General features: G+C 33.7%; 2 protein-coding genes and 1 long non-coding RNA gene across 4 annotated transcripts; 1 reads left to right on the forward strand and 2 right to left on the reverse strand.

The window, feature by feature from the left end:
• Positions 1-8781: 8781 nt before the first annotated feature.
• sr (zinc finger domain-containg protein striped) lies at positions 8782-392236 on the reverse strand. 2 transcript variants are annotated; one of them, XM_075290174.1, is made up of 4 exons: positions 391358-392236; positions 386981-387103; positions 22559-23284; positions 8782-10880 (listed from the first exon to the last, which is right to left on the reverse strand). In XM_075290174.1, exons 1-4 carry the CDS (start codon positions 392163-392165, stop codon positions 8782-8784), a joined length of 3756 nt encoding a protein of 1251 aa, XP_075146289.1. In that variant the 5' UTR covers positions 392166-392236. The 2 variants fall into 2 exon arrangements, with proteins under 2 accessions (XP_075146289.1, XP_075146290.1); XM_075290175.1 differs by lacking the exons at positions 386981-387103; positions 391358-392236 and adding an exon at positions 49214-50329.
• Positions 325876-335636, forward strand: LOC142220816 (uncharacterized). The gene is made up of 3 exons (XM_075290173.1): positions 325876-326660; positions 331486-334876; positions 334957-335636. Exons 1-3 carry the CDS (start codon positions 326013-326015, stop codon positions 335550-335552), a joined length of 4635 nt encoding a protein of 1544 aa, XP_075146288.1. The 5' UTR covers positions 325876-326012; the 3' UTR covers positions 335553-335636.
• A 44899-nt stretch (positions 392237-437135) lies between the features above and the next one.
• LOC142238513 (uncharacterized) lies at positions 437136-437615 on the reverse strand. Its single transcript, XR_012722746.1, has 2 exons — positions 437429-437615; positions 437136-437364 (listed from the first exon to the last, which is right to left on the reverse strand). It is a non-coding gene; the product is annotated as an uncharacterized LOC142238513 (long non-coding RNA).
• Positions 437616-576716: the final 139101 nt, after the last annotated feature.

Below are 576716 nucleotides of genomic sequence, written 5' to 3' on the forward strand. Positions count from 1 at the left end.
ACATAAAATTATATTTAAAATAAAAATCTTAATAACTAATTTGGGCTAATGGTAAATAATAAATGATTTTTTTTGTTTTATATAACATGGATATTAGTTTAAAATGTTTTTATATGTTCTTTGAGTTTGGAGTCATATTAAACAATTAGAGGAAGGACAGTTTTGTGTGTTATTTAAGAAAAAAAATATTCTATACTATTTATAATTGGCTAAAATTATTACATTTTCATGAGTGTGTGTGTATGCGTTTGTTTGCTTATATAGTTTCTGTGTAATTTAAGGTGGTGTAGTTATTGAGTTTTATATTAAAATTAATAATAAATTTTGATTTTATGTGTAGGGTTGTTTGTGCTTTTTTTTGTCATTTTTCACAAACAAAATAAGGAAGAATTGTATTAATAATTTATTACACATGAGATCACAGTATTAGAGATATAAGTATGTTTGTTTTCATATTTATATATATAGTTTTAGTTTTGTGTGTGTTTTATAATTAATAATAAATTAGTTTTCTTAAGACGTGTAGTAAGTGTATTATTATATTTTTTTTAATAAATTAAGCATTTGTTAGATTAATTGGCTTTTGTTTTAGTATATATGTATATTTTTAAATATATGTATTTGTATATTGTTTTAAACAATTTATTTTTTTTTAAATATATAACTATTTGTTAGTTTCTGTTTGTATACATATAAATTTATTTAATATAATAATTTTTTTTTGTTTGTTTAACTAAACATGTCTTAAATATTTTTTTTTAAGATTTTATTTTATTTTTATTTTTAATTTCTTAGAATTCAGCAAGCAGCTCATTGTAAATATTTTTGTTTTTAAGTTTCTCCTTTAACTTATTTATTTATTTATTTTACAACCTATTTTTTGTTTTTATTTTATTTTCTCACCGTTTTTATCCATCATCAATAAAATCCTGTATATTTGTTATTAAGTATTTGAGTTTTTTTTGTTTGTTTTTAAGGTCTATCTGTTGTTTGTTCTACTCAAAAATTTGTATTTTGTATGAAAAATATTGGCACAAAAATACAGCTCAGTGTTTTTTTTCTTTTATTTTAGATGTTATGATAGGAGCAAAAATTCATATATAGTATTTTTGTATGGGTAGGGTGAGAGGGGTTGAGCAGTTATTTGAATAAATAATTCGAAGAAAATTGTATGATAATAATATAATATAAAGAAAATTGGGAAAGGTGTAAATTGAAAAAAAAGTGGAATTAAACTGGGAAAGGTATAATTAAAAAAAAAAAATAAATAAAATGGAAATAAAAACATTTCAATTTGCGTTTACCTTTACCATATTCACCCTAAGGTAGTTAATATTCCCTACGGGAAATTGGTGCAAATTGCCACTGACGGACCTATCACAGAACTGGTACCGGTGCTCCAGTTAGTTGCAAGTTTTAAATAGTGATTTCCGAACTCGCTTGATCTTAAAATATTATTGGATCTACACATTTCGTGATATAAAATGATCAGAATAACCTATTGTTCGAAATATTTGAAAAGTTTTAAAAATTTCGAATGCGATTTTGATGCCCAAAATGAAACAGATTTCTAAGAGTTTGTCCGAGAGTGGTTCCTGAGGACCTGTCTATGGGGTGCTATCTTGCTATATTGCCCCAGGACGTGTCCTTTGGAATTAGTCCTACACCTGTTCTAAAGTGTAAATTTACACCGTCAATGACAAACCCATATTAAAGTGACCGGTCCCTTCTATACATTTTGACCAGAACTGGGACTGGTCCATACACACCAGGCACTAGTCCTGTACCGGTCTTGTGGTTGCTCCATTTCCCGTAGGGTTATTATAAACAATAATATCTACGTTACGCTTCGATTAATCTGTTTTTTCAAAAATATATTTTATATTGAAAAAAAAAAAAAAAACAATTTTTTTATTTCTCATAAATTAAATGTCTTAACACCTTATCTTAAAAAAACAACGAAATCAAAAAATTATTAAATAAAAAAAAAAAAAAAACAGCACTGCAAGTCGTTAACCGTTTGACAGTTGGCCAGCCACTCTCGTAAGCCAGTTCAAATTTAAAAGTCCATCACAAAATCAAAAACAAACATGCACTTGTTTCTTTTAATGTGCGTTTGTTTGGCATTCATCAGTTTTTATGTCACAAAACGTAATGTTTGTAATTTTTCGTTTTTGACAGACATTAAAATGTCACCTATAATAATTTCAAATTTTATTTATTTATATGTATGTTTTTTCGGGGGGTATTCGTTGAAAAGAGACAGAGGGAGAAAGAATTTTTTTTTTATTCTAAAACTTGTTTCTTTCTTTTTGGCATTTACGATGATGATGATGCTAATATTTAGCAAATCTAAAAACAAAACAAAATTCAACATTAATGGCGTCTACTGTTGGCCAGTTAATGATTTAATGTATACTGTGTATAATTCCCTCTAATGGTTTTGCTTGATTTCATTTCATAGTTGACGACCAAAACCACCACCCATCTTTTTTATTTTCTCATATTCTTTTTTAATGTTCTGTGATCTTTATTTATGGTCAATATTCGTCCGAGATACCCAAGCGATAAAAAGGGGAGGAGTTTGAAAATAAATAAAAGTGAAGGAATTGCTTATCCCAACCCATCTAATTGTCAAAGCTCGATCATAAAAATTTGGTTTTTATTGTCAATTAGAAAATATTTTTGCCATGAATTTTGAAAAAAAAAAAACAAAAATCGTAGAAAGAGAGAAAATTCTAATGGAATTGCCTTTGAAAAAAAGCTAAAGCTATAGCATCAAAAATAAAAATTTTTGATCTATGGGATACGCTGTAAGTAATATTTTAGAACAAAAAAATAGTAAAGATTATTTCCAAGAGGATTGTAAATATAGAGAATATAAATATAGGATCATGGAAATTTAAATTACATACATGACTTTACATCGATGCCTTGAATTTTGGATTACCTAAATAATTGTCTAAAACTTTCTGTAAAGGTAATTTTAGAAAATGCAATAAAAAATGAAAGAAATTTGTACACTGAAAGAAACAAAAAAAAAAAAAACGTTTGGAAAACGTGTACCGAAAAAGTTTTTCTTTTGTTAGAGCTTTTTGAATTCCTTCGAAAATTTTAGACTTTTATTACCAAAAAAATTCGTTTGTTACCAAATTTTTATTTTTTCAATAAAAAATTATTTTTAAATTTAAATTTAATTTAAAATTAACCAACAATACAGTTCATTTCGTTTATATCAACCATTGTTCTTTTCTGACTTTAAGTCTTTAATAAGACACATTTTACAGTTCATAGTAAAAATTTAATATAGTTGTATGTAATGTTGAACTTTGTTTGGGGATTTTCCGAACATATCTGGAATATATGTAAAAAAAAAAACAAAAAAACGTTTTGGTGTTCGGCCAAAGCAGGGATCGAACCCACGATTCTTGGCATGCAAGGCGGACGTAGCAACAATTGCTCCACGGTGCCCAAGTAAATGTATGTTTCTGTTAAATAAGGTTTGTTTAATAGGCTAGTGGGCGCCGCAAGCTATGCTATATAAATATAACTTATATGGAGAAATTGTCTATTGATGACAATAACAGTTACACACAAAAAAAAAATTCACGAAAATTTTTCCAATTAAAACTTTAATTGAGTTTTAAAAAATATTCAATTAAAAATTTAATTGATTCAACAAATTTTTTAATTGAAACAAAAATCAATCACAAAAATAATAGTATCAATTAATTTTTTAATTGGATCAATTAACTTTTTAATTGACCTTCAATTAATTTTTTAATTGATACTATCATTTCTGTGATTGAAAACATTTCAATTAAAAATTAATTGGATCAATGAATTTCGTGAATGAATCAGAAAAAAAATTTTTTTGTGTGTACGTAGCCCAGTGGATAGTGCGTTGGCTTACAAATTGCATGCTCCCGCGGTTCGATTCTCCATCCAGGCGAAAGGTAAAATTTAAAAAATATATATAAAATCGAATAATTTCTTCTACATTGTTTGTATTACAGAAAAAGGTGCTAAGAACTAAGGAAGTGAGAAAGATCTGAGGGCAAATGCAATTATTTATTAATTTTGTTTTATTTATTTCTGCATGAAAGTAACATAGTCGATCAGACCCTAAGACAGTTACAGTTATAATCAGCGTTGCCAATTTAGCTTTTTTCCCGCCAGATTTGGCTTTTTTTGAAGACGTTTAGCGGGGAAAAAATGCATTTAGCTTTTAGCTTTTTTTCTGGCTTTTTTTCATGACCCGTTTAGCTATTTTTGGCTTTTTTATTTTCGACATATTCCTATTGAGATATGGATAAAACTTCGTTTTTATCTAAGCCTTGCTGCCAGAATAAGGGTTTTCCCATGTTTCAAATCTCAATTGAAACATTAATAATTATCCCAGCCATTATGCGGGCATTTTTGCAGCAAATACACCTTGTTGTAAAGTTCTTGCCTCGTATTCATAAAAGTTATCGTAAACTTTAAATCTACTATTACCATACAAATTCCTTATATAAACTGTCAGTAAATTATTAGGAATATTAGCATTTGACTCGTTTATCCTTTTGATATTACTAAATTAAAATAGTAGATTTGAATTGCTTTGTACACTGAAAAAATATTGTCGTGAGGCCAAAGATTTCATGTCCTTAAAATACGAACGCGAATTTTGGTTATAATAGCATTTGTGAATTTCTCTTATATAAACTGTTTTCCTTGTCCAAAAGCCGATACAGTCGTTTTGTCCTTATAGTTAAGTAATTCAACTTAAAAATGGGTATCTTTTCATGAAAGAAGGCTAGGGTCAATTCTAAAAAATTCTTTTAGTCTTTAAATTTGTGGAGTTTTTGTATCTTGACCACAAACCAAAATAACGTTCAAAAATAGAAGAGGTTTTTAAGCATTTTATTTTAAAAACCTACACATAAAATAATTTCTACTTAAAGTCGAGTCTGAATTTGAAAATTTAAGTTTTCGTTAGCACGTTTTTAAAGCACTGTGATAGCTCATGAAGAAAAAGCTGAGAAAACGAATAAATTCAAATTTGACTCGGAATCAATACAAAAATCATCATATCATAGTGTACAAAATCTTTGAAACCGAACATGGAAATAATTAAGGAAATAAAGTTTTGAATGTGGTATTATTTTTTTTAACACCAAAAAATGCAATAAAAAATTCGTAGTGATAGGTTCAAAACAAATCTGCTATTTATTAATGGGATGGATTTACATTTACGAAAATTGGACAACAATAGATTTGGGAAATTTTCGAATAAAAGTTATTCATTATAAACTTGCAAGACAGTTAGAATAGGTTTTATTCTCTTGGGTAAAATTAGGAGAAGTGTACACGTTCACGAATTTATCATTAATTCAGTTAAAACGAAATATATAGATATTTTCTAATGCAGTTCTATGTGACATGATTAACCAGCTGACAATTGCAAGTTCACTGGGAAAAATGTTTTTACAAGGAAATATAAACGAAGCACTTCCAGTAAAAATTTGTGATAGTTATCAAAATGTATCGAGTACGCCAACAGAGCTGATATGACTTAGATTTTCTTACAGCCTCACAGAAATGGAATTAAATTGAATACAATTAAAATTATATGCATTTTAAGTGAAATAAAGCCTTTAAGTTTGTTAAATTTCAATAAAAAATGTGACTTTTGATACAAAAAAATTTAGCTTTTTTCTAGCTATTTTTTAAAATTTTTTAGCTTTTTTTGGCTAGTTTTTTGCACAAATCTAGCGGTTTTTGGTGAAACATTTCTGGCAACGCTGGTTATAATACCATAGCATTACTACTAGAAAGCCAGAAAAGATTGTTTTTCTGAGTTCATCTTTATGAAATTGTCTTTACATCCTGGAAAAGAATAAAAGTTTATCACAAAACTTTTCTTCAAAATAAACTTCCTTAAAGCAAAAAGCAAATGTGAAACGAACTTGGTTTGTCTAAAATTTCGTTTGGGAGGAGAGAATTAATTTTTTTTTTGCGTGTATGAACATAGAGTAGAAGCCCAGCAAAAAAAGGGAGCACTATTTCAGCAGGATTGTAAGGGAGAGAAGCAGTACCAACTGCTTACGAAACAACCGAATCAGCGCTGATTTTTGTGGGCGATGTCCCAATTTAGAGCAACTTCTATATAGGGCTGATATAACTGCTCATTTTAATAGAAATATTGCTCAGAAGTGATATAACATATAATCTTGAGTATAGCATTGTTGGCGTGCAGGAAAACAGCACTACCTTTCATGCATCTATACTGCATGAATTGGTTGCAATAACGTAAAGGAATGATCATAAACTACACTCAAAAAAAGTTTACTTGGATCCAAAGATTTTGACCTTCCTTTAAGGATTTTGGTATTGATTCCGAGCCAAAGATGCGGCTTCTTTAAAATAAAGACATTTTTTAGGCAGTTTAACTCTAGGATCGATAAAACTAAAATTGGATACAGATCTCATTCATCGAATTCTTATTCTCTGTTTGCGATATATTAATAAAGTTATTCATGTACAAATAAATTCCAGTTTCAAAATCCAAATTATGCCAAGTACTTCAAAGTAAAAACTGTTTTCTAATGCTAAAAAAAAACTTTAAACCAATGATGCAAATCCTTAAAATAAGTTTTAGCCTATATTTGAAGCATTTTTATCTTAAATTTAAAGACAATTTCTTTAAAGACAAGACAATTTCTTTAAATTAAAAATGTTTTTCTTTATTTTAAGGAACATTTGCCTTACTTCAAAGATCTACAACTTCAACAGAGGGACGCAAAATTTCAAGATTTGTGTCCTAAATTTAATAAAAAAATTTTGAAGCAAGGATTATAAACTATCTTTTAATAAAAATGTCATTATTTTAAAGAATTTTGCCCTTAGCATTGCGTAAATTTCGAGTACTAAAATTTAAGTTGCATAATCTTCCATATTAGGTCAATATTTTTGTCAGTGTAGTTTGATTACTCGTTTACGTTATTGCCACCGATTCATGCAGTATGGATGCACTGCCTACTTTATTGTATACCAAAAAGCGCAACTAAACTCTTACTGCTGAAGTGTTTTTTGCTGGGAGTAGACTTTTTACCATGCCAAAAAAAAATTTCGTTAATTTTTTTTCTGCTCTACCTTAATATTTGTCATGAGTATCCCTTAAATGAAGACTTTGGGAATATTTCTTAATTACAAAAAAAAAAAAAATCATTTACGTATAATTACTTGCGTATTGTTACCTAAAATTGTTCTTCTTCCGTAATGTAAATGTCATGCAAAACACTCGAAAACGTACCGAAAATATTTTTGTTATGTTGTGGACTTATTTAAAAAAAAAACAGTCCTTTGGAAATGAGGTTTATCAAAACATTTCGTTTTTCTGTTTTATTTGAAGTAATTTAGCTAATTTCTGGTCATCTTTCTTTGCTTTCCTTTCGAATATTCATAAAAATTAACTGTCAACTTGAGCTCACCGTATATTTTTTTATTATGGATTTTTGTTTTCTTCATATCTACTATAGTATCTATGTGTGTGTTGGTTTGTGTGAATATATATTTTTAAGTTAATTTACTTCTTTAATATGTAATATTTTTTGTGTCCTACCAAAAAATTTAGTTTTATTGTCTTGTTTTTATACTACTTTGTTTTTTTAGATGCCTATGGGGTTGTTTGCATAAGAAAAATATATAATCTTTCAAATCAATTGGTATGAAAATATTTGTAGGTTAATTTCAAAAACACTATTTGAGGATTATGTCATATACAAAGAGAATTTTGTAGGCTATTAGTTTATCTAAATATTTGTAAATGTATTGTTTTTGATTTTATAGATTTATATAGTTGATCTATATACAAATGTAGGTAGGTCTGCCAAAACAAATATTACATTACTTATAAAGCTGCGCTTTGAATGAACGAATGAATGAATGCATAATACCAAATCCAATCCAAATACTAATCTACTCGGTAAGGAACAATATAACCATATCGTGATTATTTTCACCACTTAATATGGCAATATGTTTATTATTGGTTGGTTGTTCCGCATTCTCCAAAGGTCTTTTAACATTTACCATATTCAGGTTACAAACCGCGTTGTTTTCTTGTTCTTTCTGTATCTCATCTTGAAGATCAAATTCCATACATTCATCTTCCCGCTGCTCTATCTGGTGATCCTCGAACATTGTTTCAAGTAATGCATTGGAATATGGCCTAGAACTAGCCTCTATAGATGATGCAGTTTTACTCTCCATTAAATCTAAATCCATAAGATCATCAATTATTTGATGATTTTCAATTTCTTCATCTGTTGCAAGAACAATTTCCTTCAAGCTCTGCTGATCATTTTCTTGCTTCTTGTCTGCCTTTGTTGTTAGATGCGAATTGTAGATAAATTGATCTCTCTTTTCCAAAGAGAACTCTTGTCTTGGCTGGTCTCCTGCAATCTCTTTCAATTTCGTTTGATTATTTGTCTCCAAACTCTCTACTCTCTTTGTGTGTTGCATTATCATTTCGGGTTCAAAGGCAAATTGTTGCACACTCTTACGATTTTTTAGTGAAAGTTCTGCTGTGGGCATTGTATCCAGAGGTGTTGTGGGCGAGAGAGCCGAATGCCATGTAGTGTTGGTGATAGAGACATGATTGCGTAGATCCTCTGGCTTCAAGAGAGGTGGTAAAGCTTTTCCTACCATCTCTTTCATAGATCTATAGGATTCCACTGACGATGTCGATGATACCGGTGATGATGCTGATGACGATGATGGAGGTTTCATCTCGACCTACAAACTAGTAGCACTAGATGTTACTATGGAAATATCGGCGGAATGAAGCATATGGGCGGCATGATGAGAATGATGTGGATGATGTTGACTTGCCGCCGATTGGGCGGCCATTTGTTGTTGCATCTGTTGTTGCTGCTGCTGTTGTTGTTGCTGTTGTTGACTAAGCTTTTCCTTTTTCACTCTCTGCTTTAAATGGACTTTGGCATGTCTTTTTTTTTCATCGGAGCGGGCAAATTTGCGGCCACATATGTCACAAGAGAAGGGTTTCTCTCCAGTATGGGTTCGTATGTGGGTGGTAAGGTGATCGGAACGGCTAAAGGAACGCATGCAAATGCGACATTGGAATGGTTTTTGACCAGTGTGTATACGTATGTGGCGGGTTAATTCGTCAGAGCGGGAAAATCGGCGATCACAATTCTCCACTGGACAAGCATAGGGTCGTTCATGGACCGGTGTCTTACTGGGGCGATTTGGATATTTACGAGGTTTAACGGGGACTAGCTTCAAAGGCATGGCACTCTGTTGATATACTTGGGAAAGGATTTCATGACCTTTACTGGTGGATGGACTATATTCGGCTAGCTGTACTACAGAAAATGTACTTTGAGATCCTGTGCCCGCTGAACTTGAGCCAGAGGCTTGCATATGATGGGTGGGTGTGTGAGTAGGTTCTGCATAGGCTTCTTGTTTGGGTATAATACCACCGCCCAAAGCAGTGCTGGATGATGCCGATGAAGGTCCTGGCAAAACTAACGTGGCTGTTTGTTGACCGCCTGCGGAGTATTCGGCTGGTGAATCCAGCCATTGATATTTTGGAGTGGCTACACCCATTTGTTGGCGATATTGTTGCAAATCATGGACATTTTGGGCTTGCTGCATATCAGCCAAGGTAGTAAAACTGGCCGTATTGCCATAGCTGGGAGGAGCTGACTGTTTCAAAATAATGGGCGAGCAATCCATTTGCAGACCCAGAAGTTCTACATGACGTCCATCATCATAGGCTGCTGCAGCTGCTCCTGCCGCATGCATATGATGGGCCGAAGGTGAAGGGGTCGACGAGGCGGGAATGCTTGATTGCTGCTGATGGCTGGCATAGTGTGATTGACTGGCTACTGTATTCTGGGGTCCTGGGCCCAATAGACTGAACATGGGCGGCTGGAAGAGAGCTTTATCCGGACTTGGTAAATTCCAGCTATTGCCCAAACCAGCAGAGGGTGGAGACATGGGACCGGGCAAGACTGTCAAGGAGGGTGAATGCATTTGTGACTGATGTTGTTGAGCAACATGTTGCTGTTGTTGCTGCTGCTGTTGTTGTTGCTGAACGGCAGAGGGAGTATTGAGGCCACTCATGGCGGCGGCAGCAGCAGCAGCGGCGGCTGCGGCAGCGGCGTTATTACCTGTTGTAGTAAAAATGCCACGATATGATATTTTACCACTACTACTACTACTGGAAGAGCTTGTATTATTAATTGCATGCTGTGATTGTTGCTGATCTTGTTGTTGTTGTTGTTGCTGTTGATAGTGTTGCGATGACGAGTGGTGATGGTGAGTATGGTGTTGAGAGGGGTGGTGGTGGTGGTGTGAATGGAGATAGTGTTGTTGTTGCTGTTGTTGTTGATAGTGTTGGTGTTGTTGTTGTTGCTGCTGCTGCTGCTGCAGGTGTTGGTGTTGTAATTGATACATTTGGTTTTGTTGTTGATAGTGATGTTGGTGTTGCTGGTGTTGTGTCGTTGGTGATTGTTGTCCCACATGTAAATGTTGTGTATGATGCTGATGTTGCTGATGGTGTTGTTGTGTACTTGCTGTTGTATTGCTTTGTGTTGTTGTATTAGTGTTATTCGTTATCGCTGCAGTTGATGCAGTATGCTGTTGTTGACTTAGGTGGTGGTGGTGTTGTTGTTGTTGTTGATGTGATGTAGTGGCACTTGTGGTGGTTGTGTGTATGGGATACATTGTACAACTAGTATTACTTGTTTCTTCCTTAACAATTGTTAATGTGGGCGGGGTACTACGTTCCTCCTTAAGGGGGCTACACAACACCGGACTGGTGGCCACTGTGTGCGGTTCCAAGGATAAATCTTCAGATTCAATGGAACCTGCAATGAAAAATAGCAAATAGAAAATAAATAAATTAAAAATGTAAATAACAATGTAATTAAAATAATAAATAAAATATTAAATAAAAAGTTTATAGTGTTTAAATATAATAAAAAAATATTATACGAAATAAAGTTATATACAATTAAAGTTAAAATTGAAACTCAAAAGGTAAAATTTATATATAAAATTACAATTATAATTAAGATTAAATAAAAATACAAATAAAATAAAAATATGAATAAGAATTAAAATTTATATTCAAATTGAAATTAAAATAAAATTTGTATTAAAAAAAATTAATTATTTGTTGTCATTACATGACATGAATTATCTAGAGGATCGATATCCAATGTCGTTATTATGTGTGGTATGGTTAGAAAAATTTATTTTAAATATTAAATAATAAATTTTGTAATCTGGAACTATAATATATAATTTAAATAAAATTCAAATTAGGTTAAAATTAAAAATAAAATTTAAAATGAAATTAAATTTATAATAAAAACTATAATTATAACTAAGAATAAATTTGTATTGAAATTAAAATAGAAATTATGATTATAAGTATAAGTACGAGTACATTTAAAATAAAATTTAAAGTAAATTAATGATTAATTAAAATTAATGTTTTTGCTAGCATTGCATTACATTAAATATCTAGTAAATCGATTACCAATGGCAATTTTATGGTTGTGTATATAAGAACAAAAAAAAATCTTAAATATTAAATAATTAATCTATAATGTTTAATTAATTAAAAAAAAATCCATGAAACAAAAAAAATAAATTAAAATAAAATTTAAAATAAAATAAACTATAACATAAATTATTATAATATAAATTATTATAACTATGGTTAAGAATATTTTTTTAAATTTAAATTAAAATAAAAAATAAAAAATTAGAATTAAATGAAAAATTAAAATTGGCTTTAAAATTTAAATTAAAAAAATAATAAAAATTAGAATTGGAATTAAGATTAATATTAATATTAAAATTGAACTAAATTGAAATCAATTAGCAGAGTTGCATTTATTGCATTAACTTTTATCTATTCACCACTTCATTCGAAATAATATTGCACATATATCTATTTCAAGTTTATGGTTTCATGTCATTTCCTATCATCTTCTCTAGTCATTATCATTTCATACCATATTTAAGTGTGTATTATTATAGTGATCCCTTACAAAAAAAAATCAAAATTGATTAAATGACCCGAACACAAAATCTTACGAAAAATTAAAACATTATTAAGACAAAGAATCAAGCATGCAAACTCTACAATTAATTAATCATTTATTAAACATTTCCGTTCAGTGTCAATGTTTCTTTTGAGGAAAACTTGAAAAACAAAACCCTCTAAATACATAAGGGAACTCAAATGATTCGAACTGGAAATTGTTGATCATATTAAGCTTCAGACTGTTCAGACTTACTGACGTATAAGCTTGTTGCCTGTCTGAGTGACTGACTTGCTTTTATTTTATCATACAAATTGTTCATAATTTTATTTCACTGTTTTTTTTTTTTTTTTTTGCCCATGTCCAAATTAGAACGACAACAATCATTTGATATACGCTATAACATGAGAGAAAAATAAATTTTTATAAATCATGATAATTAAATAATTTTTAGTTGAAGACGAGGGAATTATTATGAGAAACGCGACTAGTAAGCAGATTACAGCCGTTGGCTAGAACTTCGAATAAAAACAGAAAAAAACTATTTCTAATTGAATTAATGATTCCGATTATGGAGTATATTGTATTCTGTAGAGTTATCATGGTTTTAGTAAAATCATTTTAGATTTTTATATTGTTAATATTAAGATCACTTAAGTTATTAAATGCAGTTGGGAATTGCAATTAATGGTGTTTTTTTTTTCTTCTAAGATCTTAATTATCTGAGGTAATTATTGCAATATATTCACCATTTCGTTCTTAAAATTTGTTAGCAATTTTTATTGTATCAAATCTTAGCATATGATCACCATAAATTATTTTAAAATAAATTATTATTATTTATTTTATGATAATTTATTTTATAATAATTTATTTTAATAAAATTTTTATAATTGTTTAAAATAAAAGTTTTTTCTGTTTTTTCGAGCTTGAGATCTAGCTCGAGATTAGATCTCAAGCTCGAAAAAAAACAGAAAAACTTTTATTTGAAAAATAAAGATCGAAAAAAACAACAAAAAGATAAAATTTTTTAAAATTAGAATTAAATTATTATGGTCACCATAAATTATTTTAAAATAAATAATTATTATTTATTTTATGATAATTTATTTTAATAAAATGTTTTTAATTTATTTAAAAAATTAAATTATTATGGTCACCATAAATTATTTTAAAATAAATTATTATTATTTATTTTATGATAATTTGTTAGCAATTTTTATTCTATTAAATCTTAGCATATGATCATCATAAATTATTTTAAAATAAATTATTATTATTTATTTTATGATCATTTATTTTATAATAATTTATTTTAATATTTATTTTATTTTTTATTTATTTTAATTTTTTAAAATAATTAAATTATTATGGTCACCATAAATTATTATTATTTATTTTGTGATAATTTATTTTATAATAATTTATTTTAATAAAAGGTTTTTAATTTATTTAAAAAATTAAATTATTATGGTAACCATAAATTATTTTAAAATAAATTATTATTATTTATTTTATGATTATTTATTTTATAATAATTTATTTTAATAAGATTTTTTTTAATTTATTAAAATAATTAAATTATTATGGTCACCATAAATTATTATTATTTATTTTATGATAATTTATTTTAATAAAATTTTTTTAATTTATTTAAAAAATTAAATTATTATGGTCACCATAATTTATTTTAAAATAAATTATAATTATTAATTTTATGATAATTTATTTTATAATAATTTATTTTAATAAAACGTTTTTAATTTTTAAATAAATTATTATGGTCACCACAAATTATTTTAAAATAAATTATTATTATTTATTTTATGATAATTTATTTTAATATTTTTTTTTTAATTTTTTTTTAAATTATTTAATTATTATATTTTTTAATTTAATTTAATTTTACATAATATAATTAGTTAACAAAATTTAAAAATAAATTCTTTAGTATATGCATTAGTTTTTTTTTGGCATTTTTTGAAATACGAAATTTCTTTCTTTCTTATTTTTATATTTAAATATTATTTTATTGTTTTTCTTAATTAAGTGGCTTTATTTCATTTGTTTAATTTACTATCCCAATTTTCTTTAGCATTTCCCCATTTTGGGATTTTGAAATATGGCCATTGAATTTTATGATCTTTATCATTTTAAATATAATTCTTTTCGGTTTATTTCCATTCATTTCTAGTTCATTGAAATTTAATTACCTGGTCACCATAGAATACATGTGTTCTCAAACATTGGCCAATTTAATCCCCTTTATGACTAAAGGTCATAAAAAATATGATTTAATTAATATATATATGTATAAGACTATACACTTAGGTATATATGTATTTGTATGCATTTCAAAATGCAAACTCTTAAAAAATTTACGATTTTTAAAATTCTTTGGCTATGTCATTATAAATTTTCACTAATTGGTTTAAAATCTTTTGGATACGCTAGACATGAGAATTTATATAAAGGGGAAATTTCCTATACTACGAGGATTGTCCACAAAAATAAATAAAAATATTTTTAATAGAACTACAAAGCAAATCGCCCACGTTTGTTTTTCTTCTTCTAAGAGGATTCTAAGCGATTAAGAAAAATCTTAGAAATATTAAAAAAAAAATTGTAGAGTGATTAAATTAAGATAATACCTTGCAATGCTTCAAAAATATTTGAGAGATTTTATTTGATGATATTTTGCAAATATTTGTTCTATGGTCAATATTAAAAAAAAATTAAATGTTATCTGATTTTTGTTTATTTGTATTTAAAATAATGTCGACTGGGCTAAATGTTAAAAATCTTAATATTAAGTTTCTTTTGTTCCGAAAAATTCGTTTTTTTTGGCTTTTGCAATTGTTCATGTGACATTGATAAATCAGTTTTTAATCGTAAAATTTGGCAATAAAAAGTCATTTATTAGGAATGACATAAAATCTCCATAAATACCCCCTAAAAATGACAAACATTTTGAGGAGACAAAGAAATCCATTCAAACATAAATTCTTTGCCAAATTCAAACATCTATACTACAAATAAAAAATATATATATTTTTTAACAGTTTCTTAAGGAACAAGGAAGTATATTTTAAATTCCTTGAAAACAAGTACTCATAGTCATATCCCATATTCCTTGGCTATGAACCCTTGCTTGAGACTAATAAGCCAAAATAAATAAATGTCTGGTTACATTCCCCCACTAAAGGCTATATATCAATAAGATGTCAAAAAATATTTCAATAATAATTTCATATACAACTATGCTACTTACAATTCATGGGAGAGCATTTAAGGACATTTTTTGTTGTTTTTCTTTATGGAATTTTTGGCAGTGGTTCCACATTGAGGCATTTACTCCATATTATATAGCCAATAATGCTTTGGACAATTATTCAGAAAGAATTATATTTTGTTCTCTAGCGATTATAAATAACATTTTCATTTGTTGCTGGGCTTATTATATGGACTTTTTAAGTATTTATAGAGTTTATATTTAAATCATTATTTGTTTGAATGTAATTTTATGTTTTCTCTTCCACCCCCCAAACAAAAAAATATTTCATTTTTAACGATAATGATAACAATAAGGAATAATGCCAATTTTTTGGTTATAATCATCGAAAGATTTATTTTACTATGGGGTCATATAAGTGGAGTTGGGTTGTTGGCTGTAACTAGCAAAACATTTTTGAAGGGTAATTAAATGCCATAGTGATTTACAACACTTAACTCTAAGTTTAACAAGGCTATAGTTATGTTAGCCATTATTCATAATAATTTTGTTATGGAGTCCAAGAAAAAGAGTATGGTAAATGAGAAGAAGAATTTTTTAAATAAACTAAAGATATGAAAAGTTGGAATTTTTAGGAATATGGAAGAAAGATCTAAGAAGATTTTTCAAACGCAAGAATGCCAAAGGATTTGCAAATTTTGAAAAATGCATATATATCTTGTGATTATTATATTCTAGCTTTTGGAAAAAAGAATATTAAGGGAATTAATAATCAAAGTCATTGAAAATAAAATAACAAACAAAAGTCTACACTCGCCTAGCTATACATGTTTCAACACTGGCGATATGTATTTCCATAATCTTTAGTATAAAAATGGCAGGAATTAATGACTCAATTCTGGTCTTACATGTCAACTTTTAATTGGGAAAGTATACAAGCAACTTGCTTAGATCTAGGACTAAGGAGAATAATAGGGTAGTTCGTCATATAGCCTCACCAACTGATGCATGAGTTTTGCAATAACATATTTTTCGCAAAAGGCTATATAGAGATCAGAGTGAGTTTGTTGTCGCTTACTCCGAACAATAAACGCGACCGTGAGACCCTTGCGAGACAGTTAGGCAATATTCCAGAGCAATCCATAGAATTTCTAAATATTTTGAGACCATAGAACAAGGAACTGCCAAATTAGTGAACTGACTTCCACATGAATACCAGTGTAAAATTTCATCCAACAGTGTAAAATTTAATCCAAAGAAAGGCAATAAACTATCGACTACCTGTTTAAGAGGGTGTGGTAAAAGTAACCCAGGGTTGTTATATTAAGAATGAAAGAAAGAACCTCGCGTATATGACTACAGGTCTTTGGATTAATAAAATAGAACGTCCCTAATCTACATGACCGGGGCGATGTGGACAACGGCCACCGCCGCACTGGAGGTATTGATGGGTATATGTTCCATGGATGTGAATATTAGGAGGACCACGGATGTCATACTGATCAGACTGAGGGGGCTGGACTCATTGGAGAACACGGACTGCACACTGAACTGATAGTGTATCCCAGATATGAGAACTGACTATATGGCGACACTAGATATACGAGTATATGAGAGTAACTTGGATTCAATTATCCCGAGCATAAAGGACTGCGGCGAAAATGGGATACACATTGATAATCTCAACATCTATACTGACGGCGCGAAAATGGCCTAGGGTACAGATAGCGGTATATACTGCAAAGAGTTGGAGCCTAAGGAGCAAAGAATGAAGTCGCCGAGTCGCGCCGCCGATTTTAGCCGTCGCCGACCCGTTTTTAGCAGTCGACGACGCCGCCGAATAGGTCGACTCATCTTGACTCAAATTTAGCCGCCAATTAATCTAAAACATTGATTTATATCAAAAAAATTAATAATATTTGTTATAGTTTGTGTCAAAATTTTGAACTTTCCACCTTCAATCAATTCGTATCAAGTTGCTATAATAGTTTTACAAAAATTTAGTTCAAAGAATTTGATTGTATGATTGGTTGTACAACTAATCTCATTAGAATTCGGAAAACTTCAAATTGATTTTATAATAGATAATTTTGCGCCGCCGAATAGACAATTTTTTATCGGCTTAGCCGTCAAGCCGCCGCCGCCGGAGGCAAAAATTTAGTGTCAGCCGCCGCCGACAAAAATGGGTCGGCTTCATTCTCTGCTAAGGAGCCATTTAAGTTGGACGATAAATGCAGCATTTTTCAAAATGATGAGGCCGTTATTTAGATGTGATATCGCCATTTTCATCGATAGTCAGGCAACTATAAAGATCCTGGGCAATACAAACAAAAGAGGTCAAAGGTAGTATGCCGCTGTCGTAGAGAGCTTACGTTTCTCACTGAACAGCATAATGTAACTCTGTGCTGGGTACCTAGACATTATGGCATAACTAGGAATGAAGAGGCAGATGTACTGGCTAAGGAATGCGCAGGTTGTACGATAACGTTATTTCGGTTGGGTTTCCTACGCTTTCTTTGTTTATTTACGGGATCAATAGCAAATATGAAGATTTATGGAACATACGATGGGCTTCTTCTTTGCGCTGTGAACAAACGAATCTGACATGGGACGAGAATAATATTAGGAAAACTGAAATCCTGATGTCATTGCAAAGAGAGGACGTGAGGTCGATAATAGAACACAATACTCTGGGAAAACACATGGTAAGGATCGGTCTAGCGAATGATGATATTTGTAGGTGGTGTCTGGACCCTGAGGCTACGATGATCAGGTGAAGGGGTCCTTCTCAGACGACTTAAAAATTTTGAAGCATCACTGTATCTAGTGTATCGAGATAAAAGAACACAAGGTAGAGTAATAAATAGTCAGTTTCTTATTATGCTTGACTCTTTTTGGTAGCCCATGCCTTGTCATCCCTACCATTGCATTCCACTAAATTATGTTCTACATCAGTTTCTAATTCACCTAAGCAAACGTCTCGAAAATGAATGGTTGAATTATATTTGTAACGTAATTATCGGTTCATATATGAACATTGATAATTGAAGGCTTTTTCCCAAAATATTTGAATATAAGCAGATTCCTGGACATCAAAATGCTCTTGTTTTCCTACACAGCTGTGCCAGCATCAATGTAAGTTTATTTTTCGCTACATCAAATCGGTCAACAATTTTGTCTTGGATATCTCTCATTCATCTGGCTATTGCTATTTTCAAGACAATTATGTCAAGTGTTCCAAGTCTTGGATGACAAAAAATTCCAAGAAGTTTCTCCTTTGCGATTGCCACCAATGTGACAATTTCATTGGAGGTGCTGGTGGTGGTGGTTGACACAAAATCAGTTAAAATGACACTTGGTGTGTCGGCATTGACGCCACACCAAAGAAGTAGAAGTAGCAGAAAAACGTGCAACAAATGACTGCACATTGATGAAGTCGAGGGATTCTTTATTCAATGGCAACTAAGCCACCAAGAAAAACAATGTGATCACCATGTAAGAAAAACAAAAAAAAAAAAACTGAACGGGCAGAACAATAGCCATGAAGTTTTACTTGTTGCTTAATGTATAATTCCTGAGAAATCACATCACGGGAGGTCCATGCCACATGGGTTTGGCGATGGATATGTATGAAAAAAAAAAAAACAAAAGTTGAAGCTTCCAAGCTTCTTTTTCGATCAATTACATTCTCAAGAATACAACAATCAACCAACCAAAATGACACCATACATCAAGTGTTATAAGCAATAGCATTTGGGGAACAGGAGCTGCTATGATGGCATGGAAGAAATTGTGTCAATTGTTGTTGTTCGATAGCACCTAAATAACAAGGAATACATCACATCTGAGATGAAGACAAAATAAAGACCTATACATGCCACAGGAAGACGTTTTGTGAATAGGGATGTCAAGAAACCAATAAATGAGAACACTTAGGAAGTTAATGTGGTTAACTATCTCCAATAGATAAGTTAATTTTTTCACAATTTGAAAATTGATTAAATTAAATTTATTTAGTTAGTTTAATTTCTATATTTATATTCACATTTAATTGAAAGAATTGAATTTATTTGTTTTATAGTTTTAACTTAATTTAATTTGTTTTTTTTGTTTTAAATTTAATTTCAATTAAATTAGAGATAGTTTAATTTATTGGGATTTTCTTTATAAATCACCTGTTGCTATCCCTAACAAACTACCTTTTGTTGAGACAGGCTCGTAGAAAAAACCTCTTCAACCATGAAATATCTTTGTTATAGAACTGGGGTAGCACTCCTAATAATGCAACTCTTGTCGTTATTTATTGTTGACTTTGTATCCATGGCGCTGATGCAGTTAATGATGCATTTGTTTTGAATCTTGGGCCAGCTTCAATCGGCATCATTCACTCTATTCACTTCTTAATGGAAGGTGACATCAATCTCTAGACTATATATTTTTTTTTTGCTTGATTTGACTACATTTCATTCATTGTTTATGGCCACTTGCATTGCAATCCCAATGACGACATCAACGACAACGGATACAAGGTGCTATGTTTTTCTGGACATTTTGTAGTTTTTGTTTATCTGACAGCATGACCAACCCTACTGCTTAGTTGAGTCTAACTCAAGTCCAGACTGATGACTTTATTTATATTGGCTACAACTTTATTGACATACTACTCTCAATGTCAATGTTGACGATATATGTATGTCCGTTCGGTCATTCGACATTTGGTGGAGATAATGGCAAGCATGGATTTTTTATCATTGGATTTTTTGGTCACATTGAGGAAAGAAGTGGTTTTTTTGCGATAATTTGTATTGCAATTATTATATAATTTTTAGTTTAGTATTGAAGCTTTATTATATGTGAATTTATAAACGTCAAGCGATAAAAAAAATGTCGATGGTATCAAGTGTTTAAGGAGGGAAGTTTAACAAGTCTATACACCCAGAGAAGGAATATGATCACCTCAAACATGTTTCGAGAACAAAATGTTATTTTTGGACGGAGAACATGTAACAGGTTTGCGGCAACCATGTTATTTTCTCAAAAAGCATATGGCTGACTTCGGCAACCATGTATATGTTTGCCAAGAAAACAACATTTTTGCGACAAAAATGTTCCATGGTCACCGTCCAAAAATAACATTTTGCTCTCGTAACATGGTTGAGGTGATCATATTCCTTCTCTGCGTGTACGGCCGTAAGTTCGGCCAGGCCGAATCTTATGTACCCTCCACCATGGATTGCGTAGAAACTTCCAAGTAATTCGACTGTCATCCACAATCGAATTACTTGGGTTGTGGTATCTTAAAACTTCTTATCATCGTTTTCTAAATTGTAACTTAGTCCATACGTGGTAGAGAGCCAGAATTGAAATATGGGGGTCGCTTATATGGGGTCTATATACAATTATGAACTTGATATGGACCAATTTTTGTGTGATTGGGGATCGATTTAGCTGAGGGCTATATATATATATACTATAGACCGACATGGACCTAGTTAGCCATGATTGTCAACGGCCATATACTAGCACAATGTACCAAATTTCAACTGACTCGGTTGAAATTTGCTCTTCCAAGAGGCTGCAAAACCAAATCTCGGGTTGGGTTTAAATGGGGGCTATATATGATTATGGACTGATATGGACAACTTTTAGCATGGCTGTTAAATATCATATGCCACCACAACGTACTAAATTTCAACCAGATCGAATGAATTTTGCTTCTCCGAAAGGCACCGGAGGTCAAATCTGGGGATCGGTTTATATGGTGGCTATATATAAATATGGACTGATATGAACCAATTCCTGCATGGTTGTTGGATACCATACACTAACATAACGTACCAAATTTCAACCGAATCAGATGAATTTTGCTCTTCCAAGGGGCTCAGAAGATCAAATCTGGGGATCGGTTTATATAGGGGCTATATATAATTATGGACCGATTTGTACAAATTTTTGCATGGGTGTTTGAGGCCATATATTAACACCACGTACCAATTTTCAACTGAATCAGATGAATTTTGGTCTTCCAAGAGGCTCCGGAGGTCAAATCTGGCGATCGGTTTATATGGCAGCTATATATAATTATGGATCGATGTGGACCATTTTTTGCACGGTCATTGGAGACCATATACTAACACCATGTACCAAATTTCAGCCGGATCGGATGAAATTCGCTTCTCTTAGAGGCTCCGCAAGCCAAATCGGGGGATCGGTTTATACGGGGGCTATATATAATTATTGACCGATGTGAACCAATTTTTGCATAGTCGTTAAAGACCATATACTTACACAATGTACTAAATTTCAGCCGGATCGGATGAAATTTGCTTCTTTTAGAGGCTCCGCAAGCCAAATCGGGGGATCGGTTTATATAGGGGCTATATATAATTATGGACCGATGTGGACCAATTTTTGCATGGTTGTTAGAGATCATATGCTGACACCATGTAGCAAATTTCAGCTGGATCGGATGAAATTTGCTTCTCTTAGAGGCTCCGCAAGCCAAATTTGGGGGTCCTATACGTAAAAGTGGCCCATTTGCAATACCATCCGACCTACATCAATAACAACTATTTGTGCCAAGTTTCAAGGCGATAGCTTGTTTCGTTCGGAAGTTAGCGTGATTTCAACAGTCGGACGGACATGCTCAGATCGACTCAGAATTTCATCACGACCCAGAATATATATACTTCATGGGGTCATAGAGCAATATTTTGATGTGTTACAAACGGAATGCAAAGTTCATATACCCGCATCCTATGGTGGAGGGTATAAAAAGGCGAAAGTTGTTTTTTCAATATTATTTTTTATAAGAAATCTTTATTGAGTCTTTAAATATTATTAAAATAAATATCGATGTTTTAAAGATTTTAAAGTTATAATATTTCAATACTCTTTTTAGATATTAAGATTTTTATTTTAATTTATTTGTATAAAAATTTATTAAAAATTATATTTTGGACTACCTTGTAGAGAACCCTATTTTATATAAATTATTATATATTTTAAAATTATTTTATAGGTATATTTCAATACTTTTTTATTCCCCTAATGTTCTTCGATTTTGAAATATTTTCTTATAATAATAAAAAAACGTAATATAAAGTTTTTAATATGATAGACTGACTACCCTATAGGAAACCCTATATCTTCGATATCGATTATCGTACAATGTCAAATCGATTATTGAAATGCAAATATTATATCGATAAATATCATTTATCGATATCGATTTTAAATATTTCTTTCATTCACTCACCTGTTATTGGTGGTGGTTCCACCACAGTTGATGGCCCAAAAAACGAGGGTATATCACTCGATGTTGTCACTGGTGTATTCAAATCACCCGGTTGAGCTTCCAATTGCGATTGCTTAATATCCACACTATCAGCACCCGATGCAACACTGGCACACGCCACTGGACTATGTTGTGTGGTATTCAAAAGACTTAAATGTGTTGCTGAATTTCGACCACTACCGGTATGTGTAGAAATTGTAACAGCAGCACTTGCAATCGATGGACTATTATGATGATGCTGATGCTGTTGCTGATGTACAGGTGAACCTTGTTGCTGAGTTTCGGGTGATACTGTTATGGCGGCCAAACGATTGTGATGACGTGAATTGGTTGTAATGGCCGCCACCGATGAGGACGATGATGATGATGTATTCGCTGCTGAACTTTCGGCCAACGATGTGGGTGACAATGAGGACGATGTGGATGTGGAGAGATTATAATGGAGTAGAGTTTGGGTGCCCAAAGGGCCACCGCCAAAGCTCGTTGGTGTGGTGAGATATGTGGCGCCCGACGTTGAAGGGCTAGACTGGGCGGATGTTTTAAAGAGGCATGTGTCAAAGCTTAAAACATTAAAATGCGCCGCAGCAGCTGATTCGGTGAGTAGGAATGTGTGATGCGATGGCGCCACTAGGGTTTCAAGCCCTTCCATGATCATGGCCGCTGATGGGGTTCCAGGGGCTACGCCACCTATAAGAGAAAACGGGAGAGAAAGAACAAATTAGAAAGATTATATTGAGGTTTTATGTAAATCATAATCAATTAAAAAATGTTTTATAAATAAATTGTAAGTCCAAAAACTAAAATAATTAACCCTCTAATGCCCAAGGAAGTTTTTAGTAAAACACACCTGCAGACAACAAAAATGGGTAAATTAAAAAGATAACTTAGTAGAAACTGTTCAAGAGATTTTGCAGCATATACAGTATTTTGCTTAGTTTTCTTGCTTTTGTGTCGTTAACATTTAATATTTAATTAGATAGCAAAAAATTGGGGCATTAGAGGGTTAAAATAATTTGTATATTAAAGATATTTGTTATTTTTATGACATGGATGGATGACCGATTTTTTTTTAATTTGGTATGTATGACCAAGATTTTTGCAGATTTTTTTGGTGGATGATCATATAGAAGAATTTTTTAATTTAAACTAAATTAACTCTATTTGGTAAGAATTTAATGTTTTTTTATATGTATTTGTAAAAATAAAAATTTAAAGTTTATATGTTACACCCAAAAAATCTTTACGATACCAGTAAAAAAAAAAACTTTTTAATACTTCCTCGTGTAGGGTATTATATTGTCACCTATGTCCTATTTTAGATCTCCATATTTTATGTTAATTTATTTTATGTTACGAAAATGTGTCAGTATTACGTTGTTTCATAATCCATTTTTTTTTGTAAAAACAAATTGTTTATTTTTTTTTGCTATATGCCCTAAAACATTTTAATAATTTGGCCAATTTTATGTTGTTTTGCTTTTTTGTATTTTTAGATAAACTAATTTCAATTAATTTTCCATTTCATTTAATGCTTTGGTTAAGTGTTTCGTTAAGTTTGTGTGTGTGTGTGTTTTTTTACTTTTTGCTTCAATAGCCGCCGCCGGCTGTTTGTACATGGCGTACATGTATCGTGTGAGACATGAAATTTCACTTTTAACACTTGAATGAAGGGTCCTCATCCGTCCTCAAGATATTCAGCAAAAGAAAAAAATACAAATGGAAGTGAAAAAAAAAGACATAACATACATATTTATTTGATCATTAAAATAAGCTATAGCAAGCAGACTGCTGCAATTAAAGGGTAGTGATTTTTTGGCGCGTCTGACAACTTTCAATATGTGAGGAACCAGGAAAGGGGTAAAACCAAACGCAATTCAAATGCAAATTAAAAAAGAAGACAAATTCAAACAAATCAAATAATGATAGATTTTAGTAAAACAAAAAATAAAACTCCAAAGTAATACCAAAAAAATAAAATTATTTGAAATTATAGCTTGTATTAAAAACTAATTTAAATTTTACAAAAAAATACGACAATTAAAAAATATAGTATATTCGTAAAAATCTTACAAACAAAATCTAAAATAACACAAAAAATGTTAAAAAAAAATATTATTAGTTATTGCCTAAGCAAAAAAGTAAAACTTAAACGCCAAATAAAAATTCGTACAAAATTGCTCAAGTGATTTTAAATCTAAAATAACAAACCTCTAGACAAAATAATATTAAGAAAAAAAAACATTATAAACAATTGTCCCAACTTCCGTTTTTACGGGGCTAAAACAATTTATTTATCAATTTGTTTATAAAATACAAAAAAAAAAAAATAAATAAATAAACTATAAAATATATAAAATCTCAGATGACGCCACAATTGAGACAAAGTTGTTTTTAATTCAAAAAAAAAAAAACATTTTAAGTATATTTAGATTTTGTTATTTTAGTATTTTGTATGATATTCATTCGCAACCACAAAATATTCAACAAGCTAACCAACTATTTGACCATATAGTTTGTCACTCAGTTGATCGGGGCAACCAACCCAGCAAACCAGTCAAAGAAAGACAACAAAACATAAATGTTTATTATATGCTTTAATTATGAAAATAATTATCATTATCAGAAGGAATGATAATGATCATCAACCAGTTGATCATTAACATATTCACACGGTAACAAAAAAAAAATTGAAAATATACAAATCATAGAGTTATGAATTTTATTTCAATTTTATGCATATGACCAATATAATGATTGAGTAAATATCAAGATATGAAATTTTCATCCTAATAAATGATCATCTTAAAATAATAGGTTAGTATTGACTTTAAAACTCTGTTATTGGTGAGGGAGGAGGTTGTATTGTTACATTTCTATGGTATTTGGAAATTTTAAACTGGTTTCTTTCTTTCTGATATAAAAATTTGAAAACGATTTACAAAAAAACTCAACAAGAAAAGAATTTTTTTTCTTTTATAAAATTATATCTGTTATATATAATTTTATAAAAAAAAAATCATATGCAAGAAATTTGAAATAAAAAATATGTCTACATTAACTAAATTCCATTAAATTAAAATAAACTGTTATATAAAATTTTATAAAAGAAAAAATTTCATATGCAAGAAATTTGAAATAAAGAAAAAGTCTACATTAACTAAATTCCATTAAATTAAAATAAACTAAGTTATGTTGAATTGAAAACATTAGAAAATAAATATAAAATTACATTTAATTTATATTAAATTAATTAATTAAGTAACAAAAAATTAAAAAATAAATAATAAATTATAAATAAACAATTGTTATATAAAATTATATAATTTAAAGAAAAACATACAAAATTAAACTAAATACAAACAAATTATTTTAAATTAAATTGAATTTAATATAATTGAGTTCTAGAAATAAATACTAAGAAAAAAATATTTATATAAAAAAATCCATTGAAATTAAATTAAATTAAAAATAAGCTTAATTAAGTTGTATTAAAATGATAAAAACTTAAGGTCCAAAATAAAACTAAAATTAAAACTAAACATAAATATAAATACAAATATAAATATAAATATAAATATAAATATAAATATAAATATAAATATAAATATAAATATAAATATAAATATAAATATAAATATAAATACAAATACAAATACAAATATAAATATAAATATAAATATAAATATAAATATAAATATAAATATAAATATAAATATAAATATAAATATAAATATAAATATAAATATAAATATAAATATAAATATAAATATAAATATAAATATAAATATAAATATAAATATAAATACAAATACAAATATAAATATAAATATAAATATAAATATAAATATAAATATAAATATAAATATAAATATAAATATAAATATAAATATAAATATAAATATAAATATAAATATAAATATAAATATAAATATAAATATAAATATAAATATAAATATAAATATAAATATAAATATAAATATAAATATAAATATAAATATAAATATAAATGTAAATATAAATATAAATATAAATATAAATATAAATATAAATATAAATATAAATATAAATATAAATATAAATATAAATATAAATATAAATATAAATATAAATATAAATATAAATATAAATATAAATATAAATATAAATATAAATATAAATATAAATATAAATATAAATATAAATATAAATATAAATATAAATATAAATATAAATATAAATATAAATATAAATATAAATATAAATATAAATATAAATATAAATATAAATATAAATATAAATATAAATATAAATATAAATATAAATATAAATATAAATATAAATATAAATATAAATATAAATATAAATATAAATATAAATATAAATATAAATATAAATATAAATATAAATATAAATATAAATATTAATATAAATATAAATATAAATATAAATATAAATATAAATATAAATATAAATATAAATATAAATATAAATATAAATATAAATATAAATATAAATATAAATATAAATATAAATATAAATATAAATATAAATATAAATATAAATATAAATATAAATATAAATATAAATATAAATATAAATATAAATATAAATATAAATATAAATATAAATATAAATATAAATATAAATATAAATATAAATATAAATATAAATATAAATATAAATATAAATATAAATATAAATATAAATATAAATATAAATATAAATATAAATATAAATATAAATATAAATATAAATATAAATATAAATATAAATATAAATATAAATATAAATATAAATATAAATATAAATATAAATATAAATATAAATATAAATATAAATATAAATATAAATATAAATATAAATATAAATATAAATATAAATATAAATATAAATATAAATATAAATATAAATATAAATATAAATATAAATATAAATATAAATATAAATATAAATATAAATATAAATATAAATATAAATATAAATATAAATATAAATATAAATATAAATATAAATATAAATATAAATATAAATATAAATATAAATATAAATATAAATATAAATATAAATATAAATATAAATATAAATATAAATATAAATATAAATATAAATATAAATATAAATATAAATATAAATATAAATATAAATATAAATATAAATATAAATATAAATATAAATATAAATATAAATATAAATATAAATATAAATATAAATATAAATATAAATATAAATATAAATATAAATATAAATATAAATATAAATATAAATATAAATATAAATATAAATATAAATATAAATATAAATATAAATATAAATATAAATATAAATATAAATATAAATATAAATATAAATATAAATATAAATATAAATATAAATATAAATATAAATATAAATATAAATATAAATATAAATATAAATATAAATATAAATATAAATATAAATATAAATATAAATATAAATATAAATATAAATATAAATATAAATATAAATATAAATATAAATATAAATATAAATATAAATATAAATATAAATATAAATATAAATATAAATATAAATATAAATATAAATATAAATATAAATATAAATATAAATATAAATATAAATATAAATATAAATATAAATATAAATATAAATATAAATATAAATATAAATATAAATATAAATATAAATATAAATATAAATATAAATATAAATATAAATATAAATATAAATATAAATATAAATATAAATATAAATATAAATATAAATATAAAATTAAATAAAGCATATAAAATGAAATTAACTTTACTTATTTTAAATTAAATTTAATTGAATTAAAATTCGTTACTTATTCAACATATTACAAAATTTCCCTAAATTGAATTTTAGAATTTTAATTAAAAATATTAATAAAAACATTCGATAAAACTAAAATTAAAATATATGTTAATTTAAATTAAGTTAAAATTATATTAAATGAAATAACAAAAAAAAAATAATTACCATTAAATTTTATTAAACAAAAGAATGTAAATGAAATTAAATTCTAATCAATTATTTTAAATTAAATCATCATCAATATGAAGAACAGAAATATTTGCATTTATGTATAACCCACTGTAATTCATTTGCTAATCTGCACATAAACTAATTAAGAAGTACATTTGCAGTCAACTTATCCACAAAAAGCATATTTATTTTAAACAAAAATTCTATTCCCATGTCCATCTCTTGTTGAAGAACAAAAAACCCATTACCTCACCTTCCATATTTTAATTAAATTTATTTACAAATCATCTACGAAAAAATGGCTTTAAATTTTTATAGTTTTAAATAAATTTACTTAAATAATGATTTCGTTTGAAGACAACAAAATGTGGCGCCAATTTTCATGAAACGTAAAAAAAAAATCCTCAACCAATTCCCATGCATTGGTGACCACAGATGAAAATAGAAAAACAAAAAAAAAAAAACAACCTCCAACATCTTGATGAGGTGGTGATGGTAGAGGATCTCATCACTGCGTGTGTCTTCAATTTTCAATTAAATGTTCACATGGATGGTTGACCAGAACATACATTTCCAAAATACAGTAACCATATGTCCACATTTTATTTTATATTTTTTTATTCGTAAAAATTTTGTTACGTTTTCATTTTCAATTCCCACCGTATGGGAAAATGTGGGTCAGTAGTAAAAATTCTTGCCAATAATAATATGACTAGTACTGATGAGGATGAGTATTTGTCACGCGTTAGTCTACTGTCAATTTTAATTCAATAACGATGGTATTGATATGGGAAGCAAAATGTTTTTGACAAAAATTGAATTGCAATTGTGTATGCTGGGTCTGGCAGTAGGTCCTCCTAGTCATTTAACTTTCTACCGTTTGTCATTTAATCATTTTGAAATAAAATAGAAGAACAAAAAAAAATAAATAAAAATTCAATTGTTTGTTATTTTTTTGTCATCTTGTCATTGATGGCGATTTTATTGTTATACGGGGAAGGAGGGCATAGTTTCTGTTTCCTTCACCAACAAACATTTAATCGATTTTAATTTAATTGTTTATGTTCGCCTCAATGACAGCTGTCACATTTTGTTTGTGTATTTATGTTTTGACTATGGGACAGACATCGATCGTTTCTACGCGCGGTCAGTGAGTTGGCCGTTTTGTAGATTTGTATGTCAAGTTTCGTGGCGTTGTGAGACGCCACTCTTATAAGATACTTATGTGGGTGAGTATTTAGGCTTTTTTTCGCTATGATGTTTAATCCCATAGTCTCAATGAATAGGTAAGTATTCTTTTTTTAAATTTAATTGTTTGTTATTTATTTATTGTTTTTTTTTTTTTTTTGGTTTTTTTCTTGGTTTCATGAAGTATCCATCGTGTTGGGAAACTAATCGATAAATTGAGAAATTGTTGATTAATTGTTAAAAAATTGTGTAATACAAATTAAATTTAACAAGCCATGTATAAACGCCATAATAAGACTTTAAATGAAATCGATCTTAGAATCGCACAATAATTAAATATGGTCATTAAGTAGCCTTAACATACTTTTCGTTAAGGCTAAATCGAGGATAAAATCATGAACACCGCGTTCATGATTCAAGAATGAAAAAAAAAGAATTTTAATCTATTTGAAAAATTTAATTTATAATAATAAAAATAATTTAATTCGATTTCCTTGGACAGTATTACTACTAATAATAAATTAATAATAGATGTTTTTGCGATATTTCTAAAATTTTTTTTATTAATGTTTTTTATTTTAATAAAATCTATTGTAGACCCCATGAAGAAGCAATTCAAAAATAGAAAATATTGGGATAAATAAATAAAATGGTAATCTTCAAAAGACCTCGAACTTAAAAACCCATCAAAAAAAGAGCTTCCATAAAAGTAGTTTGGATACCCAATCCGAGATCCGGAAGTAGTGCAAACTTGGATCATCTCCAATAAATTTTACATGGGCTTGTCATAGTACTCCTTTTGGATCCTTTGCATTGCTTTAGAAGTTGTGCCCTGGAAGTTAATTTGAATGAATAAATTAAAAAAAGCGAAAAAATTTTTTTTTTCAACCTATTTCACTTTTTTTTTCATCCATATGTTTTATTAACACTATTATTTTTCTTTTATCTAATTTTTACAATTTGAAAAACTTTTTCGCTTCGAGCAGGTGTTGAACCTGGGTTCGCAGGCACCATAACAGAACGCCTTAGCACACTCAGCCACAAACGCCATTGAACATAAAGCGTCGAAAGGTCAATTCAAAGGTTTGTAACACCAAGGAATAACATTCTAATTGATTCTCGAGATGTTCTTTATTAGTGTGAACGAAAAAATAAGAAATGCAGGTTCAAATCTCACCAGCGGCAATTTTTTTATCAAATATTTTTCTATGTTATGCATCGTTTTTAGTTTTTATTTTCGGCATATATTTTCGTATAAATATATTTATTTCTTCCATTAAAAATCAACAAAAAAATTAAAAATTCTCGTAATTTGCAAAACTTTCTCAAAAGAACTTCCATGGAAGGGAAAAAGTCAAACGGCACAGGTTCAAATCCCAGCGGGAATGAAATTTATTTTTATTTTTATTATTTTTTTTACTTTTTTATTAATTTTCTATTTTTTTTTATTAGTTTTCTATTTTTTTGTAAACTTTAATTGTCCAAAATGTGCACTTAAAATAGCCTGATTGGGTTTTTTCTAACACTTGTCCGCAGGGACTGCATTGGAAGTAGAAAACAATCATTGGGGGATCCCAAGATGCGCTTTAGAAGAAATGTTTGTGCACTTGTCCAAAAGGACTGCATCAGAAGTGGAAAAAAAATATTGGGGGATCCCACGATGCGCTTTAGAAGAAATGTTTGTAGACTTGTCCAAAAGGACTGCATCGGAAGTTGAAAAAACTCGATGGGGGATTCTGGGATGGGCCTTAAAAGAAATGTTTGTGGAACAACTTCCAATTTTTTTCGCTGGGATGGAAATTCATTAATTTGATAATATTTGAAAGATTTTAAATTAAAAATTATAAAGTTTTCCAATTTAATTAAATGAATTTTTTAATTATTTTTTTTTTTTTTCAGATAATTTTATAAATTTAACAAATAATCTCAATAACTACACTATTCCATAACCCTGCCAAAAAGCATCGCCAACAAAATTAGTGAAAATGTTTTTTTTTTTGGATCCGGAAGTGGTGCCAAATTGAAGAGAGGCTATGAACTTGTCATAGGACGGATGTCCACCATTTCAACAGCCGTTGCACTGAATTTGCATCAATTCTGAAGGTGCGATGCGAATCCAGTGTTGTGGATGTGAATTAAGAAATTTTGTGATATTTTTACAAATAAATAATTGTTAAAATTTTTTATGATTTTTAATGCATTAAAAAGCTTGTCTGGAACGTTTGGCATGAAATATATTCAAAAATTCGAAAGAAAGGATTTAGCATATTTTTTGGTAAAATTTAAATAATTTGCACTATGTTATTAATTATTAATCTGTTTTTAACCTCTTTGAAACAATAAAATTTTAAATTTCCTATTAAAAACATGAAAAAGCGAATTATATAAAAATTTACTCAAATGAATTTCCCGGGCACTTAAAATAAAGAACATCTTTGGGAGAATATTTTTGGAAGTGCTTTTACAATTGTGCCTTTAGAAGAACATTCAAAATTTTTTTGCTTGTGCCTTTAGAAGAACTTCCAATTTATTTTTTTTACTGGGAAGTTAAATCTTCGTGGCATATTTATCACATTTTATATTTCGTGAATTATTTGTGAATTCTCTTTTTTTTGTAGAAAGGCAATTTTGTCGATACTCGAATCAGAACATGTGATTCTGCTCTAATTTCATTCAAACCCATTCTCTGTCCATCTTTCAACACCTAAAGGCATATGAATGCAATCATTATAAATTGACTTGGACTATAAATAATAAACTTGTTCTAAGAAATTATTTCAATCGAATAAAAGTAAATCTAATTCTAAAGATGCATTTGATATGGTGGATTGCCTTTGAAAGAATTAAAAAAAAAACATTTTGCATCGACAATTATAATTTAAATGTTAGGAGAAAATAATTAAATATAAATGGTTTTAAATAAATTAATTAAAATAAATCAAATTCAGAAAAATCAAACCAAGACCGATTGAAATACCATACTCTCTAAAACAAAAAAAATAAATTATGTATTTATATATCATTTTCAATTCAAATGAAACATTTTTCAAATTAAATGAACTCATTTTTCCAAAATAACACAAAAGTTGTATTTAGTATATGCTACTTTTCTTATATTCTTGCTTATATTGCCTTTGTCTTCATCGTGTTTTAAATTTTAAATTAAAAAGCTTCTGTAAATTGAAACTTGTTTAGAGATTCTCTATTTATGTTATAATTTTCCTGAATTTTTGGGGGGTTTGCAAAATCACTCAAACCTCTTAAAGAACCGTTGTTTTTGTTTCAAGAATATATCCAAAATTTACATTTACCACATCAAGCAAGTCTATAAATAATTAATTTATGTAAATCGTTGTTAATATATTTTAACAAACAAACAAACAACAAAAAATCAGCATTAGTCTAAGAACAACTTATCTATAGATTATTACACGCGCACACCCAAGAAACCATTCAAAGATTGAGAAAAACACAAAATAAACGTAAATTTTCAAAACTAAAATCGACAGAATCGATAATAACATGACACATAAGAAGCTGTGACAGTCCCCCCCCCCCCTCCCCACACAAAAAAGCAGAATTTCATTCATAAAATATCGTCATAAAACAAATGAAACTCTAAACGTGTGCTGGTGAGTAGGAAACTAAAGAAATTATGAATAAAAAGCCAAAAACCCCAAATCTCAATGAAAAACAACCTTAAATAGTAATCAAACACGATTTGAGTTTTGTTTTTGTTTTTTGTGCTTTTTTTGTTAGGGTTTTTGTTTCCGAAATTCATTCATTCATTTAGTTTTTTTTTTTTGTGAAACCATGGACCCCCCTAAAAAAGTCTAAAACAATATGAAAAGAACAAAACCAAATGAATGAAGACAAGACATTTAAACCTGAAATCTTTCCTACAAACCAAAAAACAAAAAAATTTTTAAACAAAATAAATTTATAAGTACTATGAGTGCTAAGTCTGACGATGGATCGTTGTTCTTAGGTGAATATAATGGCTTACAGCCGTGGTATTTCTTTTTTTTTAGTTTGAAGTCTGCACTGTTCTTATGGTGTTGTAAAGGCAATTGACACTCCTTTAAAAACGTATGAAGCTGCAGAAAGAAACATCACGAATTCTAAAGCCTCTAGACACCGTGAATCTACCATGAGGAGACAGAAAAGTGTGATATAAAAAAATCAAAATGAAGCAAAAACTAAAAAAAAGAAACGAAACGAAACAAGTTTCCGCTGGACCCCAAATGAATACCACCAACACCTTTGGCATCAGTGTTGCGATCTCCATGAAAGTTGCTATCTATCTGAATATTGAACTTGTCTATATTCTACTAAAATTGCCATAAAAATTGTCTTTTATGGTATGTCTTTAATAATAAGTTGGTCGATATGCCGATATTCTGTTCTCTATCATTTTCTGGGTTTATTCAATTCATTCATTAAATCCATGGCTCGTCTTGGCCAGAGCAATGCAAAAAGAAAAAATAGAAGCGGCAAAAAATTATATTGCAAATTAATAAAGCATAAGCCAAGATTCGTGATTATATGTTGATATATTTTTTTTGGAATTTTATTATTTTTCTAAATTCTACATTGGACTGAAGTGTTATGGTTTAGTCAAAAGCTTTTAATAGAGATAGTCACTATACTGCTATGGTATCTTTTTTGTATATTTTAAAAGAAATAACCATAAGATCATAAGATTTGATTTTTTTTGGGATGGTATATTTTAATTTTTATCGAAAATATAATTATTAATAAATGGAATTATTATGATATATTAAATGTGATTTAATTTAACTTAACTTGATTACAGTAATTTCATTTATTTTAACTTAATTTAAAACAAAATCATAATGTATGCTATAAATTAATTTATATTATTTAATTATTCGTTATTAAATCAATATAATTTGTTTAAAAATAGAAAAATTTAATTTAATTTAATTTAATTAATTTATTTTAATTAATTAATTTAATTTAACTAATTAATTTAATTTAATTTAATTGAATGTATTTTTTGTTGTTATTAATTAATTATTAGTTTTTATTTAATTTAATTAACATTACTTGGAATAAATAATTCTACTTCAGTTTGCACTAATTTCTCTATTTATTATTAATATAATTCATATAATTAATTTAATTTAAATTAGTTTTTATTTATAATTTAATTATTTTTAATTTTATATAATTTCGTTAGCCTTTACATCATTTAATAGATAATAAAATAAATATTAATAATAAGTAGTCTAATGCAATTAATAAAATAATATTTTTTTTATTTTCATAATTTGTTTAAAAATATAAAAATATTAAATTTTATTGAATTTATTTTTTAATTTAATTAATTATTAATTTTGATTTTATTTTATTAACATTATTTGGAATAAATAATTCTACTTCACTTTGGTCTAATTTCACTATTTATTATTAAAAATATAATTTATATAAAATATTAAATTTATTTTAAATTAATTTTTATTTATAATTTAATTATTTTTAATTTTATATAGTTTCGTTAGCTTTTACATCATTAAATAGATAATAAAATAAATATAAATAATAAATAGTCTAATGCAATTAATAAAATAATATATATATTTTTTTAATTTTCATAATTAGTTTAAAAATATAAAAATATTCAATTTAATTGAATTTATTTTTTAATTTAATTAATTATTAAATTTGATTAAATTTATTAACATTATTAACATTATTTGGAATAAATAATTCTACTTCACTTTGGTCTAATTTCGCTATTTATTATTAAAAATATAATTTATATTTTTAATAAAAAAAATATCCAATTTAATTTAAATTAATTTTTATTTATAATTTAATTATTTTTAATTTTATATTATTTTGTAAGCCTTTACATCATTTAATAGATAATAAAATTAAATGTAAATAATAAATAGTTTATTGCAATTAATATTTTTTTTTTTAATTTTCATAATTTGTTTAAAAATAATGTAATTGATTTTATTTATTTAATTAATTTAATATTCAATTTAATATTCAATGTAATTGATTTTATTTATTTAATTAATTGTTAATTTTAATTAATTTAATTTAATTTAAATTATTTGGAATAAATGATTCTTCTTCACTTTGGTCTAATTTCTCTATTTATTATTAAAAATATAATTGATATAATTTATTTAGAATATTCAATTTAATTTAAATTAATTTTTATTTATAGTTTAATTATTTTTAATTTTATATAATTTCGTATGCACTTAGATAATAAAATAAATATAAGTAATAAATAGTTGAATGCAATTAATAAAAATACATTTTTTTTAATTTTCATTAAAATATGCAGTTTAATTAAATTAGATTTTAATTAATTAGTTTAATTCATTTTGATTTAGTTTAATAAAGATTATTAAGAATATATAATTTTACTTAAGTGTAGTCTAATTTAATTAAAAATAATATCTATTTTTGTAATATTCAGATATTCTGCTTAATTGAGTTTAACTATTTTTTAATTAATTTATTTATTTTGTTAAATATATAAATTACTATTATTTACTTTTATATGATTTAGTTAATTTTTAATTTATTTTTTTTAATATTCAATTTATTTTAAATTGATTTTTATTTATAATTTAATTATTTTTAATTTTATATAATTTCGTTAGCCTTTACATCATTTAATAGATAATAAAATAAATATAAATAATAAATAATAATAAATAAAATAATACATTTTTTTTTTAATTTTCATAATATGTTTAAAAATATAAAAATATTCTATTTAATTGGATTTTTTTTTAATTTAATTAATTATTATATTTGATTTATTTTAATTTACATTATTTGGTATAAATAATTATACTTCACTTTGGTCTAATTTCGCTATTTTTTATTGAGAATATAATATATATAATTTATTTAAAATATTCAATTTTATTTAAATTTATTTTTATGTTTTGTTTGTTAAATTAATTAATTTTTTTTTTAATTTTATATAATTTAGTTTACCTTTACATCATTTAATAGCTAATAAAATAAAAATAAATAATAATTAGTCTAATGTAATTATTTATTATTAGAAATTACACAATTTATTGTAAATTTTTCAATAAAATATACAGTTTAATTAAATTAGATTTTAATTAATTATTTTAATTAGTTTTGATTTTATTTCATAAACATTATTAAGAATATATAATATTACTTAAGTATAGTCTAATTTAATTAAACATAATAGAATTTTGTTTTTAATATTAAGATATTCTATTTAATTGAATTTAACTGTTATGGTTTTTTGTAATTAACTAATTTAATGCATCATTCATTTTGTTAAATTATTAAATTACTATTATTTAATTTTATATAATTTAATTTAAATTAATGTGATTTAATTTATTTATTTGTATATTTCTACACAGCAAGACAGTGTCTTATGATTATAGTGCAGATTTCAATAGTTCAAATAATATCCATCTTAATTAGGGTTACAATAATTAATATAATGGGAATTTTTATAAAAATTTGAGGGAAAACATTTTTTTTAATGGTAATAATTTATTAAAATATTTTTCCTCAAATTTTTATAAGAATTCCAACTAAATTGATTTATTTTATATTTTTTTTTATTTTCGGTTTATATTTTAATAATTAATATAATGGGAATTTTTATAAAAATTTGAGGGAAACCATTTTTTTAAAATAGTAATAATTAAAAAAAATGTTTTTCTTCAAATTTTTATAAAAATTCCCATTAAATTGATTTATTTTATTATTTTTTATTTATTCTCGGTTTTTAATACTTAAGGCATTTATTTACTTTTTTTGTGCCTTATTCATGATACTTTAAACCTAATAACCATCACATCTCAAATGACCCAACCTTTCAGACGACCAACTCCAACTGTTCTAGGGATATCTCCCCAATTTTAATATTTTATGGCCCGCTGAGTGAATGATAGACTAGCGGTAAGCTTATGCTATGCGATCAGGGACTAGGCGGTTAGTGTGGATTACAACTTATATGGAAAGTTTCGGATGTTTTTTTTTTTATAAGTTAAACAATTTTCTATATATAATAATTTTTAATAAAAAAAAAAATAGATATGAAGTATCTATAACTATACGAAAATATAAATATAGTTCCAATAGAGTGTTAATTAAATGATTGAAGTAAGTTTAATATGGTGAACATTTTTATATATTTATTATTTATTTTTAAAATAGGATTTCCTTATTTCGAACAAAATAAAATTTTTTGATATTAATGAATATATTTAGAAATACATATTTAGTTATGTGTAATTTTTATTTTTTTTTTTAATTTGTTACATATATTTTTTATTGTTTTTTTTTAATTTTATTTAGATTTTTTTATTTAAAATTTTTATTTTATATTTTTTTAGTTTTGTATATATTTTTTACTTTTTTCCATGTCTGCAGTAATATTGTGATATACTCATATTTAATATTATTTGCTTATTTGTTTTATGTATATATTTTTATTAATTATTTGCTTTTGGTCTTTGCACAAGTGTTAAATCCTCTTTTTTTTTGTAGATGCCAAAAGTAAATTTAATCCTCCCATTTTTTAATAGCCAATTTAAAAACGTTTTTGGCATATCTTAATCTTGATACCACAACACCCCTTCCTACAAATTTATTTGTATAAAAAAAGCTTTATTATTAAAAAACAAAATTTGTTTTTATCCGACTTATATGCTCCACTCAGACATAAATTGCATAAAAATCCATATAAATCTACATCAAAACCGAAAGAAAAAAATTGCAGGCTAAAAAAATCGCACTTAGACATATTAAAATAACAAAGGCAAACATCAACAATGTCAGTTATTGGAGCCATTAAGTAGACAATCGACATTCAAAATGTTATGCACACACTTAAGCAAAAAAAAAAAAAAATACACACACACAGCAGTCATAAATGAAAGGAAAACACAAATGGCAAATTTGATGTTTATTTAAGAACAACTAAAAAATAATCATATAGTGGAAGCAAAAAATTAACTAAACTCCCAATAGATAGTATTTCTCAAGAAGTCAGAAAGGGGGGTTCATTTAACAATTTTAATTGATATTTTATGATTTATTTATTATGTTCCTCATATGTGGTGGTAGTGGCAGTATGTCAGTCCATAAAAAGGTAATCAGAATAGTTGCAAGGGAAATGGTTATCAAATTCAAACCAGTTTCCTTTAATGATTTGTAGCTTTTCATTATTTCTATTCTGTGTACATATATTGCAGATAAGAGACAATTATAAATGGGTTATGTGGTATGATTTTGTGTTCTATGGGCTAGACGCCAGTTAAATCAAGACAAGTAGCCTTAGGGCTTGTAATGACAATTTAAAATTACTTCTTTGCCAATTAAAAAAACAGCTAATCAGAAAAATAACATGTGACCTAAGAAAACCAAGAGAATAAAAAAAAATATTATTTATAATTTGCATAATGTTATTAAAAATAATAATAATTTTTATTGAAAGTTTTTTTTTTCTAATATTTTGGAATTTTCGTTTTTGGTTAGGCTAAATATTAACATCATTTTTTATTTATTTTTAAAGTATTTTTGTTCATATTTAAAATACAAAATTTCCATTATTACAAAAAAACTAAAATGTTTGTTTTTATTAAAAATAAATTTTCCTGAAATTATTATTATTATTATTATTATTATTAGTTTATTTAAAATCATAATAAATTATGAAAATAAATACAAAAAATGAAGGCACTAACAACTAAGGTTTTCGACCTATTCCTCAAATTAATCAGCATTGAAGTATAAGAGAAAAATAATTTATATTTTTGAAATTATCAATAGAAAAAAAAACCTAAATAATTACAGCTATTAATCATTTTAGTTTAATATTTTAATTGAGATATCTTCAGAACAAAGCACTTGCATTGTTTTGGCATTTACCGAGATATAGAGATGTGTTAATCAATTGTTGATGTAAAGGTGTTAAAGTTACGGTTTTTATGTCCTATTAATCATTGGTAAAGAAATCTTTGAAGTTCCACTTTTTGCTAATTCTCAACATGTGCTAAGTTTCTTATAAATTTTTTAAATAAATAAGTCGGTATATTAAAAAAAAAAAAAACAACATACCCAACCTTATAATTACTTTATTATACAAAACAAAAAACTAAATCCCACAAGTCATGAAACACTCAAACTTAAGCCAGCTAAGCCAGTAATTTCCTTATAATGCATCAAAATGTCATTGCTTACAAAGATTGAGTTAACGTTGGAACAAAATTCAATCTGCTAAAAAAAAAAAAAAAAAAATAACTAAGAAAGATCTGATTTTAGGTCGCCACATATAATGTCCAATATGGCTACAAGAAATTTATGCATAAATCAAATTTAATGCAAAATATATGTACACATATATATCTTAGTCGAAGAAATGTAATGAAAGCTGTCATAGAGACAGAGAATGGACAAAATGAATAAGACGGGTGAAAAAATCACTCGTATTATAAAAAAGTATACATATAACACTGGCTAACAAATGTTCAATGGGATATAAAGCAAAGGCACTGATTGCATTGGTTTGTAACTAAAGTTATTTATGTAGAATTTCATGAATAGAAATTTTAGACATAAAAAAATCTGAAAAAAAGTTTATAATAACTTCTAATTTCGATATGTATAGGTTCTATGTATATTTAAATGCGCCAAATTTTAGGAAAATTGTTTCGGAAAATTATATAAAATTATGTTTGATATATTTAGTGTTTATATAGGAATCTATATTTCTATTCTACCAAATCGATCGATATTCCTACTGTCCCCATCTACTTTATACAAAATTATATAAAATTTTATTTATTTATTCAGGTAGTAAAATAATAATGCTTTTTTTTCATCTTTTTATAAAATGCTTAAAAATGGTAAATATCTTAATTCTAGAATTTGCTTTAATTGAAGTGATATAAAATCTTTTGAAAATAATAGTTTAAGTGCAATTTAAGACTATATTTATGTGATAATAGTATTATTTTGATAGGATTTCTTTCAAAATATTCCAACTGTCCCTATCTACTACGTACTTAATTATGTAGAATCTTATAAAACTGAACTAAATAAAACTAATATTTGACGTTTACCGCTACTTTTCATTTTTCTAATGATATATGTATTTTCCTGCCGTCCCCATCTAAATAAAACGATATTCCTCTTGTCCACATCTACTATACGGATGAATATATCTGATGCTTCTATTTAATAATATGTATTTACGAAGTCAATGTTAATTTAAATTAAAACTTTTTTTTAAGGATTTCAAGAATATAGCAAAAACGTAGAGGAATTGATGTTTCTACCACCTCCATCTACAATATGTATAGATATTTTAACTGTCCCTATCTACTACGTACTTACTTATATAGAATCTTATAAAACTAAACTAAATAAAACTAATATTTGACGTTTACTGCTACTTTTCATTTTTCTAATGATATATGTATTTTCCTGCCGTCCCCACAAGAGGAATACAACGATATTCCTCTTGTCCTCATCTACTATACGGACGAATGTATCTGATGCTTCTATTTAATAATATGTATTTACGAAGTCAATGTTCATTTAAATTAACACTAGTTTTAAGGATTTCAAGAATATAGGAAAAACGTAGAGGAATTGGTGTTTCTACCACCTCCATCTACAATATGTATAGATATTTTACCTGTCCCTATCTACTACGTACTTAATTATATAGAATCTTATAAAACTAAATAAAACTAATATTCGACCTTCACCGCTACTTTTAATTTTTCTAATGATATATATATTTTCCTGCCGTCCCCATCTAAATAAAACAATATTCCTCTTGTCCTCATCTACTATACGGTTGAATATATCTAATTCTTCTATTTAATAATATGTATTTACGAAGTCAATGTTCATTTAAATTAACACTAGTTTTAAGGATTTCAAGAATATAGCAAAAACGTTGATGTTTCTACCACCTCCATCTACGATATGTATAGATATTCCAACTGTCCCTATCTACTACGTACTTAATTATATAGAATCTTATAAAACTAAACTAAATAAAACTAATATTTGACGTTTACTGCTACTTTTCATTTTTCTAATGATATATGTATTTTCCTGCCGTCCCCACAAGAGGAATACAACGATATTCCTCTTGTCCTCATCTACTATACGGATGAATGTACTTGAATCCTCTATTTAAAATATTAAATATAATTACTTTTAATGCATTCCTTTATATTTGCCCTTACTTTGCAACTTTTTGATGCTCTCTCTTTAAAATTTCCCCGATAAGCCAAGTGAAAGTATTGATAGTCCTAATGACCCAACCCAGTTTATTCATATTTCTTTGTCGGTACTCAACGCTATTCTTTCTTCTCCGAATTTAAGTGTTGAAATTATGTTGTATTTTCCTATTAACTCCGTGCATATTTCCGATAGCCTTACTGAATTTTATTTTCATATACTATAGGAATCGACATTATCAGCCAATTTCTCATATCCGAAACGAAAACTTGTTCGACTGATATGCCAAAAACAGCTGATTTTCCTTTATAAATTCAGCTGTATTGGGAATTCTATTCGTATATGAGAAATTGGCTGTATGTCTTCTATCTATCAAAATTTTGTAGAAGCATTTTTATTTCCTATTTATTGTGGGATTTGTAATGTTATTATAAATTTTATCTTTACCGTTCAATATTAAACAATCAAACGGAGATGATCAAGAATCTCCGTTTGATTGTTTAATACGTCCGGTGTATGTATCGATATTCCTACTGTCCCTATCTACTACGAGTAAAGAGCGATATTCCTACTGACCCATTCTATTGTTGGAAACTTTTAACAAAAAATCCTAATCATTCATATTTAAAATAAATCATTTATATCAATACTTATTTGCAAGATTCAAGATTTCTCTCCGACTATTTTCAAATAGAAAATAAATAAAAAAGAATTGTATTTAAAATTTTGCCAAACAGTGTATTTATGGTCATAATGATCCTCATTTCAAGAGGCATATATACTATTCACTGATCGTATATTTAACAGAAGAAACAAAAAAGACCTATATATCTGTTTATATTTTTTGCTATCATGTCATGTATTTTTTTTGTTATTGTTTCTGAGGTTGTTTTGCTTTTTTTGTGGTCTTAAGAAAAAAATGTTATTTTTTTCGTTTTGGTCTTAGACCGAGAGGCAAACATTAAGAAAGACATGTCTAGTGGTAGTAAGAAACTAAGTATTTTGTTGGTTTTTTGATTCTTATAACTCAGGAGATCATGCATAAAATACAGAGAAAGGAAGGATGTTGGTGATGAAGACTGACTGTCTAACAGACTGAGGTGATGGGACTGTGATTGCTTTGACTCGGACTCGTTGTTGTATTGTGATGTGAGTATATGGTGTAGAGTGTGTGTCAACGTCAGTCACACCCCACTTAGGCTAACGAAAAAAATTCTTGGCGACAACACAGATCACATTATAAACTATTAAAAATAATGAAACTGAATGATGATGAAAACAACAATAGCAAAAATAAAATAATAAAACAACAAATTAAATAATATAACAACAAAACGCATCTAGCGAGCAAAGAACCTCTTGGCCTCTACTACTAAATAGAGAGAATCACTTCAGTTCAAGTAATACTTGTACACTTAAATTAATATGCCGCTGAAAATTTGTGTGTTTATGTGGTGTTTGTTTTTTTTTGTCTTCTATGCCACAATAAAAAAGGCTAGTGTTTTATGATAGAATACCGCTTGCTACCAGGCCGGTAGTATTTCTTTTCATCCATGAAATTGTGACAGCGAAAAAGATCCAATACAATGTGCAAATGCGTATATGCCTAGACATTGTGGAAGATTATCAGTATTTTGGGTTAAGTATGAAAAATTTACATAAAACTTGTATAGAAAAACAAATGCTAATGAATGGATTTACTTAATACTAAAGGAGAGAGAGAGACAAGCTAAAAAATAGCTTTTCAGGAATTTTCTTAAAATAAGACATTTTAGGGATTAAAATTTCAAAGTGAAATTATGTTATGAATGATTAAAGGTAAAAGAAGTTGAAGAAAAAAATGTATTTATGTTCCATAGTAAAGTGATTTTATGAATGATTAATACTTAAAATTGTAGAAGACGTTGAAGAAAATAATTGATCTATTTTCAGTACTATACAAGATATAAAGAATTTATTTTTTCCCATAGAATTTAGCTTCTATTTATAGATTGATTTGAACTATTTACAGTGTTTGTATTTTCATTCATTTTATTTAATTTAAAAATGAATAATATATATTTCTATAAAATTGATTATAGTGACAGTAGTTAGGTGTAGTAGTGGGGACAGTAGGAATATCAGTTAAGTAGATATGTAACAATAGGAATATGGTTTTGCATTTATTTTATTGAATTTATATTGTAGCTATCAAATTGCCAACTAATACCCTGTTTCTGTATGTCGAACGAGAATATTTCAAATGAAAAAAAAATTATTTGGGTTTCTCTATGTCGACAGGCAAGTCACTTCATATTTTGTTGCCGAGTAGCAAACGAACATATACCATAAGTGTCAAGAAAAAAGTAAAAACAGTTTTGAAATTTGAATTTCAAATTCATAGGCAAAAAATTTGAAAATACTCATTTTTGATAATCAATGTACTCTCATACAAACGATAGGAACTTTCAAAATTAGAGAAACCCAAATTGATTGGAATTCGAGTGACTGCTTTTCAGTCGACTGGGTTTTGGTTCGACATACAGAAACAGGGTATAAGATATATCATAGGCAATTTTGTATAGCATATATCGTTTTTTAAAAAATGTTTTTGTTTTACTTAAAAGAAATCTTAAAAATTAAATTGCTAACTAAGATTTCTCATAGCCAATTTTGTATAGCATATATCGCTTTTAAAAAATGTTTTTTATTTAACTTAAAAAAAATCTTAAAAATTAAATTTTTATATCATTTAACATCTGTATATTTTTTGTCGTCGGTCATTTGCAAATAAATATCATATTTAATTGATACAAAATGCTTGGATATGTTAAAAAAAAATATTTTTATTTTCTTGGAAAAATTAACGAGAAAACAAAAAACATATAATGCATTTAATTTGCCCCGAATATAAAATACAAACCACCACCGAAAAAACAATATTCCATATAATTTTCTTGAGCAAATGTGCAATGAAAGACAGACAAAAGGATCATAAAAATTGTATTAACGATTTTTAATTTTCTCAATTTTGACATTTTGCCACCAAAATTAGAAAAAAATGCTGGTCACACATCCTCCAAACTGATGATGATTTTTATGGCTAATGCTGACCTTCAGCTAATTTCGTCTAGAAATACAACATAGCTTTTCGTTGATGTTTATATATTTTGTGTTTTTTTGTTTTCTTTCTTTTGGTTTTACCCTCTCTTCGATCTTTTTGCCAAAAATACAAAAATTGTCATTTATTAGCCGGTTGACAAACATCACAAACAAGCGCAAAGAGAAATACAGGAAGGGAACAAAATCACACGAAAAAATGGGCTAAAATTCCATATTGAACATATGAATTGGTTGGTTTTTGAGTATAATGATCATAATATATTCTTTGCATTTTTAGAGCTTTGTTTTAATATCAGAATTTTCTGTGTATTTTTATGTTGTGTATGGTAAATTAACAAAGCAAAAAAAAATGTATACGAAAAATTAACATTTTTTTATTTTTAATTAGCCTTATTATGAAGCTATTAACTTTTGTTAATTGGAGAATTTTTGGGTGGTATTACCAAATCGGTAAAACAAATAATCATTTATTGGATGATATAATTTTTTTTTCTTCTATTTGATATAACTAAATAGACAATCATTTTTTAAATGAGATTTTAATAGTATTGAAATTTTGTTTAAGTGGGTGTTATTTAAGGTATTTTAGTTTTAGAAGCAACTTAATAGAAAATAATTGAAATTGTATTATGGTGGTCACGCAAAAGGAGCACAAGCATTTGTAGAAACAAGACATTTAGATAAAGTTACCTAAGACATTTAATTTACACCTAATAATTAATTCAAACTAATAAAACGCCAATTATGTTAGTAAAAAATTCATAATCCTTGTTTTAAAAATATTTGAAAATATCAAAATTTGTGTCCCAACGTTTTGGTTATACCTCTTTGAAGAAAAGCAAATTTTCAAAAGTGAGGAAATATTTTTTTTATTAAAATCTTCAATCTTTAAATTAAATCTCTGGCTTTAAGATAAAAAACCTTGGTTAAATTCGCTGAGATTAGTTTAATGTAATATAATGTTATCTAATAAAGAGCAATTTAGTTATTTTTGCATTAGCAATATGTTTTTTTTTTTAGATACAGATATTTACAAAAATTCAGAGGAATCATCACACCCTGCCAGATCTTTACTAAAGGCTATGGAAATTCGAATTAACCAGCGATAATAGATATGTTTAGCCAGCCTTGTGTTGATTGGTATCTGACCTCTTCTTTTCAATAACATAAAAATACCAATTATTTAATCTTCATGTCCAATAGGTTTGTATGGAAATTGTTAAACTAATTTTGATTCATATCAGGCTAACATAAAAATAATAAAAAAAAAAGTTTTGATATTCATTAATAAATTTTAATTAATTAATAAAATGGGTTTTAGGCTCTACAAATTTAAAGAAAATTTAAAACAAATCTTTTTTTTTAAATGTGATATGGATTTTTATTCCTTTATTTGATGAGAACATCAAAATATTGATATTAAACTTAAATGGTATAAATTTTATTGCTATGTAATAATTTTTTAACCCTTTCACTACCGAAATAAACCTAATGTTCAAAACTTAAATTTTTCTTCTGGGTTTACTTGTACTAACATCATGTTGAGGACCTACCTTAATTACTTCAAGAGCTATATGAGTTTGCCCGAAAAAAATATCAACTATAGTTTTTGTTTAAATGTCCATTTACTAGAGACATACAGTAGAAAAATGATCTCAAAATTTCGTATTTTTTGTTTATTGTTTAAGAATTTTATAAGAATGCATTTTAGTGCTCACCAATATGGAACATATTTATAGCTTATTTAGATTAAAGTCTTTGCTTTAAAATAACATCGAGAAATAAATCTAAACTAAGTGGGGAAATAGAGTTTGGTGTCGTTTTCGAATGTCCTTCTAGGTGGACATCGGTAGTGAAAGGGTTCATAAAGAAAGTTTTTTTCAACGGGATTGTAAGTTACAAGATTGCAAATGAATGATGCAGGTCTACATATGCAAATTTTGTGCTTTATTTATTCCGAAATTAATGTTTAGTTTAATAAAGTTTTCTGTTGGTTTATACGATTTTAGGAGAAATAAATCCAAATTTATATTAATTTCAGCAAAGGTTATGAGTTTTACTTGTCGTTGAGTTTAAGGGTCTCTTCGACTTTGTAACTTTCATGCAAAAATAAAAATTAATTTAAAAAAATCATTAAAGCCTGATGATACACTTTGGATACAATGGTCTAAAAGTTCGTTTCACTGGAATAAAATGTTAAAGGCAAGTTATGAAACGTTTAAATCTAAATTTTGATTCGCCTGTATTTGCTTTTGCTATGAATAAACAGCCCTTTACTATTACAGATGATTCTATAATTATATTTTATTTTCTTTTTAATATTGAATAGAAAATCTGTTTAAATCTCTAAATTTACATTAAAACACCAACTAAATAAATATAAATAAAATATTTATTGCCAAAAAGGTAAATTAAATAACCAAATACTGCTATGGCCTATAGCATGTAGGAAATTTTGGTACATGAAGGACGCAATATTTAGCCGCTTGAAATTGACCCAAAATTCTTCAAATAAAAAACTAAAAATGTTCACAATTTTACGTCTTATGAAGGACGCAATATTTAGCCGCTATTTTCAAATTAAAGTTTTTTTAGCTTAGGGGTTCTCAGAAATCTTTTATTGAAAAATTTACCCAAAAATCTTTGAAATAAAAAACTACAAATGTTCACAATTTTACGTCTTTTTCCTGAGAGTATTGTTTAGTTTTTAATTTATTTTGTATTTTAAATAAATTTAAGCACTTGTATAAATTCCAATGGTAAAAAAATGCGTTGTGACGAATTTTTTAAAAATTTTTGTATATGTTTGTTGTCAATTTTTGTGAAAGTTAATTTTATAAAATGTTTAAATATTGATATTTTATAGATAAAATCTCGTTGAAGATAATCACAGAAGTTGTATTGAAATATCAGAGAAAAAACAATTTTTTGGAGAATAATGAAAAATCACAACACTTGCATTTTCATTATTTCATGACTTCAAGTCATACAAAAATTCCAAAATTGTAAAAATTCTAAAGGTCAACTAAGAAAATTATTTTTTTCTAATTTTCTTTTTAATTTTTTGATTATTTAATATATTTTTTATATTTTGTTTTTCTCAAAATGTTGGGACACAAACCAAATTATTTTTTTTATGTTCAAGGAAAATAGTATGTTTCAGTAAAAAATTTTAGCAGTATTGCAGAGCTTGCTTCACATTAATAATTTTCAACTTCAAGCTAAATGAATTAAAAAAAGTTATATACAAAGAAGCATAACATTTTACAAAAAATTTTACTGTTTCAGAATTTTCTAAATTTTTTTAAAAATTTTAATAATTGAATATACAATTGAATCACTTGGAAATTTCTATAGCAAGTGAAAAAAAAAAAAAATAATTTTCTTGAATATGTTGAAAAATATTTTTTTAGTTTTCTCATATTGGCATGTGGGAATTGAAGCTGACGATTTTTAAAATTAAGATATTATGTTTTTCCTGATAGTTTCAATTTTTTTTTGAGTGTAATAGGAATTTCCTTTATAAAATTTGACTTGAAATTTTGTTTACTTATTTTGTATATAGCACTTTAAATAAAAAGGTCCAATTATTGAAATTTTTACTTAAAATATTATTGACGTCAACAATAAAGAAAACTAAAAAAATATTAAGGAATTATTTCACTTATAAATATTTTATTTATAGTTTTTTTTTTAATTGAATTAAAGACCAATTCATCATAAGTTTTATTTTAAATATTATTGACGTAAAAAAATAAAGAGAACTAAAAAAAAACGGAAAATGCATTGTTATTATTTCACTTGATTGATAATTTAGTTTATTGTTTATTATTTTAAATTTTAAATTTTAGTTTTATTTTCATTATAATTCATAAAAATTTTAGTAAACTGTTTTCACCGAAACCCTTTCAAAAAATTATTCATTCATTACGCCAATAGTTGGCATGCATTTTTTGTGTGTCTTTTTGTTGTGTGTGTGTTTTTTTTTACTTTTCATTTGAACTTCTCAACCGATTTGTTTGGGTTTTTGTGCATTGTTGTGGGTATACGATAAGCGAATAAAATTTCTTTTTTTTTTTTTGCAAGATTTGTTTGTTGTTAAACACCCACCTGGATATGAATGGCACGTGCAGAGAAGATAGACACCCAGTAGAAGAAAATCAAAAGTCTAGTGGGAAAACAGGCGGCGGCAGCAGCCAAGGAAATCGTAGGCGTCCGTTTACGATACGCAAGCGATGCTATGCGGTTGAATAGCTTGTTGAGTGGTTGGCTAGCTATCTGGCTGCCTAGCTGGCTGACTTCCTGATAAAAATCACGTTTAAGAAAACAAGCACAAGAACACTTGTTAACAATGCATCAGCTGCGATAGCAGCAATCTTGAGCAATAATATAAAGAGGGACGAAGAGTAGACATTGGTGTGAAGAATAGACTAGTTAAAGTTTTTCACTGTTTTTCCAAAAATTTTCTTTCAGTTTCTTTTAAAAATATTTCCAAATATTTTATATCCACTTTAAAGTTTAAAAATCGATATTCATGTTTCTTTTTGCTGTTCTTTTTAGGTGAGACCTTTTTTGGCCCCCTTTTTCATATACGTCACTTGATTGAATTTTTTATGCCAAAAAAAAAAAATTGTTTTTGTTTCGGTTTTTGTTGCTTAGGTCCAGAGAGGCTGAGCTTTTTTAGGTTCCAAAGTTTGTTTGAAATTTTGCTTTTCATTCATAAATCATTTTCAACCACCTTAAAACTACCGACTGTATAAGCTTAAGTGTGTGCGTGTTTGCTTTCTTTATACCAATGAATGGAATTTTCTTTTCGTTTTCACTTTAATCCTTATTGGGTTATTCTTCACCTTGTTTTTTTTTTTGTTTTTTGATTATCTAACTAGAGATTGATATCCATAAGATTTCCAATTAGATTTTGGTTATTTTAATTTTCTTCACTTAGAATTAGAATTTTTTTGTCAATGTTTTGTTTTTCTTCCTCTTTTCTTGCTTATTTGTTTCTTTTCAAAATTGCTTTCCGTTTTTTTTTCTTATTTTTGCTTTTGTTTAAAACAATTTTTTTAGTTGTATGTTTTTCTATAATATGTGTGGGCTTTTATCAATAAATTTTCTTTTCAAATAAATTTTAATTTCATTTTCTTTGCTTTTGAGAGAAATTTTCAATTTTTGGTTGTTTTAGACCGACACGTTTGCTAGTTCGAACACAACTGAAGCACGAGATGAGTACTCATTTGGTTTTTATGAATGAAACCGGCCAAAGGCATAACAAACAAACAAACGTTGTGTGAGCCAATATGAGAGGTAAGCGCAAAGAACTGAAGAACAGTAACGACAACGACGTTATGGTGGTGATGGCCCACAATGAAAAACTATGCTCTCACACTTAATGCATACTGCAAGAAGACCGGCTGGGTTTGTTTGCCCCTCTTTTTCGAAGATCATCAATGAGCATATATTCATATGTATTTCCCCTGAAACAACATGGCTTTGACTCTCTCGCTCTCATTGCCCATGGAAAAAAGGGGGCCTATCTATGAATTGCAAACAAGTGTGTGTATCCAGTGGGGCTAAATGGTGCAAAGAGCTGGTGAGAGCAATGAATGTATGCAAGTGTTTTTGAGTGTGTACTTGTGTTGGTATGTTTGTCATGTATGAATATTTCCTCCAATGATGGTTGTGGTTGCCTCCCCGTTATGTAGCCATTTTCAGGCTGTTAGGTTGACGCAAGCGCACATTAGCCAATCAACAGTTTGTTTTTGAATATTATCTCATAGCCATACGCTCTCTCTCTCTCTATCTCTCATGAAATATAAACACTCACCAATATTATTTAATTATATTCTCATCTTATAAATGAATATAGCTCTGTTTTAGGAGAATAATATCTTAAAGATAATATCGAATTTTTCTCCTCATTTCTCACAATTTATTCATAAATTCTAGATAGATACTCTCTGTGAATTTTATCTTGTTCTTGGTTAAGTAAAAATTCATTACGTTAGTGAGGAAATCATCAAATACATTGGTGGTATATTTCTAAAAATAATTCCAAAAACCAACAGGTATTCATAGTCCATGAGGTGGAGGGGGTTGGGGGAGTGAGATATTAATCTCTCAAAAATCATCTATAGGTCTCATATATAAGAAATTTTCATTTTTTGTTTTTTTGCTAAAAAAAATTTCATTTTCAATAACGTCAATTTCCTCCAAAATAAAGACGTCATTGAATTCATCATCATCACCAGCAATACGAAAACACAGTAAAAACATCATCAATTACCCAGTGTTTAAAAATCATTTTTTTTCTTTTGACTTGAGCTCACCTCACCCGTCGGTATTCAATGGTCGAATTCATTCAAATTTGTATAAAAATTGAAATGATTTTCGTTTTGTTTGTTATTGTGTGATTTTTAGTTTTCTTATTTAGAAATAGAAAAGTCACAACATTGCAAATTTTTAGCCAGATGATTCATATTTGGTGATATGAGATGTTTTGGTTTGGTTTATCTATTTGTTTGGATTTTTTTTGTGATTTTTGTGTATTCGATGAAAAATGAATAGTTTTAATTATTATGAGATTATTGTTTGCAAATTTTGTGGCATACTAGAAGAAAGGTGTTTTGAGCAAACGTTTTGGTTAAAGAGTATCCATAGATTATTTCTAGCTATATATCGATGTCTCCATTCCAAAGTACGCTAAGTCTAAAAAGTGAATTTTACAGAAAACAAGTTCAAAGTTTTTTTTTGGAATTTTTCAAAAACCGTATAAAATATAAATTTACTTCTTTTCTGTCTTAAAATCATGTGTAGCGTAGATTTTTTTAGTATGTACGAATTCAAAATAGTTTTAATAGAACATGGCTAAAAATGTCTTAGACCACTTTAGATCGAACAAAGATTTTTGCCCTTTGTGGATTGGAAAATTTTAAAACTTTAATCACAGGCTACGTTCAATATTAATCATAGCTTTTGATAGAAGTGTCCAATAAATTCGAACTTTTGTCACGATGCAATTCACATCAATCCGAATAAAAAACAACGAACTCCATCAAAACATGCTAAGTCGACTTAGCGTACTCTTTAATGAGGACATCGATATGGTAATAGCGTACCATACAAGAGCCCTTTTTCCAAAGTGGCAAGATTTCAAATCCGGCCAATAATATGTAGACATTTTATAAGGTTTTATAAATGGGGCGGTATAAGGTACCAGGAAAATGAGCCCACATCCAAGAATATGGGGTGGTAAAAAATGGCTCCTAATAATATGAGCCCAAAACCTCCAATAAAACAAGTAAGGAAAGTCTAAAGTCGGGCGGGGCCGACTTTATTATACTCTGCAACACTTTGTAAATCAACATTTTCGATACTACGAGTATATAAAATTTGTCAAATGTTTTGGGTGCTATATACATATAAAGGTTATTGTCTGACTCCATCTGAACAAAATTTATAATCTATAGACTTAAAATTTAAGTCGGCTAATGCCTTGGGATTGTCACTATGTCAGTAAAAAAATATGGGGAACATTTTAATCTGAACCCTTTTTGAGCTAACTTCGCAAAAGTGTATTTATGATTTATCGGTCGATAGATATGTATTAGAAATAAAGGAAAATATGAGTGATTTTTACAAGTTTTCGATTTAGCAGTGGCGATTTTATAAGGAAAATGTGGGTATTTTGGTCATTTTTGCCCAAATCGGAAAAGCATATATATGGAAGTTATATAGAAATCTGAACCGATTTCAACCAAATTTGGCATGCATACTTAGTATTTTATTTCTACTCCCTGTGCAAAATTTCACCTAAATCGGACTACAACTGTGAAGTCTGTGGTCATATGACAGAAAATCGGGCGAAAGATATATATGAGAGCTATATCTATATCTGAACCGATTTCAATAAAATTTAGCACACTTTACTACACTACTAATTGTACTCCTAGTGCAAAATTTCCACCAAATTAGGGTAAAACTCTGGCTTCTGGGGCCATATTATTATTTTTATTTTTTATACCCTAACTTATAACTTTTATACCCTCCACCATAGGATGGGGGGTATATTAACTTTGTCATTCCGTTTGTAACTCATCGAAATATTGCTCTAAGACCCTATAAAGTATATATATTCTGGGTCGTGGTGAAAATCTGAGTCGATCTGAGCATGTCCGTCCGTCCGTCCGTCTGTTGAAATCACGCTAACTTCCGAACGAAACAAGCTATCGACTTGAAACTTGGCACAAGTAGATCTTATTGATGTAGGTCGGACGGTATTGCAAATGGGCCATATCGGTCCACTTTTACGTATAGCCCCCATATAAACGGACCCCCAAATTTGGCTTGCGATTGCTCTAAGAGAAGCAAATTTCATCCGATCCGGCTGAAGTTTGGTACATGGTGTTGGTATATGGTGTCTAACAACCATGCAAAAATTGGTCCATATCGGTGCATAATTATATATAGTCCCCATATAAACCGATCCCCAGATTTGGCTTGCGGAGCCTCTAAGAGAAGCAAATTTCATCCGATCCGTCTGAAATTTGGTACATGGTGTTAGCATATGGTCTCTGATAACCATGCAAAAATTGGTTCACATCGGTCCATTATTATATATAGCTCCTATATAAACCGATCCCCAGATTTGACTTCTGGAGCCTCTTGGAAAACTAAAATTCATCTGATTCCGTTGAAATTTGGTACGTGGTGTTAATATATGGCCCATGCAAAAATTGTTCGACATCGGTCCATAATTATATATAGCTCCCATATAAGCCGATCCCCAGATTTGACCTACGGAGCCCCTTGGAATAGCAAAATACATCCGATTCGGTTGAAATTTGGTACGTGGTGTTAATATATGGCCTCAAACCCCCATGCAAAAATTGGTCGACATCGGTCCATAATTATATATAGCCCCCATATAAACCGATCCCCAGATTTCACCTACGGAGCCCCTTGGAATAGCAAAATTCATCCGATTCAGTTGAAATTTGGTACGTGATGTTGGTGCATGCAAAAATTGGTCCATATCAGTCCATAATCATATATAACCCCCATATAAACCGATCCCGAGGTTTGGTTTTGGAGCCTCTTGGAGGAGCAAATTTCATTCGAGTCAGTTGAAATTTGGTACATTGTGCTAGTATATGGCCGTTAACAACCATGCCTAACTAGGTCCATATCGGTCTATAGTTATATATAGCCCTCAGATAAATTGATCCCCAATCACACAAAATTTTGTCTATTTCAAGTTCATAATTGTAGCCCCCATATAAGCGACCCTTATATTTCAATTCTGGCTCTCCACGTACCATCCAAAGGTCCATATCAATTCGTAATTATTTGCAGACTTACCTATACATAACTTTTTGTCTAATAAAGGGTGATTTGTTAAGAGCTTGATAACTTTTTTTTTTAAAAAACGCATAAAATTTGCAAAATCTTATCGGTTCTTTATTTGAAACGTTAGATTGGTCCATGACATTTACTTTTTGAAGATAATTTCATTTAAATGTTGACCGCGGCTGCGTCTTAGGTGGTCCATTCGGAAAGTCCAATTTTGGGCAACTTTTTCGAGCATTTCGGCCGGAATAGCCCGAATTTCTTCGGAAATGTTGTCTTCCAAAGCTGGAATAGTTGCTGGCTTATTTCTGTAGACTTTAGACTTGACGTAGCCCCACAAAAAATAGTCTAAAGGCGTCAAATCGCATGATCTTGGTGGCCAACTTACCGGTCCATTTCTTGAGATGAATTGTTCTCCGAAGTTTTCCCTCAAAATGGCCATAGAATCGCGAGCTGTGTGGCATGTAGCGCCATCTTGTTGAAACCACATGTCAACCAAGTTCAGTTCTTCCATTTTTGGCAACAAAAAGTTTGTTAGCATCGAACGATAGCGATCGCCATTCACCGTAACGTTGCGTCCAACAGCATCTTTGAAAAAATACGGTCCAATGATTCCACCAGCGTACAAACCACACCAAACAGTGCATTTTTCGGGATGCATGGGCAGTTCTTGAACGGCTTCTGGTTGCTCTTCACTCCAAATGCGGCAATTTTGCTTATTTACGTAGCCATTCAACCAGAAATGAGCCTCATCGCTGAACAAAATTTGTCGATAAAAAAGCGGATTTTCTGCCAACTTTTCTAGGGCCCATTCACTGAAAATTCGACGTTGTGGCTCGTTAGTAAGTCTATTCATGATGAAATGTCAAAGCATACTGAGCATCTTTCTCTTTGACACCATGTCTGAAATCCCACGTGATCTGTCAAATACTAATGCATGAAAATCCTAACCTCAAAAGAATCACCCTTTATATACCACGTATGGACTAACTCACAATTTAGAAAACGATGTTAAGAAGTTTTAAGATACCTTGCATTCGGTAAGAATTACCACAACGCAAGTAATTCGATTGTGGATGACAGTCTTTCGCAGAAGATTCTACGCAATCCATGGTGGAGGGTACATAAGATTCGGCCTGGCCGAACTTACGGCCGTATATACTTGTTCTCTTTTTCAACTTCACTCCTTACAAACAAATAGGCAAACGAACCGTTAAATCTTTTCCGAATTTTTCCTTAATAAAATATTGTTGTTTTTTTTTAATTCCTCGAAGATATTATTTCACAACCAACATTTTTTGGAGGGGTTTACTGTTAGAACATTGATCATTAAAAATTTGAAAACATTTTCACATTTTGTGAACATCGATTTGACATTTCCTAATTAAGAGATAATTTACTTTGAATTCAACATTTTTTATTATAGTCTGTTATTTTGGGTGATTTCTTAATACAGGCATATACTCATGTTCAATGTTCTGTTTTTTGTGTTAACGCTTAATTTTGAAAGGCTATAAAACTTTGTGTTATTAGTTACTAATGGCTTTGATTCAACAAGTATCGAAAGAAACGCAACATCTTTTCTCACCGCCCACTAATATGTATGGAAGAAATAAGAATATTGAAAATTCCAAATAATAAGGTAGGCAAAGGTAAAGTCATAGAAAATCGACAGCAAATGTTCTGAATAAGTAAATAGTGTTACATAAACTAAGACTTTGAATAATTTGAAGATTTTCAATTATATTTTTAATTTGCAATACTACTTTATTTAATTAAAATGTTAATGGGGATTTTCAATAATATTTTTAAATTGCAATACTACTTTATTTGATTAATGGGGATAATTAAAACCTAAATATTAACTGACTTTATTATTTTTAATTTTATATTAAAAAGCTAATTGTTTCAGTAAATTTTTTAATTAAAACACATTTTCAATCAACTTTTTAATTCAAAATTTTTTTAGTGTTTTTTTCCTGTATAATAAACAAAATAACCTGGGCCCAATTTTACCATAATTATAGTAATTATATAGCGTAATCATCTCTATTCTTTACTGCCTTCTTTCCTGTATACAAACAAACATAACAATCGACGATTTTAATTTTCTATTTTTAGTTTTATATTGTGTGGGTCAGGGCGCCCCATGGTGTATGTATCTATTTATTGTGCAAGTAATGGATCTTAGGTCATGTGTCGATTTAGAGACTTGCTTGCGCGACAATGGTATCTTATCACAGCTGGTGATGGTTGTTTAACACAAGAATAACATTTTCAACCCCCTTATAGAATTGTTTTTCCAAAACAAGCAATGTCAACAAGTACAATATGATTTCGACACGTGCCATTCTGTAGGCAATTGTCATATAACCATGTGAATGAGAATATCCATTTTCAAAATTATGCTCGGTATCTTGCTCTTCGATTGGGAATCCAATTGGATTTTCAGGCCCTTGCCCTATAGATAAAACTGGAGTTAATTAAAGAAATGATTGGTTTGTGAAAATATAATACATTTGATATAGCACAATGTATAAAATTCATTAAAACAGCAGATTTTCTATAGTGAAAATAATTGTTTTATTTTTTGTTTAGTTTTTTGGAGTGTCACAATTTTCTTGTAAATGCACTAAAAAAATTTACTTGGATCCAAAGATTTGTTCTTTTCTTAAGGAATTAGATATTGATTCCGTAAGGTCAAAGATTTCATGTCTTTAAAATACGAATGCAAATTTTGCTTAGCATAGAAGACGCATTTCTCTAATATAAAGTTTTTTTCCCTTGTCCAAACTTTTCAATGCAGTCGTATTGTCCTTATAATTAAGTGATTTCACATGTGGTACCCATCACAACATGAAAGAAAAAATTGTTGGGCTAAGGTCAAGTTTACTTTAATAATTCAGAACAAGTCTATACGGCCGTAAGTTCGGCCAGGCCGAAGCTTATGTACCCTAAACCATAGGTTAGGTTAGGTTATGTGGCAGCCCGATGTATCAGACTCACACGCAAAAAAATAATTCTTTCCTCCCAAACGAAATTTTAGACAAACAAAGTTCGTTTCTCATTTGCTTTTCGCTGTAAGGAAGTGTCTTTGGAAGAAAAGTATATACTTTTTGTGATAAACGTTTATTCTTTTCCAGGATGTAAAAACAATTTCATAAAGACTAGCTCAAAAAAAAAACATTATTTTCTTGCTAATTGCATTGTCCCTCACATCTTTCTCACATCCACGAGGATTTTTAGTTCTTAACACCTTTTCCTGTAATACCAACAATGTAGAAGAAATTATACGATTTTATAAATTTTTAAAATTTTTTTTACCTTTCGCCTGGACGGAGAATCGAACCGCGGACCATGCACATTGTAAGCCAACACACTAACCACTGAGCTATGTACCTGTTATGGTCATCAATAGATAAATATCCATATAAGTTATATTTATATAGCATAGCTTGCGGCGCCCACGAACCGAATAAACAAAGTTTATTTAACAGAAACAAACATTTAGTTTGGCACCGTGGAGCAGTGGTAGCTACGTCCGACTCTCATGCCAAGGGTCATGGGTTCGATCCCTGCTTCGGCCAAAGTTTTTTTTTGCTTTTGTTTTTTTTTTTACATATATTCCAGATATATTCGGAAGATTCCGAAAAAATGTTCAACATTACATTGTAGTATATTAAATTTTGAACTGTAAAATGTGTCTTATTAACGACCTAAAGTCAGAAAAGAACAGTGTTTGATATAAACGAAATGGACTGTGTTGTTATTTCAAAAATAACTTTTTTTATTGAAAAAATAAAAATTTTGTAACAAACGAATTTTGTTGGTGATAAAAGTTTAAAATTTTCGAAGCAATTCAAAAAACTCTAACAAAAGAAAATCGTTTTCGGTACACGTTTTCCAAACGTTTTTTTTCTTTGCGTGCACTTAGACTATTCAGTCCATTGTGATACCACAGTGGTGAACTTCTCTCTTATCACTGAGTGCTGCCCGATTCCATATTAAGCTCAATGACAAGGGACCTCCTTTTTATAGCCGAGTCCGAACGGCGTTCCACATTCCAGTGAAACCACTTAGAGAAGCTTTGAAACCCTCAGAAATGTCACCAGCATTACATAGGTGGGATAATCCACCGCCGAAAAACTTTTTGGTGTTCGGTCGTAGCAGGAATCGAACCCACGACCTTGTGTATGCAAGGCGGGCATGCTAACCATTGCACCACGGTGGCTCCCTGAACCATGGATTGCGTAGAAACTTCTACTGAAGACTGTCATCCACAATCGCGGTAACACTTGCCGATGGCAAGGTATCTTAAAACTTCCAAACACCGTAATATATACCACATAGTCCATACGTGGTATATATTAAACTAAAAAGGCCGATTAAATACGTACATAATTAAGTTTAAAGTTTCTATAGAAATAAAATTTTGACAAAATAAAATTTTGATAACATTTTCTATAGAAGTAAAATTTGGAAAAAAATTTCTATAGAAATAAAATTTGGAAAAAATTTTCTATAGAAATAAAATTTTGACAAAATTTTTTATAGAAATAAAACTTTGACAACATTTTCTATAGAAATAAAATTTTGACAAAATTTTTTATAGAAATAAAACTTTGACAAAATTTTCTATAGAAATAAAATTTTGACAAAATTTTCTATAGAAATAAAATTTTGACAAAATTTTCTATAGAAATAAAATTTTGACAAAATTTTCTATAGAAATAAAATTTTGACAAAATTTTCTATAGAAATAAAATTTGGAAAAAATTTTCTATAGAAATAAAATTTTAACAAAATTTTCTATAGAAATAAAATTTTGACAAAATTTCCTATAGAAATAAAATTTTGACAAAATTTCCTATAGAAATAACATTTTGACAATGTTTTCTATAAAAATAAAATTTTGGTAGTTTATTTTTGGCTCGAGTGGCAACCATGATTATGAACCGATATGGACCAATTTTTGTGTGATTGGGGATCGGCTATATATAACTATAGACCGATACGGACCAATTTTGGCATGGTTATTAGCGGCCTTATACTAACACCATGTTGCAAATTTTAACCGGATCGGATGAATTTTGCTCCTTCAAGAGGCTCCGGAGATCAAATCTGGGGAACGGTTTGCATAGCGGCTATATATAATTATGGACCGATATGGACCAATTCTTCCGTGTTTCTTAGAGACCACATTCTAACACCATGTTCCAAATTTCAACCGGATCGGATGAATTTTGCTCCTCCAAGAGGCTCCGGAGGACAAATCTGGGGATCGGCTTATATGGGGGCTATATATAATTATGGACCGATATGGACCAATTCTTGCATGGTCATTAGAGAACATATACCAACACCATGTACCAAATGTCAGCCGGATCGGATGAAATTTGCTTCTCTTAGAGGCTCCGCAAGCCAAATCAGGGGATCGGTTTATATGGGGGCTATATATAAATATGGACCGATGTGGACCAATTTTTGCATGGTTGTTAGAGACCATATACTAACACCACGTACCAAATTTTAACCGGATCGGATGAATTTTGCTCCTCTAAGAGGCTCCGGAGGTCAAATCTGGGGATCGGCTTATATGGGGGCTATATATAATTATGGACCGATATGGACCAATTCTTGCATGGTCATTAGAGAACACATACCAACACCACGTACCAAATGTCAGCCGGATCGGATGAAATTTGCTTCTCTTAGAGGCTCCGCAAGCCAAATCAGGGGATCGGTTTATATGGGGGCTATATATAATTATGGACCGATGTGGACCAATTTTTGCATGGTTGTTAGAGACCATATACTAACACCATGTACCAAATTTCAGCCGGATCGGATGCAATTTGATTCTCTTAGAGACTCCGCAAGCCAAATCGGGGGATCGGTTTATATGGGGGCTATATGTAATTAAGGACCGATATGGACCAATTTCTGCATGGTTATTAGAGACCATATACTAACACCATATACCAAATTTCAGCCGGATTGGATGACATTTGCTTCTCTTAGAGCAATCGCAAGCCAAATCGGGGGAACGGTTTATGTGGTGGCTATATATAATTATGGACCGATGTGGACCAATTTTTGCATGGATGTTAGAGACCAAATACTAACACCATGTACCAAATTTCAGCCGGATCGGATGAAATTTGATTCTCTCAGAGACTCCGCAAGACAAATCGGGAGATCGGTTTATATGGGGGCTATATATAATTATGGACCGATGTGGACCAATTTGTGCGTGGTTGTTAGAGACCATATACTAACACCATGTACCAAATTTCAGCCGGATTGGATGAAATTTGCTTCCCTTAGAGCAATCGCAATCCAAATTTGGGGGTCCGTTTATATGGGGGCTATACGTAAAAGTGGACCGATATAGACCAATTTTTGCATGGTTGTTAGAGACCATATACTAACACCATGTACCAAATTTCAGCCGGATCGGATAAAATTTGCTTCTCTTAGAGCAATCGCAAGCCAAATTTGGGCGTCCGTTTATAAGGGGGCTATACGTAAAAGTGGGCCAATATGGCCCATTTGCAATACCATCCGACCTACATCAATAACAACTACTTGTGCCAAGTTTCAAGTCGATAGCTTGTTTCGTTCGGAAGTTAGCGTGATTTCAACAGACGGACGGACGGACATGCTCAGATCGACTCAGAATTTCACCACGACCCAGAATATATATATACTTTATGGGGTCTTAGAGCAATATTTCGATGTGTTACAAATGGAATGACAAAGTTAATATACCCCCATCCTATGGTGGAGGGTATAAAAATTCCTTAAAATTAATGAAATTGTCTTTATATATGTTGTATTTTTGCATCTTGACTACAAAGCAAAAAATCGTTAAAATGTAGGACATGTTTTTCAACACTTTATTTTAAAGACGTTTTTTACTTGAAACATACCATAATTTCTACTGGAAGTCGAGTCTGAATTTTGAAAATAAAATTGTCGTTAACTCGTTTTTAAAGAACTTTGATAGCATATGAGGAAAAAAAGCTGAAAAAACGAAAGATTAAAATTTGCTTCCTAGAAGCAAGTACACAAAACCCTAAAAGAGAATTGTGTCCTAAAAGTGTCCATACTTGTATTCTCCGCTTCTTTGGCTGGGAATCAATACCAAAATTTTTAGAGTAAAGACAAAATCTTTGGAACCGGGCATGCTTTTTTTTTCAAGGAACAATTCTGCAGGTATTATAAAGAAAATATTTTTAATTAAATGAGATTTTTATCATTTTTGTTTGTTTTTGCTCGAAACAAATAAATAATATTAACCACTTTCATTCACGCCCTCACTCATACTATTGACTTTGATAGCCGGCAGACGATTTACAAATGCTGTAGGAGTATTATACGCATACGAATGCCGGGAATGCATGTGGCTTTCGAGAATAAGAAAAAACAAAAACAAATCAATTTTTGTTTTTGCCGGTAGTGATGGTATTATTTTATTCCCTTTGCCGAACGATCAACCACTCCACAAATCAGGCCTCTTTCTATACAAAGATTTGCTTGCCTTCCTATATATGGGATAGGCAGTTGGAAAAAATTTGTTTGTTTGTTTGTGGGTCAATAGGATTGCGCTTAGTTCTAAAAATAGACAAATGAAACAGCCGTTTTTCATTTTGCGAATATACAAAATAATATTTTTTGTTTTTCATTCATTTTTCATTTTGTTTACTTTATTGCAAAAATTTGTTTACATTGTTGGGATAGTTGGATGCTCATTCTTGGCGTATGGTTAGCTAATGTTTCACATGAAATATATTTTATATGAATCTTGAACTTACGTAAAATGTTGATTATGTTTTTTTTTTTGTTTTTTGTTTTTTTTTTTTTTGCAAAATGAGAAATTTTAAGGAAAGTATATAAGTACGTTGGGCGAGTGAGAAATTTTGTTAAATGGAAAACATTTTAGAACAGATATAATTAGATTAATTTATTAAAGAAATTTCGACCGTTCATTACGAAAAGGAACAGGCTACTATTCCTAATTCCTCAAATTGGGTATAATTTTGAGTTTTATTTAAATTTTACTATTGTTAAGAAAATTAGTCATGATAGAAAGTCTCAAATTATATATGATAATTTGGATCATGTTGGGACAAAAACGGGTACACAGAAAAAATTTATTTTTGGTTTCAATAACGAAATCAATTGATCTAATTAATTTTTATTGAAACTGCTTCAGTAACTGAATTAATAATATCAATCACTTAGTACACCAAGAAAAACAATATTGATCCAATTAAAGATGTAATTGATTGATTGAAAAAAAGTTTCAATTTTATTAAAAATTTTAATTTATTTGGACGAAATTTGTCATACTCTAAACAAATTATCAAATTTGTCGGACCACTACAAAAATTTCTTGGCAAACCAGAGTCGACAATAAAGATTGATTAGTAAATTTGTTAAAATTGGGCATACAGTAATCCCTCGATTTACGTCGTGATTTAATCGAAGCGATGTAAAGGACGTGTACATAATAAAAAAATAAAAAAAAAATAAAAAAATAAATTCAGTCTTTTATTAATAAAAAATAAATAAATATATATACATAAAGCATGTAAATAATAATTCATTATTCTAAACTATCAGGGTTTAAAAATTAAATCATAAACAAATGAAAACCCGTTACGTTGCATACATATAAAAAAAGTACCAACCTTCAAATGATTCGTGTCAAAATTTGACGTCTGTAAGTCAAGTAGTTTGTGCGATAGAGCGTCTTTTGTGAAACAACTTTTGTGAATAAAATGGAAAAAAAGGAATTTCGTGTTTCGATAAAAAATACGGTGGAAGCAAAACCTTGGCTTGATACTGAGTTTCCGGACCCTGCCCCAGGGAAATCAACAATAATTGATTGGTATGCAAACCTCAAGCGTGGTGAAATGAGCACAGAGGACGTTGAACGCAGTGGACGCCCGAAAGTGGTGGTTACCGAGACGAAAACATCAAAAAAATCCACAAAATGATTTTGAATGACCGTAAAATGAAGTTGATCGAGATAGCAGAGGCCTTAAAGCTATCAAAGAAACGTGTTGGTCATATCATTCATCAATATTTGGATATGCGGAAGCTCTGTGCAAAATGGGTGCCGCGCGAGCTCACATTTGACCAAAAACAACAACGTGTTGATGATTCTAAGCGGTGTTTGCAGCTGTTAACTCGTAATACACCCGAGTTTTTCCGTCGATATGTGACAATGGATGAAACAAGGCTCCATCACTACACTCCTGAGTCCAATCGACAGTCGGCTGAGTGGACAGCGACCGGTGAACCGTCTCCGAAGCGTGGGAAGACTCAAAAGTCCGCTGGCAAAGTAATGGCCTCTGTTTTTTGGGAAAAAGGAAAAAACTATCAACAGTGACTTTTATATGGCATTATTGGAGCGTTTGAAGGTCGAAATGGCGGCAAAACGGCCCCATATGAAGAACAAAAAAGTGTTGTTCCACCAAGACAACGCACCGTGCCACAAGTTATTGAGAACGATGGCAAAAATTCATGAATTGGGCTTCGAATTGCTTCCTCACCCACCGTATTCTCCAGATCTGGGCCCCAGCGACTTTTTCTTGTTCTCAAACCTCAAAAGGATGCTCGCAGGGAAAAAATTTGACTGCAATGAAGAGGTGATCGCCGAAACTGAGGCCTATTTTGAAGCAAAACCGAAGGAGTACTACCAAAATGGTATAAAAAAATTGAAAGGTCCTTATAATCGTTGTATCGTTCTTGAAGGGAACTATGTTGAATAATAAAAACTAATTTTGACAAAAAAATGTGTTTTTCTTTGTTAGACCGGGGACTTATCAGCCAAAGTGTTATATGCAATATCAATAAGAATTTGACGAATTTTCGGTAAGAATTTCAGAAATAAATATTTCGATGTCATCATCGTTGGTACTTATTTCACTTATGGAAGGCGTTTCTGATAAAGTTGGCAAAAAATCGACGACGTAGATCGAATGGCGACGTAAATCAAAGTTGGATGGAAGAAAATATTTGACGACGTAAACCGAAACAACGTAAACCGAGGCGACGTAAATCGAGGGATTGCTGTACATCCATATCCAAATCTGAACCGATTTGCCTGATATGTAGCACACTCTACAAGACAACTATGGTAATAAGTATATGTAGCAGCTATATCTAAATTCAAACAGATTTTTATTAAAACCAATAAGGAGTGATTTTGAACCAAAGTGTGAACAATTACAAGAAGAATGAACCCCAATTGAGAGCTGTACCTTGAGCATAAAATACATGGACGGATTGACAGACGGATATCCCTAAATCGACTCTGAATTTGATTCCATGCCAAGAAAACGATTATTTCTAAAATCAATAAGGAATGGTTTCGAACCAAGGTGTGACTAATTGCAAGAAGAATGGACCCCAATTGAGAGTAAAAATACATGGACGGATTAACAGACGGATATCGCTAAATCGAACTCCAAATTTGATTCTATACCAACAAAACGTTTTTTAAAGAACATTTTTTGCGTTCTTTGACCTAACATTTCGTTCTTCAGCAAAGAAAATTCTTCCTTCAAGACTGTTTATTGGTCTTTCATATAAATGTACAAACTTCGTATACCCTGTACACGGTAGTAGTAAAGGATATAAAATTTCTAATTTAAAGACAATTTTTTTTATTGAAACAATAAAAAATAACTATAGGATGCATTATCCGCCAAATAGATCTTAGCCTAAATTTGGAGCTTTTTATCTAAAAACTAAAGCTTTAAAATTTGATTTATTTTAAAGTTAATGTTTTTAATTTCTTATTTTTAATTAAGGACCGGTTTATCAATATCTTCATAGATTTTAGACATACGACTAAAACGGAAGGATAATAATTTAATTTAAAAACAATTTTAAAATTATAAAATTTAGAACAAAGCTTAAGAATTTATTTTCAATTCTTTGATTTAAAAAAAAAAAATAAAAAAAACAAAAATTAAGGTGGCATATGCTTTCATATTGCGTCAAAATTGTTTTCATTGTACCAAAAAGTAATTCGAATATTAAGTCAACTGCACAGTCAGGTAATACAAGATAATTTTCCAATATTTGCTATATTTTTTTGCTTCAAAAATACCAAAGCAATATCAAACTTTGAACATCGATCTGGCCCTTTCTCTACATTCTATATATTATATAAGTTTGACAGCTTATTTTTTTATAAGTATAAATAATTTTCAAAGAAATATTCACTTTTGAACAAGCCTACTACTAATTGACGTCACAACAACATATTTGTTTACCACAAACTGAAAGGCTACAGTTTTTTTTCCGATACTACCAAAAATATATCTGTTTGTTCATTACCAATGACGGAATTGATGCATCATCTGAATAATATAGTACACATTTAGAGAGAAAGGTAGCGCAATATCTATCCGTGTCGATGAAAACAAGTGTGCCGTAATTTTCAAAAAAATTTGTTTGGCTAAATCCTACAATCGCGCGAATCTATTTTTAATTTTTTAGCGTAATTTTTTTCGTGGTCATCATTCGTTCTTTTTGTACCAATGCCAATTTTTACCTTTGCGAAAAAATAAATTGAAATATTTTTGTTAAAAGCCACAGGTGGCAAGGGGTACAGTGGTTCAAGCGATTAACTTTGAGGATATTAATTTAAATGGAAACTAAAACAAGTGAGTAAAGTAGACTATATCATACCCTAAACCACCCCTACTGAATTAGGTTTTGTTGATACAACAGAAGGTTACCATGTGCTAAATTTGAGTAAGATCGGTTACTAAATAAGGCTATTATGGTCAGAAATAAAGTTATAAGGGCTAAATATTTCACAAAAGGGCGATACATATATATAGGAGCTGTATCTAAAACTGCATCGATTTGGATTATATTTTGCAGGTTTGGAGGATATTATAAAGGATTACCTTGTGCTGAATGGTCAAATGGTCAAAAATAAGGTTATAAGGAGCAAATTTTTGATAATCGGGCGCTACATATATATCTAAATCTGAACTGATTTGAATGATATTTTGCAGATCTGGTTGATACCTCAGAAGGTTAATTTGTGCTAAATTTCAGAAAGATCGATTAATACATAAGGCTATTATGACCAAATTTTGTAAAATCGGGCGATACATATATATGGGAGCTATATTTAAGTCTCAACCGATTTCTATCATTTTTTGCGCATATAGTCAGTACATTAGAAGATTAGATTTGCCCAGCTTTGAGTAAGATCGGTTATTAAAAAAAGGGCCAAATTTGGGAAAATCGGGCTATACATATATACACTCAAAAAAAGTTTACTTAGATCCAAAGATTTTGACCTTCCCTTAAGGATTTTGATATTGATTCCGAGCCAAAGATGCGACTTCTTTAAAATAAATACATCTTTGATGGACCTCCCTGGCTTTAAATCTAGGATAAATAAAATTAAAATTAAATACAGATCTCAATCATCGAATTTTTATCCTCTTTTTGCGATTTATTAATAAAGGTATTTATGTAAAAACAAATTCCAATATAAAATCCAAATTATGACAGGTACTTCAAAGTAAAAACAGTTTTCTTAATGTTAAAAAAAATCTTAAATCAAAGGTGCAAATCCTTAAAATAAGTCTTAGCCTATATTTGGAGCGCTTTTATCTTAAATTTAAAAATGCAATATGTCAGTTGAGTTAAGGACGATTTCTTTAAATTAAAAATGTTTTTCTTTATTTTAAGGGAAATTTGCCTTACATCAAAGATCTACAACTTCAGAAGAGAGACGGAAAATTTCAAGATTTGTGTCCTAAATATAATGAAAAAAAAATTTTTGAAGCAAGGATTATAAACTTTCATTTAATTAAAATGTCATCTAACTTTGGGTAAATTTCGATTCCTAAAATTTAAGTTGCATAATCTTCCATATTAGGTCAATATTTTTTTCAGTGTATGAGAGCTATATCTAAACCTGAATCGATTTCGATAAAATTGTACACACTTGAAGGGCGGTAAATTAGATTATTGTGTGGCAAATTTGACGCCAATCGCCAAAAGTAAATGAGCGCAATCTGACCCCATTTATCGAATTCGGGCGATACATATATATGGGAGCTCCATCTAAATTTGATCCGATTTTTTCCAAATTCCATAGCGTTCGCCCTTGGTTCAGAAATGCGCCATATACCAAATATAATCGAAATCGGTTTATAATTGCGACCGGAATCCTGCTAACAACATATACATGGACGGACAGACACCAAGGGCTAGATCGACTCAGGAGGTGATTCTGAGTCGATCGGTATATATTTTCAATATTTCTGGTAGGTAAATTTTTTGGCAGATGAAAGTTATCATACCCTGATCACTATGTGGTTTAGGGTATAAAAATAAATGGGTGACATTTTTCTAACATATAAATAATAATTTACATGAACTAAAATTAAACTAAATTGGCTTCAGTGACCACTTGTTTTCAGTGTAGTGGCCCATCCAAAGGATGTATACGCCCAGACTAGGAATATGATCAACTCCTAGAGCAACATGAATGGTGAACATGAAAAAAAAGAAAATTTTTGCAGCAAAAATATTCCATGTTCCCCATCCATAAATAAAATTTTGTTCTAGGAGGTGATCGTTTTCCTTTTCCGCGTTTAGGTGAAACTTCCTAAACAAACAAAGTGTCCCCTGGGAGAAAACGAAGTTGTGAAGCAAAATTGTACAAAAAGGAATATGATCACCTCTAGATGGTGATCGTATTCCTTCTCCGCGTATAGCTGAAACTTCCTAAATAAACAACGTGTTCTCTGGGAGACAACGAAGTTATTAAGGAAAATTGTACAAAAAGGAATATAATGTTTTTGAACGACGAACATGAAAAAAGAATATTTTTGCAGTAAAAATGTTCAAAGTTCCCCATCCGTAAATAAAATTTTGTTCCAGGAGGTGATCGTATTCCTTAAACAAACAACGTGTTCTCTGGCAGACAACGAAGTTGTGAAGGAAAATTGTACAAAAATGTCCATTGTGTGGAGTTAATTGGACAGACAATTCAGACAATTCCCATTTTGGCCCTTGTAGGAAAACACTCTATGGACTATAAGTTTTTTACATGGAATTAATTTTAATTGCGTTTCAAAAAGTATTCTTCTATTTTGCCTAAATCTCACTGTGCTGAGGCACATATATGTATATTCAAATTAAATGTAAATAAAATCATGAATCAGTATTGCAATTTATTATAATCGAGTGCGTATGCCAAACATATTTATAGCAATACTCATTCGCTTAGGTGGATATAATGGGTAATGCGATTATGTATGGGGAAGACATTAAGTAAAGGCATTTGCCATGATAGGCAAAACTATTTACAATATGTATAAAATTTTCAATTCACCTTCACCTTGTTTTTATAAAGTGGAGGCTCTCTTCAAATGTCTTTATTCTCCTAGTGGAATAGTGGCGGGAGTAAAGGGGCTAAAGGAATGCCTGCAGCATTAATTTTCCACCGACCAATGCTTTACTCATGATGAATACAAGGAACAACTGTTTTGCATAGAGTGTAAGTGTAACAACACACATACATACACACACACAGAGATTCACACGTGTGTTTAAAGGAATCTAAATATTTGGGGGACCTCGTGTATAAATCTTCTGTGGCTGTTGTACTCTATCGGTAATACAGAGACATAGAGCATGAGAGAAGGTGAGAATAAAGGAAACTTATATCTCAGAGATTCATTTGTATATTTACATACATTGTATATGTGATGATATGAATATAATGATGATACTACTGATGATGTTACTCGTTGTTTTTGCATATGTTGACGTCAGAGAGCCCGCGAATTTGGCAGCCTATAAAACCATCGTCATTTAATGGTCTTTCTCTTTCTATTCGTGCTATTATTTTCATCCATAGAATCAAAAAAGAGAGTGCAACAATTTTCATTTTCATTTTAAATTTTAAATAAAAATAATTACAAATGAAAGAGGAAAATGTGACTATGATCAATTATCCACACTTAATGTCCATTTATTGATAGCAATAAATGATTCATTTGGATATTTAGGCACGTGGATTTCATCTGATGAATCAGTGGGTGTAATATAATTTAAAATAAACAAAGAAATTGTATACAGATATTTACATTTTTCTTTTGTATGAAAATGTCTTCATCAATATACCCTATTCAATATTGATATGTGAAAACCTTGTGATTGTAAGAGTTTGAGGGTTTCAACTATTTTTGATTAATATGTTAACTAAACCCTATTGCAGAGAGTGGTGCCAATGTAAGACAAGTTTTTTTTTTCTTGGAATTATTACTAACTATTATTAATAACTTTACACCCTTTTTTAATTATAGCTATATGAGTGTGCCAAAGCTTTGTGGAAGAAAAACAAAATCTCTTACCTTATTTGTTGTTGCTGTTGTTAACAGTCAACAAAAGAAGCATCTGAACTATTAGTGAATTGTTTTTCTTTTCTTCTTCATCATAGCTCTTCAAATTAATGTTTTTTTTTTTACTGCCGATCGCATATCAGTAAGTATGCATCAGTTTCTTTTTTTTTTGTGGAATGTGTGGGCATCTTTTCAAGGCACACTTTTAACAGTCAACAACCATTGGAGCAAATCATTAAGGCACAGTGGGCTAGAACCTCAAATTGAAAATCAGAAACGACATGGTGATATAAGGCATTATTGGGGAAAGGCATATGAAATGGTTATATGAAATAACAATGCGATTTTAAAACAAGTATATACGAATACAGCAGTAAGTTCGGCCGGGCCGAATCTTATACCCACCACCATGAATCAAATATAATAGTTTACTTTGAAAACTCATCGTCGTAGCGGGTTACTTGATAATATATAGCATTTTAGGGGGTTTCTAAGTGCAATGTGGAACGCCGTTCGGACTCGGCTATAAAAAGGAGGTCCCTTGTTATTGAGCTTAACATGGAATCGGGCAGAACTCACTGATAAGAGAGAAGTTCACCAATGTGGTATCCATTAGCGTAGCTAGACAATTGTCCTAGGGGGGGCTATAGCCCCCCTAGCTAAACATTAATAGACTGAAGTTATAGATTCACTTAACCCTCTAATGCCCAATCCTGCCTTTAGACGGGCTTCGTTATATGAGGAAGCCTTTAGTAAAACACACCTTAAGCCAACAAAACTGGGTAAAATAAAAAAAAAATTTCGTTAAAACTGTTCAAGAGGGTTTGCAGCATATACTGAATTTTACCGTATAAATTTTTCTTGTGGCAAAAAAATTGGGGCATTAGAGGGTTAATATTTTATTTTATAAAAATTAATACAAAGTCAGACTTCAACATAACTAGACAATTAATTTATAATAAAGCAACTAATAGTTCCATAATTTTCCCCAGCAAAAAAATTGGAAGTTGTTCTAAAGACACAACTTTATGGTAAAAGCACTTCCAAAAATGTCCTCATTAAGATGCGAATTGTTTTAGCTATACAGGAAGTTTTTAAATTCAATTTCTACAACTTTTTTCATATTTTTAATGGGTATTTTTTTAAATACGTTAAAAAAGGGTAAAAATTAATAACATTTTGCCGCAAAAAAAACCAAATCTATTCTAGAAATATCGATAATTTTTGGAAATGTTCGAGGTCAAACGTTTCGGTGTAAGAATGTATTAAAAAAATATAAATTTTTTATTTGGAAAAATATCACAGAAATTTTTAAATCACATTCAAAACACTGAATTCAGATCTAACCTAAAAAGTGATTCAAATTCAGTGCAACATCTGTTGAAATGGTGGACATCCGTCCTAGGACAAGCCCATGTTAAATTCATAACTTCTGCGCCAATTTTCCGGATCCAAATATAACATTTTCATTACTTTATTGGTAACGCTTTTTTGCTGGATATATAAAAACAATGGAAAATCGTAAATAGGTTTTCAAATTCTGGGGGGGGGGGGGGGGCTAACATTTTTCTGGAGGGGTCTAAGCCCCCTCCCCAGAGGCCTTTCTACGCTTATGGTGGTATCACAATGGACTGAATAGTCTAAGTGATCCTGATACATCGGGCTGCCACCTAGCCTAAGCTAAACCTACGTCGAACGTCGACTTTTATTCTCTTTCCCTAATACCAGTCAAATGCGTGGCTGCAATAACCTTGAAGATATTGCATAAAAAAAGTATATTGGAAACATGGCGGACCATCAAACGGCACTCCCAAGGGGGAGTTCTATCACCCCTTCTTTGGAGTGTTGCTATAAACAACCTTCTGGTTTCCCTAGAAAAAGAAAGTATAAAAGTGGTGGCATACACAGATGATTTGGCGCTAGCAGTTAGGGGAAAATTCTCATCCACAATCAGAGATATTATACAGAGAGCCCTACGGATGACTGAGAAATGGGCGAAAGAGAATGGTCTTGGAGAAAATCCAGCAAAGACAGAACTAGTCATGTACTGCAAAGATCGCAAAATTCCCACGGTTAAGCCCATATCCTTAGGGGGTATTGAAATTCCCTTTGGTGAGTGTGCAAAGTATCTTGGCATTATTTTGAACAGAAGCTGAACTTTAAGCTTAATATTGAAGAAAGGACGAGAAAAGCCACGGTAGCTTTGTACTTGTGCAAAAAGGCAATAGGAAAAAAGTGGGGACTAAAACCGAAAATTGTGCATTGGCTATACACGACCGTGGTTAGACCTACAATGCTATATGGTGTTATAGTCTGGTGGCCGGCACTTCAGCAGCCGACAAGTTTAGACAGCGTATGGCGTGCTTGTGTATCTCAGGCGCATTCAGTAAGACAGGAAAAAATTCCCTTAATGTCAAGCTACATCTATTGCCTTTAGACATTTTGGGCCAAACAGTCAGCTGCAACAACGGTTGTGCGGCTGTGCGAGCTATCGCTGTGGTCGGATAAAAAGGAACGGTCATAGTTCGGTCCTAAAAATAATGCCAGTTGTGCTAAACGTAGTGGATTACACTCTGGCAAAACCGCTTTTCAACAAAAAGTTTGAAACTCTAATTCCTAACAGTGAGGCGTGGTGCACACAGACCCCAGGGATTAAACGTCCTATAGATTTTTACACTGATGGCTCCAAATTGGATGGACAATTGGGTTTCGGAATATATTCTAATGATCTGGAACTTCGAATAGCGAAAAGATAATCTTATCACTGTAGTGTTTCTCATGCTGAAATATTAGCAATAGGTTAGGTTAGGTTATGTGGCAGCCCGATGTATCAGGCTCACTTAGACTATTCAGTCCATTGTGATACCACAGTGGTGAACTTCTCTCTTATCACTGAGTGCTGCCCGATTCCATGTTAAGCTCAATGACAAGGGACCTCCTTTTTATAGCCGAGTCCGAACGGCGTTCCACATTCCAGTGGAACCACTTAGAGAAGCTTTGAAACCCTCAGAAATGTCACCAGCATTACTGAGGTGGGATAATCCACCGCCGAAAAACTTTTTGGTGTTCGGTCGTAGCAGGAATCGAACCCACGACCTTGTGTATGCAAGGTGGGCATGCTAACCATTGCACCACGGTGGCTCCCAATATTAGCAATAAGAGAGGTGGCGAATTGGCCGAGAAGTAATGTTCCAACAAATGTTGGTATTAATATATACTCAGTCAGTCAACCTGCAATAAAATTCTTGGACTCTGTGTTCCTTAACTCTAAAACGGTCATCGACTGCCGCAAATCTATCAATGGGATGGCTGAGCAGTATAATATTCACCTAATATGGGTGCCTGGCCATAGGAACATACCGGGGAACTGCGAAGAAGATGAGTTAGCAAGGCTAGGGACTACCTTACATATTCCAGGGGAACTAGATTCTGTTGGTATGCCTCTGGCTACCTGCAAGCTCTTACTGCTTGAGAAGGCTGTTATGATGGCAAATGTTCGATGGGAGGGTTGTAAAAACACTAAGCAACTATGGTCCCATTAAAACTTAAACCGCACACTAGATATGCTAGTGTTAGGACGTCACATATCCCTCTTGATATCTGCTTTAACGGGTCACTGCCTGATAGGCGATTTTGCAAAAACTACTGGCGCGAAATATAATGACTATTGTATGAGCTGCCATGATGCGGAGGAAAGGGAATCAATTAAACACCTCTTGTGTGAGTGTCCTGCATTGTGTGTGGGGCGTAAGCGAATTTTAGGGACATATGGCTTTTGATTACTGGGGGACCTGGAAAACGTTAACTTAAGCAGCTTTGGAGTAGGTCGTGGTGTTTCCTTTTAGTTTTAAATGGAACAGCTAAAGGAACCATTGAATGCTTTTGTAAGCCACCACACAGCTTAAAGCCATGTACAGTGCTTATAATCGATCAATAATTAAATGTTCGACCGCCCGTCGGTGCTTGATCCATTGAGTTGGAAATTTTACCTAATCAGCACTATGATTTATTATTTAAATATTGTAAATTTCTACAATGTGGTTTAAAAAAAATCATTAGGAATTTTTAACTAAATGTTTTTTAATTCAAATTAATTTTTATGAAATTTACCAATTTTTTTTTGTCAACTTCACTGTTTAACTTGCTCTTAACTTCGAACCTATGAAAACCCAAAACGAAATGTTAGATTACTTGTCCATAACTAAAAGACGAAATACTCACAATAATATTGTTTTTCATTCAATATCATAAGGTTTGAATGTTGCGCTCTTAAATAACAAATAAACAAAAATTTACGCGTAGGGGCAGTATCAGCAAAAAAACAACAACAACAAAAACGCAAGACAGACAGGCAGAAAACGCGCGACCAACAAATGTCTCAATGAATTGACATGGAAGAAATATTGACATATGGCACGCTTCTTACAGGTTTGGAATTACGTCTTAGGCGTCATTTCAAATAGCCATGAACAATGGACGAAGACGATCAGAGTTACATTTTAGTCAAGGTAGCCATAAATGGATGATGACAAGTCATACTGTACATATCTGCCAGCTTCTCATCTTTGCGATATAGTATAAGTCATCCACAAAAAAGCTGGGCATCAATACCATATTAAAAATCATATCATCTCATGATCAACGCCATTTTGTTTTTATACCCACCACCATAAAATGGTGATGGGGGTATAATAAGTTTGTCATTCCGTTTGTAACGCATCGAAATATCGATTTCCGACTATATAAAGTATATATATTCTTGATCAGGGAGAAATTCTAAGACGATATAACGATGTCCGTCTGTCCGTCTGTCTGTCTGTCTGTCTGTCTGTCTGTCTGTCTGTCTGTTGTAATCACGCTACAGACTTCAATAATGAAGCAATCGTGCTGAAATTTTGCACAAGCTCGTCTTTTGTCTGCAGGCAGGTCAAGTTCGAAGATGGGCTATATCGGTCCAGGTTTTGATATAGTCCCCATATAAACCGACCCCCCGATTTGGGGTCTTGGGCTTATAGAAATCGTAGTTTTTATCCAATTTGCCTGAAATTTGAAATCTAGAGGTATTTTATGACCATAAAGAGGTGTGCCAAAAATGGTGAGTATCGGTCCATGTTTTGGTATAGCCTCCATATAGACCGATCTCCCGATTTTACTTCTTGGGCTTATAGAAACCGCAGTTTTTATTCAATTTACCTGAAATTGGAAATCTAGAGGTATTATAGGACCACAAATACGTGCGCCAAAAATTGTGAGTATCGGTCCATGTTTTGGTATAGCCCCCATATAGACCGATCTCCCGATTTTACTTCTTGGGCTTATAGAAAACGCAGTTTTTATTCAATTTACCTGAAATTGGAAATCTAGAGGTATTGTAGGACCACAAATACGTGTGCCAAAAATTGTGAGTATCGGTCCATATTATGGTATAGCCCCCATATAGACCGATCTCCCGATTTGGGGTCTTGGGCTTATAGAAACCGTAGTTTTTATCCAATTTGTCTGAAATTGGAAATCTAGAGGTATTTTAGGACTATAAAGAGGTGTGCCGAAAATGGTGAGTATCGATCCATATTTTGGTATAGCCCCCATATAGACCGATTCCCCAATTTTACTTCTTGGGCTTCTAGAATCCGAAGTTTTTATCCTATTTGCCTGAAATTGGAAATCTAGAGGTATTTTCGGGTCACAAAGAGGTGTGCCGAAAATGGTGAGTATCGGTCCATATTTTAGTATAGCCCCCATAAGAACGATCTCCCGATTTAACTCCTTGGGTTTCTAGAAACCGTAGTTTTTATCTGATATGCCTGAAATTGTAAATATTCTGGTATTTTAGGCTCAAAAAACGTGTATCGGATTAAGTTTTTTTCGGTCCACTTGGTAATGCCTCCATATAGACCGACTTCACTTCTTGAGGGTGTAGAAGGCGCACTGATCATGAAAATTTCTTGAAACTCAATGTAAAATTTCCAGATTTTACTTCTACAGATTTAAGATTTCAAATCAAGACGTTATTTTATAATTTTCTTGCACACTTACAAGAGATGTTAATGATTCCTCTAAACCTCAAACAAAAATGGTTCTTATAAATCCAGAATCTGATATAGTCCTCATAGGTGAAATCTTTAAATTTATCTTCGGGTTGTGTCCTCAAGTCCTCAAGCCCTCCTGAAATTTCAAAGGAAACCCTAATATTTGGTTCATGGTGGTGGGTATTTAAGATTCGGCCCGGCCGAACTTACTGCTGTATAACTTGTTTTCTCCTTCTTCTTCCAATAGCACCTATAGGTCTATAGATCTATCTCTTAACTAATCATCAACATTACCCGCCAACCATGAATAGCAATTGTCAGTAACAGTGAATATGTCTCCTCAAATCATACGATATGCCGCATAAGTAAATGAAGTACATGAAGGAATAGAGATGCAAAATTGGAAAACATGGACCTTTAGAGTTTATCGAATCCAGTCGTATATGTTTTATGGTCGTTGTGAAGTTCTGCTTACAATTGGTGGTGTTCTTCATTTGTTTTTCATTTATATGGTGTTAGCAATTTCTTTCATATACAAATATTAAAAAAACCCTTCGCATCTGACATCCCTAAAAAATGGCTTACTGATATTTTCTTGTTGTAGCACAGTAAACTGATACTTTCATATGTATGGAGTGTTCAACTCATCAGAAATGGTAACAACTTGTTACCATAAATGGCGAAGCGTTTGCTAAAGGTTGTATTCGCCTCAAACAACCATCTAAGCTAAAGCAGTTCAATATATAATTTTGTATTCTATCATTTCGTTTCATTTCTTCAAAAAAAAAAAAAAAATAAAACCTAACTCAGTTCAATTCATTCATAGCCAGCTTCTCCGACTTGACAATGGAGTTGAAAATAAAAAACCTAATGGAAGCAAAAATCATTACATGGCGGTACAATATAAAAGTCTCAGACACATTCGTCTATTTTTCCGTTTCTCTACCAATAACAATGAGTGGGATGTGAACTTAGGTTAGACATTCATCTGTGAGCTTGTGTTTGTATTTAGATACAATTAAGAAACGCGTATCTGTCTATTCACTCATTCATCTGTTCATTATTATTGGATGAGGTGATATGAAACTATTAGTAAATGATTACGATGATATTTTATTGTATTCAAAGTCTTCTGGAATATTCTATAGCCGATTTGTTGTTGTATTTTACGATCAGAATTGTGTTGAAGGCAATCTTTTAGATCTTTTGTCTAAACACATTCAGCAATTTTTGTCAGCTGTTTTCATCAGGGATTTTTATAAAAATTCTATAGACGAATTGTAAAGAAATCCCATTTGCAAAGTTACTCCTTTTACAGGCAAACATTTCGATTTTTAATCAAAAAGATATGACAAATTTAGCTCATTACTTGGTACACTCGGAGAAGGAATATGATCACTTCTAACATGTTGCAAGAGCAAGATATTGGAATATTTTTGCCGCAAAAGTGTTGCCAAACATTGTCGAAATCGGATACATCATTTCCGAGAAAATAATAAGGTTGATAAAGGAGCCACCGTGGTGCAATGGTTAGCATGCCCGCCTTGCGTACAACAGGTCGTGGGTTCGATTCCTGCTACGACCGCACACCAAAAAGTTTTTCAGCGGTGGATTATCCCACCTCAGTAATGCTGGTGACATTTCTGAGGGTTTCAAAGCTTCTCTAAGTGGTTTCACTGGAATGTGGAACGCCGTTCGGACTCGGCTATAAAAAGGAGGTCCCTTGTCATTGAGCTTAACATGGAATCGGGCAGCACTCAGTGATAAGAGAGAAGTTCACCACTGTGGTATCACAATGGACTGAATAGTCTAAGTGAGCCTGATACATCGGGCTGCCACATAACATAACCTAACCTAAGGTTGTGACAAACAGAGGGAACATCCAAAAAATAACATTTTGCTCTTGAAACATGTTTGAGTTGATCATATCCTTTCAACGGAAGTAAAGTGTCCCACAAAAAAAAAAAAAAATAATTCTTTCATCCCAAACAAAATTTTAGACAAAAAACAAGTATATACGGCCGTTAGTTCGGTCAGGCCTAATCTTATGTACCCTCCACCATGGATTGAGTAGAAACTTCTAGGAAAGACTGTCACACACACAATCGAATTACTTGGGTTGTGGTATCTTAAAACTTCTTAACATCGTTTTCTAAATTGTGAGTTAGTCCATACGTGGTATATATTACACAAAAAGTTATGTATAGGTCTACAAATAATTACGAATCGATACGAACTTTTTGCACGATACGTAGAGAGCCAGAATTGAAATATGGGGGTCGCTTATATGGGGGCTATATACAATTATGAACTTGATATGGACCAATTTTTGTGTGATTGGGGATCGATTTATCTGAGGGCTATATATAACTATAAACCGATATGGACCTAGTTAAGCATGATTGTTAACGGCCATATACTAGCACAATGTACCAAATTTCAACTGACTCGGAAGAAATTTGTTCCTCCAAGAGGCTGCAAAATTAAATCTCGGGATCGGTTTATATGGGGGCTATATATGATTATGGACTGATATGGACCACTTTTGGCATGGTTGTTAAATATCTTGTACTAACACCACGTACCAAATTTCAACCAGATCGAATGAATTTTACTTCTCCAAAAGACACCGAAGGTCAAATCTGGGAATCGGTTAACCTGGGGGATATATATAATTATGGACTGATATGAACCAATTCCTGCATGGTTGGTGGATACCATATACTAACATCACGTACCAAATTTCAACCGAATCGGATGAATTTTGTTCTTCCAAGGGGCTCCGGAGGTCAAATCTGGGGATCGGTTTATATGGGGGCTATATATAATTATGGGCCGATGTGGACCAATTTTTGACTGGTCATTAGAGACCCTATTCTAACACCATGGACCAAATTTCAGCCGGATCGGATGAAATTTGCTTCTCTTAGAGGTTCCACAAGCCAAATCGGGTGATCGCTTTATATGGGGGCTATATATATTTATGGACCCATGTGGACCAATTTTTGCATGTTCATTAGAGACCATATACTAACACCATGAACCAAATTTCAGCCGGATCGAATGCAATTTGCTTCTCTTAGACGCTCCGCAATCAAATCGGGGGATCGCTTTATATGGGGGTTATATATATAATTATGACCGATGTGGACCAATCTTTGCATGGTTCTTAGAGACCATATACTAACACTATGTACGAAATGGCCCATTTGCAATACCATCCGACCTACATCAATAACAGGAGCCACGGTGGTGCAATGGTTAGCATGCCCGCCTTGCATACACAAGGTCGTGGGTTCGATTCCTGCTGCGACCGAACACCAAAAAGTTTTTCTGCGGTGGATTATCCCACCTCAGTAATGCTGGTGACATTTCTGAGGTTTTCAAAGCATCTCTAAGTGGTTTCACTGCAATGTGGATCGCCGTTCGGACTCGGCTATAAAAAGGAGGTCCCTTGTCATTGAGCTTAACATGGAATCGGGCAGCACTCAGTGATAAGAGAGAAGTTCATCAATGTGGTATCACAATGGACTGAATAGTCTAAGTGAGCCTGATACATCGGGCTGCCACTTAACCTAACATAACCTACATCAATAACAACTACTTGTGCCAAGTTTCAAGTCGATAGCTTGTTTCGTTCGGAAGTTAGCGTGATTTCAAACAGACGGACGTACGGACATGCTCAGATCAACTCAGAATTGCACCAAGACACGGAATATTTATACTTTATGGGGTCTTAGAGCAATATTTCGATGTGTTACAAACGGAATGACAAAGTTAATATACATACCCCTACGCTATGGTGGAGGGTATAAAAACAACGGACGTATATAATTCCGTTTGACAAAATTTTCTATAGAAATAAAATTTTGATAAAATTTTCTATAGCAATAAAATATTGACAAAATTTTCTATAGAAATACAATTTTGACAAAATTTTCTATAGAAATAAAATTTTGAAAGATTTTTCTATAGAAATAAATTTTTGACAAAATTTTCTATAGACTTATCTGTCAACCTGCTAGACGGGGACTTATCTGCCAACTTTTAGTCATAAAAGTTGACTCTTTTACAGGATTGCAAACAATTTAATAAAGACTAACTCAAAAGAAGTATACACGGCCGTAAGTTCGGCCAGGCCGAATCTTATGTACCCTCCACCACGGATTGCGTAGAAACTTCTACTAAATACTGTCATCCACAATCGAATTACTTGGGTTGTGGTAACACTTGCCGATGGCAAGGTATCTTAAAACTTCTTAACACCGTCTTCTAAATTGTAAGTTACTCCATACCGGGTATAACTAAAAAAACGGTCGATTAAATACGTATATAATTCAGTTTGACCAAATTTTGTTAGAAATAAAATTTTACAAAATTTTCTATAGAAATAAAATTTGGCAAAATTTTCTATAGAAAAAAAATTTTTGAGAAAGTTTTCTATAGTAATAAAATTTTGACAAAATCTTCTATAGAAATAAAATTTTGGTAGATTATTTTTGGCGATATGGACCAATTTTAGTGTGATTGGCGATCGGCTATATATAACTATAGACCGATATGGACCAAATTTTGGATGGCTGTTAGCGGCCATATACTAGCGCAATGTACCAAATTTCAACCGAATCGCATGAATTTTGCTCCTCCAAGAGGTTCCGGAGGTCAAATCTGGGGATAGATTTATATGGGGGCTATATATAATTATGGACCGATATGGACCAATTTTTGCATGGTTGTTAGAGACCATATACTAACACCACGTACCAAATTTAATCCGGATCCCATGAAATTTGCTCTTCCGAGAGGCTGCGGAGTTCAAATCTGGGAATCGGCTTATATGGGGGCTATATATAATTATGGACCGATATGGACCAATTTTTGCATGGTTGTTAGAGACCATATACTAACGCCACGTACCAAATTTCAACCGGATGAAGTTTGCTCCTCCAAGAGGCTCCAAAAGTCAAATCTGGGGATCGGTTTATATGGGGGCTATACGTAAAAATGGTCCGATATGGCCCATGTGCAATACCATCCGACCTACATCAATAACAACTAGTTATGCCAATTTCCAAGTCGATAGCTTGTTCGTTCGGAAGTAAGCGGGATTCAACAGACGGACGGAGGACGGACATGCATAGATCGACTCAGAATTTCACCACGACCCAGAATATATAACTTTATGGGGTCTTACAGCAATATTTCGATGTGTTACAAACGGAATGACAAAGTTAATATGGTGGAGGGTATAAAAAATTGTTCATTCATATATCCCCAAAAACTCTTTTCCCCTCACAGCATTGTTGTTGCTGAAAATCATCCTATATATCTTGGATCTCTGAAATAGGATTGTTACTCGTTTTATCTTTCATGTACTATAGGTGGTCTCAATGTTGATGTTTTTGTTGGTGTCATGTTATTTGTCAATGAGAGCGAAGCAATATCGATAGCATTGATAATGACGACGACGACACAACGAGGCGAGTGGTTGGTGATCACTACACGATGATAATGATGACGATTATATTGCTTCGTTTCAATTGTGTTTTTGCTAGTGGTTCATTGTTAATTTCTGTTGGTGTAGTTGTAGTTGGCTCAGTGCGGTTGACTTGTTTCTTAACTCCACCTCTTTCAAAAGAGGGTTTACAATTCTCCATTGTTTTGTATTGTCTTCGATGTTGCTGTTGTTGTGTTTGTTATTATTGCTTTTGGTAATATCACATTATTTGAGACATTACGACCCCAAAAAGGCATAGAGAGTAGCATTTGGGGACAACAACAACATCACAGTCCCCTCATTTCTTTTATTTCTTTCATATTTCTTTGTAAAATGGGTTGTTGTGATTGCTTCGATATGTGGTGAATGTGTATTGGTGCTTAAGTGATGAGTAGTCGTACCTCTATATTAACGCAAATGGGAATTATTAAAAATTACTATAGTATTCTATACAATAGATGGCTATCTGCTCATAAAGCGAATTTTTTTTTATTGCATGCCTTAAAATGACGAAATGTTCAATGGTACAAATGGAAAATTTGAAATTGTTATAAATATTTGAAAGAAATGTGAACTTCGTAAAGTATTTTTGCGATATTATAACAAAGCTATACATGTAGAAAATAGATAAGTTTAAAAATCAGGAATGATATTTGACGCCTTGAGAACACTAGCATATCTAGTGTGCGGTTTAAGTTTAAATGGGGCCATATTTGCTTGGTGTCGTTACAACCCTTGCAATTCTCCCATCGAACATTTGCCATCATAACAGCCTTCTCACGCAGTAAGAGCTTGCAGGTAGCCAGAGGCATGCCAACAGATTCTAATTTCCCGGGAATATGTAAGGTAGTTCCTAGCCTTGCTAACTCATCCGCTTCGCAGTTCCCCGGTATGATTCTATGGCCAGGCATCCATATTAGGTGAATATTGTACTGCTCAGCCATCTCATTGAGAGATTTGCGGCAGTCGATGGCCGTTTTCGAGTTAAGGAACACAGAGTCCAAGGATTTTGTTGCAGGTTTACTGTCTGAGTATATATTAATGACAACATTTGTTGGAACATTACTTCTCAGCCAATTCGCCACCTCTCTTATTGTTAATATTTCAGCTTGAAAAACACAACACAGTGATTAGATTATCTTTTCGCTATTCGAAGTTCCAGATCTTTAGAATATACTCCGAAACCCACTTGTCCATCCAATTTGGAGCCATCAGTGTAGAAATCTATATGACGTTTAATCCATGGGGTCTGTGTGCACCACGCCTCACTGTTGGAAATTAGAGTTTCAAACTTTTTGTCGAAAAGTGGTTTTGCCAGAGTGTAATCCACTACGTTTAGCACATCTGGCATTATTTTGAGGACCGAACTGTGACCGAACCTTTTTTCCGACCACAGCGATAGCTCGTGCAACCACACAGCCATTGTTGCAGCTGACTGTTTGGCCAAAATGTCTAAAGGCAATAGATGCAGCATGACATTAAGGGAATCTGTTCCTGTCTTACTGAATGCGCCTGAGATACACAAGCACGCCATACGCTGAACTTTATCTAAACATGTCGGTTGCTGAAGTGCCGGCCAGCAGACTACAACAGCATATTGCATTATAGGTAGGGATACCAGATTTTCAAGAGGCAAAAAGAGCACATTCAGCTTATAAAAAGAGCACACACGAAAAGAATAGAGCACACTTTTTCAAATAAAAGAAAATCATTTAATTTAATTGAAATATAATTCATTTAAACAAAGCAAAAGGGTACATACCATAAACATAAAATAAGCCACTTTCAACTCAAGCTAATTTTCTTACAATACTTTGTAAGTCATTTTTTGGTGTTTTTGTGAAAAACGTTATTGAAGAAGTTTGTTTACATTTAGAACAGAGTACAAAGTGAAGAAGCAACATCGGCATGCTCTTCTACGACTCTGATATATAAAGTAACACACTATTTAATTAGAAAATAACGGCTAGGAAAATCTCTTAGTGCGACATTTACATATTTTCAGTTTACTTTTACCATTTGATTAATATTTGTTGTGATGCAAAAAAAGAGCACTTTCGCGTGCTCTTTTGGCCTGTCTTGTTTTAAGAACACATTTTGTAAAAAAGAGCACATGTGCTCTTTAAAAGAGCACGTCTGGCATCCCTAATTATAGGTCTAACCACTGCCGTGTATAGCCAATGCCCAATTTTCGGTTTTAGTCCCCACTTTTTTCCTATTGCCTTTTTGCACGTGTACAAAGCTACCGTGGCTTTTCTCGCCCTTTCTTCAGTATTAAACTTAAATTCCAGCTTCCTGTTCAAAATAACGCCAAGGTATTTTGCACACTCATCAAAGGGAATTTCAATACCCCCTAACGATATAGACTTAACCGTGGGAGTTTTGTGATATTTGCAGTACATGACTAGTTCTGTCTTTGCAGGATTTACCCCAAGACCATTCTCTTTCGCCCATTTCTCAGTCATCCGGAGGGCTCTCGGTATAATATCTCAGATTGTGGATGGGAATTTTCCCCTGACTGCTAGCGCCACATCATCTGCGTATGCCACCACTTTTATCCTTTCTTTTTCTAGGGAAAATAGCAACTTTCCAAAGAAGAGGTGATAGAACTCCTCCTTGGGGATTGCCTCTGTTCACATACCTTTGAATATTTGCTTGTCCTAGTGTGGCTGAAAAACGCTCTTCATTAGAAGTTCGTCTAACAGCCTAAGTATACCTGGATCAACATTCAGAGTTGTCAGTCCATTTAATATCGAGCTCGGATGGACGTTATTGAATGTCTCTTCGATGTCTAGAAACGCCACGATTGTGTATTCAATGACAGATAGTGAGCTTTCAATAAAGCTGACTAGTTCATGTAATGCGGTCTCAGTAGACCTGCGCTTCCAGAGCAAACCTGAATCGACGCTAGTTATAAGATAAATATCTACCATCCTCTCCAGAGTCTTAAGTAGGAATGAGGATAAGCTGATTGGTCGGAAATCCTTCGCACTCGAGTGAGAGGTTTTTCCCGCTTTAAGCCTAGTACTAAGATCACGTTTTCACGCGAAAAACTATTATACTCCATATAAAAAAGGTTAGCGCGGAATAAATGCGAAATCTTTGTTTTGAGCATTTTAAAGCAAATATTTATACATCTCTGAATTTTTCGCACGAAAAAATAGGCAGGTATATTATTTCGCATAAATAAGTTAACATCCCTGGGTTTGAGACCCTATTTACGGAGATATATGAACATATTCGTTTTTCGCATAAACGAACTTAGAACTAGGCATTAGGTATGAAAACGACTTTTGTTTCCCTCCCCTGTGGCACCGCCAAAATATGGTTCAACCGTCTGATTTCCAGGAATATGTGTGTTCCTATTGGACCTCCAACCTGGAGCCGAGTTAGTGGATGCTAGTACCTTCCATAGCCTGGAAACCTCGGACGTATTCTCAATACTGCTGCAGTCATCATCATTCCAAGAGTTATGCTGAGCCTTTCTCAGTTCTCGCTTGCATCCTCTCAGATTCTTCTAGTAAGCGTCCCAATCCTCATTAAATTCCCTTTATTTTAACAGCGAATTATCGAAATCGCCAAAAATGGAATAAAATTTAGTTACATTTTCGAACGAAGTTGTTCATTCTTCCCATAAGACAATCCACGTTTTTTTTGTCTGTGTAATATGAATCGTAGTATTTTCGTAATTCTGGGTCCTTTTGCCGAATTTTATATTAACTCACTTGTTTTAATTTGAATGGTCTTGTGTTAGAACGTAACATGCAACAATGCAAAGTCCGGTATTGGTGCATTCGATTCATGGTGGGGGGGTTTTAAGAATCAGCTCGGTCGTATACGCTTGTTTATCACAATATAACCCAAATAACCGATGAACTCCCACGCATTGGTCAATACTCGAAATTAAACGCATAAAAATAAATAAAAATTATTCAAATGTACAAAAACCTGAGTGTGTTTGTCAGTTATTCGTTTACTCCATTTTTGGAAACTTCAATATGAATTTCTTATTATTTCCGATGAAAACAAGAAATACTTATAATAAATAAAAAAAAAATATAGAAAAAAACAAACAAAAATTTACGAAAAAAAATTTGGCCATATTTGGCTGTTTTCCGATTAAAGATAATAACATTAAAATACTTAAATTATTGTGGTCAGCATGCAATTCTCTATGGAATTTAACCAAAAAAAAAAAAAAAACTCACACAGAGAAAGTAGGTCAGTCAAATCATGACATTAATTACATAAAAATCGCAAAAAAAACGTAAACGACAACCAATCAAAAGATCTGAGTGTTCACAGCTCTTTAAGCATTCAAGCATACAATTGCAAATTTTCACAATTAAAACAAATATTGGATATCTTCGATTCGACGATTATTCATAAAAGTAAATTTGTGTAAATGAGTGACCAAATAAATTTGACTGTCCAATTGAATCATTTTCTCTGAGATTTTGTGTTAAAATTATTGGAAAAAAAAAAAACAAAAAGATCTAAGTAAATTTATGGTTGGATTAACTACAATGAGTTGTCACATGAATTATTTTTTAATATCTTATTTGGATGAATAATTTATTGTTTCGACGGATTTTCAAGGTTAAAATAAATATTTAATACACTTAAATATGTCCTCAAATATTTAGAGATATACAAGTTTTTTTTTTATACAGTGAAACCTCTGAAGAGTGGATAATTTTTATGAGACGTCTATTTAATATCGCTTTAGGTGAACAGATCCAAAATCTGGAAAAAATTTAAGCGACCTTGGGTATCCACTTCTGAGAGGTTTCCCGGCTGTAGAAAAACATTTATAGAAAACGTAAATTTAGATACTTGCTAATCTTACTTAGCTAATGCAATCATCATTTATCATTAATTCGTTTATCGTTGTTAGGTAAAATATCTTTGAATTGTTTCCAAAATTTTGAAAAATATATAAAATTTGCTCACACATAGTCTACTTCCAATACTAATGGACATAGTCGGTGACACATTGTGGCAAAAATTAATTTACAAAAAATATTACAAATAATAAAATAAATAAAAATTATAACAAAATATTATTAAATTTCTGCACTAATGCACTTTGCAAATTGCATTCAATAGAAAAATGAATTTGCGAAAATGCTCTATATTAATTAAGGGGCAGACATCCAACCACTATATCTGTCTAGGTTTTATTGGCATTTTTCACAAAATTGTCTACGGTTTCATGCTCTTCATGCAATTTCAGTCAATTTACCATACAAAATTTTGCAACTTAAGGGGCCAGCTGCCAAAGACCAAAAATTATAGTCAACAAATAATGGTATTTGTAAATGGGATTTCTTCTGCAAACTATTTTAATAAATTTATTATTCAATATTCTGTATTTCATATTAATGTTAATATTTGCAATTTGTTTGGATGGTCTCTCAATGACAATGCATAATGAATTAAGTGTGAGAATATTCCATAAGGCTTGAAATGTGGTAAATTCTAATGTCATTAAGGTATGCGGAAAACGTTTTTGGCAGTATGTTACAAATAAACATTGTAATTGAATTTATTTATTATTAATAAGTACATTAAGAAACTGTTGAAACTATGAATTGATAATATTTCAAGAAATTTAAATCTTTTGAATAATAATAAACTTTATATAAATTTAAAATAAAACAAGTATATGCGGTCGTAAGTTCGGCTAGGCCGAATCCTATGTACCCTCCACCATGGATTGCATAGAAACTTGAACTAAAGACTGTCATCCACAATCGAATTACTTGGGTTGCGGTAACACTTGCCGATGGCAAGGTATCTTAAAACTTCTTAACACCGTCTTCTCAACTGTAAGTTAGTCCATACGTGGTATATATTAAACAAAAACAAGTATATACAGCAGTAAATTCGGCCGGGCCGAATTTTAAATACCCACCACCATGAATCAAGTATAATAGGTTACTATGAAAACTCTTCCTCGTAGTGGGTTACTTGATAATATATAGAATTGTAGGGAGTTTGATGACAAATCTTTTCCCAAACGAGCCAGCTCCCGAAGACAAACTTTGCAGATTCTACCTATGAAGACCAGATAAGATTCTGGATATATGAGAACCAATTTTGTTTGAGTTTTAGAGAAAATATAAACATATCGTGTATATGTTGAAATTACGCCTTAATTTAAAATCTTAAATCTGTAGATTTTTCCGCGTTTCTTTAAATACGATGAGAAAAATCTGGAACTTTTACTTTCAGTTTGAAGAAATTTTCATGATCAGTGCGCCTGCTATACCCTTAAAGAAGTGTTTTCTTTTTTGAGAAACGTAATTTTGGACAAGCAAAGCAAACGAAAACACTTTATAAGAAAAAGAAATTTCATTTGTCTAAAATTTTATTATAGATTACTAATTTCCAGCAAATCGGATAAAAACTACGGATTCTAGAAGCCCAAGAAATAAAGCCGGGAGATCGGTGTATATGGGGGCTATACCAAAACATAGACCGATAGGCACAATTTGCTACTCACATATTTGTGATCTTAAAATACCTCTAGATTTTCAATTTCAAACAAATCGGCCAAAAAATATAGTCCTAGACGCCCAAGAAGTAAAAATCGAGAGATCAGTCTATATGGGGGTTATACCAAAAAATGGACCGATATACCTCAATTTCGGCACTCTTATTTGTGGTCTAAAAATACCTCTAGGTTTCGAATTTCAGGCAAATCATGTAATAAATACAGTTTATTGTAGCTCAAGAATTTCTGGCAAAGCGGCTGGTAAATATAGTTTCTAGAAGCCCAAGAAGCAAAATGGGAGATCGGTCTATATGGGGGCTATTCCAAGAAAATGGACCGATGGGCACCATTTTCGACACACCTTTTTATGGTCCCAAAAGAACTCTAGATTTTCAATTTCAGGAAAATCGGATAGAAAATTTAGTTTCTAGAAGCCCAAGAAGCAAAATCGGGAAATCAGTCTCTATGGGGGCTATATCAAAACATGGACCGATGAGCACCATTTTCGGCACACCTTTTTATGGTCCTCAAATACCTCTAGATTTCCAATTTCAGGCAACTCGGATGGTAAATATAGTTTCTAGAAGCCGTAAAAGCAAAATCGGGATATCGGTCTATATGGGGGCTATAACAAAACATGGACCGATGAGCACCATTTTCGGCACACCTTTTTATGGTCCGCAAATACCTCTATATTTCCAATTTCAGGCAAATTGGATAAAAACTACGGTTTTTATAGGCCCAAGACTCCAAATCGGGAGATTGTTTTATATGGGGGCTATATCAAAACATGGACCGATGCGGACCATTTTCGACACACCTCTTTATGGTCCCAAAATACCTTTAGATTTTCAATTTCATACAAATAGGATAGAAAATACTGTTTCTAGATGCATAAGAAGCAAAATCGGGAGATCGGTCTATATGGGGGCTATACCAAAACATGGACCGATATGGACCATTTTCGACACACCTCTTTATAGTCCCACAATACCTCTAGATTTCCAATTTCAGGCAAATCGGATGGTAAATATAGTTTCTAGACGCCCAAGAAGCAAAATCGGGAGATCGGTCTATATGGGGGCTATATCAAAACATGGACCGATACGAACGATTTTCGACACACCTCTTTATGGTCCCAAAATACCTCTAGATTTTCAATTTCAGACAAATCGGATAGAAAATACTGTTTCTAGACGCATAAGAAGCAAAATCGGGAGATCGGTCTATATGGGGGCTATACCAAAACATAGACCGATACGGACCATTTTCGACACACCTCTTTATGGTCCCAAAATACCTCCAGATTTCCAATTTCAGGCAAATCTGATAAAAACTACGGTTTTTATGGGCCCAAGACCCCAAATCGGGAGGTCGGTTTATATGGGGACTATATCAAAACTTGGACCGATATAGCCCATCTTCGAACTTGACCTGCCTGCAAACAAAAAACTAATCTGTGCCAAATTTCGGGACGATAGCGCCATTATTGAAGGCTGTAGCGTGATTACAACAGACAGACAGACAGACAGACAGACGGACAGACGGACATGCTTATATCGTCTTAGAATGTCTCCCTGATCAAGAATATATATACTTTATATAGTCGGAAATCGATATTTCGATGTGTTACAAACGGAATGACAAACTTATTATACCCCCGTCACCATTTTATGGTGGTGGGTATAAAAATATGATCAATACACTTGCCCGATTCTGGCCTCGAAATCATGTTATGTACTGCGTCACAATCATAGTTTTGAAACATAGAACGATAATCAATACTGCATCCATCGTGATTTAGATCAATATTTTCATCACCAACAATTATAAGAGCATTCCGCGCAAACTTACTCAAAATTTGATCAAACAAATTAATGAAATTCGAAACTCTACATTTCTGAGATCTATAAAAAGATGTTAAAATATGTTATTTTATAGTTTTCTTGCACACTTACAAGAGATGTTAATGATTCGTCTAAAACTCGAACAAAAATGGTTCTTACAAATCCAGAATCTGATATAGTCTTCATAGCTAAAATATTTAAATTTATCTTCGGAAAGTGTACTGGTTGAACTGTTCTGCTTGATTTGTCCTCAAACCCCTTGAAATTTCAAAGGAAACCCTAATATTTTATTCATGGTGGCGGGCATTTAAGATTCGGCCTGGCCGGACTTACGGCCGTATATAATTGTTTCTTTTTGCGATAGTAGCAATTTTCATACTCTCCACCATGGGGTAGGACTTTGGGTCTGAGACCCAATATGTTCCTACCCCATGGTTTCGAGTATGAAAATTGCTACTATCGCGAAAAGAAAAAAATTCTCTGGAAAAGGTCGGAAAAAGCCTACGAAACGTACCCTCCACCATGGATTGCGTAGAAACTTCTACTACAATCGAATTACTTGGGTTGCGGTAATACTTGCCAATGGCTGGTATCTCAAAACTTCCTAACACCGTCGTCTAAATTGTAAGTTACTCCATACGTGGTATATATTAGGCAAAAAAGGTATATATATTTAAGTCTGCAAATAATTACGAACCGATATGGACTTTTGTGCGGTAATTAGAGAGCCAGAATCGAAATATGGGGGTCGCTTTATATGGGGGCTATATATAATTATGGACCGATATGGCATCGTTGCTAGCACAATGTGCCAAATTTCAACCAGATCGGATGAATTTTGCATCTCCAAAAGGCACCGGAGGTCAAATCTGGGGATCGGTTTATATGGGGGCTATACGTAAAAGTGGTCCGATATGGTACATTTGCAATACCATCCGACCTACATCAATAACAACTACTTATGCCAAGTTTCAAGTCGATAGCTTGTTTCATTCGGAAGTTAGCGTGATTTCAACAGACGGACGGACATGCTTAGATCGACTCAGAATTTCACTACGACCCAGAATATATATACTATATGGGGTTTTAGAGCAATATTTCGAAGTGGTACAAACGGAATGGCAGCCCCCATATAAACCGATCCCCATATCGGTCCATAATTATATATAGCCCCCATCCCCAGATTTGGCTTGCAGAGCCTCTAAGAGAAGCAAATTTCATTCGATACGCCTGAAATTTGGCACATGGTGTAATTATATGGTCTCTAACAACCATGCAGAAATTGTCCATACCGGTCTTAAATATATATAACCCCAATTTAAACCGATCCCCAGATTTGACCTCCGGGCCCCTTTGAAGAGCAATATTCACCAGATCCAGTTGAAGATTGGTTCGTGGTGTTAGCATATGGTTTCTAACTACCATAAAGAAATTGGTCCATACCGGTCTTAATTATATATAAACCCAATTTAAACCGATCCCCAGATTTGACCTCCGAAGCTCATCAGATCCGGTTGAAATTTGGTACGTGGTGAGATTTGATACATTGTGCTAGTATATGGCCAGTAAAAACCATGCCAAAATTGGCCCATATCGGTCTATAGTAATACATAGCCGATCCCCAAAAATAATCTACCATAATTTTATTTCTATATAAAATTTTCTCAAAATTTTATTACTATAGAAAATTTTGTCAAGATTTTATTTCTATAGAAAATTTTGTCAAAATTTTATTTTAATTTTGTCAAACTGAATTATATACGTATTTGATCAGCTTTCTTTTTTATACCCACCACCATAAAATGGTGACGGGGGTATAATAAGTTTGTCATTCCGTTTGTAACACATCGAAATATCGATTTCCGACTATATAAAGTATATATATTCTTGATCAGGGAGACATTCTAAGACGATATAAGCATGTCCGTCTGTCCGTCTGTCTGTCTGTCTGTCTGTCTGTTGTAATCACGCTACAGCCTTCAATAATGGCGCTATCGTCCCGAAATTTGGCACAGATTAGTTTTTTGTTTGCAGGCAGGTCAAGTTCGAAGATGGGCTATATCGGTCCAAGTTTTGATATAGTCCCCATATAAACCGACCTCCCGATTTGGGGTCTTGGGCCCATAAAAACCGTAGTTTTTATCAGATTTGCCTGAAATTGGAAATCTGGAGGTATTTTGGGACCATAAAGAGGTGTGTCGAAAATGGTCCGTATCGGTCTATGTTTTGGTATAGCCCCCATATAGACCGATCTCCCGATTTTGCTTCTTATGCGTCTAGAAACAGTATTTTCTATCCGATTTGTCTGAAATTGAAAATCTAGAGGTATTTTGGGACCATAAAGAGGTGTGTCGAAAATCGTTCGTATCGGTCCATGTTTTGATATAGCCCCCATATAGACCGATCTCCCGATTTTGCTTCTTGGGCGTCTAGAAACTATATTTACCATCCGATTTGCCTGAAATTGGAAATCTAGAGGTATTGTGGGACTATAAAGAGGTGTGTCGAAAATGGTCCATATCGGTCCATGTTTTGGTATAGCCCCCATATAGACCGATCTCCCGATTTTGCTTCTTATGCATCTAGAAACAGTATTTTCTATCCTATTTGTATGAAATTGAAAATCTAAAGGTATTTTGGGACCATAAAGAGGTGTGTCGAAAATGGTCTGCATCGGTCCATGTTTTGATATAGCCCCCATATAAAACAATCTCCCGATTTGGAGTCTTGGGCCTATAAAAACCGTAGTTTTTATCCAATTTGCCTGAAATTGGAAATATAGAGGTATTTGCGGACCATAAAAAGGTGTGCCGAAAATGGTGCTCATCGGTCCATGTTTTGTTATAGCCCCCATATAGACCGATATCCCGATTTTGCTTTTACGGCTTCTAGAAACTATATTTACCATCCGAGTTGCCTGAAATTGGAAATCTAGAGGTATTTGAGGACCATAAAAAGGTGTGCCGAAAATGGTGCTCATCGGTCCATGTTTTGATATAGCCCCCATAGAGACTGATTTCCCGATTTTGCTTCTTGGGCTTCTAGAAACTAAATTTTCTATCCGATTTTCCTGAAATTGAAAATCTAGAGTTCTTTTGGGACCATAAAAAGGTGTGACGAAAATGGTGCCCATCGGTCCATTTCCTTGGAATAGCCCCCATATAGACCGATCTCCCATTTTGCTTCTTGGGCTTCTAGAAACTATATTTACCAGCCGCTTTGCCAGAAATTCTTGAGCTACAATAAACTGTATTTATTACATGATTTGCCTGAAATTCGAAACCTAGAGGTATTTTTAGACCACAAATAAGAGTGCCGAAATTGAGGTATATCGGTCCATTTTTTGGTATAACCCCCATATAGACTGATCTCTCGATTTTTACTTCTTGGGCGTCTAGGACTATATTTTTTGGCCGATTTGTTTGAAATTGAAAATCTAGAGGTATTTTAAGATCACAAATATGTGAGTAGCAAATTGTGCCTATCGGTCTATGTTTTGGTATAGCCCCCATATACACCGATCTCCCGGCTTTATTTCTTGGGCTTCTAGAATCCGTAGTTTTTATCCGATTTGCTGGAAATTAGTAATCTATAATAAAATTTTAGACAAATGAAATTTCTTTTTCTTATAAAGTGTTTTCGTTTGGTTTACTTGTCCAAAATTACGTTTCTCAAAAAAGAAAACACTTCTTTAAGGGTATAGCAGGCGCACTGATCATGAAAATTTCTTCAAACTGAAAGTAAAAGTTCCAGATTTTTCTCATCGTATTTAAAGAAACGCTGAAAAATCTACAGATTTAAGATTTTAAATTAAGGCGTAATTTCAACATATACACGATATGTTTATATTTTCTCTAAAACTCAAACAAAATTGGTTCTCATATATCCAGAATCTTATCTGGTCTTCATAGGTAGAATCTGCAAAGTTTGTCTTCGGGAGCTGGCTCGTTTGGGAAAAGATTTGTCATCAAACTCCCTACAATTCTATATATCATCAAGTAACCCACTACGAGGAAGAGTTTTCATAGTAACCTATTATACTTGATTCATGGTGGTGGGTATTTAAAATTCGGCCCGGCCGAATTTACTGCTGTATATACTTGTTAGTAATAATTTGGATAAAATTTCCGTGGATTCAATTGAATGTGCAATTTCAGATCATAACTTGCTTTGGTGTAAAGTTATGCAAAGAATTAATAGTAATAAATATATTGAAACAAGTAAAAGTTTCTGCGATTACATTAAGGCGCGAAATATCTTGGGAGAAAATTTGCCAGATACTGTGTTACCTTATACTGCCACGGGTTTGACGAATGCGGTGGTATCTAGTACAGAGTATGCTGCTCAGAAATCTACATATTCCATTAGAAATAGAAAAGAGGTTCGGTTTGCTCTTGCTCCTTGGATCAACAATGATTTGAGAAGTTTAATCTTGTACAAGGAGAAACTTTTACGAAGAAGGCGTAAATCTAGGGCCAATGAAGTTCTGAATTCGCAACTCAAAGGGTTAAGTAAGGTTATAAAATTTGCTTCAAGAGTTTGTAGAAGTAATTACTATGAGAATAGTTTACAAAAAGTTGGTCTTGATGCTAGAAAATCATGGAGTTTTATAAATAGTACATTGGGTAGAAAGAAAGAAAGGAAAATTAATCTTTGTAATGTAGAAAGAGAAGCTGTAATCAGGGATCAGGAGAAAGTAGATACATTTAATGATTACTTTATATCCTCTATACATGAACTAAAGGAACAAATTGAAGTTCGATCAGATGATTCGATAGATTTTTTTAATACATCTGTTGTTCCGAATAATAGATTTCGGATTAAGGATATCGAATTGCAGCACGTAAGAGATGTTATTCTGGCCATGAGAGTAGATAAGTCAGCTGGTAGTGATAATATATCTCCCAGGTTTATTTTGGAATGTGTAGATCAAATTGCACCATTCTTAATGGAAATATTTAATAAGATGTTGGCTTCATCCGAATATCCTAATATACTCAAAGTCCACAAAATTGTTCCCATACCTAAGACGATAAATTCATCGTTTAAAGAGAATTATAGGCCTATATCGGTATTGTCTGCTGTTGATAAGATTCTGGAAAGAATTTTATATGAAAGGCTCTCCAGCTACTTCGAGGAGAATCGATTACTCTATGATTTCCAGTTTGGATTTAGGAAAGGATGTGGGACGGAGGATGCAGTTTTAAATGTAGTGCATCATATATGTGAAGGGTTAGATAAAGGATTCAGTGGGGTGGCAGGAATGTTCTATGATTTCGCAAAAGCCTTCGATATGGTGGATCATCAGATTTTGCTTGAGAAGATGAAGTGGTATGGGATTGGTGGACTTGAGTTAGAACTATTTCGTGATTATTTTAAAGATAGAATGCAGTTTGTTCAGATTAACGGGAAGAAAAGTTTTTTGGGTGCAGTTAAATTCGGTGTGCCACAGGGTAGTGGACTAGGTCCATTGCTGTTTTCGATTTATTTGAACGATTTAGCAAACATTCGATTTGATGGAAAACTTTTTATGTTTGCTGATGATATATGTATATTTTATCCATATAGGTATGATATGGCTTTAATGTGTAGTATTGAAAGAGATGCTGCGATACTGTTTGAATATGCCAGATTAAATCGTTTAATTCTTAATGCAGACAAGACAAAAATAGTAAGATTTCGTCCCCATTCTGTAGCTCTGAATCGGGAGTTTAGTGTTTCGGTAAACGGAAAGTCGATTGAGGAGTCCAGTTATGTTAAGTATTTAGGTGTTTAGCTTCAAGGTACTATGGCATGGGATTTGCATGTAAGGGAATTAAAAAAGAAAGTGGCTCCATCCATTGGAATTTTATATAAATTGAGATGGAAGCTAGACGAAAGATGTAAATTATTGATATTTAATGCCTTAATACAATCGCATCTAAATTATTTGACAATAGCCTATGGACACAATAAGAGTATTTGAAATCCCTGCAAAGTTTTCAAAATAGAGCTTTGAAAAGTGTTTATAACTTACCTAACAACTTTTCAAGTAACGTTTTATATAGAACTATAGCGGAAAGTACACTTCCTATTCATGGTATTTATCAATATCAAGTGCTGCTTTTTGTGTATAAATGTTTACATGACATTGGTCACCACACCATGAAATTTGATCTAATTCAGTCTCATTTTAATACGAGGAATCAAGGAAATATTAAAGTACCGCGCTGTAGACTGGAAAAGTGTACACAAAGGATTGATTATTCAGGAGGGTTAATATACAATGAGTTACCACAAAATATAAAAACCATTTCATGTATTGCAAGATATAAGTTGGCTTGTAAAGAGTTCATAAGACAAAAATTGTAAAAAAGGAGATTAGTTATATAATTATAAACTCACAAATTGCATACATTGAATAATAATAATAATTATCTATTCATAATTTTTATAAATTATATCCAAAAATAATTTGTTATGTATTTCTATTAATTATTGTTGCCAATTTCCTCTAAAATGCCTCTTGGCGCTGAGGACCAATTTTATATGAATGTAAATAATGAGTTATACTAAATAAACACATAATAATAATAATAATAATAATAACGTCTTGATTTGAAATCTTAAATCTGTAGATTTTCACCCGAAAAGTAAAATCTGGAAGTTTTACATTGAGTTTCAAGCAATTTTCATGATCGGTACGCCTTCTATACCCTTAAGAAGTGAAATTTAAGGCAAATCGGATAAAAACTACGGTTTCTCGAATTCCAAGGAGTTAAATCGGGAAATCGTTCTTATGGGGGCTATACTAAAACATGGACCGATACTCACCGTTTTCGGCACACCTAAACAACCTCCAACAACCACGGTTTCTACAAACCCAAAAAGTAAAATCGGGAGATCGGTCTATATGGGTTCTATACTAAAAAATTGACCGATACTCACCATTTTCGGCGTATCTCTTTATGGTCCAAAAATAATTCTAGATTTCGAATTTCATGCGAATTTGATAAAAACTACGGTTTTTATAATCCCAAGAAATAAAATCCAGAGATCGGTCTATATTCGGGATAGACCAAAACATGAACCAATACACGCCCTTTTCGGCACACCTCGTTATGGTCATGGTTAGGTTAAGGTTAGGTTAAAGTGGCAGCCCGATTAAGATTCAGGCTCACTTAGACTATTCAGTCCATTGTGATACCACATTAACTAAAAGTACCTATTACATATGGGCACTTCTAGTTTTAACCGCTGAACCTTCTTGATTATTTTTCTTTGTTGAACCAACCAGATTGTTCCAAAAACATTAGCAGACTGCATAAGTTAACGTTTTCCAGATCCGCCAGTAATCTGAAGCTATATGCTCCTAAAAGTTGCTTGCGCTTTACACAAAATGCAGGACACTCACACAAGAGGTGTTTAATTGATTCTTTTTCCTCCGCATCATGACAGCTCATACAATAGTCATTATACTTCGCGCCAATAGTTTTTGCAAAATCTCCTATCAGGCAGCGACCCGTTATAGCAGATATCAGGAGTGATATCTGACGTCTCGAGAACATTAGCATATCTAGTGTGCGGTTTAAGTTGAAATGGGGCCATATTTGCTTGGTGTCGTTACAACCCTTGCAATTCTCCCATCGAACATTTGCCATCATAACAGCCTTCTCGTTATGGTCATAAAATACTTCTAGATTTCCAATTTAAGGCAAATTGGATAAAAACTACAGTTTCTATAAGTCCAAGAAGTAAAATCGGGAGATTAGTCTATATGGGCGATATACCAAAACATGGACCGACACTCACCATTTTCGGCACACCTCTTTATGGTTCAAAAATACCTCCAGATTTCCAATTTCAGGCAAATTGGATAAAAACTTCGGATTCTAGAAGCCCAAGAAGTAAAATCGGGAAATCGGTCTATATGGGGGCTATACCAAAACATGGACCGATACTAACCATTTTCGGCACGCCTATTTATGGTCCAAAAATACCTCTAGATTTCCAATTTCAGGCAAATTGGATAAAAACTACGGTTTCTATAAGCCCAATACCCCAAATCGGGAGGTCGGTTTATATGGGGACCATACCAAACCATGGACCGATGCTCACCATTTTTGGCACACCTCTTTATGGTTCTAAAATACCTCCAGATTTCCAATTTCTGGTAAATTGAATAAAAACTGCGGATTCTAGAAGTCCAAGAAGTAAAATCGGGAGATCGGTCTATCTGGGGGCTATACCAAAACATGGACCTATACTCACCATTTTTGGCACACCTCTTAATGGTCATAAAATACCTCTAGATTTCAAATTTCAGGTAAATTGGATAAAAACTACGATTTCTATAAGCCCAAGACCCCAAATCGGGAGGTCAGTTTATATGAGGACTATATCAAAACCTGGACCGATATAGGCCATCTTCGAACTTGGCCTGCCTGCAGACAAAAGACGAGCTTGTGCAAAATTTCAGCATGATTGCTTCATTATTGAAGACTGTAGCGTTATTACAACAGACAGACAGACAGCCAGACAGACAGACGGACATGGTTATATCGTCTTAGAATTTCTCCCTGAACAAGAATATATATACTTTATATAGTCGGAAATCGATATTTCGATGTGTTACAAATGGAATGACAAACTTATTATACCCCCGTCACCATTCTATGGTGGTGGGTATAAAAAAATCTCTGGAAAAGCTCGGGTTCGCTTTTTTCTACATGTAGACTCGGTTGTGGATATCAGCCTTTAGAACAACTTTCTCAGCAACCCTTGGTGGAGGGTACATAGGATTCGGCCGTACACTGAAAAAATGTTGACCTAATATGGAAAATTATGCAACTTAAATTTTTGGACTCGAAATTTACGCAATGCTAAGGACAAAATTCTCTAAAATAATGACATTTTAATTAAAAGAAAGTTTATAATCCTTGCTTCAAAATTTTTTTTTCATTAAAATTAGGACACAAATCTTGAAATTTTGCGTCCCTCTGTTGAAGTTGTAGATCTTTGAAGTAAGGCAAATGTTCCTTAAAATAAAGAAAAACATTTTTAATTTAAAGAAATCGTCTTTAACTCAACTAACATATTGAATTTTTTAAATTTAAGATAAAAAAGCATCAAATATAGGCTTATTTTAAGGATTTGGTTTAAAGTTTTTTGGCGTACTTGGCGTAATTTGGATTTTGAAAGTGAAATTTGTTTGTACATGAATACCTTTATTAATATATCGCAAACAGAGAATAAAAATTCGGTGAATGAGATCTGTAGCCAATTTAAATTTTATCGATCCTAGATTTAAAGTCAGGGAGGTCCCTAAAAAATGTCTTTGTTTTAAAGAAGCCGTATCTTTGGCTCGGAATCAATACCAAAATCCTTAAAGAAAGGTCCAAATCTTTGGATCCAAGTAAATTTTTTTTAGTGTATATACTTCTTGTATTTTCCTTTTCCCATATACCTACTTGACAAAATTAGAGCCCCAATGAAATGTCTTTGTAAAATGAAAAATCTCTTGAAGACCCTTTAATAGTGGTGATGTTATGGCTAATGCTATGGCTAATAGTGTATCCAGGTGTTGCTGCCAATTCAATCTTCTAAATAGCAGAACCAAAACTGAAAAGAGAAACTAAAAGCCTTTGCCATTTACAGACATCTTAGACAAACATCATCATCATCGCCATCATCGAGTAGAGCAGAAAACTAGCATTAAAAAAAAACTAAAGCATCATTATTGCCATTATCATCAACATCGTCGGCTGCAAAGGCATCGTCAATATCAACAAAATCAGATCTCGTCATCTCCCAACTGTGAGTCTGATATTCATCAGCTGTATTATATATTTATGACGTTGTTGCAAGTTCTCTTTATATATTGGTGGTCGATGGAAAACTTAGACTGTATGGAGGGGCATACACACGCACACACACACACACTTTTGTTAGCCTATTGCTGATTTTTCCTGCTCAGGCTAAGATGAAAAAGAAAATCAATGTGATTAAAAAAAAAAGAAAAATTTATTTGTTTTCATTATTTTTGGCCATTTATTGATTAGAAAGACAGATGAACCAACTAACAAACGAACCAAAAAAAGGAAATGATTTGGCTGGCTGGTTGCTTTACCCCGAACCAAATGAAGGAAACATCGCTCGTTAGAAATGTGTGGCACAAATGCTGCCACGAAATGGCATAAACAAAACTCATAAACTAAATTTAGATTTATATTCAATTATTCGTTTTAAATTTAGTTTGAATATCAACATCTATTTTTATCTACAGTTGCCGTTGTATAAATTTTAAAATTTTGTTTATTTTTTAAAATTAGCCAATAAATAAGTGACTATTAGAAAAAAATGCTCTATATTTTTAGAGAATTTTTTTCACATTGAATGCAAAATATTTTCTAGCTGTCATCATTTGTTGTGTGACGCTGTTGCTGTGATATGATGATTATGATGATCATGTCCATTGTGATTGTGGCATGCAAGTCAGGGTGAATACAGTTGGTATATTAGGGAAATAATTTTCACAAAATAATAATAATAATTAAGGGCAAATAAATAGGGCGCTATGTATGTTGTATAAAAGAGCAATATGAAACATGTTTGGGGTGATCATATTCCTTCTCTGGGTGCTTGCGAAAAACATATAGATGGACAGACGAATTGTTATTATTATATTAATGAAAAGAAAATATTAGATACCAATGATTCCAATTGGGTCTTATATATTAATTTCTTATGGATATTAAATACAATTTTTTTGTACCCTCCACCATATGATGGGGGGGTATATTAACTTTGTCATTCCGTTTATAATACATCGAAATATTGATCTAAGACCCCATAAAGTATATATATTCTGGGTCGTGGTGAAATTCTGAGTCGATCTAAGCATGCCCGTCCGTCCGTCCGTCTGTTGAAATCACGCTCGGATGGTATTGCAAATGGGCCATATCGGTCCACTTTTACGTATAACCCCCATATAAACAGACTCCCAAATTTGGCTTGCGAGGCCTCCAAGAGAAGCAAATTTCATCTGATCCGGCCGAAATTTGGTACATGGTGTAAGTATATGGTCTTTAACAACCATGCAAAAATTGGTCCACATCGATCCTTTAGTATATATATAGCCCCCATATAAACGGACCCCCAAATTTGGCTTGCGAGGCCTCTAAGAGAAGCAAATTTCATCTGATCCGGCCGAAATTTGGTACATGGTGTTAGTATATGGTCTCTAACAACCATGCAAAAATTGGTCCACATCGGTCCATAATTATATATAGCCTCCATATAAACCGATCCCCCGACTTGGCTTGCAGAGCCTCTAAGAGAAACAAATTTCATCCGATCCGGCTGAAATTTGGTACATGATGTTAGTATATGGTCTCCAATGACCATGCAAAATTTGGTCCACATCGGTCCATAATTATATATAGCCCTCATATAAACCGATCCCCCGATTTGGCTTGCAGACCCTCTAAGAGAAACAAATTTCATCCGATCCGGCTGAAATTTGGTACATGGTGTTAGTATATGGTCTCTAACAACCATGCAGAAATTGGTCCACATCTGTCCATAATTATATATAGCCCCCATATAAACCGATCCCCCGATTTGGCTTGCGGAGCCTCTAAGAGAAGCAAATTTCATCCGATTCGGCTGAAATTTGGTACATGGTGTTAGTCTATGGTCTCTAACAACCATGCAAAAATTGGTCCCCATCGGTCCATAATTATATATAGCCCCCATATAAACCGATCACCAGATTTGACCTTCGGAGCCTCTTGGAAGACCAAAATTCATCTGATTCAGTTGAAATTTGGTACGTGATGTCAGTATATGTCCTCAAACACCCATGCAAAAATTGGTCGATATCGGTCCATAATTATATATAGGCCCCATATAAACCGATCCCCAGATTTGACCTCCGGAGCACCTTGGAAGAGCAAAATTCTTCCCATTCGGTTGAAATTTGGTACGTGATGCGAGTATATAGTACCAACAATCATGCAGGAATTGGTTCCTATCAGGCCATAATTATATATAGCTCCCATATAAACCGATCGCCAGAAATTTAAATGATTTGTACTATTTTATGAATTCTTACTCTGTTCTTAAACTATTTGAATCAAAAAAAGTTAAAATTACCCATTAAAAGTATGAAAAAAAAACAAGTTATAAAAAATTGAATTAAAATAACTTCCTGGGTAGTTAAAATAAAGAACATCAAGGGGAGTGCATCTCTTGGAAGTGCTTTTAAAGTTGTGCCTTTGGAAGAACTTCCAAATTTTTTTGCTGGGCATATAATGCCGGTAATAGCATCAAATTTTAGAATCAGTTTGAATTGACTATCTTTGACACGAGTTATTGTCTTCAAACGGCCAATTAAAGTCTTAATTGAGTTTTAAAAAATATTCGATTAAAAACTTAATTGATTCAACAAAATTTTTTAATTGAAACAATCTCAAAAATTAATAGTATCAATTAATTTTTTAATTAATTTTCAATTAATTTTTTAATTGATACTATCATTTTTGTGATTGAAGACATTTCAATTAAAAAATTAATGGGATCAATTAATTTCGTGATTGAATCAGGACAAAAATATTGTGTACACACGTTGCATGAAAGTGGCTTTGTGGCCAATTCCCTGCGAAGCACAGTCTTGAGATGATCGACACTTTTGGTATATTTTGGTGACAATCTTACTTTCCACAATGCTACAGGTGCAAAAGTCTCAATCCGTTGTTTCCAGAGATTTTGAAAGCCATTGTGGGGTAGAAATGAAGCCATTCTTGGTAGACATAGAAGGATTCGTAAATACAACGAAATTGTTCGTTATTATTAAAAATTTCGTTTTTGTTATATTTGCGAAAAAATATCGTTGATTTTTTTGTGTTGCGTCGTCAAATTTGGCCTTTACTTTCCGGATCGTTTCTGGTGTTGTTACTTTTTATCGTCCACTTTTTGGATGCGATGCAACACGAAAAATGGTAGAGCAACAAAAATTATCTTAATATTTAAAAGGGAGCTATCGTGGTGCAATGGTTAGCATGCCCGCCTTGCATACACAGGGTCGTGGGTTCAAACCAAGTTTCGACCAAACACCAAAAAGTTTTCAGCGGTGGATATCCCACCTCAGTAATGATGGTGACATTTCTGAGGGTTTCAAAGCTTCTCTAAGAGTGTTCACTACAATGTGGAACGCCGTTCGGACTCGGCTATAAAAAGGAGATCCCTTGTCAATGAGCTTAACATAGAATCGGGCAGCACTCAGTGATAAGAGAGAAGTTCGCCACGTGGTATCACAATGGACTGAACAGTCTAAGTGAGCCTGATACATCGGACTGCCACCTAACCTAACCTATGCCCGCCTTGCATACACAGGGTCGAGGGTTCAAACCCAAAAAGTTTTCAGTGGTGGATATCCAACCTCAGTAATGCTGGTGACATTTCTGAGGGTTTCAAAGCTTCTCTAAGTGGTTTCACTGCAATGTGGAACGCCGTTCGGACTCGGCTATAAAAAGGAGGTCCCTTGTCAATGAGCTTAACATAGAATCGGGCAGCACTCAGTGATAAGATAGAAGTTCACCACTGTGGTATCACAATGGACTGAATAGTTTTAGTGAGCCTGATACATCGGGCTGCCACTATACCTACCCTAAACTATATTTAAAAGCTGCACAAAGAAAAAAATTATTAAAATTGTGCCAAGTAACATTTTTCATTAATGGCCATTTTCATGTATCTCCGTTAGACTTTAGCTCCCAGTTAACAGAAAGTAAAAACGAAATATCTTCTCTCCGGTTAACTTTAACTGAAAAATTTTTAGCAGTTAAGTTCCAAACTGGCATATGGAATATATAGACAATATGACAGACATGCCCATAGTACGGTTTAAAAGTTCGTTAGCTAACGTAGCACAAACGGAGCTTCCTGAAAATGGGGGTAAATCAACAAGATTCGAAGTTTAACAGAAAAAATCGTTGTAACAACGAAAACTTTCCTTATGCTAACGAATTTGTTTCTTTTCTCAATTTAAGTGACATATTTCATTAATATAATGAAACTTTTTCTGTTAGACTGGATGGTTCTACCGATAGACACTTTTAATTTTCCATCTAAACCATCACGAATAACTTTATTTCTGAATGCAATAGATCAAAACGCTTTTGTAAGCTTGAGAGGTTAGGAATGATAGTAACCTTAAATCGGTTGCAATAAATATAAGTCACATTGTAGTGTACTTTAATTGTTCTGCTTCGATGTTGGCATTTGGATCTTCTAGAATTAATGATATTCGATTATTTGATCAGCGATCGGCTGTAGTCTATTGGAAGAATGGTAATAATCATGATCTTGTGTTTTGTAAAATTTTCAGGATAAAACTTTAATTATTATCGAAATTTTCATATTACATCACAAACATGCAAAAACATTTAGTAATTCAAAGAAATAATTGGCAAATATTCTTAAAAGAATTGCTATAGAATAGAGGCATCTTACCCAAAAAAAAAAAGACGAACATCGCCATTAGATATCGATTTATATGGTCAAATATGCACATTTTTCATGCAATCATCTCGTTTTTCTAACTACCAGAGCCCGCTGACACTTCCCCATAGAACATCAACACGGAAAGATCATCTCTATGGTGAGCAATCTATAAATGGAGCGATAATAATTTAAAAAAAAAGTGTAGAGTCTCAGTCATAAGAAGAATGCAACGTAGCAGGTGATCATATGGCCATGGTGATTGCCATCCAGGTAAAACAACCCATCATTATTTCGTTCCAATCGAATGCATCATCAATTAAACAGCCATCAATGATGGGTGATCCTTGGTCCTCCTCTTTCACTAGGAAAATAGAAAGTCACTTTATAATAATCGACTTATAGACCAGACATGGTGTAATAAATTTTATACTACTTTAGTTTACATAGTATTATGGCGCTTTTCTTAAGTTAAAACAAAAACATGAAATGTAGATTTCCCATCATGATATTGATGGAATGGGAGTTTTTCTCTTTGCTAAGAAGATGATGACAATTATGATGATCATCAGATAAATAATTATAGTAAAGCAGTTTATGGTTCTTACGGTAAACCATAGGACACATTAATTGATTTTTTTCTCCATGCAAATAATTACGTCAATTGCAGGGGATGATTTTATAGTAATTTGCTTTTTGCCTAGACTTTTAATTTAAATAAATTTAAGTATAATATTAAAACCTTATCGATACTATCGTGATCGTATTCTAAACAACTATGTAAAAATTGTGTTTAAAAAAATAAATCAAACTTTGTGAATACTAAAGTCCTGTGGTCAGAGTTGGATAAAATGTGGATATTCTAGCCGTATTTGGGAGCCACCGTGGTGCAATGGTTAGCATTCCCGCCTTGCATACACAAAGTCGTGGGTTCGATTCCTGCTACGACCGAACACCAAAACAGTTTTTCAGCGGTGGATTATCCCACCTCAGTAATGCTGGTGACATTCCTGAGGGTTTCAAAGCTTCTCTAAGTGGTTTCACGCCGTTTGGACTCGGCTATAAAAAGGAGGTCCCTTGTCATTGAGCTTAACATGGAATCGGGCAGCACTCAGTGATAAGAGAGAAGTTCACCACTGTGGTATCACTATGGACTGAATAAGTGATAAGTGATAATAAGTGAGCCTGATACATCAGGCTGCCACATAACCTAACCCAACCTAACCTAGCCGTATTTCCCTCATCGAACATCGAACACACATATATATGGGGGCTATATTTATATCAAAACCAATTTTGATAAATTTGGCATGATGTTTACTAGAATGCTAATAAAACATTGGCATCTGTGGTCATATGAGTGTGTCTGTGGGAGCTATTTATAAATCTAAATCGATATCAATATAATTTAGCAAAGTCGGCTATAGGAGTAGTATTAATTGAACTCCTTGTGTAAATTTTGAGGCAAATCAGGGTAGAATTCTGGTTTCTGGGGCCATATAAGAGCATATCGGTCGAAAGTTATACATGGGAGTTAAATCTAAATCTGAACCTATTTCTTTCAAAATCAATAGGCGATTGGACTAAAACAGCGACCTCAACTTTGATTTCAAATAAGTGGTCACAGACAGACGGACATGGCTAGATCGACCCAGGGACTGGTTCTTAGCAATATTAGCAAGGTCACCATGTGCCTAAATTTTCCCTTCTAGATGTTGCTAACATATGCACCAAATTAATAATACCATGTTGCACAGAGTGATTCATGGTATAAAACTCCAAATGTTATGTTAAAATGTGAAAAAAAATCATAAAAAATAACAAGTATATATGGCCGTAAATTCAGCCAGGCCGAATCTTATGTTCCATCCACAATGTATTTCGCAGAATCTTCTACGAAAGACTGTCATTCAAAATCGAATTACTTGGGTTGTGGTAATTCTTACCGATGGTAACGTACCTTAAAACTTCTTAACATTGTCCTCTAATTGTTAGTCCATACGTGGTATATATTTATTAGAAAAAAAAGAGATATATATGGGTAAGTCAACAAATAATTACGAACCGATATGAACTTTTGTGCGGTAACTAGAGAGCCCGAATTGAAATATAGATGTCACTTTATATGGGGGCTATATACAATTATGAACCGCCCAGCAAAAAAATTTGGAAGTTCTTCTAAAGGCACAACTTTAAAAGCACTTCCAAAAATGTTCTCCCTAAGATGTTCTTTATTTCAAGTGCAAAGGAAGTTTATTTGAGTAATTTTTTTTTTGTAAAATTGTAAAGGGTGGTTAAATTGTAAGGGCCGATGTTGAATGTGAACCACACCTAAACGCCAAGTTTTTTTCCAAATTTTATTTGACATTTCTCTATTTCAGACTTACTCAATTTGAACCATGGAGAGATACACAATCCAACAATGTGTTAAATGGTTCCAAGAAATGGCAACAGTGATGATAAATTTTCGAAGAAAATCATCTTCAGTGATGAGGCACATTTTCACCTCAGTGGATTCGTCAATAAACAGAATTGCCGCATTTGGGCGAATGAGAATCCAAGAGTGATTGTCGAAAAACCAATGCACCCACAAAGAGTGACTGTTTGGTGCGGTTTATGGGCTGGCGGCATCATTGGACCGTATTTTTTCCAAAATGAGGCCGGTCAGGCAGTTACTGTGAATGGTGTTCGCTATCGTGAGATGATAACGAACTTTTTATGGCCCGAATTGGAAGATATGGATGTGGACGATATGTGGTTTCAGCAGGACGGTGCCACTTGCCAAACAGCTAACGAAACAATGGCTCTTTTGCGCAACAAATTCAATGGCCGTGTTATCTCACGTAATGGCGATGTCAATTGGCCGCCAAGATCATGTGATTTGACACCGTTGGACTTTTTTCTTTGGGGTTATTTGAAAGAAAAGGTGTACGTCGATAAGCCAGCAACAATTCAAGAGCTAAAGGATGAGATAATTCGGCATATTAACGGCATAGAACCTTCATTATGCCTCAGCGTCATCGAAAATTTGGACCATCGGATGAAGGTGTGCCACCGAGGTCGCGGCGCCCATTTGGCCGATATTTTGTTCCACACATAATTGAGTAATACCAATATATTATAATAAAATAAATTTACAATAATTTTCTAAATAGTTTGTGTTTTATTCAAAATCAACATCGGCCCTTGAAATTTTAACTACCCTTTATTGTTTCAAATTTATTTAAATTTTGCCGAAAAAAAAAAATACTGAATCCTTTTTAGAAAAATTGTGATTTTTTGAAAATATTTGATGTCAAACGTTCCAGACAAGCGTTATAATGCATTAAAAATCATAAACAATTTTAAAAATTATTTATTCGTCAAAATATTACAAAATTTCTTAATTCACATCCAAACCATTGGGTTCGCTTCATACCTTAAGAAGTGATTCATATTCAGTGCAACGGCTGTTGAAATGGAGGACATCCCTTCTATGACAAGCCCATGTTAAATTCATCGCTTCTGCGTCAATTTTGCACCCCTTCCGGATCCAAAAAGAACAATTTCACTGCTTTTTTGGCGACGCTTTTTTTGCTGGGCGATATGGAACATTTTTTGTGTGATTGGGGATCGGTTTACCTGAGGGCTACATATAACTATATGGGCCTAGTTATTTAGGCATGGTTGTTAACGATATTCCAAATTTCAACTGAATCGTATGGAATTTGCTCCTACATTGCAAAAAATATTGTCGTGAGGTCAAAGACCAATTTTTGCGTGGTTAGTAGAAATTATATACGTACACCACGTACCAAATTTCAACCGGATCGGATGAAATTTGCTCCTCCAGGAGGCTTCGTAGGTTGCAAGGTTAGAGACCATATACTGACACTGCGTACCGAATTTCAACCGGATCGGTTGAACTTTGCTCCTCCAAGAGGAGGAGGATCGGTATATATGGGGGCTATATATGAACCGATATGGACCATTGTTTGCATGATTTTTAGAGATACTAACACCACGTACCGAATTTCAATCGGATCGGATGAATTTTGCTCCTCCAAGAGGCTCCGGAGATCACATCTGGGGATCGGTTTATATGGGGGCTATATATAATTATGAACCGATATGGACCAATGTTTGCAAGGTTGTTAGATACCATATACTAACACCACGTACTAAATTTTAACCGGATCGGATGAAATGTGCATCTCTAAGAAGCTCCGCAAGCCAAATCTGGATATCGGTTTATATGGGACCTATAGGTAAAAGTGGTCCAATATGGCCAATTTACAATACTATTCGACCTACATCAATAACAACTATTTGGGCCAAGTTTCAAGTCGATAGCTTATTTCGTTCGGAAGTTAGCATGACTTCATCAAAAGGGCGGAGGGACGGACATCGCTAAGTCGACTCAGACACAGAATAAATATAATTTATTGGGTCTTAAATTAATATTTCGATGTGGTACAAACGGAATAACAAAGTTAAGATACTCCTCATCATATGATGGAGGGTAAAAAAATTAACTAAAGATAAAGGAAAATCTTCCAAATAATACTTAGCCTATATTTGAAGCTTTTTTGTCTTTCATCTAAAGATTAAATATCTCAGTTAATTTCAAAAATATTTCTTTAACGGCCATTTTCATGTACTTCTGATAGGCTTTAACTGCCGGTTAACAAAAAGAAAAATGGAAATATATTTTCTCCGGTTAACTTTAACTGAAAAATTTTCAGCAGTTCCTAACTGGCATGTGGAATATATACGCAAGATGGGAGATATGTACATAGCATGGTTTAAAAGTTCGTTAGCTAACGTAGCACTAACGGAGCTTGATGAAAATGGGGGTAAATCAAATATGTTTTTCTTTACTTTAATGAAAAATACCTAACTTCGAAGACATAACTTCATTGGAGGGACACACACTTCAAATATTCGTACCATAAATTTAAAGAAAACAATTTTCAAAGCAAAATTGTTGAACATTCTTTTAATGCATTTATTTTTATTTTAAAGAAATTTGTTCTTTATATTGTGTAAATTGAATGTCTTAAAAGTTAGGTTCAACAATCTTTGATATTAATTTCAATATTGTGTAGGAAAACAGCAATCTTCTCTTGAGCCTTTAGTAATTGGCTAATACTTTGCCAATTATTAACACATAATTGGCAAAGGTTTATCGGATTATCGGAGACGTTTCTTTAGATATCGGTAATGGCTCGAAAATTTATTGTTTATTAATAAAATATTCAATTCTGTAGATTTTTCTATTTGCATTTTATTTATTGTTTTATTATTATTCATTACTTATGTATTCAAAACAATATATACTGCATGCAGATATTACCCTACCCCCACCAAAATTTTTCTCTGGTTTCCATGTAATTATCTTGTCTACAAATTCTATATACATTCATGTCATTACTATGCCACATTGTATTGCAATGATTTTGAACTTAACCCATACGATTCTTCATGCATGTCATCGCTCTACTCTATTCTAGTTCCGAATCTCAACGAGACTCTTGAATATCTTTACGGATACCGCCTCAAGGCACAAATCGTAATGCTTGCCCATTCGATATTGTGCTGAGTTATGGCGAGTGTGAAATTTTAAATTTAGAACAGAAAAAAACATTTTACACAGAACTAAAAACTATTTTTGGTACATTCGGTCAAGGTACTAAACAATGTTGCCTTTACACGTTCTCATATTGGATAGTTTTTCTTTTTGCTGTTGTTTTTAAGTGGAAATTTTTGTTGTTGTTTATTGATGTTTGATGGGGTTGCTGGGAGGAGGAGGCCATTGGAGGGAAGAGATAAAAGAACATTTGTTTTGTGATCAATCTATGGAGATTGAGGTATTTTATTAAAACCAAAAAAAAAGTGGCCATCAGCCAAATTTAATTATTGATTATCAAAAAAGAAAGAAAAAAAATAATATCTAAAAATAACTGAAAATAGTTTTAGATTTTTAAATAAGAAAAAAGTTTCTTCATACCAAATCGTTTGTTGCTGTTCATCATAAATAAAATAAATAAATAAAATAAAGTATAATAAAATAAATAATTAACAAGTATATACGGCCGTAAGTTCCGCCGAATCTTATATACCCTCCACTATAGATTGCGTAGAAACTTCTACTAAAGACAGTCATCCACAATCGAATTACTTGGGTTGCGGTAACACTTACCGATGGCAAGATATCTTAAAACTTCTTAACACCGTCTTCTAAATTGTAAATTAGTCCATACGGGGTATATATTAAACAAAAAAAGCCAGATTAAATACTTATATAATTCAGTTTGACAAAATTGTCTATAGAAATAAAATTTTGACAAACTTTTCTGTAGAAATAAAATTTTGGTAGATTATTTTTGGCGATATGGACCAACTTTTGTGTGATTGGCGATCGGCTATATATAAGTATAGACCGATATGGACCAATTTTTGCATGGCTGTTAGCGGCCATATACTAGCGCAATGTACGAAATTCCAATCTAATGGGATGAATTTTGCTCCTCCAAGAGGTTCCGGAGGACAAATCCAGGGATCGGTTTATATGGGAGCTATATATAATTATGGACCGATATGGACCAATTTGTGCATGGTTGTTAGAGACCGTATACTAACACCACCAAATTTCAACCGGATCGAATTAATTTTGCTCCTCCAAGAGGCTCCGCAAACTAAATCTAGGGGTCGGTTTATATGGGGGCTATACGTAAAAGTGGTCCGATATGACCCATTTGCAATAGCATCCGACCTACATCAATAACAACTACCCAGCAAAAAAATTTTGGAAGTTCTTCCAAAGGCACAACTTTAAAAGCACTTCCAGAAGATGCACTCCCAATGATGTTCTTTATTTTAACTACCCAGGAAGTTATTTTAATTCAATATTTTATAACTTAGGTTTTTCATACTTTTAATGGGTGATTTTCAGTTTTTTTGTTTCAAATAGGTTAACCCTTTCATACTTTTACGGGATCTTTTTTGTATTTTATTTTCGTAAGGCCAATTTGTCACAATTCAAGAATCAAGTTTTCAGCACAAGCTCATATAGCTCTTGAATTAATTGAGGTAAATAGGTTCTCAAAATGTCAATTTTTGTTCTACACGCTGTTAGTACAAGTAAAACCAGAAGAAAAATTAAAGTTTTTAATATTAGGTTTATTTTGGTAGTGAAAGGATTAAAAACTGAGTAAGAATTCATAAGATGGTACAAATCATTTAAATTTTGTCGAAAACATGCTAAATCCAATCTGAATCGAAATCAAACGTTTCCGACAAGCGTTAGAATTCATTAAAAATTATAAAATTTATTTATTTGACAAAATATCACAGAATTTTTTAATTTACATCCAAAATATTGAATTCGGATCACACCTAAAGAAATGATGCAAATTCAGTGCAACGGCTGTTGAAATGGAGAACTTCTGTCCTACGACAAGCCCATGTTAAATTTATCGCTTCTGCGTCAATTTTGCACCACTTCTGAATCCAAAAAGAACATTTTCATTACTTTTTTGGCGCCGCTTTTTTTGCTGGGTACTTATGCCAATTTCCAAGTCGATAGTTTGTTTCGTTCGGAAGTTAGCGTGATTTCAACAGACGGACGGATGGACGAACATGCTTAGATCGACTCAGAATTTCACCACGACCCAGAATATATATACTTTATGGGGTCTTAGAGCAATATTTCGATGTGCTACAAACCCTCCACCCCATCCTATGGTGGAGGGTATAAAAAGGATAATAAATCCTTTTTATCGTTATGTACAAATGTTGGAGGGATTTTAAAATGGAAAAGGCATTCTGAAATTTAGTCTAATGATAAGTTAATTTTTCCCATAAAATAGTTAGCTTTTTTATCTGTGTATATACAACCAGTTCACAATTTTGATCAAAGCATTAGCTAATTTAATCTACACTGGGTTTCGGTTTAACAAAATATTTAGAAAATTTATTGTGACACTTTTTGTACTTTATCCGGCATTTTGATGTACACAAATATCCTTTCACTCTCTATGACAAAGTACATATTTCGTTGTTATTTTTTTTTCTTTAATTCTAACATGGTCTTAATTTCCCATTTTTTATATGTATTTTCAATGTTTATTAAGAAGTTTTTTATTTTCACTTAACTCTTACCAAAAAAAAAAAAAAAAACATTATTTATCGCTGTTTATCACCACCATCAGAAGTGCCTGTAGAGCCAAAACAAGCCAAAATATAAATGGAAAAAAGAAAAATGTTGGAAAATGACAAGTCTTTGAAATGTGAAAGAGTAAGAGGTGACAGTGGTGTATAGGGATAGCATTTAGGAATTATTTTTAATGTGGGCATTTACAATTTTTTTTGGCAAAGAAGAGTTTTCTTTTCTAAATGTGGGTATTAAGATCGAGTATAGCCGCTACAATCGTCATTTTTCCACGGTTACTTTTGTTTAATGATCCGTCTTAGAGAATTTAAACTTTATAAAAAGTTGATTTGGGCTATTCCCCATCAAGTTATAATAAAATTTGCAACAAAGAAGTAAAATTGTATACTTTCTTACTAATTAATTTTTGGTTTTAGCGGCTAAACTCGAATTAAGTATCCACCTTAAGGAACGAAATTTTAGACAAACGAAGTTTCCTTTTGATGTTAAAAAAATGGCCTTTAAAAACTAACAAAAAGGCTTAAAAACAGTCGTTTGCCATTTTATGAAAATGATGTAGTAATTCCGTTTCGGAAGAACTTTGTTTTTCATTAGGTGCATAGAGTCAAATATGGACAATAAAATTTTTTATGGCAGGATCCAGATCTTAGGATTCGCATAGACCATCTAAATTCATCCATCTCCTCATTTAGCTCATTTAGAAAAATCCACTGAATAATCGCCGAATAAGCCAAATCTTTAACGTAATCTGTTGGGGTTTTAAGCGAGTTTATAAAGTGAGGCTGATATGTAATACAAATAAGTGCTATATTTTAACTTTTATACCCTCCACCATAGGATGGAGGGTATATTTACTTTGCCATTCCGTTTGTAATACATCGAAATATTGATCAAGACCCCATAAAGTATATATATTCTGGGTCGTGGTGAAATTCTGAGTCGATCTGAGCATGTCCGTCCGTCTGTTGAAATCACGCTAACTTCCGAACGAAATAAGCTATCAACTTGAAACTTGGCACAAGTAGTTGTTATTGATGTAGGTCGGATGGTATTGCAAATGGGCCATATCGGTCCACGTTTACGTATATGCCCCATATAAACGGACCCCCAAATTTGGCTTGCGAGGCCTCTAAGAGAAGCAAATTTCATCCGATGCGGCTGAAATTTTGAAACCATGCAAAAATTGGTCCACATGGGTCCATAATTATATATAGCCCCCATATAAACCGGTCCCCCGGTTTGGCTTGCAGAGCCTCTAAGAGAAACAAATTTCATCCGATCCGGCTGAAATTTGGTACATGTTGTTAGTATATGGTCTCTAATGACCATGCAAAAATTGGTCCATATCGGTCCATAATTATATATAGCCCCCATATAAACCGATCACCAGATTTGACCCCCGGAGCCTCTTGGAAGATCAAAATTCATCTGATTCAGTTGAAATTTGGTACGTGATGTTAATATATGTCCTCAAACATCCATGCAAAAATTGGTCCATATCGGTCCATAATTATATATAGGCCCCATATAAACCGATCACCAGATTTGACCTCCGGAGCAACTTGGAAGAGCAAAATTCTACCCATTCGGTTGAAATTTGGTACGTGATGTTAGTATATGGTATCCAACAACCATGCAGAAATTGGTACCTATCAGTCCATAATTATATATAGCTCCAATATAAACCGATCGCCAGATTTGACCTCCGTTGTCTTTTGGAGAAGCAAAATTCATGCGCTCTGGTTGAAATTTGGTACGTGGTGGTAGTATATGATATTTAACAATCATGCCAAAAGTGGTCCATACTAGTCCATAATCATTTATGGCCCCCATATAAACCGATCCCGGGATTTGGTTTTGGAGCCCCTTGGAGGAGCAAATTTCATACCCTAGTGCATTAGCCGACTTAAATTTTGAGTCTATAGATTTTGTAGAAGTCTATCAAATTCTGTCCAGATCGCGTGATATTTAAATGTATGTATTTGGGGCAAACCTTTATATATAGCCCCCCAACACATTTGACGGATGTGATATGGTATCGAAAATTTAGAGCTACAAAGTGGTGCAGGGTATAATATAGTCGGCCCCGCCCTACTTTAGACTTTCCTTACTAGTTTTTTTTTTTTAATTTTATTTGTTAAAAAGCAAGAAATGTCGGATATAACATAAAATTTTATTATCGGTTTAGGGTTGTTCGAATTGGCTTCCTTCCGCACGAATTATGGCCTTCAAACGACCGATAAAATCATCACATGCTGTACGAAAGTGTCTTCTTCTTGTTCTGGCCAATTCCCAGTGAAGCGCCTTCTTGAGATGATCGACACTTTGGTAGATTTTAGTTCTCTCCAAGCCTTTCTGAGTTGACGAGTGCTGAGTGCGATGGTGCGGGGTCCTTTTGGAATCTTCATGCTCGAAATGTTGGCAACTTTTGTGCAAAGTTGACATTGGCCCTTTCCAGTCGGGTGAACTCTGTGTATCGGTGAGCTCTTGCACTTTTGGGAAATTCAATGGTTTTAGTCCAAGTTAATTTTCCGATATGTGTTGCTGTCGTTCTCGCGATATAATCAACTCACGGGCAAGTTTTCTAGAACTGTAGTGTGAATTTTATCAATTTGCGTATCATTTCAGTTGTTACCGTTTTTTGTCCATTTTTTGAAATTTGGTACATGATGCTGGTATATGGTCTCTAACAGCCATGCAAAACTTGGTCCATATCGGTTTATAATTATATATAGCCCCATATAAACCGATCCCCAGATTTGACCTCTGGAGACTCTTGGAGGAGCATATTTCATTCGATCCGGCTGAAATTTGGTACATTGTGTTGGTATAGGATCAAGCAAAAATTGGTCCTTATCGATTCATAATTATATATAGCCCCCATATAAACTGATCCCCAGATTTGACCTCTACTCGAGCCAAAAATAATCTAACAAAATTTTATTGCCATAGAAAATTTTTGTCAAAATTTTATATTTCGATAGAAAATTTTGCCAACATTTTATTTCTTTAGGAAATTTTGTAAATATTTTATTTCTTTAGGAAATTTTGTCAAAATATAATTTCTATAGAAAATTTTGTCAAAATGTTATTTCTAAAGAAAATGTATGAAGCACTTCTTAGTTGGAGAGGAATATTGTGCAAAATCTTCCAAAACATCAAGAATTCTACCAATCTACCAAACAGTAAAAAATCTACCATTTTTGGTAGAATCGTGCTTATAATTATATATAACCCCCATCTAAAGAGACCCCCATATTTCAATTCTAGCTCTATAATTACCGCACAAAAGTTCATATCGGTTCGTAATTATTTCTTCCCTACACCCATAGAAATGATTGGTTGGAATTTGAGTACGACAACAATTTGATAGTGGAGACCCACAATTTTTAATTGTGTGGAATAATTGTTAGTCATTTCTATTATTTGATGCTTTATATAACCAATAAAATAGCAGTGTGACCAAAAGTTGGTACACACGACCAAATATTGGTCGTTATTTATAAATTGAAGTAAGCAACCATTCCTATTTATTCCTCCCTGTTGTGGTAACTGATTTATTTTTCCAATCTATCACCAAATCTGATTGAAAGTCAGTCTTGCAAATAATTGGTTGTGCTTACCGATTTGATAGTTATAAAGTGAAATGGTTGCTATGGACTACTAATATTTAGACAACAAATAAGTTTTTTTGTTACGTTATTGAGAATTTTTATAGAAGTTTATTTAAGCCAATGTTTAATTTAATTCAATTGATGATGTGCGATGTAAGCTTGTTTCTAATTCTGCCGTTGCATTCTCAAGAGACAATTAAGTATAAATATGAAATTACATTTTTACTTCTCACGACAGTTTTTTAATTTTTCTCCAATTTTATAGAGATGCTATATCTCAAGAAATATCTACTCAAATATGATGAAAACCTGACATGGTATGCTGTGTGAACGCGACTTTTGAGATAGGTACAACTAAAAATTAAGTGAATATTTGCAATAATTATTTGTTATTTTTTGCAGCTTTGCACGTCCATGGCATTGACATTCCTGAGTGGCTGCCTTTCTGTGGTATAGTACCATGTACTTTAATTTGTCGTATATTTCATATTTCCAATGGTTACACGTATATCTTCATTCAAATAAAAATAAACTAAACTGAAATTTGCTCGTTATTCTTATTTCACAAATGGTACCGATAGCAAAATATTGGTTGTTCCGTTAAATTATCAGGAAGTTACGCCAACTAGCGAATGACATTCTATTGGTTGTGATTACCAATATAATTGTCAATTGGTTATCACAACCAATTATGTCGGTTTTATTATGATAGTAGATGTAACCAAATAATTCGGTTGGCAAAAGAATTGGCTGTCCCAACAAATTTGTTTTTTGTGTGTATATATACCCAAGTAATTTAATTGTGGTTGACAGTCTTTAGTAGAATCTTCTATGCAATCCATGGTGGAGGGTACATAAGATTCGGCCTGACCGTATATAATTGACTTTGTTTTTTTTTATTTATCAAAAAATTTATTGAACTTTTATTAATTAATTTTTAAATTAATATAATTCATAATTTAATTTAATTTAAGTTCAATTTCTTTTTACTTTTTTATAAAATTTATTTAATAAGTAAGTCAATTAAATTCTCTATTAAGATAAATGTTGTTTAAATTAGTTATTGGTGGAATTCGTATATCCAAAAAAATAAAATCAAAATCATCATTCATGTGTCCAGAAGTATCCCACAAGTGTTTCCTATTTCCATAATTTTCCCCACATTTACAACCCTACAAATGGTCGAAGAAAAACACAAATGTCGGGGGGTAAAAATGAAAAAAATCCGACAGAAAATTAAAATACTCTTAGAGACGATACGAGACGCATCGAGTCGTACGCGTATCTCGTCTCGCGTAGTAATGCGTGGGCGTATTTTGATTATGATATAGTGGCGAATTATGTTGTCATTTTAAATTTTGCTTGTTTTTGTTTTTGCTGCTTTTATTGTTGTTGGTGTTGCGGTGATGGCTTGTATGCCGTCGTCTTGACTTTTCTTTTGCAATGTTTTTCTGTTTTTGTTTTCCTTTTGGCATTCCGCATTTTTGTTTTAATTTTTCTTGTTATATATGACTATAATGCAGAATTGCTATAGTTGTTATTGTTGTTGTAACAACATAAATAAATATAATTTAAATAGTATGCAAATGTAATGCAACAATTTTTGTTAAAAAAAAAACTATGAGATAGGAATGGAGGGAAAACTAGCAAGAAAATAGTACAAAAAATATTTATTAAACCAGAAGAATTCTGTTTGTCATGGGTTTATGAAGGAGAACACTTGGAGAAATTGGTTAATGGTTACAATGGTTCTGTAAATATTCACAAAGCTTAGTGGCATAGTAGAAATGTCTTTTTGTCCTTGCGGGAATGATAGGGGAAGTTATGTAAATTGTTTATATTGCAATAGTTAAGTACTCAACAAAAAAAAAATATTTAGATCTAAAGATTAACAGAGTGCTTAAGTTAACATTTTCTAGGTTCGTTAGTAATTGGCTTAGGCCTCACAAAAAATCCTGGACACTCACACAAGAGGTGTTTTATTCATTCCTTTTCCTCCACATCACGACATCTCATGAAGTATACTTCACGTCAATAGTTTCTGCAGTTATTAGAAGAGATATCTGACGTCTTGAAACCAGGGATGATAAGTGATGTTGATGAAAAAGTACCAAAAATGTATTAAAAATGTACTTTCCGAAGCCAAAAGATGCTAAAAATACATAATATCAAATTTAAAGACTATCGTAAAAGTATACGTAGATTTAAATCTAGAGGAACATTTGGACAATTTTGTTTTAGTTTTTCTAAAAAAATCTTATTTTGTCAAAATTTTATTTCTATAGAACATTTTGTCAAAATTTTATTTCTATAATAAATTTTGTCAAAACTTTATTTCTACAGAAAATTTTTTGAAAATTGTATTTCTATAGACAATTTTGTAAAGATTTTATTTCTATAGAAAGATTTATCAAAACATTATTTCTATAGAAAATGCCAAATTTTATTTATATAGTAAATTTTGTCAAAATTATATTTCTATAGAAAATTTTGTCACAATTTTATTTCTATAGAAATTTTTATTTCTATAGAAAATTTTGTTAACAATTTGAAATTTGGAAATTTTATTTCCATAGAAAATTTTGTCCAATTTGTATTCTATAGGAAATTTTGTGAAAATTTTATTTACATAGAAAATTTTGTAAAATTTTTATTCTATAGAAAATTTTGTCAAAATTTTATTTCTATAGAAAATTTTGTCAAAATATTACTTATTTAGAAAATTTTGGCAACATTTTATTTCCATAGAAAATTTTGTCAAAATTTTATTTCTTATAGAAAATTTTGTAAAGATTTTATTTCTATAGAAAGATTTATCAAAACATTATTTCTATAGAAAATGCCAAATTTTACTTCTAAAGTAAATTTTGTTAAAATTTTATTTCTATAGAAAATTTTGTCAAAATTTTATTTCTATAGTAAATTTTGTCAAAATTTTATTTCTATAGAAAATTTTGTCAACAATTTATTTCTTTAGGAAATTTTGTCAAAATTTTACTTCTAAGTAAATTTTGTTAAAATTTTATTTCTATAGAAAATTTTGTCAAAATATTATTTCTATAGAAAATTTTGTCAAAATATTATTTCTATAGAAAATGCCAAATTTTATTTATATAGAAAATTTTGTCAAAATTTTATTTGTGTAGAAAATTTTGTCAACAATTTATTTCTATAGAAATTTTTTGAAAATTTTATTTCTATAGAAAATTGTGTCAACAATTTATTTCTTTGGGATATGTTGTCAAAATTTTATTCCCATAGAAAATTTTGTCACAATTTTATTTGTATAGAAAATTTTGTCCAATTTGTATTCTATAGGAAATTTTGTGAAAATTTTATTTCTATAGGCAAAATTGTATTCTTATAGAAAATTTTGTTAAAATTTTATTTCCATAGAAAATTTTGTCCAATTTTTATTCTATAGAAAATTTTGTCAAAAATTATATTTCTATAGAAAATTTTGTCAAAATTTTATTTCTATAGAAAATTTTGTCAAAATTTTATTTCTATAGAAAATTTTGTCAAGATTTTATTTCTATAAAAATTTTTATACCCTGCGCCACACTGTGGCGCAGGGTACATATGTTTGCAACACCCAGAAGGAGACGAGATATACACATGGTGTCTTTGGCAAAATGCTCAGCGTGGGCTCCCAAGTCGATATAGCCATGTCCGTCTGTCCGTGAACACATTTTTGTAATCAAAGTCTAGGTCGCAGTTTTAGTCCAATCGACTTCAAATTTGGCACAAGCATGTGTTTTGGCTCAGAATAGAACCCTAGTGATTTTGAAATCGGTTCAGATTTAGATATAGCCCCTATATATATATTTCGCCCGATATGGACTTATATGGCCCCAGAAGCCAGAGTTTTACCCTAATTTATAGCTTTCGCCCGATTTACACTCATATGACCACAAAGGCCAATTTTTAACTCCGACTTAGTTGAAATTTTGCACAGGGAGTAGAATTAGCGTTGAAGCTATGCGTGGCAAGCAAAAAACAAATATATACGGCCAAATTTGCATTTCCCTCAAAATAGTTCAGAATTAAATTTGTAAAAGTTTCCACAAATACGCACCATATGACCATGTTACCATCTTCTAATGCTTTAATGGACAATTCAGTGTATATTGATAATTAATGTTCACTGCAATCTAATGTTAGAAATGTTAAAAAAACATTATTGTATAAGTTCAAGTGCTATTGGTATTCAGTCACCAATTGTTAATTGAAATACAAATGCGGGGATCAAAGGTGAAACAATTAAGTGAATCATCTTCATTTTTGTAATGGCCGTCATGTGGGAATTTCTTAGATTTCTCAACATATTACAAAAATTTCAAAATCATTAAATAAAATTTCGAAAGTTTACAAAAAGAAAATTATCCATTTAATGTTTATGGTATAAATTCCTTAACAAAATTAGATCACTGCTACCAAACTAATCGCATACATTACAATATTTAGGTTTCGATGGAACGATTTGTTTGGCATCGAAGCAAAAGCACAAACACTCGTCACAAACTGAAAAAAAACACTCAAAGGAAATTATTTTAAACAAAAAGAAATTGTGACAAAAATTAATGATGCAACTTAAAGAAATCGCAGCTAATTTGTTACATGCCATGTTCACACACACACACACACAAACCATCCAATGGAATGGAGGGACCGGAAAATCGACAAGCGGCCAAAATATTCATCCGTCCGTCTGTCCGTCCATATTGTTTGGCAGCATCCATAATGAAAAACAATTTTAAATGTCCATGACAAAGATCGAAAGACATTGGGACGAAAAATAGCTAACTGAACGAACAGACGGACTAATGATCACACAAACATCTCCAACCGATTCATGGAACATTGAATGGAATGCAAGAGCTAAATATTCTCTAATAGATCTGCCAGAATATTTTAGGCATCATGGCAGCATGGCCAAATCAATAACGCATTTTATAGAGCCCAAATGTTGTTGTCATCATTTTGGACCCTATACAGGGTAGCTGATATGTTGTGCAACCAATTTCAGGATGCTATCATTTTTAAACCGCTCAACTGACAGCTGATGACAATATTGAAGCCTTGGACAAGCAGTCAGTGCCAATCAAGAATGATAAAAAGAAGGTTTCTCGCTTCATTTCTAACGCACATTCACCATAAAAATCTCCAAATCTCAATTCGTTGACTTTTGAAACAATAAACTGAAAAAATTAAAAATTTAGCTCTTTAGATTGTTACATTACATATCAGCCGCCCTGTAGTTGGTTTACCTTTGTTGTGGCTGTAATCGTGATATTATACTTAAATTTCATTCTTGGTTTGGTTTCATCCATTTCAAATGTCATCCATACTTGCCCCGTTTTCCTTCTCGGAAAAAAATGGGTGAACAAAAATAAAATCCATAAAAATTATTCTATATTTTTACACAAAAAAAAAAAAAACGAAACGCCGTAAAACGACACATCGTACCCGATTTGTCATTAAAATTTAAAAAAAAAATGCACAACAGAGATAGTGTTGGGAATTGGCGATACCAGCAGAAGGTGATATTGTAAGTAATATCTATCGCCAACAACTCCTCCCAATGCTGGTGTAAGCAATACGTCTCTTTTTGCTTGTAGCATCACCAGTGATATGGATATCGAATGAGATTTATATGGCAGCATTGCACAATAGGTTAAGTTAGTTATAGTGGCAGCCCGCTATTTTCGATTCATTTGGATTATTTTATAAAGAATTTTTATCAAAAATGTTCTATAAAAAAATGTTATCAAAAAATTAAAAATTTTTCTATAAATAAAACTTTGCTCAAGTTTCTGTAAAAACTAAACAAAAACTAAACTAAAAAAAAACAAAATTTTTTATAGAAATAAAATTTAGACAAAATTTTTATAGAATTAAAATTTTCAGAAAATTTTGTATAGAAATAAAATGTTGGCAAAAATTTCTACAGAAATAAAATTTTGGGAACATTTTCTATAGAAATAAAATTTTGAGAAAATTTTCTATTGAAATAAAATTTTGAGAAAATTTTCTATAGAAATAAAATTTTGAGAAAAATTCTTATAGAGATAAAAATTTGAGAAAATTCTTATAGAAATAACATTTTGAGAAAATTTTCTATAGAAAAACGTTTAGATATTAAAAACATGTAAACGTTTTAAAAAATTTTCTATAGAAATAAAATTTTGACAAAATTTTCTAAGAAATAAAATTTTGAGAAAATTGTCAATAGCAAATAAATTTTTAGAAAAATTTTTATAGAAATAAAAATTTGAGAACATTTTTATAGAAATAACATTTCGACCAAATTTTTATAGAAAAAAAAATTGATAAAATTATCTATAGAAATAAAATTTTGAGAAAATTTTCAGTAGAAATATGTAAACGTTTGAAAAAAATTTCTATAGAAATAAAACGTTGACCAAATGTTCTAAGAAATAACATTTTGAGAAAATTTTCTATAGAATAAAAAATTTTAAGAAAATTTTCTATAAAAATAGAATTTTGAGAATATTGTCTATAGAAATAAAAATTTGACAGAATTCTTATAGAAATAAAATTTTGATAAAATTGTCTATAGAAATAAAATTTTAGGAAAATTTTCTATAGAAATAAAATGTTGATAAAATTTTCTATAGAAATAAAATTCGGACAAAATTTTTCTACAGAAATAAAATTTTGGGAAAAATTTCTATATAAATAAAATTTTGGGAAAATGTGTATAGAAATAAAATTTTGAGAATATTTTTATATAAATAATATTTTGCCAAAAATTTTATAAAAAATTTTTTTTTGAGAAAATTATCTATAGAAATAAAATTTTGAGAAAATTTTCCGTAGAAATATGTAAACATTTGAAAAAAACTTCTATAGAAATAAAACGTTGACCAAATGTTCTAAGAAATAACATTTTGAGAAAATTTTCTACAGAATAAAAAATTTTAAGAAAATTTTCTATAGAAATAGAATTTTGAGAAAATTGTCTATAGAAATAAAAATTTGAGAAAATTCTTATAGAAATAACATTTTGACAAAATTTCTATAGAAATAAAATTTTGATAAAATTTTCTATAGAAATAATATTCGGACAAAATTTTTCTAAAGAAATAAAATTTTGGGAAACATTTCTATACAAATAAAATTTTGAGCAAATGTATATAGAAATAAAATTTTGAGAACATTTTTATAGAAATAAAATTTTGACAAAATTTTCTGTAGAAATATGTAAACGTTTGAAAAAAATTTCTATTGAAATAAAACGTTGACCAAATGTTCTAAAAAATAAAATTTTGACAAAATTTTTCTATAGAAATAAAATAAAATAATAAATTTTGACAAAATTTTTCTATAGAAATAAAATTTTGGGAAAATTTTCTATAGAAATAAAATTTTGGGAAAATTTTCTGTAGAAATAAAATTTTAAGAAAATTTTCTATAGAAATAACATTTTGACAAATTTTCTATAGAAATAAAATTCGGACAAAATTTTTCTATAGAAATAAAATTCGGACAAAATTTTTCTATACAAATAAAATTTTGGGAAAAATTTCTATAAAAATAAAATTTTGATAAAATTTTCTATAGAAATAAAATTTTGTCAAAAATTTTGTATAGAAATAAAATGTTGGCAAAAATTTCTACAGAAATAAAATTTTGGGAACATTTTCTATAGAAATAAAATTTTGAGAAAATTTTCTATAAAAATAAAATGTTGAGAAAATTTATATAGAAATAAAATTTTAAGAAAATTTTCTATAGAAATAAAAGTTTGACGAAATGTTCTATAGAAATAAAATTTTGACAAAATTTTGTGTAGAAATAAAATTTTGACAAAATTTTCTATAGAAATAAAATTTTGACAAAATCTTATATAGAAATAAAATTTTGAAAAATTTTTCTATAGAATTAAAAGTTTGACACAATGTTCTATATAAAATTATCTATAGAAATAAAATTTTGAGAAATTATCTATAGAAATAAAATTTTGAGAAAATCTTCTGTAGAAATATGACGTAGACAAACTGTTCTAAGAAATAAAATTTTGACAAAATTTTTTATAGAAATAAAATTTAGACAAAATTTTTATAGAATTAAAATTTTCAGAAAATTTTCTATAGAAATAAAATGTTGGCAAAAATTTCTACAGAAATAAAATTTTGGGAACATTTTCTATAGAAATAAAATTTTGAGAAAATTTTCTATAAAAATAAAATGTTGAGAAAATTTATACAGAAATAAAATTTTAAGAAAACTTTCTATAGAAATAAAAGTTTGACGAAATGTTCTATAGAAATAAAATTTTGACAAAATTTTGTGTAGAAATAAAATTTTGACAAAATTTTCTATAGAAATAAAATTTTGACAAAATCTTATATAGAAATAAAATTTTGAAAAATTTTTCTATAGAATTAAAAGTTTGACACAATGTTCTATATAAAATTATCTATAGAAATAAAATTTTGAGAAATTATCTATAGAAATAAAATTTTGAGAAAATCTTCTGTAGAAATATGACGTTGACAAACTGTTCTAAGAAATAAAATTTTGACAAAATTTTTTATAGAAATAAAATTTAGACAAAATTTTTATAGAATTAAAATTTTCAGAAAATTTTCTATAGAAATAACATTTTGACAAAATTTCTATAGAAATAAAATTTTGATAAAATTTTCTATAGAAATAAAATTTGGACAAAATTTTTCTATAGAAATAAAATTTTGGGAAGACTTTGTATAGAAATAAAATTTTTACAAAATTTCTATAGAAATAAAATTTTAATAAAATTTTCTATAGAAATAAAATTTTGGCAAAAATTTCTATAGAAATAAAATTTTGACAAAATTTTCTATTGAAATACAATTTTGAGAAAATTTATATAGAAATAAAATTTTGAGAACATTTTCTATAGAAATAAAAGTTTGACAAAATAGAATAAATAGAAATAAAATTTTGACAAAATGTTCTGTAGAAATAAAATTTTGACGAAATTTTCTATAGAAATAAAAATTTGACAAAATTTTTTATAGAAATAAAATTTTGAGAAAATTTTCTATAGAAATAAAATTTTGAGAAAATTTTCTATAGAAATAAAATTTTGACAAAATCTTATATAGAAATAAAATTTTGACAAATTTTTCTATAGAATTAAAAGTTTGACAAAATGTTCTATAGAAATAAAATTTTGAAAAGTGAGATATTTTTGATAAGTAGTTTTTTGACAAAATTTTCTCCAAATTTGGTAGATTATGTTTAGCTCGAATGCTGGGAAGTAGAAAAGCATTTTTTTAATTTGGCAAAATTCGACATTTTCGTTACAATCCTCCAGGTGGGAAAGATAGGGATACAAAGATCGAATATCGATAAATCGACTTTTCCAAATTTGGAAAAATGTCGTAAGTCGTCTTTTGCAACTTCTGCAAAAAATAAAATTAGTTTTTTTTTCCAAATTTTGAGAATATCGAAAATTCGACTTTCTGATTGTCATTAAAATCTCTACCCAATGGTTCGTTGTTGGCCCCCAGTATTGTATATTTTTTCAAAATTTCACCCGACTTCATCTTTTCGACTTTTAAAATTAAATTGTCCACTTATGTTATTGTCCATATAATTCCAAATCGACATTTCGATTTAGTAGTTATAAGCGGTATTAGTAAAATGTTCACGAAGAATTTCAAAGAATCAACGACTTGTTCATACTTTATGATAAAATAAGGAATTGTCAATCGACTCAAAATTTCGAGAGAATTTCTAAAAAAACCCTATTTTTAACTTTTATGTGTTAATCATTTTATTATGGAGACTTAAAGTTTTTAAATAGCGACAGCTTACATAAATCAAATATCTCAATTTAAAATCTTGCTTACTTCATTAAAAGTCGAGGCATAATTCGGATCACTTTTGTCATTCAAACTCCTTTGCTAAATTTTATATAAATGGCTTTGAATATGGTATGGAACAAGTAAACCAAAAATGTCCACATATCAGTCGGTTGATCTTGTCCCATTGTGCACCGAATCGCCCCCAAAAAAATATAGTGTGGTAATGTTAACGCATCATGTCGGTTAATGTCATCTTGCCTCAGTCACTCTAAACGGAAGTGTGTCAGGAGGAATTCGGTCGATCTTAGTTAGTCGCTCTTGTTTTCATTTCATTTTCAATTACCCCCGCCGGTGTTTCTTTTCATTGTGTAAATACCGATGGTTGGATACGTGGATGATTTCAAAGAAAAACAAGAAAATTTTATAAGAGAAACAAAATCTCCAAAAATTTTGATTCTTTAATACATGGAGGAAAAGAAGGTATAGCTCACACATAAGTGTTGTTTGTTTGCTGTCTGTTGTCATCTTTTATGTTTGGCGGAAAACAAGGCTAAGGTGTCCGCCTATCTTCGCCCCCTTGTTATCAATAGACCCTCATTTTGGCATCAGACAGGGGTAATCTGCTTGTCGAAAATGTTTCTCCTTGGAATTTGGGTCAGTTTGGTTTGTTCGTTTTGAAAGGGGGGAAGTGCTGTTTTATCCATTTACTGGCCTTTATCGATTTTATGTGATATTTGAATTATGAGATGTGAAATTTTATAAATTGTTAATAAATTTATGTTATACAATGATTTGAATAAACTAGTATAGAGTAAAATAGATTATTGTGAGGGTTTTGGAAGAAATATTTTGGGAAAGAAAAAACGTTTATTATAATCCAAATTGAGATGAGACTTAAATTAGAATTATTAAGTCTAACTACATGATATACAGGACTAGAGTATTATATATTTCGATGAGGCTGATAGAATTAGAGGGTTTTAGCCACCCCTCTTGATATATTTGCCAAAAATCTATTAAGGTATTTAAGGTCCATAAATAGGTGTGCAGAACAAGGCGTGAATCCCTATGTTTTGATATAGCCCCCAAATAGACATATCTCCTGATTTGACGTTTAAGCTTCTAGAATTCCAATTTTATTTTGGTATATAAATAAGTGTACCGAATATGGTTTGTATCGATTCATCTTTTGCATAATACTCCATATAGATCGATATCCCGATTTGACTTCTTGAGCGTCTAGATATCCCAATTTTTATCCAATTTGCTGTAATTCAAAATATAGAGGTATTTAGGTTCGTAAGTAGGTGTGGCGAATATCGTGTGAATCAGTCCATAGCCGGTTCTCCTGATTTGACTTCTTGCGCTTCGAGCCACTCCCATTTTTATCCATTTAGACAGATGTCCCGATTTAACCCTTATAATACGTTGGGTATTAGGTCGTATTTTTCATCACCGAATTTCTTACTTTTTGATTATAATTAAAAGTTCTTACTACTCAGCATGAATTCAGCATATGTTACCAATTAATGCACTGAGTGATAAATAGATTGTTAATTATATTCGAACAGCAAGATTTGCGGTGTTGAAAAATACGCTATGGGTCATCAAATGACCCCAACGTAGTATAAGGGTTAAACAGATCTCCCGATTTGACTTCTTAATCGCCTAGACACTCCAATCTTCGATTTCCATGGAATTCAAAATCGTTTTTATACCTACCACCATAGAATGGTGATGGGGGTATAATAAGTTTGTCATTCCGTGTGTAACACATCGAAATATCGATTTCCGACTATATAAAGTATATATATGTTATTCTAGATCAGGGAGAAATTCTAAGACGATATAAGCATGTCCGTCTGTTTGTCTGTATGTTGTAATCACGCTACAGCTTTCAATAATGGCGCTATCGTCCTGAAATGTGGCACAGATTCGTTTCTTGTTTGCAGGCAGGTCAAGTTCGAATGATGGGCTATATCGGTTCAAGTTTTGATATAGTCCCCCTATTTCCCGATTTGGGGTCTTGGGCTTATAAAAACCGTAGTTTTTATCCAATTTGCCTGAAATTAAAAATCTAGAGGTACTCGAGGACCCTAAAAAGATGTGCTGAAAATGGTGCTCATCGGTCTATGTTTTGGTATAGCCCCCATATAGACCGATCTCCCGATTTTGCTTCTTGGGCTTCTAGAAACTGTATTTACTATCCGATTTGCCTGAAATTGAAAATCTAAAGGTATTTTAGGACCGTTAAGAGGTGTGTCGAAAATGGTCCGTATCGGTCCATGTTTAGGTATAGTCGCCATATAAACCGATCTCCCGATTTTTATTCTTGGGCTTCTATAAACTGTATTTATTACCCGATTTGCCTGATTTTGGAAATCTAGAGGTATTTTGGGACCCCAAATATGTGTGCCGAAATTGGGGTGTATAGGTCCATTTTTTGGTATAACCCCCATATAGACCGATCTCCAGATTTTACTTCTTGGGCGTCTAGAGACTATATTTTCTAGCCGATTTGCTTGAAACTGAAAATATAGAGGTATTTTAAGATCACAAACAGGTGTGACGCAAATGGTGCCTATTGGTCCATATTTTGGTATAGCCCCCATATAGACCGATCTACTGACTTTATTCCTTTTTTATCCAACTTGCCGGAAATTGGAAATATAAACGTATCCTAGGACCATAAAGAGGTGTGTCGAAAATGGTCCGTATCGGTCCATGTTTTGGTATAGCCTCTATATAGACTGATCTCCCGATTTTACTTCTTGGGCTTCTAGAATTCGTATTTTTCACCCAATTCGTCTGAAAGTGGAATTCTAGAGGTATTTGACGAACATTAAGGGGTGGTGAATATTGGTCCATGTTTTGGTATAGCCCCCATATAGACCTTACTCCCGAATTTATTTCTAGGACTTCTGGAATCCGGCTGAAATTTTAGAAATTTAGAAATTTTAGACAAACGAAATTCCCTTTAGTATAAAGTATTTTCGTTTAGAGCATATTAAACCGAATTTTTGATAAGCGATTCAACGATTGTCTCTAAAATTTGTGTCAAAAACAAACTTTGCTTGTCTAAAATTTCATTCCTCAGAAAAGAAAACACTTCTTTCAGGGTATAGCAGGCGCACTGATTATGAAAATTGCTTAGAACTGAAAGTAAAATTTCCAGATTATACTCATCGTATTCATTTAAATAATGGCGGAAAAAATCTACAGATTTAAGATTTCAAATCAAGGCGTTATTTCATCATATACACGATACACACAGAGAAGGAATACGATCACCTCAAACATGTTTCAAAAGCAAAATGTTATTTTTGGATGGTGACCATGTAAAATGTTTATCTCAAAAATGTTGTTTTCTCGCCAAACATAGCATTTTTTCCGAAAACAGATACATAATTTCTGAGAAAAAAATGGGTGCGATAAAAATGTTACATGTTAACCATCCAAAAATAACATTTTGCTCTTGAAACATGTTTGAGGTGATCATATTCCTTCTTTGGGTGTATGTTTATGATTTCTCTAAAACTCAAACAAAATTCCTTCTCATAAATCCAGAATCTTATCTGGTCTTCATAGGTAGAATCTTTAATTTCTTTTCTTCGGGAAGCGTACTGGTTGAACTGATTTGCTTGGGAGAAGATTTGTCATCAAACCCCATAAAATGCTATATATATAGTTTTCAAAGTAAACTATTTTTGTTTGATTCATGGTGGTGGGTATTTAAGATTCGGCCCTGCTGAACGTACTGCTGTATATACTTGTTTAGTTCCATAAATAGGTGTCCGGATATGGTGTGTATTGGTCTATGTTTTTATACACTCCACCAAAGGATGGGGGGTATATTAACTTAACCATTCCGTATGTAACACATCGAAATATTGGTCTCAGACCACATAAAGTATAAATATTCAGGGTCGTGGTGAAAATCTGGGACGATTTAACTATGTCCGTCCGTCCGGTCCGGTTGAAATCACGCTAACCTCCGAACGAAACAAGTTCTCGAACTGAAACTTGTCCCAAGTAGTTGCTATTGATGTAGGTCGAACGGTATTGCAAACGGTCCATATCGGACCACTTTTACGTATATAGCCCCCATAAAAACCGATTCCCAGATTTGGCTTGCACAGTGTTTGGGAGGAGCAAATTTCATCTGATCCGGTTGAAATTTGGTATGTGGTGTTAGTATATGGAATCTACCAATCATGCAATAATTGGTCCATATCGCTCGATATTTATATATAGCCCCTATATAAACCGATCCCCAGATTTGGTTTGCGTAGCATCTTGCACTCAAAAAAAGTTTACTTGGATCCAAAGATTTTGGCCTTCCTTTGAAGATGTTGGTATTGATTCCGAGCCAAAGATGCGGACTCTTTAAAATAAGAAAATTTTTTTGCGACCTATCTGGCTTTAAATCTAGGATCTATAAAATTAAAATTAGGAAACAGATCTCATTTATCGAATTTTAATTATATTTTTCCGGTATATTAATGAAGCTATTCACGTACAAACAAATGCCAATTTATAAATCCAAATTATGACGGATACTTCGAAACAAAAAATATTTTCTTAATTTCAAAAAAAAAAAAAGAAAAAAAAAAACTTGAAACCAAAGACGCTAAGTCCTCAAAATAAGTCTTAGCCTATATTTGAAGCGATTTTATCTTCGATCTAAAGTTTTAATATTTCAGTTAATTTAAGGACAATTTCTTTAAATCGTAAATGGGTTTCTTTACTTTAAGGGAAATTAGCCTTAATTATACAATAATAAAAAATTTACAAAATTTGTGTCCTAAATTTAATGAAAAAAATTTTTGAAGCAAAGATTATAAACTTTATTTTAATTAAAATTTCATTATTTTAAAGAAATTTGTCCTTAATCTCTTTCTCTCTTAAAATCTTTAATCTGTAATATCACGTAAATATTGTTTTCAGTGTGGAGAAGCAAATTTCATCCGATGCGGTTGAAATTTAGACCTCTAATAATGTCTTCATATTTATTTATAGTCTTCTCTATATAAATCGATCAAGAACTTCCCAGCAAAAAAATTTGGAAGTTCTTCCAAAACACAACTTGAAAAGCACTTCCAAAAGATGTACTCCCAATGATGTTCTTTATTTTAACTACACAGGAAGTTCTTTTCATTAAATTTGTTATAACATGTTTTTTCATATTTTTAATGGGTACGTTTAACTTTTTATACCCACCACCATAAAATGGTGACGGGGGTATAATTAGTTTGTCATTCCGTTTGTAACACATCGAAATATCGATTTCCGACTACATAAAGTATATATATTCTTGATCAGGGAGAAATTCTAAGACGATATAAGCATGTCCGTCCGTCCGTCTGTCTGTCTGTTGTAATCACGCTACAGCCTTCAATAATGGCGCTATCGTCCCGAAATTTGGCACAGATTCGTTGTTTGTTTGCAGGCAGGTCAAGTTCGAAGATGGGCAATATCAGTCCAAGTTTTGATATAGTCCCCATATAAACCGACCTCCCTATTTGGGGTCTTGGCCCTATAAAAACCGTAGTTTTTATCAGATTTGCCTGAAATTGGAAATCTAGAGGTATTTTGGAACCATAAAGAGGTGTGTCGAAAATGGTCTGTATCGGTCCATGTTTTGGTATAGCCCCCATATAGACCGATCTCCCGATTTTGCTTCTTGGGCGTCTAGAAACTATATTTACCATCCGATTTGCCTGAAATTGAAATTCTAGAGGTATTTTGGAACCATAAAGAGGTGTGTCGAAAATGGTCCGAATCGGTCCATGTTTTGGTATAGCCCCCATATAGACCGATCTCCCGATTTTGCTTCTTGGGCGTCTAGAAACTATATTTACCATCCGATTTGCCTGAAATTGCAATTCTAGAGGTATTTTGGAACCTTAAAGAGGTGTGTCGAAAATGGTCCGTATCGGTCCATGTTTTGGTATAGCCCCCATATAGACCGATCTCCCGATTTTGCTTCTTGGACGTCTAGAAACTATATTTACCATCCGATTTGCTGAAATTGGAAATCTAGAGGTATTGTGGGACTATAAAGAGGTGTGTCGAAAATGGTCCATATCGGTCCATGTTTTGGTATAGCCCCCATATAGACCGATCTCCCGATTTTTCTTCTTACGCGTCTAGAAACTATATTTTCTGGCCGATTTGTTTGAAATTGAAAATATGGAGGTATTTTAAGATCACAAATATGTGAGTAGCAAATGGTGCCTATCGGTCCATGTTTTGGTATAGCCCCATATACACCGATCTCCCGGCTTTATTTCTTGGGCTTCTAGAATCCGTAGTTTTTATCCGATTTGCTGGAAATTAGTAATCTATAATAAAATTCTGGACAAACGAAATTTCTTTTTCTTGTAAAGTGTTTTCGTTTATTCAACGATTGTCTCTAAAATTTGTGTCAAAAGAAAACTTTGCTTGTCTAAAATTACGTTTCTCAAAAAAGAAAACACTTCTTTCAGGGTATAGCAGGCGCACTGATCATGAAAATTGCTTCAAACTGAAAGTAAAAGTTCCAGATTTTACTCATCGTATTTAAATAAATGCGGAAAAATCTACAGATTTAAGATTTTAAATCAAGGCGTAATTTCAACATATACACGATATGTTTATATTTTCTCTAAAACTCAAACAAAATTGGTTCTCATAAATCCAGAATCTTATCTAGTCTTCATAGGTAGAATCTTTAAAGTTTGTCTTCGGGAGCTGGCTCTTTTGGGAGAAGATTTGTCATCAAACCCCCTACAATTCTATATATTATCAAATAACCCACTACGACGAAGAGTTTTCATAGTAAACTATTATACTTGATTCATGGTGGTGGGTATTTAAAATTCGGCCCGGCCGAATTTACTGCTTTATATACTTGTTTTGTTTCAAATTGGTTAAAAACAGTTTAAGAATTCATAAAATGGTACAAATTATTAAAATTTTGTCCAAAAAAAAAATGCTAAATCCAATTTGAAAAAATTGTCAATTTTTGAAAATATTTGATGTCAAACGTTTCAGACAAGCGTTAGAATCCATTAAATATGATAACAAAATTTAAAAATTATTTATTTGACAAAATATAACAAAATTTTTTAATTTACATCCAAAACATTGAAAAACACCTAAAGAAGTGATGCAAATTCAGCGCTCCGGCTGGTGAAATGGAGGACTTCCGTCCTATGACAAGCCCATGTTAAATTCATCGCTTCTGCGTCAATTTTGCACCACTTCCGGATCCAAAAAGAACATTTTCATTACTTTTGTGGCGACGCTTTTTTTTGCTGGATTAATTTGGCTAGCGTAGCTTCTTGCAGAAGCAAATTTCATCCGATCCGGTTGAAAGTTAGATCTCTAATAACCGTGCGAAAATTTGTTCATAATTATTTATATTCTTCTCTATATAAACTGATCAAGAATTTAAATATTTTATGAATGTAATCCATCTTTCTACATATGGATTAAGGCAACCCAAGTAATTCGATTGTAGATGAAAGGCTTTAGTAGAGCTGAGCTCACCAGGACCCCCATAGATTCGCTAAAAGACCCCACATAAACCAAACATTTGACTCTTGAAACCTCTAGGAGGAGCAGATTTCATTTCTTCATTTTGTCATAGAAATGTAATTTTTCATTTAGGTGGGTAAATTACCCAAAATTTTAAGCCATTATCGATTGTTATAGATTTCTAGTTAAAATGAAATTTCGATGAGGTCAAAGTTCACAAGTGATATTCTCATGTTGGAGTAATTCAAAAGCGTTATTTTGTCATCCTCCCATTGAAATCTCTGGTGGGAAAATTGATACCACTCCATGTGTTAATTTTGTTCAATAAAACCAATTGATAACAAATGCTGATGTAAACCACTATTGATATACTCGTATGTCATCCATGAAGTGTTACTATCTATTCCACATCACTCTAGTTTATCAATTGTAGTAAAACTGTATTTATTACCAAATATTTTGGCAAGATTGCAAAATTCGTGACGTCCTTGCTTATCAAAATTCGCAATGATAGTAAGTGAATGCTTTTTAGTATTTCTGAAATAAAACATCATCATCTAGATTTCCATATTGCCTAAAACCGCTGATGTTAGTGAATTTTGTTATCATTTCATAAAGACGTCATAGTTTATTATCAGTGGTGGGAAATCAGAAAAACCCAAAGTTCAAACAAAAACCATACACTATGCAAATTGGTGAAATTGGCGTGAATGGCTAAAAATAGATAACGGTTTATTATTAGAATTTGACGTACTTATTTATTTGATTTCTGCAAATATTGTCTAATGGAAGTTGTGATAGAATCTAAAACCCAAGGTAGGAACATTTGATGTTAAAGATCGGCTGCCATATACATAGAGTATCATATGGTCGACCACAACCAAATTCTTACCGCTTGTTTTAAATACCCCATGGCAGTGGTTTCATAACACATTGACGATTTTCCCCTGCAAAAGAAATCAAAAGGTGTGAAAATTCATCAAAATCGTTGCAAAGATGACTCCCAACATATCAACCTCCTCTATGACATACTATTGTTAAGAAATTTAAAAGAAAACATCTCGTCATCATGCATGATAATATTAAGCAGATAATCAAGAACAAAATCTGTCATTTTTGCTAATAATAAACATAAGTTGACTGATTTCATCGCACTAGACTGAATGGGCACTGAGTGTGCGGCCATCATAAATTGCTCAACAGGGCTGTTTCCATCCATAAATTAAGTCATTAAAAATTATATTTTGTTATTTAATTTTTTGATTTTATCTTAGATATATCATCAAGGGAAAATATTAAACAACTGTAAAATATTCCATATATATGCAAAGGAAAATTTTCTTAAAAATGGAAGTCGAAAAATTTAAAAATGTTTTTGAATATGTGTACACGGATGAAAAAGACTGTTTTTCATATGTTTGGCTATAAACATTATATGTTTGGAACACAAATTTTTAAACACAATATTTTTGACTGCAAGCATATAATGTTCATAAACTAGCATAACATGTTTGGGACATATATGTTAATATGTTAGAACATATTATGTTTGGGACATAAAATGTTTGTAAATATAATATGCTTGGATGCAAACATATATTAATTTAGAAATAGCCTATAAACATATATGTGTTTAGTAGCTTGGAGCGCTATTTAACAGGGAGCGATATTGAATTAAGTTGGTGGTTGTTGCTTGTTATTACAAAATTAACATTTTATTTTTCCTTGGGCAATTGATCAGCTACTTCTTTGATCCTTAAAAACTGTGTGGTCCGCTGTTCGAATCCCCGTCCGGCAAAAGGTAAAATTAAAATAAAAAAAATCATAAAATTGAATAATTTCTTCTACAATGTTTGTATTACAGAAAAATGTGCTAAGAACTAAAAAATCTCGTGGAAGTGAGAAAGATGTCGGGGAATATACAATTGGGCAGAAACAAAATTTGGGCATTCAGGTCGAAAACCTATGTTGTTAGCACCTATATTACCTGTTTATTTTCATAATTCATTATGATTGTAAATATATAAATAAATAAATAAAATTTTGAGCACAATATTGTTTGGGAGAATTTTTTTTAAGCATATAATATTGTTGGGTGCAAAATGCTTCCAAATATATTATATGTTCACATAATAACATATTGTTTTTTGGAAGACAACATTATTGAATTTGGATGCAAAAATACAAAATGTTTGGAACTTAGACTACCAAAACATATATTGTTTAGACCAATATGCTTTCAAACATATTATATATTGGAAGAGATCAAACATATAAATGTTTGGGCAATACCCAAAAATGTATATGCTTGAAGCAAAATATGTTTGGGAGTATATGTTACAGAAGCGATTTTTTGTGAGGGTGTATGCAAACTAACATAATATTTTATTTTAATTCTGTATGTTAATAAGGAGCAATCTATAAAAAAAATATTAACATAATTTTCTGTAAGAAAATATTATTGAAAATTTTATGAAAAAAATGTTATAAAACTTTCCTACAAAGAAAATTTTATGAAAAATTTCCTCCAAATGAAATTTTATAAAAATGTTTTTTTTTTATAAAGAAATATTTTATAGAAAATTTGCAATAATGAAGACTTTATCAAATTTTATTGAAAACATTATTAATTTTTTTTTCTCAAATTTTCTGTAACGGAAATTTTATTTAAAATATTGTCTAAATTTTTCTATAAAACAAATGTTATAAATGTATTAAAAAATTGTTTCATATTTGTTCTAAAAATAAAATTATTCCAAAATTTTCTATCTTTTATGTAATGAAAACAACCAAAAACCAAATTTATCAAAAATCAAAAAATTTCTATACAGAAAATGTTATCAAAAATTTTTTAGAAAAAAAAATTATCAAAAATTTTTTAGATAAAAATTTTTTCTATGAAGACAGTCTTATAGAATAGTTTCGGTAAAAAAATCTATCAAAGTTTTTTTTTTACAAAGAAACCTTTATCAAAAATTTTCTATCAAGACAATTTAATAAAATATTTTCTTTAAACAATTTTCTCAAACGTTATAAAAAATATTATCAAAAATTTTGTATAAAAAGTTTTCTATAAAGAAAATTTCACCAAAAATTTTATATCAAGACAATTTTATTAACAATTTTTCTAAACATAATCTTATGAAATAAATTCTATAAAGAAAATTTTAAGAAACAAGTTTCTATAAAGAAAATTTTATCGAAAATTCTCTAGGGAGACAGAAATTTTCTGTACAAAAAATCTACAAAAAATCTCTCATAATTTCCTATTTCATATTCTATAAAAAAAGTTTATCAAACATTTTCTATAAAGAATGTTGATTCAATAATTTTCTATAGAATTGTCTTGTAAAAAATTTTAAAAAGAAAGGAAACATTTTAATAGAGAATTTTTATAAAGAAAATATTTTCCAAAATTTTACCAAAAAATGACATCAAATTTTTGATAAAAATTTCTTAACATTACATGGAGAAGAGTTTATCAAAAAACAAGTATATATGGCCGTAAGTTCGGCCAGGCCGAATCTAATGTACCCTCCACCATGGATAGCGTAGAAACTTCTACGAAAGACTGTCATCCACAATCGAATTACTTGGGTTGTGGTATCTTAAATCGTTTATTAGACAAAAAAGGTATGTGTAGCTAAGTCTACAAATAATTAGGAATCGATATGGACTTTTGCAAGGTACGTAGAGAGCCAGAATTGAAATATGGGGGTCACTTATATGGGGGTTACAATTATGGGGGATACAATTATGAACTTGATATGGACCAAGTTTTGTGTGATTGGGGATCGATTTATCTGAGGACTATATATAACTATAGACCGATATTGCCCTAGTTAGGCATGATTGTTAACGGCCATATACTAGCACAATGTACCAAATTTCAACTGACTCGGATGAAATTTGCTCCTCCAAGAGGCTCCAAAACCAAAACTAGGGATCGGTTTATATCGGGCTATATATGATTATGGACTGATATGGACCACTTTTGGCATGGTTGTTAAATATCATATACTACCTCCACGTACCAAATTTCAGCCGAATCGGATGAAATTTGCTCCTTTTAGAGGCTCCGCAAGCCAAATCGGGGGATCGGTTTATATGAGGGATATATATAATTATTGACCGATGTGTACCAATTTTTGCATAGTTGTTAGAGACCATATAGTAACACCATGTACCAAATTTCAGCCGGATAGGATGAAATTTGCTCCTCTTAGAGGCTCCGCAAGCCAAATCGGGGGATCGGTTTATATGGGGGCTATACGTAAAAGTAGACCGATATGGCCCATTGGCAATACCATCCGACCTACATCAATAACAGCTACTTGTGCCAAGTTTCAAGTCGATAGCTTGTTTCGTTCGGATGTTAGCGTGATTTCAACAGACGGACAAACGGACATGCTCAGATCGACTCAGAATTTCACCACGACCCAGAATATATATACTTTATGGGGTCTTAGAGCAATATTTCGATGTGTTACAAACGGAATGACAAAGTTAATATACCCCCATCCTATGGTGGAGGGTATAAAAAATTATTTAAAAATTTTTGTATAAGGAAAAATTTTAGAAAAAAATTCATTTCAGCTTAAAATCAACGACAAGACAAGAATAGCTTAACCAACATAGGAAAATTATTTTTTTCAAATTTAATTGAGCAAAGTCCCATTAGACAGGAAGACGATTGGAATGGCGGGCGTTTTGAAACCATCATATTTCTCATTAACATCCTGTACTTGCATCGAAAATATCAACCAAAAAAAATTCGCATAATTCACTTAACCGAAGTTAATTAAACTTGAACCTCTATAAAGAATATTTTTGATAAAATTTTTTAAAGAAAATTTTATTAATTGTTTTCTTTCAACGAAATTTTGTCAAAACATAACATTTCTGTAAAGAAAATTTTATTATCAATTTTTTTATAAACAAATTTTTATCAAAAAAATTCTAAAAAATAAATTTAAAAAAAATTGGTAAAAATTGTACATATAAAAAGTTTAGTGTTCGAAAATTTTGTCAATGATTTTCTATAGAAATTTACTACGCAAACTTTTATCCAAATATATCAACAAATAATTTATTCATTTATCTGTTGACAAAAATTGTTAACATTTTTCTACAAAACAAAAAAATTTTAAAAAATATCTATAAAGAAACTTTCATCAAATTTTATAAAAAACATCGAATTTTTTATTAAAAATCTTCTACTTAGAAAATTTTGTCAAAATATTTCTGTAGGGTAATTTTTCCAAAAAACTTCTATAAAGACAATTTTGTGAAAAATTTTCTATAAAACAAATTTTTTTCGAAATTTTCTATTAGGAAAGATTTATCAAAAGTTTTTAACAAAATAAAAACTGGGTTCATCAAACATTTGCTGTACGGGGAATTTGTCAAATATTTAAAGAAAATAAATTTATTAAAAATTCTCTATAATAAAATTTTTTTATTAAACATTTTGCTATAAAGAAAATGTTATCATAAATTTTCTAAAAAAATTCAAAATTCTTTTCTATAAGGTATATTTTATAAGTTTATTTCAAAGAAAATTTTGTTAACAAAAAAATAAACAGTTAAATTAAAGTTAACAGAAATATTCTTTAAAGAAAAGTCTTATCAAAACTATTCTATAAAGAAAATTTTATCAAACAATGTCTATAAAGAAAATTTTATGAAAGACTTACCATTAAAAAATTATCACAATATTTCAACAGGAAAATTTTATTACCCTATTTTCTATAAACAAGTTATCATCAAAATTCTCTATAAAGATTTTTAGCAAAGTTTAACTAAACAGTATTACAAACGCTGACATCACGCAGATATCACAAAAATAAATATCTTTCGACAAATTCATTTTATTAGTAGACATAATTAATTTTTTTCACTTGTTAAAGAAATTTTTGTAGTTTGAAGGAAAAAATTGGAGTTCAAAATTGCAAAAAAAATTTATCAAAAATTTTCTGTTTTTCCATAACGAATATTTTATAAAATATTTTCTTAAAAAAAAATTAATAAAAATTTTCTCTAAAGAAAATTTTATTTTAAAAGTTTCTATAAAGAAAATGTTGTCAATAAATTTCCATGGAGAAATCCTAAAAATTTTAAAATTTTTTACAAAGAAAAATTGTCTATCAAGAAGATGATATATAAAATATGTTTGTTAAGAAAGTTTTATAAAAAGTCTAAGTGTATAATATTTTCAAAAATTCTAATGGACAAAATGTTGTTAAAGAAATTTGTCCAAAAATTTCTTAAAATTTTCAATATCGAATATAGTATCTCTATGACACATTAATAGTTTTTGTTTATTGGTTGTATTTATTTCGTAACGAGATCCTATTTAAATTCATTAAATTTGATCCCGTTTACCCAACCCAAGCGGAAATATTTTATGGTCAATTTTACATTTGCGGTTTAGTTAACCACAACGAAAAACAACAGCTCTCAAAAGACTTGTCAAATAAAAATCAAATGTTCCACTTTGGGTGTCTAATTTAGTGAACTCCATCAATAAGGCAGAAAACAAGCAATAGCAACAGCAACACTACTGAGAAATTAAGTCAAGCGAAACCCCTAATCTAATCAAAACAAAACGCCTCCAAAAATATCCAAAAATTAACCACAAAAATCACAAAGTTGGCTGGTGGCGCCTTCCAAATGATTAGAACGACAATTAAAACAAAAGGCCAGGAGACATCACAGAGTCAGCCATAGAGAGGCAACTAACATATGAAGAAATTGGTTTAAAAATAACCAAGCCACATCACTTCAGGGGACATATAGACAGACAAATTAACACACAGGTGATTCCTAGGAAGTAAGATACAAAAAGTCTGTAACAACAACAGCAACAAGTCGCTGACTAACTGATTATAACAACACCCCGAATGGTTAAGGAGGGATTGACTTAATTTAGGTGACGAGAAAAAAAAAACAGTTATTACATAGAGAAAATTGTTTAAATAAATCTGATGTTCTATAAATGGAGAATATTTTATTTTTATGACTATTTAGGCACCAGAGCCACCGTGGTGCAATGGTTAGCATGCCCGCCTTGTATACACAAGGTCGTGGGTTCGATTCCTGCTTCGACCGAACACCAAAAGTTTTTCAGCGGTGGATTATCATACCTCAGTAATGCTGGTGACATTTCTGAGGGTTACAAAGCTTCTCTAAGTGGTTTCACTGCAATGTGGAACGCCGTTCGGACTCGGCTATAAAAAGGAGGTCCCTTGTCATTAAGCTTAACATAGAATCGGGCAGCACTTAGTGATATCACAATGGACTGAATAGTCTAAGTGAGCCTGAATCTTAATCGGGCTGCCACTTAAACCTAGTGATAAGAGAGAAGTTCACCAATGTGGTATCACAATGGACTGAATAGTCTAAGTGAGCCTGATACATCGGGCTGCCACGTAACCTAACCTATAAACGGACCCTCAGATTTGGTTTGCGAAGCCTCTAACAGAAGCATATTTCATCGGATCCGGATGAAATTTGGTACATGGTGTTTGTATATGGTCTCTAGCAACCATGCAAAAATTGGTCCACATCGGTTCATAATTATATAAAGCCCCCATATAAACCGATCCCCAGATTTGGCTTGCGGAGCCTCAAAGAGAAGCACATTTCTTCGGATCCGGATGAAATTTGGTACATGGTGTGGGTATATGGTATCTAATAGCCATGCAAAAATTTGTCCACATCGGTTCACAATTATATATAGCCCCCATATAAACCGATCCCCAGATTTGGCTTGCGGAACCTCTAAGAGAGGCATATTGCATCCGATCCGGCTGAAATTTGGTACATGGTGTTAGTATATGGTCTCTAATAACCGTGCCACAATTGGTCCACATCGGTTCACAATTATACATAGCCCCCATATAAACCGATCCCCAGATTTGGCTTGCGGAGCTTCTAATAGAAGCATATTTCATCTGATCCTGTTGAAATTTGGAACATGGTGTTAGTATATGGTCTCTAACAACCATACCAAAATTGGTCCATATCGGTCTATAAATATATATAGCCGATCTCCAATCACACAAAAATTGGTCCATATCGGTTCATAACCATGGTTGCCACTCGAGCCAAAAATAATCTACCAAAATTTTATTTCTATAGTAACTTTTTTCAAAATTTTATTTCTATAGAAAATGTTGTTAACAGCTTATTTCTATAGAAAATTTTGTTAAAATTTCATGACTATAGAAAATTTTGTCAAAACTTTATTTCTATAGATAATTTTGTCAAAATTTTATTTCTACAGAAAATTTTGTAAAAATTGTATTTCTATAGAAAATTTTGTTAAAATTTTATATCTATTGAACATTTTGTCAAAATTTTATTTCTATAGAAAATTTTGCCAAAATTTTATTTCTATAGAAATTTTTGTCAAAATTTTATTTCTATAGTAAATTTTTTCAAAATTTTATTTCTATAGAAAATTTTGTTAACATTTTATTTCTATAGAAAATTTTGTTAAAATTTCATGTCTGTAGAAAATTTTGTTAAAATGTCATGTCTTTAGAAAATTTTGTCAAAATTTTATCTCTATAGATATTTTATTTCGATAGAAAATTTTGTTAAAATTTCAGTTCTATAGAAAATTTTGTTAAAACTTTATTTCTATAGAAAATTTTGTCAAAATTTTATTTCTATAGAAAATTTTGTGAAAATTTTATTTCTATAGAAAATTTTGTTAAAATTTCATTTCTATAGAAAATTTTGTCAAAACTTTATTTCTACAGAAAATTTTGTCAAAATTGTATTTCTATAGAAAATTTTGTCAAAATTTTATTTCTATAGAAAATTTTGTGAAAATTTTATTTCTATAGAAATTTTTTGAAAATTTTATTTCTATAGACAATTTTTTCAAAATTTTATTTCTATAGAAAATTTTGTTAACATTTTATTTCTATACAAAATGTTGTTAAAATTTCATTTCTATAGAAAATTTTGTCAAAAGGGGGGTTTCCGATGCCATATTTGGGTTAATGGAAGTAAACTGTTTATTTTGTTTGCATAATTAACACATGTATTAAATATGAGGAAAATTAATAACACATAACTAAATTAATTCAAATAAAATAAAAAACTGTACCAATTCTTATTGTTTTTAATTGTTAACCTTTTATCTTTTTAATTTTTCATGGTCACGAATTAAAGTCCTTTTCGCTCTAGGACGCCATATTTGGGTTAATGGAAGTAAACTGTTTATTTTGTTTGCATAATTAACACATGTATTAAATATGAGGAAAATTAATAACACATAACTAAATTAATTCAAATAAAATAAAAAACTGTACCAATTCTTATTGTTTTTAATTGTTAACCTTTTATCTTTTTAATTTTTTAATATTAATTATATTGAATATAATTTTTTTAATAATATTGGCTATAATTTTTTTTCAGTGCATTCATTTGAAACCATAACCTTTTTTGGTTATCATTTGAGGCAAATGACTAAATCGTTTTAAGATAGATTTGCAAAATTTCATATCACTGCTTGTTTAGATCTATGACCAAATTTGGTCACAGACGAGAGTATCATCTTTAACATCAGTAGCTCGATACATGACGATTGATGATTTTGCCTATGAATACAAATTCTAAGAAAACTAAAAAAAAAAAATTAAATTATACGAATGAATGAAACGGGCAGATTTTATATCAATAAACCACAAACCTTTTTGACTTAATGTGCTCATTTTGAAAAAAAAGGTTAATTTATTTCAGAACATGTCCAACACCCAATAACCGCAATTTTATTAATCAATTTATGATGACCATATGAATGAATGAGATTTTTATAGCCAAGGCTATTGTCATCGAGCTAAAAATAGATTATGTATAACACCTGGTGGTATGAAATTTTCTAATTCACTTTGACTAATTACTAGATAAGTTCAAGTGGTTGCCAGTCGTTACAGATACACTGAGATTAAATTTGTGAAATCACAGATAGTGAATTTCTCTGTTTTCCATGAGTGGTACCCGACATTGTTTTGTAAATTTGCGTCTCTCCGTTAAAGTAGCATGTCTTTGAACTAAGGCAAATTTAAAGAAACACATTTTTGATTTAATGAAATTGTCCTTAAATTACGTGAAATATGGAAACTTTAGATTTAAGATAAAAACGCTTCAAATATAGGCTAAGACTTATTTTGAGGATTTAGCGTCTTTGGTTTAAAGTTTTTTTTTTTTTTTTTTTGTTGGTGGAATAAACATAAGAAAACATTTTTTACTTTGAATTATCCGTTATAATTTGGATTTTTAAACTGACATTTTTTGTACGTGAGTACCTTTATTAACCATCTCATGCCCCTAATTTTAATTTTATTGGTCATAGATTTAAAGCCAGGTAGGTCACTAAAAAATTTCTTTATTTTAAAGAAGCCGCATCTTTGGCTCGGAATCCATACCAAAATCCTTAAGGAAAGGTCCAAATCTTTGGATCCAAGTAAACTTTTTTTGAGTGTAGGGATCGACTTATATTGGAGGCAAATATAATTATGCACCAATATTGACCAATTTTTGCGCGGTTGTTAGAGGGCATATGCTAACATCGCGGACCAAATTGCAACCAGATCGGAATAAATTGACTACCCAAAGCGGCTCCGGAAGTAAAATCTGGGGATCGGTTTATATGGAGGCTCTATATAAGTATGGACCGATGTGGACCAATATTTGCATAATTATTATAGGGTATATACCCACATCACATACCAAATTTCAACTGGATTGGATGACACTTGCTCCTCCAAGAGATTCCGGAAATTAAATCTGGGTTTATATCGGTCGGTTTATATGGGACTTGCCTTAAAAGTGGTCGGATATGGCCCATGTGCAATACCGTCTGACCTACATCGATAGGAACTACTTGTGCCAAGCTTTAAGTCGATAACTCTTGCAAGTCGAGTGTTGCAATTAATGATATGAAAACAATACATGCGGTATTGTTTCTTACAGTGTCATAGAAAATCATATATTATAGTAGCATCTGGTTATGCCAGCCCTTATATTGTCCGTACATTAATAATGGACAATAATTTCGAATTTGCCCCACCATCTTCAGTGCCCATGTGATTCTTTATAAATTAGTCATTAAATAACACAACTAAGATATGATTTTATACCTTTTTTTCCTTTCATAAGTTTAACTGTCTTTAGATAATATTTATAGGATTTTTATTAGGTGATTGCTTTTATTATCAACATATACACGTCTGGCTTTTTTTACATCCAGTGAAGAACCAAAGAGCTGTTAAACAGAAATTCACAATTGACCGGACAGCAAATATAAATAGAAACATAATCCGTTAATGCTAAATAAAACTCCCACAAATAAGGATGTCCATTTTTGGTATTTGAAAGCAGATGGGAATTCTGAACAGACAGGCAATAGCCATTATCACAAACCAGTCCACCTGTTGGCTATATGCTATAGCTGTTGCTCTCCCCGCAAATCTGAGACTCATTCTCTAAAACCTGGGACTACCCCAGTTCGTTTTCTTTAAGTTTATTTTTCTTTGTAGCAATAAAAAGACATCCAAGGCCAAATAGAAATTTTCCGTCTTTGCTTTCGTCACGGCCCATACCCTAAGGACATTGTCATCATAGCACCATTAGGACATCCATATAGCCCCCCCAACAATCATGGCATCACCATAAAGTTCATACAACTCCCTTCAACTTGAACCCCTTGTCATGGTAGAAAATTTTCCCATGACCTGTGAAAGCCATGTATACACACACACACATACACTCACATACAGTCCTTAAAGCTATAGGAAAGCTTTCGTCATCAGATAAGAAACGTAAGCTGCTGGCCAAATTTGATTTTATGAATGAAATGCTTTTACGCAAATGTGTTTATTTGCGCATCTACGTCCATACATAATCCGGCCATATATTAACGAGAGTATATCCATGGATATGTACTGAACAAAAAATCCCATATGGGAAAAATAAAAAAAATCCCATATTTGTAGGAAGACTTGGATGTGAGTGTAAACCCAAGAGAGTCCTTAACTTTTCATGAGTACTGAAAATGGGGTACAAACAGAAGTAAACCCCTTGTATACCCAGACCCTCTACCGGCCGGCCGGTGTTATGCATGAATTTCGAATTATTCGAATACGGACCGGCGTTTTAGAGCTCAATTGATTTTTCGTGTAAAAATTTCCCCTATGTGTGTTCTCTCTCTCTCTCTCTAAACCAAGAGATATAGCCATCTAAAGCTTTTTATACTTACTTATCAATGAAAAAAGCTTTTTTGGCTTTATTTTCCAGAGAGCGAAAGTGAAAGTTATGAACTTAAACTTGACTTTTCGCAAAATTCATGCGGTTTTATTTGAGGAAGTTCATGGTTGGCTATTGACGTTTTTCACTTTGGACTCTTAGGAAAAGGTGGTCGGTCAATAGTCGTCATTATTACCCTTGTTGGCCTTGAAGCTTTTATTATGGGTATGGAGGGGTAAGAGAACTTTAGGCTATACCAATATGAATTTGAATAAATATTTGCCATATGTTAACTTTTATTTGGGATCACTTTACTCAAGCTTGTTTTTATTGCATTTTATTTACAAATGGATGGTAGAAAATTTCAGAATATTTCGGTATTTTATTTACCTTTGTCTGATTTTATTTGCCAAAGTGACCTTTTTGGGGAGTATCAAAAAATTATGATATTTTCCATTAACGTACCTGAAATGAAATAAAGAGAAAACAGTTATGAATATTTATCAGAAATCAGTAACATAAAGAGGTTAATTTAAACACAATAAGTTTACATGTCCGACCGACCGAATCGTATGTATCCACAACTGCATTTCACATTTCGGTGAAACCAATAAAAGGAGCTCTGAATTGTCAGATATTGGGAGCCACCGTCGTGCAATGGTTAGCATGCCCGACTTGCATACACAAGGTCGTGGGTTCGATTCCTACTTCGACCGAACACCAACAAATTTTTCAGCGGTGGATTTCCCACCTCAGTAATGCTGGTGACATTTCTGAGGGTTTCAAAGCTTCTCTAAGTGGTTTCACTGCAATGTGGAACGCCGTTCGGACTCGGCTATAAAAAGGAGGTCCCTTGTCATTGAGCTTAACATGGAATCGGGCAGCACTCAGTGATAAGAGAGAAGTTCACCAATGTGGTACCACAATGGACTGAATAGTCTAAGAGAGCCTGATACATCAGGCTGCCACTATACCTAACCTCACCTAAGTGTCAGATATCGAATATGAGATTGATCGAGAGACAAATAAGTCTTCAGAACCTATTTATATTTGGAGACTATATCTAATTATGGACAGATAAGGACTAATTTTTATCTGGTTGCGGATCGGATGTAAAATAGGTGTTCATGAGACGCAAGATTTAAAATCTGGGTATAAGTCTAAATGTTGGCCATAACTACACGGACGAAAAAGACTGTTTTTCATATGTTTAGGTGTAAAAATTATATGTTTGGGAGTCTAATTTTTAAACATAATATTTTTATATGCAAGCATACAATGTTAATAAACTAACATAAGATGGTTGGAACATATATGTTACAACATATTATGTTTGGGACACAAAATGTTTGTAAATATAATATGATTGGATGCAAATATATATTTATTTAGATATAGCCTATAAACATATATGTGTTTAGAAAGAGAGACTTAGAGAGTATGCAGCAAGTAAAAGAATGGAAGTAACCAATTGCCGCCTTAAAAATATATATACACAAGGAAAATTTCATGAAATTTTTTTTCTACCAGTGTATGCCAAAGGTGAAACATTATATGTTTGAACAATACAAACAATATTTAGTTGGGACCAATCCTGAAAATATACATGCTTGAAGCAAAATGTGTTTGGGGTATATGTAACAGAAGCGATTTTTTTAGGGTGTATACATAGAACGATATGCCCCATATGTAATACCCAGCGACCTATAGCAATAGAATGTCTTAGAGTTATCCAAAGATTTTGACCTTCCCCTAAGGATTTTGGTATTGATTCCGAGCCAAAGATGCGGCTTCTTTAAAATAAAGAAATTTTTTTATCGAAATATCTGGCTTTAAATCTAGGACCAATAAAATTCAAATTAGGATACACATCTCATTTATCAAATTTTTATTCTCTTTTCGCGGTTTATTTATAAAGGTACTCACGTACAAACAAATACCAGTTAAAAAACAAATTATAAGCATATTTCAAAGTAAAAACGGTTTTGGGCTTTGCCCAAATAAATTTGACAAACATTCTTTTCCTCTGTTGGTTAAGCTACACTTGTAGTTTAGTCAGTGCATGGTTTTAAGCTGAAATCAAAAACAACAACAAGGATTAAAAGAAAAAAAAACAACAATAACAAAAACGAATTCAAAAAAAAAAACTTTAAACCAAAGACGCCAAATCCTCAAAACAAGTCTTAGCCTATATTTGAAGTGTTTTTATCTTAAATCTAAAGTTTCAATATTTCAGTTAATTTAAGGACAATTTCTTTAAATCAAAAATGTGTTTTTTTTACTTTAAGGAAAATTGGTCTTAGTTCAAAGATATGCGAATTTAACGGAGGGACGCAAATTTACAAAATGTGTGTCCTAAGTTTAGTGAAAAAATAATTGTTGAAGCAAAGATTATAAACTTTATTTTAATTAAACTTCCATTATTTTAAAGAAATGTGTGCTTAATATTTTGTATCGAATCCTAAATTTTAGGTTCCATAATCTTTAAGGTAAATATTTTTCTTCAGCGCACCTGGAAGAAAAGTTTTGGTTAACTTTAGAAAATATTGGTTAATTTTAAAAATTTAATTAATTTTAAAAAATTTTAAAAACTTTAGAAACCATATTACGAACGCAGTTGTCACGCGAATTTCACAAAAATAACAAAATATTTTTCTACAAATTCAATAAATTTTACTAAACATAATTATTTTTTGCTTGCTAAAGAACATTTAAAGGAAGAAAGTTTAAAGGAAAAATTGGAGTTCAAAAATGTCTTTGATACCATAAGACGGGGGTATTATTTGAGATTTTGTAGGAAACACGAATTTTGTAAACCTTTATACTTCATTTGTGATTAGGTTTTAGTTCATTTAACTAACGTACACGTGAGCTATCAGTCGTCTTACTGATTTTTTTTTTTGAAGTATCTAAACTTTTCTCACAATGAACTTGGCAATATGCAGACGTACGCACAGACGGACGTGGCTAAATCAATTCAAAATTGTCACCACTAGACTTGTATCTTAAGAAAACAGAACAGTGGAGCACCCTACAGCCAAATGGGCAAGCTACACTGAAAAAACAGTGAACCCACCAGGAAGACAACTTTCGGTTAATTTTAGAAAATTTTGGATATTTGTAGAAAATTTTAACTAAACAGTTTTACAAACGTTGGCATCACGCCGATGTCATAAAAATAAGTAAATATTTTTCGACAAATTCAAGAAAATTTAATAGGCATAACTAAGTTTTTTCACTTGTTAAAGAAAATGTTGTAGTTTGAAGGAAAAACTTGGAGTTCAAAATTGCAAGAATGTCTTTAGTGACATACGAAGTTCACGATGGACGCCTTTTTGGTAAAATTTACAAATTTAAAGAAATTCTGAACTATTTTGTGGAAGACACGAATTTAGTTAATCTTTATGCTTCATTTGAGTATATTTTTTCCTCGGGTTTAGTTAATTTAACTAACGTACACAAAAAATTATTAGAGTAAAGGAAACTTCCTCCAAACATAATAATTCCATGAACTCAAATAAAGTAAAATTGGCTTTAGTGAAATAGAGAGTTCACTTTTTTTTTGAGTGTACGACACACAATTTGATCACTAGAAAAACTAGAATTGTATCGTTTGGAAACAGGATCCTTCAGACGGACGGACTGGCATGGATAGAACGATTCAAAATTTAAAATGCAAATAAAAAGAAATTAAGTGCACGAAATATATTTCCATAAAGGGTAAAATGTATTTTTTTTTTCTTAAATTTAATTCATCATTAAGAAAATCAAATTTTTCATTTAAAAAATAAAAACGAAAAACAACTAAAAGATTACAAACATGTATTAGACTATTCTGGTAAATTCAACATTTGGTATGACACAAGTCAATTTCCTATCTTCCTCAAATCTATAATCTTTGGTCAACCCCACGAACGCACGGACAGACATGTCTAGATCGACTCAGAATTTCAACATTAGAAAAACTAGAATTGTATCATGCAATAGGACAGTGGTTCTTCACTGTACACACGAACGCAAAGACCGACGGACGGACATGGCTAGATCAAATCAAAATTCCACCACTAGCAAAACTAGAACAAAATAGGTATGACTATAGATGGACGGACAGGCATGGTTAGATCGACTCAAAATTTCACTACGATAGAAACTAAAATTGTATCTTGTGAAAACAGAACAGTGATCCACCCTACAAACAGACGGACGGGCACAACTACGACACAAAATTTCACCAATAGCAAAATTAGAATTGCATCTTATGAAAACAGCGCACAGGTCAATCCTACAGACGGACTAGGCTGATCAACCCAAAATTTTCAACACTAAAAAACTAGAACTGAAAAGTTCACCACAACAAAACTAGAATTGTATATTGTACAAACAGAACAGTGGTCCACCCTAAAGACGGACGTAGCCAAATCAGCTCAAAATTCCACCACTAGCAACATTAGAATGGTGTTTTGCGAAAGCACGATAGTGGTCCACCCTACGAACAAATAAATATAGTCATAGGCGGATTGACGGACATTCCTATATCGACTCAAAATTTCAACACTAGCGAAACTAGAAGTATCTTAACCCTACACGCCCCATCAATTGGCTTAAGGATATTTCTGAGTATTTCAAATATTTTCCCAGAATGAAAATGTCAACTAAATGAGACGCCAAGTAATCCAAATCCCTTAGAGGCTAGTACTAGGAAGATTCTATGGGATCTCATTGCTTGCTAATGGCTTTATTCTTGGAAATAATAGCTTCCCACTTAGTAGAATGTGTTCACCAATTTTGAAATGGATTGCTATCAAAACTATATATATATATATATATTTATGTATATATATATATATATATATATATATATATATATATATATATATATATATATATATATATATATATATATATATATATATATATATATATATATATATATATATATATATATATATATATATATATATATATATATATATATATATATATATATATATATATATATATATATATATATATATATATATATATATATATATATATATATATATATATATATATATATATATATATATATATATATATATATATATATATATATATTGATTTTGGAAGAAATCGGTTCAGATTTAGATATAGCTCCCATATATATATTTCGCCCGATATGGACTTATATGGCCCCAGAAGCCAGAGTTTTACCCTAATTTGCTTAAAATGTTGCACAAGAAGAACAATTAGTACTATAGTCAAGTGCGCCAAATTTTATTGAAATTGGTTCAGATTTAGATATAGATCCCATATATATCTTTCGCCCGATATGGACTAATTCGGTCCCAAAAGCCAGAGTTTTACCCCAATTTCGTTGAAATTTTGCACTAGGAGTAAAATTAGTAATGTAGTCAAGTGTGCCAAATTTTATTGAAATCGGTTCAGATTTAGATATAGCTCACATATATATCGTTCGCCCGATTTACACTCATATGATCACAGTGCAGAGATGGTCTGTATCAAACATTTTAAGGTTTGCGACTGTCGCAAAGTTGTAAAAGTCGTAAACGTCACATACACGTCGTAAATGTAGAAAAAGTAGCAAACGTCACAAACTCCAAATACTTCAAACCCTTCAGATAGGCAGCGAATGATATCCAAGATGATGATATATGCGAAGAAGTTTTAATTCTCAGGAATGTTCATAAAATTATTAACGAGTTTAAAAAACTTGAGAATATAGTTATTTCAATTGGAAACTCGAAGCCAAAATTACTATAAACTACTCGATGGTGCAGTAAACGTGACGGTCGGTTCTCGCTCATAGTTAACCTTTCACAAATTACTGCAGAAACTGGAAGGAAGGAAAACTATTTAAGTCTTATATAAATGAATTCCTGTTTAGAGAAAATTTTATAAAATCACTTTTTGGCTTATTAGAGCCAATTGCCATACTAATTAAAAATGTTCAAAATTGTAGCTAGGCATTCGTTGATGCAGCAAAAGCTTGGACCACGAAAATCAAGAATAGTTCGAAGTTGTGAATGAGAGATGTATATCTAGTAGTGAATAAGTACAATATAAAACATTTTTGGCATACCTTTTATCGGGGAGCTTAACTAAATTAAAGTAAAAAATATTCACAATTTCTTTGATTCCAAATTAGGTTTTCTACACTAGGTTTACGACTTTTGCGACATACGTATTATACCGTCGTAAACGTATGTCGCAAGTCACAGTTTGCGACAGGCCAACCCTGCCACAGTGGCCAATCTTTTACTCCGATTTAATTGAAATTTGCCGTGCCAAATTTGGTTGAAATCGGTTCAGATTTATATATAGCTCCCATATATAGCTTTCGCCCGGTTTACACTCATATGACCACAGAGGCCAATTTTTAACTCCGATTTAGTTGAAATTTTGCACAGGGAGTAGAATTAGCATTGTAGCTATGCGTGCCAAATTTGGTTGAAATCGGTCCAGATTTAGATATATCTCCCATATACAGCTTTCGCCCGTTTTACACTCATATGACCACAGAGGGCAATTTTTAATTCCGATTTAGTTGAAATTTTGCACAGGGAGTAGAGTTAGCATTGTAGCTATGCGTGCCAAATTTGGTTGAAATCGGCTCTGATTTAGATATAGCTCTCATATATATGTTTCTCTGATTTCGACAAAAATGGTCAAAATACCTAAATTTTCCTTGTAAAATCGCCACTGCTTAGTCGAAGAGTTGTAAAAATGACTCTAATTTTCCTAAACTTCTAATACATATATATCGAGCGATATATCATAAATAAACTTTTGCTAAGTTTCTTTAAAATTGCTTCAGATTTAAATGTTTCCCATATCACAATGGACTGAATAGTGATAGTGAAATAGTGAAAGTGAGCCTGAATCTTAATCGGGCTGCCACTTTAACCTAACCTAAATGTTTCCCATATTTTTTTTTTTACTAACATTGTGTTCCCCCTAGTGCATTAGCCGACTTAAATTTTAAGTCTATAGATTTTGTAGAAATCTATCAAATTCTGTCCAGATCGAGTGATATTTAAATGTATGTATTTGGGACAAACCTTTATATATAGCCCCCAACACATTTGACGGATGTGATATGGTATCGAAATTTTGGATCTAAAAAGTGGTGCAGGGTATAATATAGTCGGCCCCGCACGACTTTAGACTTTCCTCTCTTGTTATGTATAACATTTTGCTGAGATTTATTGTCAATCTTATGTGGATCTCATAATGCTCGCCTAAGGTATGGTCACAGTGGGCAAATATTTGATGGAAATCAAACCATGTTTAGCGTTATTCGAAAGTGGTCCTGGAAAAAAGTTGGACACTCAGTTTGGTCAAATGTTTGCCTAGTGTGACCATACTCTTATTAAATGCGAAAAATAAACTACAAGATTACCTGTGATATATGCATTCATTATTAGAATCATTAATAAATCAATTTGAATTCCACTTCTAAAGTTGTCAATTAGAAACGGTTACGCCACATAATTCAATCTCACCATAGCTATTGTGTTGTTAATCCACCTCGCCATTATTGAGCATTCAAATTTTCAATTTTTTTTGTTATTTCCCTCACAGACAGTTGACCCATTGAGGCATAACAAATACCATAAATTACATTTAAAGAAATATCATAAAAAATTTTTCAAATCAAAAAATATCCCACTCAAAAAATCAAATAAATGCAATGTTCCATACGCCGGCTATGAATCCCTCGCTATCCTCCCTGTGACCAGAGTATCAACCAAGATCAATGCACCATGATATGATAAGCAAACTGAAACTACTTTGAATGTTCGTTTAGAAGACCAATTGGATGAAAAAAAAAATGAAACAAAAAGAAAAACATGTTCACACACCCCCGTATTTAACGCAGGGCTGGTACTGACGGTAACCATTGGCGGTACGTTGATCAATGCTTGTTGAACGCTTTTATATGCCAATGCGTTAGGGTGTTTTTTTTTTCGATCATTTTAAATTGCAAATTGTTACCAAATTGACGACCTCCAATGAGCCAATTGTTGTTATAAATTCTCATAACAAATGTTTGGAAATTGGCATCCATAGCCCCTCCGGTTTCCCTCTTTTCTTCACAGGTGGCTTTAAGCTGTTTGCTGGCTTGCATGGCATGCATGCATCTACATCCACATCCTTTTTTAGTTTCTCTTTGATTACTCCCACATTTTGTTTCGTTCAACAACTTATGAATGAATTTGAATATTTTGTATGAATGTATCAGCTGGATAAATGTTGATGAACAGTCATTGGTCAGTGAATGGAGCAAGTAGGAAAGTCGTCATGAGATGATCGAAAATTTGGCAGGTTTTAGTGTCAACCTTATTCTGCAAAATGCTCTAGGCGCAAATATCCAACGCATTGAGATCCGGAGGAGATTCCTTTTGATTTTTATACCCTCCACCATAGTATGGGGGTATATTAACTTTGTCATTCCGTTTGTAACACATCGAAATATTGCTCTAAGACCCCATAAAGTATATATATTCTGGGTCGTGGTGAAATTCTGAGTCGATCTGAGCATCCGTCCGTCTGTTGAAATCACGCTAACTTCCGAAAGAAACAAGCTATCGACTTGAAACTTGGCAGTTGTAGTTGTTATTGATGTAGGTCGGATGGTATTGGAAATGGGCCATATCGGTCCACTTTTATGTATAGCCCCCATATAAACGGTCCCCCACATTTGGCTTTCAGACCCTCTAAGAGAAGCAAATTTCATCCTATCCGGCTGAAATTTGGCACATGGTGTTAGTATATGATCTCTAACAACCATGCAAAATCTGGTCCACATCGGCCCATAATTATATATAGCCCCCATATAAACCGATGCCCCGATTGGCTTTCGGAGCCTCTAAGAGAAACAAATTTCATCCGATCCGGCTGAAATTTGGTACATGGTGTTCGTATATGGTCTCTAACAACCATGCAAAAACTGGTCCACATCGGTCCATAATTATATATAGCCCCCATATAAACCGATCCCCCGATTTGGCTTTCGGAGCCTCTAAGAGAAACAAATTTCATCCGATCCGGTTGAAATTTGGTACATGGTGTTGGTATATGGTCTCTAACAACTATGCCAAAATTGGTCCACATCGGTCCATAATTATATATAGCCCCCATATAAAACGATCCCCAGATTTGGCTTGCGGATCCTCTAAGAGAAGCAAATTTCATCCGATCCGGCTGAAATTTGGTACATGGTGTTAGTATATGGTCTCTAATAACCGTGCAAAAATTGGTCCACATCGGTCCATAATTATATATAGCCCCCATATAAACCGATCCCCAGATTTGACCTCCGGAGCCTCGTGGAAGAGCAAAATTCAACCGATTCGGTTGAAATTTGGTATTTGGTGTTAATATATGGCCTCAAACACCCATGCAAAAATTGGTCGAAATCGGTCCATAATTATATATAGCCCCCATATAAACCGATCCACAGATTTGATCTCCGGAGCCCCTTGGAAGAGCAAAATTCATACGATTCGGTTGAAATTTGGTACGTGAATTTAGTACATGATATTTAACAACCATGTACGTACCGTGCAAATGTCCATATCGATTCGTAATTATTTGTAGACTTACCAGTACATAACTTTTTTGTCTAATATATATCACGTATGGACTAACTCGCAATTTAGAAAACGATGTTAAATAAGAAGTTTTAAGATACCACAACCCAATTAATTCGATTGTGGATGACAGTCTTTCGTAGAAGTTTCTACGCAATCCATGGTGCAGGGTACATAAGATTCGGCCTGGCCGAACTTATGGCCATATATACTTGTTTCATTTGTATTCCGACATTCATTTCCCATAAAATATTGGGCGTTTTGACCTCCTATTTTTTGGGACATATGACCGCGACGAGGGAGGACATAAAGCCCAAACTAAAATTGGGCGATGTGACCCCGCTCCAAGGGAGGTCATAACGCCCAAAAATCATTTTGGGCGATATGTCCGTTGGGGGATATGTCCAGTCGTCGAGAAGGAGTATGATCACCTCAAAAATGTTTTAAGAGAAAATTGTTACTTTTGGGTGGTGACCTACATGGTCACAACAATGTTATTTTCTCGGAAATCATGTATCTGATTTCGGCAAGCAAAACTCATTTTGGGCAATATGTCCGTTGGGGGATAGGTCCGGTCGTCGAGAAGGAAAATGATCACCTCAAACATGTTTTAAGAGAAAAATGTTATTTTTGGGTGGTGACCATGTAAAATGGTTGTCACAACCATGATATTTGCTCGGAATTCATGTATCTGATTTCGGCAAGCAGGTTATGTTTGACATTTTAGTGACAAAAATGTTACTTGGTCACCATACAAAAATAACATCTTGCTCTTGAAACATGTTAGAGGTGATCATATTCCTTCTCTGCGTGTGGTTGGCGCATCCTGAGTGCGATGGTGTTGAGTCCTGTTGGAAAGTCCATGGTCTGCGGTCGAAATGTTTGTCTGTCCAACGCTCCAATACTGTCTTTAGGAAATTTTTCCGATAATATTCGCGATATAAAGGGTGATTTGTTAAGAGCTTGATAACTTTTTTAAAAAAAAAAACGCATAAAATTTGCAAAATCTCATCGGTTCTTTATTTGAAACGTTAGATTGGTCCATGACATTTACTTTTTGAAGATAATTTCATTTAAATGTTGACCGCGGCTGCGTCTTAGGTGGTCCATTCGTAAAGTCCAATTTTGGGCAACTTTTTCGAGCATTTCGGCCGGAATAGCCCGAATTTCTTCGGAAATGTTGTCTTCCAAAGCTGGAATAGTTGCTGGCTTATTTCTGTAGACTTTAGACTTGACGTAGCCCCACAAAAAATAGTCTAAAGGCGTCAAATCGCATGATCTTGGTGGCCAACTTACCGGTCCATTTCTTGAGATGAATTGTTCTCCGAAGTTTTCCCTCAAAATGGCCATAGAATCGCGAGCTGTGTGGCATGTAGCGCCATCTTGTTGAAACCACATGTCAACCAAGTTCAGTTCTTCCATTTTTGGCAACAAAAAGTTTGTTAGCATCGAACGATAGCGATCGCCATTCACCGTAACGTTGCGTCCAACAGCATCTTTGAAAAAATACGGTCCAATGATTCCACCAGCGTACAAACCACACCAAACAGTGCATTTTTCGGGATGCATGGGCAGTTCTTGAACGGCTTCTGGTTGCTCTTCACTCCAAATGCGGCAATTTTGCTTATTTACGTAGCCATTCAACCAGAAATGAGCCTCATCGCTGAACAAAATTTGTCGATAAAAAAGCGGATTTTCTGCCAACTTTTCTAGGGCCCATTCACTGAAAATTCGACGTTGTGGCTCGTTAGTAAGTCTATTCATGATGAAATGTCAAAGCATACTGAGCATCTTTCTCTTTGACACCATGTCTGAAATCCCACGTGATCTGTCAAATACTAATGCATGAAAATCCTAACCTCAAAAGAATCACCCTTTATATGTTGACCCCCCAGTAAATACGGGTGAGGGGCAACCAATTTTGGTTGTTTACAAATTGGGCAATTTAGAATGGCTGCTCACTGACCAAAACCAAATTCGGTGACTGGCCAAGCGAAGCAACTTCTTGGCTTTGTCGAGTCTATCTCGTTTGGGCATCTGATACTTTTTGGAACTTTAATGGTTCTAGTCCAAACTGATTTTTCAACCTTCTTAATGCAATAACCCGATGCTGTACTCTTAATATTCATTCAACTATACATTGCTATGAATGAATTATAAATCGTGATATTGCGGTTAAAGTGTAGCTGATTGCTGCTGCCGCTTTTACCCTCGATTCTTAACGCTTGCCGCCATCACCGATCATTCTGGGTTTGTTGCCCATTTTCTCGTACAACTTGTTGCTGCTGCTGGCAAAAAACAAAACACAAGAACAACAACTGAGAAATCGCAAAACAAAAATAAAAATGAAATGCACCCACCAGAATTTGTGGTGGTTTAGTTTGGCTGTCGATTCTTTTTCATTTTTGGCTACACTACATCATCATAGCCACGAGCCACCAACGCCTACTAATCTCCATCTATCCGCTTTATACACCAGCAACCACCTTTACTTTTTGCAAAAACAAAAAACAAAATATTGTATGTGGACATGGTTATAGTGGATTTTGCGGTTGGATCATGAAGGATGAGTGAAATGGTTGCGGTAAGTTGACCGATCGTTTGCAACAAAGTGACACAGTGAACTTATGGTTTGTGGCCTAGAAATGAAAGTTTTTGTTTTTGGGGGTCCATCGTTTCCATCACTTGTACAGAAACAGAAAAGACATGACTGGTACAAAAAGACAAATCGGGAGATTAGTCTATATAGAGGCCTTACAAGAACACAAAATCGACACTATGTTTTTGTGTTTAATCGCCAAATCGAAAGATCGGTCAAATCGAGAGATCGATCTATATGGGGGATGTAGCAAAACATGGACTGATATAAAGCATACTTGGCACACCTATTTATGGAACAGAAATACTTCTAGATTTCTAGGTGTTTAACAAACCAATGCAGGGTGTCTCTTTATATGGAAGTCATATCAATATCTGGACCGATACAGAAGAACTGAACATGATGTGCTGACAGACAAAACTATTTGTAAACTTTAAGGCTAGTAGATCATTCAAAATTTACCCGAAAACTGATTATTTATAGAGGGAAATAGATCTATTTTTAAGAGGATTGGACATCGGACATACATCGAAGATAACTCACAGTTAAATAGAGCTCAACAGAGAGATCACCAAAGCGGTATGATATTTTCTGCATAGTTAAATTTCTAACTACACTCAAAAAAAAATTTGCTTGGATTCAACGATTACTCATAATTGAAGTACTGATCCAGAACTTAAAATGCAGCTTCTTCAAACAAAGACAATTTTGGGAAGCCGACTACCTTCAAATTTGGACTCTATGCGAGGGTTGCTTTTTATATTTCGGAATTGGTCAACCTTAGCGAAGCCATCAGTCAACTGAGAGCTCTGTCTTGATATTTTTGAGGTTATTCCTACTCAGAACTCAAAACGTTAAGACAAACAAATGTTTTTACAACTTTCGACTTGGATTAACTCAACACGACTGCTTCGATGAATTTAATTTAATTTTGGGCTATGAAAGTCCGTCAAGGTTCGGTTGAGCTAGGTTGGGTTAAATATAGTGGCAGCCTGATATATCAGGCTCACTTAGACTATTCAGTCTATTGTGATGTCACATGTGGTGAACTTCTTTCTTATCAATGAGTGCTGCCCGATTCTATTGTAAGCTCATTGACAAGAGACCTCCTTCTCATATCCGAGTCCGAACGGTCAAAAAAAGGTTCGTGTCATTTGGTCGGTGCTTCGAAACACGTCTCTGATATCGTGACATGTGATGAATCGTAGATTTGGGGGAGCCACCGTGGTGCAATGGTTTGCATGTCCGTCTTCCATACACAGGGTTGGGACTTGGCTATAAAAAGGAGAACCTTTTCATTGAGCTTTACATAGAATCGGGGAGCACTCAGTGATAAGAGAGAAGTTCACTACTGTGGTATCAAAATTTTATTTCTAAGAAAATTTGTCAAGAAAAATGTAAAAATTTTATTTCTAAGAAATTTTTTTCAGAATTTTATTTCTATAGAAATTTTTGTCAAAATGTTATTTCTATAGAAAATGTTGTTCAGAATTTTATTTCTATAGAAAATTTTGTCAACATTTTATTTCTATAGAAAATTTTGTCAATATTTTGTTCCTGTAGGAAATTTTGTCAAAATTTTGTTTCTATAGAAAATTTTGCCAAAATTTCATTTCTATAGAAAATTTTGCTAAATTTTCGTCTATAGAAAATGTTGTCAAAATTTCATTTCCATAGAAAATTTTGTCAAAATTTTTCGTCTTTAGAAGATTTTGTCAAAATTTTGTCAAAATTCATTTCTATAGAAAATTTTGCTAAATTTTTAGTCTATAGAAAATGTTGTTTAAATTTTATTTCGATAGAAAATTATGTCAACATTTTTCGTTTATAGAAGATTTTGTCAAAATTTTATTTCTATAGAAAATTTTGTTTCTATAAAAAAATTTGTTTCTATCTAAAATTTTGTCAATATTTCATTTCTATAGAAAAATCGTTTCAAAATTTTTTTGTCTATAGAAAATTTTTTCAAAATTTTATTTCTATAGAAAATTTTGTCAAAATTTTTCCTCTTTAGAAGATTTTGTCAAAATTTTATGTCTATAGAAAATGTTGTTAAAATTTTACTTCGATAGAAAATTTTGACAAAATTTTATTTCTATTGAAAATTTTGTCCTGTACAAATTTCATAATTTTGAATTTATAAATTTTTTTAAATTTTTTCTGTTCAAAATTTTGTCAAAATTTTATTTCTATAGAAAATTTTGTTAAAATTTTTTTTTCTATAGAAAATTTTTTCAGAATTTTATTTCTATAGAAAATTTTGTCAAAATTTTATTTCTATAAAAAATTTTGTTTCTATTAAAAAATTTGTTTCTATCTAAAATTTTGTCAACATTTCATTTCTATAGAAAAATCGTTTCAAAATTTTTTTGTCTATAGAAAATTTTTTCAAAATTTTATTTCTATAGAAAATTTTGTCAAAATTTTTCGTCTTTAGAAGATTTTGTCAAAATTTTATGTCTATAGAAAATTTTTAAAAATTTTATATCTATAGAAAATGTTGTTAAAATTTTACTTCCATAGAAAATTTTGACAAAATTTTATTTCTATTGAAAATTTTGTCCTGTACAAATTTCATAATTTTGAATTTATACATTTTTTAAATTTTTTCTGTTCAAAATTTTGTCAAAATTTTATTTCTATAGAAAATTTTGTCAACATTTTTTTTTTCTATAGAAACTTTAGTCAAAATTTTATTTCTGTAAAAAATTTTGTTTCTATCAAAAAAATTGTTTCTATCTAAAATTTTGTCAACATTTTATTTCTATAGAAAAATCGTTTCAAAATTTTTTTTGTCTATAGAAAATTTTTTCAAAATTTTATTTCTATAGAAAAGTTTGTCAAAATTTTTCGTCTTTAGAAGATTTTGTCAAAATTTTATGTCTATAGAAAATTTTTAAAAATTTTATATCTATAGAAAATGTTGTTAAAATTTTACTTCTATAGAAAATTTTGACAAAATTTTATTTCTATTGAAAATTTTGTCCTGTACAAATTTCATAATTTTGAATTTATACATTTTTTAAATTTTTTCTGTACAAAATTTTGTAATAAATTTTATTTCTATAGAAAATTTTGTCAAAATTTTATTTCTATAGAATTTTTTTTCAGAATTTTATTTCTATAGAAAATTTTGTCAAAATTTTGTTTCCGTAGAAAATTTTGTCAAATTTCATTTCTATAGAAAAATTTTGTCAAAATTTTTCGTCTATAGAAAATTTTATCAAAATTTTATTTCTATAGAAAATTTTGTCAAAATTTTATTTCTATAGAAAATTTTGTCAAAATTTTTCGTCTCTAGAAGATTTTGTCAAAATTTTATTTCTATAGAAAATTTTTAAAAATTTTATATCTATAGAAAATGTTGTTAAAATTTTACTTCTATAGAAAATTTAGACAAAATTTTATTTCTATAGAACATTTTGTCCTGCGCAAATTTCATAATTTTGAATCCAAACATTTTTTTAAATTTTTTCTGTACAAAATTTTGTCAAAATTTTATTTCTATAGAAATTTTTGTCACAATTTTATTTCTATAGAAAATTTTGTCAAAATTTTATTTCTATAGAAAATTTTGTCAATATTTTATTTCTATAGAAAATTTTGGCAAATTTTTTCGTCTTTAGAAGATTTTGTTAAAATTTTATTTCCATAAAAAATTTTTCAAAATTCAATATCTATAGAAAATGTTGTTAAAATTTTACTTCTATAGAAAATTTAGGCAAAATTTTATTTCTATAGAAAATTTTGTCCTGTACAAATTTAATAATTTTGAATTCATACATTTTTTGAAATTTTTTCTGTACAAAATTTTGTCAAAATTTTATTTCTATAGAAAATTTTGTCAAAATTTTATTTCTATGGAAAATTTTGTCAAAATTTTATTTCTATAGAAAATTTTGTCTACATTTTATTTCTATAGAAAATTTTGTCAAAATTTTGTCTCTGTAGAAAATTTTGTTTCTATAGAAAATTTTGTCAAAATTTTATTTCTATAGAAAATGTTGTCAAAATTTTATTTCCATAGAAAATTTTGTCAAAATTTTATTTCTATAGAAAATTTTGTCAAAATTTTATTTCTATAAAAAATTTTGTCAAAACTTTATTTCTATAGAACATTTTGTCAAAATTTTATTTTTATAGAAAATTTTTCATAATTCTATATCTATAGAAAATGTTGTTAAAATTTTACTTCTATAGAAAATTTTGACAAAATTTTATTTCTATAGAAAATTTTGTCCTGTACAAATTTCATAATTTTGAATCTATATATATTTTTTTAATTTTTTCTGTAAAAAAATTTTGCCAAAATTTTATTTCTATAGAAAATTTTGTCAAAACTTTATTTCTATAGAAAAAGCGACATATTTGACGAAAATGGACCAAAATCAACCAAATTCCATTTGGTCCGACCATCGGACCAAATGTAAAAATTAATAATTTTTTGGACCAATTTTGGTCCGATCGGACTAAAATGGCAACCCTGATTGCTTCTACAATTATTGCGAACGCATGCAAAACTGAATATATCTTAATGCGGAATATTTAGAAAAACAATAAAGCGAGTTTCTATAATTAATATTTGTCTTCAATGGAAACAGAGGTGATGAAATGTGGACAAGCCCAATAGAACAACATCATATGGTTACCCCGGCCATACCACAACAACGCTGGCAATCCCGAATATCCATGGAAAGAAGCTTATACTGGGTCTTTGAAGGGGCCAGCTGGGTGTGGCGTACTATGAGCTGATGCAATCCTATGAAACGATCACAGGAGCTTTGTATCGAAAATTTAATAATAAACGAGAATTGAATAATAAACGTCCACAATATTTGGAAATGCACGGCAGGGTGATTTTGCCGAAATATAAGGCTCTACCAGATATTGCAAAACTCACTAAAACTTATTTGGAAACACTCAAGCAGAAAGACCTACCCCACCATCCATTGCTACTTGCACGTAGAGAATTAATATGATCACCTCAAACATGTTTCAAGAGCAAAATGTTATTTTTGTATGGTGACCATGTAACATGTTTGTCACTAAAATGTTATTTTCTTGTCAAATATAACCTTCTTGCCGAAATCAGTTACATGATTTCCGAGAAAATAACATGGCTGCGAAAACCATGTTACATGGTCACTACCAAAAAATAACATTTTGCTCTTAAAGCATGCTTGAGGTGATCATATTCCTTCTCAGGGTGTATGATTACCACTTGTTCCGATTGGTGAGGCCTTGCTGATCAGAATTTTTACTTTTATAAAGAACAAAAAAATTTCGTCTATTCAGTCAAAAGAAATTTCGGGATAATTGTACATTCATTCTATTCAATGTTGTTTCTAATAAAGCGGTCTAATGTAATAAACTTTTGGCAATTCAATCGCAACTGTGATTATCAAACGCCTTCCTTTTTACGAAATCAATAAATTCAATATTTTTAACTTTCGCCCATTGGAATTGCACAAGGTGACCTTGAACATTCCTTTGCTGCAAGTTGACCACCAGAATAATTATTATGCATGAAGACAGACAGAGATGCAGGCAAATTGACAGGTTAGTCCAACTTCTTCAACCTTCTTAAAAATTGTTAACCACCCATTCAACCATTCCATTGTTGTTTTGCCGTCTGCCAAATAGATTTTCTGACATTGGTTGTAATTAATAAAGCATGTCGGTATTGTCATATATGGCATTTGTCCGTGGGATTATCCTAGCGCGTGTTCAACATCATCATTGTCATTATTATGACGCGTGGCTACTGCAACGTCACCAATGGCTGACCAGCTTAAGTCCAAGCGCATTCCCCATAAGCAAATCAAAACGCCATCATCTACAATTGCCACATTATTTGTGATGGGTGTTCACTGCGAACGACATGCCTTTGGAGCCAGTGCATCCAAGTATTTCTTGCAATATTTACTTCTATACTTACAAGATTCTTATCCTCTTATCGCATCTGGATTCTTTTTTTTGTGGTTGTTGTTGTGTAACATTGGTTTGATTTTGACCAAAAAGACGTATTCCCGAGGTGTATGGGCGTCCGGTGGCATTAAATTTTCCAATGTTGCATTCGTGAATAGTTGGTTGCACTTGGTCTTGGTCATTCGTTTGGTGTCGTTGTCGTCGTAGTCGTAGCGAACACAAAATGGAGTGACATTTAGAAAACGCCATGCTGAATATGCGTGGTTGCTTGACGTCTGCTTCAGCAAGTATAAGTAGTAGATATTCTATTCTTACGTAGCACAAGTGTACTGCGTCGATATTTTTTGTTCATTAGAGACTAGAGTGTAGCATATACAGTGTTTCAACGGAGATAAGTCTTTGGAGCGTTTCCCTGCTAAAATTATGCGTGGAAAAAAACTTTTTCAAACTGTATTTGTTTTTTTTTTTTACAAAATAACCCTAAAAGTCGGGAGCCACCGTGGTGCAATGGTTAGCATGCCCGCCTTGCATACACAAGGTCGTGGATTCAATTCCTGCTTAGACCGAACACCAAAAAGTTTTTCAGCGGTGGATTATCCCACCTCAGCAATGCTGGTGGTTTCAAAGCTTCTCTAAGTGGTTTCACTGCAATGTGGAACGCAGTTCGGACTCGCTATAAAAAATAGGTCCCTTGTCATTTAGTTTAACATGGAATCGGGCAGCACTCAGTGATAAGACAGAAGTTCACCAATGTGCTATCGCAATGGACTGAATAGTCTAAGTGAGCTCGATGCAACGGGCTGACACCTAACCTAACCCTAAAAGTCACATTCCGAGAAAGATGGGGTAATTCACATATTATGCGAGGATATTGTCTTTTATTTGGAGGGATTGGGAAACGTTAGGTATTGCAATCTGTCTTGTTTACAGCAACTTAAAATATTCATTTCGCCAAAAAAGTTAATCAAATCGTGAATATGTTTGTTACATTTTTAACTCAACACCAGTGATTCGATGAACTTAATTCAATTTTTGGTAATCAAGCTCCGTCAAGGACCAGTGTTTATCGATGGTATGTATGGTGAATTCAAGCGTAATCGTAGTTCACTCCAAGACGATTTTCGTGAAGGTCGTCCAACAGCAGTTGCTGCTTCGGAAACCATTGCGGCTGCGCACCAACAGATTTTGCAAGAGTCATGTGAACTTTCATAAGATTGAGACTTCATTAGACATTAGTGGGACCAGCATACATTCAATATTGTATGAACAGATGACCTTTAAAATCGGTCGTGTGGATTAGGCGAAAGAAATGCTCCAGGAATACGATCATCTGTGACATCGTGAACAGTAGTCGTTTGTCGTTTACTCTTCACCACGACAATGCGAGCTCCCACATATCGACTCAAACAATTGCATTTTTGAGCACTCAAAACATAGATATGATGCGTCAATCGCCGCCAAGGTTGCCATTTTGGTCCAAAATTGGTCCAAAAAATTATTAATTTCAAAATCTGGTCAGTTGGGCGGACCAAAAGGAATGTGGTTGGTTTTGGTCCATTTTCGTCAATTCGGTAATTTTTCAAAATCTTATATAGAAAAAAATTGTGACAAAAATTTCCGTAGAAATAAAATTTTGACAAAAATTTCTATAGAAAAAAAATTTACCAGCAATTTCTATAAAAAAAAAATTGTACAGAAGTAAACATCAAAGAAAAATTTGTATAAATACAAAATTATGCAAAAATTTTGCATTGGAAGAAAATTTTGTAAAAATTTTATATAGGAATAAAATTTTGCGATAAATTTCTATAGAAATAAAAGTTTTACAATATCCATAGACATCAAATTTTGACAAAATTTTCTATACAAATAAAATTTTGACAAAATTTTCTATAGAAATAAAATTTTGACAAAAAATTTTTATAGAAATAAAATTTTGACAAAATTTTCTAAATAAATACATAAAATTTTAACAAAATTTTCTATAGAAATAAAATTTTGACAAAATTTTTTATAGAATTAAAATTTTCTATAGAAATTAAATTTTGACAAAATAAAATATAATTTTGACAAAATTCTCTATAGAAGTAAAATTTTGACAAAATTTTCTATAGAAATAAAATTTTGACAAAATTTTACTATTGAAATAAAATTTTGACAAAAATTTCTATAGAAATAAAATTTTGACAAAATTTTCTATAGTAATAATATTTTGAAAAATTTTCTATAGAAATAAAGTTTTGACAAAATTTTCAATAGAAATAAAATTTGGACAAAATTTTCAATAGAAATAAAATCTTGACAAAATTTTCTATAGAAATAAAATTTTGACAAAAATTTCTATAGAAATAAAATTTTGACAAAATTTTCTATAGAAATAAAATTTTGATAAAATTTTCTATAGAAATAAAATTTTAACACAATTTTCTATAGAAATAAAATTTTGAAAAAATTTTCTATAGAAATAAAATTTTGACAAAATTTTTTATAGAAATAAAATTTTGTTGTTGTTTTTTTATTTAAACTTAAAACCATGCATTGACTAACCTACAAGTGTAGCTTAACCAACAGAGGAACAGAGGAAAATAATGTTTGTCAAATGTATTTGGGCAAAGCCCTAAAGACTGCAAGATGGTTGGATAAAATTTTGACAAAATTTTATATAAAAATAAAATTTTGACAAAATTTTCTATAGAAATAAAATTTTGAAAAAATTTCTATAGAAATAAAATGTTGAAAAAATTTTCTACAGAAATAACATTTTGACAAAATTTTCTATAGAAATAAACTTTTGACAAAATTTTCTTCAGAAATAATATTTTTACAAAATTTTCTATAGAAATAAAATTTTGACAACATTTTTTTATAGAAATAAAATTTTGACAAAATTTTCTATAGAAATAAAATTTTGACTAAATTTTCTATAGAAATAAAATTTGGACAAAATTTTCTTCAGAAATAAAATTTTGACAAAATTTTCTATAGAAATAAAAATTTGACAACATTTTTAGTAGAAACAAACTTTGCAAAAATTTGTATAAAAATTAAATTTTGATAAACTTTCCTTCAGAAATAAAATTTTAACAAATTTTTCTATAGAAATAAAATTTTGACAAAATTTTCTACAGAAATATAATTTTGACAAAATTCTCTATAGAAATAAAATTTTGACAAAATTTTTTTATAGAAATAAAATTTTGACAAAATTTTCTATAGAAATAAAATTTTGAAAAAAAAATTCTATAGAAATAAAATTTTGACAAAACTTTCTATAGAAATAAAATGTTGACAAAATTTTGTATAGAAATAAAATTTTGACAAAATTTCCTATAGAAATAAAATTTTGACAAAATTTTCTATAGAAATAAAATTTGGAAAAAAAATTTCTATAGAAATAAAATTTTGACAAAAATTTCTAAAGAAATACAATTTTGACAAAATTTTCTATAGAAATAAAATTTTGACATAATATTCTATAGAAATAAAATTTTGACAAAATTTTCTATAGAAATAAAATTTTGACAATATTTTCTCTAGAAATAAAATTTTGACACAATTTTCTATCGAAATAAAATTTTCACAAAATTTTCTACAGAAATAAAGTTTTGACAAAATTTTTTATAGAAATAAAATTTTGACAAAATTTTCTATAGAAATAAAATTTTGAAAATATTTTTTATTGAAATAAAAGTTTAACAAAATTTTTAATAGAAACAAAATTTTGCAAAAATTTCTAAAGAAATAAAATTTTGACAACATTTTCTATAGAAATAACATTTTGAAAAAATTTTCTATAGAAATAAAATTTTGATAAAAATTTTCTATAGAAATAAACTTTTGACAAAATTTTCTATAGAAATATAATTTTGACAAAATTTGCTATAGAAATATAATTTTTACAAAATTTTCTACATGAGGAATGTGGTAATTCCGAAACAGCTGTACATCCAACCATCTTGCAGTCTATAGACCCAAATAAATTTGACAAGCATACTTTTCCTCTGTTGGTTAAGCTACACTTGTAGTTTAGTCAATGCATGGCTTTAAGCTGAGATCAAAAAAAAAAACAACAATAACGATTGAAGAGAAGCCAACAATAACAAACAAAACGAATGAAGATAGAGGAAGCACGCTCAAAAACAAACCCAGCCAAATACATTCAAATCGATGATTTGAGTTTGGCAAAGGAAAAGAGATATGCTGGCAAATTTGTTTAGGCAGTAGCCGACTATCAAACCCTTTTTCGGGAGGTTCAAGTGTAGTTCACGTTGGGTTGAGTGAATTACCCGAATTTATTCTGATAATTGGTTGATAGTTTTGCTGCAAGTAGAGGATGCTGATGAGGAATGTGGTAATTCCGAAACAGCTGTACATCCAACCATCTTGCAGTCTATAGGGCTTTGCCCAAATAAATTTGACAAGCATACTTTTCCTCTGTTGGTTAAGCTACACTTGTAGTTTAGTCAATGCATGGCTTTAAGCTGAGATCAAAGAAAAAAACAACAGAAATAAAATTTTGACAAAATTTTTTATAGAAATAAAATTTTGACAAAAATAAAATTTTGACAAAATTTTCTATAGAAATAAAATGTTGACAAAATTTTCTATAGAAATAGAATTTTGACAACATTTTCTATAGAAATAAAATTTTGACAAAATTTTCTATAGAAATAATATTTTGAAAAAATTTTCGATATAAATAAAATTTTGGCAACATTTTCTATAGAAATAAAATTTTGGCAACATTTTCTATACAAATAAAATTTTGACAAAAATTTCTATAGAAATAAAATTTTGAAAAAATTTTCTATAGAAATAAATAGAATTGAAATGTTGAATATAAATAAAAATTTGGCAAAAATTTCTATCGATGTAAAATTTTTGAAAAAATTAAATTTTTAAATGATATTAAGTTAATGTGGTAAAATGGTCCGCTGGTACGAATTTTGGTCCAATTTTGGAAAAATATTGGCCCAAAATAAAAATTCATTATGGCAATGCTGATCGTCTTGACCATATAAAATGCAACCCTGGTCTGTTTAGAAGTGTTAAGATATCTTTCCATAGGTAAATGTTACCACAACCGAAGTAATTCGATTGTGAATAGCACTAGAATCCATGGTAGAGGGTACATAAGATTCCATGTGACCGATCAGTTGATCATAACTAAAAAACAAATACCATAGGCGGCATATGCTTCTTTCAATTTTTATATATCCCGACCCACTGTATTTAAAGTTAAGAACACTAAAAGCGATAAGAATGAACGAAATTAAATTTTGGTATCTATGTACTTGCAAATAGAGTTTTATTGAAACTGAATCATTTTAGCAATGAATGAATGTAAGTACGTAAGTGCTTGGCTTTTTTTCGGAAAACATTGCAAATTAAATGCATATGATTTGCTTTGGCTGTACGCTTATTCTTGCTTGCGTTTTTTCGTACTGTCGAATTAACGTTGGCGTTTTGGGCGATATTTTGTTTGGCTTTTTTTTCTTGTTGCCTTTGGTGCGATTATATGTCGATCTGTTGCGTATATGTAAGTGAAAAGAAAATGGTCGATTTCTATAGCAAGGCGCCTCATGACACTCACATACACTCTTCAGGCACAATGGACGAATTGGAAATTATTTGCAAACAATTAAATAAATCCATCATATTGATTGTCATAATCAAATATGGGATATATTGATCGTATGAGTTCCCAAAGTTTTGTAGACTGCGTGGCATGATGGTCTCCGATACCATATTATATCCTGAATTTTTTATTATTATTGCAAGAAATTCCACACCACATTGGAAAATCTTGGGCGGTGATTGACTAAAAGATCTGTTGGTAGGCTAGGGTAGGTATACTCGTAGTCATTTATCTTAGGTTCACTTAGGTCATTCAGTCCATTGTGATACTACAAGTGGTGAAGTTCTCTCTTATTACTGAATGCTGCCCGATTCCTTTTTATAGCCAAGTCCAAATGACCCCGACAGGAAATGGATCAACCATAGAACCGGTACAGGACTAGTCCATGGTGTGTATGGATCAGTCCCAGTTCTGGTCAAAACGTATGGAAGGGACCGGTCACTTTAACATGGGTTTGTCATTGACGGGGTAAGTTTACATTTTAGGACGCGTCTTTGACTCATCCCAAAGGACACGTCCTGGGACAATTTCGCAGGAGCACCCCATATACAGGTCCTCAGGAACCAGTCTCGGATAAACTCTTAGAAATCTATTTCAATTTGGGCATCCCAATCGAACCCGAAATGAAAAAACTTTAGAAATATGTCGAACAATAGGTTATTCTGATAATTTATTTTCACTAAATGTGAAAATGCTTGATATTAAAATCTTAATGGATCTAAGATTTTAATATCAAACGAGTACGGAAATAAATAAATTACGACTATTTAAAAACTGCAACTAAATGGAGCACAGGTACCAGTTCTGTGATAGGTCCGTCAGTGGCAATTTGCACCAATTTCCCGTAGGGACGTTTAACATTACGCTGAAACCACTTAGAGAAGCTTTGAAACGCTCACACAGAAATGTCAACAGATCCAAAAGTGCAAAAGTTCACCGATGATCAAAAAAGTTAGACTGTCATGGGGTTGCTTCTCTGGCACGAAACTAGCTAGTTACCGAATTTGAATTTTTGCGATGAAAAGCTATTCCAAATTGGCCCGTTTTTCAATAACCAAAATGATTGGGTTTCTTTGCCAAGGAGGTCGGCTGAAAATTTACACCTTCATTCGGCCACCAGAACTCAAGCGCCGCTGATGGTAACAGGTTGGCTGATAAGTCCCCGGTCTGACACATAGATGGCGTCGTTAGTATTAAATGCATATTATTTTTATATAGTACCAACCTTCAAATGATTCGTGTCAAAATTTGACGTCTGTAAGTCAATTAGTTTGTGAGATAGAGCGTCTTTTGTGAAGCAACTTTTGTTATTGTGAAAAAAATGGAAAAAAAGGAAATTTGTGTTTTGATAAAATACTGTTTTCTGAAGGGAAAAAATACGGTGGAAGCAAAAACTTGGCTTGATAATGAGTTTCCGGACTCTGCCCCAGGGAAATCAACAATAATTGATTGGTATGCAAAATTCAAGCGTGGTGAAATGAGCACGGAGGATGGTGAACGCAGTGGACGCCCGAAAGAGGTGGTTACCGAAGAAAACATCAAAAAAAAAAAAAACACAAAATGATTTTGAATGACCGTAAAATGAAGTTGATCGAGATAGCAGAGGCCTTAAAGATATCAAAGGAATGTGTTGGTCATATCATTCATCAATATTTGGATATGCGGAAGCTCTGTGCAAAATGGGTTCCGCGCGATCTCACATTTGACCAAAAACAACAACGTGTTGATGATTCTGAGCGGTGTTTGCAGCTGTTAACTCGTAATACACCCGAGTTTTTGCGTCGATATGTGACAATGGATGAAACGTGGCTCCATCACTACACTCCTGAGTCCAATCGACAGTCGGCTGAGTGGACAGCGACCGGTGAACCGTCTCCGAAGCGTGGAAAGACTCAAAAGTCCGCTGGCAAAGTTATGGCCTCTGTTTTTTGGGATGCGCATGGAATAATTTTTATCGATTATCTTGAGAAGGGAAAAACCATCAACAGTGACTATTATATGGCGTTATTGGAGCGTTTGAAGGTCGAAATCGCGGCAAACGGCCCCTTATGAAGAAGAATAAAGTGTTGTTCCACCAAGACAACGCACCGTGCCACAAGTCATTGAGAACGATGGCAAAAATTCATGAATTGGGCTTCGAATTGCTTCCCCACCCACCGTATTCTCCAGATCTGGCCCCCAGCAACTTTTTCTTGTTCTCAGACCTCAAAAGGATACTCGCAGGGAAAAAATTTGGCTGCAATGAAGAGGTGATCGCCGAAACTGAGGCCTATTTTGAGGCAAAACCGAAGGAGTACTACCAAAATGGTATAAAAAAAATTGGAAGGTCGTTATAATCGTTGTATAGCTCTTGAAGGGAACTATGTTGAACAATAAAAACGAGTTTTGAAAAAAATGTGTTTTTCTTTGTTAGACCGAGGACTTATCAGCCAACCTGTTAGTGTTGGTGGCCGCCAAAACGACTGATGGTTTCTCCCCGCTCGTCTACATCGAACGTGGGGTCAAAATCAATGCCGAATATTATCGGGAAAGTGTCCTTAAGACAGTGTTGAAGCAATTAGCAAAATAACATGCCGGATGACTGTCTTGCATACAAAGGTTCATGTGTTGAATACCAGAATCTACAGACCACCAAAAAGCTTTGCTCGATTATATTCTCAAAGTAGTGCCGATGAAATTTCTGAGTGTTTCAATACTTCTTTAAATGGTCTCACAATAATGTGAAAAGCCGTTCGGAGCTACACATAGAATCGGGAAGCACTCCTTGATACGAGAGAAGTTCGAAGAAGTTTGTGGTATCACAATCGACCGAATAGTCTAAGTGAGCCTGAATTAACGCGATACCTAATTTAACCTTTTTGGCCGTTTGTAGGTCATAATTCGTGCCACAGATAGATAGATAGCAAAAGATTCGAACAAATCTAAAAATAATTTAAAATTGTATATTATTTGCAACATTTATTGTTTTTAAACAGTAAAATTAAAAATAATATAGCACCATAGGTTAAAGTGGCAGCTCGATTAAGTTCCAGGTTCACTTAGACTATTCAGTCCATTGTGATAGCACCATAGTTTGTTGTACTACATATCAGACACTTTGTAATCTTCAAGATGTGACACAATATCACAGTATCCTAGAATATGGATCAAAAAAAAATATTTTAACACAAAGAAATATAGTCACACGTCGCATCAGCTAGCCTATAGAACCGAAAGAAATTTGCAGGTGACTTGGTAAAACTGAAGCATAAAATCTGAATTTTATGCTCATCTCTAAATAAAAGTCCTGAGAATTTGGATGAAAAATAGAAACTTTATTTCGGACTTTATTTAAAGTCTAACGTTAATTGAGGAACTTTCAATTCAAACTGAATTCCAAATCTCCCCATTGTTTCTTAATTTTTTTAGTATTTTTTTTGTTCATTCTGGCCAATTCATCTTAGTTTCGGTTTCAATTATTGTTGGTTTCATTTGCTTGGTTTCCTTACTGACTGCAGCTCATTGACATGCCGCAAATTCGCGTGTGTCATTTTATATGATATTCTTAGAGATATGCACCACCATCAGACAGACAGACGGGAAAAAAACGGACCAGCCCCAACCAACAGCCTTAACCAATGCCGCCAAGACATCACTAGCTGAGATATTGTCGTCATCGGCGGCCCATACTCGAAACGTCTGTCGTGCGCCTGTTGCAACAACCTGTACGCCCAATATGGTTTCGCCTCCGATTATATTCGTTCACTTAATTTTATTGTGATTTTTTTTCGGGGAATTTTAAATGTGGCTGCATTCGTACTGAAGCTATAAAAGTTTTTTTTTGTAATGTTCGATTTTCAGTTTTTTAATGAAAAATAGTTTAATTAAAATGTATCCAATTTGTTAAGATATCGTAAAATGATGTCGAGGTTATTGATTTATTATGAAGCGTTTTTTTGTTTTTTTGTTCACCGGTCAGGTGTTTTCTGAAGTTTTTACTGGGCGATGGCAGGCGAGTCAAAGCAAAGTCCAAAAATTAATAATATTAATAAATTTTCAAGTATTTAGGGATTTTTATGTAGCAAAAATATAGACGAGAAATTATCTATAAAAAGGATTTAAAAATAGAGATAAGCTGGAATTAGAAAGAAAGGTAGATTGAAAAGAGAATCCAAGTTTTCCAACAATGCTATAATTTCCAACTGTTCGTCTGACAGCTCACATATTTATTCCAGTAACAGTTCATTTTATTGTTTACATGCCTACAAAAGCGTTGCGGTAAATTGCAGTCACAAATAAAGTTTTCCAACAATGTGGTTGAGATGTATTGCAACTAACTCCAAGATGCTATAATTTCCAACTGTTCGTCTGACAGCTCACATATTTATGCAAGTTACAGTTCGTTTTATTATTTACAAGCTTACAAAATCATTTCGATAAATTGCAGTCAAAAATAAAATTATTCGTAATGGAATTGAAGTATGATAGTGTGAGTGCTTTATATTTGGCTGGAAAGCCACAAGTAGTTATCCTTAGAGACTTTCAGCATTTAAATGTGAATAAATCCCAGAAAAAAATTTTAAAACATTTCCAAAACTTAATTGAAAAATAGACTAATCCATTTCTCGACCGGCGTGGAATACTGAAATATCATCACTTTTGTATAATTAATACGAAAACAATGCTGCGAATGCCTAAAAAGACAAGTTCATATAAAATTTATTGCTACTGAGCTAATTTTGCACCACTTCCGGATCCTAAACGAAAATTTTCATTTATTTTTTGGCGACGCTTTTTTGCTGGAAATCTTTTGATTCTTGTACCACTGCTCATTGCCAACATGTGGATAAAAAAACGTTAACAACACAAGAAATTATCCGAAAAGTGAAGGTCAGATTACATTGAAATCATAGCGCAGTTGTGGAAAACTTGCTCGTGAGCTGAACATACTGCGGGAACGGATGTAACATATATAGCAAAACCTATTCGATAAACAAATAAAAAAGCTAGACTGGAATTGTTTTGTTTGCATAAAAGTGATCGGTTGTCGAATTTGGGTTTCTCCGATAAGAAGCCATTCCAAAGTGAGCGCTATGGCAAAAGGTCAGTTGAAAAATTTTTGATTGGTCACCAGAACTCAAGCGACGCGTATGATAATGAAATGGGCACCACGGTCGCTACAATCTACCATTTTTGAATTCTATCAAAAATGGTAGATTTTTTACTGTTTGGTAGATTGGTAGAATTCTTGATATTTTTGTAGACTTTACAACATATTCACTCACTAACTAAGAGGTATTCCACAAACTTTTATACACATAATTTTCTATAGAAGTAAAATTTTGAGAAAATTTTCTATAGAGAAACAAGTATATACGGCCGTAAGTTCGGCCAGGCCGAATCTTATGTACCCTCCACCATGGATTGCGCAGAAACTTCAAAGAAAGACTGTCATCCACAATCGAATTACTTGGGTTTTGTTATCTTAAAACTTCTCAACATCGTTTTCTAAATTTTAAGTTAGTCCATACGTGGTATATATTAGACAAAAAAGGTATGTATAGGTACGTCTACAAATAATTAAGAATCGAAATGGACTTTTGCACGGTACGTAGAGAGCCAGAATTGAAATATGGGGGTCGCTTATATCGGGGCTATATAGAATTATGAATTTGATATGGACCAATTTTTGTGTGTATAGACAGATATGGACCTAGTTAGGCATGGTTGTTAACGGCAATATACTAGCACAATGTACCAAATTTCAACTGACTCGGATGAAATTTACTCCTCCAAGAGGCTCCAAAACCATATCTCGGGATCGGTTTATATGGGGGCTATATATGATTATGGACTGATATGAACCACTTTTGGCATGGTTGTTAAATATCATATACTACCACCACGTACCAAATTCCAACCAGATCGGATGAATTTTGCTTCTCCACAAGGCACCAGAGGTCAAATCTGGGGATCGGTTTATATGGGGGCTATATATAATTATGGACTAATATGAACCAATTCCTGCATGGTTGTCGGATACCATATACTAACATCACGTACCAAATTTCAACCGAATCGGATGAATTTTGCTCTTCCAAGGGGCTCCGGAGGTCAAATCTGGGCATCGGTTTATATCGGGCCTATATATAATTATTGACTGATTTTGACCAATTTTTGCATGGGTGTTTGAGGCCATATATTAACACCACGTACCAAATTCCAACTTAACCAGATGACTTTTGGTCTTCCCAGAGGCTCCGGAGGTCAAATCTGGTGATCGGTTTACATGGGGGCTATATAAAATTATGGACCGATGTTGACCAATTGCATGGACATTAGAGACCATATACTGACACCATGTACCAAATTTCAGCCGGATCGGATGAAATTTGCTTCTCTTAGAGGCTCCGCAAGCCAAATCGGGGGATCGGTTTATATGGGGGCTATATATAATTATGGACCGAGTTGGATCAATTTTTGCATGGTTGTTAGAGACCATATACTAACACCATGTACCAAATTTCAGCCGGATTGGATGAAATTTGCTTCTCTTAGAGCAATAGCAAGCCAAATTTGGGGGTCCGTTTATATGGGGGCTATACGTAAAAGAGGACCGATATGGTCCATTTGCAATACCATCCGACCTACATCAATAAAAACTACTTGTGCCAAGTTTCAAGTCGATAGCTTGTTTCGTTCGGAAGTTAGCGTGATTTCAACAGACGGACCGACGGACATGCTCAGATCGACTCAGAATTTCACCACGACCCAGAATATATACTTTATGGGGTCTTAGAGCAATATTTCAATGTGTTACAAACGGAATGACAAAATTAATATACCCCCATCCTATGGTGGAGGGTATAAAAATTTTGACAAAATTTTCTATGGAGATAAAATTTAGACAAATTTTCTATGGAGATAAAATTTTGACAAAATTTTCTATAGAGACGCAATTTTGACAAAATTTTCTATAGAGAGAAAATTTTTTAGAATACGATTTTTTGTTTGGTAGTTTAGGTAGTATGGAGTCAAAATAAATGCCGAATATTGTCGAGAAAATGTACTAAAGAGAGTATTGCAGTCCTATAGTGATATTTATAAGGAGAACAAATTTTGACAAAATTTTCTATGGAGATAAAATTTTGACAAAATTTTCTATGGAGATAAAATTTTGACAAAATTTTCTGTAAAGTTAGATTTTGTTAGGTATAGTCACAGCCCTATACTTCAGGCTCACTTAGACTATTCAGTCTATTGTAATACCAAAGTGGTGAACTTCTCTCGTATCACTGAGTGCTGCTCGATTCTATGTTAAGCTCAATGACAAGGGATCTCCTTTTTTAAGCCAAGTCCACATTTCAGTGAAACCACTTAGCTTTGAAACATTCAGAAATGTCATCAGCATTACTGAGAAATCGCAGAAAATCTTTTTGGTGTTTGGTCGAAACTGGGTTTGAAACCCACGACGCTGTGTATGCAGGCATATTAACCATTGCACCACCGCGATTCCCTTCTGTAAAGATACAATTTTGACAAAATTTTCTATAGAGATACAATTTTGACAAAATTTTCTATGGAGATAAAATTTGGCAAAATTTTCTATAGATATAAAATTTTGATAAATTGTTCCACAGAAAAATTGTTCCACAAAATGTTCTATAGAAATAAAATTATGACAAAAAATTTCTATAGACATAACATTTTGACAAAATCTTCTACAGAGATAAAATATTGGCAAAATTATCTATAGAGATACAATTTTGACAAAATTTTCTATAGAGATACAATTTTGCTAAATTTTCAATAGAGATACAATTTTGTCGACATTTTCTATATAGAGAACATTTTTCAGAATAAAATTTTTTGTTTGATAATTTTCTGGTAAAATTTTCTCCAAATTTGGTAGATTATTTTTGGCTCTAGTGGCAACCGTGGTCGGCACCCGCAACCGCCGATGGTCGTTCCATGCTCGTATTTATCAACCGTGGGGTAAAAATAAATGCCGAATATTATCCGGAAAATGTACTACAGAGAGTATTGGAGTCCTGGACAGAAAGAAATTTCTACAGCATACAATAGCCATTCTAACATAATCCAGAACCATGTAATCAGCTCGCGTCAACCAAGAAAGACGTAAACAAAGAAGTTGCTCTCTTCATTTCTGCCGTAGAATGGTCTCTGGATCGTCAGAGGCATTTTGGAGAGTAAGGTTTGCACTAAATAAAACCAAAGTGCCGATCTTCTCAAGACTGTGCTATGATTGAAATAGACCAAAATAACGCAGAAACACTTTCATGGAGCATGCGAAGGATTTTTCGACCGTTTGAAGGTCATAATTTGTGGCAGAGAGAAAAAAATAGTACTTTACTTTATTGTATAACAAATCAGCTACCCTGTATTTATGCAAAGGCAAAAGACATTCTGTATATCAAAGTTAGCATTATCTGGAATGACTATTGGATTACTTATAGATTACTGTCTCTGGATTATGATCGACAACTCTCACTCTCTGTGGAGAAATTTGAAAGCCTAGTCAAATTCCTATATAAAAAGCATAACAAAACATTAATCTAGATCCCAGATAAACGAAATACAATAGCCCCCCTTCAAATTTTTGTGGAAAATGACAAACCGCCATAATGGTATGAACAGCGATTCCCAAGCAAACACCTGTGTCGGTTTACTAAATTTACCAAAACAGCATCAACTGATTTTACAAACTTGGAATCATTTATTCACGCTAACAAAAATAATGAATGAAATAATTTGAAGTAAAATAAAATGAATGAATGAAGTGAATGATTTGACTTAAGCTTGAAAATTGGATAAGGCTGATAAAAACATGACACTATAATGAATTGAATTACAACACTAGGAACAAAACAAAACGAAGCGAAATGGGTAAAGATTTGAAAATGAAATTGAAACTGAGAGGGAATTTAAAACCGCCTACTACACTAGCGGTCAGGTTGGTATAGAATTAGGGATGCGTGTTGAGGGAATTTCGTTGCACAATTCCAAGTGGAGACATTTCGAAGAAATATGTTGCGTTAAATTATAAACAAGAAGGAATTTAAAACCATCTACTATTCAGTGGTAGAATGAGACTAGAGTTGGGTATGTCTACACTGAAACAAATATTGGCCTAAGGTAATAGATTATCCAACCTTAATTTTAGGACACGAAATTTACCCGATATTAGAAACCACTTTCTTTAAGAAAAATAAATTTTAATTAGAAGAAAGTTCCTAATTTTTGCTTGAAAAAGTTTTCTTTAAAATTGCGTTCCTCGGTAAGAGTCCTCGTAAGTAAGGCAATGCGTTCTCTATGTTTACTTCTCTATGTGTCCTAGCTCTTATCACCAGTTCATTTGCATTAACGATTCCCCTTATTCCGGATACTGGAACATACCAGAATAAGAGGACAAGAGACCACTGATAGTTAGGGCACATAGTGATTTAAGCTTAGAGAACACAAAGACCATGAATGCAACGCGGCCCGATTAGGATAAATAGGCACTGGAGACATATCAGACGATGTGGACCAATGCAACGGTCGGAAGAACGACGGAAATATTATAGGGTGATCCAGGCAAGAAAAGGACTGGAGAACTACTCAAGAAGAGTGGAACGACAGATAGGAGGAACGTGGGAATAATGACCGGAAACCCAGAAATGAGAGCACATCCGTGCCGAACAGGAGCAGTAGAGGATGATGCGTGTAGGACATGTTTATACACTCAAAAAAAAAGTTTACTTGGATCCAAAGATTTTGACCTTCCCTTAAGGATTTTGGTATTGATTCCGAGCCAAAGATACAGCTTCTTTAAAATAAAGAATTTTTTTAGCGACCTATCTGGCTTTATATCTAGGACCAATAAAATTAAAATTAGAATACAGATCTCATTTATCAAATTTTCATTCTCTTTTCGCGGTTTATTAATAAAGGTACTCACGTACAAGCAAATGCCAGTCTAAAAATCAAAATTATAATGGATACTTCAAAGTAAAAAATATTTTCTTAATTCCAAAAAAACTTTGGACCAAAGATGCTAAATACTCAAAATAAGTCTTAGCCTATATTTGAAAATGTAAATCTAAAGTTTCAATATTTCAGTTAATTTAAGGACAATTTCTTTAAATCAAAAATGTGTTTCTTTACTTTAAGGAAAATTAGCCTTAGTTAAAAGACATGGGACTTTAGCGGGAAGACGCAAATTTATAAAATTTGTGTTCTAAATTTAATAGGAAAAAATTTGAAGCAAAGATTATAAACTTTATTTTAATTAAAGTTCATTATTTGAAAAAAATTTGTCATTAATATTTTGTAAATTTCGCATCGTAAAATTTAGGTCGCGCAATCTTTAATATCGCGTAAATATTTTTTTCATTATATGAATGAATCCTTGGCACACTGCGTTTACTGGGCAAAAAATTGATCATAATGGTGGAGAGGTGATTCATGACCTGGTGCATATAGATCCATAATTATATATAGCCCCCAAATAAACCGATCTACGAATTTGACCTCCGGAGCTTTTCGGAAAAAAATGTCATCCGATCCGGTTGAAATTTTTTAACGTGATGTTTGTATACATCCTCTAATAACCATGAGAAAATTGGTCTATATCGGTCCATAATTATATATATAGTCCCCATTGAAACCGACCCCCAGATTAGATTTCCGGAGTTTCCTAGAGATACAAATTTCATCCGATCCGATTGAAATTTGGTAGGACATGTCATATATAGCCTCTATCCACCATGCAAAAAGTAGTTCACATCGGTCCATAATTATATATAATCCGATCCTCAGATTATACCACTTGAGCCTTCTGGAAAGACAAATATCATCCGATCGGGTTGATGATTGGTACACAAAGGGGTTTTTTTGTCAGAGAATGAACGGGGAGTTTTATGGAAACTATACCAAGGATGATAAGCCAAACTATAAACAAGAGGGAATTTTAAACAACCTACAATATTACGGAAGTTAAGACTAGAATTAGAGATGCCAATTTTGATACAAAATTCTTGTTACTTCCAAGAAAACTAAGATCTTTTGGAACCAAAATATGGAACGATTGATACAAGAACTACATTTTCAAACTCTGAGTCGTCAAAAATGCAATACCTCCTCGTTAGACATCTCTACTTTCAACAAAAATAAATTGCTTCAAAATTTCTTTGCCATAAAACAAATTTCCCAAGCTTGTGCGACAAATATCTCAATACAATGATGCCCCGTGATGACCCCCATCTCACATCCCCATCTCCATACAGAATATCAACGATGGTCCATTGCCCCATTTCTATGCTAATGATGTATCTTTTTAACGGTCAGACAACATGCTGTAAAGAAATTAGTTCCGATAGGAACTAACTATCTCCATGCTTTGTTCCACATGGAAGTAAGTCACAATAGAATACACACAAAGGGAAACCGGAAAGATGATACATTCTATTATATCTGTCACAATGAACAATATTCTTCGGATCTAAATTCAAATCATCAAAGATAAATGAAATGAATTGAAAACAAAACGAATGCATCGTTGTCATATCATCTAACCGCATTCAGTCATTATTAATTGACAAAGCGACAGCCGTTTTAAAATCGTTAACAAATTGACTGTCAAAAATTGAAATACTAACGTTTCACTTCGCAGTCAGTGAAAGATTGACGTTACAGCGTTTTGGTGAATAATTAATATTGATATCAGGTGTTTTGGTCTAGATTTAGGAGAATTATTTTTCTACTCTCCAAAAAAGGTTACGTGGACTTAAATATTTTAAACTTGCTTCAAAGATATTGGTATTGATTTCGAGCTAAAGGTACGACTTCTTTAAAATATAAAGACATTTTTAGGTAAATCTAGGTTTTATAAAATTAAAATTTTGCAATATATTAACATTCACATACAAACGTAAAAAACATTATTTCAATAAATAAAACACAACTTTGTAGTAAAGTCCTCAAAGTAAGCCTTAGCCTATATCAATAGTGTTAATATAAAATCTCAGTTAATTCAATGTCTCAGTTAATTTAAAGGTTATTTCTCTAAAACAAAGGTGCTGATCCTAAAATGTTGATTGCATCCTGCTTTTATATCAGGTATATGTTACGTTCAGTGTCAATACAAAAGCCTTAGTAGAGGAACTGTAGGCCCAAAGGGTATGGAGATGTCATTGAGCTTAACATGGAATCGGGCAGCACTCACTGATAAGAGAGAAGTTCACCAATGTGGTTTCACAATGGACTGAATAGTCTAAGTGAGCCTGATACATCGGGCTGCTACCTAACCTAAGGGTATGGAGATGTAAGTTGTTGAATTGTAGGCCCGAAGGTCTTAATATGTCTTAACATTGTCTTCTAAATTGTAAGTCATGAAGGCTGTTTAGTTAAGTTCTTAATCGATTTATATAGAGGAGCCTATACATAAATATGAACTCATATGGGCCAATTTTATATTACGGTGAGGGGGCACATATTGATCTAGTTCACCAAACTTCAAACTCAGGTACACCATTCACTATATGACTGGTGACGTACGTAAGATGAATGCAAGTATATCCTTCATGTTGCAGTTCCGTACATCCGTTATAATCAGAAAGAAAAAGGAGCCCAGTATCTTGTTTCTTCTAGCACAGAAAATGGTAGGAGTTTTCTATTGTCCCTGGGTCCAGACACTATCTGCAAATATCGTCAGTCATTAAGCCAATCCTTACCATGTGTTTTCCAAGTGTGTTGTGTCCTGTTATCATGCCTATGAATGCTCTCAGATTATCTCTGCGAGTCGCCTTCAGAAAATCAGAGTTATTACGGCTCTTGTCTTTGCTCGCAGGTCGCAGAGGAATCCCAACGTTCCTTCCATAAATCATCGTATCTGACATTGATCTTGTAAGTATATAAAGATAGCGGGGGGAAGACATATGTAACGATGTTGTTCGTCCCTCGTGCGTCTTCTTTAGCCAACACATCCGCCTCCTTATTTCGGATTATTCCATAATGTCCCTGTTCTAAGCTCTAAGATCTCTACGACAGCGGCTGACTACCTTCGACGTTATGTTCGGATTTCCTAAAGTCTTTATTGCTGTCTGACTGTCGATGAAGAAGCTGATATCGCTCCTGAATATCAGCCTCATCAACAGTAGTTCCGCAGCTTTCGCAATGGCAAATACCTCCGCCTGAAAGATGCTGCATCCGTCAACCATCATGTATGAATCCCTTATATCCAACACTTCGCAGTGGATACCAGTGCCCCCATCCATTTTCGCCCCCATCCATCCGTGTAAATATTCAGGTCTCCAAAATGTATGCGTACATATACATGCTGAGTCGCCATAAAGTCCGTCCTAATATCTCGCCCAACTGAAGCCACGAGTTCCGTGTGCTTGCTTATCACATTTTCGAGCGAGTCTTATACTCAGCCTTGTGAGTATAATCTCTGCTGTTCTTCTGATATGCAGATCCAGTGGGGTGACTCCCATCAGTACCTCTAGTGCTGCTGTGGCCGTTGTTCTCATGGCGCCAGTCATGTAAATAAGAGCCGACCTGTTTATTCTGTTGAACTTCTGTATGTGATTCTGATGGTTCGTAATCGTCCACCAGACGTGGCATCCATAGGTAGCCACAGGTCTCACAACTGCCGTGAACAGCATGTGAAAGTGAGAGGGCTTCATTCTCCAACGTCCCCCAACAGCTTTTTACACGCATACAGTGCCGCGTAGGTCTTCTTCTGTCTAACTTCCGTATTCTCCAGCCAGTTTAGTCTGGAGTATAGGATAATTCCTAAGTACTTAGCCGATTTTGAGAGACTATATTTAGTCCTTTGAAATCGTGGGTCCTTATACCCGGTCTCTAAGCTCTCTACGACAGCGGCTGACTAACTTCGACGTTATGTTCGGATTTCCTAAAGTCTTTATTGCTACCTAACTGTCCATGAAGATGCTGATATCGCTATTGAATATCGGCATCATCAACAGTAATTCCGCAGCTTTTGCAACGACAAATACCTCCGCCTGAAAGATACTGCATCCGTCATCCATCTTGTATGAATCCGTGATACCCAACTCTTCGCAGTAGATACCACTGTCAGTGCCCCCATCCATTTTCGAGCCATCCGTGTAAATAATCAGGTCTCCAAAATGTATGCGTCCCTCTCTCCACTTCTCTATATTTGGTATAATCGATCTCAGCTGTCCCTCATATACATGTTGAGTCGCCATAAAGTCCGTCCTACTATCTCGTCCAACTGAAGCAACGAGTGTCTGCTTAGCGCATTTTCGACCGAGTTCAGGTTCTTCAGCCTCGTGAGTATAATCTCTGCTGTTCTTCTGATATGCAGATCCATTGGGGTGACTCCCATCAGTACCTCTAGTGCTGCCGTGGCCGTTGTTCTCATTGCGCCAGTCATGTAAATAAGGGCCGTCCTGTTTATTCTGTTGAACTTCTGTATGTGATTCTAATGGTTCGTAATGGTCCACCAGACGTGGCATCCATATGTAGCCACAGGTCTCACAATTGCCGTGAACAACCAGTGAAAGAGGAAGGGCTCAAAGAGATCTCCCACGGCAGACTATTGTCGTTTTGGCTCAACTAAAATCAAGCAAGTGTAGCCGCTTCAATTCCCACCTATCAGTGATTGATAGCAGTGTAGCTGACTTCTGTCCAATATGTAATCAAGGACCTAATGACACGCATCATCATTCCGCTTGCATCTGAATACAAACCGATGTCCCAAAAGCGCAACACAAAGTGGATGATAACAAAACACTATATTATAAAAACAACAACCAAATTGCCCGCCCTCTCTGCAGTCAGGTCTATGACTGGGTCGGATATAGGGGTTTCCACCAATGTTGCCAGAAGTAGGGGAATTCCCTACATGTAGCAATTTTTTGTAATATTTACAGTATGGTAGGGAAGTAGGGGCAGAATGTAAGGACTTTTTCACTCAACACAATTTTTAATAAGTTTTACATTTCAGTGGCTCCAGAGGAAGAAATTAGAAGCAGGCAAGGCTTCATATTTTACAAAGTGTGGTAATCATGGTTACCACTCGTGCCAAAAATAATCTACCAAAATTTGAAGAAAATTTTACCACAAATCTACCAAACAAGTATTTGTATACACAATTTTGTCAAAATTTTATTTCCGTGGAAATTCTTTTCAAAACTTTATTCCTAAAATTTTGCCAAAATTTTCTCAAAATTCTATTTCTATACGAAATTTTCTCAAAACTTTATTTCTATAGAAAATTTTCTCAAAATTTTATTTCTGTGGAATATTTTCTCAAAATTTTATTTCTTTAGAAAATTTTGTCAAAATTGTATTTTTATACAAATTTTTCTCAAAATTTTATTTCTATAGAAAATTTTGTCAAAATTTTACTTCTATAGAAATTTTTCTCAAAATTCTATTTCTCTACGAAATTTTCTCAAAACTTTATTTCTATAGAAAATTTTCTCAAAATTTTATTTCTGTGGAATATTTACTCAAAATTTTAGTTCTGTAGAAAATTTTGTCAAAATTGTATTTTTATACAAAATTTTCTCAAAATTTTATTTCTATAGAAAATTTTCCTAAAATTTTATTTCTATGGAATATTTTGTAAAAATTTTATTTCTATGGAATATTTTGTCAAAATTTTATTTCTGTAGAAAATATGAGTAAACGTAAAAATTTCACTGTTTTCAACTGTGTCCAAGGACTGGAACCCTTTTTTGGAGTACGTTTATTTACTGAAAAACCCGAAAATACAAACAACTCCAAAGTGGCGCAACGGGAGCTACGAGTATATATCATTATGGACCGATATGGATCAATTTTTATACAGCTGTTACAAAAATATTGAGACTCTACGTACCAAATTCGGACCGGGTTAATTGAAATTTACTATTTCAGCAGACCCCAGAATTCAAATTTGCGGTTGGGTTTTTATGGGGGCTATGCCTAAAATGGAACTATACTGGGTCCGAAAGAAATTTTTTTTATTTTAGTGTATTTTTATATTTTTTACTTTTTTTAGCCTAATGAAACTAGTCCAAATATAAAACTATGTGGTGATTTCGTATTTTATGCATGGAGAAGTTGAAATTTCCATCCAACTTTCCAAAATATGTTATTTGGGATTCAGTGGTATTTCATATATCTGAATTAAAACAAGTAAGGAAAGTCTAAAGTCGGGCGGGGCCGACTATATTATACCATGCACCACTTTGTAGATCTAAATTTTCGATATCATATCACATATGTCAAATGTGTTGGGGGCTATATATAAAGCTGTGTCCAAATACATACATTTAAGTATCACTCGATCTGGACAGAATTTGATAGACTTTTACAAAATCTATGGACTAAAAATTTAAGTCGGCTAATGCAGTGGCGATTTTAGGTTAGGTTAGGTTAGGTTATGTGGCAGCCCGATGTATCAGGCTCACTTAGACTATTCAGTCCATTGTGATACCACATTGGTGAACTTCTCTCTTATCACTGAGTGCTGCCCGATTCCATGTTAAGCTCAATGATAAGGGACCTCCTTTTTATAGCCGAGTCCGAACGGCGTTCAACATTGCAGTGAAACCACTTAGAGAAGCTTTGAAACCCTCAGAAATGTCACCAGCATTACTGAGGTGGGATAATCCACCGCTGAAAAACTTTTTGGTGTTCGGTCGAAGCAGGAATCGATCCCACGACCTTGTGTATGCAAGGCGGGCGTGCTAACCATTGCACCACGGTGGCTCCAGTGGCGATTTTACAAGGAAAATTTTGGTATTTTGACAATTTTTGTTGAAATCAGAAAAACATATATATGGCAGCTATATCTAAGTCTGAACTGATTTCAACCAAATTTGGCACGCATAGCTACAATGCTAATTCTACTCCCTGTGCAAAATTTCAATTAAATCGGAGTTAAAAATTTGCCTCTGTGGCCATATGAGTGTAAATCGGGCGAAAGCTATATATGGGAGATATATCTAAATCTGAACCGATTTCAACCAAATTTGGCACGCATAGCTACAATGCTAATTCTACTCCCTGCGCAAAATTTCAACTAAATCGGAGCAAAAAATTGGCCTCTGTGGTCATGTGAGTGTAAATCGGGCGAAAGCTATAAATAGGAGCTATATCTAAATCTGAACCGATTTCAACCAAATTTGGCACGTATAGCTACAAAGCTAATTCTACTCCCTGTGCAAAATTTCAATAAAACCGGAGTAAAAAAATTGGCCACTGTGGTCATATGAGTGTAAATCGGGCGAACGATATATATGGGAGCTACATCTAAATCTGAACCGATTTCAACCAAATTTAGCACGCATAGCTACAATGCTAATTCTACTCCCTGTGCAAAATTTCAATTAAATCGAGGTAAAAAGTTGGCCACTGTGATCATATGAGTGAAAATCGGGCGAACGATATATATGGGAGATATATCTAAATCTGAACCGATTTCAATACAATTTGGCACACTTGACTACACTACTAATTGTACTCCTAATGCGAAATTTTAACCAAATTGGGGTAAAACTCTGGCTTCTGGGACCGTATTAGTCCATATCGGGCGAAAGATATATATGGGAGCTATATCTAAATCTGAACCGATTTCAATAAAATTTGGCACACTTGACTATAGTACTAAGTGTTCTTCTCGTGCAAAATTTTAAGCAAATGAGGGTAAAACTCTGGCTTCTGGGGCCATATAAGTCCATACCGGTCGAACGATATATATGGGAGCTATATCTAAATTTGAACCCAAAACACATACTTGTGCCAAATTTGAAGTCGATTGGACTAAAACTGCGACCTAGACTTTGATTACAAAAATGTATTCACGGACATGGCTACAGTGTTACCATTGTGCGACTTTAGTCGCAGTTTGCAACCTTTTTGACGTCATGCGACTTTTTGTGCGACCGCCTTGTATACAAAGAGTCATGGATTCAAACCCAGTTTCGACCAAAGAGCAAAATGTGTTTCTACGGTGGATGCTGAATGTTTCAAAGCTTCTCCACCACAATGTGAGTCGCCAGAACTCGGCTATAAAAAAGAATTTACTTTTCAATGACAAGTTGTCATTGAGCTAAACATAGAAGCACTCATAACTAAGAGAGAAGTAAATCACGTAGAGTATCACAATGGACACCTAACCCTACGATATCTACCCTACACGGTGTTCTGGTTTGTCAAGTCGTTGTTTCGTTGCATATCATTTCATCCACTAGCTCCGTTCGAGTACCCACTAATTTTTGATAATTATCACAAATTTTTACTGGAGTCTTTCGTTTATTCTAAAAAGCCAGCAAAAGAGAGCCAAAGTGAGATCAAATTTGAAATTTGAGGAATAGATAAGTTGCAAGTTTTTGCTAGGAATTTTTTCCCAGTAAAATCTTGCAAGAGTTAGCCATAAACAAATAATACGTGCAATATATTTCACAGAGTCAATTAGGAGTGTATTACAAAAAAAATAAATATTTTTGTTTTTTAGTTGATTCAAATTCTGATAGTAAATTGGCATTTGATGGCGTTCTCGTACATTTCTGCTAATTTTAGGAAGGAGAAAAAATCCATTTTTTAAGTTTTACTGGATTTTATGATACAATAAGTTGCTAAAATATCTCTTTATGTTAAAGGGAGTGTTCCTTTATTGTTTTTGTGTTGATTTATAGAAGATTTTTTGTAATAAAAATACTTCACAAATGTATGCGACTTTTTTTATCATTATGCTACTTTTTTTGAGTATGCGACTTTTTTTTGCGACTTTTTCAAAATTTCCAACGGTAACACTGCATGGCTATATCGACTCAGGAGCCCACCCTGAGCATTTTTGCCAAAGACATCATGTGTCTATCTCGTCTCCTTCTGGGTGTTGCAAACATATGCACTAACTTATAATACCCTGTTCCACAGTGTGGCGCAGGGTATAAATATCTCCGAATATCTAGAGCGAATCCGATAAAAAAAGGATTACTTTATTTTTCAGATTTGCATGATATCTCAATGAAATAATCTTTAAGCAAGTCACTTGTCAGCTTAGTATAAAACTCGAATAAGAAGGGTATCGAAAGGTGAATGAATTTTTGTGAAATTCACTACAAAATCTCAATGATATCAGGTGACAGATACCGTAATCCCAAGATATACAACTCAATAAGGCAACCAATGAGAAAAAAACTACAACTCTTGTACCTTTTTTTATGAATGAAATGGAGATTGAGTTAATAATGAATGAATTTTCAAACCTATAAAGTATTGACTTACCAGTCTCAGACACCATTGTTAATTGTAACACTTTTTTTTAAAGGAATGGGTAGCCCTATAACGCACCGTATACTATAAGAAACCTAACATATATCTCAAATCTTCAAAAACTATCGTTAACATAGGTTCTGTGGGTATGGTCATTGATAAATGCCACAGCAAAAAGGGGTTTGGTATTGTAAGTGTAACACCACTCTTTCTGAATGATCTCCAGCCAAGAAACAACAAAAAAAAAATTCAAAACTATTGGATTTCATTGAAATGTATAGACCAACTTCAGGTGATATGAATTCATTTTGATTTTTCTATTCTTGTGTCATAGGTAAATAATGTTGTTGATTTTTTCGATTTTATTCGGAAATAGAAAACTCTTAATCGTTGTAGGCATTTCCGATTTCAACGGATCAATTTCTGTTGTATTTTTCCTTTTTTTTTGGTAAATGATCAGCTTATGGTGATAAAATAATGGCTTATAACGTCTCTACCTCTATATCATCAGCTAATATTGAACGTTATTTATTTTTTTTTTTAGATATTGTCGATATGTTGGCAAGAAAATAAAATCATTTTTTATTAATGGAAATTTGTAAAACAATTTAAAGATGATTCGATTTGTGTTCTATTTTAACTGAAAGTAAAACTTTTTTTGAGTGGAAAGTTAATATCTGTGTTAATGGGGGAAATCTCTATATTTGGATTCTTCGTTTGTAACATAAACAATAATCAAGATTGTTTTATATGGAGTTGTTGAAAACGGAAATACATTTGCATATTAATCGGAAATGAAATGAAGTGAGATGTCTTCGGTGTCAAGTGGAAGCTGTAGTAGTGGTAAAGAGTACACAACTGCTCATTTGTATGTAACGCCAAAAAACATCAGTTTCTCAAATCCATCGTTTAGTTTATCGATAGATTTATAATAAAATTCTGAGTTGATTTAGCGATATCCAATGTCTGTCGGTATCGTTGCTCGTCTGCTTTTCTGTTTATTATACCTGCGCCATACTGTGGAACAGGGTATTATAAGTTAGTGCACATGTTTGCAACACCCAGAAGGAGACGAGATAGACACATGGTGTCATTGGCAAAAATGCTCAGGGTGGGCTCTTGAGTCGATATAGCGATGTCCGTCTGTCCGTGAACACATTTTTGTAATCAAAGTCTAGTTTGCAGTTTTAGTCCAATCGACTTCAAATTTGGCACAAGTATGTGTTTTGGCTCAGAATAGATCCCTATTGATTTTGGAAGAAATCGGTTCAGATTTAGATATAGCTCCCATATATATCTATCGCCCGATATGGACTAATACGGTCCCAGAAGCCAGAGTTTTACCCCAATTAGGTTAAAATTTTGCACTAGGAGTACAATTAGGAGTGTAGCTATGCGTGCCAAATTTGCTTGAAATCGGTTCAGATTTAGATATATCTCCCATATATAGCTTTCGCCCGATTTACACTCATATGACCACAGAGGCCAATTTTTAACTCCGTTTTAGTTGAAATTTTGCACAGGGAGTAGATTTAGCATTGTTTTTATGCGTGCCAAAGTTGGTTGAAATCGGTTCAGATTTGTATATAGCTCCCATATATAGCTTTCGGCCGATTTACACACATATGACCACAGAGGCCAATTTTTTGCTCCGATTTAGTTGAAATTTTGCACAGGGAGTAAAATTAGCATTGTAGCTATGCGTGCCAAATTTGCTTGAAATCGGTTTAGATTTAGATATATCTCCCATATATAGCTTTCGCCCGATTTACACTCATATGACCACAGAGGCCAATTTTTAACTCCGTTTTAGTTGAAATTTTGCACAGGGAGTAGAATTAGCATTGTTTTTATGCGTGCCAAAGTTGGTTGGAATCGGTTCAGATTTGTATATAGCTCCCATATAGCTTTCGGCCGATTTACACACATATGACCACAGAGGCCAATATTTTGCTCCGATTTAGTTGAAATTTTGCACAGGGTGTAGAATAAGCATTGTAGCTATGCGTGCCTAATTTGGATTAAATCGGTTCAGATTTAGATATATCTCCCATATATAGCTTTCGCCCGATTTACACTCATATGTCCACAGAGGCCAATTTTTAACTCCGATTTAGTTGAAATTTTGCACAGGGAGTAGAATTGGCATTGTTGCTATGCGTGCCAAATTTGGTTGAAATCGGTTCAAATTTGTATATAGCTTTCGGCCGATTTACACACATATGACCACAGAGGCCAATTTTTTGCTCCGATTTAGTTGAAATTTTGCACAGGGAGTAAAATTAGCATTGTAGCTATGCGTGCCAAATTTAGTTGAAATCGGTTCAGATTTAGATATATCTCCCATATATAGCTTTCGCCCGATTTACACTCATATGACCACAGAGGCCAACTTTTAACTCCGATTTAGTTGAAATTTTGCACAGGGAGTAGAATTAGCATTGTTGCTATGCGTGCCAAATTTGGTTGAAATCGGTTAAGATTTGTATATAGCTCCCATATATAGCTTTCGGCCGATTTACACACATATGACCACAGAGGCCAATTTTTTGCTCCGATTTAGTTGAAAATTTTGCACAGGGAGTAGAATTAGCATTGTAGCTATGCGTGCCAAATTTAGTTGAAATCGGTTCAGATTTAGATATATCTCCCATGTATAGCTTTCGCCCGATTTACACTCATATGACCACAGAGGCCAACTTTTAACTCCGATTTAGTTGAAATTTTGCACAGGGAGTAGAATTAGCATTGTTTTTATGCGTGCCAAAGTTGGTTGAAATCGGTTAAGATTTGTATATAGCTCCCATATATAGCTTTTGGCCGATTTACACACATATGACCACAGAGGCCAATTTTTTGCTTCGATTTAGTTGAAAATTTGCACAGGGAGTAGAATTAGCGCTTTAGCTATGCGTGCCAAATTTGGTTGAAATCGGTTCAGATTTAGATATAGCTCCCATATATATGTTTTTCTGATTTCGACAAAAATGGTCAAAATACCAACATTTTCCTTGTAAAATCACCACTGCTTAGTCGAAAAGTTGTAAAAATGACTCTAACTTTCCTAAACTTCTAATGCATATATATCGAGCGATAAATCATAAATAAACTTTTGCGAAGTTTCCTTAAAATTGCTTCCGATTTAAATGTTTCCCATATTTTTTTACAAACATTGTGTTCCACCCTAGTGCATTAGCCGAATTAAATTTTGAGTCTATAGATTTTGTAGAAGTCTATCAAATTCTGTCCAGATCGAGTGATATTTAAATGTATGTATTTGGGACAAACCTTTATATATAGCCCCCAACACATTTGACGGATGTGATATGGTATCGAAAATTTAGATCTACAAAGTGGTGCAGGGTATAAAATAGTCGGCCCCGTCCGACTTTAGACTTTCCTTACTTGTTTTTTATTATAGTATTTTTTTTGTGAAAAGTTCAGTTTGCAGTTTTAATCCGATCATCCTCACATTTGGCATAGGACATTAATTCGGCTTTAAGATAAAACCCATTTATTTTGGAAAAATCAGTTCAGATTTAGTTATATATGATTTGGTCAAACTTGGCCAAAGATATAGCTCCCATATATTTTTGTCCACGTTTTTTCCCAAAGTTTGACTCCGATTTTTTTAAAACTTTGCAGAGAAAGAGAATAAGATTTTTGTTCTAGATTTATATGACAAATTTGTTAAGATTTAAATAAAGGGTGGTTAAATTGTAAGGGCCGATGTTAAATGTGAACCACACCTAAACGCCAAGTTTTTTTTCCGAAATTTATTTGACATTTCTCTATTTCAGACTTACTCAATTTGAACCATGGACGTCGTGAATGGGCAGAATGGTTCCAAGAAATGGTAACAGTGGATGATCAATTTTCGAAGAAAATCATCTTCAGTGATGAGGCACATTTTCACCTCAGTGGATTCGTCAATAAACAGAATTGCCGCATTTGGGCGAATGAGAATCCAAGAGTGATTGTCGAAAAACCAATGCACCCACAAAGAGTGACTGTTTGGTGCGGTTTATGGGCTGGCGGCATCATCGGGCCGTATTTTTTCCAAAATGAGGCCGGTCAGGCAGTTACTGTGAATAGTGTTCGCTATCGTGAGAGGATAACGAACTTTTTATGGCCCGAATTGGAAGATATGGATGTGGACGATATGTGGTTTCAGCAGGACGGTGCCACTTGCCACACAGCTAACGAAACAATGGCTCTTTTGCGCAACAAATTCAATGGCCGTGTTATCTCAAGTAATGGCAATGTCAATTGGCCGCCAAGATCATGTGATTTGACACCGTTGGACTTTTTTCTTTGGGGTTATTTGAAAGAAAAGGTGTACGTCGATAAGCCAGCAACAATTCAAGAGCTAAAGGATGAGATAATTCGGCACATTAACGGCATAGAACCTCCATTATGCCTCAGCGTCATCGAAAATTTAGACCATCGGATGAAGGTGTGCCACCGAGGTCGCGGCGCCCATTTGGCCGATATTTTGTTCCATACATAACTGAGTAATACCAATATATCATAATAAAATAAAACTACAATAATTTCCTAAACAGTTTGTGTTTTATTCAAAATCAACATCGGCCCTTGAAATTTTAACCACCATTTATAACAGGTTGGCTGATAAGTCCCCGGTCTAACAAAGAAAAACACATTAGTTTTGTCAAAATTCATTTTTATTATTCAACATAGTTCCCTTCAAGAGCGATACAATGATTATAATGACCTTCCAATTTTTTTATACCATTTTGGTAGTACTCCTTCGGTTTTGCCTCAAAATAGGCCTCAGTTTCGGCGATCACCTCTTCATTGCAACCAAATTTTTTCCCTGCGAGCATACTTTTGAGGTCTGAGAACAAGAAAAAATCGCGGGGGCCAGATCTGGAGAATACTGTGGGTGGGGAAGCAATTCGAAGCCCAATTCATGAGTTTTTGTCATCGTTCGCAATGACTTGTGGCACTGTGCGTTGTCTTGGTGGAACAACACTTTTTTATACCCTCCACCATAGGATGGGGGGTATATTAACTTTGTCATTCCGATTGTAACACATCGAAATATTGCTCTAAGACCCCATAAAGTATATATATTCTGGGTCGTGGTGAAATTCTGAGTCGATCTGAGCATGTCCATCCGTCCGTCCGTCCGTCTGTTGAAATCACGCTAACTTCCGAACGAAACAAGCTATCAACTTGAAACTTGGCACAAGTAGTTGTTATTGATGTAGGTTGGATGGTATTGCAAATGGGCCATATCGGTCCACTTTTACGTATAGCCCCCATATAAACGGACCCCCAAATTTGGCTTGCGAGGCCTCTAAGAGAAGCAAATTTCATCCGATCCGGCTGAAATTTGGTACATGGTGTAAGTATATGGTCTCTAACAACCATGCAGAAATTGGTCCACATCGGTCTATAATTATATATAGCCCCCATATAAACCGATCCCCCGATTAGGCTTGCAGAGCCTCTAAGAGAAACAATTTTCATCCGATCCGGCTGAAATTTGGCACATGGTGTTAGTATAAGGTCTCTAACAACCATGGAAAAATTGGTCCATATCAGTCAATAATTATATATAGCCCCATATAAACCGATCCCCCGATTTGGCTTGCGGAGCCTTTAAGAGAAGCAAATTTCATCCGATCCGGCTGAAATTTGGTACATGGTGTTAGTATAAGGTCTCTAACAACCATGCAAAAATTGGTCCATATCGGTCCATAATTATATATAGCCCCCATATAAACCGATCACCAGATTTGACCTCCGGAGCCTCTTGGAAGACCAAAATTCATCTGATTCAGATTAAATTTGGTACGTGATGTTAATATATGGCCTCAAACACCCATGCAAAAATTGGTCGATATCGGTCCATAATTATATATAGGACCCTTATAAACCGATCCCTAGATTTGACCTCCGGAGCACCTTGGAAGAGCAAAATTCTTCCCATTCGGTAGAAATTTGGTACGTGATGTTAGTATAGGGTATCCAACAACCATGCAGGAATTGGTTCCTATCAGTCCATAATAATATATAGCTCCCATATAAACCGATCCCCATATTCGACCTCCGGTACCTTTTGGAGAAGCAAAATTCATCCGATCTGGTTGAAATTTTGTAAGTGGTGGTAGTATATGATATTTAACAACCATGTGAGTTGAAATTTGTGGACGACAGTCTTTCGTAGAAGTTTCTACTCATTCCATGGTGGAGGGTACATAAGATTCGGCCTGGCCGAACTTACGGCCGAATATACTTGTTCTTCTTCATATGGGGCCGTTTTGCCGCGATTTCGTCCTTCAAATGCTCCAATAACGCCATATAATAGTCATTGCTGATGGTTTTTCCCTTCTCAAGATAATCGATAAAAATTATTCCATGCGCATCCCAAAAAAACAGAGGCCATAACTTTGCCAGCGGACTTTTTTCACGCTTTTTTCATGCTTCATCCATTGTCACATATCGACGGAAAAACTCGGGTGTATTACGTGTTAACCGCTGCAAACACCGCTCAGAATCATCAACACATTGTTGTTTTTGGTCAAATGTGAGCTCGCGCGGCACCCATTTTGCACAGAGCTTCCGCATATCCAAATATTAATGAATGATATGACCAATACGTTCCTTTGATATCTTTAAGGCCTCTGCTATCTCGATCAACTTCATTTTACGGTCATTCAAAATCATTTTGTGGATTTTTTTTGATGTTTTCGTCGGTAACCACCTCTTTCGGGCGTCCACTGCGTCACCGTCCATCGTGCTCATTTCACAACACTTGAATTTTGCATACCAATCAATTATTTTTGATTTCCCTGGGGCAGAGTCCGGAAACTCATTATCAAGCCAAGTTTTTGCTTCCACCGTATTTTTTCCCTTCAGAAAACAGTATTTTATCAAAACACGAAATTCATTGTTTTCCATTTTTTTCACAATAACAAAAGTTTCTTCACAAAAGACGCTCTATCTTACCAATTAATTGACTTACAGACGTCAAATTTTGACACGAATCATTTGAAGTTTGGTACTATATAAAAATAATATGCATTTAATACTAGCGATGCCATCTATGTGTCAGACCGGGGACTTATCAGCCTACCTGTTAGTTGGTGATTGTTATAGTGTCACTAAAGAGTCTATGGTAGTAGTGATAGGGATAAAATCGATTTTGAAATTTTGGCAGGGAATACAGACTTAAATAGAATTGGACACTAACCGTGAACTAATAATTATAATTTGTAAAAATACTATTCACAGAAAAACGTGAATTTGAAATAAAATTAGATATGTGCACATATTTGTTACATTTACTGCTTAAGTTACAGCTGATGATTCGAAAGACAGTGATAGGTCATTTGATTTGTTTCTGTTAGTGATGAGATTGAATGAAATGACACAAATCTGACGGACAAACGTACATTTAACAAGTATATACAGCACTAAGTTCTGCCGGGCCGAATCTTAAATACCCACCACCATGAACCAAATATTAGGGTTTCGTTTGAAATTTCAGGAGGGCTTGAGGACACTTCCCGAAGATAAATTTAAAGATTTCACCTATGAGGACTATATCAGATTCCTCTTTATGACTCGAAAATACCTCTAGATTTCCATTTTCAGTAAGTTGAATAAAAACTGCGGTTTCTATAAGCCAAAGAAGTAAAATCGGGAGATCGGTCTATATGGGGGCTATACCAAAACATGGACCGATACTCACCATTTTTGGCACACCTCTTTACGGTCATAAAATACCTCTAGATTTCCAATTTCAGGCAAATTGGATAAAAACTACGGTTTCTATAAGCCCAAGACCCCAAATCGGGAGGTCGGTTTATATGGGGACTATATCAAAACCTCGACCGATATAGTCCATCTTCGAACTTGACCTGCCTGCAGACAAAAGACGAGTTTGTGCAAAATTTAAGCACGATTGCTTCATCATTGAAGACTGTAGCATGATTACAACAGACAGACAAACGGACATCGTTATTTTGTCTTAGAATTTCTCCCTAATCAAGAATATATACTTTATATAGTCGGAAATCGATATTTCGATGTGTTACAAACGGAATGACAAATTTATTATACCCCCGTCACCATTCTATGGTGGTGGGTATAAAAAGTATGAAAAAACAAAAGTATTTTTTAAAGCGATTTAATTTCAAATCGTTTTCTTTTCGAAGAAATGGGAAAAAATAAAACATATGCCTTGAGCAATTGAAATTCCGGGATTCCAAATTTTTTGAAAGATTCGGGACACTTCCTGGAGACGAAATTCCGGGAAAATGCAGGCGAATCACGGTCTTCTGGCAAGCCGATTTCCCTTAATTATAATTATCGAAGAATTTTTTTTATGAGAGCGAAAAATTGTTTTGATCTCAGCTTTAAAACCATTGTGATGACTAAACTACAAGAGTAGCTTAACCAACAGAGGAAAAGAATGTTTGTCAAATTTATTTGGGCACGTTTCGGAATTACCACATTCCTCATCAGCATCCTCTACTTGCAGCAAAACTATCAACCAATTATCAGAATAAATTCAGGCAGTTCACTAAACCCAACGTGAACAACACTTTAACCCTCCGAAAAAAGGTTTATGATAACCGCCTTATGCCGAAATAAATTCATAGAAATATCTCTCTTTTCCTTTGCCACCATCAAATCATTGATTTGAGTGCAGTTGGATGGGTTTATTTTGAGCGTGCTTCCTCTTACTTCATTTTGCAACAAAATTTGAAAAATGTCGCAAAAATTATTTTCACAACTAATCAAAAATCTTAAAAATGAATTTTTATTGAAAACAATCTCTAGTAGAACTAGGAACGTACTTAAGTTTATTATTACCACGATTGTTCTTGCTACACATTGATATTAATAATAATATTGTAATTCATTTCCTTCCATATCTAATGAATCAGCATATGTAACTAACTACAATATGTTGTTAACATTTTTATAATAAAATTTACCATAGACCTCAAGGCTTTCTACTTCCTACATACAATTTAAATTTTATTTATATATAATTTAATGTATAGTTGTCTGTAACATGTTGTTTTGATTTAAGTTATAGGCGAATGTCATTCACATTCTGTGATTTTGTTTTTTAATGAATGAATATTTCAAGAAATCACAATGAGACATTCGGTAAACGGTTATTATTTGTATTTTGAATTTGTTTTTGTATTCGTGGGAATTGAATAATTACTAATTAAGAAATTGCAATGAGGAATTAGAATTTTGAAGTTGCGGAGGAGGATTTTTCTTAAATACTCAAATAGCTAATTTTTCGGATGGATCGTTAGTAAAATTTTCAAAGCTGTTTGATAAAAAAATCGTATACGCAAACAAAATAAGTCTTTCCTCCCAAACGATTTTAGAGAAACAAAGATCGTTTCTCATTTGCTTTTCGCTATAAGGAAGTTTATTTGGAAGAAAAGTATATACTTTTTGTGATAAACGTTTATTCTTTTCCAGGATGTAAAAATAATTTCGTAAAGACTAACTCAAAAAAAAAAAAAAAACTCTTTTCGGGCTAATTGCATTTTCCCTCACATCTTTCTCACTTCCACGAGGAAATGAGCACCTTAGCACCTTTTTCTGTAATACAAACAATGTAGAAGAAATTATTCAATTTTATATATATTTTTTTAATTTTATCTTTCGCCTGGACGGAGAATCGATCCGCGGACCATTCAATTTGTAAGCCAAAACAGCATACATATATTTGGGCACCGTGGAGCAGTGGTTGGTACGTCCGTCTTGAATACCAAGGGTCCTGGGTTCGATCCCTACTTCGACCGAACACCAAAACGTTTTTTTTACATATGATCGGAAGATGCTGAAAACGTGTTTCACAGTACATACTAAAATATTAAATTTTTGCTATGAAACTGTAAAATGTGTCTTATTAAAGACATAAAGTCAGATAAGAACAGTGCTTGGTATAAACGAAATGAACTGTGTTGATGGTTCAAAAATATTTTTATACCCTCCACCATTAACTCGTATTATTTTGACTGCAAAAAGGTCGGAATTTTTTGGTGTCGTATTCCAAATTTTCAAGGAATGCAAAGTAAGCTTGCATGGCATCAATAATTAAGAAAACATGTAATATTTTCGCTCGAGCCAAACAAACATGGAAGAAACACAAAGCGCAGATGCGTCTCATTGTCTGTTTGCGGGAAATGCTTCACGAAATAGAAATAAATGTTATAATAAAGACTTGATCATGCAAAGAAGGACTCGAGGATTCACAGAATAAGAGGTCTTTTCAATAGAGCCATCAATAAAGTGCATATAAGGTGAACGATATATATGAAAGCTATATATAAATCTGAACCGATTTCCACCAAATTTGGCATCTATTGCTATAATGTTAATTCTGCTCCCTGTGCAAAATTTCACGAAAATCGGAGTAAACCTTTGCATATATATGGGAGCTCTATCTAAATCTGAACCGATATCAACCAAATTTAGCACACTTGCAAATACTATCAATTTTAACCTTTGTGCAAAATTTGAAGAAAATCGGGGTGAAACTATGGCTTCTTGGGCCTTATATGTGCGTATCTGGCGTAAGATATATATGGGAGCTATATCTAAATCTTAACCGATTTCCTACAAAATCAATAGGGCTCTATCCTAACCCAAAACACATAGGTGTGCAAAATTTAAAGTCAACTGGTCTAAAATTGCGAACTAGACATTGAATACAAAACCACAGTCTAGTGCAGGGTATAAATATTAAGGGTTTCAGTGGGCGTGTCAGTGGGCGGATCGATCTGAAAATTTCTATGAGCTCTTTTGACGTTATGCACATCATGAAATGTTAAACCGATAAGTGCATTTTTGTAGTTTTTGCCTCAAAACCAGGTCGTTGGCCCCATAGTACGATCGTTTGATTTTGGATTTGTTTGGTTTAAAAGAAAATACTTTATAAGAAAGGGCAATTTCGTTTATCTAAAATTTCATTCCTTAGAAAAGTATTTTTTCTTTGAGTGTGGGATTGTAATTTAATTCTTTTCCCGTCTTACAGTGTGCCATTTTTCCAATGATGTAAATATCTGTTTGGTTAGAAAGGAATCGCAGGTCTCTTTTTCTGGCCCCCTTGTTCCTTCTCCTTCTTATTCCTTATTCTTTCACCTTTCTTGGTTGAAAATTAATAAAGTAGAACAAGTATATACGACCGTAAGTTCGGCCAGGCCGAATCTTATGTACCCTGCACCATGGATTGCGCAGAAACTTCTACGAAATACTGTCTCCACAATCGAATTACTTGAGTTGCGATATCTTAAAACTTCTTAACACCGTCTTCTCAATTGTAAGTTAGTTCATACGGGGTATATATTAAAACAGGCCGATTAAATACATATATAATTATACCCTTCACCACTACTGTGGTACAGGGTATAATAAGTTTGTGCATTTGTATGTAACGCCAAGAAGGAGTAATCATAGACCAACCTTTTAGTATACGGATCGGCTTAGAATTAAATTCTGAGTCGATTTAGCTATGTCCGTCTGTCTGTCTGTCTGTCCGTCTGTCTGTCTGTCTGTCTGTCTGTCTGTCTGTTGATGTATTTTTGTGTGCAAAGTACAGCTCGCAGTTTTAGTCCGATTGTCCTAAAATTTGGTATAGCGTCCTGTTTCGGCTCAAAGACGATCCCTATTGATTTTGGAAAAAATCGGTTCAGATTTAGATATAGCTGCCATATATATTTTTCACCGATCTGGTAATAATTGGCGTGTATATCAACCGATCTTCCTCAAATTCCGTACATCCGAATATTTTATTGGTCTCGAAAAACTTGCAAAATATCAGCCAAATCGGTTCAGATTTAGATATAGCTCCCATATATAGCTTTCGCCCGATTTACACTCATTTGCCCACAGAGGCCAATTTTTAACTCCGATTTAGTTGAAATTTTGCACAGGGAGTAGAATTAGCATTGTAACTATGCGTGCCAAATTTGGTTGAAATCGGTTCAGATTTAGATATATCTCCCATATATATGTTTTTCTGAGTTCGACAAAAATGGTCAAAATACCAACAATTTCCTTGTAAAATCGCCACTGCTTAGTCGAAAAGTTGTAAAAATTACTCTAATTTTCCTAAACTTCTAATACATATATATCGAGCGATTAATCATAAATAAACTTTTGCAAAGTTTCCTTAAAATTGCTTCAGATTTAAATGTTTACCATATTTTTTTTTTACTAACATTGTGTTCCACCCTAGTGCATTAGCCGACTCAAATTTTGAGTCTATAGATTTTGTAGAAGTCTATCTAATTCGGTCCAGATAGAGTAATATTTAAATGTATGTATTTGGGACAAACCTTTATATATAGCCCCCAACACATTTGACGGATGTGATATGGTATCGAAAATGTAGATCTACAAAGTGGTGCAGGGTATAATATAGAAATAAAATTTTGACAAAATTTTCTATAGAAATAAAATCTTAAAAAAAATTTGTATACTAATAAAATTTTGACAACATTTTCTATGGTAATAAAATTTTGACAAAATTTTCTATAGTAAAAAAATGTTGGTCGATAATTTTTGCTATATACTCGTATAACTATAGACCGATATGGACCAATTTTGGCATGGTTGTTAGCGACCATATACTAGCGCAATGTACAAAATTGCACCACGTACTAAATTTCAAGCGGATGAATTTGGCTCCTCCAAGAGCTCCAGAGGTCAAATCTGGGGATCGGTTTAAATGGGGTTTTGTATACTTAAGACCTGTATGGACCAAATTTTGCATTGTTGTTATAGACCATATACTAACACCACGTAACAAATTTCAACCAGATCGGTTGAATTTTGTTCTTCCAAGGGGCAACGGAGGTCAAATCTGGGGATCGGTATATATGTGGGCTACATATAATTATGGACCGATATGGACCAATCATCCGCACGGATGAAATTTGGCTCCGCAAGCCAAATTTGAGATCTGTTTATGTGGGGGCTATATATAATTATGGACCGTTGTGGACCAATTGTTTCGTAGATGTTATAGTTACACCATGTACCAAATTTCAACCAGATCGGATGAATCTTGCTCTTCCAAGAGGATCCGCAAGCCAAATCTGAGGGTCGGTTTATATGGGGGCTATACGTAAAAGTGCGATATGGCCCATTTGCAATACCATCCAACCTACATCAATAACAACTACTTGTGCCAAGTTTCAAGTCGATAGCTTGTTTCGTTCGGAAGTTAGCGTGATTTCAACAGACGGACGGACTGACATGCTTAGTCCGACTCAGAATTTCACCAGGACCCAGAATATATATACTTTATGGGGTCTTAGAGGAATATTTCGATGTGTTACAAACGGAATGACAAAGTTAATATACCCCTCATCCTATGGTGGAGGGTACAAAAAATTTTCTTTGTATAGTCGTTGGCAATCGTTGTAGTAAAGAGATTCTCTTCTAATATAGTTCAAAAATTCCTCAACCACATTTACATATAAAAATTTTTGGATTTTCAACGAAATTATTTTGGACACAATCACAAAACGAAATTGCAAAAAATTCTAGCTATTTGAATTTCTTTAAATTTCATTTCCAAATGCGACAAAATTTGTTAACCCAATTTTTGCTAATTAAGTGTCAACTATAAAACAAATGTTTTACATTTGTCGCCTTAAAATGCAAATTTTGTCTAAATAGAATTTTAATTCACATGGACATATGAGGATTGAAGTGAACTGTGAGTTTCTTTCCCACATCGTCAGCAACATCAAGAGCTACTTTTTTCTTGTGGTTTTAGTTTGGAATGGAGCATAGACGAACAAACGATAGATATTTTGAGTTTCATAATTTACACATGTCCTCGGTCTGATTTAGAAATATGAAAAATGTTCCGGATTTAGCTCATTGCTATAGTTTTTGGAGTAATTTTTGGTAAAAAAAGACCTATGAATTGCATTTAAATCCCTATGATATGATGATGCTTAGATCTCTGCACACAAAATTGGCAGTTGACACAATTCTTCGGCTATGACATGAAATTTATTGAAATTTCCATTTCATTTGAATTTAAAATTTCGTCCACATTCATGGTATTTATCGCCCCATCATAATACACTGAAATGAAAATGTCGTTGTCATTAAAAATAAATACACAGTAAAAAAATTGTGATTACACAACCATATAAGCCGACGCCCCGTGTTGGGGTCTTGGGCTTCTAGAAACCGTAGTTTTTATCCAATTTGCCTGAAAGTAGAAATCTAGATGTATTTTTGGACCACAAAGAGGTGTGCCAAAAATGGTGAGTATCGGTCCATGTTTTGGCATAGGCCCCACATAGACCGATATACCGATTTAACTCATTGGGTTTTTAGAAACCGTAGTTTTTATTCGATTTCCCTAAAATTGGAAATCTAGAGGTACTTTAGGGCCACAAATAGGTGTGTCGAAAATGGTGTGAATCGGTCCATGTTTTGGAATAGTCCCCTTATAGACCTTCTGCCGATTTTACTTCTTGGGCTTCAAGAAACCCTAGTTTTTATTCGATTTTCCTAAAATTGGAAATCTAGAGGTATTTTAGAACCACAAAGAGGTGTGTCGAAAATGGTCTTGTGCTTCTAGTTTTTATCCGATTTATCTGAAATTGGAAATCTAGAGGTATTTTAGGACCATAAAGAAGTGTGTCGAAAATGGTTCATATCGGTCTAAGGTTTAGTTTAGCATCCATGTAGCCATATCTCCCGATTTGACTTCTTGAGTATCGAAAGATCTGAACTTTTATCCGATCTGTCTGAAATCTAGAGGTATTTTGGGTTCATAAATAAGTGTGCCGAATATGGTTTGTATCGGTCCACGCTTTGGTGTAGCCCCTATATAGCCCGATCTCTCGATTTGACTTCTTGGGCTTCGACATCGCATTTTTTTCTTCGAATTACCTTAAATTCAAAATCTGGAGATATTTTGGGTCTACGCATAAGTACGCCGAATATGGTGTGTATCGGTTCATATTTTGGTATTTACCTAATATACCACATGGTAGACCCATCTCCAGATTTGATCTCTTAATTGTGTAGACATCCAAATTTTTATGCGATTTGCCTCAAATTCAAAATCAAAAGGTATTTTGCGTCCACACATATGTAAACCGAATATCGGGCGTATCGATCGATTTTTGGTATAGCTCCCATGTGTTAAGTCTCCCGATTTAAATGTTAGGTTAAAGTGGCATCCCGATTAAGATTCAGGCTCGCTTAGACTATTCAGTCCCGATTTCAATGTTGCCTGGCAGAGTATCTGTCATCATATCCAACTGAAAGTAGATATATATTTTCAAGTAACTTGACGAAGAGTTTTCTACGGAAACAATTATATTTATTGATTCATGGTGGTGGGTATTTAAGATTCGGCCCGGCCGAACTTATGTCCGTATATACTTGTTTTAATTAAGTTTAGGACACAAATTTTGGAAATTTGCGTCCCTCCATGAAAGTCGTATGTCTTTGAACTAAAATTTTCTTTAAGTAAAGAAAACAATTTATGATGTAAAGCAATCGTCCTTAAATTATTTGAAATATTGAATCTTTAGATTTAAGATGAAAACGATTCAAAAAGAGGCAAAGATTTTTATTGAGGATTTTCTATCTTTGGTTTACATTTTTTTTATACCCTCCACCATAGGATTGGGGGTATATTAACTTTGTCATTCCGTTTGTAACACATCGAAATATTGCTCTAAGACCCCATAAAGTATATATGTTCTGGGTCGTGGTGAAATTCTGAGTCGATCTAAGCATGTCCGTCCGTCCGTCCGTCTGTTGAAATCACGCTAACTTCCGAACGAAACAAGCTATCGACTTGAAACTTGGCACAAGTGAGACCATTTTTACGTATAGCCCCCATATAAACCGACGCTCAGATTTGGCTTGCGGAGCCTCTTGGAGGAGCAAAATTCATCCGATCCGGTTGAAATTTGGCACATGGTGTAAGTATATGGTCTCTAACAACTATGCCAAAATTGGTCCATATCGGTCAATAATTATATATAGCCCCCATATAAACCGATCCCCAGATTTGGCTTGCGGAGCCTCTTGGAGGAGCAAAATTCATCCGATCCGGTTGAAATTTGGCACATGGTGTAAGTATATGGTCTCTAACAACTATGCCAAAATTGGTCCATATTGGTCCATAATTATATGTAGCCCTTATATAAACCGATCCCCAGATTTGAACTCCGAAGCCCCTTGGAAGAGCAAAATTCATCCGATCCGGTTGAAATTTGGTACATGGTGTAAGTATATGGTCTCTAACAATTATGCCAAAATTGGTCCATATCGGTCCATAATTATATGTAGCCCCTATATAAACCGATCCCCAGATTTGAACTCCGAAGCCCCTTGGAAGAGCAAAATTCACCAGATCCGGTTGAAATTTGGTTCATGGTGTTAGTATATGGTCTCTAACAACCATGCAGGAGTTGGTGCATAATTATATATAGTCCCCATATAAACCGATCCCCAGATTTGACCTGGTGCCTTTTGGAGAAGCAAAATTCATCCGATCTGGTTGAAATTTGGTTCGTGGTGTTAGTATATGGTCTCTAACAACCATGCAGAAATTGGCCCATACCGGTCTTAATTAAATATAATCCATATTTAAACCGATCCCAAGATGTGACCTCCGATGAACATCCGATCCGATTGAAATTTGGTACTTGGTGAAATTTGGTACATTGCGCTAGTATATGGCCACTAAAAACCATGCCAAAATTGGTCCATATCGGTCTATAGTTACATAGCCGATCCCAAAAAATAATCTACCATAATTTTATTTCTATGGAAAATTTTCTAAAAACTTTATTACTATAGAAAATTTTGTCAAAATTTAATTTCTATAGAAAATTTTGTCAAAATATTATTTCTGTAGAAAATTTTGTCAAGATTTTATTTCTATAGAAAATTTTGTCAAAATTTTATTTATATAGAAAATTTTGTCAAAATTTTATTTATATAGAAAATTTTGTCAAAATTTTATTTCTATAGAAAATTTTGTCAAAATTTTATTTTAATTTTGTCAAACTGAATTATATACGTATTTAATCAGCTTTTTTTGTTTAATATATACCACGTATGAACCAACTTACAATTGAGAAGACGGTGTTAAGAAGTTTTAAGATACCTTGCCATCGGCAAGAGTTACCGCAATCCATGTAATTCGATTGTGGATGACAGTCTTTAGTACAAGTTTGGGAGCCACCGTGGTGCAATGGTTAGCATGCCCGCCTTGCATACACAAGGTCGTGGGTTCGATTCCTGCTTCGACCGAACACCAACAAGTTTTTCAGCGGTGGATTATCCCACCTCAGTAATGCTGGTGACATTTCTGAGGGTTTCAAAGCTTCTCTAATTGGTTTCACTGCAATGTGGAACGCCGTTCGGACTCGGCTATAAAAAGGAGGTCCCTTGTCATTGAGCTTAACATGGAATCGGGCAGCACTCAGTGATAAGAGAGAAGTTCACCAATGTGGTATCACAATGGGTTGAATAGTCTAAGTGAGCCTGATACATCGGGCTGCCACCTAACCTCACCTAACCTCACCTAGTAAAAGGTTGCTATGCAATCCATTCGGCCTAGCCGAACTTACGACCGTATATACTTGTTTTGAATTAATTACACACAAAAAATATCAATTAATTTGATTGCCAATACAATTAAAAATATGTTTAAATTTGAGCTAACAACGTATTTTGTAAATACAATTACGATTTTAGTCACTTTAGCAACTAATTTTGTTATATCAACAAACATTTTGTTATATCAACAAAAATTTAGTTGAACTTCAAAATTTTCTGTAACAACAATTTATTGTTAGCTCAAACATTATAATATTATTTTGTGTGTAATTAATTGGGATTTTAAAACTGGCATTTACTTGTGGTGAAAAGCTTTATAAATACGAGTATATGAATGAATAGCTTTATAAAGAATGAAAATTCCACAAATGAGATCTAAATCCTAATTTTAATTTTATTGATTAAAGAAGCCACATCTTTGTCTAGGAATCAATACCAAAATCCTTAAAGGTTTTAGTGTATGTAAAATTCAATAAAAAAATAGTCCAGTAAAAAAATTTAGAAGTTCTTAATACTCATTTCGGAGGAAGTTCTTTTAAGGTTATATATGAAAATAATTTATTTTACGTAGTTCTTAGTTAAGTTTACTAAAAGAAAATATAAATAAAATAAACTAAAATAAACATTTCATGGCTGGTTAAATTTTGTTTAGGGTGCATGATTTTAAGCTGAAATTAAAACAGTAATGTAAACAAAATTAAATGAACTATTTATTTAAATTATTTCATATAATATTATATTAAATCATATATATAATACTAAATCAAATATGAGTAAATTAAATTTTTTAAATTAAATTATATATATTTTAAGAATTTAAATTTTCTAATTATCTTTCAAAAATTTTTTCACAGTGTACCTTATGCAACTACATTCTTGTTAAATGCTAATTTTCTTTAACAAAATCATAATTTCGTTAGTCTTATGGTTGCAGTTTGTTTTTGGCAACGGCAAACATACGAGTCAATTATTTTTTTATTTTGCGAAATTAATTCATAATCAACGCAAACTTTTCCAAATGTGTGAATGTGTTAAAATTTTGTTCAGAGAAAAAAAAACCCAAAACAGTCGAATAAAATTTGGAATTACATGTGACAGTGTGGTATTGATGCAATTCATTCAGTTATTATTCGTACGTTTGTCCGTCCATTCATTCATAGTTTTGGTGATTTTGTGAATGAGACACGCATTGTGACTGTGGCGGCGGGTAAATTGCATTTAGACACCGTCGCATACGATTGCCATCAATGTGTCGACAAATTGTTGGTGTTGTTTGCCAATTGTGTCACACGCTTCTACTATAAGGCAGTCAGTGTGTATTAAAGAAATCATATTTGTGGTACAAATAATGCATGATTGCCAATCCCAGAAAAAAAAAATTTTGAAAAAAAAAATCAAAATTATATTTGGATAAAATAATTTATAGTAATAGAGGTTACATTAGAATACAGAAACATGACGACAAATATGAATAAGAACGCTGTTGAAATGAAAAACTTCTGAGCCGAGGCTTTCTTGAATTTTACAAAACAGAGCCCTATGGGAAATTGGTGCAAATTGCCACTGACGAACCTATCACAGAACTGGTACCTGTGCTCCAGTTAGTTGCAATTTTTAAACAGTCGTAATTTATTTATTTCCGTGCCCAAATTGAAACAGATTTCTAAGAGTTTGTCCGAGACTGGTTCCTGAGGACCTGTCTATGGGGTGCTCCTGCTAAATTGTCCCAGGACGTGTCCTTTGGGATGAGTCCAAGACGCATCCTAAAATGTAAATTTATCCCGCCAATGACAAACCCATGTTAAAGTGACCGGTCCCTTCCATACGTTTTGACCAGAACTGGGACAAGTCCATATACAGCAGAGACTAGTCCTGTACCGGTTCTGTGGTTGATTCATTTCCCGTAGGGAGGTGTTAATTTAAAATAGTACACCAAAAATTGGTTAAATAGTTAGATATTAATGACGACATTTGACTATCATCCGTTATAGTAGTTGACCTAGTAATTTTAGTTATAAATTTGCCTTTTATGGTCCAAAAAATTTAAATTTTAAAAATTTTGACAGAATTTTCTATAGAAATAAATTTTTGACTAAAACTTCTATAGAAATAAAGTTTTGACAAAATTTTGTATAGTAATAAAATTTTGACAAAATTGTCTATAGAAATAAAATTATGGTAGATTATTTTTGGAAATCGGTTATGTATAACTATAGACCGATATGGACCAACTTTGGCATGGTTGTTAGTGGCCATATACTAGCGCAATATACCAAATTTCAACCGGATCGGATGAGCTTCGCATGTCAAATCTGGGGATCGGTTTAAATTGGGGTTATATATAATTAAGACCGGTATGGACCAATTCCTGCATGGTTCTTAGAGACCATATACTAACACCACGTACCAAATTTCAACCGAATCGGATGAATTTTGCTCATCCATGTGTCTCTGGAGGTCAAATTTGGAGATCGCTTTATATGGGAGCTATATATAATTATGGACCGATGTGGACCAATTTTTGCATGATTGTTAGAGACCATATACTAACACCATGTACCAAATTTCAGCGGGATCGGATGACATTTGCTTCTCTTAGAGGCTCCGTAAGCCAAATCGGGGGATCGGTTTATATGGCGGCTATATATAATTATGGACCGATGTGGACCAATTTTTGCATGTTTGTTAAAGATCATATTCTAGCACCATATACCAAATTTGAGCCGGATCGGATAAAATTTGCTTCTCTTAGAGGCTCCGCGAGCCAAATCTTGGGATCGGTTTATATGGGGGCTATATATAATTATGGACCGATGTGGACCAATTTTTGCATGTATGTTAAAGACCATATTCAAGCTCCATGTACCAACTTTCAGCCGGATTGGATTAAATTTGCTTATCTTAATCCTAACCTAATCTGGGGATCGGTTTATATAATTATAGACCGATTTGGACCAATTTTTGCATGGTTGTGAGTGACCATATATAAACACCATGTACAAAATTTTAGCCGGATCGGATGAAATTTGCTTCTCTTAGAGGATCGGCAAGCCAAATCTGGGGATCGGTTTATATGGGGGCTATATATAATTATAGATCGATTTGAACCAATTTTTGCATGGTTATAAGAGATCATATACTAACACCATGTAACAAATTTCAGCCGGATCGGATGAAATTTGTTTCTCTTAGAGGCTCCGCAAGCCAAATCTGGGGATCGGTTTATATGGGAGCTATATATAATTATGGACCCATTTGGACCAATTTCTGCATGGTTGTGAGAGACCATATACAAACACCATGTACCAAATTTCAACCGGATTGGATGAATTTTGCTCCTCCAAGAGGCTCCGCAAGCCAAATCTGAGCGTCGGTTTATATTGTGGCTATATGTAAAAGTGGTCCGATATGGAGGGTATAAAAAATGGGTAGTTCTTCCTAAGTCATTACTTTTAAAGTATATCCCAAAATAGTCTTCTAGACCGGGCTGCCATTTTGGTCCAATCGGACCACAAATGGTCCAAAAATTTAAATTTTAAATTTGGTCCGATGGTCGGATCAAATAGATTTTTTTTTATTTTGGTCAGTTTGCGTCAACTCGATAATTTTTCAAAATTTTTACAATTTTGACAAAATTTTCTGTAGAAATAAAATTTTGACTAAAACTTCTATAGAGATAAAACTTGATCAAAATTTTTTATATAAATAAAATTTGGACAAAAATTTTTATAGAAATAAAATTTGGGCAAAATTTTCTATAAAAATGAAATTTGGACACAATTTTCGATAGAAATAAAATTGTGACAAAATCGTCTATAGAAAAAAAATTTGATCAAAATTGTTTATAGAAATAAAATTTGGACAAAAATTTTTATAGGAATAAAATTTGGGAAAAATTTTCTATAGAAATAAAATTTGGACACATTTTTCGATAGAAATAAAATTTTGACAAAATCGTCTATGGAAATAAAATTTTGACAAAATTGTTCATAGAAAAAAAATTAGGACAACATTTTCTATTGAAATAAAATTTGGACAAAATTTTCTATAGAAATAGAATTTGTAGAAATAAATATTTTAAATAGAAATAAAATTTTGAGAAAATTTTCTATCGAAGAAAAAAATTAGAAATAAAAATTTGACAACATTTTCTATCGAAGAAAACAATTAGAAATAAAATGTTGGCAAAATTTTCTATAGAAATGGAATTGACAAAATATCCTAAAGAAAAAAAGAAATAATTGCACAAAATTTTCTATAGAAATAAAATTTGGACACAATTTTCTTAAAAAAAAAAGTGACAACATCGTCTATAGAAATAAAATTTGGGCAAAATTTTCTATAGAAATAAAATTTGGTCAAAATTTTCTATAGAAATAAAATTTGGACAAAATTTTCTATAGAAATAAAATTTTGACAAAATCGTCTATAGAAATAAAATTTGGACAAAATTTTCTATAGAAATAAAATTTGGACAAAATTTTCTGTAGAAATAAAATTTGGACATAATTTTCTATAGAAATAGAATCTATAGAAATAAATATTTTGAATAGAAATAAAAATTTAACAAAATTTTCTATCGAAGAAAAAATTTTGGAAAAATGTTAACTTTTAAATTATATTAATATAATTTAGAAATATGATCGGCTGGTACGAATTTTGATCCAATTTCAAAAAAATGTTGGTCCAAAATAAAAATTCATTGTGGCAACGCTGCTTCTAGAGATGGTTTTAATTTTCTCTTCTGATGTGATATTTAAAATCTTTTGTTTAACGCAATAAATTCCAACTTTCTCAAATTTAATGTGAAAAAAAAAAATACAGCAAGGACAATTTCTCGGCAGATAAAATATTGGCTAGTATTATTCCACAGAAAACGTCTTGGTGTTATGTCGAAACTGGGATTGAACGCATTACCCTTTGTATGGAAGGTGGACATGCAAACCATTACACCACGGTGGCTCCCAACATGAACTGATATGCACACACAAAAACAAATTCTGATTCAATAACGAAATTATTTGATACAATTAATTTTTTAATTGAAATGTCTTCAATCACAGAAATGATAGTATGAATTAAAAAATTAATTGGAGGTCAATTAAAAAATTAATTGATCCAATTAAAAAAATAATAGATACTATTAATTTTTGTGATTGATTTTTGTATCAATTAAAAAATTTGTTGAATCAATTAAATTTTTAATTGAATATTTTTTCAAACTCAATTAAAATTTTTGGTGAAATTTTTTTCGTTTTAAATTCGCAAATATTTTTTTCTTGAGGTACGTGCGTATTAATGAAAAATTGATTGCTAATTGACAACCAAATTAGCTGATTTTTCATTCAACTTGAAGAAAACACTTGTAGCTTTCGATACCGTTACAGTTTCATGAACAAAAACAAAAACAACGCTGACAGTGAGTCTCGAAACACAAAAAGTTGCCCACAGGCAACTTTAGGTTCGAAAGGGTTAAATACCCACCACCATGAACCAAATATTAGGGTTTCCTTTGAAATTTCAGGAGGGCTTGAGGACTTGAGGACACTTCCCGAAGATAAATTTAAAGATTTCACCTATGAGGACTATATCAGATTCTGGATTTATAAGAACCATTTTTGTTTGAGTTTTAGAGGAATCATTAACATCTCTTGTAAGTGTGCAAGAAAATTATAAAATAACGTCTTAATTTGAAATCTTAAATCTGTAGAAGTAAAATCTGGAAATTTTACATTGAGTTTCAAGCAATTTTCATGATCAGTGCGCCTTCTACACCCTCAAGAAGTGAAGTCGGTCTATATGGAGGCATTATCTAATGGACCGATATACCAGAATATTTAAAATTTCAGGCAAATCAGATAAAAACTACGGTTTCTAGAAAGCCAAGGAGTTAAATCGGGAGATCGTTCTTATGGGGGCTATACTAAAATATGGACCGATAATCACCGTTTCCGGCACACCTCTTTATGACACGGAAATACCTCTAGATTTCCAATTTCAGGCAAATAGGATAAAAAGTTCGGATTCTTTAAGCCCAAGAAGTAAAATCGGGAGATCGGTCTATATGGGGGCTATACCAAAACATGGACCGATACTCACCATTTTTGGCAAACCCCTTTATGGTCATAAAACACCTCTAGATTTCAAATTTCAGGCAAATTGGATAAAAACTACGAATTCTATAAGCCCAAGACCCCAAATCGGGAGGTCGGTTTATATGGGGACTATATCAAAACCTCAAAAACCGATATAGCCCATCTTCGAACTTGACCTGCCTGCAGACAAAAGACGAGTTTGTGTAAAATTTCAAAATATCGTCTTAGAATTTCTCCCTGATCAGGAATATATTCTTTCTATAGTCGGAAATCGATATTTCGATGTTGTACAAACGGAATGACAAACTTATTATACCCCCGTCACCATTCTATGGTGGTGGGTATAATTAATCTGTCTGAGCTAGGTTAGGTTAGGTGGCAGTCCGATGTATCAGGCTGACTTAGACTATTCAGTCCATTGTGTTATCACATTGGTGAACTTCTCTCTTATCACTGAGTGCTGCCCTATTTCATGAAAAGCTCAATGACAAGGAACCTCCTTTTTATAGTCGAGTCCGAACGGCGTTCCACATTGCAGAGAAACCACTTAGAGAAGCATTGAAACTCTCAGAAATGTCACCAGCATACTGAGGTGGGATAATCCACCGCTGAAAAACTTTTTGGTGTTCGGTCGAAGCAGGAATCGAACCCACGACCTTGTGTATGCAAGGCGGGCATGCTAACCATTGCACCACGGTGGCTAAAAATTACAGGAACGAAAATCGTCTATCTAACCAATTTGGTAGAATCATTGCTTTTGGAGTCTGCAAATCACTTCTCTTGGAGGAAAATTTCAATTGCAATATGGAATCCTAATTGGATTTTGTAAAACCCATCACCAATATTTAACCTTCTTTCTGCAAGCGACAATTTGCCAATTTTTGTAACGTGCAAATTTTAGACGAATTATAATTGGCATCCCTGCCGGTTGCAATGGATTATTATTGGCATATTGGGAAATTTATGAGTCTTCAAATAATCGTTATTTGGCAGAAACATGCCTATGCCAAAACTCCATAAGTTTTAGCACCTCTATCATTCATTTAGAGCAATAAGAAACCCTTCAGCTGCGCATGCGTACAAGTCATTCTTTACTTCGATTGCTCATTCATTTGATTTTGCATATAAATAATCGCCTTAGCAAATCTTTCAAATAATTTGCATTTAAATCACGTTTTTGAACGAATTTCAGGTCTCCTGTTTTTGCGTGTTAGTGTTTGAATAAAAATAAAATTTATTTGAAAGGAAATACAATGACAAGACGCGATACAGATAAGAACACAATGTCGTCAACTTGGAACAACATTGGCAAATGATGACTGCCGCCACAGCAGTTCCCAAAAGACAAGAACCCCCTAACAGTTGTTACCACCTCCAACGTTGGCGACAAAAACTCAATAATTGTAACAAACAGAGGCGACAACATTGAATTTGTAACTGTGCAACAGGCATTAGCAGCAGCAATATGGGGTAATAAAAATGTAGCAAACACTATAACATGGAGATCTCATGAACAACATAGCTGACTCGAATCCATTCAATGTAATAAATTTACAAATTTTATTATTGAACAAGTAATTACCAGACATTCGGACAAAGAGAAAACAGTACTTCCATAGAAGGAGTATTATAATCTATGATGGACTAGAGTGATAAACTAGGTTAGCCAGTGGTATCCTGTTTCTGTTCGTTCACTGAAATTATCAGTGGCGATTTGTCATTCAAGCGTCCAGCTGAACAGAGGGACTAATCGAAATAGATTTTGATCCATTTGTCATCGTAATATGTACCTATTCTGAATTTCCCATATATCGGTACAACAAAACACCATTCAATGAAATACAAAGTCATTCAGTGGATTACTAAATTCTGGTGCTCTATTGAAGTTACCAACGAGTTAAGTCCAAAAAGAGAGTTTTTCTTAAACCGGCAACATGAAAAGATGGTAATCCTTAAAGAAAAGTTTTTGGTCAAAGGAATTGTTAAAGCTGGCAGACGAGATGATCAGTGATCACCGCCATACAATTACGAGAATGTTGAAGCACATTGAAGGGAATGGTACTAAGTTTCTGGCCCATACCTTGATTGTTTGCGCCAGAATTCCCGAAATACCAGATATCTGGAGAGTAAGGAATACACTATATTATCAAATTGAGCCGCGATCACGAGTTAAGTCCAACACGAGGAGTTTTTTGTAAGCCGACAATATGACAAGTAAGGAAAAAGGTTTGGACAAAGAATTGTTGAAGCAAAATTGGAGAAAATGGTGTTAGGTTGCCGGTCCACACCATCAATGCATTTCCCAGATATCAGATATCTGGAAAATAGGTCGTTACTGGTGTTACCAAATTGTGCCGCGATCACGTGTTAGGTCCAACACGAAGACTTTTTCCTAAGACGACGACAAAAAAATGGTATTTCATGAAGAAAAATGTGCCAGAGGAAATGATAAGTGATCATCTCCAGAAATAACTGTGAAGATGTTGAAGCACATTGGAGAGAATGGTGCCAGGTTTCTGGCCCCCACAACCCATATTTGCCTCAGCGTTCCTGAAATACCAGATATCTGGCAAATTCTTCCAGTTCCGAAACCAGAGAAACGGCATAACAGGTTGGCTGATAAGTCCCCGGTATGACACATAGATGGCGTCGATAGTATTAAATGCATATTATTTTTATATAGTACCAACCTCCAAATAATTCGTGTCAAAATTTGACGTCTGTAAAAGTCAATTAGTTTGTGAGATAGAGCGACTTTTGTGAAGCAACTTTTGTTATTGTGAAAAAAATGGAAACAAGTATATACGGCTGTAAGTTCGGCCAGGCCGATGCTTATGTACCCTCCATCATGGATTGCGTAGAAACTTCTTCTAAACACTGCCATCCACAATCGAATTACTTAAGTTGCGGTAACGCTTGCCGATGGCAAGGTATCTTAAAACCTTCTAACACCATCTTGTAAATTGTATGTAAGTCCATACGTGGTATATATTAAATCAAAAAAGATCGATCCAATACGTATATAATTCAGTTTGACAAAGTAGACATAAAATTTTGACAAAATTTTCTACAGAAATAAAATTTTAACAAAATTTTCTATAGAAATAAAATGTTCACAAAATTTTCTATAGAAATAAAAATTTTGACAAAATTTTCTATAGAAAGAAAATTTTGACAAAAATTTCTACAGAAATAAAATTTTAACAAAATTTTCTTTTTTTTTTAGAAATAAAATCTTGGTAGATTATTTTTGGCTCGAGTGGCAACCATGAGCCAAATAAAATTTGAACCGAATAAAATTTCAACAAAATTTTCTATAGTTTTATTTCTATCATATTTTGACAATTATGAAAATTTTATTATGAACCGAATAAAATTTTAACAAAATTTTCTCTAGAAATAAAATTTTGACAAAATTTTCTCTATAAATAAAATTTTGACAAAATTTTCTATAGAAATAAAATTTTGACAAAATTTTCTATAGAAATAAAATTTTGGTAAATTATTTTTGGCTCTAGTGGCAACCATGATTATGAACCGATATGGACCAATTTTTGTGTGATTGGACCAATTTTGGTATGGTTGTTAGCGACCATATATTAACACCACGTTCCTAAATTGAACCGGATCGGATGAATTTTGCTCCTCCAAGAGGATCCGGAGGTCAAATCTGGAGAACGTTTTATATGGGGGCTATATATAATTATGGACCGATATGGACCAATTTTGGCACGGTTGTTAAAGATCATATACTAACACCATGTTCCAAATTACAACCGGATTGGATGAAATTTGCTTCTCTTGGAGACTTCGCAAGCCAAATCTGTGGATCGACTTATATGGGGGCTATATATAATTATGAACCGATGTGGACCAATTTTTGCATGGTTGTTAGAGACCATATAACAATATCATGTACAAATTTCAGGCGGATCGGATGAAATATGCTTCTCTTAGAATCTCCACAAGCCAAATCTGGGGATCGGTTTATATGGGGGCTATATATAATTAAGGACCGATATAGACCAATTTTTGCATGGTTATTAGAGACCATATACCAACATCATGTACCAAATTTTAGCCGGATCGGATGAAATTGGCTTCTCTTTGAGGCTCCGCAAGCCAAATCTGGGTACCGGTTTATATGGGGGCTATATATAATTATGGACCGATGTGGACCAATTTTTGCATGGTTATTAAAGGCCATATACCAACACCATGTACCAAATTTCAGGCGGATCGGATGAATTTTGCTTCTCTTTGAGGCTCCGCAACCCAAGTCTGGGGATCCGTTTATATGGGGGCTATATATAATTATGGACCGATGTGGACCAATTTTTGCATGGTTGTTAGAAACCATATACCAACACCATATACCAAATTTCAGCCGGTTCGGATGAAATATGGTTCTGTTAGAGGGTCCACAAGCCAAATCTGAGGGTCCCTTTAAATGGGGGCTATACGTAAAAGTGGACCGATATGGCCCATTTTCAATACCATCCGACCTACATCGATAACAACTACTTGTGCCAAGTTTCAAGTCGATAGCTTGTTTCGTTCGGAAGTTAGCGTGATTTCAACAGACGGACGGACGGACGGACATGCTTAGATCGACTCAGAATTTCACCACGACCCAGAATATATATACTTTATGGGGTCTTAGAGCAATATTTCGATGTGTTACAAACGGAATGACAAAGTTAATATACCCCCATCCTATGATGGAGGGTATAAAAAGGAATTTCGTGTTTTGATAAAATACTGTTTTCTGAAGGAAAAAAACACGGTGGAAGCAAAAACTTGGCTTGATAATGATAAGTCCAGTTTCCGGACTCTGTTCCAGGGAAATCAACAATAATTGATTGGTATGCAAAATTCAAGCCTGGTGAAATGAGCACGGAGGACGGTGAACGTAGTGGACGCCCGAAAGAGGTGGTTACCGACGAAAACATCAAAATGACCGTAAAATGAAGTTGATCGAGATAGCAGAGGCCTTAAAGATATCAAAAGATCGTGTTGGTCATATCATTCATCAATATTTGGCTATGCGGAAGCTCTGTGAAAAATGGGCGACGTGCGAGCTCACATTTGACCAAAAACCACAACGTGTGGATGATTCTGAGCGGTGATTGCAGCTGTTAACTCGTAATACACCCGAGTTTTTTCCGTCGATATGTGACAATGGATGAAACACGGCTCCATCACTACACTCCTGAGTCCAATCGACAGTTGGCTGAGTGGACAGCGACCGGTGAACCGTCTCCGAAACGTGGAAAGACTCAAAAGTCCGCTGGCAAAGTAATGGCCTCTGTTTTCTGGAATGCGCATGGATTAATTTTTATCGATTATCTTGAGAAGGGAAAAACCATCAACAGTGACTATTATACGGCGTTATTGGAGCGTTTGAAGGTCGACTTCGCGGCAAAACGGCCCCATATGAAGAAGAAAAAAGTGTTGTTCCACCAAGACAACGCACCGTGCCACAAGTCATTGAGAACGATGGCAAAAATGTATGAATTGGGCTTCGAATTGCTTCCCCACCCACCGTATTCTCCAGATCTGGCCCCAGCGACTTTTTCGTGTTCTCAGACCTCAAAAGGATGCTCGCAGGGAAAAAATTTGGCTGCAATGAAGAGGTGATCGCCGAAACGGAGGTCTATTTTGAGGCAAAACCGAAGGAGTACTACCAAAATGGTATCAAAAAATTGGAAGATCGTTATAATCGTTGTATCGCTCGTGAAGGGAACTATGTTGAATAATAAAAACGAATTTTGACAAAGAAATGTGTTTTTCGTTGTTAGACCGGGGACTTATCAGCCAACCAAACCATTCCGATGTAAAGCTAATAGAAGTTTAGGCCATTTTAAATTTCAAGGGGAAGATATGGGTATACAAATTGGAGAATATAAAAAATTCTTTAAATCTTAGTAATTCCCTCTGGCATTTGCTACCTATTCAGCTCAATATTGATAGGACACGCAATTTTCAGTCACGTCATTTTTTTTAGAAAAGTAATTTGTTTGATTGTTCCTATATGTTTTGGAAATATGTTGATTAACCTGGTTCTTCCACAATCGATTTGATTTATTTGATGGATTTAATCATTAGCACTTTAAGTGTCAAAAATTATATGCTTGCATACAGAGATCATATGTTTTTAACTGTTGCACATGACACAAATGAAGAACCACGACGTTTTTATGCAAAAACAATTTGCATGCAATACGCAAAATCATTTGCTTAAAACATTGGGCTAAATTTAGTAAATTTAACAAAACTCCTTTAAAGTTTGAATTTAATCTTTACACTTTCAAAATCTGCCAATGTTACAGATATTGACTCTCTTAGTTTTTGTATCAGCCTACCATCCTACGCTTCTTGTTTTGAATTTGCATCATGTTAAGTGTGACTTAAAGCTTATGAAGATGAAACATTGTTGCGCATGCTCCAAGCAATATGCACTAAGGATGTTGCTGATGACATAGACCTGCAATGACAATTGGCATAACAACACAATGTGTTCTCCATCTTAAAACCACGCAAAATTTAAAGATCTTCCGATGGAAATCACGTTTAAATGTATGTATATTTGCAATGATTGCAAAATAAACATGCTATACTATTTTGAAACAATTTGGGAGAAGTTTCACAGGTGTTTTGCGGAAGTGGTTTTCATATTAGTGTACTTGTGTGTAAGGAGTGAGATTTTTACATGTACATATGAGCGAAGGTTCGTTAATGAGGTATCAAAGGTTAGGTGTAGTATCAGAATGATTTCTCACCTAGGGTATATTGTGATACTTCTACGTTTATATGGCCTCTTCTCTTTTATCAATGAGTGTTGCTCTATTCCTTATCGTAGATGAGTCCGTGTTTGATTTAACGGTAAAACAATTTAGAGATGTTTCTTAATTTGAAGAACTTGTTGCTGTCTTTTGAAACCCATTACCCTTTGTTTGCGCAGCGGACATGCTAACCACGGTGGCTTCTGTACCCTCAACCACAGTCATACACAGTTCTACTAAAGACTGTCATCTACAATCGAATTACTTGTGTTGTTGTCGATGAAAAGATATTGTAGAACTTCTTCACAATGTATTTTAAATTGCAAGTGTGCAATGCAGTGATCCATAGTGACACTGTAGTGGTAACTTTTCTCCAATCGTTGCTACTTTGTGCCACCAAATGCAGTAGTTATTACAAGTTTGTGCCACTCTTTGAACATATTGTGCCACTTTTTAATCAATTCCTTTTTTTAGTGTATCCCTTTACAATTACGAATCGAATTTTTGTCCAATACTATAATTGGCCTTCCTATACCTTAGGTTTGGTTAGGGTTAAAATATAAGTTGCCCTACCTTATGTTGGCTGAAATACCCCTAAGGCAGTATTCGGTTTGTTGTGCGCTCTAACTTTTTGTTTCCATCGTATCCTTCTTTTATTCCAGGAACTCTGTGTCCAGAGAATGAAGCCAAAACATTTTTGTCGGCGGCGGCTGACACTAAATTTTTGCTTCCGACGGCGGAGGCTTGACAGCTAAGCCGATATAAGAGTAATTTGTCCATTCGGCGGCGCACCACTATCCATTATAAAATAAATTTGAAGTTATTCGAATGGTAATGAGATTAGTTTTACAACTAATCTTACAAACAAATTTACTTTTCATTCAAATTTTCTGAGCTAAATTTTTGCAAAATTATTATAGCAGCTTGAAAATGATTGGTTATGTTCAAAATTTTGGAAAAAAAATACGACAATTATATACATTTTTATATTAACTTTGTCATTCCGTTTGTAACACATCGAAATATTGCTCTAAGACCCCATAAAGTATATATATATTCTGAATCGTGGTGAAATTCTGAGTCGATCTGAGCATGTCCGTCCGTCCGTCCGTCTGTTGAAATCACGCTAACTTCCGAACGAAACAAGCTATCTACTTGAAACTTGGCACAAGTAGTTGTTATTGATGTAGGTCGGATGGTATTGCAAATGGGCCATATCGGTCCATTTTTACGTATAGCCCCCATATAAAGGGACCCCCAAATTTGGCTTGCTATTGCTCTAAGGGAAGCAAATTTCATCCGATCCGGCTGAAATTTGGTACACGGTGTCAGCATATGATCTCTAACAACCATGCAAAAATTGGTCCACATCGGTCCATAATTATATATTGCCCCCATATAAACCGATCCCCCGATTTGGCTTGCGGAGCCTTTAAGAGATGCAAATTTCATCCGATCCTGCTGAAAATTGGTACATGGTGTAAGTATATGGTCTTTAATGACCATGCAAAAAATGGTCCACATCGGTCAATAATTATATATAGCCCCCATATAAACCGATCACCAGATTTGAACTCCGGAGCCTCTTGGAAGACCAAAATTCATATGATTCAGATGAAATTTGGTACGTGGTGTCAATATATGGCCTCAAACACCCTTGTAAAAATTGGTCAAAATCGGTCCATAATTATATATAGCCCCCATATAAACCGATCTCCAGATTTGACCTCCGGAGCCCCTTGGAAGAACAAAATTCATCCGAATCGGTTGAAATGTGGTACGTGATGTTAGTACATGGTGTCCAACAACCATGCAGGAATTGGTTCATATCAGTCCACAATTATATATAGCCCCCATATAAACCGATCCCCAGATTTGACCTCCGGTGCATATTGGAGAAGCAAAATTCATACGATCTGGTTGAAATTTGGTACGTGGTGGTAGTATATGATATTTAACAACCATGCCAAAAGTGGTCCATATCAGTCCATAATCATATATAGGCCCCATATAAAACGATCCCGAGATTTGGTTTTGGAGCCTCTTGGAGGAGCAAATTTCATCCGAGTCAGTTTAAATTTGGTACATTGTGCTATTATAAAAATTATAAAACCATGCCCAACTAGGTCCATATCGGTATATAGTTATATATAGCCCTCAGATAAATCGATCCCCAATCACACAAAAATTGGTCCATATAAAGTTCATAATTAGCGTATCACAATGGACTGAGTAGTCTAATTGAGCCTCAAATTTAATCGGGCTGCCACTTTAACCTAAGTTCATAATTGTATATAGCCCCCATATAAGCGATTCAGGCTCTCTACCACGTATGGACTAAGTCACAATTTAGAAAATGATGATAAGAAGTTTTAAGATACCACAACCCAAGTAATTCGATTGTGGATGACAGTCTTTCGTAGAAGTTTCTAGGCCGAACTTACGGCCGTATATACTTGTTCTAATTTAAGTCGATATTTTTGATTAATTGGCGGCAAAATTTGAGTCGACTAGAAAAAAAAATGGTCGGCGGCGCGACTCGGCGGCTTAAATCTTTGTATGAGTCACTAACGAATTCCCTAATTTATTTCCAGTTCCTATTTCCAAGCTAGGCAAGGTCTTGAATCGCCTCTTCACCGACATGGTTAACTCTTTGTCTGGTACAGACAGGGCAGTGACAATGGTATCATCCTCAAAACAAGCCCTGTGTGCATCGTCCTCTGCTGTTCATATTCAGCGCAGATATGCCCTCAATGAGAGGTGTGCACGTGAGTAATAGTTTACTCACGCTCACGCACACTCACGACTGAAAAATCATACTCACGCACACTCACGCACGACATTTTTTGGTAGGACTCACGGTCACGCACATTCACGAAAAGAAAATTTGTACTCACGCACACTCACGCACGAAAACGTCGTGACTCACCAAAAATACCGTTACTCACGAAAAATATCGTGACTGACGTAAAATATCGAGACTCACCAATAATTTTATGATTAATTTACTTTACCGAAGTGTCTGAAAACATGAGCATTATTAAAATCGAGAGTGTTGTTAAACTCTTAACATCCCAGGTGTCACTAAAATTGTAATTGAATTTAACTCTTAAGCGTTTTATGTTGGAGAGCAGGAATATTTTCGTGAGTGTAATTCTTTACTCACGCACACTCACGAAGATATTATTTTCGTGACTCACGCACGACATTTTGGTTTGTTAATCACGCTCACGCACACTCACGCTGTTGTCATCAGCGTGACTCACGCACGAATCACGAAAATGTTCGTGAGTCACGACAATTTCGTGTCACGTGCACACCTCTACCCTCAATTATAGATGCCCGTTCATTATTTCAACGACCCAACTGAATGTCGTCCTACTTTCCTTGTATACCCAGCAAAAAAAGCGTCGCCAAAAAGTAATGAAAATTTTCTTTTTGGATCCGGAAGTGGTGCAAAATTGACGCAGAAGCGATGAATTTAACATGGGCTTGTCATAGGACGGAAGTTCTTCATTTCAACAGCCGTTGCACTGAATTTGCATCACTTCATTAGGTATGATCCGAATTCACTGTTTTGGATGTAAATTAAAAAATTCTGTGATATTTTGTCAAATAAATAATTTTTATAATTATAATTTTTTATAATTTTTAATGGACTCTAAAGCTTGTCTGAAACTTTTGGCCTCAAATATTTTCAAAAATGCACAATTTTTTTAAATTGGGTTTAGCATTTTTTCCATAAAATTTAAGTAATTAGTACCATTTGATAAACTCTTACTCAGTTTTTAATCTACTTGAAACAAAAAAGTTAGCATTACCCATTAAAAATGTGAAAAAAACTAGTTATAAAAAATTGAATTAAAAGAACTTCCTGTGTAGTTAAAATAAAGAACATCATTGGGAGTACATCTTCTGGAAGTGCTTCTTATGTTGTGCCTTTGGAAGAACTTCCAAATTTTTTTGCTGGGTAGTTCTCCAGTTTTTTGTTCACCCCATAGTATTTTCGTTGCCCTTCCCACCGTACTATACCTTAGTGTTATCAAGCAGACAATTCTGTCGCCTGAGGATATGCAATAAAATTTTCTAGAGTTCTCCCTTGAACTGTTAATTTCAAGGAATGATTTTCGATGAAATGCAAATATAATCATTGTTGGGTTTATTAAAAGAAACAAGTATATACGGCCGCAAGTTCGGCCAGGCCGAATCTTATGTACCCACCACCATGGATTGCGTAGAAACTTCTACGAAAGACTATCATCCACAATCGAATTACTTGGGTTGTGGTATCTTAAAACTTCTTAACATCGTTTTCTAAATTGTGATTTAGTCCATACATGGTATATATTAGACAAAAAAGTTATGTATAGTTAAGTCTACAAATAATTACGAATCGATATGGACTTTTTGTACGTAGAGAGCCAGAATTGAAATATGGGGGTCGCTTATATGGGGGCTATATACAATTATGAACTTGATATGGACCAATTTTTGTGTGATTGGGGATCGATTTATCTGAGGGCCATATATAACTATAGACCGATATGGACCTAGTTAAGCATGGTTGTTAACGACCATATACTAGCACAATGTACCAAATTTCAACTCACTCGGAAGAAATTTGCTCCTCCAAGAGGTTCCAAAACCAAATCTCGGGATCGGTTTATATGGGGCTATGTACGATTATGGACTAATATGGACCACTTTTGGCATGGTTGTTAAATATCATATACTACCACCACGTACCAAATTTCAAGCAGATCGGATGAATTTTGCTTCTCCAAAAGGCACCGGAGGTCAAATCTGGGGATCGGTTTATATGGGAGCTATATATAATTATGGACTGATAGGAACCAATTTCTGCATGGTTGTTGGATACCATATACTAACATCACGTACCAAATTTCAACCGAATGGGAAGAATTTTGCTCTTCCAAGGGGCTCTGGAGGTCAAATCTGGGGATCGGTTTATATGGGGCCTATATATAATTATGGACCGATATCGACCAATTTTTGCATGGGAGTTTGAGGCCATATATAAACACCACGTACCAAATTTCAACTGAATCAGATGAATTTTGGTCTTCCAAGAGGTTCCGGAGGTCAAATCTGGTGATCGGTTTATATGGGGGCTATATATAATTATGAACCGATGTGGACCAATTTTTGCATGGTTGTTAGAGACCATATACTAACATCACGTACCAAATTTCAGCCGGATCGGATGAAATTTGCTTCTCTTAGAGGCCTCGCAAGCCAAATCGGGGGATCGGTTTATATGGGGGCTATATATAATTATGGACCGATGTGGACCAATTTTTGCATGGTTGTTAGATACCATATACTTACACCATGTACCAAATTTCAGCCGGATCGGATGAAATTTGCTTCTCTTAGAGGCCTCGCAAGCCAAATCGGGGGATCGGTTTATATGGGGACTATATATAATTATGGACCGATGTGGACCAATTTTTGCATGGTTGTTAGAGACCATATACTGATACCATGTACCAAATTTTAGCCGGATCGGATGAAATTTGCTTCTCTTAGGGGCCTCGCAAGCCAAATCGGGGGATCGGTTTATATGGGGGCTATATATAATTATGGACCGATGTGGACCAATTTTTGCACGATTGTTAGAGACCATATACTAACACCATGTACCAAATTTCAGCCGGATCGGATGAAATTTGCTTCTCCTAGAGGCCTCGCAAGCCAAATTTTGGGGTCCGTTTATATGGGGGCTATACGTAAAAGTGGACCGATATGGCCCATTTGCAATACCATCCGACCTACATCAATAACAACTACTTGTGCCAAGTTTCAAGTCGATAGCTTGTTTCGTTCGGAAGTTAGCGTGATTTCAACAGACGGACGGACGGACGGACGGACGGACGGACGGACGGACGGACATGCTCAGATCGACTCAGAATTTCACCACGACCCAGAATATATATACTTTATGGGGTCTTAGAGCAATATTTCGATGTGTTACAAACGGAATGACAAAGTTAATATACCCCCCATCCTATGGTGGTGGGTATAAAAACTCATCAAATCCCCTTAATTCTATCAATTTCATAAGCATGCCACTTATTTAACATAGACACGTTTTTTTTGCACTTTTTAGAAATTTTCAACGATGACGGTGTTGCAATACCCGTCTTGCATACAAAGGGTCATGGGTTCAATCCCAGTTTCCGTAATGTTGGTGACATTTCTGAGTGTTTTACATCTTCTTTAAAATGGCTTGTCATTGAGTTGAACATGGAGTCGGGCAGCAATTAGAGCTAGAAGTTAACCACTGTGTTATCACAAGGGACTGAATAGTCTAAGTGAGTCTGAAATAATGGATACTATGTCAGATAAAACAAGTATATACGGCCGTAAGTTCGGCCAGGCCGAAGCTTATGTACCCTCCATCATGGATTGCGTAGAAACTTCATCTAAACACTGCCATCCACAATCGAATTACTTAAGTTGCGGTAACGCTTGCCGATGGCAAGGTATCTTAAAACCTCCTAACACTATCTTCTAAATTGTATGTAAGTCCATACGTGGTATATATTAAATCAAAAAAGATCGATCCAATACGTATATAATTCAGTTTGACAAAGTAGACATAAAATTTTGACAAAATTTTCTACAGAAATAAAATTTTAACAAAATTTTCTATAGAAATAAAATTTTCACACAATTTTCTGTAGAAATAAAAATTTTGACAAAATTTTCTATAGAAAGAAAATTTTGACAAAAATTTCTACAGAAATAAAATTTTAACAAAATTTTCTATAGAAATAAACTTTTGACAAAATTTTCTATAGAAATAAAATCTTGGTAGATTATTTTTGGCTCGAGTGGCAACCATGATTATGAACCGAATAAAATTTGAACAAAATTTTCTCTAGAAATAAAATTTTGACAAAATTTTCTATAGAAATAAAATTTCTATAGAAATAAAATGTTGGTAGATTATTTTTGGCTCTAGTGGCAACCATGATTATGAACCGATATGGACAAATTTTTGTGTGATTGGACCAATTTTGGTATGGTTGTTAGCAACCATATACTAACACAACGTTCCTAATTTGAACCGGATCGGATGAATTTTGCTCCTCCAAGAGGCTCCGGAGAATGTTTTATATGGGGGCTATATATAATTATGGACCGATATGGACCAATTCTGGCATGGTTGTTAAGGATCATATACTAACACCATGTTCCAAATTACAACCGGATTGGATGAAATTTGCCTCTCTTGGACACTTCGCAAGCCAAATCTGGGGATCGGTTTATATGGGGCTATATATAATTATGAACCGATGTGGACCAATTTTTGCATGGTTGTTAGAGACCATATACCAATATCATGTACCAAATTTCAGGCGGATCGGATGTAATTTGCTTCTCTTTGAGGCTCCGCAACCAAAATCTGGGGATCGGTTTATATGGGCGCTATATATAATTATGGACCGATGTAGATCAATTTTTGCACGGTTGTTAGAGACCATATACCAATACCATGTACCAAATTTCAGCCGGATCGGATGCAATTTGCTCCTCTTTGAGGCTTCGCAAGCCAAATCTGGAGATCGGTTTATATGGGGTCTATATATAATTATGGACCGATGTGGACCAATTTTTGCAATGTTATTAGATACCATATACCAACATCATGTACCAAATTTCAGCCGGATCGGATGAAATTTGCTTCTCTTTGAGGCTCCTCAAGCCAAATCTGGGGATCGGTTTATATGGGGGCTATATATAATTATGGACCGATGTGGACCAATTTTTGCATGATTGTTAGAGACCATATACCAACACCATGTACCAAATTTCAGCCGGATCGGATGAAATATGCTTCTCTTAGAGGCTCCACCAGCCAAATCTGGGGATCGGTTTATATGGGGGCTATATATAATTAAGGACCGATATGGACCAATTTTTGCATGGTTGTTAGAGACCATATACCAACATCATGTACCAAATTTCAGCCGGATCGGATGAAATTTTCTTCTCTTTGAGGCTCCGCAAGCCAAATCTGGGGATCGGTTTATAAGGGGGCTATATATAATTATGGACCGATGTGAACCAATTTTTGCATAGTTGTTAGAGACCATATACCAACACCATGTACCAAATTTCAGCCAGATCGGATGAAATTTGCTTCTCTTTTAGGCTCCGCAAGCCAAATCTGGGGATCGGTTTATATGGGGGCTATATATAATTTTGGACCGATGTGGACCAATTTTTGCATGGTTGTTAGAGACCATATACCAACACTATATACCAAATTTCAGCCGGATCGGATGAAATATGCTTCTGTTAGAGGCTCCACAAGCCAAATCTGAGGGTCCCTTTATATGGGGGCTATACGTAAAAGTGGACCGATATGGCCCATTTTCAATACCATCCGACCTACATCGATAACAACTACTTGTGCCAAGTTTCAAGTCGATAGCTTGTTTCGTTCGGAAGTTAGCGTGATTTCAACAGACGGACGGACGGACGGACGGACGGACGGACATGCTTAGATCGACTCAGAATTTCACCACGACCCAGAATATATATACTTTATGGGGTCTTAGAGCAATATTTCGATGTGTTACAAACGGAATGACAAAGTTAATATACCCCCATCCTATGATGGAGGGTATAAAAAGGTGTATTAAATATCTACACTACACTGGTATTCGTAAAGAAATTCGTATTGAATCGTTTTTTGTACCCTCCACCATAGGATGGGGGGTATATTAACTTTGTCATTCCGTTTGTAGGTTAGGTTAGGTTTTGTGGCAGCCCGATGTATCAGGCTCACTTAGACTATTCAGTCCATTGTGATACCACAGTGGTGAACTTCTCTCTTATCACTGAGTGCTGCCCGATTCCATGTTAAACTCAATGACAAGGGACCTCCTTTTTATAGCCGAGTCCGAACGGCGTTCCACATTACAGTGAAACCACTTAGAGAAGCTTTGAAACCCTCAGAATGTCACCAGCATTACTGAGGTGGGATAATCCACCGCTGAAAAACTTTTTGGTGTTCGGTCGTAGCAGGAATCGAACCCACGACCTTGTGTATGCAAGGCGGGCATGCTAACCATTGCACCGTTTGTAACAAACACATCGAAATATTGCTCTAAGACCCCATAAAGTATATATATTCTGGGTCATGCTGAAATTTTGAGTCGATCTAAGCATGTCCGTCCGTCTGTTGAAATCACGATGACTTTCGAACCAAACAAGCTATCGACTTCAAACTTGGCACAAGTAGTTGTTATTGATGTAGGTCGGATGGTATTGCAAATGGGCCTTATCGGTTCACTTTTACGTATAGCCCCCATATAAAAGGACCCCCAGATTTGGCTTGAGGATCCTATAAGAGTAGCATATTGCGTCCGATCAAGCTGAAATTTGGTACATAGTGTAAGTGTATGGTCTCTAACAACCATGCAAAAATTGATCCATATCGGACCATAATTATATATAGCCCCCATATAAACCGATCCCCAGATTTGACCTCCGGAGCCTCTTAGAAGAGCTAAATTCATCCGATCCGGTTGAAATTTGGTACGTGGTGTTAGTATATGGTCTCTAACAACCACGCAAAAATTGGTCCATATCGGTCCATAATTATATATAGCCCCCATATAAACCGATTCTCAGATTTGGTTTACGGATCCTCTAAGAGAAGCAAATTTCACCCGATCCGGCTGAAATTTGGTACATGGTATTAGTATATGGTCTCTAACAACCATGCATGAATTGGTCCATATCGGTCCATAATTATATATAGCCCCCATATAAATCGATCCCCACATATTTCCTCCGGAGCCTCTTGAAGGAGCAAAATTCATCCGATCCGGTTGAAATTTGGAACGTGGTGTAAGAATATGGTCTCTAACAAACACGCAAGAATTGGTCCATATCGGTCCATAATTATATATAGCCTCTATGCAAACCGTTCCCCAGATTTGATCTCCGGAGCTTCTTGGAGGAGCAAAATTCATCCGATCCGGACGAAATTTGCAACGTGGTGTCAGTATAAGGCCGCTAATAACCATGCCAAAATTGGTCCATATCGGTCTATAGTTATATATAGCCGATCCCCGATCACACAAAAAGTGGTCCATATCGGTTCATAATCATGGTTGCCACTCGATCCAAAAATAATCTACCAAAATTTTATTTTTATAGAAAATTTTGTCAAAATGTTATTTCTATAGAAAATGTTGTCAAAATTTTATTTCTATAGAAATATTTGTCAACATTTTATGTCTATAGAACATTTTGTTAAAATTTTATTTCTATAGAAAATTTTTTCCAAATTTTACTTCTATAGAAAATGTTGTCAAAATTTTATTTTGTCAAAATTTTATTTCTATAGAAACTTTAAACTTAATTATATACGCATTTAATCGGTCTTTTTAAGTTTAATATATACCATGTTTGGACTATGTGGTATATACTACGGTGTTAGGAAGTTTTAAGATACCTTGCCATCGGCAAGTGTTACCGCAACCCAAGTAATTCGATTGTGGATGACAGTCTTCAGTAGAAGTTTCTACGCAATCCATGGTGTAGGGTACATAAGCTTCGGCCTGGCCGAACTTACAGCCGTATATACTTTCTACTTGTTTCATCATGTGATATTAAAGTCCTTCAAAAGCAATTGTTACCACCGATAATATTTTGCCATATAGATACTACAAGGCATCATTAGCATTTGCACCTTTAACACTATGTCAGTACAGGAAATTATATTTTAACTACGAAATTAATTCACATAATCTAACAACTATAATCACAAAATATTATATTCATTCATTTAACATTCATTCATAATTTCAATAATAACGGAGGGGTCCGTCCACATTACGACTGCAACATTTTCTAATCCAGTTTTTTTCACCAATTAACTTGTCAATATGTTTTAATGAAATATTTACGCTATTGTTTTGCATTTAACTTTCCGCTTAAAACAAGGCACAGTCTAAGGCCAGAGTCGATCGGTAATTCGTTTATTCATTCACAAAATTTTATTCATTGTAATAGCTTCACAGTTGATATCAATTAAAATTAAGAGTAATAGATTTACTTATACCCTATATATAAAGTATACAGTGAAAATAATTAAATGCTTAGATAATAATAAAAATATTGCTGCGATTAAAATCTATAGTGATATGACTAATAGACAGGTTATATCTTAATGCCTCTTCAGGAAATCTCATAATAATTTTACCATGAGTCCATTTTTTACAAATTGGCCATTTTTAGAAGCCTTTATTAGAGAAAGATTCACAAAATTATATTAAAATGTAGAAAACAATTTTGGACTACTGCACACATCCATGATTGGGAATTGTGAATAGCTCATCGATGCACAAAAAAGATAGATTGGAAAGAGCCAAGGAGTGTCTTTGCCTGCACGAAAGTGCCCAGTTACCGAATTTTCTCCAACGAGAAGCCATTCCACAGTGACCAGTTTTGTAAACCAAATGATCGGTTTTACTTGCCAAAGTCGTTTAGTTCATAAATAAATAAAATTGAACTGCCAACAAATAATTTTTCTGCGATAGAAATAAGTTAAATTAAGCGTTAGTTTAACTATTGATTTTTTTTTCATTTCAAAATTTCAACCGATCCGGTCCTGAAATCAAATCTGGGTATTGATTAATGTTAGGGCTAATAATATGGACTAACATCACATACCAAATTTCAACCGGATCGGATAAAATTTGCACTACCGGGAATAAAATCTGGGGATCCGTTTATATAGAGGCTATATATAATTATGGGCCGATATAAACCAATTTTTGTACGGTTGTTAGAGGCCATATACTAGGTTAGGTTAGGTATACTGGCAGCCCGATATTTCAGACTCACTTAGACTATTTAGTCCACAGTGGTGAACTTCTCTCTTATCACTGAGTGCTTTTATAGACGAGTCCGAATGGCGTTCCGCCCCTGTATTACTGAGGTTTATAAACCACCCCTGAAAAAATTTTTGGTGTTTAGTCAAAACTGGGCTAACCATTGCACCATGGTGGATCCCTTTCTCCGCTTATGAGAGCCACGCTCGTGCAGCGATTGCTTTATCGGCCATTTGAAGTAGAGGTGTGCACGTGACACGAAATTGTCGTGACTCACGAACATTTTCGTGATTCGTGCGTGAGTCGTGAGTCACGCTGATGACAACAGCGTGAGTGTGCGTGAGCGTGATTAACAAACCAAAATGTCGTGCGTGAGCGTGAGTCACGAAAATAATATCTTCGTGAGTGTGCGTGAGTAAAGAATTACACTCACGAAAATATTCCTGCTCTCCAACATAAAACGCTTAAGAGTTAAATTCAATTACAATTTTAGTGATGTTAAGAGTTTAACAACACTCTCGATTTTAATAATGCTCATGTTTTCAGACACTTCGGTAAGGTAAATTAATCATAAAATTATTCGTGAGTCACGATATTTTACGTCAGTCACGATATTTTTCGCGAGTAACGGTATTTTTCGTGAGTCACGACGTTTTCGTGCGTGAGTGTGCGTGAGTACAAATTTTCTTTTCGTGAATGTGCGTGAGCGTGAGTCCTACCAAAAAATGTCGTGCGTGAGTGTGCGTGAGTATGATTTTTCAGTCGTGAGTGTGCGTGAGCGTGAGTAAACTATTACTCACGTGCACACCTCTAATTTGAAGCTCATAATTCGAATCTTATGTACTGTCATCCACAATCGAATTACTTGGATTGTGGTAACGCTTGTCCCTGTGAAGGTATCTTATATGGTCTCTATATGGTCTCTAATAACCATGCAAAAATTGGTTCACATCGGTCTGTAATTATATATAGCCCCCATATAAACCGATCCCCAGATTTGGTTTGCGGAGCCTCAAAGAGAAGCAAATTTAATCCGCTCCGGCTGAAATTTGGTACATGATGTTGGCATATAGTCTCTAATAACCATGCAAAAATTGGTCTACATCGGTCCATAATTATGTATAGCCGCCATATAAACCGTTCTCCAGATTTGACCTCCGGAGCCTTTTGGAGGAGCAAAATTCATCCGATCCGGTTCAAATTTGGAACGTGGTGTTAGTATATGACCGCTAACAACCATACCAAAAATGGTCCATATCGGTCTATAGTTATATATAGCCGATCTCCAATCACACAAAAAGTGGTCCATATCGGTTGATAATCATGGTTGCCACTCGAGCCAAAAATAATCTACCAAAATTTTACTTCTATAGAACATTTTTTCAAAATTTTATTTCTATAGAAAATTATGTCAAAATTTTATTTCTATAGAAAATTTTGTTAAAATTTTATTCGGTTCATAATCATGATTGTCACTCGAGCCAAAAATAATCTACCAAAAATCTATCATTTGTATAGAAAATTTTGTCTAAATTTTATTTCCAAAAAAAATTTGCCAAATTTTTATTTATATAGAAAATTTTGTTAAAATTTTATTTCTATAGAGAATTTTGTTAAAATTTTATTTCCGTAGAAATTTTTGTCAAATTTTTATTTCTAAAGAAAAGTTTGTCGAAATTTTATTTCTATAATTTTTTTTTTTTTAAATTTTATTTCAATAGAAAATTTTGTCAAAATTGTATGTCTATAGAAAATTTTGTCAAACTGAATTATATACGTATTTGATCGATCTTTTTTGATTTAATATATACCACGTATGGACTTACATACAATTTAGAAGACGGTGTTAGGAGGTTTTAAGATACCTTGCCATCGGCAAGCGTTACCGCAACTTAAGTAATTCGATTGTGGATGACAGTGTTTAGAAGAAGTTTCTACGCCATCCATGGTGGAGGGTACATAAGCTTCGGCCTGGCCGAACTTACGGCCGTATATACTTGTTTTCTATTGTTTTCACAATAACAAAAGTTGCTTCACAAAAGGCGCTCTATCGCACAAACTAATTGACTTACAGACGTCAAATTTTGACACGAATCATTTGAAGGTTGGTACTATATAAAAATAATATGCATTTAATACTAGCGACGCCATCTATGTGTCAGACCGGGGACTTATCAGCCAACCTGTTAGTATATAGATATTGATTTTTTCTGCTTGAGAGGAAGTGTTATCTAACCCAAGGACATAAAAAAATTAAAAATTCGGTGTACGATATATGCAGTGTACGCCCATAAAATCATGTCCTTTGTAGTGGACATCGGTAGTTAAAGGTCGCAAAATTTATACTAAGCGGTTGTATATAGTATTAGATAAAAAATATTATATGGAATGGCATAATTCGAAATTATTGTAAAAAAAGAGATTGTATGGAGCTCTGAGAATCCCATAGGAGCTGGAAAAATATTTTTACAAATATTTTACAAGATTTCAAGGAACTCGATCCAATTTTGGTAAAAATTGTTCAAGCATCATCCTATATATATTCATCCTAGATATACCCTATATACTAAATTCGAACCTCAGGGAGTTTTAATAAAGAATTTAATTATTTTATAATTTACGATTTTGATTTCGTAAATCAGAACATTGATAAAAGAGTTATAAAAAATTGGCTTTCTATTTTTCTGGAATCAAGCAATCCTATCGATATTTACATAACAGATCGTGTATTATAATCACGCTTAAAGAGATGAGGCTCACGTAATTGCTGAAGAACGTTGCTCAATACATATAATGTCTATTAAAATGAAAATTTGCGGAAACATGTGTACACTTTTGAAGACAGATCTTGAAGTCAGTAACGGTTCTTACTAGTATTTTGAAAAATACTTCCCCCAATTTTGTTTTTGACAATGTTACTTATTTTCCAAACAATATCAACATACTATTATTTCTCAAAATACATTTCATACTAAAATACATGCAAAAACAATAATATTTTTTAACAGAATTGAAGGTCACGTATGACAAAGTTTCTAAATATATTTAGGTGAATTGACTACCAATGTCCACCTAGGTGAACATCTTGCTACATCCATGTTTACATAATTATACTTTCGAAAATGGTTGTTTTGTAATCTATGCCGCTAAAATGAACTAGTTCTGAGGAAAAAAAATTTTGCAGTGGCTACTTTTATTTCAGTAGTGAAAGGGTTAAGGATTAAGAGTGCATAGAACAAACGAACAATAACATACGTTTAAGAGACGAATAAAGGCGCAAAACGTGTTGAAAACTTAGGTCTATATCAGCTGACATGAGGCAGGGAATTGTTCATCCGCTTCTCAACATTACCTTGCCAACATCCACCTTTTATTGTCAATATAAGGATCGCAAGCACGCCCTGGATCCCGTGTTATTATTTCAAGCATTAGTTTAGGTATTCCTGCTATTCAAAGTTATTCGTTTTTTTCACAATGTATTTGTAACAGAGCTAAGACCAATTCATTCAAGATTTGCTGTAATTACAATGCTTATTTAATAATAAATTATAGTGTTAAACAATAAAACATTAAACACAAAAGAAAAAACAACAAGCAAGCAGCTGAAAACAAAGCATCGAACAACTTGTACAAATACGAGTAGTAGGTGTTCAGATGTTGTTTTTCGTTGCTATTGCTATCTTTTAGGTTGCTTGGTTGTTTGCTTTTGTCTTCGTGTGCTGTATACAATTTTATTGTCATTGATTGTTGTTCGAAACATTAAAATGACTTTTCAATAGACGATCGAAGCGAAGTTAGTCAAATGATTTGACTTGGAAAAGGTGTGATAAATCGTATTTTTATAATAAATGATTTCAAATTGGCTTTCAAACTTTAAAACGGAAAACATCGTCGCATTTATGAATGGATGCTAAGGTGAGGTGGTTCAATTTTCGATTCGATCATAGGCTTGTAGTTGTTTTAGTTTTTTACTGCATTACATATGTACACCGCTTTTGGCTTCAGGTACTGTACCCATCGAAACAAAGACATCAAATTGCTATGAAGTCATTTGTTAACATAATTTGCCATTATTGTTGGTGGTTTTTCTAACAATGACTGAGGCTTATAAATCCCATGACAAGATGGCAATTGTTGAATTAATCTATGATTATTTTCTATTCAATGAACAATATTCCGTTGATTTTCTAATATTGATATTTCCTTTTCAATTCGTTATTCTTAGATTGATCGAAACGTTTGGTTATCACAAAAGCTTTCAAACCATTGGGGAATTATCAGGAATACTTTATTCTTTTGGATTTGGTTTCAACCAAACAAAAGTACCTGCTTTTAATCTACCCCAATTTATCAAAAACGGGCACTCCAAGAGCTTGAATAAGAGATTCTTCAGCACCCACCAATATTTTCCGGATCTTGGAGAAACACTCCAACGAATCGATTCTTGAAATTGGTAGGAATCGGAATTTAAACTGATAAGGCTGATTTCGTACAAAGTTCTACTAAAGACTGGCACTTGTATTAAAATTTGCCGATGGAGAGGTATACTTTTATTCCTTCACATTCTCTTCTAAATTGTAAGATAGTTCATATGGAGTCTCTTGTCGACAAAAGAAGGCCTATTAAACACATATACAAGCCTCGTTAGTACTTAATCACTATATAAATAGGAGTCGATAAGTAATTATGAACCCATATGAAATTTGAAACGAGTCGGATGAAATTTGGTCCCCGTTGAGGCTTCAGAAGCACGGTTGCCACTCGTGCCAAAAATAATCTACCAGAAGTTGAAGAAAATTTTAACAAAAATCTACCAAATTAAAAAAAAAAAATCTTATTCTGATTAATTTTTTGATTAAATTTTTGTTGTTAGTATTAAAAAATTATGTTTTATTCGAATGAAATGTTTTATATGGAATTTAGAGAATTTTTTTTTAAAGAACATTTTGTCAAAATTTTATTTTATAGAAAATTTTGTAAAAATTTTATTTCTATAGAAAATTTTGTAAAAATTTTATTTCTATAAAAATTTTGCCAAAACTTTATTTCTACAGAAAATTTTGCCAAATTTTATTTCTTTAGAAAATTTTGTCAAAATTGCATTTCTATAGAAAATTTTATCAAAATTGTATTTCTATAGAAAATTTTGGCAAAATTTTATTTCTATAGAAAATTTTGTTAAAATTTTATTTCTATAGAACTTTTTGTAAAAATTTTATTTTTATAGAAATTTTTGCCAAAATTTTATTTCTATAGAAAATTTTGTCAAAATTTCAATTTTTTTAAAGAAAATTTTTTAAAAATTTCATTTCCATGGAATATTTTGCCGAAATTTTATTTCTATAGAAAATTGTGTCAAAATTTTATTTCTATACAAAATTTTTTTTTAAATTTAATTTCGATAGAAAATTTTGAGAAAATTTTATTGTTGTTTTTTTTTATCTCAGCTTAAAGCCATGCATTGACTAAACCACAAGTGTAGCTTAACCAACAGAGGAAAAGTATGCTTGTCAAATTTATTTGGGCAAAGCCCTATAGAAAATTTTGTTAAAATTTTATTTCTATAGAAAATTTTGACAATATTTTATTTCGATAGAAAATGTTTTGCAAAATTTAATTTCTATAGAAACATTTGTCAAAATTTTATTTCTATAGAAAATTTTGAGAAAATTTTATTTCTATAGAAGATTTTGAGAAAATTTTATTTCTATAGAAAATTTTGTCAAAATTTTATTTCTATAGAGCCACCGTGGTGCAGTGGTTACCATGCCCGCCTTGCATACACAAGGTCGTGGGTTCGATTTCTGCTTCGACCGAACACCATAAAGTTTTTCAGCGGTGGATTATCCCACCTCAGTAATGCTGGTGACATTTCTGAGGGTTTCAAAACTTCTCTTATGGCGATTTCGATTGGGAAAAAAGGTGCAACATTCTCGAACATCGGCCAATTTTGCATGATTGTAGTTGGGAGCCACCGTGGTGCAATGGTTAGCATGCCCGCCTTGCATACACAAGGTCGTGGGTTCGATTCCTGATTCGACCGAACACCAAAAAGTTTTTCAGAGGTGGGTTATCCCACCTAAGTAATGTTGGTGACATTTCTGAAGGTTTCAAAGCTTCGCTAAGTGGTTTTACTGCAATGTGGAACGCCGTTTGGACTCGGCTATAAATAGGAGGTCCCTTGTCATTGAGCTTAACATGGAATCGGGCAGCACTCAGGGACAAGAGAGAAGTTCACCAATGTGGTATCACAATGGACTGAATAGTCTAAGTGAGCCTGATACATCGGGCTGCCACCTAACCTAACCTAACCTATTTCTATGGAAAATGTTGTCAAAATTTTATTTCTATAGAAAATTTTTCAAAATTTTATTTCTATAGAAAATTGTGTCAAAAATTTTTTATACAAAATTTTTAAGAACTTTTATTTCTATAGAAAATTTTGTTAAAATTTTATTTCTTTGGAAAATTTTGTCAACATTTTATTTCTATAGAAAATTTTGTCAAATTTTTATTACTATAGAAATTTTTGCAAAATTTTATTTTTATTAAAAATTTTGTCAAAATTTTATTTCTATAGCAAATGTTGTCACAATTTTTATTATTATAGAAAATTTTGTCACAATTTTATTTCTATAGAAAATTTTGTCAAAATTTTATTTCTGAAGAAAATTTTGTCAAAATCTTATTAATATAGAAAATTTTGTTAAAATTTTATTTCTATAGAAAATTTTGCCAACATTTTATATCAATGGAAAAATTTGTCAAAATTTTATATCTTAGAAAATTATGTCAAAAAATTTTTATAGAAAATGTTTACAAACTTTTATTTCTATAGAAAATTTTGTTAAAATTTTATTTCTTTGGAAAATTTTGTCAAAATTTTATTTCTATAGAAAATTTTGTCAAAATTTTATTTCTATAGGAAAGTTTGTCAAAATTTTATTTCTATAGAAAATTTTGGCAAAATTTTATTTCTATAGAAAATTTTGTCAAAATTTTATATCTATAGAAAATTGTGTAAAAATTTTTTTATAGAAAATGTTTACAAACTTTTATTTCTATAGAAAATTTTGTCAAAATTTTATTTCTATAGAAAATTTTGTCAAAATTTTATTTCTATAGAAAATTTTGTCAAAATTTTATTTCTATAGAAAATTTTGTCAAAATTTTATTTCTATAGAAAATTTTGTAAAAATTTTATTTCTATAGAAATTTTTGTCAAAATTTTATTTCTATAGAAATGTTTGTCAAAATTTTATTTCTATAGAGAATTTTGTCAAAATTTTATTTGTATAGAAAATTTTGTAAAAATTTTATTTCTATAGAAAATTTTGTAAAAATTTTATTTCGTTATTGTTGTTTTTGATCTCAGCTTAAAACCAGGCATTGACTAAACTACAAGTGTAGCTTAACCATCAGAGCAAAAGTATGTTTGTCAAATTTATTTAGGCAAAGCCCTATAGACTGTAAGATGGTTGGATGGACGCACGTTTCGGAATAACCACAGTCCTCATCAGCATCCTCTACTTGCAGCAAAACTATCAACCAATTATCAGTATATTCTGATGTGATAAGATGTGTGGTAATTCCGAAACGTGCGTCCATCCAACCAAAATTTTATTCTATTTCTATAGAAAATAGAAAAAATTTTATTTCTATAGAAAATGTTGTCCAAATTTTATTTCAAATTTAAAAAAAAAATTGTAAAAATTTTATTTCTATGGAATATTTTGCCGAAATTTTATTTCTATAGAAAATTTTGTCAAAATTTTATTTCTATAGAAAATTTTGTAAAAATTTTATTTTTATAGAAAATTTTGTCAAAACTTTATTTTTATAGAAAATTTTGTCAAAATTTTATTTCTATAGAAAATTTTGTCAACATTTTATTTTTATAGAAATATTTGTCAAAATTTTTTTTCTATAGAAAATTTTGTTAACATTTTATTTTTATAGAAAATTTTGTCAACATTTTATTTCTATAGAAAATTTTTTTCAAAATTTTATTTCTATAGAAAACTGGGTCAAAATTTTATTTCTATGGAAAATTTTGATAAAAACGTTGTCAAAATTTTATTTCTTTAGAAAATTTTATTTCCATAGAAAATTTTGACAAAATTTTATTTCTATGGAAAATTTTGTCAACATTTTATTTCTGTTGAAAATTTTATTTCTATAGAAAATTTTGTAAATAATCTATAATTTTTGGTAGAATTCTACCAGCTGTAACAACCGTGTTCTGAATTAAAATCTTTGGGAGTCGTTTGTATGGGCGCTATATATAATTATTGACCGATATCGACCAAATTTTTGGGACATAGACTCATTCCAAAGTATCAATAAGGTGGCTAAGATTACACTCTACGAAACCCAAGCCGAAACTATTAATAATGATCCATACATTCAACCAAATATCATTTTCCTAACACGTATATGCCATAATTTCATATCAATTCATTAACGTTACGAATCTCATTTAAAACAATCAATCGGTAATTTAAATTATGGAAATTGCTATTGCTATTTCAGCTAGAATCACATTAATTGCAATTATTTAGCAGTTGTCGTTATTAATAGAATACCAGCAATTGAATGATCGCTAATTGAGACTCTAGCTAAACATCTTGGCATTTCGTTAATGAAAAAATAGCAGAGGAAAACAACAACAACAACAACTATTTATAATAACAAATTATAATAATAATAACAACTATCATTATTCTGGCTAACAATATTTTATTGTCACTGTCACCGTTGTTGTTGTTGTTATTGGTGCTGGGCCTTTGATCGCAGCAACGTGGAGTGGCTGGCTGTTGCATTTAAGCAATCATGGCGCAGTTGTTATTGGCTGGTTGGCTGACATGTCATAAATGACAACCTACACACCGGAAGTTGCTACTTTATGATTTTCATAGATTTAAAAATTCAAACGAGTTTTTCACCATAGTGCTTGCTGTTTGTTGTTGTTGTTCTTTTTGGCCTAGGTCTCTTATGATCACATCTGCGAGACTATGTCATTGGCTTTGTTACCTTTTCCAAAATAAATGTGATTAAAACAAAAAATGTTCATATCGAAAAGATTTTGAGGATTTGATTTTATTGATCTCTTAAATCCAGATGATGTCGGTGATGATCTAGTGTTAATCTTTTTATGGCCATCTGTGTAATTATTTCACTTTTCCTTTGGTGGCATCTTGGATATTTATAGTTTCCTAGCAGGCGAAAAGTGAAAGGGGACCATAACGAATTTTTATTAAGAAATGCCCATTAATCTTTACCGCTAATAGATCATTGAGGAGCTATTTGTTGGTTTGAATAGCTATGTATGCCCAGCCAGCTATGATTTCCCTTTGACATACTTTTCCAATTCTAAATTTAACAAATGGCCAATCCATTTTTGTTTTATTTCTTTATCCCAGAGGCTAACAGGCGACTAAAAATGTCTATTGTGGCGCACGCACTCAATTCTCAACATCAAATTGTTGATGAAATATTTTGTGAAAATAAAAAAAAAAATAAATTTAGCCAATAGATATATATCCTCCATCGTGGAGGATATACAGGGTGGCTGATTTATATTGCAGCCAACTTCAGGTTGCCAACATTTCTAAACCGCTCGTCTGACAGCTGATAGAATTATACCAATGACAGTTATTTTTATTGTTTACAAGCTGGCAAAAACATTTTGATCTATTGCAATCAGAAATGAATTTATTCGTAATGGAATTCGATAGTGCGATTCCTTTATATTTAGCTGGCAAACCACAAGTGGCTATTATTGGAGCCCTCCTACACTTAAATGTGACTAAATCTTTTGTTTGTCGTGCCATTGCTTGTTACCTTGATACTGCTAGTGTTGCATCGCGTCCAAAAACAGAACGAAAACGAAGGTAACATTAGCAGAAATACCCTGAAAAGATGAGGCCAGATTCTATCGTAATACACGCCGCAGTTGTAGAAGACATGCCCTTGAACTGAACATATCAAGAGAATGCATGCAACACATCCCAGTAAATAAAAAGTTGGATGTTGTTCTAAAAGCACAACTTCAAAAGCTCTTCCAGAAATGCCCTCCCAAAGATGTTCTTTATTTTAACTGCACATGAAGTTCTTTTAATTCAGTTTTTTATAACTTAATTTAATAATATTTTTAATGGGTAATTTTAACTTTTTTTTAAACTTGTTAAAAACAGAGTAAGAATTAATAAAATGATACAAATTATTTAAAAATTGTAAATCCATTCTAAAAAAATTGCGAATTTTTGAGAATATTTGAGGTAAAATGTTTCAGAAAGTGTTAGAATGCATTAATAATCATAAAAAATTTTAAAAATTATTTAATTTGAAAAAATATCACAAATTTGTATACCCTCCACCATAGGATGGGGGTATATTAACTTTGTCATTCCGTTTGTAACACATCGAATATATATATATATATATATATATATATATATATATATATATATATATATATATATATATATATATATATATATATATATATATATATATATATATATATATATATATATATATATATATATATATATATATATATATATATATATATATATATATATATATATATATATATATATATATATATATATATATATATATATATATATATATATATATATATATATATATATATATATATATATATATATATATATATATATATATATATATATATATATATATATATATATATATATATATATTCTGGGTCGTGGTGAAATTCTGAGTCGATCTGAGCATGTCCGTCCGTCCGTCTGTTGAAATCACGCTAACTTCCGAACGAAACAAGCTATCGACTTGAAACGTGGCACAAGTAGTTGTTATTGATGTAGGTCGGATGGTATTGCAAATGGGACATATCGGTCCACTTTTTCGTATAGCCCCCATATAAACGGATCCCCAAATTTGGCTTGCGATTGCTTTAAGAGAAGCAAATTGCATCCCATCCGGCTGAAATTCGGTACATGGTGTTAGTATATGGTCTCTAACAACCATGCAGAAATTGGTCCATATCGGTCCATAATTACATATAGCCCCTATATAAACTGGTCCCCCGATTTGGCTTGCGGAGCCTCTAAGAAAACCAAATTTCATCCGATTCGGCTGAAATTTGGTACATGATGTAAGTATATAGTCTCTTATGACCATGCAAAAATTGGTCCACATCGGTTCATAATTATATATAGCCCCCATATAAACCGATCCCTAGATTTGGCTTTCGGAGCCTCTAAGAGAAACAAATTTAATCCGATCCGGCTGAAATTTGGTACATGGTGTGAGTATATAGTCTCTAACAGCCATGCAAAAAATTGGTCCACATCGGTCCATAATTATATATAGCCCCCATATAAACCGATCCCCCGATTTGGCTGCGGAGCCTCTAAGAGAAGCAAATTTCATCCGATCCGGCAGAAATTTGGTACATGGTGTTAGTATATGATCTCTAACAACCATGCAAGAATTGGTCAATATCGGTCCATAATTATATATAGCCCCCAAATAAACCGATCCCCCGATTTGGCTGCGGAGCCTCTAAGAGAAGCAAATTTCATCCGATCCGGTTGAAATTTGGTACATGGTGTTATTATATTTGGTCTCTAACAACCATGCAAAAATTGGTCCACATCAGTCCATAATTATATACAGCCCCCATATAAATCGATCCCCCGATTTGGCTTTCGGAGCCTCTTGGAGGAGCAAATTTTATCCAATCCGTCTGAAATTTGGTATATGGTGTTAGTATATAGTCTCTAACAACCATGCAAAATTTGGTCCACATCGGTCCATAATTATATATAGCCCCCATATAAACCGATCCCCCGATTTGGCTGCGGAGCCTCTAAGAGAAGCAAATTTCATCCGATCCGGCTGAAATTTGGTACATTGTGTTAGTATATGGTCTCTAATGACCACGCAAAAATTGGTCCGTATAGGTCCATAATTATATATAGCCCCCAAATAAAACGATCCCCAGATGTTTCCTCCAGAGGCTCTTGGAGGAGCAAAATTCATCCGATCCGGTTGAAATTTGCAACGTGGTGTTAGTATAAGGCCGCTAATAACCATGCCTAAAGTGGTCCATATCGGTCTATAGTTATATATAGCCGATCCCCAATCACACAAAAATTGGTCCATATCGGTTCATAATCATGGTTGCCACACGAGCCAAGAACAATCTACCAAAATTTTATTTTTATAGAAAACATTGTCAAAATGTTATTTCTATAGAAAATTTTGTCAAAATTTTATTTCTATAGAAAATTTTTTCCAAATTTTACTTCTATAGAACATTTTGTCAAAACTTTATTTCTATAAAACTTTAAACTTAATTGTATACCTATTTAATCGTGGTATATATTACGTCGTTAGGCAGTTTTAAGATACCTTGCCATCGGCAAGTAATTCGATTGTGGATGACAGTCTTCAGTAGAAGATTCTACGCAATCCATGGTGGAGGGTACATAAGCTTCGGCCTGGCCGAATTTATGGCCGTATATACTTGTTTAATTTTTTATGTTTAAATTACCTTTAAGGCCATTTGAGTTTTGTGACGTATAGAGTTTTCGTGAAAAGAAACCTTTCAATTTCTAGGAAAAAATTCATTCATTTTTTAAATGGCACCACGCAACACAAATATCTTCAGGCTTCTCACGATAAAGACATAAACAACCGAAATAGGTAAAGCCAATTTCCAATAAAGGAAATTCCTTCTGTTCAATTCAGCTGGATTTGTCAACTAGAAAATGTTTGAGGTGAAATGCCAAAAACATACAACGACTACGTCACATAGCCAAAAATCCGTATGTCTCTCACATTTTTATCTTTCGTGTTTTTCCGTTTTTATATTTTTGTGTTTGCCTTGGGGGACTTATGGGAAATTTCGTTTATATTTTTCAATGTGCATTTGATCGCCTTGTTGGTTGAGAAGAGAGTACGAGGGAAAAAGTGATGGGGAATTTGAAGATTTATGTTGAACAAATTTAATGGCATTTTGTTATGGATGTAGTTTTTTTTTTTTTGCTTTTCAGGGGAAGTGTGAGATTTGAATGGAATTAATTTGTAAATATGGAGGCCAGCTAGCCACTAGTCGAATGGTCCATCAGTTAGCATCGCAAAAACAGAAACGAAGGAAAATATCCTATGACGAAGTTATATGGTGGTAGGCCCCCCAAAAAATGCTAACATGAATCAATGACAAGCTACGGCATTATTTGTAGCTAAAATTAGAAGTTCCACTAAAAACGAAAACATGATGAAAATGCCATGAATATTTGGTAGACTTTTTATGACCAATAGTTGGCTAAGTCTTCGAGTTGATTTTGTGTAAAAACAAAGGGATGCTGCACTCAAAACAAAAAAAAAACTTTACTGGGTTGAAAGATTTTGGCATTGATTCCAAGTCAAAGAACCCAAATTTTAAAACGTACTTCGAATGAGAGAAATGAATCAATCACTGATATAGAAGTTTTCGGAATATTCGTACGTCTAACTAAGCGATTTTGCAATTGCTGAGTGATTTTGTATCTGTAAAAAGATATTTGCTATAGATACTTTATATGTAATATAAGAGATATTATTTTGCATATACATGTCAGCCATTCGACTTTTGATGTTGTCGAATATATCTGGATTTTCCCCGAGAGTCTTATGTATAGACGATTTGAGGTTACTGTGCATCCTATGAAATGTTGATCCATTCGTTTGACATGATTTAATGTTCGCAAGTTGTTCGAAAATTTGTTTGATCTTTAATTTTTTGCTTGCACAGTGGTTACACTCGCACAAAATAAAAATAACCACAGTGTTGCAAAAACCGTGACGTTGTAGTACACACAAACAATTTTTTTTCTGATTCAATCACGAAATTAATTGATCCAATTAATTTTTAATTGAAATGTCTTCAATCACAGAAATGATAGTATCAATCAAAAAATTAATTGAAGGTCAATTAAAAAATTAATTGATACAATTAAAAAATTAATTGATACTATTAATTTTCGTGATTGATTTTTGTTTCATTTAAAAAAATTTGTTGATTCAATTAAATTTTTAATTGAATATTTTGTAAAACTCAATTAAAATTTTAATTGGAAAATTTTTCGTGAAATTTTTTTCTGTGTACTAGAACCACATTTGTACAATGCAGTTTTTTTAAAATTCACTATAAGACATCTGATATTTTCGGATTGCAATTTTACTGAATTAAATCGAGATTTCAGCCGAAATCTACTACAACCCACAAAAAATAGTGTCACCAAAAAATAATGAAAATATTCTTGTTGATTCGAGAAGTAGTGAAAAATCAGTAAATTTTTATATTTTTGGGGAGTATTTTGGGCTCCAGTTGCATTATGCAAATTAACCCAAATAGTTCAAATGTAAATGAACACTACATTCCTTTTTCGATTTGGAACCTATTTCGCATTCTGGGAGTTAACAATGGTGGCAACTGTAACCCTTTTGTTATTCCGAGTAAGATGGACTGGGAATGGGACTTCAGGAGAGGACGTTGGTTGTTAATCGAATTCATATTGAATGACAAGAATAGTGAGAACTCTGGTGGCGACAAATAGAGAGGACTTAGACCATTTATACGGAATATAACAGGACATAACGCACTTGGAAAATACATGATAAGAATTGGCTTAAAATGGCTGATTATATTTGTAGATGATGTCTGGACTTGGAGGCATTGGAAGACTCCTAACATTTTCTGTGCATGTGTCCGGTATTATCATTTAGAAGAAACCAGATAATGGGCTCCTTTCTCTTTCAGGGTATTACCGATGTATAGGACTGCAATCTAAAGGATATACTCGCCTTCCTCAAGGCTTTTGGATGGAGCTCATTTTGGAACGCGAATATGCTGGGATCAATCCTGATGGACGAAGATAAATGATGAAGAGTAGAGAAAGATCTATGAGGAATCACAATGGGCCAAATGGAAACCATTTCCTTTTCTAAGGATTGGTATCATGCTCTTTTGACAACATTTTCTATAGAAACAAAATTTTCTATAGAAATAAAATGTTGACAACATTTTCTATAGAAATAAAATTTTGATAAAATTTTCTAAAGAAATAAAATTTTCACAAAATTTTCTATAGAAATAAAATTTTGACACCATTTTCTATAGAAATAAAATTTTGACAAAATTTCTATAGAAATAACATTTTGACAACATTTTCTATAGAAATAAAATTTTGACAAAATTTCTATAGAAATAACATTTTGACAAAATTTTCTATAAAAATAAAATTTTGACAAAATTTTCTATAGAAATAAAATTTAAACAAAATTTTCTATAGAAATAAATTGTAACACATTTTTCTATAGAAATAAAATTCTAACAAATTTTTCTATAGAAATAAAAATTTAACAAAATTTTCTAGAGCAATTAAACTTTAACAATATATTCTATAGAAATAAAATTTTGACAACGTTTCATATAGAAATAAATTTTTAACAACATTTTCTAGAACAATAAAATACTTACAACATTTTCTATAGAAATAAAATGTTGACAAAATTTTTTCAATAGAAATAAAATTTTGACAACATTTTCTATAGAAATAAAATGTTGACAAAAATGTTTCTATTCAAATAACATTTTGATAAAATTTTCTATAGAATTAAATTCTGACAAAATTTTCTATAGAAAAAAAAATTTTGAAAAAATTTTCTATAGAAATAAAATTTTGAAAAAAATTTCTATAGAAATAAAATTTTGATAAAATTTCTATAGAAATAAAATTTTGATAAAATTTTCTATACAATTAAATTTTGACAACATTTGCAATAGCGATAAAATTTTGACAAAAATTCTATAGAAATAACATTTTGACAAAATTTTCTATAGAAATAACATTTTGACAAAATTTTCTATAGAAATAAAATTTTGACAAAATTTTTTATAAAAATAAAATTTTGGCAAAATTTTCTATTGAAATAAAATTTTAACAAAATTTTCTATAAAAATAAAATTTTAACAACATTTTCTAGAACAATAAAATACTAACAACATTTTCTATAGAAATAAAATTTTGACAAAATTTTCTATAACAATAAAATTTTAACAAAATTTTCTATAGAAATAAAATTTTGACAAAATTTTCTATAGAAATTAAATTTTGACAAAATTTTCCATAGAAATAAAATTTTGACAACTTTTCCTAGAGCAATAAAATTTTGATAACATTTTCTATAGAAATAAAATGTTCACAACATTTTCTAGAGCAATAAACTGTTCACAACATTTTCTACACTGAAAACATATTTACGTGATATTAAGTATTAAACAACCTAATTTTTAGTATGCGAAATTTAAAAAAAATATTAAGGACAAATTTATTTAAAATAATGAAATTTTAATTAAAATAAATTTTATAATCTTTACTTAAAATTTTTTTTTCATTAAATTTAGTACACAAATTTTGTAAATTTGCGTCCCTCCTTTAAAGTCGCATGTCTTTGAACTAAGGCTAATTTTCTTTAAAGTAAAGAAACAAATTTTTGATTTAAAGAAATTTTCCTTAAATTAACTGAAATATTGCAGCTTTAGATTTACTCCAATTTTAATTTTATTGGTCCTAGATTTAAAGCCATATAGGTCGCTACAAATTTCTTTATTTGAATGAAGCCGCATCCTTGGCTCGGAATCAGTACCAAAATCCTAAAGGGAAGGTCAAAATCTTTGGATCCAAGTAAACTTTTTTTGTGTGTAGAGAAATAGAATTTTTACAACATTTTCTATAGAAATAAAATTTTGACAAAATTTTCTAAAGAAATAAAATTCTATAGAAGATAGAAATAAAATTTTGACAAAATCTTCTATAGAAATAAAATGTTGACAACATTTTATATAGAAATAGAATTTGTACAACATTGTCTATAGAAATAAAATTTTGACACAATTTTCTATAGAAATAAAATGTTGATAAAATTTTCTATAGAAATAAAATTTTTACAAAATATTCTATAGAAATAAAATTTTGACAAAATTTTTGTATAGAAATAAAATTTTACCAAAATTTTTTACTGAAATAAAATATTGTCAAAATTTTCTATAGAAATAAAATGTTGACAAAATTTTCTATAGAAATAAAATTTTGACAACATTTTCTATAGAAATAAAAATTTTATTTTTATTTTTTTATAGAAATAAAATGTTCACAACATTTTCTATAGAAATATAATTTTAACCAAATTTTCTATAGAAATAAAATTTTGAAGGATTTTTCTATAGAAATAAGATTTTGACAAAACTTTCGAGAAATAAATTTTTGAACAAAATTTCTATAGAAATAAAATGTTGACATCATTTTTTGGTAGTTTTTTGGTATAATTTTCTCCAAATTGGGGGGGATAATTTTTGTCTCGAATAACAACCGTGGCCCAACCCCTAAATGAAGGACAAAAAAATATTATGGAAACCAACAAAATCAAATTTTTATGGGTCTCGGTTGCACTATGAAAATAAACCCAAATATTTCAAATGTAAATTAACCCCACATTCATTGTTGGGATTGTGCTTTGTCTTCGAGTTGGTTCTATTTTCGCGATCCACCGGAGTTGCAGACGTTCTTCTATGGACGGAGCTATCGTAAACGCAATGTGTTATGGGTTAAAAGTTTTGAGACTTTCCAAAATGGGCTAATGCAAACTCAAAGCGATAAAGGATGATGACCAGGATTGAAGGTATAGGTTTGGGTGATAAACTGCATTTTCATATTTAAGAACATAAAGGGGTACATGTTTATTGGAGCCTTGTCACAAGCTGAACAGAAATGTGCGATATTAGGAGCTATAGTTGATTTTGCACTTACAGAGGTAGTATGCTACTAATATTGAGTCCATTATTAAACAAGTATATACAGCAGTAAGTTCGGCCGGGCCGAATCTTAAATACCCACCACCATGAACCAAATATTAGGGTTTCCTTTGAAATTTCAGGAGGGCTTGAGCACTTGAGAACACTTCCCGAAGATAAATTCTAAATTCTTCTACACCCTCAAGAAGTGAAGTCGGTCTATATGGAGGCATTGCCAAATGGACCGATAAAAACTTAATCCGATACACGTTTTTGTGAGCCTAAAATACTAGAATATTAACAATTTCAGGCAAATCAGATAAAAACTACGGTTGCTAGAAACCCAAGGTGTTAAATCGGGAGATCGGTCTATATGGGGGCTATACCAAAACATGGACCGATACTCACAATTTTTGGCACACCTCTTTATGGTCATAAAATACCTCTAGATTTCAAATTTCAGGCAAATTGGATAAAAACTACGATTTCTATAAGCCCAAGACCCCAAATCGGGAGGTCGCTTTATATGGGGACTATATCAAAACCTGGACCGATATAGCCCATCTTCGAACTTGACCTGCCTGCAGACAAAAGACGAGTTTGTGCCAAATTTCAGCACGATTGCTCCATTATTGAAGACTGTAGTGTGATTACAACAGACAGCCAGACAGACAGACGGACATCGTTATATCGTCTTAGAATTTCTCCCTGATCAAGAATATATATACTTTATATAGTCGGAAATCGATATTTCGATGTGTTACAAACGGAATGACAATCTTATTATACCCCCGTCACAATCCTATGGTGGTGGGTATAAAAATTGCAAGAATGTCTTTAGCGCCATACGCAGTTCAAGATAGATACAAATTTAAAGAAATAATGACCTATATTGTGAGAAGTACGAAATTAGTATTTTTATACCCTCCACCATAGGATGGGGGTATATTAACTTTGTCATTCCGTTTGTAACACATCGAAATATTGCTCTAAGACCCCATAAAGTATATATATTCTGGGTCGTGGTGAAATTCTGAGTCGATCTAAGCATGTCCGTCCGTCCGTCCGTCTGTCCGTCTGTCCGTCCGTCCGTCTGTCCGTCTGTCCGGCTGTCCGTCCGTCTGTGGAAATCACGCTAACTTCCGAACGAAACAATCTATCGACTTGAAACTTGGCACAAGTAGTTGTTATTGATGTAGGTCGGATGGTATTGAAAATGGGCCATATCGGACCACGATTACGTATAGCCCCCATATAAACCGATCCCCAAATTTGGCTTGGGGAGCCTCCCGGAGCAGCAAAATTCATCCGATCCGGTTGAAATTTGGTACGTGGTCTTAGTATACGGTCTCTAACAACCATGCAAAAATTGGTCCATATCGGTCCATAATTATATATAGCCCCCATATAAACCGATCCCCAGATTTGACCTCCGGAGCCTCTTGGAGGGGCAAAATTCATCCGATCCGATTGAAATTTGGTACCTGATGTTAGTATATGGTCTCTAACAACCATGCAAAAATTGGTCCATATCGGTCCATAATTATATATAGCCCCCATATAAACCGATCCCCAGATTTGACCTCCGGAGCCTTTTGGAGGGGCAAAATTCATCCGATCCGGTTGAAATTTGGTACCTGATGTTAGTATACGGCCTCTAACAACCATGCAAAAATTGGTCCATATCGGTCCATAATTATAAAGGGTGATTCTTTTGAGGTTAGGATTTTCATGCATTAGTATTTGACAGATCACGTGGGATTTCAGACATGGTGTCAAAGAGAAAGATGCTCAGTATGCTTTGACATTTCATCATGAATAGACTTACGATCTGCCACAACGTCGAATTTTCAGTGAATGGGCCCTAGAAAAGTTGGCAGAAAATCCGCTTTTTTATCGACAAATTTTGTTCAGCGATGAGGCTCATTTCTGGTTGAATGGCTACGTAAATAAGCAAAATTGCCGCATTTGGAGTGAAGAGCAACCAGAAGCCGTTCAAGAACTGCCCATGCATCCCGAAAAATGCACTGTTTGGTGTGGTTTGTACGCTGGTGGAATCATTGGACCGTATTTTTTCAAAGATGCTGTTGGACGCAACGTTACGGTGAATGGCGATCGCTATCGTTCGATGCTAACAAACTTTTTGTTGCCAAAAATGGAAGAACTGAACTTGGTTGACATGTGGTTTCAACAAGATGGCGCTACATGCCACACAGCTCGCGATTCTATGGCCATTTTGAGGGAAAACTTCGGAGAACAATTCATCTCAAGAAATGGACCGGTAAGTTGGCCACCAAGATCATGCGATTTGACGCCTTTAGACTATTTTTTGTGGGGCTACGTCAAGTCTAAAGTCTACAGAAATAAGCCAGCAACTATTCCAGCTTTGGAAGACAACATTTCCGAAGAAATTCGGGCTATTCCGGCCGAAATGCTCGAAAAAGTTGCCCAAAATTGGACTTTCCGAATGGACCACCTAAGACGCAGCCGCGGTCAACATTTAAATGAAATTATCTTCAAAAAGTAAATGTCATGGACCAATCTAACGTTTCAAATAAAGAACCGATGAGATTTTGCAAATTTTATGCGTTTTTTTTTTTAAAAAAGTTATCAAGCTCTTAACAAATCACCCTTTATATAGCTCCCATATAAACCGATCCCCAGATTTGGCCACCGGAGCCTCTTGGAGGAGCAAAATTCATCCGATCCGGTTGAAATTTAGTACGTGGTCTTAGTATACGGTTTTTAACAACCATGCAAAAATTGGTCCATATCGGTCCATAATTCAATATAGCCCCCATATAAACCGATCCCCAGATTTGTCCTCCGGAGCCTCTTGGAGGGGCAAAATTCACCCGATCCGGTTGAAATTTGGTACCTGATGTTGGTTTACGGCCTCTAATAACCATGCAAAAATTGGTCCATATCGGTCCATAATTATATATAGCCCCCATATAAACCGATCACCAGATTTGACTTCCGGAGCCTCTTGGAAGAGCAAAATTCATCCGATCCAGTTGAAATTTGGTACATGGTGTTAGTATATGGTCTCTAAAAACCATGCAAAAATTGGTCCATATCGGTCCATAATTATATATAGTTCCCATATAAACCGTCCCCAGATTTGACGTCCGGAACCTCTTGGAGGAGCAAAAGTCATCCGATACGGTTGAAATTTGGTACATTTTGTCAATATATGGCCTCTAACAGCCATGTAAAAATTGGTCCATATCGGTCTTTAGTTATATACAGCCGATGACTTATTACACAAAAATTGGTCCATATCGCCAAAAATAATCTACCAAAACTTTATTTCCATAGAAAATTTTGTCAAATTTTATTACTATAGAAAGTTTTGTCAAAATTTCATTTCTATAGAAAGTTTTGTCAAAAGTTTATTTCTATACAAATGTTTGTCAAAATTTTATTTCCATAGAAAATTTTGTCAAAAATTTATTTCTATAGAAAATTTTGTAATCTACCAAAACTTTATTTCCATAGAAAATTTTGTCAAATTTTATTACTATAGAAAGTTTTGTTAAAATTTCATTTCTATAGAAAGTTTTGTCAAAAGTTTATTTCTATAGAAATGTTTGTCAAAATTTTATTTCTATAGAAAATTTTGTAAAAAATTTATTTCTGTAGAAAATTTTGTCAACATTTTATTTCTATACAAAATTTTGTCAACATTTTATTTCTATAGAAATTTTTGTCAAAATTGTATTGCTATAGAAAATTTTGTCAACATTTTACTTCCATAGAAAATTTTGTCAACATTTTATTTCTATAGAAAATTTTGTCAAGTTTTTATTTCTATAGAAAATTTTGTCAAATTTTTATTTCTATAGAAAATTTTGTCAAAATTTTATTTCTATAGAAAATTTTGTCAAAGGTTTCATATCTTTTGTCAAAATTTTATTTCTATAGAAAATTTTGTCAAACTAGATTATATACGTATTTAATCGGCCTTTTTTTGTTTAATATATACCCCGTATGGGCTAACTTACAATTTAGAAGACAGTGTTAAAAAGTTTTACGATACCTTGCCATCGGCAAGTGTTATCGCAACCAAAGTAATTCGATTGTGGATGACAGCCTTTAGTAGAAGTTCCTACGCAATCCATGGTGGAGGGTACATAAGATTCGGCCTGGCCGAACTTACGGCCGTATATACTTGTTTTTTTCTAGTTATACCCTCCATCATAGGATGGGGGTATATTAACTTTGTCATTCCGTTTGTAACACATCGAAATATTGCTCTAAGACCCCATAAAGTATATATATTCTGGGTCGTGGTGAAATTCTGAGTCGATCTGAGCATGTCCGTCCGTCCGTCCGTCCGTCCGTCCGTCCGTCTGTTGAAATCACGCTAACTTCCGAACGAAACAAGCTATCGACTTGAAACTTGGCACAAGTAGTTGTTATCGATGTAGGTCGGATGGTATTGAAAATAGGCCATATCAGTCCACTTTTACGTATAGCCCCCATATAAAGGGACCCTCAGATTTGGTTTGTGGAGCTTCTAACAGAAGCATATTTCATCCGATCCGGCTGAAATTTGGTATATGGTGTTGGTATATGGTCTCTAACAACCATGCAAAAATTGGTCCACATCGGTCCATAATTATATATAGCCCCCATATAAACCTATCCCCAGATTTGGCTTGCGGAGCATAAAAGAGAAGCAAATTTCATCCGATCCGGCTGAAATTTGGTACATGGTGTTGGTATATGGCCTCTAACAACCGTGCAAAAATTGGTTCACATTGGTCCATAATTATATATAGCCCCCATATAAACCGATCCCCAGATTTGGCTTGCGGAACCTCAAAGAGAAGAAAATTTCATCCGATCTGGCTGAAATTTGGTACATGATGTTGGTATATGGTCTATAACAACCATGCAAAAATTGGTCCATATAGGTCCATAATTATATATAGCCCCCATATAAACCGATCCCCAGATTTGGCTTGTGGAGCCTCAAAGAGAAGCAAATTTCATCCGATCCGGCTGAAATGTGGTACATGATGTTGGTATATGGTCTCTAACAAACATGCAAAAATTGGTCCTCATCGGTCCATAATTATATATAGACCCCATATAAACCGATCTCCAGATTTGGTTTGCGAAGCCTCAAAGAGAAGCAAATTGCATCCAATCCGGTTGTAATTTGGAACATGGTGTTAGTATATGATCTTTAACAACCGTGCCAGAATTGGTCCATATCGGTCCATAATTATATATAGCCCCCATATAAAACGTTCTCCAGATTTGACCTCCGGAGCCTCTTGGAGGAGCAAAATTCATCCGATCCGGTTCAAATTAGGAACATGGTGTTAGTATATGGTCTCTAACAACCATACCAAGATTGGTCCAATCACACAAAAATTGGTCCATATCGGTTCATAATCATGGTTGCCACTAGAGCCAAAAATAATCTACCAAAATTTTATTTCTATAGAAAATTTTGTCAAAATTTTATTTCTAGATAAAATTTTGTTAAATTTTTATTAAAATTTTCATCACTGTCAAAATTTTATTTCTATAGAAAATTTTGTCAAAATTTTATTTCTATAGAAAATTTTGTTCAAATTTTATTCGGTTCATAATCATGGTTGCCACTCGAGCCAAACATAATCTACCAAGATTTTATTTCTATAGAAAATTTTGTCAAAAGTTTATTTCTATAGAAAATTTTGTTAAAATTTTATTTCCGTAGAAATTTTTGTCAAAATTTTCTTTCTATTGCAAATTTTGTCAAAAGTTTTATTTCTATAGAAAATTTTGTGAAAATGTTATTTCTATAGAAAATTTTGTTAAAATTTTATTTCTGTAGAAAATTTTGTCAAAATTTTATGTCTACTTTGTCAAACTGAATTATAACGTATTGGATCGATCTTTTTTGATTTAATATATACCACGTATGGACTTACATACAATTTAGAAGATGGTGTTAGTAGGTTTTAAGATACCTTGCCATCGGCAAGCGTTACCGCAACTTAAGTAATTCGATTCTGGATGGCAGTGTTTAGAAGAAGTTTCTACGCAATCCATGATGGAGGGTACATAAGCTTCGGCCTGGCCGAACTTACGGCCGTATATACTTGTTTTTTAGTTCATTTAACTAATGTTCGCAAAAAATTATTAGGGTAAGGAAAACTTTCTCCAAACATAATAATTCCATGAACTTAAATAAAGTTAAATTGGCTTTAGTGATATATAGAGTTCACTCTTTTTTTTTTGAGTGTAGAAGTCCAAGAAATCAAATGGGGAGATCGATCTACTATATGAAGGCTACACCAAACCATGGATCTATAACCTGCATATTCAGCGTAGTTGCTTGTAGTCCACAAATACCTCTAGATAGAAATTTACAGGCAGATCTAATAAAAATTGCTGCTTCTGGAAGCCCTGTACCAAAATTTGACACAAATATTTGTTGTCCCAAAATACCTCGGATTAAAATGGTGGTGTGTAGAAGCCTAAATAGTCAAATCGGGATATCAGTTTATATGGGGGCTATATCAAAACCTGGACCTATATAGGTCATCTTCGATCTCCACATGCGTGCAGACAAAAAACGAATATGTGCCAAGTTTCAGAACGATAGCGCCATTTCTAAGGGCTGTACCGTAATTACAACAGACACACAGACGGTCATGGCTATATCGTCTTAGAATTTCTTCCTGATTTTATATAGTGACAATCAATATTTCGTTGTGTTACAATTGGAATGACAAAATCGTAATCACCATTCTATGCTGGTGGGTATAGAAAAATATTCTCCCCAGTGTTATAATTGATCTCCATGCACCACTGTCTCACCATTTGTTTGAAATTAATACCCATAGCTAAAGGAAAATTTATGGGCCATAGTTTTCTGTGTTTTTTTTTTTTTTTTTTTTGCTTAAAGGAAAATTTATGTGGAACTAGATTTACTTATGCTTTGATGGAATACAGAAGGAACTGGACCTTAATTAAGAGAATTTATTTGTCAGTGTTTAAACTTGAAAACTAATAAATTTTAAATCATAAATATTTTTCTCGACATTTAGCGATGGCTAAACAAAAACCTACTACAACAACAACAAAATTAATTAAGCAATATTGAAAAAAAAACATAGATATTTTTAGTGATTTCTAGCAAAAACATGACCACAATGACCTTAATAAGCAGCAATGGTAAAAACAAAAATTTCAACAAACTAACCATTAGAATGATACTCCGAATATGATCAAGCCATAAAATTATTTTATAGATCTTCTTAGTTCGCCAAAAAAGATGCAGAATGTACTGGAGAGACAACAAAAATTCCTAAAAAATAAGGAAAGCACAAGAGTACTACTATAAGGCTAGAAAAAACAAATGCAGTAACACCCACTGTGAATGGCATGTGGCACTGTGACTACTGACACGATACCAGTATAAAGATGAACTGGTTGGAGTCTATAGACCATGGATTTTTATTGCATTTCTTTAACGCCACTTAACCCATATTCGAAATGGCTGAACTATCATAGTTGTAGGCAAAAAGTTGAGCGCAAAGGTAAATGAATTTTGCTCATAACCTTTGGACTTTTTTTTTGGGTTAATACTAAAAATACCCAATGAGATATTTAAAATTTGAACTGAACAAATAAACATAATAAAACTATGGGCCGGGATGAATCTAAAGTGCCCTCTACAATGTGATCCTTTTTCATTGAGCTAAACATAGAATCCGGCAACACTCTGTGAAAAGAGACAAGTTCACAACTAAGTGATCTTGAAATATCGGGTAGCCACTATACCTAACCTAAAGGTGGCTGATATGTCTTGGAACCCACTTCAGGTTGCTATCATTTCTAAATCGCTCGTCTGGCAACTGACATTTTATTGTTTAGAAGCTTACAAAAGCATGTTGATATTTTGCATTCAGAAATAAAGTTATTCGTGATGGAATTCAAGCGTGGTAGTGTGATTGCCTCAAAGTTAGAGTCCTCCAGTTTTTAAATGTGAAGAAATCCCTTGTTTCCCGTACCACTGCTCATTACCGTGATATTGGCAGTGTTGCATCGCGTCCAAAGAGTGGGCAAAAAACGGTAACAACACCAGAAATGGTACGAAATGTGAAGGCCAGATATTATCGGAATCCATACTGCAGTGATAGAAAATATGTACTCGTGAGCTGAACATCTCTCGTGATCGGGTGCAACACACATTGAAAAATGAGTTTGGACTAAAGCTATTGAAGTTCGAAAAAGTGCAATAGCTCACCGATGCACAAAAAACTTTTTATTAGAAAGACCCAAAAATTTCGTGCTAAGGTGTTACTTCGCTTACACGAAAGCGACAACACACAGAAAAAATTTTTAGAAAAACAAAATTCTCCTTTGTTGTAGAGTAATTTGTTTATATTGATTTAACAGAAAAATTTGATTATCTAAAATTTTGTTTCTTAGAAAAGAATACTTTTCTTTCAGAGCAGTTAACGAATTTGGTATTATGCGATGAGAAGTCATTCCAAATTGAGCAGATGATCGGATTTACTTTGCAAAGGGGTCAGATGAATATCTACAGCTTCGAATGTCCACCAGAACTCAAGCGCCGCCGAGGGTAATGGTGTGGACGCTCGATGGTTGCTCCACGCTCGTATTCATCGTGGGTTCAAAATAAATGCCGAATGTTATCGGTATCGGTATGTGTAGGATACTAAGACAGTATTGTATCCGCACGGTTGAAAAAGACTGTTTTTCATATGTTTGGCTATAAACATTATATGTTTGGAACACAAATTTTTAAACACAATATTTTTGAGTGCAAGCATATAATGTTCATAAACTAGCATAACATGTTTGGGACATATATGTTAATATGTTAGAACATATTATGTTTGGGACATAAAATGTTTGTAAATATAATATGCTTGAATGCAAACATATATTAATTTAGAAATAGCCTATAAACTTATATGTGTTTAGTTGCTTGGAGCGCTATTTAACAGGGAGCGATATTGAATTAAGTTGGTGGTTGTTGCTTGTTATTACAAAATTAACATTTTATTTTTCCTTGGGCAATTGATCAGCTACTTCTTTGATCCTTACAAACTGTGTGGTCCGCTGTTCGAATCCCCGTCCGGCAAAAGGTAAACTTAAAATAAAAAACAAGTATATACGGCCGCAAGTTCGGCCAGGCCGAATCTTATGTACCCACCACCATGGATTGCGTAGAAACTTCTACGAAAGACTATCATCCACAATCGAATTGCTTGGGTTGTGGTATCTTAAAACTTCTTAACATCGTTTTCTAAATTGTGATTTAGTCCATACATGGTATATATTAGACAAAAAAGTTATGTATAGTTAAGTCTACAAATAATTACGAATCGATATGGACTTTTTGTACGTAGAGAGCCAGAATTGAAATATGGGGGTCGCTTATATGGGGGCTATATACAATTACACACAAAAAAATTTTTTTCTGATTCAATCACGAAATTAATTGATCCAATTAATTTTTTAATTGAAATGTCTTCAATCACAGAATTGATAGTATCAATTAAAAAATTAATTGACAGTCAATTAAAAAATTAATTGATTCAATTAAATATTTAATTGATACTATTAATTTGTGTGACTGATTTTTATTTCAATTAAAAAATTTGTTGAATCAATTAAATTTTTAATTGAATATTTTTTAAAACTCAATTAAGATTTTAATTGGAAAAATTTTCGTGAAATTTTTTTCTGTGTATGAACTTGATATGGACCAATTTTTGTGTGATTGGGGATCGATTTATCTGAGGGCCATATATAACTATAGACCGATATGGACCTAGTTAAGCATGGTTGTTAACGACCATATACTAGCACAATGTACCAAATTTCAACTCACTCGGATGAAATTTGCTCCTCCAAGAGGTTCCAAAACCAAATCTCGGGATCGGTTTATATGGGGCTATGTACGATTATGGACTAATATGGACCACTTTTGGCATGGTTGTTAAATATCATATACTACCACCACGTACCAAATTTCAAGCAGATCGGATGAATTTTGCTTCTCCAAAAGGCACCGGAGGTCAAATCTGGGGATCGGTTTATATGGGAGCTATATATAATTATGGACTGATAGGAACCAATTCCTGCATGGATGTTGGATACCATATACTAACATCACGTACCAAATTCCAACCGAATGGGAAGAATTTTGCTCTTCCAAGGGGCTCTGGAGGTCAAATCTGGGGATCGGTTTATATGGGGCCTATATATAATTATGGACCGATATCGACCAATTTTTGCATGGGAGTTTGAGGCCATATATAAACACCACATACCAAATTTCAACTGAATCAGATGAATTTTGGTCTTCCAAGAGGTTCCGGAGGTCAAATCTGGTGATCGGTTTATATGGGGGCTATATATAATTATGAACCGATGTGCACCTATTTTTGCATGGTTGTGAGAGACCATATACTAACATCACGTACCAAATTTCAGCCGGTTCGAATGAAATTTGCTTCTCTTAGAGGCCTCGCAAGCCAAATCGGGGGATCGGTTTATATGGGGGCTATATATAATTATGGACCGATGTGGACCAATTTTTGCATGGTTGTTAGAGACCATATATTTACACCATGTACCAAATTTCAGCCGGATCGGATGAAATTTGCTTCTCTTAGAGGCCTCGCAAGCCAAATCGGGGGATCGGTTTATATGGGGACTATATATAATTATGGACCGATGTGGACCAATTTTTGCATGGTTGTTAGAGACCATATACTGATACCATGTACCAAATTTTAGCCGGATCGGATGAAATTTGCTTCTCTTAGGGGCCTCGCAAGCCAAATCGGAGGATCGGTTTATATGGGGGCTATATATAATTATGGACCGATGTGGACCAATTTTTGCATGGTTGTTAGAGACCATATACTAACACCATGTACCAAATTTCAGCCGGATCGGATGAAATTTGCTTCTCTTAGAGGCCTCGCAAGCCAAATTTTGGGGTCCTTTTATATGGGGGCTATACGTAAAAGTGGACCGATATGGCCCATTTGCAATACCATCCGACCTACATCAATAACAACTACTTGTGCCAAGTTTCAAGTCGATAGCTTGTTTCGTTCGGAAGTTAGCGTGATTTCAACAGACGGACGGACGGACGGACGGACGGACGGACGGACGGACGGACGGACGGACGGACATGCTCAGATCGACTCAGAATTTCACCACGACCCAGAATATATATACTTTATGGGGTCTTAGAGCAATATTTCGATGTGTTACAAACGGAATGACAAAGTTAATATACCCCCCATCCTATGGTGGTGGGTATAAAAATCATAAAATTGAATAATTTCTTCTACAATGTTTGTATTACAGAAAAAGGTGCTAAGAACTAAAAAATCTCGTGGAAGTGAGAAAGATGTCGGGGAATATACAATTGGGCAGAGACAAAATTTTGAGCATTCAGGTCGAAAACCTATGTTGTTAGCACCTATATTACCTGTTTTTTTTTTTCATAATTCATTATGATTGTAAATATATAAATAAATAAATAAAATTTTGAGCACAATATTGTTTGGGAGAATTTTTTTAAGCATGTAATATTTTTGGGTGCAATATGCTTCCAAACATATTATATGGTCACATAATAACATATTGTTTTTTGGAAGACAACATTATTGAATTTGGATGCAAAAATACAAAATGTTTGGAACTTAGACTACCCAAACATATATTGTTTAGACCAATATGCTTTCAAACATATTATATATTGGTAGAGATCAAACATATAAATGTTTGGGCAATACCCAAAAATGTATATGCTTGAAGCAAAATATGTTTGGGAGTATATGTTACAGAAGCGATTTTTTGTGAGGGTGCGTAGACATACAAATATTTCGGTCGCAGACCATTCCCATTCTAAAAGGACTCCACACCGTCCCACTCACCGCATGTAAACCAATAATGGCTTCAAAAGGAGGTTCCTCGCTTCATTTCTACCGCACAATGGCCACCAAATTCTCCGAATCTCTATCCATTGGGCTTTTGCGACTGGGGAGAAAGGTTAACACTAAAACATACCACATTGTCGATTTTGACAAAATTTTCTATAGAAATAAAAATTTTAAAAATAACATTTTTTTATGCTAAAATGTTCTACAAATTTTTAAAGATTATTTTTGGTTCGAGTTGCAACTTTGTTTTGGAGCTACATTTAAATCTGAACCTCATTTTTACCGCACAATGGCCACCAAATTCCGAATCTCAATCCGTTGGGCTTTTGCGACTGGGCAGAAAGGTGAACTTAGTGTTCACATACCAAGTTAGATTTTGACAAAATTTTCTATAGAAATAAAATTTTAACAAAATATTGTATAGAAATAAAATTTTAACAAAATATTCTACAGAAATCAAATTTTTACAAAATATTCTATAGAAATAAAATTTTGACAAAATTTTCTATAGAAATAAAATTTTGACAAAATTTTTCTATAGAAATAAAATGTTGTTTTTTAAGAAATAAAATTTTGTTAAAATTTTCATAGAAATAAAATTTTGTCAAAATTTTCATAGAACTAAAATTTTGAGAAAATTTGTAAGAGAAATAAAATTTTACCAAAATTTTCTATAAAAATAAAATTTTGACTAAATTTTCTATAGAAATAAAATTTGACAACATTTTCTATAGAAAGAAAATTTTAAGAAAATTTGTTATAGAAATAAAATTTTGGCAAAATTTTCTATAGAAATAAAAATTTTAAAAATAACATTTTTCCGTGGGGTAGTTTTATGCTAAAATGTTTTACAAATTTTTAAAGATTATTTTTGGCTCGAGTTACAACTTTGTTTTGGAACTACGTCTAAATCTGAACCTCATTTCTACCGCACAATGGCCACCAAATTCTCAGAATCTCAATCCGTTGGGCTTTTGCGACTGGGCAGAAAGGTTAACACTAAAACATACCAAGTTATAGATTTTGACAAAATTTTCTATAGAAATAAAATTTTAACAAAATTTTCTATAGAAATAAAATATTGACTAAATTTTCTATGGAAATAAAATGTTGACAAAATCTTTTATAGAAATAAAAGTTTGTCAACATTTTCATAGAAATACAACTTTAACAAAATTTGTTATAGAAATAAAATTTTGGCAAAATTTTCTATAGAAATAAAATTTGACAACATTTTCTATAGAAATAAAATTTTGACAAAATTTGTTATAGAAATAAAATTTTGGAAAATTTTCTATAGAAATAAAAATTTTAAAAATAAAATTTTCCGTGGGGTAGTTTTATGCTAAAATGTTTTACTAATTTTTAAAGATTATCTTTGGCACGAGTTACAACTTTATTTTGGAGCTACATCTAAATCTGAACCTCATTTCTACCGCAAAATGGGCACCAAATTCTCCGAATCTCAATCCGTTGGGTTTTTGCGACAGGGCAGAAAGGTTAACATTAAAACATACCAAGTTATCGATTTTGACAAAATTTTCTATAGAAATAAAATTTTGACAAAATTTTCTATAGAAATAAAATATTGACTAAATTTTCTATAGAAATAAAATGTTGACAAAATCTTTTATAGAAATAAAAGTTTGTCAAAATTTTCATAGAAATACAACTTTAACAAAATTTGTTATAGAAATAAAATTTTGGCAAAATTTTCTATAGAAATAAAATTTTAACAAACTTTGCTATAGAAATAAAATTTTGGAAAAATTTTCTATAGAAATAAAATGTTGACAAAACTTTCTGTAGATATAAAATTTTAACAAACTTTGCTATAGAAATAAAATTTTGGAAAAATTTTCTATAGAAATAAAATGTTGACAAAATTTTCTGTAGATATAAAATTTTGACAAAATCTTCTATACAAATAAAATTTTGACAAAGTTATCTATAGAAATAAAATTTTGACAAAATTTTCTATAGAAATAACATTTTGACAAAATTTTCTATAGAAATAACATTTTGAGCGCATTTTATCTATAGATAATTTTGTCAAAATTTTATTTCTATAGAAAAATTTGTCAAAATGTTATTTCTATAGAAAATTTTGTAAAAATTGTATTTCTATAGAAAATTATGTCAAAATTTTATTTCTATTGAAAATTTTGTCAAAATTTTATCTATGTTTATGATGTACATCTTAGTTGGAGGGGAATATTTTGTATAGAAAAATTTGTCAAAATTGTATTTCTATAAAAGATTTTGTCAAAATTTTATTTCTGTAGAAAATTTTGTCAAAATTTTATTTTTATAGAAAATTTTGTCAAAATTTTATTTCTATAGAAAATTGTGTCAAAATTTTAGTTCTATAGAAAATTTTGTCAAAATTTTATTTCTATAGAAAATGTTCTCAAAATTCTATTTCTATAGAAAACTTTGTCAAAATGTTATTTCTATAGAAAATTGTGTCAAAATTTTATTTCTATAGAAAATTGTGTCAACATTTTATTTCTATAGAAAATTGTATCAAAAATTTATTTCTATAGAAAATTTTATTTCTATAGAAAATGTTCTCAACATGTTATTTCTATACAAAATTTTGTCAAAATTTTATTTCTATAGAAAGTTTTGTCAAAATTTTATTTCTATAGAAGATTTTGTCAAAATTTTATTTCTATAGTAGATTTTGTCAAAATTTTATTTCATTAGAAAATTATGTCAAAATTTTATTTTTATAGAAAAATTTGTCAGAATTTTTTTTCTATAGAAAATTTTGTCAAAATTTTATTTCTATAGAAAATTGTGTCAAAATTTTATTTCTATAGAAATTTTTGTCAAAATTTTATTTCTATAGAAAATTTTGTCAAAATTTTATTTCTATAGAAAATTTTGTCAAAATTTTATTTCTATGGAAAATTTTGTCAAAATTTTAGTTATTTAGAAAATTTTGTCAAAATTTTATTTTTATAGAAAATTTTTGTCAAAATTTTATTTCTATTTAGAAAATTTTGTCAAAATTTTATTTCTATAGAAAATTGTGTCAACATTTTATTTCTATAGAAAATTGTATCAAAATTTTATTTCTATAGAAAATTTTATTTCTATAGAAAATGTTCTCAACATGTTATTTCTATACAAATTCAAAATTCTATTTCTATAGAAAGTTTTAACAAAATTTTATTTCTATAGAAGATTTTGTCAAAATTTTATTTCTATAGTAGATTTTGTCAAAATTTTATTTCATTAGAAAATTATGTCAAAATTTTATTTTTATAGAAAAATTTGTCTGAATTTTATTTCTATAGAAAATGTTGTCAAAATTTTATTTCTATAGAAAATTGTGTCAAAATTTTATTTCTATAGAAATTTTTGTCAAAATTTTATTTCTATAGAAAATTTTGTCAAAATTTTATTTCTATAGAAAATTTTGTAAAAATTTTATTTCTATGGGAAATTTTGTCAAAATTTTATTTATTTCGAAAATTTTGTCAAAATTTTATTTTTATAGAAAATTTGTGTCAAAATTTTATTTCTATTAAAAATTTTTTCAAAATTTTATTTCTATAGAAAATTTTGTCAAAATTTTATTTCTATAGAAAATTTTGTCAAAATTTTATTTCTATAGAAAATTTTGTCAAAATTTTATTTCTATAGAAAATTTTGTCAAAATTTTATTTCTATAGAAAATTGTGTCAAAATTGTAATTCTATGGAAAATTTTGTCAAAATTTTATTTATTTAGAAATTTTTGTCAAAATTTAATTTTTATAGAAAATTTTTGTCAAAATTTTATTTCTATTAAGAATTTTTTCAAAATTTTATTTCTATAGAAAATTTTGTCAAAATTTTATTTCTATAGAAAATTTTGTCAAAATTTTATTTCTATAGAAAATTTTGTCAAAATTTTATTTCTATAGATTTTTTTTCAAAAATTTTATTTCTATAGAAAATTTTGTCAAAATTTTATTTCTATAGAAAATTTTGTCAAAATTTTATTTCTATAGAAAATTTTGTCAAAATTTTATTTCTTTAAAAATTTTTGTCAAAATTTTATCTATGTTTATGATGTATATCTTAGTTGGAGAGGAATATTTTGTATAGAAAATTTTGTCAAAATATTATTTCTATAGAAAATTTTGTCAAAATTTTAGTTCTATAGAAAATTTTGTCAAAATTTTATCTATGTTTATGATGTACATCTTAGTTGGAGAGGAATATTTTGTATTGAAAATTTTGTCAAATCATTATTTCTATATAAAATTTTGTCAAAATTTTATTTTGTCATTTTATCTATGTTTATGAAGTATATCTTAGTTGGAGAGGAATAATTTGTAAAATCTACTAAAACATCAAGAGTTCTACCAATCTACCAAACAGTAAAAAATATGCTATCTTTGGTAGAATTCTACCAATTGTGGCAACGTGAATGTGATCATATTGCAAACAAAGGTACGAACTTATAATATTTTATTCCATAGAAAGATGTAGAGTATAAAAAGTGACCTCTTTTTGATTTGATATAATCATATTTATGTGACTTATTGTCATGATCTTCTATCGCATTGTTTAAAACAAATAAATCATAAATTAGGATATGCTTGTATAGATATAACAAACAAACAAAATTGTTTGACAAACACGTAATCATCACAATTGCCATCTTAGGGATAAAAGGAAACATTCCTTCAAATTTCTTCCCCTCTCAAATAAAACAAAAAAAAAAAACAACAAATGAAAATGTAATCCAAAAATGCAACTATGGTAACCTGGATAACAAACCATGTCATCTTCAAACAACTAAGAACATTCCTATTAAGGTTTCCATTCAATTAATTAAGAGGGATAACTGTTACATTGTAATGTTGCTCTCAACATTGGTTTGTAGATTTGTTTTCTTGTTTGTCCTGGTTTGTCAACCCCGTTTATGGCCTGCAGACTACTATACCCCAGGACTACTGAAATCATTCATCCAAGGAATGTGCACACAAATTTTTCCTCTTATTTCGCACAACAAACATCTTTCCTGATGTTTGGGGGGAGTCATCTTATGACGACATTGTTTGCCATCTAGGATATTGTTTCCAGGATACAGCAACAGATTGTCTCCAACGCCATAGCAATGGACATCAAATGATATCATTCACTGGGTTTGTAGCAAACATTTTGGAAGATTATATTTCTTTGCCGCTTTGTGTTTGATGACAACTTTTGTAAATGGTGACTACTTTGCTCGTGTATTACAACAAATCCTAATTAATTCAATTATAAGGGAGAAAATTGTTTGTTCATTCAATCACAGCACAATGTATCAGGGCCATCAAATCTCTTACTGGGCATATGAAATTAGGATATATTATAGTGTACTTCGACTGCGTCCTTTTCATGGATTCGCTGAATTCATATATTTTTGTGAGAACCTTTAATGAATTTCTTCAAGTGGCATGTATAATATTAAGCATCGTAAATCTGATATGTTTATTTTATGCTTATCAAGTTGTGTTAACGTGACTGGAAAATTTTGGGAATCACACGTGAACTGTGGCAACAATTATTGGGCAATTACATGAGTTTTTGTCATCTCCCAATAAATTCTGCGAATGTTTCATATTCGGCATGGCAGTATTATGATAACTTTAGAGGGAAATTTAATTTTTCCCTCCAACAAAGTTTTCTTGAATATAACGATTTTGACCATTATTTCCGAGCCAAACATCCAAGCAAAAAATGGAGCACTATTTCAGCAGGATTGTAAGGGAGAGAGGCAGTACAAACTGCTTACATTTTTTGTGTTATTGGGGATCGATTTATCTGAGGGCTATATATAACTATAGACCGATGTGGACCAATTTTTGCATGGTCGTTAGAGACCATATACTAGCACAATGTACCAAATTTCAACTGACTCGGATGAAATTTGCTCCACCAAGCGGCTCCAAAACCAAATCTCGGGATCGGTTTATATGGGGGCTATATATGATTGTGGACTGATATGGACCACTTTTGGCATGGTTGTTAAATATCATATACTACCACCACGTACCAAATTTCAACCGGATCGGATGAATTTTGCTCCTCTAAGAGGCTCCGGAGGTCAAATCTGGGGATCTGTTTATATGGGGGCTATATATAATTATGGTCCTATATGGACCAATTTTTGCTTGGTCATTAGAGACCATATACTGACACCACGTACCAAATTTCAGCCGGATCGGATGAAATTTGCTTCTCTTAGAGGCTCTGAAAGCCAAATCGGGGGATCGGTTTATATGGGGGCTATATATAATTATTGACCGATGTGGACCAATTTTTGCACGGTTGTTAGAGACCAGATACTAACACCACGTACCAAATTTCAGCCGGATCGGATGAAATTTGCTTCTCTTAAAGCAATCGCAAGCCAAATTTGGGGGTCCGTTTATATGGGGGCTATACGTAAAAGTGGACCAATATGGCCCATTTGAATTACTTGGGTTGTGGTATATTACAACTTCTTAACATCGTTTTCTAAATTGTGAGTTAGTCCATATGTGGTAGAGAGCCAGAATTGAAATATGGGGGTCGCTTATATGGGGGCTATATACAATTATGAACTTGATATGGACCAAATTTTTTGTGATTGAGGATCGATTTATCTGATATATAACTATAGACCGATATGGACCTAAATATAGACCGATATGGACCTAGTTAGGCATGGGTGTTAAAGGCCATATACTAGCACAATGTACCAAATTTCAACTGACTCGGATGAAATTTGCTCCACCAAGAGGCTCCAAAACCAAATCTCGGGATCGGTCTATATGGGGGCTATATATGATTATGGATTGATATGAACCACTTTTGGTATGGCTGTTAAATATCATATACTACCACCACGTACCAAATTTCAACCGAATCGGATGAATTTTACCCTTCCAAGCGGCTCCGGAGGTCAAATCTGGGGATCGGTATATATGGGGGCTAAATATAATTATGGACCGATTTCGACCAATATTTGCATGGGTGTTTGAGACCATGTATTAACACCACGTACCAAATTTCAACTGAATCACATGAATTTTGGTCTTCCAAGAGGCTGCGGAGTTCAAATCTGGTGATCTGTTTATACAAGGCGGGTTGGTGTTGATATGAACTATTTTTTCACTGTCATTAAACACCATGTACCAAATTTCAGCCGGATCGGATGAAATTTGCTTCTCTTAGAGGCTCCGCAAGCCAAATCGGGGGATCGGTTTATATGGGGGCTATATATAATTTTTGACCGATGTGGACCAATTTTTGCATAGTTGTTGCAGACTATATACTTACACCATGTACCAAATTTCAGCTGGATCGGATGAAATTTGCCTCCCTTAGAGGCTCCGCAAGCCAAATCAGAGATCGGTTTATATGGGGGCTATATATAATTATTGACCGATGTGGACCAATTTTTGCATGATTGTTAGAGATCATATGCTGACACCATGTACCAAATTTCAGCCGGATCGGATGAAATTTGCTTCTCTTAGAGTCCCCGCAAGCCAAATTTGGGGGTCCGTTTTTATACGGGCTATATATAATTATGGACCGATGTGGACCAATTTGTGCATGGTTGTTAGAGCCCATATACTAACACCATGTACTAAATTTCAGCCGGATCGGATGCAATTTGCTTCTCTTAGGGTCCCCACAAGCCAAATTTGGGGGTCCGTTTTTATGGGGGCTATACTTAAAAGTTGGTCGATATGGCCCATTTCAAATACCATCCGACCTACATCAATAACAACTACTTGTGCCAAGTTTCATGTCGATAGCTTGTTTCGTTCGGAAGTTAGGGTGATTTCAACAGACGGACGGACGGACATGCTCACATCGACTCAGAATTTCACCACGTCCCAGAATATATATATACTTTATGGGGTCTTAGAGCAATATTTCGATGTGTTACAAACGGAATGACAAAGTTAATATACCCCCATCCTATGGTGGAAGGTATAAAAATAACGGGATATCTCAAAAACTGTTCCATAAAAATTTTTTTTAAAACATTTCAGCAGATCAAAATACAAAAGATCAAAATACATAAGAAAAGTGGGTTCTCATCAAGTGTACATGAATTTTTTTTTTTTTGTAAACTAGTGTAATTAATTGAGTTTTGCCATTAACATCAATTAAAATTTTAATTAAATCAATTAAATAATTAATTGAAATTTGCTAATGAAATGGATTACTTTTTTAACCCATGGTATAGCGTACATAAGATTCGGCTTGGCCGAACTTTCGGCCGAATATACTTAGTTTTAATTGATTACGTTTGCAATCAACTTTTTAATAGGAAATATTTTGGTCATCTATTTCTTGTACATGCAGTGTTCGAACTCGGATATAAAGTGATATGCTCCCGTTAAGTTTTCTGCAGTTTCTGCAAATACCATGAATAAACTCTGTTATAGTGAAAGATGACATAAATTGCATTTAAATATTGGTCAATGTAATAAAATTTTTGGCCGTCACATAACTCAAATGCAAAAGCCTCTTTTGTAAGATGCAGACTATAAAAACTCTAGCCGTAAGGGTAATAAAAGTAAAGACTAGCATATCTTGACACACACAGGGGGATCCTTCGAGTGAAAAGAAAAAACTAAAATAAAACCAAACATTTCTCCTACAACTACTGTAACTTCTACTCCCATGAATTCTGTGCCATTGGTTATGGTTTATGGTAACCTAACTGATGTAGTGGTTACCGGTATTTGGCGCTTTTCACATTAGTTTTTCTTTATTGCTACTCGCTCCATGGTTGTGGCATTTGATTGTTGCTTTTTTATTTGTTTCGGGCCATATCTCGGATAAAATAAAGACAACTGATATGTTCAGCTAATATCTTGAACTGATCCCAGTTAGACTAGGTAGTCAACTCAAAGAAAAAGAGATAGAAATCACAAATAAATGTGTCTGGTAAAACTATTAAAGCAACTACAGCTAAAAGCTTTTAAAAAATTTTTAAAAAGTCCAAGACCATAGATTAGTGTAATGTAGTCTTATGCTTTTTGTCATGTCATTGTCATGCTTTGAGTTTTTGGTAAAACGTCCAATGACATGGAGGGTAGGCTCAGAAAATTTGGTAATCACATATTGAGATTTTTATACCCACCACGGGGGTATAACAGGTTGGCTGATAAGTCCCCGGTCTAACAAAGAAAAACACATTTTTTTGTCAAAATTCGTTTTTATTATTCAACATAGTTCCCTTCAAGAGCGATACAACGATTATAACGACCTTCCAATTTTTTAATGCCATTTTGGTAGTACTCCTTCGGTTTTTCCTCAAAATAGGCCTCAGTTTCGGCGATCACCTCTTCATTGGAGCCAAATTTTTTCCCTGCGAGCATCCCCTTGAGGTCTGAGAACAAGAAAAAGTTGCTGCAGGCCAGATCTGGGAATACGGTGGGTAGGGAAGCAATTCGAAGCCCAATTCATGAATTTTTGCCATCGTTCTCAATGACTTGTGGCACGGTGCGTTGTCTTGGTGGAACAACACTTTTTTCTTCTGCATATGGGGCCGTTTTGACGCGATTTCGACTTTCAAACGCTCCAATAACGCCATATAATAGTCACTGTTGATGGTTTTTCCCCTCTCAAGATAATCGATAAAAATTATTCCATGCGCATCCCAAAAAACAGAGGCCATTACTTGGCCAGCGGACTTTTGAGTCTTTCCACGCTTCGGTGACGGTTCACCGGTCGCTGTCCACTCAGCCGACTGTCGATTGGACTCAGCAGTGTAGTGATGGAGCCATGTTTCATCCATTGTCACATATCGACGGAAAAACTCGGGTGTATTACGAGTTAACATCTGCAAACACCGCTCAGAATCATCAACACGTTGTTGTTTTTGGTCACATGTGAGCTCGCGTGGCACCCATTTTGCACAGAGCTTCCGCATATCCAAATATTGATGAATGATATGACCAACACGTTCCTTTGATATCTTTAAGGCCTCTGCTAGCTCGATCAATTTCATTTGACGGTCATTATAAATCATTTTGTGGATTTTTTTGATGTTTTCGTCGGTGACCACCTCTTTCGGGCGTCCACTGCGTTCACCGTCCTCCGTGCTCATTTCACCACGCTTGAATTTTGCATACCAATCAATTATTGTTGATTTCCCTGGGGCAGAGTCCGGAAACTCATTATCAAGCCAAGTTTTTGCTTCCACCGTATTTTTTCCCATCAGAAAACAGTATTTTATCAAAACACGAAATTCCTTTTTTCCATTTTTTTCACAATAACAAAAGTTGCTTCACAAAAGACGCTCTATCTCACAAACTAATTGACTTACAGACGTCAAATTTTGACACGAATCATTTGAAGGTTGGTACTAGAGGTGTGCGCGTGAGGGAGTTTTCACGCACGCTCACGCACGCTCACGCACGCTCACGCACGCTCACAAATTCAAAATGTCATTCACGCACAATCACGCACGCCTGTTTTAGAATTGCTCACACTCACGCACGCTCACGAATGAATTCGTAACATTCACGCACGATCACACACGCCCGTTTTTGAATTGCTCACACTCACGCACGCTCACGAATTAATTCGTAACATTCACGCACGATCACGCACGCCCGTTTTGGAATTGCTCACACTCACGCACGCTCACGAATGAATTCGTAACATTCACGCACGAAGGGTTTTATTGATTCACGCTCACTCACGTTCACGAACCAAAATCCTTCAAAGATAAACACTCACGATTGCAGAATAGTGACTACCGCACGTTCACGACGGGATATATCAACTCACGCACGTTCACGAACAACAAACTTATTCACGCACACTCACGATTCGAAAAAAACTACTCACGCACGTCCACGAACAATGAAAAGTACTTCCACACACTCACGATTCATAAAAAACTATTCACGCACGCTCACGATGTAAAATGCAACTCACGCACGTTCAAGACTATTATACTTACAAAATAAACGAAAAAATGTAATTCACGAATGAGTACGAACTTAAAAACTTACTCACTCTCGCTCGTGATACAAATGAGCTACCCACACAAATTCGCCAAAATATTTCTAATTAAAAATCTGAAGTTGAAAACGTACTCAATTAAAAAATTAACAGATACAATTAACATTTTAATCAAATCAAAATATAAATTCAATTAAAATTTGGATTGATTTTGGCCGAAAAACTTAATTAATTTTTAATTGAGGCAATCAATGATTTATAGTGTTATTGTTTACTTATTTTATTTTTTATTATATTATAATTACATATATTATAATTATACTATATAGAATTATTTTTTTTACATCTAAGCCAAAATTTAATGAAACAATGAGACCAATTATTTCCGAAAATTATTAATTTTTTATTTGGAAGTATGTTTTCAATTTAAAAATGTAAAAATGTTCAATCATTATTATACCCTTCACCACTACTGTGGTACAGGGTATAATAAGTTTGTGCATTTGTATATAGCGCCAAGAAGGAAAAGACCCATCGTTTAGTATACCGATCATCTTAGAATTGAATTCTGAGTCGATTTAGCGATGTCCGTCTGTCTGTCTGTCTGTTGGTGTATTTTTGTGTGCAAAGTACAGCTCGCAGTTTTAGTCCGATTGTCCTAAAATTTGGTATAGGGTCCTGCTTCGGCTCAAAGACGATCCCTATTGATTTTGGAAAAAATCGGTTCAGATTTAGATATAGCTGCCATATATATTTTTCACCGATCTGGTCATAATTGGCGTGTATATCAACCGATCTTCCTCAAATTCCGTACATCCGAATATTTTATGAGTCTCGAAAAACTTGCCAAATATCAGCCAAATCGGTTCAGATTTAGATATAGCTCCCATATATAGCTTTCGCCCGATTTACACTTATTTTCCCACAGAGGCCAATTTTTTGCTCCGATTTAGTTGAAATTTTGCATAGGGAGTAGAATTAGCATTGTAACTATGCGTGCCAAATTTGGTTGAAATCGGTTCAGATTTAGATATAGCTCCCATATATAGCTTTCGCCCGATATGAACTTATATGGCCCCAGAAGCCAGAGTTTTACCCCACTTTGCTTAACATTTTGCACAAGAAGAACGTGAATTTCATCGTGAGCGTGAATTTTTCGTGAATGTGAGTTTCTTCGTGAGCGTGAATTTTCTCGTGAGCGTGAATTTTTCGTGAACGTGAATTTTTTCGTGAACGTGAATGTCATCGTGAGTGTGAAGTTTTCGTGAATGTGAATTTCTTCGTGAACGTGAATTTATTCGTGAGCGTGAATTTTGTCGTGAGCGTGAATTGTTCGTGAATGTGAATTTTTTCGTGAACGTGAATTTTGTCGTGAGCGTGATTTTGAAAAAAATTTACTCACGCACATTCACGAACAGAATTTGATATTCACGCACGATCACGCACGACACATTTTTGTTCAGTCCCATTCACGCACATTCACGTGATTTGGTCAAAATTTCATTCACGAATCACGTGACTCACGCGTGAATCACGCGTGTCACGAACATTTCGTGTCACGCGCACACCTCTAGTTGGTACTATATATAAATAATATGCATTCAATACTAGCGACGCCATCTATGTGTCAGACCGGGGACTTATCAGCCAACCTGTTATATATGATTATGGACTGATATGGACCACTTCTGGCATGGTTTTTAAATATCATATACTACCACCACGTACCACATATCAACCAGATCGGATGAATTTTGCATCTCCAAAAGGTACCGGAGGTCAAATCTAGGGATCGGTTTATATGGGGGCTATATATAATTATGGACTGATATGAACCAATTCCTGCATGGTTGTTGGATAACATATACTAACATCACGTACAAAATTTCAGCCGAATCGGATGAATTTTGCTCTTCCAAAGGGCTCCGGAGGTCAAATCTTAGGATCGGTTTACATGGGGTTATATATAATTATTGACCGATTTCGACCAATTTTTGCATGGGTGTTTGAGGCCATATATTAACACCACATACCAAATTTCAACTGAATCAGATGAATTTTTGTCTTCCGAGAGGCTCCGGCGGTCAAATATGGTGATCGGTTTATATGGGGGCTATATATAATTATGGACCGGTGTGGACCAATTTTTGCATGGTCATTAGAGATCATATACTAACACCATTTACCAAATTTCAGCTGGATCGGATGAAATTTGCTTCTCTTAGAGGGTCCGCAAGCCAAATCGGGGGATCGGTTTATATGGGGACTATATATAATTATGGGCCGATGTGGACCAATTTTTGCATGGTTGTTAGAGACCATATACTAACACCATGTACCAAATTTCAACCGGATCGGATGAAATTTGCTTCGCTTAGAGGCTCCGCAAGCCAAATGGGGGGATCGGTTTATATGGGGGCTATATATAATTATGGACCGATGTGGACCAATTTTTGGCATGGTTGTCATATGCTGACACCATGTACCAAATTTCAGCCGCATCGGATGAAATTTGCTTCTCTTAAAGTAACCGCAAGCCAAATTTGGGGATCCGTTTATATGGGGGCTATACGTAAAAGTGGACCGATATGGCCCATTTGCAATACCATCCGACCTACATCAATAACAAGTACTTGTGCCAAGTTTCAAGTCGATAGCTTACTTCGTTCGGAAGTTAGCGTGATTTCAACAGGCAGAGGGACGGACGGACATGCTCAGATCAACTCAGAATTTCACCATGACCCAGAATATATATAATTTATGGGGTCTTAGAGCAATATTTCGATGTGTTAAAAACGGAATGACAAAGTCGATATACCCCCATCCTATGGTGGAGGGTATAAAAACCCATCAAAAGCTACAGGAAAAGGCTATGCAGTATTTTAGGCCATTCGCACCGAAGGCCGCCGTGAGATAATCGAAGCTTTGGTATTTTTTAGTGCCAACCTTACTCTCCAAAATGTTCAATAGTACAACGAATTTAGATCCAGAGATTATACTTGTTTTGGCGGCTTTTATGCGTTAGAAATGGTCTACGGCAGAATTTGTTGTCTTCTCAGGGCTTCAATATATCATATTTCCCGATAATAGTCGGAAAATATTTTGACCCCACAGACGATGAAATAGAGCGTAGATCAACCATCGGCCGATACGACGGTCCACACCATTACCATCGACGGCGCTCTGGTGGCCAATCGAATATTTTCAGCTAACCTAACCGATTATTTTGATAACAAATTGATCAATTTGGAGAATATCGAATTCGGTAACTGACCGCTTTGGTGCAAGCGAAGACATTCTTTTTTGTACATCGTTTTTTTTTTTTTTTGTACTCTTGGAACTTCAATGGCTTTAGTCCAAGCTCATTTCTCAACCCGTTCTCGAGGGATATTCAACTCACGACCAAGTTTTCGGATCATTTCTAGTGTTTTTATCATTTTTGTCCACCTTTTGGATACAATGAAACCCCGCCATTATCGGTAACGTAACTATAGATGGTGAGCTTCTCTTTTATTCAATGCCCAATTTCATGTTTATCTCAAGGACAAAATACCTCCTTTTAATTGACCATTGCACCAGGATGATAGGAAACAAATCTGAGGAAACTAATGGCGATTTCGATTGGGAAAAAAGGTGCAACATTCTCGAAATTGATAGCAAAATAGGAAGGACACTGTGATCGATTTTGGATTCTGCATCTCTCACAATATTAGGAATTGACAATCACTTTGGAATGACGCTATCATTTGGTCGAAAATGCAATGAGGAAAAAAGTAGGGTAACACCAAGGCAACATGTTTTTTGCGAATCGAAAACGCCATAAGTCATTCCTTCCTTGTAATTCCGACTTATCCCAAAATTTTCAAATGCCCTCGTTTTCCGCCAATAATTTTTTGGCACACATTCTGTGTGGCGGTCTTAGACATTTAAAACAAGGCTCACAGATGTCCCATAACGACCCATAACAGATGGACGGACAGACTTTTGATGTACACAAATGAAATCACCTACAGAGTGCGTACAAATCCATTTGGTTGAGTTTGTGTGGACAAACCAACTGCATAATGGTTGCGAATGAACCCATGAATCTTTTTGTGATGTGCAAGCCTTGAGGTTTTGTTGCATGTGAGTAAAATTAATGAATGGGAGCGCCCGTCATTCGGTTTGTTTTGCTTGATGGTTAAGTTCGTAAAAATGAACCAGCGTAATTTTAGTGTCTTATTTTTTTTTTTGTTGTTGCTTTTTCTTTGCGGACCGTTTCTTTTTTGGACCAGGACCAGGTTAATTCATGGCTTGTTGATTTCTTTTTTTCTTTCTTCTTTGGGGGAAAACATTAACATCCTATGACCAGTGAGGAGCACCCAAAAGGGGATAATAAGAAACTCTTACTAAGTTGCTCATTACATCCAACTTCATTTATGGTTTAAGGATTATGTTCACCCGCGCAACCGTAAGGAAACCAAAAACCACCAAGTGTTACCATCGAAAATGAGAAACTACATTGTGCATTACTCCAACTGCTGCACCTTTGAGATGTTGCATTTAGACATCTTGGTGGTGGTGATGCTTGATCCTATCCCCACATTCTCCTCGATTGCGAGTCTTTTCGAAGTTGACGTTATGTCTGGCCGTTGCCATGTGTCTGATACTCGCATATATCCCATCAGCATCAATAGAACTCCAAAATATAGTCTCGAAGCCACTCCACTATATGTTGTGGTACACACATCTTTGGAACACCAGCTTTAAATCGTTGCGTAGTTTTGTTTTCCATCCGCTTTGACACTGAATGCATTTCTTTTGGGTGCTACGTTTTGTTTTTGCAAGCTAAAGTTGTCGTTGGTGTTTTGGCTGGCTGAATGGCAGGCTAGTTGGTTGGGTGTTTGCAGCTCTTTTGCGTGGGTAGACTCATTCATAATTTTTTTCATTAAACTCTTTTCATTGCTCGCTTGGTGATTTTTTTTTCAGTTTGTTTCGTTGTTAGTAACTTTAGATAATTTTAAAGCTTGAACAATAACAAAACGGTCACCACAATGCACTTATAGCATCGAACATATATATGTATGGGATATGTAGACAAACATACATATATAGTGGGTTAACATATTTACATCATTTACCTAAGACACGATTACGAATATGGGTTTTTCCATTATTAACTTTCATGGGCATAGCTATGCGAATATAACTACGCGATGCGAATGAGTATGAGTGTACTAACAATCATTTAAGCCTACCCATGAGTATGAGTATACGAATGAGTATTAATGTAATAATACTCATCTTTGCCTGTCCATAAGTCTGAGTATGTTAATACGATTTTGAGTATACTCATGAATATAAATATCAGGGGTGATATATAGCAAAGTTACAATGGTATTACAGCATAACGAACATATACATATATATATGGGATATGTAGACAAGCATACGTATATAGTGGGTTACCATATTTATATCATTTACCTAAGACATGATTACGAATATGGGGCTTTCCACTATTAACTTTCATGGGCATATATTTACTGATATTTATGCGAATGAGTATGAGTGTAATAACAATCATTTAAGCCTACTCATGAGTATGAGTATACGAATGAGTATTAATATAATAATAATCATCTTAGCCTGTCCATGAGTCTGAGTATGTTAATACGATTTTGAGTATACTCATGAATATAAATATCAGGGGTGATGTATAGCAAGGTTAAAATGGTATTACAGCATAACGAACATATACATATGTATGTATGGGATATATAGACAAACCTATGTATATAGTGGGTTACCATATTTACATCATTTACCTAAGGCACGATTACGAATATGGGGATTTCCACTATTAACTTTCATGGACATAGCTTTACTGATAACTATGCGAATGAGTATGAGTGTAATAACAATCATTTAAGCCTACTCATGAGTATAAGTATACGAATGAGTATTAATATAATAATACTCATCTTTGCCTGTCCATAAGGCTGAGTATGTTAATACGATTTTGAGTATACTCATGAATATAAGTATCAGGGGTGATATATAGCAAAGTTAAAATGGTATTACAGCATTTTGTCATATCTGCTAAACTACATATATGTGTTTCGAAAAAAGAGGCCGAGAGAGTATGCTGCAAGTAAAAAAATGGAATTGGCGCCATAAAAATGTATACCCACAAAAAAATTTCATAAAAAGTTTTTTTTCTATCAGTGTATACCTAAGGTGAAATATAATGTGTTAAACAATACAAACAATTTTTGTGTTTGGGAGTATATGTTACAGAAGCGATTTTGTTTAGGGTGTAGAAACGAGAGCTTCATGGAATTTTTTGTCCCCACATCATAATGGTAATGGAGCTACAATAAAATTTCCATTACCTTTGTAACACACAGAAATAACGATCTCCGGCTATATACTATAAAAATATTATTGATCAAGGAAGAAAATCTAAGACCTTCTATCGATGTCTGTCTGTCTGTCTGTCTGCATGTTGTATTCATATTAGAGCCTTTAATGATGTATCTATTCCACAACTTGGCACATATTCGTGTTCTTTTTGCAAGCAGGTTTGAAGATGGAGGAGGAATTGCTACAGATTTTGATATAATCTCCACGCTGACCCATGATCTGATTTCTTGAGACACCGCCATTATTATCAGTTTTCTAAAGCAAACAAGTACATACGGCCGTAAGTTCGGTCAGGCCGAAGCTTATGTACCCTCCACCATGGATTGCGTAGAAACTTCTTCTAAACACTGCCATCCACAATCGAATAACTTGGGTTGCGATAACGCTTGCCGATGACAAGGTGTCTTTAACCTCCTAACACCGTCTTCTAAATTGTAAGTAAGTCCATACGTGGTATATATTAAATTAACAAAATTTTCTAAAGAAATAAAAATTTAACAAAATTTTCCATAGAAATAAAATTTTGACAAAATTTTCTATAGAAATAAAATTTTGACAAAATTTTCTATAGATATAAAGTTTCCTCAAAATTTTCTATAGAAATAAAATTTTGACAAAATTGTATATAGAAAAAAAATTTTGACAAAATTGTATATAGAAATAAAATTTTGACAAAATTGTATATAGAAATAGAATTTTGGTAGAATATTTTTGGCTCGAGTGGAAACCATGCTTATGAACCGATATGGACCAATGTTTGTGTGATTGAGGATTGGCTATATATAACTATAGACCGATATGGACCAATTTTGGCATGGTTGTTAGCGGCCATATACTAACACAACGTTCGCTTGCGGAGCCTCTAAGAGAAGCGGATGAAATTTGCTTTTCTTAGAGGCTCCGCAAGCCAAATCTGGGGATCGGTTTATATGGGGGCTATATATAATTATGAACCGATGTGGACTAATTTTCGCATGGTTGTTAGAGACCACATACCAACATCATGTACCAAATTTCAGCAGGATCGGATGAAATTTGTTTCTCTTTGAGCCTCCGCAAGCCAAACCTGGGAATCGGTTTATATGGTGGCTATATATAATTATGTACCGATGTGGACCAATTTTAGCATGGTTGTTAGAGATCATATACCAACACCATGTACCAAATTTCAGCCGGATCGGATGAAATTTACTTCTCTTGAGGCTCCGCAAGCCAAATCTGGGGATCGGTTTATATGGGGGCTATACGTAAAAGTGATCCAATACGAGTATAGCCCATTTGCAATACCATCCGACCTACATCAATAATAACTACTTATGCGAAGTTTCAAGTCGATAGCTTGTTTCGTTCGGAAGTTAGCGTGATTTGAACAGACGGGCGGGACATGGCTGGATCGACTCAGAATTTCACCACGACCCACAATATATATACGACTATATTGAAAAATAAAAATATTTTTGAAAAACTAACTATTCTCTTTCATTGATAGGCTAAGAAGTTTCCGAACCGCCCTCGTATTTTATTGGGTCTTAGAGCAATATTTCGATATGTTACAAACGGAATGACAAAGTTAATCCTATGGTGGAGGGTATAAAAATACAATAAATATATCAGGTGATCAGTTTATAAATGACAGCAATCTTAAGTTGGTTGCAATACATATCATACACCCTGTATATATGTACTAACGATTTGTGGAAATTGTACAAATTATCAATCATAAATACAGCCTCGAAAAATTGTTTTAGATTCAAATACTCTCCATATTTTTATTAACATTTTGTTTTATAGAAGGATATTAACTGATTTACCCCCATTTTCATGAAGCTCCGTTAGTACTACGTTAGCTAACGAACTTTTAAACCGTGCTATTTATATATCTGTCATTTTGCGTATATATTCCATATGCCAGTTAGAAACTTAACTGCTGAAAAATTTTCAGTCAAACTTAATCGGAGAAAATATATTTCTATTTTTCTTTTTGTTAACTGGCAGATAAGGCCTAACGGAGCTACATGAAAATGACCGTTAGTATCATCTAGACTTGAAAATTATCTATAATTTCTTTCAAAGCCCCTTTTCACTCAGGTTTACCTATAACGCCCCTACATCCATCCATAACTCAATAAGTGACCAAAGAGAAAATGAATTTGACAACAATGTGAAGTCGAACGGGACCAAATTATGAGAGTGTTGTGTACGACTCAGTAGTGACCCTTTTGAATTTTAGAAATCAGTAGCGAGAAAAAAGAACGGGTTACTTGTTCGCTGGGTCCAAACGACTTTACCAATCGTTTCTTGATTTTGGGAAAGAAAAGTAGTCGAATGGAGACAAATTAGAAGAATACAATGAATTGAGCTGTAGAAATTTTGCGAATATCAGAAAGCGATGGCGAGACAGCTACAACGGGTCATTTGTTCGCCGGATCCCGTCAACTTTTGCCATCGTTTTATAGTTCACGGTGAGGTCTGGAATGATCAAAAACCCAGATTTTATGAAAGTCGAGCTTTCTCCCCTTTAAATACTTTGACTATATTTTAGACCCGGTGGACTGTGTTTTGTGAAACAAATAATGTTTATGCTGATAAACATCTAGTGAGAGCCACTGTGATGCTACGAATCTGAATTCAATCCCAGTTTCAGCCGCATTCTCTTGAAGTCCCTTGCTATTGAGCTAATTCTAGAATTGGGCGGCACTGAATGATGGTAAAACACCGAACTGAATCGTCTAAGTGAGCTTGGTTAACACGAGAATACCACTATGCCCTTTGTATATCAGTGGATCCATAATCCGATGACTATCCCAAAAAGACACAGAAACACGCTTGGACTTTAAACGCCTAATATAACGGGCTCCTATTATACGAGTACATAACTGTGGTCATCGGTGAACACCAGTTGATACATAATTCGTCAACTGCCACAAAACTATACAGAAACAACTTAAAAAGCGTCAAATTTTGTTCTGAAATGCTCTCATGGTTGTGCGGAGTGTGCAAACACGGAACCCAGTACGCCACCATTTGGGGGTTAACTCCACGAACGTCTTGCTTATTTTTTAAGAGGTTCTCATGTATAAGCATTAAATTGATCTGCGTTTTAATGTCTTTCTGTTTTTATTAGAATAATTCCTCCTAGTCGTTTGCAAAACAAGGCCTTGTTTCATCATTTTATATCTCAATTTTCAATTATTTAGCAAACCTCTATAGAAAGCCCCATATACTGCAATTCTTCTTTATGAATGCAGCTATAATTGAATAATCATTCATTGTATGTTCATATTTATATTTATATTTTTAAATTTTTTTTCTTCTTTATTTTCCATGAAGAAATAACGGCTCTTGCAGTATTATATCATTAAATTAATTCACCAAATTATCCTGCCTTTTTCATCCATATAGAAAGTTAAGAAGTTCGGGTTTAACTTAAGCTTACCATAAGAGTTTCTCCTTTCATAGCGACAGTAATCAGTTTAAGACTAAGATATGGCAGAATTTCTTACAGAATACTCCTTTTTTGGGAAAACAAAGAGTTTGTCAAAGCTTATTCTAATAACAAAAGATGAAGTTATATTTACACTTACCCCGTTTGAGTTTAATATTATTTTTATTTTTAGTAAATATCACTTACCTGAAAGAAAAAATAACAGAAGGAAAATATAGATTATTACAAAAATAGATGGAGTAAATGTGTCTCATAGAATTAGTCAGCTGAATAAAAAAAGGAAACAATGTGATAAAGGGTGATACGGTCAAAATTTGGTCAATATAAACTTGACGTATTTCTTTCAATTTTGCATTTAAAAAACCTGAACACCCCTCATTTTGAAGGTTGTGTGTGTAGAATGTTGCTCCTATTTTGATTTTGGAATTCACTCTTCAGTTGTCAAAATTCCGTCCAAGCAAGAAGAGCAGCTTATCAAAATTTTGCTCGCGCATCGCGAAAATCCGAGCTACTCGAACGCAAAGCTGGCAAAATCGCTAAAAGTTGCCAAATCAACCGTTGCAAATGTAATAAAAGTGTTTGGGGAACGTTTGTCGACAGCCAGGAAGTCTGGATCGGGGGGAAATCGAAAACCGGAAGCCGCTGAGACGACAAAGAGAGTTGCCGGTAGTTTCAAGCGGAACCCTCGAGCCAAAAAACGAGCCGGACTATCGACTTACAAGAAGGTAGTGACTCCAAATCGCGATGATAAACAAAATACGACGGCCAAAGCGCGATCCCGGAGGCTGTACACGACGATGCTGACGAAGTTTGACTGCGTGGTAATGGACGACGAAACCTACGTCAAAGCCGACTACAAGCTTCTTCCGGGACAGGAGTTTTATACGGCAAAAGAAAGGGGAAAGGTAGCAGATCTTTTCAAGCACATAAAACTGTCAAAATTCGCCAAGAAATATCGGGTTTGGCAAGCCATCTGTACCTGTGGCTCGAAAATCAGCATTTTCATAGCTTCCGGGACTGTCAACCAAGAAATTTACGTGAAAGAGTGTTTGAATAAACGACTGCTGCCTTTCCTGAAGAAACATGGTTGTTCCGTACTGTTTTGGCCGGATTTGGCATCTTGCCATTACGGTAAAAAGGCCATGGAGTACGCCGCCAACAACGTGCAGGTGGTTCCCAAGGACAAGAACCCTCCCAACACGACAGAGCTCCGCCCAATTGACAAATACTGGGCTATTGTCAAGCGGAACCTAAAGAAGACCAAAAAACTGCTAAGGACGAGCAGCAGTTCAAGGCAAACTGGCTTTCTGCGGCGAAGAGGGTGGACAAGGTGGCTGTACAAAATCTGATGGCAGGTGTCAAGCGTGAGGCCCGGCAATTCGGATTTGGAAAAGCGAAAGCCTAACTGAATATTTTTCCTGAATTTTATACTAATTGAACTTGAAAAAGAAATTTAATTTGATTTTTTAAATAAACGATTTCACCGATTTACACGCGTTTTCCCTTGACCAAATTTTGACCGTATCACCCTTTAACATACTACAAAAAATCTGTAATTGTGTTTTATACAAAATTTTAGCCATTCCAGAAAAAATATTTCGAATAGTAGTAATGGAGTAATAACAAATTGATTAAAATAATCAAATCCAGTTGGTTAGCTCTTGAATAAGATAAACTAAATGGAAGGCTGTACATGAAGATTAGACCGAAGACGAAACCATATACACTGAAGCCTCTTAAATGTGGACATTCACAGTCGTCTATTTGTCCACATTTGGGAGGTTAACTTTAATGTGTTAATATAGCAAGCTTCTCAAAAATATAGGCCACTTTTGAGAGATGACCAGGTTTCAGAGTGTCCACGTTTGAGAGGTTTCACTGTATGCCAAAACTTTCAGAACGATTGTAGCTAATTTGTTCAGAACGATTGTAGCCCGCCATCCTATGGTGGGGAGATTTTAATCTTTTCATTCTGTTTTTAACACATTGAAATATTGGTCTCAGACCCCATAATGGGTGCATTTTTGGTCGTGGCGAAGTTCTGAGTTGATCTAGCGATGTCTGTCCGTCTGTTGAAATTTTGCTAACTTCAGAACGAAATAAGTTATCGGCTTGAAACTTGGTTGTTACTGATGTAGGTCGGACGGTATTTTTAAATGGATTATATCGCTTTTAAATATAGCCCTTGTGGCGACCCCAATATTTAATTTCAGGAGACTTCTGGTTATTGACAAAGGTATAAAACTTTATATCAAAGAAATGCATTTTCTAAGAAAAACACATTCGTATTTTAGGAACATGAAATCTTTGGCCTTACGAAGATATCATTTTCAGGGCAGAATTGATGTGTTTAGAAGTCGAAACGGGAGATCAGATATTGGGGCTATACCAAACCATGGACCAAAAAACACCATATTCGGCACACATATTTGTGGACGTGAAATATTTCTAGATTTCCCAAGAACTAAACTTGGCTAATAATTGCAGTGTCTAGACACCCAAGTCACCAAATCGGGTAATCGGTCTATATGGAAGCTGTTCCAAAACATGCACCAATATAAACCAAATTCAACACAAGTCTTTGAAAACTTATGTTCAATGACAAGTATAAAATCCGATAGGTTCGAGAGATCAAATCGTGGAGTCGGTCTATATTACAAATATCAGATAATAATTGTGGCATCTAGAAACCCGAGAAGTCAAATCGGCTAATAATTATGGTGTCTAGATGTCAAAAAAAAAATCAAAAAGTGGTCAATATAAACCAAATTGAAATCAAATCTTTGTGGACCTAAAAAAATCAAAAAGTGGTCAATATAAACCAAATTCAAATCAGATCTTTGTGGACCTAAAATACCTCTAGATTTCCCATTACAGGCAAATCGGATAAAAATTGTGGTGTCTAGACGCCCAAAATATCTAATTAAGGGGGTCGGTCTATATGGGTGTTGTACCAAAACATGGACCCGAACACACCATATTCAGCACACATATTTGTGGCCATATTCAACTTCTAGACTTCAGAAAAATAAGATAATAATTGTTGATCAAGAAGGCAGAGGAGTCAAATCGTTAAAAATGCGGTGTCTAGACGCCCAAGATGTCAAATTGGGGAATCGGTCTATATGGGGTCTATTTCCCAATATGGACCGATATGCACTATATTTGGCACATCATTTATGGGTCTAAAATATCTCAAGATTTTCATCTTCAGGCAAATTGGAAAAAGATTGCTGTGGCTAGAAGCCCAAATCAAGGGTAGTTTATATGGGGAGCTATATCAAAACAAAACAAGTTAGGAAAGTCTAAAGACGGGCGGGGCCGACTAATAATATTTTCTACAAATAAAATTTTGACAAAATTTTCGGATCTGGTAAATTTCGCTCCTTCAAGATGCTCCGGAGGTCAAATCTGGGGATCCGTTTATATGGGGCCAATATATAAAAATGGACCGATATGGACCAATTTTTACATGGTTGTTAGAGACCATACACTTAAACCACGTACCGAATTTCAACTGGATCGGGTGAATTTTGCTCCTCTAAGATGCTCCGGAGGTCAAATCTGGGGATCCGTTTATAGGTTAGGTTAGGTTATGTGGCAGCCCGATGTATCAGGCTCACTTAGACTATTCAGTCCATTGTGATACCACAGTGGTGAACTTCTCTCTTATCACTGAGTGCTGCGCGATTCCATGTTAAGCTCAATGACAAGGGACCTCCTTTTTATAGCCGAGTCCGAACGGCTTTCCACATTCCAGTGAAACCACTTAGAGAAGCTTTGAAACCCTCAGAAATGTCACCAGCATTACTGAGGTGGGATAATCCACCGCTGAAAAACTTTTCGGTGTTCGTTCGTAGCAACGACCTTGTGTATGCAAGGCGGGCATGCTAACCATTGCACCACGGTGGCTCCCATCCGTTTATATGGGGCCTATATATAATTATGGACCGATGTGGACCAATTTTTGCATGGTAGTTAGAGACCATATATTTACACAACGTTCTAAATTTCAAACGGATCGGATGAAATTTGCTTCTCTAAGAGGCTCCGAAGGTCAAATCTGAGGATCTGTTTATATGGGGCCTATATATAATTATGGACCGATATGGACGATTTTTTGTATGGTTGTTAGAGACCATACACTAACACCACGTACCGAATTTCAACTGGATCGGGTGAATTTTGCTCCTCCAAGATGCTCCGGAGGTCAAATCTGGGGATCCATTTCTTTGGGGTCTATATTAGAGGTGTGCACGTGAGTAATATTTTACTCACGCTCACGCACACTCACGACGGAAAAATCTTATTCACGCACACTCACGCACGATATTTTTTGGTAGGACACACGCTCACGCACGCTCACGAAAAGGAAATTTGTACCCTCGCACACTCACGCGCGAATATCTTTTAAATGTCGTGACTCACGAAAAATATCGTGACTAACGAAAAATGTCGTGACTCACGAAAAACCTCGTGACTCACGAATAATTTTATGAGTAATTTACCTACGGAACCTGACTGAAAACATGAGTATGATTAAAATCGAGAGCGTTATAAAACTCTTAACACTTAGGATATCACAAAAAGTATAAATGAATTCAACTCCTAAGCATTTTATATTCGTAAGCGGGATTATTTTCGTGACCGTGTTTTTCCGAAATTAGTTACTCACACACGCTCACGAGATATTATTTTCGTGAATCACGCTCACGCACGACATTTGGTTGGTTAATCACGCTCACGCACACTCACGCCGTTTCCCTCAGCGTGACTCACGACTCACGCGTGAGTCACGAAAATTTTCGTGAGTCACGACTATTTCGTGTCACGTGCACACCTCTAGTCTATATATAATTATTAACTGGATGGGGTGAATTTTGCTCCTCCAAGATGCTCCGGAGGTCAAATCTGAGGATCCGTTTATATGGGGCCTATATATAATTATGGACCGATGTGGACCATGGTAGTTAGAGACCATATATTTACTTAACGTACCAAATTTCAACCGGACCGGATAAAATTAGCTTCTCTAAGAGGCTGCGGAGGTCAAATCTGGTGATCGTTTTATATGGGGGCCATATATAATTATGGACCGATATGGACCAATTTTTGCACGGTTGTTAGAGACTATATAGTACGTGGTACGTGGTCCAAATTTCAACCGGATCGGATGAAATATGGACCATTTGCAATACCGTACGACCTACATCAGTAACAACTACTTGTGCCAAGTTTCAAGTTGATAGCTTGTTTCGTTCGGAAGTTAGCGTGATTTCAACAGACAGACGGACGGACGGACAGGCTTAGATCGACTCAGAATTTCACCACGACCCAGAATATATATACTTTATGGGGTCTTAGAACAATATTTGGATGTGTTACAAACGGAATGACAAAGTTAATATACCCCCATCCTATGGTGGATGGTATAAAAAGTATCAATATAATGAAAACCTAACTTCTTATTAAAATCACTCTGACCATGAAGGAGGCCTTCACTTGCGTTAGACTCACTTATCAATAAGTTCACTATGGAGGCAATAATTTCAAATAGAATAACCGAAACATGTTATTTGACATCAGCTCCTGAATTTAGTTTGTTTTGTGATTTAGTTTGTAATTCGCCTACGCTACTAAATCATTATTTGGCTTACTCAGAATAGATTATGTTAATGTTATAAAATTTATTTGTATTTTTCCTAGACTAAAATTAACAAAACAAAAAAAAAACCAAATCAAGAAATTCATAAAAAATGACACTCATGCACAGACATACACTTACACATAGTCTCCTAAAAATATTGATTGAAAACTCGCATTAGATTTGAATTCAACGTTAAAAAGAGACTTCCGAGGAAGTTGCGACATTTACTGCAATCGCACCAATGTTCGTTACTCTTTCATCATTCAGTTTGATGTACATCTGTTGACTACAACGAGTATCACAACTTCTCATTCATCTCACACAGACACAACACAGTTACCGAGTCATGGCAAAAACATGAATGAATCAATGAATGGGTCTTTCGCTCGTCGTATATACCAACTGACTTTTGAGTGAGTGAATGAATGAATTTTTGGGAGACTGGGTGAGTACAAAACTTGTTGCAGTAGTCAAAGTTAAGATGCTATTACTCATTCATAAAAAAAGACTCATGTTTGTAAGTAACCAGAATGCTGATAATATATGAAAAAATTCACATAATATTAGATTTTCAATGGAAATAAGCTGCAGCACATTGAGTTTTAAGCCACCATGTTACCAAAGAGATAGAAGAAAAATTCATTCATGACTGTGTTTGATAGTAGAGTTGCAAAAAAAAAAAAATCATCCATTCAACAACGCCAACGACTTGTATTGTGATTGTGTTAGTCGGTGGTACCCTCGAATTAATGGGTGATTACCAATAGGGATTACATTTGGCAATACCAAAAAAAAAAACAAAATCGGGGTTTCAAAAACTAAGGAAATCTGGTCTATAAGTTAGGTTAGGTATAGTGGCAGCCGGATATTTATATCCTGCGCTACACTGTGGAACAGGATATAATAAGTTAGTGCATATGTTTGCAACAACCAGAAGGAGACGAGATAGGCAAATTGTGTCGTCGGCAATAATGCTCAGGACCGGCCCCTGAGTCGATAAAGCCATGTCCGTCTGTCTATGAACAAACTTTGGTGATATAGGTTGCAGTTTAATCGAACAATCGACTTCAAATTTGGCGAAATTATGTGCTTTTGGTCAGAGTAGAACCCTAATGATTTGGGAAGAAATCTGTTCAGATTTTAGATATGGCTACCATATATATTTCGCTCGATTTACACCCACACCGGCAACATTTTATCTTCGATTTACGTCAAAGTTTGCGCTGGGAGTATAATTAACGTTCTTACCATGCATGCCAGATTTAGTTGAAATCTGTTTAGATTTAGATACAAGTTTTTCCAATTTGGACAAAAATTGCCAAAATACCCACATTTTCATTGTCAAAATTGCTAAGCACGGCTGTGCTGGGTACCTGGGCACTATGGGATAATAGGAAATGAGGAAGCGGATGTGCTGGCTAAGGAGGGTGCTCGTGGAACGAACAATGTCCTAGCGGACGTTTTTCCTCCACTATCTTCTTATCATTACAGGATAGAGGTTAAATATGATGAGCAATGGCGTAGACGCTGGGTCTCTTCGGTTGGTTGCGAGCAAACCAAGTTGATATGGGATGAAAAGAAACGTAGAAACTGCGAAATTTTGTTGTCGATGAGCAGAGAGGAATTACGGCCACTGATTGGTATTATAACAGGGCACAACACACTTGGGAAACACATGGTAAGAATAGGACTTAAAGACGATGATATCTGTAGATGGTGCCTGGACCCGGAAGTTACGGAGGACTCGTACCACTTCCTGTGCCAGTGCCCAGCTTTATCCTTTAAAAGAAACAAGATACTGGGCTCCTTTTTCTTTCAGACTCTCACTGATCTACGGGAGTGCAGCTTAAGGAACATACTTGCCTTCATCAGGGCCTCTGGTTGGTTATTCTGAGATTTCTTTCAAAGAGAACGAGCAGAGGGAAGTTTCTGGGACGAGGCGGCCGCATCGGAAGAAGATAGATTGAAAAATCACATCGAGGGATCACAATGGACCTATACTGGTCATCAATATAAAACATTGATGTCACCCTCTACAACCTAACCTAACCTAACCTAAGCACGGTTGCCACCCGTGCAAAAAATAATCTACCAAATTTTGAAGAAAGTTTTTTTCACAAATCTACCAAATTACAAAATCCCAAATTTTTTCCATATCCCAATTTTTTTTCTCAAAATTTTATTTCTTTAGAAAATTTGCCAAAATATTATGATTATAGATTTTTTTCCATAGAATATTTTGTCGAACTTTTATTTCTATAGAAAATTTTGTAAATTTTTTTTTTATAGACAATTTTGTCAAAATTTTATTTCTATAGAAAATTTTGTCAAAATTTTATTTCTATAGAAAAATTTTCGCAATTTTATTTCTATAGAAAATTTTGTCAAAATTTCATTTCTATAGAAAATTTTGTCAAAATTTTATTTTTATAGAAAATTTTGTCAAAAATTTATTTCTATAGAAAATTTTGTCAAAATTTTATTTCTATAGAAAATTTTGTCAAAATTTTATTTCTATAGAACATTTGGGCAAAATTTTATTTTTATAGAAAATTTTGTCAAATTTTTTTTTCTATAGGAAATTTTGTAAAAATTTTATTTCTATAGAAAATTTTTTCAAAATTTTATTTCTATAGAGAATTTAGTCAACGTTTTATTTCTATAGAAAATTTTGTAAACATTTTATTTCTATAGGAAATTTTGTAAAAATTTTATTTCTATAGAAATTTTTTTTCAAAATGTTATTTCTATATAGAATTTAGTCAACATTTTATTTCTATAGAAAATTTTGTCAAAATTTTATTTCTATAGACAATTTTGTAAAAATTTTATTTCTATAGAAAATTTTGTCAAAATTTTATTTCTATAGAAAATTTTGTCAACATTTTATTTCTATAGAAAATTTTGTCAAAATTTTATTTCTATAGAAAATTTTGTCAAAATTTTATTTCAATAGAAAATTTTGTCAAAATTTTATATCTATAGAAAATTTTGTTAAAATTTTATTTCTGTAGAAAATTTTGTCAAAATTTTATTTCAATAGAAAATTTTGTCAAAATTTTATTTCAATAGAAAATTTTGTCAAAATTTTATTTCAATAGAAAATTTTGTCAAAATTTTATTTCTATAGGAAATTTTGTCAAATTTTTATGTCTATAGAAGATTTTGTTAAAATTTTATATCTAAGAAATTTTGTAAAAATTTTATTTATATAGAAAATTTTGTCAAAATTTTATTTCTATAGAAAAGTTTGTCAAAATTTTATTTCTATAGAAATTTTTGTCAAAATTTTATTTCTATAGAAAATTTTGTCAAAATTTTATTTCTATAGAAAATTTTGTCAAAATTTTATTTCTATAGAAAATTTTGTCAAAATTTTATTTCTATAGAAAATTTTGTCAAAATTTTATTTCTATAGAAAATTTTGTCAAAATTTTATTTCTATAGAAAATTTTGTCAAAATTTTATTTCTATAGAAAATTTTGTCAAAATTTTATTTCTATAGAAAAGTTTATTTATATCGAAAGTTTTGTCAACATTTTATTTCTATAGAAAATTTTGTCAACATTGTATTTCTATAGGAAATTTTGTCAAAATTATATTTCTATATAAAATTTTGTTCAAATTTTATTTTTATAGAAAATTTTGTTAAAATTTTATTTCTATAGAAAATTTTGTCAGAATTTTATTTCTATAGAAAATTTTGTCAAAATTTTATTTCTCTAGAAAATTTTGTCAAAATTTTATTTCTATAGAAAATTTTGTCAAAATTTTATTTCTATAGAAAATTTTGTCAAAATTTTATTTCTATAGAAAATTTTGTCAGAATTTTATTTCTATAGAAAATTTTGTCAAAATTTTATTTCTATAGAAATTTTTGTCAAAATTTTATTTCTATAGAAAATTTTGTCAAAATTTTATTTCTATAGAAAATTTTGTCAAAATTTTATTTCTATAGAAAATTTTGTCAAAATTTTATATCCGTAGAAAATTTTGTCAACATTTTATTTCTGTAGATAATTTTGTCAAAATTTTATTTCTATAGAGAATTTTTTTAATTTTTTTTTTTAAGAATTGAAGTGCCTCTTAGTTCTACCAAAACATCAATAATTCTATTAATCTACCAAACAGTAAAAAATCTACCATTTTTGATAGAATTCTATCAACTTTGGCAACCGTGTCGAAAACTGGTTCAATTCTTTTATATTTCTGCACTTTTTTGAAGTTGCCAAAAAATTGCTTTTATTTAAATATTTCCCATAGTTTTTTGCTAACGTTGTGCCCCACCCCAGAGCATTAGTCGACTTGTATTTTAAGCCCATAGATTTTGTGTAAGTCCTAAAAATGTTGACCCGATCGGGTCACCTTTTTATATATCTATATATCTTAATATATCTACACAGTCTCACACAAGTTTACATACCCATGAGTTTTTTACCTCTTAACTAAACCTGTTTCTTGTTGTTGTTTATAACACACACCAAAAAATCTTCTTGAAAATTAACAAATACTTCGTTTTTCAAATTAATTTACTAAAACTAAACTTATATAAGTATATTTTTTAAAATTTTATTATTTAAAGAAAGCATAATTTTTTTAACCGTATGTAAGCTTGTGTGAGACTGTGTATATGTCGAAACTGTCTCCTAGACAGTTATAGACTTTACTGCTGCCGCCCTCCTCACCCCTACATGATCTGTACTGCATGGAGCTAATTACCCACCTCTACCCTTACTGAACCGGCGATCGGTATGGTTTCCAAAGTCCTCAAAATTGTCTTTCTTGTGATGGATAAATGTCCGCTTTTCGGACGTTAGAAAAACGAAAGATCGATCAATGAATTTCTCTAAAATAACAATTTGCCAAATTACGTCATCTATCGGAGAGGGGCGAAGTAAACGTTAAGTTTGGTGAGCTACTGCAGTTCACCGTGCCAAATTGGGTATCATCAGTTTGCTCGTCTGGGGCTATGCTCATCTGGTCATTTCATTTGAAAGAATATCAAAGCTCGTGGCGAACATTAAAGTCTCCTCAACTGCTACACCTCTACATGACCCATACTCAAATGAGGTAGGTCTGTAGTACAAAGAGCGTTTAACTATTAAAGTCAGCCCCCCAATTCTATCCCTACAGATCATATCCATCGCAGTGGCGAAAGCTACAGTTGTCTTTTATTTTGGACGCCGATATCCTAATTTTTCTCCGCAGAGTTGCGTATCACCGCGATGACCATACCAGGGTCGCAAAGTGTTTTCAGATGTAATAACCGGTCGCTGCCTGATAGACAAGTTTACAACTTAAAGCCAACCTAACCTGTTGAACCATCCAATTGAAACTAGCAAGGCCAATTCGGGGTATATAGCGATTTTCCATTTTAAATTGATGTTTATAAAAATCTATCCCAATTGTAATCCCTAATTCCATGTAAGTTGCTCTAGCTGCTGCTATGGCTGTTTTGTTTGCTGATGGCAGTTGCCCCAACTGCTATTGTCGTTTTTTGAATTTATTCCAGTTAGTGAATTACACCGTCATTCAGCAAAAATAAAATCATGCGTGGGTTGACAACATTGTCAGCGGCGGCGGCTGCGGCTACAGCAGCAGCAACAGCAACAAGAGTCAAAGCAAGAAGCTAAGCATTTTGGAACACATGCCCAATTTATCTCCCGCCACTCTTTCCAACCAAAATTTTGTATTAATACCAAGCCACGCGCAACACAATTTCGGTAAACTGCATGAAAACAAGCGGATATACAATAAAACTCCATAAACAAGGGTTGCGAGAAGGGGGAAGGGGTGATAAAACCAAAGACATTGAGACTAAATGTTAAAGAGAAAATGGACATGGAAGGATATTAGAGATATAGTTAATTCATAGAAAAAGAGTCTTGTAGTTGCTCATTCTATTGAAATGTGTATGAGGTCTAAGAGATTTTCAATTGAAGTAATCAAACGGAGATAAAGTGAATTTCTCAGATCGCATTTTAATTTTGTTTCCATTCACTAGAATTTAATTCTACTAACTTTTTGAGAAAGAAATTGAATTTTTGTAGCATTTATCTTCATGCTAAAAAAGAAAATATTTGAATATGGGCACATCCCAACATCCCAAGGAGCAAGATTAGGTTGAGAAAAGAAGCCAAGTCTCAATGGCGGCTGACAATAGCTCCTTGTCACAAATCTTCATACTGGTATGGGATCTCGAACTCCCAGGAGCCAGATCATTCTGGTGTTAGGAATTCACTCTGTGCCCATAGTCATCTCGGTTATACGCTTATTTGCGACTATTCCAACTATTTTCCTTTTTATATTTTGTTTATAAAGTAGCCTCGCTTCTATATCCTTTGTGTCCATTCAATTAGTTTTAATCTCGTGGACTGTTGGACCAGGGAAGTCCGAACGGCGTTCCACATTACAGTGAAACCACTTAGAGAAGTTTTGAAACCCTCAGAAATGTCACCAGCATTTCTGAGGTGGGATAATCCACCGCTGAAAAACTTTTTGGTGTTCGGTCGAAGCAGGAATCGAACCCACGACCTTGTGCATTCAAGGCGGGCATGCTAACCATTGCACCATGGTGGTTCCTAATGGTCTCTAAGAACCATGCCAAAATTGGTCCATATCGGTCCATAATTATATATAGCCCAAAAAAACCGATCCCCAGACCATGAAGTTGGACCAGGGAAGTGAACTTGGAGAACGTAAGATTCTCCTTGATGTTCTTGCATGAAAACCTACCGCTCTTCTAACCCCAGGATTGACCGGCAATTGTAATGCCTCGATCTCTGGATCATCCATGTATGAACCAAGTCCCTCTTTGTCACCCTTCTTCCCTCTGATATGCAGTCTAAAATTCTCAGGAGCCAGATTATTCTGGCGTTAGGAATTCATTCGGTGCTCATAGTCACGTGGGCCAAACATACGCTCCTTTCATAATAAGATGGACTCGTTTCTATAGGGAGAATAACCTAAAAATACAATTGGGGTAATGGAGACCACATTAACTCTAGTTAATTATAGTAGCACTCCATGAGTTTCCTTTCCTACACCAGACCATTGACGCATAAGTTAGGAGTGGTCTCAAAATATTTTCGTATATCTAGTGTATCATTATTGTGTCGAACTACCGTTCTCCTGCATAGTGCCAAATATCTGTAATCCTTTTCAATCCTCTCTTTAGCTTCGTAGAAAACTTTTTCTAAGATTAGATCCCATAATAGTACCTAAAATACTCTCTTCGGAAGATCAGACTTTCTTCTCTATATTAATAGCATGACTCTATTTTCTCGCGGTTCAATATACGAAAGCCTTAGGTTTTGATCAGAGAGATGGAATCGCAAAAGATCCACTCATCTTAGTTTAGATTTAAATGCCCCATGATTGTACTTAGAAAACTCTGTTTGGAATATCAGTCATTTCTTGTGAAATTCTCTACGGCTTTTCCACTTCCGAAGATCCACCCCAGCAGAAGTGTTGTTATTGTCTACGTAACAGACGGGTTTGGCCAGAACCTTTATTAGTGTAGGTGTTATGGATTGGGAACATGGTATGGTATGGACCAGGCTGCAATTGTTTGCCATTCCCATCTTGAATACAAAGGGCCATGGTTTCAATCCCAATTCCAACTAAACATCAGCAAGTTTTTCTAGGGCGGATTATACCCTCTCTATAATGCTGGTGACAACTCTGTTAGTTTCAAAACTTCTCTAAATGGTTTCACCACAATGTGAAACTCCGTTCGGACTCGGCGATGAAAAGAGGTTCCTTGTCACTGAACTAAACATAGAATCGTATAGCACTCATTGATAAGAGAGAAGTTCACCACCTGTGGTACTGCAACAGACTGAATAGTCCAAGTGTGCCTAAAGCAACGGGCTGCCACTAACCTAACTATAAGAAGTTCCTCTCTTCACCTTCCTTTGTAACAGTATCTGTATTGATCCTAATATTGATTGATGCTATTTTTAGGGGGAAATATGTATTCTTCAAGAGACTCATTCAATCCCCATTCTGCTTCCACATCCACTATGGGTTCGTTTTCGGTTTTAGAGAGGAATTTCTTTATATTCGACATCTTGATAACGTGGAAAAATGTCAAGAACTGATTTCCAACAAACTTGCCCTATTATTGTATTTTGTGAACGAACTGTGATAAGCATCCCAGAATATTTTGTTCTTTCAATACTGTGTCCTATTCTAAAGCCTTAAGATTTCTTTACTAATGTTGCTCATCTTTCCTTTCCCTACGGGAAATTAGTGCAAATTGCCACTAATGGACCCATTACAGGACTGGTACTAGTGTTCCAGTTTATCAACATTTTTAATTGTCATATAATTTATTGATTTTTGTACTCACTTTATATTAAAATCTTTTTGAATCCACACTTATACTACAATACAACTATCAGAATTATTTATTGTTCAACATATTCCTATCTGGTGCAATACAGATGAAAAGTTTGTCCCAGACTGTTTCATGAGCAATTGTCTATGGGGTAGTCCTACTAGGTTGTTCCAGGACGTGTCCTTTGGGATGAGTCCAAGTCGTGTCCTAAAGTGTAATTTTTCCCAGCCAATGACAAAGCCATGTTAGAGTCAACGGTCCATTCCATACGCTTTGACTAGAACTATGACTGGTCCATACACACCAGGGACTAACCCTGTACCGGTCCTTGGGTGGATCCATTTCCCGTAGGGTTCATACAAGGAGTTTCTTTCGCAAATTTCTTCTCTCAACTCTCTTCGAAAACGTTTACCGGTGACACCGTTAATTTTCAACTTGATCTTATTAAGATAGAATTTTTTCGATTCTAAAAGGTTCAAATCGCGTCTCGGTGTAAATTCAAACAAGTATATACGGCCGTAAGTTCGGCCAGGCCGAATCTTATGTACCCTCCACCACGGATTGCATAAAAACTTGTACTAAAGATTATCATCCAAAATCGAATTAATTGGGTTGTGTTATCTTAAAACTTCTTAATATCGCTTTCTAAATTGTTAGTGAGTCCATTCGTGGTATATATTAGACAAAAAAGGTATGTATAGGTAAGTCTACAAATAATTACGAATCGATATGGGCTTTTGCACGGTACGTAGAGAGCCAGAATTGAAATATGGGGGTCGCTTATATGGGGGCTATATATAATTATGAACTTGATATGGACCAATTCTTGTGTGATTGGGGATCGATTTACCTGAGGCAAGGCCGTAGCCAGGATTTTAATTCGGGGGGGGGTTCAACTTTAAAAAAAAAAATATTCATATAATCTGATGTGTAGAAAATTTTATTTATGCATAGGTATGTTTACAATATTTTTATACTATTAAATTGAGCCGACGGGTATAATCGTAGCTAGACAATTTTCCTAGGGGGGGGGCTATAGCCCCCCTAGCTTAAACTTTATAGACTGATCTTATAGGTTCAACTAATGTTTTATTTCATAAAAATGAATAAAAAAATAGACATCAAAATAACTCGACAATCAATTTATAATAAAGCAACTAAAAGTACCCTGCGGGAAATTGGTGCAAATTGCCACTGACGGACCTATCACAGAACTGGTACCTGTGCTCCAGTTAGTTGCAATTTTCACATTTAGTGAAATAAAATTATCAGAATAACCTTTTGTTCGAGATATTTCAAAAGTTTTTTTTTTTTTTGCATTTCGGGTTCGATTAGGAGCCCAAATTGAAAGAGATTTCTAAGAGATTGTCCGAGACTGGTTCCTGAGGACCTGTTTATGGGTTGCTCCTGCTAAATTGTCCTAGGACGTGTCCTTTGGGATGAGTCCAAGACGCGTCCTAAAATGTAAGTTTACTCCGTCAATGACAAACCCATGTTAAAGTGGACGGTCCCTTCCATACGTTTTGATCAGAACTGGGACTGGCCCATACACACCAGGGACTAGTCCCGTACCAGTTCTGTGGTTGATCCATTTCCCTTAGGGTAGTTCCACACTTTTCGCATCAAAAAATTGGGAGTTGTTCTAAAGGCACAACTTTAAAAGCACTTCCAAAAATGTCCTCACAAAGAAGTTAACTATTTTAACTACACAGGAAGTTTTTTTACTTCATTTTTTTATATTTTAATGCGTAATTTTTTATTTTCTTTTTTCAAATAGTTGAAAAAAAGTTTAAGAATAAATAAAATGGTACAAATTATTCAAATTTTGCCACAAAAATGCTAAATCCATTATAGAAAAATCGATAATATTTGAAAAAACGTTTCAAACAAGAGTTAGAACGCATTAAAAATCATAAAAAGTATAAAAATTATTTATTTGGGAAAATATCACAAAATTTTTAATTCACATTCAAAACACTGAATTCAGATCACACCTTAAGAAGTGATGCAAATTCATTGCAACGGTTGTTGAAACGGTGGACATTCGTTCTATGACAAGTTCATATTACATTCATCGCTTCTCCGCCAATTTTGTACCACTTCCAGACCCAAAAAGAACATTTTCACTTCTTTTTTGGCGACGCTTTTTTGCAGTATTATTAAGATATTAATTTATGAAAGAATAGTTTTAATATCAATTACTATTTTTTATTCAACTAAATCATAAGTTCAACCACAGCTTTATTTCATAAATATCAGACCAAAGTAATTCGATTGTGCATGAAAGTCTTTAGTGAAACTTTGTGCGTTGTACGAGTATATACTTGTTTAATTTTTATAAAACTGTAAAATCGTAAATAGGTTTTCAAATTCTGAGGGGGGCTAAAATTTTTCTGGGGGGGTCTAAGCTTCCTCCCCAGAGGCCTTCCTACGCTTATGCCGACGGGCTTTTTGGGCAGAAAATAAATCAATGACTTCTTCAGTCGGCACATTTATTCGGCGATGAACCGCCATTAATGCCAATCCTTTGAGTCTACTAGTCGAATTTCTAAGATACGTCTTTAATCTCTTCATTGTTGAAAATGAACGTTCGGATGAGCACGTAGTAACTGCAGGGATGGAAAATGCAGTACTATAGTACTTTTTTCAAACCTTTTTCACCACGGTCATTACCGTAGTACCCCCGCGAATAATTTAGTACCTTTTGTGTAGACATTTTTGAGTCGATATCAGATTTATGGTACAATAGCATTGACAAAATATTTTAATACTTTGAGAAAGTCTTTATCAACCTTATTTGCTAATAGTCTTTTACAAATATGGCAAAACAGACATGTTCATGTGGGAAGAAAATCTCGATTTTGTAAAAGACATAGTCAAAAACTGGATTTTATTGAACTTCAAGAAAGTTTTAGTCGAAAAAAGAATGTGATTCTATATTATCGATTTTTTATTTCGGTAGAAAATGTTGTCAAAATTTTATTTCTATATAGAATTTTTGCAAAATTTTATTTTTATAGAAAATTTTGTAAAAATTTTATTTTCTTTAAAATTCAGTCTCTTGACAATAATCTTCCAGTGAAATTTTTGTTGAAATTTAGTAAAAAGTACCTTTCCGCTCAAAAAATACCTTTTTTGTACTTTCTTAAAAATTGTATTTTCCATCCCTGAGTAACTGGCAAAGTGACCAAAATTTTTAAAAGAATATGCACGTTTGGAAATATCTCTTTATTGCTTCCATCGCTGAATTAGGCAGGTTCTTTTCGCAGGTTTTACGCCATTTCATTTACACATGTGTGTTTGGCTGTTTCGTTGTTGTTGCTATGGCCAAACAAGGCGACGTTCACAAATAGAACAACAAACACACATAAAAAGCAGAAATACATTTTCCAAAAATGAAATTTGTGGTGCGAGAACAAAAACAATTTGTTTTTTTCGACCGTCGTTTGACGGGCTTTTCAACCAGTATTCTATGTTTTGTGCAAGTTTTATAGGTAAGCGTTTTTCAAAATAAAACCTCCAGCTTTTCTTCAACATCTTCGATAAGATTTTTCTATGCAGCTAAAAATATATATTTACTTATATAAAAGTATTCATTCATTTCGGGGGGGGGGGGGGGGGGGTTTGATCCCCCTCATCCCCCCTGAATACGGCCTTGATCTGAGGGCTATATATAACATTAGACCGATATGGACCTAGTTAGGCATGGTTGTTAACGGCCATATACTAGCACAATGTACCAAATTTCAACTGACTCGGATGAAATTTGGTCCTCCAAGAGGCTCCAAAACCAAATCGCGGGATCGTTTTATATGGGGGCTATATATGATTATGGACCACTTTTGTCATGGCTGTTAAATATCATATACTACCACCACGTACCAAATTTCAACTAGATCGGATGAATTTTGTTTCTCCAAAAGGCACCGGAGGTCAAATCTAGGGATCGGTTTATATGGGGGCTATATATAATTATGGAATTCTTGCATGGTTGTTGGATACCATATACTAACATCACGTACCAAATTTCAACCAGATCGGATGAATTTTGCTCTTCCAAGGGGCTCCGGAGGTTAAATCTGGGTATCGGTTTATATGGGGGCTATATATAATTATGGACCGATTTCAACCAATTTTTGCATGGGTGTTTGAGACCATATATTAACACCACGTACCACATTTCAACTGAATCAGATGAATTTTGGTCTTCCAAGTGGCTCCGGAGGTCAAATCTGGTGATCGGTTTTTATGGGGGCTATATATAATTATGGACCGATGTGGACCAATTTTTGCATGGTTGTTAGAGTTCATATGCTGACACCATGTACCAAATTTCAGCTGGATCGGATGAAATTTGCTTCTCTTGGAGTCCCTGCAAGCCAAATTTGGGGGTCCGTTTATATGGGGGCTATACGTAAAAGTGGACCGATATGGCTCATTTGCAATACCATCTGACGTACATCAATAGCAACTACTTGTGTTAAGTTTCAAGTCGATAGTTTGTTTCGTTCGGAAGTTAGCGAGATTTCAACAGACGGACGGACGGACATGCTTAGATCGACTCAGAATTTCACCTCGACCCAGAATGTATAAACTTTATGGGGTCTTAGAGCAATATTTCGATGTGTTACAAACGGAATGACAAAATTAATATACCCCCATCCTATGGTGGAGGGTATGAAAAGAATGTACGATAGAATATCAATGTACGGATTGAAGTACAAATCCTTTCTCTACTGAATATTTTTTTTTGTTTTTTTTTGCGGGTGAGGATGGAAAAATGCTTTATGCACCCGACATTTTTCTTCTCCATAGGATGTGTGCTGGACCCCATCACAGTTTATGATACCGGCTAAAAACCCATTCTGCCTAACCCCAGGGTACACATTCCACATCGCACCCACTTTCGGACTACTTCGAGGTAGATGACGTCGTAGATTATGTACACATCTTCTTAGTCTGCGTGCAGACTCCCGCATTAATTCATCATGTCGGTCTTTTTGTTGCGAAGAACGTATTCCACATATTTGCTTCTTATAATGCCTCTCATTCAGTATCATATTGTTGACTATATTTCGGGAGAAGATACAACCGATCTGATTCTCCATTGGCTACAGTTAAAAGGTGCATTTGAAAGAGGTTCAGCCTCATCAACAATTTCTTCTTCCTCGTATATGCACGTATTCGTATTGCATTTCCTTATATAGTAAAATAAAAATATTGCGGAAAATAGCCGTGCCCAAATAGCATCTGGGCTTTGAAGTAGTTTAATTCGCCGAGCTTTCTGTCTCACCTTATTTGAATATCTATTATTAGCCGATATGTTCACCTGCCTCGTCCCTCATCTCTCGGGTACTCTTATAATTTCTTTATTGTTTCTCACTGGATGTCCTCTGTCGCATTTGTCGCGCCCTATTCGTTGGCAAGAAAATTCTTTCTCTGCACAGTTGCCTGAAGATTTGTTGGAACCATTCCCGCTATTACTAGTACGGCTTTTCCCGATACTGTGAGGTACACTAATGTGACCCTCAGGACTGCTGTTCTCGGCACGGAGAGAGATTTCGGTGCTCAGATTTCAGATACATATCAGAGTATGTTGTTGGTAGTCTCCATGAGTAATTTTTTAGTTCGTATCATAGTTTGACGCAGCTTGCGTTGGGTATCTTCCGTGTTAGTACATCTTATTACTGTAACTATATCATCTGCGTATGCCACTAGGAATGTATCTTCTGGCACATTTATCCTTAAGATCCTACTGGTCCGGATCTCCTCTCTCCTCCTCTCCCCTCCTCTCCTCTCCCGTGCGCGACTCCTGAGCTTATTTCCTTTCTTCTTGATCCTTGTGTTGTCTCGTATATCAGAACTTATTTCCTTTCTTCCTGGTCCTTGTGTTGCCTCGTATTTCAGTACGTGGTATTTTAGGTAATTTCTAAGGATCCTCTTTAGGTATTTCGGTAGGTATTACTCTACCAATGTAGTACAACAATAGAAACTTTTGATATGTTTTTAGGAGTCCTAAGTGAACGCATTCTTTTCTACTTGTATTTGAATTTTTCGTATGTTTCTGTCAAGCACCGTAAGAGTTTAGTCCATATGCAAATTTCACAGCTTTTGTGGTAAAATACATTTGCATAAAACATTGAAATTTTACCTAGCCGTAATTTTCATGCTATCAGTGTTTCCATAGATATGTGGACGTTGCATTGGCTACTTCTTGGAAAGGGGAAAGAACTCTAAAGTTTAGAATTTACAAACAGTGTTAAGGTGGTGAAAAAATCGAACAGATCTCCTCAAATCAGAGATTTTCTGTTGTTATCTTTGCGAATTAGAGGAGTTTACAATGACCCGTGTATACGAATCGATCTGTTCTATTACGGTTGTTATGTTCACACCATGAAATACACAGTTTATTTTTCTATTTCTTACCATGTAACCTATAGAGTCATCTTAATTTCCCGATGCTGAAGATAAAGAAAAAAAATCGAGCAAAGCCTCTGATATCATATTTCACTAGTAATCTTCGCGAGCAGGGGAGTACCCAATAAGGAATCCCTAGAACTTTTTTCCGCTCTATTTCGATCATTACGTTGACACAATGAAATCCACAGTTTATTTTCCTATTCCTTACCATGTAGTATTCTATCCAGTATTTTAAATTCCCGGTAATCTAAAGCGTGTCCCCAGCTAGAGTGAAAATGTTTGCTATAACACAAATACTCCTGGCTGATTGTCCAATTGCTTCTTGGCATACCTTCCTTTATTTTTACCACAAAAAAAAACTGAGCTCCTATTGTGACTTAAACAGAGAAAAAAGGAAAAACTCTAAATCCAGTAGACAAGAAAAACATGAATGAATTTAATATGGAAATCAAGCGTGCAAAAAAAAAACCAACCACATCACAACTTGAAACATAAAAGTTGTAAATGTTTATGCCAAAAAACAATAACAACCGGCAGCTAACAACATACACAACTGCAACATCTATCTATATAGCAACATTCATTGCAACATTATCTAGGTGTTACTGCAGCAGCAAAGCTGCTGTTAAACATCCCATCATATACTCGCACTTCTGCTTGCAGCAAATCGAAAACAGCCATGTAACGAATTTGTAAAAGTAGCAGCAGCAATTCATTCATAAATTTGTTTAAGAAAAACAAACAACATTTTATGTGTCATGTTCAACGCGTCGTTCTTTATACAGTGGGCTACTGTACGGGTTATGGATTTTGGAAATACATTATAAAAAATTTTATATTAAAATTATGCAGAACCGGGGCCTATGGACTCTATACATCAGCAGCCCTAATGTGGGGTATTAAAAATGTCGGAAATAACTTTAAATTTAGAATCAGTTGAATAGATTTCTTCGAATTGGCACGAATTATGGCCTTAAAACCGACAAAGCCATCTATGCAGCACAAAAGTGGCTCTGCGGTATTGGGACCCATTCTCGGCCTTCTTAAGATGATTTGCAGTGCCAACATTTTTGTCTGCCCAGGCCTTCAATACTCTGTTTAGGATATTTTCCCGATAATATTCGGCATTTTGACCATACGTAGAGCAACCATCGGCCGTCACGGCGTTCCACACAATTAACTTCGGCGGCTCTTGAGTTCTGGTGGCCAATCGAAGGTGAACATTTTCATCTGGCCTCTTCGGCATATGCTTGCCAGATGAGCTCGTTTCGCCTGGATTGTCCTGGAATTTCGTCTCAAAAAAATTTCTCGAATATTTCACAAAATAAGCACAAAAATCCCGGAATTTCAACTACTCAACGTATATATTTCATATTTTCTGATTTTCTAGAAAAGAAAAGGATTTGAAATTAAATCGCTTGCAAAATTATATATGCTTTTGGATTTTCATACATTTTAAATGTACATTTGACTTTCAGACTTTGTTCCACTTCATTCAATCTCATCACTAACAAAAACTAATTTTACCATCACTGTCTTCCGAATCATCAGCTGCCACTTGAGCAGTAATAATAAAAAAATCTACCCATATATCTAATATGATTTGTATGTATTTCTAGAAATTATAATAATCAGCTTACGGTAAGGCTGCATTGCCAGCCAACATTTCAAAATTCGAATCTATCCTCATCGTAAGGTAAGGTTAGGTATATTGGCAGCCCGATATTTCAGTCTCACTCAGACTATGCAGTCCATTGTGATACCACAGTGGTGTACTTCTCTCTTATCACTGAGTGCTGCCCGATTCTATGTTAAGCTCAATGACAAGGGACCTCTTTTGAAACCCCCAGAAATGTCACCAGTATTACTGAAGTGGGATAATCTGCCGCTGAAAAACTTTTTGGCGTTTGGTCGAAACTGGGTTTGAACCCAAGACCCTGTGTATGCACGGCGGGCAAGGTTAATCACTGCATCAAAGCCCGGGTTCTGTGTACCGTTGTTTCGTCCGTCTTTTTGTGTTGGAGAAGGTGCATCCTGGGGAGCCTTCTTCGATTGCTGTTGGTCCGAGCCGGGATAGAGGAGAACCCTGGACCATGGTATTGTTCAGTCTGTCGAAACCTGATCCACCACCGTTCGATTTCGGTGAGGTGTAACCGGTGCTTGGAGTGGGTGCACTTCCGGAACTGCTCCGGCTTAACATCGCTGCGGGAATATAGTCATACTGACTACGTGGCAGGATGCTGTGCCAGCGATAGCAGCAGTGGGTCGTGTGACTATCAAAAGAAAGCCAACTGGGAAGGCTTCAGAGAATACACCGATCGCCGCTTCAGTGAGCTCCCGTCCCCCTCTCATGTTCATGTTGCCCAGAGGGCGTTCCGGGACATCATCAACGCAACAGCCGCTCGCTTCATACCCGCTAGTCGAATTGTCCAAGTGAGGCCCAACTTCCCAGCCGAAGCGGCGGGACTCGCAGACGACCGTGATGAACGCCGTCGTGCTAACCCTGCTGATCCTAGAATCAGAGAACTAAATCTAGAGATTAGGATTATAGTCGACGAGCACAAGGGGAACACTTGGTTAGAGCACCTGAAGCAATGTAACTTAAGCACAGGAACTGGTAATTTATGGTCAACAGTGAGAGGCCTCTCGAACCCCGCTACAAGGGATGATGGGATTTCAGTCACCTTTGGCGACGTGACTGTGACTGATCCGAAGAGATGCGCCAAATACTTCAACCGACAGTTTGCCGAGTATCCCGAGTGTGATAGAGCGAAAAGGAGAGCCACTCCTCAATTTGTCCTTGGAATCACTCATTATACGCGATGGAAAGATTGATTCCACTACTGAAGCCAGGCAAAGATTCGAGTAAAAGTGAATCGTACAGACCGATATCCCTTCTCTCGCCAGTAGCCAAGACACTTGAGTCACTACTCCTCCCCAGCCTTGTGGAGAATTTTCCAGCTGCCCACCATCAACATGAATTCCGTAATGTACACAGTACGACGACAGCCTTACATGACATTTCGACACATATCAATAGGAGACTGAATCAGCCCAAGCCGTGTCATAGGACGGTCCGTCCTCATGGCGCTTGACCATCGAAAGCGTTCGATACGGTCAACCATGCCGCATTATTCGAGCACATCGAGAATACGTCCCTACCGGCAGGAACAAAGCGTTGGGTTCTGAATTATATGTGTGGACGCCAGTCGTACGTGGAATTCAGGAACAATAAGTTAAAACCCCGTAGAGTTAAACAGGGAGTTCCCCAGGGCGGGGTGATATCTCCGGCACTGTTTAACCTCTACCTGTCCTCGATTCCACCCCCTCCTGACGGCGTCGAGATTGTGTCATATGCAGACGATTGAACAATCATGGCATCCGGGCCCATTGTTGGTGACATATGCGATCGATTGAATGTCTACCTCGCTTATCTTACCAGTTATTTCATTGCAAGAAATATGAGGATATCTCCCACGAAATCCTCAGTCACACTATTCACTACATGGAAGGCGGATGAACGCAAGCAGTTGAATGTCAGAGTCGATGGCGAAACCTTTTTAAGTCGTCCGCCCATGCCAATGCAATTTGTGGTAAGCTCTGCGGTAGGAACAAAGTCCTCAAGTCGCTTGCCGGCAGCACTTGGGGTGCGGACAAAGAAACCTTGTTAACTACATATAAGGCAATTGGCCGGTCAGTGGTAAACTATGCAGCGCCAGTGTGGACACCTCAAACGAGCGATACACAGTGGAATAACATATAGACCTGGGAGCCACCGTGGTGCAATGGTTAGCATGCCCGCCTTGCATACACAAAGTCGTGGGTTCGATTCCTGTTACGAACGATCACCAAAACGTTTTTCAGCGGTGGATTATCACACCTCAGTAATGCTGGTGACATTTCTGAGGGTTTCAAAGCTTCTCTAAGTGGTTTCACTGGAATGTGGAACGCCATTCGGACTCGGCTATAACAAGGAGGTCCCTTGTCATTGAGCTTAACATGGAATCGGGCAGCACTCAGTGATAAGAGAGAAGTTCACCACTGTGGTATCACAATGGACTGAATAGTCTAAGTGAGCCTGATACATCGGGCTGCCACATAACCTAACCTAACCTAACCTAACATATAGACCTGTCAGAACGCTGCCCTTAGAACCGCAACAGGATGTCTCCGTAGTACACCCCTGGATCACCTTTATGCAGAGACCAAGATCATCCCAGTGCGTCGACACAATTACATGTTGTCAAAGCAGTACCTCTTGGGTTGCCATCGAAGTTGTCATCCGAATCACCATTTTGTGGATAGACAACCTCCACCCAGGAATGTAAGGGTTGATCTTCACCTTCTAGAGCCCGAGATCCAGCGTTACAAAAGAGAGCCTCTAGATCAGCATACCAGATAGGTCTGAACAGGATTCATGTAGCTGAAGCGATGAGAAGCTACAAGGTTAATCCTGTTCTCGGAGTCCGTCCGCCACCCATAGCACTGGAGGAGAGAGACCTCCCACGGCAGACCAGGGTAGTTTTGGCCAAACTAAGATCAGCCAAGTGCAGCCGCCTCTATTCATACTTATCAGTGATTGATAGCAGCGTAGCTGACGTGTGTCCCATCTGTAATCAAGGGCCACATGACACTCGTCACCTTTTTGCTTGCCCAGTTAAGCCTACCCGTCTCACTACCAGATCACTCTGAACACACCCCATCCTTGTCGCAGAGTTCCTTGATCTGGCTACCAGCTGAAATACACAAGCATAGAACAAAATGGATGAAACTACATTAAAAACTGTTACAACAACAACCACTGCACCACGGTAACTCTTAAGTAACACTATATATCGCCACCTGGGATGGGAAATCTACCCAAATGAAAATGAAAGCATTTGGTCCAAGAAATACCAAAATGTCACATTCAAAATTTTTGGCAGGGCACATTCAAAATTCAAGGTCTATGTCCATGGCGATGTCCAAATTCACAGTATCGATTGTCACCGCGAAACCAATGTTTGTTTACCATGGATCTAAAAATATATTCCGATAGTAATATGCCAGTAAATATGAGCTTAGGCTTTCAACTTTCCATCTGGGAAGTAAGATTCAGAGGCTCTAACATATTTAGGAATTTCACAATATGATGAAAATGATGGACTTTATAACGATAAAAATAAAATTATTATATAAAATTGAAACTCAAATGTGACTGCTTTTGCTTGTCCCGACAAATCCCGGAATGTACGGCGCCAATTCCTGGATTTCGGCAACCCTACTTTGGCAAATAAATTTTGCTATCTGAAGAGACTTCCAGATATTTAAGATCTTTCTTGATAACAACTTCATGTCCATTCACTCTTACTTACTTACGAAAACGTATTCAAATGTCCATTTCATTATAATATCGCCATCAATTAATAAAATATCGGTATATGGCCAAACATTATTCGGGCCTACTATTCCCCTACTGAGAGCTACAGGACTATAATTCTTAGAGCATACAGAAGTTCACCAATGTGGTATCACAATGGACTGAATAGTCTAAGTGAGCCTGATACATCGGGCTGCCACCTAAACTAACCTAACCTACAGATCCCTTCCTGAGACCTTAGGGGTTACAGTTCCACCACTGGGTCCTTCATGCCTACATCTTCACCGCTAAGACTTCCGGGTCTACTGTTTCCTTGCTGAGACTTTCGCTGGTTTTTATTCTCCTCTGAAAAATTAGAGCCTAAGGGTCTCTTCCGGAGACCTTCTTCACCACTAAGACTTTCGTGTCTATAGCACATTCCACCATTAAGGCCTACAAGCTTACAGACTTTCGGGTCCATGGAACTTTTATTCCTCTACTAAAACCTTCGAGATTACGGCTCCACCATTGAGACCTTCGGGTGGCTAATTCCCCAACTGAGACCAAACCTATAGCTTCATAACTAAGACTTAGAGTGGGCACCAAACCATACATGTCCACCCTGCGTTCAGTACGCTTCAGTATTGTGTTTCAAATTTCTACTCCAAAAGGGGACATAATCCTCGACCCTATTTTCTGTCTTTGTTAGACATTTTTCGAATCCTTTCACTGTTCCAATTTACAATTTTGGAAAAATAAAATCAGCCCTGATATGATAACATTACATGAGGAATGAATTTTCACTCTCTGGTCCAATGGTAGGTGTTGGTAATACTGCTCGAATGTATCTACAACAGTGGTAGCTGCTACAATGCCAAGTCAAACCAAGATTACTGCAATTTTATTTTTATGAATGCATTCAGGTCATAGTGGTGGTTCCTTGACTAACGTCATGCACCATTGATTGAATGCAAATGCGGCGGCACTCTAGACACGTGGTATTATCAAAGGCCCACGACTGTTGTTTGTTTTTACAATCGACTCATAAGCGGCGGCCATTGATTAGCGGCTTCTGTAGTTTCTTGGCAGCAGAAGTTGTCCACCTTAGGCCTCAATCGATATATGATTTGTCTTGAGTTTTGTTTACTTTATAAAAAAAAGCAAAAAATACTTTTCCATTCAATTTCATTGATTAACACCACAAAATTCATTCATACATTTCGTCGATAATTTTCATTCATAAAAGACAGCAAAAAAAAACATAATACGATCTGTTTTAGTTTTTTATTTTTTTTTTTTAAGGTTACCCAGTATTTAATTAAAGGTGCTCAACTAAAGCCTAAGTGAGGTAGACACCGTGACAGCCTGCCAGCCGTATAGTGAATTTTTCAAAAACAAATGTGTGGGCATCTTTAGTAATTTGAAATGAAGTTTGAATTTGATTTTCAACTTGAATCTGTGACACCTACGGATTTCCGAATGACGACATTGGTTACTGATGACGGAGAATATTGCACATAAATATATGGGGTTGCCACTGTCATTGGAAGAAGTCGTAGAAGAAGAAGAAACAAAAACCAACATCCGTACGCTTAAAATTAGTTTGCATAGCTTTGTAGATGTATTTATTTTAATTTTAATCAGTTTTTGTGGATTTTTCGATATCATAATTTTTTTCATTTCATTATCGCTGGTACTGGTGGCAGTTCGTTAATGAATTTTGGCGCTTTTTTTTCTTAGATACAAATAAAACAAAAACATTGGACGCGTGCCTTAGATGACAGTTTTGTGATATCGAAAGATGAACGTAGCGAATGCACGTGGGCAGTTCGTACTTGAGATGAATGGAAATGGTGTAAAATTTATTGGTAAACATAGTTAAGAGGCTTGTTTTCTATGGATGTGTGTTAATGATAGAATTTCGAATGGTTTCTAAAGATATTACGAAGGTCAGAGAACAAATCAGGCGAAATAATGGTAGAAATCAAAATAAAAACAAGTATATACGGCCGCAAGTTCGGCCAGGCCGAATCTTATGTACACGCAAAGAAAAAAAACGTTTGGAAAACGTGTACCGAAAACGTTTTTCTTTTGTTAGAGTTTTTTGAATTGCTTCGAAAATTTTAAACTTTTATCACCAAAAAAATTCGTTTGTTACAAAATTTTTATTTTTTCAATAAAAAAAGTTATTTTTGAAATAACAACACAGTCCATTTCGTTTATATCAAACACTGTTCTTTTCTGACTTTAGGTCTTTAATAAGACACATTTTACAGTTCAAAATTTAATATAGTACAATGTAATGTTGAACATTTTTTCGGAATCTTCCGAATATATCTGGAATATATGTAAAAAAAAACAAAAGCAAAAAAAAAACTTTGGCCGAAGCAGGGATCGAACCCACGACCCTTGGCATGAGAGTCGGACGTAGCTACCACTGCTCCACGGTGCCAAACTAAATGTTTGTTTCTGTTAAATAAACTTTGTTTATTCGGTTCGTGGGCGCCGCAAGCTATGCTATATAAATATAACTTATATGGATATTTATCTATTGATGACGATAACAGGTACATAGCTCAGTGGTTAGTGTGTTGGCTTACAATGTGCATGGTCCGCGGTTCGATTCTCCGTCCAGGCGAAAGGTAAAAAAATTTTAAAAATTTATAAAATCGTATAATTTCTTCTACATTGTTGGTATTACAGGAAAAGGTGTTAAGAACTAAAAATCCTCGTGGATGTGAGAAAGATGTGAGGGACAATGCAATTAGCAAGAAAATAATGTTTTTGTTTTTGAGCTAGTCTTTATGAATTTGTTTTTACATCCTGGAAAAGAATAAACGTTTATCACAAAAAGTATATACTTTTCTTCCAAATACACTTCCTTACAGCGAAAAGCAAATGAGAAACGAACTTTGTTTGTCTAAAATTTCGTTTGGGAGGAAAGAATTATTTTTTTGCGTGTACCCACCACCATGGATTGCGTAGAAACTTCTACGAAAGACTGTCATCCACAATCGAATTACTTGGGTTGTGGTATCTTAAAACTTCTTAACATCGTTTTCTAAATTGTGATTTAGTCCATACATGGTATATATTAGACAAAAAAGTTATATATAGTTAAGTCTACAAATAATTACGAATCGATATGGACTTTTTGTACGTAGAGAGCCAGAATTGAAATATGGGGGTCGCTTATATGGGAGCTATATACAATTATGAACTTGATATGGACCAATTTTTGTGTGATTGGGGATCGATTTATCTGAGGGCCATATATAACTATAGACCGATATGGACCTAGTTAGGCATGGTTGTTAACGACCATATATTAGCACAATGTACCAAATTTCAACTCACTCGGATGAAATTTGCTCCTCCAAGAGGTTCCAAAACCAAATCTCGGGATCGGTTTATATGGGGCTATGTACGATTATGGATTGATATGGACCACTTTTGGCATGGTTGTTAAATATCATATACTACCACCACGTACCAAATTTCAAGCAGATCGGATGAATTTTGCTTCTCCAAAAGGCACCGAAGGTCAAATCTGGGGATCGGTTTATATGGGAGCTATATATAATTATGGACTGATAGGAACCAATTCCTGCATGGTTGGTGGATACCATATACTAACATCACGTACCAAATTCCAACCGAATGGGAAGAATTTTGCTCTTCCAAGGACTCTGGAGGTCAAATCTGGGGATCGGTTTATATGGGGCCTATATATAATTATGGACCGATATCGACCAATTTTTGCATGGGAGTTTGAGGCCATATATTAACACCACGTACCAAATTTCGACTGAATCAGACGAATTTTGGTCTTCCAAGAGGTTCCGGAGATCAAATCTGGTGATCGGTTTATATGGGGGCTATATATAATTATGAACCGATGTGGGCCAATTTTTGCATGGTTGTTAGAGACCATATATTAACACTATGTGCCAAATTTCAGCCGGATCGGATGAAATTTGCTTCCCTTAGAGGCCTCGCCAGCCAAATCGGGGGATCGGTTTATATGGGGGCTATATATAATTATGGACCGATGTGGACCAATTTTTGCATGGTTGCTAGAGACATATTAACACTATGTACCAAATTTCAGCCGGATCGGATGAAATTTGCTTCTCTTAGAGGCCTCGCAAGCCAAATCGGGGGATCGGTTTATGTGGGGGCTATATATAATTATGGACCGATGTCGACCAATTTTTGCATGGTTGTTAAAGACCATATACTAACACCATGTACCAAATTTCAGCCGGATCGGATGAAATTTGCTTCTCTTAGAGGCCTCGCAAGCCAAATCGGGGGATCGGTTTATATGGGGGCTATATATAATTATGGACCGATGTGGACCAATTTTTGCATGGTTGTTGGAGACCATATACTGACACCATGTACCAAATTTCAGCCGGATCGGATGAAATTTGCTTCTCTTAGGGGCCTCGCAAGCCAAATCGGGGGATCGTTTTATATGGGGGCTATATATAATTATGGACCGATGTGGACCAATTTTTGCATGGTTGTTAGAGACCATATACCAACACCATGTACCAAATTTCAGCCGGATCGGATGAAACTTGCTTCTCTTAGAGGCCTCGCAAGCCAAATTTTGGGGTCCGTTTATATGGGGGCTATACGTAAAAGTGGACCGATATGGCCCATTTGCAATACCATCCGACCTACATCAATAACAACTACTTGCGCCAAGTTTCAAGTCGATAGCTTTTTTCGTTCGGAAGTTAGCGTGATTTCAACAGACGGACGGACGGACGGACATGCTCAGATCGACTCAGAATTTCACCACGACCCAGAATATATATACATTATGGGGTCTTAGAGCAATATTTCGATGTGTTACAAACGGAATGACAAAGTTAATATACCCCCCATCCTATGGTGGTGGGTGTAAAAAGAGAATAACGTAACGAAGATAAGATACATATTACGAACTCCGAGTATGAAAAACATGCGACGCAAATCACTAGGTTGTCAAATTCAGCGCCATGTGTTTTCATTTTAATAGTTTGAGTGTCACCGTATCAAGTACCTATTACGTATTTCTAAAAGAACAATGTCGACCCCATCCATTAGGTTATCAACTACAACGTCGAGTGGTTCGAGCTATACAAAATAATTTTTAATTTGAGTGTTACCGTATCAGATACCTATTACGAATATGAAAAAATATCAATTTCAGGGTCCAAAAGTTTACGTTAAAGTTTGAAAATTGCCCACGGGTTACGGTCCAGGAGTCGATCAGCACAAGGGTCATCTTTGTGGCAAATCGGACTTTTTCTATTCCAAAGATATCATAAGAGGTTTTCCGCCAATAAAGAGGTTTAATGAACGGCCAATGAGATGAACCTATTACAAGAGATACCTATTACATGCATACCTGCCTTGCATAATTGCAACTTTTACCAAACACAAAACAAACAAGTATATACAGCAGTAAGTTCGGCCGGGCCGGGCCGAATCTTAAATACCCACCACCATGAATTAAATATAACAGTTACCTTTGAAATGTCAGGGGGATTTGATGACAGATATTCTCCCAAACAAAGCAGTTCACTTCTCGAAGATAAATTTAAAGATTTTACCTATGAAGACGATATTAGATTCTGAATTTATAAGAACCATTTTTGTTTGCGTTTTAGAGGAATCATTAACATCTCTTGTAAATGTGCAAGAAAATGTGAAATAACGCCTTGATTTGGAATCTAGAATCTGTAGATTTTCACCCCCTTAATTTAAATGATTACGAGAAGTAAAATGTGGAAATTTTACATTTAGTTTCAAGCAATTTTCATGATCAGAGCGCCTTCTATACCCTCAAGACGTGAAATCTGTCTATATGGAGGCCTTCCCAAATGGACCGATAAAATCTCAATCCGATACACGTTTTTGTGAGTCTAAAAATACGGTATATTTACAATTTCAGGCAAATCAGATAAAAATTACGGTTTCTAGGAGTCAAATCGGGAAATCGGTCTATATGAGGTCTAGACCAAAACATTTACCGATACTCACCATTTTCGGTACATGTATTTGTGGCCCTACAATACCTATAGATTTCCAATGTTAGGCGCACCTCTATAAGGTCTTAAAATAATTTTAGATTTTAAATTTTATGCAAATTGGATAAAAACTACGGTTTCTATAAGCCCAAGAAGTAAAATCGGGAGATCAGTCTATATGGGTGCTATACCAAAATATGGACCGTTACTCACCATTTTTGACGCGCCTCTTTATGGTTCTAAAATACCTCTAGATTTCCAATTTCAGGCTAATTGGTTAGGTTAGGTGGCAGCCCGATGTATCAGGCTCACTTAGACTATTCAGTCCATTGTGATACCACTTTGGTGAACTTCTCTCTTATCACTGAGTGCTGCCCGATTCCATGTTAAGCTCAATGACAAGGGACCTCCTTTTTATAGCTGAGTCCGAACGGCGTTCCACATTGCAGTGAAACCACTTAGAGAAGCATTGAAACCCTCAGAAATGTCACCAGCATTACTGAGGTGGGATAATCCACCGCTGAAAAACTTTTTGGTGTTCGGTCGAAGCAGGAATCTAACCCTCGTTAGTGTGTATGCAGGGCGGGCATGCTAAGCATTGCACATCGGTGGCTCCCGGATAAATTGGATAAAACCTACTGAATCTAGAGGACCAAGAAGTAAAATCGGGAGATCGGTCTATATGGGGGCTATACAAAACATGGACCGATACTCATCATTTTGGCACACCTCTTTGTGGTCGTAAAATACCTCTAGATTTTCATTTTCAGGCAAATTGGATAAAACCTACTGATTCTAGAAGTCCAAAAAGTAAAATAGGGAGATCGATCTATATGGGGGCTATACCAAAATATGGACCGATACTCACAATTTTTGACACAAGACCCCAAATCTGGAGGTCGGTTTATATGGGGACTATATCAAAAACTGGGCCGGTGATATGCGAGTGTGATATACCGTATTCATTGCTATTGGAACATCTTTTATGTTATTGCCCTAAATTTGATACCATTAGAAACACAATTTTTCACAATTGCGATCCACTCGAAATTATTTCAATTCCTAAATTTAAAAAAGTTCCTAAATTTAACTAAAATCTTAAAATTTTTGAAAGACACATCATTGTATAATTATCTATAAAACAAAGAATTATCCATAATTACAAAGAATAAATGTAATAAATACACCGTGTGAGCTTAAGACCTTAGTTGTCATAGCCATTAAGCCATTTAAGTTATCAATTTCAATTGTAACTTAATAATGAATAAATAAATAAATAAACTGGGCCGATGTAGCCCATCTTCAAACTTGACCTGCCTGCAGACAAAAGACGACTTTGTGCAAAATTGCAGCACTATTGCTTCATTATTGAATAGACTGATTACAACAGATAGACAGACGGCCATTGTTATATCGTCTTAGAATTTTTCCCTGATCAAGAAGTCAATATTTCAATATGTTACAAACGGAATGACAAACTTATTATACCCCCGTCACCATTCTATGGTGGTGGGTATAAAAATGTGTACGAATTGTTGGCGATAACAAAAATATCGATAAATGTGTTATCGATCATATTAACAAGTTTATACTGCGGCCAATATCTAGGAAATGCCTCGAAAAGTTGGATACGGGCATTATTGTCCGTACACTAATAGAAACAAGTATATACGGCCACCGTGGTGCAATGCTTAGCATGCCCGCCTTGCATACACAAGGTCGTGGGTTCGATTCCTGCTTCGACCGAACACCAAAAAGTTTTTCAGCGGTGGATTATCCCACCTCAGTAATGCTGGTGACATTTCTGTGGGTTTCAAAGCTTCTCTAAGTGGTTTCAATGCAATGTGGAACGCCGTTCGGACTCGGCTATAAAAAGGAGGTCCCTTGTCATTGAGCTTAACATGGAATCGGGCAGCACTCAGTGATAAGAGAGAAGTTCACCAATGTGGTATCACAATAGACTGAATAGTCTAAGTGAGCCTGATACGTCGGGCTGCCACCTAACCTAACCATATACGGCCGTAAGTTCGGCCAGGCCGAATCTTATGTACCCTCCACCATGGATTGCGTAGAAACTTCTACGAAAGACTGTCATCCACAAATTTCAACTCACTCGGATGAAATTTGCTCCTCCAAGAGGCTCCAAAACCAAATCTGGGGATCGGTTTATATGGGGGCTATAAATAATTATGGACTGATATGGACCACTTTTGGCATGTTTGTTAAATATCATATACCACCACCACGTACCAAATTTCAACCAGATCGGATGAATTTTGCTTCTCCAAAATGGACCGGAGGTCAAATCTAGCGATCGGTTTATATGGGAGCTATATATAATTACGAACTGATAGGCACCAATTCCTGCATGGTTGTTGGATACCATATACTAACATCACGTACCAAATTTCAACCGAATGGGAAGAATTTTGCTCTTCCAAGGTGCTCCGGAGGTCAAATATGGGGATCGGTTTATACGGGGCCTATATATAATTATGGACCGATTTCGACCTACTTGTGCATGGGTGTCTGAGGGCATATATTAACATCACGTACCAAATTTCAGCTGAATCAGATGAATTTTGGTCTTCCAAGAGGCTACGGAGATCAAATCTGGTGATCAGTTTATATGGGGGCTATATATAATTATGGACCGATGTGGACCAATTTTAGCATGGTTTATAGAAACCATATACTAACACCATGTACCAAATTTCAGCCGGATCGGATGAAATTTGTTTCTCTTAGAGGCTCTGCAAGCCAAATCGGGGGATCGGTTTATATGGGGGCTATATATAATTATGGACCGATGTGGACCAATTTTTGCATGGTTTATAGAGACCATATACTAACACCATGTACCAAATTTCAGCCAGATCGGATGAAATTTGCTTCTCTTAGAGGCCTCGCAAGCCAAATTTGGGGGTCCGTTTATATGGGCGCTACATATATTAATTATGGACCGATGTGAACCAATTTCTGCATGGTTGTTAGAGGCCATATACTTACACCATGTATAAAATTTCAGACGGATTGGATGAAATTTACTTCTCTTAGAGGCCTCGCAAGCCAAATTTGGGGGTCCGTTTATTTGGGGGCTATACGTTAATATGGACCGATATGGCCCATTTGCAATACCATCCGACCTACATCAATAACAACTACTTGTGCCAAGTTTCAAGTCGATAGCTTGTTTCGTTCGGAAGTTAGCGTGATTTCAACAGACGGACGGACGGACGGACATGCTCAGATCGACTCAGAATTTCACCACGACCCAGAATATTTTATGGGGTCTTAGAGCAATATTTCGATGTATTACAAACGGAATGACCACGGTTATATACCCCCCATCCTATGGTGGAGGGTATAAAAATTACGTTCCACAGTCGTGAACGAACGTTGACAAAATGAAACGGAAACGTTCACAAAAAATCAAAACGGAATGTTCACAATTTAGCCATGAAAAGTCTTAAAATAATCGTCGTTATTATGGCAACTCTTCGGTGGTGCAATATGCTAAGGCGTACACGTATTGTGCAGAAAACACAGGTTCGAGTCACGGTAGCGGAGATTTTTTTTCTTTAAATTTTGTTTATAAATTCGTAACCATAACGTTTTCAGATCATGAACGTTGGTTGTTGATTTGACAACGCATGGTGTCATTTTATTGTTGTCAGATTGACATCTCCTATTATCCGTTTGACACCACATGTGTGTTGATTCACTTCCATGAACGAATCGTTTTGAAATGAGCACGCCGTGCATGATTTTTTCCATGAGTGTATAAAGGGTGATACGGTCAAAATTTGGTCAAGGGAAAACGCGTAAATCGGTGAAATCGTTTATTTAAAAAATCAAATTAAATTTCTTTTTCAAGTTCAATTAGTACAAAATTCAGGAAAAATATTCAGTTAGGCTTTCGCTTTTCCAAATCCTCACGCTTGACACCTGCCATCAGATTTTGTACAGCACCTTGTCCACTTTCTTCGCCGCAGAAAGCCAGTTTGCCTTGAACTGCTGCTCGTCCTTAGCAGTTTTTTGGTCTTCTTTAGGTTCCGCTTGACAATAGCCCAGTATTTCTCGATTGGGCGGAGCTCTGGCGTGTTGGGAGGGTTCTTGTCCTTGGGAACCACTTGCACGTTGTTGGCGGCGTACCACTCCATGGCCTTTTTACCGTAATGGCAAGATGCCAAATCCGGCCAAAACAGTACGGAACAACCGTGTTTCTCCAGGAAAGGCAGCAGACGTTTATTCAAAAACTCTTTCACGTAAATTTCATGGTTGACAGTCCCGGAAGCTATGAAAATGTTGCTTTTCAAGCCACAGGTACAGATGGCTTGCCAAACCAGATATTTCTTTGCGAACTTTGACAGTTTTATGTGCTTGAAAATATCTGTTACCTTTCCCCTTCCTTTTGCCGTATAAAACTCCTATCCCGGATGCTGCTTGTAGTCGGCTTTGACGTAGGTTTCGTCGTCCATTACCACGCAGTCAAACTTCGTCAGCATCGTCGTGTACAGCCTCCGGGATCGCGCTTTGGCCGTCGTATTTTGTTTATCATCGCGATTTGGAGTCACTACCTTCTTGTAAGTCGATAGTCCGGCTCGTTTTTTGGCTCGATGCACGGTTGTAGACGATACATCCAGCTTATTTGCAGCATCTCGGAGAGAGAGGTTAGGGTTTCGCTTGAAACTACCGGCAACTCTCTTTGTCGTCTCAGCGGCTTCCGGTTTTCGATTTCCCCCCGATCCAGACTTCCTGGCTGTCGACAAACGTTCCCCAAACACTTTAATTACATTTGTAACGGTCGATTTGGCAACTTTTAGCGATTTTGCCAGCTTTGCGTGCGAGTAGCTCGGATTTTCGCGATGCGCGAGCAAAATTTTGATACGCTGCTCTTCTTGCTTGGACGGCATTTTGAGAACTGAAGAGTGAATTCCAAAATCAAAATAGGAGCAACATTCTACACACACACCTTCAAAATGAGGAGTGTTCAGGTTTTTTAAATGCAAAATTGAAAGAAATACGTCAAGTTTATATTGACCAAATTTTGACCGTATCTCCCTTTAAATTTATATTATGAACGACGCATTATTGATAAGAGAGTAGTTCACCAATGCGCTATCACAATGGACTGAAAAATAGTTTAAGTGGGCCAGGAATATCTGGCTGCTACTGCACCAAACCTAACCTAGCATTGAACTTGTCTAAAGCCTTAATCGTGATAACCAATGCCATACTTTTAGGAGATATTAAAAACACCTCCTTCCCTACGAAAATGTATCCAGGAATCTCATGAAATTGTCTCTGGATAGCGATTTATATGGCGACTGCTATTTACATATGTACTTATATGGTAAATTTTTCCCTATCCCTATCTCTCATGTAAATTTTTATTCCATACATTTAGTTGTTATTTCTCTATACAATAGTTGTCTTTATTTTGTTGACCATTTTCTTCTATTTCTTGTTTTTGCTTCCGAAAAAGGTAAAATTTTAACTTGACACGAGACAGTCATTTGGAACGCCTCTTCAAATTTAAGTTTTGAACATTGCCATTTTGATGTTTGCTTCTGACATTTTACATGGTTACATCATTTGCCATTTCATACCATAGCAAAAGAGCAAACAACAAAAACATCATCTATGAAAATCGTTAGACCAACCAATCATCATTGTGTGTCATATTTTAAGAAGGGGTTCGTTTGGATTTTTTTTCCTGATGGTTTTTAAGAGAAACCCAAAAAGTAAAAACTAAATTTTCTATTTTTTTATACCCACCACCATAGGATGGGGGGTATATTAACTTTGTCATTCCGTTTGTAACACATCGAAATATTGCTCTAAGACCCCATAAAGTATATATATTCTGGGTCGTGGTGAAATTCTGAGTCGATCTGAGCATGTCCGTCCGTCCGTCCGTCCGTCCGTCCGTCCGTCTGTTGAAATCACGCTAACTTCCGAACGAAACAAGCTATCGACTTGAAACTTGGCACAAGTAATTGTTATTGATGTAGGTCGGATGGTATTGCAAATGGGCCATATCGGTCCACTTTTACGTATAGCCCCCATATAAACGGACCCCAAAATTTGGCTTGCGAGGCCTCTAAGAGAAGCAAATTTCATCCGATCCGGCTGAAATTTGGTACGTGGTGTTAGTATATGGTCTCTAACAACCATGCAAAAATTGGTCCACATCGGTCCATAATTATATATAGCCCCCATATAAACCGATCCCCTGATTTGGCTTGCGAGGCCCCTAAGAGAAGCAAATTTCATCCGATCCGGCTGAAATTTGGTACATTGTGTCAGTATATGGTCTCTAACAACCATGCAAAAATTGGTACACATCGGTCCATAATTATATATAGCCCCCATATAAACCGCACTGAAAAAACAGTGAACCCACCAGGAAGAAAACTTTCGGTTAATTTTAGAAAATTTTTAATATTTGTAGAAAATTTTAACTAAACAGTATTACAAACGTTGGCATCACGCCGATGTCATAAAAATAAGTAAATATTTTTCGACAAATTCAAGAAAATTTATTAGACATAACTAAGTTTTTTCACTTGTTAAAGAAAATTTTGTAGTTGGAAGGAAAAACTTGGAGTTCAAAATTGCAAGAAAGTCTTTAGTGACATACGAAGTTCATGATGGACGCATTTTTGGTAAAATTTACAAATATAAAGAAAATCTGAACTATTTTGTGGAAGACACGAATTTAGTTAATCTTTATGCTTCATTTGAGTATATTTTTTTCCACGGGTTTAGTTAATTTAACTAACGTACACAAAAAATTATTAGAGTAAAAGAAACTTTCTCCAAACATAATAATTCCATGAACTAAAATAAAGTTAAATTGGCTTTAGTGAAATAGAGAGTTCACTTTTTTTTGAGTGCGATACCCCGATTTTGCTTGCGAGGCCTCTAAGAGAAGCAAATTTCATCCGATCCGGCTGAAATTTGGTACGTGATGTTAGTATATGGTCTCTAACAACCACGCAAAAATTGGTCCACATCGGTTCATAATTATATATAGCCCCCATATAAACCGATCACCAGATTTGACCTCCGGAACCTCTTGGAAGACCAAAATTCATCTGATTCAGTTGAAATTTGGTACGTGGTGTTAATATATGGCCTCAAACTCCCATGCAAAAATTGGCCGATATCGGTCCATAATTATATATAGGCCCCATATAAACCGATCCCCAGATTTGACCTCCAGAGCCCCTTGGAAGAGCAAAATTCTTCCCATTCGGTTGGAATTTGGTACGTGATGTTAGTATATGGTATCCAACAACCATGCAGGAATTGGTTCCTATCAGTCCATAATTATATATAGCTCCCATATAAACCGATCCCCAGATTTGACCTCCGGTGCCTTTTGGAGAAGCAAAATTCATCCGATCTGCTTGAAATTTGGTACGTGGTGGTAGTATATGATATTTAACAACCATGCCAAAAGTGGTCCATATCAGTCCACAATCCTATAATCCGAGTGAGTTGAAATTTGGTACATTGTGCTAATATATGGTCGTTAACAACCATGCTTAACTAGGTCCATATCGGTCTATAGTTATATATGACCCTCAGATAAATCGATCCCCAATCACACAAAAACTGGTCCATATCAAGTTCATAATTGTATATAGCCCCCATATAAGCGACCCCCATATTTCAATTCTGGCTCTCTACGTACAAAAAGTCCATATCGATTCGTAATTATTTGTAGACTTAACTATACATAACTTTTTTGTCTAATATATACCACGTATGGACTAAATCACAATTTAGAAAACGATGTTAAGAAGTTTTAAAATACCACAACCCAAGTAATTCGATTGTGGATGAAGTTTCTACGCAATCCATGGTGGTGGGTACATAAGATTCGGCCTGGCCGAACTTGCGGCCGTACATACTTGTTTTTTATTTCGTCCGACCTTATTTGGTGGTCTTTGAAGTCATTACAGCCTACGAGTTTTCGTTCTTCTTCGTTGTTATCTAATTGTATACTTCTCTCTTTTCATTGAAATTTTAAAATAAGTTGTTTTTTTTCGGTTTTACGAATTTGACATTTGATTTACAAATGTCAGATACTGACAAGTGAATAAGATTGTTTCTGGCATCATTCGTTTATTTGAAGTATTGGTTTAAATGAATATTCATGCATTCACTCATAAATTGTGTTATTAATGACATACAGATGGTTGCCGAAAATATGGTGCCAGCGTGGTACAATAGTGAGCATGCACGTCATACATACTAAGGGTCTTGGGTCAATTCCAGTTTTGGCTGTAATGCTAAAGAGATATTTTTGAACAATGTTTTTCTTTCTTGTCCCAAAATCAAGTCGCTTTCGTCACCAAAAATGACCACTATACACCACAAATCCCTAATCAAATTTGTACTACTTTCTAAGTAAAAACTAGACAAAATTTGTACGGATTAAAATATGGTATACAAAACAAGTATAAACGGCCGTAAGTTCGGCCAGACCGAATTTTATGTACCCTCCACCATGGATTGCATAGAAACTTGTACTAAAGACTGTCATTCACAACCGAATTACTTGGGTTGCGGTAACACTTGCCGATGGCAAGGTATCTTAAAACTTCTTAACACCGTCTTCTCAATTGTAAGTTAGTCCATATATTAAACAAAACAAGTATATAAAGCAGTAAGTTCGGCCGGGCCGAATCTTAAATACCCACCACCATGAATTAAATATTATAGTTTCCTGTGAAAATTTCAGGGGGATTTGATGACAAGCAGATCACTTCAACCAGTACACTTCCCGAAGATAAATTCAAAGATTTTACCTATGAAGACTAGATCAGATTCTGGATTTAAAAGAACCATATTTGTTTGAGTTTTAGAGGAATCATAAACATCATGTGCAAGAAAACGATGATAACGCCTTGATTTAAAATCGAACATCCTAGAAATATAATCGGGAGATCGGTCTATATGGGGGCTATACCAAATCATGGGCCGATACTCACCATTTTTGGCAAACCTCTTTGGTCATAAAATACCTCTAGATTTCCAATTTCAGGCAAATTGGATAGAAACTAAGGTTTTATAAGCCCAAGACCCCAAATCGAGAGGTCGGTTTATATGGGGGCTATATCAAAACTTGGACCGATATAGCCCATCTTCGAACTTGACCAGCCTGCAGACAAAATACGAGTTTGTGCAAAATTTCAGCACGATTGCTTAATTATTGGAGACTGTAGCGTGATTACAACAGACAGAAAGACAGACGGACATGGCTATATCGTCTTAGAATTTCTCCCTGATCAAGAATATATATACTTTATATAGTCGGAAATCGATATTTCGATGTGTTACAAACGGAATGACAAACTTATTATACCCCCGACACCATTCTGTGGTGGTGGGTATAAAAAGGCCGATTAAATACGTATATAATTCAATGTGACAACATTTTTTATAGAAATAAAATTTTGACAAAATTTTCTATAGAAATAAAATTTTGACAAAATTTTCTATACCACTAAAATGTTGACAAACTTTTCTATAGAAATGAAATCTTGACAAAATTTTGTATAGCAATAAAATTTTGACAAAATTTTCTATATTTCAACCGGATCGGATGAATTTGGCTCCTCCAAGAGCTCCGAAGTCAAATCTAGGGATCAGTTTAAGTAGGGGTTATATATAATTAAGACCGGTATGGACCAATTTTTGCATAGTTGTTAGAGACCATATACTAACACTACGTACCAAATTTCAACCGGATCGGGTGAACTTTGCTCTCACAAGGGGCTCCGGAGGTCAAATCTGGGGATCGGTTTATATGGGGGCTACATATAATTATGGACCGACATGGACCAATTTTTGCGTAGTTGTTAGAGACCATATACTAACACCACGTACCAAATTTCAGCCGGATCGGATGAAATTTGCTTCTCTTGGAGGCTCCGCAAGCAAATATGCGGATCGGTTTATATGGGAGCTATATATAATTATAGACCGATATGGACCAATTTTTGCACGGTTGTTAGATACCATATACTAACACAATGTACCAAATTTCAACCGGATCGGATGAATTTTGCTCCTCCAGTAGGATCCGTCTGTTGAAATCACGCTAACTTCCGAACGAAACAAGCTATCGACTTGAAACTTGGCACAAGTAGTTGCTATTGATGTAGGCCGGATGGTATTGCAAATGGGCCATATCGGTCCACTTTTACGTATAGCCCCCATATAAACGGACCCCCCAATTTGGCTTGGTGATCCTCCAAGAGAAGCAAATTTCATCCGATCCGGCTGAAATTTGGTACATCGTGTAAGTATATGGTCTCTAACAACCATACAAAAATTGGTCCACATCGGTTCATAATTATATATAGCCCCCATATAAACCGATCCCCCGATTTGGCTTGCGGAGCCTCTAAGAGAAGCAACTTTCATCCGATCCGGCTGAAATTTGGTACATGGTGTTAGTATATGGTCTCTAACAACCATGGAAAAATTGGTCCACATCGGTGCATAATTATATATAGCCCCCATATAAACCGATCCCCCGATTTGGCTTGCGGAGCCTCTAGAAGAAGCAAATTTAATCCGATGCGGCTGAAATTTGGTACGTGGTGTTAGTATGTGGTCTCTAATGACCATACAAAAATTGGTCCACATCGGCCCATAAATATATATAGCCCCCATATAAACCGATCACCAGATTTGACCTCCGGAGCCTCTTGGAAGACCAAAATTCATCTGATTCAGTTGAAATTTGGTACGTGGTGTTAATATATGGCCTCAAAGACCAATGCAAAAATTGGTCGAAATCGGTCCATAATTATATATAGCCCCCATATAAACCGATCCCCAGATTTGGCCTCCGGAGCCCCTTGGAAGAGTAAAATTCAACCGATTCGGTTGAAATTTGGTACGTGATGTGAGTATATGGTATCCAACAACCATGCAGGAATTGGTTAATATCAGTCCATAATTATGTGTAGCTTCCATATAAACCGAAGCCCAGATTTGACCTCCGGTGCCTCTTGGAGAAGCAAAATTCATCCGATCTGGTTTAAATTTAGTACGTGGTGGTAGTATATGATATTTAATAACCATGCCAAAAGTGGTTCATATCAGTCCATGATCGTATGTAGCCCCCATATCAACCCATCCCGAGATTTGGTTTTGGAGCCTCTTGGAGGAGCAAATTTCATCCGAGTCAGTTAAAATTTGGTGCATTGTGCCAGTATATGACCGTTAGGTCCATATCGGTCTATAGTTATATATAGACTTCAGAAAAATCGATCCGCAATCACACAAAAATTGGTCCATATCAAGTTCATAATTTTATATAGCCCCCATATAAGCGACCCCCATATTTCAATTCTGGCTCTCTACGTACCGTTCAAAAGTCCATATCGATTCGTAATTATTTGTAGATGTACCTATACATACCTTTTTTGTCTAATATATACCACGTATGGACTAACTCACAATTTAGAAAACAAAACGAAGTTTGAAGATAAGACAACCCAAGTAATTCCATTGTGGATGACAGTCTTTCGTAGAAGTTTCTACGCAATCCGTGGTGGAGGGTACATAAGATTCGGCCTAGCTGAACTTACGGCCGTATATTATTGTTTTATTTTCATGTCAAGAGAACGTTCTTGACATCAAAAATGTTTTTTGTTTTTACATTAAAACAATGTACCTTAGTTACATATACGGAGAACCGATATTGCGTATTGACAATATTTTTTTTCAGTGATTTTCCTGGCCAGCATCCGAAAACTTGTCATTAAGCCAAGTAAAGTGTTTCTTCAAAGTTTTTTGGCTCTTTAAAGAATTATTGCTACGTTGACCTTAGATGAAATAAATTTTCTTACATGTTAAAATGCCCATTTCTAAATCATATTACTTAACTAAGGACAAAACAACTTCATTAAAAAGTTTATTGACTTTTGGAAAAGGGAAAAATCTTCATATCAGAGAAATGGGTCTGCGTTGGTAAGCAAGGTAATCGGCATTCGTATTTAAAGGACATGAAATCTTTGGCCTCACGACAATATTTTTGTTGGTGTAGTTACATTATCCCTATGATAAAAGATTTTTCATTTTCATTCAACATTTGAAGTCAATACCAAAGGCCTTCGATATTAGCTCAGACGACAATACAGTCCGTACGTGCTGATGTTTTCTGATATTTTATTGCAACCGATTTTTGGTGTAGGGTATTTCACTTTCAACCCGATCGAACTGACGGCCCTATACACTTGTTTAATGTGTTTTTAAGGTTGACATTTCAAAAAAAAACATGAACAAATTTTTTTAAAAAATTTAAAATATTTTAAATCCATTAACATCATAGAAATGCCAGATATATATGAAGAAGCTCTAACTACAAGAAAAATATCAAAAGGAAGCGGAACCAAAGGAAATGAAACCTCTGTAATAGGGACATCACAAGGCGATTGCAGTAATATTTCTCAACAAACTTTGTCCATACAAAATCTGGAATTTCCTCAAAGCCCTGAAATACGACCATACCGAGTTAGATGTCAAACGAATTTAATACAACGATCGGATTCAAAATCTACACCAAGTTCAAAACATAGAGGCTATGATTTTAGCAGTTCCACCAATTCGGATTTTGATAAAAGCATTTTTGTGGTCCCTGAAAAATTTCGCACCACATGCATGCCAACAACAGAAGCGAGTACAACAGATAGTAGCCTGCCCATCTCCTCCAAATCACCCACACATAAAACCCCAAGTCAAGATTCAGTTGATACATCCAAAAGACTGATGGACACCCATCATAGCATTTCGGAAAAACCTAAAAAATTTAATGGTCCTGAATGGCGCAAAGCTTGTGATGAAAGTTTTGTTCCTGGTGTTCCACGAAAGTTCATAGGCACTTGCCCTCCAAATATTGAGCAAATAGCAAGAATGTCCAAAACAAGACAGAAATTCTTTCTAACACAAGATCCTCGCAAAACTCAATGCCTTGTGAATCCCGGGTTATTACATTCCAAAAAATTGTCCCAAGAAAAAGAATTTAATGCTCTTACCAATATGGTGAAATATGCCCAAAATACTGTGGACAGCACTGAAGATATGGAAAAACGATCCGAAGAATCTGTTATTTGTGAAGTTATTGATTTGGAAAATCCATTACAATTGGATTTTCAAGGTATGGATTATAAAAATACCTATCAGTTGGATGAACAGGATTTACAAAATCAAAGAAATTATCGTCGAGTGGAACGTTATATGGAAAGACGAAGGGTTAAGGCTGAAACTAAGGTCAATGTCGAAGAGGAGTTACATCAGGAGCGAATAAGGGTAAGAAAATGGGATCTTGTTAATCTGCCAACAAAACAGCTCCACTATAAGAAATAGGCCACAATGGTTTTTCCCGCCATTTATTCAAAGCGAGGTTAGGTTAGGTCTGTTCATTTTAGAAATGCTTGGTCTTCAGTTTAAGCTCACGTCCTTGGTATATAGCAGACTTACCCCTACCCCATTGGCGATTCAAACGGGAGGCTCTGCATATGATATCTCCTTAATAAATCACATCCACCGTGGTACAATGAGTATGCCCACCTTGCATACAAAAGGTCGTAGTTTTAATCTCATTTTCGACCGAACACCAAAAAGTGTTTCTGCAGTGGTTTAATTCCTCTAAGTAATGCTAGTGATATTTCTGAGTACTGAAAGATTGTCCAAGTGATATCAACGCAACGTGAAACACCGTTCCCAATCGGCTATAAGAAGGAGGTTCCTTGTCAGTGATGTTAAAATAGATTCGGGCAGCACTCGTTGATAAGGGAATGTTCTCCACTTGTGGTATCACAATGGACTACCTACGTTGATGGTCCCACAGGTACTTTGCCTTCAAAAAAATAACCACAAACGTTTGGGAAGCTTGTACCAGGTCCTTGCTTGACCTTTTTAATCTGACAGAAAAATACGTTTTTGATTGTACGATGATGGTCCCACAGGTACTTTACCTGCAATCAAGTATATACGGCCGTAAGTTCGGCCAGGCCGAATCTTATGTACCCTCCACCATGGATTGCCTAGAAACTTCTTCTAAAGACGGTCATCCATAATTAATATACTTGGGTTGCGGCCGATGGCAAGGCATCTTAAAACTTCTTAACATCATCTTCTAAATTGTAAGTTAGTCCATGCGGGATATATAGTAGACAAAAGAAAGGTAGATTAAATACATATATATTCAGTTCTTGAACGGTATATATAGGGAAAAAATAATTACTAACCGATATGAACTTGTGTGCGGTAATTATAGAGTCAGAATTGAAATATGGTGGTCGGGAGCCACCGTAATGCAATGGTTAGCATGCCCTGCTTCGACCGAACACCAAAAAGTTTTTCAGCGGTGGATTATCCCATCTCAGTAATGCTGGTGACATTTCTGAGGGTTTCAAAGCTTCTCTAAGTGGTTTCACTGCAATGTGGAACGCCGTTCGGACTCGGCTATAAAAAGGAGGTCCCTTGTCATTGAGCTTAACATGGAATCGGGCAGCACTCAGTGATAAGAGAGAAGTTCACCAATGTGGTATCACAATGGCCTGAATAGTCTAAGTGAGCCTGATACATCGGGCTGCCACCTAACCTAACCTATGGTGCTCGCTTTATATGGGGGCTATATACAATTATGAACACGAGTCTACCAAGAATGACAGATTTTTTACTGTTTGGTAGATTAGTAGAATTCTTGATGTTTTGGTAGATTTTGCAAAATATTCCTCTCCAACAATGACATGCTTCATAAATTTTCTATAGAAATGACAAAATTTTGTATAGAAATTATAGTTTGATAAAATATCGTAAAAAAATAAAATTTTGACAAAATTTTCTATAGAAATAAAATTTTGAAAAAAAATCTATTGAAATATAAAATTGTGACAAAATTTTCTATGGCAATAAAATTTTGGTAGATTATTTTTCGTTCGAGTGGCAATCGTGATTTTTCTGTGATTGGGGATCGGTTTATTTGGGGGCTATATATAATATAGATCGATACGGGCCAATTTTGGCATGGTTGTTATCGGGCATATAGTAGTGAAATATACCAATTTTCAACCGGATCCGATGAATTTTGGTCCTTCAAGAGGCTCCGGAGGTCAAATCTGGTGATCGGTTTATATGGACGCTATATATAATTATGAACCGATATGGACCAATTTTTGCATGGTTGTTAGAGACCATATACTAACACCATGTACTAAATTTCAGCCGGATCGGATGAAATTTGCTTTTCTTAGATGCTCCGCAAGCCAATTCTACGGATCGGTTTATATGGGGGCTATATATAATTATGGACCGATGTAGACCAATTTTTGCATCGTTGTTAGGAACCATATACTAACACCATGAACGAAATTTCAGCCGAATCGGATGACATTTGCTTCTCTTAGAGGCTCCGCAAGCAAAATCTGATAATCGGTTTATATGGGGGCTATATATAATTATGGACCGATGTGGACCAATTTTTGCAATCGTGATTTTTCTGTGATTGGAGATCGGTTTATTTGGGGGATATATATACTATAGATCGATACGGGCCAATTTTGAAATGGTTTATATCGGGCATATAGTAGCGAAATGTACCAATTTTCAACCAGATCCGATGAATCCATCCATCAAGAGGCTCCGGAGGTCAAATCTGGGGATCGGTTTATATGGGGGCTATATATAACTATGAACCGATATGGACCAATTTTTGCATGGTTGATAGAGACCATATACTTACACTATGTTACGTACTAAGTTTTAACCGGATCGGATGAATTTTGCTCCTCCAAAAGGCTCCGGAGGTCATATCTTGGGATCGGTTTATATATGAGCTATATACAATTATGGACCGATGTGGACCAATTTTTGCATAGTTGTTAGAGACCATATACTTACACCATGTACTAAATTCCAGCCGGATCGGATGAAATTTTCTTCGCTTAGATGCTCCGCAACCCAATTCTACGGATCGGTTTATATGGGGGCTATATATAATTATTGGCCGATGTGGACCAATTTTTGCATCGTTGTTAGGAACTATATACTAACACCATGAACCAAATTTCAGCCGGATCGGATGAAATTTGCTGCTCTTAGATGCTCCGCAAGCTAAAGCTACGGATCGGTTTATATGGGGGCTATATATAATTATGGACCGATGTGGACCAATTTTTGTATGTTTGTTAGAGACCATATACTAACACCATGTACCAAATTTCAACCGGATCGGATGAAATTTGCTTCTTTTAGAGGCTCCGCAAGGCAAATCTGGGGATCAGTTTATATGGGGGCTATATATAATTATGGACCGATGTGGACCAATTTTTGCATAGTTGTTAGAGACCATATACTTACACCATGTAATAAATTTCAGCCGGATCGGATGAAATTTTCTTCTCTTAGATGCTCCGCAAGCCAATTCTACGGATCGGTTTATATGGGGGCTATATATAATTATGGACCGATGTGGACCAATTTTTGCATCGTTGTTAGGAACTATATACTAACATGAATGAACGAAATTTCAGCCGAATCGGATGAAATTTGCTTATCTTAGAGGCTCCGCAAGCCAAATCTGGGGATGGGTTTATATGGGAGCTATATATAATTATGGACCGATATGGACCAATTCTGGTATGGTTGTTAGAAACCATATACTAACACAATGTACCAAATTTCAACCGGATCGGATGAATTTTGCTCCTCCAAGAGGCTCCGCAAATAGGCCTCATATAGGGTGATGGTCTCCTCAACAAACAGATATTTGTCCCCAGTGCAATCCAAGTGAAACCACTTAGAGAAGATTTCTGAGGGTTTCAAAGCTTCTCTAAGTGGTTTCACTGCAATGTGGAACGCCGTTCGGACTCGGCTATAAAAAGGAGGTCCCTTGTCATTGAGCTTGACATGGAATCGGGCAGCACTCAGTGATAAGAGAGAAGTTCACCAATGTGGTATCACAATGGACTGAATAGTCTAAGTGAGCTTGATACATCGGGCTGCCACATAACCTAACCTAACCTAACCTAACCTACACGGAACAAAATCGGGAAAAATGGCAGTTCGTAAGCCATAATCCATATCACCAAAGGCCTACACTGAAAAAAAAAACCGATTTCTATACACTTCTAACTATACATTTTACATTTTATTCTTCAAATATCAACAATTTCGGAAATAACATCAAATTTTAGAATCCGTTTAGATTTCTTCGGATTGACTATCTTTGGCAAAATTATGGTATTCAACGAGCCGACGGTCGGTATTATGATCGACACAGTGGTATAGTGCTAACCTTACTCCCCAAAAGTCCGTAGGTTCGTCGATTTTGGTAGAAATGAAGTGAAGAGCCTTCTTCTTAAACCATTTTTGGTTGACGCGTGCAGTATGCGAAGGTGCTGAGTACTGTTGCAATGTCCAGTGTCTGCGGTTGAGTTGTTGAACCAGAGCCCAGGACTTCAATACTATCTTTAGGACATTTTCCCAATAACATTCGTCACATATTTTGACTCAACGAACGAGCTAAAAAAATTGGGAGCGATCATAGACCGTTTCGGAGGCCCTCGACATTATCATCGGTATTATCTTGATCAATCAAAGGTGTATATTTTCTTCCTTTCCTCTTTTGCAAGCAAACACGATTCACAAACTGGATTCTCATAAAAAATTCGGTACTGTCCAGAATGCTGGAAGAGCAACGGATTGAGATTCAGCAACTTTGGTGGCCATTGTACGATAGAAATGAAACGAAGGACCTCCTTTTTAGACTAGAACAAATCTGCCAGCTGTCAGACTACCGGTTCAGAAATTATGACAATGTAGTTAGTTACAATACATAGCAGCCATACTGTCTCGCCTAGGTTAAGTTAGATTAGGTATAGTGACAGCCCTATATTGATAACATCTTTCCATTCGGGCAACTTTTCCTTGTTCTTCTTCTAATGGATAATCCATATAGGTATTACCCCCTTGCAAATCAAATCTGGGGTATAGAGATGATTCGAATTGCAAGTGCAATTCTTACCGTGACCAATCCGATTGATTGACTTTGATTTCATTCTATGCAAGCTAACTGAGAGTTTCTCAAAATTTATTTCTCCAATAATTTAAATCTTATATGTAATTTCAGATTCCCCGAGGATTTGATGTTCGTGATCGTAATACTCCCCGAACACCAACACCTCCCCCAGAACCTAATAAATTGGGTGAATTATTTCGATCAGCAGATAAGGAAATAAATCGAGAGATTATAAATAAGGAGAGTAGTAGAAGATATGAACGTTATAGATCTCTCTATCTAGCTAATAAAACACGTCAGGATCAAAAGAAAGAAAGACTCAAAAAGGAGGAGGAAATTCGTAAAGAAAATATTGGTCTTATAAAAGCAGAACAAAATTTTCAAAAAATTTCCCATAAAATGGATACAATAATTAAAAGGTCGCTGAAAGCGAATAAAGACAAGGAAAGGGATGTTTATGGAGATGCGACAAAGAAAGAGATGATGAAGGGGGAAGAAAAAAGAGAAAAATTTATACAAAAACCTAAGGAGAATTTGTCAACTTTTAATAAACCTGAAAATCAGGATCTCACTTTAAATGCTCCACAAGTTGGTAAAATTGCTAGCAAATTTAAATTAAGAGGTAATCTTGATTATTATGCTCACAAAGAGGCTTCTGGAAAGGGTCCCAATTGTATAACCCGCGACCAATGGCTACAAGAATTGGTCCCTAAAAGAGAAAAAATCAAATTGGATGTGGAAGTAGGTTTACAAAAATCCCAAAGTCCTGATGATCCCAATTTAAGGTTATTCACTCCAAAATTTGGTTATAAACCTCCAAAGCAAGACCATTCGGCAATTAGAGAATATCAGCAGAAACCTTTGGGTTGTCAATACGATAGAGTATTGAGAAAAAATCTAAAGTTACTCAAACCACATTTACGGTATTCAGTGAAAAAATTCAATTTAGTTAGCTATCGTTTTGGAAGCACAGCCAAACGGTTGGCTCAATTTAATGGTAATGTCGGCAAGGATAAAGATCTTAGAGATACCGATCAATATATAGAAAATAAACACCAAGAGGAAACTAAACGTCAGAATCAAGCCAAATTAAGACGTTTACAACTTTTGGGAATACCCTGTAGAGTAGATGGGAGAAACGAAAATCAAATAGAGAATGAAGATTTTTCATCATCTTCTACTGATTCCGAATGGGTTCCTGCAAAGGATTCCCTTGAGTTATCAGGAAAATTTGACAACCATTTGAGGGATATAATACCTTTGGTTAGACGTACCAATATGCCTGCGCCCAAATTTAGGGAACCAACATTACGACAACATCCTAAACGCCCTAGAGATTATGAGGCTTTGCGAATACCCTCAGAGGAATTCGACAAAGTTGTTGAAGATTCGACCATACCATACTTGTATAAGTTGCAATCAGACTTAATTGATCCAGCCAATGCAGGTTTGCTGCAACATCGACCCTATAACAAAATGTTGGAAGTTCGCCATCATCATGATCACTGGAATCCTATACAACAGCAAACTGTTGATGTTCATTATCAACCTCGTAAAGTAAAACCAGAGATTACCGAAGAGAAAAATATAAAGAAAGAGACGGGGAAAGAGAAAGAGAATGAAAGAGAAATATTTCAAAAAGCCCAACCCCCTTGTTCGAAATATGTTGAGAAGAATATAACCATGCCCAAATGGAATATGGATGAAATTTTAAGAAATTACAAATTTTCCTCTTATAAAAAGGCAGAAGAAAATACTGAAGCCATGCTAAAGGCCAAAGATCTTTGTAAACCTCAAGACTTTATTTTAAGTACTCGAGACCCGAAAGAACTTCAGGATCTACAATATCCAGGAAGAGAAGAATATTTGAAATTTCTAAATGAAATCAAATCATCTATTAAGGAAAGCCAGGAAAATGAAGATCCCCAGAGTCGCTTATATGGTGAAGACAAAGCCTCTCTTCTCAAGGATTTGCAGGAAGAAATCCACAGCATTGAAAGTTGTCTAACCTCCCTGAGTAGTTCACAATGTACCAACTTTACCAATGATAGTGGTAGCTATCTTCTAATGGAAGGTAAAGAGAAAATCCCATTGGATTATATACGGAAATCATTGGTTCCCTTTGAGGAATTGCATAGATCCAGATTTCGCTTCGAGCCCATAGATGTCCAAAGGGAAGAGGATAATCCTTATCGTGTCCTTCCTTTCTCTGGACAAATACATGAACAACGTAAATTATCTGCTCCCAAGGATAAATTCTATACATTCAATACCCGTCTGCGAAGTGGTTTAAGATTACGTTTGCAAGTCCCTCCTGTAAATGTGGCACAGATAAAAATAGGCCCTAAAGGTCGTAAATATAAAAATATCGTAGCCACCGATATTGATGAGAATTATGTTCAGGTCTTAAAGAATCGCTCTTCGGTGAAGATGTTCAAATACAAGACCACACGTAATTTAATCAAAGATGCCCTAAGGCTTAAATTCGAATCCATGGTGGTACAGGGTGAAATGGTTCGTTCAAAGATATATGATCGTATAAATGATGAACATTGGTCCCATATGCTTGGACTGAAAGAATTATATGAAAAACTCTTTGATAAATGGGAAAAGACGGAATATGATTCTGCAATGGCTGTTGTCTATAAGGTCAAGGATGTCTATGATGAGACAGATCGTTTGAGGAAAGATATCAAAGAAATGGAAAAGGATCAAGTCATATTGAATATGGATATTGTATTTATAGAAGGTCATTGGATTCGTTGTATAATGTTACAGAATTTCCATTATCTAATGGGCGATTTGGAATGGCGTCTACAAAATGATTGGATTCATCGTATAACCTTAAAAGAAATCACTGAAAATGTTACTCAAAATGGTCCTAGTGAAAATACTTCTTCCCTTCAAATTTCTGACTCTTCCTCCTCGGTGGACGAGATCGCTTCTATCCTCTTGGAAAATTTTGAAGAATCCATTATGAAAAGATCCAAAGTTAACATACGTCAACGTGACAAGGATGATGCTTGGGCCATTAAGACATTCTATGAAGAGATATATTTACCAAACAAACATCCCAATCTCATTGTATTTCCCAATGCCCATAGTTTCCTTCAGGGTTTGGAAAATCTTAAGACCAAAACATTTATCCTGCTTTTGGAAATGCATTTTGCATTGACCATTCATTCTGAACTTCAAGACAGATTGGAATCATTTTTGGAATGGTGTATGGAAGATTTAAAAGAGAAAAAAGAATATGTTTCACGTAAATGTGCTAAATTATATTTTATGGAAGATCGTGCTGCTTGGTTACGTAAACAATCGTTGTCGTATTTGGATAAACCTGTGGACGAATCATTCAATGATGTGGCATTTCTTAAAGATCGTGCCCTGGTGGCAGAAGCTTGGCGTCGTATTGTCCCCGCTAATATGAGAGGATCTAGTGAAGATTTATTGGCTGTGGATATGGTCGCCATGATGTCACAGGTTGTCATGGATTTGATAGGTAAGTATGCGAGGGTAACCAAAATTAGGTTGTCCTACACATTCCTTTACTTAGTCCTACTTTTCCCCAATAATTTTCAGCAAAATTCGAATCCATCCCCATGGAAGATTGTACTGCTATTGAAAATAAACTGCGAAAACGACGTAATTATCGTCGGAAACAATCCCATCATGCTTGCCACGTAGAGAAGCGTATTGAACAGGAAATGCAAAAGGTTGTGCGAAATCTCGAACCACCACCAACTCTTGAGGAGAGAAAATCGAAACGTCCTAAAAAATTACAACGACTCTATCTTAGAAAACGCACAAAAGCACCATCGATTTGTGAAAAGAAAATTTCCGAAAGAGCAAAATTTTTCTTTGAAGCTTTCCATGAGGATGGGGCTGACATTACAAAACCCAGTGAAATACGTGATAGTATAGCTCAAGTCGATGCGATACAAGAACAAATTGTTCCATTCTATTTTGATCATTTCCTTAAATTAAATGGCTACACACCGGATTATAATTTCAAAACACAAATTGAATTACGTGATGGCCCCGAATTGGATCGTTTGAAAATACGTTCAGTTATTCCGGAGATCCAGCAGCGTATGCTACAATGGGAAGCCATGAAGAAAAAGATTATGGAGGATCATATTGCTCAGAATCCGAATATGTATGTGAATGTTGTATAAGTTGTGAGGAAAAGACATCAATTATATAGGAATAGTTAAAATTTCATAGATGGTGACGCAATATTTTAATAAATATATATTCAATAAAAGAAAAAAATTAAGCACAGAGGGAATAAAGATGATTCAATTTGTAAGAGGAAAATTCCCAAATTTTTTCTCCATAAGAAGTTAGCATAAAGGGCCCAAAATTGAGTTATCTATCCCAGCCAGATCTATACTAAAGGCTGTAGAAAAGTTAATTCGCCCGAACTGAAACATGTACAGTCTAGGCGTCGTCTGACGTTTTCTTTTCAATGGTTCTATTGATCAAGTTCCTTAATCTACTTTGTCCATAAAGCTCGAGTATTAATTAATTGTCAATTAAGTTATCATGCATTTGGATGTTAATCGCCTGTTTCAGTATCAGGCTAACATGAAAAAAAAAAATTAAGAGTTGGTTAAAATCTGAAAGAGCCGACTATGTAATAGTCTCACATGTATCGCATAAGAATGAAGACCTTGTAGACCTTGGAAGATTTAAAACTTAATGGGAGTATTATTATATACAGGGTGGTTGATATGATATAGACTCTAACTGTGATATGCAACACAGTTAGGGTCTATATCTTGGGAGCCACCGTGGTGCAATGGTTAGCATGCCCGCCTTACATACACAAGGTCGTGGGTTCGATTCCTGCTTCGACCGAACACCAACAAATTTTTCAGCGGTGGATTATCCCACCTCAATAATGCTGGTGACATTTCTGAGGGGTTCAAAGCTTCTCTAAGTGATTTCACTGCAATGTGGAACACCGTTCGGACTCGGCTATAAAAAGGAGGTCCCTTGTCATTGAGCTTAACATGGAATCTGGCAGCACTCAGTGATAAGAGAGAAGTTCACCAACGTGGTATCACAATGGACTGAATAGTCTAAGTGAAACTGATACATCGAGCTGCTAACCTAACCTAACCTAGGGTCTATATCTTAATTTATTTTATTCTTCAAAAGCAGAAAATGTCGGAAGAAATATGAAATTTTAGGATCAGTTTAGATTTGCAGGAATTATGGCCTTCTCAAAGCCGACAAAACCATCACACGCTACACGAAAGTTGTCCAGCGGTCTTTTTACCCATTCCCGGTAAAGCGCCGAGAGATGAGTTTATCGACACTTTGGTATCTTTAGTGTCAGTCTTACTCTTCAAAATGCCCCAGTTTCAAATGTCCCGGATCTCAACGGATTGAGATCCGGCGATTTTGGTGGCCATTGTGCAGTAGAAATGAAGCCATCTACGTCCTTTTTAAGACATTTTTGGTTGATGCATACTGAGTGCGATGGTGCCGAGTTCTGTTGGAATGCCCAAGGTCTGCGATCGAAATGTCCAGGGCTTTAATGTCTCTAAGATATTTTCCTGATAATGTTCTGCAATTATTTTGACCTCACGGCCGATGAATATAAGCACTTGGCCATCGGCAGCGCTTAACTTGAAGGTGTAAATTTTTAGTTGAATTCTTTGGGAAGTAAACGTGATTCATAAAATGCTCAATTTAGAATAGCTTCTCATACGAAGCTACCAAATTTGATATTCTACAAAATGCCCCAGGCGTAAACACCCAACGGATTGAGACTCAGGGACTTTGTGCAGTAGAAATGAAGCGAGGAACCTCCTTTTTTAGGCATTCTTGGCTGACCCGAGCTGGGCACCATGGTACCCAGGGTTTCATTACGATCCTTACGATATTTCCCCGATAATATTTGGCATTTATTTTGATCCCACGATCGACGAATACGATCTGGCAGCAACCATAGGATGTTACGGTGACCCATATCATTACCATGAGAAGCGCTTGAATTCTGTTGGCCAATCGAAGGCGTAAATTTTCAGATGAACTCTTTGGCAAGTAAAAATGATTCACAAACCACTCAATTTGGAATAGATTCCTATAGGACAAAAACAAATTCGGCACCCTCCAAAATAACCCAGGCGTAAAAGTCCAACGGATGGAGATCCACGGTGGCCATTGTGCGGTAGAAATGAAGCGATGAACCTCCATTGACCTCTCCTGAGAGCGATGGTGCTGATTTTAGTCCATGGTATACGGCCGAAATGTTTATCTACCCAGGGCTTCAATGTCTCTAGGACATTTATGTGTGATAATGTTCAGCATTTATTTTGATTCCATAGCCGATGAATACGAGCGCGCGGCGACCATAGGCTCTTACGGTGGTCCACATCATTACCATCAGGAGTGCTTGAATTCTGGTGGCCAATCGAAGGTGTACATTTTCAGCTGAACTCTTAGGCAAGTAACCGTGAATCAATAACCGCTCAGTTCGGTACTCTCTACAACGACCCAAGCTTAAAAGTCCAACGGTCCCTTTGGTAAACATACCACGATCATTTAGTTTTTATACCCCCCACCATAGGATGGGGGTATATTAACTTTGTCATTCCGTTTGTAACACATCGAAATATTGCTCTAAGACATATATGTATATATATTCTGGGTCGTGGTGAAATTTTGAGTCGATTTAAGCATGTCCGTCCGTCCGTCCGTCCGTCCGTCTGTTGAAATCCGAACGAAACAAGCTATCGACTCGAAACTTGGCAAAAGTAGTTGTTATTGATGTAGGTCGGATGGTATTGCAAATGAGCCATATCGGTCCACTTTTACGTATAGCCCCCATATAAACGGACCTCCAGATTTGGCTTGCGAATCCTCCAAGAGAAACAAATTTCATGGGATCCGGCTGAAATTTAGTATATGGTGTTGATATATATGGTCTCTAATAACCATGAAAAAAATTGGTCCACATCGGTCTATAATTATATATAGCCCCCATATAAACCGATCCCCAGATTTGGCTTGCGGAGCCTCTAAGAGATGCAAATTTCATCCGATCCGACTGAAATGTGGTACATGGTGTAAGTATATGGTCTCTAACAACTATGCAAAAATTGGTCCATATCAGTCCATAATCATATATAGCCCCCATATAAACCGGTCCCGAGATTTGGTTTTTGGAGCCCCTTGGAGGAGCAAATTTCATCCGAGTCAGTTGAAATTTGGTACATTGTGCTAGTATATGGCCGATAACAACCATGCCTAACTAGGTACATATCGGTCTATAGTTATATATGGCCCTCAGATAAATGGATCCCCAATCACACAAAAATTGGTCCATATCAAGTTCATAACTGTAGCCCCCATATAAGCGACCCCGATATTTCAATTCTGGCTCTGCATGTACCGTGCAAAAGTCCATATCGATTTGTAATTATTTGTAGACTTGCTATATATAATACCACGTATATACCACCTATGGACTAACTCACAATTTAGAAAACGATGTTAAGAACCACAACGCAAGTAATTCGATCGTGGATGACAGTATTTCGCAGAAGTTTCTACGCAATCCATGGTGGAGGGTACATAAGATGCAGTCTCGCCGAACTTACGGCCGTATATACTTGTTTTTTTTTTTCAAAAATTCCTCAATTTGGATTGTCTTCGCATTGGAGAAAAACAAATTTGGTAACTGGAAACTTTCGTGAACGCATCAGTGGGCATCAGTGACTAAAAAATTTTGGCCAATTGCGTTTGCGCTCTTTGGAATTTTAATGGCTCATGTTTTAATATGTCTTGCATTCCGTGTCGCGATATGTTCTTCTACCATTGTGTCGTGTATTTCGCTAAAATCTGGCTTTTATTTTTTGCATAATTTCCGGTGTTGTTACCGCATTTTCGTCCACTTTTTGGACGCGTTGCAACATTGTCACTATTACTGTAAAGAGCAATGGTGCGAGAAAAAAGAAATCCCATTGAAATGCTGTAGGGCTCTAACGATAGCTTGGTTTTCCCGCCAAATCACATTATAACACTTGGATTCCATCACGAATAAATTTATTTGTGTATGCAATAGATCAAAATACTTTTGTAAGCTTGTATACAACAAAATTAACTGTAAATGGAATATATCTCTGCCAGACAAGCGGGTAAACGGTTGTCAGCCACCCTGTACTATTATTCCAAACAAATTTTATAACGCAAAGAGAAATTTCCAAACGATGTGAGTTGGTCTAAAATTTCGTTTGTGAGGAAAAAAAATTAGCGTGTCATATTTAAAATTGTAAGGGAAATAAAACCAAAATCAATAAAATAAAATTTAATGGCAAATACATATGTATGTTAAATTATTCACAAGTTAATTTATGGCCCAATCGATCGAAATGAGTGGGATAAGGCGACTAGTTTAATTTTTGGCGAATTAAAATTTTTGTAATCTTAATTTCGAAACTATTGGCTAAATTTTCCATGTATTCGATGGATTTTCAAATAAATGTTTCAGCATTTATATGACGTGACGTGTTTAGGTTTAGTTTTTTTTTTTTTATAGTGGAGACAATAATTTTTTGTTGGCGCCACAATGACCCGCTGTAATATGTTTTTGCCTATTGCTGGATGGACGTTTGATTAAATGACAACCGCCGCCGCTTGATAATATTATTTTGTCGCCGTAGCTCATTTCCTTTTTAGCCATCGATGTTGACACCGACGATAATGTTACTCTGTTTGAATAGCCACCCAATGTAATCGTCATCACCAACATAAATAGTTCAACATTAAAATAATAAATATTAATATTGTGTTTTAAATTTTTTTTTTTTTAATCGAAGTAAAAAACAAATCGTTGTTGGCCAATGTTCGAAAAAAACCCCGACTCTAGATTATTTTATTGACATTTTAAACATGCAACATTGAAAAGACATTTTCATGAATTATCACTGATATTAGTTTGGCACACTTTTTTTTGGGGGGGGCATTATTAATGTGGCCATTATATTGGGATTTGTAAGCAGTATTCTCTGAAGAGGAACAGTGGTTTTAGTGATACAATTAAATGAACCAATTTAGATCTCATGAGGGGAATGAGTGAATGTTCCCTGTTTTGTGCAAAATACTATCTCGGAGTTATACTGAATAGTTGGTTGGACTTTAGGCTCAATATTGAAGAAATGACAAGGGAAGTCAAAGAGTTTTGCTAGAACAGTAGTTCAGATTAGTTATATTGAGAGCCACCGTGGTGCAATGGTTAGAATGACCGCCACGAAAAAAGTGGCACGATAGTGTAAAAAAGTGTGCATCCATACTCTTTAGTGCACAAAGAGAAAATAGAACAAAATTATCACCAAATGAAAAATAAGAAAACTCCATCTAAAGTGGAGCCACCGTGGTGCAATGGTTAGCATGCCCGCCTTGCATACACAAGGTGGTGGGTTCGATTCCTGCTTCGACCGAACACCAAAAAGTTTTTCAGCGGTGGATTATCCCATCTCAGAAATGCTGGTGACATTTCTGAGTGTTTCAAAGCTTCTCTAAGTAGCTTCACTGCAATGTGGAACGCCGTGTGGACTCGGCTATAAAAAGGATGTCCCTTGTCATTGAGCTTAACATGGAATCGGGCAGAACTCAGTTATAAAAGAGAAGTTCACCACTGTGGTATCACAATGGACTGAATAGTCTAAGTGATCCTGATATATCGGGCTGCCACCTAACCTAACTTAGGTATATTGGCAGCCCGGTAATCCGAGGGAGCAATGCCTGGGCCATACGACCATTTGAGTGTTTAGAAATAAGTTTTCACTGGCTGTGCAACATGTGGTCACTTTCTAGAAATTTTCTCTATAAATAGAATTTTTACAAAATTTTCTCTATAAATAAAATTTAGACAAAATTTTCTATAGAAATAAAAAATTGAGCAAATTTTCTATAGCAATAAAACTTTGAGAAAATTTTCTAGAGGAAAAAAAATTTGACTAATTTTTTTATAAAAATAAAATTTTGACTAATTTTTCTATCGAAATAAAATTTCGAAAAAAATCTATCGAAATAAAATTTTGACACAATTTTCTATAGAAATAAAATTTTGAGAAGATTTTCTATAACAAAAAAAAAATTTTGACAAAATTTTCTATAGAAATAAAATATCGAAGAAAAAATGTGTAGAAATAAAATTTTGACACAATTTTCTAAAGAAATAAAATTTTGACAAAATTTTCTATAGAAATAAATTTTTGACAAAATTTTCTATAGAAATATAATTTGAAAAAATTTTCTTAGAGATAAATTTTTGATAAAATATTCTATAGAAATAAAATTTTGAAAAAAATTTTCTACAATATAAATAAAATTTTGAGAATATTTTGTATACAAATAAAATTTTGAAAAAATTTTCTAGATACAATTTTGAGAAATTTTTCTAGAGAAATAAAATTTTGACAAATTTTTCTATCAAAATGAAATTTCGAAAAAAAATCTATAGAAATAAAATTTTGACATAATTTCCTATAGAAATAAAATTTTGAAAAATTTTTCTATAGAAATAAAATTTTGACAAAATTTTCTATAGAAAAAAAAATTGACAAAATTTTCTATAGAAATAAAATTTCGAAAAAAATTCTATAGAAATAAAATTGGTAAAATTTTCTACAGAAATAAAATTTTGACAAAATTTTCTATAGAAATAAAATTTTGACAAAATATTCTATCGAAATAAAATTTTCTATAGAACTAATATTTTCCATTCGTTTTGTTTTGTTATTGTTGGTTTTGTTCTTTAAGTATTGTTGTTGTTTTTTTGTTTCAGCTTAAAACCATACATTGACTAAACTACCATAAAAAAAACTACAATAAAAAAACAACAACAAGAAATACAATTTTGACAAAATTTTCTATAGAAATAAAATTTTGACACAATTTTCTAAAGAAATAAAATTTTGACAAAATTTTCTATAGAAATAAATTTTTGAAAAAATTTTCTATAGAAATATAATTTGAAAAAATTTTCTTAGAGATAAATTTTTGATAAAATATTCTATAGAAATAAAATTTTGAAAAAAATTTTCTACAGAAATAAAATTTTGAGAATATTTTGTATACAAATAAAATTTTGAAAAAATTTTCTAGATATAATTTTGAGAAATTTTTCTAGAGAAATCAAATTTTGACAAATTTTTCTATCGAAATGAAATTTCGAAAAAAACCTATAGAAATAAAATTTTGACATAATTTCCTATAGAAATAAAATTTTGAAAAAATTTTCTATAGAAATAAAATTTTGACAAAATTTTATATAGAAAAAAAAAAAATTGACAAAATTTTCTATAGAAATAAAATTTCGAAAAAAATTCTATAGAAATAAAATTGACAAAATTTTCTACAGAAATAAAATTTTGACAAAATTTTCTATAGAAATAAAATTTTGACAAAATATTCTATAGAAATAAAATTTTCTATAGAACTAAAATTTTCCATTCGTTTTGTTTTGTTATTGTTGGTTTTGTTCTTTAAGTATTGTTGTTGTTTTTTTTTATTTCAGCTTAAAACCATACATTGACTAAACTACAATAAAAAAAACTAGAATAAAAAAACAACAACAAGAAATGCAAATTTGACAAAATTTTCTATAGAAATAAAATTTTAAAACAATTTTCTATAGAAATAAAATTTTGACAAAATTTTATATAGAAATAAAATTTCGAAAAAACTCTATAAAAATAAAATTTTGACACAATTTTCTATAGAAAAAATTTGCTATGGAAATAAAATTTTGAGAACATTTTCTATAGAAATAAAATTATGACATAATTTTCTATAGGAATAAAATTTTGATATATTCTAAAGGACTAAAGTTTTGATAAAATGTTCTATAAAAACAAATATATAAAATATTCTATAGAAATAAAATTTTGATAAAATTTGCTATAGAAATAAAATTCAGAGAAACATTTTCTGTATAAATAAAATTTTGACACAATTTTCTATAGAAATACAATTTTGACAAAATTTTCTATAGCAATAAAATTTTTACAAAATTTTCTATAGAAATAAAATTTTGACAAAATTTTCTATAGAAATAAAATTGTGACAAAATTTTCTATAGAAATAAAATATTGACAAATTTTTGTATAGAAATAAAATTTTTACAAAATTTTCTATAGAAATAAAATTTTGACAAAATTTTTTAAAGAAATAAAATTTTGACAAAATTTTTTAAAGAAATAAAATTTTGACAAAATTTTCTATAGAAAAAAAAATTGACAAAATTTTCTATAGAAATAAAATTTCGAAAAAAATTCTATAGAAATAAAATTGGCAAAATTTTCTACAGAAATAAAATTTTGACAAAATTTTCTATAGAAATAAAATTTTGACAAAATATTCTATAGAAATAAAATTTTCTATAGAACTAATATTTTCCATTCGTTTTGTTTTGTTATTGTTGGTTTTGTTCTTTAAGTATTGTTGTTGTTGTTTTTTTATTTCAGCTTAAAACCATACATTGACTAAACTACCATAAAAAAACTACAATAAAAAAACAACAACAAGAAATACAATTTTGACAAAATTTTCTATAGAAATAAAATTTTGACACAATTTTCTAAAGAAATAAAATTTTGACAAAATTTTCTATAGAAATAAATTTTTGAAAAAATTTTCTATAGAAATATAATTTGAAAAAATTTTCTTAGAGATAAATTTTTGATAAAATATTCTATAGAAATAAAATTTTGAAAAAAATTTTCTACAGAAATAAAATTTTGAGAATATTTTGTATACAAATAAAATTTTGAAAAAATTTTCTAGATACAATTTTGAGAAATTTTTCTAGAGAAATCAAATTTTGACAAATTTTTCTATCGAAATGAAATTTCGAAAAAAAAAACCTATAGAAATAAAATTTTGACATAATTTCCTATAGAAATAAAATTTTGAAAAATTTTTCTATAGAAATAAAATTTTGACAAAATTTTCTATAGAAAAAAAAATTGACAAAATTTTCTATAGAAATAAAATTTCGAAAAAAATTCTATAGAAATAAAATTGACAAAATTTTCTACAGAAATAAAATTTTGACAAAATTTTCTATAGAAATAAAATTTTGACAAAATATTCTATAGAAATAAAATTTTCTATAGAACTAAAATTTTCCATTCGTTTTGTTTTGTTATTGTTGGTTTTGTTCTTTAAGTATTGTTGTTGTTTTTTTTTTATTTCAGCTTAAAACCATACATTGACTAAACTACAATGAAAAAAACTAGAATAAAAAAACAACAACAAGAAATGCAAATTTGACAAAATTTTCTATAGAAATAAAATTTTGACAAAATTTTATATAGAAATAAAATTTCGAAAAAACTCTATAAAAATAAAATTTTGACACAATTTTCTATAGAAAAAATTTGCTATGGAAATAAAATTTTGAGAACATTTTCTATAGAAATAAAATTATGACATAATTTTCTATAGGAATAAAATTTTGATATATTCTAAAGGACTAAAGTTTTGATAAAATGATCTATAAAAACAAATATCTAAAATATTCTATAGAAATAAAATTTTGATAAAATTTGCTATAGAAATAAAATTCAGAGAAACATTTTCTGTATAAATAAAATTTTGACACAATTTTCTATAGAAATACAATTTTGACAAAATTTTCTATAGAAATAAAATGTTTACAAAATTTTCTATAGAAATAAAATTTTGACAAAATTTTCTATAGAAATAAAATTGTGACAAAATTTTCTATAGAAATAAAATATTGAGAAATTTTTGTATAGAAATAAAATTTTTACAAAATTTTCTATAGAAATAAAATTTTGACAAAATTTTTTAAAGAAATAAAATTTTGACAAAATTTTTTAAAGAAATAAAATTTTGACAAAATTTTCCAAAGAAATAAAATTTTGACAAAATTTTCTAAAGAAATAAAATTTTGGCAATTTTTTTTTAGTTTTTGTGTTAGGTCCTAGTATCAAAGTCTTATGGTGAGTAAGTTCTCCTTTTTGTCCTTTCCCTCTTTGGCCATTTTTTTTTCTTGGTAATTTTTTTTTTCAAATATTATTGTTGGCACGAGTGGGAAGTGTGATTGATATCCCATCGACATTGTGCGGCAAAACTAAAGTGAGGAACTTCAATGGATCTAGTCCAAGCTCCAAAAATGTGCTCCCAAAGATGTTCTTTATTTTAACTGCACAGGAAGTTATTTTAATTCAATTTTATATAACGCGTTTTTTTCATATTTTTAATTGGTAATTTTAACTTTTTTTGTTTCATATAGATTATAAACAGGAACAAATAAATGGAATAATAAAATGGAACAAATTGTTCAAATTTAATCGATAAAAATGCTAAATCCATTCTAGAAAAATTGCAAATTTTTGAAAATATTTGAGGTCAAACGTTTCTGGTAAGCGTTAGATTACATTGAAAATCATAAAAAAAAATACAAAAATTATTTATTTGGTAAAATATCATATAATTTTTTAAGCCACATCCAAAACATTGAAGTCACCCTAAAAAGTGATTCAAATTCAGTGCAACGTCTGTTGAAATGGAGGACATCGGTCCTATGACAAGACTATATTAAATTCACCGCTTCTACGACAATTTTGCACCACTTCCGGAAGAACATTTTTACTACTTTTTTGCGCTTTTTTGCTGGGTTATGCATCCCTTCAATCGATGTGTTCAGCTAACGAGCAATTTTTTCTGCTAGTGAGCTTTTACATTAGCCACTTGTGACTCTCCCAACAAATATAAGGAAATTACACTATCGCGCTTGAATTCCATCACGAGTAACTTTATTTCTGAATGCAATATATCACATTGCATTTGTTAGCTTGTAAACAATAAAATAAACTGTTGCTGGAAAAAATTTTCAGTTTTAGAAATGATAGCATCCCGAACTTTATAACAGTACATATAAGTCACACTGTGAACAGATAAATATCAATAATTTCCTTTTGTTTCCCTCACATGAACCACTATGCACTGTGTAATTTTAATATATTTTTACTAAAGCCCAGCCGTTTAAATTCAATTCAGGTGACATTAGTACTAATAACGATTATGCAAGCCATAATCATCCACAAGTGGCGGTACAAGTGAACTGGTTACAGGTTCGCGGTATTCAATGGTGTGGCCATCTGAAATCATCTATCAGTTTGAGGTTTGCGTGGTTGCGCTTTGGCAGCCAGCCGTTGTTCATCCCACTCATTTTTTTCTGTTTCTCCGTCTTCGATTTATTTGGCCACAAAATAAGTCTGGCTGGTAATAATTAACGTATGGCTAGTGTAAATTATTACCAAAATTGGTTTGGTTTTCCAAACAAAAATACCAAAATTCAAATGGAAAAATAAGAAAATAAAAAATAAATAAAAACAGATATTGTCATAGGAAATGGTAAATTTTATGACATTGTATTTTGATATGCTCTACTATACAGGATGATAATAAATGAGCTGTATTAGATGTTACCTTTTCTTAGATTGGAAGTTTAAAACCAGCCATAGCAAGACGACCTGTTTGTTTTATTATTACCAAAAATTATTGGTTGGACTTGTGACTGCTGCCATATACATTTATCATGGAACATTAGTAAAATGGCACGCTTTAGGAATTTTATTTTATTTATATTAAACCTAATTAACTTTTAACTGTTATTTTTTAATTTTGGTTGTCGTTTTCTTTGAAAAAAAAAAAAATTGTGGAAAGATGATTTCACTTCAATAAATTCAGTCATCGCTTACTACCGACGTTGCCATTTTGGTCCGATCGATCCAAAATTGGTTCACAGGATTAGTAATTTTTAAATTTTAAATTTAAAAATTTGTACCTTGTATTTTGAGCCTTATCGGGCCACTTTTAGGTATAGCCCCATATAAATCTATCCCTCACTTATGCTTTAGAGCTGGAGCTAACTTTGGATGATATAAAAAACTTCGAAAAATTATATTCCCAATATTTTTTTTATTTATTTATATTTGTTTGCTAATAAAACTTCAAAGAGATTTTTTAAACAATATAATTTTATAAATACATTTTTAAATATAGATATTATGTCAATAACCAAGAGTAAAAAATTTTTTCCCAATTAGTTTTTAGTCTAAAAATGTGCACAACTGTTATTGTCCTTTGCAATCTATTTTTGCCCTTATTCTCAGAGATAGAGAAATTTTCAAAGCCAATTTTACTAAAAATAATTTATATTAAATATAGAAAATTTTTAGCCCCCATGAATATAATATTTAAAATATTTTATGCTATATTTAGTAGCAAAAATAAATAAAAACGGACAAAACATCATCCAATTTAATTTACCCCAAAACTCAGAATCAAGAAATTTGTCATCGCCATCAGCGGCAGCTGGCGTTAAATTGATTTAATATGAAAAAAATTTTTAGCATTTCTTTGTTTTCTTTGAGGTTCAAAAATAGATGGAGGAAAAAATAGTTGGACGATATCGAAAGCGAAATGAGTTGGTGCCTTAATTATGGATTATGATGTCGACACTGCAATTGAAAAAAATGAGAAAAAAAACCGACTACACTCGAAAAAATGCATTGGCAAAAAATGCAGCGGATATTAATGACGTCATTGAGCATTGTGATATAGAGCAATGGTTTAGTGAGATTTTACTGTGAAGTGGCAGGAGTAGCAAATATTGATATCCTATAACGTTTAGATTGGTTTCGTGTCAAATATTTGTTACGCTTCCAAGTACTAGACACCTTCCGTAAACGGAAAGACTCAACGGAACTACAACCCAGCAAAAAATTGGAAGTTGTTCCACAAACATTTCTTTTTGAGAACATTCCGGGATGCCCCATCAATTTTTTTCGATTTTCCGTGAAGTTCTTTTGCATCAGTTTTAAAAAATACGCCATTTCTCTGTTTAAAACCAAAATTTAAATTTTGAACATTTAAATGTCGCAAAAAAAGAATAAAAAAGTATATACGGCCGTAAGTTCGGCCAGGCCGAAGCTTATGTATCCTCCACCATGGATTGCGTAGAAACGTCTTCTAAACGCTGCCATCCAAAATCGAATTACTTAAGTTGCGGTAACGCTTGCTGATGGCAAGGTATCTTAAAACCTCCTAACACCGTCTTCTAAATTGTATGTAAGTCCATACGTGGTATATATTAAATAAAAAAGATCGATTAATTATCAATTTAATTCAGTTTGACAAAATTTTCTATAAAAATAAAATTTTGACACAATTTTCTATAGAAATAAAATTTTACAAAATTTTCTATAGAAGTAAAGTTTTGACAAAATATTCTATAGAAATGAAATTTTAACAAAATTTTCTATAGAAATAAAAATTTAACAAAATTTTCTATAGAAATAAAATTTTGAAAAAAATTTCTATAGAAATGAAATTTTAACAAAATTTTCTATAGAAATAAAATTTTAACAAAATTTTCTATAGAAATAAAATGTTGGTAGATTATTTTTGGCTCGAGTGGCAACTATGATTATCAACCGATATGGGCCAATTTTGGTGTGACTGGAGATCTGCTATATATAACTATAGACCGATATGGACCAATTTGTATGGTTGTTAGCGATCATATACTAACACCACGTTCCAAATTTGAACCGGATCGTATGAAATTTGCTTCTCTTAGAGGATCCGCAAGTCAAATCGGGGATCGGTTTATATGGGGGCTATATATAATTATTGACCGATGTGGACCAATTTTTGCATGGTTGTTAGAGACTATATACCAACACCATGTACAAAATGTCAACCGGATCGGATGAATTTTGTTCCTCCAAGAGGTTCCGGAGGTCAAATCTGGGTATCGATTTATATGGTGGCTATATATAATTATGGACTGATATGGACCAATTTTTGCATGGTTATTAGAGACTGTATACTAACACCACGTACCAAATTTCAACCGGATCGGATGAATTTGGCTCCTTCAAGAGGCTCTGGAGGTCAAATCTGGGTATCGATTTATATGGGGGCTATATATAATTATGGACTGATATGGACCAATTTTAGCATGGTTATTAGAGACCATATACTAACACCACGTTCCAAATTTCAACCGAATCGGATGAATTTTGCTCCTCTAAGAGGTTCCGGAGGTCAAATCTGGGTATCGATTTATATGGGTGCTATATATAATTATGGACTGATATGGACCAATTTTTGCACAGTTATTAGAGACCATATACTAACACCACGTTCCAAATTTCAACCGAATCGGATGAAATTTGCTCCTCCAAGAGGCTCCGGAGGTCAAATCGGGGGATCGGTTTAAATGGGGGCTATATACAATTATAGACCGATGTGGACCAATTTTTGCATGGTTATTAGATACCATATACTTACACCACATACCAAATTTCAACGGGATCGGATGAAATTTGCTCCTCCAAGAGGCTCTGGAGATAAAATCTGGGGATCGGTTTATATGGGGGCTATATATAATTATAGACCGACATGGACCAATTTTTGCATGGTTGTTAGAGATCATATACCAACACCACATACCAAAATTCAACCGGATCGGATGAATTTTGCTCTTCCACGAGGCTCCGGACGTCAAATCTGGGGATCGGTTTATATGGGGGCTATATATAATTATAGACCGATATGGACCAATTTTTGCATGGTTGTTAGAGACCAAATACCAACACCATGTACCAAATTTCAGCCGGATCGGATGAAATTCCGAAGTGAACGGAGTTCAACTTTCTCCTATAGACAAAGTCCGAAGTGGGCTAACATGATTCTTAATATAGGGTGATTTTTTAGCTATTATTTTTTTTTGGAATAGCTGACGCACCGTTTCGTGTTTTATTTCACTGTCAGACATCTTCAGTTTGGTCGATAATTTAACCATGAATCTTTTCCGACTGCAAAGAGCGCTAACGGGTTCCCTTTGAATAAGGCTAATTAATTAAATTTAGGAGCCAAAATTGAGCCTCTCAAAATTTCCATTTGATTTCCCACTGTGCAACGTTGGCGGTTTATAGATTTCATTCGACTGATGTCTGTTGCAATTGTGCTGTCGTCTTTATTTTGGCTAATATGATCGCACCACATCACAGCGTCATCGTCACCCCGATATAGTTGCGGGTACAGGAGTAGGGTAAGCGATTGAGTGAATGAGTGCATGGCGCTTGAATATATGCCAATGTATGGCAAATTTAGGTATATCCAATGCATTTATCATGTGCACTCGAGCCCTTTACAGCTCCCTCGATAGACACCCACCATTTGCAGTTTTACTCATCATCATGATCATCATAGCAAAGATCAGGGATGGAAAATGCAGTACTATAGTATTTTTTCAATACTTTTTCACCCTGGCCAGTACCGCCGCGAATGATTTAGTACCTTTTGTGAAGACATTTTTGAGCCGATATCAGATTTATGGTACAATAGTTTTGACAAAACAAAGTTTTGTCAAAATTTTATTTCTATAGAAAATTTTGTCAAAATTTTATTTCTATAGAAAATTTTGTTAAAATTTTATTTCTATAAAAAATTTTGTCAAATTTTTTATTTCTATAGAAAATTTTGTCAAAATTTTATTTCTACAGAAAATTTTGTCAAAATTTTATTTCTATAGAAAATTTTGTCAAAATTTTATTTCTATAGAAAACTTTGTCAAAATTTTATTTCTATAGAAAATTTTGTCAAATTTTATTTCTATAGAAAATTTTGTCAAAATTTTATTTCTATAGAAAATTTTGTCAAAATTTTATTTCTATAGGTAATTTTGTCAAAATTTTATTTCTGTAGAAAATTTTGTCAAAATTTTTAGTTCTATAGAAAATTTTGTTAAAATTTTATTTCTATAGAAAATTTTGTCAAAATTTTATTTCTGTAGGAAATTTTGTCAAAATTTTATTTCTATAGAATATTTTGTCAAAATTTTATTTCTATAGAAAATTTTGTCAAAATTTTATTTGTATAGAAAATTTTGTTAAAATTTTATTTCTATAGAAAATTTTGTCAAAATTTTATTTCTATAGAAAATTTTGTCAAAATTTTATTTCTATAGAAAATTTTGTCAAAATTTTATTTCTATAGAAAATTTTGTCAAAATTTTATTTGTATAGAAAATTTTGTTAAAATTTTATTTCTATAGAAAATTTTGTCAAAATTTTATTTCTATAGAAAATTTTGTCAAATTTTATTTCTATAGAAAACTTTGCCAAAATTTTATTTCTATAGAAAATTTTGTAAAAATTTTTAGTTCTATAGAAAATTTTGTCAAAATTTTATTTCTATAGAAAATTTTGTCAAAATTTTATTTCTATAGAAAATTTTGTCAAAATTTTATTTCTATAGAAAATTTTGTCAAAATTTTATTTCTATAGAAAATTTTGTCAAAATTTTATTTCTGTAGAAAATTTTGTCAAAATTTTATTTCTATAGAAAATTTTGTCAAAATTTTATTTCTATAGAAAATTTTGTCAAAATTTTATTTCTATAGAAAATTTTGTCAAAATGTTATTTCTATAGAAAATTTTGTCAAAATTTTATTTCTATTTGCCTACAGAAAACTTATGAAGTACAACTGTGGTAACCGTGATTACAATACTGCGGTAGTCTTTGTAAGCGGATATAAAACAAAAAAATATTTAAAATTGAGGAGTTGACAAACAAAATTGTATTTCCTTTAAAATTCCGTCTAAAGGAGATCTTGACAATAATCTTCCATTGGAATTTTTGTTGAAATTTAGTGAGAAGTACTTTTTCGCTCGAAAAAATACCTGTTTTGTACTTTCTTAAAAAGTGTATTTTCCATCCCTGGCAAAGATACTCGAGAATATTGGTGCTCACATTCACAGAGAGTTTACTTTTTTCGATATATCCTCACTGATTTGATTATGACGGCGGCGGCTATAGTGAGGACGACTGCGGCATGCAACAGGTGTCGTAATTGTAATTCATGTGATGTCGAACACGTTCGATCGATTATTTGTTCGCTTGCGTTTTTTGCGCCGTTTTTTGTTTTCGCTTTCTCATTTTTTTTTTTTGGCTGGGCGCCTGTTCGCACGCTCTTTGCATTTGGTCGTCGTACTCTTACTGCCACACATTGGCCGACATGATGATGGACGAACGTACATAGCATCGAGTGAGCAGTTGAAGCATGGTACATGGAGCGGCGTAAAAAGGCTTGTCGTCGACATGCATTTTCATGTTTTGCCAAATAAACAGCAAACTGAAATGATTGTAAATCTATCAAAAGAATCAGACCACACACATTAGCCCAGTCACCGTTGTTGGTTCCCATGTGGGCTCACTTTTTGACGTTCGGGGACACATAGAGGCGATTAGTGTTTTGTTGTTGGAATTTGTGTTGCATGTGACTTTGAAGATTGGTCGAAAGTTGAAAAGGCGCCATTATAGGGAATGATATTGATGGGGGGTTTTGAAAGGGAAGTGATAGTTTTCTTTTTATTACAACAACAACAAAAATTAACGAACTTTTTTTTAAGGGGGGGGGGGGGGGGGATAAACACTTGACCTTTTCGAAGAAATTTAGAAAACTGTAATAACGTTTGCGATGCCTGATTTCTAAACTTTTTTATCTTTGCGTGTATGTTCCTGGAAACGGATGAATCGATTCCCTTCACCTATAAAACAAAATCGTGAACGGCGTGTACGTTTCAAAACGATCCGTTTATAAAAGTGAATCAACACACACGTGCTGCCCAACGGAGAACAGACGGTATCAATGTGACAACGATACCTTGACTCGAACCTAGATTGCTCCATACGCGTTAACAGTCGCCCTAGCCTATAGCATCACCAACGGAGCTGCCATAAGAACGTCTAACAAATATGTTAAGACTTTTCATAACCAAAGAAAAATGAAAGTCGTTCACGAAATCGTGACAGCCCGCGGACATTCCATTTTGATTTTTCGTGAACGTTTCCGTTTCATTTTGTTACCGTCCGTTCACGATTTTGAAACGTAATTTTTATACCCACCACCAAAGGACTTTGTCATTCCGTTTGTAACACATATTGAAATATTGATCTCAAACCCCATAAAGTATATATTCTGGGTCGTGGTGAAATTCTGAGTCGATCTAAGCATGTCCGTCCGTCCGTCTGTCGAAATCACGCTAACTTTCGAACGAAACTAGCTATAGACTTGAAACATGGCACAAGTAGTTGTTATTGATGTAGGTCGGATGGTATTGCAAATGGGCCATATCGGTTCACTTAGCCATATTGGTTTCATTTTGAAAATTTTGAAATTTTGCATTGAGAGTTAAACTAAAATTTTTAGCAATGTGCGTCAAATTTTATGCAATTTAAATATTTCCAACATTTTTAACTAACATTGTGGTCCGCCTCGGTCATTAACCAATTTAAATATTGAGTCTAGACATTTTGTGAAAGTTTAAACAAGTAAGGAAAGTCTTTTGTCGAAATCAGAAAAACATATATATGGGAGCTATATCTAAATCAGAACCGATTTCAATCAAATTTTGCACACTTGACTATACTACTAATTGTACTCCTAGTGCAAACTTTCAACCAAATTCGGCCAAAAATCTGGCTTCTGGGGCCATATAAAATTTCAACCAAATTGAGCCACAAATCTGGCTTCTGGGGCCATATAAGTCCATATCGGGCGAAAGATATATATGGAAGCTATATCTAAATCTGAACCGATTTCAATCAAATTTTGCACACTTGACTATACGACTAAGTGTTATGTTTGTACAAAATTTCAAATTTCAATTTGATAAAATACTGTTTTCTGAAGGGAAAAAATACGGTGGAAGCAAAAACTTGGCTTGATAATGAGTTTCCGGACTCTGCCCTAGGGAAATCAACAATAATTGATTGGTATGAATAATTCAAGCGTGGTGAAATGAGCATGCACGCAGAGAAGAAACATGATTGCCACAATCATATTCGAAGAGCAAAATAATATGATAGCAGCTATTTTTGCGGCGACCATGTAACATTTTAACCTGCAACCATGTTGGCTCAGTGAACATGGTTCTAAGAAAAATACAATTGTCCTCATCTAAAATGTTATTATATTGATAAAAAGAATTTTGTTTCCATTAAAAGACAATGGTCACGATCTAAAATGTTATGTTATTCGTCAAAAATGTTTTTCTTCTAGTTAAAAGAACATGGTCACAACCTAAAATGTTTTGATTTTTATGAAAAAACTTTTTTCGTCGTCGAAAAAAGGACGCCACTTGAGAAAAGAAAACACAAAATCAACTTTATTTATTTGTTTTTATTTATTTATAAACTAATTCATTGTTTATTTGTATTTATAATGTCGTGCAAGCAAACTTCACATATTTTTACACACTCTAGTTTGGTTCAATTTCAACAATAAGTAATCATTCCATATTTACTTCGTGCCCATCAAATGAACAAACGCAGACATCATGTAACTGCAAATAAAAATAAATTATACCATATATCAAAATGCAGAACAAAAACCAGGTATATTTTTTTCAATTACACTTTCCTTTTTTGTATTCACATAAAACCACGTGCCATTTCTGAATAAATAAATTAACACAAAACACAATAATTCCGTATTCTCCGTCCATTCCAAGAAACAATCAACACACGACTGACGCGCAAAATGAAAATCGTGTGTACCTGCTCAATGTTTTTATAAAATTCTTGTCGCTGCAAAAAAATTAAAAAATTAAATGGTCACGAAAACAATGTACATGGTCTTTATGGCCATGTAATGGTTGTAGACATGTCTATGCGCAAACTATAAAAATATTTTTTTCTCTGCAAAAAAGTCAAAAAATTGAATGGTCAGATACATGATTTTCCTGACCATATAATGGTCTCAAATTCTATCATTTAAATAATAGAACATGTTTGCGGCATTTGAGAACCATTTAAATGCTTATTACCAACATATATTTTTCTCCGCTCGAAAATTATTTTTACAAAGACAAAATACATGGTTTTCGCGACAATTACATACTCTAAATATGCATTAAATGGATGCGGCAACCATGTCCAAATATGTTTTTTCTGTGCGTGTGGAGGACGGTGAACACAGTGGACGCCCGAAAGAGGTGGTTACCGACGAAAACATAAAAAAATGAGTTTGAATGACCGTAAAATGAAGTTGAAGATAGCAGAGGCCTTAAAGATATCAAAGGAATGTGTTGGTCATATCATTCATCAATATTTGGATATACGGAAGCTCCGTGCAAAATGGGTGCCACGCGAGCTCACATTTGACCAAAAACAACAACGTGTTGATGATTCTGAGCGGTGTTTGCAGCTGTTTACTCGTAATACACCCGAGTTTTTCCGTCGATATGTGACAATGGATGAAGCATGGCTCCATCACTACACTCCTTAGTCCAATCGACAGTCGGCTGAGTGGACAGCGACCGGTGAACCGTCTCCGAAGCGTGGAAAGACTCAAAAGTCCGCTGGCAAAGTAATGGCCTCTTTTTTTTGGGATGCGCGTGGAATAATTTTTATCGATTATCTTGAGAAGGGAAAAACCATCAACAGTGACTATTATATGGCATTATTGGAGCGTTTGAAGGTCGAAATCGCGTCAAAACGGCCCCATATGAAGAATAACAAGTTTTGTTCCACCAAGACAACGCACCATGCCACAAGTCATTGAGAACGATGGCAAAAATTCATGAATTGGGCTTCAAATTGCTTCCCCATCCACCGTATTCTCCAGATCTGGCCCCAGCGACTTTTTCTTGTTCTCAGACCTCAAAAAGATGCTCGCAGGGAAAAAATTTGGCTGCAATGAAGAGGTGATCGCCGAAACTGAGGCCTATTTTGAGGCAAAGCCGAAGGAGTACTACCAAAATGGTATAAAAAAATTGGAAGGTCGTTATAATCGTTGTATCGCTCTTGAAGGTAACTATGTTGAATAATAAAAACGAATTTTGAAAAAAAATGTGTTTGTCTTTGTTAGACCGGGGACTTATCAGCCAACCTGTTAACCTAGTATTGTGTAAAAAATCTCAACTTTACCCATTTACCCATTCAATGAATTAAGAACAATTGTCGCATATCTATGAGAAATTCAATTAATTCGTTTAGCAAATGCAATTTCTGCTTAATTATCTTAATACATACTATGAAGCTAATTTGTAATCACGCGTCATGCCATTAAAAAGTGCATATTATACTACACTGCACTGTTTACGGGGGTGCGTAAAATTTGTTGGGAAGTATCCATTTAAGTAGAAATCTATATAAAAATTTCAAATACACAAATCAAAATGAATGTGAACTTCAGATCTATCTTTACCATATAAAAGAATTTTTTTTTAGATTTTTATTTACATTCCTTCAATAAAAAGATTTGAACTTCCGAATAAATGCCTTAATTCATTGGGTCATACAATTAATTTGCGTACATATTTTAAAATACTTACGGAGACCTTCCCCAGATCGACTTCAGAAGTTGAGTTTGAAAATTCTGATTCCCCTTTCATTAATTAAATAATTAGCAAGGAAGTGACCCCCAAAGATCACATCAATTAGTTGGCAAATAATAATAACCAAGAGGGATTATAGCAATGTTAAATCTCTATATGTAGCATATTATTCTACACGAGAAAAATATATGGATGTTTCAAAATCTTACTACATACTGTTCATATGAAATTTTTTATTGTGGCACTCTGAAATTTGTTCAATGTATTTTTTTAATAGTAATCATTAAGCTATCATTATATTTTCAAATTCATTGGCGGAAGAAAGTTCCCATTAAGCAAAGTTTTTGTTTTACAAGTTAACTGGAATAGGAGAATAGGACAATTGAGTATTTAAGATCAATTAATAAATGCAGTGGCAGCCACTGTGGTGGCCAATTTCAGCTGCAATTCATAAAGCTCTTCAGGAGTCAATTTTCTTTTCTCACTAATTACAATCAAATATTTTCAAATTTCAGAATAATTTTATTAGACTTTTGTCCTTTTTTTGTTAGCTATTAGGACAATATGGAGGTTAGTCCAAAATTTTGTCTAAATTTCATTTCTATAGGAAAATTGGTCAAAATTTTATGTTCATTAATTGTTTTTGAAAATTTTGTCAAAATTTCGTTGCTTAAAGTATAGCAAATTTAATTTCAGTGGTATATTTTGCAAAATTTCATTTTTAAAGAAAATTTTGTCAACATTTTATTTCCAAAGGAATTTTTGTCAAAATTTAATTTTCAAATGAAGGATTTTTTTTTCAATATTTATATGCTATAGCAATTTCATTTCATTTCTCTGAAATGTCAAAATTTCTTTGCTATAGGAAATTTCGTCAACATTTCACTTCTATAGGACATTTTGTCAAAATTTTTTTGCTATAGGAATTTTTTTCAAAATTTCTTTTCTATAGGAAATTTTGTCAACACTTCTGTGATATAGGAAATTTAGTGATTTTTTTTTGCTATAGAAAATTTTGTCAAAATTTCGTTGCTAAAGGATAGAAAATTTAATTTCGGTGGGATATTTTGCAAAATTTAATTTTTAAAGATTTTTTTTCCAAAATTTTATTTCCAGAGGAAATTTTGTCAAAATTGTATTTCCAAAAGGATTGTTGCCAAATTTCTTTGCTATAGGAAATATTGTCAAAATTAAATTTTCAAAAAAATGACAAAATTTCCTCTCCAAAGCAAATTTTATCAAAATTTCTTTGCTACATGAAATTTTGGCAAAAATATCATTACTATTTTATCAAAATTTCCTTGCTTTTTTTCAAAATTTCTTTCCTATAGAAAATTTTGTGAAAGTTTTTTTGCTATAGGAAATTTTTTCAACACTTGTTTGATATAGGAAATTTAGTGAAATTATCTTTGCTATAGGAAATTTTGTCAAAATATTGTTGCTAAAGGAAATTGTCAACCGAAATTTAGGTGGGATATTTTGCAAAATTTCATTTTCAAATGAAATTTTGTAAAATTTTGATATAGAAAATTTTGTCGAAATTTCTTTGCTATAGAAAATTTTTTCAAATTTTATTTACAGGAAATTTTGTTGCTAAAGGAAATTGTCAAAATTTAAATTTCGGTGGGATATTTTGCAAAATATCATTTCCAAAGGAATTTTTGTCAACTTTTGTTATAAAAAATGTCGAAATTCAAAATTTAGTTGCAAATTATGTCAACTATATCAATTTCATTTCATTTCTCTAAAATTTCAAAATGTCTTTGCTATAGGAAATTTCATCAACATTTCACTTCTATAGGAAATTTTGTCAAAATTTTTTTGCTATAGGAATTTTTTTCAAAATTTCTTTTCTATAGGTAATTGTGTCAACACTTCTGTGATATAGGGAATTTTGTGAAAACATTTTTTTTTTTGCTATAGAAAATGTTGTCAAAATTTCGTTGCTAAAGGAAAGAAAATTTAATTTCGGTGGTATATTTTGCAAAATTTAATTTTGTCAAAATTTTATTTCCAGAGGAAATTTTGTCAAAATTTTATTTTCAAAGGATATTTTGTCAAGATTTCTTTGCTATAGGAAATTTTGTCAAAATTTAATTTTCAAACAAATTTTGTCAAAATTTCATCTCCAAATTTTGGTCAAAATTTCTTTGCATAGGACTTTCTTTTTTTTAATTTCTTTCCTATAGAAAATTTTGTAAAAGTTTCTTTGCTATAGGAAATTTTGTCAACACTTCTTTGATATAGGAAATTTTGTGAAATTTTCTTTTCTATAGAAAATTTTATCAACATATCGTTGCTAAAGGAAATTGTCAAAATTTAAATTTTGGTGGGATATTTTGAAAAATTTCATTTTCAAAGGAAATTTTATCAAATTTTGCTATAGAAAATTTTGTCGAAATTTCTTCGCTATAGGAAATTTTTTCAAAATTTATTTGCTATAGAAAAATTTCTTCACCATTTCACTTCTATTGGATTTTTTTTCAAAATTTCTTTGCTATAGAAAATTTTGTCAAAATTTCTTTGATATAGAAATTTTTTTCAACATTTTGTTGATGTAGAAAATTTTGTGAAATTGTCTTTTCTCTAAGAAATGTTGGCAAAATTTCTTTGATATAGGAAATATTGTTAAAATTCCTTTGCTATAGGAGATTTGGTCAAAATTTCTTAGCTTTAGGAAACTTTGTCAAATTTCCCTTGCTATAGGAAATTTTATGAAATTTTTTTGTTATAGGATTTTTTTTTTAAATTTTCTTTGCTATAGGAATTTTTTTTTCAAATTTTCTTTGCTATAGGAAATATTGCTAAAATGTCTTTGCTATAGGAGATTTGGTCAAAATTTCTTTGCTATGGGAAATTTTGTGAAATTCTCTTTGGTATGGAAAATTTTGTCAAAATTTCGTTGCTAAAGGATAGAAAATTTAATTCCGGTGGGAAATTTTGCAAAATTTCATTTTTAAAGAAAATTTTGTCAAAATTTATTTTATTTCCGAAGAAAATTTTGTCAACATTTTATTTCCAGAGGAAATTTTGTTACAATTTTACTTCCAAAAGGATTGTTGCCATTGCAAAATTTCTTTGCTACAGGAAATTTTGGCAAAAATTTCATTTCTATTTTGTTAAAATTTCATTTCTATTTTGTTAAAATTTCCTTGCTATAAGACTTTCTTTCTTTCAAAATTTCTTTCCCATATAAAAATTTGTAAAAGTTTTTTTTTTTTTTTTTTGCTGTAGGACATTTCAATTTCATTTTTAAAGAAAATTTTGCAAAATTTCATTTTTAAAGAAAATTTTGACAAAATTTATTTTATTTCCGAAGAAAATTTTGTCAACATTTTATTTCCAGAGGAAATTTTACAATTTTACTTCCAAAAGGATTGTGTCATTGCAAAATTTCTTTGCTACAGGAAATTTTGGCAAAAATTTCATTTCTATTTTGTTAAAATTTCCTTGCTATAAGACTTTCTTTCTTTCAAAATTTCTTTCCCATAGAAAAATTTGTAAAAGTTTTTTTTTTTGCTGTAGGACATTTTGTCAACACTTCTTTGATATAGGAAATTTTGTGAAATTTTCGTTGCTATATGAAATTTTGTCAAAATATCGTTGCTAAAGGAAATTGTCAAAACTTAATTTCGGTGGGATATTTTGCAAAATTTAATTTCTAAAGAAAATTTTGTCAAATTTTGCTATAGAAAATGTTGTCCAAAGTACTTTGCTATTGCTATAGAATTTTTTTTTTCAAAATTTATTTGGTATAGCATATTATGTCAATTTCATTTCTAAGAAAATGTTGTCAAAATTTCTTTTCTCTAGAAAGTTAGACAAAATTTCTTTCCTATAGAAATTTTGCCAAAATGTCTTTTGTTTACACTCAAAAAAAAGTTTACTTGGATCCAAAGATTTTGACCTTCCTTTAAGGATTTTGGTATTGATTCCGAGCCAAAGATGCGGCTTCTATAAAATAAAGACATTTTTTAGGGACCTCCCTGGCTTTAAATCTAGGATCGATAAAATTAAAATTGGATACAGATCTCATTCATCGAATTTTTATTTTTATTTGCGATATATTAATAAAGGTATTAATGTACAAACAAATTAGCATTAAGAAAACAGTAAAAACTGTTTTCTTAATGCTGAAAAAAAACTTAAAACCAAAGATACAAATCTTTAAAATAATTCTTAGCCTATATTTGAAGCATTTTTATCTTAAATTTAAAATTTCAATATGTCAGTTGAGTTAAAGACGATTTCTTTAAATTAAAAATGTTTTTCTTTATTTTAAGGAACATTTGCCTTACTTCAAAGATCTACAACTTCAACAGAGGGACGCAAAATTTCAAGATTTGTGTCCTAAATTTAATGAAAAAAATTTTTGAAGCAAGGATTATAAACTTTCTTTTAATTAAAATGTCATTATTTTAAAGAATTTTGTCCTTAACATTGCGTAAATTTCGAATCCTAAAATTTAAGTTGCATAACATTCCTATATAGGTCACTATTTTTGTCAGTGTAGGAAATGTTGTCAAAATTTCTTTGCTGTAGAATATTTTATTAAAATTTAATTTCTCTAGGAAAATGTGTCAAACTTTCTTTTTTCTAGGAAATTTTGACAAAATCTCTTTGCTATAAGAAATATTGTCAAAATTTCTTTTCTATAGGAAATTTTGTCAAAATTTCTTTTCTATAGGAAATTTCGTCAACCTTTCACTTTTATATAGGAAATTTTATCTAAATTTTTTTGTTATAGTAATTTTTTTTGCTATAGGAAATATTGTTAAATTTTCTTTGATATAGGAGATTTGGTCAAAATTGTTTTGCTATAGGAAATTTTGTCAAAATTTCTTTGCTTTAGGAAATTTTGTCAAAATTTTTTTTGCTATAGGAAATGGTATCAAAATTTAATTTCTATACGAACTATTATGATGGCTTCAAGAACGAAAAACTTAGGTAATCCGACTTGATCTGGATATACATAGCAAATATTTTTGTTTTGCCTTTGGACTAATCACCATAACAATCCCCAATGGAATTCACCTCATAAACTCCATGAAATCACCTCGATATCTTGAACTTTAAATGATCTTGTGGTATTAACTTCATTGAAAATTACATTCCAAAAGAATTTGAGAACATTGAATGAAAAAAAAAACAAGATTTAGTTCAATACATATCCCTTCAATTAACTCACAAAAGGTGACAACTTCCATTCGGTATTGAATTCGGTTATTCTGCGTTCCGGTAACAATCAATTCTAGTCGCTAGTCAGTGTTATGTTCTTCGCGTACCAATCTGCAATAATGTCAGCAATTGTCGTTGACATACAGCATGTTGCAGTTGTTACGGCTGATGTTGTTATTGTTGAGTTGAGTATGTCTTGCAATTGTTGCTCAACACTTTTGTAACACAAACACAGAACTGTTTAGAAGCAAAAAAAAATCCTACAAACGGACACCACAACGCATGGACAAATTTAGGAACAATTCACAGTAGGTTGGGTTTATTAAACGCAAAAATACAAAATAAACAAATAACAAATATATACGGCCGTAAATTCGGCCAGGCCGAATCTTATGTATCCACCACCATGGATTGCATAGAAACTTGTACTAAAGACTGTCATCCACAATTGAATTACTTGGGTTGCGGTAACACTTGTGGATGGAAGGTATCTTAAAACTTCTTAACACCGTGTTCTCAATTGTAAGTTAGTCCATACGGTGTATATACTAAACAAAAAAAAGCCGATTAAATACGTATATAATATAGTTTGACAGCATTTGCTATAGAAATAAAATTTTTACAAAATTTTCTATAGAAATAAAATTTTGACAAAATTTTCTATAGCAATAAAATTTTGACAAAAATTTCTATAGAAATAGATTTTTAACAAAATTTTCTATAGAAATAAAATCTTGACAAAATTTTGTATAGTAATAAAATTTTGACAAAATTTTCGATAGAAATTAAATTTTGACAAAATTTTCTATAAAAATACAACCGTGACAAAATTTTGCATAGTAATACAATTTTCACAAAATTTTCTATAGAAATAAAATTTTGGTAGATTATTTTTGGGGATCGCCTATATATAACTAAAGGGTGATTTGTTAAGAGCTTGATAACTTTTTTTTTAAAAAAAACGCATAAAATTTGCAAAATCTCATCGGTTCTTTATTTGAAACGTTAGATTGGTCCATGACATTTACTTTTTGAAGATAATTTCATTTAAATGTTGACCGCGGCTGCGTCTTAGGTGGTCCATTCGGAAAGTCCAATTTTGGGCAACTTTTTCGAGCATTTCGGCCGGAATAGCCCGAATTTCTTCGGAAATGTTGTCTTCCAAAGCTGGAATAGTTGCTGGCTTATTTCTGTAGACTTTAGACTTGACGTAGCCCCACAAAAAATAGTCTAAAGGCGTCAAATCGCATGATCTTGGTGGCCAACTTACCGGTCCATTTCTTGAGATGAATTGTTCTCCGAAGTTTTCCCTCAAAATGGCCATAGAATCGCGAGCTGTGTGGCATGTAGCGCCATCTTGTTGAAACCACATGTCAACCAAGTTCAGTTCTTCCATTTTTGGCAACAAAAAGTTTGTTAGCATCGAACGATAGCGATCGCCATTCACCGTAACGTTGCGTCCAACAGCATCTTTGAAAAAATACGGTCCAATGATTCCACCAGCGTACAAACCACACCAAACAGTGCATTTTTCGGGATGCATGGGCAGTTCTTGAACGGCTTCTGGTTGCTCTTCACTCCAAATGCGGCAATTTTGCTTATTTACGTAGCCATTCAACCAGAAATGAGCCTCATCGCTGAACAAAATTTGTCGATAAACACATTTCGAACCGAACACTGATTTTGGTAATAAAATTCAATGATTTGCAAGCGTTGCTCGTTAGTAAGTCTATTCATGATGAAATGTCAAAGCATACTGAGCATCTTTCTCTTTGACACCATGTCTGAAATCCCACGTGATCTGTCAAATACTAATGCATGAAAATCCTAACCTCAAAAGAATCACCCTTTATAAACCGATATGGACCAATTTTGGCATGGTTGTTAGCGGCCATATACTAGCGTAATGTACCAAATTTCACCACCTACCAAATTTCAACCCGATCAGATGAATTTTGCCCCTCCAAGAGCTCCGGCGGTCACATCTGGGGATCGCTTTAAATGGGTGTTATATATTTGTTAGAGACCATATACTAACACCACGTACCAAATTTCAACCGGATCGTGTGAATTTTGCTCTTCCAAGGGGCTCCGGAGTTCAACTCTGGGGATCGGTTTATATAAGGGCTACATATAATTATGGACCGAAATGGACCAATTCCTGCATGGTTGTTAGAGACCATATACTAACACCATGTACCAGATTTCAACCGAATCGGATGAATTTTGCTCATCCACGAGGCTCCGGAGGTCAAATCTGGTGATCGGTTTATATGGGGGCTATATATAATTATAGACCAATGTGAACCAATTTTTGCATGGTTATTAGAGACCATATACGAACACCATGTACCAAATTTCAGCCTGATCGGATGAAATTTGCTTCTCTTAGAGGCATCGCAAGCCAAATCGAGGGTTCGCTTGTATGGGGGCTATATATAATTATGGACTGATGTGGACCAATTTTTGCATGGTTACTAGAGACCATATACTTACACCATGTACCAAATTTCAGCCGGATCGGATGAAATTTGTTTCTTCTAGATGCTCCCCAAGCCAAATCTGGGGATCAGTTTATATGGAAGCTATAAATAATTATTGACCGATGTGGACCAATTTTTGCATGGTTATTAGAGACCATATACTAACACTATATACCAAATTTCAGCCGAATCGAATGAAATGTGCTTCTCTTAGGAGCTCCCCAGATTTGACCTCCGAAGCCTCGGTGATGAATTTTGATCACCCACGTGGCTTCGGAGGTCAAATCTGGGGATCGGTTTATATGAGGGCTATAAATAATTATGGACCGATGTGGACCTATTGTTGCATGGTTGTTAGATACCATGTACCAAATTTCAACCAGATCGGATGAATTTTGCTCCTCCAAGAGGCTCCGCAAGCCAAATCTGGGGGTCGGTTTATATGGAGGCTATACGTAAAAGTGGTCCGATATGGCCCATTTGCAATACCGTCCGACCTACATCAATAACAACTACTTGTGCCAAGTTTCAAGTCGATAGCTTGTTTCGTTCGGAAGTTAGCGTGATTTCAACAGACGGACGGACGGACATGCTCAGATCGACTCAGAATTTCATCACGACCCAGAATATATATAGACTTTATGGGGTCTTAGAGCAATATTTCGATGTGTTACAAACGGAATGACAAAGTTAATAGATACCCCCCCATCCTATGGTGGAGGGTATAACAAGTATATACGGCCGTAAGTTCGGCCAGGCTGAATCTTATGTATCCTCCACCATGGATTGCATAGAAACTTGTACTAAAGACTGTCATCCAAAATCGAATTACTTGGGTTGCGGTAACACTTACCGATGGCAAGGTATCTTAAAACTTCTTAACACCGTGTTCTCAATTGTAAGTTAGTCCATACGGGGTATATACTAAACACAAAAAGGCCGATTAAATACGTAAATAATTCAGTTTGACAAAATTTTCTATAGAAATAAAATTTTGACAAAATTTTCTATAGAAATAAAATTTTGACAACGTTTTCTATAGAAATAAAATTTTGAAATAATTTTCTATAAAAATAAAATCGTGACAAAATTTTGTATACAAGTAAAATTTTGGTAGATTATTTTTGGGGATCGGCTATATATAACTATAGACCGATATGGACCAATTTTGGCATTTTTAGCGACCATATACTAGCGACCAAATACCATATACTAGCGCTAATATTGAAGAAAAACACTCCAAACTTCTTTGATTACAAAATTTAGGAAAATATTTGGCTTCGACCGATTTTGGTTTTTTTTGCCGAATGTCGGATTCGGTCAAGCTCTGACTGAACCAATTTCAAAGAAATTTAGCAAACTTGACGACACTACAAACTCTATGTTGTTTACGCTCCGGGCAAATGACACATACTGGAAATAAATGCTATGGATTGAGATCATGATATAAATATAGATTCAATATTGCCTGATGCGCAAATCGCTTACTACGCCGTAAATTGTAATAATTTCCATCCCACTGTGTAACTGGCCAATGCAGCCATCGTAAACTTATGGCGTAAACTTAACCGTGTTTTTTAGCTGCAACAAATATAGTGTTTATTTTCTTGTGGACTATTTTCAATGTATACCGGGTGTATTGGGCTGGTAACACCATCGTCATCATCATCGTCAGCAGCACCAGTACCACAACCAATCAACCTTAATTAAACATTAGAGGCAATAACAAACATTTTGCGAAGACTAAATTGCCATTCAAGCCAACCAATCAACCTAAGAGTGCTAAAAGCCAGCCATAGGCCGATCATTGCCCCCATTCCCCCGCAACTAGGTTGTGTGCACTATTAACACCGGAGACTTTGGTGTTGCAACATGTTGACTCCTTAGCAATTTAATGGCAATCACAACTGTACAACAACAACAACAACACCAACAATGACAACATCAATTGACTGACATCACCAGAATTGGGATCTAAGGATCGGTTAGATGGAGACCACCAACTATCACCATGTCAATGCCATTTCCGTTAACAGCTTTCCAACACTTCCATTGCCATCACCTATGAAATTGCAAATAGGAAGAAGACGAACTCAATGATCTCGCAATCGATCGGTCGCTGTTTTTATTGTCCCTCATATTGGCCAAATGCTATATGCACTTATTCGTTTCTAATGTCGAATTGTTAACGTAAAGTTCAAGTCAAGAGAGTCTCATCAAATTTAATGGACATCAATTTTATGATGCCTGTGATGAGGAGAGAGGCAATTGTTTTCTGTTTAATGCCAATCGAATTTTAATATCGAACTAGATGCAAAGTGAAATTTTGTTTTTAATAAAGAAAACTAAGAATTGAAATTGATCAGGAACAGAATGACGAAGAACTGCACAGAATTTATCAAAACGATATGGGATTGGCATCTGCTTACTAAACAGGGCCCAGGTATGATAAACATCATAGTAGTACGTAATTGTCTCCGCAAAAGTACTTTTCTCAGTCAAGAGGTAAAGACTACAAAAATATTGTCTTATGTTAGGTACAAAGATATCTTGCATAGAAGACGCATTTCACTGATATAAATTTGCTCTCCTTGTCTAAAATCGATAAACAATGTCATGAATGCGTTTTGTCCTTCGAGTTAAGAGACTCGACTTAAAATTGGATATTTTTACACAACGGAAATTTTAGAATTGCATAGGAATGTAGCCTTTTAAAATTGAATATATCTTTAGTACAATTCTCTAAAGTGAAAAGACAAATTTTTTCAGCGTTCTTTTTATACCCTGCGCCACACTGTGGAACAGGGGGGTATATTAACATTGTCATTCCCTTTGTAGCACATCGAAATATTGCTCTAAGACCCCATAAAGTATATATATATTCTGGGTCGTGGTGAAATTCTGAGTCGATCTAAGCATGTCCGTCCGTCTTTTGCAACAACGCTAACTTCCGGACGAAAGCAGCTATCGACTTGAAACTTGGCACCAGTAGTTGTTATTGATGTAGATCGGATGGTATTGCAAATGGGCCATATCGGATCACTTTTACGTATAGCCCCCATATAAACGGACCCTCAGATTAGGCTTGCGGAGCCTCTTGGAAGATATCCCCTTGTTCCACTGTGGATCAGGTGGGTATATTAACATTGTCATTCCGTTTGTAGCACATCGAAATATTGCTCTAATACCCCATAAAGTATATATATTCTGGGTCGTAGTGAAATTCTGAGTCGATCTAAGCATGTCCGTCCGTCTTTTGCAACAACGCTAACTTCCGGACGAAACCAGCTATCGACTTGACACTTGGCACAATTAGTTGTTATTGATGTAGATCGGATGGTATTGCAAATGGGCCATATCGGATCACTTTTACGTATAGCCCCCATATAAACCGACGCTCAGATTTGGCTTGTGGGGCCTCTTGGAGGAGCAAAATTCATCCGATCCGGTTGAAATTTGGTACATGGTGTTAGTATATGTACTCTAACAACTATGCAAAAATTGGTCCACATCGGTCCATAATTGTACATAGCCTCCATATAAAACGATCCGCCGATTTGGCTTGCGGAGCCTCTAAGAGAAGCAAATTTCATGCGATCCGGTCTACATTTAAACCGATGCCCAGATTTGACCTCCGGAGCTATTGGAGGAGCAAAATTAATCCGATCCGGTTCAAAGTTTGTAAATGGTGTTAATATATGGTCTCTAAAAACTATGGAAAAATTGGTCCACATCGGTCCATAATTACACATAGCCCCTATATAAACCGATCCCCCGATTTGGCTTGCGGAGCCTCTTGGAGAAGAAAAATTCATCCGATCCGGTTGAAATTTGGTACATGATGTAAGTACATGGTCTTTAACAAACATGCAAAAATTGGTCCACATCGACTATAAAGGGTGATTTGTTAAGAGCTTGATAACTTTTTTTTTTTAAAAAACGCATAAAATTTGCAAAATCTCATCGGTTCTTTATTTGAAACGTTAGATTGGTCCATGACATTTACTTTTTGAAGATAATTTCATTTAAATGTTGACCGCGGCTGCGTCTTAGGTGGTCCATTCGGAAAGTCCAATTTTGGGCAACTTTTTCGAGCATTTCGGCCGGAATAGCCCGAATTTCTTCGGAAATGTTGTCTTCCAAAGCTGGAATAGTTGCTGGCTTATTTCTGTAGACTTTAGACTTGACGTAGCCCCACAAAAAATAGTCTAAAGGCGTCAAATCGCATGATCTTGGTGGCCAACTTACCGGTCCATTTCTTGAGATGAATTGTTCTCCGAAGTTTTCCCTCAAAATGGCCATAGAATCGCGAGCTGTGTGGCATGTAGCGCCATCTTGTTGAAACCACATGTCAACCAAGTTCAGTTCTTCCATTTTTGGCAACAAAAAGTTTGTTAGCATCGAACGATAGCGATCGCCATTCACCGTAACGTTGCGTCCAACAGCATCTTTGAAAAAATACGGTCCAATGATTCCACCAGCGTACAAACCACACCAAACAGTGCATTTTTCGGGATGCATGGACAGTTCTTGAACGGCTTCTGGTTGCTCTTCACTCCAAATGCGGCAATTTTGCTTATTTACGTAGCCATTCAACCAGAAATGAGCCTCATCGTTGAACAAAATTTGTCGATAAAAAAACGGATTTTCTGCCACTGATTTTGGTAATAAAATTCAATGATTTGCAAGCGTTGCTCGTTAGTAAGTCTATTCATGATGAAATGTCAAAGCATACTGAGCATCTTTCTCTTTGACACCATGTCTGAAATCCCACGTGATCTGTCAAATACTAATGCATGAAAATCCTAACCTCAAAAGAATCACCCTTTATATAGCCCCCATATAAACCGATCCCCAGATTTGGCTTGCGGAGCCTCAAAGAGAAACAAATTTCATCCGATCCGGTTGAAATTTGGAACATGGGGTAAGTATATGGTCTCTAACAACCATGCCAGAATTGGTTCATATCGGTCCATAATTATAAAGGGTGATTCTTTTGAGGTTAGGATTTTCATGCATTAGTATTTGACAAATCACGTGGGATTTCAGACATGGTGTCAAAGAGAAAGATGCTCAGTATGCTTTGACATTTCATCATGAATAGACTTACGATCTGCCACAACGTCGAATTTTCAGTGAATGGGCCCTAGAAAAGTTGGCAGAAAATCCGCTTTTTTATCGACAAATTTTGTTCAGCGATAAGGCTCATTTCTGGTTGAATGGCTACGTAAATAAGCAAAATTGCCGCATTTGGAGTGAAGAGCAACCAGAAGCCGTTCAAGAACTGCCCATGCATCCCGAAAAATGCATTGTTTGGTGTGGTTTGTACGCTGGTGGAATCATTGGACCGTATTTTTTCAAAGATGCTGTTGGACGCAACGTTACGGTGAATGGCGATCGCTATCGTTCGATGCTAACAAACTTTTTGTTGCCAAAAATGGAAGAACTGAACTTGGTTGACATGTGGTTTCAACAAGATGGCGCTACATGCCACACAGCTCGCGATTCTATGGCCATTTTGAGGGAAAACTTCGGAGAACAATTCATCTCAAGAAATGGACCGGTAGGTTGGCCACCAAGATCATGCGATTTGACGCCTTTAGACTATTTTTTGTGGGGCTACGTCAAGTCTAAAGTCTACAGAAATAAGCCAGCAACTATTCCAGCTTTGGAAGACAACATTTCCGAAGAAATTCGGGCTATTCCGGCCGAAATGCTCGAAAAAGTTGCCCAAAATTGGACTTTCCGAATGGACCACCTAAGACGCAGCCGCGGTCAACATTTAAATGAAATTATCTTCAAAAAGTAAATGTCATGGACCAATCTAACGTTTCAAATAAAGAACCGATGAGATTTTGCAAATTTTATGCGTTTTTTTTTAAAAAAAAGTTATCAACCTCTTAACAAATCACCCTTTATATAGCTCCCATATAAACGTTTCTCCAAATTTGACATCCGGAGCCTCTAGGAGGAGCAAAATTCATCCGATCCGGTTCAAATGTGGAACGTGGTGTTCATATATGGCCTCTAACATCCAAGCAAAAGTTGTTCCACATAGGTTTATAATTATATATAGCCCCTATATAAACCGATCCACAGATTTGGCTTGCGGAGTTTCTAAGAGAAGCAAATTTCATACGATCCGGTTGAAATTTGCAACGTGGTGTTAGTATATGGCTGCTAATAACCATGCCATAATTGGTCCATATCGATCTATAGTTATATGTTATATAGCCGATCTCCAAACACCCAAAAATTGGTCCATATCGGTTCATAATCATGGTTGCCACTCGTGCCAAATATAATCTACCAAAATTTTATTTTTGTAGACAATTTTGTCAAAATGTTATTTCTATAGAAAATTTCGCCAAAATTTTATTTCTATAGAAAATTTTGTCAAAATTTTATTTCTATAGAAAATTTTGTTAAAATTTTATTTCTATAGAAAATTTTTTCCAAATTTTACTTCCATAGAAAATGTTGTCAAAATTTTATTTCAATAGAAACTTTTGTCAACATTTTATTTCTATAGAAAATTTTGTCAAACTTAATTACATACGTTTTTAATCAGCCTCTTTTAGTTTAATATATACCACGTATGGACTATGTGGTATATATTACGGTGTTACGAAGTTTTAAGATACCATGCCATCGGCAAGTGTTACCGCAACCCAAGTAATTCGATTGTGGATGACAGTCTTTAGTGCAAGTTTCTATGCAATCCATGGTGGAGGGTACATAAGATTCGGCCTGGCCGAACTTACGGCCGTATATACTTGTTAATGGGTAATTTTAACTTTTTCTGTTTCAAATTGGTTAAAAACAGTTTAAGAATTCATAAAATGGTACAATTTATTTAAATTTTTGTCGAAAAAAATGCTTAATTCAATCTGAGAAAATTGTGAATTTTTGAATATATTTGAGGTCAAACGTTTCAGACAAGCGTTAGAATCCATTCGAAATTATAAAAAATCATAAAAATTATTTATTTGGCAAAATATCACAGAATTTTTTTAATTTACATCCAAAACATTGAATTCGGATCACACCTAAAGAAGTGATGCAAATTCAGTGCACCGGCTGTTGAAATGGGGGACTTCCGTCATATGACAAGCCCATGTTAAATTCATCGCTTCTGCGTCAATTTTCATTTCATTTCATTTCATTTCGTTTATTGAGTCTATGGAATATTTCCTTACAGACTAGCATACTATTTTAATTACTTAACTAAATTACTAACATGTTTCTTAGAGATTGAATAATTGGAAGTATAATCAATATTATCACTAAGTGAATTATAAAGCCTTAAAGTTTTAGTTAATGGTTCATTAAATGCATAGTTTGTAAAGGGTGATTCTTTTGAGGTTAGGATTTTCATGCATTAGTATTTGACAGATCACGTGGGATTTCAGACATGGTGTCAAAGAGAAAGATGCTCAGTATGCTTTGACATTTCATCATGAATAGCCGAACGATCTGCCACAACGTCGAATTTTCAGTGAATGGGCCCTAGAAAAGTTGGCAGAAAATCCGCTTTTTTATCGACAAATTTTGTTCAGCGATGAGGCTCATTTCTGGTTGAATGGCTACGTAAATAAGCAAAATTGCCGCATTTGGAGTGAAGAGCAACCAGAAGCCGTTCAAGAACTGCCCATGCATCCCGAAAAATGCACTGTTTGGTGTGGTTTGTACGCTGGTGGAATCATTGGACCGTATTTTTTCAAAGATGCTGTTGGACGCAACGTTACGGTGAATGGCGATCGCTATCGTTCGATGCTAACAAACTTTTTGTTGCCAAAAATGGAAGGACTGAACTTGGTTGACATGTGGTTTCAACAAGATGGCGCTACATGAGACACAGCTCGCGATTCTATGGCCATTTTGAGGGAAAACTTCGGAGAACAATTCATCTCAAGAAATGGACCGGTAAGTTGGCCACCAAGATCATGCGATTTGACGCCTTTAGACTATTTTTTGTGGGGCTACGTCAAGTCTAAAGTCTACAGAAATAAGCCAGCAACTATTCCAGCTTTGGAAGACAACATTTCCGAAGAAATTCGGGCTATTCCGGCCGAAATGCTCGAAAAAGTTGCCCAAAATTGGACTTTCCGAATGGACCACCTAAGACGCAGCCGCGGTCAACATTTAAATGAAATTATCTTCAAAAAGTAAATGTCATGGACCAATCTAACGTTTCAAATAAAGAACCGATGAGATTTTGCAAATTTTATGCGTTTTTTTTAAAAAAAAAGTTATCAAGCTCTTAACAAATCACCCTTTAGAATGACTAGCAATACGGAATGGATAAAACCGTCGTAGAGGGCGGGAAGGAGCGTTAAAAGGAATCAAGGCAAGTAATTCCGGACAATCAATTACAGAGTTGATGATTTTATACAAAAACAATAAAGAATTGGCATCTCTTCTAGATTTCAATGTCTCTAAAGAAATCAACAAACACTTACTTTTGTAAGATGGCACAGGATCAGAAAAGGCAATTGAAACAAGTGCAAATTTTAAAATTTTTTTTTGAACTCTCTCAATACGTTCAGCGTGACAGATGGCATTTGGACTCCAAATAAATGAAGCATACTCCAGTTTTGAGCGGACAAAGGCACAATATAAACTTTTTTTTATATAAGGATCAGAGAATTCAGTAGTATTTCTACGAATAAAGTACATAACTGAATAAGCTTTCGGAAGAATATAATTTAAGTGACAAATAAAACTTAACTTATAATCAAACAAAACACCAAGATCAAGTTTCTCATAAACATTACACAACCTCTGATTAAGAAAGCAATATCGTGAATTAATAACATCCCTACATCTGTGAAATGTAAGAAGCGAACACTTAGAAAAATTGAGGGGTAAACCATTTTTGGAGCACCACTCACACAATCTATCCAAATCATTCTGTAGTAACGCCGTATCATTTAATGAGCGAATCCGCATAAATATTTTCAAATCATCAGCATACATAAGATGCCTTACGTGCAAAAAACATGAACTAATGTCATTCACAAAAATAATGAATAACAACGGGCCTAGCACACTGCCCTGTGGTATACCAGATGAAGGACTGTACGAATCCGAATAATAACCCTCACAACAGACCGAACATACCCTACCCTTTAAATATGTTCTGAACCAGTCAACCAATTCAAGACTAAAACCAACCCTGTGCAATTTATATAACAGTAAATCATGGGGAACACGATCAAATGCTTTAGAAAAATCCGTATATATTGAATCCACTTGATAACCCATTTCGAAGTTATCAATGCAAAATCTTGTAAAAATAGCTAAATTGGTGGTTGTAGATCTACCAGGAACAAATCCATGCTGGGCCGGACTAATAAAACAAAAACCAACTTATCACACATGATATGTTCAAACACTTTAGCTATATTTGATAGTTTAGAAATAGGCCTATAGTTGCGTACACAACTCTTATTACCTGATTTAAAAATCGGTATAACCGTCGCACATTTCCACCTTTGAATAAAATAACTATGAACCAAGGATTTATTAAAAATCAATTTCAGAGGCGCAACAAGCGCCAGACATAACTTTTTAAGCAAAAATGCAGAAACCCCATCCATATCAGTTTTATATGACATAGAAAGTTTATTAATAGCTTTCAAGACATCGTCGTCAGACACATAAAGATTACTAACATTCACTAAATGTTTTATGCTACCAAAATAAGAATCATCAATATCATTGACACCATTATAAAAATTTGACTCAAAGAAATCTTTGAAAAGATTTGCAGAATCACAAAAATTATTAGAAACCCTTTGGTCAAACTGCATGGACGAAGGAATAGAAGAAGTATTCCGCTTCGATTTTATGAAGCCCCAAAAGCGTTTAGGATCAGTTTTAATGCAATCACCATAACTCAGTACATATTGATTATAAAGAAATTTATTCAAAAAATTGAACTCTCTCATGTAATACAAATACATCCGTTCATCATTAGCATCATTTGAAGCCTTAAATCGCTTGAAAAATTTATTTCTGCAATTTTTCAACTTTTTAAGACCCCTAGTATACCACGGCAACTTATAACATTTAGTCCTAGCCCTAGGAACATTATTATCAATAATTCCATTCATAACTGACAAAAATTCTTCATAACAAATGGCAACAACATCACTCTCCAGCACCTCCAACCAATTAATACCTCTGAATGTATTACTTAATAGATCAAAATCACAAGAATTGAAATCGTAATTCATATCAAAATGATCCGTGTTCGGAACATAATTATAAAATTCAATATCAATCTCTAATGGCACATGGTGGACACTAGGTGGACAAATGGGAAAAGCACATTCAGAAACACGACAATTCGTATCAGCACTTACAAAAACAAGATCCAACATCTTCATTAATCTGTTGTAAGTTTTATTTATCTGTACCATATCCAGACTGAGTAAAGAATCAATGAAATTAATCTCAAAAGACAATTTTGCACCATTTCCCGATCCAAACAGAACATTTTCATTACTTTTTTGGCGACGCTTTTTTTGCTGGGTAATTGAAACAGAGTTAAAAAGTATACGCAAATGAAATTTTAAAAAATTTTATTTCTTTTGAACTTTTTTTCAAAATTTTATTTCTAAAGAAAATTTTGTTAAAATTTCATTTCTATAGAAACAGTTGTTTAGTTTTTATTTCTATAGAAAATTTTGTCAAAATTTTATTTCTATTGAAAATTTTATCAAAATTTTGTTTCTATAGAAATTTTGGCGAAGAAATTTTATTTCTATAGAAAACTTTGTCCAAATATTATTTCGATAGACATTTTGCTAAAATTTGATTTCCATAGAAAATTTTAGCAATTTTTTTCTGTAGAAAATTTTTGCAAGTTTTTTTTTGATAGAAAATTTTTGCAAAATTTTATTTTTATAGAAAATTTTCTGAAAATTTTATTTCTATAGAAAATTCTCAAAATTTGTTTCTACAGAAAATTTTTTCAAAATTTTATTTCTATAAAAAATGTTGACAAAAATTGTTGTTCTATAGTTTAACTAAATTTGTGTTTCCCCCCAAAATAGTTCAGAATTTCTTAAAATTTGTTAATTTTACCAATAATCAACCCATTATGAACTTCGTATGGGACTAATGAAATTTTTGCAATTTTGAACTCCAATTTTTTTCCTTCAAACTTCGAAATTTTCTTTTACAAGTGAAAAATGAAATACATCTAATAAATTTTCTTGATTTTTTTGAAAATTATTTACTTATTTTTGTGAAATCGGTGTGACATCTGCGTTTCTAATACGGTTTAGTGAAAATTCTAAAATTATTTTTTTTTTCTAAATATTTCATCGCTGTTTCAGTGAATCGATTTGAACAACATTTTTCATTCTTCCACAAAATCTCCAGACTTATAATCTTTTGTGGCTGAGTGTGCTAAGGCGTTCTATTACGGTGCTAACAGACCTAGATTCAACTCTCGGTGGAACCGAAGAAGTATTTCAATTTATAAAAATTAGATAATAAGAAACTAAAAGTGTAACAAAAATACTGACGAACTCCAAATAATCATCCAAGGCACTACTTCCGTCCTATGACAAACCCATGTAACATTCATTGGAGATGAGCCAAGTTTGCACTAATTCCAGATCACAAATTGGGGATCCAAACTACTTTTTTGGAAGCTCTTTTTTTTGCTGGGTAATTAAAATTTAACTACAAAAAATATTTTTTTCCAATTATACTCTTTGTGCAAAATTTGAAGCAAATCAAGTCGAATCTCTTGCCTCTGGGCCAATTTAATCCTTATCTGTAGTTAGATATATATGCGAGCTATGTATAAATATGGATCGTCTGTGAGCAGAAAATTACCCTATGCCAAATTTTAGGACAATCGGATTTAAACAACAGACAAAAAGACGGACATCGCAAAATTGACTCCGAATTTAATTCTAAGACGATTGGTACTAAAAGATTGGTCTATGACTGCTCCTTCTGGTCGTTACATACAAATGCCCAAACATATTATACCCTGTGCCACAGTAGTAATGAAGGTTATAAATATCGAGAATAGGCACCCTCGTAGCTTATCACTTTCTTTCATAATAGCCCTCGATCACCACAGCAATAAATGAAAACTGTTTTGAAGGAAAGTACCACCATATGATTTAACTCTCCTCCACAGTGTAGTGTGATTTATAAGTATCTCAACCAAATTCCGCTAATGAAGATTAATTGCAAACCTTTTCCCCCCCAAACTACCAAAATTGTATTAATTGCCCATCATCGAGTCTGATGGCCAGCGGGTTATGGGCTTTGCATCTTCATCAGCGTCATCATCAGTGTCATCAACCAAATCGAGATGTACTCCGCAGGAACTTTAAACCAATGCCACCAAGTATGCTAGAGTTGTAGTTGTTGTTGTAACACCCACAAAAGCAGGATAGAGATGCCCTTATGGGAATGGTAATAAAAAAAGCCTAATCCGATCTCTCTATAAATTTAATAAAAATTTCCGGCGCTTTTAAAATGGGTCCAAGGGGCATGAGCCCCAAAATTCACATGAAACTGTGCCACAAATGAGGGGTGATGCGACGAATATGTGCCCAATGAAAATTAGCCCCAACAAAAAGTAACTGAAGAATGACCCCAAAATAAGGACCGTGTGAAAATGGACCCTAACTATTGGAAAATATGAAGTTTTAACAAAAAAATAATTATGTGTTACTGAGTTCCAATGTTTTAGAAATCGCGTTAGCCCACTTTGGCTCTGGTCGTAGAAGAATGTCTTAAGCCCCGGCCGCAGGCCGTCTTTATAAAATAAATCTGATGCGATACAATGCTATACGGAACAAAAGTGTGTACATTTGCCACCATTTTCAAATCACAGAAATCGAAAAAGGCACCACTTGAAAACGAAACACTATCCTAAAAAGGAAATGGGGGTTCATTTTCATTTAAAATATTGGGGTTTATTTTCATAATGTAACGGGGCCAAAAATAAATGCGAAAATAGGACCCACTTCAAAACAAAGCACAATCACGGTTGCTACTCGAGCCAAAAAAAATCTACCACATCTTGTATTCCACCGTTTTCTTTAGAAAGGTCTCGGGCTCTGTGTGGTTTATACCAAAGAAAATTCAAGAAAAGTTTCAACGGAAATGCTAGAAAAATCTTTTTTTACATACAACGCACGTTACAAAAATGTATAATTTGAATTCATCACAGTTGCTTTTATTATAAAATAGTTATTTACATAATACAAACGGCTCCATGAATAAAATGTGTTGTTGTTTTGCACATAATTTTGAGGGTCCTACTTCATGTAGTGTTTGGGGGTAATTTTCATGGGCCCATATTCGTAGCGCAAAAATTTCCCTCCATGATCCATATGGATGTTTATAAATATATGACAGCATCAGTTAAGACTTTAGAAATCACCAGATATATTGACTCTAATTACCACAAGAATTAATGTATGCTGTCCGTCCGTCTTTCAGCCTTAGTATATTACCTTTTTGCCCTAATCATAGTTGAAAGAAAAAACTAATTTGCCATACTAAAATCACACTACGCCTTCTCTATCCTCCTATAATTGTTGCATTGTATCTTGGGAGTCATTGTGGTCGTCACATCACTATGACCAAAAAATAAAAGGAAAAATGCCAACTTAATTGCACAAATCTATTGCAATCAAATCTTAGCTGGAAATGCAATTCGTTTTTGGTGGCCTCCACTGCAATTATGTCGTACTTCCTTGCCTTATTCTACCATGCTCGTGATCAACAGTGAGAGGAAATGAATGATCTTTAGTGTATCTCTTTTGAGATTTTTTTTGTGGCTTCTTTGTGGTCAAAAGTTTAAAAGCCTTTGATAAATGATTCATTCACAGTTGGAAGATGATATGTTGGACGGGTGGATGAATGCAATATCAGGACTGTGTCTTATGTTTCCTCATAGATAGGAACTTGGTATTTTATTTTTACTTACTGGCTCAAAGCATTAAAATTCGCCATATAGGATTTTGTCTTGATATATAGTGACTCGAGGTGGAAAGCGCCACATGTATGTCTGTAGTCAAGAAATAGTTTGGAAAATTCAAACAATAACAATAGCCCATTCAAGTGAAAACATGAATGAATTTCATAGAATCATACAAACACACCGAGGAAATATAAAGGTGTCGAATTTTCCTACTTTATACAAACAAAATGTCATCAAATTTAAACTGAAGTAGATTTATATAACCATGTCCGTCTGTGTGTCTAGCTGTTTGCCTGGAGTAATCACGCTACACTCTTCAATAATGCCGCTATCGTGCTGAAATTTTGCACAAACTCATCTTTTGTCTGCAGGCAGGTCAAGTTCGAAGATGGGCTATATCGGTCCAGATTTTGAAATACTCCCCATATAAACCGACCTCCCGCTTTGGGGTTTTAGGCTTATAGAAAACGTAGTTTTATCCACTTTGTCTGAAAATTTAAACCTGGAGGTATTTTAGGACCATAAAGGTGTGCTAAAAATGGTGAGCATCGGTCCATGTTTTGGTATAACCCTCATATAGACCGATCTCCCGATTTTACTTCTTGGGCTTCTAGAATCCGTGGGTTTTTATCCAATTTGCCTGAAATTGGAAATCTATAGGTATTTTAGAACCATAAAGAGGTGCGTCAAAAATGGTGAGTATCAGTCCATGTTTTGGTATAGGCCCTATATAGACCGATCTCCTGGTTTTACTTATTGGGTTTATAGAATCCGTAAGTTGTTATCCCATTTGCCAGAAATTGGAAATCTAGAGGTATTTTAGGTCCAAAAAATACGTGTGCCACAAATGGTGAGTATCGGTCCATGTTTTGGTATAGCCCCCATATACACCGGCCTCCCAATTTTACTTATTGGGCTAATAGAAACCGTAGTTTTTATCCAATTTGCCTCAAATTGGAAATCTAGAGGTATTTGAGGACATCAAACACGTGTGCCGAAAGTGGCGTGGTATAGCCCCCATATAGACCGATCTCCAGATCTTAATTCTTGTGCTTCTAGTAACCGTAGTTTTTATCCGTTTTGTCTGAAATTGGAAATCTAGAGGTATTGTAGGACCATGAAAGGATGTAGCCGGAAATGGTGAGTATAGGTCCATGTTTTGATACAGCCTCCATATAGACCGATCTCCCGATTTTATTTCTTGGACTTATAAAAGCCGTAGTTTTTAACCAATTTGCCTGAAATTGGAAATCTAGAGGTATCTTAGACCCATAAAGAGGTGTGTCAAAAATGATGAGTTTCGGTAAATGTTTTGATATAGCCCCCATATAGGCCGACCTCCCGATTTTACTTCTTGGGCTAATAGAAACAGTAGTTTTTATCCAATTTGCCTGAAATTGGAAATCTAGAATTATTTTAGGACCTCAAAAGGGTGTGCCGAAAATAGTGAGTATCGGTCCATGTTTTAATTGTTTAATTTAATTGTTAATTGTTTATTTTAATGTTTCTTCAAATTCAATTAAGATTTTAATTGAATAAAATATTGTAGATATTTTTTCCGAATGCATTTATTCGTCTATGCTGTTACAGAATCAGTTAGATGTTATGTATATTTGAAGTCCACTTAGATATAACAGGTTGGCTGATAAGTCCCCGGTTTAACAAAGAAAAACACATTTTTTGTCAAAATTCGTTTTTATTATTCAACATATGTAGTTCCCTTCAAGAGCGATACAACGATTGTACGACCTTCCAATTTTTTGATACAATTTTGGTAGTACTCCTTCGGTTTTGCCTCAAAGTAGGCCTCAGTTTCGGCAGCCATCCTTTTGAGGTCTGAGAACAAGAAAAAGTCGCTGGGAGCCAGATCTGGAGAATACGGTGGGTGGGGAAGCAATTCGAAGCCCAATTCAAGAATTTTTGCCATCGTTCTCAATGACTTGTGGCACGGAGCGTTGTCTTGGTGGAACAACACTTTTTTCTTCTTCATATGGGGCCGTTTTGCCGCGATTTCGACCTTCAAACACTCCAATAACGCCATATAATAGTCACCGTTGATGGATTTTCCCTTCTCAAGATAATCGATAAAAATTATTCCATGCGCATCCCAAAAAACAGAGGCCATTACTTTGCAAGCGGACTTTTGAGTCTTTCCACGCTTCGGAGACGGTTCACCGGTCGCTGTGCACTCAGCCGACTGTCGATTGGACTCAGGAGTGTAGTGATGGAGCCATGTTTCATCCATTGTCGCATATTGACGAAAAAACTAGGGTGTATTACTAGTTAACAGCTGCAAACACCGCTCAGAATCATCAACACGTTGTTGTTTTTGGTCAAATGTGAGCTCGCGCGGCACCCATTTTGCACAGATCTTCCGCATATCCAAATATTGATGAATGATATGACCAACACGTTCCTTTGATATCTTTAATGCCTCTGCTATCTCTATCAACTTCATTTTACGGTCATTCAAAATCATTTTGTGGATTTTTTTTTGATATTTTCGTCGGTAACCACCTCTTTCGGGTGTCCACTGCGTTAACCGTCCTCTGTGCTCATTTCACCACGCTTGAATTTTGCATACCAATCCATTATTGTTGATTTCCCTGGGGCAGAGTCCGGAAACTCATTATCAAGCCAAGGTTTTGCTTCCACCGTATTTTTCCCCTTCAGAAAACAGTATTTTATCAAAACACGAAATTCCTTTTTTCCATTTTTTTCACAATAACAAAAGTTGCTTCACAAAAGACGCTCTATCTCACAAACTAATTGACTTACAGACGTCAAATATTGACACGAATCATTTGAAGGTTGGTACTATATAAAAATAATATGCATTTAATACTAGCGACGCCATCTATGTGTCAGACCGGGTACTTATCAACCAACCTGTTACATTCCCAGGGGTTAGGTTAAGATTAAAGTGGCAGCCCGATTAAGTTTCAGGCTCACTTGGACCATTCAGTCTATTGTGTAAGTAACCCAAGGGTTTTAAACATAAAAAGTTCTTCTACATCAATAGAACTCATCAGTAGAAGGATTCGAACGCTTTCGAAATGGGAAACATAGAGCCCACAGTCTTGGTTATAGGTTGACTGGCTGAGTATACACACACAAAACAAGAAAATGTTTTGAAGACGTGTATCGAAAACGTTGGTCATTTGTTAGAGTTTTTTTGAATTTCTTCGAAAGTTTCAAACTTATATCATTAAAAAAAATTACAAAATTTTTATTTTTGCAAAAAAAAATTTTTTGTTTCAAAATCATAGTCCATTTCGTTTATGTTAAAATTTAATATATTAGTATGTAATGCCGGAGAACTTTTCAGTTCCAAAAGCTGTATTTTTAAGAAAGTCGCCAATTAATGGTATGTTTGCGGCAAATAAATTTTCTTTACACCAGCTCGTGGACGCTTAAAATTATGCTCTATATATAAAACTGCTTCTCTGTATGGGTTGGTTGTAGAGGTGTGCGCGTGACACGATATTGTCGTGACATGCGTGAATCGTGAACGAAATCTAAAGCAACTCTCGTGAATGTGTGTAAATGGGACTGAAAGAAATATGTTGTGCGGTTCGTGAATTTTCACGCACATTTTCTGCAAAATCACGCTCATGAAAAAAAAATAGATTTAATTCGTACTCGTATGTTAACTAAAAATAGGGAGAAATCATCTCTAGTGATTTTTGAAAAGGAAATCAAAATTTGTCTTCCTCCACTAGAATTTATTGAACGTTATCGGCGGTATGAAAATTGGTCACGGGAAAACAAACCCCAAAAACCAAATAAAACAGGGCCACAAAAGTGTGAAGGTACTTCATAATAGGTTAGGTAGCCCGATATTTCAGGCTCACTTAGACTATTCAGGCCACAGTGGTGAACGTCTCTCTTATCACTGAGTGCTGCCCGATTCTATGTTAAGCTCAATGACAAGGGATCTCCTTTTTATAGCCGAGTCAGAACGGCGTTCCACATTGCAGTGAAACCACTTGGAGAAGCTTTGAAACCCTCAGAAATGTCACCAGCATTACTGAGGTGGGATAATCCACCGCTGAAAAACTTTTTGGTGTTTGGTCGAAAGCGGCGGGCATGCTAACCATTCCACCACTGTAGCTCCCGGCACTTCATGATGAATATGAGTTCCATGAAAATGAGCAACAACACAATGTAACTGAAGCATGAAAGTCGACCCCAAAATAATATTAGGGTTCATTTCCCCTTTTTTTTAAGAAAAAAACTAAATATGTGTTCATGAACATGAATCACTTGGGAATGTGTCCATAGGAAAAAAGTCTTAAACTCTACGACACGTAAAAAGCTAATCTGATGTGTTAAAATGTTTTTCGGAACAACAAAATTGTGTATAGTCGCCACTATTTTCAAATCTCACAATGCGAAAATAGCCCCTACTTGAAAAGGAAGTCCAAAGGCAATTGGCTTTAATTTTTATTATTTTCATAATGTAAATGGTACCAAACAAAAAAAAAAAAAAAAAACAATCCTCCTCAAAAAACATAAAAATTTGGTGTTGTTGTTTTTTATATAATTTTCGGGGTCCTACTTCATGGAGCCTGATGTTATGGGGATTTCGAAACTCAACTTTTTTACCGATTTGCAAGGAATTACAAACGCATGTAGCTTTAGTTAACTGAATTGATTTTCAATAAGGGTTTGTATATAATAAGGAAGTATAATCATTATCCCAGTCGAATTTGTTTCTGTTTCTTTTACTCGGTAATTTTCTGCTCAATCCATACTAAGCCCATAAATTTAATTTTATTTTATTAAAAAAAAAAAAAAACAAGTATATACGGCCGTAAGTTCGGCCAGGCCGAATCTTATGTACCCTCCACCATGGATTGCGTAGAAACTTCTACGAAAGACTGTCATTCACAATCGAATTACTTTGGTTGTGGTATCTTAAAACATCTTAACATCGTTTTCTAAATTGTGAGTTAGTCCATACGTGGTATATATTAGACAAAAAAACTTATGTATAGGTAAGTCCACAAATAATTACGAATCGACGTAGAGAGCCAGAATTGAAATATGGGGGCTATATAGATTGATGAACTTGATATGGACCAATTTTTGTGTGATTGGAAATCGATTTATCTGAGGGATATATATAAATATAGACCGATATGGACCTAGTTACGCATGGTTTTTAACGACCATATATTAGCACAATGTACCAAATTTCAACTCACTCGGATGAAATTTGCTCCTCCAAGAGGCTCCAAAACCAAATCTCGGGATCGGTTTATATGGGGCTATATATGATTATGGACTGATATGGACCACTTTTGGCATGGTTGTTAAATATCATATACGATCACCACGTACCAAATTTCAAGCAGATATGATGAATTTTGCTTCTCCAAAAGGCACCGGAGGTGAAATCTGGGTATCGGTTTATATGGGAGCTATATATCATTATGGGCTGATAGGAACCAATTCTTGCATGGTTATTGGATACCATATACTAACATCACGTACCAAATTTCAAACGATTGGGAAGAATTTTGCTCTTCCAAGGGGTTCTGGAGGTCAAATCTGGGGATCGGTTTATATGGAGGCTATATATAATTATTGACCGATTTCGACAAATGTTTGCATTGGTGTTTATATATTAACACCACGTACCAAATTTCAACTGAATCAGATGAATTTTGGTCTTCCAAGAGGCTCCGGAGGTCAAATCTGGTGATCGGTTTATATGGGGGCTATATATAATTATGGAACGATGTGGACCAATTTTTGCATGGTTGTTAGAGACAATATACTAACACCATGTACCAAATTTCAGCCGGATCGGATGAAATTTGCTTCTCTTAGAGGCCTCGCAAGCCAAATCGGGGGATCGGTTTATATGGGGGCTATATATAATTATGGACCGATGTTGACCAATTTTTGCGTAGTTGTTAGAGACCATATACTAATACCATGTACCAAATTTCAGCCGGATCGGATTAACATATATTAACACCATGTACCAAATTTCAGCCGTATCGGATGAAATTTGCTTCTCTTAGAGGCCTCGCAAGCCAAATTTGGGGGTCCGTTTATATGGGGGCTATACGTAAAAGTGGACCGATATGGCCCATTTGCAATACCATCCGACCTACATCAATAACAATTACTTTTGCCAAGTTTCAAGTCGATAGCTTGTTTCGTTCGGAAGTTAGCGTGATTTCAACAGACGGACGGACATGCTCAGATCGACTCAGAATTTCACCACGACCCAGAATATATATACTTTATGGGGTCTTAGATCAATATTTCGATGTGTTACAAACGGAATGACAAAGTTAATATACCCCCATCCTATGGTGGTGGGTATAAAAAATGTTTTATTTTTTTTTATATATTTTTTTTATATATAATTTTCGGGGTCCTACTTCATGGAGACTGATGTTATGAGGATTTCGAAACTTAACTTTTTAACCGATTTGCAAGGAATTACAAACGCATGTAGCTTTAGTTAACTGAATTGATATTTCAATAAGGGTTTATATATAATAAGGAATTATAGTCAACGTGCCAGTCGAATTTGTTTCTGTTTCTTTTACTCGGTAATTTTCTGCTCAGTCCATACTAATACCATAAATTTCATTTTATTTTATTCAAAAAAAAAAAAAAAAATACGAAAACATTTAAATCATCCGCAGCTGCTAAAGCCAACCTCACCAATTTTATAATTTACTGGCTAAGGCTTGTAACGTCCAATTAATATTACACGCAAAAAAATAATTCTTTCCTCCCAAACGAAATTTTAGACAAACAAAGTTCGTTTCTCATTTGCTTTTCGCTGTAAGGAAGTGTATTTGGAAGAAAAGTATATACTTTTTGTGATAAACGTTTATTCTTTTCCAGGATGTAAAAACAATTTCATAAAGACTAGCTCAAAAAAAAACATTATTTTCTTGCTAATTGCATTGTCCCTCACATCTTTCTCACAACCATGAGGATTTTTAGTTCTTAACACCTTTTCCTGTAATACCAACAATGTAGAAGAAATTATACGATTTTATAAATTTTTAAAATTTTTTTTACCTTTCGCCTGGACGGAGAATCGAACCGCGGACCATGCACATTGTAAGCCAACACACTAACCACTGAGCTATGTACCTGTTATGGTCATCAATAGATAAATATCCATATAAGTTATATTTATATAGCATAGCTTGCGGCGCCCAAGAACCGAATAAACAAAGTTTATTTAACAGAAACAAACAGTTAATTTGGCACCGTGGAGCAGTGGTAGCTACGTCCGACTCTCATGCCAAGGGTCGTGGGTTCGATCCCTGCTTCGGCCAAAGTTTTTTTTTGCTTTTGTTTTTTTTTTACATATATTCCAGATATATTCGGAAGATTCCGAAAAAATGTTCAACATTACATTGTACTATATTAAATTTTGAACTGTAAAATGTGTCTTATTAAAGACCTAAAGTCAGAAAAGAACAGTGTTTGATATAAACGAAATGGACTGTGATGTTATTTCAAAAATAACTTTTTTTATTGAAAAAATAAAAATTTTGTAACAAACGAATTTTTTTGGTGATAAAAGTTTAAAATTTTCGAAGCAATTCAAAAAACTCTAACAAAAGAAAAACGTTTTCGGTACACGTTTTCCAAACGTTTTTTTTTTCTTTGCGTGTAGACGGACATCCTGGTTAGTTCTGTTTTTTTTTTCTAAAACGTAAAAAAAAGAAAAAAAAAATTGTCACCGTATTTTAAACCAAGTGTGTAATGTTTAAAAAGGCGTTAAAAAATTATATTTAACAAAAAAATTATTTTTATTACTTAATAGAAAAGTTTGCATCATATACACATAGGCAGCCAAGGAAACAGGCAAGGCCCAATGCCTATGTCTATGCGCATGCGCACAATCTAAGTAATAAAACTGGGCTCCAACAAAAAACACACACACACACAAGTAAAACTCCAGTCACTCGCCATCCTAGGCAGATCTAGTCAGTCATAAATGCACTTATTCACTCACTCAGTCGGAGCTCATATTCATATCAGAAAATATTGAATTTAATTTTGTTGGACTTTATATCAAAACCCATAAATCGTTCAAAATCCGTATGCTTTTAAAAATAATTTAAGGAGACACATATAACTTTTTTTGATTTTCATTAAATGCCTAGCTGTTGCAAATATATTTTCCTGTATTTGTATTAGTCTCTGCAAAATTTAAAATATTTGCCGGTGTTGTTGTTGTTGCTGTTTCAGATTACAAATTTCCATTTCATTTTAAGATATGACGTGTCGCACTCTTAGGCGTATTAAGCGATATAAAATTTGCAAAAATAAATGACTGGCTGCTTGGGTTTTAATTATAATCAACTTTCAATGTAATTTCATATAATGTTGAAATTTGTGCTATGATAAAATATTGAGTAGAAGTTGCATGGCTGTATGATAAATGTTTCGATTAATCAAAGTTATGAAGAAACAAAAAATGTATTTCTTTGTGGGCCTTTTCTTAATTCAATATAGACCTACCAGGGTAATTAATTTAATTTACGATCAAATTTTTATAATTTTCATAAAGCACTTACCTGATCCATTGCTGCCAAACCAAAGGGCAACTAGATCCTCACTTGGTGATGTATGATAATGATTTCCATACAAGTAAGGATTCGGGTAGTCTAAGATCATTCGTCGCGATGATGGAGAGTCACCTTCAAGTAGACAATAGAAATGTTAATGTTATTTAAAAAAAATCGTACGGACATAACATAAGTAAAAAACGGGGCTTCCTAAAAGCTTAAGAACAAAAATATCGAGCGATCAGGCTCATATGAGAGCTAACTTTAAAAAAAAAAATTACCGATATGGTCTAGGTGGCACGGTTACCACTCGTGCCAAAATGAATCTACAAAAAATTGAAGATAATTTTAGCTCACATCAACCAAATTAAAAAATTTCCAAATAAATTTGACAACCATTCGTTTCCTCTGTTAGTTAGGCTACTCTTGTAGTTAAATCAACGCATGGTTTTAAGCTCAAATCAAAACAACAATAAAAATTTAATTTCTATGGAAAATATTGTCCAAATTTTAAATTTTATTGATTTGATTTCAGCTCAATTGTTGTCAAAATTTTATTTCTTTAAAAAAATATTTTGTAAAAATTTTATTTCTATACAAAATTTTGTTAAAATTTTATTTCTATAGAAAATTTTGTCAAAATTTTATTTCTATAGAAAATTTTGCCAAAATTTCATTCCTAAAGAAAATGTTGTCAAAATTTTATTTCTATGGAAAATTTTGTCAAAATTTTATTTCTATAGAAAATTTTGGCAAAAGGATTGCACTCCAAATGTTGTAAAGGCGTTATTGACCATTAGATAGTACTATCTATAAGTTTATACTTTTTTGTACTATCACGGATTTCTAATAAAATAAATAAATAAACAAAAAAAAATTTATTCCTATAGAAAATTTTGTCAACATTTTTTTCTATAAAAAATTTTGTCAAAATTTTATTTCCAAAGGAAATTTTTTGCCATAATTTTATTTCCAAAAGAAATTTTTTGTCATAATTTTATTTCTATGGAAAATCTTATCAAAATTAGCCCTGGGAATAAGATTTTGACAAAATTTTTTTATAGAAATAAAATTTTCCCAAAATTTTCTATAGAAATAACATTTTGTCAAAATTTTATTTCTCTGGAATATTTAGTTAAAATTTTATTTTTATAGCAAATATTGTCAAAATTTTATTTCTATAGAAAATTTTGTCAAAATTTTATTTGAATAGAAAAATTAGTCACAATTTTATTTCTATAAAAAATTTAGTCAAAATTTTTTTTTGTATAGAAAATGTTGTCAAAATTTTATTTTTATAAAAAATGTTGTCAAAATTTTATTTCTATAGAAAATTTTGTCAAAATTTTATTTCTATAAAATTAAGTCAAAATTTTATTTCTACAGAAAATGTTCGCAAAATTTTATGTCTATAGAATATTTTGTGAAAATTTTATTTCTATAGAAAATTTTGTCAAAATTTTCTTTCCTTAGAAAAATTTATCAAAATTTTATTTCTATAGAAAATTTTGTGAAAATTTTATTTATATAAAAAATTCTGTAAAAATTTTATTTCTATAGAGAATTTTGTCTAAATTGTATGTCTATAGAAAATTTTGTCAAAATTTTATTTCTATAGAAAATGTCAAAATTTTATTTCCATTGTCAAAATTTGACTTCTCTAGGAAATGTTGTCAAAATTTTATTTCTATTGAAAAATTTGTCAAAATTTTATTTCTATAAAATGTAGTCAAAATTTTATTTCTATAGAAAATGCTGTCAAATTTTTTTTCTATAGAAAATGTTGTCAAAATTTTATTTCTATAGAAAATTTTGTTAAAATTTTATTTCAATTGAAAATTTTGTCAAAATTTTATTTCTATAGAATATTTTGTGAAAATTTTATTTGTGTAGAAAACTTTGTCAAAATTTTATTTCTATAGAAAATTTTGTCAAAATTTTATTTCTATCGAAAATGTTGTCAAAATTTTATTTCTATAGAAAATTTTGTCAAAATTTTATTTCTATCGAAAATGTTGTCAAAATTTTATTTCTATAGAAAATTTTGTCAAAATTTTATTTCTATCGAAAATGTTGTCAAAATTTTATTTCTATAGAAAATGTTGTCAAAATTTTATTTCTATCGAAAATGTTGTCAAAAAAAATGTTCAAAATTTTCTATAGAAATAAAATTTCCATAAAATTTTCTATAGAAATAAAATTTTCATAAAATTTTCTATAGAAATAAAATTTTCATAAAATTTTCTATAGAAATAACATTTTGTCAAAATTTCATTTCTTTGGAATATTTTGTTAAAATTTTATTTCCATGGAAAATGTTGTAAAATTTTATTTATATAAAAAATTTTGTCAAAATTTTATTTCTATAGAAAATTTTGTCAAAATTTTATTTCTATAGAGAATTTTGTCTAAATTGTATGTCTATAGAAAATTTTGTCAAAATTTTATTTCTATAGAAAATGTTGTCAAAAATTAATTTCTATCTACCAAAACATCAAGAATTCTAACAATCTATAAAAAATCCAATATTTTTGGTAGAACTCCACCATCTGTGGCGACCGTGCCAGGTGGTAGCCTGTTACTCCATGCATAGTACATACATTCAGTATATTTTGAGTCTGACAGGAAACAGAATTTATCCCAAGTCATTTTATATAAAAGGAGATTTTTTAGCAATTGGTCTTTTAGAAACACAAATTTAAACAGCTGACGCACGTTTTTTTTAGTTTTGGTCTATAATTTAACCATCACCCTTGCAAATCATTGAATTTTATTATCAAATGCGTGCTCTGTTAAGAAAATTCTTCTCTTATATGGTCGAGTCATTGACTAAATTTCGCACAAATTTACATTGTTGGAAATTAAACTTTAAGTAGAGTGCGAACTGAAAAAAATATCGCAGCTGTATCGGACTGTGTTAGTGATGACCATTAATCATCGATTCGTTGCCGTTCGTAGCAATATGGCATGGGATTTTGCGGAAGGATTTCGATGTGAAGCCATACAAAATATTGTTGTTACACGATTTGAAGTCGAACGACCTTTACCAAATGCAGAATCATTGGTGAAGGGGCTCTTGGCAAGTTAGTCGAAGAGCCACCTTTATATCAAAAATTGTGTTCAGCGACGAAGCTCATTTTGCACTCAAGGGATATGGAAATATGCAAAATTGTCGATTATGGAGTTAAGACCAGCCTGTAGCATTCCAAAAAATACTCTGACATTTTGGACCAGAATGCAAGAGATTGAATTGCATGACATTTGGCATAAAAAAGTCGGTGTCACATGCAACACAGCACACGTAACGATGCTGTTATTAAGAGGCGAATTCGGTGATCAATTGACCAATTTTTGCATGGTTGTTAGAAACCATACTAACACCAAGTACCAAATTTCAACCGGATCGGATGAAATTTGCTCAAATCTGTGGATCGATTTATATGTGGGCTATATATAATTATGGACCGATAGGGACCAATTTTTGCATGGCTATTAGATACCATATGCTAACACCACGTACCAAATTTCAACCGGATCGGATGAAATTTGCTCCTACAAGAGGCTCCGGAGGTCAAATCTAGGGATCGATTTATATGGGGGCTATATATAATTATGGACCAATATGAACCAATTTTTGCATGGCTGTTAGAGACCATATACTAACACCACGTCCCAAATTTCAACCGGATCGAATGAATTTTGCTCCTCCATGAGGTTCCGCAAGCCAAATCTAGGGGTCGGTTTATATGGGGGCTATACGTAAAAGTGCTCCGATATGGCCTATTTGCAATACCATCCGACCTACATAAATAACAACTACTTATGCCATGTTTTAAGTCGATAGCTAGTTTCGTTCGAAAGTTAGCGTGATTTCAACAGACGGACGGACGGACATGCTTAGATGGACTCAGAATTTCACCACGACCTAGAATATATATACTTTATGGGGTCTTAGATCAATATTTCGATGTGTTGCAAACGGAATGACAAAGTTAATATACCCCCCATCCTATGGTGGAGGGTATAAAAATTATCTTCCAAAATCATGAACGGACGGAAAATGAAACCTAAACGTTCAAAACTGAATGTTCACTGTTTCGTCCACGGGCGTTTATGATTTCATGAACGGCTTTCGTTTTTCTTTGGCCATGAAAAGTCATAAAATATTCGCTAGGCGTTTTTATGGCAACTCCATGCAATGTGCTAAGGCGATTTCAACAGACGGACGGACATTACTAGATGTATTCAGAATATCTCCTCGACTCAAAATATATTTTCTTTATGGGGTCTGAGACCAATATCTCGATGTATTACAAACGGAATGACAAAGTTAGTATAGCCCCATATTCTATGATGGATGGATGGATGGAAAATAGATATACTTACCTTGTACTTGCGCTGCAAACTCTGAAGCTTTCTGCAAATTTAGACGTGGTCTAGGTTGAGGCTTTGCCAGATTTGTGTACGTTGTGGCAGATGTTGAAGTTACTGTGCTGGTGGTAAGTGTAAGATGTTCAGAGCTAATAGCAGCTGCTGAACTACTCAGGGGTGCCGATGTAGTTGTTGATGTCGTTAATCCGGTTAAAATTTGTGATCCACACGCTGTCGTCGTAAATGACGACGAAGATGCTATGTGAGATGTGGGTGGTGGCTGATTGCCCGCTGCAGCAGAATGATCCAGCAACAAATGTTGAACTTGAAATATATCCACGAATTCTTCTAATTCTTCTGGTGCGGCAGCATTCGTTGAACGTTCTGCCGAATTCGAATAGATACCATTAGACGGATGTCCCGTAAGACTTGTACAGCTACTTCCATATGAAGATGGTGTTGTGTAATGATGGAAATATGGTGATGCTCCCGCTGCCGAAGGACTATAGAAACCAAATTGTGGTCCCGGTTGTACAGTGATGGGAGGTGGTGGCGGTGGAGGGGCTGCAAATTGTAAAGGATTTCGACCTAAGTTTAATAGAGGCGTTGAGGGAGTATTCAAGGAGTCATGAAGGCCATTGTTTGCACTGGCACTGGTGGATAACGTTAGACTATGATGTGTGGTACTGCTGTGGTGAGTGACATTGGTGGCATTGACGACAGTTGTAACAGCGGATCCACTACCTACTGGAGTTCCTGTTGCAGACACTGTATTGTGATGGTGTGGGGGATGTTCGGTTTCTCGACGCATAGCTAACAACATGTTTACGTTCACAAATTAACTCACGAATAAAAATTAAAAACAAAATTCTCACACTTAAACACCAAAAACCGAAAAATACTCAAAAACTTAAGAGGACAGTACACTTGTAAAAACTATGTGTAAGTATTGTTTTTTCTTTTTGTGTTTGTAAATGAAAACGAAATTAATAATAACGAAATAATAACTTTGTTGGAAATACACATTAATATTTGAAAATTTAACTCTTCCACTTACATTTCTGATTTCAAAATTTTTGTAAAAACATTTTGCTAAACATTTTAGTTAAGTTTTTTTGTTTTTTGTTTTCAATAAATTTATCTAAATAATTTTTTAAAATTTCTCTAGATTGTTCAATTCGGAGGGTTTGATGATTTTAATATCAGTCTTTGTTGTTTGAATTGATGTACTGGTTATCAATATATATCTGAAATTAAAAAAAAAAATATATATTAAATAAAATTTTATGAGTATAGAAATATTTATAGAAGATTTTTTGAAAGCTACAAAGCTACGACACTTTTCAAAAAAAAAAAAAACAAGTAAGGAAAGTCTAAAGTCGGGCGGGGCCGACTATATTACACACTGCACCACTTTGTAGATCTAAATTTTCGATACCATATCACATTACGTCAAATGTGTTGGGTGCTATATATAAAGGTTTGTCCCAAATACATACATTTAACTATCACTCGATCTGGACAGAGTTTGATAGACTTCTACAAAATCTATAGACTCAAAATTTAAGTCGGCTAAAGACCTAAGGTGGAACACAATGTTAGTAAAAAAATATGGGATAAATTTAAATCTGAAACAATTTTAAGGAAACTTTGCAAAACTTTATTTATGATTTATCGCTCAATATATATGTTATAGAAGTTTAGGAAAATTAAAGTCATTTTAACAGCTTTTCGACTAAGCAGTGGCGATTTTACAAGGGAAATGTTGGTATTTTGACCATTTTTGTCGAAATCAGAAAAACATATATATGGGAGCTATATCTAAATCTGAACCGATTTCAACCAAATTTGGCACGCATAGCTACAATGCTAATTCTACTCCCTGTGCAAAATTTCAACTAAATCGGAGCAAAAAATTGGCCTCTGTGGTCATATGAGTGTAAATCGGGCGAAAGCTATATATGGGAGATATATCTAAATCTGAACCGATTTCAACCAAATTTGGCACGCATAGCTACAATGCTAATTCTACTCCCTGTGCAAAATTTCAACTAAATCAGAGCAACAAATTGGCCTCTGTGGTCATATGAGTGTAAATCGGGCGAAAGCTATATATGGGAGCTATATCTAAATCTGAACCGATTTCAACCAAATTTGGCACGCATAGCTACAATGCTAATTCTACTCCCTGTGCAAAATTTCAACTAAATCGGAGCAAAAAATTGGCCTCTGTGGTCATATGAGTGTAAATCGGGCGAAAGCTATATATGGGAGATATATCTAAATCTGAACCGATTTCAACTAAATTTGGCACGCATAGCTACAATGCTAATTCTACTCCCTGTGCAAAATTTCAACTAAATCAGAGCAACAAATTGGCCTCTGTGGTCATATGAGTGTAAATCGAGCGAAAGCTATATATGGGATCTATATCTAAATCTGAACCGATTTCAATAAAATTTGGCACACTAGACTACACCACTAACTGAACTCCTAGTGCAAAATTTCACTCAAATTGGGGTAAAACTCTGGCTTCTGGGACCGTATTAGTCCATATCGGTCGAAAGATATATATGGGAGCTATATCTAAATCTGAACCGATTTCTTCCAAAATCAATAGGTATCTATTCTGAGCCAAAACACATACTTGTGCCAAATTTAAAGTCGATTGGACTAAAACTACGACCTAGACTTTGATTACAAAAATGTGTTCACGGACAGACGGACAGACGGACATGGCTATATCGACTCAGGAGTCCACCCTGAGCATTTTTGCCAAAGACACCATGTGTCTATCTCGTCTCCTTCTGGGTGTTGCAAACATATGCACTAACTTATAATTATTATTATAATTATAATTATTATAAAAACAAGTATATATGGTCGTAAGTTCGGCCAGGCCGAATCTTATGTACCCTCCACCATGGATAGCGTAGAAACTTCTACGAAAGACTGTCATCATCGAATTACTTGGGTTGTGGTATCTTAAATCGTTTTCTAAATTGTTTTCTAAATTAGTCCATACGTGGTATATATTAGACAAAAAAGGTATGTGTAGGTAAGTCTACAAATAATTACGAATCGATATGGACTTTTGCACTGTACGTAGGGAGTCAGAATTGAAACATGGGGGTCACTTATATGGGGGCTATATACAATTATGAACTTGATATGGACCAATTTTTGTGTGATTGGGGATCGATTTATCTGAGGGCTATATATAACTATAGACCGATATGGACCTTTAGGCATGGTTGTTAACGCCCAGCAAAAAAATTTGGAAGTTCAACTTTAAAAGAACTTCCAAAAATGCTCTCCCAAAGATGTTCTTTATTTTAACTGCACAGGAAGTTCATTTGAGTCAATTTCTTTATAACTCGTTTTCTCATATTTTTAATGGGAAATTAATTTTTTGTGGTTCAAATACGAGGTTAAAAAAGATTAAGAATTATTAAAATAGTACAAATTATTTAAATTTAGCAGAAAATAATGCTAAATCCTTTGTAGAAAAATTTCGAATTTTTGAAAATATTTGATCACAAAAGTTCCAGACAAGCGTTAAAATTTTTAAAAATTATTTATTTGTCAAAATATCATAAAATTTCTTAATTCATATCCAAAACACTGCACGCAAAAAAATAATTCTTTCCTCCCAAACGAAATTTTAGACAAGCAAAGTTCGTTTCTCATTTGCTTTTCGCTGTAAGGAAGTGTATTTGGAAGAAAAGTTTATACTTTTTGTGATAAACGTTTATTCTTTTCCAGGATGTAAAAACAATTTCATAAAGACAAACTCAAAAAAAAAAAAAAAACATTGTGTTCTTGCTAATTACATTTTCCCTCATATCTTTCTCACATCCACGATGTTTTTTTAGTTCTTAACACCTTTTCCTGTAATACCAACAATGTAGAAGAAATTATACGATTTTATAAATTTTTAAATTTTTTTTACCTTTCGCCTGGACGGAGAATCGAACCGCGGACCATGCACTTTGTAAGCCAACACACTAACCACTGAGCTATGTACCTGTTATGGTCATCAATAGATAAATATCCATATAAGTTATATATACAGCATAGCTTGCGGCGCCCACGAACCGAATACACAAAGTTTATTTAACAGAAACAAACATTTAGTTTGGGTCCGTGGAGCTGTGGTTGCTACGTCCGACTTGCATGCCAAGGGTCATGGGTTCGATCCCTGCTTCGGCCAAAGTTTTGTTTTTCTTGTTTTTTTTACACATATTCCAGATATGTTCTGAAGATTCCGAAAAAATGTTCAACATTACATTGTAGTATATTAAATTTTGAACTGTAAAATGTGTCTTATTAAAGACCTAAAGTCAGAAAAGAACAGTGTTTGATATAAACGAAATGGACTGTGTTGTTGTTTCAAAAATTACTTTTTTATTGAAAAAATAAATATTTTGTAACAAACGATTTTTTTTGGTGATAAAAGTTTAAAATTTTCGAAGCAATTCAAAAAACTCTAACAAAAGAAAAACGTTTTCGGTACACGTTTTCCAAACGTTTTTTTTCTTTGCGTGTGAATTCGCCGCACACCTTAAGAAGTGATGCAAATTCAGTGCAGCGGCTGTTGCAATGGTGGACATCCGTCCTATGACAAGCCCATGTTAAATTCATCGCTTCTGCGTCAATTTGGCACCACTTCCGGATCCAAAAAGAACATTTTCACTACCGGAGGTCAAATCTGGGGATCGGTTTATATGGGGGTTATATATAATTATGGACTGATATGAACCAATTTCCGCATGGTTGGTGGATACATATACTACCACCACGTACCAAATCTCAACCAGATCGGATGAATTTTGCATCTCCAAAAGGCACCGGAGGTCAAATCTTGGGATCGGTTAATATGGGGGTTATATATAATTATGGACTGATATGAACCAATTCTTGTATGGTTGTTGGATACCAATACTAACATCACGTACCAAATTTCAACCGACTCGGATGAACTTTGCTCTCCCAAGGGGCTCTGGAGGTCAAATATGAGGATCTGTTTATATGGGGGCTATATATAATCATGGACCGATTTCGACCAATTTTTGCATGGGTGTTTGAGGCTATATATTAACACCACGTACCAAATATCAACTGAATGAGATGAATTTTTGTCTTCCAAGAGGCTCCAGAGGTCAAATCTAGTGATCGGTTTATATGGGGGCTATATATAATTATGGACCGATGTGGACCAATTTTTGCATAGTTTTTAGAGACCATATACTAACACCATATACCAAATTTCAGCTGGATCGGATGAAATTTTCTTCCCTTAGAGGCTCCGCAAGCCAAATCGGGGGATCGGTTTATATGGGGGCTATATATAATTATGGACCGATGTGGACCAATTTTTGCATGGTTCTTAGAGACCATATACTAACACCATGTACCACATTTCAACTGACTCGGGTGAAATTTGCTTCTCTTAGAGGCTCCGCAAGTCAAATCGGGGGATCGGTTTATATGGGGGCTATATATAATTATGGACCGATATGAACCAATTTTTGCATGGTTGTTAGAGACCATATACTAACCATATACTACCAAATTTCAGTCGGATTGGATGAAATTTGTTTCTCGCGGATTCGCAAGCCAAATTTGGGGGTCCGTTTATATGGGGGCTATACGTAAAAGTGGACCGATATGGCCTATTTGCAATACCATCCGACCTACATCAATAATAACTACTTGTGCCAAGTTTAACGTCGATAGCTTGTTTCGTTCGGAAGTTACCGTGATTTCAACAGACGGACGGACGGACATGCTAAGATCGACTGAGAATTTCACCACGACCCAGAATATATATACTTTATGGGGTCTTAGAGCAATATTTCGATGTGATACAAACCGAATGACAATATACCGCCATCCTATGGTGGAGGGTATAAAAACAAAGAGTAAAGAAAAAGAGGCAGTTTCAGTATAAACGTTATAAAATTCAGATTTATTGTGGATGGTGGCTTCTTACCAGTTTGACTGACAAAACACAAGTGAAGCATTGAAAATTCATTAGGCAGATATAATTAATTAGTACAAGAAAATTCATTTTAGAAAAGGACAAATATTTGAAAAGAATTTGAGTGAAAGCTTTCCCTGTGTGAAAGGGAAAGCTGCTAGGGTTACCACTATATCAGTAAATAAGCAGATATGAACTTAACTATCTAGGTGTAATTCATTTTAGCAATTCATAAATTCAATTCATTAATTCAATAATTGTTAAACGATAAAAAAAGACAAAATCACTGTTGAACGGAGTTCAACACAAGTATTAGTAAAATTGGGTGGTAGACACGTTGCCAAAGTCGGTAGAATTCTACCTGAAATGGTAGATTTTTTATTGATTGGTAGAATTTTTGGTATTTTGGTAGATTTTGCAAAGAGGTACTTCATATATTTTCTATAGAAATAAACTTCTGACAAAATTTTTTATAGAAATAACATTTTGACAAAATTTTCTAAAGAAATAAAATTTTGACAAAATTTTCTATATAACTAAATTTCTTTATTTTTTTTTAATAAAATTTTGACAAAATTTTCTATATAGAAATAAAATTTTGCCATTTTTTTTGTTTTTTTTTTTTAATAAAATTTTGAAATATTGTCTATCCCTTTCCGACCTATAGCCGATCCACGTGATAGATTTTCCTAAATTTTTCAATTCTGTTATTTATGTGTACATAGAACATTTTAAATTATTAAGTTTGTTGAGTTTGATCCTGTATCCTGTTTTTTCAGGATACGTACAATTGTTGAAGTTCGGTAAATTCCGGTAAAAGTCCGGACGTAAAAATATCAAAAAACACAAAATAATCACGAAGTTACTGTGTGCATACAATATTTAAAATGTTTTCTTATTGAAAACACTTGTTTGATGAAATATTCCACAATTTAAATAATTTTAATATATTTGCAAACTTACATCTTCCACTTATTTTTACAAATGCGCAAAGTACACTGCTGAAACTACAAAATTAATATGAAAAGCAAATATTTATAACGGTTCTTCACATTCTTAGACAAAGAGAGAGCATACACCATTATTTTTTTGCCGCTCTTATCGCAGTACGTCATATATTAAAGAAATTATAGTGACTTAAACTTACCCGCACAATTGTGCGTACACGGTCGGAAAGGGCTATACAGAAATAAAAATTTGACAAAGTTTTCTATAGAATTATAATTTTGACAAAATTTACTATAGAAATAAACTTCTGAGAAAATTTTCTGCAGAAATAAAATTTGGACAAAATTTTCTACATAGAAATCAAATTTTGACAAAAATTTTTATAATTGACAAAATTTTCTATATAGAAATACAATTTTGATAAAATTGTCTTTATAGAAATAAAATTTTGACAAAGTTTTCTATAGGCTACATTTTCTATAGAAATAAACTTCTGACAAAATTTTCTATATAGAAATCAAATATAGACCAAATTGTCTATATAGAAATAAAATTTTGACAAAATTTTCTTTAGAAATAAAATGTATAACATAACTTTACATAGAAATAAAATCTTGGAAAAGAAGATTAAACCGATTTCTCGAAAAAAAAAATCCCCACAAAAATCCCCAAATTTATCGAAATTCCCCACAAATCCCCAAGTCCCCAACTCAGAACTTTTGTCCCTATTCCCCAATTTGGGGAAAATCTTCAATACTGCCAACAATGGCGGAGAGGGTGGTCCCTTCCAAACAATTTTTTTTTTTAAATGTTATACTATATTCAAATTTATTGTGTATTTGAGGTGTGGATTGTCAAGGGGAGGTACTCCTCCCCACAACTTCCCGAAAAGTAGGTTAGGTTAGGTTAGGTGGCAGCCCGATGTATCAGGCTCACTTAGACTATTCAATCCATTGTGATACCACATTGGTGAACTTCTCTATTATCACTGAGTGCTGACCGATTCCATGTTAAGCTCAATGACAAGGGACGTCCTTTTTATAGCCGAGTCCGAACGGCGTTCCACATTGCAGTGAAACCACTTAGAGAAGCTTTAAAACCCTCAGTAATGTCACCAGCATTACTGAGGTGGGATAATCCACCGCTGAACAACTTTTTGGTGTTCGGTCGAAGCAGAAATCGAACCCACGACCCTGTGTATGCATGGCGGGCATGCTAACCATTGCACCACGGTGGCTCGCAGGGAAGGAATGTGGTCACTCCAAATATGTTTCAAGAGCAAAATGAACATGGAACATTTTTGTCGCAAAAATTTTGTTTTCTAGACAAACATATACCGTGGTTTTCGAAATCAGATACATAATTTTCGAAAAAAAACTTGGTTGCGACAAACATGTCACATGTGATTATATATTCCTTCGCTGGGTGAATACGGCCGAATGAGCGGCCAGGACGAATCTTATGTACACTTCACCATGGAGTAAAGACTGTCATTCGCAAATTGGTATGTATGGGGGATATATGTATATATTTATGCACCGATGTGGACTAATTTTTGCTCGGTTTTTAAAACAGCCATATACTAACATCACGTGCCAAATTTTACCTGGATGGGATGAATGTTGTTGCTCCAGAATTCTGGGGCCATATATAGAGTTGAACCGATATCGGCCAAATTTTAAAAGTTATATAACGCAACGTACCAAATTTAAACTGAATCGGATGAAATTTTCTTTTCCAGAATTCAAATCAGTCTGTATGGGGGCTAAAAGTGGTCCAATATGGACCGACAAAAACAACTACTTGCGCTAAATTTCAAGCCGATTGCTGCTCTCGTTGCGCAACTAGCGTAATTTCAATAGACGGACAGCTCATAATTTCTCTATTGAGGAAACCTCAGAGAAGTGTCCATTTATGACAGATTAATTTGAATTAGGGCTGTCACCCCGGATAAATCCCGTCCCGAAATCCCGGGATTTTCAGGACACGATTAATCCCAATCCCGGGATTTTTTATTTTGAAACCGCGGAATTTTTCGGAATCCCGAAAAATAATTCCAATTTGTTAAATTTGTGGCTTTTTATAATAAATTGGAGTCTACATTCTGTACAAACGGCCCTTAGATTTCGTACCCGACAAATTGAGTTAACAAACATTTATGGTACACCTTGTGTAATAAAGGGGTATACTATAAAAATAGAATTTCATCAAATAACGAAGTAAACGATAAGGTTTTCATTTGAACAATGAGTTCATGTGGAATGGAATTCGTGCAACATAAAATAACAAGTATATACGGCCGTAAGTTCGGCCAGACCGAAGCTTATGTACCCTCCACCATGGATTGCATAGAAACTTTTACTGAAGACTGTCATCCACAATCGAATTACTTGGGTTGCGGTAACACTTGCCGATGGCAAGGTATCTTAAAACTTCCTAACACCGTAATATATCCCACATAGTCCATACGTGGTATATATTAAACTAAAAAAGGCCGATTAAATACGTATATAATTAAGTTTAAAGTTTCTATAGAAATAAAATTTAAAAAAAAATAAAATTTTGACAACATTTTCTATAGAAGCAAAAGTTGGAAAAAAAAATTCTATAGAAATAAAATTTTGACAAAATTTTCTATAGAAATAAAATGTTGACAAAATTTTCCATAGAAATAAAATCTTGACAAAATTTTATATAGAAATAAAATTTTGACAAATTTTTCTATAGAAATAAAATTTTGAAAAAATTTTCTATAGAAATAACATTTTGACAATGTTTTTTTGGCTCGAGTGGCAACCATGATTATGAACCGATATGGACCAATTTTTGTGTGATTGGGGATCGGCTATATATATCTATAGACCGATATGGACCAATTATGGCATGGTTATAAGCGGCCTTATACTAACACCACGTTGCAAATTTCAAACGGATCGGATGAATTTTGCTCCTCCAAGAGGCTCCGGAGATCAAATGTGGGGAACGGTCTATATGGGGGCTATATATAATTATGGACCGATATGGACCAATTCTTGCGTGTTTGTTAGAGACCACATTCTAACACCATGTTCCAAATTTCAACCCGATCGGATGAATTTAGCTCCTCCGAGAGGCTCCGGAGGACAAATCTGGGGATCGATTTATATGGGGGCTATATATAATTATGGACCGCTATGGACCAATTCTTGAATGGTTGTTAGAGACCATATACTAACACCATGTACCAAATTTCAACAGGATCGGATGAATTTTGCTCCTCTAAGAGGCTCCGGAGGTCAAATCTGTTGATCGGCTTATACGGGGGCTATATATAATTATAGACCGATATGGACCTCTTTTGGCATGGTTGTTAGACACAATATACTAACACCACGTACCAAATTTTAATCGGATCGGATGACTTTTGCTCCTCTAAGAGGCTCCGGAGGTCAAATCTGGGGATCGGTTTATATGGGGGCGATATATAATTATTAGCCGATGTGGACCAATTTTTATTAGAGAACATATACCAACACCATGTACCAAATTTCATCCGGATCGGATGAAATTTGGTTCTCTTAGAGGATCCGCAAGCAAAATCGGGGGATCGGTTTGTATGAGGGCTATATTTAATTATGGACCGATATGGACCAATTTTTGCAAGGTTGTTAGAGACCATATGCTAACGCCATGTACCCAATTTCAGCCGGATCGGATGAAATTTGGTTCTCTTCGAGCAATCGCAAGCCAAATTTGGGGGTCCTTTTATATGGGGGCTATACGTAAAAGTGAACCGATATGGCCCATTTGCAATACCATCCGACCTACATCAATAACAACTACTTGTGCCAAGGTTCAAGTCGATAGCTTGTTTCGTTCGGAAGTTAGCGTGATTTCAACAGACGGACGGACGGACGGACGGACGGACATGCTCAGATCGACTCAGAATTTCACCACGACGATATATATATATATATATATATATATATATATATATATATATATATATATATATATATATATATATATATATATATACTTTATGGGGTCTTAGAGCAATATTTCCATTTGTTAGAAACGGAATGACAAAGTTAATATACCCCCATCCTATGGTGGAGGGTATAAAAAGCAATTACAATAGGTCCGTCGACAATATGACAAGATCGCGTTTATCTGATAAAAATTTGGCTATTTTTAAGTAGTTACTTAAAATGATGAAGTACAAAAGGATTAACACAAGTGTACGAAAATATACCTAATCTAATCAAAATCCATAAAATGTTTTATTGAGTAAGATACCCAGCATAAAAAGCGTCACCAAAAAAGTAATGAAAATGTTTTTTTTGGATCCGGAAGTGGTGCAAAATTGACGCAGAAGCGATGAATTTAACATGGGCTTGTCATAGGACGGAAGTCCTCCATTTTAACAGCCGTTGCACTGAATTTGCATCACTTCTTTAGGTGTGAGCCGAATTCAATGTTTTGGGTGTAAATTAAAATAATTCTTTGATATTTTGACAAATAAATAATTTTTATAATTTTTTATAATTCTTAATGGATTCTAACGCTTGTTTGAAACGTTTGACTTCAAATATTTTCAAAAATTCACATTTTTTTTCAGATTGGACATAGCATTTTTTTTCGACAAAATTTAAATAATTTTTACCATTTTATGAATTCTTAAACTGTTTTTAACCAATTTGAAACAAAAAAAGTTAAAATTACCCATTAAAAGTATGAAAAAACCAAGTTATAAAAAATTTAATTAAAAGAACTTCCTGTGTAATTAAAATAAAGAACATCGTTGGGAGTTCATCTTTTGGAAGTGCTTTTAAAGTTGATCCTTTGGAAGAACTTCCAAATTTTTTTGCTGGGTACCCAGCAAAAAAAAAGCTTCCAAAAAAGTAGTTTGGATCCCCAATCTGTGATCCGGAAGTAGTGCAAACTTGGATCATCTCCAATGAATTTTACATGGGCTTGTCATAGGACGGAAGTACTCCCTTTTTGGATCCTTTGCATTGCTTTAGAAGTTGTGCCCTGGAAGTTAATTTGAATGAAGAAATTTAAAAAGCGAAAAAATTTTTTTTCAACCAATTTCACTTTTTTTCATCCATATGTTTTATTACACAATTATTTTCCTATTATCTAATTTTTACAATTTGAAAAACTTTTTCGCTCCGACCAGGGGTTGAACCTGGGTTTGCTGGCACCATAACAGAACGCCTTAGCACACTCAGCCACAAACGCCATTGAACATAAAGCGTCGAAAGATCAGTTCAAATGTTTGTGATATGATCGTAATACGACACCAAGGAATAACATTTTAATTGCTTCTCGAGATGTTCTTTATTAGTATGAACAAAAAATTAAGAAACGCAGGTTCAAATCTCACCAGCAGCAATTTTGTTATCAAATATTTTTCTAAAAAATTATTTTTTTATGTCATGCATCGTTTTTATTTTTTATTTTCGGCATATATTTTCGTATAAAAATATTTTTTCCATTAAAAATTCTCGTAATTTGCAAAACCGTCTCAAAAGAACTCCCATGGAAGCGAAAAAGTCAAACGGCACAGGTTCAAATCCCAGCGGGAATGAAATTTATTTTTATTTTTTTTATTATTTTTTACTTTTTTTATTAATTTCTATTTTTTTAGTTTTTTTTATTAGTTTTCTATTTTTTTGTAAAATTTAATTGTACAAAATTTGCACTTAAAATAGCCTGATTGCGTTCTTTCTAATAACTGTCCATAAGGACTGCATCGGAAGTAGAAAAAAATCATTGGGGGATCCCACGATGCGCTTTAGAAGAAATGTTTGTGGACTTGCCCAAAAGGACTGCATCGAAAGTTGAAAAAACTCGATGGGGGATTCTGGGATGGGCTTTAAAAGAAATGTTTGTGGACTTGCCCAAAAGGGCTGCATCGAAAGTTGAAAAAACTCGATGGGGGATTCTGGGATGGGCTTTAAAAGAAATGTTTGTGGAACAACTTCCAATTTTTTTTGCTGGGTGGCGATATGAAATTGCTTTTTATTTTATTTTTTTTTTTAATTTTTTGTTTTTCCTTTTTCCATATTGTTTAGTTGGAATAAGTTTTTGTTAAGTATGATAGCAATTTGAATCCCGGAATTCTATATTTTGAAATCACGAACTGCGGGATTTATAAAAATCAATCCCGAATGACAGCCCTAATTAGAATGTGTTAATATAGCAAAGGTCCCCAGACAACTGTGCACTTTTGGGGGTTTTCCGGTTTCCAGAGTGTCCATGTTTGAGAGGTTTCACTGTATATGGTGTCTGAGGCCACTATTTCAATGCGTTACAAACGTTATGGCAAAGTTAGAACATATAGACAAGTCAGATAGTCTATATTTTAGGAAAGTAATGTTTTATAATTTTGTAAATAAATCAACTTATGTACAATGTAAACATACTTGCAATTGTGCTGTATACTGCAGGAAACACCTGTTGGTTATTTCATATGAAAATTGTTAATCACTTTTTAACATGCTAATAATCATTTATTTTCAAAGCCATTGTAGTTCTCACTAAAAATAACTACCGACGGAATTATAACTAGAAACACATCATACTAATCGATAACATACACATTAAATTATTCCACTTCTATTAAATATAACTATACCAATGATTATGATTTTACTTTTGATTAAATATATGATTTTAATATTTTATTTAAAAGTTAAAAAAAAATTAAATTCCATTTAGTTCTTTAAACCGGCCGACGCACGAATTTATAAACGAACGATGCAACACGTTGTTTAAGTAAATAGAAATATTCAAGATATATGTATGTGTAGATTTCTTCTATTGTATTTGTTATTGTTTATGTTTTCTCTCACTTTGCTGTATATGTGTAAGAAAATATTAATTTGTTTTTTTTTTTTAAATAAATATTCAGTTTTTTTTTAAATTTTTAATTTCAATTTTCTTTAATAAATTCTGCACTTGTTTTATATTTCACCAATATTGACATATAACACCTTGTCTGTTATGGTTGTTGTTGTTGTTTGTGACATGTGTGTGTTGGGATTTTCCTTATGTTTACTTTTATGGTTCTATGATTGTTTGTTGTTGTTGTTATTCATGTACGCGCTTTTCCGATATCAATTTTAATCAACACAAGAGACGAGACGAGCCGTTGAGCCGCCAAGCCACTACTAGATGTCGAATTGCCAAATAGCCGGTGAAAATGTTAAAGAAAAATCACATAAAGCGAAAATGTGTTGTGTGAAAAACTGAAATATCAAAAAGCAAAAAAAAAAAACACACAGATAACAACAACTGCGACAATACAAGAACAACAACCGTAACAGCAAGCAGCAAAAAAAATCAACAACAACATAAACACGCAGCCCCACACACATCATACACACTCGCACACAACTTACTCTCAAATGTCTGGTGGCTGTTTCTACACCCACACAACGCATTCTGCCTCCCTTGACTGATACGAAATTTCTTTCTCTTCACAATTTTTGCAGTATGCGTGTGGGGGTTATGGTAATGCTGCTGCTGACGATGCTGATAATGATGCTTGGTCTGGTGTAAATGTGCGCCCTCTATTGTTAATGTGAGTAGAAAATGTGCGCCGATTTATTTGATGGCTTTGATGCGAAAGAAATTTATGAAAAACTAGCTAGCTAACAAACCAAAAGCACAAGATAAAATGAAATGAAAAGAACAAAACAATCAAAATACCATTATTAGAAAAATTAAATGAAGAGAGCAAAAGAGAAATTGAGACATATGTAGGTGAGCAGAAATGAAATTGGCCGCCAAGACACATTCATACCAGGTAAATATTACAACACCAACAACAAACACCATGTAACGGTAATAGAAGAGCAAATAACATTATTGCGAATACATCAAACAAACTAATACTTGGCGCGAAAACCAACCCACACATTGTAAAACGACGACAAAAAATGGCCATCGAACATTCAGTGATGTACACTATTTCGTATATGAAAAAGAAAAGTGATGACAATTGCTTGGGTGTAGAAGACAAATTTTTCACGTGGCACTACGTGTGTAAATATAACCATAGCGATAGGCGGTAGGCGAACACTTATTTACGTGTATTTCTTATGGGAAGCCCAAAATCCGCGACGGAATACCGTGACGGCTAGCGGCGTGTCGCTAAATTAAAACTTATTCTAACTCCTTGGCGAAAACTGGTACAGTGTTGCCATCGCTTATCAATTTTTTTTAACTCACCACTAGGAATTACTGTTGCCTGGACACGTGTAGATTATTTTTTCTTGAAATAACTCAACAAATAACAAGCCATTGTATGTTTTTATTCAACTTCATTGTTTAATATTGTCAAAGCGTGCTGTATTGACAACAAAAACGCTAGGAAACGTGAAAAAGGGAATTATTCGCCGTCAAGCTTATTGTATTTGCCGTTGCGGCAAAAATGTTTCGCCTACCGCCTATCGCTATGGTTATATTTACACACTACGGGGGAATGAAAAAGCAGTAATGTCAATTTGGTGCTTTTAGCACCAAATTTAGTGCTTTTTCATTTTCAAAAAGCAACAAATTGGCTTGTTAGTGCCTTTTCAAAGCCTTTTCGGTCGAAGCCAAATATTTTCCTAAATTTTGTAATTAAAGAAGTTTAGAGTGTTTTACTTCAATATTAGCATATTTAAAAACAAGTAAGTAATGTCGGGCGGGGCCGACTATATTATACCCTTCACCATTATGTAGACCAAAATTTGTTTTACCATATCTGATTTATATCTGAAAAGATTTGGAGACAATTTTTTGTACTTCTACAAAATCGCTAGAATTAAAAATTAAATCGCCTAATACCCTGGGATGAAACACAATGTTAGTAAAAAATATGGGAAATATAAAGCTTTTGATGCAATTGTACAACATAGCATTTATGATTTATCGGGCGATACATATGTATTCAAGATATAGGACAATTTGAGTAATATTTACAATTTTTGCTACTCAGCAGTGGCGATTTTACAAGGAAATTGGTTAAATCTCGGCAAGATATGTGGTCAATTGTGGGTTGTGATATATTATTTGGGCAATTCGGGCGATATTTCCACAAGTCGGAGGTTTATTGAAAATTCGACCATTCTGCGGAAAGTTTGGCATTACAGTGTGTAGAATATGGCTACGATATGGGGAAATCATCACAGTTGTGTAAAATATGGGTATTTTGGCCATATTAGATCAAGATGACACATTTAAATAGCATATGAAATAGATTCTATGCGGAAACTATCGAATCAATTGAAGGAAACTCCCATTGAAAATGGGTCTAAAATATGAAACATTCTACCCTATTTCCCCTACTCTGGCGTACATATATATGCACAGAAAAAAGTATCACCAAAATATTTCCAATTAAAAAGTTAATTGAATTTGAAATTTTTTTCAATTAATAAATTAATTGGTACAATTAACTTTTTAATCAAGATAGAAACATTAAGTTAATTAAGTCAATGATTGAAAATTTTAAATTTTTTAATTAAAAAGTTAATTGATACAATTAACTTTTAATCAAATTCGGAAGACGAAGTCAGTTTATGATGTTGATGAACATTTTTTTAAATTTTTAATTAATTTTTTTTTCAAACAATCAATTGTTAATCCAAATAAAAATTCTAAGCCAATTCAGAATTTAATTGCAAATAGTTACCTTTTTTTAATTAATAAATTAATTGAGTTTTGCAATCAACATCAATTAAATTTTTAATTGAATCAATTAAAAAATTAATTGAAATATGGCAATGAAATCAATTAATTTTTTAATCAAGAATTTTTTCTATGCCCAATTAAAACTGTGATTGATACTATCATTTTCGTGATTGAAGACATTTCAATTAAAAAATTAATTGGATCAATTAATTTCGTGATTGAATCAGAAAAAATTTTTTTTGTGTGTGGGAGCTATATCTAAATATAAACCGATTTTGACCAAATTTGACATGCATAGGTAGAATAATAATCCTGCTATCTCAGCAAAAAAAAAATAAATGGGAGAATAATTTTGGCCTCCGTGGTCATATGGGTGTAAATCGGGCGAAAGATAGATATGGGAGCTATATCTGAGTCTGAACTGATTTTAACCAAATTTAGCACAATTAACAATACTATTGAACGTACTCCTTGTGCAAAATTTGAAGCAAATCAGGACAAAACTCTGCCTTTTTGAGGCCATATAAGTGAAAATCGGTCAAAAAATATATATGGGAGCTATATCTAAATCTGAACCTATTTCAACGAAATTTAGTACACTTAATGATACTATTAAATGTACTCCTTGTGTAAAATTTGAAGCGAATCAGGGCAAAACTCTGGCTTTTGAGGCTATATAAGTTCAAATCGGACGAAAGATATATATGGGAGCTATATCTAAATCTGAACCGATTTGGCTGATATTTTGCACACCTTACGAAAACCCCAAAATATTTGACTGGGAGAAATTTTAAAAAAATACCCCAGCAAAAAATTTGGAAGTACTTCCAAAGGTATAACTTTAAAATCACTTCCAGAAGATGCACTTCCAATGATGTTCTTTATTTTAAGTACCCAGGAAGTTCTTTTAATTCAATTTTTATAACATGGTTTTTCACACTTTTAATGGGTAATTTTAACTTTTTTTCTTTCAAATAGGTTAAAAGCAGAGTAAGAATACATAAATCATTTAAATGATGTCGAAAAAAATGCCAAATCCAATCTGAAAAATTTGCGAATTTTTGAAAATATTTGATGTCAAACGTTTCCGACAAGCGTTAGAATCCATTAAAAATTATAAAAAATTATAAAAATTATTTATTTGACAAAATATCACAGAATTTTTTAATTTACATCCAAAACATTGAATTCGGATCACACCTAAAGAAGTGATACAAATTCAGTGCAACGGCTGTTGAAATGGAGGACTTCCGTCCTATGACAAGCCCACGTTAAATTCATCGCTTCTGCGTCAATTTTGCACCACTTCTGGATCCAAAAAGAACATTTTCATTACTTTTTTGGCGACGCTTTTTTTGCTGGGACGTTGATAAATATGTCAATTATGACCAGATCGGTGATAAATATATATGGCAGCTATATCTAAATCTGAACCAATTTTTTCCAAAATCAATATCGATTGTCTTTGAGCCAATGTAAATCTCTGTGCCAAATTTGAGGACGATCGGACTGAAACTGCGAGCTGTACTTTGCACACAAAATTACATATAGAGACAGACCGACGGACACCGCTAAATCGACTCAAAATTTAATTCTAAGACGATCGGTATACTAAACGATGGGTCCCAGGCTTTTCCTTCTTGGCGTTACATACAAATGCTCAAACTTATTATACCCTGTACCCCAGTAGTGGTAAAGGGTATAAAAATACAAAAAGTGCACAAGTAAAAGCTTTACATAGTCTACAATGCCACACATGCTAAATTTTCCCTTTTGACATTTTATGAACAGTTTTGAAATATAGTGGAAAAGTGCATAACTTCCGTTTTTTTTTGTTACTACGCAAAAATTTTTTATGTTCTAGAAATGTGCTACACACTTGTCCACAAAAATGGATCATCTTGGTGGCAAGAGGTACTTGTGTGGTGAGAAAATGAGAAAAGTCAAGGAAAAATTATTTCGCCGCTTTTATACCCTCCACCATAGGTGTTATTGATGTAGGTCGGGCGGCATTGCAAATGGGCCATATCGGACCACTTTTACGTATAGCTCCATATAAACCGACGCTCTGATTTGGCTTGCGAAGCCTCTTGGTGGAGCAAAATTGATCCGATCCGCTTGAAATTTGTAACATGGTGTTAGTATATGGTCTCTCACATCCATGCAAAACTTGGTACAAATCGGTCCATAATTATATATAGCCCACATATAAACCGATCCACAGATTTGGTATCTAACAACCATGCAAATTGGTCCATATCGGTCTATAGTTATATATAGCCGATCCCCAAAAATAATCTACCAACATTTTATTTCTGTAGAAAATTTTGTCAAAATTTTATTTCTATAGAAAATTTTGTTCAAATTTTATTTCTATAGAAATTTTGTGAAAATTTTATTTCTGTTGAAAATTTTGTCAAAATTTTATTACTATAGAAAATTTTGTGAAAATTTTATTTCTATAAAAATTTTTGTCAAAATATTATTACTATACAAAATTTTGTCAAGATTTTATTTCTATAGAAAATTTTGTCAAAATTTTATTTCTATAGAAAATTTTGTCAAAATTTTATTTCTATAGAAAATTTTGTCAAACTGAATTATTTACGTATTTAATCGGCCTTTTCTTGTTTACTATATACCATGTATGGACTAACTTACAATTGAGAAGACGGAAGTTTTAAGATACCTTGTCATCGGCAAGTGTTAGGTTAGGTTAGGTTATGTGGCAGCCCGATGTATCAGGCTCACTTAGACTATTCAGTCCATTGTGATACCACAGTAGCGAACCTCTCTCTTATCACTGAGCAGCAGCCCGATTCCATGTTAAGCTCAATGACAAGTGACCTCCTTTTTATAGCCGAGTCCGAACGGCGTTACACATTACAGTGAAACCACTTAGAGAAGCTTTGAAACCCTCAGAAATGTCACCAGCATTACTGAGGTGGGATAATCCCACCGCTGAAAAACTTTTTGGTGTTCGGTCGTAGCAGGAATCGAACCCACGACCTTGTGTTTGCAAGGCGGGTATGCTAACCATTGCACCACGGTGGCTCCCATCGGCAAGTGTTACCGCAACCATTCGTAATTCGTTTTTGATTTAAAATGCATTTTAGTAGATTGGGAAATGATCAATTTAAGTTATACTAATTCAACCATTTTATGAATTTTTGTTTTATACCAATTAAAAACAACAAATTAACTGGAACTGCTTCAAATAGTTTATAATAACTGGTAAGTCAATATGAAAAATTAATCAACATTTTAGAGAAGTCTATAATAAATTTGAATCTCATTGCAGAAAACTAAAATCTTTGAATGCTACATTCTTGCAAACACTCAGAATCTGACCGTGGCCTATCGACAAGAAAAAGTTTCCAGAAACATTTCAAAGTGCAACCAGTTAAAATGTTAAAAACTTTATATTACTCCATATCAACAACTTCTGGATGAAAATGTGCATCACATTGTCAGTTTAATTTACATCCTATTATCAGTTTAAAATGGATATTTTTTGAATACCTTCTGCTGGAAATCTATTCTAACACACGGTCCAGCACGTCCCCAATTTCAAATTGACCGCATATTAATTGATTTTAATGCAGTTTTATGACACCAACAGGAAAGAAATCGAATTATTTATGCAAAAGTGTTTACAAATAATGTTTAAGATATTTAAATGTTTAAGATATTTAGTGGTTTTGTTCTTATTTGCTGATATGTTTAATAAGATATTTATTTTTCAATTAGTATTGTAGTGTAGTGTATTATTATATATTTTATTTTGACGAATATTAATAAATTATACAAAATTCAGAGAATTTTGGCTTTGACTTTCAATTAGAAGTGGGGATATCATTTATACAAATTTTAGTTGAAAAGTATTTGTAACAATTGTATTAATTTGACTCGCATCGAAAGTCGTTTGAGAAATTATTGAGTAGCGATGCATTTCTATTTGAGGATAATACGTGAGAAATTATTGCTAATTTGTTGAATATTACTGTTGAGGGTAATGTCTTTTTTTTTTGTTTTTTGTTGAGAAAGCGATTTTCCCAACAATATCTCAACTTGAATGTTACCCTAATCCTTTGAAAAAATGTTTGAAAAATTGGTGAAATTTAGCATTTTCAAACGTTTGTGTTTATTGGGTCTATTATAGAGTAAATGTGATGGAAAATACCAAATGGATCGCGGTCGTGCCACGGTGCTTTTGTTAGTCGATAAGTATCAAAATAGTACAAAATATTATCAACCCTGACTTACATTAGCCAAAAATTCTTTCACTCAGAGAATGATTCTCTTAATTCGAATCATATAAAATAACTGCGATTCCAAAAACAAAACAGAGTCTTTCTCTGTCTTTAATCTCTTTCATGGCTACCATCGAACTCCAAAAGTACCCTTCATTATTTAATATAGTGGTAGTAAAACACTAAGCACATACTCCAACGTCCCACATGTACATATTTAATTTCTAACTAAAATGTAATATTGAACATAAAATCACAGAAGAAACTTACCAAAATATTCCCTTACATTTAGTTAAACTGTATTAACATCGCTGTTGAAATTAATGTTCATTATATTCTTAATAGTCATTATGATGTGCTATTGCAGATAACTTGTGGCAGTGGTTTATAAACGCGTACGTACAACTTAGCAGAGAACTTTATTATCTGTTAAGATTTTTGTTATTTCTTTATAAATGAGTGACTTGAAAGCACAAGTGTGTATACACATAAATGCAACACAAAACAAAATTTCACAAAAACAAATAAACCGATCAACCACAGGAACGCAAAACACCGGGCAACGACCGAACAAGGAAATATTAAAACCCGAACTAATAATGTTAGCGTTGGTATAGTTGGTGGATACCACAAATTGGTTGAGCAAAAGTGTGTAACGGATGTTGATCTCTCCACACATATGCAAATGGAAACGGATACTTGCAAACTCTCTTGGCAAAAAGAGAATGAAAAATATTGAGAGCAATTTGGAATGAACTCTCCAACGTATACACAATTGATTTGTGTAGACACAAATGATTTGTGTAGACTTTGGAGAGTTCATTGAAAATCGCTCTCAATATTTTTCATTCTCTTTTTTTTATCAAGAGAATTTGCAAGCAGGGCTGCCAATTTTGCCGATTTATCGGCATTTTTACGATTTTTTTCTCAAAAAATAGCAAATGCCGATTTTCCGATTTTTGCCCCAAAAATGACGATATTAGCTCCCTTCAAACATTTTTAATAAAGGGTGATTTGTTAAGAGCTTGATAACTTTTTTTTAAAAAAAAAACGCATAAAATTTGCAAAATCTCATCGGTTCTTTATTTGAAACGTTAGATTGGTCCATGACATTTACTTTTTGAAGATAATTTCATTTAAATGTTGACCGCGGCTGCGTCTTAGGTGGTCCATTCGGAAAGTCCAATTTTGGGCAACTTTTTCGAGCATTTCGGCCGGAATAGCCCGAATTTCTTCGGAAATGTTGTCTTCCAAAGCTGGAATAGTTGCTGGCTTATTTCTGTAGACTTTAGACTTGACGTAGCCCCACAAAAAATAGTCTAAAGGCGTCAAATCGCATGATCTTGGTGGCCAACTTACCGGTCCATTTCTTGAGATGAATTGTTCTCCGAAGTTTTCCCTCAAAATGGCCATAGAATCGCGAGCTGTGTGGCATGTAGCGCCATCTTGTTGAAACCACATGTCAACCAAGTTCAGTTCTTCCATTTTTGGCAACAAAAAGTTTGTTAGCATCGAACGATAGCGATCGCCATTCACCGTAACGTTGCGTCCAACAGCATCTTTGAAAAAATACGGTCCAATGATTCCACCAGCGTACAAACCACACCAAACAGTGCATTTTTCGGGATGCATGGGCAGTTCTTGAACGGCTTCTGGTTGCTCTTCACTCCAAATGCGGCAATTTTGCTTATTTACGTAGCCATTCAACCAGAAATGAGCCTCATCGCTGAACAAAATTTGTCGATAAACACATTTCGAACCGAACACTGAATTTGGTAATAAAATTCAATGATTTGCAAGCGTTGCTCGTTAGTAAGTCTATTCATGATGAAATGTCAAAGCATACTGAGCATCTTTCTCTTTGACACCATGTCTGAAATCCCACGTGATCTGTCAAATACTAATGCATGAAAATCCTAACCTCAAAAGAATCACCCTTTAGAAGCAGTTGGTTTACACGTTTAAAGCCAGCAAAAAAGGGTTTTTGCTGGAAATTTCATACATGTGGGAGCTATACCTCATTTGACATCTACAGTATTTGTATCACGGTTGCCACTCGTGCCAAGAATAATCCACCAAAAATTTTAAGAAAAATTTACCAAAAATCTACCTAATTAAAACAATTTATTTTGAAGTTGTTGATCAAATTTTTAGTATATAAAAAATTTTGTGTTATTGGCAACAAAAGTTTTATTCTACAAAAGTTTATTTCTACAAAAAAAATTTGTCAACATTTTATTTCTATAGAAAATTTCGTCAAAATTTTATTTCTATGAAATTTTGTCTCTTGAAAATTTTGTCAAAGTTTTATTTCTATAGAAAATTTTGTCAAAATTTTATTTCTATAGAAAATGTTGTCAAAATTTTTTTTCCATAGAAAATTTTGTCAAAATTTTATTTCTATAGAAAATTTTGTCAAAATTTTATTTCTATAGAAAATTTTGTCAAAATTTTAGTTCTATAGAAAATTTTGTCAAAGTTTTAGTTCTATAGAAAATTTTGTCAAACTGAATTATTTACGTATTTAATCGGCCTTTTCTTGTTTATCGTATACCCTGTATGGACTAACTTACAATTGAGAAGACGAAAGTTTTAAGATACCTTGTCAGCGGCAAGTGTTACCGCAACCAATTCGTAATTCGTTTTTGATTTAAAATGCATTTTAGTCGATTGGGAAATGATAAATTTAAGTTATATTAAATCAACAATTTTATGAATTTTTGTTTTATACCAATTGAAAACAACAAATTAACTGGAACTGCTTCAAATAATTTATAATAATTGGTAAGTCAATATGAAATATTAATCAACATTTTAGAGGAGTCAATAAATTTGAATCTCATTGCAGAAAACTAAAATCTTTGGATGCTACATTCGTGCAAACACTAGGTTAGGTTAGGTTAAAGTGGCAGCCCGATTAAATTTCAGGCTCACTTAGACTATTCAGTCCATTCAGTCCATTAGTGTGCAAACACTAAGAAGCTGACCATGGCTTATCGACAAGAAAAAGTTTCCAGAAACATTTCAAAGTACAACCAATTAAACTGTTATAAACTTCATATTACTCCATATCAACAACTTCTGGATGAAAATGTGCATCACATCGTCAGTTTAATTTACATCCTATTATCAGTTTAAAATGGATATTTTTTGAATTCCTTCTGCTGGAAATGTATTCTATTGACCGCAATTTGAACGCATATTAATTGATTTCAATTAGTATTGTAGTGTAGTGTATTATTATATATTTAATTTTGACGAAAATTAATAAATTATACAAAATTCAGAGAATTTTGGCTTTGACTTTCAATTAGATGTGGGGATATCATTTATACAAATTTTTGTTGAAAAGTATTTGTAACAATTGTATTAATTTGACTCGCATCGAAAGTCGTTTGAGAAATTATTGAGTTGCGATGTATTTCAATTTGAGGATAACACTTGAGAAATTATTGCTAATGTGTTGAATATTACTTTTGAGGGTAATGTCTGTTTTTTGATGAGAACGCGATTGTCTCAACAATTTCTCAACTTGAATGTTACCCTAATCCTTTGAAAAAATGTTTGAAAAATTGGTGAAATTTAGCATTTTCAAACGTTTGTGTTTATTGGGTCTATTATAGAGTAAATGTGATGGAAAATACCAAATGGATCGCGGTCGTGCCACGGTGCTTTTGTTAGTCGATAAGTATCAAAATAGTACAAAATATTATCAACCCTGACTTACATTAGCCAAAAATTCTTTCACTCAGAGAATGATTCTCTTAATTCGAATCATATAAAATAACTGCGATTCCAAAAACAAAACAGAGTCTTTCTCTGTCTTTAATCTCTTTCATGGCTACCATCGAACTCCAAAAGTACCCTTCATTATTTAATATAGTGGTAGTAAAACACTAAGCACATACTCCAACGTCCCACATGTACATATTTAATTTCTAACTAAAATGTAATATTGAACATAAAATCACAGAAGAAACTTACCAAAATATTCCCTTACATTTAGTTAAACTGTATTAACATCGCTGTTGAAATTAATGTTCATTATATTCTTAATAGTCATTATGATGTGCTATTGCAGATAACTTGTGGCAGTGGTTTATAAACGCGTACGTACAACTTAGCAGAGAACTTTATTATCTGTTAAGATTTTTGTTATTTCTTTATAAATGAGTGACTTGAAAGCACAAGTGTGTATACACATAAATGCAACACAAAACAAAATTTCACAAAAACAAATAAACCGATCAACCACAGGAACGCAAAACACCGGGCAACGACCGAACAAGGAAATATTAAAACCCGAACTAATAATGTTAGCGTTGGTATAGTTGGTGGATACCACAAATTGGTTGAGCAAAAGTGTGTAACGGATGTTGATCTCTTCACACATATGCAAATGGAAACGGATACTTGCAAATTCTCTTGGCAAAGAGAGAATGAAAAATATTGAGAGCGGTTTGCAATGTACTCTCCAAAGTATACACAATTGATTTGTGTAGACACAAATGATTTGTGTAGACTTTGGAGAGTTCATTGAAAATCGCTCTCAATATTTTTCATTCTCTTTTTTTATCAAGAGAATTTGCAAGTTTTCGTTTCTATTCTTATTAGTGTGGAGAGATCAACATCCGTTACACACTTTTGCTCAACCCATTTATGGTATCCAACAACTATACCATCGCTAACATTAGTAGTTCGGTTTTTAATCTTTCCTTGTTCGGTCGTGCCCGGTTGATCAGTTTGTTTTGTTTGTTGCTGTGGTTGATCAGTTTGTTGGTTTATGTGAAATTTTGTTTTGTGTTGCATTTATGTGTATACACACTTGTGCTTTCAAATCACTCAATTATAAAGAAATAACAAAGTCCTATGAACTCAACAGACAATAATGAAGATTGAGAATATAATCAAGATTAATTTCAACAGCCATGTACATACAGATTGGCTAAATGTAAACGAATACTGTTGGTAAGTTTCTTCTGTGATTTTATGTTCAATATTACATTTTAGTTAGAAATTAAATGCATGTGTGTTGCATGTATGTAATTGTGGTTGGAGTATGTGCAGCGTGTTTCACTACCACTATGTTAGATAATGAAGGGAACTTTTGGAATTCGACGGCAGTCATGAAAGACATTAAAGAGAGTGAAAGACTGTTTTGTTTTCGAAATCTCAGATATTTTATGTGACTCGAATTAGGAGTATCATTCTCTGAGTAAAAGAATTTTAGCTAATGTAAGTGCTACGTTTTGTATTTATTTTTTCACCTCAATTAAGTGAAAAAAAAAAACTATCCCGCCAAAATCGTTGACGCTCTCTCGACATTAGAGAACAAATATCTCATGAATATCCATTCTTAAGGCCGGTATTAAGTTGGCATTATCGCGCTAAATTTGCCATTTCTCACGGTTACTTTTCTTTAATAATTGATTTCTCAGAAAATAAATAGTTTCAATTGTTGCATTGGATCATTTCCCAACATGTTATTATAAAATTTTAAAATAAAATCGGAATAAAACTTTGGTCAGTATTTGTCGATTTTAATCAAATTGGTAATTAAATCTCAAGTCTGAATTTGAAAAATTATGTCGAGGTTAATACGATTTTAAAAGAATTTGAAAATATATGAAGACAGTAGCAGAAATAAAATTTTGCACAATTTTCTATAGAAATAAAAATTTTATTTTTACATTTTTATTTATTTCTATAAAAAAAATTACAAAATTTTATTTCTATAGAAAATTATTGCAAAATTTCACTTCTACAAATTTATTTACTTTTATAAAAAATGTTTGCAAAATTTTATTTCTATAGAAAATTTTTGCTAAAATTTATTTCTATAGAAAATTTTTGCTAAAATTTATTTCTATAGAAAATGTTTGCAATATTTTGATTCATATAGAAAATTTTAATTTCTATAGAATATTTTTTCCAAATCGTTTTAAAAAATGAATTGATTTTTTCAGCAAATTTCAATTAATTTTTTATTTGATTCACTTAAAAATTTAATTGATGTTGATTGCAAAACTCAATTAATTTATTAATTAAAAAAGGTAAATATTTTTAATTACTCTCTTAATTGGCTTAGAGTTTTTATTTGGATTAACAAATGATTGTTTGAAATACATTTTTAATTAAAATTTAAAAAAAACAGCACTTTTTTAACTGAATTAGTCTTCCGAATTTGATTAAAAAATTACTTGTATCAATTAATTTTTTAATTAAAAATTTTAAAATTTTCAATCATTGACTTAATTAACTTAATGTTTCTATGATGATTAAAATGTTAATTGTATCAATTAATTTATTAACTGAAAAATTTTCAACTTCAATTAACTTTTTAATTGGAAATATTTTGGTGATATTTTTTCTGTGTATTTTTAATTTTTATTTGTAAAGAGACCTTCAAAGTTTCCGTTTCCTTTGTTTGAAGAGATCAAAATCGGCTCAACTCTTTTGTCAGACGCATTTATTGTATCAAACAATTGCTTAGAAAGTTAGTTCGGATTTTTTTATGAAATAACAAAAACCTCAACCGATAATCTATATTGTTACAAAAGAGAATTTAAAATATATGGAAAAGTATATATGACTAAATTTGGGTTTTGCAATTATTTTTCATTCAACAATAACATGGATAAAAAACATTCAGGAATGGACAGGGCACCAAGATGAAATAAGTCTTTTGAGTGCAGCCAGACACAGAGAATTAACTATAGTTGGATGAATTTTTTAATTTTGTAATATATGAAAAAAAAAAAATATATATATATATATAACTCTGTAATAATTAACATTGTATGATCGCTAATATCCGAATACGGATTTGCAAATAAAGAAGAAGAAGAATACGTTGTTATTTTTGGCAAGTGAGTGTAATTTTAGTCCATACTAGCTGGACCCGGTTCGCTTCGCTACTGCCTCCTAATTTTTTAAAACTGAGAGACCATTTTGCATATCATTTTTCATTACATGCTTCGATAAAGTGTTACCTAGTTTTTAGTGTTGTTTTTTTTTTTTTTTTTTTTTTTTTTAATTTGCACAGTATTGAGTTTAATTCACGACATCTTTTCATACAAATATTATGATTCGACTTTCAAAAGCATAAGAAACTCATCTTTATTTCGAAATAGAGAATTTGATTGTTATGAAGGTGGTATTGATCCTTCGTTTTAACCCATTAACGCCCAAAATGAAACTGCCGGACAAAAATCGATGTTATGGGTTTTATTAACTCTAAATAAAAAGATATAAATAAAAAAATGACAATTTATTGTTCAATTTTTAGAAAAAGTGGTGTCCTCATATGGGGACAGAGAGCGGCAATGGGTTAATCAATATTGTTATTTAGGGTATTCTTTTGAAAAGTCAGTTAAAGTTAACCGGAGAGAAGATATTTGGAATATACTTTCTGTTAACTGGCAGTTAAAGCCTATCGGAGCTACATGAAAATGGCCGTTAAAAGCCTTTTTATTACAACATTTAGACGAATTTTTGAATTGATTTGAAACATTTTTTGAATATTTCATATATATTTAATATTTTACATAGGTTAGGTTAGGTTAAAGTGGCAGCCCGATTAAGATTCAGGCTCACTTAGACTATTCAGTCCATTGTGATACCACATTAACTAAAAGTACCTATTACATATGGGCACTTCTAGTTTTAACCGCTGAACCTTCTTGATTATTTTTCTTTGTTGAACCAACCAGATTGTTCCAAAAACATTAGCAGACTGCTTAAGTTAACGTTTTCCAGATCCGCCAGTAATCTGAAGCTATATGCTCCTAAAAGTTGCTTGCGCTTTACACAAAATGCAGGACACTCACACAAGAGGTGTTTAATTTAATATTTTACATATATTTAAAATGAAACATTTTTGAATAATTCACAACAATAATAGTACATGGTTTCGAACTGTTAATTTTATTAAATGTTATATTAAAAAAGCCAATTAGAGTCTCTAATGTCTTAAAGATGCTGAGGCGTTAATAAATAAACGATAAAAGTATTTAAATTTTAGTTATTACATATATATATATATATTTTTATACCCTTCACCACTACTGTGGTACAGGGTATAATAAGTTTGTGCATTTGTATGTAACGCCAAGAAATAGTGGTCATAGACCCCTCTTTTAGTATACCGATCGGCTTAGAATTAAATTCTGAGTCGATTTAGCGATGTCCGTCTGTCTGTCTGTCCATCTGTCTGTATATGTAATTTTGTGCACAAAGTACAGTTCGCAATTTAAGTCCGATCATCCTCAAATTTGGCAGAGGGCCGTTTCTTGGGACAGAGACAATCGCTATTGGTTTTAGAAAAAATCGGTTCAGATTTAGATATAGCTGCCATATATATTTATCCCCGATGTGGTCATAGTTAGCGTGTTTATCAACCGATTTTCTTGAAATACCGCACAGCCAAATATTTTATGAATCTCGAAAATCTTGCAAAATATCAGCCAAATCGGTTCAGATTTAGATATAGCTGCCATATATATCTTTCGCCCGATATGGACTAATATGGTCCTAAAAACCAGAGTTTTGGCCCAATTTGGTTGAAATTTTGCACTAGGAGTACAATTAGTAATATAGTCATGTGTGCCAAATTTGATTGAAAACGGTTCTGATTTAGATATAGCTCCCATATATATGTTTTTCTGATTTTGACAAAAATAATCAAAATAAAAACTTTTTTCTTGTAAAATCGCCACTGCTTAGTCGAAAAGTTGTAAAAATGACTCTAATTTTCCTAAACTTCTAATACGTATATATCGAGCGATAAATCATAAATAAACTTTTGCGAAGTTTCCTTAAAATTGCTTCAGATTTAAATGTTTCCCATATTTCTTACTAACATTGTGTTCCACCCTAGTGCATTAGTCGACTTAAATTTGAGTCTACAGATTTTGTAGAAGTCTATCAAATTCTGTCCAGATCGAGTGATATTTAAATGTATGTATTTGGGACAAACCTTTATATATAGCCCCCAACACATTTGACGGATGTGATATGGTATCGAAAATTTAGATCTACAAAGTGGTGAAGGGTATAATATAGTCGGCCCCGCCCGACTTTAGACTTTCCTTACTTGTTTTCTACTTTTATTTTTAACTATAACAAATTCAATAACCGCAATTTTATATTCTTAAATATTTAGAGAAATCACAATGAAGATGTAAACCCCAAAAAAAAATTTACTTTAAAATATTCTCTTTATTGATTGGCAACATTATGAGTTACGAAAAGATCAAACAAGTGCCATTCTTACAAACTCTCTTGTAAAGCCATTCACTCATTTCTTCACTCGCCTCCACATATTATTGTTTTGATGTTTTGCAGACAACGAAGACGATGATGATGATAAAGGTGACGAATGAAAGCGCGCTAGCCTGTTAATAATCGACATTAACAGGCACGAGCACACAAATGCATGATAATGACGGCAATGTATAAACAATGACGTATATTTATGATAACGAAGGAAAATCCATACATTGCTACACAACCACCCCTCTTCACACAATTTTCAACCACAAGTGAAAACAATTGATGGGGGAGAAAGCAAAATGAGAAAAGCGCGCCACTATAAAGTTTTTTTTTTTGCCGAAGAGCTAAGAAAGCGAAATCATTCATTCATAAATACAATAATAAAGGCAAAAAACTCAAACATTGCTCAATTGATTGTGATGCCAGTGTAGAGATGAGAGTTGAGTGGGTATTATTATAAAAATGAGTGTTGTTAATAAGAACACGGACAATTTGGGAGATTATCTAAAATTACTCATACAAATTCACTCACATGCTCTCACTTCGTTTCTCCTCTCTCTCTCCATCGCTCGTTGTTATTGTTATTACTGCTAATATTTTTCTATGACCACAACTTGTTGATATACTAAGAAATCCCAAACTAATGTTGTCAGATTAGGGGATTTCTACCCAACCTGAGGATTTTTTCTCGTGGCTGGGGATATTTTTTCACTTTGGGGATGTGAGGATAAATAATAATGTGAGATTGTTTTTCTTTTTCATAGAATTAAATTTACACATCTAAATACAATAATTATGTATATGAATTTTCCTTTGGGGATTTTTCATGGGGAAAAATATTTCAGTTGGGGATTTTTTGGGATATAATTTTGAAATTTATATCGTTCGCCGATTTACACTCATATGACCACAGAGGCCAATTTATTACTCCGATTTAGTTGAAATTTTGCACAGGGAATAGAATTAGCATTATAGCTATGCGTGCCAAATTTGGTTGAAATCGGTTCAGGTTTCGATATAGCTTCCATATATATATTTTTCAGATTTGGGCAAAAATGGCCAAAATACCAACATTTTCCTTGTAAAATCGCCACTGCTTATTCGAAAACTTTTAAAAGTGACTCAAATTTTCCTTTATTTCTAGTGAGGGCACACGGTATACACTGAAAAGAACAGTGAACCCACAAAGAAAAAAATTTTTGGTTAATATTAGAAATTTAGACTATTTTTAGAAAATTTTAACTAAACAGTATTACAAACGCTGACATTACGCCGATATCACAAAAATAAGAAAATATTTTTCGACAAACTAAAGAAAATGTATTAGACATAATTAATTTTTTTCACTTGTTAAAGAAAATTTTATAGTTTGCAGGAAAAAATTGGAGTTAAAAATTGCAAGAATGTCTTTAGTGCCATACGAAGTTCAAGATGGGCGGTAAAATTTACAAATTTTATGAAATTCGTATGCAAACAAATATTAAAGTCATGGAAACCTTCTTAAAACGTAATAATTCCATGAACTAAAAGATAATTAAATCAGCTTTAGTGATATATAGGGTTCACTTTTTTTTTTTGAGTGTAGGGATGCACATGTCTGGTGCAAAAAGGCTTTTTTCAACCCCAACCGCAAAAAATATTATAGGTATATTTTTTTAATTATTTTTTTTCCTTAACATTGTCGAATCCTTTTCGTTTCTGTTACCAAAAGGTTACTTCATTTATGCCTATATAAGCAAATATATGCCATTGACATTTAAAACAAATGAAATTTTTCCATATATCCGGAGTAAATGATACAAACATCCGTACACAATATCTAGGAAAACAAACAACAAATCTTTGTCTAGGATAACGGCAAAGTTAAGAAGTTACCAAATGTCAAATCGAGTGAAATTTGAGTGTTAAAAAGTCAACAAGTTAGCTAGCTATTCAGGATTTCAGGGATAAAAACAAGTAACACCCACTCAAAATAGGAAATGTGAAATGTAACAAATGTTTGGCAAGGACTTGTTGAATGTGGTCGCAAATGCTATCAAGCAACCCAAATAAACACCCATGCAGTCTGCCGATAAATGCCGGTAAAAAGCAGAGCAGAGCAGCAAAAATTTGCAGAGAATGTCAAACCACCCACGTCGGTATATTGAAAGAGTACACGAAAAGAATACGATTATGTAGCTCAATATGACATTTAAGAGAAACCAAGAATTTTAATAAACTGTTTGATAAATGGTGGACTGAATGGTTACAAATAATGAGAAAATGTATACAGTGATTTAAAAAGTTTATGTACACCATTATTTTTTAGCAACTCATATTTTCAGTTGTTTCATTAACAACAACAAATATTTTGCTTACATATGAAGTCAAACCCCTGGTCTCTAGAAACCAAAACTTTTATCCGATTTGCCGGAAATTTTATATATAGAGTTATTTTATGACCTCAAGTAGGTACATTGAAAATGCCGATCTCCCTATTTAATTTCTAGAGCGTCTCGACACCTTAAGTTACACAGAAAAAAATTTCACGAAAATTTTTCCAATTAAAATTTTAATTATTTTTAAAAATATTATCAATTAATTTTCTAATTGGATCAATAAATTTTTTAATTGAAACAAAAATCAATCACAAAAATTAATAGCATCAATTAATTTTTTAATTGGATCAATACATTTTTTAATTGATACTATCATTTTTGTGATTGAAGCGTTTCAATTAACAAATTTATTAGATCAATTAATTTCGTCATTGAGTCAGAATTTTTTTTTGTGTGTATGTTAGCTTACATGCAGAGAAGGAATGTTGGTTTTGGATGGGGAAAATACAACATTGTTGCCATTTTTGTTGTTTTCTCGCCAAACCTAAAATTGTATTTGAAATCCAATAGGTAATGCCAGAGAAAATAACATGGTTGCGACAAATATGTTACATGTTCACCATTCAAAAATAAAATTTTGCCCTGGGTGGTGATCATATTCCTTCACTGGGTGTACGTCAACCCTTTCACTACCGAAATAAACCCACTGTTAAAAACTTTTATTTTTATAACCACCACCATAGAATGGTGACGGGGGTATAATAAGTTTGTCATTCCGTTTGTAACACATCGAAATATCGATTTCCGACTATATAAAGTATATATATTCTTGATCAGGGAGAAATTCTAAAACGATATAACCATGTCCGTCTGTCTGATATAGTCCCCATATAAACCGACCTCCCGATTTGGGGTCTTGGGCTTATAAAAACTGTAGTTTTTATCCAATTTGCCTGAAATTGGAAATTTGAAGGAATTTTAGGACCATCAAAAAGTGTACCAAAAATGGTGCCTATCGGTCCATGTTTTGGTATAGCCCCCATATGGACCGATTTCCCGATTTTGCTTCTTGGACGTCTAGAAAGTGTATTTTCTATCCGATTTGCCTGAAATTGGAAATCTAGAGGTATTCTAGGACTCTGAAGCCGTGTGCCGAAAATGGTGAGTACCGGTACATGTTTTGATATAGCCCCCATATAGACCGATCTCCCGATTTTACTTCTTGGGCTTCTACAATCCGTAGTTTTAATCCAATTTACCTGAAATTTAAAATCTAGAGGTTCTTTAGGACCCTAAAGGCGTGTGCCGAAAATGGTGAGTACCGGTCCATGTTTTGATATAGCCCCCATATAGACCGATTTTACTTCTTGGGCTTCTATAATCCGTAGTTTTTATCCAATTTGCATAAAATTTGAAATGTAGAGGTATTCTAGGACCATAAAGACGTGTGTCAAAAATGGTGATTATCGGTCCATGTTTTGATATAGCCCCCATATAGACCGATTTCCCGATTTTAATTCTTGGGCTTCTAGAATCCGTACTTTTTATCCAATTTGCATGAAATTTTAAATCTAGAGGTATTCTAAGACCATAAAGACGTGTGTCGAAAATGGTGAGTACCGGTCCATGTTTTGATATAGCCCCCATATAGACCGATCTCCCGATTTTACTTCTTGGGCTTCTAGGATCCGTAGTTTTAATCCAATTTTCCTGAAATTTTAAATCTAGAGGTATTCTTGGAAAATATAGAGATGTGCTGAAAATGGTGATTATCGGACCATGTTTTCATATAGCCCCCATATAGACCGATCTCCCGATTTTACTTCTTGGTCTTCTAGAATCCGCAGCTTTTACCCAATTTGCCTGAAATTGGAAATCTAGAGGTATTCTAGGAAAATTAAGAGATGTGCCGAAAATGGTGATTATCGGACCATGTTTCGATATAGCCCCCATATAGACCTATCTCCAGATTTATTTCTTGGGCTTCTTATATCCGTGTTTTTTTTTCAATTTGCCTGAAATTGGAAATCAAGAGGTATTCTAGGACCATAAAGGGGTGTGCCGAATATATTGAGTATCGGTACAGTTTTTGATATAACATAGCCTCCTGATAAACTGGCCCTCCGATTTGGGTTTAGGTTCTAGAACTACAATTAAATGTGCTGAATACTGTGTGTATCTTTCCATGTTTTGGTATAAGCCCCATTACACCGAACTCTCGATTTAACTCCTAAATAGACCTACATTTTAGACCCATAACAAAGTGTATATGATTAAGTTTTATCGGTCCATTTGGTAAGGCCCCTATATAGACCGATTTCACTTATTGAGGGTATAGAAGGCGCACTGATCATGAAAATTGCTTGAACCTCAATTTCCAGATTTTACTTCTCGTAGTCATTTAAATAATTGGGATGAAAATCCACAGATTATAGATTTCAAATCAAGGCGTTATTTCATCATTTTCTGCACACTTACAAGAGATGTTTATAATTCCTCTAAAACTCAAACAAAAAAGGGTTCTTATAAATTCAGAATCTCATCTAGTTTTCATAGGTAGAATCTGTGGGAGGCTTACTGGTCAAACTGATCTGCTTGGGAAAATATCTGTTATCAAACTCCCCTGAAAATTTCAAAGGAAACTATTATATTTGATTCATGGTGGTGGGTATTTAAGATTCGGCCCAGACGATCTTACTCGTACTACCCCATAAAGTATATATACTTGTTCTATTTAGTTTTTCTTTTTAATTGCGGAACAAAAATTGTAATTGTGAGTACCCTGCCTCAATTACTTCAAGAGCTATATAAATTTGTTCTGAAAACTGGATTCTTGAATTGCGACCATATGGCCTTACGAAAATAGGCGCTATTAGACCTATAATAAATATGAGCTATAGCTTTTGTATGAATGTCCATTTACTAGAGACATACAGTAGAAAAGTGGTCTCAAAATTTAATATTTTTATTTATTTACGTGAAATTTTATACAGGGAGTAGAATCAACATAGTAACTATGCATGTCAAATTTGCTTGAAATCGGTTCAGATTTAGATATAGCTTCCATATACATGTTTTTCCGATTTGTGTACCCACATTTTCCTTGAAAAATCACAACTGCAAAGTCGAAAACTTGTAAAAGTTGTATCAAAATTTTATTTCTATAGAAAATTTTGTCAAAATTTTATTTCGATAGAAAATTTTGTCAAAATTTTATTTTTATAGAAAATTTTCGCAAAATTTTATTTCTATAGAAAATTTTGTTAAAATTTCATTCCTATAGAAAATTTTGTCAACATTTTATTTCTATAGAAAATTTTGTCAAAGTTTCATTTCTATAAAAATTTTGTCAAAATTGTATTTCTAGAGAAATGTTTTCAAATGTCCATTTCTATAGAAAATTTTGTCAAAATTTTATTGCTATAGAAAATTTTGTAAAAATTTTATTGCTATAGAAAATTTTGTCAACATTTTATTGCTATAGAAAATTTTGTCAAAATTTTTTTGCTATTGAAAATTTTTGTCAACATTTTATTTTCACAGAAAATTCTCCCAAAATTTTATTTCTATATAAAATGTTGTCAAACTGAATTATATACGTATTGAATCGGCTTTTTTAGTTTAATATATACCACGTATGGGCTAACTTACAATTGAGAATACGGTGTTAAGAAACTTTAATATACCTTGCCATCGGGAAGTGTTACCGCAACCCAAGCAAATCGACTGTGGATGACAGTCTTTAGTAGAAGTTTCTACGCAATCCATGGAGGGTACATAAGATTCGGCCTGGCCGCACTTACGGCCATATATATTTGTTTTTTTGCGGCCCCTGTATAGATAAATCTCTCGATTTGAAGTCTTGGGCACTGCAATTCTTTTTTCCGGTTGGCCTGAAATTAATTTTGGTTTAGTCAGTTCAAAGACCTTTCGCCGATATTTTTAATACAGATAATCCTGCTCATTTTTTTTGTGGGGAAAATCTTGTTAAAAATATACAAATAATGTTAAGTTTTCCTACAGTTTAACTTCTTGAATACATTCCTCCACATAAATCTCCAAGACAGAAAGGTTCCCACTCAATAATAATAATATTAAGCTGGCTGGTTTCGTTTTATGTTTGACGAGTTTCATGGAAAATCATCTTCTATCAAGTAACTTACAATGAAACATGCCACAAATTCAAAGAAACCCACCAACAAATATATAACAGAAAGGCTTTATGATGTAGTGGCTAGACAAAAATAGAATTGTGAATACAATAAATTTATGTGAATTCAATTCAAGTTTATGGGTTGATTTTGTGCGTGGAATATGGAAACTTCCTACGAGGTAAGTTTTAATGAATGAATTAAAAAAGAATCTGCGCAGACCACATCAACTCCCTGGTGATATTTGAAAATTGAAGGAAAATTCAAGGGAAATGTTCCTTGACCTTAAATAAACACTCAAACATTTTTAAAAATACTCACGGAGAGAAAAGAGAAAAGTCCAAATAGAAGATAGGAAAGAGCAGTTTATGTCTCAGGGAGTGGGTGTTTTAAATGAAAGGAAGTATTGTGGAGAAATATGTTGTCGTTTGTGGGAAGTATGACTTTTTCGTTTTTTTTTAGAATGTTTCATATCGTTCAGCATACTATGCTGAGCATAGGTTAGGATAGGTAATTACTATACTTTATATTTACACTTAAATTTAGGCAACCAAATTCTTTTATAATAATACTTGATAAAATAAACGCGTTCTATGACTTAATCATGCATTGTTTTATACATACACGGACGAAAAAGACTGTTTTTCATATGTTTGGGTGTAAAAATTATATGTTTGGAACTCAAATTTTTTAACACAATATTTTTAAGTGCAAGCATATAATGTTCATAAACTAGCATAACATGTTTGGGACATATATGTTAATATTTTAGAACATATTACGTTTGGGACATAAAATGTTTGCAAATACAATATGCTTAAATGCAAACATATATTAATTTGGAAATAGCCTATAAACATATATGTGTGTAGAAAGAGAGACCTAGAGAGTATGCTGCAAATAAAATAATGGAAGTAAACAATTGGCGCCTTAAAAATATATCCACGCAAAGAAAATTTCATTAAGATTTCTTTTCTACCAGTGTATGCCCTTAGGTGAAACATAATATGTTTGAACAATACAAACAATATTTTGTTTGGACCAATCATGAAAATATATATGCTTGAAGCATAATGTGTTTGGGGTATATGTTACAGAAGCGATTTTTTTGAGGGTGTAGTAAGTTCTACTAAAGACTCTTGGAATACCGAAGCTATTCCAAATTAAGCATTTTGTAAACAAAACAAAAAAAAAAAACAAGTATATACAGCACTAAGTTCGGCCGGGCCGAATCTTAAATACCCACCACCATGAACCAAATATTAGGGTTTCCTTTGAAATTTCAGGTGGGCTTGAGGACTTGAGGACACTTCCCGAAGATAAATTTAAAAATTTCACCTATGAGGACTATATCAGATTCTGGATTTATAAGAACCATTTTTGTTTGAGTTTTAGAGGAATCATTAACATCTCTTGTAAGTGTGCCAGATAATTATAAAATAACGTCTTGGTTTGAAATCTTAAATCTGTAGAAGTAAAATCTGAAAATTTTACATTGAGTTTCAAGCAATTTTAATACTCAGTGCGCCTTCTACACCCTCAAGAAGTGAAGTCGGTCTATATAGAGGCATTACCAAATAGACCTATAAAAACTTAATCCGATACACGTTTTTGTGAGCCTAAAATACCAGAATATTTACAATTTCAGGCAAATCAGATAAAAACTACGGTTTCTAGAAACCCAAGGAGTTAAATCGGGAGATCGTTCTTATGGGGGCTATACTAGAATATGCACCGATACTCACCGTTTTCCGCACACCTCTTTATGACCCGAAAATACCTCTAGATTTCCAATTTCAGGCAAACATGATAAAAACTTCGGATTCTAGAAGCCCAAGAAGTAAAATCGGGAAATCGGTCTATATGGGGGCTATACCAAAATATGGACCGATACTCACCATTTTCGGCACACCTCTTTATGATCCTAAAATACCTCTAGATTTCCAATTTCAGACAAATTGAATAAAAACTGCGGTTTCTATAAGCCCAAGAAGTAAAATCGGGAGATCGGTCTATATGGGGGCTATACCAAAATATGGACCGATACTCACAATTTTTGGCACACGTATTTGTTGTACTACAATACCTCTAGATTTCCAATTTCAGGTAAATTGGATAAAAACTACGGTTTCTATAAGCCCAAGACCCCAAATCGGGAGGTCGTTTTATATGGGGACCATACCAAAATATGGACCGATGCTCACCATTTTGGGCACACCTCTTTACGGTTCTAAAGTACCTCTCGATATCCAATTTCAGGTAAATTGGATAAAAACTGCGATTTCTATAAGCCCAAGAAATAAAATCGGGAGATCGGTCTATATGGGGGCTATACCAAAATATAGACCGATACTCACAATTTTTGGCACATGTATTTGTGGTCCTACAATTCCTCTAGATTTCCAATTTCAGGCAAATTGGATAAAAACTAAGATTTCTATAAGCCCAAGACCCCAAATCGGGAGGTCAGTTTATATGGGGACTATATCAAAACCTGGACCGATATAGCCCATCTTCGAATCTGCCTGCAGACAAAAGACGAGTTTGTGCAAAATTTCAGCACGATTGCTTCATTATTAAAGACTGTAGCGTGATTACAACAGACAGACAGACGGACATCGTTATATCGTCTTAAAATTTCTCCCTGATCAAGAATATATATACTTTATATAGTCGGAAATCGATATTTCGATGTGTTACAAACGGAATGACAAACTTATTATACCCCCGTCACCATTCTATGGTGGTGGGTATAAAAATGATCGGGGTTACTTACCAAAGAGGTCAACTGAAAATTTACACCTTCGATGGCCACCAGAACTCAAGAGCCTCCCATAGTAAGGGTGTGGGCAGTCGTCATGATAGATGGTCGTACTCCGCTTGCAATCATCGACCCTGGGGTCAAACTAAATGCGAATATTATCAGGAAATTGTCCTAAGGACAGTATTGAAGCCCTGAGCAGACATACATTTCGCCCACAGACCGTGGACATTTCAACAGAACTCAGCACCATTGCACTTAGTACTCGTCATCCGTGAATGGCTTTAAAAGTTCACTCAAAACAGTGAACCCACCAGTAAGGAAAAATTTTTAATTAGTTATTTTAATTTTGGTTAATATTGAAAAATTTCACTTACAAACGCAGATGTCACACCGATTTCACAAAAATAAGTAAATATTTTTTCGATAAATACAAGAAAAATTATTAGAAATAATTATTTTCTTTCACTAGTTAAAGAAAGTTTCGTAGTTTAAAGGGAAAAATTTGAACTAAAAATTACAAAAATGTTTAAGTGCCGCACGAAGTAAAATTTACAAATTTTAAAAAATTATGAACTACTTCGTGGGAAATACGAAATTAGTAAATCTTTATGCTTCAGCTGTGTATAATTTTATCCCCTGTTTTAGTTATTTTTATACCCTGCGCCACACTGTGGAACAGGGTATTATAAGTTAGTGCATATGTTTGCAACACCCAGAAGGAGACGAGATAGACACATGGTGTCTTTGGCAAAAATACTCAGGGTGGGCTCCTGAGTCGATATAGCCATGTCCGTCTATCCGTGAACACATTTTTGTAATCAAAGTCTAGGTCGCAGTTTTAGTCCAATCGACTTATCGAATTTGGCACAAGTATGTGTGTTGGCTCAGAATAGAACCCTATTGATTTGGGAAGAAATTGGTTCAGATTTAGATATAGCTCCCATATATATATATTTCGCCCGATATGGACTGATATGGCCCCAGAAGCCAGAGTTTTACCCTAATTTGCTTAAAATTTTGCACAAGAAGAACAATTAGTACTATAGTCAAGTGTTCCAAATTTTATTGAATTCGGTTCAGATTAAGATGTAGCTCCCATATATATCTTTCGCCCGATTTACACTCATATGACCACAGTGGCCAATCTTTTACTCCGATTTAATTGAAATTCTGCACAAGGAGTAGAATTAGCAATGTTGCTATGCGTGCCAAATTTGGTTGAAATCGGTTCAGATTTAGATATAGCTCCCATATATAGCTTTCGCCCGATTTAGACTAATATGACCACAGAGGACAATTTTTTGCTCCGATTTAGTTGAAATTTTGCACAGGGTGTAGAATTATCATTGTGGCTATCCGTGCCAAATTTGGTTGAAATCGGTTCACATTTAGATATATCTGCCATATATAGCTTTCGCCAGATTTACACTCATATGACCACAAAGGCCAATTTTTAACTCCGATTTAGTTGAAATTTAGCACAGGGAGCAGAATTAGCATTGTAGCTATAGGTGCCAAATTTTGTTGAAATCGGTTCATATTTAGATATAACTCCCATATATATCTTTCGCCCGATATGGACTAATATGGTCCTACAAGCCAGAGTTATGGCCCAATTTGGTTGAAATTTTGCACAGAGAGTAGATTTAGCATTGTAGCTATGCCTGCCAAATTTGGTTGAAATCGATTCAGATTTAGATATAGCTCCCATATATATCTTTCGCCCGATATGCACTTATATGGACCCAGAAGCCAGAGTTTTATCCCGATTTGCACAAGGAGTACAATTGATGGTATTGTCATGTGTGCCAAATTTGATTGAAATCGGTTCAGATTTAGATATAGCTTCCATATATATTTTTCGCTCGATATGGACTTATATGGCCCCAGAAGCCAGAGTTTTGGCCCAATTTGGTTGAAATTTTGCACTTAGAGTACAATTAGTCATGTAGTCATGTGTGCTAAATTTGATTGAAATCGGTTCAGCTTTAGATATAGCTCCCATATATTTGTTTTTCTGATTTCGACAAAAATGGTCAAAATACCAACATTTTCTTTGTAAAATCGTCAATGCTTAGTCGAAAAATTGTAAAAATTACTCTAATTTTCCTAAACTTCTAATACATATATATCGAGCGATAAATCATAAATAAACTTTTGCGAATTTTCCTTAAAATTGCTTCAGATTTAAATGTTTCCCATATTTTTTTACTAACATTGTGTTCCACCCTAGTGCATTAGCCGACATAAATTTTGAGTCTATAGATTTTGTAGAAGTCTATCAAATTCTGCCCAGATCGAGTGATATTTAAATGTATGTATTTGGGACAAACCTTTATATATAGTCCCCAACACATTAGACGGATGTGATATGTTATCAAAAATTTAGATCTACAAAATGGTGCAGGGTCTAATATGGCCGAATAGAGACTTTCCTTACTTGTTTTATCTTACGTACGCAAAAAATTATTAAAGCCAAGGACACTTTTTTCAATTTTTTTTGAGTGTAGGTTCCTCGCTTCATTCTACTGCACAATGGACACCAAAATGTAATTTTATGTACTAGCCGATCGTATTTATATGTACTTGTAGCTCTTACATAAGAATATTTCTCGATTTTTACAAATTTGGATTTATTACCCACATTAATTGAGCGATTTTTATACCCTAAACCACATAGTGGTCAGGGTATAATAAGTTTGATCGGCCAAAAAATGTGCCAACCAAAAATATTGATTTTAGACCCCATAAAATATATACCGATCGACTCAGAATCACCTCCTGAGTCGTTCTAGCGCTTGGTGTCCGTCTGTCCATGTTTTTGTTATTCACAGGATTCCGGTCGCAATTATTAACCGATTTGAATGAAATTTGGTACATGGTGTTTTTTGGGCACAAGGACGGACGCTATTGAATTTGGAAGAAATCGGATCAAATTTAGATATAGCTCCCATATATATGTATCGCCCGATTTCGACAAATGGAGCCTCGTTGCACCTTTTTACAAACCGATCGTCATCAAATTTTGCACATAGTAAACTTTTTCATCACCCTTTAAGTCTGCAAAATTTCATCGAAATCGGTTCAGATTTAGATATAGCTCCCATGTATATGTATCGCCCGATTTTCCCATATTTGGTCATAAAAACCTTATTTATTAAGCGATCCTACTCAAACTTGGCTTACTCTAATATTTTATGGTACTGACAATATGTGCCAAAAATAATCGAAATCGGTTCAGATTTAGATATAGCTCCCATATATATGTATCGCCCGATTTTGCCAAATTTGGCCGTAAAACCCTTATTTACCAACCGATAGTGATCAAAGTTGGCTAAATATAATCTTCTATACCTCTAACTGTATGTGCGAAATTTCATCGAAATCGGTTTAGATCTAGATGTAGCTCCCATATATATGTATCGCCCGATTTGGTAAATTTTGGCCGTAAAACCCTTATTTATCAACCGATCGTACTCAAAGTTGGCTAAATGTAATCTTCTATAGCTCCAACTGTATGTGCAAAATTTCATCGAAATCGGTTCAGATTTAGATATAGCTCCCATATATATGTATCGCCCGATTTTGGCAAATTTGGCCGTAAAACCCTTATTTATCAACCGATCGTAACCAAGGTTGGTTAAATGTAATCTTCTATAGCACTAACTGTATTTGTAAAATTTCATCGAAATCGGTTCAAATTTAGATATAACTCCCATATATATGAATCGCCCGATTTTGAAAAATTTGCCCCTAATAACCTTAGTTTTGACCATAGGGGCCTCATTTATTAACTGATCATACTCAAATTTTACACAAAGTGACCTTCTGTGGTATCAATCATACCTGCAAAATATTATACAAATTGGTTCAGATTTAGATATAGGTCCCATATATATGCATCGCTCGATTTTGTCATATTTGGCCATAATACTCTTATTTATTAACCTATGTTATTCAAATTTCAAATTTTAATGTACTAGCTGATCGTATTTAGACTTACATGTAACTCTTACATAAATCTATTGCCTTATTTGCAGAAATTTGGATTTATTATCCACAACTAATTGACCGATTTTCTCTTTTTTAATAATGGACTCAATATTAGTAGCATACTAACTCTTTTGGTGCAAAATAAACTATAGCTCCTAATATTAGACATATCTGCTCAGATTGTGACAAGACACCCATAAACATGTACCCCCCTTTATGTTCTCCAAAACCTTTACCAATGATACCCCACAAATGCTTATGTTTACTAAATCAGTAGGGGTGGTTTAGGGTATGATATAGTCGGCCTTGCCCGACTTTCTACTTTACTCACTGGTTTCTTATTTAATAATGGGCTCAATATTAGTGGCATACTAACTCCTTAGGTGCAATATTAACTACAGCCAGTGTTGCTAGAAGTAGGGGAAATTCCCTATATGTAGGTTTTTTCTAATATTTAGCGTCTTGTAGGGACGGGCCACAATCTAGGGACATTTTGTAATAATTTTTACATTTTGGTGTCTCTAGAGGAGGAAATTAGAAGCCGGCAAGGCTTGATCTTTAACAATGTGTGGTGACAACAGTTACCACTCGTGCCAAAAAAAAATCTAACAAAATTAGAAGATTAACACAAATTACCACAAATCTACCAAACAAATATTTCTATAGAAATTTTTGTCAAAACTTTATTCCTGTAGAACAACAACATTTGTCAACATTTTATTTCTACAGAAAATTTTATCAAAATTTTATTTCTATAGAATTTTTTTTGTAATATTGGCTTTATCGGTGTATTTAAATTTTCTACATTAGAAAAAAAATTCACTGTTTTTTGAGTTTACTTGCGCTACTACGGGAATATGAAAAATCACTTTTCATATTTATTAACTATTGACCATTTTGTATTTCTTATAAAGCAATCTTCTGACTACCTTTTGTTTAAACCAATATTAAAGTCCTAACATGAAAATGCTTATTATGTTTGGTTGCACTATCCAACAAAAAAAAAAAACGTACAGCCTGCAGTGTTAGTTACGAGATAAATAGCTCAATAATATTGTAATGCCCGCATCATCAATAGACCGATGGTCCTTTGTAGTCAGGTTCAGGTTTGTTGGTTTGGTTGTTTAGCGACCGTGGTCAAGCAATTGTCATCATTTTCATTTATATTTCAGTATTCGACTGTCATAGTTTGACTATATGTCAGCCAGATTGACGTATACGGCTCAGTCACATTGTCCAAAGAATTGAATATAACTTAATCGTATACCCTTATATGGCTAGCCATTCCTTCGTTCGTCCTTTTATACTCGATGCTCGACCATTAGATGGCAAACATTTTTTAGATGTTTGACAACCATTTGCCATTTTCCCATTTCGACTTCTTACAATTGTTTCAACTTGTTGGCAATAATTCACCAACACCATGGGAGACAGGATTATATCACTTTGTTTGGAGAACTAGTGAGTGGGTGTATACACTGATAGAAAAAGTTTCGTTATATTAACGAAATGTGTCATTAAAAGTGAGCCAATGAAACAAATTCGTTAATACAACGAAATTTTTCGTTACTATAACGAATTTTCTTTTAATTAACGTAACGATTCGTACTATTAACGAATATGTTCATTGTATTAATGAAATTGTTTCGTTATTTCAATGAAATACTTTCGTTGGCTCAATTTTAATGAAATTTTCTTTGTGTGTACTGTGGAGTTATAGATTAGGCTAATGTCTATAAATACATGGGCGAAAAATACTGTTTTTCATATTTTTCGGTGTAAAAATGATATGTTTGGATCTCAAATAATTAGCACATTATTTTTAATGTTCATAAACTAGTATAATATGGTTGGGACAAATATGTAAATATGTTAGAACATCTTATGTTTGAGACATGGAATTTGCTTAAATAAAATATCTCTTTATGCAAATATATATCAATTTTGTCATTTTGTATAACAATATATATGTTTAGAAACGTCAGAGAGAGAGAGAGAGAGAGAGAGATAGAGAGAGAGCGAGAAAAAATAGAGAAAAGAGATAAAAATGGTGACGGAGATAGATAACAAACGGCATGTACACTGGTAGAAAAAGTTTCGTTAATACGATGAATTTCTACGTTGTATTAACGAAATTCTTCATTAAAAGTCAGCCAACGTAGCATTTCGTTATAACAACGTAATTTTACGTTATATTTACGAAACCTTTTATAGAATACATTTCGTAGTATTAACGAATAATTACGTTGTTATTACGTAGCCTTTTCGTTGTATTAACGAATATTATTCGTTGTATGAATGAAATTTATTCATTGTATGGATGCAGCTTATACGTTGTATGAATGAAAATCATTCATTGTATGAATGAAAGGCGAGCGTTGTATAAATGAACACAAACGTTATATTAATGAAACCCAACCAAGTATTGCATTTGAGTGTAGTTATTGGTAGTGTATTATTTTTGTTAATATATTTGAAATATGATTTATATATAGTAGGAATTAATATTTATTGATAAATTAAGTAATTTAATAATCATATATTGTGACTTTCACTTAAGAAAAAAAAAAACTCTTATTTCTAAGACCAAAAAATGATAATCGTATCGCCGTGTCCATTTATCCAACCAAGGTTCTTCATCTGAAAGTTCACTTCCCCGGGGCATTTTCACTAAAGATTAAAAATTTATACTAAATTTCTTGCGAATATACAAAAAAATACCAATTTAACTCACCCACAATCTAGGTTTTTTATTCACAACGAAACTGTAATGAGCCTGTGCACTCTTCAGCGAAAAGAACGTAAATGTTGTTAAGGTTTGCCCATCAGACAAGTTTTCTGTTGAACTTTTTACCGTTTGTTTTCTAAGACGCACACGCAAACATGTGCTTATTGCCATGCTTACATGTGTATGTACAAATTACATAGACGCTACAGACGTATTAGAGAGAGTATGGAGAGATGTTTTAGAGAGAGAGAGATAGAGAGAGTAAGGAGAGGCAGAAATACTCAAACTCCCATTCGTATTATTAATGAACATATTTCATTAATATAACGAAATATAACAATTTAATTTTTAACGATCCATATCGTTATATTAACGATCGCTTTCGTTTTATAAATGAAATTTTCAATTCCAGTTTCGGAGTATATAAAACGACTATTTTAAGGGCTAAAAGTTTCCAAAATTTACTCTCTATGTGCAAATGATTATAATAATTCCATCTTAGAGAATTTGTTTATTGAAATTATTGATAAAATTACAAAGTTAATATTCGTAATATTAACGAAACGTGTTTCATTAATATAACGAAAAGCCAAAACACAAAATTGTCTTTTAACGATTGATTTCGTGGTATTAACGATCACTTTCGTTCTTATAACGAAAAATTGCGTAATATTAACGAAAAATTATCAACGAAGCCCGTTCGTTAATAGTACGAAACATTTTTCTACCAGTGTATAGACATGTATAACTGCAAGTTTAATTATAATAAGTAAAAATTTAGGTTTACGATTGTTTATCGACTTACATATTTAGTATGTAAATAAATATTTGAGGTGTAATATTCAAACAACAAAAAACAATTTTGTTTTTTTCTAATCACGGTTGCCAAACAAAGCTACCAAATTTGGAGGAAATTTTACCAAAAGACTACGAAACACTAAAATCTTATTCCGCAAAATTCTATTCCTAATGAAAATTTTGTCAAAATTTTATTTCTATACTAATTTTGTCAAAATTTTATTTCTATAGAAATCTTCTTAGAATTGTATTTCTATACATTTTTTTAAGTTTATTTGTATAGATTTTTTTAACATTTTTTAAAAATGTTAGTTGTATAGAATTTTATTTTATTTCTATAGACAATTTTGTCAAAATTTTATTTCTGCAGACAATTTTCTTATTGCTATAGAAAATTATGTCAAAATTTTAGTTCTATAGAAAATTTTGTCAACATTTTATTTCTATAGCAAATTTTGTCAAAATTTTATTTCAATAGCAAACTTTGTCAAAATTTCGTTTCTATAGAAAATTTTGTCAAAATTTTATTTCTATAGAAATTATGTCAACATTTTATTTCTGTAGAAATTTTGTCAAAATTTTATTTCTATAGAAATCTTCTTAGAATTGTATTTCTATACAATTTTTTTAAGTTTATTTGTATAGATTTTTTTTAACATTTTTTAAAAATGTTATTTGTATAGAATTTTATTTTATTTCTATAGACAATTTTGTCAAAATTTTACTTCTGCAGACAATTTTCTTATTGCTATAGACAATTTTGTCAAAATGTTACTTCTATAGAAAATTTTGTCACAATTTTATTGCTATAGAAAACTTTGTCAAAATGTTATTTCTATAGAAAATGTTGTCAAAATTTTATTTTTATAGAAAATTTTCTATAGAAAATTTTGTCAAATTTTGATTTCTATAGACAATTTTGTCAAAATTTTACTTCTGCAGACAATTTTCTTATTGCTATAGAAAACTATGTCAAAATTTTATTTCTATAGAAAATGCAGTCAAAATTTTATTTCTATAGAAAAATTAGTCAAAAGTTAATTTCTTTAGAAAATTTTGTCAAAATTTTATATCTATAGAAAATTTTGTCAAATTTTTATTTCTATAGAAAATTTGGTCAAAATTTTATTTCTATAGCATTTTTTTTCATTTTACTTATATATATTTTTTATATAGAACACTTTATATATAGAACATTTTTTAAATTTTTTTTTGTATAGATTTTTATACACTCCACCATAGGATGGAGGTATATTAACTTTGTCATTCCGTTTGTAACACATCGAAATATTGCTCTAAGACCCCATAAAGTATATATATTCTGGGTCGTGGTGATATTCTGAGTCGATCTGAGCATGTCCGTCCGTCCGTCCGTCCGTCCGTCCGTCCGTCCGTCTGTTGAAATCACGCTAACTTCCGAACGAAACAAGCTATCGACTTGAAACTTGGCACAAGTAGTTGTTATTGATGTAGGTCAGATGGTATTGCAAATGGGCCACATCGGTCCACTTTTACGTATAGCCCCCATATAAACGGACCCCCAAATTTGGCTTGCAGACCCTCTAAGAGAAGCAAATTTCATTCGATACGGCTGAAATTTGGTACAAGGTGTTAGTATATGGTCTCTAACAACCATGCAAAAATTGGTCCACATCGGTCCATAATTATATATAGCCCCCATATAAACCGATCCCCCGATTTGGCTTTCGGAGCCTCTAAGAGAACCAAATTTAATCCGATCCGGCTGAAATTTGGTACATGGTGTAAGTATATGGTCTCTAACAATCGTGCAAAAATTGGTCCATATCGGTCCATAATTATATATAGCCCCCATATAAACCGATCTCCCGATTAGGCTTGCGGAGCCTCTAAGAGAAGCAAATTTCATCCGATCCGGCTGAAATTTGGTACATGGTGTTAGTATATGGTCTCTAATGACCATGCAAAAATTGGTCCACATCGGTCCATAATTATATAGCCCCCATATACCGATCACCAGATTTGACCTCCGGAGCATCTTGGAAGACCAAAATTCATCTGATTCAGTTGAAATTTGGTACGTTGTGTTAATATATGGCCTCAAACACCCATGCACAAGTAGGTCGAAATCGGTCCATAATTATATATAGCCCACATAAACCGATCCACAGATTTGTCCTCCGGAGCCCCTTGGAAGAGCAAAATTCATCCAATTTGGTTGAAATTTTGTACGTGATTTTAGTATATGGTATCCAACAACCATGCAGGAATTGGTTCATATCAGTCCATATTTATATATAGCCCCCATATAAACCGATCCCCAGATTTAACCTCCGGTGCCTTTTGGAGAAGCAAAATTCATCCGATCTGGTTGAAATTTGGTACGTGGTGGTAGTATATGATATTTAACAACCTTGCCAAAAGTGGTCGATATCAGTCCATTATCATATATAGGCCCCATATAAACCAATCCCGATCAATAGATATTTGGTTTTGGAGCCACTTGGAGGAGCAAATTTCATCCCAGTCAGTTGAAATTTGGTACATTGTGCTAGTATATGGCAGTTAACAACCATGCCCAACTAAGTCCATAACGGTCTATAGTTATATATAGCCCTCAGATAAATCGATCCCTAATCACAAAAAATTGGTCCATATCAAGTTCATAATTGTATATAGCCCCCATATAAGCGACCCCCATATTTCAATTCTGGCTCTCTACGTACCGTGCAAAAGTCCATATCGAGTCGTAATTATTTGTAGACGTACCTATACATAACTTTTTTGTCTAATATATACCACGTATGGACTAACTCACAATTTAGAAAACGATGTTAAGAAGTTTTAAGATACCACAACCCAAATAATTCGATTGTGGATGACAGTCTTTCGTAGAAGTTTCTACGCAATCCATGGTGGAGGGTATATAAGATTCGGCCTGGCCGAACTTACGGCCGTATATACTTGTTTTAATTTATTTCAATAGAAAATTTTGTCACGATTTTATTAATATAGAAAACTTTTTAGATTTTTTTAATTTATTTCTATAGAAAATTTTGTGAAAATTTTATTTATATAGAAAATTTCGTCAAAATTTTATTTCTGTAGAAAATGTTGTCAAAATTTTATAGATTTTTTTATTTGTTGATTTTATTTATATAATTTTTTAAACTTTATTTATATAAATTTTATTTATATAGAACATTTTTTAAAAATTTTGTTTGTATAAATTTTTTTTTAATTTATTTCTATAGACAATTTTGTGAAAATTTTATTTATGTAGAAAATTTTATTTCTATAGAAAATTTTGTCAAAATTTTATTTCTTTTGTCAAATTTTTATTTCTATAGAAAATGTCAAAAATTTAGTTCAATAGCATTTTTTTTTAAATTTTATTTATATAAATTTTATTTATGTAGAACATTTTTTAAAAATTTTGTTTGTATAGATTTAGTTTTATATTATTTCTATAGAAAATTTTGTGAACATTTTATTTATATAGAAAATTTTGTCAAAATATTATTTCTATAGAAAATTTTGTCAAAATTTTATATCTATGGACAATTTTTTCAAAAATTTATTTCTACAGCAAATTGTGTCAAATTGTTATTTTGATAGAATTTTTTTTTTCAAAAGTTTATTTCTATAGGCAATTTTTTCAAAAATTTATTTCGATAGGAAATTTGTTAAATATCTCTTATCTGGGGAGGAATTTTTTCAAAATCTAGCAATCTACCAAATACTAAAAAATTTGCAATTTTTTGGTAGAAAACTACACTCAAAAAGAAAATGAACTCTCTATTTCACTAAAGCCAATTTAGTTTTATTTTAGTTCATGGGATTATTATATATGGCGAAAGTTTCCTTTACTCTAATAATTTTTTGCGGCCGCTAGTTAAATTAACTAAAACCGAGGAAAAAAATATACACAAATGAAGCATACAGATTAACTAAATTCATGAGTTCCACAAAATAATTCAGTATTTCTTTAAATTTGCAAATTTTACTACAAATGCGTTCATCATGAACTTCATATGTCACTAAAAACATTCCAATTTTTTTCTTTAACAAGAGAAAGACTTAATTATGTCTAATAAATTTTCCTTGAATTTGTCGAAAATTATTTACCTATTTTAATGACATCGGCGTGATGCCAGCGTTTGTAATACTGTTTAGTTAAAATTTTCTAAAAATATTCAAAATTTTCTAAAATTTACCGAAAGTTATCTTCATGGTGAGTTCACTGTTTTTTTAGTGTACCAACTGTGGCAACCGTGATTCCAACACAGTTATATTTATCCCCAGATTTGGCTTGCAGAACCTATTGGAGGAGCAAAAACTTCCGAACAAAACCAGCAATCGACTTGAAACTTGACGCAAGTAGTTGGTGTTGAGGTAGGTCAACTGGTACTGCAAATGCGCCATATCGGACTATTAAGATATAGTCCCATATAAACAAACCTCCAGATTTGATTTTCGAAATCTCCTGGAGAAGAAAATTTCATCCGATCGGGTTTAAATTTGCTAGTACATATCGGTGGGAGCCACCGTGGTGCAATGGTCAGCATGCCCGCCTTGCATACATAAGGTCGTGGGTTCGATTCCTGCTTCGACCGAACACCAAAAAAAATTTTCAGCGGTGGATTATCCCACCTCACTAATGCTGGTGACATTTCTGAGAGTTTCAAAGCTTCTATAAGTGATTTCACTGCAATGTGGAACGCCGTTCGGACTCGGCTATAAAAAGGAGGTCCCTTGTCATTGAGCTTAACATGGAATCGGGCAGCACTCAGTGATAAGAGAGAAGTTGACCAATGTGGTACCACAATGGACTGAATAGTCAAAGTGAGCCTGATACATCGGGCTGCCACTATACCTAACCTAACCTATTACATATCGGTCCATATAACCCCACATAAACCGATTACCAGTTTAGAATTCCGGAGCTTCCTGGAGGTGCAAATCTCATCCTGTTCGTTTGAAATTTGGTACGTAATGTCCAAAGAATGAAGCCGCCGATTTTAGATGCCGCCAGTCGACGGAAGCGTCGACTCGACTCAAATTTAGCCGCCAATCAATCAAAAATATTATGACAACTTTTTGAATCTACAACCCACGATCAATCAATATCAAGCTGCTATAATAGTTTTGCAAAAATATGTGTTCACAGACAGACAGGTCAGACGGACATCGATAAATTGACTCAGGGGACGGACCTGTGCACCATGAGTGCTTTTGGCAATATTGCTCTCGTCTCTTTCGGGGTATTGCAAAATATGCACTAACTTATAATCTGGGTATATTTAATTTTTCTCATGTGTAACTTCGATGATGAGTATTCTTGGGATATTTGATAAGAAAAGATTTGAGACATTTATGATGTGTTGTTGAGGATGAATAGAAACAAATTCATTTTGTTTGTTGTTTCCCATGTTGCTCTTGGCAACCTCATTGATTATATATGTTTCCTGATTTGATTGCTTTCGTGAAGTTTTGTGATTTCTTCCATTTTTTGTTCGCCGTGGCCCCACATTTGTTATTTAACTAATTGGCTTGCCTTCTTTTCTAGCCTATAAATATGCATTCATAGTGTGTTGAAAATCTATTTATTGGATTATAGACAGCGGGACAATTCACTTGAGGGGTGTGTCGTGGCTTATAATTTTTTTTAACTGTCTCCATAGCTACTCATCTAATTTGATATAATATAGAAAACAAACAAACACAGAATGAGTAAGGACATTGTTTCATAATCTAATTGGAGATTAGATAATTATTTCATTATCAAATACACAGAATCAAAAATTCGCTAAAATATTGCAAAAAATTGATTGAAGTTTAAAACGTAATCAAATAAAAAATTAACATAACTGATATAATTAATTTTTAAATCAAATTAGAAAACATGTATGTACGGCCTGGGCGAATCTTAAATACCAACCACCATCGAAGGCATGCAATAATTTTGGTCATAAATCTAATACAAAGATTTTCATGTGAATATGATGGATCATACCCCTTCCTCAAGATAATAGGTTAAAATGATATAGTTTCCGAAGTTAAACATGGAATTTGAAACCTTACACTCAGAAAAAAGTGAACGTTATATGACTCTAAAGCATATTTAATTCTATTTTAGTTCATGAAATTATATTTTGAGAAAGTTTCCTTGACTTTAATAATTTTTTTGAGTACGTTAGTTAATGAACGAAAACAGGGTAAAAATTTTGGACAAATGAAGCAGTAAGATTTACAAAATTCCTTTTTCCCCACAATATACAAAAAGACTGTTTTTCATATGTTTGGCTATAAACATTATATGTTTGGAACACAAATTTTTAAACACAATATTTTTGAGTGCAAGCATATAATGTTCATAAACTAGCATAACATGTTTGGGACATATATGTTAATATGTTAGAACATATTATGTTTGGGACATAAAATGTTTGTAAATATAATATGCTTGGATGCAAACATATATTAATTTAGAAATAGCCTATAAACATATATGTGTTTAGTAGCTTGTAGCGCTATTTAACAGGGAGCGATATTGAATTAAGTTGGTGGTTGTTGCTTGCTATTACAAAATTAACATTTTATTTTTCCTTGGGCAATTGATCAGCTACTTCTTTGATCCTTACAAACTGTGTGGTCCGCTGTTCGAATCCCCGTCCGGCAAAAGGTAAAATTAAAATAAAAAAATCATACAATTGGATAATTTCTTCTACAATGTTTGTATTACAGAAAAAGGTGCTAAGAACTAAAAAATCTCGTGGAAGTGAGAAAGATGTGGGGGAATATACAACTGGGCAGAAACAAAATTTTGAGCATTCAGGTCGAAAACCTATGTTGTTAGCACCTATATTACCTGTTTATTTTCATAATTCATTATGATTGTAAATATATAAATAAATAAATAACATTTTGAGCACAATATTGTTTGGCAGAATTTTTTAAGCATATAATATTTTTGGGTGCAAAATGCTTCCAAACATATTATATGTTCACATAATAACATATTGTTTTTTGGAAGACAACATTATTGAATTTGGATGAAAAAATACAAAATGTTTGGAACTTAGACTACCCAAACATATATTGTTTAGACCAATATGCTTTCAAACATATTATATATTGGAAGAGATCAAACATATAAATGTTTGGGCAATACCCAAAAATGTATATGCTTGAAGCAAAATATGTTTGGGAGTATATGTTATAGAAGCGATTTTTTGTGAGCATGTAGTTAAGCATTTCTTAAAATTTGTAAATTTTACCGACAATGCACACATCTTGAATTTCGAATGGCAATTTTGAAATCCATTTTTTTACCTCAAACTACGAAATTTTCTTTGACATGTAAAAACAAGTATATACGGCCGTATGTTCGGCCAGGCCGAATGTATGTACCTCCTCCATAGATTTCGTAGAAACTTCTACTGCGGTATCACTTGCCGATGGAAAGGTATCTTAACCCTCTAATGCCCAAGCCAAAACTTATTTGAAACTATTCAAGAGGCTTTGCAGCATATGCTGAATTTTACGGTATAAATTTGCTTAGTTTTTTTGCTTTTTTGTCGTTAACATTGAAAATTTAATCAGATGGCAAAAAAATTGGGGCTTAGAGGGTTAAAACTTCCTAACACCGTCTTCTAAATAGCAAGGTAGGCCATATGTGGTATATATTAAACTAAAAAAGTTCGATTAAATACGTATATAATTAAGTTTGACAAAATTTTCTATAGAAATAAAATTTTTACAAAATCAAATTTTGACAACATTCCTATAGTACTAAAATTTGGACAAAATTTTCTATAGAAATAAAATTTTAACAAATTTTTCTATAGAAATAAAATTTTAACAAAATTTTCTATAGAAATAAAATTTTGTCAAAATTTTCTATAGAAATAAAATTTTGTCAAAATTTTCTATAGAAATAAAATTTTGACAAAATTTTCTATAGAAATAAAATTTTGACAAAAGTTTCTATAGAAATAAAATTTTGTCAAAATTTTCTATAGAAATAAAATTTTGTCAAAATTTTCTATAGAAATAAAATTTTGTCAACATTTTCTATAGAAATAAAATTTTGACAAAATTGTCTATAGAAATAAAATTTTGACAAAATTTTTTATAGAAATAACATTTTGACAAAATATTCAATAGAAATAAAATTTTGACAAAATTTTCAATAGAATTAAAATTTTGAAAACATTCTCAATAGAATGAAAATTTTGACATTTTCTATAGAAATAAAATTTTGCTAAAATTTTCTCTAGAAATAAAATTTTGACAACATTTTCTATAGAAATAAAATTTTGCTAAAATTTTCTATAGAAATAAAATTTTGCTAAAATTTTCTATAGAAATAAAATTTTGACAACATTTTCTATAGAAGTAAAATTTGGAAAAAATTTTCTATAGAAATAAAATTTTGGTAGATTAATTTTGGCTCGAGTGGCAACCATGATTATGAACCGATATGGACCAATTTTTGTGTGATTGGGGATCGGCTATATATAACTGTATACCTATATGGACCAATTTTGTCATGGTTATTAGCGGCCATATACTAACACCAAGTACCACATTTCAACCGGATCGGATGAATGTTGCTTCTTCAAGAGTCTCCTGAGATCAAATCTGGGGAACGGTTTATATGGGTGCTATATATAATTATGGACCGATATGGACCAATTTTGGCATGGTTATTAGCGGCCATATACTAACACCACATACCAAATTTCAACCGGATCCGATGAATTTTGCTCCTCCAAGAGGCTCCGGAGGACAAATCTGTGGATCGGTTTATATGGGGCTATATATAATTATGGACCGATATGCACCAATTTTTGCATGGTTGTTAGGGACCATATACTTACACCATGTACCAAATTTTAACCGGATCGGATGAATTTTGCACCTCCAAGAGGCTCCGCAGGACAAATCTAGGGATCGGTTTATATGGGGGCTATATATAATTATGGACCGATATGGACCAATTCTGGCATGGTTGTTAGAGACCATATACTAACACAACGTACGAAATTTCAACCGAATCGGATGAATTTTGCTCCTCCAAGAGGTTCCGGAGGTCAAATCTGGGGATCGATTTATATGGGGGCTATATATAATTACGGACCCATATAGACCAATTTTTGCATGGTTCTTAGAGACCATATACTTATACTATGTACCAAATTTCAGCCGGATCGGATGAAATTTGCAGCTCTTAGAGGATCCGAAAACCAAATCTGGAGATCGGTTTATATGGGGGCTATATATAATTATGGACCGATATGGACCAATTTTTGCATGGTTGTTAGAGACCATATACCAATACCATGTACCATATTTCAGCCAGATCGGAAGAAATATGCTACTCTTATAGACTCCGCAAGCCAAATCTGGGGGTCCGTTTATAAGGGTGCTATACGTAAAAGTGGACCGATATGGCCCAGTTGCAATACCATCCGACCGACATCAATAACAACTACTTGTGCCAAGTTTGAAGTCGATAGCTTGTTTCGTTCCGAAGTTAGCGTGATTTCAACAGACGGACGGTCGTACAGATGTGCTTAGATCGACTAAGAATTTCACCACGATCCAGAATATATATACTTTATGGGGTCTTAGAGCAATATTTCGATGTGTTACAAACGGAATGACAAAGTTAATACCCCCATCCTATGGTGGAAGGTACACAGAAAAAAAAGTGTCTTGTAAATTTAAGGACCATTTTAACTTTCAAATAGTTCAACAAATTTACTGTAATATAGTTCATTTTTCGTAACCACAACGAAAATTAACTTAGCTAAAGGAAAACTTATAAAAAATCAGTAAATGTTTTTTAGTTCACTAACTACGAAATGGGAAGGATTTTTCCTTAAATAAATTTCCAACACAGTAGTTAATGCATCGTTGATTCTATTATAAAAATACATGGCCAATATAAAAATCTTACTACGAAATGTGGACAATTTACTAAGAAAAAATTTTGTATGGAAAAAAATTTTTGTAGTAAAAATTAACTTAACGACATTACCGATTCGTACGATGGCTACCTACAGATTATTTCCCTTTTTATTATAAGTTGGAGTGTTTTTCCTTACATTGCAAAATTTAGATAAAGTAGAATAAAAAGTAGTTAATATAATCCTTGACGGGTGTTTATAATTTTTTATAGATTCCTCATAGATTTGGTATATAATTTACCTTAACTTAAAGATAGAATTCCAACTAATCAATACTTGTGCTACTGGAAAATGTGAGTGCACCATGTGGGAGAGTTTTTAGAGGCATTTTGTGTATATCTCGTATGATTGTGTTTGTTATTGCGTCATTTATGCTGTTGTTGGTTGTTTTGATTCTAGAGACAATGGAATGTTCCTTGTGTGTTGTTGGAATGTTCCTTGTGTGTTGTTGGTATGATTGTGTTTGTTATTGCGTCATTTATGCTGTTGTTGGTTGTTTTGATTCTAGAGACAATGGAATGTTCCTTGTGTGTTGTTGGTATCTTTTGTGGTGAGAGTTGTTTTCTTGCAATAGCGAGATCAGAAAGGGATCGTGTGTGTGTGTGTGGAGTTGTTTTTCTTTACGGCAGGTATGTATCCTTTATGACTATTTGTGTCTTTGAGTTTTATTGTTGCATTCAGTTATGTTGATGCATTTATGAAGTGCACACGTGGATTTAATTTTGCAAAATTGTACGTGCGGTATTGGTGTTTATTAATGAAAATACATTTATTTCGAAAATACATTTATTTCTAAAATGAAAATACATTTTAGAAACTGAGAAGTGAATGATTTGATGTTAGAGAAATCAAAAACGCTTTTTATTGATAACAAATTAAGGAATTGTATATTTCTATTAATAGTTTAAAATTATTTTAAATAATTTTAATTGCTTTACATAAAAAATATACAACATGAGTGGTAATAGGACGATCTATATTTATTCTACATCTGGATCACAGGTTGGAGATGCAACCATTTTTTTGAATATATATATATATTTTATGTTACAGAAATTCCTACAGGTGAGTACTAAGTTCGAGTTTAATCGCTAAAATTAAAAATAAATCACTAAGAAAAGTGTAAAATTATACGTCTTCGATACAAATTTAAATATAACTTGATGGAGAATAGCCCAAACCAAGTTTTTTATAATGGATTATTTAAGAAAACTTATCATGAAAATTGCGATTTTAGCCTCTAAACTCGAACTTAAAATACACCTTAAATACTAAATGCTATACTGACAAGTGGTAATTATGTCTAATTTTATAATATTTTTTATTTCAAATATATTCCGAGAATAATTTCAAAAACGTCCCATTAGTCCATGGATATGATTCCAATACCTACTGGATGGATTTTTCAATGTGGTAAGTTTTTCTATAAACGGTTTTTTTTGTCCGTTTTTAATAAAACCAAAATTTATTAAAAATAATTATTTTCACTTGCAGGTAGACAGGTCTTGTAATGGTAATTTTTTTAATAGTCTTAATGTTTAATGCTAATTAAGCTGATATCCTTATTGGCTCTAGGAAATACTCTTGAAAACCGTAAGTTAAAAATCAATATGAACGATAGAATTTGATAATATTTTTCTTATATTTTCTATAACTTTGCAATTTCAGATGCTTATAAGACAAATCCGCCCAACAAAAGTTAGCCAAAATCGATGAAATTGGACAATTCAATTGAATATAGCAACTTATGCCACATATATCTTTCATATGGATAGAAAACATGGAAATTTAAATTAATTAGTTTAGTCCTAATAATATGGAATATTACTCTTTTGAAGAAGCAATTACTAACTACCGACAAGTAACTGCATCCAACGTACTAATAAAAATATTTCCTTTATTGTATATCATAACCCATAGTTTTTTGTAATATAATAATAATTTTTTGGAATAAAATACTGGTGGTTATAGTAAATTAACTTGTTTTGTACGAAAAATTTCTTAGTTGTATACAGTACCTTTGATTCCTCAATTTCTCTACTTTTTTGAAAATTATACCGACAAACAGTTTATTTCAATCCAATTTCTTAATACAGGTTTCCCAAAAAAATTGTTCATTTTTCCGGATAGCAGGAATATTTTGAATGAGTTTTACTATATTCTTCCCACAGCATAGTAATAATGAACTAAAATACGATGCAATACATGAACTAATTTATAAGAAAATCATGAACTTATCTAGATGAAAAAAATCTTTGGCGCCAAATCATGGTCATTCTTACTATGGGTTAGTTCATTTTTCATAAAATATAGTAAACTTTTTTTTCGGTGTATAAAAACAATAATGCCATGCTATTCATTTGTATGTTATTGGCAAAACAATGGAAACTTTTGGAAATCAGATACATGATATCCGAGGAAATAACATGGTTGCGAAAACCATGTTGCATGGTCACCACCCAAAAATAACATTCTGGGAATTGGACAGGCCATTTCAAAACTTAAAGTGTTTGTCGAAAATAGCCACTCGGTAACAACCTTGGAGGTGTGTTTTGGGTAATTGTCAGGTTGGAACTTCCACGCTAGGAGCATGTTTCTTTCGGCAAATGGAAACATGATATCATTCAGGATTTGTTTATACTCAATTACAGTAAGGGTATCTGTAATGACATGAATTGGGCCCATTCCTTGACCAGAAAAACAACCCCACACCATTATGATATATTACCACCGCCAATGGTAATGGTTTTCTTGTTGGACATTTAAGATCTGCTTCATCAGCTCGGCGACCTACTGTCCGACGAATAATTATAAATTAGTCTAAAATTTTCATTGAATACTAATGTTTTTTTTAGTAATTTATAGCAAATTGAGTTAAAACATTATTTCATAATAAAATATATATGTTTTTTAAGAAGCAAAAACAATGGATGACCTTAAAGTTGAAAAATTAAATATTAGTAAAAAGTTTCGATTGTTTTGTTACCCACTGTATATTCATTATAAGGCAAAAATGTTTGCTGGTTTAACTGCGGCGCCGAATTTTTTTTTAATTCTGTTAAATATTTGTTCAGTGTGACCATAGCGTAAGTACCAATATATTGAACTCTGCGTTAGCACCCTATGATCCCAAAATAGTCCCACTTGTTTTCAGGCAACTGGCGAAGTTATCATTCATCTATGAGTGTTCGCCTTCTATATTTTCACTGACACGCCAGCGATGCCAACATAGTAATTGTGCTGCTTGTATTGCCAATGTGTCACCAACAATGGCTCGTTGCCACTCCGCATCAATAATGTGTGGTCTCTCCGCTAGAGGTCTTTTCTATACATGTCCCATTCAAATTCAATCCATCAACTCCATTCTCTAGCAAACCAATCCATTTCATATTAATGTTAATAAAAAAATCAAACCCAAAAGTAAATTAAGAAGTAAAATTCATTATATACACATGTGAACAAAAATGAAGTCTGCAACTTTTATCCTCACAAAATTCAAATTTCACTTAAAGGACTGAAACAGAGGTAATGTTGTAACACTCAATCCTCTTTTTTGCCTCATTATCGCATGAACAATTAAATCACTCCCAAATTCGAAGGAAAAATTAGAACAACAATCAAATTCATCGCTCCTTAGCAGCCCCAATTATCCTCGGGGATTATGCCTTGGCAACAAACAAGGATACCAATGTGACAAGCCAAGGAATTCTTTTACCGTTACAGCTAAGATTTGGTATTTTTTCTTAGCTATTGAAAAAATGTTATCTACATGAAAAAAACTAGAGATGTTAATGAAACGGTGATAAAGCTACAATGAAAGTTTTTTCATACCTTTCTAGTGACAGGGATCTAATTGAATACGGATTCGTAAGAAAATTCCAACATTCAGTCAATATTACAACAAAGACCCGCAAACAAAGGCAAGGAAAGGAGTACCATATCCATGCTTGTTTCTAAGGGATAAGTTTTCAAGGATAATTGGTGTTTGTTGCTGTTTCTCTTTTTCTGTTTGTTTCTATGCCATGTGGTTGTTGGTTTACCTTTATGTCGCACCATAGGAGACTAAAATTAATTATAATTAACCTCTTTTAAGATGGTTAATCATTGCTGATAATATTTTAACAGAATCCGAGATAATTTAAGTGTAAGAGCTAAATATACTTCTGGAATATGAGATATAAATGAATCAGATTAACAGATAAATATTCCAACAAAAATTATTCCATGATGAACGGTGACCACGTTTCAAAACGATCCGTTCACGAAAGTGAATAGACATAACATACATGTGGTGTCAAACGGAGAACAGACGGTGTCAATCTGACAACAGTAAAATTACACCTTGCGTTGCCGAAACGTAATGGTTACGAATTTATAAAAAACAAAAGTAAGGAAAGTCTAAAGCCGGGCGGGACCGACTATATTATACCCTGCACCACTTTGTGGATCTAAATTTTCGATACCATATCACATCCGTCAAATGTGTTGGGGGCTATATATAAAGGTTTGTCCCAAATACATACATTTAAATATTACTCGATCTGGACAGAATTTGATAGACTTCTACAAAATCTATAGACTCAAAATTTAAGTCGGCTAATGCACTAGGGTGGAACACAATGTTAGTAAAAACAAGTATATACGGCCGTAAGTTCGGCCAGGCCGAAGCTTATGTACCCTCCATCATGGATTGCGTAGAAACTTCTTCTAAACACTGCCACCCACAATCGAATTACTTAAGTTGCGGTAACGCTTGCCGATGGCAAGGTATCTTAAAACCTCCTAACACCATCTTCTAAATTGTATATAAGTCCATACGTGGTATATATTAAATCAAAAAAGATCGATCCAATACGTATATAATTCAGTTTGACAAAGTAGACATAAAATTTTGACAAAATTTTCTACAGAAATATAATTTTAACAAAATATTCTATAGAAATAAAATTTTCACAAAATTTTCTATAGAAATAAAAATTTTCACAAAATTTTCTATAGAAAGAAAATGTTGACAAAAATGTCTACAGAAATAAAATTTTAACAAAATTTTCTATAGAAATAAACTTTTGACAAAATTTTCTATAGAAATAAAATCTTGGTAGATTATTTTTGGCTCGAGTGGCAACCATGATTATGAACCGAATAAAATTTGAACAAAATTTTCTATAGAAATAAAATTTTGACAAAATTTTCTATAGAAATAAAATTTTGACAATGATGAAAATTTTATTATGAACCGAATAAAATTTTAACAAAATTTTCTCTAGAATTAAAATTTTGACAAAATTTTCTCTAGAAATAAAATTTTGACAAAATTTTCTATAGTAATAAAAATTTGGTAGATTATTTTTGGCTCTAGTGGCAACCATGATTATGAACCGATATGGACCAATTTTTGCACGGTTGCTAGAGACCATATACCAATACCATGTATCAAATTTCAGCCGGATCGGATTAAATTTGCTTCTCTTAGAGGCTCCGCAACCCAAATCTAGGGATCGGTTCATATGGGGGCTATATATAATTAAGGACTGATATGGACCAATTTTTGCATGGTTGTTAGAGACCATATACCAACATCACGTACCAAATTTCAGCCGGATCGGAAGAAATTTGCTTCTCTTTGAGGCTCCGCAAGCCAAATCTGGGGATCGGTTTATATGGGGGCTATATATAATTATGGACCGATGTCGACCAATTTCTGCATGATTGTTAGAGACCATATACTAAAACCATGTACCAAATTTCAGCCGGATCGGATCAAATATGCTTCTCTTAGAGGCTCCACAAGCCAAATTTGGGGATCGGTTTATATGGGGGCTATATTATGGACCGATATGGACCAATTTTTGCATGGTTTTTAGAGACCATATACCAACACCATGCACCAAATTTCAGCCGGATCGGATGAAATATGCTTCTGTTAGAGGCTCCACAAGCCAAATCTGAGGGTCCCTTTATATTGGGGCTATACGTAAAAGTGGACCGATATGGCCCATTTTCAATACCATCCGACCTACATCGATAACAACTACTTGTGTCAAGTTTCAAGTCGATAGCTTGTTTCGTTCGGAAGTTAGCGTGATTTCAACAGACGGACGGACGGACGGATATGCTTAGAGCGACTCAGAATTTCACCACGACCCAGAATATATATACTTTATGGGGTCTTAGAGCAATATTTCGATGTGTTACAAATGGAATGACAAAGTTGATATACCCCCATCCTATGATGGAGGGTATAAAAATATGGGAAACATTTAAATCTGAAGCAATTTTAAGGAAACTTCGCAAAAGTTTATTTATGATTTATCGCTCGATATATATGTATTAGAAGTTTAGGAAAATTAGAGTCATTTTTACAACTTTTCGACTAAGCAGTGGCGATTTTACAAGGAAAATGTTGATATTTTGACCATTTTTATCGAAATCAGAAAAATATATATATGGGAGCTATATCTAAATCTGAACGGATTTCAACCAAATTTGGCACGCATAGCTACAATGCTAATTCTACTCCCTGTGCAAAATTTCAACTAAATCGGAGTTAAAAATTGGCCTTTGTAGTCATATGAGTGTAAATCGGGTGAAAGCTTTATATGGGAGATATATCCAAATCTGAACCGATTTCAAGCAAATTTGGCACGCATAGTTACAACGCTAATTCTACTCCCTATGCAAAATTTCAACTAAATCGGAGCAAAAAATTTGCCTCTGTGGGCAAATGAGTGTAAATCGGGCGAAAGCTATATATGGGAGCTATATCTAAATCTGTACCGATTTCAACCAAATTTGGCACGCATAGTTACAATGCAAATTCTACTCCCTGTGCAAAATTTCAATTGAATCGGAGTAAAAGATTGGCCACTGTGGTCATATGAGTGTAAATCGGGCGAACGATATATATGGGAGCTATATCTAAATCTGAACCGATTTCAACGAAATTTGGCACGCATAGCTACAATGCTAATTCTACTCCCTGTGCAAAATTTCAATTAAATCGGAGTAAAAGATTGTTCACTGTAGTCATACGAGTGTAAATCGGGCGAACGATATATATGGGAGCTATATCTAAATCTGAACCGATTTCAATAAAATTTGGCGCACTTGACTACACTACTCATTGTGTTCGTAGTGTAAAATTTCAACCAAATTGAGGTAAAACTCTGGCTTCTGGGACCGTATTAGTCCATATCGGGCGAAAGATATATATGGGAGCTATATCTAAATCTGAACCGATTTCAATAAAATTTGGCATACTTTACTATAGTACTTATTGTTCTTCTTGTGCAAAATTTCAACCAAATTGGTGTAAAACTCTGGCTTCTGGGGCCATATAAGTCCATATCGGGCGAAATATATATATATATATATATATATATATATATATATATATATATATATATATATATATATATATATATATATATATATATATATATATATATATATATATATATATATATATATATATATATATATATATATATATATATATATATATATATATATATATGGGAGCTATATCTAAATCTGAATCGATTTCTTCCAAAATCAATAGGGTTCTATTCTGAGCCAAAACACATACTTGTGAAGTCGATTGGACTAAAAATGCGACCTAGACTTTGATTACAAAAATGTGTTCACGGACAGACGGACATGGCTATATCGACTCAGGAGCCCACCCTGAGTATTTTTGCCGAAGACACCATGTGTCTAACTCGTCTCCTTCTGGGTGTTGCAAACATATGCACTAACTTATAATACCCTGTTCCACAGTGTGGCGCAGGGTATAAAAATCCGCGACCGTGACTCGAACCTGGATTGTCTGCTCCATAGGCGTTAACAGTCGCCTTAGTACATTGCACCACCAACAGAGTTGCGTAGGCGTAGACGCCCGCGGACGAAACGCTGAATATTCCTTTTTGAATTTTCGTGAACGTTTCCGTTTCATTTCGTTACCGCCCAATCACGATTTTACAACGTACTTTTTTTATTGGTGTACGAGTACTCCTCTTGAGTAGTTTTCCAGAGTTTTTCTTATCTGGGTCATCCCATAGTATTTTCGCTGCCCTTCTTACCATTGCACTGTGGGCGGAAATCGCAAAACAGCGGCAAAAAGTCAAGTTTTCAAAATGAAAAATTATTGGATGTTCCAATCGAAATTACTATAGAACATATTGGAAAGTACAAATCTAAAGTTAATTTGAAACTTGGCAACCCTGTTCAGAAGAAAAAAGCTGCCAAAGTTTACCAAAATTTATACAAGTTGCGTGTAATCAAGAAGAGCAAAAAATTAAAAATTTCACGCTTAATTTTTTCCAAATAAAAGTGAAAAAAAGAAAACTTTTAAATGTGGATTCTAAGAGGAGGATTAGTAGTTCAAGATGTTGTAAACACTTTAAAAAATATTCTTGTTTTTCAACTTGAATTTGTGGATTTAACAGTGCTGTTATATGTGAAAATTTTAGTACATACGTATATTTGCGAGGAATAGAACTAGAAATGTTAACGATTGTTAATGAAAATCTTTGCTTATCATTGTCCGTGAGGAAGTATACTTTTACGTGCTGTAAAATTTGTCTATCCAAACTTGCCCATACTAAAATTATTATTTTCCTAGGAAATAGTGATGATAAAAATAGCGAATTATTCTCATTTTGTCTGAAAAAACAAAAAAGATTAAAATGCGATCTTTTCTTTCTGGAAATGTAAAATACCACACAAAATCGACGAAGAATTAAGCAAATTAATTAAAACACATATAAGTACATCAAAAGGAAGTGTGAAAGCCACAAGATAACCAAAATAAGGGTCCTATGGCAAAAATTGGGAAAATTGAGCGATACGTGTATATGGGAGTTATATCTAAATCTGAACCGATTTCGATGATTTTTTGCAGGTATAGTTAGTACTACAGAAGATTAAATTTGAGTAAGATTAATTAATAAATAACGATTTTATAGTCAAATTTTGGAAAATCGGGCGATACATATATATGGGAGCTATATCTAAATCTGAACCGAATTTGATGAAGTTTTGCTCACTTTAACGATACTACAAAAAATTACTTTGTGTTAAATTTGAAGACAATCGGGTAGTAAATAAGCTCAGTACGATCTCATTTGTCGTAATCAGGCGATACGTATATATGGGGGCTATATCTAACTTTGATCCAATTTTTTTCCAAATTCAACAGTGTTTGTCCTTTTACTCAGAAAACACGTTGTACAAAATTTTATCAAAATCGGTTTATAATTGCAACCGGAATCCTGTGAACAACAAACACAGACGGACGGAATTAGACTTAGATACCGAAGAACGTGATTTTCATAATTAATATTTGTTTAATTTTAAAAAAATTAATTTAATAAAATGACAACTGGTTTTTACTTTTTACAACACGTTCTGGGGATAAGGCGCTTTCTTAATAAGGAAAATAAGCAAGTATAATTAAACTCCATCTATGAGTATACGTATTCCATTATATTCCAAGTGAAATTAGAGTTTCGACCCTCTATAGTAACGAACCTGGAATAAGGGGGATTGACTCCCTTTTTGTTGGTAACATTTGATTTTGATAAGAAATATCGATATACCATGTAGATACTAGATTGATTGTAAATAATTTTTGCCGCTGTTTTGCGATTTCCGCCCATAGTGCATTGCATTGGTGCACATCGTTGTACGTGTCTCCCGTTCCCATTCATTCATTTATTTGCTTTCCCTTTATTGGCTTTGCGTTCTCTTAGTTCATGTCCTACCTCTTATCGCCAGTCCATTTGTCTTTACGTGTTCTCTTATGTCCCGACACCCATATCATGCGGTTCCTTCCGTATTTCGAATATTCGTCGATCATGATTTTGTATTCCAATATGGTTCGCGATCTGCTTTTGCCTTCATCGCACAAATTTTTTTTCTTATACAATCACGAAATTAATTGATCCTTTTAATTTTTTAATTGAAATGTCTTCAATCACGAAAAATTGGACATTAGAAAATACTTGATTTAAAAATTTATTGATTTCATTAGCAAATTTCAATTGATATTTTTGGAACGCACTTCTGCCTGGAGGATTGTGCTGTTGGCCGGTAATCGGTATATGATCTCGGTGTCTGGGTTCCCCACATACACGCCCAGTCCCGTCCATCGATAACAGGTTTTTTCCTCAGGAATCTGTTCGGGGGTCCCATTCTCCCAGAACCATCTTAGTGGCGTCAGAATGTCACACTCGGCAACTGTGATCACCTCAGGTACGCGATCATGGATTGTTGCGGTATCCGCGATTTCACCCACCGTCTCCCCTTTGAGGCAACCTATCCCGTCTATCCTTTGATGATTCGTCATGTTTCGTGTTTCCGTCCATTCACCGAACATCTTCAATCTCATCGCAGCCATGGCGGCTACGTTTTTATACCCTCCACCATAGGATGGGGGTTATCACCTTTGTCATTCCATTTGTAACACATCGAAATATTGCTCTAACACCCCATAATATTCTGGGTCGTGGTAAAATTCTGAGTCGATCTGAGCATGTCCGTCCGTCTGTTGAAATCTATCGACTTGAAACTTTGCACAAGTAGTTGTTATTGATGTAGGTCGGATGGTATTGCAAATGGACCATATCGGTTCACTTTTACGTATAGCCCCCATATAAACGGACCCCCAAATTTGGCTTGCGATTGCTCTAAGAGAAGCAAATTTCATTCGATCCGGCTTAAATTTGGTACATGGTGTTAATATATGGTCTCTAACAACCATGCAAAAATTGGTCCACATCGGTCCATAATTGCATATAGCCTCCATATAAAGCGATCCCCCGATTTGGCTTGTGGAGCCTCTAAGAGAACCAAATTTCATCCGATCTGGCTGAAATTTGGTACATGGTGTTAGTATATGGTCTTTAATGATTATGCAAAAATTTGTCCACATCGGTCCATAATTACATATAGCCCCAATATAAACCAATCATCAGATTTGACCTCCGGAGCTTCTTGGAAGACCAAAATTCATTTGATTCAGTTGAAATTTGGTAAGTGGTATTAATATATGGCCTCACACACTCATGCAAAAATTGGTCGAAATCGGTCCAGAATCATATATAGGCCCGATATAAACCAATCCCCAGATTTGACCTCCGGAGCCCTTGTTTATCTTAACCTCTATAGGTCTTAAGTCCAGTACCACCTCCAACGCTTTGGTTGACGTGGTCTTCATTGTCCCAGTTATGCCAAGAGAGCATGTCCATTGATGTCCACCAGACTATCCACGCGTATGTCAGGATTGGCTTTATATGCTTATTATGAATGAACATTTTTCGCTTCTTCGGCTCGGAATCCAAAATCCATGGTGTAAAGAAAAACTGTTGGAGCTTTTTGGACAAGCTTTTGTTTCAGTGTACATTCGTTTGTCCTTGTAGTAATGCCTTCAGTACTAACATCTAGACGGTTTTGTTTAACTCTTTTGTGTCCACCCACAAATTGTTTATTGCCTTTAAGAGCATAATTTTTGTGAATTTTTGCTCTTACCCAGTGCTGGAAAAATCTACCACCTCCCCTGGAAATTAGGTTGAAACAAACTCCATGACTACAGGACTCATATAGGAAACATTTTGTAATTTTTGTTTGACAAATTATGAGAGGGATGGCCGCATTCCAATGTCACTTGAGATTTTTTGTGTTTTTGTTTCTAGTCCTAATGAATGAACGTATGATACTTTTGGGATTTTTCCATTGCCCACTGTAAAACTATTTAATTTTAAGAAGCAGGTGGGAGTAAATGAGTTTTCGTTTTATACCCACCACCATAGTATGGTGATGGGAGTACGGGGGTGGCCTTTTATAATTCGGGATTAGAGAAATTAAAAAATATTATTAATCGAAAATGGCTTTATTGTTTTTTAAAATATTGCCCCCATTAAAAAGCACTTTTGCCATTCTGATTGAGGTACATGTATTCTGACGGCATGAACTGCTTCTTCAGGTGTCGATACAGATTGACTTCTCATTTTAGTTTTTACGTACGGGGAAAAAAAGAAGTCATTTGGTGTCAAATTCGGACTATACGGCAGATCGATGGCGGCGGATTAAATTAATGCTTTCCACAATTCATCACTTTCTGGTACAAAAATTGACATTTTTAACACGATGAAAATATATGATGTTGTCTCTTCAAGTCATATAAGTCATAGCAAACAAACAAAAAAACAAGTATATACTGCAGTAAGTTCGGCCGGGCCGAATCTTAAATACCCACCACCATGAATCAAATATCAATCAAATAGTTTACTTTGAAAACTCCTCGTCGTAACGGGTTACTTGATAATATATAGCATTTTAGGAGGTTTGATGACAAATCTTCTCCCAAGCAAATCAGTTCAATCAGTATGCTTCCCGAAGAAAAAAAATTTAAAGATTCTATCTATGAAGACCAGTTCAGATTCTGGATTTATGAGAACCAATTTTGTTTGAGTTTTAGAGAAATCATAAACATATCGTGTATATGATGAAATAACGCCTTTATTTGAAGTCCTAGAAATAAATTCGGGAGTTAGGTCTATATAGGGCCTATACCAAAACATCGACCAATACCCATCACCTCTTATTGTTCCTCAAATACCTCTAGAATTCCACTTTCAGACGAATTGGTGAAAACTACGAATTCTAGAAGCCCAATAAGTAAAATCGAGATATCAGTCTATATAGGGGCTATACCAAAACATGGACCGATACGGACCATTTTCGACACACCTCTTTATGGTCCTAAGATACGTCTATATTTCTAATTTCAGGCAATTTGGATAAAAACTACGGATTCTAGAAGCCCAAGAAATAAAGTCGGGAGATCGGTCTATATGGGGGCTATACCAAAATATAGACCAATATACACCATTTGCGACACACCTATTTGTGATCTTAAAATACCTGTAGATTTTCAATTCCAATCAAATCGGCTAGAAAATATAGTCTCTAGACGCCCAAGAAGTAAAATCGAGAGATCAGTCTATATAGGGGCTATACCAAAACATGGACCGATACAGACCATTTTCGACATGGACCGATACAGACCATTTTCGAGATACGTCTATATTTCTAATTTCAGGCAATTTGGATAAAAACTATGGATTCTAGAAGCCCAAGAAATAAAGTCGGGAGATCGGTCTATATGGGGGCTATACCAAAATATGGACCAATAGTCACTATTTGCGACACACCTATTTGTGATCTTAAAATACCTGTAGATTTTCAATATCAAGCAAATCGTCTAGAAAATATAGTCTCCAGACGCCCAAGAAGTAAAACCGAGAGATCGGTCTATATGGGGGTTATAGCTAAAAATGGACCGATACACCTCAATTTCGGCACACATATTTGGGGTCCCAAAATACCTCTAGATTTCCAATTTCAGGCAAATCGGGTAATAAATACAGTTTATAGAAGCCAAAGAATAAAAATCGGGAGATCGGTCTATATGGCGACTATACCAAAACATGGACCGACACGGACCATTTTTGACACACCTCTTTATGGTTCTAAAATACCTCTAGATTTTCAATTTTAGGCAAATCGGATAGAAAATACAGTTTCTGGACGCCCAAGAAGCAAAATCGGGAGATCGGTCTATATGGGGGCTATACCAAAACATGGTCCGATGGGCACCATTTTCGGCACACCTCTTTATGGTCCTCAGGTACATCTAGATTTTCAATTTCGGGCTAATTGGACAAAAACTACGTTTTTTATAAGCCCAAGACTCCAAATCGAGAAATCGGTTTTTATGGGGACTATAGGGAGCCACCGTGGTACAATGGCTAGCATGCCCGCTTTGCATACACAAGGTCGTGGGTTTCGATTCCTGCTTCGACCGAACTCCAAAAAGTTTTTCAGCGGTGGATTATCCCACCTCAGTAATGCTGGTGACATTTCTGAGGGTTTCAAAGCTTCTCTAAGTGGTTTCACTGCAATGTGGAACGCCGTTCGGACTCGGCTATAAAAAGGAGGTCCCTTGTCATTGAGCTTAATATGGAATCGGGCAGCACTCAGTGATAAGAGAGAAGTTCACCAATGTGGTATCACAATGGACTGAATAGTCTAAGTGAGCCTGATACATCGGGCTGCCACATAACCTAGCCTAACCTATGGGGACTATATGAAAACTTGGACCGATATAGCCCATCTGCGAACTTGACCTGCCGGCAGCAAAAAACGAATCTATGCCAATTTTCAGGACGATGGCGCAATTATTGAAGGCTGTAGCGTGATTACAACAAACAGACGGACTTGCTTATATCGTCTTAGAATTTCTCCCTGATCAAGAATATATATACTTTATATAATCGGAAGTCGATATTTCGATGTGTTACACACGGAATGACAAACTTATTATACCCCTATCACCATTCTATGGTGGTGGGTATAAAAATAATAATAAGGGCTCGTTCACAACAAATGTTCCCTATCGAGACATTTGAATCTTGACGCTCACTTCATACCGGTATACCTGGTAAATCAATGTGTGAGAGTTAGCTTAGTCGTGGTAAGGAGTGATATGTCTTCGGCGGTTGGTTTCTCTGATTTCGTGGACGACAACTGGCAAACGAAAGACAAATTGACTGATCGGCATTGTATGTTATATCTAGTGGTTTGATTGCGACTTGTCCAGTTTTTCCAGAAAAACAGGCGATCATTTGTTTGGAATTCCTTCTTCGTGCGGATCCTCTAAGGGAAGCAAATTTCGTCCGAACCGGCTGAAATTTGGTACATGGTGTTAGTATATGGTCTCTAACAACCTAGCAAAAATTGGTCCACATCGATCCATATCCAGATTTGACCTCCGGAGCCTATTGGAGGAGCAAAACTCCTACGATCCGGTTAAAATTTGGAATATGGTTTTAATATATGGTCTTTAACAACCATGCAAAAATTGGTACATATTGGTCCATAATTATATAGTCCCAATATAAACCGATCCCCAGATTTGACCCCCAAAGCCTCTTAGAGTACTAAATTTCATCCGATCCGGTTGAAATTTGGTACGTGGTCTAAGTATTTAGTCTTTAAAAACCATGCTAAAATTCGTCCAATTGTATATAGCTCCCATATAAACCGATCCCCAGATTTGACCTCCGGAGCCTCTTGGACTAACTTACAATTTAGATGACGATGTTAAGAAGTTTAAAGATGGCAAGATCATCGGTAGTATTACCACAACATAAGTAATTCAATTGTGGATGACAGTCTTTAGTAAAAATTTCTACTCAATCCATGGTGGAGGGTACATAAGATTCGGCCTGGCCGAACTTACGACCGTATATACTTGTTTTTTTTTTTTTTATAATTGATTTCATTGGCAAATTTCAATTAATGTTTTATTTATTAAATTTATTTGATGTTGATTGCAAATTTAATTGATGTTGATTGAAATTCTGAGTCGACCTATCTATGTCCGTCCGTCTGTTGAAACCACGCTATCTTCCGAACGAAACAAGCTATCGACTTGAAACTTGGCACAAGTAGTTGTTATAGATGTAGGTCGGATGGTATTGCAAAATGGGTCATTTCGGACAACGTATAGCACCCATAGAACATTCTCATAAGTAAGGAACATTTTCATAACTCACGACGGTATCATTAGCACAATTAAAATATGTTTCACTGGCACTGAACCATCAAACAATGGACGCTATTGATATCTTTAGCGTGATCAAAACCGTGATGGTGATTGCAATCAGTGATCATGAATGTTGTCGTGAATATGAATTTGTTTGTTATTAGAGGACATATACAAATACCACGTACCAAATTTCATTCGGAAATGTTCGTGTCGTACGAACCTGTTGTCGTGAATATGAATTTGTTTGTTGTTAGAGGACATATACAAATACTACGTACCAAATTTCAACCGAAAATTTTCTTTTGTGTTAGTTCATATTGAACTAATGTATACGGTCATTGAACTTTATACCCACGTTGGGTTCATAATATGTTTGAGACATACGTGACAAATGGAAAATTTCATTGGGCTGCGGAAGTTCGCTCGAAGTTAAATTTAGCGTTAGGAACTACGGAATTTTTTTTCGGTGTATTTACCAAGGCTGTGAAGTCAGAGTCGGAAGATTTTGCTTGAGTCGGAGTCGTAAAAATTTTGCTCGACTCCGGCTCCGGCTAAACTAAATTTTTTTAAAACACTTCACATTTTTGTAACTAAACAAGTAAGGAAAGCCTAAAGTCGGGCGTCGCACAGTGGGGTTTTTGATGTCAAAAGTGGGAATTAATTCGAAGTAGCTTTCCCTGTTTATAGTTTTAACTTTTTTCGGCCAAATTCACTAAAAGACATAAAACCAATCAAATTTTAAATATTTTTTAGTCCACATTTTATTTGTTTTCCATTAGTTAATTTGCAACAAAAAAAAAGAGAATGAATATCTGCTTTTTGATCTGATTCTTAACAATTATTATCATCATCGTCAGAAAATTACTATATGTATCATTATCATCAACACTGGCATTTTGATCACCATCAAGATTTGACTCAAATATCAACATTTGAATTGCTTCCATACACTGTTAGAAAAATATGTTTTTCATATGTTCCGATATAAACAAAATGTGTTTCGGGCATGATTTTAAACCACAATATATTTAAGTGCGAACATGTAATGTTCCTAAACTAACACTAAATGTTTGGGACACTTATGTTAACATGTTAGAATATATTATGTTTGGGGCATCAATGTTTCATAAAAATCATATGTGTGAATACAAACATATATAAATTTACAAATTTCGACTAAACATACATATGTTGTGATATTTTATTCAAAGCGACAGAGAGAGTATAGAGAGAAATAGAGATGGAAACCGGGAGAGTTGACGAAAGATATCAATATAACACAGCAAAAGAGTCAAAAGAGAACAATTTCTGTGAAACCGCTTGTATGTTGTTTCGGAAAACTGTTTTATGATAAGGCCAACAATTTGATATGTTTAAGTCTAAATATTATTTAATTTGAATAAAGAGAATATACATTCTGAACCAAGAGAATAGACATTTGAAAAACAAACAGCTTATGTTTTCGCCTTGAGAGCAGCATTTTATGTATGTGTGGACATGTGTTTTGTTTGTCATTTTGGCATTATGGGCACAATTTTTTTCTCGGTTCGTTAAAAGAAATCAGGGGTCTTCATAAAAATAACGAAAGGGCACTATACTCTTTTTAAAGTTGGGACAGTAAAATGAAATAAGGAGGAAATAGTGAAAAATTACACAGTAAAATGTAAAAAAACAAACTTTAGTTCCTCTTTATTAAAAAGTAGTCCACGAGGAGTTGACGGACACCATCAAATATAAAAGAGGGCATTAAGTTCGAGTTTTACAGCTAAAACAATTTAAAAAGTTTATTTTCTTTAAAATGAATTATTAAAGAAAAATAAAAGGAATTTTAGAGCGATGGTGTTAAATGCTACTAAAAAACTGTTCACTCCTAAATAAATTTATGTTTATATTATAAAATTATGTATGTATGTTTATACTCGACTCCACGTTCTTCTTTTGTTAGTTTTTGAATTCCTTCCAAATTTTAAAGTTTTGTACAAAAACAGTTTTTTATTACAAGATTGTTATGTTTGCAATAAAAAATAATATTTTATCCAAAAATCAGTCAATTTCTTTTATATCAAGCACTGTTACTGACTATAAATCTTTAATAACACACATTTCGAAGTTTCCTTTAAAAAAAATTAATATAGTATAAATATAAATGTGTAAATTAAAAAAAAAAAAAAAAAAAAAAAAATGTTCGGTCGGAGCAGGGATTGCACCCACGACCCTCTGCATGCAAGGCAGACATGCTAACCACTGCTCCACGTGGCAAACAAATGTATGTTTCTGTTAAATAATGTTATGTTTGCATGGGCTCGTGGGCGCTGCAAACTATGCTATATAAATGTAACTTAACACGATAATTATCTACTGGTGACTATAACAGCTACGTAGCCCAGTGGATAGTGTGTTGGCTTACAAACTGTATGGTCCTCGGTTCGATTCTCCGTGCAGGCGAAAGGTAAAATTTAAAAAATTTATAAAAGTGAATAATTTCTTCAACATTATTTGTATTACAGAGAAAGGTTCCAATTACTAAAAAAATTCGTGGAAGTGAAAATTACGAGTATGTTAGGGAATGAGCACAATCGTGTTTGGGAAAAATTCTTCCAAGCATATAATATTTTTGGCTCAAAATGCTTCCAAACATATAATATGTTCACATAAAACAAACATATTAATGTTTCGGCAGTATGCAATAATATATGTGCTTCCTGCAAAATATGTTTGGAACATATGTTAAAGAAGCGATTTTTTTTGAGGGTGTAGGCAAATTGTGGGGTTTCTTCTCTTTTAATTTCTCATTTCTGATATAACTGGATCCGAAGTATGTTAATTAACAGTCTTTTAAATATCTCTTCATTTGACTTTTTCATAGAACATTTTCGCAAAAAATGCTCTCTAAAATTTTTAAAATCTTTGTTTCTAGCTTCTTGCGCTTCTTCCGACAACTGTCCAATTGGAAGTAGAGCGTGGTTAATTATTTCTGCTCCAAGTAATAAATATTTGTGAACAGTTGGGGACATATAGTACCAGGGGTTGAAAAATGTATTTCCATTTAATTTCGAAATGTGCAAAAAAGTGCAGACAACTTTTTCATCTATGCTTTCAAAAGAGTTTATTGTTTTAGAAAAAATAAACTTTTTTACTTAATTTGGCTTTATTCACAACTATTTGTCGACATATTTCTCGAAATCCTCTAATTTAAAGACTTACGAGCGAAACTAAATTTCATATAATAACACAAGTCAAATATAAAAATAAAAAACACAAAAATAATCTTATTAACCTGAGGATGAAGGTTCCATTATTATTTTTTTAATTATCGCTTTAGAAAGCACTCAAAACTAATTTTTAAGACACCAATAATTTACATTAATATCGCACGCAAGGAAAACGTAAAATAACTCCAACTTCAAACACATATAGTGACACAACGGTACTTGTCAAAGACACAATTTTTGCGCTAGTGATGTGGAATTTTGTGTACTTTTACCGACTATAAAAAATTTTTCGGTTCTCCTAAATTTCATTTTTCAATTAATTCCCATTTTTGGTATCAAAAACCCCAATGTGCGTCGCCGACTTTATTATACCCTGCATCACTTTGTAGTTCCACATTTTCGATACCAAATGTGTTGGGTGCTATATAAACATGTTTTCTCCCAAATATATACATTTAAATCTGGCTCGATCTTAACAGAATTTTTTAGACTTCTATCACACCTATAGACTTAAAACTTTATTTTTACCCAAATCGGAAAAACATATATACGGAAGCTATATCTAAATCAGAACCAATTTCAACCAAATTTGACATGCATAGCTACAGTGTTAATTCTACTCCCTGTGCAAAATTTCATGTAACTCCAATTGCAACTTTGACCTCTGTAGAGAGCTATGTCTAAATCTGAACCGATTTCAATCAAATTTGGCGTACTTGACAATAGTACTAAATGCCCTCCTTTTGAAAAATTTCAAGCAAATTAGGATAAAACTCTGGCTTCAGGGCCCATATATGTACATATAGGGCAAAAGATATATATGGGAGCTATATCTAAATCTGAACCGATTTCAATAAAATTTGGCACACTTGACTATAGTACTAATTGTTCTTCTTGTGCAAAATTTCAAGCAAATTAGGATAAAACTATGGCTTCTGGCCCATATAAGTGCATATCGGGCGAAAGATATATATATGAGAGCTATATCTAAATCTGAACCGATTTCTTCCAAAATCAATAGGGTTATATTCTGACCCAAAAAAGAAATTTGTGCCAAAAATGTGTTCACAGACAGACGGACTGACAGACGGACTAGCAGATGGGTTGAATCGATGCATTTTAATGCCCACCACCATAAAAATTTATTTAAAGTATTTCGAACAATCGATTTTAACTATTTTTTTAATTTTATTTTAAGACCATATACCTATATACTTATGTCGAATATTGGCAGAAAATTCGATCAAAAAATTTATTTCTATAGAAAATTTTGTCAAAATTTTATTTCTATAGAAAATATAGTAAAAATTTTATTTCTATAGTAAATTTTGTAAAATTTTTATTTCTATAGAAAAATTTGTCAAATTTTTATTTCTATAAAAAAAGTTAGTCAAATTTTTATTTCTATAGAAATTTTTTGCAAAATTTTATTTCCATAGAAAATTTTGTTAAAATTTGCTTTCTATAGATTTTTTGGTCGAAATTTTATTTCAAAAGAAAATTTTATCAAAATTTTATTTCTATAGAAAATTTTCTCAAAAGTTTATTCCCATAGAAAATTTTCTCAAAATTTTATTTCTATAGCAAATTTTCTCAAAAATACAATTTAACAAGTATATACGGGCGTAAGTTCGGCCAGGCCGAATCTTATGTACCCTCCACCATGGATTGCGTAGAAAGTTCTACGAAAGAATGTCAGATACAATCGAATTACTTGGGTTGTAGTATCTTAAAACTTCTTAACATCGTTTTCTAAACTGTGAGTTTGTCCATACGTGCGCCAGAATTGAAATATGGGGGTCGCTTATGTGGGGGCTATATACAATTATGAATTTGATATGAACCAATTTTTGTGTGATTGGGGATCGAATTATCTGAGGGCTATATATAACTACAGACCGATATAGACCTAGTTAGGCATGGTTGTTAACGGCCATATAAAACTAGCACAATGTACCAAATTTCAACTGACACGGATGAATGCTCCTCCAAGAGGCTCCAAAACCAAATCTCGGGATCGGTTTATATGGGGGCTATATATGATTGTGGACTGATATGGACCACTTTTGGCATGGTTGTTAAATATCATATACTACCACAACGTACCAAATTTCAACCAGATTGGATGAATTTTGCTTCTCCATAAGGCACCGGAGGTCAAATCTGGGGATCGGTTTATATGAGAGCTATGTTATATATAATTATGGACTGATATGAACCAATTCCTGCATGGTTGTTGGATACAATATACTAACATCACGTACCAAATTTCAACCGAATCGGATGAATTTTGCTCTTCCAAGGGGCTCCGGAGGTCAAATCTGGGGATCGGTCTATATAGGGCCTATATATATATAGTTATAGACCGATTTCAACAAATTTTGTATGGGTGGTTGAGGCCATATATTAACACCACGTACCAAATTTTAACTGAATCAGATGAATTTTGGCCTTCCAAGAGGCTCCGGAGGTCAAATCTGGTGATCGGTTTATATGGCGGCTATATATAATTATGAACCGATGTGAACCAATTTTTGCATGGTTGTTAGAGACCATATACTAACACCATGTATCAAATTTCAGCCGGATCGTATGAAATTTACTTCTCTTAGAGGCTCCGCAAGCCAAATCTGGGGATCGGTTTACATGGGGGCTAGATATAATTATGGACCGATGTGGACCAATTTTTGCATTGTTGTTAGAGACCATCTACTAACACCATGTACCAAATTTCAGCGGGATCGGATGAAATTTGCTTTTCTTAGAGGATTCGCAAGCCAAATTTGGGGGTCCGCTTATATGGCGGCTATACGTAAAAGTGGACCTATATGGCCCATTTGCAATACCATCCGACCTACATCGATAACAACTACTGGTGCCAAGTTTCAAGTCGATAGCTTGTTTCGTTCGGAAGTTAGCGTGATTTCAACAGACGGACGGGCGGACATGCTTAGATCGACTCAGAATTTCACCACGACCCAGAATATATATACTTTATGGGGTCTTTGAGCAATATTTGTCTAAATTTTATTTCCATAGAAAATTTTGTTAAAATTTTCTTTCTATAGATATTTTGGTCGAAATTTTATCTCCATAGAAAATTTTGTTAAAATGTTCTTTCTATAGATATTTTGGTCGAAATTTTATTTCAATAGAATTTTTTTTCAAAAGTTTATTCCTATAGAAAATTTTCTCAAAATCTTATTTCTATAACAAATTTTCGCAAAATTTTATTTCAATAGCAAATTTTCTCAAAATTTTATTTCTTACTGATGCTCATTGATATTCATTGCTAAGACGAAAACTTGTAAAAATGATTCAAATTTTCCTATACCTCTAATTCATATTTATCGACTGATGAATCATAAATGCATTTTTGAAAAATTGCTTAAATATTATTAATATTGTAAATTTTTCCCATATTTATATCCTGCGCCACACTGTGCCCAAAGCATTTGCTGTAACCAAGATTTTGTAGAAGTCTGACAAAATATTATCCAAATCGGGTCAGTTTTAAATATTGGTTAATGGAAATATAAACCTTTATATAAAGCACTCAACAAATTTGAAGGATTTGAGATTTGATCGAAATGTAGTTCGAAATACAAAGTTTTGCAGGGTATATTATAGTCGACCCCGCCCGACTTCAGACTTTCCTTATTTGGTTTTTACTAAAATTGTGTTTCGTCCCATAATGTTATATTTAAATTTAAAGTAAATAGATTTTGTAGAAGTGTGTACAATTTTGTCTAAATCGGTTCAAATTCAAATTCATGCATATGGGAATCATTAGCGTAGCTAGACAATCTTCCTAGGGGGGGCTATAGCCCCCCAGCTAAAAATTTATAGACTGAACTTATAACTTCAATTAATGTTTTATTTCATAAAAATTAATAAAAAATTAGACATCAAAATAACTCGACAATTAATTTATAATAAAGCAACTTAAAGTAGTTCCACACTTTTCCCAGCGAACAAAAAATGGGAGTTGTTATAAAGGCACAACTTTAAAAGCACTTCCACAAAGAAGTTAATTATTTTAACTACACAGGAATTTTTTTACTTCATTTTTTTTTTCATATTTTAATTCGTAATTTTTTGTTTTCTTTTTTTCAAATAGTTTAAAAAAACAGTAAGAATAAATAAAGTGGTACAAATTATTCAAATTTTGCCACAAAAATGACAACCATTATAGGTTAGGTTAGGTTAGGTTAAGTTATGTGGCAGCCCGATGTATCAAGCTCACTTAGACTATTCAGTCCATTGTGATACCACAGTTGTGAACTTCTCTCTTATCACTGAGTGCTGCCCGATTCCATGTTAAGCTCAATGACAAGGGACCTCCTTTTTATAGCCGAGTCCGAACGGCGTTCCACATTCCAGTGAAACCACTTAGAGAAGCTTTGAAACCCTCAGAAATGTCACCAGCATTACTGAGGTGGGATAATCCACCGCTGAAAAACTTTTTGGTGTTCGGTCGAAGCAGGAATCGAACCCACGACCTTGTGTATGCAAGGCGGGCATGCTAACCATTGCACCACGGTGGCTCCCAACCATTATAGAAAAATCAATGTTTCAATCAAGCTTTAGAATGCATTAAAAATTATAAAAAAAAAAATATAAAAATTATTTAGCTGGAAAAATATCACACAATTTTTGAATTCACATTCAAAACACTGAATTCGGATCACACCTTAAGAAGTGCTGCAAATCAATTGCAACGGCTGTTCGATGGACATCCCTCCTATGACAAATTCATATTACATTCATCGCTTCTACGCCAATTTTGCACCACTCCCGGACCCAAAAAGAACATTTTCGCTTCTTTTTTGGCGATGCTTTTTTGCAGCATTATTAAGATATTAATTTATGAAAGAATAGTTTTATTATCAATTACTATTTTTATACCCTCCATCATAGGATGGGGGTATATTACCTTTGTCATTCCGTTTGTAACACATCGAAATATTGCTCTAAGACCCCATAAAGTATATATATTCTGGGTCGTGGTGAAATTCTGAGTCGATCTAAGCATGTCCGTCCGTCCGTCCGTCCGTCCGTCTGTTGAAATCACGCTAACTTCCGAACGAAACAAGCTATCGACTTGAAACTTGGCACAAGTAGTTGTTATCGATGTAGGTCGGATGGTATTGAAAATGGGCCATATCGGTCCACTTTTACGTATAGCCCCCATATAAAGGGACCCTCAGATTTGGCTTGTGGAGCCTCTAACAGAAGCATATTTCATCCGATCCGGCTGAAATTTGGTATATGGTGTTGGTATATGGTCTCTAACAACCATGCAAAAATTGGTCCCCATCGGTCCATAATTATATATAGCCCCCATATAAACCGATCCCCAGATTTGGCTTGCGGAGCCTAAAAGGGAAGCAAATTTCATCCGATCCGGCTGAAATTTGGTACATAGTGTTGGTATATGGTCTCTAACAACCGTGCAAAAATTGGTTCATATCGGTCCATAATTATATAGAGCCCCCATATAAACCGATCCCCAGATTTGGCTTGCGGAGCCTCAAAGAGAAGAAAATTTCATCCGATCAGGCTGAAATTTGGTACATGATGTTGGTATATGGTCTCTAACAACCATGCAAAAATTGGTCCATATCGGTCCTTAATTATATATAGCCCCCATATAAACCGATCCCCAGATTTGGCTTGTGGAGCCTCTAAGAGAAGCATATTTCATCCGATCCGGCTGAAATTTGGTACATGGTGTTGGTATATGATCTTTAACAACCGTGGCAGAATAGGTCCATATCGGTCCATAATTATATATAGCCCCCATATAAAACGTTCTCCAGATTTGACCTCCGGAGCGTCTTGGAGGAGCAAAATTCATCCGATCCGGTTCAAATTAGGAACGTGGTGTTAGTATATGGTCGCTAACAACCATACCAAAATTGGTAAAATTGGTCCATATCGGTTCATAATCATGGTTGCCACTAGAGCCAAAAATAATCTACCAAAATTTTATTTCTAGAGAAAATTTTGTTAAAATTTTATTCGGTTCATAATAAAATTTTCATCATTGTCAAAATTTTATTTCTATAGAAAATTTTGTTAAAAGTTTATTTCTATAGAAAATTTTGTTAAAATTTTATTTCTGTAGAAATTTTTGTCAAAATTTTCTTTCTATAGAAAATTTTGTCAAAATTTTTATTTCTATAGACAATTTTGTGAAAATTTTATTTCTGTAGAAAATTTTGTCAAAATTTTATGTCTACTTTGTCAAACTGAATTATATACGTATTGGATCGATCTTTTTTGATTTAATATATACCACGTATGGACTTACATACAATTTAGAAGATGGTGTTAGGAGGTTTTAAGATACCTTGCCATCGGCAAGCGTTACCGCAACTTAAGTAATTCGATTCTGGATGGCAGCGTTTAGAAGAAGTTTCTACGCAATCCATGATGGAGGGTACATAAGCTTCGGCCTGGCCGAACTTACGGCCGTATATACTTGTTTTAATTAAATTGACTAAATCAGATTAACAAAATAATAAATAATAAACTAAATCACAACCACAGCTTTATTTCATAAATATCACACTTCAAACATTGCCATCGGCAACTGCTGACACAACCCAAGTAATTCGATTGTGCATGAAAGTCTTTAGCGTAACTTTGTGCGGTTGTATATACTAGTTTAATTTTTATAAAAATGAAAAATCGTAAATAGGTTTTCAAATTCTGGGGGGCTAAACTTTTTCTGGGGGCCCCCCTAAGCCCCCTCCCAGAGGCCTTCCTACGCTTATACCCTTCCTTGGGCAAATTTAAAGGATTTGAGATGGTATCAATAATTTTGGTCCATAATACAATGAGCCCCATTCTACTTTTAACTTTCTTTACTTGTCTATAAATACATATACTGAAGACTGTTGGTATCTGCTCATATTGTGATGGGTATTTATATCATTATTTTATTTATTAAACAAAGAACCGAAATTGCCTTAAATTTTGAAATATAGAGTTCAATTGGCATCAAATGTAAAATTAAGATCGATCCATTTACGGTACCCCCCACAATAGAACTACAAATTAGTGGTATTAAAATTAGATTCAGTTATATTACCCGGAGTCGACTCTGGAGTCGGAGTCGAGGCTGATGAAAAAGGCTGGAGTCGGAGTCGAGCAACATTGGCTCTACTCAACAGCCCTGGTATGCACAAAGTTCCACGAACAATTATTAGAATATTATATTTAGTAATCACAATATTCCTTGGAATATTGACAATTCAATTTAAGAGGATATTCTTCAGCGAAAGCATAAATACCCAATGAATCTTTGCGTGAGAGCAATCACAATTGGAAAATCTTTTTGAGAATAATTCCTACCAAATCTCATTGATATTCTTTAAAGTCAAAAGATATCTATCAGAGCTCTGGTGTCACCAATGCAAAATGACATTAAAACTCAATGGTGGTTACTACTGGATGCCCACAATAAGCTCTTTCATATATATGCTCCAAAAAGGAAAAACGAATGTACGAGTATTATCGTCTTAGTTTATCTCCAATTTCGGTCTAAACGAAAATTCAAAAACTCCAAATCTTAAATACTTGGTGACATCTTTCGATGCATGCGTTCAGCTCGAAAGTTAACGTCAATTGTTTAAGCCACATCAGCTCGTAAATATTGGTGTTAAACATACGCGTAATTGGTTGTTAACAGATGCCAAGATGCAATTCCATGCTAGTTGGTTTTTGGATCTTCTGCTCTGCCACATCATCTGCGTATGTCTGCTTAAGCATCCTTGTAATCGCATGGTCTATATATGAATGGATGAGTAGAGTGCTTTACTATCGCTAGATGATTCTAAAATCTAGTATAGCTGACCGTCTATGTTCGCTACATTCCCGAAAGCATAAAATCTGAGCAGAAGGACTTCTAATTAATAAACTAGACGAACTCCTTAATAAGATATATATTTTAGCTCATTGTGAGGAAAGAAAGTATACAAATCAAGAATGGATTGTTTTTAATTATACCAATGATTCACGATCCATTTCAAGTCGAAATGATGCTGTTTCTCGTAAAAACGTCTTTTAAATAAAGTGTTATAGAAAATGTCCTATTTTTTAACACTTTTTTGCTTTGTAGTCAAGATCAGTGTTGTCAGTATTGGGGATGTGCCCCCAAATTGGGGAATTTTTTCGTTGATGGGGACGACATTTTTAGTTGAGGACTTGGGGATTTGGTGGGGAATTTGCAGAAAGTTCGATTCAGTATAATGAATCAAGTTTGCATGAAAATCGTTTTATTATTATTATATTATTAAAACATGTAAGGAAAGTCTATAGTCGGGTGGAGCCGACTATATTATAATCTGCACCACTTTGTAGAACCACATTTTCGATACCATATCAAATCCGTTAAATGTTTTTGTTCCCATATACATATATTTAAATCTGATCTGGACAAAATTTGTTAGACTTCTATAGACTCAAAATTTCTCAAAAAAAAAAAAAAAAAAAAAACAAGTATATACGGCCGAAACTGGTACTAAAGACTGTCATCCACAATCGAATTACTTGGGCTGCGGTAACACTTGCCGATGACAAGGTATCATAAAACTTCTTAACACCGTTTTCTTAATTGTAAGTTAGTCCACACGGGGTATATATTAAACAAAAAAAGGCCGATTAAATACGTATATAACTCAGCTTGACAAAATTTTCTAAAGCAATAAAATTTTGACAAAATTTTCTATAGAAATAAAATTTTCACAAAATTTTCTATAACAAGTATATACAGCAGTAAATTCGGCCGGGCCGAATTTTGAATACCCGCCACATCAATCAAATATGATAGTTTACTTTGAAAACTCTTCGTCGTAGTGGGTTACTTGATAATATATAGAATTGTAGGGGGTTTGATGAGAAATCTTCTCCCAAGGCAGTCAGCTCCCGAAGACAAACTTTAAAGATTCTACCTATGAAGACCAGATAAGATTCTAGATTTATGAGAACCAATTTTGTTTGAGTTTTAGAGAAATTATAAACATATCGTGTATATGATTAAATTACGCCTTGATTTTAAATCTTAAATCTGTAGATTTTTTCTGCCATTATTTAAATAAATACGATGAGTAAAATCTGGAAATTTTACTTTCAGTTTTAAGCAATTTTCATGATCAGTGCGCCTGCTATATTAGAGAATTTTAGAGTTGAATAAACGAAAATTCTTTATAAGAAAAGGAAATTTCGTTTGTCTAAATTTTATTATAGATTTCCAATTTCAGCCAAATTGGGTAAAAACTACGGATTCTAGAAGCCCAAGAAATAAAGCCGGGAGATCGGTGTATATGGGGCTATACCAAAACAGGGACCGATAGGTACCATTTGCTGCTCACATATTTGTGATCGTAAAATACCTCCAGAATTTCAAACAAATCGGCTAGAAAACATAGTCTCTAGACGCCCAAGAAGTAAAAATCGAGAGATCAGTCTATATGGGGGTTATACCAAAAAATGGACCGATATACCTCAATTTCGGCACACTCATTTGTGGTCTAAAAATACCTCTAGATTTCGAATTTCAGGCAAATCGGGTAATAAATACAGTTTATAGAAGCTCAAGAATTTCAGGCAAAGCGGATGGTAAATATAGTTTCTAGAAGCCTAAGAAGCAAAATCGGGAGATCAGTCTCTATGGGGACTATATCAAAACATGGACCGATGAGCACCATTTTCGGCACACCTTTTTATGTCCTCAAATACCTCTAGATTTCCAATTTCAGGCAAATCGTATTGTAAATATAGTTTCTAGAAGCCCTAGAAGCAAAATCGGGATATCGGTCTATATGGGGGCTATACCAAAACATGGACCGATGGGAACCATTTTCGGCACACCTTTTTATGGTCCTCAAATACCTCTATATTTCCAATATCAGCTAAATTGGATAAAAACTACGGTTTTTATAGGCCCAAGACTCCAAATCGGGAGGTTGGTTTATATGGGGGCTATATCAAACCATGGACCGATACGGACCATTCTCGACTCACCTCTTTATACTCCCAAAATACCTCTAGATTTTCAATTTCATACAAATCGGATAGAAAATACTGTTTCTAGACGCGCAAGAAGCAAAATCGGGAGATCGGTCTATATGGGGGCTATACCAAAACATGGACCGATACGAACCATTTTCGACACACCTCTTTATAGTCCCACAATACATCTAGATTTCCAATTTGAGGTAAATCGGATGGAAAATATAGTTTCTAGACGCCCAAGAAGCAAAATCGGGAGATCGGTCTATATGGGGGCTATATCAAAACATGGACCGATACGGACCATTTTCGACACACCTCCTTATGGTCCTAAAATACCTCTAGATTTTCAATTTCAGAAAAATCGGATAGAAAATACTGTTTCTAGACGCCTAAGAAGCAAAATCGGTAGATCGGTCTATATGGGGGCTATACCAAAACATGGACCGATACGGACCATTTTCGACACACTTCTTTATGGTCCCAAAATACCTCTGGATTTCCAATTTCAGGCAAATCTGATAAAAACTACGGTTTTTATAGGCCCAAGACCCCAAATCGGGAGGTCGGTTTATATGGGGACTATATCAAAACTTGGACCGATATAGCCCATCTTCGAACATGACCTGCCTGCAAACAAAAAACTAATCTGTGCCAAATTTGGGGACGATAGCGCCATTATTGAAGGCTGTAGCGTGATTACAACAGACAGACAGACAGACAGACAGACGGACAGACGGACATGCTTATATCGTCTTAGAATTTCTCCCTGATCAAGAATATATATACTTTATATAGTCGGAAATCGATATTTCGATGTGTTACAAACGGAATGACAAACTTATTATACCCCCGTCACCATTTTATGGTGGTGGGTATAAAAATAAAATCTTGAGAAAATTGTATATAGTAATAAAGTTTTGACAAAATTTTGTATATTAATAACATCTTGACAAAATTTTCTATTTTAATAAAATTTTGACAAAATTTTCTATTTTAATAAAATTTTGAAAAAATTTTCTATAGCAATAACATTTTGACAAAATTTTCTATAAAAATAAAATTTTGACAAAATTTTCTATAGAAATAAAATTTTGACAAAATTTTCTATAGAAATAAAGTTTTGACAAAATTTTCTATAGAAATAAAATTTTGATAAAATTTTCTATAGCAATAAAATTTTGACAAAATTTTCTATAGAAATAAAAATTTGACAAAATTTTCTATAGCAATAACATTTTGACAAAATTTTCTATAAAAATAAAATTTTGACAAAATTTTCTATAGAAATAAAAATTTGACAAAATTTTCTATACAAATTAAATTTTGACAAAATTTTCTATAGTAATAAAAGTTTGGCAAAATTTTCTATAGTAATAAAATTTTGCCAACATTTTCTATAGACCGATATGGACCAATTTTGACATGGTTGTTAGCGGCCATATACTAGCGCAATGTACCAAATTTCACCACATACATAATTTCAACCGGATCGGATGAATTTTTGCTCCTCCAAGAGCACCGGAGGTCAAAGTTGGGGATCGGTTTAAATGGGGGTTACATATAATTAAGATCGCTATGGAGCAAGTTTTGCATGGTTGTTAGAGACCATATACTAACACCACGTACCAAATTTCCACCGGATCAGATTAAATTTGCTCTTCCAAGAGGTTCCGAAAGTCAAATCTGGGGATCGATTTATATGGGGGCTATATAATTATGGACCGACAACGACCAATTTGTGCATGGTTGTTACATACAATATATTAAAACCACGTACCAAATTTCAACCGGACGGATTAAATTTGCCCTTCCAAGAGGCTCCGGAGTTCATATCTGGGGATCGGTTTATATGGAGTCTATATAATTATGGACCGATATGAACCAATTTTTTCTTGGTTGTTAGAGATCATATACTGACACCACGTACCAAGTTTCAACTGCAACGGATGAATTCTGCTATTCTAAGAGGCTACGGAGGTCAAATCTGGGAATCGGTTTATATGGGGGCTATATATAATTATGGACCTATATGCACCAATTTTTTCTTGGTTGTTAGAGATCATATACTGCCACCACGTACCAAATTTCAACTGGATAGGATGAATTTTGCTCCTCTAAGAGGCTCCGGAGGTCAAATCTGGGGATCGGTTTATATGGGGGCTATATATAATTATGGACCTATATGGACCAATTTTTTCTTGGTTGTTAGAGATCATATACTGACACCACGTACCAAATTTCAACTGGATCGGATGAATTTTGCTCCTCCAAGAGGCTCCGGAGGTCAAATCTGGGGATCGGTTTATATGGGGGCTATATATAATTATGGACCGATATAAACCAATTTTTGCATGGTTGTTAGAGATCATATACTGACACCACGTACCAAATTTCAACTGGATCGGATGAATTTTGCTCCTCCAAGAGGCTCCGGAGGTCAAATCTGGGGATCGGTTTATATGGGGGCTATATATAATTATGGACCGATATAGACCAATTTTTACATGGTTTTTATAGACCATATACTAACACCACATACCAAATATCAACTGGATCGGATGAATTTTGTTCCTCTAAATGGCTCCGGAGGTCAAATCTGGGGATCGGTTTATATGGGGGTTATATATAATTATGGACCGATATAGACAAATTTTTGCATGCGGATCGGATCTCAAATCGACTCAGAATTTCACCACGACCCAGAATATATATACTTTATGGGGTCTTAGAGCAATATTTCGATGACAAAGTTAGTATACCCCCCCATCCTATGGTGGAGGGTATAACAATTTTGAAGCAAAGATTATAAACTTTATTTAAAGTAAAATTTCGTTATTTTGAAGAAATTTGTCTTTAGTATTTCTTACATTTAGCATACAAAAATATAAGTTGCGTAGTCTTTAATATCACATAAATATTTTTTTCAGTGTAAAGAATGATCTAAATAACACTTCAAAACTTGTCTAGTCTAGTCAAGTACTAGCCGATGTTGCTGTTTGTATCCTCCGAAAACATTACAACATTTATTATAAAATATTGTGAAGTAGCGTATCTCACATCCGACTTACTTAACCATTTGATCCTTTTCATCTTTAATTCCTATTTGGATTTCATAAACTGGCTATCTATTCTGTATCCAATATTCGTTATTTAGCAATTAATTATGTTCCATGCCTAACCTTCGGCTTAACTCTAAAATACTGTGTTGCACAAGCCAAGCATACAAGACTCACAATGTAAGCAGATCGATGACAACTCTTTCCTTTGTCGTTAACAAGATCGAATTGCAAATTTTCCGATCTGGGTTTTAGTATCAGTATTTCAAGTTTTATTAAGGCTTACAATGAAACCAGCATGAAGACGCTTGATGCAATAGAATTGAAATTAAAGGAAGTCAAAGAGAGTACAAATGGAACAGGATATACTAAAATCGATAAAAATCTTGAGCATTTCCTAGATCATAGTATTAACATTTTCTATCATAGGACTAGATTAAAATTAAATACTTTATACAAGTATGAACATAGAGATTTTAAATATTAGTCGATGTTTTAGAGTCCGTCTACTTATTTACTATTTAAATTTAAGGCAAAATTAAATTTAAGTTGGGAATAATATGAGGTTTGGGGGACTAACATACACGGTGGATGAATCATCAAATCGATATTTTGAGTGCTCAAAAACGCAGTTGCTTGAGCCGATGTCGCTTAGGTTAGGTATAGTGGTAGTCCGATATTTCAGGCTCACATAAATTATTCAATCAAGATTTCTCTCTTATCACCGAGTGCTGCTTGATTCTATGTTCAGTTCAATGACAATGGACCTCCTTTTTATTGCCGAATCCGAACGGTATTACAAATTGCGGTGAAACCACTTAGGTGCATTTCTTGAAAAATTATGTCGGACCCAAAATTCATACAATGTTGAATATATGCTGGTTCCACTAATGCCTAAGGTTTTCTTAATCACACGATAGATCATAGGACGATCTTGCAATATCAATTGACTCGCAGCATCAATTGTTTCCGAAACAACAACTGATTTCGGTCTACTTTCTCGAAATTCGTCTTAGAGTGAACAAAGACTTCGGTGATGAACACTGGCCCTTTACGGAACGTCATCGCCACAAACTTAATCAATCTTTTAAGTAAGATGAAATATTAGTTAAATCTTTTCAGTAGCTACAATCAACACAACTAGCATTCATGTGGCAAAAAGTACTGAGAACGTATAACTTCAAAATTGTCAAGCCTCAGAATAGAGCTGTTAGTTGTAACACCAGGGAGCCACCGTGGTGCAATGGTGGCTCCCTGGTGTTACAACTAACAGCTCTACGACGGAACACCAAAAAGTTTTTCAGCGGTGGATTATCCCACCTCAGTAATGCTGGTGACATTTCTGAGGGTTTCAAAGCTTCTCTAAGTGGTTTCACTGGAATGTGGAACGCCGTCTATAAAAAGGACTCGGCTATAAAAAGGAGGTCCCTTGTCATTGAGCTTAACATGGAATCGGGCAGCACTCAGTGATAAGAGAGAAGTTCACCACTGTGGTATCACAATGGACGGAATAGTCTAAGTGAGCCTGATATATCGGGCTGCCACATAACCTAACCTAACCTAACACCAGGGTTACCCAATTCCGCCAAATAAACACATCGAAATATCGATTTACGACTATATGAAATATATATATTCTTGATCAGGGAGAAATTGTAAGACGATATGAGCACGTCCGTCTGGTCGTCTGTCTGTCTGTTGTAATCACGCTACAGCCTTCAATAATGGCGGAATCGACCTGAAATTTGGCACAGATTCGTCGTTTGTCTGCACGCAGGCCAAGTTAGAAGATGGGCTACATTGGTCCAGGTTTTGATATAGCTCCCAAATAAACCGATCCCCCGATTTGGGGTCTTGAGAACCTATACATCGCAATTTTCATGCGATTTGACTGAAATTGGAAATCTAGCGATATTTTAGTCCACAAAATGGTGTGCCGAATATGGTGTATATCGGTCTAGGTTTTGCAATAGCCCCCGTATAGACCGATATCCCGATTTGAGTTCTTGCGTGTCTAGACACCTCAATTTTTATCCGATTTCACCGAAATTCAAAATGTAACAAGTAAGGAAAGTCTAAAGTCGGGCGGGACCGACTATATTATACCCTGCACCACTTCGTAGATCTAAATTTTCGATACCATATCACATCCGTCAAATGTGTTGGGGGCTATATATAAAGGTTTGTCCCAAATACATACATTTAAATATCACTCGATCTGTACAGAATTTGATAGACTTCCACAAAATCAATAGACTCAAAATTTAAGTCGGCTAATAAACTAGGGTGGAACACAATGTTCGTAAAAAACAAGGAAAATGTTGGTATTTTGACCATTTTTGTCGAAATCAGAAAAAACGATTTCAATCAAATTTGGCTCGTATAGCTACAATGCAAATTCTACTCCCTATGCAAAATTTCAATTAAATCGGAGTAAAAGATTGGCGACCGTGGTTATATGAGTGTAAATCGGGCGAAAGCTATATATGGGAGATATACCTAAATCTGAACCCATTTCAACCAAATTTGGCACGCATAGCTACAATGCTAATTCTACTCCCTGTGCAAAATTTCAACTAAATCGGAGCAAAAAATTGGCCTCTGTGGTCATATGAGTGTAAATCGGGCGAACGATATCTGAACCGAACGAACGAAATCTGAACCGATTTCAATAATATTTGGCACACTTGACTCCTAGTGCAAAATTTCAACCAAATTGGGGTAAAACTCTAGCTTCTGGGACCGTATTAGTCCATATCGGGCGAAAGATATATATGGGAGATATATCTAAATCTGAACCGATTTCAGTAAAATTTGGAACGCTTTACTATAGTACTAAGTGTTCTTCTTGTGCAAAATTTTAAGCAAATTAGGGTAAAACTCTGGCTTCTGGGGCCATATAAGTTCATATCGGGCGAAATATATATATGGGAGCTATATCTAAATCTGAACCGATTTCTTCCAAAATCAATAGGGTTCTATTCTGAGTAGGGTTTTCTTTTTCCCGGACTTTTTGCATTCCCGGGAAAGCGGGAATTTTTTTCGAATTTCCCGGGATCCCGGTCAAACGGAAACCTACTTTGATGTGGAATACATTTAGACATTTTAATAAATTAGAAATAGCCTAAAGCTACGGTTATAAGGTAGTAATAATAATAATATATATTATGTTGTTCTCTTACATCAGCCATAAATCATACTAAAATACGAAATATTTTGTAATACAAAACATTTTGACAATGGTTAAGGCAGTCTCTTTCGGTATAGTTTTCGGAAGAACACTATTTATATAGTGGGATTTTTTGTAACACTAAAAACCAGTTTGAAAATGAAAGAAACTTATTTCGATTTCACCATCGTTCAACGGGGTCAATAAATGTACATATTCAGTCAATATTCCCAAAAGGGAAACACTACCATGTAATACGACATTCACATTACACTTTCAAAATCCACTTTAACTAGATTTCAATTGTCGTATGCCCTATAAATAAGGGCTTTAAACCCAATTTTAATAGATTTCAAGCCTAATGTGTATATGGTATAAATTTGAAATTAAATTAAACATCTTTAAAAAGGTTGGAATTTTCTTATTTCATAAAAAGAACATCCTTGCAATAATTATGAAATTTTGAAATTATGCAATTGCCAACGTGGGTTACATAAGATAAAATGTCCCGTTGTTTTTAAAGGTTTACTCAGCCTACCAGTCTATCGGAATGTCGGGTTACAGAAATATGACAATCATAAATTAGGAAGTGCAAACTTCTTTTTAACAATTGGGAGCCCGTTGGATTCTGGATTGGAACCCACGACTATGTATGCTCCTCAAGGCAACTACTACGACTTGGTACCATAGTTATTCACATTACACTTCCAAAATCCACTTTAACTAGATTTCAACTGTCATTTGCCATATAAAACTCTCTATTATACATAAAATATTGTAAAGAAAATTTCCCGGGAATTCCCGCACGGATGAAAAAGACTGTTTTTCATATGTTTGGCTATAAACATTATATGTTTGGAACACAAATTTTTAAACACAATATTTTTGAGTGCAAGCATATAATGTTCATAAACTAGCATAACATGTTTGGGACATATATGTTAATATGTTGGAACATATTATGTTTGGGACATAAAATGTTTGTAAATATAATATGCTTGGATGCAAACATATATTAATTTAGAAATAGCCTATAAACATATATGTGTTTAGTAGCTTGGAGCGCTATTTAACAGGGAGCGATATTGAATTAAGTTGGTGGTTGTTGCTTGTTATTACAAAATTAACATTTTATTTTTCCTTGGGCAATTGATCAGCTACTTCTTTGATCCTTACAAACTGTGTGGTCCGCTGTTCGAATCCCCGTCCGGCAAAAGGTAAAATTAAAATAAAAAAAAAAATCATACAATTGAATAATTTCTTCTACAATGTTTGTATTACAGAAAAAGGTGCTAAGAACTAAAAAATCTCGTGAAAGTGAGAAAGATGTCGGGGAATATACAATTGGGCAGAAACAAAATTTTGAGCATTCAGGTCGAAAACCTATGTTGTTAGCACCTATATTACCTGTTTATTTTCATAATTCATTGTGATTGTAAATATATAAATAAATAAATAAAATTTTGAGCACAAAGTTGGGAGAATTTTTTTTAAGCATATAATATTTTTGGGTGCAAAATGCTTCCAAACATATTATATGTTCACATAATAACATATTGTTTTTTGGAAGACAACATTATTGAATTTGGATGCAAAAATACAAAATGTTTGGAACTTAGACTACCCAAACATATATTGTTTAGACCAATATGCTTTCAAACATATTATATATTGGAAGAGATCAAACATATAAATGTTTGGGCAATACCCAAAAATGTATATGCTTGAAGCAAAATATGTTTGGGAGTATATGTTACAGAAGCGATTTTTTGTGAGCGTGCGCACTTCATTCCCGGGAAAGCGGGAGCGAAAACATAGCAATTTCCCGGGAATTCCCGGGGTCCCGTTCCCGGGAAAAAACACTAATTCTGAGCCAAAACACATACTTGTGCCAAATTTGAAGTCGATTGGACTAAAACTGCGTCCTCGACTTTGATTACAAAAATGTGTTCACGGACAGACGGACATGGCTATATCGACTCAGGAGCCTACCCTGAGCATTTTTGCTAAAGACACCATGTGTCTATCTTGTCTTCTTCTGGGTGTTGCAAACATACACCCTCACAAAAAATCGCTTCTGTAACATATACTCCCAAACATATTTTGCTTCAAGCATATACATTTTTGGGTATTGCCCAAACATTTATATGTTTGATCTCTACCAATATATAATATGTTTGAAAGCATACTGGTCTAAACAATATATGTTTGGGTAGTCTAAGTTCCAAACATTTTGTATTTTTGCATCCAAATTCAATAATGTTGTCTTCCAAAAAACAATATATTATTATGTGACCATATAATATGTTTGGAAGCATTTTGCACCCAAAAATATTATATGCTTAAAAAAATTCTCCCAAACAATATTGTGCTCAAAATTTTATTTATTTATTTATATATTTACAATCATAATGAATTATGAAAATAAACAGGTAATATAGGTGCTAACAACATAGGTTTTCGACCTGAATGCTCAAAATTGTGTTTCTGCCCAATTGTATATTCCCCGACATCTTTCTCACTTCCACGAGATTTTTTAGTTCTTAGCACCTTTTTCTGTAATACAAACATTGTAGAAGAAATTATTCAATTGTATGATTTGTTTTTATTTTAATTTTACCTTTTGCCGGACGGGGATTCGAACAGCGGACCACACAGTTTGTAAGGATCAAAGAAGTAGCTGATCAATTGCCCAAGGAAAAATAAAATGTTAATTTTGTAATAACAAGCAACAACCACCAACTTAATTCAATATCGCTCCCTGTTAAATAGCGCTCCAAGCTACTAAACACATATATGTTTATAGGCTATTTCTAAATTAATATATGTTTGCATCCAAGCATATTATATTTACAAACATTTTATGTCCCAAACATAATATGTTCTAACATATTAACATATATGTCCCAAACATGTTATGCTAGTTTATGAACATTATATGCTTGCACTCAAAAATATTGTGTTTAAAAATTTGTGTTCCAAACATATAATGTTTATAGCCAAACATATGAAAAACAGTCTTTTTCATCCGTGTATGCACTAACTTATAATACCCTGTTCCACAGTGTGGCGCAGGGTATAAAAATAATCGCACGCAAATGTACACGATTTAATTCCATTTTTTGGGCGAGATGAATCTTTTCAGTAGCTATAATCAACTCAATTAGCACTCATATGGCAAAACGTTCTGACAATGTATAACTTCAAATTTGTCAAGCTTCAGAATAGAGCTTTTAGTTGGCAGATTGCAATACAATTCCGTCAAATAAAAGTCAACCAACGTCTTCTGTAATCTGTCTAACATAGAATCCATATGGAATAATTTACAATTGAGAACAAATGACTCAATCGATTTTTGCACTTAAATATATTGTGTTTATAAAATTCTGCCCGAAACACATTTTGTTTATATCGGAACATATGAAAAACATATTTTTCTAACATCATGCATCATGCAAGAGTTCATCTTCAGCAAATAATCGAAAAATATTGTACACAGAAAAAAATATCACCAAAATATTTCCAATTAAAAGGTTAATTGAAGTTGAACATTTTTTCAATTAATAAATTAATTGATACAATTAACTTTTTAATCATGATAGAAACATTAAGTTAATCAAGTCAATGATTGAAAATTTTAAAATTTTTAATTAAAAAATTAATTGATAAAATTAACTTTTTAATCAAATTCGGAAGACTAATTCAGTTAAAAAAAGTGCAATTTTTTTTAATTTTTAATTAAAAATGTATTTCAAACAATCATTTGTTAATCCAAATAAAAACTCTAAGCCAATTCAGAAAGTAATTAAAAATAGTTACCTTTTTTAATTAATAAATTAATTGAGGTTTGCAATCAACATCAATTAAATTTTTAATTGAATCAATTAAAAAATTAATTGCAATTTGCTGAAAAAAAAATCAATAAATTTTTTAATCAAGCATTTTTTTTATGCCTAATTAAAACTGTGATTGATACTATCATTTTAGTGATTGAAGACATTTCAATTAAAAAATTAATTGGATCAATTAATTTGGTGATTGAATCAGAAAAAAAAATTTTTTGTGTGTAGGGATAATCTCCATTTTGCTTATTATGGTTTCCACGGGACCTCATCACGCAGGTATTGTTTCCGGTGTTATCACCTTTCGGAGGGTTAAATAGAAAAAAATGAAATGGGGGGTATCGGTCCATGTTTTGGTATAGCCCCATATAGACCGATCTCCCGATTTCACTTCTGGGGCGTCTAGAAACTGTATTTACAATCCGATTTGCCTGAAATTAAAAATCTAGAGGTATTTTGGGACCATAACGAGGTGTGTCGAAAATGGTCCGTATCGGTCCATGTTTTGGTATAGCCTTCATATAGACTGATCTCCCGAGTTTACTTCTTGGGCTTGTAGAATTCGTAATTTTTACCCAATTTGTCTGAAATTTGAATTCTAGAGGTATTTGAGGACCTTTAAGAGGTGTGTCGAAAATGGTGAGAATTGGTCCATGTTTTGGTGTAGCCCCCATATAGACCTACCTCTCGAATTTTTTCTTGGGCTGCTAGAATCTTTAGTTTTTATCCACTTTGCCTGAAATTGGAAACCTAGGTATTTTAGGACCACAAATATGTCTGCCAAATATGGTGTGTATCGGTTCACGTTTTGGTATAGCCCCCATATTGGCCGATTTCCAGATTTGACTTCTTGGACTTCTAAACACCGCAATTTTTGTCCGATTTACCTGAAATTGGAAATCCATTTTTTGGTATAACCCCTTTATAGAGCGATCTCCCGATTTGAGTTCTTGGGCATTTAGACACCTAAATTTTTATCCGATTTGGCTGAAATTCAAAATATAAAGGTATTTTAGGTCCACAAAGAGTTGCGGCAAATATGATGTGTATCGGTCCATGTTTTAGTATAGCCCCCATATAGACTAATCTCCCGATTTGAGTTCTTGGGCGTCTAGACAATTTTTATCCGATTTGACCGAAACTCAAAATGTAAAAATATTTTAGGTCCACAAAGAGTTGTGGTTTGGTATAGTCCCCATATAGATCGATCTCCCGATTTGACTCTTTGAGCGTCTAGACGACCTAATATTTATCCGATTGAAATGAAATTCAAAGTCTAGCCATACTTTAGGACAACAAAGTGTTGTGCCAAATATGGTGTGTATCGCTCCATATTTTGGTATAGCCCACATATAGACCGAACTCACGATTTGATTTCTTGAGCGTCTATACACCTCAATTTTTATCCGATTTGGCTGAAATTCAAAATTAAAAGGTATTTTAGGTCCACAAAGAGTTGTGGCGTATAAATGATGCGTATTGGTCCACGTTTTGGTATAGCCTCCATATAGACCGATCTCCATATTTGACTCCTTAGGATGCTAAACACCGTAATATTTATACGATTGGCTTGAAATATGAAAACTGGGGTACTTCAGGTCCACAAAGCGATGTGCCGAGTATGGTGTATATCAGTTCAGGTTTTGATATAGCTCCCATATAATCCGATTCCCCGATAAGGGGTCGTGAGCACCTATACACCGCAATTTTCATGCGATTTGCATTGGAAATATATTTTAGGTTAACAAAGAGAGTTACCGAGAAATCTAGTGGTAGTTTAGGTCCACACTAACATGTAGACCGGAGTTGGTTTACAACGGGGTATATAGACCGATTTCCCCTTTTTAATTCTTGGGTATCTTTACTTTTCCAACACAATAATATGTGCACCAAATATAATATATTACGTTTTGAATGTAATGTAAATCGATAACCAAAATTTTTCGTAGCAAACATAATATGTTTACACCAAAACTTATAAAGAACATATTCCCCCATGCTCCGATACCCGGAATCGCAAGAATTCAATTTTCTTATAAAGAAGAAATTGAGATACTATTGGACTTAAACTGCAAGCTGTACTTTAAATACAATATTACATATACACCATCAAAAAAATCGCTTTTGTAACATATACCCCAAACACATTTTGTTTCAAGCATATATATTTTCAGGATTAGTCCAAACAAAATATTGTTTGTATTGTTCAAACATATTATTTTTAATTTAATTTTAATGAAATTTTCTTTGTGTGGATATAGTTTTAAGGCGCCAATTGGTTACTTCCATTATTTTACTCGCAGCATACTGTGTAGGTCTCTCTTTCTAAACACATATATGTTTATAGGCTATTTCTAAATTAATATATGTTTGCATCTAAGCATATTATATTTACAAATATTTTATTTCCCAAACATGTTATGCTAGTTTATGAACATTATATGCTTGCACTTAAAAATATTGTGTTAAAAAATTTGAGTTCCAAACATATAATTTTTACACCCAAACATATAAAAACAGTATTTTTCGTCCGTGTACAGACAGACGGACATCGCTAAATTGACTCAGAATTTAATTCTAAAACAAATATTCTGGATTTATGAGAACCACTTTTGTTTGAGTTTTAGAGAAATCATAAACATATAGTGTATATGATGAAATAACGCCTTGATTTGAAATCTTAAATCTGTAGATTTTTCCCGCCATTATTTAAATGAATACGATGGGTAAAATCTTGAAATTTTACTTTTAGTTTCAAGCAATTTTGATGATCAGTGCGCCTGCTATACCCTAAAAGAAGTGTTTTTTTTCACCAATGTGGTATCACAATGGACTGAATAGTCTAAGTGAGCCTGATACATCGGGCTGCCACTTAAGCTAACCTAACCTATGGGTCAACACACACCATATTCGGCTGACCTATTTGTGGTCAGCTGGATTCCAGAAGTCCTAGAACTAAATTCGGGAGTTAGGTCTATATGTGGGCTATACCACAACATGGACCATTTAAAAATTCTTTAAAAATTTTGTCAAATAAATAATTTTTATAATTTTTTATAATTTGTAATGGATTCTAAAGCTTGTCGGAAACGTTTGACCTAAAATATTTTCAAAAATTCACAATTTTTTCAGATTGGATTTATCATTTTTGTCGACAAAATTTAAATGATTTGTACCATTTTATGAATTCTTACTCTGTTTTTACCCTATTTGAAACAAAAAAAGTTAAAATTATTTATTAAAAGTATGAAAAAACCAAGTTATAAAAAATTGAATTAAACGAACTACCTGGGTAGTTAAAATAAAGAACATCATTGAGAATGCATCTTCTGGAAGTGCTTTTAAAGTTGTGCCTTTTAAAGAACTTCCAAATTTGTTTGCTTGGTACCTGTAGATTTTCAATTTCAAGCAAATCGGCTAGAAAATATAGTCTCTAGACGCCCAAGAAGTAAAATCGGGAGATCGGTCTATATGGGGATTATACCAAAAAATGGACCGATACACCTCAATTTCGGCAGACATATTTAGGGTCCCACAATACCTCCAATTTCAGTCAAATCGGGTAATAAATAGAGTTTATAGAAGCCTAAGAATAAAAATTGGGAGATCGGTCTATATGGCGACCATACCGAAACATGGACCGATACGCAGCATTTTCGACACACCTCTTTACGGTCCAAAATTACCTATAGATTTCCAATTTTAGGCAAATCGGATAGTAAATACAGTTTCTAGAAGCCCAAGAAGCAAAATCGGGAGATCGGTCTATATGGGGGCTATACCAAAACATAGACCGATGGGCACCATTTTCGGCGCACCTCTTCATGGTCCAAAATACCTCTAGATTTCTAATTTCAGGCAAATCGGATAGTAAATACAGTTTCTAGAAGCCCAAGAAGCAAAATCGGGAGATCGGTCTATATGGGGGCTATACCAAAACATAGACCGATGGGCACCATTTTCGGCGCACCTCTTCATGGTCCAAAATACCTCTAGATTTCTAATTTCAGGCAAATCGGATAGTAAATACAGTTTCTAGAAGCCCAAGAAGCAAAATCGGGAGATCGGTCTATATGGGGGCAATACCAAAACATAGACCGATGGGCACCATTTTCGGCGCACCTCTTCATGGTCCAAAATACCTCTAGATTTCTAATTTCAGGCAAATCGGGTAGTAAATACAGTTTTTGAAGCTCAAGAAGCAAAATCTGGAGATCGGTCTATATGGGGGCTTTACCAAAACATGGACCGATGGGCACCATTTCGGCACACCTTTTTATGGTCCTCAAGTATCTCTAGATTTTTAATTTCAGGCAAATTGGATAAAAACTACGGTTTTTATAAGCCCAAGACCCCAAATCGGGAAATCGGTTTATATGGGGACTATATCAAAACTTGGACCGATATAGTCCATCTTCGAATTTGACCTGTCTGCAAACAAAAAACGAATCCGTGCCAAATTTCAGAATGATAGCGCCATTTTTGAAGGTTGTAGCGTGATTACAACAGACAGACAGACAGACGGACATGCTTATATCGTCTTAGAATTTCTCCCAGATCAAGAATATATATATATACTTTATATAGTCGGAAATCGATATTTTGGATGTGTTACACATGGAATGACAAACTTATTATACCCCCATCACCATTCTATGATGGTGGGTATAAAAAAGACATATTCCTGTAAAGTCTTGCCGAAATCTAGAGGAACAAGAAACTGCAACTCAATTAAGTCAATCTATCTGCTTAATTTTGAACTGTTTTAATAAAGTAACCTCGAAAATTTCAACGCGAAAAGCGAACATAGCACTTACCTTTAGATTTAAGACGTTTGCGACATACGTATTATACCGTCGTAAATGTATGTCGAAAAAGTCACAATTTGCGATAGGCCAACCCTGCTTATTATACCCTATATCACAGAAGTGGTGAAGGGTATAAATATTGATAAAAAAATGAAATGAAGTGAAATTCATGACAAAAAAGTTCTAAAGCAATGCAAAGGCTCCGAAACCGAAGTACTTCCGTCCTATGACATGCCCATGTAAAATTCAATGGAGATGATCTAAGTTAGCAGGGGAAGCTTAGGGTATAATATAGCCCCGCCCGACTTTCTGCTCTGCTAATAAGTGCTCAAATATTATACTCAAAATTATTCTTCAAAGAATTTAGTTCTTATATTGCTTTGTACTTACTTTTAAATCAATATAAGCTGTTAAGATTGTTGCCGTTTAGTTGCAATGAGATAGTTTCGATTTCTAAATATCAACATGTTTTTATTTGAGACATCAAAAGTGGGTGGATTTCAGATAGGATCTAGGTTTGCAAACATTTATTATATACCTTATATAATGTTACTGTAATTCACAACAATATAATTATTTATATATGTTTGTATGTTTTTTTTTTTCAATATATTTACTAACACTTTTTATTGTAATTTGTTTAAGTAAACAATTTCAACTTGTTTTATTTTAAAAATTTTTTTTAAAAATTGCTACTCCGTGTAATTCATTGAGAATACATCATATCCAATGTATAGTACTATCCATCTCTTTCTTACACACATATATGAATACTCTCTGAGAAGATGATCACTAATCATCAAGTCTCATCACCGATGACGTATGCATAACCGGTATTACGTTACACTCGTATCGCACTAATTATTGTATATGTGTTACGCGCTCGTTTAGCCGGCCGGATGTTCGACATTAGATCGCAAAATGCCGTTATAGCTCAAGTGCTTTCTTTTTAAGGATTCGTTAAACACTGTTTGCCGGTTTAGCAATTTAAGTTGGTTGTATTTTGCGGATTGTGGCAATGTTTCACGAGTTACTTAGAGCGCCGATGAATTCAAATAAAATGCTGTTGGATTTTTTTAATTCATTCAACAAACAAAAATTTTCTTTTTTTTGTTTTTGTTCAGTTTCTTCTCTTGAGCGCGTGCACTCGCTCAGATGGTGTGCGATTTTGGTTTTGTTGTGTATCTTTTCTGGGCATATGGATTTTTTTTTTCTTCGGTGTTTGTGTTTTTTGAGACAAACGAGACGAGAAGTGTTGGGATTCTATGGTGCTAGTTCATTGTGTTGTTGTTGCTGTTGTTTCATCTAAACTGATCGTAGGCAGATCATCGCCTTAGTTTCATTCGCCTTTTTTTGCCGTATGGCGTATTTGTGTGGGGTTAGTTGGCAGCATTTCTGTATTTCAGCGGGGCTTTTGTCATTTTTGGTCATAAGCTGTGGCAACAACTTTTTCTCCAGTTGCTCCATATTTTGTGTGGGTAGGCAACTCGGGCCTCTCGCCCCAGAACATATAGCCCCTCCAATGGGCTCGCGGCTAGTAGTGAATGAAACCATCATTCATTCTCTCATTCACTCGTTCACCAAAAATTCACCCAATCCCGGATTTTATTATGTAAATGTTTACTCGGTCTTCTTGTTGGAACATAGAAACTATCATCACGATGATGAGGCTGAATGCTCAGCCACCTGAGATATTTTTAATCCCCACGCCATTTAGGTGGGATAAGATAATGATGATTGTGGGATGATTACAGCTTCAACTCCGAATAGAATTTGCAAGCGACTCCTCCCCCTTGATGTACAGTTGACTGAAAACAAGAAAGTTTTTCAGCGGTAGATTATCTCAAGGGTTGGCCTGTTACAAACTGTGACTTTTGCGACGATATAATACGTATGTCGCAAAAGCCGTAAACCTACTGTAGAAAACCTAATTTTGAATAGAAACAAATATATACGGCCGTAAGTTCGGCCAGGCCGAAGCTTATGTACTCTCTACCATGGATTGCGTAGAAACTTCTTCTATATTTTCTATAGAAATAAAATTTTAACAAGATTTTCTATAGAAATAAAATTTTGACAAAATTTTCTATAGAAATAAAATTTTGACAAAATTTTCTATAGAAATAAAATTTTGACAAAATTTTCTATAGACATAAAATTTTAACAAAATTTTCTATAGAAAGAAAATTTTGAAAAATTTTTCTATAGAAATAAAATTTTAACAAAATTTTCTAAGAAATAAAATTTACACAAAATTTTCTATAGAAATAAAATTTTGACAAAATTTTCTATAGAAATAAAATGTTGACAAAATTTTCTATAGCAATAAAATTGTGACAAAATTTTCTATAGAAATAAAATTTTGACAAATTTTCTACAAAAAAAATGGACACAAAATTTTCTATAAAAAAAAATTGACACAAAATTTTATATAGAAATAAAATTTTGACAAAATTTTCTATAGAAATAAAATTTTGACAAAATTTTCTTTATAAATAAAATTTTAACAAAATTTTCTATAGAAATAAAATTTTAACAAAATTTTCTACAGAAATAAAATTTTAATAAAATTTTAACAAAATTATGACAAATTTTTCTATAGTAACAAAATTTTGGTAGATTATTTTTGGATCGAGTGGCAACCATGATAATGAACCGAATAAAATTTTAACAAAATTTTCCATAGAAATAAAATTTTGACAAAATTTTCTATAGAAATAAAATTTTAACAACATTTTCTATAGAAATAAAATTTTAACAAAATTTTATACAGAAATAAAATTTTAACAAAATTTTCTACAGAAATAAAATTTTGACAAAATTTTTTATAGAAATAAAATTTTGACAAAATTTTCTATAGAAATAAAATTTTAACAACATTTTCTCTAGAAATAAAATTTACACAAAATTTTCTATAGAAATAAAATTTTGACAAAATTTTCTATAGAAATAACATTTTGGCAAAATTTTCTATAGAAATAAAATTTTGACAAAACTTTCTATAGACATAAAATTTTAAAAATTTTCTATAGAAATAAAATGTTAACAAAATTTTCTAGAGAAATAAAATTTTGACAAATTTTTCTATAGAAATAAAATTTTGACAAAATTTTCTATAGAAATAAAATTTTGGTAGATTATTTTTGGCTCGAGTGGCAACCATGATTATAAACCGATATGGACCAATTTTTGTGTGATTGGAGATCGGCTATATATAACCGATATGGACCAATGTTGGTATGGTTGTTATCGGCCATATACTAACACCACGTTCCGAATTTGAACCGGATCGGATGAATTTTGCCCCTCCAAGAGGCTCCCATTTTTGGACCAATTTTAGCATGGTTGTTAGATACCATATACCAACATCATGTACCAAATTTCAGGCGGATCGGATGAAATTTGCTTCTCTTTGAGGCTCCGCAAGCCAAATCTGCGGATCGGTTTATATGGGGGCTATATATAATTATGAATCGATGTGGACCAATTTTTGCATGGTTGTTAGAGACCATATACCAACACCATGTTCCAAATTTCAGCCGGATCGGATGAAATTTGCTTCTCTTTGAGGCTCAGCAAGCCAAATCTGGGGATCGGTTTATATGGGGGCTATATATAATTATGGACCGATGTAGACCAATTTTAGCATGGTTGTTAAAGACCATATACCAACATCATGTATAAAATTTCAGGCGGATCGGATGAAATTTGCTTCTCTTTGATGCTCAGCAAGCCAAATCTGGGGATCGGTTTATATGGGGGCTATACGTAAAAGTGGACCGATATGGCCCGTTTGCAATACCATCCGACCTACATCAATAACAACTACTTGTGCCAAGTTTTAAGTCGATAGCTTGTTTCGTTCGGAAGTTAGCCTAAAGGCGGACGGACGGACATGTACATATACTTTATGGGGTGTTAGAGCAATATTTCGATGTGTTACAAACGGAATGACAAAGTTAATATACCCCGCATCCTATGGTGGAGGGTATAAAAATTATGAACATTTTTAATTTAGTTTGGCTTCGCGATAAAAGGAATGCAGTCACTGTCAGTTTCAGAAATTTGTGAAAGTTTTCCCACGGTCAATCCGATTTTCTTAGTTGCTGTCGAAATTCCCTTTGGTGAGTGTTCAAAATACCTTGGGGTTATATTGAACAGGAGGCTGAACTTTAAGATAACAAAGCACGAAAAACGCCACGGTTGCCCTGTACTCGTGCAAAACGCAATAGGAAAATATAGGGACTAAAACCGAAAATTGTGAACATTGCTAAGAATTGAATCTTCTTCGCACATACCATCATCTTGGATATCATCGAATTAGCTGCCTAGCTGACGCGACTAAAGAATTTTGAGTTTGAGACTTTTGTTACTTTTTTTCGACGTTTACAACTTTGCGATAGTCGCAAACCTAAAAAAGTTTCATACAGACCTTCTCTGATTACCTCCTCTCAGTAATGCTGGTGACATTTGTAACTGTTTCAAAGTTTCTTTAAATGGTTCATCCGTGACGCCGCTCGGATTTGGCTACGAAACGGAGGTCCCTTGCCATTGAGGTAAACATGGAATCGACGTGCAATCAGTGATAAGAGAGATGTTCACAAGTTGTAAGTGAACCTTAATTGGTCAGCTGTGTCAATAACATTTTCTCCAGTTGTTCCATATGTTGTGTGGGTAGGAAACTCGGACCTCTCGCCCCAGAACATGTAACCCCAATGGGCTCGCGGCTAGTAATGATGAATGTATGAAACCATCATTCATTCTTTCATTCACTCCAAAACTTCACTCACCAAAAATTCACCCAATCCCGGATTTTATTATGTAAATTTTTGCTCGGTCTCCTTGTTTAAACAGAAAAACTACCATGACGATGATGAGGCTCAATGCTCAGCCACCTGAGATATTTTTAATCCTCACGCCATTTAGTGACTCCTTCCCCTTGATGTACAGTTGACTGAAAACATGAAAGTTTTTCAACGGTAAATTATCTCCAGGGTTGGCCTGTCACAAACTGTGACTTTTGCGACATACATTTCCGACGATATAATACGCATGTGGCAAAAGCCGTAAACCTACTGTAGAAAACCTAATTTTGAATAGAACAAATTATGAACTTTTTTAGTTTAGTTTGGCTCCCCGATAAAAGCAATGCAGTCAATGTCAGTTTCTGCGTAAATTTATGAAAGTTTTCCCACGGTCAAGCCAATTTTCTTAGGTGCTTTCGAAATTCCCGTTGGTGAGTGTCCAAAATACCTTGGGGTTATATTGGACAGGAGGATGAACTTTTAGCTAGGAAAGGTCCAAAAAAGCCTAGGTGCCCTGTAGTCGTGCAAAAGGCAATAGGGAAAATGTGGGGACTAAAACCTAAATTTGTGAACATTCCTAAGAATTGAATCTTCTTTGCACATACCATCGTCTTGGATATCATCGAATTGGCGACCGGACATATCCCCCAACGGACATTTCGCCCAAAATAATTTTTGGGCGTTATGACCTCCAATGGGGCGGTCACATCGTCCAATTTTAGTTTGGGCTTTATGTCCTCCCTCATCGCGGTCATATGTCCCAAAAAATAGGCGGTCAAAACGCCCAATATTTTATGGGGAAAATAATGTCGGAATACAAATCAAAAACTGTCCTAAATGAAGTAGTTTTGATCCCTAATTTTGGTTAACTAAATACGTACGGTATTTAATTCAAAATGCCGTAACTAGAAAGACAGTGCAGATCTCGTGGTCTATAAGAAAATTAAGGAGAAAATGGTGCAAAACGCTCCACAAAGCCCCCAAGAACTCAGAGCACTATTTGCCAAATCAGAACATATGAGTGAACACTAAATGTGCGAAAGTGTGCCGGAAAAGATATTTTAGCAAACCACTATTATGGAAGCCGATTTGGCATATAGTCTCTTTGTGTTCCACCCCAGTAACTGAAATAATGAATAATATGGATGATGGAGATGCTATTGTTTTAATGATGTCCCTTTTTCGGTCGTTCCATTTTATCTTATGGGTACAAGAAATTACTAATATTTACGAAGGTTACAAACGACAGTATTACTGTGTTAATTTTTTAAATCAAGTTAATAAAACGAAAGATGCAAGAACTTGAGTACAAACTGAATGTGATGAATTTAACAAAGGATTCGCGTGCGCGAATTCTCGTCGTCCTCAAATACTAGCAACTTTCAGTTTATTATCTTGTTCTAAACATTAAAATTGGAAAGAGATGAAATGATCAACGTGCTGCTGATGGGTACTTGAAATAAATCGCGCACGCGATTTTTTTCACGTACCCATCAGCAGCAACTCAATCATCTCATCTTGTTCCAATTTTCAGTTTAAAATACATAATTTTCAATTCAGCATTTGTCTGGTTTGTTAAAAAAAATATCAATTTCCGAATTTTCATGTTTCAATATATAAATTCAAATGTCTTGGAGCTTAAACCGACCTATTTCACGAGCGAAATAGGTCTTCGCAGTGCCACTTTAGCCGCTTTTCCATTTCAATCTTACGCTGAGAAGAAAAATATTCAAAAATTATGTTCCAGTCAAAAACAATTAAAACAAACGATGAAGTCAAGATATGCTAGTTTTACATCTTCTTCCAGCATACACAATAAAAGCAGGATTCGATATTTGTCAATAAGAGGCATATCTATCTATTAAATATTTAAAAACAAAAAATTATGGATAGATGAAGTAATCATATATAGCTTTTGAATGATTTAAAAAAATATATATTTTGTTATTTTAAACTATTTTTTATATTCAATTATATTCAAACGGTCATAACACCCACATTTTTTTATGGGGCTTATGACCGCGATGAGGGAGGACATAAAGCCCAAAGATGTGACCGCCCCAATGGAGGTCATAACGCCCAAAAATCATTTTGGGCGAAATGTCCGTTGGGGGATATGTCCGGTCGCCCATCGAATTCGCTGCCTAGCTGGCGTAACTAAAGTATTTTGAGTTTGCGACTTTTGTTACTTTTTCTACATTTACGAAGCGTATGTGACGTTTTTGTCGTTTACAACTTTGCGATAGTCGCAAACCTAAAAAAGTTTGATACAGACCTTCTCTGATTATCTCCTCTCAGTAATGCTGGTGACATTTGTAACTGTTTCAAAGTTTTTCTAAAAGGTTCATCCGTGACGCCGTTCGGATTTGGCTATGAAAAGGAGGTCCTTTGCCATTGAGGTAAACATGGAATCGACGAGCAATCAGTGATAAGAGAGATGTTCACAAGTTCTAAGTGAACCTTAATTGGTCATAAGTTGTATCAACAATATTTTCTCCAGTTGTTCCATATTTTGTGTGGGTAGGAAATTTGGGCCTCTTGCCCCAGAACATATAGCCCCTCCAATGGGCTCGCGGCTATTAGTGATGAATGAATGAAACCATCATTCATTCTTTCATTCACTCGTTCACAAAAAATTCACCCAATCCCGGATTTAATTATGTAAATATTTACTCGGTCTCCTTGTTTGAACAGAGAAACTACCATGACGATGATGAGGCTAATGCTCAGCCACCTGGGATATTTTTAATCCCCACGCCATTTAGATGGGATACGATTCTGATGATTGTGGAATGATTACAGCTTCAACCACGTATAGAATTTGCAAGCGACTCCTCCCCCTTGATGTACAGTTGGTGTTTGATGCATTGCCGATTGAGTGTGGACTTTGTAACATGCTACATATTGCATGGTATTAAAAAACAATTATTCTGGGAGTCACCGTGGTCCAATGGTTTGCATGCCCGTCTTGTATACGAAGGGTCATGGGTTCAACTCTTGTTTCGACTGAAAACCAAAAAGTTTTTCAGCTGTAGATTATCTCCTCTCAGTAACGCTGGTGACTTCTGTGACGCCATTCGGGCTTGGCTATGAATAGGAGGTCCCTTGCCATTGAGGTAAACGTCCAGCAATCAGTGATAAGAGAGATGTTCACAAGTTCTAAGTGAACCTTAAATAACAGACTGCCGCTATATTTAAACTAACCTAAGAGCGAACCTCATGACGTATTGATTAACACGCCTGCCTGGCATACAAACGCCATGGGGTTAGTTCAGTGTGATTTGTGTAGGACCTTCCGTTTGGACTTAGTGACAAAAGGAGGTCATTGAGGTGATAAGAGAAGTTCCTTACAAGTGAACCTGAAATAATATAACCGAACCTGAAATTATAAGGTCGTTTAAGTAAAGATGGCTGTCTGGTACTCAGTTAAATAGTGAATCGGTTAGATCGAGACGATGTTCCATGTTCCCTGTCTCATGTCAGCTGACAGACACTTATGTCAGCATTGAACTTGCGATGTGCCCTGACTTCTCATTTCCATCACATCCTTCTGTTACTTCTTATATCCCAGTATTCTTAAAGAACTACGACATTTTATTTCAATCCTTTTTTCCAAGTGGGCTAGATTCTGAATAATCCATTCCCTCTCATTATGGAAGGATAGAAATCAGGGCTGAGATATACTGGTCCAAGGTCTCCTTATTTACGTCAGTCGCTCTATATACATCATTTTCGGATATCCGTATTGGGCATAACTCCTAAACTCGAGTACCACGGTTCTACACTTCTTATACCAACCACCATAGAATGGTGATGGGGGTATAAAAGTTGGTAATTCCGTTTGTAACACATCGAAATATCGATTTCCGACAATATAAAGTATATATGTTATTGATCAGGGAGAAATTGTAAGACGATATAAGCATGTTCGTCTGTCTGTTTTAATCACGCTACAGTCTTCAATAATGGTGCTATCGTCCTGAAATTTGGCACAGATTCGTCTTTTGTCTGCACGCAGGCCAAGTTCGTAGCTGGGCTATATCGGTCCAGGTTTTGATTTAGCTTCTATATACACCGATCCCCCGATTTGGGCTTCTAGAAACCGTAGTTTTTATTCGATTTGCCTGAAATTTGAAATCTAGGGGTATTTGAGGACCACAAATAGGTGTGTCGAAAATAGTGTGTATCGGTCCATGGTTTGGTATCGCCCCCATATAGACCGATCTCCCGATTTTAATTTTGGGCTTCTAGAAACCGTAGCTTTTATCCGATTTTCCTGATATTTGAAATCTAGAGGTATTTTAGGACCACAAATAGGTGTGTCGAAAATAGTGTGTATCGGTCCATGGTTTGGTATAGTCCCCATATAGACCGATCTCCCGATTTTATTTTTGGAGTTCTATAAACCGTAGTTTTCATTCGATTTACCTGAAATTGGAAATCTAGAGGTATTTTAGGACCGCAAATAGGTGTGTCGAAAATAGTGTGCATCGGTCCATGGTTTGGTATAGCCCCCACATAGCCCCCATATAGACCGATCTTCCAATTTTATTTTTGGGCTTCTAGAAACCGTAGCTTTTATCCGATTTTCCTGATATTTGAAATCTATAGGTATTTTAGGACCACAAATAGGTGTGTCGAAAATAGTGTGTATCGGTCCATGGTTTGGTATAGCCCCCATATAGACCAATCTTCCGATTTTATTTTTGGGCTTCTAGAAACCGTAGTTTTTATCCGATTTACCTGAAATTGAAAATCTAGTGTTTTTTAGGTTCGTAAATAAGTGTGTCGAAAATAGTGTGTATCGGTCCATGGTTTGGTATAGCCCCCATATAGACCAATCTTCCGATTTTATTTTTGGGCTTCTAGAAACCGTAGTTTTTATACGATTTGGTTTTAAGCTGAAATCAAAAACAACAACAATGATTAAAGAAAAAAAAAAAAAAACAATAACAAGACAAAACGAATTTGCCTGAAAGTTGAAATCTAGAGGTATTTTAGGACCACAAATAGGTGTGTCGAATATGGTATGTGTCGGTCCACGTTTTAGTATTGCCCCCCCATATAGCCCGATCTCCCGATTTAATTTCTTGGGTTCGGATGAACGAAAGTGGCCAATTACCGAATTATATTTTCACCGATGAGAAGTCATTCGAAATTGAGTGTCCAAGAGGACAGCTAAAAATTTACACCTTCGATTGGCCACCTGAAGTCAAGTGCCGCCTCTGTTATTGGTGGGGCCGTATTCAACTCGTATTCATCGACAGTGTTCGACCCCACTGTCGGAATACTGTTGGGAGAATATCCTAAAGACAGTATTGAAGCCTTGGGCAGACAAACATGAACACAATCGTGTTCAGCCCGCGTCTATTCTATCTATTCTGAGCCAAAACATACTTGTGCCAAATTTGAAGTCGATTGGACTAAAACTGCGACCTAGACATTGATTACAAAAATGTATTCACGGACAGACTGACATCGCTATATCGACTCAAAAGCCCACCCTGAACATTTTTGCCAAAGACACCATGTGTCTATCTCGTCTCCTTCTGGGTGTTGTAAACATATGCACTAACTTATAATACCCTGTTCCACAGTGTGGCGCAGGGTATAATAATATACATTTAATACTAGCGACGCCATCTATGTGTCAGACCGGGGACTTATCAGCCAACCTGTTACAAGGCGAGCATGCTAACCATTGCACCACGGTCGCCCTCTAAGGATCGATAGATCTATACTCCTCTGATTTCAGTATTCTTCGTAGTCCTGCACACTTTTTTGCCAACATTGGGATCTTGTTATTATCTCCTATAGAAAATTTAAAGATTTCAAAAAAATATATACATTGAAAATGTTAAGGTACTTAATTGCCAGTTCATATGTTAGTTCATAGGCATTAGCGTAGCTAGACAATTTTCCTACGGGGGGCTATAGCCCCCCTAGCAAAAAAAATTAATAGACTGAAGTTATATATAAAATGAATAAAAAATCAACATAACTCGACAATTAATTTATAAAAAGACAACTAAAAGTAGTTCCACACTTTTTCCCAGCAAAATAATTTGGGTGTTGTTCTAAAGGCACAACTCTAAAGGTATTTCCACAAAGAAGTTAATGTCCTCACAAAGAAGTTAATTACTTTAACTACGCAGGAATTTGTTTTAATTAAATTTTTTATAAATATCACAAAATTTTTTAATTGATCATATAATAAAGAAACTAACTTACAATTTAGAAGAAATAAGATTATATATTGCCATCGGCAATTGCTACCACAATGCAAAATCGTAAATAGGTTTTCAAATTCTGGGGGGCTAAACTTTTTCTGGGGGGTCTAAGCCCCCTCCCCAGAGGCCTTCCTACGCTTATGTTCATAGGCCTATTATCTTCATTTTATTAAGGATGTTTATTTTACATGCTGCATTGTCGTTTTGTCCCCCCCTCTCCCACCCAAACAGTCGCAGTCAACATAATATAGCATTCACCTTTCTTTTCGCTTTTATTTTTGTTGATATGATTGTATTATTAATTCTTTTATTGGATGTTGGCTCGTGCCATAGATTTTCCAATGCCCAAAACAAATGGGTAGGAATGACTCCATGAGTGGCTGTGTAGGTTTTGCTTCTTGGTTTATCTACGACTGAAGTATCAAAAACCAAATCAAATTGAAAAAAAAGAAGGAAGGCAAAAACACCCGAGTTGCCCAATTGTGTTGTTGCAGTTGGATTTCCATCATGACTGTTGTGGAGCCCGCAATTGTTTATGAACTTAAACAACTAACTGCTCATCAGCAAAAAAAGTGCTAGAAATAAATAAAAGAACAAATGTAATTTTTGGTATCACTAAGATTTTTGTCTCACACAAGTCGTCCTGCCCACATAATCTTATCAGCCTATTATATTTCAGTGTTTTGCCAGCTTAAGTTTAGGGATTTCAAGGCGGATTAAATTTTTTTTTTTAAATTAAAACTCACATGTATGTTAGTAGTAACTCACAAATGTAGTTATAGACGGTTTTTATTAAAAGTTGTACATTAATTTTTCGTACATTCTATACAATGCCGTTATTGACCGGTATATAGGGGAGTCTATAAATAATTACGAATCGATATGAACCAATTTTTGCGCGGTAATTAGAGAGCCAGAAGTGAAATATGGGTGGTCGGTTTATATGAAGGCTATATTATGAACCGATATGGATCAATTTACGTGTGATTAGTACCGAATTTCGACAGAATCGGATGAAATTTGCACATCCAAGAGGCTGCGGAAGCAAATCTAGGGATCATTTTATATGGATACTATATACAATTACGGGTCGATAAGGACCAATTTTTGCATGATTGTTAGTGGCCATATACTAACTCTACGTACGATGGAATTCGCTCCTCCAAGAGGCTCCGGTGGTCAAATCTGGGGATCGGTTTATATGGAGGCTATACCTTGAAGTGGTCCGATGTGGCCCATTTGCAATACCATACGGCCTACATCAATATCAACTGCTGGTGCCAAGTTCCAAGTCGATAGCTTGTTTCTTTCGGAAGTTAGCACGATTTCAACAGACGAACGGATATCTCTAGATCGACTTAGAACTTCACCATGACCCATAATGGGAAGCACCTAGGTGCAATGGTTAGCATGCCCGCCTTGCAAACACAGCCGCCTTGGATTATCACACCTCATGCTGTTGACATTTCTGAGTGTTTAAAAGCTTCTTTAAGTGGTTTCACTGCAATGTGGAACGCCGTTCGGACTCGGCTATAAAAATGAATGAATTTTTACAAAATTTTCTATAGAAATAACATTTTGACAAAAATTTCTATAAAAATAAAATTAAAAAAAAATCGTTTCTCATTTGCTTTTCGCTATAAGAAAATTTCTTTGGGAGAAAAGTACACTGAAAAAACAGTGAACCCACCAGGAAGAAAAATTTCGGTTAATTTTAGAAAATTTTGAATATTTTTGGAAAATTTTAACTAAACAGTATAACAAACGCTGGCATCACGCCGATGTCATAAAAATAAGTAAATATTTTTCGACAAATTTATTAGACATAATTAAGTTTTTTCACTTGTTAAAGAAAATTTTGTAGTTTGAAGGCAAAACTTGGAGTTAAAAATTGCAAGAATGTCTTTAGTGACCTACGAAGTTCATGATGAACGCATTTGTAGTAAAATTTACAAATTTAAAGAAATATTGAACTATTTTGTGGAATACACGAATTTAGTTAATCTTTATCATTCATTTGTGTATATTTTTTCCTCGGTTTTAGTTAATTTAACTAACGTACACAAAAAATTATTAGAGTAGGGGAAGCTTTCTTCAAACATAATAATTCCATGAACTAAACGAAAGTGAAATTGGTCTTAAGTGAAATAGAGAGTTCACTTTTTTTTTAATGTATATACTTTTTCTGATAAACGTTTATTCTTTTCCAGGATGTAAAAACAATTTCATAAAGGCTAACTCAAAAAAAAAAACAATCTTTTCTGGTTAATTGCATTTTCTCTCATATTTTTCTCACTTCCACGAGGGTTTTTAGTTCTTAGCACCATTTTCTGTAATACAAACAATGTAGAAGAAATTAGTCGATTTTATAATTTTTTTTTTTTAATTTTACCTTTCGCCTGGACGGATAATCGAACCGCGGACCATGCATTTTGTAAGCCAGCACACTATCCACTGAGCTACGTAGCTGTTATTGTCATCAATAGATAATTATCCATATAAGTTATATTAATACAGCATAGCTTGCGGCGCTCACGAGCCGATTAAACAAACTTTATTTAACATAAACAAACATTTAGTTGGGAACCGTGGAGCAGTGGTTGCTACGTCCGCCTTGCACGCCACGGGTCGTGGGTTCGAGCTCTCCTTCGACCGAACTTTTTTTTACATATATTCCAGATTTGTTCGGAAAATTCCGAAAAGACGTTCAACATACATACTACTATATTAAATTTTTAATATGAACTGTAAAATGTGTCTTATTAAAGACTTAAAGTTAGAATAGTTAGAAACAGTGCTTGATATAAACGAAATGAACTGTGTTGTTGGTTCAAAAATATTTTTTTGTTTTATTGAAAAAATAAAAATTTTGTAACAAACGAATTTTTTTGGTGATAAAAGTTTAAAATGTTCGAAGAAATTTAAAAAAACTCTAAAAAAAGAAAAACATTTTCTGTACACGTTTTCCAAACGCTTTTTTTTCTTTGCGTGCGCATACCAAATTTCAACCAAATCGGATGAATTTTGCTCCTCCAAGAGGTTCCAGAAGTCAAATTTGGGGATCGATTTATATGGGGGCTATATATAATTATGGACCAATTTTTGCATGGCTATTAGAGACCACATACTAACACCACGTACCATATCCAAATTTCAACCGAATCGGATGAATTTTACTCCTCCAAGAGGTTCCGGAGGTCAAATCTGGGGATCGATTTATATGGGGCTATATATAATTATAGACCGATATATACCAATTTTTGCATGGTTATTAGATACCATATACTAACACCACGTACCAAAATTTTAAACGAATCGAATGAATTTTACTTCTCCAAGAGGTTCCGGTGGTCACATCTGGGGATCGATTTATATGGGGGCTATATATAATTATGGACCGCTATGGACCAATTTTTGCATATTATACTAACACCACGTACCACATTTCAACCGGATCGGATGAAATTTGCTTCTCTAAGAAGGCTTTATATGGGGGCTATACGTAAAAGTGGTCCAATATGGCCCATTTGCAATACCATCCGACCTACATCGATAACAACTACTTATGCAAAGTTTCAAGTCGATAGCTTGTTTCGTTCAAAAATTTTTCGTGATTTCAACAGCCTAGATCGACTCATTTACAACTACTTTATGGGGTCTTAGACCAATATTTCGATGTGTTACAAACGGAATGACAAAGTTAATATACCCCCATCCTATGGTGGAGGGTATAAAAACATTAAAAAATATTTTTTATTCAGTTCAATTTAATTTATTTAACTTACACTTCTGTTTTTCATACCCTGTGTCACACTGTGGAACAGGGTATTATAAGTAAGTGCATATGTTTGCAACACCCAGAAGGAGACGAGATAGGCACATGGTGTCTTTGGTAAAAATGCTCAGGGTGGGCTCCTGAGTCGATATAGCAATGTCCGTCTGTCCGTGAACACATTTTTGTAATCAAAGTTTAGGTTGCAGTTTCAGTCCAATCGACTTCAAATTTGGCACAAATTTGGCTTAGAATAGATCCCTATTTATTTTGGAAGAAATCGGTTCAGATTTAGATATAGCTCACATATTTATATTTGGCCCGATTTGGACTTATATGGCCCCAGAAGACAGAGTTTTACCCTAATTTGCTTAAGTTTTTGCACAAGAAGAAAAATTGGTACTATAGTCAAGTGTGCCAATTTTTATTGAAATCGGTTCAGATTTAGATATAGCTCCCATATATATCTATCGCCCGATATGGACTAATACGGTCCCAGAAGCCAGAGTTTTACCCCAATTTGGTTGAAATTTTGCGCTAGGAGTACAATTAGTAGTGTAGTCAAGTGCGCCAAATTTTATTGAAATCGGTTCAGATTTAGATATAGCTCCCATATATATCGTTCGCCCGATTTACACTCATATGACCACAGTGGCCAATCTTTTACACCGATTTAATTGAAATTTTGCACAGGGAGTAGAATTTGCATTGTAGCTATGCGTGCCAAATTTGGTTGAAATCGGTTCAGATTTAGATATAGCTCCCATATATATCGTTCGCCCGATTTACACTCATATGATCACAGAGGCCAATTTTTTGCACCGATTTAGTTGAAATTTTGCACAGGGAGTAGAACTAGTATTGTAGCTATGCGAGCCAAATTTGGCTGAATTCGGTTCAGATTTAGATATAGCTGCCATATATATGTTTTTCCGATTTCGACAAAAATGGTCAAAATACCAAGATTTTCCTTGTAAAATCGCCACTGCTTAGTCTAAAAGTTGTAAAAATGACTCTAATTTTCCTAAACTTCCTTCACCACTACTGTGGTACAGGGTATAATAAGTTTGTGCATTTTTATGTAACGCCAATAAATAGTGGTCATAGACCCATCTTTTAGTATACCGATCGGCTTAGAATTAAATTCTGAGTCGATTTTTCGATGTCCGTCTGTCTGTCTGTCCGTCCGTCTGTCTGTATATTTGTGCGCAATTTTGTGCGCAAGGTGCAGCTCGAAATTTAAGTCCGATCGTCCTCAAATTTAGCATAGAGCCGTTCCTTGGGACAGAGACAATCGCTATTGGTTTTGGAAAAAATCGGTTCAGATTTAGCTGCCATATATATTTATCGCCGATTTGGTCATAGTTAGCGTGTTTATCAACCGATTTTCCTGAAATATCGTACATCCAAATATTTTATGAATCTCGAAAATCTTGCAAAATATCGACCAAATCGGTTCAGATTTAGATATAGCTCCCATATATATATATATATATATATCTTTCGTCCGATTTAGACTCATATGACCACAGAGGCCAAAGTTTTCTACCGATCTTCGTGAAATTTTGCACAGATGGTAGAATTGACATTCTACCAATGTTTGGTAAATTTGATTGAAATCGGTTCAAATTTAGATATAGCTCCCATATATATCTTTCGTCCGATTTGAACTTATATGGCCACAAAAGCCAGAGTTTTGCCGTGATTTGCTTCAAATTTTGCACAAGGGGTACGTTTAATAGTATCGTTAAGTGTGTCAAATTTTGTTAAAATCGGTTCAGATTTAGATATAGCTCCCATATATATTTTTCGTCCGATTTGAACTTAAAGGGTGATACGGTCAATATTTGGTCAATATAAACTTGACGTATTTCTTTCAATTTTGCATTTAAAAAAGCTGAACACTCATTTTGAAGGTGTGTGTGTGTTGCTCCTATTTTGATTTTGGAATTCACTCTTCAGTTGTCAAAATTCGGATTTGGAAAAGCGAAAGCCTAACTGAATAGTTTCCTTAATTTTATACTAATTGAACTTGAAAACGAAATTTAATTTGCTTTTTTAAATAAACGATTTCACCGATTTACACGCGTTTTCCCTTGACCAAATTTTGACCGTATCACCCTTTATATGGCCTCAAAATCCAGGGCTTTGCCGTGATTTGCTTCAAATTTCGTACTAGGAGTACGTTTAGTAGTATAGGTAATTGTGCCAAATTTGATTGAAATCGGTTTTGATTTAGATATGGCTCCCATATATATCTTCCGTCCGATTTGCACTCATATGGTAAACTGTTACACATTTTAGATCCATTTTACATGGAAGTTTCCTCCAATTAACTGGATAGCGTTAGCCGATTTAAATTTTAATTCTAGAGATTTTGTAGAAGTAGAAAAATTGTCTCCTTTATATAGCTTCCAGCAAATGTGAAATAGTTGAGATGGTAACACATTTTTGGCCTACATAGGGGTGAAGGGTATAATATAGTCGGCCCCGCCCGACTTTAGACTTTACTTACTTGTTTTTTACTAACATTGTGTTCCACCCTAGTGCATTAGCCGACTTAAATTCTGAGTCTATAAATTTTGTAGAAGTCTATCAAATTCTGTCCAGATCGAGTGATATTAAAATGTATGTATTTGGGACAAATCTTTATAAAGGGTGATTTGTTAAGAGCTTGATAACTTTAAAAAAAAAAAAAAACGCATAAAATTTGCAAAATCTCATCGGTTCTTTATTTTAAACGTTAGATTGGTCCATGACATTTACTTTTTGAAGATAATTTCATTTAAATGTTGACCGCGGCTGCGTCTTAGGTGGTCCATTCGGAAAGTCCAATTTTGGGCAACTTTTTCGAGCATTTCGGCCGGAATAGCCCGAATTTCTTCGGAAATGTTGTCTTCCAAAGCTGGAATAGTTGCTGGCTTATTTCTGTAGACTTTAGACTTGACGTAGCCCCACAAAAAATAGTCTAAAGGCGTCAAATCGCATGATCTTGGTGGCCAACTTACCGGTCCATTTCTTGAGATGAATTGTTCTCCGAAGTTTTCCCTCAAAATGGCCATAGAATCGCGAGCTGTGTGGCATGTAGCGCCATCTTGTTGAAACCACATGTCAACCAAGTTCAGTTCTTCCATTTTTGGCAACAAAAAGTTTGTTAGCATCGAACGATAGCGATCGCCATTCACCGTAACGTTGCGTCCAACAGCATCTTTGAAAAAATACGGTCCAATGATTCCACCAGCGTACAAACCACACCAAACAGTGCATTTTTCGGGATGCATGGGCAGTTCTTGAACGGCTTCTGGTTGCTCTTCACTCCAAATGCGGCAATTTTGCTTATTTACGTAGCCATTCAACCAGAAATGAGCCTCATCGCTGAACAAAATTTGTCGATAAAAAAGCGGATTTTCTGCCAACTTTTCTAGGGCCCATTCACTGAAAATTCGACGTTGTGGCAGATCGTTCGGCTATTCATGATGAAATGTCAAAGCATACTGAGCATCTTTCTCTTTGACACCATGTCTGAAATCCCACGTGATCTGTCAAATACTAATGCATGAAAATCCTAACCTCAAAAGAATCACCCTTTATATAGCCCCCAACACATTTGACAGATGTGATATGGTATCGAAAATTTAGATCTACAAAGTGGTGCAAAGTAAAATAAAGTCGGCCCCGCCCGACTCTAGACTTTTCTTACTTGTTTTTCATGGGTTAGAATATGGAAGAGTTACACCTTACGTTGTATACTGTTTAGGGCTCCGGCATTATTGGCCATTTTTCAATAAGATATGCAACATAGGCATAAGCTTTTTGAAAATGATGTTACCGTATGAAAAATATCCTGAACCTTATTAAAAATATCACAGCCATATTCATGTTCAAATTCGCAATAGAATACCCTAACCACCACCAAGATTATGGCCATAGAGAACGATATAGTCATCTTGACAGTTTCCCATACACCTCATTGTATAGTCTGTGTTTGTCTCTAATGTTCTTTTTATTCGTTTCTTAGAACCCCATTACAAATGGAGGACGATTTTGATATATTTGCTGTTTTTGCAGAGCAATGGTAGTTATTTGCACGATGCCTTTCCTAACCACCACCATCATAATCCCTAATCCTAATGCTGGCTATAATGGATGCTTAATGAACCTAACCATTTTGTGCGCCATTTTATTAATGTCACTTAATGGCAATACTAGTGACTTCCCATTGGTTAAAATAAATTGTTGTTGTCCTACCCTTATAAAGGTTCATTTATGAGTCCAGATTTGCAAGCATTGGATTGGCCAATGGATGTTAAAAAAGAATATGTTGTCACTTATCGCAAGGGGATAAGACAATGTAAAGTGGAATGACGTGATTCTATTTTATTATACTACAATGAAAAAATAGAATAAATAGATTTTATGTAGATTATATTAGCTCATTTAAGTGAAATTAATTTAATATATTAATTCGTTTTAATAATATAAAGAATTAATAATTTCTATAGAAATAAAATTTATAATTTCTATAGAAATAATATTTTCTATAGAAATAAAATATTGACAAAATTTTCTATAGAAATAAAAATTTTACAAAATTTTCTATAGTATTAAAACTTTAACAAAATCTTCTATAAGAATAAAATGTTGACAAAATTTTCTTTAGAAATAAAATGTTGACAAAATTTTCTATAGAAAAAAATTGACAAAATTTTCTATAGAAATAAAATGTTGACAAAATGTTCTATAGAAATAACATTTTGACAAAATTTTCTGTAGAAATAAAATTTTGACAACATTTGCTATAGAAATAAAATTTTGACAAAATTTTCTATAGAAATAAAATTTATAAAAAAATTTCTATAGAAATAGAATTTTGACAACATTTGCTATAGAAATAGAATGTTGACAAAATTTTCTATAGAAATAAAATTTTGACAAAACTTTATTTTAGACTTTATTTTACAGAAGTCGCATCTTTTGCTCGGAATCAATACCAAAAATCCTTAGGAAGGTTAAAATCTATGGATCCAAGTAAACTTTGTTTGAGTGTAGTTTTTAACTAAAATATTTTACTTTCCAGTACACGTTATAGGTTAGGTTAGGCCCGATGTATCAGGCTCACTTAGACCCTTCAGTCCATTGTGATACCACATTTGTGAACTTCTCTCTTATCACTGAGTGCTGTCCGATTCCATGTTAAGCTCAATGACAAGGGACCTCCTTTTTATAGCTGCACTGAAAAAAAAGCATGAACCGGGCAATATTTTGTCGTTAAAGGGTGATACGGTCAAAATTTGGTCAATATAAACTTGACGTATTTCTTTCAATTTTGCATTTAAAAAACCTGAACACGCCTCATTTTGAAGGTGTGTGTGTGTAGAATGTTGCTCCTATTTTGATTTTGGGCAGAAGAGCAGCGTATCAGAATTTTGCTCGCGCATCGCGAAAATCCGAGCTACTCGCCCGCAAAGCTGGCAAAATCGCTAAAAGTTGCCAAATCAACCGTTACAAATGTAATTAAAGTGTTTGGGGAACGTTTGTCGACAGCCAGGAAGTCTGGATCGGGGGGAAATCGAAAACCGGAAGCCGCTGAGACGACAAAGAGAGTTGCCGGTAGTTTCAAGCGAAACCCTAACCTCTCTCTCCGAAATGCCGCAAATACGCTGGGTGTATCGTCTACAACCGTGCATCGAGTCAAAAAACGAGCCGGACTATCGACTTAGGCTATGGTCACACTGGGAAAATATTTGACAGAATTCGAAAAATAATCCGTCGCCACAGCCAAACCAGCAAACATTTTGAGCTCATATTGGATATGTACTATCATGGTACGGGTATTTTCCAAAACCGGTATCCAGGTATTTGGAAAACGGTTCTGGAAAAATGTTTGACACTCATTTTGGTCAAATATTTGCCTAGTGTGACCATAGCCTTACAAGGAGGTAGTGACTCCAAATCGCGATGATAAACAAAATACGACGGCCAAAGCGCGATCCCGGAGGTTGTACACGACGATGCTGACGAAGTTTGACGACGAAACCTACGTCAAAGCCGACTACAAGCAGCTTCCGGGACAGGAGTTTTATACGGCAAAAGGAAGGGGAAAGGTAGCAGATATTGTCAAGCACATAAAACTGTCAAAGTTCACAAAGAAATATCTGGTTTGGCAAGCCATCTGTACCTGTGGCTTGAAAAGCAGCATTTTCATAGCTTTCGGGGACTGTCAACCAAGAAATTTACGTGAAAGAGTGTTTGAATAAACGTCTGCTGCCTTTCCTGAAGAAACACGGTTGTTCCGTACTGTTTTGGCCGGATTTGGCATCTTGCCATTACGGTAAAAAGGCCATGGAGTGATACTCCGCCAACAACGAACAAGAACCCTCCCAACACGCCAGAGCTCCGCCCAATTGAGAAATACTGGGCTATTGTCAAACGGAACCTAAAGAAGACCAAAAAAACTGCTAAGGACGAGCAGCAGTTCAAGGCAAACTGGCTTTCTGCGGCGAAGAAGGTGGACAAGGTGGCTGTACAAAATCTGATGGCAGGTGTCAAGCGTGAGGCTCGGCAATTCGGATTTGGAAAAGCGAAAGCCTAACTGAATATTTTTCCTGAATTTTATACTAATTGAACTTGAAAAAGAAATTTAATTTGATTTTTTAAATAAACGATTTCACCGATTTACACGCGTTTTCCCTTGACCAAATTTTGACCGTATCACCCTTTGCTTTAAAAATTTTGGTATTGATTCCGAGCCAAAGAAGCAGAGAATATAAATAAGGATACTTTTAAGGCACAATTCTCTTTTTTGGGTTTTGTAAACTTGCTTCTAGGAAGCAAATTTTAGTCTTTCGTTTTTTTCAGTTTTTTTTCATATGCTATCAAAGTCCTTTAAAAACGAGTTAACGACAACTTTATTTTCTAAATTCAGACTCGACTTCCGGTAGAAATGATGCTATGATTCAAGTAAAAATGTCTTTAAAATAAAGTGTTGAAAAACATGTCCTATATTTGAACGATTTTTTGTTTTGTAGTCAAGATGCAAAAAGACAACAAATTTAAAGACAACTTCATTAATTTAAAAGAATTGTTCTGAATTAATAAAGTCAAGTTTACCTTTGGCCAAAAATGTTTTTATGTTAGGATACCTATTTTTAATTAAAATCACTTAATTATAAGGACAATACGACTTCATTGAAAAGTTTATCGACTTTTGAACAAGGAAAAAAACTTTATATAAGAGAAATGCGTCTTCTATGCCAAGCAACATTTGCATTCGTATTTTAAAGTCATGAAATCTTTGACCTCACGACAATATTTTTTTCCAGTGTGTATCCGAACGGCGTTCCGCATTGTAGTGAAACCACTTAGAGAAGCTTTGAAACCCTCAGAAATGTCACCAGCATTACTGAGGTGGGATAATCCACTGCTGAAAAACTTTTTTGGTGTTCGGTCAAAGCAGGAATCGAACCCACGGCCTTTTGTATGCAAGGCGGACATGCTAACCATTGCACCACGGTAGCTCCCATGTACATGTTATAATTTGGATTGTAAGTGAATACCTTTGTTCATACTTCGCAAAATGCTAATGAATACTTTTTAAACGAGCTCTCTATTCTTATTATAATTTTAGTATGCCTAGATTTAAAGCTAGATAGCTAGGAAACATGTCTTTATTTAAAATAAATTGCGTCTGTGACTTAAAATCAATATCAATATCTTTAAGGCAAGGTCAAAGTCTTTGTACTGAAGGCAACTTTTCTTTGAATATACCTACCATATGTCATAGTTAATTATTTATTTATTTATTTTATTTTATTTTTTATTTATTTTATTTAGGGAATTACACATACAACAAAATTTTAACAATTTTTTCAATTAAAGTATGTGTCTATCATTGCAAGGTATGAAGTTAATTCTTATCATAATTACATATTAAAATATTATAGAAAAAATGTAAGAAAACAAAAGCAATTAAACTAAATACAATTAAAATTGGTATTAGCATTGAAATATTTTAAGTAGGTTAATGAACATATAAAAATAAGATTTCATGTAACAAAAATTACTTTACTAAAATAAAATATAGAATATAACAAAATATAAAAAAGTTAAAAGTATTGAAATAGAACAAAGTTAAGAAAATTATTGCAAATTCTTAAAATGATTGAAAAGTGATTTCTTAAATTTGTTTATACATCTAATAGGAGAATAATTCACAGAGGTATCTACAAAATCTTGCGAGATGGTAGAATGAAAGCCGTAGTGTTCAGGCCTCTGTACCTATCCAAAAGCAGTTTCCATATATTTGGAATTTCACCTATCTGGAATAAATCAATTAAAAGGCTCTGTCACTGAATTTTTTCAAACATCCGGGCATTTATAAATCTATCTCTTGATTGTTACACGCGTTGACATCTTAATCGCATCGTCATTGTTCACGTTGTAAACTGTTTAACATTCCATGGATATCTTTTGAATCTTAAATTTCATTGCTTATCATAAAAATAAAATTTGTCGATTTTATTTTTCATTATTTTCCCCATATCAAATAATACGACCACACAAATTGTGGTCAAAAAACCATCATAATTTTTGAGAGAAATCGTCGCATGTAGTATTGTAACTATTTTCATGATATGTTGATATACGTATATGGCTAACATTGAACAAGCAAATGTATTCCAAATTTCAATAGACCACCTGAGATGAATTTTATTGAACAATGTGAAATCGTAAATTAAATGAAAATTATGACCATCATAATTTTTCTCCAATCAAATGACTTCATAAGCTCAGATTTCTAACTGTGGTTCCTATCAAAAAAACCACGAATTTTAAAGAATTTTTTTAAGGAATATTGACTTAAAGTATAAGCTGGTTTTTGTTTTACTGGCTAACTTAGGAAATAAGGGTCTTGTGAGACTAAATTAATTAAAGATGCAGCAGGTAGTAACTTAATTTGACAAATTTTACAATGGAGGAGCAGGTCGACGCATTAACATGATAGCGAAGCAATTTCTTTCGATTTTTAAACTTTTTGTCAAACAGAAAGTCGAACTCACCTTTTTGTGGTCTTCAAATTTTAATAATCGATTTTTTTTATATTTCTGAAAATCGACTAACAAAAAGTCGACATTGGATTAAAAGGGGAATATGATGGAAATCTTTCTATGGAAAATCTGAGAGAAATTATTTTAAAAGGAATAGGTATAGGTGGCAGCCCGATGTATCAGGCTCACTTAGACTATTCAGTCCATTGCGATACCACATTGGTGAACTTCTCTCTTATCAATGAGTGCTGTCCGATTCCATGTTAAGCTCAATAAAAGGAATGCATTCAAACAAAACATGAAGAACACACTTTCCTCTCTAACGAAATTTTAGACCAAAGAAAACCGTTAGGAACTTCTTTTATTAACTTCCCAGCAAAAAAATTTGGAAGTTCTTCCAAAGGCACAACTTTAAAAGCACTTCCAGAAGATACACTCACAATGATGTTCTTTATTTTAACTACCCAAGATATTCTTTTAATTCAATTTTTTATAACTTAGTTTTTCATACTTTTAATGGGTAATATAACCTTTTTGGGTTTCAAATAGGTTAAAAACAGAGTAAGAATTCATAAAATGGTAAAAATCATTTAAATTTGGTCGAAAAAAGTGCTAAATCCAATCTGAAAAAATTGTGAATTTTTGAAAATATTTGAGGTCAAAAATTATAAAAAATTATAAAAATTATTTATTTGACAAAATATCACAGAAATGTTTAATTTACATCCAAAACATTGAATTCGGATCACACCTAAAGAAGTGATGCAAACTCAGTGCAACGGCTGTTGAAATGGAGGACTTCCGTCCTATGACAAGCCCATGCTAAATTCATCGCTTCTGCGTCAATTTTGCACCACTTCCGGATCCAAAAAGAACATTTTCATTACTTTTTTGGCGACGCTTTTTTTTGCTGGGTTTGTCATTCCGTTTGCAACACATCGAAATATTGCTCTACGACCCCATAAAGTATATATATTCTGGGTCGCGGTGAAATTCTGAGTCGATTTAAGCATGTCCGTCCGTCTGTTGAAATCACGCTAACTTCCGAACGGAACATGCTACCGACTTGAAACTTGGCACAAGTAGTTGTTATTGATGTAGGTCGGATGATATTGCAAATGGGCCATATCGGACCACTATTACGTATAGCCCCCATATAAACCGATTCCTAGATTGGGTTGCGGAGACTCTTGGAGGAGCATATTTCATCCGATCCGGCTGAAATTTGGTACATGGTGTTATTATGTGTATCTAACAACCGTGCAAAAATTGGTCCATATCGGTCTATAATTATATATAGCTCCCATATAAACAGATCCCCAGATTTGGCTTGCGGAGCTTCTAAGAGAAGCAAATTTCATCCGATCCGGTTGAAATTTGGTATATGGTGTTGGTACACAAAAAAATTTTTTTTTCTGATTCAATCACCAAATTAATTGATCCAATTAATTTTTTAATTGAAATGTCTTCAATCACGAAAATGATAGTATCAATCACAGTTTTAATTGGGCATAGAAAAAATTCTTGATTAAAAAATTAATTGATTTTTTCAGCAAATTTCAATTAATTTTTTAATTGATTCAATTAAAAATTTAATTGATGTTGATTGCAAAACTCAATTAATTTATTAATTAAAAAAGGTAACTATTTTTAATTACTTTCTGAATTGGCTTACAGTTTTTATTTGGATTAACAAATGATTGTTTGAAATACATTTTTAATTAAAAATTAAAAAAAAATCAGCACCTTTTTTAACTGAATTAGTCTTCCGAATTTGATTAAAAAGTTAATTGTACCAATTAATTTTTTAATTAAAAATTTTAAAATTTTCAATTATTGACTTAATTAACTTAATGTTTTTATCATGATTAAAAAGTTAATTGTATCAATTAATTTATTAATTGAAAACATTTTCAACTTCAATTAACTTTTTAATTGGAAATATTTTGGTGATATTTTTTTCTGTGTATATGGTCTCTAACAACCATGCAAAAATAGGTCCATATCGGTCCATAATTATATATAGTCCCCATATAAACCGATCTCCAGATTTGACTTCCGGCGCCTCATGGATGAGCAAAATTCATCAGATCCGGAAATTTGGTACATTGCGCTAGTAACAGGTTGGCTGATAAGTCCCGGGCCTAACAAAGAAAAACACAATTTTTTTGTCAAAATTCGTTTTTATTATTTAATATAGTTCTCTTCAAGAGCGATACAACGATTAAAATGACCTTCCAATTTTTTGATAGCATTTTGGTAGTACTCCTTCAGTTTTGCCACAAAATAGGCCTCAGTTTCGGCGATCACCTCTTCATTGTTGCCAAATTTTTTCCCTACGGGCATCCTTTTGAGGTCTGAGAACAAGAAAAAGTCGCTGGGGGCCAAAACTGGAGAATATGGTGGGTAGGGAAGCAATTCGAAGCCCAATTCATGAATTTTTGCCATTCTTCTCAGCTACTCGTGGCACGGTGCGTTGTCTTGGTGGAACAACACTTTTTTCTTCTGCATATGGGGCCGTTTAGCCGCGATTTCGACCTTCAAACGCTCCAATAACGCCATATAATAGTCACTGTTGAGAAGGGAAAATCTCAAGATAATCGATAAAAATTATTCCATGCGCATCCCAAAAAAACAGAAGCCATTACTTTGCCAGCGGACTTTTGAGTCTTTCCACGCTTCGGATACGTTTCACCGGTCGCTGTCCACTCAGCCGACTGTCGATTCAACTCAGGAGTGCAGTGATGGAACCATGTTTCATCCATTGTCACATATCGACGGAAAAACTCGGGTGTATTACGAGTTAACAGCTACAAACACCGCTCAGAATCATGAACACGTTGTTGTTTTTGGTCAATTGTGAGCTCGCGCGGCACCCATTTTGCACAGAGCTTCCGCATATCCAAATATTGATGAATGATATGACCAACACGTTCCTTTGATATCTTTAAAGCCTCTGCTATCTCGATCAACTACATTTTACGATCATTCAAAATCATTTTGTGGATTTTTTTTGATGTTTTCGACAGTAACCACCTCTTTCGGGCGTCCACTGCGTTCACCGTCATCCGTGCTCATTCACCACGCTTGAATTTTGCATACCAATCAATTATTGTTGATTTCCGTATTTTTTCCCTTCAGAAAACAGTATTTTATCAAAACACGAAATTCCTTTTTTTCCATTTTTTCACAATAACAAAAGTTGCTTCACAAAAGACGCTCTATCTAACAAACTAATTGACTTACAGACGTCAAATTTTGACACTAATCATTTGAAGGTTGTTACTATATAAAAATAATATGCATTTAATACTAGCGACGACATCTATGTGTCAGACCGGGACTTATCAGCCAACCTGTTATATGGACGGTAACAACCATGCCAAAATTGATCCATATCGTTTTATAGTTATATATATTGCCTATCCCCAAAAATAATCTTCCAAAATTGTATTACTATAGAAAATTTTGTCAACATTTTATTACTATAGAAAATTTTGTTACTTTACAAAATTTTGTCAAAATTTGATTCCTATAGAAAATTTTGTCAAAATTTTATTCCTATCGAAAATGTTGTCACAATTTTACTGCTATAGAAAATTTTGTCAAAATTTTATATCTATAGAAATTTTTGTCAAGATTTTATTTCTATGGATAATTTTGTCAAAATTTTATTGATATAAAAAATTTTGTTAAAATTTTATTCCTATAGACAATGTTGTTAACATTTTTTTTTATACAAAATTTTGTCAAGATTTTATTTCTATAGAAAATTTTGTTAAAATTTTATATCTATAGAAAATTTTGTCAAAACTTTATATCTATGGAAAATTTTATTTCCTGGGAACTTACCAGTAGTAAACGCATAAATTGTTAATTTCAAGTATTGATTTTCGATGAAATGGAGACAAAATCATTTTTGGGTTTGTTTAGAAGGAATTTGAGAAGAAAATCTTATAAAATTCATTTAATTCGTAGTTTTTTCTTTATAAAAAGTGTGACACTTTTTGTGTCACAAGGGTTTTGCGCTTCTTAGAAGATCTGCAAATAACATGAGTTATCTAGACTAGAAACTAACTTCCATGTTCCATGGGCTTTTCTTCATCTAACTTGAATTTATAAAATTTTTAAAACTAAGTTCTACCATACTTGATATAATTGATCACTGCAAGAAGTTCATTTAAATGTAGTCCTGTTGCCTTGTACTTGCAACATAGTTGAACATAGAATGTATGTCGTATAAATCATAAGATTCTTGGCACATGCCTGCATATGCCACTCAACTCTCATGAAAATATTCATACGTTCTACTCCATATAAAATAACCAATTGGCTAAGCGCTTCCAACAACAGTCATTGCTAACAAAATGACTGGGATACGTCCCTTTATTTTATCGTTGTCGCGTCTGTTGTCTGCAAACAAGATGCTCGACCGATTTCATTCTTCACCAACATCTTGTCTGCGGAGTTCTGCATCTATGGAGTAAGAAAAGAAACTCTCAGAATGATGAAATGACTTGTGGTCCTCCAGATCATACTGTAGCTCACCAATGATCTCATGAATATTTGATTTTGCCGTTTTTTCGATGCCCCATAAAAATTTTGTTCAATTGTCACTGTGGTGTTGCTGTGACAAGTCTTCACTTCACGGGTGTTGCCAGTAAATATCTATGCAGCAATGGGGTATGGCCAAGACATGTGTGATTTTTCATAATGGATATTAGAGAAACTTTTTGTGAGGAGATCGTGATTTTTTCCAAAGTCTGTTATAATTTAAATAAATAAATTGAGTTACCACCTTTAAATCGTATGGTAAATATAGGGTGTACATTGTTTTCAAAATGCCATGATATTTGCATGAAATATTATCTCGTTTTTTATGCAAAAAAAAAAATAATAATAATAATAAATATTCCATTTATGCAAAATCCTAAAATGATTCGGATTCCTAATTCATTGGTTAAACAGGGTATTATAATCAGTATACAGGGTGGCTAATACAGTAGCGATCAAAACCGACGATTTTTAGTACAATGCAAAAGATCAAAACATGGAGTACTTCCATCTTATGACAAGTGCATGTAAAATTCATTGGAAATGATCCAAGTTTGCATTACTTCCGCACAGAAAAAAAAGTGTCTCGTAAATTTAAGAAGATTTTTACAATAATTTATTACAAGAATTTTCCAGAATTTTAGTTCATTTTTCGTATCTTCAACGAAAATTAACTACTCGAAAGGAAATTTTACAAATTCTAAGTAGCAATCGTTTAGTTCATGGCCTACAAAATACGATGGAAATTTCCTTAAAAAATTTCTTAACTGGTAGTTAAAAATTCGTTTGTCATGCTATAAAACTACTTGTGAAATGTAAAGTATTTTCTAAATAATAAGTGCAATTTACCATACGATTTTTTTGTATGAGAAAATATTTTTTTACGAAAAATGAACTTGAAAGTGGATAGCAATTTCTTACTGACAATTCCTATGGTTAATAATTGTTGGTAAAAAATTTCCCAATGAAATATTTTTAGTTCACATGTAATTAAATTTATAGACATTTTCGTCAAAAATGGGTAGATATCATTTCATGAAGTTTTTGCTAATTTTAAGTTAAACGTTTTATCGTTCTTATACTGATATGCATTTAAGAGTATTGTTTTTAGAGTAAATTGTGGACAGATGCGATGAACTAATGCATAGTACAGAGATCTTTCTCGTCAAAGTGGAATATGTTTAATGTAAAGATGATGTTACTTGAATTTTTTTGAGAGAGAGAGCATGCAATGCAATAATGAGAAATGGTAGCGAGTGATGGGGATGTTGTGTATATCTGAGCGTGGGGTTGTTTTTGTTCTTTCAGTGGTTTGTGTGTGTGTTTATTGGCGAATGGTTTATTTGTCTGGATGAGGTGTTGTTTTCAATGAAGGCACATGTGTTTTTGTTGTTATAGGAATGGTTTGGTTTTGCTTGGTTTTGTTTGGCATGCTTCAGTTATATAGTTGGCGTTGGCGTGGGCTGTTGCATCTTTTTAGCAAGTATGTAACAAGGGAATATAAAGGTATGGAATATTTTGGTTTTTTAGACATACATATATTGGTGTTTGTTTATTAAAACTTTGAAATGAAAGTTATTAATATTTTAGCGATGAGATGTACGATGGCGAAGTAATGATCGGTAGCTTAGAAAAAAGTTATTAAGAATGTTCAATATTTAGGAAAAAATGCTGAAATGGAAAGTATATTGAAATTGTTTTATCTAATTTAATTTTTATTATTCAATGTAAAAAATAAATATTCAATTTCAGAGTAACTCCAGATGAATTTGGAAAATTGTTTGTTACACCTCAGCGTATAGTTTAATGATAAATAGGTAAGAGTTCTTTTTCAATGTGGTTTTCTTTTAAAAAATAATATTCTTTATGTATATTATTATTTGCTAATTATTATTATTATTTTTTTCATGTTTTTCTTTGTTGTAAAAAAATATCTAAGTTAAGAGCAACCCCAGATGGATTCGGGCAAATTTTTATATTTCTCCTCAGCGTATAATGTAATAGATAAGTGGTAAGTTTTCTTTTAAAAATTGGCTTTCTTCTCACTAGAATATTTACGTTTTAATGACATTTTTATTGTCAAAAATTACAGGTTTTAATACCTTATTTTAGTATTACTTTAATCAAATATTTTTGGAAAATTTTTGTTACACCTCAGCATATAGTTTAATCATAAATTGGTAAGTATTCTTTTTAAAATGTGGTTTTCTTTTAAAAAGGATATTTTTTATTTATATCATTATTTTCTAATTATTATTATTTTTTTTTTTTTTTTTGAAACTAGTTTAATGTTTTTCTTTGTTGTAAAAAAAATATTTAATTTCAGAGCAACCCCAAAATGGATTCGGGCATATTTTTATATTCCTCCTCAGCGTATAATTTAATAGAGAAGTGGTAAGTTTTCTTTTAATATTTGGCTTTCTTTTCACTAGAATATTTAAATTTTTATGACCTTTTTATTATCAAAATTACATGTTTTTAATACCTTATTTTAGTATTACAATAATCAAATATTTTTGGAAACAAATTTAATATTTTTATTGTAAAAAACAAATATTTAATTTCAGAATAACAATTTGGAAACATTTTTATGAATGAACCAGAATATTTAGTTTTTTTATGCATATTATTTCTTTAATTAGATAATTTGGAAACCAATTTAATGTTTTCTATTTAATGTAAAAAAATAAATATTTAATTTCAGAGTATCCCCAAATGAATTTCGATAACTTTTTAACCTCAGCGTACAATTTAATAGAGAATTGGTAAGTTTTATATTAAAACTTTGGCTTTCTTTTGACAAGAATATTTATTGTATTATGTCCTTCAAATCGATAACAACACAGTTTTATGAGTTAATATATTACTTAATTCATTATTTCTCTAATTGTTTAAGGTACAAACTTTATGAGGTACGTTTATCTAAGAAAAGTTTAATTCCTTACACCATTTAATAAAATGCCCCCAAATATGGTAAGTTACAAGCTAATTTAAAGAGATTAAAAATTATATTTTATTACATGTTAATTTTTAACAATTTTCATTATTCCTTCCATTTTTTTTCAGCATGATATGTGAATATACTAACAATGAATAAAAAACTAAGGAAAAGTCAAAATGTCCAAATAGCGAGTTAAAATAAACTACTTTCTTGTTCCACGTGGTCATAATTTTTATTCACAAAAACATTGTATTAAGAACTCTCATCATAAGTTTTTATAATAAAGTACTTTTGCTTAAAGAAAGTTGAATTTTAATGTATGAAAATTTTCATAATAGTAAAACGGGTTGTTGTTCCTTTAATTATTTAATTTCTCTGTATTGTGGAATGATTGATTTAAAAATAGTTTAGTCGTCGACATTTTAAGGAGACTGTTAACCACTTTTTATTATCGGGTTTCCGAAAAAATAAGCAGGTAAACCAAAATAATACTGACTTTTTAACTTGGTAGGGGTATATAAATCTTATGGTGTTGTAAAAATGAACTAAAATACAATGTTATAGATTAACTAAAATTTAAGAGAATTATAAACTAGACAAGTTGAAAAAAATCTTAAGGGCTAAATCATGGTCAATATTACTACAGTTTAGTTCATTTTGCAATGGAAAAGGGTTCACTGTTTTTTCAGTGCGGATCACAAATTGAGGATCCAAGCTACTTTTTTGGAAGCTCCTTTTTTGCTGGGTAATAGTCGTATAGATTTCCCTATATTTGCTGCAATTTTCAGCGATTCAATTTCGATATGTAACTAAAACAATGTACACTGAAAAAAAATATTTCATGTCTTTAAAAGACGAATGAAAATTTTTCTTATCATAGAAGACGCATTTCTCTGATAAAAAGTTTTTTTTTTCTTGTCCAAAAGTCGATAATCTTTTCAATGAAGTCATTTTGTCCTTAAATTTAAGTGATTCGATCTAAATCTGGGTGTCTTCACATAAAATAAAATTTAGTTTGACTAAGGTAAACTTCATTTCAATAATTCGGAAAAATTCTTCACAACTAAAGAAATAGTCTTGAAATTTGTCGACCTTTTACATGTTAACTACAACGCAAAAAATCATTAAAAATGACGACATCTTTTTCAAATCTTTACTTTAAAGATGTTTTCTTGAAACATAGCATAATTTCTACTTGATGTCGAGTGATGTGAATATTTAAGTTGTCGTTAACACGTTTTTAAAGAACTTTAATAGTACATGAAGATAAAAAGCCAACAAATTAATAAATTAAAATTTATTTTCTAAAATCAAGTACAAAAAACTCTAATTTAAAAGAGATTCGTGCCCTAAAAATATTCTTATTTCAATTCTTCGCTTCTTTGGCTCGGAATCTATATTCGAATCATTAGTGCAAAGACAAAATCTTTGAAACAGGGCATGCTGTTTTTTTTTTCAGTGTAGTAAGTAGAAAATATATGATCACTACAACTCAAACTATCTGTGAATTTCGTACCTAGGTTAGGTTAGGTTAGGTGGCAGCCCGATGTATCGGGCTCACTTATACTATTCAGTCCATTGTGATACCACATTGGTGAACTTCTCTCTTATCACTGAGTGCTGCCCGATTCCATGTTAAGCTCAATGACAAGGGACCTCCTTTTTATAGCCGAGTCCGAACGGCGTTCCACATTGGAGTGAAACCACTTAGAGAAGCTTTGAAACCCTCAGAAATGTCACCAGCATTACTGAGGTGGGATAATCCAACGCTGAAAAACTTTTTGGTATTCGGTCGAAGCAGGAATCGAACCCACGACCTTGTGTATGCAAGGCGGGCATGCTAACCATTGCACCACGGTAGCTCCCAATTTCGTACTTAAGTTCGCGCACAAATGAACTGTCATACTTTTTATACATTCCATTCTATTGTCTCTACATGATGAGTATGCACTTAAAAAATATTGTCGTGAGGCCAAAGATTTCATGTCCTTAAAATACGAATTCAAATTTTGCTTAGCATAGAAGACGCATTTCTCTAATATAAAGTTTTTTTCCGTGTCCAAAAGTCGATAAACTTTTCAATGGAGTCGTATTGTCCTTATAATTAATTGATTTGACTTCATAATGGGTATAATAACATGAAAGAAGAAATGTTTGGGCTAAGGTCAACTTGACTTTAACAATTCAGAAAAATTCCATAAAATTAATGAATTTGTCTTTAAATTGGTTGTCTTTTTGCATCTTGACCGCAAAGCAAAAAATCGTTCAAAAATAGGACAAGTTTTTCAACACTTTATTCCAAAGACGATTTTCACTTCAAACATAGCATAAATTCTACTGCAAGTCGAGTCTGAATTTCGAAAATAAAGTTGTCGTTAACTCGTTTTTAAAGGACTTTGATGGCATATGAAGAAAAAAAATTAAAAAAAAAAAACGAAAAATTAAAATTTGCTTCCTACACTCTAAAAAAAGTTTACTTGTATCCAAAGATTTTGACTTCCCTTTAAGGATTTTGGTATTGATTATGAGCCACAGACGCGGTCTCTTTAAAATAAGGAAATTTTTTTGCGACCTATCTGGCTTTAAATCTAGGATCTATAAAACTAAAATCAAGATACAGATATCATTTATCGAATTTTCATTCTATTTTTCCGGTATATTAATAAAGCTATTCACGTACAAACAAATGCTAGTTTAAAAATCCGTATTATGACGGATACTTCGAAGTAAAAAATATTTTCTGAATTCCAAAAAAAAAAAAAAAAAAACCAAAGATGCTAAATCCTCAAAATAAGTTTTAGCCTATATTTGAAGCGTTTTTAACTTAAATCTAAAGATTCAATATTACAGTTAATTTAAGGACGATTTCTTTAAATCAAAAGTGTGTTTCCTTACTTTAAGGAAAATTTGCCTTAGTTTAAGGACATGTATCTTACACAAAGGGACCCACATTTTCAAAATGTGTGTCCTAAATTTGATGAAAAAATTTTTTGAAGCAAAGATTATAAACTTTCTTTTAAATAAAATTTCATTATTTTAAAGAAATTTGTCCTTAATAGTGTGTATCCTTAAATTGAGATTGCGTAATCTTTAATATCACGTAAATATTTTTTTAGTGTAGAAGCAAGTACACAAAACCCAAATCTAAAAGAGAATTGTGTCTTAAAAGTATCCTTACACGCAAAGAAAAAAAACGTTTGGAAAACGTGTACCGAAAACGTTTTTCTTTTGTTAGAGTTTTTTGAATTGCTTCGAAAATTTTAAACTTTTATCACCAAAAAAATTCGTTTGTTACAAAATTTTTATTTTTTCAATAAAAAAAGTTATTTTTGAAACAACAACACAGTCCATTTCGTTTATATCAAACACTGTTCTTTTCTGACTTTAGGGTTTTAATAAGACACATTTTACAGTTCAAAATTTAATATACTACAATGTAATGTTGAACATTTTTTCGGAATCTTCCGAACATATCTGGAATGTAAAAAAAAAAAAAAAAAAAAAACTCTGGTCGTAGCAGGGATCGAACCCACGACCCTTGGCATGCAAGTCGGACGTAGCAACCACTGCACCACGGTGCCAAACTAAATGTTTGTTTCTGTTAAATAAACTTTGTTTATTCGGTTCGTGGGCGCCGCAAGCTATGCTATATAAATATAACTTATATGGATATTTATCTATTGATGACCATAACAGGTACATAGCTCAGTGGTTAGCGTGTTGGCTTACAAAGTGCATGGTCCGCGGTTCGATTCTCCGTCCAGGCGAAAGGTAAAAACAAATTTTAAAATTTATAAAATCGTATAATTTCTTCTACATTGTTGGTATTACAGGAAAAGGTGTTAAGAACTAAAAAACATCGTGGATGTGAGAAAGATGTGAGGGAAAATGCAATTAGAGGGAAATGCAATTTTTTTTGAGTTTGTCCTTATGAAATTGTTTTTACATCCTGGAAAAGAATAAACGTTTATCACAAAAAGTATATACTTTTCTCCCAAATACACTTCCTTACAGCGAAAAGCAAATGAGGAACGAACTTTGTTTGTCTAAAATTTCGTTTGGGAGGAAAGAATTATTTTTTTGCGTGTACTTGTATTCCCCGCTACTTTGGCTCGGAATCAATACCAAATTTTTTAGAGTAAAGACAAAATGTTGCCTTTTTTATATTCTCCACCATAGGATGGGGGGTATATTAACTTTGTCATTCCCATTGTAACACATCGAAATATTGCTCTAAGACCCCATAAAGTATATATATCCTGGGTCGTGGTGAAACTCTGAGTCGATCTGAGCATGTCCGTCCGTCCGTCTGTTGAAATCACGCTAACTTCCGAACGAAACAAGCTATCGACTTTTTATTGATGTAGGTCGGACGGTATTGCAAGTGGGCCATATCGGTCCACTTTTACTTATAGCCCCCATATAAACGAATCCCCAAATTTGGCTTGCGATTGCTCTAAGCGAAGCAAATTTCATCCGATCCGGCTGAAATTTGGTACATGGTGTTAGTATATGGTCTCTGACAACCTTGCAAAAATTGGTCCACATCGGTCTATAATTACATAAAGCCTCCATACAAACCGATCCCCCGATTTGGCTTGCTGAGCCTCTAAGAGAAGCAAATTTCATCCGGTCCGGCTAAAATTAGGTACATGGTGTTAGTATATGGTCTCTAATTACCATGCAAAAATTGGTCCACATCGGTCCATAATTATATATAGCCCCATATAAACCGATCACCAGATTTGACCTCCGGAGCCCCTTGGAGGACCAAAATTCATCTGATTCAGTTGAAATTTGGTACGTGGCGTTAATATATGGCCTCAAACACCAATGCAAAAATTGGTCGAAATCGGTCAAGAATTATATATAGGCCCCATATAAACCAATCCCCAGATTTGACCTCCGGAGCCCCTTGGAAGAGCAAAATTCATCCGATTCGGTTGAAATTTAGTACGTGATGTTAGTATATGGTATTCACCAACCATACAGGAATTGGTTCATATCAGTCTATAATTATATATAGCCCCATATAAACCGGTCCCCAGATTTGAACTTCGGTGTCTTTTGTATAAGCAAAACTCATCCGATCTGGTTGAAATTTTGTACGTGGTGGTAGTATATGATATTTAACAACCATGCCAAAAGTGGTCCATATCAGTCCATAATCATATATAGCCCCCATATAAACCGATCCCGAGATTTGGTTTTGGAGCCTCTTGGAGGAGCAAATTTCATCCGAATCAGTTGAAATTTGGTACATTGTGCTAGTATATGGCCGTTAACAACCATGCCTAACTAGGTCCATATCGGTGTATAGTTATATATAGCCCTCAGATAAATCGATCCCCAATCACACCAAAAAATTGGTCCATATCAAGTTTATAATTCTATATAGCCCCCATATAAGCGACCCCCATATTTCAATTCTGGCTCTCTACGTACTGTGCAAAAGTCCATGTCGATTCGTAATTATTTGTAGACTTACCTATACATTACTTTTTTGTCTAATATATACCACGTGGACCATGGACTAACTCACAATTTAGAAAACGATGTTAAGAAGTTGGGTTAATACCACAACCCAAGTAATTCGATTTTGGATGACAGTCTTTCGTAGAAGTTTCTACGCAATCCATGGTGGGGGGTACATAAGATTCGGCCTGGCCGAAGTTACGGCCGTATATACTTGTTTTAGTGTACAATCCATTTTATTATCATTACGTGATGAGTATAAAAAGAAATCTCTTGTACTTGCGTATGAATGTATATCTATTTCCAGTGAAAATGGAATAATGTCCATGAAGTCGGTTCCACCCGACTTTAGTTTTTTCTAACCTGTTTTAATGGTAATGTATATTGGTCCAATTCATCCCATAGTCCCTAATATATTGGATACCAAAAGTCAATATTACTAGTATCGTGTCTGGCAGTCCCATCAACGACACTTAGTTCCGCTTAATCTTAGCACCTAATGCGGAAAATCAATTAAAATATTTCTATACTTTCATAGAATTCCAATACAAGTTGCAGGTCATCTCACATTCCAATAAAGACATATTAGCATACTGTCCATACCTATTATCAAAACAATACTCGAACAAATTGGTGGAAAAGATTTTTCTAATAGTTTTCGTGAGGTAGCAATATGATGATCGGCACGCTTTAATACAAAGGTGTTTGGAAAAGGCGGCACACCTTTCAACAAAACATTTCAATTTGGCCTCTTTTGTTTGACAAAGACATCTAACATACACCAAACAAAAATGGTATAGTTAACATTTAAAAGAAAAAAAATTAATAATTATTAAAATGTGTATTATGAGCGAATCAAAATATCTATATATTGAAAAGTGAGGCCAACAAAATATTAAGACATAAAATTAAAAAACTAAAAAAAAACCAAAATTTTTAACGAACCCTTATGTGCCTTAAAAGACCCAAGCCGCCTGACATAATTGTCATCACTTTGTTACGGTTTAACTAGATTGAAATTTAACTAGATTAACTTAAATTCCATTCCTAAAGGGTCAACGTAAGTCCTCAATAAGCAAAGGCCATCATATACCAAGATTTACATAATAAACTGCACTTATTTTCCATTTAAGATGAATATACGGGAGGAAGACTTAAAAAAGATATACCGCCCGGTTGCTTTCATTGGCTTCATAAAAGTTTTTTATACGCTCCACCATAGGATGGGGGTATATTAACTTTGTCATTCCTTTTGTAACACGTCCAAATATTGCTCTAAGACCCCATGAAGTATATATATTCTCGTCGTGGTGAAATTTTGAGTCGATCTGAGCATGTCCGTCCGTCCGTCCGTCCGTCTGTTGAAATCACACTAACTTCCGAACGAAACAAGCTATCGACTTGAAACTTGGCACAAGTAGTTGTTATTGATGTAGGTCGGATGGTATTGCAAATGGGACATATCGGTCCACTTTTACGTATAGCCTCCATATAAAGGGACCCTCAGATTTGGCTTGCGGAGCCTCAAAGAGAAGCAAATTTGATCCGATCCGGCTGAAATTTGGTACATGGTGTTAGTATATGGTCTCTAACAACCATGCAAAAATTGGTCCACATCGGTTCATAATTATATATAGCCCCCAAATCAACCGATCCCCAGATTTGGCTTGCGGAGCCTCAAAGAGAAGCAAATTTCATTCGACCCGGCTGAAATTTGGTACGTGGTGTTAGTATATGGTCTCTAACAACCATGCAAAAATTGGTCCACATCGGTTCATAATTATATATAGCCCCCAAATCAACCGATCCCCAGATTTGGCTTGCGGAGCCTCTAAGAGAAGCAAATTGCATCCGGTCCGGCTGAAATTTTGTACGTAGTGTTAGTATATGGTCTCTAACACCCATGCCAGAATTGGTCCACATCGGTTCATAATTATATATAACCCCATATAAACAGATCCCCAGATTTGGATTGCGGAGCCTCTAAGAGGAGCAAATTTTATCCGATCCGGTTGAAACTTGCTACTTCATCATTTTATGTCTTTAGGAAATTTTGTCAAAATATAATTTCTGTACAAAATTTTGTCAAAAATATATTTCTATAGAAAATTTTGTCAACATTTTATTTCTATAGAAAATTTTGTGCGAATTTTATTTCTGTAGAAAATTTTGTCAAAATGTTATTTCTATAGAAAATTTATGAAGCATTTCATAGTTGGAGAGGAATATTTTGCAAAATCTTCCAAAACATCAAAAATTCTTCCAATCTACCAAACAGTAAAAAATCTGCCATTTTTGGTTGACTTGTATTCATAATTGTATATAGCCCCCATATAAAGCAACCCACATATTTCATATCGGTTCGTAATTATTTCTTCCCTATATACATCGGTCAAGAACTGAATATATACGTGTTTGATCGACCTTTCTTTTGTCTACTATATATCCCGCATGGACAAACTTACAATTTAGTAGATGATGTTAAGAAGTTTTAAGATACCTTGCCATCGGCCGCAATCGAAGTAATTTAACAGGTTGGCTGATAAGCCCCCGGTTTAACAAAGAAAAACACATTTTTTTTGTCAAAATTCGTTTTTATTATTCAACATAGTTCCCTTCAAGAGCGATACAACGATTATAACGACCTTCCAATTTTTTGATACCATTTTGGTAGTACTCTTTCGGTTTTGCCTCAAAATAGGCCTCGGTTTCGGCGATCACCTCTTCATTGCAGTCAAATTTTTTCTTTGCGAGCATCCTTTTAAGGTCTGAGAACAAGAAAAAGTCGCTGGGGACCAGATCTGTGGAATACGGTGGGTATTCGAATTCGAAGCAATTCGAAGCCCAATTCATGAATTTTTGCCATCGTTCTCAATGACTTGTGACACGGTGCATTGTCTTGGTGGAACAACACTTTTTACTTCTTCATATGGGGCCATTTTGGCGCGATTTCGATCTTCAAACGCTCCAATAACGCCATATAATAGTCACTGTTGATGGGTTTTCCCTTCTCAAGATAATCGATAAAAATTATTCCATGCGCATCCCAAAAAACAGAGGCCATTACTTTGCCAGCGGACTTTTGAGTCTTTCCACGCTTCGGAGACGGTTCACCGGTCGCTGTCCACTCAGCCGACTGTCGATTGGACTCACTAGTGTAGTGATGGAGCCATGTTTCATCCATTGTCACATATCGACGGAATCACATATCGGGTGTATTACGAGTTAACAGCTGCAAACACCGCTCAGAATCATCAACACGTTGTGGTTTTTGCTCAAATGTGAGCTCAAGCGGCACCCATTTTGCACAGAGCTTCCGCATATCCAAATATTGGTGAATGATATGATGAATGATAAGGCCTCTGCTATCTCTATCAACTTCATTTTATGGTCATTCAAAATCATTGTGTGGATTTTTTTGATGTTTTCGTCGGTAACCACCTCTTTCGGGCGTCCACTGCGTTCACTGTCCTCCGTGCTCATTTCACCATGCTTGAATTTTGCATACCAATCAATTATTATTGATTTCCCTGGGACAGAGTCCGGAAACTCATTATCAAGCCAAGTTTTTGCTTCACCGTATTTTTGCCCTTCAGAAAACAGTATTTTATCAAAACACGAAATTCCTTTTTTTTCCATTTTTTTTCACAATAACAAAAGTTACTTCACAAAAGACGCTCTATCTCACAAACTAATTGACTTACAGACGTCAAATTTTGACACGAATCATTTGAAGGTCGGTACTATATCAAAATAATAAATTAATAATAGCGACGCCATCTATGTGTCAGGCCGGGGACTTATCAGCCAACCTGTTAATTGTGGATGACCGTCTTTAGTAGAAGTTTCTACGCAATCCATGGTGTAGGGTACATAAGATTCGGCCTGGCCGAACTTACGGCCGTATATACTTGTTTTTTAATTGAAATGTCTTAAATCACGATTTTTAATTGGGCATAAAAAAATACTTGATTAAAAAATTAATTGATTTCATTAACAAATTTCAATTGATTCAATTGAAAATTTTATTGATGCTGATTGCAAAATTTTAATTTTTAATTTTTTCATTAAAAACTATTTTCAGTTACTTTCTTAACTGACTTACCCCCATTTTCATGAAGCTCCGTTAGTGCTACGTTAGCTAACGAACTTTTGAACCGTGATATCTACATATCTGTCATCTTGCGTATATATTCCATATGCCAGTTAGAAACTTAACTGCCGGTTGACTTAACTGAACAATTTTCAGTTAAAGTCAACCGGAGAAAAGATATCTCCATTTTTCTTTCTGTTAACTGCCAGTTAAAGCCTAACGGAACTACATGAAAATGGCTGTTAGTGTTTTTAGTTTGTTTCAAAAATTGTTTGAAAAAAACTTTTAGTTAAAAATTAAAAAAATCGTACACTTTTTTAATTGACTTATCCCCATTTTCAGGAAGCTCCGTTAGTGCTACGTTAGCTAACGAACTTTTAAACCGTACTATGGACATGTCTGTCATCTTGTCTATATATTCCATATGTCAGTTAGGAACTTAACTGTTAAAAAAAATTCAGTTAAAGTCATAGATAATAGAAATACATAGATGTCCCACTCTTCTCTTTAAAAAAAATGTGTCAGTTCCAAAAATTAATTTTCTGACATTTCGTTTTGTTTCGTTAAGAGAGATTCTTTTGTAGTCGTTGTCCATTCACAATTAATTTTTTATGAGGAGTTTTTTTATTACAGAACACCCTGTTGTGTTAAAAAGAGTACCAAAAATCTCTCAATTCTCTTGATTTTATTCGTTTATTCTTAATCTTCGGAACTGTCAAACTTAGTTTGACACCCATGGGACATCTATGTATTTCTATTATCTACACCCAGAAAAAAGTGTCTTCGAAAATAAAGGAAAAAATGTTCATCAATTTAGTTTAGCCATTTTATTTCCATTCAGTTAAATTTTTGTGTGAAATAATAAAATTTACTTGTTTCAGTAAAAAAATCCTAAACTGAAAGCAGTTAGGAATAGTTCATTAACTAGAATAAGGCATGGCATTTTACTAATACTGTTTTCTTCGCTGGGTATAAGAATTTACTACTGAAATAGAAAATTTTATTCACTGATAACAAAGCATTCGTAAAAATAAACAAAAACCGAACTAAAACCAAGTTTCCTCAAATTTAGTAAGATTTCTTATAAAATGATATTCTGACTTCCTTTATTATAGAAAGCTTATCATACATACGAATAACACTTGGCATAGAAAAATATTTTAGTTCATTCGTACTAAGAAGTATTCAATCCTTTCAAAACTTAAGGAAACACACTTGTTAGAATATAGGAAAATTTCCTACATTTCTTTTATCTACCTGTAATCGATACCTGTCATCGATGTAATCGATGTGTTTGCGCGTGGGTTGTTTTTTTAGTTGGAATCGCGTTGTTATGGTATACGGAGAGATTGTTAAAAATAATATTGTAAAATAATATAATAAAAAACAAATAAAATATATAAAATATTTGTTATTTTAAATTAGTGAGAAAAAGTTGGTTTTTGAAAATTGGTTTATAAAAAAGAAAACACCAGCAGAATAACAACCCCTTCATTCGACTTCATTTCGGAATCTTCAGTGACGCAAACCTTTTGTGAAACAATTGGTTTAGGATTTTTTTGTTTATATTTGTAGGTATTGAAATTGTAAAAGGTGGACAAAATTGCTAGGCAGCAACTTATTCAAAGTGAAAGGTACTAGAAGAAGAAAAAAAAATGTGTTTTTATATTTCAAGGCCAGTCGATGCTGCTGATTCTAAATAAATATATTTAATATATTAATAAAGCATGTCTTTTATTTAAGAAAAAAATTGCCTATATAAATAAATAAAACTGTATTTAAAAACGAATGTAAGCAGTTCTAATTTTGAAGTAACAAGTTTACCACAAATATGTAAGATTTGTCCAAATGAATGAAAAAAGTTCAATAAAATCATTCCATATATGAATTCAATTCAGTTAACTTTTTTCATTCTGTAGTATAGTGGTACATAAATATAGGAAAATGTTAACTAATATATGGAATGCATTCTACCTAATTTCTACGAAAATCACATCGTTCAAACAAATAAAAATGTCTTTGGCGCTATACGAAGTTCAACTTTCTTCACAATGAGTTCATTTTAACTTAAAGAAGGGTTCACTTTTTTCTGGGTGTATGGTTAAAGTTAACCGGAGAGAAGATATTTCGATTTTACTTTCTGTTAACTGGGAGTTAAAGTCTAACTGAGATACATGAAAATGGCCGTTAGTCTTCCAAGTTTGATTAAAAAGTCAACATACACTTATCAATTAATTATACCCTTCACCACTACTGTGGTACAGGGTATAATAAGTTTGTGCATTTGTATGTAACGCCAAGAAATAGTGGTCATAGACCCATCTTTTAGTATACCGATCGGCTTAGAATTAAATTCTGAGTCGATTTAGCGATGTCCGTCTGTCTGTCTGTCTGTCCGTCCGTCTGTCTGTATATGTAATTTTTTGCACAAAGTACAGCTCGCAATTTAAGTCCGATCATCCTCAAATTTGGCAGAGGGCCGTTTCTTGGAACAAAGACAATCGCTATTGGTTTTGGAAAAAATCGGTTCAGATTTAGATATAGCTGCCATATATATTTATCCCCGATGTGGTCATAGTTAGCGTGTTTATCAGCCGATTTTCTTGAAATACCGTACAGCCAAATATTTTATGAATCTCGAAAATCGTGCAAAATATCAGCCAAATCGGTTCAGATTTAGATATAGCTCCCATATATATCTTTCGCCCGATATGGACTAATATGGTCCTAAAAACCAGAGTTTTGGTCCAATTTGGTTGAAATTTTGCACTAGGAGTACAATTAGTAATATAGTCATGTGTGCCAAATTTGATTGAAATCGGTTCAGATTTAGATATAGCTCCCATATATATGTTTTTCTGATTTTGACAAAAATGGTCAAAATAAAAACTTTTTTCTTGTAAAATCGCCACTGCTTAGTCGAAAAGTTGTAAAAATGGCTCTAATTTTCCTAAACTTCTACTACGTATATATCGAGCGATAAATCATAAATAAACTTTTGCGAAGTTTCCTTAAAATTGCTTCAGATTTAAATGTTTCCCATATTTTTTACTAACATTGTGTTCCACCCTAGTGCATTAGTCGACTTAAATTTGAGTCTACAGATTTTGTAGAAGTCTATCAAATTCCGTCCAGATCGAGTGATATTTAAATGTATGTATTTGGGACAAACCAACACATTTGACGGATGTGATATGGTATCGAAAATTTAGATCTACAAAGTGGTGAAGGGTATAATATAGTCGGCCCCGCCCGACTTTAGACTTTCCTTACTTGTTTTTTAATTAAAAATTTAAAAAATTTCAATCATTGACTTAATTAACTTAATTTTTCTATCAATCATCAATTAATCTATTATTTGCAAAAAAAAAAAATCAACTACAATCAACTTTAATTGGAAATATTTTGGTGATATTCTTTTCTGTGTATACAAATAGTGAGAAATAAATAAATTATATGGAATTGAGAAAGATATGGAGGTTAATACAATTAGCCATATTTTTTTACGTGTAAATGTTCAAAAATATTATAGATTAAATAATATCGATTCCAGAGCGATATGTCTATCAACGAAATGGATCTATAATTCATTACCATTTCGATAGAATTCATTGCTATGTAAGTGGTATGGACTACCAGATTTAAAAATCAACCTGTTTAAAATTTTCTATGAAAAAAAGAGAAAAAACAAAACAAGAGTATCTCATCGTAATGTGTTGGTCAACCGACAGTAGTAAAATTCTTTAGATGCAATCTTTCATATCTAAGTGTACAAATCCTTGTCTCTGCAGAACACGTGCGTGTAACTGCAACCTCACAAAGGAAATTGTCATTCGATCGAACGTAAATCATGCGTGTCTTTAATTTTTTTTTGCATTTTGCCACAATATTGGCTACTTCTTGTCTGCGATTGTTTTGCGATGCTGCTGAGACTTATCTTAAAAACCTTGTTGTCGTCTTAATTATTGCGTTAATGAGTTTTCTCTTAAGGAGGTTTGCCACCATCGATCGATAGACCAGGGGCTTCCTCACACGTCCCTTAGCCGGTTGGTTGGATGGATGGATGGATGGATGTGACTATCTTTAATTCACATCGTCATATCAGAATCCATGACCAGGCAACGATGGATTCGATCGATGGATGGATTTGATCAATTCAATCAATTGATCCATCTCGAAAGCAAAAGGAGTCCTTGGCTATGGATGGAACGGATGTCAGCAAGAACATCAAGTAAAGCATGGCAGTTATCTCAAAAGTGTTGGGGTTAATGTTGTCTGGTGGGGTGATGCATTATTCTTTGGCAATTGCGAATTGCAATTTTTAGATGTTGAAGATCCATTAACTCGTTAGGACCTAAGGGGAATAATATTGCATGTGTTTGTGTGAAGTAGTTAAAAAGCAGATGATTGTTTTCTACCCATTTACAAAAGATTTATTTCTTTGATAACAAATTTATGATAAAATAATGTTCTCGTACTAAAAAGAGGATTTTGGCGACTGCAGATAACTGCAGCAATCACCAACCAAGAAAAAATAGTGCGTTTTATTGAGAGTCTTTTTTTATTTTTTGTCTGATTACAGATCGCGATAACAAAAGTGCAGTGTCTATACCGCAGAAATAGCTTTTAAAAGTCAGTCATTATTTTGCTCTGTGTTAAGCTGTTGTTAAAAATAAATATCGATATTTTTTGTAGTTTATATCACCAATATTTCAGGCTCACTTAAACTATTTAGTCCAATGTGCTACCACAGTTGTGAACTTCTCTTGATATATCACCCCATACACATTGAAAAAAGAAATATTATCTTTGTATAACACACAAAAAATATTTTTCTGATTCAATCACGAAATTAATTAATCCAATTAATTTTTTAATTGAAATGTCTTCAATCACAGAAATGATAGTATCAATTAAAAAATTAATTGACAGTCAATTAAAAAATTAATTGATCCAATTAAAAACTTAATTGATACTATTAATTTGTGTGATTGATTTTGATTTCAATTAAAAAATTTGTAGAATCAATTAAATTTTTAATTGAATATTATTTAAAACTCAATTAAGATTTTAATTGGAAAATTTTTCATAAAATTTTTTTCTGTGTAAGGATATTTGGTAAAAGTGCTTCGAATGATTTTGATACTGATTCCGAGCCAAAGAAGTGGAGAATTCAAGTAAGGAGACTTTTAAGACACAATTCTTTTTTATACCCTCCACCATAGGATGGGGGTATATTAACTTTGTCATTCCGTTTGTAACACATAGAAATATTGTTCTAAGACCCCATAAAGTATAGATATTCTGGGTCGTGGTGAAATTCTGAGTCGATCTAAGCATGTCCGTCCGTCTGTTGAAATCACGCTAACTTCCGAACGAAACAATCTATCGACTTAAAACTTGGCACAAGTAGTTGTTATTGATGTAGGTCGGATCGTATTACAAATGGGCCATATCGGACCACTTTTACGTATAGCCCCCATATAAACCGACCCCCATATTTGGCTTGCGGAGTCTCTTGGATGAGCAAAATTCATCCGATCCGGTTGAAATTTGGTACGTGGTGTTAGGTTAGGTTAGGTGGCAGCCCGATATATCAGGCTCACTTAGACTATTTAGTCCATTGTGATACCACATTGGTGAACTTCTTTCTTATTACTGAGTGCTACCCGATTCCATGTTAAGCTCAATGACAAGGGACCTCCTTTTTATAGCCGAGTCCGAACGGTGTTCTACATTGCAGTGAAACCACTTAGAGAAGTTTTGAAACCCTCAGAAATGTCACCAGCATTTCTGAGGTGGGATAATCCACCGCTGAAAAACTTTTTGGTGTTCGGTCGAAGCAGGAATCGAACCCACGACCTTGTGTATGCAAGGCGGGCATGCTAACCATTGCACCACGGTGGCTCCCAAACGTAGTATTAGTATATGGTCTCTAATAACCATACAAAATTTGGTCCATATCGGTCTATAATTATATATAGCCCCCATTTAAACCGATACCCAGATTTGACCTCCGGAGGCTCTTGAAGAAGCAAAATTCATCCGATCCGGCTGAAATTTGGTACATGGTATTAGTATATAGTTTCTAACAACCATGCAAAAATTGGTCCACATCGGTCCATAATTATATATAGCTCCCATATAAGCCGATCCCCCGATTTGGCTCGCGAGGCCCCTAAGAGAAGCAAATTTCATCCGATCCGGCTGAAATTTGGTACATGGTGTCAGTATATGGTCTCTAACAACCATGCAAAAATTGGTCCAAATCGGTTCATAATTATATATAGCCCCAAAATAAACCGATCACCAGATTTGACCTCCGGAACCTCTTGGAAGACCAAAATTCATCTGATTCAGTTGAAATTTGGTACGTGGTGTTAATATATGGCCTTAAACTCCCATGCAAAAATTGGTCGATATCGGTCCATAATTATATATAGGCCCCATATAAACCGATCCCCAGATTTGACCTCCAGAGCCCCTTGGAAGAGCAAAATTCTTCCCATTCGGTTGGAAGTTGGTACGTGATGTTAGTATATGGTATCCACCAACCATGCAGGAATTGGTTCCAATTAGTTCATAATTATATATAGCTCCCATATAAACTGATCCCCAGATTTGACCTCCGGTGCCTTTTGGAGAAGCAAAATTCATCCGATCTGCTTGAAATTTGGTACGTGGTGGTAGTATATGATATTTAACAACCATGCCAAAAGTGGTCCATATCAGTCCATAATCATATATAGCCCCCATATAAACCGATTCCTAGATTTGCTTTTGGAGCCTCTTGAAGGAGCAAATTTCATCCGAGTGAGTTGAAATTTGGTACATTGTGCTAGTATATGGCCGTTAACAACCATGCCTAACTAGGTCCATATCGGTCTATAGTTATATATGGCCCTCAGATAAATCGATCCCTAATCACACAAAAATTGGTCCATATCAAGTTCATAATTGTATATAGCCCCCATATAAGCGACCCCCATATTTCAATTCTGGCTCTCTACTTACAAAAAGTCGATATCGATTCGTAATTATTTGTAGACTTAACTATACATAACTTTTTTGTCTAATATATACCATGTATGGACTAAATCATAATTTAGAAAACGATGTTAAGAAGTTTTAAGATACCAAGTAATTCGATTGTGGATGATAGTCTTTCGTAGAAGTTTCTACGCAATCCATGGTGGTGGGTACATAAGATTCGGCCTGGCCGAACTTGCGGCCGTATATACTTGTTTTGTTTAATATATACCCTGTATGGACTAACTTACAATTGAGAAAGTTTTAAGATACCTTGCCATCGGCAAGTGTTACCGCAACCCAAGTAATTCGATTGTGGATGACAGTCTTTTGTAGAAGTTTCTACGCAATCCATGGTGGAGGGTACATAAGATTCGGCCTGGCTGAACTTACGGCCGTATATACTTGTTTAAATTTTATTTTTGTGTGCTTGATTCAAGGACCCAAATTTTAAGTTATTCGTTTTTTTTTAGCTTTTTGTTATTCATGTGCTAAGTCCATTAAAATCATGTTAACGACAACTTAAATTTCTAAATTTTCTAAACTCGACTTCAAATAGTAATTACACTCTGTTTGAAGTGAAACTGTTTTTAAAATAATGTATTGAAAAAAAAAATCCTATAAAAATGTCAAAAAATTTAAAGAAGATTTCATGAATTATGAAATATTTTTTCTGAATTATTAAAGCCAAGTTGACCGTAGTCATACAAAATTTTCTTCCATGTTAAGTATATCGATTTTCGGATCAGGAAAAAAGTTTTTATCAGACAAATGCGTCTTCTATGCACAGCAAAATTCTCATTCGTATTTTAAGGGCATGAAATGGCCTGACGACAATATTTTTTCAGTGAAATGCCATTCGGCCTCGGCTATTATAATGTGACCCCTTCTCAATGAGTTAAAAATAGAATCGAGCAGCACTCAATTATTAGAGAACCACAAAGTTTAACTTAACTTAACTTTAGCTCGGATCCAATACCAATACTTTAAATCAAGGTCAATAACAGGTTGGCTGATAAGTCCCAGGTCTGACGCAAAGATTGCGTCGCTAGTATTAGTATGCATATTATAGTAGTATTAAATGCATATTATTGTTTTTTTAGTACCAACCTTCAAATGCTTCGTGTCAAAATTTGACGTCTGTAAGTCAATTAGTTTGTGAGATAGAACGTCTTTTGTGAAGCAACTTTTGTTATTGTGAAAAAAATGGAAAAAAGGGAAATTCGTGTTTTGATAAAATACTGTTTTCTGAAGGGAAAAAATACGGTGGAAGCAAAAACTTGGCTTGATAATGAGTTTCCGGAATCTGCACCAGGGAAATCAACAATAATTGATTGGTATGCAAAATTAAAGCGTGGCGAAATGAGCACAGAGGACGGTAAACGCAGTGGACGCCCGAAAGAGGTGGTTACCAACGAAAACATCGAAAAAATCCACAAAATGATTTTGAATGACCGTAAAATGAAGTTGATCGAGATAGCAGAGGCCTTAAAGATATCAAAGGAACGTGTTGGTCATATCATTTATCAATATTTGGATATGCGGAAGCTCTGTGCATAATGAGTGCCGCGCGAGCTCACATTTGACCAAAAACAACAACGTGTTGATGATTCTGAGCGGTGTTTGCAGCTGTTAACTCGTAATACACCCGAGTTTTTCCGTCGATATGTGACAATGGATGAAACATGGTTCCATCACTACACTCCTGAGTCGAATCGACAGTCGGCGGAGTGGACAGCGACCGGTGAACCGTCTCCGAAGCGTGGAAAGACTCAAAAGTCCGCTGGCAAAGTAATGGCCTCTGTTTTTTTGGGATGCGCATGGAATAATTTTTATCGATTATCTTGAGAAGGGAAAGATCATCAACAGTGACTATTATATGGCGTTATTGGAGCGTTTGAAGTTCGAAATCGCAGCAAAACGGTCCCATATGAAGAAGAAACAAGTATATACAGCAGAAAGTTCGGCCGGGCCGAATCTTAAATACCCACCACCATGAACCAAATATTAGGGTTTCCTTTGAAATTTCAGGAGGGCTTGAAGACTTGAGGACACTTCCCGAAGATAAATTTAAAGATTTCACCTATGAGGACTATATCAGATTCTGGATTTATACGAACCATTTTTGTTTGAGTTTTAGAGGAATCATTAACATTTCTTGTAAGTGTGCAAGAAAATTACAAATCAAGACGTTATTGATTTGAAATCTTAAATCTGTAGAAGTAAAATCTGGAAATTTTACATTGAGTTTCAAGCAATTTTCATGATCAGTGCGCCTTCTACACCCTTAAGAAGTGAAGTCGGTCTATATGGAGGCATTACTAAATGGATTAATTCGATACACGTTTTTGTAAGCCTAAAATACCAGAATATTTACAATTACAGGCAAATCAGATAAAAACTACGGTTCCTAGAAACCGAAGGAGTTAAATCGGGAGATCGTTCTTATGGGGGCTATACTAAAATATGGACCGATACTCACCGTTTTCGGCACACCTCTTTATGACCCGAAAATAACTCTAGATTTCCAATTTCAGGCAAATAGGATAAAAACTTCGGATTCTAGAAGCCCAAGAAGTAAAATCGGGAAATCGGTCTATATGTGGGCTATACCAAAATATGGACCGATACTCACCATTTTCGGCACACCTCTTTATGGTCCCAAAACTCCTCTAGATTTCCAATTTCAGACAAATTGGATAAAAACTACGGTTTCTATAAGCCCAAGACCCCAAATCGGGAGGTCGTTTTATATGAGGACCATACCAAAACATGGACCGATACTCACAATTTTTGGCACACGTATTTGTGGTCCTACAATACCTTTAGATTTCCAATTTCAGGTAAATTGAATAAAAACTGCGGTTTCTATAAGCCCAAGAAGTAAAATCGGGAGGTCGGCTTATATGGGGACTATATCAAAACATGGACCGCTATAGCCCATCTTCGAACTTGGCCTGCCTGCAGACAAAGGACGAGTTTGTGCAAAATTTCAGCACGATTGCTTCATTATTGAAGACTGTAGCGTGATTACAACAGACAGACAGACAGACGGACGGACAGACGGACATCGTTATATCGTCTTAGAATTTCTCCCTGATCAAGAATATATATACTTTATATAGTCGGAAATCGATATTTCGATGTGTTACAAACGGAATGACAAATTTATTATACCCCGTCACATTCTATGGTGGTGGGTATAAAAAGTGTTGTTCCACCAAGACAACGCACCGTGCCACAAGTCATTGAGAACGATGGCAAAAAATCATGAATTGGACTTCGAATTGCTTCCCCACCCACCGTATTCTCCAGATCTGGCCCCCAGCGACTTTTTCTTGTTATCAGGCTTCAAAAGGATGATCGCAGGGAAAAAATTTGGCTGCAATGAGGCAAAACCGAAGGGGTACTACCAAAATGGTATCAAATGGTATCATTGTATCGCTCTTGAAGGGAACTATGTTGAATAATAAAAACGAATTTTGACAAAAAAAATGTGTTTTTCTTTGTTAGACCCGGGACTTATCAGCCAACCTGTTATCTTTAGATAGATGATGTTTTTAATATTCCATTGGAATAGGGTGTTATAAGGCCTGGTCCATCTTAATCGATGCTGGTGATTGATGTTATGATTTCCCCGAAAATTCAATTTAATTTTGTGACGGAATACAAGATTTACTTTTTTTCTTCTGTTTATCGATAAAAAACTATGTACCCCATATTGTGTGTTTGTATGTATTTTAAATGCAACGAAAAACTAAGTTTAACACTACCATTACAATAGTTAATAAACGATATAATCGAATAAAAGCATAGCGTCGTTTATGATGCCGTTTTGACAATTTTAAATTAATACTTATCCTACACCTACAGTAATCGATATTGGCGATCATAATACTGATACCTTACTTCGTATGGTTGAGAGCAATCACAAAAAGTTTCCAACATTCATAATAACGACTTAACCTAATTTTTTCACCAATTTTTATTTGGTGTCAAAATACTTCAAATCGTTGTGAGCTTTTGAAATCAGTTCCAGTAGCCATTTCAGTTTTCTGAAGCAGGTTGGTATTCATAAATTTCCTCTATACCAAAACCAAAAAATGTGTTATGGTATGACGATTATGTTCTCTTGATGTGAAAACTTAAAAAATGCTATGATATGATTAGAAGGATCATAGCTTTTGTTTTATGGTGTCGATGGAGTCAGATTCAAATACCCGAACTGATTGATATGTCCACTTAATTTTGAATTTGTATATGATAGTTTAGTTCAAATCTTTTGTAGAGGCATTACATTTCATCTAAATATCTCTAAACTATAGTGGGTGGTGATTTTAACTAAAGCTGATTAAGTTCTATGCCTGGCTATTATTGCAATGATAAGGAGCAAAGGGGCTGTTGAAAGAGCGCCTATAAGACCCATTGCAATTGTTTGTCATATCGATGAAACATGCTGAGCGATGAAGTACAATTATAACAAATTTTATTGTCGAATTTTAAAGAAATCAAATGAAAATTGAATTCAAGTATGTGGGCTAGATCTCACCAAGATACATAGAAAAAAATGTCACCAAAATATTTCCAATTAAAAAGTTGATTGAAGTTGAAAATTTTTTCAATTAATAAATTATTTGATACAATTAACTTTTTAATCAATATAGAAACATTAAGTTAATTAAGTCAATGATTGAGAATTTAACAAGTATATACGGCCGTAAGTTCGGCCAGGCCGAATCTTATGTACCCTCCACCATGGATTGCGTAGAAACTTCTACGAAAGACCGTCATCCACAATCGAATTACTTGGGTTGTGGTATCTTAAAACTTCTTAACATCGTTTTCTAAATTGTGAGTTAGTCCATACGTGGTAGAGAGCCAGAATTGAAATATGGGGGCTGTATAGAATTATGAACTTGATATGGACCAATATTTTGTGATTGGGGATCGATTTATCTGAGGGCTATATATTAACTATAGACCGATATGGACCTAGTTAGGCATGGTTGTTAACGGCCATATACTAGCACAATGTACCAAATTTCAACTGACTCGGATGAAATTCGCTCCTCCATAATCATATGGGGGCTATATATGATTATGGACTGATATGGACCACTTTTGGCATTGTATTAAATATCATATATTACCACCACTTACCAAATTTCAACCAAATCGGATGAATTTTGCTTCTCCAAATCGCACCAGAGGTCAAATCTGGGGACCAGAGGTCAAATCTGGGGATTGACCAGAGGTCAAATCTGGGGATACCATATACTTACTCCATTTACCAAATTTCAGCCGATTCGGATTAAATTTGCTTCACTTAGAGGCTCCGCAAGCCAAATCGGGGGATCGGTTTAAATGGGGGTTATATATAATTATGGACCGATGTGGACCAATTTCTGCATGGTTGTTAGAGATAATAACAAAGAAAAACACATTTTTTTTTGTCAAAATTCGTTTTTATTATTCAACATATTTCTCTTCAAAGCGATACAACGATTAATAACGACCTTCCAATTTTTTGATAGCATTTTGGTAGTATTCCTTCGGTTTTGCCTCAAAATAGGCCTCAGTTTCGGCGATCACCTCTTCATTGCAGCCAATTTTTTTCCCTGCAAGCATCCTTTTGAGGTCTGAGAACAAGAAAAAGTCGCTGGGGGCCAGATCTGGAGAATACGGTGGGAGGGGAAGCAATTCGAAGTCCAATTCATGAATTTTTGTCATCGTTCTCAATGACTTGTGGCATGGTGCGTTGTTTTGGTGGAACAACACTTTTTTCTTCTTCATATGGGACCGTTTTGCCGCGATTTCGACCTTCAAACGCTCCAATAACGCCATGTAATAGTTACTGTTGATGGTTTTTCCCTTTTTAAGATAATCGATAAAAATTATTCCATGCGCATCCCAAAAAACAGAGGCTATTACTTTGCCAGCGGACTTTTAAGTCTTTCTACGCTTCGGAGACGGTTCACCGGTCGCTGTCCACTCAGCCGACTGTCGATTGGACTCAGGAGTGTAGTGATGGAGCCATGTTTCATCCATTGTCACATATCAATGGAAAAACTCGGGTGTATTACGAGTTAACAGCTGCAAATCATCAACACGTTGTTGTCAAATGTGAGCTCGCGCGGCACCCATTTTGCACAGAGCTTCCGCATATCCAAATATTGATGAATGATATGACCAACACGTTCCTTTGATATCTTTAAGGTCTCTGCTATCTCGATCAACTTCATTTTACGGTCATTCAAAATCCATTTGTGGATTTTTTTGATGTTTTCGTCGTGAACCACCTCTTTCGGGCGTGCACTGCGTTGACCGTCCTATACTATATAAAAATAATATGCATTTACTATTTAAAAACAAGTATATACAGCACTAAGTTCGGCCGGGCCGAATCTTAAATACCCACCAACATGAACCAAATATTAGAGTCTCCTTTCAAATTTCAGGAGGGCTTGAGGACTTGAGGACACTTCCCGAAGATAAATTTAAAGATTTCACCTATGAGGACTATACCAGATTTTGGATTTATAAGAACCATTTTTGTTTGAGTTTTACAGGAATCATTAACATCTCTTGTAAGTGTGCAAGAAAATTATAAAATAACGTCTTGATTTGAAATCTTAATTCTGTAGAAGTAAAATCTGGAATTTTTACATTGAGTTTCAAGCAATTTTCATGATTAGTGCGCCTTCTACACCCTCAAGAAGTGAAGTCGGTCTATATGGAGGCATTACCAAATGGACCGATAAAAACTTAATCCGATACACGTTTTTGTGAGTCTAAAATACCAGAATATTTACAATTTCAGGCAAATCAGATAAAAACTACGGTTTCTAGAAACCCAAGGAGTTAAATCGGGAGATCGTTCTTATGGGGGCTATACTAAAATATGGACCGATACTCACCGTTTTCGGCACACCTCTTTATGACCCGCAAATACCTCTAGATTTCCAATTTCAGGCAAATAGGATAAAAACTTCGGATTCTAGAAGCCCAAGAAGTAAAATCGGGATATCGGTCTATATGGGGGCTATACCAAAATATGAACCGATACTCACCATTTTCGGCACACCTCTTTATGGTCCTAAAATACCTCTAGATTTCCAATTTCAGACAAATTGGATAAAAACTACGGTTTCTATAAGCCCAAGACCCCAAATCGGGAGGTCGTTTTATATGAGGACCATACCAAAACATGGACCGATACTCACAATTTTTGGCACACGTATTTGTGGTCCTACAATACCTTTAGATTTCCAATTTCAGGAACTGCGGTTTCTATAAGCCCAAGAAGTAAAATCGGGAGATCGGTCTATATGGGGGGCTATACCAAAACATGGACCGATACTCACAATTTTTGGCACACCTCTTTATGGTCATAAAATACCACTATATTTCAAATTTCAGGCAAATTGGATAAAAACTACGATTTCTATAAGCCCAAGACCCCAAATCGGGAGGTCGGTTTATATGGGGACTATATCAAAACCTGGACCGATATAGCCCATCTTCGAACTTGACCTGCCTGCAGACAAAAGACGATTTTGTGCAAAATTTCAACACGATTGCTTCATTATTGAAGACTGTAGCGTGATTACAACAGACAGACAGACAGACGGACATCGTTATATCGTCTTAGAATTTCTCCCTGATCAAGAATATATATACTTTATATAGTCGGAAATCGATATTTCCATGTGTTACAAACGGAATGACAAACTTATTATACCCCCGTCACCATTCTATGGTGGTGGTTATAATAATATGCATCTAATACTAGCGACGCCATCTATGTGTCACACCGGGAACTTATCAGCCAACCTGTTACTTGTTTTTTTTTATCTTTAACATGGTTCAATATCCCAATTCTATGCCCTTCAGCTCCCCAAGAGAAATATTTCCTCCACGAAAATTATATGTTAATGCCTTCCAAAATATATATTTAAAAAAATATATATTTTTTGTTATAATTACAAAAATTTACTTTAAACGAAATTCATTCATAAACATTACTTTAAAGCCTTGTCATTCTTTATTATTAAAGTTTGTTTTTTTTTTTCTTTTTTGCAATTTTTAATAATGTGTTGTTTACGAAGTGGTGAATGAAATTTGGATTTGTGAATGTTGCTGAACTGGTTGTCAAGTTTTAGCTTGATCCATTAACAAGCGGCGGTGTTATTTCATTCATAGAAAAAATTTCCTCTCTAAGACTGGCATACCACACTTAAAAGCTTTACTCAGAGTTAGTTAGACCATTCATGAGAAATATCGACTGATGAATGGACAGACAATCAGGCGTTTATTCATTGATAAATGTTGGAGTTTAGCAACTAATTCTATTTCTATGTCTATTGAATATTAATTTTTGTCGTTGCTGTTTTTCTGTTTTCAATATTTTGCAGGCAATTTTATATTTAAATTGATATCGTATTTTGCTGTTGAATAGAAAAAAAAGTGTACTGGAAATAAAATTTAAATGACCGAATAGTGGAACAAGATACTGTTTACTACAATATCTCTCTGAATAAGTGACTTTGGTCAATAGGGATGCCATCGTATGCTTATCGTATTGGGGTATATCATCATCGGTAAAGGTGAGTACTACGTTGCGTTTTCCTACCAGAACAACAAATTAAAAAAAAAATATTTATATGAAGACGAATATATTTTTATCAAACCTTGGCAAATTATAGATGGAAAGAGACTAGGCATTGATTGCGAAGCTTTTAATATTTCTAAATTAATTGGTTCAAAAAAGTAACCGTGAAAACACGCTGGGTTTCGGCTTGAAAACTGAACAAATTATAGATGGAAAAGAGACTAGGCATTGATTGCGAAGCTTTTAATATTTCTAAATTAATTGGTTCAAAAAACAAGCTGGGTTTCGGCTTGAAAACTGAACATAGTACTTATCTTAAGAAACGAAAGGTTCCCAAATGTTGTGAGTATCCCCAATGGACAATAAGGAAGTACAAAAAATTGATCCGTTCCAATGAATTTTATGAAAATTTAGGTTCTAATAAAAAGTGCAATATTTTAGCGGAATTGATGGCAAAATATGACTGGCATTTTCGTAGCATATGAATACAACATCCCTCACTACGTTTTGAACTAGAAATAAGTTTAAAACGGCTGTGATGAAATATATACTTAAAGGCTTTAAAACGAAAATCCTCAATCATCTAAAGAACAGACACAAATAGTTTAAGAGTGCACTTAGAATAGGAGGAGCTAAATCATAAAAGTTGTGAACATAGCTTCTCATATTATCGTTATCTTATGGTAGGTTAGGTTAGGTGGCAACCCGATGTATCAGGCTCACTTAGACTATTCAGTCCATTGTGATACCACATTGGTGAACGTCTCTCTTATCATTGAGTGCTACCCGATTCCATGTTAAGCTCAATGACAAGCGACCTCCTTTTCATAGCCGAGTCCGCACGGCGAACCACTTAGAGAAGCTTTGAAAAACTCAGAAATGTCACCAGCATTACTGAGGTGGGATAATCCACCGATGAAAAACTATTTAGTGTTCGGTCGAAGCAGGAGTCGAACCCACGACCTTGTGTATGCAAGGCGGGCATGCTAACCATTGCACCATTGTGCTTCTTATGGTAAGTTGGATTCTAATAAATAGTGGAACATTTTCGAAATTCGTTGCAGGATAAAATCGACTTCGACAATTAAGATCCCTCATATTTTTATAAAGCAGTAACTTTAGAACGTCACAACACTAATGCAAAATTTTATCACAGAAGAAAAACCTTCATTAAATTGAAGTTAGTTTGTAACTGAGGGCGATTTCGTTTCGGAAAAAATATGTTGTCTACTTGTTACACTACTTTTTCCCTCATTGTATTTTCGCCCCAATGCACAGTGGATGCACTCATACGACAAAAATAAAAAAATCGAAGTCGATGTACTGGACATGTAGGGTAAAAAATAGTCGTTAAAGACATCATATCTATTAACTTTCAGTTCTCTTTTATGATTTCTAACGGTTCTTACGAAATATAAGCAAGAGAAATGCAAGTATGCATTGAAGTCCGTGGTGTATATAAAACAACTCCAAATTTAAGTCAAGTGCACGTGGTAAAAAAATACGAAAATAAGTGGCAAAATTAAATATACCGAAAATGGAAGTTGTCGTAAATGGTAATAAGATACTTTTTGTATAATAATAATAAAAAAAATCAATACGGTGTTTATAATATATTAGTTTTACCATTCGATTTTTTTTTTTTAATTTTTTGACTGTGCTTTTTAACTTTACATGGAGATTCAAAATATATATCCTACTCTTGCTGCTTCAAATCTTGGTTCCACATATTTGTACAAGTGTCAAGATTAAGGAACTCTTTAGTTTATCTGCAAAAATTTGCATCAATTTGTTTTATCAACGATATAGTATCCCTTCCTCGTTGTTTTGGAATGTGATTTTTGTTTAGCTGACGCAAACATTAGATTTGTTGGTACAAGTGATCAAAAATAGTGTTTTGTTGTTAAAAAAAAAAAAATAATAATTCTTGGCATTGTTTTGTTTATTCTCTTTGTGCTCTTTCCGATTTTCTTATGATTTTGACATTTGATGTCATTGTTTCTTTGATTCTAGTTTTTCGTTCGTTGTATTATATTATTTTGAGTAAAATAAAAACAAAAAATTGTAATACATGCTTCCGATATCATAGATCATGCATTAGTGTCTATTGGGGAACTTTCTGAGGAAGCTGCCGAAGCAAAAAAGATTTAGACTCAAACACACTAGAAAGACGTCACTTATTGCAACTAACGGGGATTTGTTAAATCGGTTGCTCGTAAGTTCAGATCCATTTGTAACAGGTCATAGGAAGTTACCATGCAGCAAAAAATAAAATTTATTGACATCTGTTTTTGATTTGTTGGAAGATATCTAAACATTATTAAAATATAGGTACATATTGTACACTAAACCCACATACCAAAGTTTGTTTAAATAAAGTTAGTAAAATAAAGGAGCAGAAATGAGGGTTTTTTGATTTGTGATTTGTATGGGAGGTACTACGCCCCTTTGTCCAACCCCGCCCATAATTGCACAAATTTATACTTTTATATCTATACACTAATTCTGAAAGTTTCAGAACGATACCTCTATTCAAACTATTTTTGTCGCTCCATCCCATACAAATGCATCCACTGTGCAATGATAGTGTCAACCCATTCAGTTAGACGGTACCGGGTACAAATACTGTATAAATATACTATTGTGAAACCCTTCAAAATTCCGCTTAAAGCAACATTCCGTAGAGTAAAAGCAAAAGAAACAAGTATATACGGCCGTAAGTTAGGCCAGGCCGAATCTTATGTACCCTCCACCATGGATTGCGTAGAAACTTCTACTAAAGACTGTCATCCACAATCGAGTTACTTGGGTTGAGGTAACACTTGCCGATGGCAAGGTATCTTAAAACTTCTTAACACTGTCTTCTCAAGTGTAAGTTAGTTAGTATATATTAAAAAAACCGATTAAATACGTATATAATTCAGTTTTACAAAATATTTTCTATAGAAATAAAATTTTGACAAAAATTTCTATAGAAATACAATTTTGACAAGTAGAATGTGGACAAAATTTTCAATAGAAATAAAATTGTGACAAAATTTTCTATAGAAATACAATTTTGGTAGATTATTTTTGGCTCGAGTGGCAACCATGATTATGAACCGATATGGACCAATTTTTGTGTGATTGGGGATCGGCTATATATAACTATAGACCGATATGGACCAATTTTGGCATGGTTATTAGCGGCCATATACTAACACCACGTTGTAAATTTCAACCGGATCGGATGAATTTTACTTCTCCAAGAGGCTCCGGAGATCAAATCTGGGGAACGGTTTATATTGGGGCTATGGGTACCAAATTTCAAGCGAATCGGATGAATTTTGCTCCTCCATGAGGTGCCGGAGGTCAAACCTGGGGATCAATTTATATGGGGGCTATATATAATTATGGACCGATATGGATCAATTTTTGCGTGTTTGTTAGAAACCACATATTACCTCCACTTTCCAACGTTCAACTGGATCAGATGAATTTTGCTCCTCCAAGAGGCTTCGGAGGACAAATCTGGGGATCGGTTTATATGGGGGCTATGTACCGATATGGACCAATTTTTGCATGATTGTTAAAGACCATAAACTAACACCACGTACCAAATTTCAACCGGATCAGATGAATTTTGCTCCTCCAAGAGGCTTCGGAGGACAAATCTGGGGATCGGTTTATATGGGGGCTATATATAATTATGGACCGATATGGACCAATTCTTGCATGGTTGTTAGAGACAATATACTAACACCACGTACCAAATTTCAACCGGATCGGATGAATTTTGCTCCTGCAAGAGACTCCGGAGGTCAAATCTGGGGATCGGTTTATATGGGGGCTATGTACCGATATGGACCAATTTTTGCATGGTTGTTAAAGACCATAAACTAACACCACGTACCAAATTTCAACCGGATCGGTTGAATTTTGCTCCTCTAAGAGGCTCCGGAGGTCAAATCTGGGGATCGGTTTATATGGGGGCTATATATAATTATGGACCGATATTGACCAATTTTTGCATGTTTGTTAGAGACCATATACTTACACCATGTACCATATTTCAGGCTCCGCAAGCCAAATCGGGGAATCGGTTTATAAGGGGACTATATATAATTATGGACCGATATGGACCAATTTTTGCATAGTTCTTAGAGACCACATACTTACACCATGTACTAAATTTCAGCCGGATCGGATGGAATTTGCTCATCCACGAGGCTACAGTGGTCAAATTTGGGGATCGGTTTGTATGGGGACTATATATAATTATGGACCGATGTGGACCAATTTTTGCATAGTTGGTAGAGACCATATATTTACACTATGTACTAAATTTCAGCCGGATCGGTTCCGCAAGCCAAATCTGAGCGTCGGTTTAGATGGGGGCTATACGTAAAAGGGGTCCGATATGGTCCATTTGCAATACCATCCGACCTACATCAATAGCAACTACTTGTGCCAAGTTTCGAGTCTATAGCTTCTTTCGTCCGGAAGTTAGTGTGATTTCAACAGACGGACGGACTTGCTTAGATCGACTTAGAATTTCACCACGACCCAGAATATATATAGTTATATATTTATTGGGTGTTAGAGCAATATTTCGATGTGTTACAAACGGAATAATAGTGGTCTAAGGAGTTTAGTAGTATGAGAGAATCCTGCCACCCCAGGCTTCGACGTTAATGAAGGAATTAACACTTCCTCATTTTACTATGGATTACATTAAAACTTCCGAGAGCCTCTGGACAACTTATGATGAGGAGATGTGTGTGGTATAAGTGGGCACAGAGTTTTCACTAAAAATAGCATAAAACCTCAATAAATAGCAAATTTTAAAGCGATATAGTAAATACTTAGCGAAATCCAAAGAGGCGTAGTATTTTGGCCATATTTGGGGAAGCCATAAGCGTAGGAAGGCCTCTGGGGAGGGGGCTTAGACCACCCAGAAAAATGTTTGAAAACCTATTTACGACTATGCATTGTGGTAGCAGTTGCCGATTTTAATTTTATTTCTTAACATTGTCTTATAAATTGTAAGTTACTTTCTCTATTATAAGGTGAATTAAAAAATGTTGTGATATTTTGCCGAATAAAAATTTTTATGATTTTTAATGCATTATAACGCTTCTTTGAAACATTTGACCTCAAATATTTTCAAAAATTATTGAAATATTAAAATTTTCTAGAATGGATTTAGCATTTTTTAGGTAAAATTTTAAAAATTTGTACCATTTTATAAAGTCTTAAACTCTTTTAACCTATAAAAAAAACAATACCCATTAAAACGGAAAAAAAGTTAAAAAAATTGAATTAAAACCACTTCCTGCGTAGTTAAAATAATTAACTTCTTTGTGAGGACATTTTTGGTAGTGCTTTCAAAGTTGTGCCTTTAGAGCAACACCCAAATTTTTTGTTGGAAAAAGTGTAGAAGCAGGAATCGAACCACAGTACCACGGTGGCTCACAATGTCGCAATGGTTTGAAATGTTTCACTGAAGTATATATTTATATATCATTTCTAAACCGCTCGTTTGACAGCTGACGGATTTATCCCAGTGACAGTTCATTTTATTGTTTACAAGTTTACAATAGCATTTGGATCGTTTAAATTCAGAAATAATGATACTCGAGATGGTGGTAGTGTGATATTTGGCTGGAAAACTACAAGTGGCTACTATTTGAGCCCTCAAACATTTGAATTTGAATAAATCTTTTATTTCTAGCACCATTGTTCGATACCTTGATACTGGCAGTGTTGCAATGCGTCCAAAAAGTGGACAAAAAATTTTTTTGTAACAACACGAAAAATTAAGGAAAAAGTGGGGGTTAATTTCATCGAAATCTACGGTGCAATCGTACGACATACTCGTGAGCTGATCATATCGCGGGAACGTAAAATTAGCTTGGACTAACGCAATTGAAGTTTCAAAGGGTACAAGAGCTCACCGATGCACAAAAAAGTTAAAAGAGCCAAGGAGATGTTCCGCTTGCACGAATTTGATGAAAAATCATTCCAAATGGAGCAGCTTGATCAGGTTTACTTGCCAAAGAGGTCAGCGGAAAATCTACACCCTCGATTGACCACCAGAACTTAAGTGACGCCAATGGTAATAATGTGGTCCGCCATAACGGCAGATGGTCTTTCCCCGCTCGTATTCGTCAACCATGGGTTTAAAACAAAATCCGAATATTATTTGGAACATGTCCTGAATACAGTATTGAAGCCCTAGGCTGGCTTCAATACTGCCGCATAGCAGCAGACCATGGATATACCAACACTACTCAGCTCCATCGCACTCAGTACTCTTCAGTCAACAATGGCTAAAGAATGATGTTCCTCGCTTCATTTCTAAAATCAAAATCTCCAGATCTCAATCCGTTGGACTTTTCCGCTTGAGGCATCTTGGAGAGCAGGGTTGGCGGAAAATGCCCAGACATTTTTCTATTAGACAACACTGCCTGCCCTAGTAGCTATTGATAATTCCCTTTTGACATCCCTAACGCACCATAGATCATTTACGTTTACAAAACATTTTTTTGCGTTTTGTGCATTGCCAAAGCTATGTTCACCGGATGTTGTTGATTTTAAAGCCATTTTGTCCATGTCAAAGATTTGTTTTCATTTGTTTATAACTAGCTCGGGTTGTCTGAATGTCTAACTGACTGGCTGAAAGTTCTAAACTTTGTAGATACCTCACAATGGTCTAATCCTATAAAAGTACTCTACTAGTCATAGCCTAAGCCAACTTCAAGTTCAAACAAAATCTCATGACAGCATTAATCACAAAACTCGAGTTGATATAGCGCCTTTCAACGACCTGGCCAAAAAAAAAAAAACAACCAACCGACATTTGAGATTGAAATTTAAATTTATTTACCTAGCCGAATGAACAATGGCAAATGTCTGGCATGGTGATGTGGAAAGCATGTCAAACCATGGACTCATTATCATTTATCTTTAAGGGCTTTCAGCACATTGCTATGGCCTAGTCACATAGGGTGGAGGTGCAATTTTCCATGGATTATGATTTCGCAAGGAGTTTTATCGTAACGTTTAGCTAATGAAAATTATCATTTTGAAGGAAATTAGTTATCAAGATGGTATTTAATATTGGGACGGCTATGTTAGGTTACAAAATCTGTTTGGTGAAAGTCTTTGGGCGTTAAGTTCTAAACAAAACCAGACTCAAAAATGCCCAAAAGGGCGCGGAAGGGCATGTACTCTGAACTTAAGTTTGTGAATCGTAGAAATACTAGATAGGCATATATTTTCATTTGGGTCACTACATATTCAAAAGGACAATATGCGGTCCCTGGAATTATCCATAGGGAGGTTTTTCAAACATACCGCTGAAAATTCGGTGACATTAATATCATTCCTCTATTATCTACAAGAGCCATCTGATGATATAACAAGTATATACGGCCGTAAGTTTGGCCAGGCCGAATCTTATGTACCCTCCTCCATGGATTGCGTAGAAACTTCTACTAAAGATTGTGATTGTGGTAATGCTTACCGATGGACAGGTATCTTAAAACTTCTTAACACTGTCTTCTAAATTGTAAGTTACTCCATTTGTGGTATACATATATTAGACAAAAAAAGGTATAACATACAAATAATTACGAAACGATATGAAATTTTGCTCGGTAATATGAGAGCCAGAATTGAAATATGAAGGTCACTTTATATGGGGGCTACATACAATTATGAACCGATATGGACCAATTTTTGTGTGATTGGCGATCGGTTTATCTGAGGGCTATATATCACTACAGACCGATAATGTTAGTCATGGTTGTTAGAGGCCACATATTAACACAATGTACCAAATTTCAACCGAATCGGTTGAAGTTTGCTCCTCCAAGAGGATCCGGAGGTCAAATATGAGGATCGGCTTATATGGGGGCTATATATAATTATAGACCGATATAGACCAATTTATTCAAAGTTGTTAGCGACCATATACTAACAACACGTATCAAATTTCAAACGGATCGGATAGATTTCGCTCCTCCTAGAGGCTCCGAAAGTCAAATCTGGTGATCGGTTTATATGGGGGCTATATATATTTATGAACCAATTTTTGCATGTTTGTTAGAGACCGTATACTAACACTACATACCAAATTTCAACCGGATTGGATAAACTGTGCTCCTCCTATAAGCTCCGAAGGTCAAATCTGGTGATCGGTTTATATGGGGGCTATACGTTAAAGTAGTCCGATATGGCCCATTTGCAAAACCATCCGACCTACATCAATAACAACACCTTATGCCAAGTTTCAAGCCTATAGCTTGTTTCGTTCGGAAGTTAGCGTGATTTCCACGGACGGACATGATTAGATCTACTCAGAATTTCACCACGACCAAGAACATATATATTTTATGGGTTCGTAAAGCAATATTTCGATATGTTACAAACGGAATGACAAAGATAATATACTCCCTCCTATGGTGGAGTGTATAAAAACAAGAATTGAGAAGGCCTCAATAGAAATCGCGGATAGATTTTTTTCAAATCACTTCAGAGGCTACAACCTCTGGAAAGAACTTTCCCAATAGGACATATCCATGCGAAAGTAATAAAGATTTACATTAATATTGGTTATCAAGGTTCAAAAAGGTTAGGTTAGGTAAGTTTAAAAAGAGAATTCAGATTGTCTTGTATCATAACAGGATGGCTGATAAGTCCCCGGTCTAACAAAGAAAAACACTTTTTTTTGTCAAAATACGTTTTTATTATTCAACATAGTTCCCTTCAAGAGCAATATAGCGATTCTAACGACCTTTCAATTTTTTGATACCATTTTGATAGTATTCCTTCGGTTTTGACTCAAAATAGGTCTCAGTTTCGGCGATCACCTCTTCATTGCAGCCAAATTTTTTCCCTGCGAGCATCCTTTTGAGGTCTGAGAACAAGAAAAAGTCGCTAGGGGCCAGATCTGGAGAAGCAATTCAAATTCATGAATCGAATTTTTGCCATCGTTCTCAATGATTTGTGGCACGGTGCGTTGTCGTTGTGGAACAACACTTTTTTCTTTTTCATATGGGGCCGTTTTGCCGCGATTTCGACTTTCAAACGCTCCAATAACGCCATATAATAGTCACTATAGATGGTTTTTCCCCTCTCAAGATAATCGATAAAAATTATTCCATGGGCATCCCAAAAAACAGAGGCCATTACTTTGCCAGCGGACTTTTGAGTCTTTCCACGCTTCGGAGACGGTTCACCGGTCGCTGTCCACTCATCCGACTGTCGATTGGACTCAGGAGTGTAGTGATGGAGCCATATTTCATCCATTGTCATATATCGACGGAAAAACTCGGGTGTATTACGAGTTAACAGCTGCAAACACCGCTCAGAATAATCAACACGTTGTTGCTTTTGGTCAAATGTGAGCTCATGCGGCACCCATTTTGCACAGAGCTTCCGCATATCCAAATATTGATGAATGATATGACCAACACGTTCCTTTGATATCTTTAAGACCTCTGCTATCTCGATCAACTTCATTTTACGGTCATTCAAAATCATTTTGAGGATTTTTTTGATGTTTTCGTCGGTAACCACCTCTTTCGGGCGTCCACTGCGTTCACCGTCCTCCGTGCTCATTTCACCACGCTTGAATTTTGCATACCAATCAATTATTGTTGATTTCCCTGGGGCAGAGTCCGGAAACTCATTATCAAGCCAAGTTTTTGCTTCCGCCGTATTTTTTCCCTTCAGAAGACAGTATTTTATCAAAACTTGAAACTCCTTTTTTTCCATTTTTTTCACAATAACAAAAGTTGCTTCACAAAAGACGCTCTATCTCACAAACTAATTGACTTACAGACGTCAAATTTTGACACGAATCATTTGAGCGACGCCATATATGTGTCAGACCGGGGAATTATCAGCACACCTGTTATTAGCTGACGTACACTTAAGTCGGTATTCGGCTTTTAGTGCGCTCTAACTTTTTCTTTAACCTTCTTTTATTGCAAGAACTTTGTGTCCCTAAAGAATTCCCTAAATTGTTTCCAGTCCTTGCTTCCCAGCTGTGCAAGGTACTCAACCAGATCTTCTCCGATATATTTCTCTAGACAAGGCAGGGCATTGACAAAAGTAGTATTCCAAGCTGACATCATCCTCAAAACAGGCCATATATGCAGCATCCTCTGTTGCTCCCATTCGGCGCAGATGTATTCTCAATTCTGTCGTTGTACTCTCCTCAAGTAGTCCAATTTTTTCATTGTCTGGATAACCCATAGTATTTTCGTTGGCCTTCCAATCTTTGTATTGGTCCACATCGCTTTATTTGTGTCATTCCCATGTCCATTCATCCAACTCGGTCTTCATTGCTTCTTTTGGCTTTGCCTTCTCTAAATCACTGTCCTATATGCTCTAGCGCTTATTGTCAGTTTATTGCCTTTACGTTTGCTCTTATTCCATCATGTCACGGCACCTTCTATTGCCTTCATTTCCCTTTGACAATTTGCGAAAATGTTCACGTTTTGAGGCCTCGTGTTATTTCCGAGCCATTTAACTCATAAGAGCCACCTTGGTACAATGGGTAACATGCCCGCCTTTCATACAAAGGGTCATGGGTTCAAACTCAGTTTCGACCAAACACCAAAAAAGATTTTCAGTGGTGGATTATCCCCTCTCAGTAATGCTGGTGTTTGAATTTCTCAAACATCATTTATCGTAAGCAAACATTTGGCTCTCGAAGAAAAATCAGATATGTCAATAGCTGGGTAGAATCGTGGATATTAATTGAATATTATTGATAACCTATCAATCCAGAGTAGAGATAAACATATGAATTTTATGACACCCACAAAGACAAAATCACTTGAGAAGAGATCAATGTTATCCATAATGGGTTCTATTTGTATATGAGTTAGGAGATAATTTGTTGTCAGGATAGGTTAAGAAATATTTTGTAAGATAGCATGTAAGAATGAAAAATTTTAAATAAATTGAGTGTGTTCATCAACCTCTAGCAAAGCGGTAGCATTTTTTATTCAGCTGGTGACATTTCTGAGTGTTTCAAAGCTTTTTTAAATGGTTTTACTACAATGTGGAACGCCATTCGGACTCGGCTATAAAAATTATATAAACATGGCTGTTCGCCGAATGCGAAAAGTATGGAAATATAGAGAAAAATAAAAACACGATAGTTTAATATTTTCAATATATAACAAGAGCAGAAGGTTTTATTAAGGTGTTTTCTATTATAATTAATGGTAAACAATATTACCTATAATTTCCAACGATATGGATAAATTTGCAACCGCACCAATTGGCTTATCGATAACAAGTAAAGTGAGAGATGCTCTCAACCAAGATGGCGGAAGGCGGGGCTTTTGACAAGATAAATTAATATTCAAATTATGACATTTCTACTCTGGCAGGGATGTACCAAAAAGTAGTATACAAATTCTAACGAACACTATTAAGTCCAATTAATCTTTACTCGAACTTAAACATTGCCGGCCGCCTTGCAACATCAAGGTATGTTGTAACTAAAACTAAACTTAAAATACAAAATGAGGCTAAGTGCAGTGCAAAGTGAGTTTCCTTCAGTTCATTTACCATAAATCCAATTTATTAATTCATTTATCTTTCCAAATTCAACCTAAGACTAGATTACAAAAAAAAACTAATAAAAATAATTACGTAAGGTCAAAAGGGGACCTGGTAGAACCCAAAAGGGGGGCTCTCGCGACAATATATCGATGGGTCAAAAGGGGACCCGTTAGAACCCCAAAAAGGGGGCTCTCGCGAAGAGATACAATAAAACGATGGCCAAAAGGGGGCCGTTAGAACCCAAAAGGGGGGCTCTCGCGCATTTACCCTAGCAGTTACACAACCCGGACAGAACCCAACCGAAGATTGTATAATGAGCCACCGGGAGACCGGGCGACGTATACACCCTATGTGTTATGATTCGCCCATACACCTCAGGACCAAAAACGATCGCAACCCGTCCCACTCGGTAAAATTGCGGATCTGCCAAAGGTAATCCCAAAAAGGATTCCTTGATCCGTTCTGGCACGGCTTCGGCGGGGGTCAACACACGACCTAGATCGTGCACACGAGCAGTAAACGTCAGTCGCTGCTCTGGATCATAAGCGGACGATACTGTCAACCGGCAAAATTGGACCCCCTCAATATTTGTAACCGGTAGCCCTAAGTTCTCGACCATAGAACGACAGATTTGGCTTTGGCGCGCGCAGTTGTCGATTACTGCACGGACCGGAACGGACACACCATGGGGGGACACGCGGACTACGAGGCTGGGCGCCAGAGTAACGACATTCTGCAGAGGCAGAACTCCGACGCCGCCAAAATCGGAATATGACCGTGCCACAGCAAGATCGGACGGACGATTCGTATGGCTCCCACTACGAATCCGCTGAGCAGACCTCGAGCTCCCATGTTCAATTCGAGGCGCCACAGCCGCAGCGTGTAACAAAACATTGTGGTCCCCAGAGCAACTGGGGCACCTACGCCGGCTAGGACAATCCTTCGACTGGTGGGTCTGTGCTAGACATCTGTAGCAATAGCGATGTCGTACCACCATACGTATCCTCTTCTCAATCGAAAGAGAGAGGAACTTCCGACACCGCCGCAATGCGTGACGACCTCCACAAACCCTGCAAACCAATGGAGCAGGAGTTCGACCAACATCAGTAGCCTCTACTACAGCAGGCGCCACCACGGGCTCATCCACAACTACCGGAGGTGGACTCTCAATTTCTTGGGGCGATAGCTGAACCTCCGGAATGGCAGGCGACGGTATCGCCATCGGCTCCTCCAACAATGCCCGTTCGACCGCCGACATATCAAGGGGGCACGCAGTATCATCATCCGATTGATCCATAATAACCTCGAAATTTTCCAAGTCGTCAGCGAAGCACGAGGTATTTTCCATGATACTGCGAGAAAATATACGAATTACAAAGAGTTCGCCGAAGTGTCGGTCAATGAGACCAACTTAGCTATAGGTCGTCTTACAACGCCATTCTCCGTACGTATATCCGCGACCCGAATGTGACCATCTACGCCCGGGTGAACCGACACGACTCGACCTAATTTCCAAGAAGTTGGTGGAAGCTGTTCATGACGAATAACGACTAGGTCATTTACCATAACATCGCGCTGAGGAAATTTCCACTTATATCTCATATGCAGATTCTTCAAATATTCCTCTTTCCAACGTACACAAAACTGTTGTGCAAGAGCCTGTACCTTACGAAACCGATTCACCAACGAAAGAGGCTGTTCGGTTATAACTGGCTCAGCAGGGGCGAGTAGAGGGGCACCTATAAGAAAATGACCCGGTGTCAAAGCGTCAAGCTCCTGCGGGTTATCCGATTGGGGACAAAGAGGTCTTGAATTCAAACAAGCCTCAATACGAGCCAACACCGTCGAAAACTCTTCAAACGTGAAACGAACATTCCCTATTTGCCTTCTGAAATGCAACTTAAAACTCTTCACCCCAGCTTCCCAAAGGCCTCCCATATGAGGCGCACCAGCTGGGATAAATCGCCACGATAGGCCCTGGTGTGCAAACTTAGAGGACACGACATCACTGCTTCCCCTAATTACATCCCGGAAATTTCGTTCAAGCTCACGCGACGCACCGACAAAATTTGTCCCATTGTCCGAGAAAATGGTCGCAGGACAACCCCGACGAGCAACAAACCTATGAAATGCCGCAAGAAAGCCGGCAGTCGACAAGTCGGAAACCGCCTCCAAATGAATCGCCCTAGTAGCAAAACACACGAAAACGCACACATAACCTTTAGTTATGCGACAATAACGTCCGGTGAACGACTTCACCTCAAAGGGGCCTGCATAGTCTACGCCCGTCGTCGTAAAAGGTCTGTCGAGAACAGTTCTTTCCGGAGGAAGAGGAGCCATCACCTGACTACAAACCCGTTTCCTCTCCAAAAGACATGGTTTACACCTATGTATAACCGAACGAATAAGATTCCTCACCCGAGGTATCCAGTATTCTATACGAAGAATACGCAACATCAACTGATTTCCTCCATGAATGGAAATCAAATGAACAAATTCCACCAAAAGCTTCGTGAATCGACAGCTGTGGGGCAAAATTATAGGGTGCCGCTCCGAATACGAAAGAATAGGCGAGCGGCTCAAACGACCATACATCCGCATTACACCCATTTCATCAAGGAACGGGTTCAAAGAAACAAGTGAACTGCCAGTACCTAACGAAGACCTATCCATCAAGTCCTTATATTCATTACCATAATTCATTTTTTGAGCAAGCACTATCAAGCGACTTTTAGTTGCCCTAATCTCAGACGATGATAAACTGTGATCCGCATAGCTACAATCACGCCTATGAGCGGGATGCGTCCGATAAAAGAATCTCATAACATATGAAATAACACGCAGCGCTCTATCCAGAGAAGAAAATCTATCGAGAACATCCTCGTATGAATTAACGAAAGAAGCATGTGCCTTCACAGACCGAATTTCTACGTCGGTGTCAAAAGAGGAAGTGTCACGAACCGGCCATTCCGATTGACTACACGATAGCCACTGAGGCCCATGCCACCAAAGTCGAGAGGCGGCCAAATCCGAAGGGGACACACCGCGGCTGCCAAGATCAGCAGGATTATCCTCCGACCTCACATGATACCAATTCGTACCACCGACGTTCTCCTGAATGCGACATACCCTATTACTTTCGTACAACTTTCGTCTTGCACGATAGCAAATTAACGACAATCTCGCCATTCGGGGCCAAAACTCGAATATATACTACCCCCGCGTATGCCTTAACCGAGGCATCTGAAAATACGTGAAGCTCGGCCGAAGTGCACGGTGTGTAACGAATCCACCGAGGAATATTTATCGAATTGACATCCGGATAACTATCTACAAATTTTTCCCACTCGGATGCCGTTGCCGAAGGCAGTATTTCATCCCAGCCGACGCGATCAAGCCAAACCTTCTGCATGATAATCTTTGCCACAATTATCACTGGACCTAACCAACCGACAGGGTCGAATAATTTCGCGATAGCCGACAACACTTCCCGTTTAGTGTATCCACACCTTTTTGCTATAGGCTCGACCGCGAAGTAGAATGCATCCAATTGAGCATTCCATCTCACACCCAATGGTTTCGAATTGCTAGCCTCGACAAATGCCAGCAATTGAGCATCAACCAAATATTCCGGCGGTAGTGAATCTAAAATTTCTCTATAATTCGATGTCCATTTCCGCAGTTCAAATTTAGCCGTCGCAAGCGCCGCGATTAATTGATCCCGAGCCATTATCGCAGTTTCAAGGTCATGAGTTCCGGTCAAAACGTCATCAACGTACATACATTTACGTAATATATCGGCCGCGAGTGGAAACTCCTCCTCAGTGTCTTCAGCTAACTGTAACAGTGTCCGTATCGCGAGATATGGTGCACAGTTTACACCGAAGGTCACCGTTTGTAGTTCATAGTCCTGGACTGTCCTTGTCGGAGAATCCCTAAAAACAATTCTCTGCAACGGAGCATGAGAAGAGTCCACTCGAATCTGCCTATACATCTGTGTAATATCGCAGTTGAACACGTATTTAAATAGTCGCCATCGCACAATAAGAAGGACTAAGTCCTGCTGCAAAGTGGGACCTACGTGAAGGATATCGTTAAGACTATTCCCGTTGGACGTTTTATTAGACGCATTAAATACGACGCGAAGTTTGGAAGTCTTCTTCTCGAGGTTAATGACAGGATGATGTGGAAGATAACACGAAAGTGTATCACTTGCAGAAATGGCGGATACTGGCCTCATGTGATCCAAATGCAAATATTCTTTAACAACACTATCATAAACTGATTTCACGTCCGGCCTTTTCGATAATGACGATTCATTACGATAAAATTGCCTCAAAGCAGTTGTTCGGGACTCACCCAAATATCCACGAGGACCGAGCTCTTCCTTTAGCGGAAGTGTAACTATATATCTACCTTCCGAATCTCTGCGCGTTGTCCGAACGTAATTTTCCTCACAGAACTTATCGGAGGGGGACAAAACCCCTTTACGTGGTGTTTCCTCCAACTCCCAAAACCGTAAAAGCGTTCTATCTAAATTTTCCTCTTCATCAACCGCTATAGTCGTAGTAAATGTTTGAATTTGCGATGTAGAAATCGGACCCGTTACTAGCCAGCCGAAAACACTGTTCTGTGCTATCAATGATTGAGCCGCAATCTGCCGGCAACCTTCTAATAGTATTCTCGGGTACAAGTCAGCGCCTAGTAGAATATCGACCGGTCTCGACACGAAAAGATTCGGATCAGCTAAGCGAATATCCGGAATCTGAGACAAAACTTCCTGCGACACCGTAAAGGAAGGTAAATTCCCGGATATAGATTGGAGCACTATAGCCATAGTTTCCAACAAAACCGACGCGTTGAGTGGAGATCCGATTTTCAAATTACACATTTTACTCGATTTGGCCGAAATTGCGCTATTTACCCCCGAAATTCTAACATTAGCCGCGTGAACCGGTAGTTTCACCCGATTTCGAAAGCGTTCCGTCAGAAACGAAGATTCTGAAGCGGGGTCAATCAAAGCGCGTGCCGGATATGAAACCCCATCGTGCATGATATTAATCATCGCAGTTCCCAAAAGCACGGCCCTATTTTGCGTCGTATGAAATGCCTGGCGAGGTAGGCACGCCGACGAGGTAGAAGGTTGCGGCTGATCAACCGAAGGCATAGTTCTCGGTTGAAAACTAGCCGCTGAACTCGACAAGGTGTTGGTCGAACCCGTCGCCGAAGTCGCGCTATTAGACGGCGTAGAATCGCGATGCAATAGCGAATGATGTCTCGAATTACATTTTGCACACGAATATTGTCTTGGACAATCCTTCATCTCATGACCTTTCATTAAGCAATTCAAGCACAACCGGTTACGTTTTACCACTATGTAACGTTCCGATACCGAGAGTTTACCAAATTTAACGCAAGCCGAAAGTCTATGATTATGTTTAGGACAAATAACGCACTTAGATTCCGACGAAGCACGCGACGATTTAGAAGAAGACGCATTGGTAAAATGCGCTTTTACCTTCTTTTCCTGAGAACGCTTCGAAGACGTGTCTTCCCGCAAATCATGCAAACACATCAACGTACGAACCCTTTCGGACAAAAAAGCGTCTAAATCCGCCCACGACGAAAGGGCTGATTTGTCCCTAACACTCTGCTCCCAAAGAGTCTGTGTGAGCCGCGGCAAACGTTGAAGGCAAATAAAAACGAGTATCTGGTCCCAATTATCGGTCGAAACTTCGTACGTCTTCAATGCCGAAAGACAGCCATTGATTCCACGTTGAATCGATTTCAAACCCGCACTTGTCTCTACCGATACTGCCGAAATTGCAAAGAGAGACTTAAGTTGATTGTGAACTAGAACCCGCTTATTGTCGTATGCATCAACGAGGGCCTTCCACGCGAGGGCAAAACTTCGATGTGTCAGCGGAAACTTCGAGACAATTTCCCTAGCTTCGCCACTGGTCTTCCGCACAAGATGACACAAACGCTCGACGTCCGTTAATCTTGAATTGTTAACATAAACTGCTTGAAACAAATCCCGGAATGTAGGCCAGTCTAGAAAATTGCCCTCAAATACATCCGTATCGCACGGTGGCAACGCCAAATTGTGAACCATATCACAAAGTGGAGGGCCACTAACGGCCACTTCACCCCTAAACCCGGCTTTGCCATTAGGCAGCGACTGCCCATCCCGATCAGCCGGTATCGAAGTAGTCGCGTTATTAGCCAAAATCGCTTCGGATCCTTGAGTCGATTTATGAGACCCGATACTCCGTCTCGATGCTGCAACGACCGAAGACGCAGACGAAGTGATCGATGATCTACGTGACCGACGAAACTGGCCCAATTTTCGATTTATCGCGGACAAACAATTCATATAAGCCTGATGGGACGCGTCATATTTCCCGTCCACCGATTCAATATCGCTCGTTTGCGTTGTTCCGGCACCCTGTAAACTAGCCACGCATTCCTCAAAGCAATCCTGAACCTTTGTCCACAACTTCCCCAATTCCTCACTTCGAATCTCGAGGCTATAGACGTCTAACTCCTCATCTTTCATGGCATTAAAATGGGCGTGGAATTTAATAAGAGCGTCCGAAACGCGAATAAAGCGATCAAAGGGAGATACAGACATTCTAACTTTACGTTCAACTACCAAATTGAAGAATGTAACCAAACACGAAATTACAATATAGCCAAGAAGCAACGGCCAATAAAATTACCAAACTCAGACAAGGTTCCGTTCAATAAAAATAGCAAAATACGCAAAAGTAACTCGAGTTACAAAGATTAATTCGAGTCCACAACTCGCGAAAATCCGACAAAAGATCAAACGTTCCCAGAAACCGAAAATACTGAATGTAGGGTGCACAAAATATTACCCCCGAACGCTTGACACAAGAAAAATTATAATAATAATAAACAAAGGTATAAATAAATCAATAATAATAAATACCTGTCCAATAAATATTCAAAATTTACCAAATATTTGAATGATCGAATAATTTCTCTCAGTGTGAGAGCGTAAAAGTTTCAAAATATACCGAGTTTTAATTCAAGCCCCGATTCCAACCGGGAAATATTCAAACCTTTGAATTCAACTTGAATTCTAATGTGGGAATTACACGTAGTGTATAGCCCCCTTAAGAATTCAAATGATGATCGATATCCGATAACACGATAGTACGAGATGTGCCCGATTAGTCACTATACTATAGCAATCGACTAAGAGCGCAACACTGATGAGAACAAAACAAAAAAGCTTTTGTATGTTCTCAAATGTATGCAAATGAACGAAACAATAATTAATAAATGAAATTTCAGCACAGAAAACGCGAAAAAGTGGTGAATATACGAAACAAAGAGAGTGATATATGTGTATAGTGAATATTAGTGTACGAAAGTGGTGAAAATATGTACTTTAAGTTATTTCTCTCCGAAATTATTTGCACAGACGTCAAAATGGAAATACAAAAACAAAAACCTTGAATGCGTTTTGCCGTCGGCAAATGAAAATTTACTTAAAAATAATGAAAAACGATATTTTCACGCAAATAAAGGCAAATAAACCACTTTAAATAAAAAAAAACACTAATATTCACTGATATCACTGAACTTGTACACCACTTTTAGGAATATTTATAATAAAAACCGATCGCGTAGCGTTGTAAAACAACCTTTTTTTTTCTTTAAATGGACGGACGACCACTATATTTGTTGTTGCACCGACCGCGAACTCACTTTATAAGGGAAAATGCACTGCACTTACCTTATAAAACGATGAAACAGATGTTGAGGATGATGAACTGATTGGTTTGAGTTTAAGGTGAAATTGATGACCAGGTCAGGTGGACTGTGTCTATAACAAAAACCAAGAAAAACACCGGTTAAACCAATTCTTCCACTCCGAAGTCCAATTATCCGGTTCGAAGGACCAAAATGTTCGCCGAATGCGAAAAGTATGGAAATATAGAGAAAAATAAAAACACGATAGTTTAATATTTTCAATATATAACAAGAGCAGAAGGTTTTATTAAGGTGTTTTCTATTATAATTAATGGTAAACAATATTACCTATAATTTCCAACGATATGGATAAATTTGCAACCGCACCAATTGGCTTATCGATAACAAGTAAAGTGAGAGATGCTCTCAACCAAGATGGCGGAAGGCGGGGCTTTTGACAAGATAAATTAATATTCAAATTATGACATTTCTACTCTGGCAGGGATGTACCAAAAAGTAGTATACAAATTCTAACGAACACTATTAAGTCCAATTAATCTTTACTCGAACTTAAACAATGGCAATCGGGCAACACTCAGTGAAAAGAGAGAAGCTCAACTCTGCAGAATAAATAAATGAAATATCGGGCTGTCATTATACCTAACCTAACCAAACACATTCCGCCCACTTATATGTCCAGTCCTGTTCCCAACTAGTATCTATTCCCTTCTAGTATCTGTTTTAGCTTCCCATTCTCCCATGATCATCTTACTGACGTCGAAATGTTGCACCCGGCAGCTATGACCATTTCAGATATATGATCATGGATTGTTGCTGCATTGGCCATTAAACACAGCGTCTCCCTTATCATCCTTTTATATTTCGTCATGTTTCGTGTTTAAGTCCATTCTTACATTACATCTTTAATCTCATCGCAGCCATGGCGGCTCTTGATGAAATGTTTCAAGTCATCGCAATCCTTCCAGTATCGTCTCTAAGACTTTGATATAACGTCGACTATTCATTACCTCAGTTTTGCCAAGACCACATGGCCCTTGGACCCGTTGTAAAATGTCTATAAAGGGTGATACGGTCAAAATTTGGTCAAGGGAAATCGCGTGTAAATCGGTGAAATCGTTTATTTAAAAAATCAAATTAAATTTCTTTTTCAAGTTCAATTAGTATAAAATTCAGAAAAAATATTCAGTTAGGCTTTCGCTTTTCCAAATCCGAATTGTCGGGCCTCACGCTTGATACCTGCCATCAGATTTTGTACAGCCACCTTGTCCACCTTCTTCGCCGCAGGAAGCCAGTTTGCCTTGAACTGCTGCTCGTCCTTAGCAGTTTTTTTTGGTCTTCTTTAGGTTCCGCTTGACAATAGCCCAGCATTTCTCAATTGGGCGGAGCTCTGGCGTGTTGGGAGGGTTCTTGTCCTTGGGAACCACCTGCACGTTGATGGCGGCGTACCACTCCATGGCCTTTTTACCGTAATGGCAGGATGCCAAATCCGACCAAAACCGTGTTTCTTCAGGAAAGGCAGCAGACGTTTATTCAAACACTCTTTCACGTAAATTTCTTGGTTGACTGTCCCGGAAGCTATGAAAATGCTGCTTTTCAAGCCACAGGTACAGATGGCTTGCCAAACCAGATATTTCTTTGCGAACTTTGACAGTTTTATGTGCTTGAAAATATCTGCTACCTTTCCCCTTCCTTTTGCCGTATAAAACTCCTGTCCCGGAAGCTGCTTGTAGTCGGCTTTGACGTAGGTTTCGTCCTCCATTAAAACGCAGTCAAACTTCGTCAGCATCGTCGTGTACAGCCTCCGGGATCGCGCTTTGGCCGTCGTATTTTGTTTATCATCGTGATTTGGAGTCACTACCTTCTTGTAAGTCGATAGTCCGGCTCGTTTTTTGGCTCGATGCACGGTTGTAGACGATAGACCCAGCTTACTTGCGGCATCTCGGAGAGAGAGGTTAGGGTTTCGCTTGAAACTACCGGCAACTCTCATTGTCGTCTCAGCGGCTTCCGGTTTTCGATTTCCCCCCGATCCAGACTTCCTGACTGTCGACAAACGTTCCCCAAACACTTTAATTACATTTGTAACGGTTGATTTGGCAACTTTTAGCGATTTTGTCAGCTTTGCGTGTGAGTAGCTCGGATTTTCGCGATGAGCGAGCAAAATTTTGATACGCTGCTCTTATTGCTTGGACGGCATTTTGACAACTGAAGAGTGAATTCCAAAATCAAAATAGGAGCAACATTCTACACACACACACCTTCAAAATGAGGGGTGTTCAGGTTTTTTAAATGCAAAATTTAAAGAAATACGTCAAGTTTATATTGACCAAATTTTGACCGTATCACCCTTTATTGCATTTCCTCTCCATCGATATCTACCAGACTATCGACGCGTATGTCAGGATTGGCCTAATTAAGCTTTCCAGTGCATCACCTTTGGATTCAGGTCTTATTTGGGCCCACGCCTCTTATGCACAGTGCCCAACATCTATAGACTTTTTCAGTCCTCTCTTTGATGTGGCCCTTAAAATTCAGTTTGCTGTCTATGAGTACTCCCAGAAGTCTAAAAAGTAGATCAGATGATCAGTCTGTACCAATAGATTTCTAATTTCAGTCAAATCGAATAAAAACTGTAGTGTTTAGAAGTCCAAAAAGGTGTGTACCGTCTGTATATGGGGGCTATAAGAAACAATGGTACAATATACACAAGCTCTAGATGCTAATCGGGGGAACGCTTTTTATGGGTGTTATAGCAAAACCTAGATCGATATACCCTAACTTCGAAATTGACATACTTGCAGATAAACAACGAATGTGTTACAACTTTTAAAACCATAGCTCGCTGGGACTATTGTGCAAAAAATCATTTCTTTCGTACCCTTTTTCCCAGAAACACTTGAATGAGGCCAAATGCAATTGGGTAAGAATTTATATCTTCACCTCTACTCCAAATGGTCTTCCACAAAAGTTCTTCATTTTGGCAAATACTAAAATCTATGACCACATGTTCAACCCCTCAATCGCAATATCGAAAATTCGAAAAGTTAATCACCAAGGACATTTGCATACAACGCACTCATTTCGTATTTTTATGGACCAATCAAAAATCAAAGATCAATTAAATTTGGTCTATGCTCCACTAACTAAGCAAAACACCTTATGTGCCATATTCAATTAACATAATTATGTCTGAAAATCGCGACATACACGATAAAACGACAAGTTTTATTTCACAATCAAATCATTGGCGTCCCATGCCATAATCATAATCTCTCGAACCCCTCGTACTCCTTTAGCAAATGTCAGGCAATAAACTCATACGGAGCGGAGGAAAGACGGACAACTATTTTGAATGAATGAATGCATAATTTGGAAAGCTATAAAGGAATTAATTAATGTCAACAACTTTTAATGGCGGAATTATTGAATACACCACGACTTAAAGCACAAATCAACGGTAGCAAAAATGTCACAACAAACATAGATTGATCCTCGCCGAAACATAGATGAAATGAGGCCGAAGGCGGGAAGACTAAGACATGTTAGGCTTAAAAAATCGATGGTAATTGTCGATGGCAAAGTATGTATGTAAAATATCACAGCATTGGTCATTAAGATTCATTAGCAAAAAAAAAAACAAAAAAATTAAAAGAGGTTTACTAACATTCACATGGACACGCTACTATGGGTTTACAGATTTTTAAATATAAGAAAGAAAAACAATTATCAACAAACAATTTTTGATTGGATTGGATGAATATGAGCGTTTGAAATAAATGACAAGCTGCAATGCTGAAATTCGAAATTGCAGTAAGCACATGGTCACATGGTCACAACAAGTATATTACAAATGAAACATTTTACAGTAACTGAACATGTGATAATTTGATGAAAATATTAACAACCCAGCAAACTATTTGGACATTTTCCAATGTATGTTACATTAATAAAGGTCCTTACTTTATCTGAAGTTTTTCAAATTTGTTGGAAGCAATATGTAACAGATTTATATTCCCATATGAAAATTTGAGTCCATAGATGGACATTATTAAATTGACTACCAACCTGCGACTAAGTAATATGGCCGAAAGTTCGGCCAGGTCAATTCGTATGTACCCTCTACCATGGATTGCGTACAAAGTTCCACAAAATAATGTCAACCACAATCGAATTACACGGGTTGTAACATAGTAACAATTTCTGATGGCAAAATATAGTTTTATTTCTCATCATTGTCTTCTAAATTGTAAGTTAGTCAATACGGAGTTTATGTTAAATAAAGAAGGCAGATTAAATACCTATATAAGAATCTTTAGTTCTTCATCGGTTTATGCAGAGGCGTTTATAAATAATTTAGAGCCGCTATGGACTAATTTTCGCATGGTAATTAGAGGGCAAAATTTCAAGCGGATTGTATGAAATGCCAAGAGGTTCCAGAGGATCGGTTTATTATTATGCCTGTATATATTTACGGCCCGATGTGGATCAAGTTTTGGATAGTTGTAAGAGGTTGTCATGCATTCTCACATGACATACCAAATTTAAACGGCATCGAATGAAATTTACTCCTTCAAAAGGCTCCGAAGGTCAAATTTGGGGATCGGTTTATATATAATTACGTTTCGATAAGGACAATTTTTTATAATTGTTAGAGGGCATATATCAACACCCATGAGGCTCCGCAAGCTAAATCTGAGGGTTGATATTGCTCATGTGCAATACCATCCGGCCACGTTTCAAGTCCATAGCTTGTTTCGTTCGGAAATTGGCGTGATTTCAACAGACGGACGGACATTTGCAAAAGTCTTTTTTGATTTATCGTGTAATAAGTACATACATGTTTGAGAGAGATTGGTGAGTCTTAGGAAGTTCTACAATTTTTCTATTTAGTAGCAAGAATATGAGCTAGATCTTCGTAATGTATTTGGGAATTGTGGGCAAAACGGAACATGTGGTTTCAAATCGGAGAATTCTTTACAATATCGGAGTTTTATCCAAATCTTAAGCGATTCTATAAAAACTATGCAATTGTAGAATGTAGAGACTATTTAAAATATGAATCAATATCCATGCGATTGTATATAAAATATATAGTTTTTGTGGAGAATAACTCTCAAATTGGGTGTACATGGTAGCTATATCTAATTCGGAACCGATATGGACCCAATTCGACAAAATTAACTAAAATATTAAATGTACTTAGCTGATGGCCTCTGTAGCCAATGCTGCTTTTCCTTCTAATATTATTCTTATATTATACTACAAGTCCAATTTTGTAAATAAAAAAATAAATTAAATATGTAAATTGGAGTAAAATTCCTTTGAAAATGCGTTTAAAATATGAAATTGTCTACCCTATTTCCCTAAATGGGCCGTAAATATATATGAGAGCTATATCAAAATATTAATCAATTTAGTACGCACTGCCAGAATATTAACATATTTGTAATTAATTCAGTAGTAAGGTAATATAAGAAAGCCCGAGCGCCTATACACCCAGAGAAGGAATATGATCACCCCAAACCTGTTTCAAGAGCTACATGTTATTTTTGGATGGTGACCATGTAACATGTTTGTCGCAATCATATTATTTTTCAGAAGTTATGTATCTCTTTTCGGAAAACATGTTATGTTTGGGGAGAAAACAAAATGTTTGTGGCAATCATGTTACATGGTCACCACCCAAAAATATGATTTTCCTCTTGAAACATATTCGAGGTTATCATATTCCTTCTCTGAGTGCATGTGGAACTATGGATGCAATGGTTAGGAAGCCAGTCGTGGATACAAACTATAATGGGTTCAATCTCAGTTTCGCCTAACACTAAATCGGTTCAGCTGTGGAATTTCCCGTCTCAGTAAAAGTGGTGTCATTTTTGAGTTTACAAAATTATCTTCATAATCTGAAACGCCGTTCGGACTCGTCTATAAAAAGAAGGGGCACTGATCATCATAAAAGTTTGTGGAGCACAGGATGAAGGACACGTAGAATACCAGGTCACAACTTGGGTATCGCTGATAAAAAATCTAACGGGACATAATTAAAGGCACCATGGCAATCATTCAACAGATGCGCCAATGTAAGAGAAAAAATAATATGGAATATATACCTACTTGTCAGATAGGATATAAGGAAACGTTAGCAACATCTTGAGTTTCGTAATTTGAAACAAGTAAGTAAAGTAGAAAGTCGGGCGGGGCCGACTATATCATACCCTAAACCACCATTACAGAATTAGTAATCATAAGCATTTGTGGGGTAACATATAGGTCTGGGAGATAAACCGCAGTTGCATATTTAAGAAAATTAATGGGTATATGTCTATGGGTGCTTTGTGTCAATCTGACTATAGCTCTTAGTCAATGTTGCCAGGGAAAATGTTCGGTTTACCCTACAAGGACAAAAAAAGTTCCCTACTTTCCCATACATTCCCAAACAATTTCCTTACTATATTTTTCGTTAAATTTAAAAAAAAATTTACAAAACAAAAATGGTTCTAAGTACTTTATTATCATAAAACATGAATATGCAACGTATATAACTTAGAATATAAATTTGTATTACCACCACGGTTGCCACAGTTGGTAGAATTCTACCCAAATTAGTAATCTTTTTTGTTAAATCTCTATAAAAATAAAATTTTGGAAAAAGTGTCTACAAACAAATTTTTGTGAGAAATTTTTCTATAGAAATAAAATTTTAAGAAAAATTCCACAGAAATAAAATTTTGAGAAATTTTTTTTTTTTAGAAATAATATTTTGAAAAAAATTTCTATAGAAATACAATTTTGACAAAATGTCTATAGAAATAAAATGTTGACAAAATTTTCTACAGGAATAAAGTTTACCATACATTGTTAAAGATCAAGCCTTGCCGGCTTCTAATTTCCTCCTCTAGAGCCACCAAAATGTAAAAATTATTATAAATTGTGTTGAGTGAAAATGTCCTACATTGTGGCCCTACGTCCCTACAAGACGCTAAATATTAGAAAAACCCTACATATAGTGAATTTACCCTACTTCTAGCAACACTGGCTGTGTTGATATTGCACCTACGGAGTTAGTAGGCCACTAATATTGAACCCATTATTAAAAAAGAGAAAATCGTTCAATTAGTGTGGGTAAATTTGTAAAAATCGAGGAATATTCGTATGTAAGAGCTACAGGTACGTATAAATACTATCGGCTAGTACATCAAAATTTGAAATTTGAGTGACATTGGTTAATAAATAAGAGTACTATGGCCAAATTTGGGAAAATAGAGCGATACATATATATGGAAGCTATATCTAAATCTGAACCAATTTGCATAATATATTGCGGGTTTGATTAATACCACAAAAGGTTACCTTGTGCAAGATTTGAGTAAGATCAGTTAAGAAATGAGGCCTGTATGGTCAAACATAAGGTTATTAGAGGCGAATTTTTCAAAATCGGGTTATACATATATGGGAGCTATATCTAAATCTGAACCGATTTCGATGATTTTTTGCACATATAGTTAGTGCTATAGAAGACTACATTTAGCCAAATTTGGGTAAGATCTGTTGATAAATAAGGGTTTTATGGCCAAATTTAGAAAAATCGGGCGATACATATATATGGGAGCTGTATCTAAATCTGAACCGATTTCGATGATTTTTTTCACATATAGTTAGTGCTATAGAAGACTACATTTAGCCAAATTTGGGTCAGATCGGTTGATAAATAAGGGTTTTATGGCCAAATTTAGAAAAATTGGGTGGTACATATATATGGGAGCTATATCTAAATCTGAACCGATTTCGATGATTTTTTGCACATATAGTTAGTGCTATAGAAGATTTTATTTCGCTATATCTAAATCTGAACCGATTTCGATGATTTTTTGCACATATAGTTAGTGCTATAGAAGACTACATTTAGCCAAATTTGGGTCAGATCGGTTGATAAATAAGGGTTTTATGGTCAAATTTAGAAAAATCGGGTGGTACATATATATGGGAGCTATATCTAAATCTGAACCGATTTCGATGATTTTTTGCACATATAGTTAGAGCTATAGAAGACTACATTTAGCCAAATTTGGGTCAGATCGGTTGATAAATAAGGGTTTTATGGCCAAATTTAGAAAAATCGGGCGGTACATATATATGGGAGCTATATCTAAATCTGAACCGGTTTCGATGATTTTTTGCACATATTGTTAGTGCTATAGAAGACTACATTTAGCCAAATTTGAGTAAGATCGGTTGATAAATAAGGGTTTTATGGCCAAATTTAGAAAAATCGGGCGATACATATATATGAGAGCTATATCTAAATCTGAACCGATGTGGATGAAATTTTGCAGACTTCAAGGGCGATGGAAAAGACTACCTTTTGCCAAATTTGGTGACGATCCGTTTGAAAAAAAGCGCAACGTGACCCCATTTGTCGAAATCGGGCAATACATATATATGGGAGCTATATCTAAATTTGATCCGATTTCTTCCAAATTCAATAGCGTTCGTCCTTATGACCAAAAACCTCCCTGTACCAAATTTCATCAAAATCGGTTAATAATTGCGACCGGAATCCTGTGAACAACAAATACATGGACAGACGGACGGACGGACGGACACCAAGCGCTAGACCGACTCAGGAGGTGATTCTGAGTCGATCGGTATATATTTTATGGGGTCTAAAATCAATATTTCTGGTAGGCACATTTTTTGGCCGATCAAACTTATTATACCCTGACCACTATGTGGTTTAGGGTATAAAAAGGATACGAATGGGAAGATAGTAACGGAGCCCATGTGGACTGAATGGTATAAGTGAGCCTGATACATCGGGCTGCCACCTAACCTAACGGAGCCCAAAGCTAGTAGATATAAAGCTTAGGTAAATGTTAAGATTTTCGATATTTGCCAGAAAAGCACCGATTCGTATTTTTTTAACATCGATATTGTACGAAAACAATTGTC

Source organism: Haematobia irritans, chromosome 1 (assembly GCF_050003625.1).
Source record: "Haematobia irritans isolate KBUSLIRL chromosome 1, ASM5000362v1, whole genome shotgun sequence".
Classification (NCBI taxonomy): domain Eukaryota; kingdom Metazoa; phylum Arthropoda; class Insecta; order Diptera; family Muscidae; genus Haematobia; species Haematobia irritans.

Coding starts and splice junctions, on each gene's coding strand:
- LOC142220816 (XM_075290173.1), top strand. CDS start 326,013: ATGCCAACAACAGAAGCGAGTACAACAGATAGTAGCCTGCCCATCTCC. Junction 326,661..331,485: donor TACATCAGGAGCGAATAAGG/GTAAGAAAATGG, acceptor ATGTAATTTCAG/ATTCCCCGAGGATTTGATGT. Junction 334,877..334,956: donor GGTTGTCATGGATTTGATAG/GTAAGTATGCGA, acceptor AATAATTTTCAG/CAAAATTCGAATCCATCCCC.
- sr (XM_075290174.1), bottom strand. CDS start 392,165: ATGTTGTTAGCTATGCGTCGAGAAACCGAACATCCCCCACACCATCAC. Junction 387,104..391,357: donor GTTTGCAGCGCAAGTACAAG/GTAAGTATATCT, acceptor GTCTACTTGAAG/GTGACTCTCCATCATCGCGA. Junction 23,285..386,980: donor GTTTGGCAGCAATGGATCAG/GTAAGTGCTTTA, acceptor TTTCTCTTATAG/GTGGCGTAGCCCCTGGAACC.